This window comes from Homo sapiens, chromosome 18 (assembly GCF_000001405.40).
Source record: "Homo sapiens chromosome 18, GRCh38.p14 Primary Assembly".
NCBI classification, from domain to species: domain Eukaryota; kingdom Metazoa; phylum Chordata; class Mammalia; order Primates; family Hominidae; genus Homo; species Homo sapiens.
In genome coordinates, this window is record NC_000018.10 from 47,955,864 (window position 1) to 48,518,972 (window position 563,109).

At 46.0% G+C, this 563,109-nt stretch overlaps 1 protein-coding gene, 5 long non-coding RNA genes and 3 pseudogenes across 25 annotated transcripts in view, besides 29 other annotated features; 5 read left to right on the forward strand and 4 right to left on the reverse strand.

The window, feature by feature from the left end:
- Positions 1 to 2,189, reverse strand: part of LOC105372101 (uncharacterized) — a 2,558-nt gene extending 369 nt beyond the window's left edge. The window contains exons 1-2 of the long non-coding RNA XR_935441.2: positions 1,971 to 2,189; positions 493 to 635 (exon numbers count right to left, since the gene is read on the reverse strand). This is a non-coding gene — a long non-coding RNA (uncharacterized LOC105372101). The remainder of the gene's footprint in view (positions 1 to 492; positions 636 to 1,970) is intronic.
- Positions 11,878 to 12,606: an enhancer, noted in NCBI's record as "OCT4-NANOG-H3K27ac hESC enhancer chr18:45494112-45494840 (GRCh37/hg19 assembly coordinates)". NCBI's record gives its function as "activates a minimal SCP1, AML or CMV promoter by ChIP-STARR-seq in naive H9 embryonic stem cells {active_cell/tissue: H9 hESC(naive)}" and the evidence as "EXISTENCE:reporter gene assay evidence [ECO:0000049][PMID:30033119]".
- Positions 12,221 to 12,421: a silencer, noted in NCBI's record as "peak3141 fragment used in MPRA reporter construct". NCBI's record gives its function as "represses an SCP1 promoter by STARR-seq MPRAs in K562 erythroleukemia cells {active_cell/tissue: K562}" and the evidence as "EXISTENCE:reporter gene assay evidence [ECO:0000049][PMID:32103011]".
- Positions 17,717 to 18,217: an enhancer, noted in NCBI's record as "H3K27ac hESC enhancer chr18:45499951-45500451 (GRCh37/hg19 assembly coordinates)". NCBI's record gives its function as "activates a minimal SCP1, AML or CMV promoter by ChIP-STARR-seq in naive H9 embryonic stem cells {active_cell/tissue: H9 hESC(naive)}" and the evidence as "EXISTENCE:reporter gene assay evidence [ECO:0000049][PMID:30033119]".
- Positions 46,811 to 47,312: an enhancer, noted in NCBI's record as "H3K4me1 hESC enhancer chr18:45529045-45529546 (GRCh37/hg19 assembly coordinates)". NCBI's record gives its function as "activates a minimal SCP1, AML or CMV promoter by ChIP-STARR-seq in naive H9 embryonic stem cells {active_cell/tissue: H9 hESC(naive)}" and the evidence as "EXISTENCE:reporter gene assay evidence [ECO:0000049][PMID:30033119]".
- Positions 46,811 to 48,284: a biological region, named in NCBI's record as "P300/CBP strongly-dependent group 1 enhancer GRCh37_chr18:45529319-45530518".
- Positions 47,085 to 48,284: an enhancer, noted in NCBI's record as "P300/CBP strongly-dependent group 1 enhancer chr18:45529319-45530518 (GRCh37/hg19 assembly coordinates)". NCBI's record gives its function as "activates an origin of replication core promoter dependent on BRD2, BRD4, P300/CBP, MED14 and CDK7 cofactors, with strong dependence on P300/CBP, by STARR-seq in HCT116 cells {active_cell/tissue: HCT116}" and the evidence as "EXISTENCE:reporter gene assay evidence [ECO:0000049][PMID:35650434]".
- Positions 47,313 to 47,812: an enhancer, noted in NCBI's record as "H3K4me1 hESC enhancer chr18:45529547-45530046 (GRCh37/hg19 assembly coordinates)". NCBI's record gives its function as "activates a minimal SCP1, AML or CMV promoter by ChIP-STARR-seq in naive H9 embryonic stem cells {active_cell/tissue: H9 hESC(naive)}" and the evidence as "EXISTENCE:reporter gene assay evidence [ECO:0000049][PMID:30033119]".
- Positions 51,779 to 52,692: an enhancer, noted in NCBI's record as "H3K27ac-H3K4me1 hESC enhancer chr18:45534013-45534926 (GRCh37/hg19 assembly coordinates)". NCBI's record gives its function as "activates a minimal SCP1, AML or CMV promoter by ChIP-STARR-seq in naive and primed H9 embryonic stem cells {active_cell/tissue: H9 hESC(naive and primed)}" and the evidence as "EXISTENCE:reporter gene assay evidence [ECO:0000049][PMID:30033119]".
- Positions 52,368 to 52,477: a silencer, noted in NCBI's record as "silent region_9429". NCBI's record gives its function as "represses an Ori minimal core promoter by ATAC-STARR-seq in GM12878 lymphoblastoid cells {active_cell/tissue: GM12878}" and the evidence as "EXISTENCE:reporter gene assay evidence [ECO:0000049][PMID:35858748]".
- Positions 52,488 to 52,537: a silencer, noted in NCBI's record as "silent region_9430". NCBI's record gives its function as "represses an Ori minimal core promoter by ATAC-STARR-seq in GM12878 lymphoblastoid cells {active_cell/tissue: GM12878}" and the evidence as "EXISTENCE:reporter gene assay evidence [ECO:0000049][PMID:35858748]".
- Positions 70,809 to 456,722, reverse strand: ZBTB7C (zinc finger and BTB domain containing 7C). Of its 18 annotated transcripts, NM_001371290.1 has the most exons (10): positions 419,675 to 419,764; positions 408,291 to 408,351; positions 394,682 to 394,725; positions 390,690 to 390,835; positions 382,311 to 382,535; positions 296,298 to 296,435; positions 230,071 to 230,132; positions 209,268 to 209,394; positions 84,037 to 85,260; positions 70,809 to 74,048 (listed from the first exon to the last, which is right to left on the reverse strand). In NM_001371290.1, the coding sequence occupies exons 9-10, from the start codon at positions 85,242 to 85,244 to the stop codon at positions 73,397 to 73,399; spliced, it is 1,860 nt and encodes a 619-aa protein (NP_001358219.1). In that variant the 5' UTR covers positions 85,245 to 85,260; positions 209,268 to 209,394; positions 230,071 to 230,132; positions 296,298 to 296,435; positions 382,311 to 382,535; positions 390,690 to 390,835; positions 394,682 to 394,725; positions 408,291 to 408,351; positions 419,675 to 419,764; the 3' UTR covers positions 70,809 to 73,396. The 18 variants fall into 18 exon arrangements, with proteins under 18 accessions (NP_001358219.1, NP_001358213.1, XP_016881095.1 ...); NM_001371284.1 differs by lacking the exons at positions 296,298 to 296,435; positions 390,690 to 390,835; positions 394,682 to 394,725; positions 408,291 to 408,351; positions 419,675 to 419,764 and adding exons at positions 229,461 to 229,592; positions 453,363 to 453,520 and having other exon boundaries at positions 209,268 to 209,390; XM_017025606.3 differs by lacking the exons at positions 296,298 to 296,435; positions 390,690 to 390,835; positions 394,682 to 394,725; positions 408,291 to 408,351; positions 419,675 to 419,764 and adding exons at positions 229,461 to 229,592; positions 452,495 to 452,896.
- Positions 98,343 to 98,843: an enhancer, noted in NCBI's record as "H3K4me1 hESC enhancer chr18:45580577-45581077 (GRCh37/hg19 assembly coordinates)". NCBI's record gives its function as "activates a minimal SCP1, AML or CMV promoter by ChIP-STARR-seq in naive H9 embryonic stem cells {active_cell/tissue: H9 hESC(naive)}" and the evidence as "EXISTENCE:reporter gene assay evidence [ECO:0000049][PMID:30033119]".
- Positions 123,542 to 124,464: an enhancer, noted in NCBI's record as "NANOG-H3K4me1 hESC enhancer chr18:45605776-45606698 (GRCh37/hg19 assembly coordinates)". NCBI's record gives its function as "activates a minimal SCP1, AML or CMV promoter by ChIP-STARR-seq in primed H9 embryonic stem cells {active_cell/tissue: H9 hESC(primed)}" and the evidence as "EXISTENCE:reporter gene assay evidence [ECO:0000049][PMID:30033119]".
- Positions 170,515 to 170,809: a silencer, noted in NCBI's record as "tiled region #9251; K562 Repressive non-DNase unmatched - State 22:ReprW". NCBI's record gives its function as "represses a minimal TATA promoter and a strong SV40 promoter by Sharpr-MPRA in K562 cells {active_cell/tissue: K562}" and the evidence as "EXISTENCE:reporter gene assay evidence [ECO:0000049][PMID:27701403]".
- Positions 171,864 to 172,462: an enhancer, noted in NCBI's record as "H3K27ac-H3K4me1 hESC enhancer chr18:45654098-45654696 (GRCh37/hg19 assembly coordinates)". NCBI's record gives its function as "activates a minimal SCP1, AML or CMV promoter by ChIP-STARR-seq in naive H9 embryonic stem cells {active_cell/tissue: H9 hESC(naive)}" and the evidence as "EXISTENCE:reporter gene assay evidence [ECO:0000049][PMID:30033119]".
- Positions 183,175 to 183,674: an enhancer, noted in NCBI's record as "H3K4me1 hESC enhancer chr18:45665409-45665908 (GRCh37/hg19 assembly coordinates)". NCBI's record gives its function as "activates a minimal SCP1, AML or CMV promoter by ChIP-STARR-seq in primed H9 embryonic stem cells {active_cell/tissue: H9 hESC(primed)}" and the evidence as "EXISTENCE:reporter gene assay evidence [ECO:0000049][PMID:30033119]".
- Positions 205,773 to 205,972: a silencer, noted in NCBI's record as "silent region_9431". NCBI's record gives its function as "represses an Ori minimal core promoter by ATAC-STARR-seq in GM12878 lymphoblastoid cells {active_cell/tissue: GM12878}" and the evidence as "EXISTENCE:reporter gene assay evidence [ECO:0000049][PMID:35858748]".
- Positions 206,853 to 228,784, forward strand: ZBTB7C-AS1 (ZBTB7C antisense RNA 1). 3 transcript variants are annotated; one of them, XR_001753437.2, is made up of 5 exons: positions 206,853 to 207,017; positions 212,987 to 213,113; positions 222,053 to 222,099; positions 225,418 to 225,569; positions 226,259 to 227,569. It is a non-coding gene; the product is annotated as a ZBTB7C antisense RNA 1 (long non-coding RNA). The 3 variants fall into 3 exon arrangements; XR_007066455.1 differs by lacking the exon at positions 206,853 to 207,017 and adding an exon at positions 211,175 to 211,605 and having other exon boundaries at positions 226,259 to 228,784; XR_007066456.1 differs by lacking the exon at positions 206,853 to 207,017 and having other exon boundaries at positions 210,191 to 214,545.
- Positions 213,921 to 214,027, reverse strand: RNU6-708P (RNA, U6 small nuclear 708, pseudogene; annotated as a pseudogene).
- Positions 216,304 to 216,804: an enhancer, noted in NCBI's record as "H3K4me1 hESC enhancer chr18:45698538-45699038 (GRCh37/hg19 assembly coordinates)". NCBI's record gives its function as "activates a minimal SCP1, AML or CMV promoter by ChIP-STARR-seq in naive H9 embryonic stem cells {active_cell/tissue: H9 hESC(naive)}" and the evidence as "EXISTENCE:reporter gene assay evidence [ECO:0000049][PMID:30033119]".
- Positions 229,840 to 230,358: an enhancer, noted in NCBI's record as "H3K4me1 hESC enhancer chr18:45712074-45712592 (GRCh37/hg19 assembly coordinates)". NCBI's record gives its function as "activates a minimal SCP1, AML or CMV promoter by ChIP-STARR-seq in primed H9 embryonic stem cells {active_cell/tissue: H9 hESC(primed)}" and the evidence as "EXISTENCE:reporter gene assay evidence [ECO:0000049][PMID:30033119]".
- Positions 230,359 to 230,876: an enhancer, noted in NCBI's record as "H3K4me1 hESC enhancer chr18:45712593-45713110 (GRCh37/hg19 assembly coordinates)". NCBI's record gives its function as "activates a minimal SCP1, AML or CMV promoter by ChIP-STARR-seq in primed H9 embryonic stem cells {active_cell/tissue: H9 hESC(primed)}" and the evidence as "EXISTENCE:reporter gene assay evidence [ECO:0000049][PMID:30033119]".
- ZBTB7C-AS2 (ZBTB7C antisense RNA 2) lies at positions 296,438 to 296,974 on the forward strand. Its single transcript, NR_172886.1, has one exon. It is a non-coding gene; the product is annotated as a ZBTB7C antisense RNA 2 (long non-coding RNA).
- Positions 337,679 to 338,462: an enhancer, noted in NCBI's record as "H3K4me1 hESC enhancer chr18:45819913-45820696 (GRCh37/hg19 assembly coordinates)". NCBI's record gives its function as "activates a minimal SCP1, AML or CMV promoter by ChIP-STARR-seq in naive H9 embryonic stem cells {active_cell/tissue: H9 hESC(naive)}" and the evidence as "EXISTENCE:reporter gene assay evidence [ECO:0000049][PMID:30033119]".
- Positions 338,715 to 339,009: an enhancer, noted in NCBI's record as "tiled region #937; K562 Activating non-DNase unmatched - State 7:EnhWF". NCBI's record gives its function as "activates a minimal TATA promoter and a strong SV40 promoter by Sharpr-MPRA in K562 cells {active_cell/tissue: K562}" and the evidence as "EXISTENCE:reporter gene assay evidence [ECO:0000049][PMID:27701403]".
- Positions 340,029 to 340,810: an enhancer, noted in NCBI's record as "H3K4me1 hESC enhancer chr18:45822263-45823044 (GRCh37/hg19 assembly coordinates)". NCBI's record gives its function as "activates a minimal SCP1, AML or CMV promoter by ChIP-STARR-seq in primed H9 embryonic stem cells {active_cell/tissue: H9 hESC(primed)}" and the evidence as "EXISTENCE:reporter gene assay evidence [ECO:0000049][PMID:30033119]".
- Positions 362,191 to 362,692: an enhancer, noted in NCBI's record as "NANOG-H3K4me1 hESC enhancer chr18:45844425-45844926 (GRCh37/hg19 assembly coordinates)". NCBI's record gives its function as "activates a minimal SCP1, AML or CMV promoter by ChIP-STARR-seq in primed H9 embryonic stem cells {active_cell/tissue: H9 hESC(primed)}" and the evidence as "EXISTENCE:reporter gene assay evidence [ECO:0000049][PMID:30033119]".
- Positions 378,706 to 379,206: an enhancer, noted in NCBI's record as "H3K4me1 hESC enhancer chr18:45860940-45861440 (GRCh37/hg19 assembly coordinates)". NCBI's record gives its function as "activates a minimal SCP1, AML or CMV promoter by ChIP-STARR-seq in naive H9 embryonic stem cells {active_cell/tissue: H9 hESC(naive)}" and the evidence as "EXISTENCE:reporter gene assay evidence [ECO:0000049][PMID:30033119]".
- Positions 379,207 to 379,707: an enhancer, noted in NCBI's record as "H3K4me1 hESC enhancer chr18:45861441-45861941 (GRCh37/hg19 assembly coordinates)". NCBI's record gives its function as "activates a minimal SCP1, AML or CMV promoter by ChIP-STARR-seq in naive H9 embryonic stem cells {active_cell/tissue: H9 hESC(naive)}" and the evidence as "EXISTENCE:reporter gene assay evidence [ECO:0000049][PMID:30033119]".
- Positions 386,988 to 399,591, forward strand: LOC124904352 (uncharacterized). The gene is made up of 3 exons (XR_007066457.1): positions 386,988 to 387,255; positions 387,653 to 387,752; positions 395,396 to 399,591. It is a non-coding gene; the product is annotated as an uncharacterized LOC124904352 (long non-coding RNA).
- LOC124904353 (uncharacterized) lies at positions 407,036 to 437,668 on the forward strand. Its single transcript, XR_007066458.1, has 3 exons — positions 407,036 to 407,107; positions 425,292 to 425,402; positions 435,080 to 437,668. It is a non-coding gene; the product is annotated as an uncharacterized LOC124904353 (long non-coding RNA).
- Positions 451,801 to 452,420: an enhancer, noted in NCBI's record as "H3K4me1 hESC enhancer chr18:45934035-45934654 (GRCh37/hg19 assembly coordinates)". NCBI's record gives its function as "activates a minimal SCP1, AML or CMV promoter by ChIP-STARR-seq in naive H9 embryonic stem cells {active_cell/tissue: H9 hESC(naive)}" and the evidence as "EXISTENCE:reporter gene assay evidence [ECO:0000049][PMID:30033119]".
- Positions 452,421 to 453,038: an enhancer, noted in NCBI's record as "H3K4me1 hESC enhancer chr18:45934655-45935272 (GRCh37/hg19 assembly coordinates)". NCBI's record gives its function as "activates a minimal SCP1, AML or CMV promoter by ChIP-STARR-seq in naive H9 embryonic stem cells {active_cell/tissue: H9 hESC(naive)}" and the evidence as "EXISTENCE:reporter gene assay evidence [ECO:0000049][PMID:30033119]".
- Positions 454,309 to 454,688: a silencer, noted in NCBI's record as "silent region_9432". NCBI's record gives its function as "represses an Ori minimal core promoter by ATAC-STARR-seq in GM12878 lymphoblastoid cells {active_cell/tissue: GM12878}" and the evidence as "EXISTENCE:reporter gene assay evidence [ECO:0000049][PMID:35858748]".
- Positions 489,675 to 489,969: an enhancer, noted in NCBI's record as "tiled region #5458; K562 Activating DNase matched - State 12:CtcfO, and HepG2 Activating DNase unmatched - State 4:PromP". NCBI's record gives its function as "activates a minimal TATA promoter and a strong SV40 promoter by Sharpr-MPRA in K562 cells, with weak activation in HepG2 cells {active_cell/tissue: HepG2 | K562}" and the evidence as "EXISTENCE:reporter gene assay evidence [ECO:0000049][PMID:27701403]".
- On the reverse strand, positions 519,624 to 519,737 carry RNA5SP456 (RNA, 5S ribosomal pseudogene 456; annotated as a pseudogene).
- POLR3GP2 (RNA polymerase III subunit G pseudogene 2) lies at positions 522,655 to 523,559 on the forward strand (annotated as a pseudogene).
- The last annotated feature ends 39,550 nt before the right edge of the window (positions 523,560 to 563,109 follow it).

The following is a 563,109-nucleotide window of genomic DNA, read 5'->3' on the forward strand; positions in this document are numbered from 1 at the left end:
TTGGTGGGCTGATACCTCAGCCCAGCACCCCCCTGTGGCTCCTGGAAGTTCATGGGTAGCCTCTGAAAAGACTGCTTGGCCACCATTAGGAGTTGTGCTGATTCTGTGATTTGAAGTTATGGTATCAATTTGGTAAGAACTAAAATGATTATCCACGTTTGTCTTGGGCTCACAGGGCTTTCAGTGATGTGCCCCCCACCCTGATTTTGAGGATGAAGCTGGATAATTATCACCCTGTGACAGTGAAAATGATGCTAATCAGTGCACAGCTGATGAGAATAACCAGATACAGAGTCTCTCCACCTAGCTATAGGTGGCTTTTAAATTAGTTGCTGAGAAGACAACGGACACACCTACATCAGACCTGTCCAGGGGACCAGTGGCTATCCTTAGGCTTGGATCAGAGCGTGAAGAAAGCCATAACCTCAGCAGCTCTAAGGGGCACTGTGTGATTAAAGAAAGACTTAGGGCCCAGCACTGAGAGACGCGTACACAGTCCAGATGGAGAGAGGCGGCAGGAGATTCATCTGCACTACCACTTCTGAGAAAGCGCATGCATCCAAGCAGGAGTGTTTTCATTCCGGTTCTGGGCTCATTCAGCAAGCTTCTGACAATGGATCTGGTTTCCCAGTTACCTGGAAATCAAGTACAGGTATCTGTGAAAAACAGGCATAATTCTGAGCATGCCGATCCTCGGAAGGACGTACTTCCCAGGAAATTAGTCAGTAGTCACACAGCTTTCTAGGTCCAACTTTATTAATCAGGAGAATGAGAGCCTGTTACTGAACATCTGGTCAATTAAGGATAAATGGAAACCAACTGAGTTGCTGTGACATCTCCAAGAATATGACAAGCTGGGAAACCCTGCCTAGGTGCTGGCTAGTACTGTCTTTAAAGGCAACACCGAGTCCTGCTTTCTGGGACCCATTCCTAGGCTCCTCGATAGCTTTTTGGCACCTGACTCTCATTCTTTCTACCTTTCCTGCCCTCATCCCAGTTCCTTTCAACATTCATTTCAACTACCTGACAGTGCATGTATTTCTGCCCCCTTGACTCCCTGGACCATTTCTCTACTCCATACCAGTGACACTGCCAGTCTCACCATCTCACTGATGGCTCTGGTCTGGTGAGCTTGTCCTTAGAACACCCTCTCTGCCATCTCACCCACTCTACAACCTTTAGCGAAAGTCCTCTTTGGGTCCAGACTCTATTCCATCAGCTCCTGTGAACTGAACTTTTCTGGCTCTCCTCTTACTTATCTGATCACTCCTTTTCTCTCCTTTGTTTCCTAACTCACTGTATCAGCCAGGAATTACATTTAGCTTCATATAATAGTACCCCTACTACAGAGGCTTAACAAAATAAAGATCTTTTTTTTTTTAGATGGAGTTTCACTCTTGTTGCCCAGGCTGGAGTGCAATGGCGCAATCTCAGCTCACTGCAACCTCTGCCTCTCGGGTTCAAGCGATTCTCCTGCCTCAGCCTCCCAAGTAGCTGGGATTACAGGCACCTGCCACCATGCCTGGCTAATTTTTTATATTTTTAGTAGAGATGGGGTTTCACCATGTTGGCCAGGTTGGTTGAACTCCTGACTCAGATGATCTACCTGCCTTGGCCTCCCAAAGTGCTGGGATTACAGGCGTGAACTGCTGTGCTTAGCTAGATTTTTTTTTTTTTTTTTTTTTTTGAGACAGGGTCTCTCTCTCTCACCCAGGCTGTAGAACAGTGGCAGAATCATGGTTCGCCGCAGCCTCAAATTCCTGTGCTCAGGTGATCCTCCCATCTCAGCCTCCCCAGCAGCTGGGATTATAGGCACACACCACCACGAAAATTAACAGCAGTTAATTTTTTTTTTTTGTAGAGATGGGGTGTCATTACGTTGTCTGGGCTGGTCTCAAATTCCTGGGCTCAAACTATCCTCCCACTTTGGCCTCCCAAAGTGCTGGGATTACAGGTGTGAGCCACCATACCTGGCCTCGTTTTTCTTATTTCACATGAAGTGCACAGGTAGACAATCCAGGACTGGCACAATGGCTTTGCAATGTTCCCAGTTTCCCAGGCAGCTTCTATCTTTCTGCTCTCTCATCCTTAGCAGGTGGCTTTTGTCTTCATGGTTAGCCATGACTGCAAAATGGCTGTTCAACCTCTTGCCTCCGGTCCTCCATCCAGGCAGAATGAGGGGAAACCACAAGGAGGAAAGGCTGTCATTTACATGAGAAAAGAAAAACCTTCCCAGAAATCCCCAGCACGCTTCCACTTAGGTCTCATAACCAGAGACGGTGTCACATACTCATCCTCACTGCAAAGGAGCTGGGAAATGTATTTTTGGAAGCAGGACCATTGCTGCTGAGGGTTAAGTTAGTAAAGAAAATCAGGTGGATACCAGGTTGGCAACTAGCAGGGTCTGCATACCTTCTACACATGTGATACTCTCCAAGGTTGAGGGAATCCTTAGCCTTTTGTTCTTTTCTGTATACACTTTACCGTATCTAATTCTAGAAGCTTCCCTATTTCTGTCATCCAAGCCTTGGAATCCTCCTTGATTTCTTCCTCTCCTAAGCTCCATGCTGTGTTCAAATACCAAGTCCAACTATTTATTGCATGGAAATAATTCATATGTTCAGCTATTTTTGGGGGGCAACCACAGTCACTACCCCCACTTAAAGGTAAAAGCCATATTCCTCAGAGGTAAAGGATGGCAACAGCCCCCTAATTCTAGTCCATGCCTTCAGTGTCTTCCCCATTCTACTCCTACCTCTCACTACCATACTCCTCTTTATCACCTACACTGTGACCTTGTCACTCCTCTGCTCAGAACATTTCATGTCTCTATGCCACCCACCAGACAGGATGGCATTTGAGACTGCCAGAATTTGGCTCCCATGTACCATTCTAGACTTCATCCCACTACTCTCTTACTGAGCCCTCAAAACTAACAGGTGAATTCACCAATGTGTTCTGCATATCTCTTGTGTTCTCCAGCCTTTGCATCTTAGCTCACATTGATCATCTCTTCCGGGCTGCCCTCTGCCTCCTTTTATCTCTGTTTCTGGGTCTACCTCAAATCCAGCCTCCTCCATAAAGCTTTTCCCAACCACTTTAGCCTACATGGCTTTCCATTTTTGCTTGGGGGAGAGGGGTACAGTTTGATGATGCTGTAAAGAATACAAACCTTGGCTGGGTGCGGTGGCTCATGCCTGTAATCCCAGCACTTTGGGAGCCCGAGGTGGGCAGATCACGAGGTCTGGAGATCAAGACCATCCTGGCTAACATGGTGAAACTCTGTCTCTACTAAAAAAAAAAAAAAAAAAAAAATTAGCCGGGCATGGTGGCGGGCGCCTGTAGTCCCAACTACTGTGGAGACTGAAGCAGGAGAATGGCATGAACCTGGGAGATGGAACTTGCAGTAAGCTGAGATTGCACCACTGCACTCCAGCCTGGGCAACAGAGTGAGACTGTGTCTAAAAAAAAAAAAAAGAACACAAACCTTGGCTTCTGGGAGACCTGGGTTCAAATCTCAACTCTCCCATTTACTTATCTCTGAGACCTAGGATTGGGTAGTTAACCTCACTAAACTTCCAGTTTCTCATATGTAACTTGAGTCAGAGATTATTAGTGCCGATCTCAAAAGATGCTGGGAGGAATAAATGCCTGACACATGGCAAGGGCTCAGCATCTTCCTGTGTGGTTATTATCACAGCAGACATTGTTGTTTACCCACCCAGATCCTTCTTAATAGACCAGCAGATTTTCAAGCAACTCCTTCTCCTACACACAGCCACCTTCTTCAGAGAGAGCTGATTCAATCTCCCACTATAGCTCGATTCTTTCTTTATTGATATATCATAGTTGCACATATTTGTGTGATATAAGTGATACTTGACACATGCATACAATGATCAAATCAAGGTAATTGGGATATCCAACACCTCAAACATTTATCTTTTCTCAGTGTTGGAAACATTAAAATTCTTCTAGCTATTTTTAAATATACGATAAATTAACTATAATTACCCTATCATACTGTTGAATACTAGAACTTATTCCTTCTATCTAACTCTATTTTTGTACCCACTAAGAAACTTCTTTTCATTTCCCCCTCCCCTCTTGCCTTCCAAGTCTCTGATAACCACCATCCTACTCTTTGCCTTCCTGAGTAGCTCCCACAGGAGCTAGATGGTCTAGACCCTGCCTGCTTTTCTGACCTCATGTTCTCCCACCAGAATACGATGCAGCAGCCATGCTTGGCTTTGTTGTTTCTCAAACAAGACAAGCTTCTTCCTGCGTCAGGACTTTTGCTTTTATTATTTCCTCTGAGTGGAATATTCTTCTCCTGCCTTTTCTCTTCCTTGAAGTCATAATTCAAACATTACATCCTTGGAGAGGCTTTTCCCAAAACCCTATCTAAAGTAGCTCCCAAACCCGTTGCATGCTCCTGTTGCAGGAAGTCAGGGACCCCAAATGGAGGGACCGGCTGAAGCCATGGCAGAAGAACATAAATTGTGAAGATTTCATGGACATTTATTAGTTCCCCAAGTTAATACTTTTATAATTTATTATGCCTGGCTGGACGTGGTGGCTCACGCCTGTAATCCCAGCACTTTGGGAGGCCGAGGCAGGCGGATCACCTGAGGTCGGGAGCTCGAGACCAGCCTGACCAATATAGAGAAACCCTGTCTCTACTAAAAATACAAAATTAGCCGGGCATGGTGGTGCATGCCTGTAATCCCAGCTACTAGGGAGGCTGAGGCAGAAGTGCTTGAACCCAGGAGGCGGAGGTTGCGGTGAGCCGAGATTGAGCCATTGCACTCCAGCCTGGGCAACAAGAGTGAACTCTGTCTCAAAAAAAAAAAAAAAAATTTCTTATTCCTGTCTTTATTGCAATTTCTGAACATAAATTGTGAAGACTTCATGGACATTTATCACTTCCCCAATCAATACTCTTGTGATTTCCTATGCCTGCCTTTACTTTAATCTCTTAATCCCATCATCTTCGTAAGCTGAGGATGTATGTCACCTCAGGACCCTGTGATGATTGCGTTAACTGCACAAATTGTTCGTAAAGCATGCGTGTTTAAACAATGTGAAATCTGGGCACCTTGAAAAAAGAATAGGATAACAGCGATGTTCAGGGAACAAGGGAGATAACCATTGGTCTGACTGCCTGAGAGCTGGGCAGAACAGAGCCATATTTCTCTTCTTACAAAAGCGAATAGGAGAAATATCACTGAATTCTTTTTCTCAGCAAGGAACAGCCCTGAGAAAGAGAATGAGTTCCTAGGGGTAGGTCTCTAAAATGGCCGCTCTGGGAATGTCTGTCTTATACAGCTGCAGATAAGGGAAGAAATAAGTCTTGTTCTCCTGTGGCGCTCCCAGGCCTATTAGGACAAGGAAATTCCTGCCTAGTAAATTTTAGTCAGACTGGCTGTCTGCTTTCAAACCCTGTCTCCTGATAAGATGTTATCAATGACAATGCGTGCCCGAAACTTCATTAGCAATTTTAATTTTACCCTGGTCCTGTGATCTCGCTCTGCCTCCGTTTGCCTTGTGATATTTTATTACCTTGTGAAGCATGTGATCTCTGTGACCCACACCCTATTCCTACACTCCCTCCCCTTTGAAAATCACTAATAAAAACTTGCTGGTTTTGCGGCTTGGGGGGCATCACGGAACCTGCTGACATGTGATGTCTCCCCCAGACACCCAGCTTTAAAATTTCTCTCTTTTGTACTCTTTCCCTTTATTTCTCAGACTGGCTGGCACTTAGGGAAATAGAAAAGAACCTACGTGAAATTATGTTGAATTATCGGGGGTGGTTCCCCCAATATGCTCCACTCTTTTTAAAACAGCTTTATTGAGATACTATTCACATACCATACAATTAACCCATTTGTGTGTACAATTTAATGACTTTTAGCATATGTACAGAGTTGTGCAGCTATCACCACAATCAATTTTAGAACATTTCCATAGGCCCCATTAGCAATTGCTCCCCATTTCCACCCAATCCCCCCAGGCCTAGGTAACCACCAATCTACTTTCTGTCTGTATAGACTTTCCTATTCTGCTTATTTCATATAAATGGAATCATACAATATACATTCCTTTGAGACTGGGTTCTTTCACTTAGCGTGTTTTCAAGGTTCATTCATGTTGTAGCATGAAACAGTACTTCAATCTTTTTCATGGTTTGATAATATTCCATTGTATGGTTATACCACATTTTGTTTATTTATCCATCCATTTATTTATCAAACAAATGGATTGATAAATTTTACTTATCTGTTCATCAGTTGATAGGAATTTGGGTCATTTCCACTTTGGGGTTCTTATGAATAATGCTGCAGTGAACATTCATGTACAAGTTTCGTGTAGACATATATTTTCATTTCTCCGGGGCCCTTCGTTATCTATTCCTTCTAAAACAGGGGTTAGAAATCTTTTCCAGCAAAGGGCCAGACAAGTAAATATTCTAGGCTTTATAAGACAGTCTCTAGAGAAACGACTGAACTCTACCACTGCAGTGAAAAGCAGATGCAGACAACATGCGAACAGATAGGTATGGCTGCATTCCGATTGCATTTTATTTAAGAACACTGAAATTTGAAAGGCCATATAATTTTCTTTTTTTACGGTTTTTAAAATTTTTAAATTTTTTTGGGTACATAGTAGGAGTACAAATGCCATGTAATATTCACATCATGAAATAATATTCATCTTTTGATTTTTTAACAACCATTTAAAAATATAAGAATCATTGTTAACTCGCAAGCTGTATTAGTCCATCTGTGCGTTCCTATAAAGAAGTACCTGAGGTTGGGTAATTTTTAAAGAAAGGAGGTTTAATTGGCTCACAGTTCTACAGGCTTTACAGGAAGCATGGCTCCAGGATCTCCTCCTGGTGAGGGCCTGAAGAAGCTTTTGATCATGGTGGAAGATGAGGGCAGGAGCAAGACAGAGAGAGGAGATGCCACAGTCTTTTAAATCACCAGATCTTATGTGAACTCAGAGCAAGAACTCACTCATTGTCATGAGGACAGCACCAAGATATTCATGAGGGATCCACCCCTATAATCCCAATGTTGGAGGTGGGGCCTCCCACCAGGCCCATCCCAACATTGGGGATTACATTTCAACATGAGATTTGGAGGGGATAAACATTCAAACTACATCACCAACTACACAAAAACAAGTGGCAGGCCAGGTTAGGTCCATGGGCCATATGTTGCCAATGCTTACTCTATAACATAATACGTTGATTTCCTTCAAAGCAGTTATTACAAACCTTGTGTGGCTATTTGTTTAGCTGTTTGCATTTCCTTCCATGAGAATGCAAGTATCATCAGATAGTAGACAATCAACATTTGGTTGGATTAATATATGTACTCTAATTTGTCTCATTGATCTCCTGTCAATAGATATTTGAGTTGTTTCCAATTTTGTGAAGCTACACACGATGCTTCCGGGAATGAATCTGCCAATAGGTATAAATATTTTAAGTTGTAATGAATTCGACAAATTATCCTCCTAAAAAGTTATATTAGCAAACATATGAATGTGCCCACTTTCCCATACCCTATCCAACACTGAGTATTATCTAGTGGACAAACAAATAAAACAAAGATGAGATTTAAATGTATCAAGTATTAGTGATGGTGTGGACGTTTTCTTAATTATTGGACCCCAATTTGTAAGAGCGCTCATGGATTTGTGCATAAGGGAAATTAACTCCTTAGCTGTCAAATGTATTGCAAATACATTTTTGCAGTGTTTTTATATTTTGATTTTTTATTTCTTGGCTTTCGACTTTTTTTAGGATGCCATTTTTTCCATACAGAAAGTTTCCTTTTTTTAAGTTGTCAAATGTGTCAAATGTTTTCTTTATTGCTTCTAGTTTTCACATTGTGCTTAGAAAGGTCTTTTTCATTCCAAGATTTTAAAGATGATTCATCCTTGTTTTCTTCTAGTAATCTGAGGTTTTCTTTCTCTTTTTTAACATTTTAATCTTTGGATTATTAGTAATGATCACTAGGACAGGTAAGGCCGGGAATTAGCTTTACTTTGTCCTAAACAATGAAACAGTTATCTGTATAAATCATCTTTTTTTCTGCTGATTTGAGATGCCAATTTTAGGATACTACATTTCCAAAACTACTTGGTATATTCAGGGTGATATCAAACTTTTTAAACACAGATACAAGATATACTCCCCAATCAGTCGGAACAGAGCATCAACACATCACGGCAAAAGAACCATGGAAAGGGACAGTGGTAGGCTCAGGCAGTCAGTGTGGCATGGGCCACACAGCTTGATTTCTGGACTTGGCTGTGGCTCCTCATCCACCTATCTAGTCCTGCTATCCTATCTCCTCTAAGAGCAGAACTCCTGGAGCTGTGGTCCCACAGGGCCTCATTAAATGCTTGACCTAACAATGAAAACACCTACTCCTAGGCTTTGAGTGGTGTTTGGTTTGACCAGAAACGGCCTGGTATTTAAGTGACTCTTACTCAAGGATCCTGTTACACACAGCTCAGAGCATCTGATCTGACACATAGGCTGTGTGCACGCACAGGTGAGTATGTACATCTGCCACACTCATCAGCTTTTAGCATCACCGTCATCACTGTAATTCTGGCTTAACAGGCTATTAGGAGAGCAAAAAGTCTTCCTTATTTTGTAATGCTCTGTAATAGTTGAATAGCATCAAAATTAATCTGTTCCTTGAAGTATTCATACATAAAACTCTCTAGGCCTGGCACTTTAACAGTTTCCTTCTTCTTTTTTTTTTTTCTTTTCTTTTCTTCTTTTTTTAAGAGACAGAGTCTCACTCTGTTGCCCAGGCTGCAGTGTAGTGGCACAATCATAGCTTAATTGCAGCCTCGAACTCCTGGGGTCAAGTGATTCTCCGGCACTAGCCTACCAAAGTGCTGAGATAACAGGTGTGAGCCACCACGCCAGGCTGACAATTTTCCTTCTCAATTTATCCCATTGTTTTCCTTGTTGTTACTAACTTGAATTTGCCTTCTTCTTTAAAACTTATTTTGAATAACATATTTTCTTAGAAAATTGTCTATTTTGTTCAGATTTTTAAGTTATTGGGATAGAGTAGTGAAGTTATTCTTCAATAATTACTACTTATTCTATTTCATTACAGTCAGACAATGTAACCAGTACAGATTCTTCTTGGAATTCATGTAGGTTTTTATTGTGATCTATTTGATAAAAATTTAACATTTCAGGTAGGATAGGATAGAGGTTAAGAGCCAAACCATCAAACCATATGGGGTTGCAGCTCAGTTCCACCACTAACAAGTGACTTTTAGGAAAGTTTTTTTTTGGAGAGGGAGTCTCCCTCTGTCGCCCAGGCTGGAGTGCAGTGGCGCAAACTTGGCTCACTGCAACCTCTGTCTTCTGGGTTCAAGTGATTCTTCTGCCTCAGCCTCCTGAGTAGCTGGGATTACAGGCGCATGCCACCACACCCAACTAATTTTTGTATTTTTAGTAGAGATGGGGTTTTGCCATGTTGACTAGGCTGGTCTTGAACTTCTGACCTCAGGTGATCCACCCACCTTGGCCTCCCAAAGTGCTGGGATTACAGGTGTGAGCCACTGCATCCCTGGCCAGGAAAGTTATTTAATGTCTTAATGTCGCCATATGTAATAGAGGGATAGCAATAATGTTGCCAGTTTCAAATGGCTAATAATACATGTAAACCACTAAGAACAGTATCTGAAACATAGTAAATACTCAGTAGATGTTAGTTTTCTGTATTTTTTAATTTTATTTATTTTTTTGAGACAAGACTTGCTCTGTCACCCAGGCTGGAGTGCAATGGCGCCATCTCGGCTCACTGCAACCTCTGCCTCCCGGCTTCAAGTGATTCTCATGCCTCAGCCTCTGGAGAAGCTGGGATTACAGGCGCCCACCACCATGCATGGCTAATTTTTATGTTTTTAGTAGAGACGGAGTTTCACCATGTTGGCCAGGCTGGTCTTGACCTCCTGGCCTCAAGTGATCCACCTGCCTCGGCCTCCCAAAGTGTTGGGATTACAGGCATAAGCCACCATCCCTGGCCGTTAGATTTTATTACTATCAGCCTGTGGTGTTATCTCTTTTCAAGTATGCTTTGTAAAATTTTACAGTCTTAATCTATAGAGAAGCTTAACCAAAAAAAGTATCCTGTTTCCTAGAGAGATTCTTCTTTTAGAATGTTCTTTATCTAATTTATACTTGATCTTTATTTTTTCCTATCTTTATCTGTTTTCTCTATCTCTTTTCTCTTTTTCTCTTTCTCTTTTCTCAATGAATAGAAATCTTTTTGGGGTGGGAGGTGGATAGTGAGGCATATTATTCGTCTTCAATGAAACATTCTATTCCAGCTTATTATTTGCCCAATAATTTTGTTTGAAAATTATCCTGAATTGTTTGCCTTTTTTTCCTGAGTGGTGTGTAAAATGTACTTGGAATTTAAGTTGCAAGGCAGGTCATTGATGGCAGCCTCTGACAGTGATATCTGCCTGCATGGAAAGATGGGAAGGAGGTAGCAGTAGAAAGGATCCTAAATGCATTGTCTCTGATCATCCCTCTTTGCACGCCTCTCATCCCACGGAAGGGGGGTTCTCTTCTGGTTTTGGCTGTCCCTCCACTTTGGGACCAGTAGGTCATCTGGAAAGGTTTTCCAGTTATGAAATTGAGTGAGGCCAAATGAAGACAGCTTTGGGAGATCTCCTTCAACCCTACCTTCCTGGCCCCAAGCAACACATCTCCTTTTTCGTTCGTGTCTTGCTCACTGTTTAATATGGCTTGGCTCTGTGTCCCCACCCAAACCTCATGTCAAATTGTAATCCCCAGTTTCAGAGGAAGGGCCTGGTGGGAGGCCATTGGATCATGGGGGCAGATTTTCCCTTTGTTGTTCTCGTGACAGTGAGTGAGTTCTCACGAGACCCGGTTGTTTAAAAGTGTGTGGCACCTTCCCCTTCACGCTCTCTCTTGTGCTCCACTACATGAAGATGTGCCTGCTTCCCTTCACCTTCCACCATGATTGAAAGTTTCCTGAGGCCTCCCCTGTTGTGCTACTTGTACAGCCTGCAGAACCATAAGTCAATTGAGCCTGTTTCCTTTTTGTTTTAGACAGAGTTTTGCTGTTGTTTCCCAAGCTGGAGTGCAATGACACAATCTCAGCTCACTGCAACCTCCGCTTCCCAGGTTCGAGTGATTCTACTGCCTCAGCCTCCCGAGTAGCTAGGATTACAGGTGCGTGCCACCATGCCTGGCTAATTTTTTGTATTTTTAGTAGAAATGGGGTTTCACAATGTTGGCCAGGCTGGTCTCTAACTCCTGACCTCAGGTGACCTGCCTGCCTTGGCCTTCCAAAGTGCTGGGATTACAGGCGTGAGCCACTGCGCCTGGCCAAGCCTGTTTTCTTTATAAATTACCCTGTCTCAGGTAGTTCTTTCTTTTTCTTTTTCTTTTTCTTTTCTTTCTTTTTTTTTTTTTTTTTTTTTGAGAAGGAGCCTTTCGGGCAGTAGCATGATCTCAGCTCACTGCAAGCTCCGCCTCCCGGGTTCACGCCATTCTCCTGCATCAGCCTCCCAAGTAGCTGGGACTACAGGCGCCCACCACCACGCCCGGCTGATTTTTTTTGTATTTTTAGTAGAGACGGGGTTTCACTGTGTTAGCCAGGATGGTCTCGATCTCCTGACCTCGTGATCCGCCCACCTCGGCCTCCCAAAGTGTTGGGATTACAGGCGTGAGCCACCGCGTCCGGCCTCAGGTAGTTCTTTATAGCAGTATAAGAACAGACTAATATATCATTTCTTATTCCATATGCATGGAAAGGGACCCTGTAACATTAGGAAGCAGTTGTCCAAAGACTACCCTCACGTCTGACAACAATTGCAAGTTTGAGGGTTCCCAAGACCACCCTTGCATTTGATAATTCACTAGAAAGACTCACAGAACTCAATGAACTCGTATACTCACAATTATGATCTATTATGGCAAAAGGCTACAGATTAAAATCAGCCAAAGGAAGAGGCCCATGCAGCAGAGTCCAGGAAAGTTCTAAGCATGGAGCTTCTGGTTGTCTCCTTCCAGTGGAATTAGGTAGAGTGCGACTTTCCCAGTAATTATGTTTGACAATATACACAAAGGATTTCCCACCAGGGAAGCTCACTCAAGCCTCAGTGTTCAGAGCTTTTATTAGGGCTGTATCACTAGGCCCGGTGGAATACGCATGTCACGGATCTCAGTCTCTAGCCCCTCCAGAGGTGGAGCTGATACCATGTGACCCAAAGCCCCACCCTAAATCACATTGTTAGACTATCTGGAGTGACCCAAGGCACTCAGAGAAACAAAAACATTCCTATCAGGCATGACATTCCAAGGAGTTTAGAGATTACCTCCCAGAAGCCCAGCACACAGAGGAGACCTCTTTTGGGCAGGGTTACATTCTTTACAACACTTCCTCTGTGTACGCTTCCATTTGCATTTCTAAATCTGTACCTGCTTTGAATCAGAGGAAAAAGATGTCAGACCCTGGTCCTCTCCTTTCTTTTGGATCAGATTTCTTCGTATCTGGCAGCCAGAGCTCCTGGCATCTAGAACGGTGCTGGCACCTCAGCAGCACTCAGTAAATATTTGTTGAATGGATGAAATGTGTATGTATGAATGAATATCTTTTAAATACGTGGTGTGAGATTGTGGCCATTCTCTAGTAATATCACGGTGGAATAATTTTTTCTTTATTTTGGCCTTTGTTCTTTGGTGGATTTCAGAGGGAGTGGTGATGCCCTGTCTCTCGAAGGGGATCCTTTTGTTTTACAGATCAGGAAGCTAACTTCAGAAAGGATGTCACCGGGCCACTAATGAGGGACAGAGATGGGATTAGAACAGAAGTTTCCCCCAACTTCTAAAATTTCTCTAAGTCAAATGCTTTAGTTTATCTTTTTCTTACAAAAATGACAAAATTCTTTCTCTCTAATGAGTTTGTTACCAGACAGCAAAACTCCCTCAGCTGGGACAGCCTGCAGTTGCCCAGCCAGCCTGTGGTGTTGGTATTAATGAGTCAGAAATCCATCAGTTCCAGGGCTGGAGTAGAATAAAACCGCTAAGGGCCTAGACACTGATTCCACCTTTGAACACTGGCAATTCATCGTGTTTGCATTTATTTTGAGACTTGATTGTCTAACTGGATCTCTCAAGTGTTCCATTGTATTTTGGTTTTAAAAGAGAAGTTCCCGCTTGGGTCAGTAGCCAAGCTCTTGGCATCAGGTACATTCTTCAAAAGGACTTTTTAAAGGTAATGCTTGACCTGACAGTTAAGATTACAATGAAAAGACAGTAGCAGCAAGCTCAGGAGTCCAGAATAAAAGGTATTAACATAGTGTGTCTTACATGGCAGGGGTCCCCAACCCCCGGGCCATGGACCAGTACCCATCCATGGCCTGTTAGGAACCAGGTGGCACAGCAGGAGGTGAGCGGTGGGCGAGGGAGCATTACTGCCTGAGCTCCACTTCCTGGCAGATCAGCGGCAGCATTAGATTCTCATAGGAGTGCGAACCCTATCGTGAACTGTGCATGTGAGGGATCTGGGTTGCACACTCCTTATGGTGATGATCCAAAGTGAAACAGTTTCATCCCGAAAACCATCCCTCCATACCCTGGGTCCAGGGAAAAATTGTCTTCCACGAAACTGGTCCCTAGTGCCAAAAAGACTGGGGACTGCTGTATATGGGGTTGTTCCCCTGCAACCATCAGTGTCTCCTGAGGTTCCTGTCACATCTCTGACCCAAAACTAACTGCAAGATTGACATTCGCACAGCACTTACTATGTGCCAGGCAATATCATAAGTGCCTTGTAGATATTGAACCATTTATTCCTCACAGTGACCTGCAAGCTGCTGTTATTGTCATCATCCCTGCTGGGGAAACTGAAGCACAGACAAGTTACGTAACTCATCCATGTTTTCTCGGCTGGTAAATAGATCTAGATTCAAGCACCAGCAGTTCAGTTTAAGTCCAATATATTGCTTCTCTTCTTCCCACCATGCCCATGTTCATGATTGTAATACCAGTTATATTACATTAAAATAAACATTTAGGATATGTTGGATTTCCATTGCTATGTAACAAATGACCACAAATGTGGCAGCTTAACACAACACGGATGAGTCATCTCACAGCTTCCCTGGGTCAGGAGTCTAGATACGGTTTAGCTTGGGTCCTCTCTGCAAAGTCTTGCCAGGTTGAAAGCAAGCTGCAGCCTGAGCTTCCATCTCATCCAAGGCCGGGGTCCTCTTCCAAGCTCACTGGTTGTTGGCAGAATTCAGTTCCCTATGGTTATAGGTCTTGCAGTTGCTTCTTCAAGGCCAAGAGAAGAGCATCTTTGCTGCTCTAAATCTCTGACTTCTCAGCCTCTGACTTCCAGACTGTCTTTTGAAGAGCTCACTTGATTAAGTCAGGCCCACCCAAGATGATCTCCCCTTTAAATAATTGACAGTCAACTGATCAGAGATCTTCATTACATTTACAAAATCTCTTCATCTTTGCCGTGCACATACAAGGGGGTCAGGGATGGGGCAGGAATCTTGAGGGCCTTCGAAAATTCTGCCAGTCATAACACTGAAGCAGAAAATGTCATGAAAGGGTAGAGTAGAGGAGGGGTGGGAGTAACAGAGGAGCAATCCTTACATGTACGTATAGGAGCCTCAGGTCTCTCATTAGCAGCAGCTGGTAGAAGCTATTCCTTCCTCACCTCCACCACCTCCTTGTGACTACTAACTATCAACACGCTTTGGTGTGACACATGCTGGCTTGACCTGTCTTAGAAAACCTTTGCACTCTCTTTGCTACCTGCCTCCCCCGACCCCACCCGCCAACTGCAATTCCTTATGCTCTGCCTCAATTCTGCCATGAGCAACTCCACCCCAAGTTGTATGGCCTTCCCATCCAGGCTGCCAGGGCTGGGTACCCATGAAGGTATGGTGTCATTGAGAGCTGATTAAGGGCAGTAAGTAAAGGTGTTAGCTGTGATATCATCAAGAGGAAGCTAAGAAAAAAGAGGAAGTGTGCCGGTTTATGTCATCTTGGCTGTTCTGACACATTCTCAAGTGTCTCCAACAGGAGCTTCAGACTCTTAGAATGATATTATCGGATGATCGAATAACCATCAAATAAGCTGTTAATCAAAGTGTACTTCTCCTATGAATTACCTTGACCCCTCCCCACTATTTCTTACATACCCTTCACAGCGTTTGCCAGACATCATTCCTGCAAATCTGGAGATAGGAAAAAAGTGTGCTGGGGCTGAAGCAATAAACAGCTTTGTCTATGTCATGGGACAAAGTCAGTTAAGCTTTTCTAGGAGACAAAGCCTTACAGTGATGAGTCTGCACTTAGCAGCCATGGAGTAAAGGGTTAGGGAAGAGATGTTTGTTTCTTTGTTAAGCTATAGAGGTCCCTTCTGTTGTTTGATAAGACCAGAAGAGCTAAAAATAAAGCCCGGGAGATGTAATGTAACAGCAGTGAGAACTCTTCTTTGTTAAAAAAATATCCCCACTGATGAAGCTTCCTGAATGAGAGTGGAAGGAGAGTATGCAAATGATCTAGGGCCAGGAACGACGTCACAGACCTCCATATCCACCACCACCCTTTCATCCCCCTGTGTCCAGTCCAGCACTGTGCTTGTGGAATCTGAATAAAGATTGAATTTCCATCTGGAGTTTCCATTGCAGTTTGTTGTAGATAGTGCTTTTGCCTTTTTGGGGGAGAAGGGGGCTTATGAATTCTTTTCATTCATTCATCCATTCAACCAATATTATTTAATGCTGAAAAAGAGATTATTTCTGTTCTTGGGACACTAACAATAGACAAACTTTCTTTTTTTAATTTTTACTGTTAAGTTCTGGGGTACATGTGCAGGATGTGCAGGTTACATAGGTAAACATGTGCCATGGTGGTTTGCTGCACCTATCAACCCATCACCTAGGTGTTAAGCCCAGCATGCATTAGCTCTTTTTCCTAATGCTCTCCTTCCCCCTACCCCATCCCCTGACAGGCCCCAGTGTGTGTTGTTCCTCTCCCTGTGTCCATGTGTTCTCATTGTTCAGCTCCCACTTATAAGTGAGAACATGTGGTGTTTGGTTTTCTGTTCCTGTGTTAGTTTGCTGAGGATAATGGCTTCTAGATCCATCCATGTCCCTGCAAAGGACATGATCTTGTTCCTTTTTAAGGCTGCATAGTATTCCATGGTGTATATGTGCCACATTTTCTTTATCCAGTCTATCATTGATGGGCATTTGGGTTGATTCCATGCATAGACAAATTTTCTACCTTTATTATGGTAGGTAAAACAGAAAGCAAACAATTATATAATGTAATGTAATATATGATGTAGAGTAGTGATAAGTGCTATGAAGTTCTCTTATGAGAGTATGATAAAAGTTATGGTTCTTGGCTTAAAAAAAAAAAAAAAAAAAGAAGTTGGATTCAATGTTGCCTAGAATTTCCAGAGGGTCATATATCCTCTGAATCCTGTCCACAGAGCTACTCTCTAGCAGTGGCTCTCAAGCCCAGTTAAAGTGTGATTTAGTAGTACTGATATGAGGTCTTAGAGCCTTTATTTTTTTAAGTTCCACTGGCGATTCTACTGCACATTGTTCTAAAGGGTCTGATTTTAACCCACATTATAAAAAAGAAAAGAATAGACAAATGTAATTTACAGAAGGCTTACAAAGAAAGACAAGCATACCTACAAGACACCTAGCCAAAGGCCTGCACTGAGCTCTTCAGAATTTAGAGTCCAGTGGCCTGTGCTAAAAGGCTTTCCAGCCTTGGGAGACAAGGTCCAGTGTGCCTCTGAGGCCATCTGTATTTGCTTAAGCCCATCCTTTAATGCAGTACTCCTCCCCCTACCTTTTTAAAAACTCATGTCCCGCCCCTTTGGATCCAAATTAAAACCTCATCTTTTTCTGGATATTCTGAAATAAAGTCCTTGGTGGAGTGTAATCCCCAAGAGAGAAGTGCTGTATTTTCAGTGTAACCTTATAAACTAAGACCGTTCAGCCTTGTTTTCTAAAATGTTCATTATAAAAGTACCAAGATTAAGATTATATGTTGGTGTTTGCCATACTTTTCTAATACATACCATATAATTATGTCATTCTACCTCTTTGCCCCTTTTCTGGTATCTCTCACCAAATGTAAGGCTTTGTAGCTTATGATTAAGGCTATGCATTTCTGTTCTCTGTTCTATTGTGATTTCTAGGTAGAAGAATAAGTAGATGGGAGAAGGGAGGGAGAATCTGAACAGCAGGGATTCTTGTGTAAAGATGCAAACATTTGTTTTCATTCCCCCCTGAAACCCGATGAGAGTGCCAGTAAAGGGATTTTTAAAGGCACAGACCCACATCAGTGGGGAAATGGGAGAGTAGAAAACAGCAACAACACTTGACACTGGAAAAGCAGCTAGATAAGGGGTAATTTACTTAGCAGACCCAAGAAAACGGAGAGAAAATGGAATCCTAAGCCAACAGTGCAGAATGTGAGAAACCAACTCACTTTGTGAGCCAGAACCCCCATAAGGCTTGAGAGTAGGCGGCACCAGGCACTTCTGGAAGTGGAGGTGAGAGTGACGGGTGCTAAAATTAGGAGAATTGGTTTATGGTCTGTTTATGAAGCAGTCACATCTCCACATTTCTTCCCCAAGTCCGGGCAGCCAGGTTCTCCCCCATTCTGGACAAAGATGGGAGACAGTAACACCAAGGGTCTCTGGTCTAGGAGAGGCAGGCACTGTAGAGAACAAGGATGGTGAAGTCCCCAGAAGCCATGTCTCCACTCCCCCAAATCTGTTGGCCAGACCTTCACCCTTTAAGCAGGAGCTCAGTAGAGTCCTCTTTGATCATCTGACCTGCCCCAGAGAATAGACCTAAAGAGACTGATACGGAAGTTCCACAAGGAAAAGATTCAAACACACTAAGATGAAGTTTGCAGCTGACAAGTTTATGTACAGCCCAGAGCTTCCAGTAAGATTATTTGTCCACTGGACCTAAACACAAACAACATCCCTATTTCTTAAAATGGAGATAACAATGTCCCTATCGCATAGGGATGGATGGATGCGAGAGATGGATCCATCTCTCACATAGAGACGGATAAATGGACAAGCTGAGAATTACCAGACATCTAAAGAAATCCTCTAATGTGAACAATAGAGACCAAAACAAATAGAAAATAAAGTTGCTTAGAGGCTCTGCTACTTAGAACAAGAACCAACACCACCCCATCCTCATTCATATAAATACAGCTATATATTTATATGGAAATAGATATTCATAATATGTTAAAGTGTGTGTATTTAATACATATTCACATACACATATACACAAAGAGTTACTGGAAATTTAAAAGACAAGAGTAAATCTGAGAAACTTAACAGGAACTTGGAAGTTAAAATTGAGGATATCTCCCAGAAAGCAAAGCAAAAAGTTAAAAGGGTAAAAAATTGGACAGAAAAGAGAAAATAATGAAACAAGTCCAGGAGTTCTGATAATCAAGTATAGAAACTCCAGAAAGTGAGAGGAAGGAAAAAATAGAGGAGAGGAAATCAAAGAAATTAGTTCCATAACATTTCCCAGACCTGATACATTTTCTGGACTGGAAAGGCCGTGAGTGTCAAAATGGACCCACACAGAGGTAGATGACTGGAAATTTCAAAACACTGGATTCAACTGGATCCTGCCATTTCCAGGGAGAAGAAAATCAGGTGTAAAATAATTGAGAATCAGGATGGCAGAAGGTCACTCAACAGCAACAGCAGAAGCAAGAAGGCAATGGAAGTTGGCATGGTGGCGCATACCTATAATCCCAGCAATTTGAGAGGCTGAAGCAGGTGGATTGCTTGAGCCTAGGAGTTCGAGACCAGCCTGGGCAACATGGCAAAAGGGGTTGCATTCGTGGAACCTGGACAATTACATAAATGTGAAAACGAGGTAACTATTCTTGTAAGAACAAAAAGCACAGGAAAGTAAAGGTAACCACAGTCTAGTTCATGGCTCAGGTATAGACAGCTTTTGCCTCATCATAATAATGTAAAGGACAGAGTCTATCCCCTGCATCTGCGGATTCAGCCAACTGCAGATCCAAAATATCTGGCAATAGAAAGAATAAAAAATAATAATACAACAATAAAAAATACAGATAAAAACCAATACAGTTTACCGACTATTTACATAGCATTTACCTTGCATGAGATATTATAAGTAATCTAGAGATTATATAAACTGCACGGAAGGATGTGCACAGGTTATATGCAAATACTACACCAGTTTCTATCAGGGGTTAAGCATCTGCGGAGTTTGGAACCCTCAGGGATGCTGAAACGGATCCCCTGAGGATATCGAGGGATAACTCTATTGTTCTGACCCAAATTACATTGTTATTGAAGTGAGAAGGAGGGAGTTGGGAAGACAGCCTGTATGTTGTAGGCACAGCAGGGAGGAAAGAGAGCTAAGTGCTGTCATCCACAATAGAACGTACCTAAATGATGGTTAAAACAGGTAAAAGCAAAAAGTAAAACTCAGGGATATTATCTAGAGGCATAAATGTAAATACCAAAATAATCAGCAGAGAGGATAAAATAGTTGCTTCTGGAAAGAGAGAAATTAGAGGTGGTGAACAATGGACTGCTGGTTTTTTTTAATAACAAAACTAGAAGTATTTGGTTTTATAAAAATATATTGTGTGTATATAGAATAAAAATAGAAACTTAACAAAAATGTGTTTTAATGTATCAAATACAGAGTAACTGTATCTTTTCCTTTCACACACAAGTGGGGCCGAACCCCACAGGTCTAGGTGATCTGGAAACACCCAGACCAGCTAGTTGAGTTGCTGCAGCTGTTGTTGCTGTCATCTTTTTTTTTCCACTTGCATTTACTAAAGGCAAAATCCTATGTGTGACCTTTCAGGCCTGACCTCAGGCAATTGCAGAGACGTTACCAGGCAGGCCCCAAGGGAAAAGCTGCTCTGGCACACCAGAGTTGCAGTACAGCCTGGAGGAAGTTGCAGTCAAGGACTCAGCCCCGAGGGTTAAGTAGCACCCGCATTGTTACTCTTCTCTTAGATTTCAGAGATGTTTTCCCTGCCCTGCTTCCTATCTTATCTTGATTCCCTCTGTTGAGTTTGGTCTCTAGGAAATCCCTGCCTCAGACAAAGGTGTGCCCCTATGATATGGTTTGTCTGTGTCTCTACCCAAATCTCATCTTGAATTGTAGCTCCCACAATTCCCACATGTTGTGGGAAGCACCTGGTGAGAGGTAATCAAATCATGGGTCAGGTCTTTCCTGTGCTATTCTCGTGATAGTGAATAAGTCTCACAAGATCTGATGGTTATGTAAAAGGGAGTTTCCCTGCACAAATTCTCTCTCTTGCCTGCCACCATGTAAGACGTGCCTTTCGCCTTCCACCATGATTGTGAGGCCTCCCCAGCCACATGGAACTGTGAGTTCATTAAACCTTTTTCTTTATAAATTACCCAGTCTTGGGTATGTCTTTGTCAGCAGGGTGAGGACAGACTAATACACTCTGGTACATGCAAAGCTGCACATCTTGTGCTTTCCCTTCCCATAGAGGGGCCTCAGCACCCACATCCAGCAAATGAAGGTGCTGGGCTAGCTCTTGTTGAAGGGTCTCTGGATGCAGCTGGAAAGTTACCAACAAATACAGCTCCTCTCCTGAACTCCTGCTGTGTTTATATTACCTTACCCAATGACTTAACATTTGCTATTAATACATCCTCACCTAAAGATGAGTTCTGTTGTTTTGTTTTGGGGTGTGTGTGTGTGTGTGGAGGGGCGGGGGTGGGCAGAGACAGAGACAAAGACAGAATTTGGGCTTGTCTCTTCTAAGGAGATAAAAATAGCCTTGAGGACAGAGACCCACCTTGTATCACTGTGCCCCACAGCATACTGGACATCCAGTCTGTGATATGGGACAATTCTGTAAAGGAATAATGATGTAGACAATTTCTGTGGGATAGGTAGGAAAAAGTTGCTCCTAATCCTCAGTTTTGTTCACTGCTATGTCCCCAGCACCGAGAACAGTGCCTGGCACATAGTAAGTACTCAAAAAATATTTGTTGGATGAAGGAATGAATGCACCTAAAAGGAAGACTAAACTGGGACTTGGTGGCTAGAAATACAGAAATATTTTGGAACTCATAGAACAAGCTGTTGTTGCCCCCCCGAGTAAGTGACTGGAAGTAGGAGAAGGGAGGTATCCCAAACTCTCCACCTTCTTCTCATTGAGATTCCCAAGGGCAGAGTGTAAATAGTGAAACCTTGCAGGAGGATGGGTTAGCTAAGTATTTATAGCCTTCCAATATGCATTACCAACTGTTTCCTGTCTAAGAACTTTTTCCCTAAAGAAATATAGCAAGTAAGCACAAGGTGAATAAATAAGGACTTTACGGCAGCATGATTTATAACAGAAAAATTGTGAACAACCAAAGTGTTTATTAATAAGGTATTGGTCACAGGAAAAGATTTACTATATGTTGCTTAATGAGGAAAGTGAGACAAAATGATACATGCCTTTCTTTTGTGATATATGTGTGTGCATATATATATTTATGTAGATACATACAAATATGTATACCTATATGCATGGAAAAACACTGGAAAGATACATATGAAATGATTACAGTATAAGAGAATTAAAGTCTGGTTTTTGTTTTTTGTCTCTGTACTTTTTTCCTTTTTTTTTCGAGACAGGATCTCGCTCTGTCATCTGGGCTGGAATGCAGTGATATGGTGTTGTCTCACTGCAGCCTTGAACTCCCAGGCTAAGCTATCCTCCCATCTCAGTCTCCCTAGTAGCTGGGAGTATAGGCATGCACCACCACATTTGGCTAATTTTTGTATTTTTTGTAGAGACGAGGTTTTGCCATGTTGCCCAGGCTGGTCTTTAACTCCAGGGCTCAAGCATCCATGTGCCTTGGCCTCCCGAAGGGTTGGGATTACAGGTGTGAGCCACCATGCCCGGCCTGCTTTTCCATATTTTAAAAGTTTGCATTGCTTCTCTATTCAGGGGAAAATATATTTTATTCCTTTGAATGACATCATATGGCAACGTTTTATATGGAAGTTTATATCAACAACAACATCGGTGAATACACCTAATACAGATACCCTCACAGACAGCAAGAGTGCACTACTCCAGCCCTCTGTACCCGTTTTGAGATAAGTGGAGGTTTATTCTGGGCATACTTAATAACTAAAGATGTGTGATTCTGAATGATGTGCCAAATAACTTGAAAGAATATAACTTGTCCATCAGGGGATATAGACATTCAAGTGACGGGTATCAAAACTGAGCCTGTCTTTAATGGTGAGGGGACTGGACTGGGAGAGGAGGGACTTAGGCAGGGAGAAGAGGAGGAGCAAACAGAAGCTCCAAGCCAAGTGGAGGCAGACACCTCATTAAACTTTTACTGAGCGTGCTCCACTCTATAGCAGGTGCTCTGAAAGATATTAGAGAAGCCAAAGATGAATTTATAGTCTAATTAAAAAGACAAGCCTAGCACTTATAAAACCTTTAAAGACAACAGCTAGACTGCACTGTTTATAATTAGTGCTAAAGAGTGAGATTCAGATGAGTGATCTGATAATAGTCTAGATTTTAAATATTTTAAGATGCTTTGGATATGTATATATGTATATATATTTTTAAACAATTTCATTAAACATTCAAATAGGCTAAAAAAACAAGCAAAGGTTGAACATTGGAATAATATGACAAATTTTGGTATCCATACAATTTCACATATAACCTCTTGGTAAGGATGTTCCAAGAGATTAGCATCTGAACAGGAAAGATGTGTGAGTGTTTAATCTGTAAGATTAGCAGACAATGGCGCTGAGGCCCCTTTTCTCCTAGGAAAGGCTTGATGGACAGGAAAGATCTATAAGGCCTAGTGACTCAAGGTGCAGAGGCTGTTAATGGATTTACTGAGGAAGGAGGGGGAAGGAATATAGAGTTTTCAGGATCCTGGATGTGACAGGAATTGGTACACAATGGTAAGGCTGGAATCTGCTGTGCATTCTGGGGCCCTTGGACCTACATGTGGGTGCTGGGGACTTCATGCTGCTCCAGGGCCCCTCCTTGTTCCCAGACTTTCCATATCCTGCACCTGACCCAACAAGGAAATAGCCATTTATTCAGGAATTACAGAGTGTAGTATTAGGATTATCCTCCTCAATATCAAAATAATACCTGTTCATGAGATGACTTAGCAAATACAGAAAAGAGTCAAAGGAAGAAATAAAAGTCATCTGTAATTTTCCTTCAGCTAGAGTTTGCCAGATTTAGCAAAGAAAAATAGCCGTGCAATGTTTGGGAGATATATGCATACCAAAAGTTATTGTTTATCTCTAGTTCAAACTTCATTGGGTGCCCTGCCTGTTATCTGGCAACCTTACCCTCAGAGTAATCCCAACAGTGGGCTCCACTCGCCCCCTCCATTTCCCAGTCTCTTCAGTCTTGACCATCTTCTTTACCACAGTGGATTCTGTGCCTCAAAGCAAGTTTATCTGAATCCCCACGAAAGCGCTGGGGTTTCCAATGCTACTGCTTCTCTCCGAAGTTCCACCTCACATCCAGCCTCCCCAAGAGTATCGGCAGCACCTCCCATCTCCTAGCAGGGCTGGATTTGTCCTGGCACTGCCCCTCTGCCAGCCCTTGAGACAGTGGGTTGGGGGTGTCTGTCACAGCCACAGAGGGTCCTTGTTTCTGGGCTCACCTGACATCTGATGCTGCCTGAGGCCAGGTGAGTCAATGTCATCCCCCTGGGAAGAAGCAGAGTCCCTTGCCTCTAAGCCAGATGCCTGACCCAGTTCACTCCCACGAGGCCACAGCCAGCCTCCAACATGTGGTCAGACTGGTTCCCCCTTCAGGAACTTTCAACCTGGCAGCCCTACACTACCAACGAGGAAACAGACCCAGCCTGCCTTTGGCCCTCTGCTGTGTATCCAGTCCCGGGGCCAGGTTCCTGCAGTTCCAACCCTTTGAAACCTCCTCCTTGTCTCCCTCCTCTCTCCAGCTCGGTAAATCTCCTTTACCTCAAGTCGAGGCCACCTTCTCTGGCATCCATCTTCCTAAGCCCATGACATCCCCCACACCTCCCTCAGGGATGCAGGGCCCTTTAAGCCCTGCTTAGGAAAGGGACTGTCAAGGATTAATGACCTACAAAGTGGTGGGGTAGAGATGGGGATGAGGAAAGGGGGTCAAAAGGAGGGGAGATACCATCAGGGTTATCTTCTTTCTCTTTCCTTCTATATTAGGCAAGATCTATTTACTTTGCTTTTAACAAAGAGTATTTTGGGCACTCCAATTCCTTGCCACATGCCTGCCTACAACCTGTCTATATTTTGCATATCATCATAGGGTTTTGCATCTCCCATACTTTGGACAAATTGTTTTGTTTTAATAAATGGCTGTGCTTCAGGGACATTTATGTCAGAATATCATTTCCTTTTTCTAACTTTAGTAAAGACAAGCAAACCTTGCTGAAAACCCGGTTAATCAATAGGGCTTGGAAAAAAAAAACCCCACCTAGGGTCATTCCTAAAGCAGTCCCTGTCAATTCTGCTTTCAAGATATTGACACATGCAAGTGCTTAGTAAACCAAAGCCGTTTTCCCACTGAATTAAACAGGTGCTCACTAAAATAATTACCTGGTTTCACAGGAACATGCTATTGACCCCAATCTCAAATTCAACTCTGTAAATGCCTGGCATTCAAGGAAGTATTCCTAAATGTAATCCTTTAATCCACCTTAATCTCTACTCCCACCTCATTTGATCACTGAAATGGAGAAGTCAATCATTGCTCTCCGTTCACCAGCCAAAGCCCAGCAAGAGTGACTTCAGCCTTCCCAGGATAAGCCTCCCAGGAAAGGGTTAATTCTGAGAAGGGTGTTCAAAGTAGCTCCAGCAACAAAATCATTTATTTGCTCCTGATTCATTTAGAGTTTAGTACCACCACCAGAAATGAAACTAAAATAAGCAAAGAGTCAACAGTTTGGTACAAATAGCTGCATTTTATGACATCTTTTATTTTTTCTTTGTTGTTTTTTTAAAAAAGGATGCACCTTTTTTTTTATTTAAAAAAAGGATGCACCTACTCTTTGTTTAAAACACACACACACACACACACACGCACGCACGCACACACACACACCCTAAATTCATACAGGCATACATGAAGTAAAAAGAACCATGTTTCTTCAACTGAAAATTAGACACAAAAGAAACCACTTTTAATAGTTTGCAGGTTGCCCTAGACCTCAGATTTTCAAACTACAGTGGACTGATACCCTGAGGCCCAGACATACCAATCGGAAAGTGAGGACTAGGCCTTTGAGCCTCATAGAGGAAGGTGAGCTGCCTCCCTGACACCCCTTCATTGATTTGTTGCTGTTTTCAAGTAGAAATAAATCTGAGATATTTGAAGATATTTGGAGGCGGCAACAGTGAGAAGAGCAGAAGCTGCTACTCAAGGCTAACACCCAAGGAGGACTTGATAAACACAGGACCGGGAAGCACCCTGCTTGCAGCTGCAGGCTCTCCCTCTCCACACAAACCTTTGAAGGGAGCCCTGGGGCTAGACAGCCATTATATTCTTGACTTGTCTCTAATCCCCCACCGCCTGTCTGAGAAGATAAATATTTTATATTCTTGAAGGCAGGGGGCTTATGGAGGAAGGCATGCAGTGCCCAGCATGACAGAGGCCCTGGAGAGAGGAGAGAGGGAACAGGGATCAGAATAGAGGAAATTTGAGACCTATTCTTAGAGGGATCTTCTCACGGTGGTCCTCTCTGTAAAATGCCTCCTTGCTCCCCAGTGCTGCTGGATGGAGTCCTGGCATCCCGGACTCTTCACAACCCCATTATCTACTTCCAGTCCAGGTGGATCCCTGCCTAAGGAAATGAGAGCTTTTTGTAGCTCCTCTCGCAGGACATGCTGGCTTTAGACCTCCATCTGGATCTAGGGCTTCCCTCGAGAAGTCAGCCAACCTGGTGGTGGAGGGCTATGTTTCTGGGTGCTGCCAACAGGCTGGAGTCTGGTGGCTGCTGCATGGGCTACATGAGGCCTGCACTACCAGTTCACATAAACACCCACTCACACAACATCTGCCCTTCCAACCAGCCTGCTCTCCTCTCTTAGGTTATCTGTCCAGACCCTGAAGACCTTTGAGTTTGAGGCCGCTGACCATCCTATCCCATACCAGGCACACAGACCAAACTTAATACTCATACCTGTTGAAATGAGAATAAGCCTCTCACCAAGGGGCGCACCAAGTCTATCTGCTCTGGCATCCAGCCTCAGAAACTGTATTAGTCCCTTTTCACATGGCTATAAAGACATACCTGAGACTGGGTAATTTATGAAGGAAAGAGGTTGAGTTGACTCGCAGTTTGTCATGGCTGGGGAGGCCTCAGGAAACTTACAATCATGGCAGAAGGGGAAGAAGACACCTTCTTCACAAGATGGTGGGAAAGAGGGACAGAGAGTGAGAGAGAGCCAGAGAGAGGGAGGGGGGATGGGGGGATAGTGGGATGGGGGGATAGAGGATGGGGGAGGGAAAGAAAGAGAGAGAAAGGGAGGGAGGGGGAGGGAGAGGGAGGGAGGGAGAGGGAGGGGGAGAGGGGAAGAGGGGGAGAAGGAGAAGGGGGAGAAGGGGAGAAGGGGAGAAGGGGAGAAGGGGAGAAGGGGGAGGGGGAGAGGGGGAGAGGGGGAGAGGGGGAGAGAGGGGGAGAGAGGGGGAGAGAGAGAGAGAGAGAGAGAGAGGGAGAGAGAGAGAGAGGGAGGGAGAGAGAGAGGGAGGGGGAGAGAGGGGGAGAGAGGGGGAGAGAGAGAGAGAGAGAGAGAGAGGGAGAGAGAGAGAGAGGGAGGGAGAGAGAGAGGGAGGGAAGGAGAGGGAGAGAAAGTGTGAAGGGGAAGAGCCTCTTATAAAACCATCAGATCTCGTGAGAACTTACTCTCACGAGAACAGCATGGGGAGAACCAACCCTATGATCCAATCACCTCCCACCAAGACCCTCCCTCAATACGTGAGGATTACAGTTGGAGATGAGATTTGGGTGGGGGCACAGAGCCAAACCATTTCAGAAATCAAAAGGCCGGAGTTTCCACTAGACAACAGTGATAGTCTTCTGGAAACTCCAGGTCTGGAGCAGGACTGGGCCACCTGTTCCCAACCTCCTTTTGCCTTCCCCCTCCTCCCCTTTCCTTCCCCCCCTTCCCCTTTCCCCTTCCTCCTTCTTCTCCTCCCCCAGCAGAAACCACAATCCCCAAATTGACCTTCCATCATGAAGCTGGGGTCAGAGTGCATTTCCATCAGTGCCTGCGTTTCATCATGGTCCTCTGGGATGGGAGCTGAGAGCCTGTTGCTGACGAACTATCACAGGCCAGCTGAAGCTTGGCTCCTTTTAAGCACTCTTTTCCCAGGTTGCCTTTTTTTTTTTTTTTTTTTTTTTTTGGTAACCTCTGGGCTCTTCCCTGACTCCTCTCTTTGCTTCTGCAATTCCTACATTAAATTGAAGTCTGGAGCTGTATTATGGATTGGCTCTGAAGACCACCCCCCTCACTCCTCCTGGAAGGCCACAGCCCCGTGGCTGTGTCTGAGAGCAGGTTCAACCCCTCCTTGTTCTGGGAGAAGAGTTGAGCCCCACAACTTTAGGATGGTGGTCCTCCAACTTGAGTGGGCATTGGAACCACCTGGAGGTTTGTTAAAACACAGACTCCTGGGCCCCACTCCCAGAATCTGATTCAGTAGGGATCCGGTGAGTTCTGATAATTTGCATTTCTAACAAGCTGTGATGCTGGCTCAGGGAACATACTTTGAGAACCACCAATCTCTGTCTCCCAGAGAAACTTGAGGCTGGAAGAGTCTTCTCTATGCACCTCCTCAACCTTCTGGAGTAGAAGGCTTCCCTGCAAGAAGCTTAGGTTCATCTATGAGGAAGAATCGAGGCTGTCCTGCTTCCTGTCCCTTTTCACTCCCTCCCCCTCTCTCCTTTTTCTCCCTTGCCTTTTTCCTTCTCTCCCTGCTATGGCTCTGCGTCTGTCTCTGGGCCTCTCCACGTGCACATACGTCCCTAGTGATGAGCTGGCTCTGGATTTGTGCAGCAAGCTCACAGCCATCTGGAGACGCTGGGCCACCCTGACTGACATATGCTAAAATACAGGCGGCAGAAAGACTCTGGGCAGAGACCAATTTGTTAATTTAATTGAGTTGCAAACAAGCAGGAAGCCAACAGGGTTTGTGGGAAACCTATTAGGTATTCTCAGAACCAGCAACCGGGTTAGGTCCTGAGCTGAGGCTGGCATCTGCAGGCCAACTGCAGGAGGAGGAAGGGACCTGTCTCACTTCAGGGCTGCCCCACTGTGCAGAGTGGGGCAGAGATGCTCTGTGGGGGCCTGTCTGGTGTAGCGGGTGTCATTAGTGAACTCCTCGTTTCCACCACCAGAGCCCCTTTACTAGGCTGGCATTCCATCCTCCTTCTCAGAGACTTGCTCTTTGGAGTGAATGAGCCCTACCTTGCTTTGTTCCTCCCCTGCTTGGGAAGCAGCCTGAAGCCAAGGGCTGGCTGACTTGGAATATAAAAGCTGGGCCCCTTGCAAAGTGCTTTCCCAAAACTGAGAGGTTTCCTGGGATGAAGGACAGTCCCAGGCAAACCTGGATGGCTGGTCACCCTACCACTATCTCACTATTTGTTTTCCAGAGCCTCTGATGAGATCAGGCTGAGACTAGACTTCAGTGGAGACCATATCCTGGCTGAGCCCCTTCCTGGCCTGCCCTGCTCCCCTTGCTCCTGAGCACACATGCCTATCAATCGTGTGCTGAATCCTTGCCTCAGGCTCTGCTTCTAGTGAGACCAGCCTAAGGATGCATCCCCTAAGAATGATCACTCCACCCTCCCTGCTGATGAAAACAAACCACAAATGGGGAGGGAGTTCTTCAGCACTGCTAATCGTTCTGAAGATAAGGAACAGTCAAGGATAATAATAATAGATATTTGTTGATTTCCAGGGGGGCCTCTTAGCTTCCCTGTGATGCCCCCTAACTCCAGCTAGTCATCAAAGAATTTATGTCTTTATTGCATAGAAAGCTGAGGACTTGAAGCCGGGAATACTTCATCTGTCCTCACCTTTACATTGGGTACTTACTATGTAGTCAAGGCTGCTCTAAGCTCTGTGAGGGAAACAAAAATGAGTCTGACACAGTCTCCGGCCTCCTGTGCAGGTGTGTTAGTAAAATAGTTTCACACAATGTGTTGTAAGGCCACATGGGTGAGTGCCAGGACTTGCTGAGGCAGTGAGGGAGTTCAGAGAAGGCATTGCTCAGGGTGGGTTGGGGGTGCAGGCAGCCTTCTCAGCCGAGGAGCTGCGACTGGGTTCTGAACAGGCTTAGAGTCACCAAGGTAAAAAGGAAATAGCAGAGATGTCCAGGATGCTGCAGTCTAAGGTAGAGAGGCTTGGGTGTGTTTTGGAGTCAGGGAGGGGCTGCTTTTCTGGAGGGATGCTTGCACAAAAACGGAGGGGATGGGGTCTGCAGGAGGAGATGGTGCTGTGTTCTGAGGACAGAAGAACGAGAATGGCTCCCTGCAAACTGGTCCTTTTGGGGAAAGAACCCAGGGCTGTGTCACCATAGCAAGTTCTTAACCTCTCTAGGCCTCCCTCTCCTCGACTGTGAAATGCAGATAAAAATATAGAACTGGGCCAGGTGTGGTGGTTCACGCCTGTAATCTCAGCACTTTGGGAGGTCGAGGCGGGTGGATCGCTTGAGCCTAAGAGTTTGAGACCAGCCTGGGCAACAAAGTGAAACCCCATCTCTATAAAAAATCCAAAAAAAATTAGCCTGGTGTAGTGGGGTGTGCCTGTATTCCCAGTTACTAGGGAGGCTGAGGTGGGAGGATCTTTTGAGCCCAGGAGGTGAGGCTGCAGTGAGCTGTGATCACACCACTGCGCTTCAGCCTGTTTCAAAAAACAAAAACAGAAAAGGAACTGGGTATGGATGGTAGTTTATGAAAATTAAATGAGGTGGCTCACACATGCTCTGGGCACTGAGCAATAGCTCATGCAGTGCTGGTTCCCTTTTCCCTGGTGCGATGTAGAAACAATCCCCCAGTCCCCACCCAGCAAACACTGTTGAAATCCTGAAACCTCAAGTCCAAGCTTATAAATAATAATGACAGACTGGCCGGGTGCAGTGGCTCACGCCTGTAATCTCAGCACTTTGGGAGGCCGAGATGGGCAGATCACTTGAGGCCGAGAGTTCAAGACCAGCCTGGGCAACATGGTGAAACACCGTCTCTACTAAAAATGATTATCTGGGTGTGGTGGTGGGCACCTGTAATCACAGCTACTCGGGAGGCTGAGGCAGGAGAATCACTTGAACCCAGGAGGCGGAGGTTGGAGTGAGCCAAGATCACACCACTGCACTCTAACCTGGGTGTTGGATGGAGACCCTGTCTCAAAAAAAAAAAAAAAAAAAAAAAATGTCAGACTAACCCACAAAAACTTCCTTAGCTCATAATGCACCAGAGTGTGTGTGTGTGTGTGTGTGTGTGTGTGTGTGTGTATATATGAATAAAGATATAGTACAAAATAATAGTGATAATTAAACAAAAACTTATTAATGAATAAAAAAGGATTTTTATTTATTTTTATAATAGCATAGGCTTAGAAGGAAAGGAGTGATGAGGAAGGGCCATGCTAGCCTTGACCTGAACCCTGAGAAGATGTCAAATGCTTCCTGCTGATCTGGGACAAATGTCACTGGCTGTTATGAAATAGATAGGGGAACCGATCAAAAATGTGCATCCCAGCCTTGAACTCTATCTGTCATGTCTTTCTGCCCCCTATGGATGGGGCTGGCAGGGTTTGCTCTAAAGAGCCACCACTGCTTAGATGGCCATGAATGATCAGGTCTTCTCCCAGTTCCTTATACCTTCTCCTGCACCCAGAGAGCCCCATAGTCAGTTCCCCATGAATGCTCAGCCATGTTGGGCCTGTGTATTAAAATGATGGTTTAATGTTACATGATCTATAGCACAGCTGCATTGGCTGCTAAATTGCCTCTTTACTAGACTTCATTATGGTTTTGTGTTTGTTCATCTGTGACTTCCTTTGTAACAAGCTGTCCTCATATTTTACATTTCAATATGCATTTTTTTGGTGAGTTTTAAAGCTGGTTCATGGCAACAGAAGTATGTCACATCCGACTGATCCATTGCTGAGAGATCAGGGTTTGTCTTCTTTTTTGTTGGTTTTATACCAATATTTTCAGATGCAGTTATAAACTTTTAACATCCTTACAATTTACCACAGCTCAGTTACACACCCAATTTTCTGCACTTACGTCATCTTTTTCATGCTGAAAGTTTGTTAACGGTAGAGTGGATAAATAAAGTGTAGTTGATTCATATAATAGAATAGTATACAAGAATAAAACTGGGCGGGGCATGGTGGCTCATGCCTGTAATCCCAGTGCTTTGAAGTGAGACTCTGAGTCTTAAAAAAAAAAACAGGAATAAAACTGAACAAACTGCAGCCACACTCAGCAACATAGATGAATCTCACGAATGCAATGTTGAAAGAAAGGAAGTCAGATACAGAAGGATATGTACGATAATGATTCAGTGATGCATTCTTGTGTGAGAAAGCCATAAGGAACATGAGATGGGATTATTATAAAAGTCACAGGGACAGAACTGAGGACTTCTGGGGCACTGGCTAGGTTCCATTTCTTGACCTCGAGGTAGTTACACATCTGTTTGCTTTAGAATATTTTGTTAAGCTATACATTTATGTGCTTTTGACAATTAAAAGGTTGAAAAATAACCACTATATATACTGAATTGAGTAGGAATTTTGGCCTTACAAAATTCTATTTCATTTGCCAATTATAAGCTTCCTGCTTTATCATTTTATCACTTATTTCTGAGTTTGCCAGTTATGCTCAGCTGAAATCCACCTAATGCCAGATAAATCTGAGAGTGAGGACTTCAAAATCTGAAAACTGCAGAGTCCTGCTAAGTATTTGGTATACTACAGGCATTGAGCTAGGTAGATCATATTAGTCATCATATTGGAGAAACAGAATCATTCTATAGTCATCCATCTGGGGAAACAGAACCAATAAGATGTCTATATATATAGGAAGAGATGTCCTTTAAGAAATTGATTCACATGATTATGGAGGCTGGCAAGTTCGAAATCAGCGGGGTGGGCAGGCAAGCTGGAACCCAGAAAAGCCAATATTCCAGATGGCTGTAGAATTAGGAAGAGCTGATGTTGAAGCTAAAGTTCAAAGGCAGCCTGTTGAAGAATTCTGTCTTGCTAGGTGGGCAATGCTGCTTGTTTTGTTTAATTCATGCCCTTCAACTGATTGGATGAGGCCCACTCACATAAAGGAGGGCAAATATACTTTATTCAAAGTCCATTGATTGAAATGTTAATCTCTTTCGAAAACAAACACCTCACAGAAACACCCAGAATAATTTTTGACAAATATCTGGGCAACCCCTGGCTGAGCCAAGTTGATGCATAAAAGTAACCATCACAGTAGGTGTCACATGACATGTACCTGGTTTACAGCCTCCTGAATTGATTATTCTGACCCCCATTTTGCAGAAAGCATTTAAATACCTTGTCTATGGTTGCACAGCTGGGAAGCAGCAGAGACAGGAGTTAAATCAAAGTCTATGTGACAACAAATACCAGTGGTGAACAAGCTTTTTTCCTTTTTTGGCATTAGGGCCAATTCAATAAAAAAAAAATGGGCTGCATATTTTCATTTCTTTTCATTTCATTTCATTTTATTGTTGTTTTTGTTGTTGTTTTGAGACAGAGTCTTGCTCTGTCACCCAGACTGGAGTGCAGTGGTGTGATCTCGGCTCACTGCAGCCTCTGCCTCCTGGGTTCAAGTGATTTCCGGCCAATTTTTGTATTTTTAGTAGAGACAGAGTTTCACCATGTTGGCCAGGCTGATCTTGAACTCCTGATCTCAGGGGGATCCGCTTGCCTCAGCCTCCCAAAGTGCTGGGATTACAGGCATAAGCCACCGCGCCTGACCATTACATTTCATTTCAATCCAAAATGAAAATAATTTGATTGAATCTCATGGGGAAAATGTATTTAAAATATAATTACCCAACTTACTGATGGTAAATTGCCAATTGCCTTTTGTTTTTAGTGACCAAAATGCTGTATTTGGACATTTTGAAAGAAAGCAGCTTTCTAATATTTCACCCTGACAGAAGACCAAAGTGGGCTGTGTGTTGCACATTCCTGCACTCTGATGCATGCCAGAAAGGTGAGCGAGGAAAGCAGGCTTAACTTTCCATGGAAGAGGATGCAGCTGGACAGATAAGCAGAAGGAAACTGCAGGGCACTGTCCAGGGCTTGAGTGCCTGATGGCTCAAACCTACCTTTCCCTAGAGGTAGAGTATTAATAGCACAGCACTTAACATTATCAACCTTGACCTGATGGTCTTTGGAGGCTACAAATGGAATGGACTAAGACAGACAGCAAGAGGGTGAAGGAGGGGAGGGGAAGTACAGAGAGAGGGAGGGTAATGAAGGAGGAATGGAGAAAACTCAAGCACCAGAGAGACGTCTTTTGAGAAAAAAAAACAGCAAAGCAAGCCAGAAGAAAGAAGCTGCTTAAGGATGTCTGATTTGTAAGAGAAAGGGGCTGTAATGGGCTTCACGGGCCCACAGAGTGGTGAAAACCTGGTGCAAGGGTATGCACAGCCCTGCAGAAGGAAGAAAGTGGTGCCCACAGAGATGGGGGCTGAGCCATTTGGGGAGTATATGGGAGTCAGAGAGGTGTGGCTGGTGGAGGTGGCGGGGATGGTCCTGGAAATATTGTCAAGGCCATGAGCTACCAGCCTGATGTGTGGATGGCTCTTTCTCTTTTTTATTTTTTTGAGACAAGATCTCACTCTGTCACCCAGGCTGGAGTGTAGTGGTTTGATCAAGCTCACTGAAGCCTCAACCTCCCTGGGCTCAGGTGACCCTCCTACCTTAGCCTCTTGAGTAACTGGGATTATAGGCATGGCTAATTTTTATATTTTTATAGAGATAGAATCTCACAATGTTACCCAGGCTGGTCTCAAATGCCTGGTCTCAAGCGATCTGCCCACCTTGGCTTTTCAAAGTGCTAGGATTCCAGGCGTGAGTCACCATGCCTGCTCTCTTTCTCTTTTTTACAAGTCGTATGCCAAAGGAAAGAGCATGGGCTTTAAAATATATATAGAAAGAGATGTATTATAAGAAATTGATTCACATGATTATGGAGGCTGGCAAGTCCAAAATCTGCAAGGTGGGCCAGCAAGCTAGAACCCAGAAGAGCCGGTATTCCAATGGAAATATCGAAATTCAACTTAAAATAATGTCACTACAATGCCTTATCCATATGACTGCCAATTTGTATTTATGTGACATATTTATGTGATACTGTATTAAGTGGTGCTGGTAAAAAGAGGATATTATTTATCTTTTCTCATGGAGTTGCAGGAGAATTCAATATGATAATAAATATGAAATTCCAGGCACAGAGCTGGCTCCTTTCTTCCTGCTGTCATCTTGAATAATTGTAGCTTTGCCACGTTTCACCATAGTCACTGCTTCACATATGTCATTTTTCTCTTTCCAGTGAGATGGAAGCACCTTAAGGGGTTTTCTCTCTCCAATGAATGGGTCACAATAGGGGAGAGAAGAAAGAGAGGAGGCCAGGATCAGACTGGGTAAAATCATGGTGCTACCATGACTGTTACCTTGGGAATGTCATTTACCTGCCAGAGCTCTGTTTCTTCTCACCTGTACAATGGGTTTATAACACCCACCTTGAAGGGATGTTGCAAGCATCAGGAAAAACGAGTGTTCAATGCCTGTCTTAGTAGGTCCTAAACAATGATTGATCCCGGAGTAGCTAGCCCAGAGCTAAGCCCAGAGTAAGTGCTCAATAAATATTTGTGAATGGGACTCTCTGAAGCCCAGTCCCAAGGTGAGCTGGATTTCCAGGGTTTGGCAATGAAAATCCTTGGATTGTGTAACCTGAGAGCTGAATATGTGAGTGAGGGGGTTCTTACAGCAGAGCACCAGCACAGGCGGCCAAGGAACCCAGGCACCCAGCCTTCTAACCCCTTCCTCTGCCTCAGGGAGAGGCGTGCATGCATCCCTGAGCCGGTCAGTGGCCACAAGGGACTCAGCCCCAGGGGACAGCAGGTGTCAGATCAGCCTCCACAGACCCTCCACGGCATTAATCCACTTGTCAGGGCAAATGCTTACTTCCTTCATCCTCTCTTCCCCTGACTTTGAAACACTGAGCCCTGGTGGAAAATTAAAACCCACTTTGTCAGATTCCCCAGAGAAAAAAGGGAGCTTGGAGCAGATGTTTAACACCAGAATTAGCACTCACGGGGCACTGGCAACACCAGCTCCCAGCTGAAGACCTCTGATCCCAGACATGGAAGCCATTCACTTCCTAGGGGTGGCCAGACCAGGATAGTTCCACCTTTCAAGGAGAAAGGTCACGAGCCCTTGGATGGCTTTAGAGTGGTCTTTTTCTGCCCTGCTTATGGCCTCTGCTGTGAGGAAATCTGGCTGTAGCCATTCAGGTTAGCCCTGATTGCATACAGGACTCTCCTCTGGAACGAAGGAGTCTCACCAGGGACACTCTTGGCTGCCTTCAACTGTACATCACCTCAAGTCCTGCTCCTCTGCCGATCCAGACCCTGACCCCAGTGTACTACCTTGACAGTATGGGCAAGCCCTCAGGCCAATCCTAATGCTTTTCATCCCTTCAAAGGTGTTCAAGTATTCCCCCTCCATGCAGCCTTACCTGACTACTCCAGCCCAGCTCATCAGCCTCTCCCCTGACCTCCAACTGCCCTTGGAGTTCTGAGTTTAGGCTGTGTTTATACACACACGTGCTGTTGGACTGTCTTCCACACAAGGAGCTCTTGTCCCCCCGAGTTAGTAAGTCCCCACAGGTCCTTTCCTACTTTCCCACCTCTGTCCAACACATGGCTGCTTACCCAGTCCCAGCCTCCATCCTCTGCACCCTGGGCCCCTGCAAGAGCCTTCTAAATGGTTTGTTGTGCCCACTCTTGCCATGGCACCATCATTCACCAGCCAGAGGGCTATCTTTAAAAAGCAACATTGTGACCTCAAGTCTCCCTCCCTGTCCCCCACCCGAAAAGCCTTCAATGGCTTTGTATTGCCCTGAGCATGGCTCACAAGCCCTCTGTGATCTCATGATTACCAAGCAAATGTGACAGTAGTTACTAGTTACTGTGAGTCCTCCCAGTGAGATTAGAAGGCCTGTGAGGGCAGGAATCTTGGTTACCACTCTATGTACAGGGCCTAGCACATTGCTGGTACCTCAGTACATTTTTGTGAAATGATGGGATGAGTGAGTGGATAACTGAATCATTGAATGCCCCTGTGAGGCCTTGAGATTGCTGGCAAGCAGTGGTTGCATTTAGTCTCTATCCTAGGTCGCGTTTTCTGGTAGCAGAATGCCTGGCAGGAGGAGTTGTGAGCACATGACTTCTTAGAGAAGGGCATCCAGTGGACACCAGTCAGTGAGCTGGGGAAAGCCAAGTGTGGTCGAATAAAAAATATATTTGCTCTTTGCCCCATTCCTGGCATAGATATTCCTAAAACTTGTGGAACCCCCTGAAAGACAGGAGCATCTTTTATCATTTATAACGAGCCCCCTTTGAACATATCTGAGTCTTTGCTAATGAGATGATTCTTGGCAGCGCCCCTAGATAGCTTCAGGATGGGGGCTGGTCACCAGAGGAACCAACCAAGGGTCTGTGCTAACGTGTGGAGATTATTTCGTTTTTCCTACATTATGGCAGCTTATCTCAAAATAATGTCTCTCTCCCTTACTTCTTTGCTGATTGTCTTTTAAGCCAGGGAGAGTAGGATCAATGGGCCCCAAGTTCACAAGTCCTGCCCTTGTCCATGTGGCATGAATGTGAGCAGTTCTCCCCATCTGAGACCTGCTGCCACTGTGTGGGATGGTGCCCCTTTGCAAGCTCTGGCCTCTCCTCTGCACACAGGCAGTTGCAAGCAGAGATCTCATTGAGAACCAGCTTGCAAAGGGTAATGCCATGATCCTGGGTTGGGAAGGGTGTGGGGTGCAGTTGTTGGGGAGGCTGCCCAGGACGTTACTATCTCGCTTCAGCTGAGCCAGCCATTCCCAGTCACAGGGCTCCATTCCAGTTGCTGACTGCTCTCAGTTTTCTGCTTGTGACACATCATTAAAGCCAGGCTCTGTCCCTGTTCCCTGCCACCTCGTTTTAATACTAATTGCAGCCAAAGCAAATTAGAACAAATCTGCTGTTCCTGAAACATGCTGTGCACAACGGAGCCAAATGTAAGTGATTTTATTTTTACGCAAGTTATTTATGTGATTGCTCTCTTCCATCGGTGCTGATAGGAGGATGACTGCTTTTGAAAGTAGAGGCAATGGGTTCCTCACTGTCAAACAAACAGCCAGGAAGTGACTGCTGGGAGACAAATAGATCCCAAGACCATCCAGCCATACCTCAGCTTTGGAAGGAAGAAAGAGGAAGAAAATGCCTATGTCCTGATTGGCAAGGGGTGGGGCTTGCTTTGTGGCTGCCCTCCTCTCCAGAACATTGGTCAAATGTCTGTCCCAAAGTCCCATCCAGCCTGTGGCATGTCAGATCAAGGCCAGAATTGTCAGTCTCTGTGTTGCAGCTCCTCTGCCGCTGCCCAGAGGCAAGTGACTGGTGTCAAAACAGACCCTTTGTCCTTACCACTTCCTTGGAATATGCAGAAAGCATGTGTCTGGGGAACTTGAGCTGCCAAGCTTTGCTTTGGGGAGACTTCAGTGAAAATATATGCCACTTCTTGGTGGCAGGACTTGGTGGCAAGTTGAGCACATGCAAGAGGCAGACAAAGCATTTATTTAGAAAAACAGCAAAGCGGGGTAAAAAAGAAAAAATGGAAGAGAATTACTAAACTTTTGATATTTGATCCTTCCTTCCATGTGGAAAAATATGAACACTGGTAGTTTTTCCTTTTGTATCATTTGAATTTCGATGTATGTGGGGGAGTGGCCTGCAACATCTGTTCAGGATGCGGGATTTTTATGATCTCAGACACCCTTGCCCCCATGGAAAGGTGGAGAATGGGAGAGGGTGGGATATCAGGAATTTGTGTTAGAATTTTACGTTCTTGGAGGTTGATTTAGGAGTTCTTTGTTTGGCAAAGCCAGATCTAGAGAACAATAGCCCAGAACATGGCCCATCTCCCTGTGGGTATAAATAGTCCTTCCTGGGGCCTAGGAGTGGCCTGTGCAGTGCACACTTGAGTGAGCAACAGCATCACCTCTGGGGCTTGTTAAAACAGATTGCTGGGACCCACTGGAGAGCGTCTGATTCAGCAGGTGCAGCGTCGGGCCTGAGAATGGACATATCTAATAAGTTCCCAGAGGTGCTGATGCTGCAGGGACAGGGACCATACTTTCAGAACCACTGGCCTGGAACATGGTATGACCCAAGCTGAGTGGGCTGACATGCAGTTCTTGAGGTGAGCAGACAGTGTGGAACATTTGTGGCACTAGGTCAACAGTGGCTGCCATAGCCGGAATCTGTGGAGGTGTCAGTGGTTTCAAGCAGACAAGTGGCTATCCAAGGAGGGAAAAAAGAAGCCCTGATTGTAGCTGTTTCCAATTTCTGTGGTGTAAATACTCCTATCACGGCCAGTTTCAAGCTACCAATATGATGCTACTGAACACTGAGGAAAAATGTGCCTAATTCACTCTTTCAGCACATCAGGGAGGAGAGGGTTACTGATGGGGAACAGGCCTATAGCTTGGCACGTCTGCTGGAATGACTAAAAGGGCTGTTCACCACTATGGGAAAGTCCTGAGGCCTCTCACTGGAAGAATGAAGAGCACAAAGTATGGGAGTGGAGTAGCCAGAAGAAAACACTGGTTTGTTTCTCTAAGAGAGAGGAGACTTGCATCTGGCCTGCCGGCCCTTCTTTTGCCTGCTGACCTGGGACACAAAAAATTATTACATGTGTTTTTTTTTTTTTTTTAAAGTTAGGCTGGGTGGGGTGGCTCATGCCTGTAATCCCAGCACTTTGGGAGGCTGAGGTAGGTGGATCATGAGGTCAGGAGTTAGAGGTCAGGAGTTAGAGACCAGCCTGGCCAACATGGTGAAACCCTGTCTCTACTAAAGATACAAAAAATTACCCAGGCGTGGTGGTGGGCATCTGTAATCCCAGCTACTTGGGGGGCTGAGGCAGGAGGATCGCTTGAACCCAGGAGGCGGAGGTTGCAATGAGCAGAGCTCGCACCATTGCACTCCAGCCTGGGTGACAGGGTGAGACTCCGTGTCAAAAAAAACCATATATGTACATATTTTTATGTTTAATAAAGTTAAATTTTAGAGGTACAAAAAAAGAAAATAAACATCATATATTGTTCCACTGTGCAGAAATAAACACTATTAATATGTGGGTTTCTATTCTATTTTGTTTAACATGTATACACACACACACGTAACTATTCACACAGGTTTTATGGAGTTGTCTTACATATACTGTTTTGAAACCCGATTCTTGCATGTAATAGAGAATCATGAACACCTTCTCATGTAATTAAATGTTCTATAGCACAATTTCTAATAAGTGAAGAGTATTCCCTTATGTAGATGTATCACCACTTATTTATTGAATCTCCTCTTCTTGGAAATTTGTTTGTGTCCCACATTTTTTAATTACAAACATGCTCTGCTGAACAGCCTCATATCTAAATATGGCCTCATATCTAAATATGATTATTTCTTGGAATTCAGTTGTCTAATAGGAAACACTGACTCAAGCACAAGTGTGCATGTTTTTAAACTTTTGATTCATAGTGTCAAGTTGCCTTCCAGAAAGGCCATCGCTGTTCACACTCCCATCAGCAGCATTTGCAAGCTCCCTTTTCATCAACCTCTTACCCACAGTGGGTTTTAAAACTCAAATGTATTAGTGAGGCAGTTTGTTTTTTGCTTTTGTTTTTTACGTTACAATGAAAGAGTCATGTCGCAAGAAACTGACTGGCATTCAAATATAAGACAGGCAATCAATGAAGGTACCACCCCGCTGAACTTCAAAGTTCCACTAAAATACTTTAATATTTGGCTTGCAGGGAGATGATAAAAATTGCAGCTGTTGCAGTCAGCTATGCTTTCTACAACGTAAGTGTCTTGATTGAAGCAGAGAGGGTGGGAGGAGCTGGGGCACCCAACAGTGCTCAGGGAACAGAGGACCAAAGAGCCACCAGGCAGAACCATCTCTCACAATAGAAGACTGACATTTTGTGATCACAGCTCCTGAAAGGAACAAAGGATGGACAATAGCAGGAACTGGAGGAGAAAAAGAACAAGCTATTAACAAGCAAATTAAGACCAGACAAGGGAGATGAATCAGAAGTGATCCAATAACCAGCCCTGGATTAAGTGCATCTGGCTCTCCCGGGGATTTCACAGTCATTTGCTTCAAACTGCTAATCTTTTCTGAGAGGTTCCCTTCAAGCCGTCTGGAAGGAATGAATAAATGGATGGCTTAGCCAAATAGTTACTCCTGCAATGTTTTATACATGGGTGAGCATATACATTGTCATGCCTCATTGATTCAGGATTTAAAGTTTGACTGTTTTACAGAATTACAGAATTTTAGAGTTAGAAGTGACCTAAACGGCATTTAGTCCATCTGTCATTTTGCAGACGAGGAAACTGAAGCTCAGATAGGTCATATGATTTTTTTCCTATTTCATGCATCAAAATATTGGCAGAGCTAGGACTAGAACCCAGGTCTCCAACTTTTAGTCCAATACTGTTTTACTAACTAGTTGCCATTGGTTACTCTAGTATTTTTCTAAGTTTACTTAGCTGCGAGCAACAGAAATATTTAACATAAGTAACAAGACCAAAAAAGTAGAATCAATAATTTCACTACTTGTCTTTCCTAGGTGGGATATTACAGAGGCAGGTGCATATGCACAGGAGGGTGAGAAAAATAACTTGAGTGTGTGTGACATGGGTAAATGATAAAGTCTCATTGCCTCATCTGTAGCATGGGGTCAATAATAGGACCTAGCACACAGGTCGGGGTGAGGTAGCAGAGAGCTTGGCACATGGCATTCAATATATATTAGCTAGTTTCTTCTTTTTTTTCCCTCCTCCTCCTCCTCCTTTCTTCTTCTATTATTATTATATGAGAGAATGCCAGTTAATTCTTGGTTTAAGTTGAGGCAGAAAGTCACCTTTCAGGGGCTGTTACTTGCATACAAATATCGAAAGTCACAAAGGCACCAATTGCCCTGGGCGAGAGCATGTAAGATCTTTTGTGGCTGGATCTGTTTGCCTCCTGATACTTCCTAGCATGCTAGTTGGTGGCTAGGGAGGGAGGCAGGTCTGCATAGAAGTCAAGGGAACTAAGCTGGAGGAAAGGGAGAGACTAGTGACTCACCCCATCACTTGGGACTAGAGACTGTAGGGAAGGCTGTCACTGGAATCCCCTCCTGACCTCGCTTTCCTTGGCATAGAAGGTTGTGCTGCAAAAACAACAGCTGAGCTTAGGAGAGTGTGAGCAGAAAAAGGATCACTCTTGGAGCAGAGCTCAGGATGTAGGGTCTGTGGTCTCTGACAGTGCTGATTACTGTTAGCCATACTTGTAAGCCGGAATAGGTTAACAACCCGGCAGTGCAGGAATAGTGACCAGCAGCGCCCCCATGTGGCTGCAATGGAAGCAGCACAAATACTCAGTCGAGCACACTTGGGAGCTCTCTCTGGCTGGTATTTGCAACCTGAACTGACTTTGAAATAAATAAATCCTGGGCTGTTCTGGGTAAAGCAAAAGGTCTCTGGAGGGATATGTGGGATTTTCTGTTACTTTGGGCAGCAATTGCTCATTTAATTATTTTGAACCATAAAATAGAATTGCCCTTTACTCAAAGCTGGTCATAAGGGATACTAGTCTATATCCTTGAAAACACGTATTTATAAATACATACAGAACAATCACAGCTGAAGTCCTTAATAGTTCTGAATTAAATATGTTATGCATAACTTTGAAAGCTTTATTTAGCTAACGTCCCTAGCTTTAGTTAATAATTATAATAATAGTAACAACAAAACATCAACTGTATACTGACTACATGCCAGATTCTATATTAAATTCTTACATGCATTATCTCATTGAATATTTACAGACACTTTATCAGGTGGGTACATTTTACAGATGAGAAAACTGAGGGCAGGGGGGTGATGTGCACAAAGTTACATGTAACTAGGAGTGAAAAAGTTAAGATTTGACATAAACCTGACCTGACTTTAAAATTCTGCCTCGTAAAAGCAGTGTTTAGGCCGGGCACAGTGTCTCACGCCTGTAATCCTAGCACTTTGGGAGGCCGAGGTGAGTGGATCACCTGAGGTCAGGAGTTTGAGACCAGCCTGACCAATGTGGTGAAACCCCATCTCTACTAAAAATACAAAACTTAGCTGGGTGTGGTAGCGGGTGCCTATAATCCCAGCTACTTGGGAGGCTGAGGCTCGAGAATCGCTTGAACCTGGGAGGCGGAGGTTGCAGTGAGCCGAGATTGCACCATTGCACCCCAGCCTGGGTGACAAGAGCGAAACTCCATCTCAAAAAAAAAAAAAAAAGCAGTGTTTACAGAACGTTGCATTCTCTGGTATTCCTCAGACTAACACCTGGGAATTTTTAGCATCTATTTGATGCTTGCTATTATAGTTTTATATCAATAGTAAAGTCATTATTCCTCGCTTATTTATATACATTTATCTGTATATTGACTGTCTCTCCTAGTGCCTGGTATAAAGTAGAAGCTTAATCAATAATAGTGGAATAAAAAATGAGTGTTATGCTTGGTCTGAATATTCCCTCCAAATGACGAACATTCCAGGTTTTCCAACCAACAAAAGGAAGCTCCAGAAAGAAGTTATGTTTCTGGGGTTGCCTCCATTAAGGTCCATGGGCCAAGACTGTTGGTGTGGGCTGTGTTGGCCCTGCCAGGCCTCTCCAGGATCTGTCCTGTGGCCCTCAGCAGTTAGGCATTCCCCTCATTTGCTCACTAGCAGGCCTCTGTATTCCCATCCTAGAGCTTTCCCCTGCCATTCTCCCCTCCCAGAATGCCATTCTCCACCTCAGTTTGGGCTACTTTCAATTCTTTTTCTTCAAGACATACCTTTTCCCCAGTCTTCCTTGCCCCTTCACCTTCACACACATAGATTAGTCTCCCTGTTTTGGGAGCTCCCATACTTGCAGTGTCTTTAGGAGTGGACAAGGCTGAAAGAGGCCCAGATGCTACCCAGACCTGGATGGTGAAATGGTTTGGCTGTGTCCCCATCCAAATCTCATCTTAAATTGTACTCCCATAATCCCCACATGTTGTGGGTGGGACCTGGTGGGAGATAATTGAATCATGGGGGCGGTTTCCCCCATACTGTTCTCATGGTAGTGAACAAGTCTCATGAGATCTGATGGTTTCATCAGGGAAACCCCTTTTGCTTGGCTCTCATTCTCTCTTACCTGACACCAGGTAAAGATGTGCCTTTGCTTCTCCTTTGATTTCTACTGTGATTGAGAGGCCTCCCCAGCCATGTGGAACTGTGAGTCCATTAAACCTCTTCTCCTTTATAAATTACCCAGTCTCGGGTATGTCTTTATCAGCAGTGTGAAAACGGACTAATGCAGATGGCAAACTTCTCCTTGGCCTAGGGTTGCTAGGAGGTGCTTCAGGGAGCCCCCTTGGGGAAAGGGTCAGGAAAGGGGAGCCCATGCCGGAAGAGTCCTGGGTCTCCTCTCACCACTTAAACAAGATGCCCTGCTTCCATCTGTAGGATGTGACTTCCTTTGAAACAAGATGTTAACTGGTCAAAAATACGAAAAACCACTGCTCTATTTCCACCTCCTGCTTTTACAGATAAGAAAACCTCAACTCTTATTTAGACCTCAAAATTCCTCCTTCTTTCCTTGGTTCCTCCCTTCCTCCCTTCCATGTAGCAGAGTTGTGGCAAATGGGCCCCATGTGGGACACCTTATTTCTCTGCTTTCCTTGCAGCTATTTCCGTGTGGCCATGTGACAAAGTTCTCACCAACAGAAAATGAGTGGAGTGACAGGGGCAAGTTTTGCATCACTCGTTTAGGAGGAAATAGCGTGTCCTTCCCTTTTCCTCTTTCTGGGCTCCCATGTGCTGGGTCACAAATGGGCAGTGACTCAGCTTGGGCCATGCCTGTGGGGACAACTGCCTGAGCCAGGGGTCTCTAACTTTCTTCGTGACATGAGCTCCCTTGGCAGTACAGTGAAGCCTATGGACTTTATCACTCCATATGCATTTATTTTAATGTATAAAATAAAATACAGAAGGTTACAAAAGAAACCAATTATACTGAAATACAGATATTAAAATAACTGTAACATAAGCACATACACAAGCACACCTAAATTTGTGACACAGTAAAAATGTACTTCTTTATTGACATTAAATAATAAAATCTAGCAGCAGGGCTGATAACAACTGTAATTTTAAAATGGTAATAAACATTAAGTGATATTTTGAGATATCTTCAACATTGTAATGTGAGATGAAAAATCTTTATGATTTCTATTGGCCACAAAGTCTTTGATCTTGCTAGTACTTCAGAGGTTTATTGCCGTTTGCATAATTGAAGGAAATGCTAAATTTCATGTAGAAGTTTTTGAAAGTACAGATGTAATTTTTTTCTATGCAAGTTCACAAATCCCTTGATTTCTATCTATGGACTCCAGGTTGAGAACCCTTGCCTTAGGGCAGGAGTCCCCAACCCCTAGGCCATGGACCAGTACTGGTCTGCAGCCTATTAGGAACTGGGGCGCACAGCAGAAGGTGACCAGTGGGCAAGCAAACAAAGCTTCATCTGTATTTACAGCCACTCCCATCGCTCACATTACCGCCTGAGCTCTGCCTCCTGTCACATCAGCAGTGGCATTAGATTCTCATAGAAGCGTGAGTTCTACTGTGAACTGTGCATGTGAGGGACCTAGGTTGTGGCTCCTTATGAGAATCTAATGCCTGATGATCTGTCACTGTCTCCCATCACTTCCAGATGGGACTGTCTAGTTGCAGGGAAACAAGCTCAGGGCTGCCACTGATTCTACATAATGGTATGTTGCATAATTTTTATACTTTTCATTATATATTATAATGTAAATTGTATATTATATGACAATAAAAATAAAGTGCACAATAAACGTAATGCACTTGAATCATCCCCAAACCATCATTCCCCCACCCTCTGGTCCATGGAAAAATTGTCTTCCACAAAACTGGGGCTGCCTCCGTTTAGGAAGCCCATGGGCCAAGGCTGTTGGTGTGGGCTGTTGGTGTGGGCTATGTCCCCATACCGGTCCCTGGTGCCCAAAAGGTTGGGGACCACTGCCTTAGGGGATGGGACAGCAAAAAGATGAACAGAACTTGGATCCCTGAATGTTTTTATGGAACAGAGCTGCCCTGCCAGTCTGGGCCACTCACCTCTAGACTATTATGAAAGAGAAATAAACAAATCTTACTTAAGCCATTGTAATAGTGAGTTCCTATTACAGCAATTTAGCCTATATCCTAATTCCTATACCCAGAGAGAAAATGGTTTGTTACATATTCTGTTTTCTGCATTTATATAAATGGTTTTCTGTTAGTTGGTCTCCCTAACCATCTCTTCCTCTTTTGCATATAGACAATATCTAGATCAGGGTTGGGTAGAGACTAAGTGTTCAGTTCATATGTGCTGAATTAATACAAATCTGTATAATTGAGTACAAAACACTAGAAAAGGCCAGGCCTGGAGGCTCATACCTGTAATCCCAGCACTTTGGGAGGCTGAGGTGGGTGGGATGGCTTGAGGTCAGGAGCTCGAGACCAGCCCTGGCCAACATGGCGAAACCCCATCTCTACTAAAAATACAAAAATTAGCCAGGTGTGGTGATGCGCGCCTGTAGTCCAAGCTACTCAGGAGGCTAAGGCAGGAGAATCGCTTAAACCTGGGAGGCAGAGGTTGCAGACAGCTGAGATTGTGCCACTGCACTCCAGCTTGGGCGACAGAGCAAAGAAAAAACAAACAAACAAACAAACAAAACCACTAGAACACTAGCGGTCAGTGACCTCTGGGGCGGGGGGCCTTGGCCAGTGAAGTACTGTGTGTAAACCTTGATTTTTGTGGTTAGCTGTGTCACTTTGAATAGCCATAGCCATTTACACTCTCTCAACCTCAATTGCATTATTTATTATAACAGAGATAATAATTACTTGAAGTGTTCAAAGTACCAATGGGGTAGACAGATGATGCCCTAAAATCTACGTTGCTGTTCTTTAATATCAGTCACACTTGGAGTCCTTGAGTGTGGGCCTCCAGCACTTCCGAGATGGCTCCCTGCCTTTAGTTGCCGCTTACTGACTTGGGGGCAAAGGTAGAGGTAGGGGGCTATGAACATTCTCCTCTAGCCTGCTCTCGTTACTCAGCAGCAGTGATAACTACCCTTTTCTGAGCACGTCCCACATTCCAGACACTACGCACTGGCTCACTGTAGCCCTATGAAGAAAACACTATTGGTGTGATTCCCATTTTGCAAGGAAACTGAGGCACACAGAGGGAAAGTAACTTGCCCAAGGTGTCTTTCCATTACCAAGTGTCCAATTCAAGATTTGAACTCAATACTAGTGATTTGTTACACAGATGCACAGGCCATGTGTGTGGTGTGTGTGCATGTGTGTGTGTGTGTGTGTCTGGTGTGTGGGGAGGGAAACACTGGCTGTTTGAGATCCCTGAGCTGAGGAAGGTGAGCACAGAGTGAGCAGCAGTTGAAGGTGCCCCACGCTGCCCAGTTTGGGGATTCCAAGCAGGAGGGCCCGGGAGTAGCTGTCCCACTGACTTGAATGCACTTCAAGCCCTCTCTTGTTTCCCTAGGGCCGAGCTCTCTTAGCCTCCCAGCCCCAGTTTCAGGCCTCCTGGGTGGCATCCTCAGCTCACCTGCTGACTCCTTCTCTTCATCTAGGCCACTTCACTCCCTCTGGCCCCTGCTCAGTGCCTGGGCCTCGGCCTGGTGGCCTCTGGCCTGGCCAGGGGCATGCGGATGGCAGTGGCATTCCAGCAAGGGTGAGATCACCACCCATCGCCCTGGAGAACAGGCTGCCAGGGGAGGTGTCTGCGTCACTTGTGGCCTTGTTGGCAGATCATAAAAGCTGGAAATGCCTGATGAGGTAATTGTGCCCCAGGGCCCTGGGGGCCAGACCCTGCGGGCTCCCTCCATGGCTGCCACTTCCCATCACCTCCCTCTGGAGAGGCAGAGTGAGCAGGCTGCTTTTCTCTTCTTTTGCTTCACTGTGGGCCCCCTTCTGGCCCCTGGGAGGAGAGGGCAGAACCTCCATCTTCATGCCAGGGAGCCCCAGCTCCCCAAGTCTTTGCCAACAACTCTGAGACCCTGCCCTGTGGGGCCCTCCTCCAGGAGGGTCCAAGTAGCTGTTCCGTTGATACAGAGGGGTGTGGAAGAGTAGGGAAGGGGAAGCAATAAATAAAATAATGCTGATGTAAGAGGCTTGGTTTGAGCCAAGCTGCCTGGGAGAGACCCAGAGTCTAGAGCTAGTGTTGCTCACTGGCAGGGCTTGTCCATGCCTTTTCTGACTCTCAGTTTCCTCATCTGTGAAATGGGTGTGTTGGCCTAGAAACGAGGATCTTAATCTGCTGGGAGTGCAGATCCCTCTGAGGCTAGAGGCAAAACCGTGAGAACATGAATTCTAGAGCAGAAGGCTGACGCCTTTCCTTGGATGCTACCGTCAGGTCCCCAGTGAAGTTGGGTCTTTAAAATCCTGCCCCACCTAACAATCTCTGTTGCTTGAAGGTCACCAGGAAATGACACAGAAGCCTTTGGAGTGGTGCCCAAATGCTCACGTAGGCCTGCACCCTGCAGCTCTGAGGGCCCAGCCCCTAGGAAAGGGAGGGCAGTAGTTCCATGTGCTTCTCAGAAGAGCTGGTGCCAACAGGGTCCCTTTGAAGTTCCTGCTTAGGTCCTGGGCCCCAAAAGGAATGGCACAAAAAGACAGCCCGTCCCCGTCCTCCTTATAGCCTCATGGTGCCTGGTGCCATAAGATGGAGTGACGCAAATGTTCAGGCTGGGGAGGAAGTGTTGGGTCCAGTGTCTGAGGTCAGCCACATCACAGAGGTTCTTGCTCTGCTCAGGCTCTGGAAAGAATTTCTGCCCTGCAGCTGCAGTCAGCCCAGCTGGAGCTGAAAGAGTGGAAACTGCAGTAACAAAGCAATTAAAAAGCTGCAAAAGATCATCAGCTTGCTGACCACATTTCAAAGAATGCGAGAAAGCAGGTGATCATATTCCCAAGCCTCCAGCTTCTGTGAGAACCCATAGGTCAAGCACAGGCGTCCAGGCCTGTCCCACCAGGACCCTTTGCCCTCTCCCCAGATGATTTAGCACCCAGATGGTCCTCAGACTCACAAGGGGCAGAACACCTTGAGTTTATAAAGGTGCCCTGCAGCATTGAACTCACATGGTTAATTTCATCCCACATCAGAGGCTTATAAAAGGGGGTATCTAGAGTGATCACCATTACCTTCTATATTCATGATTACCCCCATTTTTAGGTGAGGAAACTGAGACTCAGGGGTTACCCAGCTATGAGACACAGGCCTGGCCTTGCCACTCAAACGTTCTGAGGCCAGGTTGACGTGTTTCTCACTCACTCATCTGCTCAGTTAAGTCATGATGCCAAAATACATATTATAGTCTGAAACAGGAGTAGGCAATGAACAGCCTGCTTCAAAACCAGCTCAGCACTTGTTTTTGTAAATAAAGTTTTATTTGAACAGCCATGCCCATTCATTTACATATGATCTATGGCTGCTCTTACTACAATGGCAGAGCTGACTAGTTGCAACAGAAACTGTATGGTCCACAAAGTCCTCAAAGCCTATTATATTTCCTATCTGGCCCTTTACAGAAAACATTTGCCCTAGTCTGGAATATTTACATCAACCTGGATTTCCTCAAGAAAGCAGGTCATCAGGAAGATGACTTCTTTATTTTTATTTTTAATAATTTCATCCTTTAGATTCAGAGGGTTTATGTCCAGGTTTGTGACATGGGTATATGGCATGATGCTGAGCTTTGGGGTACAAATGATCCCATCACCCAGGTAGTGAGCATAGTGCCCAATGGTTTTTCAACCCCTGCCCCCTTCTTGCCCTGTCCTAATAGTACCCAGTATATATTGTCATTTTTATGAGTACTCAGTGTTTAGCTCCCACTTATAAGTGAGGACACAAGTATTTGGTTTTCTTTTCCTGCGTTCTTTCACCTAGAATAATGGTCTCTGGCAGCATCCATGTTGCTGCAAAGGACATGATTTCATTCTTTTTTATGGCTGCATAGCATCCCAAGGTTGTACATGTACCACATTTTCTTTTTTTTTTTCTTTTGAGACGGAGTCTCGCTCTGTCGCCCAGGCTGGAGTGCAATGGCGCGATCTCGGCTCACTGCAAGTTCCGCCTCCTGGGTTCATGCCATTCTCCTGCCTCAGCCTCCCGAGTAGCTGAGCCTACAGGCACCCACCACTACGCCCGGCTAATTTTTTTTTTTTTTTTTTTTTTTTTTTGAGACGGAGTCTCGCTCTGTCGCCCAGGCTGGAGTGCAGTGGCGGGATCTCGGCTCACTGCAAGCTCCGCCTCCCGGGTTCACGCCATTCTCCTGCCTCAGCCTCCCAAGTAGCTGGGACTACAGGCGCCCGCCACTACGCCCGGCTAATTTTTTGTATTTTTGGTAGAGGTGGGGTTTCACCGTGTTAGCCAGGATGGTCTCGATCTCCTGACCTCATGATCTGCCTGCCTCGGTCTCCCAAAGTGCTGGGATTACAGGCGTGAACCACTGCGCCCAGCCATGTACCACATTTTCTTTATCCAATTCACTGTTGATGGGCACCTAGATTGATTCCATGTCTTTGCTCTTGTGAATAGTGCTGTGGTAAACGTGAGTGCATGCATCTTTTTGGTAGAATGATTTATTTTATTTGGATATATACCCAGTAAGGGGATTGTTGAGTAGAATGGTAGTTCTAAGTTCTTTGAAAAATCTCTAAATGGCTTTTTTTTTTTTTTTTTTTTTGAGACGGAGTCTTGCTCTGTCGCCCAGGCTGGAGTGCAGTGGCATGATCTCGGCTCACTGCAACCTCCACCTCCCTGGTTCAAGCAATTCCCCTGCCTCAGCCTCCCAAGTAGCTGGGACTACAGGCGTGCACCACCACGCCCAGCTCTTTTTTTTTTTTTTTGTATTTTTAGTAGAGACAGGGTTTCACCACGTTGGCCAGGCTGGTCACGAACTCCTGACCTCAGGCAATCCGTCCACCTCTGCCTCCCAAAGTGCTGGGATTACAGGCATGAGCCACTGTGCCTGGCCCAAATTGCTTTTTACAGTGGCTGGACTAATTTATATTCCCACTAACAATATATAAGTGTAGGGAGATGACTTCTTAACCAAAGACCTGATGTCTAGGAGTTTGCAGCAATAATGCAAATGACAACAACTGTATTTAATCAACTGTTAATACCACCCTGCTGGTGCTTTCTCCAAAGCTTTCAAGTTGCAGCCTCAGCAGATAATGAGGTATGGGTCGTAATTTTAAGAAAACCACCACCAGATGAAGAAGCTTGTGTCTGAGGTTAGAAGTGGAAACAGGGATAGCAGGCAGGATTGAGGGAAACTGCCCCGGGCTTAGGATGAGACCAGAGACAGGTTGGCTGCTGTGCGGGAGGGAAGCCACTCGGCTGGATAGGATGATGTAAAGTGCTCCCACAGCGTCTTGTCCACAGGGGGTGCACCACCAGCATCCTCCTTGGAAATGCTGGCCACAGGTGCCCTGTGTAGAAGCACAAGTGAGTTGGTGAAGAGCGGATCCCCACCACCAAGGACTGTGTGGAAGGAATGAGTCCACATCCCTGACTGATTTGGCCGACTCCGTGTGTTCCCTGGGCTGAAGTGAGTGTCCTGCTGGACTCTACAAGGCCACCCTCAGCGTGTCAGTTTCTGGGAAAAAGGTGGGTAATCCTAGGAGACTCTCTGGACGTCTCCTTCTTGGGACTGGCCTTGGGAGGCGGAAGGGGACCTGCTGTGGCCCACTGGGAAGTGGGCTGTGGCGCAAAGATAAATGGGCCCATGGAGCTGACCAGACAGGCAGTGTCTGCAAATGCAGAGGGTCTAGATCAGGGGTGTCCAGTCTTTTGGCTTCCCTGGGTCCCAATGGAAGAAGAATTGTCTTAGGCCACATATAAGATACACTAAGACTAACGATAGCTGAGTAACTTTTTAAATATCACAAAAAAACACATTCGTACTGTTTGAAGAAATTTTACGAATTTGTGTTGGGCCGCATTCAAAGCCATCCTGGGCCTCACGCGGCCAGAGGCCGCGGGTTGGACAAGCTTGGTCTGGATTCAGGAGGGTCTGCCTCTGTTTCCCCCCATCATTCTTGACCCCCGTTGAGGTGTTAGTGGATGCTCCGGCCGGGTTTCAGCCAAACACCTGGGTTCAGGCTGAGGTCCATGCTCAGCTTCGGGCCAGGGCACTGGAGCAGGAGTGGCACTGAGGGCCTGTCCTCACCAGGGTCTCCTTCCTTTGCCACCTTAGGCAGCTCTGGGATGTTTTATAGGGGAAAGTGGCATCTCCTCCCCTGCCCATGAGGAGGGTGGTGCTGAGTAAAGGTAGCCTCTGCGGGCAGGAGATGGCAGGGACCATGGGACCCAGCAGAGTGAGGGGTGCTGAGGGGTCTCAGAGCAGAGAGACTCCCTTGTTCTGACCCTCTCCAGCTGACTGCAGGTCCGCGAGCCTGGGGGCCCGGACGCTCCTCCATGTGCTTTTCTGCCCCACTACTAACTTCAGTCCACATCACAGCCTCCGAGAGTGGGGCTTCTGGGGCCATCCCCTCTGTGCTCTCCGCAAGCACCATTCTGCGGGACTTTGTAGAGTGACCCGAAGCTTCCGCTCCCTAGCCCTGTGCTCTTCCCCTCTCCAGTCCATCTCGGCCGGGAGTCGGGTCTCTGCCAGCCCAGCGCTCGGAATGGAGCTTTGTGGGGCTGGGGAAGCAACCTTTGCCAATGGGAAGGGGGTGTCACAGCGCCTCATTCCCTCCCAGCTTGCGCTCCTCGGAATAATCTCCAACAGCGTGCCTAGAAGCACAGCTGCTTTTGTTTCGGGCGTCGGTGCTTCCCAGAATCCCGGTGCCCGGACCCAGCCGCCGAACCGACCCCGCCCCGCCGCGGGCTTTGTTCCCTGCGCTGCGCACTGCGAGCGGCGGCCACGCGGGGGCGCTGGGCCGGGGGCGGGGGCCAGGGCTGGGGGTGGGGCGCGCCCCCGGGCCACCTCCCCCGCCCCTCCCGGCTCCTCCCCGCTCCTCCTCCCATGCCCCGGCCCCCGCCTCGCAGCTGGGCTCGGACTCAGGCTTAGCCGCAGTCTGTGAGCCTCCTCCCCGCACCTGGCCGGCCAGGCCAGCCCAGCCTACTTGTCTCGCTGCGCCCGGCTGCTGCCTCCGCTCCAGGGGTCGGCGCCGGGACCTCCTCCTCCGCCGCCGGCCCGCCCGCGTCTACACCGCACACCCGTGGCGCGCCCTCCAGGGGCGGTTTTTCTCCCGGGGTCCTAAGTCTCACTCTACCTGCTTCACGCTTAGTGGTCCTGTAGAAATACAGACGCGTCGTAGGCACTTAGTAAATGTCTGTTGAATGACTGTGTGTAAGCACTCGTCCGTTCTTTACCACACCTCATTTTTAAAGTTAATGGACGTTATTTTTTTCAAGCAATTTTAGATTCACAATAAAATTGAGCCAAAAGTACAAAAAGTTTCATTTCCCCCCTGTACCCACCCCCGAACAACCTCCCCCACTCTCGACCTCCAGACCAGGGCATGCATTGGTTGCCATTGTGAACCTACACTGCCACATCAGGGTCACCCAAAGTCCACAGTTTTCTTTAGGGTTCACCCTTGGTGCTGTACACTCCATGGGTATGACATGTGTAAGGCCATGTCATTCCGGTATCACACAGCATTTTCACTGCTCCAGAAATTCAACCCTCCGTCTTTCCAACTCCTGGCAACTCCTGCTCTTTTTACTGTCTCCATAGTTTTATGGAATCATGCTAATTTTCACAACCATCCAAGAGGTAGGAACTCTTCCCCTTTTGCCCTTGAAGACACTGAGGCTCAGGGATGTTGCCAGGGCCCTGTCAGCTTCCTGATAGGAAAGCCACTAAATTCCAATCGGCTACCAGTTTTCCTGCAACCCTGGCCTGGGATACTCTCCTGAACAATGAAGCCAGTAATGGCATGACCACAGCGCTGTCCCACCCTGGCCAGCAAACAGGCTCCCTCAGGGGACTCCACTCCTCTACCTGGACACTTCTGCAGGCGGGAAGTGGGTAAGGAGTGACAGGTGTGGACTGCCTTGCTTGGCTTCTGGGAGGAGCCATTTGTGCCTGCTGCCAGGCCTGCTGAAACATTACTAGGCTGGGCGGAAGTACAGATGGAAGCCCTGGTCGGTGGTCTGCCCCTTCCTTTCCCTAGCCCAGGCTCTGACTTCGCCGTAAGGATCTTGCAGAGCAGGCATGGACACCCAGCCTGCAGCCCAAGCTCCATCCCCACCCGAGAGCCAAACACCCCCCAGGCTAATCCTCAGGCCCGGTAGTGTGTACACTGGTGAGAGCAGACAGCTGCGGGAAGAGGACCTGCAGAGGCCCTAAAGTGGGCCCCTGACGGGAGGCAGAGCTCAGATAATAATTTTCGTCCATGTGGGCCCCAGGACCTTTGGGCAGGGCCCTGGGTACCTGAAGCATGATCCGAAAGGGAGGGCATGAGCTCCAGGTGGGCATGTCCCTTGACTTTGTGCTAGGGTTACCAGATTTAGTAAATTAAAACAGGAGTCCCCAACCCCTGGGCGTGGACCTATTCTGGTCCATGGCCTGTTAGGAAGTGGGCTGCATAGCAGGAGGTGAACAGCAGGTGGATGAGGATTACTATCTGAGCTCTGCCTCCTGTCAGATCATCAGGCATTAGAGTTTCATAGGAGCGAGAACCCTATTGTGAACTGTGCATGCGAGGGATCTAGGTTTCCTGCTCCTTATGAGGATCTAACTAATGCTTGATGATCTGAGGTGGAACAGTTTCATCCTGAAACCAAACCTGTGCCCTGTCTGTGGAAAAATTGTCTTCCGTGAAACTGGCCCATGGTGCCAAAAAAAGTTGGGGACCGCTGAATTAAAACACAGGACACCCATTTAAATTTGAATTTTAGATAATTGCATTAGTCTGTTTTCACATTGCTGATAAGACATACCCAAGACAGGGGAATTTCCAAAAGAAAGAGGTTTAATGGACTTACATCTCCACATGGCTGGGGAAGCCTCACAATCATGGCAGAAGGCAAGGAGGAGCAAGTTATGTCTTACATGGATGGCAGCAGACAACGAGACAGAGTTTGTACAGGGGAACTCTTCTTTTTAAAACCACCAGATCTGGTGACACTTATTGGCTCTCACAAGAACAGCACGCAAAATCCTGCCCCCATAATTCAATTACCTCCAGCCAGGCCCCTCCCACAACATGTGGGAATTCAAGATGAGATTTGGGTGGGGACACAGCCAAACCATATCAATAATCAACAAATAATATTTTAATAGTAGTATGTCCCAAATGTATACTTATACCCCCCAAATTATTTGTTTATCTGAAATTCAAATTTAATTGGGCATCCTGTATTTTATCTGCCAACCCTGCCTTGTGGACTCCTGACCCGTGGGGAGAGAGACAGCAGGAGGAGGACCCGAGTGGAGTCCTCAAAAGTATGGGGCTTGGGCAGGGGCCTCAGTCCTCTGTGCTGAGGCTGTCCTGGCTGCATGTTTCAATATCCTGAAATTGCAGCAAGGTTCTGGCTTCTAGGGGTCCTGGGAACAAGGTCCTTGTCAGGAGCTGGCTCCGCTCAGTAGGAGACCAGGGTGGTTTGACAATAAACTTTGCCATTGAAGCTTCTGGAATGCAGGTGTGTTGGGTGAAGGCTGGGGAGGCAACAGATAGTGTGAGGAGGTGGGGAGGTAGGATGGGGACAGGAAAGTAAGCTTGCAGCTGCTGCCTCCATCTTGGTCCTTCCAAGGTTAAAGAAGGTCAGGGGTATGGGGAGAGGTTTTGGGGAGAGATGGGGGGACAGGAGGGACACAGCGGCAAATCCCTGCACTGCCAGGGTGAAAGTGCACTGTGGTTGTGCAGCCTGCTTTCCTGGCTGAAATGTTCCTTTCACGTCACCATAGTTAGCATTGCAGACCAGGTCATGAAGGAAGCCAGGCAGGATCTGATGGAAGCCGGGCAGATGGCCTATTGAGGCACAGAGGGTAGGTTTCTTGCAGGTTTGGTGTTGGTGCCCATTGCCCCGAGCTTGGGCCCATGCAGATCAGTGGGGTCACTCAGGGCAGTGAGGGAAGCTCTCACTGGAAGGGGAAGAGCTGGCTCAGGGAGGAGGTGGTGGATGTGGTGGAAAGGCCAAGGTGAATGTTTGGGAATGACTTCTGGAAATCTTTTGTGGAGGACTCACTGAACTGCTTTAGAATTGGAGTCCCAGTCTATCCTAGTGGCTTTTAAAGGAGCTACCTGGAAGAGAGAAGCCACTGTCCTCAGGGCAATGTTCTGGGCAGGTGGGAGTTCTTGTACACACTCCCAGATGGGCCTGGACCACACCCTCCATGTATCTAAGCCTCAGCTTCTGCACCTGGTGAATGGAGATAATTTGGGGGGTTTATTCTGAGAATCAAATGAAATCATGCATAAAAGCAACTTGCAAGGGGAAAGTGTACTTAGAAAGTACAAGATAGCATTGATTGTTAACTCAGTGTGTATGGAGCTCTTCTTTGGGGCCAGACCCTGTGTCAGTCTGCAGGGAATTGGAATGATCCCATGGAGCCCAGGTCTGGTAGGGAAGACAGGCTTGTGACCAGGTCACATAGGTGTAGGCAGGGGGCCCCAAGGGGATCGGAGGAAGGGAGTTGTCCCTATTCCTTGGGAGGTCAGGAAGGGGTTACCCAGGAAGTGTTGCTGGATGGAGCCCTCAAATGTGGGGCGATGTCGGCAGATGGAGCAGAGTGGGAAGGGAATTTCAGTCTGGCAGGCAGGAGGGGAGGCCAGGGGCCAATAAGAGCCTGGGCGGGGGCTGCCAGGCAAGAGCAGATGTCTCACTGAAATGCTTTGGCCCCCAGGAGATTGAACTGTTTCCTGTAGGCAGGGAGGAAGCACGCAGGTGACAGCATCTGGGTGACAGTTTGAAAATATCACTCTGGTTTCCATTGAAGTCAAGGTTTACAGACGCAAGGTGGGGAAGAGGCTGGGAATCTAGAGGGGGAATGTTTCTGCTATGGTCCAGGTTAGCTAACAAGGGTGTGATTGGGGCAGGAGCATGGGTATGGAGAGAAGGAGACTTCCTATAATGTTAGAATTGGAATCTGCGGGGCTCAGTACCCACCTTACTAAACCCCTCTCAGGATCCTGGGCCCTCTGAGCCCCTTCCTCCCTGAGCTCATTCCTGACAGCCCTATTCTGTGGGAGTCTTCTCTCCTCTGAACACTGATAACCTCTGCTTCCCACACCACTGACTTTAGAGTCTAGTGGCATACTTTTGTTTATTTATTTTTAATTGTTTCCAAGTCCCAGTTGTTTTCTTGAATGTCACAGAAACGTTGGTGAAATTATTTTCTAGGAAAGAGCTAGCTTATTTACTTGTTTCTCTCCCTATCTTCCACCCTCTAGCCCTTTCCCTCCCTCCCTCCCTCCCTCCCTCCCTTCCTCCCTTCCTTCCTTCCCTCCTTCCTTCCCTCCTTCCCTCCTTCCTTCCCTCCTTCCTTCCCTCCTTCCTTCCTTCCCTCCTTCCTTCCTTCCTTCCATTCTTTCTTCCCCTCTTATACTTATCACCATTTATGCATCTATTTTGCCATTGCACTGTTTCCAGTTTTTGGCGATTATGAATAATGCTGCTTATAAATATTTCTATAATTGTATTTTGATGATCATATGGATATATTTCTCTTGGGCATATAGCTAGGAGTAGAATTGTGGGGTCACAAGGTTCACATATGTTTGACATCAGTTGGTACTGACAAACAGTTTTCCAAAGTGATTGTATTGATTTATGTTCTCGTCAACAGTCTGTGAAAGTTGCAATTGCTCCATACTGTTTTGAACACTTAGTATTGTCAGCTTTAAAATTTTTAGCTATTCTGGTGTTGGCGTAGTGTCATTTCATTGTGGTTTTCATTTGTGTTACTCTGATGACTGAAATAGTTGACCACTTTTTCCTGTTTATTGGCCATCTTGGTATTCTCTTTTGTGTGGTGCCTGTTCAAGACTCTCATTCAGTTTCCTAATGGGATTAGGAATGTTATTTTAACGTTCTGGATACAAGCCCTTTGTCTCTTTTGGGTGTAGTAAACATCTTCTGCTCCGTGGCCTTCTCTTTTACTTCTCTTTCTTCTCTTCTGCTCCATGACATCACTTTCTTAATGATGTCTTTTGATCAACAGAAGTTTCTCATTTTAATACAGTTCAGTTAATCTATCTTTTCCTCCATGGTTGAAGCATTTACCGGAAAGTTTTAAAAACCTTTCCCTACACCAAGGCCATGAAAGTATTCTCTTGTAGGAGCTTTATTGTTTTGTCTTTCACATTTAAATCTACAATTCACTTGGAATTGGTTTTTATGTGTGGTGTGAGATAGGGTCAAGTTTCACATTTTTTTCACATGGGTATCCAATTTACCCAACTCCAGATACTGAAAAGACAATGTTTTTCCCACTCTGTTACGCATCTTTTATTATCAATCAACTGTACCTATATGTCTGTTTCTAGATTTTCTATTCTGTTCTCCTGGTCTATTTGTCTATCTGTGCACCAATAATACAATGACTTAACTATTGTAGCTTGGTAAATTTTGATATCTGATAGAAAAACTCCTCCTAAATTTGCCCATACTGTACCTTATCACACTGTAATACAATTCCCTGTTTACTGGTGTGAAAGATGAGCGTCAACATTTACTTGCCAAGACTTACTTAACAGATTTACTTACAAAACTTTACAGATTTTCTGTAACTGATCTTATTTTACTTTAAAGCCCTTCATGTCTACTGTAAGTCTATTGCTGTCTTTGGGTTTTTGTTGTTGTTGTTGTTATTCCATTTTCTTCATTAGTAGTTTGTTAATTATGCATTATTCAACTATTTTGATTGGTTTTCTTAGAGATAAAAGCATGCATCCACAAGTCTAATATAAATTGGTACTTTCACCATGCCCAGGATCTTAGAACACTTTAATTCCATTTATTCTTCTGTTTTTGTGTATCGTGGCATATTTTAATTTATATTTTAAAACACATTAAAAAGTGTTATTGCATTATTTCATATTGCCAACATTCATTTAGATTTACTTACATATATAATTTTTCTGGGTTTCTTTACTTTTTCCTGCATGTCTGTGATTCTATCTGGGATCATTTTCATCTCCCTTTAGCATTTCCTAATTTGGTTCTACTGGTGACAGATTATCTCTGATTTTTGGTGTCTACATGATGAATTAATCTCAGATTCATTTTTGAAAGATATTTTACTGAGTACAGAATTCTAAATTGGTTGTTATATTCTTACAGCATTGTGAAAATACTAGTCTGTTGACCTTTGGCTGCTTTATTTCTGTGGAGAAGTCAGCTGTCTGTCTTATGGTTGCTTCTTTTAAGACATGTCTTTTTTCTCTAGATGTTTTTAGGATTTGTCTTTTTGGTTTTCAGCAGTTTTGGTCTGATATGCCTAGGGGTGTGTGCGTGTGTGTGTGTGTGTGTGTGTGTGTGTATTCTTTTGGGGTACCCAGAGCTTCTTAATCTATAATTTGATTTCTTTAATTAGTTTTGGACAATTCCCAATGTTTATCCCTTAAAATTTACTTCTGTCCTATTCTCTTTCTCTTCTCCTTCTGGGACACCAGTTATATGTATAATACCTTTTCATCACATATTTTTTGTTTCTTCTGCTCTTTTCTTCATTTTCTATCCTTTTGATTCTGTCCTTCAGTTGGAAATTTTCTTCCATCTTCCAGTTCACTAATCCTGTCTTCAACTGAATGTAATTTGTTTATAAACACAGCCATCAAATTCTTAATTTCATATACTGTGGTTTTAGTTACAAATTTAACATTTAGTTTTTTTAATATACTTTCTGGTTTCTGCCAGAATTCTTTATCTTATTATTTAACTCCATGAATTTATCTATTATGGTTATTTTAAAATCTGTTTCCAGTAATTTTCAAATTTGGATATTCTGTGAACTTCTTTTCTTTTTTAAATTTTTATTATTTTTAAAACAAATTTTACTGTGTATATTTGAGGTTTGCAACATGATGTTATGGCATACATATAGATAGTAAAATGATTATAGTGAAGCAAATTAACTTATCTGCATCTCACATAGTTACTGTGAGTTCATTTATGTTATTTATTTTTTCTCTTGGCTTTTGTTTGGATCTTGTCTTTTGGCAAGGCTTATTGGTTTTGCTGGATGTCATATGAAAAATAGCAGAAATTAATTTGAAATTCTGAACAATGCTGTCTTCCTTCAGAGAGGATTTGCTTTTACTTCCTGCCAGCCTGAGGCTAAGAGCAATTCACCCTAATTCATTCAGGATTCAATATGACTTTAGTCATCATGAGTACTGGCCTATTTTCTCTTCACTCATACCACTAGGGTGTAGCTCTTTTGTATTTCAACCAAAAGCCTGGGTTTTTAAAATCAAGACTTATCTTTTTTTTTTTTTTTTTTCCCCAAGACAGAGTCTCGCTCTGTTGCCCAGGCTGGAGTGCAGTGGCACAATCTTGGCTCATTGCAATCTCTGCCTTCCAGGTTCAAGAGATTCTCCTGCCTCAGCCTCCCAAGTAGCTGAGACTGTAGGCATGCACTACCATGCCTGCCTAATTTTTGTATTTTTTAGTAGAGACGGGGTTTTACCATGTTGGTCAGGCTGGTCTTGAACTCCTGGCCTCAAGTGATCCACCCGCTTCAGCTTCCCAAAACGCTGGGATTACAGGCGTGAGCCACTGCGCCTGGCAGAGAGCTATCCTCTTAAATTGTCTCTAAACTTCGCTTGTATGTCCTGAACCTCGTGAGACTGTGAGATGCTCTGCTCAGTTTCTCAGTCTCTTGGCAAGTCAGCTAGGGTAATTTGGTCCCAAATTGCTGGCTCCCCATCAGTCAAGGGGAAAAGTGGTCCCACATTTCTGGCTCACCTTTCTTGGCTTACTTCTGGATTTTTCCCCACAAATTCTTGCTTCCTCAATTGCTTTCTGATGCCTTCAAGCAGTATTGTTTTTTTAAAATTATTTTTTTCTAGAATTTCTAAATGATATCAATGGAAAAGTTGGTCCAAGATATCCTAACTGGCAACTGATGGAAGTGGCATCTTCAGCTCCATTATATTTAAGTGATCCAAAATGGGTCAAAGGCTGGGGACATACGGTGGCAAATTTTCCATGAAATTCCACATAAGGAAAGATCCCTGATGAATTCTTAGACATCATGGATACTGAAAAACTGACTCAGTCATTTAAATCTTACTTTTTTGTAGCTGTTGAAGCATATATACCCACTTGGCAGGTTGACAGGTTGCTTTTGTTTCCCTTCACTTGTGAGTGACTGGATTACCTTGCCATTCCTTTTTTCTGTCCCTTGCCCTGCCACCACAACCATGCTTTTTGCTTGATCCTTCTCTCCTAGTCCTACTCCAGGTACATCTGAGGATGCTGCATCTCCCACCTTCCAGCTGCTACAAGGGCCAGTGTCAGAGCATCTTAGAGAGCCTCAGAATACTGTGGTGTGGGATTAAAAAATACTTGTAAGGGAGGCTTTCCAGTTACTAATGTGAGAAAGGTCTGTGTATTTTACATAAAGTAGTATGTGTGCTTTGTGAGCTTATGTTTTCTTGCTAGGAATTCTGTTTCTGGACTTGGCGGGAGAGTGGTCCTGAGAGGAGACACTGGGGTCACTCGCCAGGCTCACACATCCCAGACCTATTGTCCGCTTGTTGCCCAGCCACACTCCTCTGCATCACCATCTCCACAGCACCCTCAGGGCTTCTGGGAAGCTGCCTCACTTCATAAATCAAGGTACAACATTGTGTCTGGTCATGGAAATTTAATTTATCTTTAGGCAAAACTTGGAACCAGGCACATATATCTACTTAGGCCCCTCAAGTGTTCACTTCAAAGGCACTTTCCATCAGACTGCACTCTCACCCTCATTTCTCCTCTTTCCCACCTCTCCAGTAGGAAGTTGAGTGCGGAGAGGATGGTCACCCTAGAGAAAGCCAGTATTTGGACATTCCTAGCCAGATTCTATTCAGCATATGGACATGAACTGGACACGTCTACAGACAGATAATCTATCCAACATGTAGAATAAAGTGAAAAATGAAGTGGAAACTGAAAGAAAGCCCACAAACTTGTTCTGTATCTGCAAGTAAGGTAAAATCCATGAAAAAGAAAGCTTCTTACCCAGAGCACCGCAGATGCAACTCCAAGCCTCAGTGATAATGTTGCAGGTGTATGCGTGCGTGTCTGCATGCATGCATGTGTGCATGTGATAGAAAAGAATATTTAGCAAGCTCCCCCATACAGGAAAGACAAAAGTGGAAACAGACCTGTGTGCTCTTTGGTAATGTGGCTTGAATGGCCTTTCCAGTGGGTTATTTTGGTCCTGGAGTGCAGTCATTCTCAACAATGTTTACATCAAGCAACCTTGGATCCTGCCCATGCTGCCTATTGAGCAACTTCAATTCTGGAAAGAGATGAGGATGGCCTTTGATTGGGAAATTAGCTTCTTTCAAATGCGGGCAGAGGCATGGAATCTTGCAGTGTGGGAGTGGAAAGAAATCTTGGAGATCATCTTGTCCACCCCCTCATTTTCCAGATCATAAAGTGCAGGCTTGGAGAGTTGAGGTAACTTTCTCAGGGTTGCACAAAGGATCAGTGGCAGGGGAAGTCTTGGAAACCAGCCTCCTAATTTCTGGTAACCCTATCAGTCTATCCTTAGCAATGATAAAAAGGGATTGAAAATAATAGATGATTAAGGAAATTTTCAAAATCCCCAAATCATAATAAGAGGCTTTGAAATATGAAACTCTAAACCAATGGTTAGATCCTGTTATTGGCATTAGAAGCCGTAATCACGTTTCTTTCTCATACGAAAGGATGAGAGTAATGGGATGTGACCATTTTTCTCAGGTAGAGCACACCATGTACTCCAAACTGTATACTCTGTATACATCGAACAGTATACTCAAGCTGCGTCACTTTTGGGTTATCCTGCATTCATTCACACTTCTGTTTGTGAAGACACATCCATTAAGTGAGTACTAGTGTGAGGCAGAAGCTAAGAGGGTCAGGAACATCCTTTTCCAGTCTCTTGGCAGCTAAAGTTGGGGTACCTGTGTCTTGGCCCTGGCCATTAGGATGTTCCTATCTGGGACTTTGCATCTGGAGAGAGTAGTGCAGATGACACAATAGTCATGCTTCTAGTGCTGCTGGTGTTGGTGCCAGGGCAGCCCCCTAGCAAGGCTATTCTTGGGCCATCACCTTGACCCATTTTATTGATATTCTGCCTCTGTGTGTGTGTGTGTGTTTTTTTTTTTTTTTTTTTGAGATAGGGTCTTGCTCTGTTGCCCAGGCTGGAGTGCAGTGGCATGATCTCGGCTCACGGCTCACTGTACCTTCCACCTCCTGGGCTCAAGCAATCTTCCTACCTTAGCCTCCTAAGTGGCTGTGACTACAGGTGCATGCTAATTTTTAACTTTTTGGTAGAGATGGGGTCTCACTATATTGTCAGGCTGATCTTGAACTCTTGGGCTCCAGCAATCCTCCTGCTTCAGCCTCCCAAAGTGCTGGGATTACAGGCGTGAGTCACTGTGCCCAGCCTGTCCTGCCTCTTTCAGTCACTGCCTGCTTCCTGAGGCTGGCTCTCCAACTTCCTGTCAGTCTTTTGAGCTACAGTATCCTTTAAAGGAATCCCCTTTCTGCTTAAGAGTTGGTCTCTCCTCACTTGTATACAAGAGCCTTGGCCGATGCATTGGAAGAATGAACACCCTCTACAAGTCTTTGCATGTAGTGCTTTTGCTGGGCTCTCTTTGTTATGTATGTCTCACTATAAAGATTAGAGAGACGCTTGTCTTTGATGTCCAAATCAAATAAAGTTGGAGACTATAATTAAGTTTCCCCAGGACCTACAGCCTTGCCCCAGGGAAAGGCATTTTAAAGGTCAGTGCATCTCAATGTCCAGCAGGTTACCCGGTGGAGCCTGCAGAAACTTGTCTGTAGGGCACAAGTGTCTCTTCTGTCATAGGTCCCCATTCAAGGAGGGACCAATGTTGGGGCCCAGGACTAGTTATACAATTGATGAGACCCACCTTCAGGCAAGAGGATGTTTAGTGCAGCTCCCAGTGTCACAGGGAGGGGCTTGACCATCCTCCCCCATGTAATTGACATCAGGACCCAGGTTGGTTTATGGGGATTCCACAGGTGTTGTAGGAAATCAGCCTGAGGGGACAGTGTAGGGGTTGGGGTCCCACTGGGGAGGGAACAAACCAGTGTTTGGACACCTGCCTCTCAGATGGCCCTGTCCACCTGCAGGTGTGACCTTGTCCTTCTCCTGAATCCCTCCTCTCTGCTGGTCCCCAGAGCAGCCTGTGTGTACAAGGACGTGGTGCAGAGTGGAAAGAGACCTCACATCTGTCCCCACTGCACCTGCCTGAGCCTGCTCCAGGCCTGAGCTGCACAAAGGAGTGTAGAATGGGAATGTGGTGATGGGGGAGAGATGGAAGCTTTGATATTAGACTGGGCCGAGCTATTTAAGTAACTGAAAGTGAAGCTTTTCTTATACCTGCATGTGAGTGACCTGAAAAGGTATGGAATCCTCTAGAAGTGTAGAGAGTTGGAGAAGGGAGAACCAGCAGAGTGGGGTGAAGGGAAGTGGTGGGAAGATGAGGACACTTCTTGCCGGCCGCCTACAGAGGTCAGCTCCTTTAATCACATGAAGTCAAAATGCAAATGCAGCCTCCAGCCCACCCCTCCTCCATCCAGACTTCCACACATCACATCTTTCCTAAATAGAACTTACGGAACCTCCGGGTCCTGGTTCCCAGTGTCAGTCCTTCACCAACACTTGCAGGGCCTGAGCAAGAATACCAGAGGTCCACATATCACAGGGCTACATATTTAAACATACAAGCCAAGCTAACAAGCTGTTCATTAAACTGTGTTCTATCCTCCTACCTTGGCAAGCAGACCTTCAGAAAGACCTGGAAAGCCAGGTTCTAGTTCCAATCTTCAGGGTCTTCTGAATTCTGGGCCAGAAAGTCATCTTGGGGATAGGGGGCAGCACCAGTCTACAGCCCTTAGCCTGCAGCCATCATCTTCCCTCTCCACCCTTGGCTTCGTCCTGTACATCCCCAGCAAACAGCCACCCTTGTCTGTGCCTCAGCTTCGGGTTGAAGACTCCAGTAGCAGTCTGCCCTCAGGAGCAGGATCTGGGGTAGAGGCTCCTGCAGGTGCACTGTAAGCAGGCTCCCTCCTCCCCTCCATCCTGTCCTCCCTTCTACCCCAACTCCCCTCCTCCCCTCCCTCCTCTCCTCTCTTCAACCCGACTCCCCTCCTCCCCCTCGTCTCCTCCCTTCTAACCTGATTCCCCTCCTCCCCTCCCTCCTCTCCTCCCTTCTAACCTGACTCCGCTCCTCCCCGCTCCTCCCTTCTAACCTGACTCCCCTCCTACCCTCCCTCCTCTCCTCCCTTCTAACCTGACTCCCCTCCTCCCTTCTATCTCAACTCCCCTCCCCACTTCCTCCTGTCCTCCCTTCTACCCCAACTCCCCTCCTCTCCTGCCTCCTCTCCTCCTGTCTGGCCCGACTCCTATCCTCCCCTCGCTCCTCTTCTCCCTTCTAACCTGACTCCCTTCCTCCATTCCCTCCTCTCCTCCCTTCTAACCTGACTCCCCTCCCTCCTCTCCTCCCTTCTACTCCAACTCCCCTCCTCCCCTCCCTCCTCTCCTCCTTTCTAGCCTGACTCCCCTCCTTCCTCTCCTCCCTTCTACCCCTTCTCCTCCTCCTCTCCTCCTCTCCCTCCTCTACTCCCTTCTAACCTGACTCCCTTCCTCCCCTCCCTTCTCTTTCCTCCCCTCCCTCCCTTTCTTCTTTTTTCCATTTTAAGAACACAAGAAAAGCAAAGGAAAAGGGGAAGGAAAGATCAATAGGTATAATTACTTTAAATGTTATTGATGTTAAAAAGGAAAAGACACCCACACTTTCAGGCACCTACTGAGTGGCAGGAAGGGCCAGTGTTGCGCATGTCCCACCCAAACCCCACGGGGACTTTCCAGGTAGGTGTTGTCACCTCCTTTTTATGAGTGAAGAAGAGGCTAAGCCAGAACACTGAGTGACACTGGGACTCTTACCCTGACAGAAGCACTGGGTCAGTCTGCCAGCACCCCCCAGGGTGGAAGGCTAAACCTGAACTGAGACTGGGAGTGTGGGAGCCTCCCAAATACTTTCCAGCTGACAGGAGCTCTCGGTCTGGAGGAGGATGTCAAGTAGTGAACCCTTGTGTTCCCTGGATGTCCACAGTGGCACATTTTGCTATGTCCTTGCTACCCCCACAAAGGCCCCCCTGCTTGGGAGTCCCAGCCATTTGGAAATGAAAATGCACTTTTGCATTTCCGAGTGTGGCTCCTATGGGAAGGATGTTGAAATGGCAGAATAAAAAAAATTTTAATTACAAGACACACCCGACTCTGCAGTGCTGATTGAATTCAGGAACCCCATTTTGGGGAGGGAGGTTCAGCACAGAGCTGACTACTCAGCAACAGCAGGGAGGTATGGATTAAAGGCATCCTGGGCTCCGAATGTGACGAGAAAGCCTCTATGGCTGTACTTGCTGCTGAGGGAGAGAGGGGACCTAGACCACCCATGCTGATGAACCACGATGACCAGCGCTTACAGTTAGGAAGGCAGTGTTCCCTTGACTTGGGGTGGGTGACACCGTGAAGGAGTATTTACCAATATCTGTAAAGGGCTGAGGTATCAGGAGGAAGACCGCCGGAATGTGCTTTGTCTAAATAGACTTCTGTTCCTAGTGGGAACAGTGGGCCTCATTCTGGTCCTCCACCTCAAAGAGGGCAGGGCGGCACCGTGGTCCGGGGGTTAGTGGCTCTGGGTTCCAGTCCTGGCTCTGGGGTTAGTGGCTCTGGGTTCCAGTTCCGGCTCTGCTAGAGCTTGCCTGGTGGCCTTATCCTCACCATTTTGCCACTTGGAGCTTCAGGCCTCTCATCTGCAGAATACGGCATGGCCATATCACGTTTTGAGGCCCCCCAGCATTAATGAAACTCTTCTTCTGTTGGAGAATTGACATCATGAATCTTTCCTTCTCAGGCCAGCGGAGCCAGGCGCTTGCTTTCCCAGGCAGCTGCGATCAGGTGGGGGCATGGGTCTTGGGCTCTTCCAAACAGATGCGCCAGCATTAGACTTCACGCTGCGGAGAGCAGTGTGAGGGAGTACAGAGTGTGGCACCCATTTTCCCAGGAGACACTGGTGGAGAGGGGGGCCACAAGACAGAGTCCCCATGCCCAGGGCCTGAGCTGCAACGATCTGACACAGTGTGGCTTGGGTGGTTCTGGGCTTCCTTGTTTCCAGGCCGTGTGCTACCCCTAGTCCACTTGGCGACTTTGTGCAAATTAGACGATTAGGCACCCCTTCAAGATGCTTTACTGCCCTCTGCTGGAAAATTCTTTAGTACACAAATGTACCAATCTGTCTAGGGTGTGAATGGCAGCCTCTAAATGTAGTGGTGTTGTGTAGTATGCAACCTGGACAACTGATCTTGGTGGCTCTGCCGGCCTGACTCTCTTCTGGCTTTTGTGAAAATTCTGAAAGAGACTTAATTTCCTATAGTAAATGCCTTTTCTACTTAAGCTAGCTGAAGTGGCTTCTGGTGTTTGACGAATAACTCCGACTGATACGAATAGGGATGCTGATACATGCCTCCTGGGGCTGAAACCAGATGACTCATGGAAGCAAGGGTCTCCAAGAAGGCATAAGGCACCTATGTTACTCAGAGGGTTTGTACTTCATTTATTAATTGTGAGAGGAACATGGGAAAATGATCTAATTCACGCTATCTTCCTTCCTTATTCTGGAAACCTATTTGTTTATTCTTTTGTTTTTGTTGTCAGGGTCAGCGTTCATGGTTAAAGACGGGAGCGCAAGGATGAAAATGTGAGTGTGCATTATACATATTCCAGCAGGGTGACCTGTGGGGAAAATGGCTTTGCCGGGTCTTGCTCATGCACTGTCGTGTCTCCTATTGTTACAAGGAGAGATGACATCAGCCTATGCACCATTTGTCCAGTGACTGAGTGTGTGTGTGTGAGTGTGTGTGTGTCTGGCTGCAGATAATGTGGCCAGGTTCCAGGTTTTCCAGGGCAAATTTGAGATGTTTTGTTTTTATATGTCAGGCCCTTTCTGGACCCATACGTTTTGGTTTAGGCCACGTGGGCACTGCCACTCAAGGTCATAGCAGCCCCTGCCTAGGGTGTGCCAAGGAGGAAAAAGGAGCAGGATCTCCCCAGGGAATCCTCCTTCCATCAATTTATGGAAATTCCTGTCTGACTCAGTCCTCAGCCTTCAAACCTGAAAGGAGCGAAAGGTCCCACATTCCCCATCCCTTTCTGAGCCAGGAAGTGGGATGAAGGAGGGATGGGCGGGAGCTGCGAGGCCAGTAACTGTTCAAGGGTGCAGTTTCAAGGCTCCTCTGCCCAGAGAAACCAGGCTTGTCTGCTGCTGGCAATCTGACAGTGCTTTGCCGAGGGGCCTTTCTTTCCACCTTGAATGAGGAGCAGGGTGGCAAAGGCCAGGAGAGGGAGCCATTGAATCACGTTCACATTTGATGACTCCTTTCAGGGCAGGTTTGGACAGAGGGGAGGGCAGAGAGAAAGGGTGTCTACACCCAGAGGGGTAGTTGTGTTAGGAAGAAGGACTTAGGAGCAGAGAAAAGGAGGACACAGGGGAGTTGGGGAGGGAAATTCACTGGATACAAACCTCCTCATTCTGGAATTTGTCCCAGGATGTCCCAGGTCCTTGGAGGTCCCTTGGCATGAGTGTTGCCTGGCACTTCCCTTCCATAGGGCCCCCCACACCCGCTGGCTCATGCTTCTAGCTGGGGCACTGACCCTGCTGCCCTTATGAAGTCCCAACTTCACCCATTCTCAGAGGGGAAGGGCCACGTACAGGGCACCCGGCTGTGCCCTGTTCCGGAAGTGCCCTTTACATGCTGGTTGCCTGTTCTGCAGTAAGCTCAGAGTTCCCTCAGGGAGGAAAAGCTGTCCAGGCCCCAGGAAAGGAGGAGTGGGGTCTGTAAAGGGCTCTGTTCTTCAGGAAGGGGCAGACTCTGGGTCAGATAAAGGCCTGAGATGAGGGTCTTATTTCCCATTGGGTCTTTACTGTTCTCTTGTCACATGTTTGGGGGCTCTAAATAAGAACCACGGCTTTTCTATGGAGTCCCCTTCTCTGGCCCCAACTTGCTGCAGGTGACTGGTTTAGGGAGAATGGGGTCAGCAGCCCTGGGCCACCACGCTGAGTTTTGTGAACCTGCCCAGTGCTTCTTTTTCACTCGTCACCCAACTCCTTCTGGCATGATTCTTCTTCCATGGTCATATGGTGGATATGTATTCACCTTTTCACAAATTAGATGGAAGGAACCCTAGAGACTCTCTTCTCCAGTATTCTTTTTTTTTGTTGATACAGGGTATATCGCTCTGTCACCCCAACTAGAGTACAGTGGTGTGATCACAGGTCACTGGAACCTCAAACTCCTGGCCTCAAGCAATCCAATCCTTCCTCCTCAACCTCCCAAAGTGCTGGGATTACAGGCCTGAGCCACTGCGCCAGGTCTCCAACATTCTTGAGAGGCAGTGTTGAACTCTTGTGCTGACTGAGAGCTCACTCCTTCACGAGGGACCTCGTTCCTCTTTAGGGCAACTCCAGATGTTAGGAAGTTCTCTTCCTTTTTTTGGGCACCCAGTTGCCTCCTGCAATCTCTCTCCTATTGGCTTGGGTTGGCCAAATTTTTGGTGAAAGTTTCCCCTCCCCAACACACCTGTTGAAGTCCCAAGGCCTGTTCATGTATTCCTTAAGACTTCTTCTCCAGGTAAGCTGCACAGGTTTCTTTGGCCTGTCTTCGGAGGCCTCATCCTCCTTCCTTCACTCCCTCTTCCCTCCACTGGAGGCTCCTTTGCTGTCAGGACCCCACCTCCCTTAGCACCTTGGGGTCCCAGGGTGCAGGTCACACATGGCCGGGCTCCATGGAATTCCCACCTGGCCAGGGCTAGAAGGAGATTTTACTCACAGGAGATCAGGAGCACCCAGGGGTCAAGGCCCACTGGGCCCAGTTCCCTTCCCCTTCTCCATCTTCACCTATGTCACTCAGTGGACACTGACCCCCAGAATGAGGACCACATGATCCTAGAATGGCCGAGCTGAGCAGAATCTTGACGAGCAGCTGGCCTTGCATTTCTTGCACTGGGCTATGCTTACCCCTGAGCCCTCAGCCATGGGCTGGGGCCTCCCAAAGCTGTAGGGTGGCCAAGGAACAGTTCGACTTCACTAGAAGATTCTGGGGAAAAGGCAAGTCACTTAACTGGCAAGTCGATCAAAACGATGTTTTTATATTAAGACAAATGTTATGTAATAGAATGCAGAAGCATGAATTTCAAAGCCAAAACAGGAGACTTCAGAGTTTTACACTACAGATAGGTTACTTTGGGCTATTTCTTTAGTGTTCTGCCCCCAATTTGCCAATCAGCTGGCCCCCTCTGCTGAGGGGTGTTTAGATGGAGAACTTCGAGAAGCTCTGATTACTCCATTTCCTTTATTACTAGAGGTGAGGGAAGGGAAGACCAGAGTGGAGGGGTGATTAGACTGAAGACACACAGCTTGGAGGAGTCTAAATTGGAAACCCGGATCTGTTCTTTTCTCTGTACCAAGAAACGCTGCATAGACGTTGCCTACTACAGCAAGAAAGGAATCAAAAATAGAAAAGAGGCTCTGGGTTGACCCTTGGTTTTCCAGAAATGCAATTCGAAGAACAGTGTTACCAAGAGTCTGGGCTGTGGGTTGTAAGTAGAGCTGACTCCATTCAATGACAGAAGTATATTCCTTTACCTTAGGTTCTTTTAGGATCTAATGTTCTTTGGGAAAGAGGCTCAGGTGAAGAAAGGAGGAGGCCGATGCCAGCACCGGGAAGTGAGAGGAAGGAGACCCAGATAGCAGCAGGGCCAGCCGGAGCCCATTCCGGATGCCAGGCTGGGGAACTGGCAGGACTTCCCTTGCTCACACATCCTGGGGTGTAGCTGCACACGTTTGTGAACACACGCACACACACGCACACCTCGCACTCAGGCCCACAGGTGCTGCAAAGCTTAAGATCCAACCATGCCTTACAAAGCTGGAATGTAAGAGACTACTGAGAATTGAGTTCTGCCCTCCCTACCATGCAACACCCCCAGATAACTGAAACGGCAATTGGAAGGGGGAATCAATCTCACCAGGTCATTAAGCAAGCATAGCTCACTTTTACTCAAAACACTGTCCTTTAAAGTATAAAATAAGGGTCAAAGGTTTTTTTTTTTTTCTTTGTTAAGGTGTCTTTGACATTATTTTAAGTTTATGACACCCAACAATTAAAAACCTTAAGACTGGCTTGTTGCTGTCCTGTGAACTTTCAGAAGTCACATCTCACAGAAGTGCAACTCTCAATATAATTTAATCAAGTCAATTAATACTGTTTAATAAATAGGCCAGAAAATTAGCTGAGAGTTTTTCTCGGCGGGATGTGGCGTGCGACCGAAGTTATGGAAGATTGTCCCTTGAATCACTAAGGCAAACTTTGTTGAGTGTCATTTTACGTAGAGCAATCACATAAAAAAAGAGTTATAAATAGAAAAAATTCCAAAGTTCTCCCACAGACAGACAGGGAAATTGAAACATCAAAAAAAAAAAAAAATTGAAGCAAAACAAAAACACAACCACCCCTCCCCCCACAACCCATTTGCTTCAAGTTCTTGATCATACAGTACTCAACATCTTTGGATATTTTACAATGTACAATTCCAAACTGCAGCCAAGAAAAAACAGAAAGAACTAACCAGTCATCTGAAAAATTGAGTTTATAAGAAGTCATCACCTTTACAAAATAAAAACAAAAGCCCCAACACCACTGGATTCCAATTTATTCATGTTTCCTTTTTTTTTTTTTTTCCTCTCTTTTAAAGTCTGGTTCAGCCCCAATCACTTGGCTGATGGGGGGGAACACGGGGGCACGTTGGCTGGTGGACATGGGCATGCTTCAGAGAAAAGTGTCTGAAACGAAGACAGGAATCTGAGAGGCGGCTGCCCAGGCAGATGACTTCTGAGAACAGAGGGTGTGTGTAGCAATCCTGCTGGCTGGAGTGGCATCCGGTGGTGTGAAGAATCAGGGGGTCTCTTCTGGAGAGTTGTGAGAGGGACAGAGTCTGTGCTCTTCTCTGGCCTTTTTGTTTGTTGTGTTTTTGCTCAGGAAAAAGCCAAGGCAACAGGAAGAGCTGAAGTCTCTTTGTGCCCATAGCACAGGGATTGGGGACTCCAGCCCTGGGCTCTCCCTGGGGACGAACCCTCCTCCTCTCTGGGCTGCTCAGAAACCAAAGCAAACTTGGCAAGAAAAGAGAGGGGAGGGAAGGAGAGAGAAGGTCAGGAAGGCACGGGGCCAGCAGAGCCTTCCTTTTCAGGACCTGCTGCAAATTCAAGAACCAGGAGAACATGTGACAACTCTAACTCACAGAGCCCTTCAAACCTCAGAGGCCTCCACCTCCCTGCACTGAGCCCTTTTGTCAAAAATGGGGAGCCAAATACTCCCACTTCATCCCCAGAGGGAGGAGGAAGGGGTTGAGGGGGTTCTCACACAGCAAAGGGGACCATCACTAGCAATGCCAAGGCCCTGAGGAACCCTCAACTCAAAAAACAAACAGATAAACCCTAGAAACCGGTGTTTTGTCTGTTGTCAGGAATCAGGATGAGGGGAGACTGTTGCCAGGTGTTAAGAGGTGGCCCCCATCTCTTCGATGTTGGCCCTGAGAGCCCCAAGACACTGCACAGCCTTGGAGGGGGCACTGGAGATGGGGGTAAACATTAAATAGCGCCCCCAGGAGTCCAGACATGAACAGCGGCCTGCAGGGAAGGTAGGGTAGCATTCTGAGTTCGCAGAGCTACCTGTGGGCTTTGCTGAAGCTCGGAAGCTCCCCTGATGACCTGATCTCTGTCTAGTCTGGCCATATTTCTCACCTATGCTAATATGCTAATATAGAGCTGGATGTGATAAAACTAAGTCCAGAAAGATAAACTGTTTCCCCATGGACTTGGGGAGTACAAAGCTTCTACCATCTCTGTGATTCTCTGGGGGGATAGGTGTGTATGTGTTTAGAGGTGGAGGGCGGAAACCTCAGTTACCAGCCCCTTCCATAGCCAGGTGACACTGAGCTACAGAGGGCTGACCTGTCAAGGTCACAGGACAGGTCAGGGAAGAAATGGCCCGGGCCTTCCAGAGCCTGGTTCCTGACTGGTTCCAGGAGGCCTCCCTGCCAACAGAGCATTTCTTTCTATGTGGCAGGTGGGTAGTTCTCAAAAAGACCCCGGGGCCACTGGAGACTGGAAAATGAGCCCTCAGAGGAGTGTTGGCAGAGACTTTGCCATAGGGGGTGGGGCTTAACCAAGGTGCATGCCCAGCCCCTACCTCCTCCTGCTGTGGCTGGCTGGGCACCAGGCCAACCACCCCCTGACCCCTCATGACTCACCCAGCTCCTAAGTGCCCCTGGGCACCCAGTTCTTTGTGGCATGGGCCGGTGCAAGTTTCTATATGAGAGCCAGAGAGACAGGGAGGGAGGCCCGGGCTCCTGGCCTTTTGGGAAAAGATGCCCGTCTCAGACCAGCAAAAGGAGGCAGCTGCTTTAGGAGCCCGGGAAAATGCCATCACTGATAGTATTATTATTATTTTCCCATTTTCCCTTTGTGTTTTTAAAATGAAAAGTTCAGATCCATGGGGTAGGGTAGAGTGGGCCTGGAGGGAGAAGGACTGGAGGGCTGGTGGGCTGGAGCCGACAGGGACCAGCCTAGTTGTTGGCTTCGGACATGGAGGCCACGTGGTTGAGGCCGGCGAGCCCAGGGAGGCCGGCCAGGCCGGCGGCCCAAGGGTCGGGCAGCGGGAAGTAGGGCCGCGCCGCCGCCACGTTCTCGGCCAGCGCGAAGGCCAGGAGGCCCCCCGCGTTCCTCTCAGCCTCCAGCTGCGCGCGCCCGAACAGCTTCATCTGTGTCTCCTCGAACTGCCGCTCCAGCTCTTGCAGGCTCAGGGCGCCCTTGGGCGCTGCCAGGAAGTGCTTGGCGGGGCTGGGGCCCGGGAGGCACACAGCTGCGCCGCCCAGGTGGCCGCCCACCTCGCCCAGCGCAGGGGGCATCACGAAGGCCGCCTTGTCGGGGGCCGGGCCGCCGGGCCCGAAGAGCAGGCTGGCGGCCCTCCACGCAGCAGGCTTGCGGCCGCGTCGGGGCCGTGCCATGCGGCAGCTCTGGCGCTTGATGTGGCGGTGCAGGTGGTCAGAGCGCGTGAAGCTCTTGTAGCAGAACTCGCACTGGTAGGGCCGCACGCCCGTGTGGATGCGCATGTGGTTCTTGAGGTCGTAGTTGTGCACGAACTTGGCGTTGCAGTGGATGCACAGGTAGGGCCGCTCCCCTGTGTGCTTCCGCATGTGGATTTTCAGCTTGTCCTGCCTGCAATGCAGAGACTGGGGGTCAGTCCCGCAGGGAACACCAGGAGCCATTCCTAACCTTTTGCTCCCCCTTTCTCCAGAACCAGCCGAGGCTCCCTACTGCCATGGAGTCAAACCCCAGAAATAGGTCTCATGCTAGATCTACCCTCAACTGCTGCCCCACCTTAGACAGGTATGGTTACTCACCTGGATTAAAGGGATGCGGAAAAAGCAGTGTCCTGAAAGCCCCACTCCCCCAAACTCCTTTTATACCCGAGCTCAGAGTCATGAAACTCCCACTCTATTAGGGGTTTATCTCACATACTGGGAAGATACTTCGCCAGAAGTCAGCATTTCTGACCTTAGTCCTCGGATAGTGCAGCGACTTCTGCTGATACTGGACTGCACTTTAATCTCATACCCACTCTCTCCAGGCAACCTTATGCTTTCCCTCCAGTTCATCTATATGCTTTGGCCCAAAGTCCCTGGTCCCATCCCAGCCCCCGGGCTATTGAGATCTGTCTGTGTTTGGCACTAATCTGGGAGGCTATAGAAGCTTGGGCACACCTTGTTCAAACCTCCTGCATGGTGGTTTCTTATCCTAAGCCTTGGGCTCTCCTCTTTGTCTGTAGACAATTTCAGGGTTTACAAAAGAGCCAGGTGCGAAAAGAATGCAGCCTAATCTAGGGCAAAACTTTGCAGGGTTTAAGTGGTATTATTCACAGGTAAGGTATGGTGTAGGGTGGGGGCGCCTGCACCTATTGGGGGTCTGGGAGCCTCTGCGCCAGCTGCAGACCCACCACCAACTTGCTGGTGACTTCAGGCAAGTTACTTAACCTCACTGCCCAGAGCTGAACCTGGTGCCAGACATCAATTCTCATTGTCCAGGGCTCATGGAAAGAACCTGGGTCTGTGTGAGCTAGATTCCACACACCTCCTGGTGGTCTTGACAGGAAAACTGATATCAGGGGGTTGTTTTCATAAACACTGAGCATTGGGTAAACCAGCTTAAGGTGGCTGAGGTATAGGCAGCTGGGCTGCAAGAATTCCTCTTGGGATAATTCGCAGCCTTCCCCAGTGGGGCCATAGGGGCCAGGAAGCTCTGTGTCTAGTCTCCTACTTCCTCCCTGCAGGTGTGGCTTGGGTGGAGCATCTGCCTATAATTTCAGGCTCTGCTTTGAGGTTAGAACAGATGTGGAGTCCAGGTGTCCTCCCTAAGATGGCCAGATTTAAACCCTGTTTAACGTAATCCTAGGACAGCAGGTGCAGGTCCTAGGCTCCTGGTGTCTCCTGGCCACTAGAGGTCTCACCAGCTCTCATTTTCAAAATGGTTCTCCAGGGGCAGAGCAGGAGAGAAAAGGACATTCCCATGAATACTGGCAGGCACTGTGAGAGGAGGATCAGAGAGGACAGATCCAGTCCTCCCACCTGTGCTCACAGGAAGGCTGGAGAGCCCCTGGGAGTGAGGAGAAGGGAAGTGGGGTCACCCTCTTCCCCTCCACATCCCACTGCTCCTGCCTTTTTTCAAACCCACCAGCCACCCCTAGGCTACATAGTACTCTGCTGTGATATCCCACCCCCTACCAGCATGCTGTGGTCTCTGTAACCCAGATTTCACCTAGATGATTGGATTTTTGAGGAGGAAGGGACTTCAGAGACCATTTAGGCCAGTGGGTCTCAAACTTAAGGATGCATTCGAACCATAATCAGGACTCAATAAAACAGTGCTGGGCCCTACTCCCAGAGAGTCTGATCAGTAGGTCTGGGATAGGGGAGAGGGACAAAGGATTTGCATTTCTAACCAGTTGCCACATGCTGGTGGTGGTGGTGGTCCGTGGACCCCACACTGAGAACCACCGGTCTAGGCAAAGCCTCCACTATGTAGGTGGGCAAACAGACCCAGCTGGGGAACTTGCCAAACTCACCCAGAGGGTCATGGCAGGCCCGGGAGTCAAGGCCTCTTTTCTCACCACAGCACTGTGACTGTGAAAATGGAAGTGTCGGGTGCCTGTACCCCTGGAGTGATGCAACTTCCCAGTCCTGAGGGATATGTCTTGGGCCTCCACAAATTCACCCAGGCTCTGATGGAAACACTGATGCTAGGTGGTCGGCTGGGCTCCCTCACCAGGCCTGGCAGAGGGCTCAGCTCAGAATCAGCTAAGCAGGGCTTTAAATGCATCATCTCATTACTCCTCACCACAACCTATGAGGTAGGTTTTTTTATTTTTATTTTTATTTTTTTGAGACAGAGTCTCACTCTGTTGCCCAGGCTGGAGTACAGTGGCATGATCTCGGCTCACTGTAACCTCCGCTTCCCAGGTTCAAGTGATTCTCCTGCCTCAGCCTCTCGAGTAGCTGGGATTACAGGCATGCACCACCACGCCCGGCTAATTTTTGTATTTTTTTAAGTAGAAACGGGCCTTCACCATGTTGGTCAGGCTGGTCTTGAACTCCTGACCTTGTGATCTGCCCACCTCGGCCTCCCAAAGTGTTAGGATTACAGGCGTGAGCCACTGTGCCCGGACAAGGTAGGTTTTTTTTTTTTTTTTTTTTTTTTTTTTTTGAGACGGAGTCTCGCTCTGTCACCCAGGCTGGAGTGCAGTGGTGCGATCTTGGCTCACTGCAAGCTCCGCATCCCGGGTTCACACAATTCTCCTGCCTCAGCCTCCTGAGTAGCTGGGACTACAGGTGCCCACCACTACGCCTGGCTAATTTTTTTTGTATTTTTAATAGAGACAGGGTTTCACCATATTAGCCAGGATGGTCTCGATCTCCTGACCTCGTGATCTGCCCACCCCAGCCTCCCAAAGCGCTGGGATTACAGGTGTGAGCCACCGCCCCTGGCCAGGTAGGTTTTTTTTAAGTCACTATTACACATAATTAGTAGCACTGACCCTTAGGGTCACTCTCAAACAATGGACAATATAAGTGGTAAATCTTCAAATGCCTCCCAAACTTCTCATTAGTGTATCTAAAAGAAGTCCCATTTTTGTGGCAATTGGTCCAAGGATGTAAGAAGTGCTGAGAAGGTGCCTACGATATCCTTTTATTGAACATCTGCTATGGGCAGGTAAATACATGACTTCATTGACCCTGGGAATTCATTATTCAGAGGCATATGGTATAGAGGTAGGGCCCCTCCAGGAGTCTGGGAGTCCCTGTTGTAGCTTCAGACCCACCACCAACTTGCTGGGTGGCTTTAGGCAAGTTATTTAACCTCTCTGTGCAGAGCTAAACCTAGGACCAGACATCACTTCCCATTGTCCAGGGCAGATGGAGAGAATCTGGGTTTGCGTGAGCTAGATTCAACACACTTGGTGTAATTTCCTCACTTGGACACAGGCAGAAAGGAGGCTCAAAGAAGTTAAGAGCTTCCCAAAGGTATACAGCTGGTGGGGGCAAAGGAACCTGGGGGGCTACCTGGCTGTGGTTTGTTTGTAAGCTATTCTGGGGATGAGAAAGGATGGATTTTCACAGCAGGGATTCCCAACCTGAGGCCTAAGAGGACTGCTGCAGAAAGGGCAGACCAGAACAATCAAGAGAGGGCACCGGTAGCCAGCTTTCTGCCTCTGTGGCCAGAAGACTGGGGTATGCCAATGGGAGGAACTCAGCCCTAGGCAGGAGCTTTCCCTAATGGAGACATTTGTGGGAATGGGGGCAAGGGGTGGGAAGAGTAGGCAAAGCTCATGATAAGCCAGTGCTGGAAAAAACTTCAGAGGATCATCTAGTTTACCAGGCATACTTTACCACATTCTGATTCATGGTCTGAGTCAGTGGGCCCAGTAAGTGACACTATTAGCAGTACACTTCTCAGGACCTTGAAAACACTGATCTAATTACTTCCAAGATAAGGAAAGAAAGGACCAAAGAGGGAATGGTGTTCTAGGGCCACACAGCCTCCTTCTTTACACTGACCTTTCCTGTGGATACTGTGACGTGCATTGGAGCTGGAGGTGGTGCCGGGCACACTCCAAGAACTAGATCAGTTCCCTTCCCTGGTCTGGGCCTTAGTTTCCTGATCTCTAAAATGCGGGTTGGGCTGCATCCTTGGGGCCTCTAGTGCTCCATGAGTGTATGCATCTGGGTAATGGGCTTCTGCCAAATCTCCTTCTGGAGTCTGTTTGGCTGGCTGGCTTCCTTGCTGCTTCACATATTCAATCTGCCTGTGGAAGCAGCGTGAGTTTAGCTGGAATATGTTCTAGCTGGAATCTCAAGAGCTGAGCTCTTAGTTACTTCTCTGTAGGAATGGAGGTCTGGCAGTTCCACTTAAAACTTCCCAAGGCCCCCTTGTCCAATGGCCTGTGTGCTCACTTACCCCTTAGCATGGCTTTCTGGGCTCTTCACAAGCTCACTGCCATCTCCTCTGCCAGCTTCCTGCCTGCCCCCCATGGTACGCTGCCCCACACTCTGGGCAACTCTGCATCTTTGAACACCTGCAGGTATGAACTGGACTGCCGGTCCCCCAGTGCACAGCCCACCACATTACAGGGTGGATGCCCTGTAAACCCTGGCTCCTTCCCCGTGTGTGCATGTCTTGTGCTTGGACACTGATGCTCTATCCTTAGGGCCCTCCCAGAAGGCCAAGCCCAGAGCCAGGGTGCCCCTTCCTCCCAGCCCTCTTCCTCCCAGCCCTCCTCCTCCCAGCACTCCTCCCTGCACGTGGCATGGAGTTCTGGTACCTGCTTTGATGAGAACCTGTGGGATGCTCTTTCGTACTCTGCACAACACACAACACTGAATGTAGATAGAGAGGAGGCTCACTGCGCGTTTGGTGACTGACTAGTGGTGCCAATTTCAGAACTCTCCGACTACAAATCCAACATGCTCCCCTCTGGCCCTGGTCCCCTTGTCTGCCATCTCGTTCCATCTCTCTGCATCAGGGACAGCCAAGGACATATGCACCCAAGCCTCGGTCTACATGCCTCCTTTCAGCCTGGAGAGCTCATCGTCGGGAAAGTCATGTGAGTCCTCATGAGCTCATTCCCAGAATCAAAGAAAAGGGCTGTGGGGCCTTGGCCTGAGGTCTGTGGCCTCCAGAAAGGCTCCCAATCAGGATAATGCTTTCCCAGCAGCCTCTACCTGGACTTCTTGTAACCCGATGGTTTGAGACACACTCTTCCTGCTACCACTGCTAATGCCATTACATTATCTTAATAGGGTTCCCAGAGCTGCCAGGAGTGGGAGGACTACAAAGAAAATAGAGGGAAGACAAAAGCCAGGCTGCTGGCTTATCTGGAGAGCAGGCAGCTGTGGGGGCACAAAGGTGGTCAGCATTCGGCTGGCACTGGAGGAGGCAGGTGGAGACTAAAAGGCACAGCCTTCGGGGTTCAGCGGAACTGGAAAGCGTGCCTTGTCAGAGAGTGACTGCGGTGCAGAGGTCGTCCATCCCCACCCAGGACGGTGTGCTCTATGGGACCTCTGCTGTCTCTGGGCCAGTCTGTTTTCATTTTGCAGTTTCTTGCCTTCACTACTGTCCCCATCAGGCATGGCTGGGGCATCTCTGGGAGCCAGGCTGTGACAGGATGCAGGGGCTCCAGGAGGGAGACCAGCCAGCCATGCTCTCTAGGAGCTACTAACAGAAGGGCTGGGGGAGGCAAGGGGCAAGTCTCTATGGCCTGCAATCAAGGACCCATGTGGTGGGAATTAAGAGGCGGAAGATGCACAGGCTTTCACAGGGCCCAGGGCCAGGCCCAGTTGGCAGTGATGGCTGCAGATGGGGCAAAAAGGTGTGCGGGGGCCACCTGGACCTGGGATGTCCGTGGGCAGGGAAAATACCCACCAAGCATAGCAGTGTCCCTGTGCATGAAGACAAATGCTTTATCTTCCTGAGATCACATGCTCCCTGTTCTTCTAGGCCCTTCCTAGGCATCACCTCTGGCCGAAGCCTGCCATCCTAACCTTTGGCTCCTGGCTTCCAGACTTTCTGGGAAGAGAAGGGAAAGGATTCCTGATGAAGAGGATCTAAGGTAATCTTGGTCCAGACTGCCTCTGCCCTATGACCTGGAGCTGTTTCTGTGTCCCAAGTCAGACCTGAAAGGGACAGGAGCTGCCTCTGTGGCCAGCACAGGCACAAGCCTTTCCCAGGAGGAAAACGGTGTCTTTGAACTAAACCGAGGGAGTGCACAGGCAAAGGGAGCCCAAGTGGCTATGGGGTGACCAGAGCTAGGAAGGGACAGCATGGGGCCAAAGAAATAGTTTGGTTGATGCCGTTGAGGCCCTGCCTAGGGAGATTTCATATTTGGAACAGATCAGTGGTGGGACACCTGGTAGGACTGGCTGGAATCTAGAGCTGCCTCAGAGGTGAGGTTCCTGACACCAAAGAACAGACAATACCATTGTGGGGCGGCCTCTGTCCCTCCTCTCTAGACCCACAGAATGACAGCAGCAGGCAGGGCCTTAGGGGTGAAGGGGCTCTGCTGGAAGGATTCCCATGTCCTCCCCCTGGGTTGTGGCTGCTGAGGTCATTAGTACGTCCCCGTGGGGTGTGGACATTCTGGGAGCTGGCATCTGGGAGGCTGTGACTCAGAGCCTGGGCTGAAGGGCTACCATGCAGGGGAAGGGCAGGCCTCTCCAGCACCCCATGGGGTGGGGCGGGGAGGGTGTCACAAGACCCTGAGCTCTTCCCAACATCAAGGAGGGAGGAAATGGGGCTTTGCCAGGGCAGAAGCTCAGCTGTGATGAAGGAAAGACTCGGGTTCCAGAAGGGGAAATGGAAATCATGTCCGAGAGAAGGACCTGAGGGCAGCATGTCTGGGTCCTTGCTGCGGGGACAAGAGTGACATGACAGGGCCCAGTCTCAGGAAGTGGCGTGGCCTTGGAAGGGAGTCTGGGAATTCTGCGTCAACGAGGCAGCCGTCTCTGCTCTAAGTGGCTGCTGAAGAGCTTCCAGGTGGAAGGGGCAGGTGTTAGGAATCGCGTTGGGGAATTCAGCCAAAAATAAGGTCCCCGTGGAAAGGCTGCAGGGAGCCTTGGCCACAGGGAGAATTACAGGAAAACCTCAACCTGGACAGACCACGCTTGGGGCTCTTCAAGCACGGAAAAGAATCCTTGCCGGGCAGTTCCAGAGATGGGGTGAGAAGCAAAGGCCCAGTGATTCTGAAGAATGTGAGGGGGAGGAGAGTGGGGAGTGTCCCACAAGGACAGCCACAGCCCACAGTGAGCAATAAAGCCTCTGAAGGGAGGCAGGCTGGAGCCATCTCCTCCACCCTGCCTTTCCCCAGCTCGGGGTTTCTCTCCTCCTGGGAAGAGAAGGACCCAAGAGCTTGTCTGATCTTTTTCGGGAGGGTCAGAGACCAGTGGGAACAAGTGGTGGGGGTGCTGAGGGGGCTGCAATGCAGCAGCTTCAGCTGGAGACAGGCCTGGGGCCAGATGGCCGTCATTCTGGAGCAGGAGGAACCCAAGGCCAGATGGCTGGATGACCAGAGCTGCCCCACTGCCTATCATCTGGCTGGGAGTGGGGACTGCAGACAGAGAGGCCACCCCAAGTGACCATCAGGAATGTGCTGGGAGGGAGGAACCTGGAATGTCACCCTCCTATACAACACAGCACTGCTGCCCAAACCAGGACGCCCACTCCCAGAGAATGTCCCAGGGTCCAGAGGGTGAGAAGTCTGTCTGCAGTGACTACGCACGGTTAAAACCTTCCCTTAAAACAGGGTGCACAGACTGTCCAGACCTGGCGTGGACCTCACAGAAGGCTGTGCGTGGGGAAGGCCCAGAGGAAAGGGAGTGGGGAAGAAGGGAGATGGGGTCTCAGGGTGCCAGCAGGGCCACCGTGCGATATCCTGAGACACAGATAGATCCTTTTGGAATTGGAGTCACCAGCCTCGGTCTCCCCTGAAGGGAGAGGTGCTCCTGTTAGCCATCTGCCAAGGGGGCAGGCATGGGCAGTTAGGGAGGCAGAGCCTGCGTTGGCAGGAGAGGGCGCTCCAGGCTGATAACATGGCTGGCTTTCCTGATCTGGCCTGTGAAGAGCTTCCTGGCATCCTTAAAGTCATATGCAGGGGCTGGGACTCTCGGGCTGAAGCCAGGCCCCCCGTGAAGATGGGTGAGCTGTACTTGAATCTGGCTTTCACACGGTGCTCTGGCTTATCTCCCTCGGTATTCCTGTGCTTTTGCCAAGCCTTGTTCAGGTGTTCTGCCTGGTTCTGTGGGGCTAAGGTGAATTCAGGAGGAGGTAGGGGGCAGCATCACCCACGGTGGCATTGGGGTGGCAGGGCTGTCACTGAGGGACATCCAAGGGGAGGTGAATCTCAGGAACCTTGGGTCCATCTGCTCTGGGGAGTAACAGGAGCAGGGCGCCCTGCTGTCAGCATTGCCGGGTGGCTGGCCTAGCTCACTGCTAAGGGCAAGGGAACACATCCTGGGTCTGTGAGGCCCTTCCCCTCTGCTCCTGCAGATTCTCCCTCTACTGTCACTGGAAGCACCTGGGACAGATGCTGTCTGGGGTTCCCCTCACAGAAGCAGCTGTGAGCAGGACCCCAAGGCCACCTTGGAAATAATCAGTGTTTCCTTCAAAACAGTCCCCTGAGGAGCCTGCAGAGCTATTTCAGCCACACCAGTGTCACCTGAATGGATTTCTGAAACTCTTCTCTGGCAACTTCCAGTAGTTTCCAAGCAACCCAGAAGAACAGGTCTCATGACTTTAGAGGACTCATCTTTTTTTTTTTTTTTTTTCCTGGAAAAGCATAGTCCCTGATTTGATATCCAGTCTCATTCACAACCTTGCACTGTGTCCTTGGGCCAAAGCTTTGGGCCCACTGAGGAAAATCAAAAGAATGAGCTGCCACCAATTCCCAAAGATACATCTCCAAGAGGAAGTGGGGCAGCAGCACCGCCACCGGAACAAGTGTGGGTCTCTCAAGGTGAGTTCTCTGAGAGGGACAGTGGCAGGGTGGGGAAGGGACCTAGTCTAGTAAGTCATGTTCACAGGGCAGGCATCGCCAGGCTCTGTACACACAGGATACACTGAAATGACCAAACCCTGATGCCAGGCCACCCACCAGAGCCCTCCCCACCTGTGGACATGGCTGAAAAGATCAGCCTCACACCAGGAACCAGAGATAGCACCAATGGGCCGTATTTTCCAAAAGTGAGGCCTAGCCAAAGCTGGCAGTGGGCAGATCTGACCCCACGTCAACCCGCCAATCAGTTTTGAGTACAAAAGTTGCTGTGCAGAGTAGGCATATAACATATGTTTGCTGAATGGGACAGAGTCTATGAAAGATGAAAGGTTTATAATGTATTGATTTCAAATTTCAAATTTTATAACAGCATAAAGTTGTCCCCCTTCCTTAAATGGAAAGGCAAAGAGGAGAACATAAAAAGAGGCCCAGCCTTTAGGTCTGACCCCAAAATGATTGAGAGGACCTACAGGCATCTCTGCAGTCTACTGGTCACCGGCTTTGCTATTACACAGAGGCTGAGATTCCAGTCTCAGCTCTGCCATTTTCCAGCTGCACACATGCTTGGTCAGCTAGCCACTGGGAGATGTGTCATAAACAAAGTCAACCACGTCTCCCCATCTTCCCAGGGCCTAGCTGTGGTAAGCATGTACTTAAGGTGCCGAGGACGGCCCCTGGCATGCAGAATATGCTTAATAAAGGTCAGTGGCTGCTTCTCCAAATCAAACAAAGGGGCGGCACTCCATCTGGGGAGGGCCATCCATTCAAACTGGGTTCCACAAATTTACAGCTGGAAGGAGAAGAGGAAGCCAAGCAACCAAGGTGCTTGAGGCGCCTCACTTCCTTCCCAGCCAGAACAGCCCTGCTCTTACCTGCTTCATGTCATGGGCTTCCACCTAATATTGTATCTGAGAAAATACTGCAGCCCCTAAAAAGGGCTTGAAAGTCACAGCACCAGGTGATGCCTAGCACCCCTGCTAGCCACGAGCCTGCATGTGTGTGGGATCTATCTGGGTCTCTGTCTCCACCGCCAGCCTCCCTGCCCAACTCTGCTGTCCCCCATGGCCTCTGGCCCCGTGCCCCACACCCGAGGGCTGCCATGCGCACCTGGTGAAGCGGACCTCGCAGATGGTGCACATGTATGGCTTCTCCCCGGTATGGGTCCTCATGTGCCGCGGCAGCTTCCCGGCCCCCATGATGACTTTGTGGCAGATGGGGCACTGCTGAGAGGCCTTGGGCTTCAGCTTGCGCTCTTCTACCAGGGGCCAGGGTGGGAAGAGGCCTCCCAGGTGGGTGGCACTCAGGAAGTTGAGATAGGCACCGTAGTCGTTCTCCGCCTTGATGGGTCCCAGAGGCCCCCCCGGCAGGTCAGGGAACATGTCCTTGAAGAAGTCATTAGGGAAGGGTGGCGGTGGGGGTGGGGGCAGCTCCTCCTTCTCCTCCTCCTTGATCTTCCGATTCTTGATGACCAGATCCAGTGGCCCACTGTCCATGGGCTGCTCAGGCAGCTGGGCAAAGGCACCGAAGTCCCCTGGCCAGAGGTGTGGAAAGAAGTCCGGGGCGAATGGAGACAAGGAGGGTCTCCTGTCGGGGATGTTGGCCTTGGGGTACAGGTTCTCCCTTAGCAGAGATTCGATGGAGAAGTCCCGGATCACCCCCAGATGGCCAGGACTGCCAGCCTGGAAGGAGTCAGGGAAGTCCCTGGGGGTGTCTGAATAGGCCTTCTCTGTGAGATGGTCTGTCTTGGAAGGGCTTTGGTGGCAGCTGATGTCCTGGGGGTCAGGCAAGTTTTCTTGGTCAGCAAAGTCCTCCGTGTCATCATCGTCATCCTCCTCCTCTTCCTCCTCCTCCTCTTCGTCCTCCTCATCATCATCATCTTCGTCGTCGTCATCGTCCTCCTTGTCATCCTCCTCCCCCCCGTCCCCCCCAGGCTCCATGATCTCCAGGCACACGTTCACGATGCACTGGATCTCCAGCATCCTGGCTGCGTTGAGGATGTGCTTGACATTGCCAGCGGTGATGGTGAGCGTGGAGGTGTAGGCGAACTCCAGGATAGCAGCCAGAGCCTCAGGCTGGACAAAGTCGATCTCATAGACGTAGGGCTGGCTGGCTAGGGTGCCGGCTGTGAAAAGCTTCTTGAAGTACTTGCTGCAGGCAGCCAGGACGGAGCGGTGGGTCCGATACTCCTGCTCCTGCACCACCAGGAGCACGTCACACAGCAGGCCATCGTGCCGTTGCTCATTGAGGCTGCACAGGACCTCACTGCTGTGGTTGGGGAAGGGAATGCCAATGAGCTCATCAATGTCATTGGCCATGTTCTCAGCCAGAGCCCTGCAGAGACACACAGAGAAGAAGACTGGGTTAGTGAGCGTGGCCCCAGGAGGGGTCTCAACTCTAGGACTCTGAGCCACCTCCTTGGCATAAGGGCTCCCTGTCCACTGCAAGGCCAGTCCTCCTACCTCTTAGCCTTGCCAAATCTCACCTGCAATTCACAGCCTGGCTTACAAGCTGGGGCTTTTCTCTGGACCCCTAAGACTCTTAGGGATAGGCTTCTCACTGGGCAGCTGGTGTCAGCTACTCACCAAAGGCTGCAAGCCTTCTCTCAGGCTTGGTGTTACTGATTTCCACTTTGCCAACATGCAGTTGCAGAATACAACTGCAGGATGAAAAGCCTCATGAACCTAGCTGTTGCCTTGGCTGCAGGAACAGGACCCACCTCTGTGGGGCAAGGACCTCTCAGTGCTTCTGCTGAGAAGATGCTCTGATTTGTCTCACAAATCCTCTGATTCTGTAACAGACTTACACTTTGCACTGGCTACTAGGAAGCTTAAAACAAATTTCGTGGCCCATTTTCAGCAAGTAAATGGGGGCCTTGTGGTATGTTTTGCTTCCTGACCTTACTCGTTCATTGCAGTTGAAGTTTCCTTCCATTTGTAAATCTTGATCCTTTTTTTAAAAAAAAAACACTAACTTCCTATATGTGTATATCTGAGAGTGATTTCACCTATAAATATTTAAATTCAATACAAATATAAATGCAATATTCAATATAAATATAATGCAATATAAATATAAATTCAAGTACATTGTTAGTTAATTTTTCATGTCTAAATTCTGTCAGCCTCATGAAAATATCAACCCCTGTGGTGAGAAGCGTCTTCTGAGACACCTTATCATTGTATATGTTATACATAAAGTATGGCCAGTGGCAGCCACCAGAAGAAAGCAGGGCACGACAGGGGACAACTGGCATCCCTTCCTTTCAGGAAGCACAGCTCACAGCCCAGGTGAACACAGTCAACTGGGACAAAATGTGGCATCTGCCAGGGCAGGTAGGGGCGTCCAAGGAGAGAATATAGTCATGGGTTGTTTGTTAGTTTCTGGTTGGGCCAGTAAAGCCCCTTCCTCATCCCTCTTTTCCACTTATCACTAGAGACAGAAACTAAACAAACACCATGGCTTCAGGCTGCTAAAAGCCTAAAACAAAACAAACAACAAATCAGAACAACAACAACAATAAAATAAGGTGGGTTGGACAAGCTTCATAGGGCTCTTCTACTTACAGCAAAGCTTCAACATGGCTCATCTAGATAAATCCTAGCAAAGCCCTGGCCCTTATCTTGGTACAAATAAAGTGGGGAGAAAACAAAAAGGAAAACAAATCCTAAAGCCCCACGCCCCAGTGGGAAGAGTTCTGGAGATCCTTACACATTTATCTTCTGGATGTTTCTGTCCTGGGAAGGCAGAGGCAGGGGGAGGGGAGGAGTGAGAAGTATACGCTCATAAAGTGTGAGTGGGCACTGGGAAGGCAGCAGGCATGGAGGATGCTGGGTGCCCCTCCGCTGCCCTCACCTTCTCCTCCACCATGGGGCAGCCCAGGCGTTCCCTAAGCAATCCCACTGGCCAGGTGTTCAGGAGGCTTCCCAGAGCTAAGGCCTCACTGCTTTCCCACCTTCTCATCTTTAAAAGGGCCAGAGACCCTGGCAGTCCATGCATTCATTCTCTAAATATTATTGGGTAGTCTCCCTGTGCCAGGCTCTGTACTGTACTCTGGGGATGCACAGAGAACAAATCAAGAAGGCCTCTGCTCTAACAGAGCTTAGAGGGACATAACAACTGCAATAAAAATGTACAGCAAGATTCACCAAACAGAGTATACAGATGGCAGATAAGCCATCTAATCTGAAAAGATGTTCAATATCATGAGCCATTAGGGAAATTCAAATTAAAACTATCATAAGACATCACTACATACATAGGATAGTGGCTAAAATAATAAAAAAATACTGATAACACCGAATGCTGGTGAGGATGTGGAGAAAAGGATCACTCGTATATTGCTGGTAGGAATGTAGAATGGTACAGCTATTCTAGAAAATGATTTGGCAGATCTTAAAAAACAAAATATGCAACCGCCATATGACCCAGCAATTGAATTCTTGAGCATCTACCCCAGAGAAATGAAATCTTATGTCCATGAAAAACTCATACACAAATGTTCATGGTCACTTTGTGCACGATAGTGAGTAACTGGAAATAACCTAGACATCCTTCAAAGGTGTATGGCTAAACATTGTGGTACATCCATGCCAGGGAATACTATTCAGCAATAAAAAGGAGTGAATTCTCAATATGTGCAACAGCCTTGATGAATCTCCAGGGAGTTACGCTGAGTGAAAAAAGCCAATCCCAATGGGTTAGATATTGCATGATTCCATTTATATAACATTCTTGAGATGATAAAGTTATAGAAATGGAGAAGAGATGAGGGTTGCCAGGGACTAAGGAGGTGGTGGTGGTGGGAGGGAAGTGGGTGTGGCTATAAAAGGGCAACAGGAGGGATACTTGTGATGGAAATGTTCTGCATATTGATTATACCAGTGTTCATATCCTGGTTGATATTGTACTATGGTTTTGCAAGATGTTACCACTGGAGAAAATGCGTAAAGGGTACATGAGATGTCTCTGTATCATCTCTTACAACTGTAGCTGAAACGATAAGTATCTCAAAAGAAAAAGTCTAAGAGAAGCAAATGACGGGAAACAACCTAAAGCCACTAATCAATCTCCTCGCTTCTCTCCATCTCTCATCCAGCTATCTACCACAGAGCTGTAAGGGAGGAGAGGAGGGGGGCGCTTTACCCAGGGTGAACAGGGGAGGCTTCCTTGAGGAAGCATCATTTGAGCAGAGACCTAGAAGAGGAGAAGGATCCAGCATGGGAGGATGTGGAGAACAGTGTACCAGGCTGTGGGAACAGTGGCACAAAGTAGGCAGCCCCACCAAGGTGCCCTTGGTCTGAGGGGCCAGGTTCTGTTCTGAGTGGCCCCGTTGAACATGGTTCTTGTCTATTGACAAACCATTCCACTTCTGCATTTCTCTGGGGGCTCAGATGGACCATACCCACCCAGATCCCTCGAGGGCCTGTGTAGGATTAGTTGATGGACACCCCTCCATCTCTCTGACCAGGGAAGGTGTCCCCAGGCTGAGGCTTCAATGAGCTGTGCTGCAGAGAGAGCTCTGAGGCCACCTCCTACATCTCCACATCCTCCCATGCTGGATGAGGAGAGAAGCTCCTAGTGACTTCCTCCTTTCCCTGGTTCCCCACTGTAGTGGTGGGCACCCAAGGGAACGCAGAGGGCTTAGGAAACCAGGGCAGCCTGCGTGGTTGCATGCCAGCAGGCTCCTTTGGGGCTGCCATGCCCCAAGAAGGCTGCCTTTGGGCAGCTGGGCTGGGGGCCAGCAAGCAGCCCCTGGAGGCCTGGATCAGATGGGAGGCCTCAAGTCTGAGCCACATTTAGTTTTGGATGCTCAGAGTCAGGTGTGGTGTGAGCATCTGTGCAGTGGGCAAGGGGGACCCATCAGATACCTGTCCCACCTCCTTGGCCCCAAGCTCTTTGCTTCAGATTCCATTTATATAACAGGACCCATGAAACGAACTGGGAGGATAGGGCAGGACAAGCAGGCACCTTCTCTTTTCAGGTTAAATATCCTCCCTAAACAATGGGTTTCCCAAAGAGGAGTCAGGACTGCCATCTGCCCTTAGGCTTACTCAGTCCTCACAATAACGCATTTAGCTCCTATTGTTACCATCGTTCCCATTTTACAGATGAGGGAAATGAAGCCACTAAGAGCTGATACACAGAGGATGAGTGAGGGCACAGAGACCTGAGCCTGCATCTGGCTCCCCAGGCCATGCTCCCAACCACAGCCAATTGCAGCTCCTGCCTCTGATCACAAAAGTAACCAAGAAAGGACAGTAGTCTCTGCTAACACGTAATGAGTGGCCCAGACTGCAGGTTCAGAGGTGCTTAGGGATGCCTTTGTGGTGGAGGGAGGGAAGGATTTGGGTGGCACTGCCCTCCAGGGACAGCCAAGCAGGCAAGGGCCGGCAGGGCAGACTGGAGCCCTCCAGGCAGGCTTGGCCAGCCTCAGGGGCTGGAATGTGGAGACCACCCCAGCCCCAGGCTACTGTCTTTCTCATAGTGTTGGAGAGGGGTCCTCTCCCTTGCTCGCTCCCCAGACAGCCTCCCCTACTCTGTGTAAGTTTTGGTGGTGGTTTTGGCAAAGCTCTGCCGGGGGTAAGAAGAGAAGGGGAGAGAAGAAAATAGAGCTGTGGCTCAATCAGCCTTTCCCATCCCACTTTCTGAGCACAGCTGAGTGGGTGGTCACCTGGATGGACTGAGTGGCCACAATGCTCCCCTCCAATGTGCCCTAAATGTACCTTTGAAGCCCCTACTCTCCAATCCCTAAACACACACCCTGTTCTCAGCTGCCATGCCTTTGTTCATGCTGAACTCTTGGCTGGAGATTACAACTGATCTCGCACTTCCGGGGGTCCACATCCCATCCACACTTCAAGGTCTCACTTAGACAACCCTTTCCCCATCCCTCAATTCAGAGGCTCCATCTCTCCAGCCTTCGGTCTCCTGATTCTTGCCATTTATTTGACTCTGCCTTGAACTGTAATGATTGGTGTCTCTGCTAGATTGTAAGCTGCTTGAGGGCAGATCATATCATTAAATGCTTAGCACAGTCCTGACACAAAGTTGGTGGAAGGTCTATGGCAAGGGCTGTCCTTAGCTGCCATGTTGTGAGGATGCTCAAGCAGCCCTAGGGAGAGGTCCCCATGGCAGAGGATTGAGGCCTTCTGCCAACAGCCAATGCCAACTTGCTAGTTGAATGGGTGAGCCACCTTGAGAGTGGATCCTCCAGCCCCAGTCAGGACTCCCGACGACAGCAGCCCTGGCTGACATCTTGATTGCAACCTCATGAAAGACACTGAACCAGGACTGCTCAGTTGAGCATCTCCTAAATTCCTGATCCACAGAAACTATGAGGCAATAAATGTTTATTCTCACTTTAAGCCACTACATTTTTGTGTTGTTATGCAGTAATAGATAATAATCCAGTGACATCATTTCACAGACACTATAGATTTGTGATATTTATCATAATTTTCTGGCAGATGGCAGTTAAATGTCTCACCTTAACAAAATCCGTGTATTACAACAATGTTTTGATAGATGGAAGCAAATGTATTGAGGAAGTGACACCTTTTTCTAATTCTCACAAAGCCACCCTGTAGGTAGCAGGGTCCTGACCCTCAAAGGGGTCTTCCCATCTGAAAAGACTGTGTGTAAATGAAACGACCCTTCCACTGTTAAGTAAAAAGCCAAAGTCAGTAAAACCCCAGGAAATTAGTTCTCTATGGAGAGCCAAGTTTTCTTGCTTGCTAAGGGCTTATTCCTTTAGAGATGAAAATGTTTTAAAATGCTTTTCAGGGAAAATTCCCACCATTCCTTAAACTTTACTCTGCCTTTTAAAATAGAAGAGCTGGAACCCGTTAGTCCACGTGTTGGTGATCAGCGTCCCACTGTGATAACCATCCGAGCACTCTGAGAAATGGCGTGTGGTTGTCCTGTGCTAAGTGTGGATCTTCTGTGCTTTGAGAGCAATGTCTACTTGCGACTCACAATCAGGAAACCACAGCTGTGTGACTTTGGGAGGCCCTTCCACTTCTCTGGACTTCTGTCTCATCATGTGATAGGATGGTTACGAGAAATCTGATAACATCATGACCATGAGGAGCCAGAAGCGCAAAGTGGATCTGACGATGGGGACAGAACCCACCCTGTGACCCTGGACTTGAAGGCTGGTTTTCCCAGCAGTGACTTCTCACTGCGCCTTGGTTTGTGGCCTTTGTTCCATTCCTGGAGAAACAGATGTAACCATGGTAGCTCAAGGCTGTTTTTCCAGGCAGGAGACTAACCTCAGTGGCAGGGATTGGGAGGGGTGAGCTGCGGTCAGGAGGTGAGGGCTGCCACTTGCTGTTTCATTGTCTTTTTGGGAAGAAGTGTCCCCACCCTGCATGCTGGGAGCTTCCCTGGTGACCCTAAGATTCCCATGCCCTGGTGGGCCAGTAGACAGCAGTGTCCCAAAGGGGATGTCATGCTCCTGCCCCCATGCCTTCCATCCCTTTGCCTCCCATCTTCTAAGCTAAGGCAGTTCTGTCTCCAAGAATAACATGCACAAGGAAAAAAATTCCACACACACACACACACAGACACACATGAGAAACAAAACAAAACACTCAACAGCTAGAAGAGGCTTGATGTGAAGTATGAACCTTTGGTAGGAAGGAGCTAGAAAAAAAATAGAGATGAAAATAAAGGAGAAAGATGGGAAGAGGAGATGAGGAGCTCAGAAATGGAAGAAAGAGGTTAAAGAAGAATGCAGGCGGGTTGAAACCTTCTTAGATGTGGCCACTATTCCAGAGGACATCCCCTGGGCCTCTGCCTTCAGTGGAAGGTTCTAGAACCCGGGTAAGTCCAAGCAACCCTGTCTGAAAAAATGGCACTTCCCTCTCTGGGCCTCAGTTTGTTCAACTGTAAAATGAGAGCATCTGTCCTCTCAGAGAGAGACTGTGCTCCCCTCTCTCCCTACCAAGGGGCCAGCAAGCTAGTGAGCTTTTGCAATAATAGCTACCATTTATTGAATGCCACTTGTCACGTCAGTCATCACACCTCTAATCCTTTCTCAAGCAACACAACTCTGAAAGATATAGATTTTTATCAGCACCTCCAATTTACAGATAATAAAACAGGTATGGAGAGGGCAGGTAGCTTGCCCATTGCCACCCAGCCAGCCAATGTCTGAGCCAGGATTTGAACCCAGCTGCGTTTGATGCCAAAGCTCATATTTGTTCCCCTTCACCATGCTGCCCCCTGGGAAGTCCAATTCAAGGGCAGGGGGATTTGGACCCTTCCCCTGGGAGGCTGACTCTTAGTCTAGGGGTTTAATCAGAGCCAGCCTGGAAAGATGAGCAGAGGGGGCTGAGACCCAAGCTTGCCAGGTGACTAAGGAGTATGGAGTGCAAATGAGTGGTATGGGCAGAAAGGTACCGATCCCTGTGGGCTGGGGGTCAGGGAAGGCTTCTAGGAACAGGGGCCTTGTCTGAGCTGTGAAGAGTAGAAAGCATTTTGTTGGGCAGAGGGGGCAGGAAGAACATGCTCTACATCATTTGAATCCGGAATGGATCTGGAGAGCTTTAAATCCCTTCTGAAAATAGGCTTAACCTGGATTCCCCAAGTGGGATCAAACAAATTGTCCTCAGCTGGTGCTGACACTGTGCCTGGAGTTGACTGAGGAGGTTGAGGGTGAGGTCCCCGCTCTCAGATAGCCTGGGCTGACATCTTCGCTTCACCACCCCATGACCTGTGGGACTTGGTAATTACCCTCCTTGAGCTGGGTTTCCTCATCTGTACAATGAGGATGAGTTGCCATGAGGATCAAATGAGGTAATGCACACAAATTGCCTCCTGATATGTAGTCAGTGCTCAACCAATGCTAGCAATTGTGAAGTCCAGGAAGGATGCAGACATCTTATGGGTGTTTTTGCAGGGATGGGGCCATAACAGAAACCAATTTGCCTTCTGCACAGTTTTGCAGAGATCTACGCTATTGAAGACACTCCCTGAGAAGGGTCCTTACAGGCTCCCAGGGCTCTCCCCTGGCATCTGTTCGGAGCATCACCATCTTCTAAGGTTTTTTCATACCTCCTTGTCTCAGGTACTTCTAACCCAAAGAGCTTGGCAAGGCTGGTACAAATTTTACGTCCATTTTACAGATGAGAAAATTAGGCACAGAACGAAGCCCATGCCCCAGGCCACATGGCAAATCAGTGTCAGAGCTAGAATTAGAACTAGGATGTTTTAACCCATTTATGCCTAGTGTTCCATTATTGGAACACTAAGCTTGTGGGAGTTATTTATAGCCTACTGCTCAAGGTCATCGCCAAAGTCTGATTTTTCACAAAAAGATTCTCAACCTCTTGCATAAATAGGTTAATGCCCAAGCCTGTGTCCCCTCTGTTAGACCACAGTGCCCCCAACTAGGTGCAAGCCTGCCTGGCTAGTAAAGGACTCGTGTTCTAGTCTTAGTTTTACTAGGAACATGAAGTGCTGGTGTAGGCAAATTATATACTTCTGCTGCCTCAGTTTCCTTATCTAGGAAATGGGGAAGTAATTGCATGGATCTCGCCGAGTGGTATGTGAGTGGAATGAGTCAGCCTGAGGTTCCAGGCACACTTGGGTTATTTGGAAGTCCCATTCCCCCAGTGAGATCACCTGCTTCAAGGCAGGGTCTATTTCTTGTATTTCTGCATTACTCCCAGGATGCCAGCAAGTAGGAACATGGTAGACACTGTATGAATGAGATTGGTTCAAATAAACAAAGGGGATAGCTTTGAAATCACAAAAGGCAGTGGGATGGCCCCAGCCCTCTGCCGTGGGATACCTGACATTTGAACAGAGCCCTATCATTCATAAGGTGCTTATATTAATTCATTTCATTCTTCTGCTGGTATTATGATCCCTGTTATGGTAATCAGAGAGGCTAAGTGACCTGCTCCAAGTCACGCAGCTAGAAAACAGCAGGGTGGGAACTGGATTTCTGCTTGAGTCCCATTGCTTTCCTGCCCTTCAAGAATAGAACTGTTGGTGCAATTCTATTGCTATGATCCACAAGTCTGGTGCCTCCCTGAATCCTGCTCAGCTCAGCAAATCTGGGCTCAGGATGGTGGTTCCATCTGCCAAATCCCCAGGGCAAGCTGGCCCCAGCCAGCCGACTCCCACTATCCCGGAAGCTGTCCCCACCCAGTCTCCAGCCTCCACCTCCTCCCATGCCCAGGCCTGGAGCTTCACAGCCACCTGGTGGAATTAGTGGCTGAGGTGGGGGTGGGAGGTGTGCTGCATGGGGTGAGAAGGGATGTGGATTTCCTCTCCAGATGTGGGAATGAGGTTGGGCAGCGGCTACCTGCGTTCTTTGAGCAGGTCTTTACTCGTGGTCTGTAGGCACTGAAATCCACAAAGGGGTGGTGGGTTAGGGCAGGATAAAGGGTGGGAGACCTGGCCCAAGCAGCTGGCCAGCCCTAGATCTCTGCTGGGCACACCCACCCAGCCCTTGGCAGTTTCCCCAAGCAAGGTGGTCACACCCCTTGGCCCTGGAATGCCCCTGGGCCTTGGCTGCCCCAGAGGCTGGAACCAGACATGTGGGCTGGGAGGCTGGGCAGGGCTACTTCAACTTTTAGCCTGTGCCCTGCCCGCCACGAGCACCCCAGGCAGAGCGCCCACACTGGGTAAAGCCGGCCCCACCTGCTCTGCCACCCTGCCAGGACACGCCTAGAGCCCGCAGTCCCCAGCTGAGCCTGGCCCACTCAGCCCCTCAGGGTTTCTGTGCGATTTGCTCTGAGCTTTCTTCCTCTGCTAAGGGCAATGGCCATCCAGGTGTTCCCTTACAGCTGGAATGCAGGCCCTTCCCACCTCACACAATTGTGCACCCCCTCCTCTTTCCCTGCAATGTCCAGCCCCCTTGACAAGACAAGCAAGGGCCCAGAAGAGGCCAGACCCAGGAAGCAGGCACCCCTGGGTTCTCATCCCAGTCACAGACAGATTTTCTCTGCCCCTACATCTAAGGTCTGAGTTTTTTTTCTGCAACCAGTCACTCAAGTCTCTGCTTCATGGTTCTCTGCTGAAACCCCCTGGGTTAACAATGCCACATGCCTGTTGAGCTTTACTTTCAGGAAAGCTTGTTCACAGGCATTTTTCTTCATGTTTTCCTAGGATCCCTGTGTACATAAGGAATTATTTTGCCTATTTTGCCAACGAGAAACCTAAGCTCCTGCTGGTGAATTGATTTGCCCAAGGTCACAGAACTGTGTAAGTGACAGAGGTCCCAAACCTCCTGCTGGTCACCTAGGCTCTGCCCCCTGTATGAGGCTGTATCCCCTGTTGACCTCCAGCCCCAACATCATCGCCACCTCTTCAACCCTTTCTCCATCTCCTCTACACCAGCATTGGTTTGATTTTATCAGAACAAGGTCTAAGATCCCCATAGAGGTTTAGAGTAGGGCAAAAGCCAGGGTGCGCTTCTCTAGGCTGGACTTGAAGGGTACCGAAGAGCGTAGCCCAAGGGATGGGCAGATGGGTGAGGAAGAATGAGGGGAAGCCTCACACCTGGGCTTTGGGGATAGAAATGGGTGTGGGATTCAGGCTGAGGGTACATGAGTGTCAGAGCTGCTCAGTCACACCTAGAGGACCCCCTTCGTCTATGTAGAGGCTGCCTGAGGCCTCTGGGGCAATCTGAAGTGGATGTGCCAGGACCACTGCCCTCATCCCCTCATCCAAGGGGTGGCTTGGAGCCTTTTACCTTTCAAAGCACTTTGACCTCTTTGGTGGCAGGCCAGGCGGAATTATGCCTATTTGACAGATGAGGAAACTAAAGTGAAGGTGAGGCTAAGGTCACAAAGTGATGGGATGAGAGTGGGGGCGCTCGCATCTTCCCTGAGGCCATTGCTTTTGCTAATGCACCATGCAGGGGACTTGCAAGAAAGACAGAAAAAGTGGGTTCCCTACGGGGCTGCCTGGCCTCAGTCACAAAGTGAGGGCTCGTTTCAGTTTGCTAGGGTGCAACTGCAGGGTCAAGAGCTGGCGGGACACACCAATGGAGAGGAGTGCCACCGCAGATGGCTGGCACCCTGGCCGGGTTGGCCATGGAAGTCTGCGGCAGGCAAATCAAATGGTGCCCCTTCAAGCTGTTGTTCTTTAATTATTTTTTCATCCTTTATTTTCTAGGGGGCAGTGGGGGGAGACTTGTTTTCTTTTAAGAAAAGTTGCACACCTCTTTCATGTTCAAAATAAAGGATTTACTACTTGTGTTTATTACAGGCGATTTCCTGAGCCAGAAAACTTCTTGGGAGGCTTATTAAACCTTATTAAACCACTGAAAATTTAGATAATAAAATAAATCACTCGTCTCCCATAAACAGCACTAGGCCACGCGTTACTGAGTTTCATACTCCCAATGGCCTCAGGCTGCCTTCACAGGAGATGTCCCCTTCTGGTGTTGGATGGCTCCCTGGAGGGTGGGGCTGTGGTGGAAGGGTGGGACAAGCATCAACCCATGAGAGCACTATTCTTTGTAGCCATTTCTGCCCAAAGGGGCCATCTCCTCTAGTAGAGTGGAAATGGTTTAGATTTTGCTAGTTATTGAAGAGGTTGTGTGTGGATAACTGGGCTAAGTGGTACCATATTTTGACCCTTCCTGGGGATATTTTGGCATCTGTTCTAGAAGGCATTAAGGTGCTCCACAGCTGGCTAGCCTCTGAGTGTGCTGTCTGCATGCCTCTTCTACCCACGTGCCAAGGGCTCCCAGTGCTGTGGGTAGGGCTCTGGAAGCTGAGTCCATTGCTGCTGGCCCTGGGGACTTTACACCAGGCAGAAAGGAAAGCAGAGGCCAGGTGAGGGGGCCATAGTTGGAGCAGAGAAAGGCCGGGAGCATGAGGAGCAAAGGCTGGGAAGTACCCAGGTGTGCAGTCAGCAGACAGCAGGCCAAAACCCTCTGGGGGAGGAATTATAGTTAAAATCCTAGCTCTGCTCTGCAACTGCTTCATGTGACCTTGAAGCGGCCGGGTCCCTGTTTGAGCTTCAGTTTCTTCTTTTATATAAGACTAGCTGGTTGTGAATGTCCCTTGCTGCCCACACATGAATCCATTTCAATATTTTGGTTCCAGGATAGATCCTTGGATTCTGAGGTCATGCACAGCTCGACTTCAGATGTCTTGGGGCTGCTGCATCTCACTTTGGGTTTCCTGTGACCTTGACTTTGCCCTCTTTCTCCTCCCACCCCCTTCACTTTAGTTCTCTCTGGGACCCTGCCAAGTTACACAGGAAAATACATGTGAACACACGTTGGACTTTCAGATGACGAGTGTTCTACAAGGTCAAGGTGGGGTTATTATTTGACCACAGTGAGTAGAGTGATGACGACTCAACAGGTTGGTAAAAGTGCTTGATGCGTCCCTTCCGCCTGCCCCAGAGGAAAAGTGAGGAGGCAGCTTCCATGTCTGTCTTCCCATCGCCCCTACAGTGGCCAAGAATGGGCATGGAGTTGGGAGCGGCCGCTTCTGCAGAATGTGCACAGATTCATTACAGACACCCCACAGGCCTTGCATGCGCGGGTTGGGGAATGGACAGGAACACAACTCATTCTCCCATAATGGTGACTTCAGGTATGCTGCACAGAGACACAGTAAACAGGTGATGGAAGGACCAATTCTGAGATTCCTTCACCTTTGACTGAATCAAACTGGTCACTGAGATGTACTCTGGGTGCCCATTAGGTACCAGTCGCTGTCCTAAATATTTTACATTTATATTTATATTTATATTTGCATTTATATTTCTCTCATTTCATCCTCTCAAAAACCCCATGAGGTGGCTACTGTCATCATTATCACCCCATTTTTCAAGTAGGGAAACTGAGGTAGAGCCGAGGCTTGAACCTAAGCAGTCAGGTTCCGGGTTTCCTAAGCAGTCTGCAACTGTCTCTCTCAGCTACTGCAGTATTTACCCATTTAGCTAAGTGCTGGAGAAACATGGATGAAAGAGATGGAGCTCCTGGTCTTAAGAAGCCACAGAAGAGTGGGAGAGACAGTAAAGACAAGACCTAAAATGAGTGCTAAGTGCTGGTTCATGGAGGCAGATGGGGTGCCTGGGGTCAGAGGACGGGGACTCTGCTGGGCCCAGGAAGGGGACTCCTCCAAGGAGGTGAGGCCCCCAAGCAGCCAGGGATGTGGGGCAGGGGAAGGACAACATTTTGGCAAAGGGATTAGCTTGTGCGAAGGCATGCGCAGAGGCTGAGTGAGGATGGCACATGCAGACAGGAATGCCAGGGAGTTTGCGGTGCTGGGTTCAAAGATTTAAGTTCAACGAATTTAGAGACAGGCTAGTCTGGGAAGCAGAGCAGGGAACACTGCAGCCCACCATGTGGGAGTCTTGGGCGTGGGTGGGACGGTGAGGCAGGGGCCTCATGAGCATTGGAATCCTTCCGCGAAGGAAATCAGGGAAGGTTCTGGATAGGAGAAGAATCTCTTGGCGCTGTATTTGAGGAAGGTGTCAGCAAGAAGCAGTCCTGGAGCAGGGAGGGAAGGGCGGCCGGAACCAGTTAGGAGATTGTATCTCCTGACCCAGGAAGCCGCTCTGCATTATTCACGGCCACTCCCCTGCCCTTCTCTACCCCAGACCTCCATGTGGGATCTGGCCGGGGAGGAGCTGCCGTGGGGGGTGGCAGCTGTGGGAGGAAAGAGGACAGAGTCACATGCCGAGGACTCATCACAGGTGTAAGATGTCCTGGTTATGCCTCAGCCCTCGACAAACACTCCTGCCTCCCTGCTGTTGTCTACCTCAATTTAGAGACGAGGTCCAGCCAGATGGCCTCAAAGATCCCGGCCCTGCCTGTGTTTTTCAAAGGAAGCCAAACCTCAGATTTGCCTCAGAACTTGTACTTTTCTTCTAAGCAAACGCCGTCCACCACGAGAACCGCCTGGCATTTGGCTGGGAAAGAACAAACTGGAAGCTTGCAATTTCCAGGCTTAATTGCACAGTTCCTTATAATATTATTATATAGAACTTTTATTGCACTGAGAAAGCCCAAGCGTTTCCTTTTCCTATTTATACCTGAGCCCAGTCTCTCCTCTGCTATCATTTCCTCCCTTGCCCACTGCAGAAGCTGATGGCTGTTTGGTTCCCTTTCCAAAGAGAGGGCAATTAGGATGTGAGTTGGAAACTCATTTGTCCCCTTTGGTTGACTCGTGGAATATCAGTCAATTACCACATGTTATTGATCACTCACCATATGCTTGACTGGGCTTCATGCTGTGTAAGTCTATAGAAAATACCTGCTTTAGAGGGGCTTCTGGCTTCACTGGGCAGGTAAGAGTAACCCACAGCAAAATATCTCAAAGAAGTAGGAACCAATAAAGAACCTAATGTGGGGCTGGGCATGGTGGCTCACCTCCCAAAGTAATCCCAGTACTTTGGGAGGCTGAGGCGGGAGGATCATTTAAAGTCAGGAGTTCAAGACCAGCCTGGCCATCATGGTGAAACCCCATCTCTACTAAAAATACAAAAATTAGCTGGGCATGGTGGCAGGTGCATATAATCCCAGCTACTCGGAAGGCTGAGGCAGGAGAATCGCTGGAACCCAGGAGGCAGAGGTTGCAGTGAGCTGAGATTGCGCCACTGCACTCCAGCATGGGTGACAGAGTAAGACTCAAGTCTCAAAAAAAAAAAAAAAAAAAAAAAGAACCAAGTACGGGCTGGGTGCTACAATCAGGAATATGGAAGCCAGCAAGTCAGAGCTAGGTGTCTGGGCTGAACGGCTGTCTGGGGAGGGAGGGCATCGTGGAAAGCTGTGCAACAATGCATCACAAGTGCCCGCTTCTGAATGCAGCCTGGGAATCCAGCCCTCCCTTTTGTGCTTTGTGAGACTCTCAGGAGACAGGAGCCTGCCTTCACTCTCCTGATATTTGCTCCCAGCCACAGGAGCCCAGCACCAAGGACTAGACTTTCCCGACCTAAAGGAAGAATAGTTCACCTGATTCAGCACCTTATAGAGTAGCTACCCTTTCCCTCCACCCCAACTCGACCCCACTGCAGCTACCACCGCTCGTCGTCTTGCTCTGCGATTTTTGGTTTCCAGACCATCATAAATTTACAGTGAAAATATTCTCAAGGCAGGAGAATCTCCCCATCTCCACCCTGGACTGAGGAAACCTGGCAGATCCGCTGCTGAGCTAGGACGGGCTCAGGAATTTCCTCACACCTAGAAGGTCGGCTTCCCATTTGAAGTCTCAAGATCAGAAATGTTGAATAAGAAATACAAGGTTAAAAAGTAAAAAGAAGAGTTGGCAAAAAAGTCATTATTTGTGGATGATATGATTGGATACTTTCCTATACAAATAACAGACAAGTTCAGAAGTATATTAGGGACCCCACTGACTTGGCAACAAAAATAGAAACAACACCTAGGAATAAGTTATTAAGAAATGTGTAAGATCCATACAGAGACTGTTTTAAACATGACTGAAGCACTCCTTAAGACTTAAGTCAATGGAAAGATACAACTCGTATTTGGACAGGGAGCCACAATACCATAAAGATGCCAATTTCCCCTAAATAATTTAATAAGTGCAATACAATCCCAATAAAAATATCGGAATTTCTACTGAAATTAGATAAGCTGATTCTGAAGTTCATATAGAAAAATAAGCATTTAGGAATAGCCAAGAAATTTTTGAAACAGATGAGTAACAGAAGTAGGGGGACCAGCCCTACCAGATATGAAGACACATTAGAAAGCCATAAAAATAAAATATTTGGTACTGGATCATGAACAGGAAGACAGATCAATATAAAGTCACGGGCAGTCCATAAACAGACTCACATAAATTCATGTAGGTATGAATTTAGCATGTAATAAAGGTGGAATTTCAATTTGTATTTTAAAATGGATTTTTCAATTAATGAGATTAGAACAACTAGGCAACCATGTAGGAGACAAAACAAAACAAAATAAAACTTGTATCCCTTCCTCACTCCTTACACCAAAACAAATGATACATGTAGCAAAGCTTTAAAAGTTAAAAAAAGTAAATAAAATATTGAAGAACTACTTTATAATTGCAAAGGAAAAATATTTTGCTAAGATAGAAAACCCAGAAGTCATAAAAGATTTGTTAAATTTGACTAAATAATGATTTAAACATTTATGTACATCCAAAATTCCATAACAAAATCAAGACACAAACAAACTGAAGAACATATTTGAAACATATGATGAAGGGCTAATTTCCTTTATATAGAGAGAGACCATGTGTCACCAAATCAGGAAAAGACCTATAGTTTATTAGAAAAATTGTCAAAAAAAAAAAAAAAAAAAACCAACCCATGAACAGGAAGATCATAGAAAAATAAATATAAATAGCTTTTAAGTGTATGAAAAATGCTTACCATCATTCAGCATTAAAGACATAAAAATTAGATTTCAAGTTTCATCTACCAGATGGGCCAAAAATAAAAAAAATTCTGATAACTCAGCAATTACCCTTATAGATATATATCTTGCAATTTCACTACTGCCATATGTTCAACTTACATATAGGATTATCTCTGTGGCATTGATTCTATAGCCAACAATTGGAAGTAAACAGTATATCCATCAATAGAGGCTTGCTAGATACATCATGGAGTACTATGCAGCCATTAAAAAGAATGAGGCATATCTGTATATTGATACATAGAGAACTATGTCTAAGATTTATCACTATGCTGCATGGTTACCAGGTTTAGAAAGAAAAAGATGACCATGTGTACATACTGGTTTGTAGATGCATGAATTAAACTGTTAGAGCCTTCCTACTGGAGAGGTTGGAAGGCTGCCAGTGAGGGGTAGAAGGCAGATTTATTTTCCTACATATACTCTTTGATAGTATTTGAACCTTAAAGCCATTATTATTAAAAATGCTGAATGATCTATATTTTCGTCCTTCTTTTACAGACTTCTAAATTGTCTTTGACATTTTTTGTAATGTCTGATGCCTACTGATTTGTTCTGGGGCCTTCAGCTACCCATCTCAGTTTTTCTGTCTGTAAAATGGAATTAATGACACTGGCTGTCTATCTCATGGGTGGCTGTGAGGCTCAAGGGAGAAATGGATGAAAACAGGCTCTGGCTGCCATCAGGTGCTGTAGGATTCAACTGCAGGACATTAGAGGTGGCCCATGTTCTGCCCAGCACCTGTCTACTGCACGGTAATGTCCCCGTGGCCACATAGGCAAGCTGTGCATCACAGCTGGGTTCTCCAGTGATGGAAGAATACATGACTCCAGTTATCTGTTAGTTCAACATTTACTATATAGCACCAAGGACACAGGTGCTAGGAAGAGCCGTGATGTTGTGTCAGCACCATCTGAGCTTCAAGAGTATGGCTGCAAATGATGATAATCACAATAATGAAAATCTTACTGCTTTCAGCTAACCACTTATCTCACATATAGTAACTCATTTGTTATTTGTTATTCTTGTTTTAAACATATGGCCAATGAGCTCTAAAGGGTTGGACCCACTCAAGGGGCCCAGCAAGTAAGGGGCTGAGCTTCCCCACTTGGACGCTGTCATTTCCCTACTCTAGGACTTTTGATGATGCCCTTTGTGGGACCCTGCCATCTCAGTCTGCCTTTTGTGGTCCCCCACAGTCTGTTCTGGATATAATTTCCCAGTTCTCTCTGACCTGGGGTCTTTTTAAAGCTGGTCTCTAAACTGCCTCTGAACAGTCCATTCTCTTTTCTGCATTGGTGCGTGTTCCTTTGAGCTGCTCACACCTCTAGTCCCACCTCTCTGGTCATCCCAGGGTCTTTAAGACCCCTTGTGAGTCAGTTTCACTTCTTCCCTGACACCTTCTCCTCTAAGCTATGTGACTTCAGAGAGTGGCAGCCAGCCTCCGGAATGGCTCCCAAGGATCCTCACCTCGTGGTATTCATGCCCCGTGCAGTCCCCTCCTGCATTGTATCAGGGCTGGTATATGTGCCTACAGACTACAGGAAGGCGATGGTGTGTGCCTGCCATGGCGAGGCTATAAGAGATATTGCCACATTCACCTTGATTTCTCCAGGAACTCTTACTGTGGGGGAAACCATTGTCATCTTGAGAGATAGTTCAGCAGCCCAAGGAGAGGTATGAAGAGGGACTGAGGCCTCCCATCAACGGCCAGCACAACTTGCCAGTGATGTGAGTGAGCCAGCTTGGAAGTAGGTCCTCCTGTCCCCACCTCCAGTCCCAGTCACCTTCAGGACTGAAACCACATAGGAATCCCTGAGCCAGAACGTTCCAGCTAAGCTGCTCCTGGATTCCTGAGTATAAAATCATGTGGATGAGAGATGTTTATTGTTTTAAGCTGCTATGGTTTTGGGGCATTTTGTTATGCAGAAACAGCTAACTAATGTACATTAACTAACTCAACTCCTTTGGGAAGCAGGATGTACTCTTTGGCCTTTGTCCATTTATTTTTTTTTGCCTGGGTTTTGTGTGTGTCATCTTGTATCTCCAACAAAATAGTAAAGATCTGTGGTTTATAATTCCCCTATATCTCCCATCATGGTTACTGGGGGTTGGGAACAGCAGGAGAATACACAGTGATTTGCCAGCTTCCTATTTGCAAACAGAAGGCGGGGGTTAACTAAAAGGCTCCAGCACACACACATGCTTCTGGTTTGGCTGGTACCCTCCTAAGTATGCAGACAACTCACACACAGAATGCCTGCAACCTCCCCACCTGAGACCTACAACTCACTGGCACACTGGAGCATTCAAATGCCAGCATTCTCAAATGTCCCATGGTGTGCCTGACTCACAACCCATTGCCAGTGGTCTCCTGGAGGGAGGGGCAGGAGGGCCTGGAGAGGGCTGTCACTTCTTACTACACTGACTGCTACTAGAGATTTATTTACCGGCCCCACACCCTTTTCAAAGATATTTCTTTCAAAGCCAGAGCGACAGCCTCCCTTTCAGCTTTCCTGACACTTAATTCCAAATACATGGTACACTTAATCCCACAGAACAATTTAGGAGCTAAAGAATCATAAAAAAAAATACTGTGGAGGGAGCTGTTGCTGCTCCTTTGAAAACAGCCCCTGCCCCAGTCTCTCCCCAGCTGCCTCCTGGTCCCCAGTCCCCAGAGGTCCATCCCCCCACCCGCCCAGGCAGCTTCCCTACAGGCAGCTGGTGGGAGGGTGCGACCCTTCCCCGGCTTCTTCCTCCTCCCACTCTTTTCCAGGCAGGCAGGCTTATTTCTCAAGACTAATAAACACCAGTTGAAGGGAGGAGGAGAGCCCCTTTGTAAAACGGTGTCTAAATAGAGGCAGCTCTACCATTTTTTTTCGGCCGGGTGGGTGGAGGTGACCAAAGATACAATTATAATGTAGCCCATCCTCTCCCACACGACCCATTTTAACCAGTGTGTAATAAAGCCCAGCTCATCCACCCTCTGATTTGGGTCAAATGAGAGGAATTTTTAGCTTTTCTGCGGAGTTTGTGCCAGCAGGGGAAGCAGAGGGGAGAAGGAGGAGGGAAGGAATAAACAAATATGCTACAGTTCTCTGGAAGAAAGGAAAGGCAGGGCATGCAGGGAGCGGGGATGGGGATGGCCACCCTTCACTTCCGCCAACCGAGTCCCTCTCTCCACAGTAGCCATCTAGCTCCCAAACCTTGGCTGAGACTAAGGTCTCCCTCTTCCTTGCTCCTGACTCAGTGAATCAGCTTTCACTGTGGGAGCCCATGGCACACCCCCTCTGCTCCTCCTGCCTGCCTCCTGCTGGTTCCCTCCACCTTCCAATACCTGGAAGATGTCACCAGTGTGCCCAACTCCCACCAGCCTGGCCTTGCCCATTCCGCCTCCTCAGCTAAAATGCCGTCCCCTCCCAACCTCCTCACCCTACCCCACCTTCATTGGGTGAACTCTTGCTCATCCTTTAAGACTTGGCCCAGGTGTCACCTCCTCCAGGAAACCTTCCTGAATTAGGTGCCTGTCCTTCATGTTCCCATCCTTCCCTCTCTCCTAGTCCTCACCACATGGAGATGTAAGTGGAAAATAGGTGCTATTGTGATGGGCCTGGGGAGAGCAGGAGAAATAGCTCTGGGGTGTGAGGTGCTGGGGATGGGGTCAGCAGACCACAGCGGGTGCTGCAGGGTGAGTGTCGGGGGATCAGGTACACCCATAGCCCGTAGAGTGAAAGGGGCTGCCAGGAATGGAGAGAAACCCAGTCGCATCCAACCCCAGCTGCTTGAAAAGTGGTGACCAAGCCGCCATGGAGTGCTGGGGCTGGGGTGGGATTGGACAGTGGTAGGGACAGGGGTATGACCCTGTTCTGGCCACTAGAGAGCAAGGGGTTTACCACGCAGTGAGCAAGGCAGGAGGTGAGGGCTTGGAAATATTTACAGATCATTTATAGAGCTTTAGACGAATGGACCTTCATCATGAAAACTGAAAGGAAAAATGTGTACACAGATGCAAAGTTCAACAGAGAAAAGGGTCATGAGGAAGCTTTCCTGAAACAGACAAGAGTAGGATAAAACAAAGGCTGGATCATTTACACATTCCCCAGGAAAATATTGCTTCCTTTACAGCTTCACCCCAAGACTCATTGTGGTCTGTGCACTGAGGGGCCACCCACCTGGTATAGTCCCACGTGGAGTGCTTGGCCTCGTCTTTCCTTTGTAAGGGATGCTCTCACTCCTTTACCCTTGAGTCCCTCTTTTCCCTCCACTAGTCCTGAACACTCACTGAGCCCCTCAGGCAGTTGAGGACAGAGCAGGAGGCCTTCAGGCCCACAAGCACCCCCAATTCCATCAGCATACTCAACAATGAGTTTCACGCACATATATGTATGGCCAGCTTTCAAATGCAGACGGGATTGGAATCGATTCAACACAAATGTAGGTAAAATCATTACGGAATCACCCAGGGTTGGGGTACAGCCAAGCAGGGTCCCATGACATATTTTCAGCTCCAAAAAGGATGCTTATTTTCAAAAGCATGGAGCCCACTGGACGGGAATGTAAGTTCCTTGAGAATGAGAATGAGTTGCTTCTCTGTACCTTTCACAGAGTGGAGCCTGGAGGTTCACATCACTAGGCATTTGGTATAATGTTTGTTGAGTGACTTGCTGAGCACAGATGGGCCTATTTACTTTGAAATAGTCAGTATCACTTCTACTGTCGAAAGCAGGAAATGACCTGGGAGCATCAGTAATAAAGAATGGCAAAGTCCTCAGTAAACAGCAAGTGCCGATGTGTGCTCTGCAGGCCTGGGCACACAGTGTACCTCTGTTCTCACGTGTGGCAAGAAGGACAAAGTGCTAAACCAGAAAATTTACAGGAGCTAAATCTCCCAAGGAAAACATGAGAGAATCTTATTTCTTCTCATTAAACAATTTATAAATCAGTATAAAAAGGATTTCCTCTGAAAACCTTTGGCCCAATATTGCTTCAATATTGCTATAACTTCAAAACATAACAAAGACAGCCATTGTGAAACATGCCATTGTGTTCCTGAGGGTTCATCATGTGATAGGTGAGGGGAACACCTTTAAGGGGCTTGATCCCCAGAAGGGGAGAGGAGAGCACTTCCCTCTCCCTCTCCCCAGGGAGGACCTGGATTAGCTGGAAGCATGAGTCACGCTTGATTTTCATGCTGTTGGCGCACTCTATCACTTCTGTGCTCAACACAAGATCCTGTCACAGTCAGAACCCCTGAACACTAAGCGTGTCAAGACATATCTAGAGCTGCTTTAATTTCATGCATCTTCTCTTGAGCACCTACTGTGTGCCAGGTATTGAGCTGGGCTCTTTTACACAAATTACCTCATTTGATCCTTACGCTAACCCTATGAGATGATTATTTTTACCCTCATTTTCCTAGAAGGAGACTGAGACCAGGAGTGGCCAAGTCACATATCTCAGGACTGCAGTAAGTCAGTGGCCTGTTCCATTCTAGAACATCTGAGAGCATCCAAAGGCTAAAAACTGGGATAACTCATGGGTGGCAGAGCTAGGAATGCTGTCCGCAAATATCTGATGAAGGCCTTAAGATGTCAGGGCTGGACAGGGCCTTTTATGGTTGAGGATGCTGAGGCACAGAGATGTCAAAGTGTCTACCTGGTTGTGGCAGAAAGCTCAGCTTGAGCTCTTAGGCATGGCCAAGATGCTTGTCCTGGCACAGGGAGCCACAGTGACTGCGCTGGAACCCGCATTTTGCCTTCACCTGCTCAGCTCTCTGTTCAGGATGGAGGCCCTGGCATCAGTGGGATGGAGAAAGTCTGTGACTCTGCCAGCCAGCAACCAGAAAGGATTACAGAGACACCATTCTCATCCCTGAGATTACCCTCCCTCCTTCCCACCACCCAAGCCAAAAGGTGAGACCAACATGTCTTGGTTTTCCCAGGACTTTCCTGGTTGAAGCATTGGAAGTCCTGCATTCCAGAAACCCCCTCTGTCTCAGGCAAGTTGGGATGGTTGGTCACCCTCGTTCATCTCCGCCTCCTTGTATGCACCACCCATCTCCGCTGCCCTTAAGGATCATGTGACATCAGCTCCACTAGACAAACAGCGCAGGGGCTTTTCCCCCCCAGCTTACACCCTTGAGGTCCTGTCCTGTCCCATTCAATGCCAGAGGAAGAGTTCCTGCTGTCACCAGGGATTGCTTAACCTGGGCACCTTAATACTTCTGTGAGGGGGCAGCCCTCTGCCCTGGGGCTCCCAGAGGGATCCAAGGCAAAGAGGAGCAGACAGTAGGGTGACAGAACATAACAGAACTGGGAAGAAAGGCAGGAGGGGAAGTTAATGAGATTTAAACAGGGAGAAAAGGGAGGAAAGGGAAGCAGGGAAAAGGAAGGTGTGGAAAAAGGAGAGAAAGGAGGAGAGGTGACAGTATGTGTTATAGAAATAAAAGAATGGCCAATTGCCATGGCCAGCTTTCTCAACAAGAAGTGGTCTAGGTTTTCAACAGATGCTCACTGGGCAGAGATGTCTTGAGAGGTGTATGGGGCTATGGGGATTATGTGGTTAATCCTAATTTTGCAGATGTTGAGAAAACTAAAGCTTATAGGACTGGAATGTAAAAGCGTCCATGGTAGAAATCATGCCAAATGCCTTTTTTGTATCCAACCCAAAACTTCCATGATATCTTTGCATTTATATTTAATTTATAATTATATATAATTTATAATTGATAATTAAATACTTATTAATAAGGACAGTGACAATAGTGATATTGATCTCTGGCAATCCAGTCCTCCTCCTAAGCATGTCTTTCCAAGTAAATGTCAACACAAAGTTGTATAATTATATTGGAAATTTGAGCAATATGGCCATGAAGAATGAGAAGGTGGCCCCAGTCTACTGGGAAACAGAAGCAGGGTTGGCTCCATGCATATGCAGCTGCTGGATGGGGTCACTGGAGGGCACCCCACTAAGCTCTGCCCATTCCAAAGTATATCTCTTCCACCAGCAGAGTGTGATGCCATCCACCTTGCCATTCCAACCACTGGGAATTCCCACTAGGGGAGGTCTTAACAAGAAGCTCTGCTGGTGGAAACCACTAAGGCCTTTTTTATCCTGTATCCAAGTTATTTCAGGATTTCTGGGCTAGTCCTATAGTAGTACTTGTGAGCTTATCATGTCAATGACTCGTCTTCTTGGAAGATACAGGGTACCTGTCCCATGGACCTTGGGCCCACCATCTGTGCCTGTGAGTTGAGGCAAGAAGAATGGCAATAGGCCAGGTGTGGTGGCTCATGCCTATAATCCCAGCACTTTGGGAGGCCGAGGCGGGTGGATTACTTGAGTTTAGGAGTTCAAAACCAGCCTGGGCAATATGGCAAAACCCCATTTCTACAAAATATACAAAAATTAGCTGGGCATGGTGGCATGCACCTGCAGTCCCAGCTACTTAGGAGGCTGAAGTGGGAGGCTCACTTGAGCCTGGGAAGTTGAGGCTGCAGTGAGCCGTCTTCACACCACTGCACTCTAGCCTGGGTGACAGAGTGAGACTATCTCAAAAAATAAAAAAAGAAAAATGGCAATAGGAACAGGGAGAAGAAGGTGGTCCCAAGGCAGGGCCCCCCGGGAGGAGTAGGATGCAGGCTGAAGTGGACCCTAGAAGTTCTGCTCTAGAGGAAAATGGCAGGAGAAGACCTGGAACAAAGCAACAAAGCCCACAGAGGGCTTCTCGAAACACCACCTCCCTCCTTCAGGGTACTCCTAAGCTCCCACCACTCCACTCAAGGAAAGGACTCTGCAGTCACAGACTTTAACCGCCAAACATCTAACATGTCCTTTTGGTTGGGAGAGGCCCTGTGGGGAGAGTTTTGATGGTAGGAAGCAGGACTCTGCCTCCCACTGAGGAAGAGGGGCCTCCTTCCACTCCCAGTGCCCCCCGCCCCCTCCCTGTCCAGCGAGCGCATGCGCACACAGCGCTAGGCCCAGCTGGCTGGACCCCGCTGCCAGGACCTTGAATCTTAAGTGAGTGACAGTTAGCAGCAGCAGTTTGTGTTGCTTATTTGCAACTATGAACTTTGAGTGACATAAATGTTGGGCATACCTGAATACCAGAGCCTTGCTGGAGATTCGCAATGAATCTCTCTCTCTCTCTCACACACACACACACACACAAACACACACGCCTGAGAAAGCCCATAGTATAGAAACCTGTTTAACTTTGTTTAACTCTGCATTTCCCAAACTTGTTTAATCTTTCTGCTTTGCCTAACGCCTTTTAATATCCTGCAGAACTGGTGTGACAAGCACACCTTCAGGTAACACTGGGGGTAGAGCCATGCTTTCCAAACTTTTTCAGTCATGGAATTTGCAGAGAAACACTATTTTTATGGCACAAAGGAATTGGAGGGCTCTCAGGAGGTTGCTGGGCTGTTCAGCTGACAAGAGGCATGAAGGGGCAAAGCCACTGGTTGGGAAGCTGTGGACCAGAGGACAGAGCCCTCTGGGATACAAGCCTGGAGGCCTGACCTCTCGCCCTGGCTCTGGTGTGAAGCAGCCTCCATGAGGTCACACAGGTAGCTGCGGCATCCCAGGGCCTCCTCTACTGTACCATACAGTTTCCCTCTAGGGCCGTTGGAGAAGTGGTCTTATCAGAGGATGCCTGCTTTCTCTGAACAGAAATGAGGGGGCAGAGTGGGGCAGCTCATCTTCCAATACACCCCCATCCCTGGAATTAGCTCAGGGTCAGGACTTGCCAGCTCTGCCCTCTCTGCTCACCCCTCCTCCTCCTTCCCAATAAGTTCTGGATCCAGCCCTAGTAGGCAATGCATGGAAGCTTCTTGTGTGAGGAAGCCCACCCATTTGGAGGTCTTCTGTCTCTGCATGTGGTATCTGCTCTCTCCTTCATCTGCCAGCCAGGCATCATCTCCTAACCTTCGGCTTCCATGCTGTTCATCTCCTGAGGCCCCATAATCCTTGCTGGCATCCCTGGGGACTGGGCTAGTGCCCACCCTGGCTCCACCAGCCTTGGTTTGCGGCTCTGTCTCTAGAGCCCCTATCTGCCCACAGCCTGCCTCAGCCAGACTCTTTGGAACACAATCTCTGGCTAACATCACATGCATATTTCAGAGGATCTGTACACCCCACGGATGTGGGTGCTGCCAAGCCCTGGGGGGGCGGAGGTGGGGGTGATGTGTTTCTAACAAGATCAACTATTATAACTGGGCTTTGATTTAAAGCAAAATCTATTTCACAAGCCATGTTTAGTGCTGAGTGAGAGGCGAGTGTGCAGAGACCATATCTGTAGATTATGGCATTAAGTGTGCAAATGCAAGCATAGATGAAGCAGCCACAAAATTATAGATAACAACGGGACCTGGATATAAATCCAGGGAGTTGGCAGCCACTGGGAGGCCTCCCAACTCTCCCCTCTACTTAGAGGCTGAGTCAATTTATAGCTTCCCCCTCCCCTGTTCCTGAGATCTTCAAATGCAAGTCTACAGGCCCTGAGAAATGCTGGGCATGTTCACAAGTGCAGAAAAAGGCACTTCTCTTCAAGCTCTCACTGTGTTGCCATTTGGAGTGGAGGAGAAGGAGCAGCCACTAGACGTTAGGAGTCTTGGGTTTAAGACCTAGCTCTGCCGGGTGTGGTGGCTCACGCCTGTAATCCTAGCACTTTGGGAGGCCAAGGCGGGCGGATTGCCTGAGTTCAGGAGTTTGGGACCAGCCTGGGCAACATGGTCAAACCCTGTCTCTACTAAAAATACAAAAATTAGCCGGGCGTGGTGGTGTGTGCCTGTAGTCCCAGCTATTCAGGAGACTGAGGCAGGAGAATTGCTTGAGCCCAGGAGGTGGAGGTTGCAGTGAGCCAAGATTGTGCCACTGCACTCTAGCCTGGGTGACAGAGCAAGTCTCCATCTCCAAAAAAACAAAACAAAACAAAACAAAACCTAGCTCTATAGCTCTATAGCTCTATTCCCTGCCAAAATGAATGACTTGGAAAGGGTGGTTAGCCTCCTGGAGTCATAGCCTTCCTCTGTAAGTGAAGGAGCTGGATTTTACCTTGAAGATCCCTTCATAGTTTTATAATCTATGAGTCCATGATAAATAAAACAGCAACGGAGGAACCAGCTATGAAACTCTGGATGAGTTGTTGACCACTTCTCTACTTCCCTTATTTGTAAAATCAGGTGTACAATGGTTAATCTTACATGTCAACTTGGCTAGGCCATGGTATCCACATACTGGGTCAAGCAGAAATAGAGGGAGTTGTAAATTACTTTTAGAGGAGATTAACATTTAAATCAGTAGACTTTCAGTAAAGCAGATGACCTTTTAGAATGTAAGTGGGCCTCATCCAATCAGCTGAAGGCCTTAAGAGAAAATGACTGAGGTCCCCAGAGGAAGAGGTAACTCTGTCCCCAGAGTCAAGCTGCAACACCAACTCTCCCGTGGGTCTCCAGTCTGCTAGCCTGGAGATTTGGACTTGCCAGCCCTTACAATTGCACGAGCCAATTCTGTAAAATAAATCTCTCTCTCAGTTGGGCATGGTGGCTCATGCCTGCAATCTCAGCAATTTGGGAGGCCGAGGCGGGCAGATCACCTGAGGTTGGGAGTTCGAGACCAGCCTGACCAACATGGAGAAACCCCGTCTCTACTAAAAATACAAAATTAGCTGGGCATGGTGGCGCATGCCTGTAATCCCAGCTACTCGGGAAGCTAAGTCAGGAGAATCACTTGAACCTGGGAGGCAGAGTTTGCAGTGAGCCAAGATTGCACCATTGCACTCCGGCCTGGGCAATAAGAGTGAAACTCTGTCATCAATCAATCAATCAATCTCTCCCTCTCTCTCTCCTTTTCCACTCTCCATCCTATTGGTTCTGCTTCTCTGGAGAACTCTGACTAATACGACTTGGTTAGACGAATTCAGTGGCACTCAAACTTGAGCCTTGTAAGTCTTTTTTTTTTTTTTTTTTGAGATGGAGTCTCACTCTGTTGCCCAGGCTGAAGTGCAGTGGTGCAACCTCGGCTCACTGCAGGCTCCGCCTCCCGGGTTCACACCATTCTCTTGCCTCAGCCTCCCGAGTAGCTGGGACTACTCGGTGCCTGCCACCACGCCTGGCTAATTTTTGGTATTTTTATTAGAAACGGGGTTTCACCGTGTTAGCCAGGATGGTCTCGATCTCTTGACCTTGTGATCTGCCCGCCTTGGCCTCCCAAAGTTCTGGGATTACAGATGTGAGCCACCGCACCTGGCTGAGCCTTGTCTAAGTCTTAACCCAGGCTACACATCAGACACCTCAGAAGCTGTTAAAAAAAAAACAACAAAAAAACAAAACACCAGCATCTAGACCCCAACCCCAGACAAGTTGAATTAGACTTTCTGGAAATGGAGCCTGGGCATCAGTGTTTTAAAACTCCCCAGGGCCTCCCCATGTGCAACCCAGGCTGAGGGCCATGGCTTCTCAGAGGAAACAAGTCACTTTGGAGCTTACTAGAAATGCAAATTCCCTGGGCCCCATCCAGGACCTAAGAATCAGAACCTTTGGGCAGGCTCCTGGCATCTCCAGACTTAACAAGCTCCCCAGCACATTACTCAGCTGCTCTCTAAAGTTTGACAGCTCTGAGCATGGACCACCTCTCAAGGCCCTTTTCACCTTCACAATGTGCTCCACTATTATGGTCAGAATCTGGGGGCCAGAATATAATGTCTCCTCTCAGGAGGGGGCCGAGGACATCGTAGTGGGAGAAACCAGCAGGACCCCATGATGTGAGAAGAGAACAAGCTCTTTCCGGAGCTCAGGGAGTGAGATGAACTCAGCATCCTCCCAGTCTCCACTAAGGGCACGTGGCACCTGCCAGGTAGGCCGCCTCTGCTCCTGGAGGGTATGTGTGGCCTCCAACCACCTTGGTATCCCCGGCCCCAGCGCAGCCAGGGCAGGGCACAGAGTAGGTGCTCATGCATTTCTGTTGCTGGATTGACTGAATCAATGAGCATACTGTCCCACAGTCACTGGGCCCACCCCTGTCCAGGTGTTCCTGTGGGTGGCACGCCTGTTACCTTTCTCAATTCTCACCACAATCGGAAAATGCCCTTCCCTTGCTTGTTGTTTCATCTCCTAGGCATTCTCCAGGGTCCAGCTGACACCCTCTCCCTTTGAAAGATCTCCCGATTCTTCTCTTCCCTCTGCGGTCTCTCATCACTGTTCCTGACCGGATTTACAGTCAAGCCCAGATTGCTGCCTTGTGTAGTCCTTGAGTTATTTCTCCCTTTCTTCTGTGTCTTCCCCTGGACTGTGAGCAGACAGAGGACAGGCTGGGCATATGGCAGGAAGCTGTGAGAGCTTGAGAGCTCACAGAACATGCCCAAGACACCTGTGCTTTGTGGTTCAACAGAGGCCCAAGAAAGCAAGTCGGGCCCCTCTATCCTCTCCCACCCCCTCCCCATGTATTCGGAGCCTCTACTATCAGGAGCAAGGCTTTGTGCTATATCTACATAATCTTAGACCCTGTTCCTTCCAATTCCAGGGATATGCTCTTAACCACTGCAGTATAAGCCTCCCCGCTACACTCTGAGTGGAGCAGAGGAAGGGTGTTTTTGTCTTTGAGAAAGGCAAGGATGAAGGGCAAGATTTGAGCCATGGTGGTAGATCAGAAAGAAGATCTGATAACAGGCTTAGGGATCAAAATGGTAAGGAAATGGCTTCAGGGGAGTCAGGCCTGGCCCCTGGAGCGGGAGGAGAGGGAAGGGCTAGGCTCTTTATGTACATGCTGTCCATGGGGCCTGGTAAGATTCCTGGAATCACTAACCCATTTCACAGGTGAGGCAATTGAGCCTCTCAGAGCTGAAGTAACTGACCCAAAGCATCCGTGCTCTTGTGTGGCAGAGCCAGAAGTCAAATCCAGGTCTCTGTGACCTCAAGGGGCACCAAAGTGAGTATCAAAAAGGCAGAAAGGGACTTATCCCTTCACTCACTCAGCAAAAGCATAGTAAGCAGGTCTGTGTGCCGGGCATTGCTAAACACATAGCAGCGAATAAAAGTGTCAGCCACAATGAGTTCACAGCCTAGTGACTGAGGAGTGAAATGCTTTAGGCCATGGCATCCTGGAGGGGGACTACCTGCCTGGTTCTGGAGTCATCCTCACCAAAGCTTTGAAGCCTGAATCCCAGCTGTAGGCTGGTCTCTGGCCTTCAGCTGTGAAAGTCATTCAGATACTGCCATCTGGAGAAAAGGATTGGTGCTATCTTGCTGGTCCAGGTCAAGAGGAGCAGGAGGAAGAAGAGGAAGAAGACTGCCTCCATCTCAGTGGATGTTTTCCAAGGGCCCCCACAAAGCTGGGAAGAGCTTGCCCCATTTCAGTGTGGGTGCCACACCTTTTCCAGCACAGGGTTCTCCTAGAGAAGGGAAATCCCCCATCTGAAACAGTGCCAAGGAGGCCGTAGTTTGCATCCACACTCCCCATTCATTGCTCCCTTAAACATCTGCAGGGACTAGAAGCCCAGCAAAGTCACCAAGAGTGACAGGCATCTGTACATGTTGGGGGAAGGAGTGCAAACATGCCATTCTTTAGGGCAAGAAGAGTCTATAGATCCAGAGGCCTCCCTAGCCCACCCCATCCTGCCCTTCCCATGTTTCTGCTCTGATCCTTTCCTTGGCTTCCTTTTGAGGCTGAGTTTTCCCCCTTTCCCCACTGAACTGCCCCTGGGGTCCCAGCCAATCTCAAAACCCAGCCCAAGCAGTAAAAATTCCCATCAGATAATATGTTGAGATTTCAGGTTCGGAAATCACTTTATGTTGTATCCACTTTTCCCCAGCAGCGTCTAAGGTTCTTAAGGGGAGAGAGCATGTCATACTGCTTTTCACATCTATAGCACAATGCCTAGTACATAGTAGGAACTTAATATGTTTATGATAAATGCAGTTTCACAACAGCTATGGATTTCCAGAGACTTCAGATGCAATAAAACATCCTTTACACAAAGGCACTACCGCCACAGGTACTATTTAGAAGATCCAGGGGGTATTGTGATTACCCAGGGGTCCTCTTTAGGAACATAATGATGACATTAGAGTCTCTAAGAAACGTCTGGTCATTTATAATTTTGAGTAAAGAAGCATGAATGACTCAACAACAGAAAAACCCCAACAACACAACTCAAATAGACATTTCTCTAAAGAAGACATACAAATGGCCCAGTAAGCACATGAACAGATGCTCACCATCACTATTAGGAAAGGGTAAGTCAAAACTACAATGAAATACCATCTCATAGCCATTAGGATGGCTACTGTCAAAGAAACTAAATAACAAGTGTTGGTGAGGATGTAGAGAAATTGGAACCCTTGTGCCTGACTGGTAGGAATATAAAATGCTGCAGCTGCTGTGGCAAACGCTAGGGAGGTTCCTCAAAAAATTAGACATGGAATTACCATAGGATCCAGCAATTCTACTTTTGAGTACATAATCAAAAATAATTGGAAGCAAGAACTCGAACAGATATTTGTACAAGCACATTCATAGCATTATTCACACTAGCTCAAAGGTGGAAACAAACCGAAGTCCATCAGTGGATGAATGGGGAAACCAAATGTGATATATACACAAAACAAAACATTATTCAGCCTTAAAAAGGAAGGAAATTCTAACACCTGCTACCACATGCGTGAACTTTGAGGATATCAGGTTAAGCGAAATATGCCAGACATAAAAGGACAAACACTGATTCTGCTTCTTGGAAGTACCTGGAATCAGGGGATGGAGGTGTGGCGAGTTAGTGTTTAATGGGGACAGAGTTTCATTTGGGATGCTAAAGAAGTTCTGGAGATGGCTAGTGGTGATGTTTGCATTACACTGTGAATACACTTACTGTTACTGAATTATATACCTAAATGATGAATCTTACTTTACGTATAATTTTACCACAAGTGAATGTATGAATGAAGCATGAATGAATGAATGAATGAAGGCTGCATGGGATATGAGGAAAGCATTTGACCACTGGAACCCGACAGCCATGATTTCTAGCTGTGTGAAAGTGAGTTGACACTCTACTTCTCTGAATTTCAAGTCTGTCGTCTGTAAAATGGGGTAAGAAGACCCCAAACGGGGATAAAAATACCCATGCTACAAAAGGGAGTCAAGGGTTAAATGAGATAATGTATATGAAGCCTGGCGCTCAGGGCCAGGAGACTCCTCCGATCTCTCACCCTTTCCCCCTTCTCCCTGGGTGGCTGCATCCATTGGCCAGGTTGGCCTCAGGCGCCAACCCCAGCTCACCTTTCCCAGGTCGATCTGCAGCCTCCTTCCCATGTCCCACTCCTGAAGGAGGGCCGCCAGCTTCCTGCGACTCAACAGACAGACACAGGGGCAGGAGGCCAAGCTTCACAGTGTCTCCCCGGGGCGCTTGCAACAAGCAAACAAGCAAAGACTGAAATAGGGAAGGTAGAGTTTCACACTCTGTGGGAAGTTTGTGGCAGAGATATTTTTAGGAGGGGAGAAGGTGGGAGATATTTTTAGGATGGGATGCTTTTCCCATTGCTCCTCCAATCCCACCTCCCTGTGGGGAACCGAGGAAAGGTAGCATTAAGAGCCGCCTGTGATGAAGGAGGCAGCCGGCACTGCTGGGGAGAAGGCAGCCGCTCTCCGCTTCATCCTTGGGCTGGGACCCCAGATGTTTGACCCTGGCCAGCCCCTTGCTGGCCTTCCCGACAGAGCCACTTCCCTTTTGGGAGTGCAGCCTGGAGTTCCCTTCCCCCTCCAGGCCACAGCCCCACTCTCCCTTAGGATGACCTGAAAGGGAAGTTTATAAGAGGAAAAGGAATGAACGGGATCCTATTTAACAGCACATGCTGGGCGGAGGAACTTCCTGACAGGAACCAATGTGGAAACCAGGCCCAGTTTGGCCATGGAAAACTGGTTTGGCTCAGAACTGGCCAGAGTGGAGAGGAGACCTTGGGCAGCTGCACGTCGCAATTAAACTGGACTTGTCCGACTTCGCTTTCTTTCTTGTCCCCTCTAAGCAAGCAGACACTATAATAATCTGCACACCACAGGGGGTGTGCAGATTATTTTTTTAAGTCTAGGGGAAAGAAACCCCACCCTCATTTAGGTCACAGAGACATAAAGGGCTACTGGCTAGGCTCAGCAAATCAGGAACAGATGTAGGCAGCGGAGCAGGGCCAGGCGAGCAGAGCCGCTGCCACCAGGCGCCCAGCCTGAGTCACCCTGGCGGGGAGGGCGGGAGGTGGTGGGCAGGGGTGGCCGTCTTTATTTGTGGGCTTGGGTGTGGGGTGCAGGAAACAATGCAAACAGAAGAGTCCCCGGGGCTGGGACAGGCGCAGGGGTGCGGGCAGGTACGGACAGGCTCCCAGTGGCTGCTCTTCTGGGCCAAAGGATTAAAACAGGCCCTGAGTTTGAACAGGGAGAAGGCTCTGCTCCTCCCTCAGCCTCTTTCTCTCCTTCCCCTGCCCTCCCTCTCCCCCCACCCAAGAAGACCTTATTTCCAGGGCTGAGTCTGGCTGTGGCTGGCCGGCTGGCCTCCGCCCTGGCTCCCCAACCCCTCTCTTTAAGGGCCAGGCTGTCCTGTGGCTGGCAGCTGGCAGGAGAGGCCTGGGGTGGACGTTTCAGCCCTTGCTCCCCGAGTTTCTGCACAAAGCCCTATCCTCTCTCCTCAGTTCTCCCTTTTCTCTCCTCACTCTGATTTGTCTCCTGTAGACCCCCAAAGAAATATTAGCTTCTCAGGGCAAAGGCCCTGTCCCTGCCCCTCAGGCCCCAGCCAGGCCTGCAGTGGGTATTCAGTCCTCATTATGACTTTCTCGAAAAGAAAAATTTCTTTTTTTTTTTTTTTTTCAGACGGAGTCTCGTTCTGTCACCCAGGCTGGAGTGCAGTGGCACAATCTCAGCTCACTGCAACCTCCACTTCCCAGGTTCAAGCAATTCTCCTGTCTCAGCCTCCTGAGTAGCTGGGATTACAGACGCATGCCACCACGCCTAGCTAATTTTTCCATTTTTAGTAGAGACGGGGTTTCACCATATTGGTCAGGCTGGTCTTGAACTCCTGATCTCAGGTGATCTGCCTGCCTCGGCCTCCCAAAGTGCTGGGATTACAGATGTGAGCCACCACGCCCGGCCCATTATGACCTTTTCTAAGGTCACCCTCCATCTGGGGGGCAGTCATTCCTGAGATATCGCTTTTTCCTTCATATAACACAGCCCCTTGCACATGAGAAGCAGGGACCTCCTCTGTCTCCATGGCCCTCTGGCCTGGTACACAGTAGGTGCTCAGCAGACGACTGTCATAGGAATGGATGAGCACCACTGGGCACCAAGGGAACCATCAGAGAGAGCCCAGCAGCTCAGAACCGCACAGCCCTGTGTGGGCAGCTGTGTGCTGAGGCTGCTTCCTTGCACCTTTCTTGTATGGAGAGGAAGGCTTTCATGATACCCTCAGACCAATTGCAGACAGCACTCTGGAACAGAGTAATCTGGTGTTTCCAGCCCCTACAAACTCTCCAGTGACAGGATGAAGAGAAAAGTAAGGGCCTCTTCTCAAAGGTGCTCTCTATGGCCGAGCAGAGAAAACAGAATCAAAGCAGTTTTTAGCTGGACGGTTCCAGCCTGGCAAACACAGAGGAAAAATGGCAGGATCAAGGACGCTTGGCTTAAAGGAACGGACACCCAGCTCTCCTGCTGTCCAGGTCCTCTCCATTCAGTGATGTTTTTGTGATGGGTCACACACTTATTAACATACTGGCACCTTTTGTTTTTTAATTCTCAAATTTCCCTTGATCCTTTGACTCCTCTAGTTAATTGAACTCACATCTTTGCCAGCATCAAAATAGGTCATCTATCAAAGTGCGCAGAGAAGAGGGAGGTGGCACAAGGTACAAGGAGAGAAAAGAGGCGTTTGGCAATTTCCCCAGGATACAGACTTCCATGTGTTTTCTCAACTCTGCCTCCCCCACCCACAGTGCTACAGGCATTAGCATGAAGAGGACGCATTTGAGCTTCATCAATGTGCTGGGTAGATGGCACTGCCAAACAGCTCCTCAAGGCATACTGGCCTCCACTTGGTCATTTCTCCCCTCCCAAATGCCCTTACTGTTCTATGGGAGAGAAAGGACACAAGCTCTCCAGTCTTAGCTGCAGATCTGCTCATTCTTATCCAAAGAGGCTGGTGATGCGACAAAGGGCTTCAAGCCCAGTGCCCAATAAGGAGAAGCCAGATGGAAATGGGAACAGCCAGCCCAGAGAGGAAGAACATGCTAGAACCTCCACAGGATCTGTTTGATGCCTGGAGTTCCAGGAAACACAGAGCAGCCCTTCTTCCCTCACCGTGGGCTTGGCTGAGATCATCGGCTTAGCGATTGCACAGTTTTGGGTTGATTGATTCCTCCTCCTGCCTCCCCACTCCCAGGATGGCATCTGGAGGCTTCCCCTGCAGCTGCAGGGAGAGCAAGAGCTCTCAGGCCTGTTTCTGGGTGGAGGAGGGGCAGGTGACTCCTTTCTACCTTTCCCCAGGTAGAAAGGTAGAAATGACACGACACAGGTCAGCGTCATCCTCCCTGCAGTTGAAAGGGAGGATGTTCAGGTTAAACAGAAGAGCCTTCAGAGGCCCCACCTGCTCTGTCCGCTAATCTCCCAGCACGTCCAGAAATCAGAAACACCAGTTGAAGATGCCCCATCCTCCCAAATCCGCTCTCCTAGGAGTTCCCAGCTCTGCTCTCGGGCTGAACATATAATCCATCTTTGTGCACCTAAGAGAGCGCCTCTTGGCATGTAGTACCGGGTGCCAAAGAAATGTTTGTTCCCTCACTCCACCCTCCCTTAACTTGTTCCTCCCCAGCGCCTGCTCAGGCAAATTCAGCAAATGCCTACCAAATGAAGGCCTTCTATGAGTCGGGCTCTGGGCAAGGTGCTGCAAGAATGAAAAATAAACATGTTTCTTGTCCCCAAGGCAGAGGGATAATGGGTCCCCACTAAATGAGCCGCTTCTATGTTCCTAGTGGCTTGTGAGGCACTTTACTCCTGTGACCTGACTTTAGTTTTCACAGCAATGCTAGGAGGCAGCTAATCAGTCTCTAATTTTATTTATGAGGAGAGTGAGACTCAACGAGTGAAGGAAGGAATTGACACTCTTGTAGTTGCAACAGGTTCTTTATAAATAACCACAAGGTTTAATGTGGTAAGGACCTAGAAAAGAAAAATGGAAAGTGCTGGGTGCCTAGAGGAGGGTAAGGGGAGGGAGGTGGGGGGTTTCCAATGGGCAAAGGGCCACTGGCAGTTCTATATCCAGGCTATATCTAGGACACTGGTCCCAAATAGAAAAGCAATTTTTAAATATCCAGGACACTGACCCCAAATATTCCCTGCTTTCCAAGCACCTTGCCAGCCACTGAGATTGTGGGTGAGTGGTTGCCCACACGACTAATTTCCAAAGCAGAGAAGATGCAAGAACCCCATGGGCAGGGAGCAGGGTGAGGGGCTCTGGGCTTGGCAGGAGCCTAGTTCAAGTTGCTGATGGGCTTTGTCCTCTTGACCCACGGAGACCTTGGGACAGCTATTATGAGGGCTCCACAGGGAACCTTCTAGACTTGCATGTTGGAGCCAGGGGTCCCAAAATGCACTGCTCTGCTGAGAACCCATGGGATTGCAGGAGAATGTAGTCATTATGCCCTGCCCAAAGCCCGAACCATGATCCCTTTTCCAACAAATCGAATTCAATCAAGGAAGAAGCTTCAAATAAGTACTAACCTGGCTTTAACACTTCTCCATAATGTCCTACATGTTTCTGAACTTGGCCAAGACAGCACCTAAGTTCCCTTCCAGCAAAGGTCACAGGAAGAGAATAGAAAGAAATGCACAATATGTTGTTATATGCAAAAAAAAAAAAAAAAAGCATTTCCTCCTCTATGATTTTTTTTCTTATTCTAAAGGCAATACAGGCTCTCTTTAAAAATCAGAAAATCCTGCAGGGGTGGGGTGGAGGAAATGAGGAGATGTCGGCTAGAGGGTACAAACTTCCAGTTATGAGTAAGTTCTGGAGACCTAATAAAAGTCATGGTGACTATAGTTAATAATAAGGTATGGTATACTTGAAACTTAAATATTCTCCAGACACACACACACAAAGGTAACTATGTAAGTGGAGGGGGTAATGAAGGTGAGATGGGGGTGGTGCTTAAAAACACCCTACTGGTGATTCAATACGGAACTCCCCCAGTACGCTCACACCCCAAACTCCGTCATTGAGAAACCCTGCAATAAACGCACAAAACCAGGGAGTGAGGAAGGGCGTGTGGGGCACACCCTATCCAACTTGGCGAGTCTGAGCCTAGTACAGGGCCTGGCATGGAGCAGCTGCTTAAAACACTTGTTGAATGAATGAACAGAGAAGTGAAGTGACAAAGTACAGTCAGGGCACATGGAAGGTCACCAAAGAGGGTAGCTGCTTCCAGTCACAGATGCACACGTGGAAGTCGGGGTAAGTGAGCCCCCAAAGGTGTAAGCACTGAATGTAGTGGTGGCAACATTTGATGAGCACCTGGGTCACCTCGTCCTCACCATCTGAGTTGGGTCTTATCATCATCACCTCTCAGCAGGCAGAGGCAGGACTCAGGCCTGCACAATACCCTGCTGGCTCCCTGGTTATAGAGGTAAGATGCTGAGGAGACCCACCAAGAGCCTCTTTCGGTCCCTTAGCCTCCCCAGCTCACCTGGCTGGGCTCCAGCTTGAGTTTAAACTATGTCTATGCAGAATTAGAGGGGCCCAGGGCACATGAGGGAGAGTCTTGGGGTGGGGGGGAGGGCAGGCAGCCAAGCATCTGTTGCATGAAGGAACAAGCTGCCCCCCATACCATGACTCTCCCCAAGACAGGTGGAGTAGAAGGCCAGAAGCTAGAGACTCAGACCCCTCAGGGTTGGAGGTGATGGGAGATTTGTCACTAAGATGGCCCTCTGGCTTATCTCGCATGATTCCAAATACCCATCATTCATTCACTCATTCAGTTACACAACACATAATTCTCAAGCTCCTGCAATATATCAGGTCCTGTACAAGGGAAAGGATCCTACCGGGAGAGAGCCCAGGAAAATCCAAAGGTTCTGTGTCTAACATCTCCGAGACACACATGCAAGGCCCCTTTGGTGGCAGCACAAAGGTGGGAAAGTGTGGCTGTCTGACTCTGCAGAGAACATGGTGTGGCCCCAGGACCTCTGCTGCCTCTGGGGGGCATACCTTCAGGATGGGCAGGGTACCCTCAACCTTGGTACTGGCACCTTGGCTCACACTCCACCGGCAGCATCAGGTCAGCCTTGAGGGCATCGGTGCAGCAGGCCCAGCATAAGAAGAGTGAGTTGGGTGTACTGGGGAGCAGTCGTGGGATGCTTGGGGGCTCCAAGGGTTGTGGTGAGCACTGCCCCGACTAACTGAAAGCTACAGGAGAACCTCCATTCTCACACCAGAGTGGTAGAGAGAGCCACTAATTTCCAAAGCAGAGAAGATGCAAGAACCCATAGGCAGGTAGCAGGGTGGGGGGCTCTGGGCTTGGCAGGAGCTTAGTTCAAGTTAATGATGGACTTTGTCCTCTTGATCCACAGAGCCCATAAAATTATACAACATGTAACCTTTTGTGTCTGGCTTCTTTCACTAGCATGATGTTTTCCAGGTACATCCATGTTGTAGCATGTATTAGTGCTTCATTCATTTTTAATGGCTAAATAATATTCCACTGAATGCATATATCACAATTTGTTCATTCATTCATTCATTCATTCATTGATAGACATTCGGTTTAGTTTTGACTATTGTGAATAGCGCTGCTGTGAATGTTGATGTACAAGTATTTGTTTGAGTACCCATTTTCATTTATTTTGGGTATATGCCTAGGAGTGGATTGCTGTGAGGAATTATAGAATTTCTAGAGCTGGGGTGAACTTAAAGATCAATTATTCCAGTTTTACAGATTGGTAAACTGAGGCCTCAGATGGCTCTCTGCCTTGTTTGGGATCATACATGCGTCACGATATGATGTATGGCCAGATGCCAAGGGGCCAGTGGCATTTTTCAGTTCAACCACAGGTAAGTCATGACTCGTTGCCCTTATTATGGGGTCCATGGTGCCCAGCACAGTGTCTCTTGTACATAGTAGGCACCAGATATTTGTTGAATAAGTGAAATAAAACATTTGTGCCCAATTTTTTAAAGTGTTACCTATTCTGGAAAGGGAGGCACCCACTATCCCATCTCAGAGATTCAAAGAATCCTGCGGAACAAAGTGTCAGAATAAATGGGCCCAGGGTCCACCTCATTGGAGGGGACAAACTCAACTGCAGTGGGATCGTGGGGTACTGGCCACTTCATTTCCTAACCCCTCCCCTCCTGGCTACATCAGCACCTCCTCGCCAAAGCAGAGAGGATGAAGCTGGCTGGGCTTTAGGGGCCACAATGGCCTAAGGAGAAGGCAGCCAGCTCACCCATCAGAGCCCCTCCAGACCCATACTCTTAGCAAAACTGCCTTCACAAAAGAGAAGGGGTGGGCTCCAGCCCGCTGGAAAGGCCTTGGCTCTTGCAGTTCTGCCATTCCACTTCGTGGGGTATGATGTAGCCTCTAGGACCTGCTTCCTGGGAGGCTACAGGGGAGCCGGGGAAGAGGGACATAGGTCCACTTCCAGGGGGACCGAGCACTGGCACCTCAGCCAGCAAGAAGAGCCTAGTCTGTGGGCCAGTGGGCAAGTGCCCAGGGACTGCAGGGCATGGGGCCACCTCCTCAGCTTTCCACTCCTCTGACAGCAGCACATGAGTCTGTGCTAACGACACCACTGCTCCTCAGCACAGGGAGCAGACGTTACCACACTCTGGCAAGCCCACTGACAGCAGAATGGCGCCTTTGGGGCCCGCCTGGTGGGGGAGTGACATTCAATGTCTCCATCAGCTGAAGGATGACAGCCCCAGATGGGATCAGCCCTGCATGGAGTACAAGGGCTTCTGAGCCAGCCTGCTGTCACTCTTAACACTTCAGTCACCTCAGCCCACACCGTCCTGATTCCTGTATCCAAGCCCTCTAGTACCTGGACAGACCCATGTGTGACTCTGGATATCTGAGTGCAGACAGCACCCTGCCAGATCCAAGTTGCCCACAAGCGACACGGCATTTGGGTGTTCACTTGTACCCTCTCATTTCACATCCTTATTTCTCTGTGGGTCCCAGTGTAAGCCCATATTTTTCATGTATTGACTCTCATTAAGGCGAAGCTAAGAGAGCCACAAACAATGCTCTAATTAATGTGCATGACAGAAGGAGCAGGCACCTGGAGTTTCCAATTCCTAGGCATCCTTCTACTTTCCATCTAACCCGTCAAGCTGCTTCACCTCTGTGGGCCTCTGTTTCTGCATCTGTAAAGGAAGGAATGGTCTCTGCACTTCCCCTTCAAGCTCTGAAGTGCCCTCACATGGGGTCTATTATGTAGGTTAGTGGCTGATGTGGCACCATGTGACATGAACTGGGCTGTCCTGACACCAGCCACTGTGAGCTTGGCTGGTCCTGCTGGGGCTGCACACAGTGAGGCCTGGGCAAGCCTCCAGAGCCCACAAGGCCAGGCAACCCCAGAGCCCATGAGGCCAGGCAACCCGAGAGCCCCAGGTTTCCCCTGGGTCTGGCTGTCCACCTGCTCATCTTTCTCCCTCTGCCCCTGCCACTGTAGAGAGCCCGGGCAAGCCCACGTGCTTCCTGCTTCTTTTCCCCACTTGAGATTCGTGTATTCTTTCCTCACTCACCCCTGGTTTGATCTCTCTCATCAAGCATCACTGAAATTTCCCTGGGAGCCTGACACTGGCCAGCCATACAGCTCTCCCTGCAAAGACACCATGGAGCTTCTCCCATTACTGGGGGTAAATTCCTTGAAATGGATGAGTAACAAAAGCTAAAATTTAGTTCTTCTTGATGCAAATCTTTGAGAAGGGAAGTGGAAACCCTACCTGTGATGAAAATGAGACATCAGGAGGCCATCTCTCAGTCTCCAGACAGTCAACAGCCAAACTTCCAGGGAGGCTTAGCATAGCTTGGATCCTGCAACTGGCCCCATGACCATTCAGCATGGGGCATCGAGTCTGCACCTTGCACTCAGGTTTTCTGATTCTAGACACCTGTTGTACCATCCATGTCAGGACCAACAGACAAGTCTGATGTAGCCCAGGAAGGGGAGGCAGTTCCTGGCTGTTTTAAAGGCTGTGGTTTTGCTCATTCTAAATGATTTCTTTTTTCTTTTTCTTTTTCTTTTTCTTTTTTTTTTTGGTTGAGATAGAGTCTCACTCTGTCGCCCAGGCTGGAGTGCAGTGGTGCAATCTCAGCTCACTGCAAGCTCCGCCTCCCAGGTTCATGCCATTCTCCTGCCTCAGCCTCCCTCTAAGTGATTTCTTTACAATACCACCATCAAGGCCTTTCTCCCTTCTTTTCCTTCAGTTCCCAATCCTCAGATCTTAACGTGCCTCCTGAGGTTCAACAGGGGTCCAGCATCAAATTAAGTTCTGCAAAATGTTTTGAACTCCTACCATGTGCAGAAGACTCTGCTTGTGCTGTGTGACCTGGAAGCCATTAGCCACACGAGGCTATTAAGCACTTGAAATGTAGCTGCTCAAACTGAGATGAGCTGCAAGTGGAAGATAGACACTGGATTTTGAAGATTTAGTACCAAAAAAAAAGATAGATATAGCATTAATAATTTTTATATGAATTACATGTTGAAATGATATGTTAGATATACTGAGTTAAAATATATTGCAAAAATTAATGTTAACTTGTATTTTTGTAATGTGACTATGAGGAACATTTTAAAGTCAGTATGTGGCTGGCACAATATTTCTATAGGACAGTGTTGGTCTACGCATTAGAGGAGGCCAAGAGGAAGAAAACTGGTCCTTATCACAATGGTTTGGGGACTTGGGGGTGTTCCAAGTGAGTTGAAATTAAAACAGTCCCCATAAAGCATTTGTTTTTCACAAAATTATACACTGTCCCCTTGCACAGCCTATTTGGAGAAGATTCCAACACGCTGAGCCTTATCATAGGGCAACAGAATGTAAGAACATCTTGAGCATGAGATCTGAGCCATCATTTTTCTCTGCAGGTAAGAATACAGGTAAAACTTCCACAATGGTGCCTGGGAATGATCAAATTGTTAGTCATCTTGGGTATTTTCAACCCACCTACATTACCGAAGTCCTGTTCCTTATCTGCAGGAACCCAAGATGAGACGGAGCTGTCACCCAGGCCCTCAGCAGGGAAGCAACGGGCTCAAAGCAATGCTGGAACTGCCTGACAAGGTAGGAGGTGTGTGCAGGCAGGCACAGGTCACTGCCTTCTCTCTGGGATGTTTGCTTGTGTCGAGGCACAAGTTAGGGGAATTGTAATATATGTCTATGTATTTTACCCCAGGGAAAGGGAGAAGCTCCAGGTATCTGGAAAGGAGAGAAAGTAAGGCAAACAGCAGACTCTGAGTACCTCCCGTGCGCTGGGCATGAGTTTTATGTAATCTCATCATCCTCACAATGACCTTGCTGGGTGGGTATGGGCCCATTTTAGAGATGAGAAAACTGAGAGTCAGAGGCCTAGAGCAAGGCCTAGAGCAGGTTGCTTTGATGGAGAGCCACATGTACACTTCAACTGCCCTCCACAGGAAGGATCTGATGTGGGAAACTGCTGGGTGAATGAGGTCTGGCCTGGAAGTCAGGCCTCATGTCCTGGATGCAAATTTCATGAGTTGGTTGATTTTGGACAAGTGGCTTTCCCTCTCTGTACCTCAGTGTTCTTAAAATGAAAATCTAGGTATTGGGAGACATGATCAGTGTTCACCAAACTTTTCCCAACTATAACCCGCTATGACATTTTTCTTCATGACCAGGATATACATCTGCGTGTGAAGACCTGAAATAAAAGTATTGAATAATACTTACTCTAACTACATATGATGCATGTTATTTTCTATTCTATTCTTCTTTTCTTTTTTTAATTTTAAAAAGCTAGCGCTATGACCTACTAGATTGATCAAACTATCCATAATAGAGCATCACTTGCAGTTTGAAAAACACTGCCTTAAATGATTGATTTCCAAGTAGCCCTCTAGAACCAACATCCCGAGGGGCTGTAATTGATGCCAAACTAACAATCTAGAAGCCTCAGTTGCAGACCAGCTTTCTTCCCTCCACAGTATTCCTTCATCTCTCTTTCTCTCTTTAGCCCCTCGTCCCCTGCCTGTCCTCACCCACCCTACCCCTCCTCACCCATCCCACACCTCCTCATACAGAGGCAGCAAAATAAATGCAAAGCATTTCTCTCCATCTAAGGGAAGGGTACGCTGGAGACAGAGAGAAGGACTAGAGGAGGCTGCGGTGCAAAGTTTGTGTCTGACCCCACTCACAGAGCCCTGTTTCCATAGGCCATTTGCTGGGACATGGAAATCTCTAATCACTGAATGCTTCTCTGTAACGGAATTTGTCATAATGGGGCTTTACTGCTCCATACAGCAGCAAAATCCATTTCAGTGCCCTTAAAAAAATGAAATTAAAGAAGTTCCCCTGACTGTAAATGGTGGCTGGGTAAGGAAACTCCTTTGTTCCTTCTGATTATGAGGTTATAAAGGGCCTTATTTTAGCAACCCATATTAGGAACTTACTTTCCCCTCCTATCTTGTCCCTGAAGAAAGGAAGAGCTTCAGTGGACCCATTTGGTGAACTTCCAATCCTGTTGGTTGAAGCAGGCCTTTAAACACGACCTGAGACCGACTCTCCAGGGTCGTCGCAGGGACAGCCTCCTCCCTTGTGCCTATGGAAGGTTTCCACACCGAAGGAAACTACCAGAACCTTCTGCAGGCATGAGGCCTCCTCTGCACCCAGCTTCCTTTTCCATTACCCCTGGGTGGGTGTCCCACTGTGCTGAAGGGTGGTGTTGAGGAAGGAAGCAGTGGGGCACGTCTCCTAGCCCCGGAGCAACTAAGGAGAGAATGAAAGGTCTCAGGGAAGGTTCAGCCTTCCGAGGCCTCACCCTGGGTCAGAGGAAGGCGGGGCAGTGGGGAGCAAAGATCAGGGGCCAGAGGTCGGGGGACTGCAGAAATGAGGTCCTGCCAGATGATATGCCATCCCCTCCCCACGATGGGGGCTTAGGTCTCTTCGCCCTGTTGTTTTGAGTAAGTTTCACATCACACTCTATTTCATTTCACTTGTCATATTAGGAAGCGGCCATCTTTAGCTCTGGGTTGACTCACAGCAGTGGCGGCAGGTGGCTCTTGAGGTCCCTGCAGCTCCTCTGCTCCTCTGACCTGACTCCACTGGGCATGTCTGCACTTTTCTGGGGCATCCAGCATGAACCTGGACCCACAGTATGCCTGTGAGCCACGGAGGAGTGAGTGACTCAGGCAGGCCCCACTCGCCCTATCACCCCTACCCTGGCCCCCGTGGCTGGTGTTTACACAGATTCAGACCCAGTGTGGCCCAGCCTGGCTTCCTCAACCCTCCGGGCCAGTGCTGGGCCTTCCCACCCACTTCTTGCCCTCCTCAGGGGTTAGCATGGGTCTCATGCACCTCAGGACCTAGTAAGTATGTTGAGTTTGAAGCACTTGGCAAGGCAGAGACAGAAATGGTGGCTGCTTGTATGGGGTATGGTATCTGGGAGCCAGAGAGGGACTCTGTCACCCGAACCCCTTTGTCTGAACCTCTGTTCAGTGAACCTCTGTCACTCCTACTGACCCCTGAAGCTTCCCCGCTGACTGATGCCCATCATTCCACAATCAAACCTTCATTCCTTTGGGGCAAGCCAAACCTGTACTTTAGCCCACATTAAAATGCCCAGCCCCCGGGAATGGTGTCATTAACATCTTATCAGTCAATTACATCTCAGTATGGATGAGTTCATCCAGATCAACTCAGCTGAACTCAAGGGCCTACCTTGAGCCTGGTCCTCTGCTGGGCTTTACGGCAGGGCGGGTGGGGGTAGGTAAAAAGGCGAAGAAGACACAGACCTTGCTTTCAAGGGGCCTTAGGCTCTGTCCTGAGAGCAGGCTTTGGAGGTAGAGCTGGGAGTATGCTGGGGAGAGGAGGGTGAGCAAGAGGGAGGGAAAGGCCCCATTTCGTCACCCAAGCATGTTTACCTTGTGGTGCCTACCCAAAGGGGCCCATTACCTCTCCCCCAGGAGAAGTCTCCTCACTAGAGACGTTTGTCACAGGCTCAAATAAGACATGATTTTTTTCTGCCTGACAAACATGAACTGACAAGGAGTAGAAGATGTGAAAAGGCAGCCCTAGACCAGGGTTTGGATCCCTGCTCTGCTATTCATTAGCTGTGTGACTCTGAGCAAGTGACTGAACGTCTGTGTGCCTCAGTTTCCTCCTCTGTCAAGTGGGGAGTATGAGTCAATTCTACATCCTAGGGTTGTGAGGATTAAAAGAGTTAATACTATGAGTACTTAGAACAATTCCTGGCTGGCAGGAAGTACTCAATAAACATTAGCTATCAATATTATCTAATAGTAAATATCTTCAGGGGAAAACTGAGTGTTGGTCATGAAGAACTGGGCTTTGGGCTCACTGTAAGGAATGGTGACCACACAGACTCTGGGACGAATAAATGTCTGGAATCTTCAGAGACCCCTCCCTGCCTGGCCAGGGGCCCTGCCTGGCTCCAGCAGCAGATTCAGTGACTGTGGCTCTGGTGGGAGGCCTCTGAGGGGCTCTGGTTCCTTCTCCAGGATCCCTGCCTGACCATGCCTAGGCCATCTCAGCCACAGGCTGGGCAGCGGAGCCACCTCTCCTCTCTCCCTGAGCTGGCTTACTCTGAACATTGCTGGCTGACTCATCTTCTTACAAGCAACTTGGATCATGTCATTCTCTTGTTCAATCACCTTTGACAGGTCCCCACCTTCGTCATGAAGGACAGTTCCTGAACCTGGCATTCATTCTGCCCCTGCCTGCTTCCTGGGCTTTTCTTTTTCTCTCTGCTGTTCCCCACTAACCACAGGAAGAAATCACCAAGTTCTTAGACTGTGCCCCACTGTACAGATCCAAGAGTATGTATTATCTCATTTAATCCTCACAACAACCTCATAAGGTAGATACTATTATTATCATCCCCATTTTATAGGTGAGGACATTGAGGCACAGAGAGGTTAAGAAATATACTCAAGGTCACACAGCTAGGAGATGGTAGAGTTGAAACTGAATTTCAGAAGGCAGGCTCCAGAGCCTGCATTTCTACCTACTGCCCTGTAAAGCGGCACCCCATGTTCCATAATCTAGATCATTTTCTGTTTCCCTAACACCCCGTGTATGGTCCCATTGCTCACACAAGCCTCTCTGTTGCCTGGAATGCCTTCCTACTCTCATCCCCTCCAGAGTCCTGTCTCATCCACCACAATGGAACCCACACTTCAGGGTTCTCAGTAAAGAGTACCGCCTGTTCAGGGAGAAATCATCTTTCCTTCTCTGCAGCCTTGCAGATGCATGTGAACTTTATCTCCCTTCCTGGATTCTGAGGGCTCTGCCTTGTGTGTCCTTGATCTTCTTGCAGCAGGCTGAGCAGGCTTAGTACTTATTGTTAAGTGAACGAATGTGTGATGTGCAACAGGCTTTAAACTTTGCAAACGCTTGTATGTTTACCATCTTATTTAAATTTAATACAATTTATTTAATCGAACTCTGTGCTGGAGTGGGCCTTGTTATTCCCATTTTGCAAATATTAATAATAATAGCTACCGTTTGTTGAGTGCTTACTTCCTACAAGGCGCTGTGCTAAAGGGTTAACATATATTGTTTTTCAGTAACTCCTCCCAGCGATTCTGAGAAGTAACTATAATGATCCTCATTTTCCAGATGAGAACACTGAAAGTCAGAAATGTGAGGTGATCTGCCCAGGATTGTGCACATAGTTAGTAGGAGAGGTTGAAACTGACTTCAAGTCTTCCAGCACTGGATCCTCAGCCTTGGTTGCCTGCTATTGAGTGCTCACTGTGCTCCTGGGCCTGGAGAAGGCAATGAGAGCATCCAAAAGCAAGGAGGGCATCTGAATTCTATGAACAAAGGCAAGAGGCAGGAAAGCTCCAGTGTTGTCTCATGACAAGTAAGACACTGGAGTTTCTATGAGAATGTGAAAATGTTGAACACAGTGTTCCCTTAAAACACAATTCCTGCTGGCTAGGGCCAGGGAGACTTACAGACCTTTTGCATTCCCAATAAGCTATGTTCTTATGCTCATTACTCTCCCACTTCTCAGATTTGATTCCAAGTGATCAGAGCTGTGACCCTGGTCTGGCAGAGGCCAAAGGAGGCATTTATGGCCAGGCATGGTAATCACTCTTGTGGTAATCCCCACGCCTGGGGAGGCTGAGGCAGGAAAAATCCTCCAAAGCTAGGAGTTTAAGACCAACCGGTGCAATAAAGCACAACCCCATCTCTAGAAAAAAATTAAAAAGAAAAAAAAATTAGCTGGGCACGGTGTCATGTACCTGTAGTCCCGACTACTTGGGAGGCTGAGGCAGGAACATCTCTTGAGCCCAAGAGTTTGAGGCTGCAGTGAGCTGTGACTGTACTACTGCACTCCAGGCTCACCTGGGCAACAGAACGAGACCCTTTCTCTAAAATAAATAACAAATAAAGGATGGTTACTTACTTTTAAAAGTGGGTGGGGGGGGGGGGCATTTTTCCATATTTTTCTTATTTCTTCCTGAATTGCTTTAGCCTTTTCCTCCATTTAACCTCATTCTTTCCTTTCACTCTTTAAAGCTAGTGCTTACTTTTGAAAAGACTAAAACAGTAGCTTTATATGAATACATAAGTACACAAGTGTATGTGATCAGCATCACACTAACACCCCTGTAACCCAAATTTTATCCTCCATATCCACCTTCAATCAAATATCGACAAAGCCCTGACCATGCACAAGCCACAGTGCTAAAGGGGGTCAGGAAGACAGCAGTGCCACAATAAAAGCATAAAGCTTTCGTCTGTGGCTTTGCTTAGTGTCACAGTCTAACAGGGGAGAAAGAACTCAGGCCCCCCGAAGTAAGCAAGGACTCCATAGACTCCAGTTACCTTGGCCTCCACCAACCAAATGACAGAGTCTTCAGCTGGCCCTTCAGGAGCTCAAAGGAGGGACACATTGCTCTAAGTCTGGGCTGTCAAAGAAACAGGCCTTGAGGGATGAACAATATTTAGGTATGGATAAGTTTTAGGCAGAGAAGGAGCAGGATATACATTCTAGTCAAAGAAACAAAAAAACACAACTGTATAAACAAAGGAACAAAAAAATGAATATAGACAATGCGCTCAGCCGATCAAGTGGTTCCATTTTGGCTGGTTGGATACATTAACAGAAGGAAACTGGCCAGCCCTAGTGGCTCACACCTATAATCCCAGCACTTTGGGAGGCTAAGGTGGGTGGATCACTTGAAGTCAGGAGTTCAAGACCAGCCTGGCCAACATGGTGAAACCCTGTATCTACTAAAAATACAAAAAAATTAGCCGGGTGTGGTGGTGCATACCTGTAATCCCAGCTACTCAGGAGGCTGAGGCACGAGAATCGCTCAAACCTGGAAGGTGGAGGTTGCAGTGAGCAGAGATTGCGCTACTGCACTTCAGCCTGGGCGACAGAGTGCAACTCTGTCTCAGAAAAAATAAAAATAAAAAAAAAGAAGGAAATTATGGGTGTGGACTTGGCAGTGGGCAGGGGGTCAAATTAGGGAGCTTCCTCAATGCGAGGCTGCAGAATTTGACCTTAATTTGGTAGGCAATGGGCAGCCACTAAAGATACTTGGATGCAAGAGTGCTGAATTGAAACCACAGCTTACCTGGTGGCAGTGTGCATGCACCCTCCCTGAGCCCGGTTTACTGATCACACAGGAGAGAAAATTATTTTGAAAAGACAAAGCCCTAAACTAATTATTCCAATTAATTAGAATAATCTGAATTGCTGATTGAGTGAGGCTTCCTGCTCCCAACCATGGACTTCTAAGAGTCAAGTTTAGGCCGGGTGCAGTGGCTCACGCCTGTAATCCTAGCACTTTGGGAGGCTGAGGCGGGTGGATCACTTGAGGTCAGGAGTTCAAAACCAGCCTGGCCAACATGGTGAAACCTCGTCTCTGCTAAAAATACAAAAAATTAGCCGGGTGTGGTGGTGGGCGCCTGTATAATCCCAGCTGCTTGGGAGGCTGAGGCAGGAGAATCGCTTGAACCCGGGAGGCGGAGGGTGCAGAGAGCCGAGATCACGCCACTGCACTACAGCCTGGGTGACAGAGCGAGACTCAAGACTCCATCTCGAAAAAAAAAAAAAAAAGAAGAGTCAGGTTCAGAAAGTGGGGCCCTAGATTTCCAGTTGCCCCAACTCCCCGGGCGATTCTGATGTCCACTCCAGTGGAGTTTCTCACATGGTACTACGCACACCGCTCACATGGGGCTCTCACTAAAATGTGTATTCTGACTCAAGAGGAATGGGGTAGGGCCTAAAAGTCTGCATTTCTGATTAGCTTCCAGGTGACACCAGATGCTTCTGGTTCAAGGGCCACACTTTGAGGTGCAAGATGATAAAGTTTTGTCTTGAATCTAAACAGTTATTCTCCATGATAGAAAGCCTAAACAAACAAACAAACAAACAAACTGGCTGCTGTGGCTTAATTAATCAGACTCTGGAGATGGGGTCAGGCCTGGCTATGGTTTAAAAGCCCGCTGGGTGAGGCTGCCGATCACGCAGGGTTGACACTGGCCCTTCATAGCGTTCCTCTCTTCCCAAGACCAGCAAGGATAGTTCTGGGATTCAGAACTGGGTGAAGGAGGTGGGAGTGTGGTCCGTGGCAGGGCAGTGAGGTGGGTAGTTCCATGCCCTTCCCACCCTTGGCCAGAGGCCAGTGCTCAGGAAGGTTCCCATAAGGTGGGACCCATCGCGGGAAGTGCCAGGAAAACACCCACAGCCAGAGACAGCATGTGGTTTTTCCTGTGAGTCCCCGGATTTTCTCAGATCATAAAAGGGAAAGGTGAGAGCGTAGCAGGTGCTGGGCCAGTCACAGGGACTGTTGCTGTGTACCAAGGACAAATGAGGTGTGAGTGCCAGGGACACGGGTGGCGTGTGTGTGGCAGAGCTCTACCAGGGGGCTTCGGTGCTTGGCTCTCCTGCCTAATCCTGGGGTTCCAATCGCTATCAAAGGGAATTCTTGCCCAGGGAGTTAAAAGTCCTTTGCAAGGACACCTACAGACTTCCAGATGCGATCCTGCACTTTCCTGAACAATTGCTGTCTGCAGGCCTTATAGACAAGCAAGGCAGGAAGAACAAACCAAGTCCTCCGTCAGCTACTTCTCCCTGCTGTGGGCCTCTAGCTGGGCTGAGCATCAGCACCAACAAAGAGAGAAGCAGAGGACTGGGGATGAGTCCTGGGGAAGTGGACAGAGGCTGAGACCTTGAATGCTCAGCATGACCCAGGCCTATCTGTCCAGCCTTAACTTCCCATGGTCCCTACCAAAGCCTTCACTTCCAGAAAAGTTGTCCGGCCAGGCACTTGGCTGCAGGATGGGATCCTGCTCCCCACTGTGCTGGACCCAGGCCAGACAGACCCACCCCTTGCCTGTCTTACCAGAATCAGACCCATCTACCTTCCAGTTCCACTGCCTCCAACCCCTTGTCAGATGACTCCAGCCCACAGTGCTCTTTCCTCTCTTAACTCCTGAAGCAGAGGTGGCCTGAGTGCTGGTTATCTCTTTGTGCAGCTTCTCTCTCGAACAGAACTGTCCAATAGAAATACACTGTGAGCCACCTATGCAATTTAAAAATTGTCTGGTAGCCATGATAAAAAGGAAAAGAAAAAAAAGGGAAACTAATTTTAACAATATATTTTAATCCAATATATGCCAAATATTGGTGTTTCTGTTTTTTTTTTTTTAAAAGACAGGGTCTCGCTCTGTCACCCAGGCTGGAGTACAGTGGTGTGATCATAGCTCACTGCAGCCTCAAACTCCTGGGCTCAAATGATCCTCACTTCAGCCTCCCGAGTAGCTGGGACTACAGGCATGTGCCACTATGCCCGGATAATTTTTTTTTTTTTTTTTTTTTTTTTGGAGAGACAGGGTCTTGTTATGTTGCCCAGGCTGGTCTCAAACTCCTGGCCCCAAGTGATCCTCCCATCTTGGCCTCCCAAAGTGCTGGGATTGTAGGCATGAGCCACCATGCTTGGCCCTAAATATTGTTTTGAGATGTATCAATAATAAGAAATAGTATGTTCTTTTTTAAACTAAGTTTTTGAAATCCAGTGTGCATTTTACATTCACAGTGCATCAGAACTTGGGGTGTTCACATTTCAAGCACTTGATATCTACAGGCAGCTCATGGTTATTGTATCGGACAGCTCATGACTGTAAGCATTTCCAGGGTGGGTCTCATTTATTAGAGCTTTTAGACACATTGGCTGTAACAGCTGAGGGAACTCTTAGGACTGCTTGGCCCAGCTCCTTCACTGTGCAGGTGAGGAGACAGCTTCGGACAGCGAGGCAGAGTCTAGCAGGCCAGAGCTCTAATCTTCCTGACAGGACCCTACTGATGTTTTCTGAGTTCTGGGCTGGAAGACTCTGCCCATCTCACCCACTGTGGGTCCTTAAGAAAGGTGCCACTTCATCATTGTCCAATGATACCTTCAGAGGCCACTCGGTGGCCTCCGTTTATCCCATTTGGCAGAGTCCAGTGCTCTGTGTATTCACACTTAGGCCAGTGCTTCTCTTCACACCCAACTCCTCCAGTCCTGGGTCAAGTGGTGGAGAGATGAGGACACAGGAAGAAGAACCTTGGCAAAGATGCAGGGTGTGGATGTCAATCATAGAATCTGTGGCAGCATAGATTCTATGTCAATCATAGAATCATTAACATGCTGATATTGCAATAATAAGGGCACCATCCACCCAATCAGCCCAAGTGCTTGTTTCTCCATAGTGGGTCGACACTTCCAGACACAGAGCCCTGGCGGAAATTACAGGAGGAGTGCCATCTCCACTTACTAGGCTCACAGCATTAGTCAACACTTCCCATCCCCTTGGCAAATGTAATGAACTTAACACGTTGTGAACCCTGGAGGCTACCAGCCTTGCCCTGGTATGCCCCAACGCCCCTGTACCCATTAGCTGAGCTGCATGCCTGGTAAGGAGCAGCTGCGCTGGGCCCAAACCTGTTTATGCCAGTTGTACTGGTTATTGTTCTTCACAATTTAAATATCATGTAAACTGATGAAATCGAAGTACAAAAAGAAAGCAAGTTGAAGTTTTCATGCAGACTAAATTGATATACTCAAAGGTGAATCACTTAAAAAATGCTGTTGAATTGGGTGTGGAGGAGATAATACAATATTGGAAAGCAAACTGGAAACCTAGAAGGATTTTGCACTCAAATACGCTTTGCATCTGTCTTTAAGTTCTCATACCACTTTAATAAATCCATTCTAGAAACCACAGAAGAGTCCTTATGGGGATGGTTTACGCCAGAAGAATAGAGGGGGAACCCTAACCACTAGACTCATATGCAGATGAAAGGCCTTGACCCACCTCGAAAGACTGGTGGAGAAGTGTACATTTCTAAGTGCGAAGTTAAAATAAGATTTGTAAGTTATTCATGCAGCTTTGGTTTCTGATCTCTGCTTTAACTGGCTTTTTGGTTGACTGATTAACTCTAGGTTTTTATCGGTAGATAAAGGCTGATAGATCAAACTTTTGCTGAGCCTTGCTTGCCGAAGGAAAGCCATGAAATACCCTGGTATACTTCCACTAAACACTGAGGATGGAGGCATACAGGGGTTTTGCATTTCTACAGGGATCCTGCAAGTGCCCGGGGGCCAGTCAGGACCAGGTAATTCAACAGAGAGAATGTAATGTGGGGACTCATGTGAGGGAACTCACGATTAACAACAGAAAGCTGTGAGAGTAGAAGAGGGGAGACTGTATTAACAGAGCACTGACTGGGCTTTCCTGCCAGTGCCCGAACTAGGGTAAGGGAGCTGGGCCCACAGAGTAGACTCAGCCGTGGTGGAGATGCCACCTGATGTGGTGGTAGGGGGAAGATACCCGGTTTCTCCCTTCTTCCTGACCTCCTGCCTCAAGCTCGCTCTAGCCCTCCCCCTGGCCAAGCCTAGCCAGAAGCCTACTGGCAATGCCACTGGCAGGGCAGCCCCCAACATGCAGAGCAGGGAAGATATCTGAGGGCATCTGAGGGTAAGCAGGCTCAGGACTGGCCCAGATCTGCTGAAATCCAAAAAGTTTATATGAATGACTCGGAGTGGAATTTAAGACACCTCTAAGGCTGAGCAAGAAAAAGTGAATATTTGAGGCCAGAGCAGAGACAGGGCTGTCCTCCTGATGGCCCACAATCCAGCTATGTAAGTGACTGCCTATTCTAAGCCTGGCCTTAAGGGCAGCAGTGATTAAAAAAAAACAAAAAAAACACACACACAGAGATTCATCTTGATGTAACCACAGGAGTTCATAGAAGAGGCAACAAACTGCCCAGGTAAGTCAGAAAAGTCTTCACTAGGAGGCCATGCCAGGCAGCATCTTGGTTTTTAAAATTTTTAAAAGATTAATAGGCTTCGGCCAGGCGCGGTGGCTCACGCCTGTAATCCCAGCACTTTGGGAGGCCAAAGCGGGTAGATCATGAGGTCAGGAGATCGAGACCATCCTGGCTAACATGGTGAAATCCCGTCTCTACTAAAAAAATACAAAAAAAATTAGCTGGGCGTAGTGGCAGGTGCCTGTAGTCCCAGCTACTTGGGAGGCTGAGGCAGAAGAATGGCGTGAACCCGGGAGGCGGAGCTTGCAGTGAGCTGAGATCACGCCACTGCACTCCAGCCTGGGCGACAGAGCGAGACTCCATCTCAAAAAAAAGAGAAAAAGATTAATAACCTTGTTTATTATAACCAAAACCCAAAGGGTGGCTAATTTAAATGGCCATTGCACTTTATTCTGGCTACTGTTCAACTGCTGTCCCAAAGTCAGATGGTACTGACCTGATGGGTAATGTGGTCACAGCTGCCTGGATAATGATATCATCTGGCTGAGTCCCTCTCATTATTTCTTCTCCGGGTTTTAGCTCATGTGCAACTATTTCAGTGACTACCCAAGATTGGGCAGCTAATGTTGGGGGTGGTGGCATGCCACAGTTGTAGCATTTGACGAGCACCTAAGGGACTTTGCTTCTGGTTACCCCCAGCTATGTGTCTTAGGGAAAGTAACTGCACCTCTTGATCTCAGGCCCTCTTCTGTAAAACGAGAGAGTCAAACAGACATTATACATTTTAGGATGATCACTCTGGACATCAGCTTTCATCCTGTAGGTTTTCAGGTGGATGTGAAGAAGGAAAGGGAGATTAGGTAGAAGGTAGATTGAGTTCAGGCAGACCTTGGAAGTAGTTTAAAAAAAATTCTGAGAGGACATTTTTTTTTCTCCCTTTTCTCATACACTTTTTCCCTAAAAGCAGAATTCTAAGAAATAAATCCTAGTTAATTGAGAGTTCTGGTTACTTGGGGTACACTTAATCAAGGTTTTACTGCATTTTCAATTGCAGTGAGTTACACAGTGGTTTGCATATGCATTTACTTCTTAAGTGACTTCTGTTCCCTGACCTCATATCTGTTTCATTAAAATGGAACACTTTGAAACGAAAAAGGGAGCATGGAGCTGAATGGTTCTACCTGGATGCAGCTCTGGGGAAACAGCAGTCAAGGTGATAAAAGGCAGTGTCCAACCATGCTCATATATTAGCTGCCCTGCCTGAGAGACAGTAATTGTGTTTTCAACCACATTTCACAGCACTTTTCAACCTGGCAAGGCATTTCTGGGTTATTCTTCTCACTCTGGGGCAGCTGAATTTGCTGCAAAAATCTCCCCCAATTCCCTCCTGGTAGTAACCAGGTGGGAATTTGAACTTTGGCAATATAACAGGTGATCTTAATACTCCCCAAATGACATGCATCAGAACTTAGACACATTCCTAGGTCTGGAGAAAAATAAGGAGTCCTTGGATTCTCATGGCCACTTTGAGGCAGTTCCATGGCAAGCACGATGGCCATTTTACATAGAGGTGAGAACAGAGGTCTGCAAGGTCAAGGCCATTTATAGACCTAAACTATCCTTCAAGCCAGAAGTCTGGTGGTCAGAGCAAGAAAGAACAAGCTGCCTATTTGAGAGGAGAGCCCTGGAGCAGGGTTGGCCAGCAGGGATGTCAATAAATGATTATTGGGCCGAGCACGGTGGCTCATGCCACCCATGTAACTAATCCCAGCACTTTGGGAGGCCGAGGCAGGTTGATCACCTGAAGTCAGGGGTTCGAGACCAGCCTGGTCAACATGGTGAAACCTCATCTCTAATAAAAATACAAAAATTAGCCAGGGGTGGTGGCACACCCTTGTCATCCTAGCTACTCCAGAGGCTGAGGCAGGAGAATCACTTGAACCTGGGAGGTAGAGATTGCAATGAGCCGAGATTGCACCATTGCACTCCAGCCTGGGTGACAGAGTGAGTCTCTGTCTCAAAAAATAAATAAAATAAAATAAAATAAAATAAAAATGGTTATTGGGTGAGAGAATGGATGAATGACGGTCTTGTTGAAGGGTTCTCCTGTAACCCACGGCTGAGGGACAGATGGCCGTCTCCTACCCTTGATTCCCCTGAGTAGCCAGATGGGCAAAATCCCCTGGCTTGTGAACTGATAAACAGCTGGTAACCTCTTATGTGGAACCCAGTAACGTATGGGAAGCCATATTTCAATCAGGCAAGGAGGCTGCAAGCAGGCAGTGACGGCTGTCACCAACCTCTCCTCAAAGCTGCCCTTTCTCCTGGAAATTTCTGTCACTGAGCTATTGCACCTGCAGCTCTGCCGTTATCGGGGGCTCAGGTTCTTGGTCCTCTGAATACCCGCCCAGCTCTTTTATAGAAGTTTCCTTTAGTTCAGGCAAGTAAACACAGTTATGTTATTTTAGCAGGAAAAGGAAAAAGGGAAAAGTGCCAATTGCAAGCATCTGATTAGAAAACCAAAAAATAGGCATTGGGGCTTTTTAAGAGAGTGTGAATGCAAGCAAGAGAGGAAGAAAACGGAATCACAGGCCTGATCCCTTCAAGACGGTCACAAGCTGAGCTGTGACTTTTTATGAAAGCTCTGAAATGCTCAGGGCACCATTCTATGATTCTTAATGCGCTTTCTGGGCAGGGCACTTAGCGGGAAAGGAAATGGGCATCCTGATGACATCAGGGTGGCCACTGATTGCTTCCTGTGCTCCAGTATGACTTTATCCTTATAGTTTTTCTTTTCTTTTAAAATAATTACCAGGATGTGACAACGTTTGACAGGGAGATGGCAAAGAGAGAGGGCAGAGGGCCGGCTGGATATCGAACTAATGTGCTCTGCTCCAAGCTGTTGCTGGGGCAACTACTCCACTGCTGTGGAGGGGTGGGAGTCACAGGGGGAGGGGACAGGTGAAAAGATGCTCTCACTTTCGGTCATAAGTCTGAATCTCCACGTGATCATGAAGCTTATGAATAAGCATTGTCCCATCTTGTGTGGAATCTGAAAGAAATGGTGAAGAGAGAGCAAAGGAGTGTGGTGGGCTGATTTGACTCAATGATCCTGTCCCTACCAGGAACTTCTTTTTCAACAGTTATCAAAGTTTGTGTTGGGTCTAAGTCATTTTCCCCTCCTAGATTGCAAGTCCCGAAAGGGAAGTCTGAGTTTTTTCAATTTATCTGTCTTTGCTCCTGGCACCATCATCACCACTATTGCTACTGCTATTATTCCTATGGCCACTGCTACTACTATCAAGGTATGGTCGCAGATACATGGAATAATTAGAAAGGAGCTTCCTTTTAGAGGGTCTGTCCAGCCCTTGATGATCTTCTTTTCCTGAAAACTGTTTCCTCTCTTCTCACATAGGGTTCCCCTAGTTATAAAGGAATCCCACTCACTGAACATAGTTGATTGGATCAGCGGTAGGTAACTGACTTAAGCTAGGCTAGCTGAGACCTTCTCTACATGTGACTGATGGTCATATGAATATGGATCTTGCGTGACCATCTTCCACCCTGTGCAAGGAAAATCAAAGAGAGCTTGTCTGTAGATAGGAAGTGGGTAATCAGTTGTATAGAGAGAAGTCAAGATGAGAGAGCATATGGTCCCAGCAGGAAAGACAACTTTTATTATTGTTGTTGTTATTATTATTATTATTATTATTATTATTATTGAGACAGAGTCTTGCTCTGTCGCCCAGGCTGGAGTGCGGTGGCGCGATCTCGGTTCACTGCAACCTCTGCCTCCTGGGTTCAAGGCATTCTCCTGCTCCAGCCTCCTGAGTAGCTGGGACTACAGGCGTGTGCCACCATGCCCAGCTAATTTTTGTATTTTTAGTAGACACGGGGTTTCACCACGTTGGCCAGGCTGGTCTCTGATTCCTGACCTCAGGTAATCTACCCGCCTTGGCCTCCCAAAGTGCTGGGATTACAGGCGCGAGCTACGGCGCCCAGCGTGGATAGACAACCACTGAGGACCTAGTTGGTTGCCCATAGCTTTCCCGGCTCCAGTCTCTCACAAGGTCTGGCTGTAGCACATTTTCTGCTTTTAAGACCTGTAACAAACCTTTGTATCCTCATAATAAATGGTATTTTCAGCTTAAGCTACCTTGAGTTGGCTGTCTTTACTTACAAGCATCTTTTTTTTTTTTTTACTTACAAAAGCATCTTCACTAATACAATACCTGTGTTACCACCCAGCCTCTCTCAGCAGGCATCACTAATCAATGACAGCAGTCTTTCTGCTAAGACTCAGAATCCATCACCTGGCAGTCACTACCAATTGAGCCAAGTTAGCAGACAAACTAAAAATCTATTGGCAAAAACAAAGAAACAAAACCCCCACAAACTATTGGCTAGCCTAACATTTGTGATGGGTGAGAGTTCAAAAGAGTACAATAAGGAGAACATGAGAGGGAGTGATTCACTCTGACGGGGCCTTTTGAACATGGACTTGAACAATGAGTGGATTTCCCCAGGCAGAGATGTACAGGATGCACTCCAGGTGTGAGGGAGACGCCAGCAGCTTCTATGGACCAGGTCACTGTATGGGGATGGATCCAGCATTCTTGGTGTCTTCCTAATCACATTTTACCCGGCTGACTCTGGGTCTCAGAGGCCTTTCTCAGTGCTGTTGTTTAGGATGCTCTAGAAGGGATACTAAACAAAGCCAAAAGTTGGCCGTGGCTAGAGCTAGGATGCTTGTTCTTCCTCTGCCTCCCAGTTCCCTGTGTGGCTTGGGGAAACAGCCAAGTGACTCAGATGGTCTCGGTTTCCAGGACTGGCTTTGTCACCAGTGCACCCTCTCTACTGAATGTTATTGTGCTTTGGCTTCCTCGAATCCATTCTACCCGCCTAATTTCCTTCTGTGGATTCTCCGCTCCCATCCGGGTCCCTGTGGTATGGGAAGGATTTCATATCTGGTTCCTGGGATGAAGCCTGTGATCGGGCATAAACCAACCAATGAGTTCCATTCTCTGATTACAGGGATTGGCTCAGGGATGGACATGTGACATAGGACAGCCAATCAGGCTCAAGCACAGCTAATCCTAAGGTTTGACCTTACACAACCAGCAAGAGATGTTCTCTTTTTCCTGCGGCACTGAAATTGGAGAGGCCATGAGGCTATTCCTGTTGCTGCCATCTTGCCACTTTGTAAACAGGTAAATGAAGCCAATCAATGTGGAGAGCAAAGCCAGGAGACAAAGAAACCTGAGTCCTGAGTTTGCTGAGCGGAGGCAGTGGCACCTGAGTCTGACCCTATCCACTGATCATTGCATTAAGTAGCCAATACACATTCTATTTTGCTTGAGCCAGTTGACATGGGTTGATTCTCATTTGCATCCCCCAAATTCTAAGTATTACACTATTACTGCCTCAGCTGCCTTATCAATAAAATAGGATTCACAATAGTTGTCCTCTGCAAAGAACTGTTGCCAGGAATAAGTGAGTGCCTATAAAGTGCTTTATTAATTGCAAGGCAGGCCCTAGTGGTAAATAACACCACTCTGATAAGTGGTTTTAGGAAGGGGCATCAGTGTTCTCCAAAGGAAAGAAAATGTGACGCATGTTGTCTCATCTTTCAGACAATTTATCCTAGCACAATGTCTGGCACAGAAAAGATGCTTAGTATATAATAGGCAAGTGCTGAAAGTTACTGAAACAGCACATTTCCAGTAGCTTACCACTGACTCTGCGGGCTTTCCCCAATATCTAGCTAGTATTTAAGTGGGCTTCCACTCTCACCTTGGCTTTAGATTAAACTCTGCAACCACCCAGCACCCCCTCCCTCATGCATACCTTTGGAACCTCCAGGCCCACCTGCTCTACCAAAGGCGTGTGAGAGGTTGCAGGGAGAGGGACTGTGCAAGTTTGGTACTTAAGTGTGACTCCTGACAATGAACTGGCAGGGTGCAGCCCCCACCAATCGCTCCTGCTGGCTGAGGTGGGCAATGGGGGTCAGGCGGTCCCAGCTGGTTCTCAATTGGCCCCTCAGACAAGGAGGTGGGTTATCACCCATCCATCCCCAGGCGGCTGGCAGCCTTTCCCCACCCACCAGGACAGGTACAGAGGCTCTGTTAACGGCCTCAGTTGTCCAAATACCATTTCTCACTTAAGACAAACCTAATAAAAGGCTCAAAGTGCCTCCCCCAGACGTATTTCTGAACACAGTTCCCTTTTAAATGAGCTGTGTCTCCTTTAACCTGCTGGACTGCAGCCTTAACAGCGACCTCCTTAGCAGGCTGAGTCCAGAGCCACTCCTGGAGTGGGGCACCCACACTCCCACTTCTCTGGCAGCAGCAGATGACTGGGTTGTGCTTTCCTTCACTCTTCTCTGTCAACGCCCCCTCTCCTGGACATTTGGTTTGGGGGAGTTGGATGCATTCTCCCAGGTTGTTCTCATCAAGTGCTCCCTTTTCTACTTTCCTGTATCATCAGCAGATTAGAATTGGAAATAATTTAGTGGAAGCAGATGATTCTACAGTTCAGCCCGCGTGCTTGACAATTAACTAAATAAACTGCTTGAGGTCACTTGGAGTAACGATTCACAGACTTGCCTGTGACAGGCAAAAGTTAAGCCCCTCGGTGAGCAGGACCTCCCCACGGGGTGAAGAGGAGGCTGGTTCTGCCAGAGGAAAATTCTAGGCATCTTATTATTCTCCCGCTCCCTTTCCAGTTCTGACCTTAAGAGTACTCTTAACCTTCCTCCTCCAGCTTGCTAATGGGGAAATAAATCTTGGGAGAGTATCTTAAATTCTTTTTTATCACAGACTGTATCGCCGAGATAATAAGACCAGCCTTCAGAGTAACCATTAAGCCACAAAAGGTGTGGTCATCATTTATGATTTTTTTAGCCTTAATTGCTAGACAGACACTTTAAGTGGGAAGTCTGTCTAATGAGCCCAGTCATTAAAACATCAAAAACTGTTATCCGGGGTTTCTATTTTAGTTAGACATTACATTATTTTAATAAGGGGGCCGCATTTCTTGTCACAGGGTTTGGTAATGGAGGCTGAAGCAACCCCCTGGGGAATGGGGGAGGGGGAGGCAGGCTTGCCTTTGGAAAACAAGGTCGCAAATCAAGCCGGAGCCTGGGAAGGGGGATGCAGATGAGCCTCTCTGGGAACCTAAGAGGGAGGAGGGCCCTGCCTGTAGGGGCGGTAGGGGACTGGTGGGGGGGCTGGAAACACTGTGCCCTAGTGGGGAACGGGGAAGGCAGGTTGTAGGCTGTTCTGGGCTCCTCGTGCATCACTACACAGCTTTCTGATCTGTCGCCACACTACTGGGCACAGTAGCCTTGTCCTCAGCCCTCTCTGACTCCTCCTTGCTCCCTGGGGAAGGAGCCAGCCCACAGGCCCAGCCCAGTCCCTGGCCTCTCCGGAACCCTCCCTTCACCAGGCACCCAACCATCTTCCTCCTTCCTCTGGCCTCCTACAAGCATTCTCAGAGCTGCCTGCCTGTGTGTCACCTGATTCTACCCTTGGCGTTCTCAGGCTGAATGCTCAAGATTTTGCCAATCATTGTATGCTCCTTTTTATTGATCCAGACCAGTACCATCCAAAAGAAATAGAATGTGAGCCACACGCATAATTGTAAATGTTCCAGCAGTCACACTTAATAGTCAAAGTAAACAGGTGGATTTAAACAACCTATATGTTTAAATCAGTATTCCAAAATATTATCATCTCAATATGTAATCAACATTTTAAAAATGATTAGTGAGACATTTGATATTGCTTTTTTCACACCACATCTTATAGCTCATCTTGACTGGGACTGACCACGTTTCCAGTGCTCAGTGAGGCTTTGATTTTCTAAGCAGCTGTTATAAAACACTCACACTGTGCCAGGCACTGTTCTAAGCAGTTTAGACATACTTTTCATTTAACACTCACAGCATCCCCATCAAGTAGATACTATTATGCCTAGTTTACAGATGAGGAAACTGAGGCAAAGGTTAAGTAACTTGTTTGAAGTTGCAGAGCTTGTAAGTGTTACCAACCGGTATGGACTCAGCATTATATTGGAGGTCTAACCATCTGGTCTCTCATTCATTCTAAATTCAGTGTGCCCTACATGACTTGGCAAATGTAAATGTGCGGACAAGACTCCCACCAGACCAGGGTGGCTGGTTCGCTCTCTCTGCATGACTGACATCTCTGGCCATGGAAATCCCAGGTAACCAAGCTGCCTGTCTAATACCAAGAGATCCTTCTTAAATAAGTAGACATGCCAACATGTACTCTTTATTTTGAAAACAGAAAAAAAGAACAAGAGGTTAGTCTTAAAAAAATAGGTTTTAAAAACAAACTGCTAAAAAAAGCTTCTCACACTGACAACTTCTGACATTGAGGCGCTGAAGGAGGTCATCCTAAAATCAGCTGCTAATTCTAAAAAAGCATAGGTAGCAACAGGAATTGGTCATCATCACAGTTACTGTCATGTCATCATCAAAATGCCATGCATTAATAGTACAGGCACAACCACACTAGCCTGGGAGATGCTCAGTAAACACTGGCTGAAAGAATTAGCTAACCTAACGGCAGGGTGCAGTGGCTCGCAGCTGTAGTTCCAGAACTTTGGGAGGCCAAGGTAACAGGATCGCTTAAGGCCAAGAGTTTGAGACCAGCCTGGGCAACATAGCTAGACCTTTGTATTTACAAAAAGTTAAAAAAATAGCCTAGTATGGTAGTGCACACCTGTAGTTCTAGCTACTCAAAAGGCTGAGGTGGGAAGATCACTTGAGCCCACAAGTTTGAAGTTGTAGTGAGCTGCAATTGCTCCATTGCACTCCAGGCTGGGTGACAGAGTGAGATCCTCCCTCAAAAAAAAAAAAAAAAAAAAAAGTAACTAACCTAGTCCTCTTGGAGAAAGTAGACAGGGCATGCTGAACTATGAAAGAGTAACCCATGGTAACTATTTTATGCCAGACAAAATGGAGAGTGGTTATCAAAACCAGGAGATGTGATGAGGTTGCCCTAAATAGACAGAGGTTTGCATCCAAGGAGAGCAATGGCTCAAGGTGGAGGATGAAGGCAGGAAGGGAATACATGTGAGGGCCTGTGGCTACATTGCATTTATATCTCATACAGGTGTAGTCAACAACCCTCACTAGATTTGCAAAAATACATGTGGAGAAGGGAAGCCAGCCTTTCAAAAAGGGAGTCTGCATTCACAGCCCTGTTGTTTGGTTTTCAATTTTATCAGAATTCAATTCAACTGATGACATTTATAAAGAAGAGAGGCAGGAAAGACAAATATAAGACAGGGAAGGTGTGGATATATTATATATATATATTTTATATTATATATATATCTTGTATATATATATTTTATATTATATATATCTTATATATATTATATATTTTATATTATCTATCTATCTATCTATCTATCTATCTATCTATCTATCTATCTATCTGAAAAAAGTGATGGGGTGCTAGGGGGTCACAGACCAGCCTAAGACACGCAAAGGTCAGAAAAGCACATTCCCAGTAAGAAAAATGAGACGTCAGGTTTGATCCCACCAGGAAGACAAAGATTCGGGGAAAAACAACAACCAAGGGCTCTGGCAAAGACAAAAGTATCACGGATTGTTCAATTGAGAGAAAAGAAGGCTTAGGGACAAGTTACTATTGGCCCCTCCAGGATCCAGAAGATTCTAACCTAGAGTAGGACAAAGACGGAGGCATAGGAGGGAGTTACACAACATGGGTTTGAATCCATCCCCAGCAACAAAAATTTCTTTACCTTTCAGGGACAAAGACAGCTGCTTTGGCAACTTGGGGAAAAATGGATAAAAAGATATGTAAGGTAGAATGACCTAGCAATCTCACTCCTAGGTGCACACCCAAGAGAAATGAAAACTTACATCCCCATAAAAACCTGTGCACAAATGTTTATAGCAGCATTATTTGTGAGAGCCCCAAAGTAGAAACAACTCAAATATCCATCAACTGGTGAATGGATAAACAAAATATGGTAGATCCATACATTGGGATATTATTTGGCAATAAGAAGGAATGAAGCACTGTTCCATGCTACAACATGGAGGAACCCTGAAATCATTATGCTAAGTGAAAGAGGCCAGCCACCAAGGACCACATATTATATGATTCAACTTTTATGAAATATCCAGAATAGGCCAATCTATAGAGACATAAAGTAGATTAATCGTTGCCAGGGGTCGAGGGTGCAGGTTAGAGGGAAATGGGGGAGTAACTGCTAATGGGTATGGGGTTTCTTTTCAAGGTGATGAATATGTCCTAAAAATGGTTGTGGGGATGGTTGCAAACTCCGAATATACTAAAAACTTTGAATGGCACACTTTTAATGAGTGGGTTGCATGGTATGTGATATAGTTTGGATATCTGGCCCGTCCAAATCTCATGTGGAAATATGACCTCCAATGTTAGAAGTGGGGTTTGGTATGAGACATTTGGGTCAGGGGACAGATCCCTTATGAACGGCTTAGTGCTGTCCTCCAGGTAATGAGTGAGTTCTCAATCTATTAGTTTCCTCAAGATCTGATTGTTAAAAAGAGCCTGGTACCTTCCTCTCCTCTCTCTCTCCTGCTTCCTTCCTCTCATGATGTGATGCCAGCTCCCCTTCCTCTTCCACCATGAGTGGAAGTTTCCTGAGACTCTCCCCAGAAGCAGATGATGGCACCATGCTCCTTGCACAGCTTGTAGAACTATGAGCTAAATCAACCTCTTTTCTTTATAAATTGTCTAGCTTCAGGTATTCCTTTATAGCAATGCAAATGGACTAAGACATTCTGTGAATTACATCTCAGTAAAGTTGTATGTATGTATGTATGTATGTACATATGTATGTATCCATCCATCCATCCCAGCCAGTGCCTGGCATGTAAAAGGCATATAGAAGGCATTTGGTAATCGTTAGCTGTAATAGAAGATGCTGTTCTCTTTCTTTTTCTTTGCTATGAGGATGCAAAAGAAGCAAGCAACAGGGAGACCGAAATGCCCTCCTAAGCCAGACTCTCCCATCAGGTAGCAAGCTCCAGGTTTCACTGGGTGGTCCATCCCCCAAGCAGGACATGTGGGGGTACAAAGAACAAGGAGTCAAGCCAGCAGTGTGTGGGGCCATCGTGCAGTGCCTCCCAGGCCCTGGGCAGGCAAGCCCTGAAGCGCCAGGTGGCTGGGTGTGGGTCTTATATCAGAAGGGCCCACACCCAGCTGTTTCAGGATAATGCCGCACTGACCTCTGCTACAGGCAAACTCCCACAGTGCTCACCATTGGAAACATACTGATCCCCGCCTCTGTGGTTCTGCAGGGGATGTCTTTCAACAGGATAGCTGCCCCCACGGGGTTAAACCTTGTCCAGAGTGTTTGCAAAGGATGTATGCTCCAGTCCTTTCGTTTCTGTCCTCTCCTCAGAAGACAAGCCACCCCATGACCCCCAATTCTGCCAATGTGAGAAGAGTCAGGAACAGGATTTAGAATATGGGCAACCTTGGTTCCTGTGCCCACTGCAGACCTTCAAATAGCAAAGTGATTTCAGGCCCATGGGAAGGCAGAGCTAAGTGTCATTCCTCTTCATGCCTGATATACTTTGACTGAATTGAATCAGACTCTCTGAACCTCATTTACAATGCCCAGAGCTTGGTAAAGAATCTCAGTGCTTCTCAACAGAGGCACTATTGCACCTCAGGTGCAATAATCTTGGGGCATATGGGATCGTACCAGGCCTTGTAGGACATTTATCATCCATGGCCCTGACATGATTAATACCAGTAGTGCCTCCCAGTGGTGGGACAATTCCAAACATGCCCCCTATTCAATATACTTTCCAAATGCCCCTGGAGGGGGTACTGCTCCAGGGAGTGAGGGGCATGGCATTGCCTCTGGTGATCTCAGAGGTTTCTTCTAGTCCTGCTCAGTGGTGTGCTGGTGAAAACCTAACAACTAAGTCTCAAAAACAAAACAAAAAAAAGGTAGATGGGTGTGGGGAGAGTTGCTGCTGAGAGAGGGAAAGCCCTGCCTGGTGTGTAGAATGTGCTAAATTCCATGGTGTAAATACTCCCGGTTCACAAAACTGAAATTTAACAACTTGCTATTGCTATTGCACTCGCAATACCTGGCTCCAGCATACCATTGCCTGACATCTTGTGTCTCAATATACAACTCCAAATGCTAATTTAAAAAGGTGCACTGCATTAAGAATACTGTCAGACTAGTCTTTCTATGGTCTCATGTTTTAGAACCAAATAATGCTACTACTACTAAAAATCCTGATAACACGTCCTATGACCTGAACCAGACTACAGAGAAATGGGAAACATTTCACTAAATGGCAATCCTAATGTGTTAATGCCAGGCAGGCAGAGTGCAGACTGCAGGAAGCTGCCTGCTCCCCAAACTCCACCCTGGCCTTGGTGGCTGTCCCCGCACCACACGGGGAGGGATTGAACAATTCTAGCTTCAGCTCTTCCCTGCTAGCATTCTCCTTCCTTCTGCATGAACCCCCTCCTCTTTCCAGCATCTCATCTTCAGCAAGCCCCTGACAAGCTCCTTCAGCCCCAGTAGTATAGACTTAATGTTTGCCTCCTCCTAGGGGAATGTGCATTTCCAAAAGTGGCAAGAAAAAAAAAAAAAGAAAAAGGCAATATTTAACTGAAAGAATCCAAGACATGTATACAGGCTAGGGGCAGCTGTAAAGCAAAACAAAGGACCCAAACCCTATTATAATGAATGAAAGTTGGTAGAGAAGATGGTACAAGCAAAAAAACAAAAACTCAAAAGGAGAAGTGTATTTAAAACTATTCCCCATGTTATGGGTGGGGAGTCAGAGGAGGGGCAGGAGGTAACTTGAGGGGTGCTGTATTTGTTCACTATCTAATTGTTGAAATGGTTTTATGAGTATCTACAAGTGTCAAAACCTATCAAACTACACTCTAAATATGGGAGGTTCATTCTACATCAGTCATGCCTCAATAAAGCTGCTAAAAAAATAACCCCCAGGCAAACTGTGAACATGGGTATTTGGCTCAATTCAGAGAGAACCACCAGCTTGCAATAAAACCATCTTAGCATTGGAAAGAACCAGGGAAGAAGGGGGTTCTGCAGCGGGGTGGGGAATGGGGTGGGGATGGGACCTCTTTGGCTTCCCATCTGCAAACTGCAGGGAAGGGGCTGGGAGAGGGGGAAAGGAGGTTCTATATACCAGGCTCAGCAAGCTCAGGCTGCCCAGAATTGTCTGTTTGCAAGGATGAAGGTGATATAATTGGAATGAGAGCCTCAGCTGAACCAGGAAACGAGTGGAGGTTTAAATATCAGGATGCGGAGTTTACCACAGGGATAGGACAGAGGGAGGGAAGGAGGGAGGAAAGGAGAGAGGGGAGGAGAGAGGGGAAGAGAGAGGGGAGGTGGAGAATGTGGGGAGGGGCATTGGAGAGAAGGGCAGAACCGTCAGGAGAGGGAGGAAGGGAGGTCAGGAGGGAGGAGGATTGAGAAGGAGGGGAGAAGGTGGAGGAGGGGTTAGGAAGGTTCAGGAGGAAGGGAGGCGGAGAGCAGGGGTAGAGGAAGATTGAGGAGGAGTGAGGAGGGATGGGAGGAGGGTGAAAGGCAATGGGAAAAGGGCTGAAAAAGCAGGGTCCAGAAGGAGGAGGGGAGAGGAGAGGTGGGAGAAGGGCCCAGGAAGAAGAAAGAGGGAAGAAGAGGAAGAGGAGAGGGAGGAGGGCTGGGACCAGCCAGGGGACAGGCACTAACACAGCACTGCCAGGCACACAGCAGGCTGGAAAGAAGATTCCTGGAGGTCACCGACATCTCCAGGCAGCCTGGAGGGAAAAGGAACCTGGAGATGTTTCTGGTGATAAGAAAGTGGAGATAAGAAGGCTTGGATGGAGGCCAGAGGTGGCCTCTGGGAGGAGAACCCGGTAGTGGGCGGGGCAGGGCCGGCCTCCTTGCAGCCCACTCTGGTGCTCCCAGACAACACATGGGAACCTCCCTGGACAGCGTACCCTTCCCCGCTGTGGGGTCAAATAACAATCTGGGGTCACCCCTGGAGCTCAGGCACGAGCTTGTCTCAAGTGCTGAGATGGCGCCTAGGAGAACTCCACAGGTGCCCAGTGAAGTGAGGGCAGGTTACCCAGAACCAGTGCTATCTGGAGAGTAGCTGCAGAGCCATGATTTCCTTAGCCCCTTATCCTTCCTTGCTCTCAAAAGAAGCCAGAGGTTCCCAGGGATTGATTTTATGCCCAGCCAAATGACACCCTTTCTTTCTCCCCTCATGAAGATAAAATCTTTCCCCTAACTATCTGTCAGGGCACGTGAAATTCCATTAGAAAGTCATTCCTTCACATGGCGTCTGAGGCTGGTCTCCCAAGAGAACCAGGAGAGGGGAGATTCAGGCAGCTGGAAGGACCCCAAGGCTCGTCTATTCTAATGGCCCTATTTTACAGGGAGGAAACTGAGACTCATGGATGGGACAGGACTTGCCCACAGTGAGTCTGTAAGCACTGGGCCAGACCTCGGGTTCCCAGGCTCCTTGCCTGGTGCCCTCTCTTCTCTATACCAGGGTCGACCAAGAATGAGCTTCGGCAAGTTAAATGAACGTGTGGCGAGGGCGGGGAGGCGAGTGGGAGGATCAGCAGCGACCACAGGCAGGAAGTACTCCAGAGGGCTCAGAACCAACCGCCAGACAAACACCCTGGGGAAACAGAGGCTTCCCTGCCCCTACCTTGTTTTTGAGATAGGGTCTCACTCTGTTGCCCAGGCTGGAGTGCAGTGGCACAATCGTAGCTCACTGCAGCCTCTAAACTCCTGGGCTCAAGTGATCCTCCTACCTCAGCCTCCCAGATAGTTAGGACTACAGGCATGTACCATTATGCCCAGCTAATTTTCTTATTTTTTGTATTCCTGTAGAGACAGGGTCTTGCTTTGTTGCCCAGGCTGATCTCCTGGCTTCAAGCGATCCTCCCACCTCAGCCTCTCAAAGTATTGGAATTACAGGCATGAGCCATTCTGCTTGGCTGGCACTGTTTTTCTAAGCCATGTTTATCCAGCTCTTACTGTGTGGGACGGGCCTTCTGGGGCTTGGGGCTTAGGACCTCCACCTCTTCTGTCCTATTCCAGGCCTTGTGTCACCTTTTATCTTCTCAATGATTGGGAACTTGCTCCTTTATATGGAATCTGTGCATTAGTAAAGTTGTTAAATGTCCTTGAAACTGTATGAAAAAGTGGGGAGAGTGGAGCACTTGGGGGTAAGGAAGGGGGGCTCTGAGCTATGAACAAAGCCCTGGCAGGAGACATTTTTCAGAGGATGCTGAAGCAGGGAGACTTCCTAGAGGAGGAGAGCTTAGAGAAGGAAGAGAGAAGCAAGACCACACAGCTCCCAGTTGTGGGGTGAGGGTGGGGGTTGCGGTCCCTAGCAATGGCCTTGGGGTGTTGCTAAGAACCCAGGCTGGTGGCGGCTGTCACAGGCCTAATGAGGCCCAAGGGAGAACACATCGAAGGGAATGCAAGCACTGCAGACCCTGAGTGGAAAGACCCCCATCCAGGCCAGCCCTGCCCCTGCCTTCGGGTTCCCAATTTTGAATACCTGGAGTTTGTGCCTCTCTAGAGCCCTTTCCCTTTCTAGAACTGGAAAGATCTAGACATGGCACATGACTTCTGCCCTTTCCCTTTCATATCTTTCTAGAACTGGAAAGATCTAGACGTCACACATGACTTCTGCCCTTTCCCTTTCAGATCTTTCTAGAACTGGAAAGATCCAGACATGACACATGACTTTTGCCCTTAAAAATAGTGCTTATGGATGGTTTCTAACTTGAAAATGCTTACGAAGATGAGCAAAAAAGTGAGATAGAAAATTTGTGAACAATATTATCAGGAAGGTGTTGCAACAACCACACACACACAAAACAGTGCATGCGTGGTAAGACAAGGGGGAGGAAAGACAGCCGAGTGACAAGGGAGGGAGCTGAGGCAGGGCCTGCAGAGGAGGGAGGGGGCAAGGGCTGCGGAGGTGCATTTCCTATATGCCCAACAAAGAGCATGCACTACAAAAGGTATTTATTAAAAAGGGAAAACAAATGCTCTATTTTCAAAAAAGACAAAAAGGTGCCTTCTTATGCAGACATGGTGTTAACAAGTGCACCACTGCAGCCACCCTCCCCCCAAACACTTCTCTCTAGCACTCCCAGGTGCAGAAAGCCTGGTTTCTTCCCATTTCCTGGACGTTCCATGGGCCTAACTAGCAGCAAAGGTGGTCTGAGACTGAGGCATAGAGAGGTGGAGTGACTTAACCACAGGCCCATAGGCAGATAGGGAGTGGTAGAGACCCAGGATCCTTACATTCAGCTCAGCATTCTTTCCTACTCTGTATGCGCTTTATTGAATTTATGGTGATGATGATTATGACCATTGTCATCACCCATTGTGCCCAGACAAGGCACAGTATTGTCTTCTCACAGATGGAACAATCATTTTGTGTATTTTCTAGTCTTTGGGCCCCACCACAGTCCATACCACACTGATCCGAGGGTGGCACACCCTCAGTAAGGACGCCGTGCCACTCCCTGACCACATCTGTGTTTGCTGTCCATACTCTGGCCCTGCCCTACCCCCCCACCTGGTTCAAAGAGCCGCACTCTAAAAGCCGCTTCTTCCTGGGCACCTCTTAGCCAGCCTGCTCTGCATTCTTAAGAGGCATGATCTTTAGGGAGCTAATTACCTAATTAGTGCATCTAGAGGAAAGCTTAAGTTATGAGGCTGATAATAAGGCAAAAACCATGAAACAATTGTGCTAGGCGGTTCCTCGCTGTCAGGCTCGTTGTTGGCGTCAAATTATTAATTATGATTCTTAATCACTCCTTTTCCCATCAGAACCCCTGAGATTTAATTTGCTTCATCATTTGGCCTTCCTAGAATACACGGTTCTGAATGTTGCTTCTCCAGGGCGATGGGGAGAATTGCTACATCTCGCCAAGCAGCCCTTCCTTCTGCCCAGACCTGAGGGCACCAGCAGCCACTGCCTGGTGTGGAGACCGGGTCCACCTGCACCAGCTGGCCCTGTCATGGGAGGGTTGCTGGAAAAGAAGGGCCCCAGGAGGGGGTTCAGGATGAGGCGGTGACTGGAACCACGTTCTTGGGGGAGGGCATAGTCTAGCTATGAGCAACCTGAAGGGGCTCTCAGGTGGAAGAGAAATCAGGCTTATTCCTTTGCTCCAGTGGACAGAGTTACAATCAATGAGTAGGTCATGTGGAAGTTCGATCTGGGCTTCATATGATAACTCTCTAACAAAGAGAGCCAGGCCAAGGACCGCCTGGACTGTCTGGGGAGCAAACCAGCCTCCAGCTGCTGGGCGCATTCTGGCAGCTGCTGGGTCACCAAGCATTGCGGTGAGAGAAGACTCTTCCCAATTTGTGCCCTGACCCGAAACTGATGGTGGGTTTCTGGGTGTGTCACCTCCACCTCCCCACCCCATCCTTTCTCATGCTCTCGTCCTCAGCTCCTCTTATGGACCCTAGAATGGGGGCTCAAGCAACGTTTGTTGATTTGAGTCGGAATAAAAAACAAGCCCAAATTCAATAAGAAAAGGAATGCTTGGATTAGGGGAATGTCAGCAGGGACTTTGTTCTTATGCTTTAATTTTTTCCAAGGAGTGCAACGAATTCATGTAAGGTTTATGAAGTGAACAATGGATTTCAAAATTAAAAAGTCAGTGATGAAACTTTAAGAGACTCCTTCTATGTCATTTTCCCCCCATTTCCTCAATATTTGGTAACCCAAGGTGAGCTACTCCCCAGGACTGTTCTGAACCTGTCACAGTTATCCAGGGGAGGGAGGCAGAGGAGAGAAGACCAGAGCCCTGGCTGGGGGTCGGCAGGAGGGAGGTGTGGGAGGCATGCTCTGTTTTCACCTGGGATGGGAGAGATGTGATGAGGGGCCCAGAGGCAGCTTTGCCAAGTCAGTGGCCTGGTACTGGGGTTTTCGTGTGGACGGGTGTCTGCACTCACTCATTATTAAAGACCAACCTTCTCAAAACAGAAACCAAAACATCTATATATCTTATATGAAACTAAGGCATAGCCAGCCAGTGAGCAAAAAAAGGGAGAAAACATAAACACAGTTTTTGGCAGGCAAGTTAGCAATTTCGGACCCTGAAATTATTACGTACATTCTCTTCCAGCCAGCAATTCTACTTCTCATTGTTTATCCTAATAAATAGTTAAGTATGTAAAATGGTTTGTTAAATAATATTAATCTCAGTATGATTATATTGTGGAAATGACTTTAAATGTCCAACAAAAAAGGATACTAGTTAAATAAAGTATGAAATTGTACATTTATACTATGAAATGACTTGTGGCCATTACAAAAATATAGATAAGTATTTTACTGATATGGAAATATGCTACGTTGTGATGTGTACAAATAGTTGTACAGAATGATCCCAATTTGTTTAATAAAATATATGTTCATAGAAAAATGTGTGGAGTAATATATATTTATAGTAACAAAACTTAGTGGGAGAATTCCAGTTTAATTTTTTTCTTTTTTTTTTTTTTTTTTGCCTTCTCTCTCTCCCTCCCTCCCACCCATCCTTCCTTCTTTTCTCTTTATAATGAACATGATTTACTTTTACCATTTCTTTTTTTGAGATGGAGTCTCGCTCTGTCGCCCAGGACGGAGTACAGTGGTGCGATCTCAGCTCACCACAACCCCTGCCCTCCTGGGTTCAAGCGATTCTCCTGCCTCAGCCTCCTGAGTAGCTGGGACTCCAGGCACGCGCTACCATGCCCAGCAGATTTTTATATTTTTAGTAGAGATGGGGTTTCACCATGTTGGCCAGGCTAGTCTTGAACTCCTGAACTCTTGAACTCTTGAACGACTTGGCCTCCCAAAGTGCTGGCATTATAGGTGTGAGCCACCATGCCCGGCCTACTTTTACCGTTTTAAAAAAGTTTAAAATTATGTGGGCTTTTTCCATCATAGATGGTTGAGAAAAAATGGTTACAAAGTATATGTGCGGTAAATCCATGGGCTATGTTTGTATATACTGAGAGAACAGGTGAAGAAAATACTAAGACTACCTAACAGAGGATTGAGGATCGCATTCCAAGCAGTGGGATTACGTCCCTCTCTTCTTGTTTAAATTTTTTTTTATGAAATGAGTATTTCAGTGATAAAGGGTTTAAATTCAATAACTGTGTGGTCTCTCAAATGCTTAGTGGTTAAAATAGATTCAGTGCATCAGAGAAAAGTAACACAAGTTTGCCCGTGTAGACAACACCAGGCCCAACACATATGGTGTGGAGAACCCAACTTTGATTACCTATCACAGGAAAATCTGCCCACACAAGACTGGTAAGTCGATGGGGTGATATTTCTTGAGGAATCTTTGAGGATGTCCTTCCTGTTGCCATGAAAATGGGCATTTTGTTGTGGACAGGAGCAGGACAAAGGGGTAAGTCCCTGAACCTGCTGGCCAGTAGATTCATCCATGACACCAACTAACTGCAGTAATCCCTTCTAAGCCTCAGTTATCTCATCTGCTAAATGGAGATAATACCCCCTGGTCTGTCTTTCTTGTATGGTTATGGATGTACATGAACAAGTGAAACTACCCCCATCACAAGGAAAAACCATCATGGTTAGTTACTGGGAAAGACAAAAAGAGAGAAAAGGAAGATGAACTCAAAAAAGGATAATTGGAGTTAAATTGGTTTCTGAATCAGGCTGGCCTGGAGCCCCTCCCCTGGAACTTACTCTATTAAAAGGGCTGGCAAGAGGCCAGGGGCAGGAGGTGCCCCGGCTGGCCCAGGCCACTTACCCTCATCTGGGGCTACCTCCTGGCCTAGGGTGTGGCCATTTTCATTCCACTCCAAGTCCAGGGGAAAGCCAAGAAAATCCACAGGTCTTGTATTTCTTCCAGGGTCTTAAGAATGAAACATGTGCAAACGATGAACTCATTTTATCCTCAGGCTGAGCCCTCCACACAGATTCCATCTCAAGGAGCTTTCCGGCTGATGGCAGAGTCAGGAGAGTCCCAGCTATTATCAGTGACAACAACCCTGCTTGCTCTCTGTGCGAGGCGTACGCCTGTCCCACCATCGGCAGGGTGCACTCCAGGAAGCAGGCTACACACTAGTGCACAAGGTGGCTGTGAAAACACCGCTGCACCAGGAGCCTGGGGCCGGCTGTAAAATGCTGGCCAAATCCCCATTCACTCTGTGTCTCCATCTACTTGTCTGAAATAGGAGGGTGGTGGTGTCCCATGAAAGGCCCTTTCACTTTTGAGGTCCTGGGAGCCACTGGTGCTCTAGAGGCAGTACTTCTGCCCTCCACCGTGGTCATCTTCATGGGGGGTTTGGACTCCATTTACAGACAGCCACAAGTACAAGGCAGGCATGGAACTCAAGAAAATATCCACACTATAGGTGAGGATGTGGGGACACTGGGAACTGATGGATGGGTGGGAGAGTGAAAATGGCTACCAGCCCTGGGAACATAATGTGACATTATTTTATGAAGTTGGACACATGCACACCCTCTGACCCAGCAATCCCACTCTCGGACATGAGCTCCAGGAGACACGTAAAAGAATGTTCTCAGCCAGGCACAGTGGCTCACGCCTGTAATCCCAGCACTTTGGGAGGCTGAGGTGGGTGGATCATTTGAGATCAGGAGTTTGAGACCAACCTGGCCAACATGGTGAGAGCCATCTCTGCTAAAAATACAAAAATTAGCTGGACACAGTGGTGGGTGCCTGTAATCCCAGCTACTCGGGAGGCTGAGGCAGAAGAATTGCTTGAACCTGGGAGGTCCAAGTTGCAGTGAGCCAAGATAGCATCACTGCACTCCAGCCTGGGCAACAGAGAAAAACTCTGTCTAAAAAAAAAAAGTTCTCAGAAGCAGAAGAAAAGAAAATGTGCAAAGAAAGAAAACATGCAGACATCTCCAATATTACTGACCCCAAAAATGGGTAAGTACATCACAGTATATTCATTGGGATCATGGAATACTATTCAGTGGTGAAAAGGAATGGACTACAGCCACCTGCTTCAAGGTGGATGAATCGTAGAAACCTAGCATTGAGGTAGAAAAGCAAGCTGCAGAAGAGTGAACCCAGTTTGACTTCATTTATGTAAAGTTCAAATACTGTCAAAATAACTAACAATTTTTTTCCGTTTTTTATTTTTTGGGAAAATATGTATATAACATAAAATTTGCCATTTTAACCACATTTAAATATATAATTCTGTGGCATTAATTAAATCCACAGTGTTGTGCAATCATTGCTATGATCTATTCCCAAAACTTTTTTATCACCCCAAACAGAAACTATTCATTAAGCAATAATTCCCCCATTTCCCTTTCCATCCAGCCCCTGGTAACCTCTAACCTACTTTATCTCTATGAATTTGCTTATTGTAGATATTTCATATAAATAGAATCATACCATATTTGTTCTTTTGTGACTGGCTTCTTTCACTTAGTACAGGGTTTTCAAGGTTGTTCCATGTTAAGCATGTATCAGAACTTTTCTTTTTTTTTTTTTAGACGGAGTCTTGCTCTGTCGCCCAAGCTGGAGTGCAGTGGCACGATCTTGGCTCACTGCAGGCTCCGCCTCCTGGGTTCATGCCATTCTCCTGCCTCAGCCTCCAGAGCAGCTGGGACTACAGGCACCCGCCACCGCACCTAGCTAATTTTTTTTGTATTTTTAGTAGAGACGGGGTTTCACCGTGGTCTCGATCTCCTGACCTCGAGATCCGCCCGCCTCAGCCTCCCAAAGTGCTGGGATTACAGGCGTGAGCCACCGTGCCCGGCCTTATGAGTGACCTTTACACACACACACACAAACACACACACACACACCTGCATCTTGCTTATTGGTTCATCTGTTACTGGCCACTTGAGTTGTTTCTACCTTTTGGCTATCGGGAATAATGCTGCGATGAACATTCGTATACTAGTATCTGTTTGAATGCCCGTTTTCAATCCTTTGGGGTATATATCTAGGAGTGAAATATACATAGGGGTGGAATTGCTGGGTCACATGGCAATTCTGTGTTTTACTTTCTGGGGAACCACAACAGTTTTTAGTCCTACATAAGTGGTAAGACCATCAGGAAGAAGCCGAGGAATCTGCTCACATAATTCAGGATAGTGACAGCTCTGGAAGAAAGGGCGGGGCATACCATGGAGGAGGGAGACCAAGGGCCTCGAAGTACTTTGAGTCACTATTTAGCACTTTTGGTTCTATTTCTTAAACTGAGAGAGGGGTTCACAGGAGTTTATGTTATTATCCTTCGCGCCTATATATACATGCTACAGATACTCTTTTGCATGTATCAAGTGCTGCATTAAAAAAAAAGAAAAATATAAGAAAAAGAAAGTTAATCCATTCCTCTACACCGTCCCCCACCCCCAAGGACAGTGGCACAAATGCTCCCTGGTGCCCTATGTCCCTGCCAGTGGGAGACTCCTCACTGTGCTGAAGGCGAGGCTCGAGCCCAGACGCCCTGTGCATGTCCCAGGCTGCCTCTCCCGCTGGTCTGCAAGCTTCTTGGGGTGGCAATGAAATGTAACTTATCTTTGGACTCCAGTCACTAATACAGTCCCTGGTAAATAGTGCCAGCTCCATGTGTGCTTGCTCAATGAATAGATGAATGTATCAATATTAATTAGCAGCCTCTTCCCAGGACCTACCAGCGATGGCATTTGGAGAGCCATCCCATGCATCCACACCAAATGCTGGAGGCCACCTTCTCTCTCCAGTCCTCAGGGCAGTCTCTGCTGAGCTTGCTGCTTTCTGTCACTGCCATCTCTAGTCTCTAAGCCAATCGCACGGGGGTCCGCCAGTTGCCGGCTTTCCTACCGCTACCCTGGCCTGCTTGCACCCTCCCTCTGCACCCACGGCTCTCTTATATTCCTGCCAACTGCTTGGGGGGCCTCCTCAGCTCTGCTGGCTGTCCTGGCCACTGCTTGCCTGGCCCTGGGCCCTCTCTGTCATTCCTCATCTATTGCTGTTGAAATCCTCCAAGGCCCAGTTCAGGGCAGACCTCCTCTAGGAGGCCCTTCCTGGTTAACCCCACCAGAAGGCTTGAGACCAAATGGAGAAAGCACAGGGCCTGCATTAGGCAGGCCAACTAGTTCTCCTGTCACGCTATGAGTATAGGTCTGCCCTGTGCATAAGGGCATCATATTCCTCAAGGGCAGGGGCTCTATGTTATAATTCTTTCCTAGCTCCCACGGCACTTAGCATACACCTGGGCATCTAAACAGCAAGCTATGATCTGAGAATGGACTTCATTTTTACCTCTCCGGAGGTTCCAGCAATGCAGCTGGGCTGGGCGTGGTTAGAGCTGTGAATGTTGGCACCTGCTGCCCACCCCCAAGGACCCAACAACCAAAGAAACCACACATATTTTCAAGCAAAACTGGATATACCAGAACATACCAGTCCCTCCGTGGACAAAGCAAGGTTTCTGTTCTTTATTAACGATGTGTTTTTCCTATCATTATCTGAAATTTAGATGCCTCAAAATGAAAAGTGTTTTGGAGGCAGGATAGACTAGAATCTACAGCCGAGGTGGGCAGATGGGAGTTAATGGAGAGGCGTGAATAAATGCTGAACTGAGAGACAAGTGGAAGTCTTGGATGGCTCAGGAGGTTCACTTAATCTCACTGTCTCAGTTCCTGCCATACTGAGAGGCAGCCTGCCACAGAGGTTAGAGCATGGGTGTCAGAGAGAGACCACGGGTTGAAGTACTAGCTCAGCTACTTTCCTGCTATGTGACCTTAGGCAGGTTACTTGACCTCTCTGGCCTCCTTTTTTCATCTATAGAATGGGAATAATAAACAGACCTTCACTGGATGGTTGTAAGGGTTCAGTAAGTTAACACTAGTAAAGCACTTAAAACAGGGCCTGGAGCATCCTATGCCCTCAGCCAGAGGTAACTCTTTTTACTGTACAACAAAACACGTGTTCCATCTCACAGAACATTGCTCTGGGATGAGCCTTTATGGTGTCTAATGAGCTACTCAAGCAGAACGAATCTTTAGTAAAACATACCAAACAGCTCCCCAGATAGACAGCACCAATTTCTATTCCTTCCAGAAGAGATGGGTGGGCATATCCACTTCACTGTACCTTTACTTGCCAGCCCTGGCTATTCTAATTTTTGTACAAAGCTTCGTGAAATTGATGAGTTAAAAAAAAAGGCATCTTGGAGCTTTTAACTTCAGTATTTTCATTAACAATCATGATCAATCTTTTCTTCTTCTTCTTCTTTTTTTTTTTTTTTTTTTACTGAGGCAGAGTCTCACTCGGTTGCCCGGGCTGGAGTGCAGTGGCGTAATCTTGACTCACTGCAATCTCCACCTCCCCGGTTCAAGCGATTCCCCTGCCTCAGCCTCCCAAGTAGCTGGGACTACAGGTGCACACCATGACGCTTGGCTAATTTTTGTATTTTTAGCAGAGAGGAGGTTTCGCCACATTGGCCAGGCTGGTCTCAAACTCCTGACCTCAAGTGATCCGCCTGCCTCAGCCTCCCAAAGTGCTGGGATTACAGGCGTGAGCCACTGCCGCTAGCCTGATCAACCTTTTCTTATATGTGAACTGATCATTTGCCACAGGTAATCATGTATTTCTGAGCTGTCATTTCCTTTTCCCCTTTTGTGCCACTGAGATGCATGCCTTTCTTTTAAGGATACAAAAGCTGTTTTTATAGGGTTAATATATTAACTTTTTGGCCATATGTGTTATAAATACATACATATGTTTTAAAACTTTAATAGTAAAAAGTTCATTAAGAAACCTGAAATATTTAGTCTTTGACTTGTTCTTCCTCTTTCTTATCCTAAGAAAACAATCAGTGTTCCTGAGCCAGAATATTCACTCTAGTGCCATTTATATTAGGGGAAATAGAAAATTACCCAATATATAGCTAATGTGGTACATTAGCGTGAGTGAATAGTATGCGACCTAAATTAAAATGAGACTTTCTATGAGTGATTAGGAAATGCTCAGATAAAGTGCTAAGTGATAAAAGTAGCACAATGTCCAGAATAACCTCAATTTTATAAAGTGAAGAAAATTATACATATTTTTTGCAAGGTTGCGAAGCTACATCAAAACATTAACAATATCAATTGGAGTTCTTTCTTTCTTTTTTGTCTTTCTGCCTGATGTGGATTCCTAAGGAGCTTATTCTGAGTGGTAGAATTACTGATGCTTTAATCTTCTTTTACCTTTATGATTTCCTAAATTTTCTATAATAAATTATTTTATAACTAAAAAAAATTTATCAATCTCAAACTTCAGTGTTCATCAGAATCACCTGCACGGCTTGTTAAAACAAAGATCACTGTGTCCCATCCTCAGGGTTTCTGATTCAGTAGGTTCACGGTGGGTCCCAAGACTCTGCATTTCCAGCAAATTCCCAGGTGATGCTGATGCTGTTGGTTCAGGGACACACTTTTGAGAACCATGACTCTACACTAAAGGGTATTATTTCTCCCATTACTTTGTTTGCATCCAGGTTGATGAGATGTAAAACAATGGCACCTGATCTTCTTAATCTTTGAGACTGATAAATTGTTTCCACCAGGTGAGAAGGAGCCAGAACATCAAGCCAGTGCAGGCGCAACCCCAGCGCAGGCGCAAGCCCAGTGCAAGCGAGTCTTTGTTCCTACTGCCAGCCCCATGCTCATGGAAGACCTGCGTTCCACACATTCCTTCCCCTGAAACCACCAGGCACCTCCCTTTCCTTCTCATTTTCCAACAAAGTGCACTTGGAGGAATGGGGGCATTTCTCATTTGTATTCTCATTCAAAATGTATACCTACTTTTTGTCTTTTTTAAATGTTATTATTAATTGAAGACTATATGTCTACGTTTTGAATCATAGTTCATGTGTAACAGGCAGGTCCTCCTGGCCCAACCAGGAACTCCTGGTGGGCCCAGACAGCTTGCTTAGGTCCATCCTGGGTGCCTGGCAAATGTGTGTTGGTTTGCTTGGGTCTCCCCTGAGCTCCAGGACTGTGATAGGCCTGGCAGACACTTTGGTGAGGACATACCAACATAAATAACAATCTCATTGATGGCAGCCCTCCAGAGAAAATGAAACAGGAATGAACTTGTAACTGGCTTGGGGTCAGGTACTTCAATAGCGGGGGTTGAGAGAAGGCACTTTGAGTCTGGAGTGTGTTGGTTGGCATGAGGTTGAAGGGATAAGCTGGACAGACTGAAGAGGGTCCCTTAGGCTGGCGTTTCTCGAACCGTCATGTGCACACAACCCCAGGGATTTTGATTCAGTCAGTCTAGGGTGGGGTCTGAGATGCTACATTTCCAGGTGGGGCCCAAGCTGCTGCTCTCTGGGTACAGCCCTCTGACTAGCAAGACCTTGGGCCACAGTAAGGAATTTGAAATCCAATCTAATTACAAGGGGGAACCATTGAGGAGTTGGAAGCAGCAGACTGACAGATCTTACTTATGGTTTAAAAGATGACTCTGGGGGAGAAACTGTGTGGGAAGGCTCCGAGCAGAAGCAGGGTGACAGGAGATGAGGTGGGAGCTGAGGGCACTGGACCTCAGAGGCAGCCATGGAGGCGAAAGAAGTGGTCAGGTAATGGCTAGGCACGGTGGCTCACGCCTGTAATCCCAGCACTTTGGGAGGCTGAGGCGGGCGGATCACTTGAGGTCAGGAGTTCAAGACCAGCCTAGCCCACATGGCAAAACCTTATCTCTACCAACAATACAAAAATTGGGCATGGTGGTGGGTGCCTGTAGTCCCAGTTGAATCAGAAGAATCACTTGAACCTTGGAGGTGGAGGTTGCAGTGAGCCGAGATCACGCCACTGCACTCCAGCCTGGTGACAGAGTGAGACTCCGTCTTAAAAAAAAATAAAAATAAAAAAGAAGTGGTTAGGTCAGGGATATGTGTAGGAACTAGTGCTAGCAGGACAGGGATGTGTCTAGGAACTAATGGACACTGGGGGAGGAGGGAAAGTGGGAAGCAAAGAGACTCTAACCTGCCCCCAGCAAGTAGGTCTGCACAACCCCATTCACTTGGAGACTAAATGAAGCGGCTCCTTTGGCATCATTCACACAATCAGAGCTCCAGGCCTTGCCTGGCTTGCCTGCAGAGGATGCTGGGAAGGAGCAAGGTCAGTTTGCACACTTACATCCCTGGAACACCAGCCCTGAAGGACAGAAGCATGGCTGCAGGAGGCCGACTGATTTTGGGAGGTACCAAGAGAGTAAGTGGGTGCCTCAGGAGTCTCTGCCAGGACTCCAGGGCAGGCACAAGTCCCCAGAGCTGCCCCTGGTCTTGGGGAAAGCAGCCACTTCTCACACCTACTCCTGCGCTCCCTGCAGAGCCATGCCCATGAGCACTGTTCTTCCCAGGCTTCTACTCCAGCTGAAAGAAAGCTGTCCCTCGAAGACAGAGATCCAGGCCATCAGCAGGCCATAACCCAGGAATTGTGGGTAGGGGAGGAAGAGGAGGTGGAATACCCATCTGGTGGCAAAACCATTGTATAAGCAACTGTCAGACATCATGTGACTGCAACTCACAGTTAGCTTGTGTCCCTCCACTGTCATCAGAGCCCAGGGATGGGATGCTGTCCCAGCTGCTCTTGTGTGTCTCAAAACTTCTACAAATCTTTTCAAGTTGGCTTAATACTCTTTTTTTTTTTTTTAAAAAAATGCACTTACTGTACCAAAATATTAAAGGCAAATTTAAGCGATGTACACATTAGAACTACTCCCAGCCCCCACACTTTACTGACCCTGTATCCACTTCTTAGCTCCCTCTGAGCCTGGATGAGATGCCTCCCATTGGTACATACCTGCAGTAACAGTGGCTCTATGAGGGTGTCTCCCTAGGGCAAATGGGATTCTGGATTTAGCAGCATGTGAAACTGATGGGCAGCAATTCACATGAAGGCTTTTGGATTGAATGAGAGGCTGGGTACAGGTAGGAGATGGCAAGACTGATGGTGTGAGCCATCACCTGGCCTGAGAGGCAGGTTTCCATCTGTAAAATAAGGGCTTAGGAGAGAGGCTGAGCACTGCGGGGGACCTGGGCCCTGATGACAATGTGGGTACAGGGAGAGGGAAAAGGCTGTGCTGGGCACAGAGTGGCTCTGGTGTCCTGAGGGCTCAGGATGGCTTTAGGGGAGACAGTGTTCTCACCAAGCAGCAGCAGAGACCCATGGATGTGGAGGATACAGCATTAAGGCCTGAGCTGACCTGTGCCTGGGGCCCAGTGACATGCTGCAGTCCCTGGTGACTTACAGCATAACAGAAGGTTTCCTGCAGGTCTGGGGAGGAGGTGCCAGGCTCCTGCAGCCGAGCCAGCTGAGCTTGGAGCCATCTAGATCGGGCTGTTCATGTTGCTGTGACCAAAACTCTCAGAGGCTATGGAAACTGAGATCTTCTTGGACCAACAGCAATGCCAGCACAGCCCAGTGTAGGCACAGAGGTGTGGGCAGCACAGTTCTTCAGGGCCTCAGAACCCAGTCCATGGTGCTGTACAGTGTCTGGATCTGTTATTTTAATGGCGTATAATATTCAACTGAATGGATGGTCGACAATTGATATTACCATTTTCCTACCTTTGGCTGATTGTTGGTCATTTTTTTCTCTTTTGTTATGAAAATGTAGTTGTTTCATCTTTATTTTATAGGCACACAGGTGCTGCAGTAGGGTATGAGGGAGGTGGAGGGCAGAGACTATCATGCTGTCCTGCCCACGTGCAAGCTCCCTGTATAAGAGGCCTCCAAGCAAGAGGCACCATTAAATTCATGGTGCCAGATGGTTGCAGCCAATTCTTCTGAGAAGGCCCAGAGCAGCTGAGGCTGGTGAGGGCTGGGATCACAGTAATCCCTGTGATTACTGACTTAATATGTTACAACAGGCTCTGGTGAAGTATCCGAAATGGGCAGCAAAATGCAAGGGTTGGAGTTCAGGTGGTGGGGAGTGGCCTTCCCAGTGAATGAACTAGCTACTTTGGGCTTCCGGGATTCTTGTCCTGCTGTACATTCAGTCCAACCCAGGAGGAAGAAGAACTGCTCACACCTGAGCCTCCACTCTATTAGCACCATTGTAGCTGCTCAGCAAACGAATGAATGAGCAGATGAGTGAATGAACAGACCAGATGGGAGCTGCTTATGTACTGCATGCACTCTAACCGCCCCCCACTCCCAACACACACAAGAAAGTTGAAATATTCCCTCTTGGACTCTGACTCCTTGCAGGAGGGGATGCGGATCTATGGGGCTGGTCGAACTTGTCCTTGGGGCTCTGTCTGGAGGGGCCTGACACCCTGGGCTGTAGCATCTCTCTCCTGGCAGCTGTGGGTACCTGGGTGAGCTGCCCCCAGACACAGAGAGCAAGCAAGCCTGATGCCTATGGCTGTACCTCCATGTGGATCACTGATTGCTTTGTGATCACCCATCAAGTGATCACATGATAGGGGTTGAAAGGGGGACAGAGAAAGCAATATAGGATATACTTCCTCCCTCTAGGAAGTTTACAAACGAATGAGAAAAATGAGTCACATCCAGGCTGCAGAGGGCACAGAGATGAGCCACCCAGATGGGGACCCCAGCTGCTGGGAGCAAGGTCAGCATTCAGCCCTCAGCTCAGGACAGCCCCTTCAGGGTTGCAGAGAGCCACCTGGCCCAAAGTCACGCCTTCCAAGAACCGCACATTCAGCGACTATGCAGGGCGTCAGAGGCCTGGGCGTTTTGGCCCAAGCTGGGACAAACTTGAAGAGGCCCTTTCAGCCCCAGAGGTCCCTGTGGGGTTGGCATAAGTGGTAGGGCTGGCATTGCTGCAGCAACTCCCTCCCTCCCCCTGCCTCTTGCAGGAGTTGATCCCCTGAACACTCCTAACAAACATCCTGCATGTTAAACTGCTTCCTGGTCGGCTGCCCAGAGAACCCAGCCTTTCAAACAGGGAAAACAATACTGAAAAGTCAGTCATATGGCAACATTCAGGGTTAATTTTGTAGTTCAGGCTCTGAGCAGTATAAGAATGGTGAATATAGAAGTAAGTGCTGCAGGATGCATCCTTATAAAAGAGCTCTCCTTAGAAATGATCGTGTATATTTTTATTAATGAGATTGTAAACATAAACATGTATATTACGATTTTTTTTTGTTAATGTGAAGGGTTGTTTCTCTCATATTTTATGTTCGATGTTCAGCTCTGGGGTCCCTGATGGACAAGAGGTGATGTAGCCTGGGGACAGTGAGATGGTTTCTTTCCTGCAGGGCTCAGCCAGCCAGGAAATATGCCAATTAAGGCAAAGCTCTCTGTGAGGAATCATTTGAGTTGTCAAGTTAACCCCATGACCTGGGGATCATAGGCTGGGTACTATCTCCCCAACTCTCCAGGCAGGCTGGGCCCCTTTAATTGGCATCAGTTACTTTGGGGCATGGTGACCTCTACCTAGAAATGTCGGATTCTCTGGAGATGATGAAAAAGCCGAACAAAGCCCGCAGTCTGTCTGCCTGACTGCAACCCTCAGGCAAGCCTGGGATGGCAGGCGGTGGGAATGGGTCCCTCATGTGAATGTATTAGGAGACACTGAGTAGCAGGTACCTTTCCTGGAAGTCAACAGCACATGCTGGAATAGAATCTGCACCACAGTCCTTAGAGCCAAGCAAAATGCAACCAACCACCTTTGAGAACCATGGTGTTTTGTTACTAATTATCTTTTGCACATGCTTTTACTACTCAGTTATTGTTTATCGTATATTAAGTTCATTATTACTACAGAGGAGCCAGCTGGAAGGGGGTGGGGTGAATCTGCATTGCCCCCTGCTGTTCTGTGAGGATTACTAGGGTCTCTGGGCACCTGCAGGGGTTTGGAGATGGTGGGCTGAACAGTTCCAGCACCATGGGATTAAGGCTGAGCACTCACCCTCAGGTAGCTGAGACCCAGGAATCCTGATAGGATGCTGGCTGGCATTTTTGGTTTGGTGTCTGTGAAGTGCTATCTGAGCCAGCCCAGGGGGCTCCAGTTCCTCAAGGAGCAGGGGTGGGTGAGAAAGCAGGAAAGCAAGGACAGCTTTTGGGAATGGACAGGCAGAATTTTAACACTGGTTGGGAGAAAGCCCCTTGCAGTTTTCCCCTCTCTCCACCTCTCTGCTCTGAGGACAGCAGCGGTGGCCAGTTGGGACAGCCAGGATGGAGTCTAGGGCCAGGTCAAGGCAGGAGCAGCAACTGCTGAGCCACACCCTCAGCTTTCATCAGCCGTGGCAGGAGAAACGCCACGGTCACAGGCAGAATGCAGGGGCCACTGGGAAGCAGGGGAGGGGCAGAGGTTTGCTGCATGGGAGCTCTGAGTCAAAAACTACTTTCAAAATTACAGCTACTGTGTGCTAGATATATCGCATAATTTATCTTTTTGATCTTCTCATCAGCTCAGAGGACAGCTATGATTATCCCACTGAACAGATAAACAACCTGGGACTCAGAAGTTCCAAGTAGTCCACAGTGACTCAATTAGAAAGTGGGTGAACTGAGGTGGGAACCCAGATCTAAGTGGATTCTTATCCAGTAAGGGCTTCCTGCTGTGGAAGCCGTGTAAGGGATCTCACTCCTGAATGGAATTCTGGACTAGATAGTGTCCGTAGGAAGAAGGTGGCCCCAGCCCTGAAAGGTGCATCTCCCTCTGGCTGCTTACAGACATCTGTTTTTGCACGCTTGAGCTACTGGTGGCTGGCTGCCTTGCTAGGGAACCCCCTTAATGGGGTGCATGGACAGCCCTCTGTGCCATGGTGTAAATGGCAACTTGTTTCAGGATTCGGCTAACCCTGTTCCCCAGACCACAGCAGACAGGGGAAGGATAACAGAGGTGCTGGCCATAACAATATGATGGCTGGAGACGCAGTGAAGCACTGTGGAGTTGGTCTTGGGGTCAGGCAGATCCTTATTCTGGGTCCACCATCCACCAGGGAAGAACTTTTAGACCAGGAGGGCTTCTGATGTCCTAACATTGTCTGCCTTGCCCCTCATTAGGTGGCTCCAGTAGACAAGGTGATCCAGGGCAGGAACCCTGCCTGGGCAGCCCCAGGAGACACTGTACAGCAGATAAAGTCTGGTGTGGTGTGGCTGCACTGAGGTCGCTAGCCACGCATTCTAAGAATGCAAGATATCATCGTGCAACTCTCTTTACCTAGTGTGCTTTGGGCAAGTGATCCTGGAAGGGCCCTGCCAAGAGGAGGGGAGCTGGCATGCTGGCGGCAGGGTCAGTAGAGAAGCACTGCGCACCGTGCAGTCAGGCTCCCAGGGAGTACTGCACATTTGGCCAGGACTATGCTTCAGGGATACATCATTTTTTATATCATTTGATTTCTTCAAAGGATATCATTTCAAAAATTTACATACAGGTATTTTCTATTTTCCTTTATTACCTCTCAGGCTGACTTTCCCCATTATTATTACCTGTTCTCAGTCTCTGGTAATAATTACTTTAAAAAATCCATTATGAGATAATTCTTCACTATCATTGGTAAGTGATTTAGTCTAAGAGCAGACCAGGATTTTGTCATAGACAGGTCTAAGAAGGGTCTTATTAATCACATCAGAACACCTGTGTCTTTAATATACCCTCTGATACCCTGGGGCTTGAAGACAGCCCTGGGCACCACTCTCCTCTGTCCTTATGAGAGCGGCGCTCTGAGGACAGCCCTAGACAGTGTGACCCCCAGTGGCTCTTGAATCCAATCACCTGGAACTGATTGTGGACTCCAGCCTGTCCTGACTTCCACAGTGTGTTGCTTAGCTGGTCTCAAAAATTTCAGCCCATTCTAGCTCCCCGGGGGAGATGCCCTCATTGGCTTCTTGTTACATGGGGACACCTGCTTGCAGTGGGGCCATTGTGATGAACCAGGCTTGTTATTTGAATGGCATGTGACACTTCCATTGCTTTGGGTTTCATCAATCCCTCTGAGGAGAGGTGTGTGCTGGGAGAAAGGGGGGAGGACCAGAGCTCTATGCTGAGTTTGTGGAGTTCTTCAACCTGGTAGGGGCAATCCTCTTGGAGTCCCTTGTAAGGCTGAGCATTTGTGTGGAGGATCTAAAGTCTTGCTGGCCTCAGGAAACAGAGAAAATGACTTCTACCTTTCCGCCTGGGCCCAGGTCAGAGTGACCATCTGCAGCCTTAGGGCAGGGAAGAAGGGGGAGCAAAAGAAATAGAGATGGGAGAGGGAGGAGGAAAGGGGGAGGGAAAAGAGAACCTTCAAGGTTCAAGGGCAAGAGCAATGAAGGAAGATGCGCGTGGCTCAGTGAAGGTTCTGTGTAAATGGTGAAGGCCACCACTTATGGAGTGTGCACAACAGGCCAGGCACTGATGGCTTTCCTCATTCAGTCTTCACATCAACCCTAGGAGGCTCCATCCCCATTTTGCAAATGGGGAAACTGTAGCACAGAGAGGTTAAGTAACTAGTCCAAGGCCACGGAGCCTGCAGATGACAGAGGTAAGACTTGAACCAGGCCCTGATTCCAGAGCCTATGTGCTAAGAGGCTGTGCCATACTGCTTCATCATCAGTCCCAGCTCAGAGCACCTCCCTGAAGGCTCCCCTGAGCCCTTGGTCGAGACCTCCTCCCCCTGCTCTGACACTGAACAGCACTGTCTCTCTTGTACCACTCAGCTGAATGTCATGCCTGATTCTACAGAATCTTGCTTCATTTTTAGTTCTGGTCTTACCTGGCTAAATGGATGACAACTCTTTAGAAGGAAGGGGCCAAAGACCTGCATGGGTGTCCTACAGGGGTCAGCATGGGGTCCGCACACAGTAGGTGCTGCTTTGTCTTTGCTGATGAGGCATCGCCTTCGATGGCCCCCACTGGTTGTGAGGAAGGCCTTGTGGGCCAGCATTTCTCCTCCCAGGGCCCCACTGTTCTCCCCTCGGTTCTCCCCACGTGAGGCTCACTCGACCTTTCATCCCAGCGTGGGCTTTGGGGTTGGCCGACGCTCAGCTCCTCTCCTCTGCCTGGGGCTGCAGAGAGTTCACCACTGTGTTATTGGAAAAGCTTCCAAGAGTTGGAGCCAGGTTCACTCAGAGGGTGCGCCACAGGAGTGGGAGAGGAGGGATGGGAGGGAACATGGAGAGAAGCTGTCCCCTCGGCAGGGAGCAGTGGCGGGAGAAGGGAGGGAGAAAGAGGCAGCAGATTTGAGAACTCCACAGCTGCGTGTCCACAAGGGCCGGCCAGAGGCTGCCCAGCCCAGCCAAGGGGCCTCCTCCCCAAGGCCTGAGTCATCTGGAGGACCCCGTAAGCTCCATCTTTATGTTCGCTCCATTTGTTCTCCAACCTTCCCTGGGTCATACCTACTGTTACCATGAAGAGCTCCACAGGCCTACAGGAAATCACTCCTGCCTGCCTGAACATCAGCCTCTGGGCTGTCCAGTTCAGCTTGACCTTTGGGAAGCTCCTGGTTCTCCCTGCAATGCCCCGAACCGACTGCTCCCCGCAAGGTGCCCTCACTCTGGCCCTTCATCCTCCTCTCCATTTAGCCGCCTGCCAGGCTGTTCTCATGCACCGGCCACACAAGTGGCTAGAAATGTGGCACGATTAAAGTGGTCTAGGAAGTCCCCTTCCCCAAATAAACAACTGGCCCCATGCACTGCCCAGAGTGCCTGACTTTGCTTTTTCCTTATGCCTGAGTCCCATCATTAGAAATGTCTGCTGGCCGGTTCACAATTGTAAAGATATGGAACCAACCTAAGTGCCCATCGACCAATGAGTGGATAAAGAAAATGTGGCATACATACACCATGGAGTACTACTCAGCCACAAAAAGGAACAAAATAATGTCTTTTGTAGCAACTTGGATGGGGCTGGAAGCCGTTATTCTAAGTGAAGTAACTCAGGAATGGAAAACCAAATTCTGTATGTTCTCACTTGTAACTGGGAGCTAAGCGATGGGTACGCAAAGGCATACAGAGTGGTATAATGGACACTGGAGACTCAGAAGGGGGAGAGTAGAAAGGGGGTGAGGGACAAAAAAAACTACATATTGTGTACGATGTATACTACTTGGGTGAGGAGTGCACTAAAGTCTCAGATTTCACCACTATATAATTCAGCCGTGTAACCAAAAACCACTTGTACCCTAAAAGCTATTGAAATAAATTTTTTTTTTTAAAGAAAGAAGTGTGCGCAGGTAAGCCCTCTCTTTCAAATACAGACACCCTGAGAAGGGGACCATGTGGTAGTGAGTGTCTCTTCCACACCTTAATGTGAATTCGTGCAAAGAACTGGATTTTCCTAATAACTAGGTTTGGTCATCAGAACGAGGGGATGAGGTGAGGGGTTTGAAAGGGTGCTGAGAGCTTAGATGGGATGATTTCGGAACACAGATTCCTGGATGGGCGGGTCTCAGCGGGTGGGGAGAGGAATTTGAGCAGTGTAGGAAAAGCATGAAGATACCAGGGGAAAAAACGTGTGCTGCAAACGCCCGTTTCACTGCCCTCCAAAAAAACTGCCAAAGGAGAGTGGTGAAAAACCAAAGGTCAAAGACACACTCAGGGTGGCTTCATAACTTCCCAATGTCCCCATCTCCTGGTTAGAACCAATGTTTATGTATTAACTGAGGACACACACACACCCAGAGAAAGTCCAAAAAAAAAAAAAAAAAACCACATAGCAATGCCCAGAAAACTACCCCAAACATGTTCCTTTCAAAGCTGCCAACTGAGGAGCCCTCCCTGATCAGTCGGAGGCAGATCAGACCTGTTTCCTTTAATTGCAACTTCCACCCTTCTAGAATTTCTACTCCTCTGCAGGTCCAGGCCACAGAGACATTAATCCCTATTCAAGTGAAACTTCAAGGTTTTTCCTTCTATTAAAAAAATGAAAAACAAAAAACTCTCAAAACACCCCAAAGCAGTGTCTCTAATGTCACTGGTGTGTGCATTTGCCCGGAAGGGAGGGAGAGGCTCCGGGCACGGCACTGCATGGAGGCCTGGCCTCAAGTTTCCTCACCTGGCCTCTCTCTCGTTGAAAGGCAGAAATGCAACCCTTGGTCCCTCCTCCACCCCACCTCCCCACCCCCTGACAGCTTTAATAAACTGTGATTATTTCAGTCCCTACAGCACAGCTGTCCTGTGAATTGTCCAGTCAGGGTTATGGGGTGGAAGCCAAGGTCTGGAGTGTGGAGCTCAGATCTCCGAATAAACCGGCCCTCCCTTTCCCTCCTCTGCCTCCCTGCTCCCTAGCAGGTGGGAGTCAGGAGGAGGGCGGTCTCTGGCTGAGACCAGGGATGACAGAAGCATTTTCTGAGCAGCCTGCTGATGGCAGAGCCCCAGTAGGGGAGGGTAAGGGAGCAGAGCTTGCAGACAGGGTTAGGGGTGGAGTCGCCTTACCTACGTGCTGTGAATGCAGGCCTCTCCAAAATCCTCCTTCATCCCAATCAAGGAGCCCTGAAATTGTACCTCTAGAGATTAACCTCAGGCTGCTTCTCTGCTTAAAATGTGCTGGTGCATTATTTGAGGACAGAAATGGAGCTTTAGTCACTTTGTCATTTACAGGAGGTATTTGGGAAAAGTTGGTTGAATGAGTGACATTCTGGGCCGCTATTAGAAATAATAATAGAAGAAGAGGAGCAAAGCTCTGGGGGCTTTAAGGGAAGTGGGCAGGGATGACCCTGAGTGGGGAGGGAGAAGAAAGTGATGCTAGGTCAATCCTACCATATCACAGTTGTGCACACAGCTAGCCAGGGCAACAACACGGGTGATCTGGTCCTTGCCCTTGAAGAGCGTGACTGTCTTACCAAGTAACGGCCATTTGTATGACTCTGCTAATCCTCCTCCGAGAAGTTGGGAAAATTGTCCTCAACACTCAGAATGGTCAAAGCTGAACTTCAGAAACCATCTACTTAAAGGCTCTCTGAATCATTTTCAGCAGCAGAAGCCCCCTTTTATAAATAAAATTTTGTGCAGAACCAGATCCACACAGATCTGTTTTGCTTGAGCCAGCTGTGTGAATCTCTGTGGAGAACACCAGCGTAATCCATCCAACTCCCCATTTCAAGTCAGGAAATTGAGGCAAAGAGAGGTTAAAAAGTGTTCTCAGACTTCACCACAATCACCTCCAAGCACCCGGTGGCCTCCCTTGAGATTCAACTTCAGTACTTCTTGGGTAGGCATGGGCATCTATAATCTTTTATTTATTTTTATTTTTTACTTTTTTGAGATGGAGTCTTGCTCTGTCACCTAGACTGGAGTGCAGTGGTCCCATCTCAGCTCACTGCAACTCCCACCTCCTGGGTTCAAGCGATTCTCCTGCCTCCGCCTCCCTAGTAGCTGGGATTACAGGTGCGTGCCACCACGCCTAGCTAATTTTTCTATGTTTAGTAGAGATGGGGTTTCACCATATTGGTCAGGCAGGTCTCGAACTCCTGACCTTAAGTGATCCGCCCGCCTCCGCGTCCCAAAGTGCTGGGATTACAGGCGTGAGCCATGGCACCTGGCCTGAAATCTTTTAAAGGACTTTATAGGTGATTGCAACATGTAATCAGGTTTAGGAACTGCTGGACTAAGCACCATTTGATGGTGAAGAGTCCATTCATAGCAGAGCATAGTCCAGGCTGCTCTTGGGTCATACAAGCCAAATTCCATTACGATAACTTCCAAGAAGCACTGGAATTCACTTCTGGTCCTCAGGTTTGGCTACACTGAACATGATGCCACAGAATGGCTAATGACCAGGACTTAGGATGTTCTAATGAAAGGATAGTTGTTTTTTTTTTTGTGTGTAATGTTTGGTAGTCTTCAAACTAGGTGAGTTCCCCCATGCCAGTTGGCTCAAATTTGTCTTTGTTAAGAGTGTTAGTTATCCTATTCAGTCCCATAGGCATAAAACTGGGATAAAATGATTTCACTGTGGAGCTGAAATATCAGCATGAAATAGAGTACTCAGCCATACAAAGTGACTGTCTTATAGGGACATAGAGGGAAAGCTCAGTATAGAGCTCTGGGACATGCAAAGGAAACACCAGGGTGTGCAGGATGCTCAAGAGGTCTGAATGGCTCTCACTATACCTATAGAAAGCAAGCATGGCTGAGCTGATCCCAGAATATTTCCTGGCTACTGCTCCCTTGAGCATATAAACCCTTAAAGATAGGACGGCTACAATAAAAAGGCCATATTATCAACAAGTGTTGGTGGGGATATGGAGAAACTGGAACCATCACATACCTGCTGGTGGGAATGTCTAATGGTACAGCCACTGTAAAAAAACATTCTGGTAGTTTCCCAAAGGGTAACTATCAAGTTACCATATGACCCAGCAATTCCACTCCTAGGTATATACCCCAAAGAAATGAAAACCTAGGTCCACACAAAAACTTGCAAATGATTGTTCAAAACAGCATTATTTACAGAAGCCAAATATGGAAACAACCTATATATCCATCACGGGTAAATGGATTTACCCATTATGGGTAAATATAATTATGAATGGGTAAATAAAATATGGTGTATCTATACAAGGAATATTGTTCAGCAATAAAGAGAAATGAAGTACTGATGCATGCTACAAAGCTAACGACTCAAAAGTGTTAGGTTAGTTGAAAGACACTAGTCACAAAAGACCACATATTATCTGATTCTATTTATACGAAAGGTCCAGAATAGGCAGATCTATAGAGACAAAAGGTAGATTATTGGTAACCTAGGACGGCTTGGGGTGAAATGGGCAGTGACTGCTAATGGGTACAGTATTTCCTTTGGAGTAATCAAGATACTATAAAACTGATTATGATAATGGTTACACAGCCCTGCAAATATGCTAAAAACCATTGAATTTACACTTTAAATGGGTGGATTATATGCTATGTGAATTATATCTCAATAAATTTTATTGACTGTTTTATTAAGAAAAACAGAAACAAAACAAACATTAGAAAAGTTTCTGTTGTTTAAGTTCTGCTTAATAGAGGCAGCCTCTGCTAGATTTCCCTAGGGCTTATGGATGGCAAGTGTCAACAGGAGCTGAGACCACTGTCATCTCTCCAGTGACCTCTTCCAGTGGCTCCAGAAAGACCAACGGACCAACCTGTTGTCTCCAGAAACAATTTAACAGAATTGTCAGCCAGACTCCACAGCCAAGAAAGCAATAGCCCTGCAGGTATGTGTACAACGCATATGTGTAGGCAGCACAGATTTTCCTGAAGGCCAAGTCCAGTTATATGATATCATTTGGGAGGGCCACATGTACATTTGCATCTGGTTTGCATCTAATTTGGAAAAGCCGACATAGATCATGTGCCGTATTATTAGGTAATTTTTCAAGTTTGGAGTCTCAGAGTTGCTCCACTCAATTTGTTCAGTGGATGGACTCAGTTATTGACTGATGAATTACAGCTTGCTCCGGGGTTCCTGGCCTAGGAGGGGCAGCCTGTGGTCATGCAAGCTTTCCTGTTCTGTGTTCCATGCACACACAAGCCAAGCTACCATTGTGGGGCAGCTCTTATCCCATGGGGGGAACCTCCTTCTCACTAGCTGGCCTCTGGCATGGAGGAGGGAGGTGCATGGGTGCGGATGAAGTGGAAGGAGGCCCACTCTAGCTGATCCCCTTCCAAGCAAGGCCTAGATGGAGGGGGCCTTCCAAATGGAACAAAAGGGAAAATGACAGAAGAGAGCAAGCATTTCTATTTATCTAAACACAGGATCAAGATGTACAGTGGGAAAGTGAAATTATGCTGCAATTTTGAAAGTCATCCACTGAAGATAAACTCTCCCTTCAAAGGAATTACTCATTTCACTCCATCATGATACCTCAGGGTCTATCAGTATTCAAATTTATTAAGCAATAACATGCAGAATGTATGATATAAAGGGCCTGTGTCATCACACATTCCCCACGCTATTTTTTTTTTTTTTTGCTAAGTCATGAGAAGTGCAGCAAGTTAAAAATCAAACAAAAATTAACAAGCACACACACACAAGATGGAAAATAAATCCTCCGTGGAAGTTACTATGAAGCAGGAGGCTTTAGAAAGGAAAAACACAATCTCTGACTAATATGAAGGAGACTCCAAATTGCTCTTGGCAACAATCTCTCAACCCGATTCCCCTCCCTCTATTCATCTCCACAGTTCCCAGCCAAAGGAAAATAAACTGAACAGCTCTCTCCCTGGCCCAACCTGTAGGGCTGCCTGGCTGAGCAAGGGCTGAGCAAACAAACATCCCCATGCAATTATACACCTGTGTAATTGCTGTAAACACTGGGATAGCCAGCTGGGTGCTCACGGCCCTTATCAAGCTGATAATCTCAATATTGGGGGAAAATGCCTTTATTCTGGCAGCACGACATCAAGGTAGTATGCAATATGATCTTGTGACCTCAAACCCAGGATTTTTTTTTTTTTTTTTTTTTAAGAAAAGGAAGTAGAAAAAAACTATTCTTCTAGCAGAAGTCGGTAACAATTCTGGGGAAAGAAAGTCCCAGAGCATCACTCAGATGGGTAATAGTTTCAAGGCAAGATTTATCAGTTCACCTTCCTCACAAAAGTGATAGTTAATTTTAGAGGTAGTTATCTTAAACCTATTACACCATTCAGGATGGAAGGAGAGTTAACAGGCCAAACGCCCCAGATTATTTATGGCTGCTCTGTCTCAAACATCCATCCAACACCATTCTATTAGGACAGATATGTCTGGTCAGCTAAAACGAAGGAGGACAGGATTCTCAGGAAATGGCATTGTAAGTGGAGATGTAAGTGGATGAAGGGTCTTTCAGTTGAGTCCTAAAACCGCCCCGGAAGGCCAAAGTGAGCTGCTCTGTGAACCATGTACGGTCTAGAGACTTGGGTTCTAGTCTTGGCTTTGCTACCAACAAGTCCTGTGAGTGTAGACAAGCTTCCCTCCCCAAAGGTAAGGGCAGGCGCTTGAAGCTAAACTCGAGTCCTATGAAAATGCCATCCTGGCCACTGAGGAAGTGGGCAGATGCATCAGCAGGGTGACACCCTGGGACAGTTCTCAGCCCGGCCAGCACTGATCCAGAGAGAGATGCCAGTACTCTCAGAGACTGTTTGGGCCTCTTCTTGTCATCTCCAGCTGGCATGTGCCAAAAGTGCAGACTCTTCGAAACCCACAACTGTAAACCCTAAATGAATAATCTGAACAGCAGGGGCTCAAACAGCTTCCTGGGCACTTGGGGCAGAGGCTGACTGTGCTGTGTGCATTCCACTGCATCCCCTTGAACCAGGGACAAGTCCTGGTGACTGCAGCATGGAGACTCCAGTCATTCTAACTTCCCCGCTCTTTCCTCTCCTTCCTTCTCCCTCTCCTCCTCTTCATCCAGGCCTCCTGCTGCTGCTTCTCAACAGCAATGCTTCCCAGGCTCCTTCCCAGGCTCCATCTCACTTCATCCAACCCTTTGAGGGTTGCACTATTACTATTACTATTACTATTCCCATTGACAGAGGCCAGAGATCTCGTCTGATTTCAGTTACTGATGTATGCCCAGCACTTAGCATGGTACCTGGACACATACAGTAAACAATACAATAGCGTTGAATAAATGACTGATTGTTTAAAAAGAAAATGACATTAAAAAAAGTTAATATTAAGTGTAACACATACTATTTTCTGTTGTACTATAATTATACCAAGGCGATTCCTGTCTCTGCAGTTAAAGTGTAAGATTCTAAAAGACGTGGGGTACAATGAGTGGCTTTCAATCCTGCCTCTGCTACTACCTGGACAATGTATTTAACCCATTTGGGCCTCAGTTTCCCCATCTGCAAAGTGGGGCTAATGATTCATATCTGATGTGGCCTAATATGAGTCTTTTTTGGGAGAGTGGGTTCTTTTTCTATGCAGCCCAGGTTGTGCCTTAAGGGGGGAGGACCGGCACTGGGGCTACTTTTCTTTCCTGGAGTTTCACCCAGCGGGGGTTCCTGAGCCTTTCTAAGCCCAGAGAGGATTTAACTGGGTGAAAGAAGGGGAACGGAGGGAGTGGAGCTGAAACTTGAACCTGGCAGAGCCTTTACCACCTCCAAGCCAGCGCGCCCCTCCCCCTTCCAAAAAATCTTCTATCTCATCTGGAGAAACTGCTCGATTGTTTCAATCACTTCCTTTCTATTTTCAAAATTCCGCATTTAGAAGAACTGGAAGTGGTCTGCCACTAGCCGACCAATAAGTCGCTGGAGTGGGGCTTCCTTCTGCGCGAAGCTGGGTACCAGCTATTAAAAGAAAGAAGGCAGCCGCCCGCTGCCCACCCGCCTGCCGGCACAGACACAGCCAGGACAACGGAAGCCAGGAACAGAAAGGAGCGACCCTGGAGCCCTCACCACAGAGCACGGCGTGGGGGACCCGACGCTGGATGCTCCGCGCGGGGTGGGCGGCGGGCAGGGGGGCGTGGGTGCTGGGTTAGGGGGAAGCTCTCTCCATCGTCCTTCCCAGGCCAGCCCCGCGGCCGCTGCGCCCGCCTGCAGGAACTCAGGCGCTCCAGTGGGTGACGCCGGCCCGGGCGCCCGCGGGAGTGGGGACGCACGGGGTCAGTCCTTTTGCGCCACCCACACCGGGCCGTCTCCGGAGCTGAGAGACTATAGCTCGACTCGCCTGCTCGGGTGGGAGTGCTCCCCATCCACTCACCCCCAGGTTGGAGTCCAGGGAAGAGCCCCCCACCCACCCAGCTCAGCGCGCGATTTGAGCCCAGGGACCTGACAGGGCTCCCGCCGCGCGCCTAGCTGGACTTCTGCCAATCGCTCCTTTAATTTCTGCCCGTATCGCCGGCCCTCGACTTTTGCCAAGTTGCCATGGCTTTTGTCCCCCCTCCCTCCCGTCCCCAAGTTTTGCATCTGACTCTCAGGAGGACCAAGCATTCTTGGGGGAGACAATTTAAACTACCAAGGTACACCCGCAACTCCCTCTCGGAGTGCCCTTACGTTCCTTCGGCTGGCCCCTCGCCCCAAAGGAGCCCGCTGGCGTGGGCCGGCGGCAATGGGGCAGTGGCGAGAGTTGCTCTCTGCAGAGTTCCAGATCCTCTCTCCTATTTCGGAAGAGGTGCGTGGCCCCACGCCCCGCAGGAGCTCCGGCGAGGCTGGGGGAGTTGAACGCTTTGCGGACGCCGCCACCCGCGCCAGCCAGAGCCGCCCCGCGGCCACCCGGCCACAGGGTCCCCGCAGCGCGTAGCGAGAATGCCCGCAGCGCTCTCCCGGCCGCCCGGAAGGGCTTCCTCCCCCACCCCCTCCCCACGGCCCGGCCGCTGGGCTCCCCAGAGCCCCGATCCTAGCCCAGAGGCGGGCCGAGGCCGCCGCAGACCCACCTGGCCGCCCCGGGGACGCCGCGCTCGTGCCCGGGCCGTGTCCTGAGCGCCGCCAGGGTCCCGGGCTGGGAATCCACGCGGCCGCGCTGCTCGCGGGAGCCTGCCGCAGCCGGCGGGAGGTTGTCATTGATTCGTGCTGGGCGAGTTAAGCCATTCCAGGAGTGGTTTTGAGAGAGCACTCCCTCCCCACCCTCCAACCAGAAGTATTTGGCCGGGAGCCCCTTTGGTCCACCTGTACTGTTAAGCGCAGGACAGGACGATCTCACCACTCGCGCGTTACGCTTCACTTTATGACACCAAATTAAGATCTTTGGAAAAGGTAAAGCAGAAATAAAGGCAAGGGCGGTGGAGGAGCTTTTCTTTTCCCCTCTTTTCTTCCGGGTTCCTCCGTTTTGTTTTTTGTGGGTTTCCCCCCACTCTCCTTCTCTAGTACTTCACAAAATGACTTACCACTTATCTCAAAGCAAGGGAGGCTTTTTATTATTATTGTTTTATTCAATTCAGCGTGTCTGTCTTTTTAGAGGCAATTTATTTCCATTTGCCTGAAACCTAAGCCCAATAAAATTACTAGAATTATATGTTTTCTCCTTACAGGGTCGTGAGTGTAACTTAACCAAATCAAACACTAAACAGCAATCCTTTAAGTAACAAAAAAAAGAGGGAGTGCAGGAAGTAACCACAGCACTGCAGCTCCCTCCTCCGTTGGAGATCATGAGACCTTGTGGGTGGGACCCACAGACACCCCTTCCCCTCGAACAAACAGACATATCACGCAGGCTGACTCAGAAATGCCAACTGGAGATTCCGGCAGTCCACACTGGGGTGGGCCAGCCACCAATCACAGAGGTGTGGCCAAACACCCTCTCCCAGGCCTTTCCTTCAAACCTCACACAAACCTCTCCTTCGAGCCTTCTTGAAAACTGCCACCTGGGAGGCTCTGGCCAGCTGGGTGCTGTCAGGCCTCTTTTACCCTGGAACTGACTGGTCACCTGGAGGAAATAACCATTTAATGCCTTGATACCTCTGCTGACTGTTCTCAGAAATGGGGGAAGCGCCAGGGGAGTGAATCTTTCCTGTTGATCATCTTACCCCGGTGCCATGGAAAATAAGCACAAAACAAGAGTCCAACGAGGTGCTTGGCCTTCCATGGCCTCTGCCACTCTTCTCCGGCAGGCCATGAGCCTTAAAGGATCCTGAAACCAGAAGTAAATCTCAAAGGTGCATTGGCCATGAAGGTCCAGGGATGAGGCTGTGCTTTGCAGAGCCCCAGAAAGATGGTTCAGACAAAACTATCTCCTCCAACAGGTGCCCCTTGCCTGAAATTCCAATGTTAGAGATTCATTCCTTCTCGGGGTATGCCCTGCAGGGAGCCTGCCCCAGAGAGGCAGGGAAACTTGTGTCAGGAAGGCAGGAAAGGTCGGGTCTCTCTCTGTGGTTCCCTCTAAAACTGTAAATACCCACCGCTGCAGGCAGGGGAGCAGGCATTTCCACAATAGACTAGAATGCATCTGTCAAACCCTCCATGCTGTGGAAAGAGGGCTGTGGACTGCTGCGTGAGGGGAGAGAGAGGCTGGGCAGCCAGGATGTGGTGGGGAGAGGCTGCTAGGTCAGGGAATTGGGTGCTGAAGGGAAGAAGCAGGGGTGCTTCATCAGAGCAGGTGGACAGTTTCCAAGATTGGATGACTCCATAGCTTTTTATCAAAAACCAGGTACTCCCGGAACACCCAAGACAAAGACTGAGAAGTCAAATCCCTTTGTCCACAAAGGCACTAGTTAAATATCCAATGAAGCATTAACTCCACACTCCACTCCCAGACCCCAGGAGGTAAAGGTGCCAACACATGACCTGGATGGAATCAGTATGAATCCAGAAGTGTTTGCTGTGTGCCCGTAAAGGGTTTGCCTCAGCGGCCTGGGTGGAGGTGGGGTGGGTGCAGTGGGGTGCCAACCTCGGAGCCTCTCTTCTTGTGGGGCAGATAAAGCACAGGCGGACTGGAGAGTGGGGCAAGGTGCATCCAGCACCCTGTGGGTGCATAAGGAACAGGGCAGTGCTTTTGCAGAGCAGTTAGTAAGGCAGGCTCACAGGGACAGGGCTACAGGAGGAGTGGGGCTGGGCAGGCCTGGAAGATGGTGCTGCAGGGAGCAGGAGAGGAGGGCATGTCAGGTGCGGGAGTGGAGGCAGGAGGGGGAGTCACTGGGGAAAGCCAGCAGCTGGCCTGGTTCAGAGGGTTCACTCAGTAGTTAAGAAAACAGGAGGGGGTCTATGAGGTAGAGCCAGTTTATGGGTGCAGCTTCTGGCTGAAAGGAGAGAGTGCAGGGCAGAGCCTTGTTTGGAGAGGAGGAAGGATGGGAGCACCTTTTCAAACCCAGCTGGAGCGGGATGTGGGAGGGAAGCTGTAGGGAGGGGTGCACAGAGTTGAGGTGCCCAGCCCAGCTTACCCCCAGGCGGCTCCTCCTAGCCAGGGTTCCAGTCCCCGGACTGGAAGGAGTGTCTGGGTAGGCTATGGGTGGTGCCAGGGCCAGTGATATTGCAGCCAAGAGCCTGGGGAGAGCTGGCTGCTGTCCAGCCCACCGGCTGGGTCCTGCAGTGGACAGTGAATGCCACTCCTCCCTCCCCCTAATCACTGTGTGTGTGTGCCCTGCTGGGACACACCCTTCAGAATGGCTCTGGGCACAAAGTGGGGAGCCCCGCCCCACCACCCCTCCAGCCTCCCTCGGTGCCAGCTGCCTCCTGGGAACAGGAACATAAAGCAGTCTTAGTGAAGTGGGTGGGGAGAGAGGGCAAGGGGAGGCTCCCAAAGCCACCCACAGAAGGGGCTCTGGATGCACCAGACTCCAGATCTGAGTGTGCATTTCCTTTTGGGCCTGGATTCCTTCCTAGGCCCTCTTTGGCCTCCTCCTCCTCCTCAGCTCCCTTCCTCCAGCCCTAGCCCTTCTCAGCCCCCACCTCTGGCTCCCCGCCTTCCCGGTTCAGGTCAGCCAGAGCACGTGGAAGCCCGCTGGCTTCACACGGCAAGCCTGCCCTGACTTTCACAGCTGGCTCCAAACTCAACAACTCACTCATGTTCCAGTGAGGACGAAAGCTCCTACTTCAACCACCGAGCATGGCTCAGAAAGCTAAACAGAAGCACATAAGCAAACATGCTACTGTCTTAACTTGAAACCTCAGCAGGGCCTAGTCATCTGCTGGGGTTGTAATGTAGGCACACAAACAGCTTTGTGCCCACAAGCACACGCAGATACAGAGTGTCTGCACACACGTGCATAAAGAGGCAGACACATGTATGAGCTCTGTGATCTGCAAAGAGTATACTAATATTGACTGAGGGCCTATGCCCTCACTCTATGCAACCACGCTGTGGGGTAGATCTTGTTATTTCCTCCATCTTACTGATAAGGAAACTGGAGCTCAGAGAAGTTTTACAACTTGTTTAAGGTCACACCGCCTGACATATGATAAAATTGGACATCACACTGCATCTTTGTGACTCTGGTGACTCAAGGCAACCTGGGGTTCAAGCTCTGGCTCTTTGGTTCATACAATTGGTTCCCTAAGGGGCAGTGTGGTTTGCTGATGCATGCCTCAGTTTATCCATCTGAACAAGCAGGGTAATGACTCTTCCTGAACCCAAGAGGGTATTGTTAGGCAGGGGGAGGCTGAGAGGGAGGTTGGCCTTTGCTAGAGTGCTGAAGCAAGTCATCCTAGAGGATGTGCAGACATGGGAATGAGTGATACTCAAGCCAGAAACTCAGCGCCACGCTTGCTGCCTCCCTGTCCTTCCTGGCCCCCACCCGCGCCCCCAGCCAAACCATCCATCAGCAAGTCTGTCTCCAAAATAGAGCTCGAACCTGCCCTCTTCCTGCCACCTCTGCCACTGCTGCCCTTGGCGGAGCCTCTATCCCCTCTCACCTTGACTTCTACAGGCACCTCCTAACTGGTCTCTCTGCCCCATTCCTGTTCTGCTCCTTCGGCCCAACGCCACACGACTGCCAAAGCAATCCACTTAAAACAGGCATCTGGTCCTGTCATAGGGCACTCACATGCACTTTAGACTATTCACCATAGCCCTCAAGGCCCTTCTCTCGCCAAACTCCCTGCACCCCATACTGCAATCACAGATAGGCATCCCCCCCGCACCACCCCCCCCACTGTTCCTTCTCCTTCCTGCTGTGGGACTTGGCTTATGCAAATTTCCCAGCCTGAAATGCTCCCCCAACTTTGGGTCTTGCAGGAATGTCACCTCCTCAGAGAGGCCTTTCCTGACCACATAGATAAATTAGGATCTTGTGCCCCATTATCTATTTCAGACCCTTGATCAGAGGATTCATGCTCGCATTGATTTTTTTATTTGACTGTCCCTCCCACTAGAATGTTGGCTACTTGATGGCAAGGACCCATGCATCTTTTCTTACTGTATCGTGCCTGGTATGTCACTGGCCCCAGGCAGGTATGTGTGGTACAGGTGTTTATTGAGAGAATCCTAGATCTGGGAAACAGAAGGACTGGATCTTGTCTTGATGAAATTCTTCCATTGTAGAGAAAATTCGTGAACTGGGCGGGGGGGAAAGTAACCCATAATCTCATCACACTAGGTAGGCTAATATTTATGGTGTCACGGTGGCGTGGGCAGCGGGTCAGTCTTTCTCTCGCTGGAGTGAACATTTCACACCGCATTTAACACAGGCTACACTTGTCATTCCTCCTTGTACTTCTTGGATGCTTAACAAATGTTTAATTAAATTTTGAGGAAAACTGAAAGAAAATGGAACCAGCTCAAGGGAGGAGGGACATGCCAAGCCTCTTCCTTCGTGGCCCCTCTGGCTTCCTGTCCAATCACAGGCTATGACCTCACCGTTCTGAACTCCACTGTTTGCATATTAGCACCTGTGGATTGTAATGGCATGGCTCTATCACTTTCATCCACAGATCAGATTTTATTGAAATGTATTAAATGCCAATTTGAAATAATAATGCATTGCCGTTTAGCATTGAGAACAGACAGGGAGCCACGAACTGAAGCTAAGCTACACTTTAACAGCCCTTTATATGGTCACCGAGTTTACCCAAATCTGTTAGTTGCCAAGGCTACATACATTTCTGCCACTGTGTGTTAGGGGGGCAACCCAGCCATTTGGAACCTATCGGCCATTTGCCAAACTCCATCAAACTCCTCCACTTCTTCCAGAACATAATGGTGATCCAGAGAAATGGAGTCCTTTGGGCTTACTGGCCTTTGGCTGCCCTGTCCTGCAGGGGCTGGAAGGCAAGGGCAAGGAGCTGTAGCCCCAGAGGGAGGATTGGGGGCCAGCAGAGCCTGCCTCCCATTTAGGAGCACTGGGAGACCAGCCGGTGCTTGTCTGGGGCCCTCAGGAACCTCCGAGGGGGAGGTGTGGGCCAAGCACAGGGTGCTGGGTTGTTCTCTCTGTGGGAAAGTACCCTGCCAGGCTGGAGTGCAGGGCAGGACTCCTAGCCTGGCTGGCTGCACAGTAGGCTGTGCGGGGTCCCAGACCTCTGCTCACAGCCTGAGGGCCCCAGGGCTGCCAGGGCCTCACCCTCCTCCCAGACTGTATCAGGTAACACCATCAGGCACCCACTGTGGGAGGAGGGGAGGGTGCCAGGCAGGAGCTTCAGCTAAGCCTGGCTTGTGGGGAGGAGTTGGGGTGGCTGGGCCTGTCACCATGGATCCCAGAGGAGGAGGGCTTGGTCAGAATTTGGCCAAGGTGGGATAGTGGCAGGAAAGGGGGTGGCACCACTAGCTAGGGGAGGCAGATTCCCTCTTGTCTTCCTTCCTCCCTCCTTCCTTCACTCCTCCCTCTCTCCCTTCTTGACTCTTCCTTCCTGTTCACCTTCCTTCTCCCTTCCTCCTCCTTTTGCTCCTCTCTCCCTTCCTTCCCTTCACAGGTATGTACTACCTATTCTGTGCCCCACACCACTCCAGGCTTTGGCTATAAAGTGGTGAACAATCCACGTGGTCTCCACCCTTATGGAGCTGACCTTCTTCTAGCAGGGGAAAGATAATAAACAGATAAACATCTACCATGAACTCAGGTGGGTGAGTCCAGATCATTCAGCCCCATCCTTAGGCAAACCACTTTTCCATCTCCAGCAGCCTCTCATCTCATTTGTTCCCCACCCTCAGGGGCCAGGAGCAGCATTATAGCTCCCATATACAGTGAGGAAGTGGGGTTGAGGGTGGGGAGGTGACTTGCCTGAGGTCACACTGGGAGCACAGGTGGAGCTGCTGCAGTGGAACCTTGGCCATCTGCCTCCCAGGGGAGTGCTTTTTTCTTCCTCCAGCAGGGTCACCGGCACTTACCTCCAAAGCAGGGGAAAGATTTAATTCTGTGCTTCTAAAGACACTTTCTGTTTTTAAGAGAACATTTATGCACAGAAAACTAAGAAAAAAATGCACTAAGAACCTCACCCTAGGACAAACAACTAATTCACCTTATATTAAATTACCACTTACTGTGTGCAAGCCAGGATCCCTGAGGGTCTAGGCAGCCTCAAGAGCTGAGGTCTGGCTACATTAGCTGCAAACTGTCATCATGACCCACATTCCCTTTGTCAGCTCCTAAGAGCTGACAAAGACTCTCTCCTTCAATAAACCTCAGACAGGTTCCTCTGAGCCCCCTCTTGTCCTTGGGCCCTGTCTTTGGCCTGCCTAGTCCAGTTTTAACAAAAATGCTGCTAAGTCCGGTTAGCAAGAATCCCCCATCCCTTGATATCTAATCATCTTGACCTGTTGGCCTGCCTTCTGCAAGAATCCTGTTAAGTCAGTTCAGCGAGGATCCCCCTACCTTTGATGTCTCCTCTTGGTAATTTTCCATCCACTCACCACCCTCTGCACCTTGGCTATAAATCCGTACTTGTCTTTGTATTTGGTGCTGAACCCGGATCCCTCTCCCCTATTGCAGTCCGGCCCAACTCTGAATATAACAAGGACAAGCGGGAGTACCCCTATTGCAGTAGTCCTGAATAGTCTTTAGGCCAGGAGCGGTGGCTCACACCTGTAATCTTAGCACTTTGGGAGGCCGAGGTGGGCGGATCACTTCAGGTCAGGAGTTCGAGACCAGCCTGGCCAACATGGTGAAAGCCCCATCTTTACTAAAAGTACAAAAATTAGCTGGACGTGGTGGTGCCTGCCTGTAATCCCAGCTACTCGGGAGGCTGAGGCAGAAGAATCACTTGAAGCCGGGAGGCGGAGGTTGCAGTGAGCCAAGATTGCACCACTGCACTCTAGCCTGGGCGACAGAGCAAGACACCTTCTCAAAAAAAAAAATTTTTTTTTTCTTAGTTTTCTTTACCATGTAACAACTACATAAACAAAACATTTCCTTTATTTTATTTTTTTTAGACAGGGTCTCACTTTGTCACCCAGGCTGGAGTGCAGTGGCACAAACAGGGCTCATTGCAGCCTCAACCTCCCAGACTCAAGTAATCCTCCCACCTCAGCCTCCCAAGTAGCTGGGACTACAGGTGCACACCACCATGCCTGGCTAATTTTTGTATTTTTTTGGTAGAGACAGGGTTTTGTTATGTTACCCAGGTTGGTGGCAAACTCCTGAACTCAAGCCATCTGCTCGCCTCAGCCTCCCAAAATACTGGGATGACAGGTGTGAGCCACTACACCAGGCCAAATTTTTTTAGTAGTTATGTTGCTGTGACTTGGACAGTCTCAGATTTATCACTGCACCCCTGACCTCTCACTCAGGACTCCAAGTGTGTGTCTTTGAAGCCTTTGTCTTCACTCCCGATTGAGGGATTGGGGAGTCCATGGGAGAGTTCTACTCCTGATGAAACCCAGTGCTCCAGATGATAGTCCACTGAAGGACACATTTTCATTCTTAAGATTCTGAGTGTGCTCTCTGAGGCTGGGTTACAGTCCCAGGTTTCTTAGGTTGAAAGGTACTTATTTGAGAAAGAATCTTCCTGGATGGACGTCTTCTGGGCTCTTTTTCAGTAGAGATTCATTCCCTGACCCTCAAGAGGAGGCATTCCTGGTTCTTTGGGGAGGCCTCTGCTCTAGAATCTGGGTTAGAGACTCAGGCAAACCGAGACTGGGTTGCAGTCTTGGGCATCTTTGTTGGGGAGAAGTCATTAGTTAATAACGTGGGAACTTCTCAGTGGACTGGAAACCGTCTTCTGGAAGCCCTGCTGACTATATGTCCCACAATAATGGCACAAACTCTGTCTGCTTCCTTTCTTGTTGGCATAATTTACTGGGTAACCTAGAACTTCAATGACTTTCAACTGGCCCCTCAAAGGCCTGTCCCTTCCCATTGCTTTTGCTCCTTTCTCCTCCTCTTACCACCTTCATCTTCCCTTCAGCTCCCTGGACCCTTCAGCATGTCTCCTTTGCCATCTCTCTGCCCACCATTGACACTTCAGCCCCTCAACTCCCTACAGTAATTTGAACTTTAGACCCCTGCCCTGATTGCGGGTCTCAAGGGACTCAGGGAATCCCTGCTAAGCAACTGCATATCAGGGCAAAAGAAAATCTTAAAAGTCTCCTCCACAAATATTGGTAAAAAGCTTTTGCTGTCTTATTGAGCAGGTAACCTTAACTTGTCCCATCTGTCAAAATGCAATTCAGATAAGAAGAGGAAGTGGGGCAATGACGAGAGCCAATGATGATATAGATATAGACCAGTGAGCTTTGTATTACCCTGTTTACGTAACTCATGGCTAAAATTTCAGAATAAAAGGTGAAATAGATGGTCTCTATTTGTGTCCGTCTATATGTTTATGTGTGCATGTATGTATGTATACGTGATATTTTTCTACCTCTGGATAGCATTACAAAATTAATTTATAAAATCTTTTACAAGACTGCTATTCAAATTGGCTTAAATATTCCTTAAAATCTCAGAAATATAGAAACTAATCCAAATGTTTTTCAAGTTCATGTGATTTAGGTAAACCATTGGAAAGTAAGAATAATTTAATATTGCTGGTTTAATAAAACCAGCTATATCTTTTGAGTTATCAGCATTGAGTATAATACGATTATACATTTTGTATTTAATTTTTTCCTAGGTTTTTTGCTTTTGTGATTTTTTGTTTAGATACTTGCCTAAAATGCATGTGTTGTAAAAATAGTTAACAGGGAAATAACTTGAGATGATGGCTAGCTTTGTCTAGTGTATTGTGAAATTTTGATAAACAATCCAAGCATATGTGTTAAGAACATGTGTATTAATTTAAGTGGAATAAAAGTTTTATAAATGGACATTTCAATAATAATTATGTTTTATAATATCTGACTAATAATTGTTTCCAAAATTTTTTGTAATTTGCAACATTAGACCTATGCTAAATTAAGCAATAGATATTAATTACTAGACCATTTCTAAATAAACTACTGAAACATTAATTACTAAGCTTAAGTTTATATAATTTTGGCTACTTATTTTTATATGGTACAGAGAGGCTATATATGTTTGGGTATGTTAATAAACTTTTTTTTGCCACCTGAAGAACTGTACTATGAAACAACACATACCTATAAAAAATGCAAAATGATATATTCATAAAATTTGCTAGCCTGCTAGATAATCCCGGCATGTGACAGACAATTCGCAATTGCCTACTTCACACTCTAAACGAAATCTTGATCTAGAACTGATTTTTAGATTTTCCAGTCTGGGAAATCTCAAAAAAAATTTTCTTTCACCTTGTAAAAGGAGATATTAAAAAAATTAGGCTTATGTTAATGTTAAATGTTATTTGTATATTTCAGAAATTGTATAAACTTCCAAGAAAATTTTCAGCACACTTGCTGTTGATATGTCCTAGTATAATGTCATCAGTCATAATTTTGGTTATTGTTTAAAACACCATGTGCCACAGAAGTCACCAAATTTCCTTGTCAAACACACTCTCATCAGATTAACTATGGCCATTTTAAGTTATCATCCATTGATAGTTTTTGTTTTATTCTGATTGTTTTCTGCAAGTGTTTTCCACCAACTACACACCAGATTACTTTGTCTTCAACAATCAGGGACTATGCCAGGTAGTCTGGGGTACAGGCTTCTGATGGAGTTGCTTCAGTAATTTTTATTTTTATTAATTTATTGTTTTTGAGACACAGTCTCACTCTTGTCACCCAGGCTGGAGTGCAGTGATGCCATCTCGGCTCACTGCAACCTCCGCCTCCTGGGTTCAAGTGATTCTCGTGCCTCAGCATCCCAAGTGGATAGGATTATAGGCACATACCACCATGTCTGGCTAATTTTTGTGTTTTTAGTAGAAAGAGGGTTTCATCATGTTGGCCAGGCTGGTCTCGAACTCCTGACCTGAAGTGATCTGCCTGCCTCGGCCTTTCGGAGTGCTGGGATTACACGCGTGAGCTACCGCACCCAGCCCTGCTTCGGTAATTTTTAAACTATACCACTGAACGTAATCTGGATTTCCAAATCTCTGGTGGAGAAGCTGATAGGTTCTTAAAACTGCTGACCCAAGACCATGCAGAGCAAGAGTTAATCACATGGGACTGAATGAACTGATGAAGGATGACTATTGTTTGGAATATTATTACCAGCTTTGAGGAACCTCTTTTCCTTTTCTCTTAAGCTATCTGTGAACTCACAACATTTACATTATACTATTTTTTTTTTTTTTGAGAAGGAGTCTCACTCTGTCGCCCAGGCTGGAGTGCAGTGGTGCGATCTCGGCTCACTGCAACCTCTGCCTCCCGGGTTCAAGCCATTCTCCTGCCTCAGCCTCTGGAGTAGCTGGGATTACAGACGTGCCACCACGCCTGGCTAATTGTTGTATTATTAGTAGAGATGGGGTTTCACCATGTTGGCCAGGCTGGTCTCAAACTCCTGACCTCAGGTGATCCACCCACCTCGGCCTCCCAAAGTGCTGGAGTTACAGGCGTGAGCCGCCGTGCCTGGCTGATTATGCTTTTTTAAAACAGAAATGAAGCATTTATCTTTTTCTCTCTGCCTAACCCCTCCAGAATTCAAAAATTCTTTTTTTGAGGGGTGTGGGAGTTGGGGGACGGAGTTTTGTTCTGTCGCCTGGGCTGGAGTGCAATGGCACGATCTCAGCACATCACAACCTCCACCTCCCGAGTTCAAGTGATTCTCCTGCCTCAGCCTCCCAAGTAGCTGGGATTACAGGCACCTGCCACCACGGCTAATTTTTTTTTTTTTTTTTTTTGCATTTTTCAGTAGAGATGGGGTTTTACTATGCTAGCCAGTCTGGTCTCGAACGCCTGACCTCAGATGATCTGCCTGCCTCAGCCTCCCAAAGTGTTGGGATTACAGGCGTGAGCCACCACGCCTGGCCAGAAATTCTTATTGAATGTTCTCATCTTCATGGAATATATTTATTCACACAAGTTCAATAAGAATCTGTCCTCCTTATAACAGGACATGATGGGAAATACTGGTTATACAACCAAGGCTTTGACTGGAATGTCATATTTGAAAATGATGCATCAGATATGACCAGACAGTCTTAAGGAACTGAAGTAGACTTGATGGACCCAGTCTACAATATCTTCTAGGGAAAGCCAGCCTGGTACCTGGCTTACAGTGTCCTCAGCATTACAGATGAGTAAAGAAGGTCACTTCCTGCCAGGTCCAGGAGGCTTAGGATATTTTGGGAACTTCAGGAAGAGAAGATCTACCCAAAATCTGTAGGTGCTATAGGCAAAATCTGGTGACGAATTCTTGCCTTGGCTTCGTAGCTTTCAAAGGTACAATCTGAGATTCCTTACGAAAAGTTTCAGCAAAGCAAATTTAAAAAGGCCTATGTGATCGATTACCATTCTTGCTGCACTTATGTAAGTAATCAGGCCAAAGGTAATGAGACCCGCCTTATTTTGTAAAGAAGAATCATCTTACTTTGATTACCTTTGATCCAAAAGAGGAGTGGCTGTGAAGAGAAATTTTTTAGAAATTTCAGCAGAAAACTATAGCACACTCTTGTGAGTTATCAGATTCCTGTCCTGTTCATTGGCTATGAGGTTTTGTTATCCACCTGTATATTAGATTAGGTCCTGCCAGCTTACACATTTTGTCAGTGCCCACTTTTCCCTTTGCTGCTTATTTAACCAGGAGGAGGAAGGGTAGTAACAGGGATGGGGAAGATGAGGGCAGGCCTGTGTGTGTGCGCGCGTGTGTGTGCACGCACGTGTGTGCGAGTGTGTGCATGTGTGTGTGCGCACGTGTGTGTGCACGCGTGTGTGTATGCATGCATGCTCATGTGGTTGTAATGTGTGAGGAGTCACAGTGAGTAGAAGGACCAGAAGCTGGGCTGGGTGGCTGACTGCTAGATGGGGAAGGGGTGAGCACAGCAGTTTCTGTGTTGTTTCAACACCAAACAGGGCTCTGACACCCTCCGGGAAAGCATCTTCTCTAGCTGGCTCCAGCATACTGAGGCAGAGGTTGGCCTCACCCCTAATGCTAGTCAGCATGCCACTGCCAGGAGACAGTGCGTAAGGCTGAGCCAACCCACAGCCCTTCCCCATCTAGCAATGTGGGCCAAGACAAATCGCCAGGGTAGTGGGTCAGAACAATGACCTTCACCCCACTGCAAGGCCAGTAAGACAAGGACCATCTGTCTTGCCAGTAGGCCAAGGTTAGGCTTGTAGGATGGATGGGGGAACAGGGCAGAACCAAACGGCCCCTACATAGATCAAAACAACGAGCTTGGCCTCCTGCAAAGACCACATCAAAGAAAAGACCCACTGTTTACCCCCAAGAATAGGAAAATAATCATAATGGTGGCAAGCATTGTGCTAAGAACTTTGCATGCATCATTTCTTTCTTCTTCTTCTTCTTTTTTTTTTTTTTTTGAGATGGAGTCTCACTCTGTTGCCTAGGCTGGAATGCAATGGTGTAATCTCGGCTCACTGCAACCTCCACCTTCCGGGTTCCAGTGATTCTCTTGCCTCAGCCTCCTGAGTAGCTAGGATTACAGGCACGCGCCACCACACACGACTAATTTTTATATCTTTAGTAGAGACGGGGTTTCACCATGTTGGTCAGGCTGGTTTTGAACTCCTGACCTCAAGTGATCCACCCGCCTCAGCCTCCCAAAGTGCTGGGATTACAGGCATGAGCCACGGTGCCTGGCCTGCAAGCATAATTTCTTTTAATCCTTACCAACAGTTCTATGAAGTCAGTATATTATTATTCTCTTTTCATAGAATGGCAGCTCAGAGCCAGGATCTGAACTCAGGCCACATTCACTGCCTGTAAAAGTCACTTTAAATCTTGGGAAACTGCATAAGGTGGCTCAGAATATTTTTGGATTTCAAATGCAGTAAGAGAAGCTGGGCGCAGTGGCTCATGCCTGTAATCCCAGCACTTTGGGAGACCGAGGTGGGCAAATCACCTTAGGTCAGGAGTTCGTGACCAGCCTGGCCAACATGGCAAAACTCTGTCTCTACTAAAAACACAAAAATTAGCTGGGTCTTGTGGCATGCTCCTGTAATCCCAGCTACTCAGGAAGCTGAGGTAAGAGAATCGCTTTAACCCGGGAGGCGGAGGTTGCAGTGAGCCGAGATTGTGCCACCGCACTCCAGCCTGGGAGACAGAGCGAGACTCCATCTCAAAAAAAAAAAAAAAAAAAATACAGTAGGAGAAACCAAAGCAAGGCAGAAGGTAGGACCTGTTAAGCTAATAGGGGTAAAACAGACTATGGCCTTGTCCAAGGCTGTAGATGCTGTTTCCGGGAATCTCAAAGCAGAGAATAAGTAGCTCTCTGTCTCGCATAGTTAGCAGATTTACCTAGCAGTGAGTTCTAGGACAAATGCAAATTTGAAGTCCCTGATAAAGACTTTACATCTCACTGATGAAAAGAAGGGGTGCAACAGCCTGGATTGTGCCATCTAAGGACATGCTGTGCAAGGACTGAAGCATGGTGGCATTTCTCAGTACGTGGATTTCAAATCCTCTGCCAGAATCTCCTGGACAGATGCTTACAATGCAGACTCCTGGGCCCCAGCTCAGAGCCACTGAGTCAGAATCTGAACTCCAAATCTGCATTTTTCACAGATCTCTAAGGATGCATGCTGCCGATATGGAAGAAGCAGTGACAACTGGTAACTGATCGGTGTGGCCTTGCTGGTTAGTGGCCCCTGGTTGAGAATCAGTGCCCTCCTTCAGGTGTGTTGTGGCTGGAGGATGGGAGCAGGAGGAGGTTTTCAACTGCTGGATTGCATCTGAAGCATGTTCACCACAGTGATTCCTTTTAATAGCTGCATAAAATGTCACCAGTGGACACGGCATGACATACTTAACCGCTCCTCTACTCTGGGACACCGGGACCTTTTCCGTATTATAGCTAACATTAGGATGAGCATCCTTAGACATACTGCCCTCATATTTTGAATGACTGCCTTAGATGAGATTCTTAGAAGGATGAAAGGGGGTATGAACATGTTCATGGTGCCTAACATATAGCACTAAATTGCATTTTCCACTTAGGCTGACACCTGCACTGTTCAAAAGAGTCCGTCTCACCACAGCGCTGCCAGCATTTCAGTCTCCTCACTCTAAAGATAAGGAAACGGAGGCTGGATTGTCGAAGCGACCTGTGACCTGCCCAGAGCTACACACCTAGTCAATGCCAGAACTAAGACCAGAACCCAGGGAGTTCTTGTTCATGGGCCAGGGCGTTTTGCCACTGCTGAGTTCTTCAATCTCCAATCAGACAGGAGGGAAAAATCAAGCTTGAAACACATTCTCTCTCTGTTCCAATCTCCCTGCCAGCTGTGACTTCACCCCCTGAACTAGGAGCTCACGTTTCCATGCTTTTCGTGGTTTCTCTGCCTTGACAACTGGGCCTCTCTTCTCTCTGCTCGAGCTCCACATCCTCCCTGGGCCTGCTCTGATCAGTCAGATGTCATTCCATACTCGCACTGTAGGTCAGATGTAGATATGCGGGTGGGGAAGCAGTGGGACAAAGGTGAGTGACAGCCAAGGGGAGGGACACAGGCCAGCCAGCCCTGTCACAGGAGGGAGGACACTGTAGGAGGATGGGTGGGACCAGTTGACAGTGGGCAAGGGGGTGAGTTGGCCTGCCAGTCTTAGGAGTCTGAATATGGTGGGGAGGGCTTCAGTGCACACCTAATCAGCCATGTGCTACTACTGGGACACAGGGTGTTTACATAGGAGAGCTGGGCTCTGGCTTCCACAGGGTCCTTAACAGTGTCTCTGGTGGGCTTCAGAGAATCCTTAAATCCCCAGCTAAACCATATGCAAAACTGTACAAGTATGTAAGTATGATCCTTTTTCTGGGAGACAGCCCATTAGTATTCATCAAATTTTCAAGAAAGTTTATGACCTCTAAAATGTTAAAAAAAAAATCCAGGTGAAAGGCAGGTTGTTGACTAGAACTATAATTTGTTCGTTGTATGAATTATATATTGTTTTACCTATGGTAGGGAAAGATAAAATAATCATAGGTGGCATTTCTCAGATAGATGATTGATGGACAGATGATAGATAGAACAGATGATTGATACATGAATAGAACAAACAAATCTACATTTAACAAATAGGTATCATAAAGAATCATTATTCATGCCACCTACATTTCTTATTTTTCCATTGCATGAGAAGGAGATCATGGAGCTGGGAGGAGGCAGGAAGCCTGGTGCTGAGGTGTTCAGAGTCACTGCCCTCCACAGATGATCAGAGGCAAAGATAAAGTCTTGGTGCAGTGATGAAGTCAGTTAGTGGGAAAACGGGATTTGGTTTCGCAACTTTTCCAGAGCTGTCTCTTGCATAAGATGGGACACACACTTGAAAATAATCACGATGAGCCCTTATTGAGCACTTAGTGGGTGTCAGGCACTGTGCTAAGCGCTTTGCAAGTATTATCTTGTTTACTTCTCATCTGGTGGTTTGGACAGCACTATAACTTCCATTTCACAAGGGAGGAAATGCAGGCCCAGGGATGTTAAGTCACTGTCCCCAAAGCACACAGCTGTTGAGTGGAACAATGGGTACCCGAAGCCAGGCAGGGTGGGTTCCCAGCTGGGGCTTCTGGTGCCTGGGCAAGATATGCCCTTTGAGAGCAGTGATGTTGGGATGTCAGAATCAACCCCATCTTTGTCTTCCACAAAAGGGCTGGACTCTGAATATCAAAACTCTCCTCTTCCCTTTGCCTTTAAAGGCATAGGGAGGCACATACAGTTGAAATTATCCAGGCTAATTGTTCATTAGATGTTACTGAGCATCTAATATGAGCCAGGCAACATATAAAAGGCTTTATAGTCATTTTCTTAATTTCACCATTACCACAAGCTTTTAGGGTGAGGATTAGCATGCCCATTTTACAGATGGGGTACTGAGGTACAAGGAAGTTTAGAGGATCTGCCTGAGGTCAGCTAATAGAGGGAGAGGAGCTAGATTGCACCCACTCTCTTTCTGTTTCTCTGCCTCTCCCTGGGTAATTCAGGGCACAAAGGTACAAGGTACAACCTTCCTTGTTGGGGTCTGCATGATGATTAGGGCATGAGAAAGACCCAGGGAGCTTCCTGCCATGGTCCAAAGGGAAAAAGGGAAGCAAGGAAGAAGGGAAGAAAAGAAAACATGGATGAAACATGGGCTATATATGTCAGGCAGTACCAAGATGTTGATGAATGATCCAAAAATATTGCTACAATTTCAAAAGTCTTACAAAAGAGGGGCACTGGCCACTGGCCATAGGACTGTGAATTGGTCCACCCTGAGCCACACACTCCAGGATACACTCAGAGGTATGACTATATCTTTTTGGAATTTGGCTGTGTTCTTTGAGGTCAAAGCTCCTGGCCTCATGAAATGTTCTTGACAGGTTCGAGTAAATATGGGAATACACACACTCTGTGAAAATGGTGGTTCCCTCAGTCCTTCCCCTCTCAGGGTTTTGAACTTGGTTCTGGAAGCCCCAGGGCCTAGGAGGCTGTAGGAACAGCCAGCTCTGAGGAAAGGGTCAGGAAGTGACTAGTGGACAGGGTGATGGCTGTGGCTCAGGGTCATGGCTGGGAAACTCGGAAAGGGAGGTCTCTGAAAGCTATGTCAAGTCCAAAGGCCACAGCTGGATGCAGAGTCTGAGAGGCCTCTGGCAGCAGAACACACTGCCCATGTACCCAGTAAGCAAGCAGGGGTTAGGGCTGGGCACAATTCTGGGCTTGCGACCCTGTCACCTGGGGTCCTGACAGACAGGCGTGACCAGGGGTCAGGAATCGATCTGAATGGCCAGGAGGTCAATCAAGGATCTGAATGGCCAGGAGGTCAATCAAGGCAGGAGGAAGCAGTCTGAGGATAGACCCCAGCTCTCACAGATGATCCAGAGCCTTAGGGATACCTGAGCGGGGGAGGAGTGCTCTGCAGGCAGGGGCACAGCCCTGGGACTGTTCTCTGGCACAGGACAAGGCCCGAGCTGTAACCAGGGAGAGCAGGGGAACCCCAGAGGATTGTAGCCATTGACTGTATACCAAAAGCAAGACCAAGCCTATAGCTGCCGTTCTTTCATGGCAGTCTCCAAAATCTGCCCTGTTCAATTCTTTAAGGGTTCCCTCTCCCGACTTAACAGTCCCTTTGGGTCTGGCATTTCCTTTCATTTTAGAAAATAAAACTTTGTGCTTCTTAAGTCTTGAAAGCAATATAGACACCTTATGGAAAACTTGATGTGTCTAGGACTCTATTATAAAGGCAGTTTTTTTACCCTGTGTTCTTCACTAGCCATTTTATAGTGAGCATCATCCCATAATGCACTCGCCCTCACCCTCCATCCCAACCTTTCCCACTGCCTCATTTGAAGTCTCACCTGCAAGTGCCCCTGGCTGGCATCTGTGTCCTCTGATTAAATGAGTCACACTCTGAGCTATATTGCCACTGCTAAATGCTCAAGTCCTAGTCTCTTTATGGGAATTGTTTAAAAGATCTGAAGAAGTCAAGTCTGCATAATAGGAACCCAGAGAAACTCTCACCAGCAATGCCAATCCTCACCCAGTGCTGCCTCCTAGAGCCACCAAATGTGGGAAGAGCTGGTGCATAACTGAATTCTCATTAGCAGTCCCTTACCCTATATTCTCATTTGCCATCTGGTCCCATGTAGGCTTGGAAACTAGAAAACTAAATGTTAAAATTGTGCATGAAATAGGAGCAAATAGGCCCCATGTGACATGGGCCCCAAGGAAGTGTGCTGGGGTATGTATTCTCTGACCTCTTTTGTCACAGGAACATTTGTCCTATGTTCCAAACAAAAATTGTTTTATTTTTCTCTCGGGTGCTTGGCTCTGTCCCAGATACAAGAGGTAGCCAAATAAATGAGGATTCCCTGTAACTGTAATATTCTTTTTTTTTTTTTTTTTTTTTTTTTTTGAGACAGAGTCTCACTCTATCGCCCAGGCTGGAGTGCAGTGGTGCAATCTTGGCTCACTGCAAGCTCCGCCCCCCGGGTTCACGCCATTCTCCTGCCTCAGCCTCCCGAGTAGCTGGGACTACAGGTGCCCGCCACTACACCCGGCTAATTTTTTGTATTTTTTTTTTTTTAGTAGAGACGGGGTTTCACCGCATTAGCCAGGATGGTCGCAATCTCCTGACCTCATGATCTGCCCGCCTCAGCCTCCCAAAGTGCTGGGATTACAGGCGTGAGCCACCGCGCCCGGCCAACTCTAATATTCTTTACATGTTATATAGGGTTTTATTTCTTTGAAATGTAAACGATTTCCTTCTCAGTGCTATGACATTTGTGTGGTGTGGTCATCTCATTGCAGGAAGGGGATGTGCCTGCATTCTATATTTCACTCCTCTGGGCAGGCTGAGAACTACCACTAGTTTAGTGCAAACCAATCTAGGGTTAGACTAGAAAAACCAGATTTTTAGATCTTACTTTATCTCAAACTGTACTGTGTGACTCTAACCGGGTTGGAAATAGAAGAATACTCAGCCTGTCAAAGTTGCTGGGCCCCTCACAGACCCTATAGACCCATACTCTCACTTGACCCTTATGGAAGGAGGGTGTGCCTAAGGTTACAAAAGAAGCTATTGGCTAATCTCCTCCACAAGAGACCTTATGAAATGACTAACAACATCCTGTGTAGGAACGTGTGCATTTATAACCCACCTTGTTCCCAAAAGGATTTGAGCCAGCTTACAAATGCGCCTACAGGGCAAGGTAAACATACATAAAAAATAAGGAAGAAAAATGGGGCAAAGGAAAAGTAAGAGGGAAGATGGAGCCAGGATTTGGGTCATGTTCAAGATGAATGCCAAGAAGACCTGCCCACGTGACACGGCATGGCGATAGACTTAGTACTAAGATGCTGGCAGCCAAGAGGAGGGTGAAATACAACAGTCCCATGGAGCTCCGCTTTTTTGTTCTTTAGGTGTCTTCACTAACCCACAATGCGCCCCTTTTCTTTTGAGGCATCAGTTTTCCAGTCTGTCTAATGGGCAAATCCTGCCTTGTAGGATCTTTGTGAGGATTCAGTTAGAGCTTGTCTGTGAAGGAAAGCACTCGAAAAGTAAAGTGGGATACACACAAAACTGATCATTTCATTTTCTTGGCTGTGTCCTTGCCATGTATAAAATACTACTCACTTTCCATTGGCCGATGGAGCCACCAGATTGAAGCTACTATCGTTGATCAAAGTTAATTCTGTATACATTCTTAAGAACATCAAACACTGCCCAAACAATAGGAAGCCTCATGGCACTTCCTGCACTCAAATTCTGTCCATTTCCATCATTATACCTTTTTCTCTTTCCTTGCTTCAACTGGGAAAAATAAAGGTACTCAGAAAGGAACAGCAGGGAATGTCAAATTTAAGTAAAGTTTAAGTCCCCCTTAGAACACTTTTTTTTTTTCCCCGAGAGCGAGTGATGTTGGATAAGAGAGAGGAGAGACCAGGATTGGGGATGGAGAGTGGACCCCATTAGGGGTCTCTCTGGCTGCAGTTTGAAAGGCAGTGCCCCTGCCTGTCACTCAGAGGCTTTCCCCAACCTTTAGTGTTGGTGGTGGAATAAGGCATCTTCTGAATACAGGCCAGAATTTTAGCTGAGAGTGAACCAGTGGTCCAGGGTAGGCAAGCTGCCATTTCAAAGGGTGGGAGAGGGTAGAGCCACCAACTCTGGTCAAGCAGGGTTCTCTGGGTGACCTTAGACAGCTTCCTCTATGTGGCTTTTGCCTATAACCTGGGGGTACTCTCTGAGGAGAGCTTTTCAATAAATAAAAGCATTAACAGCAAGAAGAATCATATAAATAACATAGCAATATAAATAGCATAGAAATAACATAGAATAATATAGACAATAGGTTTGGCTTGGGGTTGAACATGAGAAGGTTGCCATGGGGAAAGGGGTCCAGAAATCTCCTTGGGAACTCACTGGTCCTACAAGGCAATAAGAGCTGCCAGAGCCTGCTAACTGTGGGCGGATGAGGAAACGGAGACAAACCAACCCCAGCTGGGAACATGATCAGATAAGAAGTGGTCCTTCTGTCTGCGGAGCCCTTCACACTTCTCAAAGTGACCACTCGACAGTTAATATTATTCTCTCCATTTTATGAGGAGGAAACAGAGACCCAGTTGGTTATATTACTTGTCAAAATGGCAAGAACCTGGCAGTCCCAGCAGAAAGACAGCACTTAACAGCAGGGACTCGAAGGCAGACTCTGCATCCTGGCTCTGCTATCACTCACTGTGTGACGTGAGGCAAATGCTTTAGTCTCTCTCTGCCTCAGTTTCCTCATCTGTAAAAGCTGAGTGGATTACCTGAGCTAATATCTGTAAAGTGCTTAGAACACCCGCTGGCATATATATCAGGTGCCACATAAGCATGCTAAAATAAACACATCAACTCCTAGTGCCTGCCTCTGCAACTCCCAAACCAAAATGGGACAATGGCAAAACACCACGTGTGTGCCCCATCCTGTGGGAGAAATTCAATCCCACTCAATATCAACTAAGGGTGGTCATTTGGGGATGGAAAGAGGGAATAGGGCTTGAGGGAGGTGGGGAGCAGGTACTTGGCAAACATCCTAGATGCCCTGGGGACCATCTCTGTTTCCTCTCTCTCTGAGGACTTTGCCAAGAAGGAACACACAGGCTGGATAAATCTGTGCCAAGCAGGAACAAAATGGTATCTGGTCTGGACAAGCTGAGAAGTTAAATATGCCCAGGTTACCACCAGGGGCAAACACTGGCTCCCAGCCCTGTTCCTCCTTTTTCTCTTTGCTTTTGGTGGATTTGTTTTGGTGGCTGCCAAAGGTGCCTATCAGGAACGACAGGTGATTTGCTTTTGGGCAGGGCTGCGAAGATGTCAGGGAAACAAGTTACCTTTCTCATAACTCTGGCCCTCGCAGGCTACAGGATGACCATGGGTCGGAATGATGCTTCCCAAAGCCACCGACACACACACAGGAGCTGGGTCTAGGAGCCAGGAGTCTAGCTTCTAGCCCAGCCCTGCCTCTATGGGGCTGTGTGTTCTAGGGCAAATACTTCTCCCTCCCTGGTCCTTAATGTTCTCCTCAGCAAAATGAGGGTCTTGGAGGGGTGGGGTGGGGGTGATAAACTTGAAAGACCTTTTTGGCTCTCATCTGTGAGTTTGGAGGAAGCATTCTGGGGCCAGAGCTGCAGAATTCTGAATGGCTCTCGGGTGGGCCTACTTTCTCCTAGTTCCTAGGCCCTCTTCTGCAAGACTCCGTTTTTATTATTGATTTGGCAGTGAAGTAGAGTGTTCTATGTTCTTGGCTCAGCCCTGGTGGAAACAGAAGATAGACTCCAAAAGCAGAGGATGGCAAGTGAAGCGTGTCAGGCATGGCCTTCTTCACCTCACCGCCCTGTCCATCCATCTCGAGGTTTTGAAGGCACCTGGTTTTACTGATAATCTGGGGTGAGCATGAAGCCGCTGGGGGAAGGGACAGGCTACAGGGGAGCATGAAGCTGAAGGCAAATTCCTGGGCCTCCCCACACAGGGTGAGCTCCCCAGAGGAGGGTAGGGGCTGGGGAGATACAGTGTAGGGGAAGAGGATGAAGGCCTGGCCAACTGCTCCACTTCCATCTTCCTCAGCCCCTTTCTCAGAGGCGACAGGGGATGCAGAGAGTCAAGTCCACTCCTGGCCTCAAGGAGCATAACCACATTCTGTGTTTTCTTTTCCCAAAGAGATCAGAAGCTTCTGGAAGGGTAGGGGTCATGGCTTATTTATTTATTTTTTCCTTTTCTATTCCCCTTGTCCTAACACATAAAATACCTGCACATGTGGTGGTTAAGCACACCGATCCTAGAGTCAGACTGCTCTAGTGTGAATCCCGGTGGTCTTCTACTTAATCAACCTCAGTTTCCTTGTCTTTAAAATGGGAAAAATGATAATTCCTACCTCATAGGGATCTTACGAGGATTCAATAAAGTAATACTTACAGGACATTTAGCACAGGGCCTGGCACTTGGAAGGTGGCCCATAAAAAGGCTTACCAAGATGAATGGAGCTGAATTGCTTCTGGTCAAAATTCATCATCACAAGAAAGTCAGATGCATGTTCCTTTCTTGCTACTACAAATCATGCCTACACTAATTCATTCATCACCTCTGTGTCCACAGATGGTGCAAAGATCAACTTTACCAAAGCCAAGCTCAACTCTCCTAAGTTTCAAATCAGTGAGGTTCCTGAACTTCTACTACATGCAAAATATTATTTTAATCATTCATTTTACCCTCTTTCTTCTCCAAATACTTTATTAAAATTGGTAATAGTAGCCTGAATGACCTGAATTTCTCCTACTTTTACTTTTTACCAAAGTGCTGCCCCCATCCCACATGCCATAGTAGTCAATGCCCAGCAGGCAGGACCCCAGAGGCATGAACATTAGGTTCACAGAGCGCTGGGCAGCCCAGAGCCCAGGGGGCCTCCAGCCCCCAGAGATTCTGGATCTGTGGGGCTGTGGTCTCTTCACACAGTGCCTGGCAGGGCCGCAGGATGACAAGAACCCCTGCAGGAACAGACATGCCTTGGTCTTTTGCAACCTGTTCAGATACTGGTTGAGGGTAATGAATGGAAAAGAGTCACAGCATTAATCGCTCTGATCTGGAGTTGCCAATTTGGCTCATGCTCGGACCCACCTCCAGACCCACAGTCTCCTCCCGCACAATGACTGGGCTTGCTTGAAGTGACCAAAGATGATGCCAGGCTCCGATGGGGGTCACTGCTGGCCAACTACCCTAGAGAAACATTTCGCTAGCACACTCAGTGACAAGGAGCTAGAATCCCAAGCACTGTGGAAGCCTCACTTCTTCCAAAAGATGCATTAATCCAGTCCTCTTGTTGAGGGCTTGTTCATGCATCTCACCGGTATCTACTGAGCAACTACTCTGTGCCACATAGGTGCTATGCTAGGTCCCTAACATGGAGCTACCCTAAAATTAAAGCACAGTATAACAGCAGGCACGCTGGGATGAGGAGCTGGGAGGCTAGTCAGAGTTCCAGCTCTGCCACTAACTAGTAGTATGATCTTGGGCAGGTCATCTCCCGCTCTGGGTCTCAAGGGCCTCATCTATTAAACCCAGGACTGGGCTGAGGATGCCTGTGGTCCAGCTGTTAAAGATCCCGGTTAAATAATAAAGATCCTGGATCTATTAAATAACATCCCTGATGTATAAATAGTGGCAATCTTGATCAAAGAGCTCCAAGCTTGTAGAAAACACAAGCTCAGCAACCTACCAATCTCCCCCTTGCCATAGTAAGGGCACCTGTTTGCTACCTGAAAATGTAAGAACTCACAGCCTTGGGATGAGTGAGAAGTTGAACTGGCCGCAGGGAGAGACACCTGAGAGGGCAGTGGCAGTCTGAGGGGGGCCAGGTGGCCTTCTTGATGTGATATGAGGGATCCCTGAAAGGCCTCCCCTGTCCCAAATATCTGCTCCCTATCCCCCAAATCTGGGGTCCTGCATCTGGAATTCCACCATTTGAGACAAGTTTTTTTTTTTTTTTTTTCCAGTGCCGGGGGAGCAGTGGGGGGTCGTCTTTGATTGCAGACACCTTCAAGCAAAACGCACACAGCCATGAGAAGGGTGTGGTTCCCACCCTTCTAAGGTTGCCTGGGTCTTCCCTGCCTGCCAGCAGAGGCCTGGCAGCTTGTGGGCCCTGGGTGCTTGGGGCTGGAGGAGGTGGGGGGGACCCAGAAGGGACCCTAAAGGGGGCTGTGGGGGAGGGAGGGCCTCCTGGGCTGACTCAAGGTCTCCTTCACCAAGACCCAGAGGGCCTGGGGGACGGGGGCAGGGAAAGAGAAAGAGCACGTGCAAGATTTGAGTTCTCCAGGAGGGCTGGGAGTGGGAGAGTCCAGGGAAAGAGCTGGTGCCTCCCTTTGGCTAACCGATCCCTTGGAAGAGCCAGCTCAGAGAGGGGAGGAAGGGAGGGCGGGTCAGGAGACAGGGTGGGGCCGGGATGAGAGGAAACTGTAAAACCAACGGGGCGGATTCACGAAAAATTCCCGAGCGTGGTGAGGGTAGAGGGTGCTGGGCAGCACCCCAGTTCGCCGGGCCCACGCTCCTCCAGTTGCCCGGCCTGTTCAGACTGGTTCGCCCACCTTTCTCTCCCTGCCGGCCCCACTCGCCTGACCTCTGAGAAAGCAGAATCCGGGACATGAAGCAACCACAGCCGCTCCGCCCGGCCACAAGCGCCCCGGACTCCGTGCCTGCCCGCAGCCCCCTTCCTGCAGCGTTCACTCGGCTGCCCGGCCCGGCCCGGCCCGGGCGCCCCGCCCCAGCCCCGCCCCGCTCCGGAGGCCCCTCCTCTATCCCCGCCCCTTCCCGGGCGCCCCGCCCTCTCCCTCCACTCTGCGCCCCCGCGGCCTCTCTCTCCTCCTGCGGGAGCCATCGCCCTCCTCCCGGGCGCCCCTCCCCGCGGCCGCAGCCTGTTTCCCGGGCCTCTCCTCCGCATTCTCACATCGCTCCAGCTCGACCTCCCCACCCGCCCGCCTCCCCGGGAGGCCGCGGCCCGGCGCGGCACCGCCCCTGCCCACGGTTACCCGGTTACCGCCTGAGAGGCCGGCGCCTGCCCGGGCGGGCGGGACCCGCACTGACCCCGCAGGGGGCGAGGCGGGGCTGAGAGGGGCGAACGCAGAGCCAGACCCCCCGCCGCCGCAGGCCGCCCACCTCCAGGCAGGGCTTCGTGCCAGACCCGGCTGTAGTTATCAGCTGGGTGGAGGGCAGTGCCAGCTGCAGGCGTCCCCGAGGCGCAAACACCACCCCTGGCCCCAGCCTCCTTCCCTGCAGCCTTCTACCTTCTACCGGAAACAGAGCCACGGGGAGCTAAAGGAGGATCCAGCAACAGTGGAGGCAGGGACTCCACCTCAGAGGCAGGGCCGCACTGAAGCCCAGCTCACCTACCTGCTGGGTGACCTTGGGCAAGTGACTTCTCTATGCCTCAGTTGTTGCATCTGTAAAATTGAGATAGTAATAGTATTCACCTCACTGAGTGCTGCGGTTTGGTGCCTGGCACATAATAGGGACTTCATAGACAGTTGTTACTATTATTACCTCTTCCCCCACATTTGGGGTTTGGCAGAGGGATGTATTGGCTACATGGTCATTAAGGATCTGTTAAGCACCTCCTATGCACGAGGGAGATCACATGGTATGGTCCAAGAGTCTTGGAGTTAGATGTGGGGTTGAATCCTGGCCCTGTCACTTCATAGCTGTGTGTGACCTTGTAAAATTCTGTCTCCTCTCTGAGCTGAAGTTCCCCCACAGGAAAATAGGGACCGTAATGCCCATCTTCCGGGGCCAATGCTGGATTCAATGAGATAATGTACAGGGAGTGCCCAGGGCAGTTCTCAGCACACAATAGTGCCTCTCAGTAAATAAGAGACGCAGGATGGAGAGGACAGGCTCAGTTTCTGCTACAGAAGAGCTCTGGGCAGGTAAGACCTATGGGAGAAAAATGTCACTGAGGAGGATGAACGTTCATGCTCAGCATGCAGTCAGTAGGAAGGGCTGAGGGAGGGCAGGCCCTCCTGTCTAGGAGAATGAAACTGCTAAGGGTGGGATGTCAGGCACTGGTGGGGGATGTTTCCGAATGGGGCCCGTTGGTCCTCAGTGAAGCGGCAGCTACTGGGCCTGAGAAGGGATGTAGGGGCGCTGGAATGACTGATGTCAGCATCTGCTTTATTGGAGAGGCCCCAAAGATGGCTTGGCCATCTCTCTCCCATCCTGACAGGAGAAAAGAATGAAAAGGACAGTTGGAAAATGAGCCCTGAGCAAAATCTCCCCCCTTTATAATAACTGTGAATGTGGCTGGGCATGAGCATGGCCCTGGACAGTGGCTGTGTGACTCTGAAGCTGGGTTCCCTCATCTGTAAAATAGTGGGCTGGTCAGATGCTTTCTAGGCCCCTGAGCTCCTCCCTTCTTGAAAGCAACATTTGCTCTGATCCGTAGCAATGTGGGGGAGAAGCCACTCCTGGAGAGTGCAGGGCCCATCTTCAATCCCATCACCCATTCCATGAACTGGCTGGGAGCCCTCTTGGATGAAATGGAAATGGAGTGGGGCTTAACAGTGGGACAGGCTCCCCAAAGTAGCTCAGGAAGACCAGCTGTCCCACTGATTGTGTGATTCTGACAGCTGGAATCAGCCTTTCAAGCAGATGTCCAGCCCTCTTACAGACAAAGAAAGCCCAGAGAAGTGAAAGGACTTGCCCAAATTCATGTGTCTCTTGAGAGGCAGAGCTGCCTTTCAATCCACTGCACCATATTGCTTCAATTAGTTTCATTAAGAGGGACAACAAAAAAACCAGTAAGCTAGTGACCAAGGCCATCCAAAGTCTCTTTGAGTCCATTTCACGAATGCAAAATGGAAATGCCTTAGCTTCACTACCAGATAAGAAAGTGCTTTGGGAAGTGAGAAGAACACTCCAAACAGCCCAGGAGCTGCCATAAGCACTGTCTGGAGCTGGAGGGGGTTAACTAGGTGGACAGTTGGCGGAGGCTCCTGCCAGGTCAGAGGGGATTTGCCTTTGTGATCAGCACTGCAGGCTCCACGAAGAGTCCAAGGACAGTGGGCTCTGAGTACTAATATGCATTTTTATTCTGCAATAATTTTCATACTGAGTTCAAGAGGCACCAACTCCAAGTACATAAAACCAAATCAAATTAAATTAATTGATTTTATTGAAACCTGCTGCAGTTGTATTCAAGCCCACAGCCAGGGGCATGACCCTCATGAAATACCAAAGGGGCTTTTGAAATAATTAAATTAATCACACCCCGGGTTATGCACAAGGGCTTGCTCCTGGACTCACAGGCAGGCATGTTCCCGGTCCCAGCAACAAGCGGGAGAGGAGCATGTGGCCGCAACACAACCACAAAATGTGGTGCTGCCTAGGGGAGCTGAAGACTCAGACTTCTCATTCCAGGGTAAGCCTTTGTTCATGCTCTTTTGGCAAACATGCACATACACACACTCTCATGTTAACCCATACACACAGTCACAACACCACTCATACTCACACACATACATATGTATACACAAACATACTCATCTGCTAGATTTCCCTTCTGTCTCCCTGTCTACCCATGGTTCAGATCAAGTGCTTACCTCGTGATCCTCCTTCTTTAACCCACCAGGACCCCTCCAGCACTTGGATGATGCATTTTCTTGTTGGCTGTTGTTTCATAAGCGCTTTTTTTTGCATCTCTAAGTAAAGGCTAGTAAGCCCCTTGAATGCAGAGAATGGGCCTCCCTGCCTTCTCTGGATCTCTCAGAAAGCTCAGCATAACCTAGAGTGTGAATAACTTAACCACTGTAAGTGCTGTGCACTTGGAAGGAGCTCCAGACATTAAGCACCTACTGTATACTAGATACTGTTCAGATGACTTTAGACATATTAACTCATTTAGTCCTCACCACGAGCCCCCACCCCCTACATCCCACCAAGTTGGGATTGTTGTTGTCCTTATTTTACAAATGAAAATAGAGAGACACAGAAAGGTCAAGTAGCTTGACTGAGGTCACCCAGCTGGCAAAGGGAGCAGGGTTATATTACTTCTTAGGAAATCTTAAGCCAAAACAATTCTATACATCCTGTTGCTGATCAAGAGGTAGATCACCTTGTGCTTGAACACATTCCCACAAACAAGTATGGTTACAAAATCCCAGCATTACAGGGACACTCACCAACCCTTCATTTTACAGAGGAGGAAATTTGCAGTCCAGGAAGGGGAGGGTTCTTGTCCAAGGTCACAAAGCAATTTAGAGGAGAGCTCCCAGCCTCCTGTTGGCCCACAGCTTAGAGCAGCTCTGTCTGGGAGAAATGTTACTGATTATTCCAGTTCCTCATGCATTCGAATCTAAGACAACACTCCGACGTAGCCCGTCCTTCAGAGACAATGAGTGTCCAGTGATGAGCAAGAATCGCCCTGCGGAGCTGCCCATACTCTATGGCCCAAGTCCTCCTCTGTATTCAGAGAGCAAACTTGGGCAGAGAGAGGGGACCTGGCCTTGTTAGGGATCAGACTCCCAAACTGCGGCCTCATCAGCACCTGCTCTAGTCCTTGTTGTAACTGCTGGGACACCTTTGAAGACAAAGCCTTTCCCTCTGTTCCTGTTGTGCAATGAGCTTTCAAAAGCTCCTGTCCCTCACCGCCACCGCCCCCCAACCTCTGCTCCTTCCACACCCCGCCCACTACCAAATGCTATGCCCTCAAGGTTAACTTCAAAATAAAGCCCTGGAGTCCAGCCAACAAGAATCCCCTTCCTGGCTCTGAGAACTTGAGCTGCTTAATAGGAATGGGGAACTTGAACATCGTAACCACAACAGCCCCTCTTTGCAGGGTCTGCACAGCTCTGTGACCAGCACACATATTCTCGCCACGTAAGCCTCATTTTACAGATGAGGAAACTTGGGTAAAGGGTGGGGAGAGGCCTGCATGCCGAGCTAGTAGGGCCTGGATTCAAAGCTGATCTTTCCCTCTTTTTAAAATGACCAGATATTCTTATTAACAGTATGGCCTGCCTGTCTGGCACACTGCATAATACGTTTTTCCCAGATTTTTTTGACTGAGCTCTTTGATTACTTCTTCATAGGAGAATAATTTTTTTTTAAATTGTGGTAAATGTTTATATTTATATATGTGTAACATAAATGTTGCTATTTTAACCATTTTAAGGCGAAATTCCGTGGCATTGAGTACATTCACAGTGTTGTACAACCATCACCACTATTTCCAAGACTTTTTCATCAACCCAAACAACTCTGTAACTGTTAAGCAATAACTTCCCAACGTTCCCCTCCTCTGAACCTTGGTACCACTAATCTACTTTTCATCTCTAAGAATTTGCTTCTTCTATTTATTTATTTATTTGTTTATTTTGGGAGAAATAAGAACACTGGGTAGGAAGAATTTGCCTATCATGGATGCTTCATAGAAGAAGAATCACACAATATCTTGTTGCCCTTTGTGTCTGCAGAGTTAACTCTTTTCCCCAGTAAGCTGGACTTCTCAGCTTCTCAGACCCCCGGTTTCTCCCTGCCTCCCTCCCAGGAATGCCGTTGGGGTGGGAGTCCCAACATGAGTGATGTCATCACAGGGAGGGCCAGTCCTGTGGAAGCTCAGAGTCCCCTGGTCCCCAGCAGGTAGAAGCACCTGGCCTGGTCCTCAGCGATACGGACAGGACCAATGAAGCAGCATGTTAGGGGGCAAGAAAAAGGAGTTTCCAGCAGGGAGACGGGCCAAGGAGTGACCCCCAAAGCGTCCAGGGGCCTGGGCACTACACTGCCACAGGCAGCCAGGGGCGAGCCGTAGATGGACCATATTGGGCACATTTGGTGATGGTTTTGCTGAAGTGTGCCTGGAAGCTGCTGTCCACACTGGAACAAGCCTCTGGCACCTATTGGGCACCTCCTAAGCTAGAAGGTGGCTCAGTTGTGTTGTCCTTACTGGCGGGGGGGAAGCTCTTGAGGCTGTTTCCCCACTCACAGCCCCCAGCCCCAGGAAGAGGCCTCTTCCTCTGACCTCAACCTCAGCTGGAAGCACAAAGCAGAGCCTGCTCAGCCCTGCCCTTCTCTGGTCTTCAGAACCTCGTGCTGCCCTTCTACCCAAGCTGTCTGTGCCTGCTCTCTGCACAATGGCCATCCGGAGGTAGTCCTGTGTCCGGTCCTTCCTTGGCCGGAGGCAATATCCAGACCCTTCCTCCACCCTTCCAGGGTTCCCGCCCACTCCTGAATCTCCACTTTGAAAGCTTTCCACGGACAAGTGATCTCTCACAACCGCCTTCACTTCCCCTCCCAGTCCAACCTGCCCCTCCCACAGGCCCCAGCCTACCCATTTCCTCTGCCCTTTTCACCCTTTGGCGCCAGAACTCAGCCATTCTGAGCCTTTGGCCCAGCTCTTTCCTCCTTCCAGCTGCTCCTGTGCTGGGGCCTCCCATCTCTTGCTTTTTCTCTTTGGCGTTAACTGTTACTCAGCCCTGCACCCCAACAAAGAAATGCACCCTGAAAGCCTGTGGCACTAAGGTATGGGGGACATCAAAGGCAACCAGACTCAGCACAGACCTAACACTTGAGTTACCTATTTGGAAATGTTAAATGCAGGCCACTGCATTGCTAGGGTGTGTGTGTGTGTGTGTGTGTGTGTGTGTGTGTGCGCGCGTGCACACGCGCATGCGCCAGTAGACTCTGGGTCCTTCCAAGAAGCTTTTCAAAGCAACCTTTCTCCCCCTTGCCAGAAACAATGAATTAGTGAGGATGAGCCCAAACAGGATTAATAGTCCTTTTCTGGTTACCCGAGTTTCTTGCTTCTTGTATAACACAGCAGCCACAGGGTTTCAAGGTTTCTTTGAGAAGATGCTAGAGCAATGACTACAGAGCTTATAAAATTACACAGAACGGTATGTTTGAAAAGATCATTTTCTGTATTCAGCTCTGTGAAAAGTTTTCCATAAGAGCAGCAACAGTCGGATAAAGGTGCCTGCCCACATAAAACAGCTTTAGTAGGGTTTCAGATCCCTTTCAGAGTGTGGGGAAGAGAGAAGGGAGGGGAAAGGACTATCAAAAGGAAAAACAAGTCCGCATGCTTTGATTTGGCCTTGGTGACCAGGACAACACACTCTGAGGGTGCCACAGTCAATATTCGCTTCACTGAGCTTCTTATCAGGCTCCAACCTATGGGGAGCAAAGGGCAGAGCTTGGCAAGAGCCCAGGTGCTGTGTGAGGGTTCAGGGTGAGGCCCCGGCTGATTAAGCTGTCCTGGGCCTTTCGGTCAGAGGCTCCCTGCAAAGAGGTCCTTGGAAAAGGCTTACTTGCTGCAAGGCAACCTCCTGGGATCCCTGCACCAAAGTTTTCAGATCTGGAAACTGGCAAATTTTTGTTAGACAAATATGTGGTTGATGTGCAGGTTTTTCTAAACATGAAACAAACCCCACAAGTTATAAGGGGGAAAAGTGGTGGATTTGATTACAGAAATACCACAATCCAAGTTAAAAACAGACTGGGAGAAAATATTTGCATTATAAGTTACAGACATAGGTTTAAATCTACGATATACAAAGAGCTCCTATACATCAATAAGGAAGAACATGAAATATAAATGTCCACTAACATGATTTAAGTTGCTCAATCTCACCAATGATTTTTATTAATAAAATGTAAACACCAACTCTTAGGTGCTGAAGAAGAAATAGGGGAAGGCAGATCTTGTAGGTAAGGGACACTAGATTAAAGAGCTAGAGGACTTGAAAGCTTATCACCTGTCCTGGAAGACTCAGCAAATCATTTTCCATGTTTGGGACAATGTTCTAGTTTATATTTTCGTGGAAGTTGCGTAAAGGATAATGTTGGTCTTCTGTCTCTTGAATCAGGCATAAACATGGCTTCTTATGCCTATCCCCCTTCTCAGAGCAGCTCAGAACACTTATCACACCTTTCTCCTTGACCCTCACCTCTCTGGAAGATTAGAAGCAGAAGATTTATTGGATCAACTTCTCAGCTGTGGAATCTGAGCAAACAGAAGGGAAGTGGCTGAGGTAAGACACCCCTGGCAGCCCTTGGTGAATGTTGCAACTGGTCTGGGGCACTTGCCCTGTCCCCAAGGGGGTCTGTGTGTACCACAGGGTCTGCTGTCCAGATGGCTGCATGGGGCATGGGGAGCAGGCAAGGGCTACACAATAGAAAGGTAAGAAAGTGCACTGACTTTATTTTCAGGCAATGCGGGTTAGGATTCTACCTCCTACTGCATGCTCCTGCACGCATTGTCCCATCTTTTTGCATCCTGGGTTCCTCTTCCATAAAATGGGCACAGTACTCCTCACCTCCCAGTCCCCTTGCCTTACCATTGTCCTTACCACTCGATTGGACATATTTCAGAGACAGCCTTACCCTCTGTTACTTAACGGTTTCAGCTCCCCAAACTAGATCACACGACTTCATGGGCTAGAGCTGTGTCTCCGGAGAGGTCAGGGACCCCAGGAAGCTAACAGCACTGGGGCCCTGCCATCGTCACTTTTGAACTCGCAGCACCTGGCACACTGTGTTGCACATGGAAGGTACAAAATAATAGTTACAGAATGAATGAAGGAAACTATGGATGAGGGAGCCGAGGGTCAGAAAGGTGAAGTGTCCTGCCATGGGCCATATGACCCATTAATACCTGGCAAGCACTGTGCCGTCCACTTTCTTCTTTATCAAGGGCAAATGGTGAGGAGAAAACACAGCCAAGCATACTGGCTCATGAAGTCTCGTGTTTTCCAGGGAAAGTCCCATTTCACATCTGTTTTCTCTTACGATTATAATAATGCCCACTTTTACTATCAAAAGTGTCCCTTTTTTTTCTTAAAGATATGGACTGCTTCACGAATTTGCGTGTCATCCTTGAACAGGGGCTATGCTAATCTTCTCTGTATCATTCCTATTCTAGTATATGTGCTGCTGAAGCAAGCACAAAAGTATCCCATTTTGGATGATAAAGTCTCTGTTCTCTCTGTTATGAGGGAGAGTGGACAGAAGGTCTCTGTGTTTCCCTGACTCCATCTACTCTCCCACCCCTCACCTCTCCTGACCTAACAGAAACACAATTAAAATGTCACTTCATTATCTATTCACTGAAAGCCACACTGGAACTGCACTCCCCACAAAGGCCAACTTCCCCCAGCAAAATCCGCCTTAAGGGTGCCCTCATGGCCTGTGCATTGGGGTGATGGGGTTCCCAGCTGCTTAACTGCCTTCCACTATATCACCAGCAAGTGGACCAAAGACCCTGCCTCAGCATTCTTACTGTGCTGAATGATGGGCACCTGCTTGCCAGGCCTGTGCCAAAGAAGCCCTCTACCCACACCCCAAGGGCTAACTAGTATCCAGTCTTCCTATTCTGCAGGGGGCATCTGGACCTGAACAGGGACTCATCCATCAAAGCTCTTGGGGGGCCTGGCAGCCTCTCCAGAGAAGGATGCGCAGACTGAGGTGAGAGCTGGGGTCTCTGAGATCCACCCACCTGCAGAAATGCTGGATTTGAGGGGAGGCAGAGAGGCATCATGAACACAAAGAAAGTTCCCACCCAGAGGAGCTCACCAAACCCGGGGCAGCCTCAGGGATGAGCATTTTCAGACATGTTCAGGAAGACATGGCTGGGATGTTGGATTAGGGGATGGGGCCAGCCCTCCCACTGGTCCTCAGACCTTTAGAGGAGGCCAGGAGGAGAAAAAGAGCCATTGACACCTTAACAGAGTAAGCAGGTACTCTTGGGAGATCCCCTCCACACCTATGAAGTCATTCAAAGCCTGGGATCCGCAGGTGCCTCTCCCAGAGCCTTCCTCAGTTCACTCACCTCACTAGGCCCACCCCACTCCTCTGCACCTGTCCCCTCTGCACTGACAGATGACCGAGAACCCCCCGCCCCTGTACGACTGCAGAGGCCTCTGTGGTTGCTGTCCAGGCCTTTCATGGGAGTGTGGTGCCTTCGCCAGGACTAGCCCTCCCCCTGCCCCACAGGGCAGGGACCCTTCACTTTCTGATCCCACAAGGAGCTGTGCCCTGGGTTCTGCCTATAGCCTACACTCAACTGTCTCTTACCAGCCACCTACCTGAAAGTGGGGCATTAGAATCTGGAACCTAAGGTTGGTAGGTCCCAATCTGCTGGACCTGGACTCAGAGACTCCCTTGGCAGTAGAAGAAGATGGCACCAGGTCTCACTTAACTCTTTCTCTGGCCCTGCCTGAGCCTTGGAGCCCCATGGTCCAGTGCTCACAGGCCTGGCCCCAAGTTAAACAAGAGGACAAAGCCCAGCTTGTGGCTTCTTCCCCGAGCTGGCTGATACCTATTTTCCCTAAAGGAGGAATCCAGGCTGGCTTTGGCCATCTCACCCCCTCCTGGAGAGCAATGGGCATGCCACACTGGGCACTCTTTGAGGTCAGGCACTCAGCCTTCTTTCTTCTGAATTCCTCTCTCCTTCCAGCCCTCACTTCCCCTACCTAGGCCAGGCCCTTCACTCTAGGAAGAATATCCCAGGAATCATCCATCACCAAATTCTAGGAGCTGATCTCAGCAACTATGCGGCTGGAAGGAGCCTGGAAAATCCACTGTGCCCATGATGGGAATGACCATTAATGCCTGGAGGGCAAGGATGCTGTACCCATTCCTGCAGCCCCAGCCCCAGCACAACCCAGACAGAGGGCTCTCAGCAGAGGCTTCCGGAACTGTGCTTGAGTCCTAGCTTGCTGTCTCCATGGCTGCCCTGGAGGCTGGCCCAGAGCAGGCACACAGTAGGCATCTGTGAATGAAGCAACAGGTGCCTGCCGGGTCCTAGCTCCTGGGCTGGGCACTCTGACTACTTTATGTGGGGCAACAGCCCTGCAAGGTAGATACCATCATCCTATTGAATGGATGAGAAAATGGAGGCTCAGACAATTTAAGTGGCTTCCCTGAAGCCACTTGGCAAGTATCAGGCCAGACTTCAAGCTTAATCCTTCCAGTCTCTGAAGACTGTGGTCTTTCTGTTTTCATGTCAGCCACTCAGTCCACGCATTTGGGGATTTCAAAGTCGAATAAGAAGTAGCTCCAGCTCTTGGGTGGTTCATACTGAAAGAGGCAGACAGTTTTGTTCACAGCTACCTGGGACAAGAAACAGACGTGGCCAGGCCTGCACCCAAAGCTGAAACCTATTGTGTAGGCTGCAGGCAGAGGAAGAAGGTCACTGTTCCTCTGTAGTTTGAGAAAGGTATCTGGGAAGAGGTGGCAGTGGATTCGGCCACAGACAGGACATGATGAGGCTAAGGACGCATTGAGGATGGATTTTAAGCTAGTGGGAAGATGGGTGGGAAGATGGGTCTGCATCAGGGGCTTCCCAGTGCCCTTAAATGTCATGATGGCCCGTCAGGCAGCCATTTGCACAGCTTGGTGGAGCAGGCAGGGGGGCACGGAGGGCTGGCGGCTGGGAATCTGCCCAGGACCTGTTAGGTTTCTCAGCCGGAGCTGCAGGCCTGAAGCAGGTAGAAGGGTTGGGAGCTGGGAGCGGAGTCTGTGTGCCCTGTCTCCATGAGTGTGTCTGGGAGATTCGGGTGACCTCCTGGCCTCCATCAGTGGGAGCTGGGGGAGAGGGAGACCAGCGAGCTCTGAAGGACGCACCCGCCACATCGTTGCACACTTATTTTTCCCAAACACTTGACTGACGTGACCCACGGGGCCACAGGGAATGGCCTTCACTGGGCTGGCAAGTCGAGGGCAATGATAGCCCTCAGTTCCTTGGGCGGCCCCTCCCTCAGGGAGCTGGCCCGGGGCGAAGAGGGCCTTGGACTTGCTGCTCTGTCCCAGGCCAGCCTGCCACAGTAGGGGTGGGAAGGGCCGCCTGGTCCTGTCTGCTTCTCGCTTTTTCTGTTTTCAGGGTCAGCACAGTTCAGGGAGGAGACACAGACTGTCGGGAAGGCCTCCTGCAGAGACAGAGGAGCACAGGCACTGTCTAGGGGGTGGTGGGAGGGGACTGTGGGGTGGAACAGCAGCCTCTGGCACAGCCATGAACTCACTGCAGAGTAACTCACTGCAGAGCCTTCCCAGGCCTTGGTTTCTGTTCTGAGAATGGAGGCCTTGGAGCAACTTGAAAGCTCCGACTTTCCTCTAGTTCTTGAACATGCCATCTTCCTCTTCCCAAGATGTTGCCAGACAGGAGTGGACAGTTAGTTTACTTCAGGTTTTGCTAATTTTCTATTCCTACATTGTGATTTGAACAGTTCTGCTGTTAGACCCAAAACCTGATTAAGAAAATCAGTAGATCCCCTCAAAGTCCAAGAAACTCATGATGATTAAGCATCCACTCCACATCAGGCCCCACGCCAACTGAAAAGGTTTATGTGGATTATCTCATTTAATCTTGATATTAACTCTGGGAAGTGGCTGTTATCATCCCCATTTCCCCCAGTTTGGCATAATTTCTTAAAGTCCTGCAGTGGTTTCCCAGGACCTTCAGGATAAAATCCAAACTCCTCCCAGCCCACCCTTCTAGCACCGCACCACTCCTAACTGGGCCAGTCCCTCATGGATGGACTGCTTCTCCCACACACAGTCTCAGGGCCTATGATACGTCCCCCCTTCCCATCCATTCAACTTGTATCTTTCCAAGGCCTGGCAAATCCTTCTCTCCAAGGAAGAGTAGGCAGTAGTGGGAGGCAGGTGAGGCCCTAGGGCACCACATTTAAGGAGGCACTCACTGTCAGGTGCCAGGCCTGCACTTGCATGCTCCTGAGAGTGAGCACCTCCTTAAATTTTACACTGAGTGCCTCACTTGCCTCATCCTTGTCCTGGCCCTGCCCCAGAGACTCAATGCCCAACCCAAAGGACCTCTCCCTCCTCCAAAGTCCACAGCCCTTCCTGGTAGGTCCTGTCACTGGACTGTGTCACGGGGACTGATCTTGATGCCTCGTGTGAATGTCCATCACTACAGGGCAGACACCACTTGTCCCCTGTCCCCATCCTAAAATCAACAGGGCTTGCTCCAGCTTCCAAATTGGCTCCCCATCTGCCCTCCTTCATCCTCCACCCCATCAACCTGGAATTCCAATTCATCTTTTAGAATCTATATGAAAATTATGGTTTAGCACTGTATAGCCATTAAAAATTACGTTTCCACATGGGTGAATTCTTCTATAACCTGGCTGTAAGAAGAAAAGATTGGATAATTTGACTATACAAACAAATTTATATGGCAAATCCCATAAGTAAAGTCACAGGCAAATAATAAACTGGGAGAAAATATTTGTCACATATATCATAGACAAAGGGCTTAGTATATAAAAGATTCTTAAAAATTGAGGGACAAAGAACCAAAAACCCAATAGCAAATGGACAAGATATAAAGACAATTCACAAAAGGCAATATTAAAAATGATCATTAAACATATGAAAAATTTTCAACTTCACTCATAATAAAAAAATGAAAACTAAAATTATAATGAGATAACATTTCTTACCAGTGAGATTGGCAAGAATTCCAAAACTTGACAATAACGTCTGTTGGCAAGGTCGTGGGAAAACAGGAATGCAACTGACACAACCCCATGGAGGGGAATCTGGCAACGCCTAACAAAACTACATCCTCTTCAACTTGATAATCCCATTTTTAGAATCCCAAGCATATGAAACACACATGCACAAGCATTGTAGCATTATGTAATTGCAGAATATGAGAAGCTACCTAAGTGGTCATCCGTAAGAGAGCAAGTGAATAAACCATGACACATACACACGATGGAGTATTATGCAGCTGTAAAAAAGAGTGAGGAAGACCTCTATGGGCTGATATGAAGTGACTGCCAGGAAATATTACTGAATGAATAAAGTAAAATGTAAATACATCTAAATCTGTATTTACCTACCTACCTATCTATCTATATATAGTGCTACCTTTTCTGTGAGAAAGAAGGGGAAATAAGACAACATATAATTTTGCTTCTCTTTACACAAAGAAATAGATGCATAAGCAGAAAACAATTAAATTGGTTACCTACAAGGAAGCAATGGGTTACAGAGGAGAGTGACATATCTCCAACTATACCTTTCTGTATATCTCCAACTATACCTTTCTATCTCCAACTAAACCTTCTATCTCCAACTGTACCTTTCTATTTGACTTCTGAAAGCATGTTCATGTCCTACATATTTTTAAAAATTAATTTAATAAGAATGAGAAGGAAAAAAATCCCTCAAACTGAAAAAAAAGGAACCTAACTGTAGTTCAAATAAATACTATAACCACACTGAAGGACAGAAAAAATCAGGAAGGAAAGACTAATCCTAGTAATTTATGAACATGGCATGGTGAGGTGGGGATGAGAGGAAGGTTTGTTGGTTGTAGTGATTTGGGTGAAACAATTCTGAGAGTATTTTTAGATGTAATATAGGATGAGCAAAGGAGTGAATTTTGTTGACAGTTTGGGGAGCCGAGGTTTCACTGCTGAAGAAGGACATGTAATTATGAGATGGGGAAGGCAGGAAACAACCATGTAGAAATGGATTGGAATCAGAGGTATTGGTATGGATTCACAATTTCTAAAATACAAATATGTCAGTGTATGTGCATGTGTATGGGTGAATAGTACATGGATGTATAGGTGTATGGATGCATGTATTTCCTAGTGTTTTGTCCCCTGAAAGGGCCAAGGTGCAAATATACCCAGCAACGAGCAAACCCAGATCTGGATGTCTAATACCATTCCTCGCTAAAAGGAACCAGAGCCCCCCAGAGAAATTACTGATGCCAGGGCTGGTGCAGGGTAGGTGCAAGATAAGCCTGGAAATCTCTTCTCATACCAGAAAGTAAGAACATACTCAAAATAGGGATAGTGGTGTATTAAAATATCATAGGTGAGAAATACTAAACCATTGGAAAAACCAGAGTTCATCATTCTATGCAGATAATAAATAAAAACATTCTGTTGCTTACAGTAGAATGCAAAGGGCCCATTGGCAAGAATGGAGGCAGTGCTGGAGTTGGAAATGCATCATTGTGCAACCTCATGTTAATGACTGGATGGGCCAAAAGTCATCAATGGGTGCTACATCTAGGGAGAGACCGATGAGGAGCAGGGTACTGCATGGTTTTAAAATGTCTCCCCATAGACCACTTGCTAGTTCCAAGGGAGAAAAAAAAATCATCCTATAATGGAGAAATCAGACACTGCCTGGACTGAGGGATCAAAATTAACATCACCAATGAGGGCCTCCTGATGATGCCCTGAGAAGAACCAAGAGGGCTTATGCAGGGTTCTGTCCAAGAATACATAACCTGGATTCTAATCAAGAGGAAACATCAGACAAATTCAACATGAGGAATATACTGTCTTACAAATAAGTGGGGGCATTGTATTCTTCAAAGATGTCCATGTCATAAAAGACAAAGAAAGGCTGTGAAAAGGTTCCAGATTAAAGGAGATAAAGAGACACAACTAAATGCAATATCCAACCCTAGATGAGATCTACTTGAGGGAGAAATGCTGGGGAGAACATTATGAAGTTAACTGACAAAATCGGGATACAAAGAATAGATTAGATTAAAGTGTTGTATAAATGTTAAATGTATTGGTCAACCATGCTATGATTATGTCAGAGAATATACCTATCCTTGGGAAACACATGCTGAAGTATGTAGGGGTGAACTTACCTTCAAATGGTTCAGGAAATACACGTGTGTGTGTGTGTGTGTGTGTGTGTAAGAAAGAACACAAATGATTAAGCAAGTGCTGTAAAATGTTAACAGCAGGTAAAACTGAGATATAAGAATACAAGGATATTCTTTGGATTATTTTTGTTTGCAGTTTCTCTGTAATTTAAAATTTTTCCCAAATAAAAAATTTAAATGTATGTTCCAATATTTGAAAGATGCTTTCTTCTCTGTAGGAGTGGACTCTCCTCAGCCAGGGGACTGCCAGCAGGCAACCAGGCCAGGGAAGAGTTCCTAATCAAACCCATCTGGGTTCAGTGTGTGGCCTTGGAGAATTCACTTGACCTCTCGCGTCTCTGCTCCCTCCTGTGGGGCCATGCCCACCTCATGGTCTTGGGACAATTAAAAGAGATGATGCCTGCAAGAACTTGGCCCAGGCCCCCCATAGGGTGTGCTGGACATCTACGGGAACTATTACTTCACTGGTAGTGTTTTCATCAGCATAAACCCCTTTAGGGCACAGAGCTGAGAGCTGTCTACATTTCCAAGAGCCATTTCTGGCCTGGAGCAGGACAATGAGCCAAGAACAAGCAGGGCCAGCTGGAGGGTGGCTTCCACCAGCAAAGTGGTCCCCTCGCCCTCCTGCTTCACCCTCAGGCCTCAGCTTCTAGAACTCAGGCCCTCCTGCTCTCTGCCTTGACCACTTGCCCTCACCTGCAAAAGCCTTTCCTTTTGGCTGGCACTTCTTCAAGGCCCCCTCCTGGTGACTCCTGTGACACCTTGCTAGAACTATTCTAGTCCCCTCCTTCAGCTCCTTCTTTGAGTAAGGGACCTGAGGTGGCATTTCAGTGTGGATTCATTTATGGCCCCATCTCTCCTCTTCCAGGGAAACATTTTGTGACAGTGCCATCATTCTTGTGTTCCTGGCAAAAGGAACTATAATTCCTGGCCAACAGGAGGGTGTGTGCGTGTGTGTGTGTATACGCATGTGTGTGTTTGTGTGTGTGTGTCTGTGAGCTGTGGACTTTCTTGGAGGCCATGAAATCGCCCCTCAGGCCAGGCCTGGCCTGTTGAGAACCTGGGTCCAAGTTCTTGGGTCCAAGAACTTGGGGCCAAGGCCTGTGCTGTTGTCTTCCACTTGTCCCTCCCACCCTACTCTGCTCTTCTTGTGCCCTGGGAGGCCGACCACTGCAGACACAGCAACGGGCTCCCTTGCCTCTGGCCTCCTGTCAGCTCAGCCTGTAGGGCCCTAGGTGGAGAATGGAGGAAGGGAGTTTGGGGTTTAGAGTTGGGGTGTTTAATGCCTTGTATCCCTTTCTCCAGGGAGGCCTCAGACCAGCTGTATCCCTGGACCAGAGGTCACAGCGCTGGTAAGGTGGCCCCTCCACCCCACCCTCACTGTCTCTACTTCCAGCAGCCCCTCCCTCTCCTTGCCCAGCCCCTCCCTCTCCTTGCCCCTTTAGTGCCCCTGGGTGTAACAGCTCCCCAGTGTTCACAGCCCTGGGGTACTGCACTGGGTCTTGAGAGTTCCCTGCACTGGCACTGGCCTTTGAACTCAACTCTCCAAATTGTCTATGAACTGAAGTTTGCCACCTGTTTCCTGCCATGCCCCTGACTCATGCGGACCCCTGTGGAGGGAGGCAGTGCCCTCTCCCTTAATGTATTTGGTACTTGTCTGCACGGGAGGCCCCACATTGCCATGCTCAGGGAGGGCATCTCAGGGAGGGCATCTCAGGGAGGGGATCTGCTGCGAAGCCATTCGCACTGCAGAACAAAAGCAAGGGCTACCACGTCGGGCCTCTTCTGCCTGCTGCTTCTTGTTCCAACTTCATTTCATCTTTTCATAAGTTACTGTTCTGTGAGAAGCATTACAAGAAGGAAATTAAAAGAGAGAAAAGTTGGTGGAGGAATACCTTTCTTTCTTTCTTTTTTTGGTTTAAACCTTTTGTTATGATCTCTTTAGGAGCCTGATCCAACTAGAGGGACATGTGGCAGAATATGTTCTTCAAAATTAGTTCTGAGAGACACTTGGGGCTCTTTATTATTCATTCTATTAAAATCAAAATATTAGCTGATGCCTGTCGCATCGTCAGAGCGGGTCTGGCAACTTCTCTGATGCATTGTCTACTTGAAAGTAAAGACGAAGGCCTTTCATGTGGAAGCCTCTATCAGGTCCATTCTGTTCTCCTGCTTGTAATGACAGAAAAACCCTGGCCTGCTCTGTGTCTGAGACACTGACAGATCCAGGACAAAGCAGTGGAGCCCATCATGTGTCCCATTGTGCCAGGGCCCTCTGGGCAAGGCTGCCTCTTCTGGGGCCCTACCTCTCCCCCACCAAGGGTGGCCATGGAGCAGCAGGAGGACCCCTCCTGGTCCCAGGAGTGTGGCTTCTCATATTCATTGATTTTGAAGTGGGTGGAGGGGACAATGCCAGGGACCCTGAGGCTTAAAGATCAAACTGCCTTGCCGTTTCCTTGGATGCCCTCTGCTGCCCTTACTTCTGGAAGGAATACCATAATGCAGATAATTCCATTTCTCCAGCAGGAACAAACCAATCTGGCTGTGGCGCTCTGCTCTAGAGCCACCCAGAGGTTGGCCTGATGTTTTCACTTGGGGCCCTAAGTAAACAGAGAAGTTCTTAGCTCAACAGAGGCTTGTCTTTTCTGAGGACTGTAGATGGGACCAGAGTCCCCAACCAATAAGGGATCCTGCATGGCTGAGCAAGGCTTGTGCCTGGTGGCCGAGTTACACAGCAGATGAATGCATGTCACTTGGGGGCCTTCCAGCCAGCTGTGGAGAAAGACTCTCCTATGCTGGATGTGGGGAATGTGGGGGCTTCAGGTGCTCAAGGAGGCAGAGATTCCTGGGGGCTGGGTGGGCTTCCCAGGGCTGGTGGGATCAGACAGGTGGTTAAGCACCAGGAAGGAGAGAGAAAAGGGAAGAGCCGGGAGGAATGTGAGTGACCAGCTTGGAAGCCAGGGTGGGAGACCATCTCGGGAGGGACAGGAAAGGAGCATCTGTTGGGGGAGTGGTCAGAAGTCAGGCTGGAATGCCCTCGACTGCAAAGAAGATATTTCTCTCTCCTTCCTTCCTTCCTTCCTTCCTTCCTTCCCTGCGAGGAAGATATCCCTCCCTCCCTCTCTCTCTCCCTTCCTTCCTCCCTTCACTGCAAGGAAGATATTTCTCCTTCTCTCCCTCCCTCCCTTCCTTCCTTATTTCCTTCCTTCCTCCCTTCCCTTCAAGGAAGATATTTCTCCTTCCTTCCTTCCTTCCCTCCCTCCCTTCCTTCCTGCAAGGAAGATATTTCTCCTTCCTTCCTCCCTTCCTTCCTTCCTTCCCTGCTTCCTTCCTTCCTTCCCTGCTTCCTTCCTTGCTTCCTTCCTTCCCTCCCTCCCTTCCTTCCTTACAAGGAAGATATTTCCCCTTCCTTCCTTCCTTCCTTCCCTGCTTCCTTCCTTCCCTCCCTCCGTACCTTCCTTGCAAGGAAGATATTTCCCCTTCCTTCCTTTCCTTCCTTCCTTTCCTTCCTTCCTTCCTTCCTTCCTTCCTTCCTTCTTTCCCTCCCTCCCTCCCTTCCTTCCTTCCTCCCTTCCCTGCAAGGAAGATATTTCTCCTTCCTTCCTTCCTTCCTTTCCTTCCCTCCTTCCTTCCTTCCATCCATTTCCTTGAGCAATCCTAAATTCAATATTAATCTCCCTAGACCTTCTTGTTGATAAATGTTGATTTCCCCAGCACACCTGTTCATATTTCAGATGGAAATGTATTATAAAATCACACCATTCGCTGGTGATTACCACGGTAATCAGGCACGCTCATTGACAGGCCAGCACTCCTCTTGAAGACAAGGGTCTGGAGACAGAAGCTTTCATGTCACCTATGCCATGCCTGGGGAGAGAGGGAAATGAAGCAGGCATGGGTGGTGTTTGGGAGGGATGGTTTCCTTCTCTGGGGAAGTCTTGGCAGACAGCACAGCCCCAAGGGCCCAGGAGGGCTCTGTAGGGTGATGGGGGGGTGGGCCAGACAAGGGCAAGTAAGTGGGAGGGTAAGGCCCGCATACCTTGGTGTTCTACAGTGTATATACAGCTAGCAACACTTTTACGGGATCCATGGCAAGAGATCTGAGCTACCAGGATCAGGTATCTTAGTCAGAATATCATTCAACCTCCCACCAGGTGTAGGAACAATCTCTACAGCCTCCTAGAACATCACAAAGATATAATTATTATTACTGCTTCTCTGTATCATAGGATTATGGTTTAGGGTCTGACGAAAGCCCAGGCTGTTTGAACTGTTACTTAGTCTTGATGCAGTCCATTTTAAGTTTTCTAACCAGACTGCTTGGCTTCAGATTCCAATTCTAGCACTTACTGGCTGTGTGACCTTGGACAAGTTACTTAACCTCACTGTTACTTTTCACTTGTAAAAAGCAGATAGTATAAGTTTCCAATGCATAGGATTGTTGTGAGGATTATGTTAATTAATAAATGTAAAATGGTTGAAATAGTGCCTGTTACAGAGTAGTTGCTTAGAAAGGTGAGCCACTGAGATCCTGGAGTCACCCCTTTATCTTCATAGAAGAGGGAACTGAGGCCAAACCATGGGGAAAGCAGATAGTAAGGACTGGACTGGACTGGACTCTGAGCTAATGCTGTTCATATGAATGACACTCTATCCCCTTGCTCTCTAAGGCTAAGGAAACCTTCCATGCAGGAGTGCTGTGAGCTGAGCAGTGCATAAGAAAAGAGTGTTTGTGGGAATCAGCATTTTACCACCTGGCAGACCTGCCTGGGCTGTAGCAGAGCCTCCCCACTCAGTGGACAAGGGACAGGAGGGATCAAAGGTACAGCCACTATCCTGGGCTTTGCACAAACATTGCCTCGCCTCCTTCTCCTGGTACCCCCATGTTATCCTTTCTGAACAAAGAGGCAACTGAGGCCCCAAGAGCCCAAAGCTGCATGACAATGACGGTGAATCAGGACTGGAACCCAGACCCCCTGCCTCCCTACCCACAGCTCTTTCAGCTCCCTTTCCAAATATATCAGCTTGCTGCCCTCTGGCTGTCCTGTTTTCTACCCAAAACTAGGACCTCGTCCACCTTCTCAAGCCCAGTCACCCCCTTACTCCCACTGAAGCCCTGGAATCTTAGGCCTAGTGGGGTTGCAGGTTCCAGAGTACTTACATCCTTAAAGGACATAAACATCTGTAGCCTTCAGTCACCCCCACAATTGCCTATGCATGTTAGATGTGTCTACTAAAAACAACCACTATAATAGTTGTAGCTGCCTTTATTGCTTATTCTGTTTTAGGGTTTACGCTACCTTCTCTTTTTAATATAATGATATTTGTCATTAATTGAATTATTTTACATCACACCAGACATCGTATAATCCAAACCAGGCCAGGAGCTGTGGGCTCTGTATTACAGCACCCACCCCACCAGAGGCAGCTGACAGGCCATTATTCTGTGTCCTGCAAACTCTGTGCAGTGATAAGGAAACTCCACCAATTTGATGCTTTATCTGGTTGCAGGTTGAGGAAAGATATTATTTCAATCAAGATAATGATTCTACTTCTTGAACGGAAATGAGATTTTTTTTCATTGCCTCATGGGGGTGCCACCAACATCTGTCTCCGGGCTGGAACAGGTCATGAACAAGTTAGAGGATTTTCTTGTAACCTGAGAGAGAGTGTAAACATGAAGGAGAACTGAAAGAAGGGAGCTTGCTTGCAAGAGAAAAACATATCTGCCAGGCCTCCACGATTATAAAATAAGCTCAATTTGGAAAATGTACACTGGCATTGAACAGAGCATTCAAGACCGAACTTCAGAAGGTAAGTGTCCGGTGTGAGCCCTACAGCCTGGAATTCAAGTGAGGTAAATGGCCTAAAAATGCCATGATAATACCAAAGATGCACAGAGGAGACTCAGCTATGACAGGACCTTAGACGTCTTCTAAGCCTGTTGTCAGGCAGTGTGGATCAGCTGTGTAACTGTGCTGACGGATGACCTAGCTCCTGTTTCAGCCCCTTCTACCAGAGGGGGCTCGCCACCAAAAGAACCCATTCCATCTTGGACCAGATCCTGTGTTGAGGAAGTACCTCCAAATTATAGTCAAGTCACTGAATAAAAGGAAACCACAGTGAAAACTCACACGGTGCTGACAATGCAGGAAATCTAAATGCACTTTGGAAACAGAATACACAATATGCAAATGACATCAGATAATAAATGCAGGGAGACCTCAATGATTTGCACTAAATAGTGAAGTTAGTGAAATTTTAAATTATTTTAAATATTTGGGAATTCCAGGGGCTGTCATGCGGTATCTCAAATAATTTGCTTTAAATAATAATTTAAATTTTATGTATAATTTGCTTTAAATAATAATTATTATTTGCAATGAGAAATAAAAATAATTTATTATTTGCAATTAGAAGTAAAAATAATTTTCAATTCCTATATCAATTGTTTATATAGTAACTCTAAAGAGTTCGAAAACGTTTGTAAAGTTCTTATGCATTTTAAACATTCCACTGAGAGCTGAATCAGGCTATTAATTGCTCCCTCTCCAAAGAAAAGGCCTATTTCGGCTCAATCCCTTCTGGAATAACCCCAACTGCTGACTCTAAAGACCCAAGAAGGTGGCACCTTTCTATACTGCATCAGATTCACCAAAATTTTGGAATCTAAACCACAGTCTTGTTGGTTGTAGACTATCATTGGAAAGTAACACAAAACTCTGGCAATATTGGTTGTCTCTAGGACAGGAGCCTGCTTGAGGCCAGAGGTAGAGGGGAGACTTTTTACAATATACCTTCTGGTACTTTTGAATTTAGAGCCTTGAGACGATACTGTCTGTTAAGAATAAAATTCCAGTTAAAAAAGCACATGTTATTTTCAGTTAAAAAAACAGACTTCGGGATTGATTTCTATTTTAATACCTATACTCCCAAAATACAATCTTACTGCAATGAAAATTACTGCCAGGTCAGTGAAAATGACATTTGGCTGTCTTGACAAGAGTGGTGCTCACACGCATGAGAATAAAAGCAATTGATGCCCTGCCCAGGTCTCTGTACCTACTCCCCAGCTGCTGAGTGTGGTACACAGCTTTCACTCATGACATTCTCGGGTCCTTGCTCTTGGTTGAGGTGATGCCTTGGAAGCTGCACCACCAGCAACACTCTGGGGGCAGCTGCTGACAAATAAGGGGACACACAAGCCCTGCCCCCTGCCTCCAAGTCAGACATCACTGCAGTGCAGTTGATGTGGACCAGACCCAGGGAGACCTGCCCTGAGACCACATTCCCACTCAGCTCTTGCTTCTTTACCCTGCTTCCCTCTCTCCTTGACAAGTGTTTCCTAAGAGCTCTCCCTGGATACATCACATCCCACTGAAAACTGACTCAGGCTCTGCTTCTAGGAAGCCCAACCTAAGTCAGTCACCAGTGGCTCAAAATGAAGCCCTCCAGCATCTTTTCAGAGGGTTGTCCCAGGAGTTGGAAGCACACGTGAGCCTTCCTCCTTGAAGGCAGCACCATAACCACCTTCCTGCCTTGCCGAAGACCACCAGTCTGACATAATACAGCCCACGAAAGCCAGCAACAGCAAAACATGGACATCCAGAACAGACAGAGTTCTGACAACTGGACCCCGTGGCGCAGCACAATGATGACTCTTCTTCCCCAGGATGAATAAGCAGGAGGCAAGGGCTGAGCCAAAAGGACCTGTTGCATAATCTGAGCAATGTCCAGTTATGTGCAGCGGAAAGTCAGTGTGGACGTCTTAGGCAGCTCTACCACTTACTAGCAGAGCAAACTAGAGCAAATATTGAATGATTCTGAGCCTCAGTTTCTTCATCTGCAAAATGGGAATACTGGATAGAGCCTTTGTAAAGCACCTATGAGGCAGTACCTTCAAGAGTGCTGCAAATTGCTCATCCAATGTGAATACTGGCTGTTGTTATGGAGATTTATAACTAGCTACCTTCTCCTGCTTGCTTGGGACAAATATTAATTAATCATCATTAAATAAATATATCCCAGCTGCCCCTCATCCTGAGCACAGTACCTAGAGCTCCCTGCGTGAGAAGTGGCTCTGGGGGAAAGGCAAGTGGACAATTGGGAGTGCTGTATTGGTGACTGTCCGCCAGGAGCTCAAGATGTGGCCCCATTACTGGCCTCACAGGGCTCTGGTGGCCCTTGGCTGCAGCTGTGTGGAGAATTTTCTCTCTCTCTCTCTCTCTCTCTGTCTTTCTCATTCCCTCTCTCTCTCTGAGACAAAGGGAGTATCTCCAATGCAGATTTCCTATAATCTACTCAGTGTATAGACTGATCTCAAATACAACCTCAAGTTTGTGAAAAATTCATGCAGCCATTTTCATATCGTGGAGTGGCCGACAAACAGGCAGAAACTAAATTTTATTTACATAGGTGAAGAATCCTTTATTCCATCCTGATTCTTTGCATCTGGACCATTCCTGAAGCCATGCCAAGCCCTCCAGCACCTGGCCCTGTCCAACCTCACCAGCATCTTCTCCCCTCCCACCCTCAGACCCATGCCTACACCATCCTCCACATAGGCATCCACCCCTGTTCCTTCCTTCCTGGAATGGCCTCCCTCCTCCATCAGTCCAGTTCAAGCCTCTCCTTCTCCAGGAAGTCTTCCCTAACCATTTCCCATCCCCAGCATTTCTGCCCGGGCCATGCCAGCCAGAGCTGGTGCACACACCTGGTCATAAAGTTCTTTGTCTCATATGCAGGTGTCTTCTCTTCCTGAACTGGACTGAAAGCTCCTCCAAAACAGAGCCAATGCCTGCTGCTTCTCGTGGATTTCCCAGAGCTTCCAGGTGCTGCCTGGCACCTGGTGATTAATGACATTCTCAGATTGATTAATGGATTGGTTCCTGTGACTGCACTTAGTTTAACACACTGTTAAATGGCCTCTATGAGAATTTACTGTTCTGAATAGGGGGTCAACCTAGCAGCAAACTTAGAACTGTACAAACTGTTTGTGGCCCCAAGTAAAAAAAAAATGCACATCTCTCTTTTTTCTAGAGTCCTGCTCTCCCGCACAGCAATCGAGTCAAGGGAGTGACTCTTTCATGAGCCAGTGGGAACATTCTCCACTTAGAGGGCAGAGCCAGGGTTCAAACCACCCTCCTCCAATTCAGTGCCTTACATTCCTGGGTTCAGCTCCACCCCAAGGGAGGAAGCTTCCAGAAGAAGAACCAAAAGCCAATCCCATCCAGGTCATGCTCTTTTCCCCTAACAGGGAAATCCACCCACTTCCCAGGAACATTGTTAAGCCACAGAACTAAAAAAGCAAAATTCATACTCACAAGCACCGATGCCTTAGTTTTAAATTTCAGGACACCAGTTTTTCTGCAAATCTGCTCATTTCCTGCAAAGAGAAGAAAGGGACGGAGAATCATATTAGCATCTGCTCTGGGTATCCTCAGCAGTTTCCCGGCCGACCTCAGGCTTCTGCACCTTCTCTGTGTTCTCACTCCCAGCAGCACTCTCCCCTCCCCAGGCACACTGCATGCTAGTTGGGTGGGTGCCCCTCGCTCCTCGCAGGATTCCACCCCTCCAGGCCCGTGGGCTCGGCCCACGCTGCCTCCCTCTCCCTCCCCGGCGCTGTGCCAGTCTCAGATTGACCACTGCCTCCAATTCCCTGAAGGCGCCCTGGCTTCTTCCCACTCCGGAGTGAGGCCTCCACTTCTGTAGCATGGGGTTGCCTAGCAACCCTGCGCGTGCAGCTCGGAAGGCCTTCCTAAATTGGACCTCACAGCACAGGGCATCTCCTTGTACAGCTGCCTGCATCTTAACAATCTGGCTCTGAATAATAACACAATGGTAATTGCATTCATGGACCCCAAACTACATTTAAATAATGTTCAAGAGCTGACACAAACCAACAAAGGCCAGAAAATGCATCGGGGAGGTTGACTGTAAGGCCAGGCAGGAACGTTCGGGGCGGGAGGGAGTTGACACCAAAGACTTGAGTTAATGACAACGCTAACCTGAACTGTGAATTCTCCTGCATTTCGCCTGAGTGTGTCATCACTGTAAAGTGTTGCAATGTGAGTCTGGGCAATTAACGCCCAGAGGCAGTGATGCTTCAAGACAGGATGCCCTTTAGTTCTGCTGATGCATACGTGGATTTTTGGAGGGAGTCAGGAAGTGGGGAGCTCCTTGGACAGGAGGGGAGACTGTTAATGAGTGATTTTAGTTGGCTTTTACAATCGTGGCTAAATACATTTTCGAAGGTGGGGAAATAACTTACCAAGCAAGGGCACAAAGCATTTGCTACCTCAGCGAGGGACAAATTCGACATGACTGATGCACTTCAGGATAAGAAGTGAAGGCAAAGAGGCCTTGACACTGGCTGAAGCGCAGACTGAGCAGCCTAGCTCGGAATGGGGAAAAGGGGTGGGTGCGAGAGGCCAGCTTTGATCTGTGTCCCTGGCAGAGGATACTGTGCAGCTCTGCTCAAGGGAGGAGGGTCTTAGCACACAAGCAGTGGCAAGCTGGCAATCTGCTCCTTGTGGAGCCTTAGCAGTGAGGGCCGGCAGATCAGCTCTGATCATTTGAAAGCTGGAAGCACTTTGTTTTTAAAAAGCTCAATCCTCCTGCAAGGGAATGGGGCAGATATCTGTACATCCACGTTCATCAGCATTGTTCACAATAGCCAAAAGACGGAGGGAAGTCAAACGTCTATTGGGAGAAGAATGGATAAACAAATGTGGTAAATACATACAGCAGAATTTTATTTAGCCTTAAAGTGGAAGGAAATTCGGATACAGGCTACAGCATGGATGAACCTCCAGGCCATTATGCTAAGTGAAATAAGCCAGTCACAAAAAGACAAATACTGTATGATTCCACTTATATGAGGTACCTAGAGAAGTCAAATCCATAAAGACAAGAAGTAGAAGGCCGGGCATGGTGGCTCATGCTTGTAATCCTAGCACTTTGGGAGGCCAAGGTGGGCAGATCACGAGGTCAGGAGATCGAGACCATCCTGGCTAACACGGTGAAACCCCGTCTCTACTAAAAATACACACACACAAAACTTTAGTCGGGTGTGGGGGCCGGTGCCTGTAGTACCAGCTACTCGGGAGGCTGAGGCAGGAGAATGGCGTGAACCCGGGAGGCAGAGCTTGCAGTGAGTCGAGATGGTGCCACTGTACTCCAGCCTGGGCAACAGGGCAAGACCCCGTCTCAAAAAAAAAAAAAAAAAAAAAAGACAGGAAGTAGAATGGTGGTTGCCAGGGGCTGGGCAGGGAGAGGAGAATGAGGAGTTATTGTTTAATGGGGACAGAGCTTCGTTTGAAAAGATGTAAAAGTTCTAGGATGGATGGTGGTGATGATTGCACAACAGTGTGAATGTACTCAATGAATTACACACTTAACAAATGGTTAAAATAAATATCCCCCTGCAACAATAGCACAGCATACACCTCCACACTGTTTCTCTGCAAGACTTCAGTCCATCTTCATTTTGGAAGTCAGAGTGGCCTGTGTCATTCACAAGCTTGGACAGGGAGACTCACTGGGACCAAAGGACATAATGGACAGTGTGACTGGGCCAGGGAGCCTGTATTAGTCTATTCTCATACTGATAATAAAGACATACCCGAGACTGGGTAATTTATAAAGGAGAGAGGTTTAATTGACTCACAGTTCTGCATGGCTGGGGAGGCTTCAGGAAACTTAAAATCATGGTGGAGGGGGAAGCAACACATCCTTCTTCACATAGTGGCAGCAAGGAGAATGCAGAGTGAAGAGGAGGAAAAGCCCCTTATAAAACCATTGGCTCTCGTGAGAACTCACTTGCTACCATGAGAACGGTATGGGGGAATCCAGCCCCATGATTCAATTATCTCCCACTGGGTCCCTCCCACAGAATCTGGGAATTATGGGAGTTACAATTCAAGATGAGATTTGGGTGGGGACACAGCCAAACTATATCAGAGCCCATGGCTCATAAGCATGGTGTTTGTGCAATGTGGCCTCAGACAGAGAGAGGGGTCTGAGCATTGAGAGACAGGATTCTCCTATTCCCACCTCTTGAAGTCCAAACACCATCACCTTCCAGAACTCAGCCTCCTTCCACTTAGCCAGTCCTATCCCTGTGTCCCCTGTCTGCTCTCCCCACCGGGAACCTGGGCTCCTATTACACTTTCATTGTTACCATTTGTTCACCTCATACCCCTGCCTAGAAAGCCCCTTCCTGTGCCATCTGAACTAATTTTACTCTTTCTACTGGGTCCACATCAAAGTCCACCTCCCTCATCAAGCCTTCCAGATCCCTCCCAGTTGTACTTTCTCTGAATGCCACAGCCCGTAATCAATCACTTCTTAGGTACTATCTCATGTTCTTGTCTGAAAATCTGGTCTCTTCTAATAAGTCCCTGAAAGGAACCCTGAGCAATGATTATTGCTAACATTTTTTTGTCCACCACAAGCTGTAGCTCAGGGCTGAGCACACCATGGTTGCCGGATTGCCTTGCCTCCTTTCTCAGGGAATTCTAACCATAGCTCCCCTGCCCAGGGCACAAAGCATGACTGCTGGCTGCAGAGCCCTGGAGCTAAATATTCCAGGTGAACGCTCAGTTCCTTCCAGTCACTTAGAGGTGTAACTCAATGTGTGCAATAAACAATTGAGCATTTACAGATTTTATTAATTTGGAAAGGTCATTAGAGCTAACAGCTTCTCCAAGTGAGAGTGAATAAATAGCATGGGTAATTTTTTTTCTATGCCCTGGATTTTTTTTCTTGGAATGTACTTTAAGCCTCAAAAATAATGTTAGAAGTAAAAAAGAAAAAAAAAATCCAGGCTTTGGAGACAGGGGGAGACTGACAGGAGTTCTGGACAAGCCTCGTCCCCTCTGTCTTCCCATCTGCAAAACAAGGGAGTGGTCTCAAAGGTTCTTCCAACTTAGAAAAATAAAATTATGATTCAATTTTAGGAATGTGAAATTAGCTAGTGACCTTCCAAGTTAGCAGTTGCTGCCTCTCCCCCACCCATCCTTCCAGGTGCCCCTCGCCTTGGATAGATACGGCATAAGTTCACACCTCTGCAGCCAGAACAAGGTCCTTAATCATTTCAGGTGCCTTCCCAGGCCCTGACCTGGGTGCTCTCAATCCCAACGACCTGGCTCGCCTTGCTCTCATTAGATCATTAAGGAATACTCAAGACTAATGAGTTGTTTTCTTGAATCTCCAAAAATGGCTGGAAAGGGGCAGGAGGGCATCATCCAAGCTCTGTCTCTCCTTGGCTCGGTGACCAGCCAGTGCTGTCTGTCAAGGGCTGGCCTCTGCGGGGCAGATGCTCCTGGCTCTTCCCGACAGGTGAGAAATGGAAGCAACATTCAGGGAGTGGAGTGGAGGGGCTCTGGCTCCTGCCTGCTGTCGTGGGGAGAAACACTTGGCCCTTGACCAGAGTGCTGTTGGCCAAGGCTTTTCCTGACATCCTTTTCTCTCCCTATCATCATCCGTCCCTCTTCTCTCTGCCTTGGGTGCGGGCAGATGCTGGGAAGGTGGGAGTGCAGTGTCTGTCTGTGAATGTGTGGCCACAAACACTCTTGCCCCCACCTCCAGACTGCCCAGGATTATCAGGAGCAAGAAGAAGACTAAGTGTGAATCAAGACTCTGTAAGGAACAACATTAATACTAATCTTAACATTACCATTGATATTAACTATATGATGGTTTATGATTAAAGAAGTATTTTCCCACGTATGTATCAGGTAGGTAGAATAGATTCAACACATTTGTTGAGTACCTGCTGGGGATGCAGATATGAAAAGGTGTGAATCCTGCCTGCCAACTCCGTGCAGGAGGGTTGTAGACAAGATGACGGAGGCACAGAGGAGCTGAGCAATTGTCTTAGTGTCATCCAGCTAGCAGACACTGAAGCAGTGCTCAAATCAAGCCCATGAACTCAGGGGCCCTTTGCAACTCTACCTATATGACTTGTGAGTTTAGTATGAAATTTAGCCTGCATGACATCCTTCAGAAGGGAACAGCCACTAGACAGGATGGTTTGGGGACAGTGGGATTTTATGCCTAGAATGAAACAGCGACTGTGGGCTTCAGTGCATGGGAGGCCCAAGGCACCCCAGAGAGGCAGGCCCTGAGCTGAGCACAGTGCAGAGCCCACTGCAGACACAGCCTTGCTGTCCATGGCCTTTGTGCCCATTGCTAAAGATCCCCCCTCTCAGCAGCCTTTGTAGAGAGGCCTTGAAAGTTGAGGCAAATTCATGACATCTTCCCCCCACCACCCAATCTGCACTAACCTTTCTTGGGCACAGCACTTATAATCGGCATGTGACACAAAATTGGTGTTGTTCTTCTTGGAGTCTCTTTTGGGGAAAACAAGTCCCATGCTTGGGGGAGTCGTACAAATCTCTCACTTTACAACCAAGGCCACGGAAGCCCAGTGGGGCCAAATACCTTGCCTTGAGCACACTAAAGACAAGAGCGGAAGTCAGGTTCCCAAACTCCCTGCCCAGGGCCTGCACACACCCACCTTGCAGAGGTGGGAGGGTAGGAACGGGCTGTGCTTTGCTTCCTCTGACCTTCCAGCAGGTGGAAGATGAGCACATGGCCACCCCTCAGTGAGTGTCTGTGGCTGGGAGGATGGCCAGGTCATGGGCCCTGTGGCAGGGTCTGTAGCTCCCAGGAGGCCATGATGCTTGGTGGTTCAGAGGCAGCCTGGCCCTGCCATCGACCAGCTGTGTGACATTGGGCGAGTGACTTAACCTCTCTCTGCGTCAGATTTTTACCAGCAAACGGGGCATAATAACGCTACCTACATCCTATTTCACAAGGTTGAAGCAAGAATAAAATAAAAGAACAAGGAGAAACACTTGGTGCAGGACCTCAGCTGGGGCCAGCAAGGCTGGCTTTTCCCTGGGAGGTGAGCTCCATGGTGGCGGGTGGAGGACACTGAGCCACTATGCTTATTGCTCAGTCCTCAGTGCCTCACATGGGGCAGGCACATAAATGATAGCTGACCACATTCCTGGAGAAAGTACTTCTGGGGCTAGTGGGAGCCCAGCGCTTGGTGAGAACAAGGCCTGGTGTGTTGAGCTTTCACAGCAGGTGGGCCAGCCTCAGTCCTGAGAGGCCCGGGGGTTGTCCAGCTGAGAGTCTGCAGTGACAGGGAGGCAGCAGCTGCCCCTCCCAGGATCCTTCAGAGGCTATGTTTGCTTTATCTCCAATACTAAAATCAACCACCCTTGGAATGCAAAATGGTACAGCCACTGAGGAAGACAGTTTGGCAGTTGTATACAAAGCTAAACACAGGCTTACCATAGACTCCAGCAATCACACCCTCAGGTATTTACCAAACGATCTGAAAACTTATATCCCCACAAAAACCTGCACACAAATGTTTATAGCAGCTTTATTCATAATTGCCAACAACCAGAAGCAACTAGGCTGTCCTTCAGTAGCTGAGTGGATAAATAAACTGTGGAACATCCAGACAAAAGAATGTAATTCAGCGATAAAAAGAAATGAGCAATCAAGCCACAGAAAGATATGGAGGAAACTTAAATTCATATTACTAAAAAACATGAAAGCAGGTGAAAGAAGGCAACTGGAAAAGGCTACATACTGTCTGATTCCAACTATATGACATTCTGGAAAAGGCACGACTATGGAAACAGTAAAAAGATCAGTGGTTGCCAGGGGTTGGGTGAGGAAGGGATCAATAGACAGAGTACAGAGGATTTTTAAGGCAGTGGAACTATTCTGCATGATACTGTAAAGGTGGATAGATGACATTATGCATTTGTCAAAACCCATAAAATGGTACAACGTGGACCGTGAACTCCAGTGTAAACGGTTGATGATGGACTTTATTTTATTGTTTGAGATGGAGTCTTGCTTTGTCACCCAGGCTGGAGTGCAGTGGTGCGATCTTGGCTCACTGCAACCACCATCTCCCGGGTTCAAGTGATTCTCCTGCCTCAGCCTCCAAGTAGCTGGGACTATAGCCCGTGGCACCACGCCTGGCTAATTTTTGTCTTTTTAGTAGAGATGGGGTTTCGCCATGTTGGCCAGGCTGGTCATGAACTCTGGACCTCAGGTGATCTGCCTGCCTTGGCATCCCAAAGTGCCGGGATTATAGGCGTGAGCCACTGAACCCAGTGGATGATGGACTTTAGTTCATAACAATGTGTCAATATTGTGTCATCGATTATAACAAATGTGCCACACTAATGCCAGATGGTAATAATAGGAGAAACAAGGCGAGGGAGGGTATTGCAAAGGGATGTGTTGTAAGGACTCTCTGTACTTTCTGCTTAATTTCTCTATAAATTTAAAACTGCTCTAAATAATAAAGTTTCTTAATTAAAAAAAAATCAACCATTTCAAAACACAACGCTCGGTGCCAATAAGTATGGGGCATCACTGAGTCCCCACTGGACTCCCAGGCCCCACGCTGGGGACTTGGAGGAGGACTGTGAGACCTGCACGATCCTCCCAACTTGAAGTGCAACCATGTCTGGCCAAAATGTTAGAGACTGTGTGAGAAAGTCAAGTGGGGAGGCCAGCAGGGCCTCCAGCTGGTGATGCAAACAGGGCTGTGCACCCCAGCAACCCGGGCACCTCCGGCTATTAGGCAATGATTCTACTCTTAATTCACTCTTTCTGAGAATACACCCCGGGCCAGGCACACTCTCCCTGACTTCCAGAGGGAAGGTCTATAATAGACTTAGCCCCCTCCTCGCAGGTCTAGAGGCTAGACTCTGCCCAGCCTTTTCCTATTCCCCACACTCCCAACACCAGATATAGTAGGTGTTCAATAAACAGGTATTGAATTAAATAGTAATTATTTGCATGCCTCTTGCTCCCCCATCCAAAAAAAAACCTGATTATAAGCCCCTTACCCAACCTCCCAACAGAGTACTTGCTGAACAAAATGAATAGCAGAATTCAGGTGGAAGGAACACGCCATAGGAGAAACCTTGTGTTTGTTAATGGGGGCACTTGCCGCAGCGCTGAGAGCATATCTCAGAGATGACTCCCCTGGCTGCTCCTGCTCTGCTTTGCTCCCCTCCCCAGCAGGATGGACACTCACCAGCTCCTGCAGGGAAGGGTGGAGAGGCCAGGATCCACTGAAACAAGGTGGCAGGCGCGTGGAGTCATCTCTGAGCATCCTGCCTCGTCAGTGTGGAGACAGAAGCAGAATGAAGCCCCTTGGTCCAGGGACCCATCGTGGGGGTGCCTCTGGGAAGCCCAGCAAGCATTTATGGAGGGTCAGCTGGGGTCTACTCCCTGCCACCTAGCCAGCAGGGCATGAAGCCATGGTGTGATTCAGAGGGAGTGGGGGAGGTTGTGTCTGTGTGTGGCTGAGATAATGGAATCCTCCTTCAGTCATTGCTCTGGGGTGACAGCCCCTTAGAAGTCCACATTTCTGTGACCTTGGCCTAGAATCTTAAAATAGCCCTGAGAAAGAGGGAGGGCTGAGCCCAGAGCCAAGGCCAACAGTGGGGCCTGGGCCAAGGAAGGGGAGGGCAGATGAGCCTGTCCAAGGAACAAAGGCTTCATCTCCCTAGTCTGGCTGCCCAATCTGGGTCCTCTGCTCAGTCACGTACATTTTATTTTTTCTAGACTCAGGCAAGTACTCCTGGATTCCCCACCCTACCCCCTGCCCAGACAGCCAGGGGAGGAGGGATCTCTCACACCAGCTTCTAAGTCATCCTGCAGCTCTCTGTCCATTGCAGGAGCATCCATGGTGAAATATGTGCATTTATGCAGAGTGGTGATATTGCGGGGGTTGTCTGAACTAAAATCTAGAAAGGGGCTAAAGAAGGACTCCACTTTCATAGCTGGGGGGAGGTGTGGTTAGGCCAGTGAACCCTGGTGAGAACTAAGTGCAGCAAGGTGATCATGCCCAGTAAGCTCAGGAGATAATGTGAGAGGGCTCCCAGGGGCAGCAGAGTAAACAGAGGCTTGCAGGATGGGGAGGATTTGGAGAGATAGGGGTGAAGGGCAGTCTAGACAGGGGAGATTCTTAGCAACGCTGCAGAGGCAGGGACAGGCCCAGCATCACCAGGGCAGTGAGTTACCAGGTCTGGCTGGAGCAGATGACATATGCAGAGAGGATCAGGAAATACAGCCAGGAGGGCAGCTGAGGAACCCCAAATGCCCGCCAGCTGACTCTGGGCTTGAGTCTTTGGATAGCTGTGGGGAAGGGAGAACAGATGAGGAGGAGTGGGTGCTGGAGTGCAGCATTTTGTTCGGGCCCTGCAGAGACACATCTGGGAGGGGGGAGGGGGCAGAGGGACTGGCTCAGGCTGAAGTCATCCCCATCCCTGCTTCCCCTTGGCTACTCCCAATTTTGCCAGCTCTGGGAAACTCAGCCAACTAAGCATCTGTGGCCCAAAAATGTAATCTCTGCGTACCAGCCTCTGATTCAGAGAAGTAGGAGTGAGTTTCTAGGAGCTAAAGCCCTGGCAAATATACTATGGTAGGGGCCCTCTTAGCTGTCTGGACTAGTGAGCTACCTGAAAGATTTTAACCTTTAATATATACTTGTACATTCATTCACCAAACTTTTGATGTAACATTAAGGTCTTTTTCTATTTTTTGGTAAATTGTTTCTATTATTATTTCTTACATAAACCATACTCATATGGTGATATGGTTTGACTGTGTCCCCTTCCAAATTTCATCTTGAATTGCAGCTCCCATAATCCCCACGTGTTGTGGGAGGGATGTGGTGGGAGGTAATTGAATCATGGGGGCGGGTTTTCCCCTGCTATTCTCGTGATAGTGAATACGTCTCATGAGATCTGATGGTTTTATAAAGGGGAGTTCCCCTGCACATGTTCTCTTGCCTGCCGCCATGTAAGACATGACTTTGCTCCTCCTTTGCCTTTTGCCATGATGGTGAGGCCTCCCCAGCCATGTGGAACTGTGAATCCATTAAACCTCTTTTTCTTTATAAAATTATCAAGTCTCGGATATGTCTTTATTAGCAGTGTGAGAACAGACTAATACATATGGCACTGCCTACAATTTCCAGTTTTCAGTTTTTTTTTCCACTTGAATGACAAATTAAATACATTGGCAAAATAATCTGAGTGTAAAAAGTCTCCCTAGATTTTTTTGATATTTCCCCAACAACCTTCCGCAGTTGTTTCACCCACACCTAACTCAACAGCATTTTTAAAAAATGACTCAAAATGACTCAAAAATGTTTTTGTGAGTCTTTCCAAAGCTTCAACTTAGTTTTCATAGAAATATTTTCTTCTTTTTTTTTGCAACAGTATTTAATTGGCTTGTATAATATTTAATTAAATTGCATAATTACAATAGCAAGTTCCACTGGCATAAACAGGTTTGGGAATGAAGCCCAGCTGCCTCCAGGAAAGCATTTGGCTCAGCTGGTGGGAGCAGACATGGTGGACATCTTGGACAGCAGCCTTCCTGTCCCAAGTGTTCCTCTAGCTGTGGGTATCAGTCAGGGGGAATGGAGAAAGCTGGTAAATTTGGCAAGACAGTTAATTGCAGTTTAGAGGGCATCCAGTGCCCTCCTTATCCAGACCTAGGAAGGCTACTTCTTCAGAGACTAAGGACCTGATGCTGGCGTGCCCACCTTGGTCCAGTCCTCCCCTGGGGCTGCTTCTTCCCTACTCCACCCTTTGGGGAGTGGGCTATATCTCTCCAGATGCCTTTCCCCTCCGTGCATCCCCACCCAAGACTTCCTCCCATTGCAGCTGTCTAGGAAGGATTTGGCAAACTAACTTTACAGCTTTAGTAACAGACAACAGCCAAATGCACCACTCTCCCAGAGGTGACAGGAACTTCTTACAGAGGTGAGTTTCTAATATGTAATTTCAGGCATCTGCAGTAGGTTGCTTGGGGAAGGATTTGGGGGTCAGAGGGATGTCTAGGAGTCTCTCAATCAAACCACCCTCCTGAGGCTAGGTTTATGTCCAATTGTGTCACCGCTGTGCACATGTCCCCATAAGAAGATGTGGCCACGGACTTATCTCTCATTCTTCATGTTCTGAAATCCTTTATGTTGTATGGGATCCTCTCCTCTTTTAACTTCCCTTCTGAAAGTCTTTTTTTTCTAGACCCAGCTCTATGGGTCACATATAGCAAAAGTCAATATTTAACCCAAATGCCATCAAATCAATGAACCACCCAACCGACCAACCAACCAATCTCAAGTACAGTGTTAGCAGGCACCTGCAACTCATGAAGAGAAGAAGGAAAATGCCCTTCAGAAGAACATATCTGTAGTGAATATTTGCTACTTTGAACCATCCACCTTTCATTCTGCCTTCCTCTTGGAAAGAGAAAGCTAATTTCCTTCCAGATTACCACCTGGCCCCCACAACCAATGTGTTTCAGGGGTGGGTCATGGTTGGCTTAAGTGAATCAGCTCAAATCTGTTCCCTGGCCACGGTGACGAGACCAAATTCTGTCACATAAGATGCAAGGAGATGTTTGCTAGGGACTTCTGGGGAAGATGCTCCACTATTAGAGATGTGGAAGGTGCATGCAAGGCCTGGAGCTGCTACAGCCATTTTGTTACCATAAGAAGTCCAGTGAGCAATGCTGAGCTAGTCACAGAAAAATGGAACTAGGGACCAGATCAAACTGCTCCTGAAGATCATCCTGCCTCCAATCATCCTGCCTCCAAACTTTTCATTTACCTAAGTCAATAAATTACTTTTATTGTTTTGAATTGGCTAACTTTTAAAAATCAAACTGATAAATATACATGGTTTTACAAAATCAAAAATAATAAAAGCTCAGCAATGAAAAATAGCAGCCCCTGCTCCAGCCCTCTCCACACTGAGCCCCAACTCCCAGAGATAACAGCTCTCAATTTTTAAAAAGCCACTTCTCCTGTTCTTCACTGACATATTTTTAAATAAAATGCTGTATTGGTCAGCTAGGGCTGCTGTCACAAAAATGTCATAAACTGTGTGACTTTAACATCAGAAATCTGTCATAGTTCTGGAGGTTGGGAGAGTTCAAGGTCAAGGTGCCGGCCAGTTGAGCTTCTGCTGAGGGCTCTGCTCTTGGTTTCAGACACCATCTTCTCACTGTGCCCTCACATGCCAGAGAGAATACACTCTCTGGTGTCTCTTGTTAGATGGACACTCATCCCATGGGATCAGGGCTCCACCTTTATGACCTTGCTTAATCTTAATTCCTTCCTTACTCCAAATACAGCCATATTGGGAGCTAGGGCTTCAACATAAGAATTATAGAGGGATGCAGTTCAGTTCATAGCACATTTCTAGATTTCCTACTTTAGATATTATCTATTAGTGTCTCATAATGAAAATGAGGTTTTATCTCCCTCTAACCACATGTTTCTGTTCCCTGTATCTTCCTGATACCATCATTTTTAGTGAAATCAATTGTCAGTGTTTGCAGTATTGTGATGAGGTAGATATGATTCATGGATGAGCACAAGATACGATTTCCCTTCTTGCATAACGTTGTACTTTTTCCTTTCATTGTTAAAAACAATGGCTTTATATGCACTTAACTCTTATTTACACATAAACTGACTTCCAGGTCTGTTAAAATCCCTTCCTAGACAGTTCAGCAAGTTAGAAATCTGTCCATTCCATTTTCATTTTTTCCTAGAATCACCCCATCTAGAGTTCCCCATCTTCCAACTCCAGTCCTAGACCAAGTGCTCCGAAGCCTGGTGCACAGCTGTCACCTGGATTCTTGCATTGGACCTCCAGACACACTGCATCAGTTTCGAGTGCTGCTCTAACAAATTTCCACAAACCAAGTGGCATAAGACAACACAGATTTCTTATCTTAGAGTTCTGGAAGTCGGCAGTTGGGAATGGGTCTCAGCGTGCTAAAACCAAAGTGTCGGCAGGGTTGTATTCCTTCTGGAGACTCTCAGGAAGAATTGTTTCCTTGACGTGTCCAGCTTCTAGAGGCCACCACATTCCATGGCTCAGAGTTCCCTTCCTTCATCTTCAAAGCCTGCAACCTCGGGCGAGCCCTTCCCATATTGCCTCCCTCTGACCTCTCTTCCATTTCCCTCTTTCATGTATAAGGACCCTTATGATCCAATCCAGCACATTCTGATCACCCAGAGCGATCTCCCCATCTCAGGGCCAGCTGATTCACAGCCTTCATTCCATCTACCATCTTCAATCCCTTCTGCCGTGTAACCTAACACTTTCACAGGCCCTGGGGATTAGGATGTGGACATCTTTGGGAGACCATTATCTTGTCTACCCTACACACCATGCTTGTTTCTGGTTTACTCTGGTTTCAGTGGCATGAATGCTCCTCTGGCAGCTTCCTGAGAAAGGCTGCATTGGAGGCACATCATCTGAGCCCATGCCTACCTGAAACGACTTTATTCCTCTCATTCTTGACTGGCAGGAATAGAAAGCGAAGCTGGAAACCACTGTCTTTTGGAAGGCTGAAGGCACTGTCCCAGTAGCTTCTAGATTCCAGGAACGCTGGTAGAAAGTCTAATGCTGTTCTGTGTTCCGATTTTTGCAGGCAACGTCCTTTTTTTCTCTCTGAAGGTTCTATAACTCTTCTCTTTATCTCTAGTATTCTGAAATTCCACAATGATGTGCCCCGTTGTGGGTCTGTGCCATTCATTCTCGCAGTCTGGAAGCTCTTGTATAACTTCTCTGATACTTTCCTCTCCTCGGGTTTTATTCTCCATTTCTGGAACTCCTACTGCTGGCCCTCCTAATTTCCTTAATTTTTTCAAATCCTCGTTTCTAAATCATTGTCTTCTTTTCCCACATTCTGAGAAAGTCCGTCATTTCTCTCCCTCAAATCTTCTACTGAATTTTAAATTTCTGCTATTATATGTTTAATTCCTTATTCCTTGGATGTTTCTTTTTTATAACCTTCCATTCTCACTTTATGGATGCATTATCTCCTCTTATCTCTCTGAGGACATCAATTACAGTTTTATTGAAGTTTTCTTCCACTCCTGGGCTTGGCTCTATTCCTTCGAGCTCTTTTTCTGTTGTTGTATAATTGTTTCCTTTTCCTCCCCCTCCTTCTCCCCCTCCCGCTCCTCCTCATTCTCCTCCTCCTCCTCCTCCCCTCTCTTTCTCTCTGTCTCCTGTTAGAGGTTTCCTTTCTACAAATACCAGCTGATACTTCACCACCATTTATAGTTAAGAGTAAGACACTAAAAAGTCGGTCATTTCTCTATGGAGGATTAGGGAGGGATCTGGTCATTTTCCAGAGGATATGATCCAAGAAGTTCCAGGCTTGGAGACACTGCTTACGGCTGAGGGAAGGCTTGAGCGCTATACTCAAAATGAAAGAAGGCATTCAAAACTGCACGCTGAGTGGTGACACTTCTAGCACTTCTCTACTTCGGGTGAGAATTTGAGGAAATGTATTTGTGTGTGTGTGTGTGTGTGTGTGTGTGTAATTTTTTTTTGACTCTTGGGCCAGTCAGTTTACTTGCAAAGGAACCCTTAGCCACCCTGCCTGGAGAATAGACCCTGGCTGCCAGTATTCTTGGAGCCCAGCGTACGACACCTATTTCAGAACTTCACGACACTGGGATTTCCCAAGGGACTCTAAAGAGTGAATTAACCGTGAAGAGTCAGCAAGAAACCCTTCTGGAGTAGGCACGGTGACCCCAAATCATCCACATCTCCCACCTGGTCGTGCCCCTTTCAGGTTCATATGTCAGAAAACCCAACCGAGACATATTTAGTGACCCACACTCCATATTTTGCCTTGGTGAAGGGCCTGTGTGGCCGGTGTTTGTAGTACAGGCCAGACCAGGGAAGGACGAGGAGGGCAAATCTAACCCCTACCTGGAGACAGACTCAGTCCACAGTGGTATATCACTGATACACCACACCAAACACAAGTAGGACAGGCACGAAATATCTCATACCACAAGCATCAGCAGGTGTGAAATCAAGACCCAGAGGCCAGTTGCTAGCCTGTTATTGCAGTTTTCTCATAAATAATATGAAAATCCACCTAGTCATGAGGATAGAGTTTTCTAGCAGACAGATGCCCGTCAACAGGAAATGGGTCCTTGTATTGAGAGCTACCTCAGATAAACCACAGGCACCCTGCACCTCCACAGAAGCACGGTGCAGGGCAGGCTGGCCATCAGCCTTCCGCCCTCGTCCCAGCTCAGACTCCACACAACAGCATCTAAACTCAGGCCCTGATGGCCAAGCAGCCTCTGGCGGAGCAGAAAGTAGATGGGCTCTCTATGGGGAAGCTGACACTTGGCCCAGGTCCCCACCTGCCTCTTGAAAAGCAACAGACACGGTCCCACTCACTGTGGGGAGAAGCTGAGGTGTGTGGCTCACGCCTGACCCTGGTCAGGATGAAGCAGGCCACCCCAGGCACCACCCCCTTGGAGCCCCAGGCAGGTGCGGAACATCTAACACCTGCATGTGGGCATCGCACCTGCGCAGGTGAACTCCACTTTCCATACAGGACAACATCCCGACACCCCAGATCTCACTTTAAGCCCCTAAAGACATGGCTACATAAGTACAAAGTCATTTTTGTAAAGTGAATCATTCCCCTCCATGGCTTCCCCCTCTCCATGACACATACAATCGATCTGTTCTTCAGATGTTCAGACTGAACACCAGGCATGCTGAGAAGGAGAATCACCTACTTTAGAATTGTTCTTTTAAAAAACATCAACATCAACAACAATTAAACCCTCCTCTGACAGACATGCATGAATGCTGGGAAGCAAAGGTATAGCCCAGGATGTAAATCCAGGGGACGGTAGGCCCCAGGAGGGGATTCTTTGTATCTTTATAAACTTGATCGGGGCTCCTCTGATGTCCATTCCTGTGATGACATCACCCCTGGCTCTGGCCCTGCCTAGCACAGTCCCTGTCCCATGCTCTGACAAGTTCTTGAGGGAGCCCAGTGACTCATGGCATTCGATTTTCCACACATCTTCTTCCCCCCGTTTCTGGAGTCTGCCCCTCCCTCCACCTACACTCCAGGTGTCCTGCCTCTCCTCCTGCCTCTTTCCCTCCATCTTTCCAGAGCCACCTCCTTTATCTCCACCCCAGGTGCCTCTTGCTTTTAAAAATTTGTTATGAAATATTTCAGACATACAAAAAGGCCAGAAAAATACTATAATGAACACCTGTGCACCCACCACCAGGCTGCATAAATAAAAAGCAGCTCTTTCTAATCCGAGGCGCGCATCCCTCTCTGACACCACAATTCCTAGCAGCCTTTGTTCCAGTCTTCCTCGGGAAAAACCCAGAGAGCTGCATAAATCCAAGGCATAACCAGCTGTCATCTGGACTCCACTATATTAATTTTTCCACTACCCTTTGTGGCTGCACGAAGCTCCCTTCCACCCACCAGCCTGTCTTCTTCCTTTATGATTTGACCGCTTCCCAATCCCAGAGGCGAACTGGCTTGCTGAAGGTTCCCACCTAGCTAAAAGCCACACGTGCAGGTCAGCGGAGAGCTGAGTGTTGGAGCAGGGACTTTGCCTGGGTGATGCTGCTGGGCGGGACCACAGTGCTTCCTGCTCACGCTCAGGCACTAGGCCACTCTGTGCATCAGGAATGGTGCAGGGGCTGGGAGGAGGCAGGACATGGACATTGCCTTCCATGGCCTTGTAGTCTTTTGGGGACAACAGACACACGCAGAGAGGGAGCCCAAAGCCTCATGGGCAGGGCTGGAGTTCAGGGTATCTGCCTGTGCAGCACAGCGGGGGCTGCTGAGTCCAAGAGGTCGCGAGGGATTAGAGATGGAACTCAGAATGGGCAAGGATTGAGGGAGGGAGGGACATGCTGGAACCTTCCAGGTGAGAGAAAGTGAAGCAGGAGGCACAGTCGCAGGGCGGGACAGAAGGGGGACAAAACCAGGTGGGGGGCGGGGGGTGGCTGGCAGGATGAAGCCAGCTGGGCAGGGTCCTGGTGGCAGCGGGCTGCGAGGGTGGGTGTGCAAGCTAAACATGCAAAGGAACCCCACCTCTCCCCGCCCAGCTGTCCTTAGTACCCCACTGTGCTCTGCTCAGATCCTCAGTGGGGATGGGTGTACGGGGGAAGCTCTTTGTGATTGCTTCCTCCCCCACCCCACCCCCGCCGCACGCAGGCCATGGGAGGACATAGAAGGCCAGTGATGTTGACACTGGCACAGCCTGAACAGAGGTGGAACACGATGCACTGGGTGCCCTCTCCCCTGCAGCTTTACCCCAGGAGATAAAGAGTGTCCATGTAGCCAGGAGTCCCATGGCAGCTGTAACCCACAACCCTGGGCAGAGGAAGGGCTCAGGAGTTGGGCATGGCCTTCCCCTGCCTCCACAGAAGTCTCCAGCCTGAAGATCACCTCCTACCTCCCCACCTACGCCCCTGGCCTTGCCCTCTTACCCTGCTTGCCATTCATCCAGCAGCCTCAAGACCCCCTCTTCTCACCCTCACCCAGCCACGGCCCCTCCAAGGTGTCCACACCTCCCAGCATGGAATGTCAGGCCCTCTGTTGAGCAAGAGGATGGAGGCCCAGATGCCTAGCTTTGGTGCCTCTGCCATGAGAGTCTTCCCCCTTTTCTGCCCGGGGCCTCACTCAGTCTCCCTCTTTCCACCCTTTCCCAGCAGAGACCATACTCCAGGAATTCATGCACCAAGGCCTAAGGGCTCACAATAACACACAGCGTGGCTCCAAGCACAGTCCTAAGTCAGCAGAGCCACAGCTCCAGGTGGTTGCAGGAGATGTGGGAGGTGGCACCACTGGACTCATGTGGCCAGGGACATGGCTGGCCTGGGCCGAAAGCTGGCAGGCTCCGCTACAGGGATCTTTCCTTAACTCACCCTATGTGGAGAAATCTTAAAGCTGCTGAGAAGGACAAAACAGCTTGGGTCCACTGTAGGAATGTTCTGCAGTGCAAAAGAATGGACTTCCTCTTTTGCTTCTGATCCTAGACCCATATTCCAGAAACATCAACAACAGGGACAGCGGCCCCATGGAGCTGCCTTCAGGTTGCTTCATTTCTGTGTGACCTTCTCAGGGCTAAATCTTTTGGTGTCACCTTCCCTCAGAAGTGGGACCATGGGCCCCCACTGCCCCACCCCCTGGGTTGGGTGTTCCTGTGGTTACCCTGAGCTCCACCACAGCACCTGTCCCGCCACTCTTTAAATGATTCCTGAAGCAGGAGCTGTGTCCCCCTCATCTTTACATCCCCAGCACCCAGCCCAGAGCCTGGCACAAGGGAGTTGCTTGAGAAGTGCAAGGTGCAGGCAGCCCCCCACCCCACCAAATAGTCTTTGCAGTACAGGGTAGAGAGGAGGAGAGGCTCTGAAGAGGGGGTGTCTCCTCTACTCATAATTTCCCTGGGGATTTTTCAGTGACAGCTGTTAAGCCATCCTTGACCATTCTGCATGAGTCCCTGATCCTGAACCAGGTGGCCCACACATCAGCTACAGTGTGAAGCTGCTCTTGCACACCTGGGAGATGGGGGCTCCCCCTCAGGCCCTCACCCCTTCTCTCTGCAGTGCCTCCCTCCTTTTTGCATTCCTTCCACCTCTGATTTATACCTTGGCCACTCCATCAGGTCACACTGCTTGCGGTGGTGGGAGATGGATAGAATGTGCCTGGAGAGGGTCCTCACAGAGACAGCAGACGTGCTGGGAGGAGCTGGCCTCCTCCTCTCCACCCAACCAACTCTGCGCATGCCCAGTCTCTCACTCCAGCCTCCCTTGTGAACCTACCCACCCCATTCCACACGGATCTTTTTACCTAGATACCCACTGCACTTATCATCTCCTCCTCTTTCTTGGCCTTCTGGGCTGCTTCTAAGGGAGAGGCTCAGAGCCAGGTGGAACTGGAGAGGATGACTAATGCCCTTTTATAATCTCGCTGGGAGACAAGGCCCATGCAGGAAGGGAAGGTACAGGTTGGAAAGCCTGATAGCTTTCCTTGCTGATAGAGCCGGAACTTAAACCCAGGCCTCCAGACTCCTGAGACATTCCTTCCCTTCATGTAGCTTAAGCTTTGCCTCCTTATCTACAGCAACATTCCTAAAGACAAGACCATGCCTCTTGAGGACCAAGCAAAAGAGTCACCCAGACTAGGACCTTGGCAAATATTTGACAAATGGTTGTGTTATGTGTTCCATGGCCTAAGGTTACCTCCACAGACCCACTCCTCAGTACCAATTCCACCCTCTCTCCCAACACATCCCAGCTATACCCCTGCAGCCTATGCCAGAGGCTCCCATGGAAACTCAGCCAGGAGCTCTCAAAGGAGAGAGAAAGTGTGTACATTTAGCCTGCTTTGGGCTTACTGGCAATTCTCATTTGGCTGCTGACTTCTCTTGGCCACTAAGCAAAGAGGTAAGTACTCATTTTAATGGTGGCAAGGTACAGTGAGAATAAAAAAGCAGCCCAGCTTGGGGGTGGAGTGGGGAGCAATCTTGAGGGGGGTTATATCTGCCTAGGGACCAATGACCAGGGATCCTCAGGGCCCTGGGGACACTCTTCTTTCCCCTCTCTTCACTGTAGGAAGATTTTCAGGGTAGCCAGGAAGTATTTACTGAGGTCTAGCACTCTGCAGAAGGGGTTAGAGGACATCTAACCCCTTAGTTTACAGTTTGGTTCAGGCAAGACTAGAACAAATAAATGAATCTAGCAAGGCTGCTAGACAAAAGGTCAATAATCAAAAATCAATTATATTTTCTATAGACTAGTGACAATATGTAGAGGACAAAATTTTTAAATACAACTTACAATAGCATTAACAAATTAAATACCTAAGAAATAAAACCAGTGAAATATGGGCACAACCTCTACACTGAGAAGTACAATGCCGAGACAAATAAGACTTAAAGAAATGGAGGTACTATGTTCATGAGTTGAAATAATCAATAGTGTTAAGATGTCTATTTTCTGCAGGAAGGAAATAGACAGTATTAATAACGAAGTCAATTTCCTGTAGGAAGGAAATAGACATCTTAACACTATTGATTCTTTCAATTAATGAACATAGTACTTCCATTTCTTTAAGTCTTATATGTTTAGTCATCTATGGTGAGTAAACATAAAAGATCATGCAAATGCGAAATAAAGAGACCATATTCTGCAACAACCAGAATGGCTGAAATAAAACATCAAGTATTGGCGAGGATGTATAACAACTGGGACTCTCTGAAATGACTACTAGGTCAATACAATTACTTAGCAAGGCAGGGGAAAGAAGAATGTCCCCAGGGCCCTAGGGATCCCTGGCCATTAGTCCCTAGGCAGGTATAACCTCTCTCAAGGTTGTTCCCCACACTACCCCCAAGCTGGGCTGCTTTTTTATTGCTCACTGTCCCTTGCCACAATTAAAATGAGTGCTTACCTATTTACTTAGTGGCCAAGAGAAGTCAGGCAGCAGCCAAATGAGAATTGCCAGTGGGCCCAAAGGAGACTCTAGATTCAATGCAGGTCCAGTCAAAATCCCAGCAGTTTTGTTCCCTTGTGTTTGTGTATACATGTGTGGAAACTGAGAAGTGATTCCAAAAGTATATGGAAATGCAAATGACCTATAATACCCAGGTCAATAATGAAGAAGAACAAAGAGAATTTACACTATGTGATATCAAAACTTCTACTGTAAAGCTACAGTAGTAAGCAGAGTGGTATGGTGTATAGGTTCAAGTATACACAAAGAAGCCAATGGAACAGAATAGAATCCAGAGATAGACATATTCACATATGGTCACTATGACAAAGGGTCCACTGCATTTCAGCTGGGAAAGAATGGTGCTTACAATACATGGTGCTGAGTCAACTGGATAGCTATATTAAAATAAATGTTTCGCAGCACTTTGGGAGGCTGAAGTGGGAGGATCACTTGAGCCCAGGAGTTAGAGACCAGTCTGGGCAATATGGTGAAACCCTGTCTCTACAAAAAATAAAAATAAAAAATTAGCTGGGCATGGTGGTGCATGCCTGTGGTCCCAGCTACTCCAGAGGCTGAAGTGGGAGGATCGCTTCAGTCCAGGAGGCTGAGGCTGCAGTGAGCTGTGATCTCACCACTGCATTCCAGCCTGGGTAACAGAGCAAGATAATAAACAAACAAACAAACAAATAAATAAAGTTGACCACTGCTTTCCACTGAAGTAATTTCGAAGGGATCATAGACCTAAACATGAAAGCTAAGACAACAAAGCTGCTGAACGACACCCCTGGAGAATATATGTTTGTGATCTCAGGTAGGCAAAGAAGTTCGTTAAACAGGACAGAAAAAGCACTGACCAGAAAGGAAAAGATTGATAAATGGAAATTTGTCAAAATTTAAAACTTCTCTTCTTCAAAAACACCATTAAAAGAGTAAAAACGCAAGCTGTAGAATGAGAGAAGATATGTGACAGAGAAATCACATCCAAAACATACAAAGAAAGACAACAAATAAGAAAAAAATAGACTTACCAATTAAAAAATAGGAAAATATTTGAATAGGCACTTCTCAAAAGAGGATATCGAAATGGTGAATAAACATATAAGATCATGCAAACACAATATAAAAAGACCACAGGGACGTAGCACTGAAGCAACCAGAATGGCTGAAGTGAGATGTCAAGCGCTGGTGAGGATGTGTAACAACTGGGCTCTCTTCAATGACAGTCAAGAGTGTAAATCAATACAATTACTTCAAAAGAGTGTTAAGCAATATCTCTTAGAGCTAAACATGCATATACCATACAATCCAGCAAGTTCACTGTTAGGTATGTGCCCAGAAAAGATATTTATGTACAACACAAAAACCTCAATGAGAATATTCACAGCAGCATTTAAAAAGATAGTCTCAACCTAGAAATAATCAAAATATCCATCAACAATAAAATGGGTAAAAAAAGTGTGGCATAGTTACTGCATGAATACTATATAGCTACAAAAAAGAATAAACTTCTGAATAGTCTACAACATGAATAAATCTCACAGATTATCTATCAATCATCTATCATCTATCTATCCACTGCCTATCATCTATCTATCTATCTATCTATCTATCTATCTATCTATCTATCTATCCATCTAAAATATATTCTATAGAGACTGGATTTCCCTATGTTGCCCAGGCTGGTCTTGAACTCCGGAGCTCAAGCAATCCTCCCACCTCGGCCTCCCAAAACGTTGGGATTACAGGTGTGGGCCACCACACCAGGCCACAGATATATTGTTAAGTGAAATATAAAATGAGTGAATATGGCATGATTGCATTTATATAAAGCTCAAAACAGCAAAACTGCTGTACAATGATACAAGTCAGGATAGTGGTTACCTTTGAGGGAGTTCCGACTGGACGGAGGTTTAAGAGGGAGCTATCCAGAGTGCTGGGAATGTTCTAGAAGATGATCATGGCATGATTACAAGAGTGTTTACCTATGTGAAAATTCATCAAGCTGTGCATTTAAGGTTTGGACACTTTACTGAAAAGGTAGGGGGGTGTGTTGGGGGGCAATGGTGGAAGACAGGACTGCAGTCAGAAGACAAGAAGAGAATAAAGTATAGCCAGGCAAGGTATAATGAGGGTTGAGAGCTGGCCTTGGTGGCCTTTCTTGTGCCCAAGAGCCTTGGGGAACAGAGCAGCTGTTCCAGTAAAAAGGTTAATGCATCAAGGGTCAGCAATGAAGATAAAAAGGAATCTTTACCAGCACCTAGTCCACTCTGAAAGGACAAATAAACAAGAGTGGTTCCTTTACTTTTGGAGTGTGAGTCAGGAAGTTAAGCTGCCACCTGGGGACTGTCCACCAATGCCGTTCCTGGAGACCACAGAGACCCCTGTCCCCACCCCTGATTTGCATCAAGTGCTGGCTGTTCTAGAAGAAATTAATAAAATTGGTTTTTTTCCTTTTTAAAACCCCAGATCTTCGAACTCATGTCTCTCTAACTTCTACTTATGCCCCAGGAGACAAAGGGGGTGGGGGAATATCTTAGTTGGCACAGAGCCTGGAGTCTCACCCAGATATGAGAGGTGTTGCTTTACATATCGTTTAACTCCTGCAGGCTCCTTAAGATTTCCACCCACTAAATGTGTTGCCTGCCCCAGGAGGGCTTTGTCAGCCTTTCTTCTCATCTCCACCACTGATCCTGCTCCTTGGCCTGGCTCGGAAGCCCCTGTCAACTTCAGCTCACTCACCTTCCCAACATCTCAGACTCTGTGTGGCAGAAGGATGGCTGAGGTGTGCCACTTCCTTATTTGCTTTCCCTTTCCTGACTTAATTTGTGATTTATTGATATTTGTTTGCTTTTAGCAATCCAGCAATCTGGTTTTATTCTCCCACCCTACCCCAGTCACTTATATTAGGGTGGCTCTGAAAGTCTGTTATTTGGATTTGTTCTCCATCTGTCCTGTGCTCACTGTTGCTGTACTCCATGTAATACTGTTTAAAAATAAAGTCGAAAAAGTAACAACTAAATAGATGACAGCCTGGCAAAAACAGCAGCTGTTGCCCATAAGGCAAAATAGAGAATATTCCCCTGGATATATTTATAGAGAAATGGATATTACAGAGTGAGACAGAAAAGAGGACAGAAAAGGGGTCTCAGCTAATGCAGTATCATTTAACCCTCTCTGATGCCAAGGAGGCAATGGATGCTCCAAGTTGGGACCTGTTATTCAACCCTCAGGCTCCAAACGGAAATGTGCAGGTCAAAGGAGTCCAAAGAGGAAGCTGGCATCTGGGAACTTCCATGAGATGAGTGTCTGCATCCCAACCCAGGTACAGGTCAGATCCAAATCAAGCTAACAAGTCCAGACATTGGAGCAGATACAACAATGAATTTCACATGAATTCTGCTTTTAACAAACTTAAATTTTAGTTGTGCTAGGAAGACACAAAGTTACCAAAAGTCAATAATAAAATTTATTTTAAAATGCGAGTCACTGGCTGAGAATAGTGGTTTACCCGTAATCCCAGCACTTTGGGAGGCCGAGGCAGGAGGACTGCTTGAGGCCCAGAGTTCAAGACCAGCCCAGGCAACATAGTGAGACACATCTCTACAAAAAATAAAAAACAATTAACCGGGCATGGTGGGTCACATTTGTAGTCCCAGCTACTCTAGAGACTGAAGTGGGAGGATTGCTTGAACCCAGGAGGTCAAGGCTGAGTAAGTCATGAATGTGCCACTAAACTCCCACCTGGGCAACAGAACAAGATCTTGTCTCTTAAAAAAAAAAAAAATCCAAGTCATATGATACCAAAAGGACAAATGACAAAATAAAACATAAATGGGACTTTATCAAAATTTAAAACTTTTGGGTTTTAATGGACACCATCAATAAAGTGAAAAGCAACCCACACTTGGTAGAAAATATTTGAAAATCATATATATCTGATAAGGGACTTGTGTCTAGACTATTTAAAGAACTCTCAGAACTCAAAAATAAAAAGATAATCCAATATTTAAAACATGGTCAAAGGATCTGAATAGACATATCTTCAAAGAAGATATGCAAATGGCCGGTAAGTACATGAGAAGCTGAATATCATTAGCCACCAGGGAAATGCAAATGAAAACCATAATAAGATATCACTATCCTCTCATTAGAATGGCTAGAATCAAAAAGTCAGCTAAGAACAAGTGTGGGCAAGGATGTGGAGAAATTGTAGCTTTCACACACTGCTGGTAGGAATGTAAAATGGCACAACCACTTTGGAAAACAGCCTGGCAGTTACTCAAAAGGTTAAATATAGAGTTACCATATGATCCAGAAATTTCACTCCTAAATATATACCCCAAAGCATATATCCACATAAAAGCTTATACATGAACTTCACAGCAGAATTATTCAAAATAGCCAAAAGTGGAAACAAATGTCCATCAATTGATGAATGAATGAACGAATGAATAAAAGGCAGTATATCCACACAGTGAAACAGAATCCAGCCTTAAAAAGGAATGAAGTTCTGATAAATGCTACAGCATGGATGAACCTTGAAAATATCATGCAAAGTGAAAGAAGCCAGCCACAAAAGATCACATATTATATAATTCCATTTAAATTACATGTCCAGCAAAGGCAAATTATTAGAGACAGAAGGCAGATTAAGTGGTTGTCATGGAGTGAGGGAAGAGAGAATTGGGAGTGACTGCTAATGGGTACGAGGTGTCTCCGGGGGTAGGGAAAATGTTCTGGAATTAGAAGAGATGGTTGCAAAACTCCATGAATGTCCTAAAAACTATTAAATGATATGCTTTAAATGGGTGAATTCTATGATATGTAAATTATATATCAATTAAACTGTTTTTTTAAAAATTCCATAAAGTTTTTACGGAGAGACAAATGACTCAGAATAGCCAACTCAATATTGAAGAAGAAAACAAAGTATTCAGAGGACTGACTTCAAGAACTACTTATAAAATTATGCTAATGAAGACAGCATGGTATTGGTGAAATAATAGACAAATAGATCAATGGAACAAAGACAGTTTAGGAATAAACCCACATAAATATAGTCAACTGATCTTTGACAAAGGAGCAAAGCCAGTGAATGGAGCAAAGATAATCTTTTCAATAAATGGTGTTAAAACAACTGTATATCCATATGCAAAAAATTAATCTAGACAAAGACCTCACATTCTTCACAAAAATAACTCAAATGGGTGAATCATAGACCTAAATGTAAAATGTGAAACTATAAAACTCCTAGAAGATAACAGAGGAGAAAACCTAGATGACCTTGTGTATGATGGTGACTTTTTAGATACAACACCAAAGGCACAACCCATAAAAGAAACAACTGGTAAGCTGAACCTCATTAAAATGAAAATCTTCTGCTCTGCAAAAAACACGTCAAGAGAATAAGAAGACAAGCCATAGAGTAGGAGAAATATTTGCAAGCAATAAATCTGATAAAGAACTGGTATCCAAAATACACAAAGAACTCTTAAAACTCAAACTAAGAAACAATTTGATTAAAAAGTAGACAAATGATTTGAACAGACACCTCACCAAAGAAGATATGCAGATGGTAATTAAGCATATGAAAAATGTTCAACATCAACATCATATGTCATTAAGGAATTGCAAATTAAAACAACAAGGAGACACTACTGCATACCTATTAGAATGCCCAAAATTCAAATCACTGACAACACCAAATGCTAGTGAGGATGTGGAGCAACAGGAACTCTCATTCATTGTTGGTGGGGATGCAAAATGATACAGCCACTGTGGAAGACAGTTTGGCAGTTTCTTATAAAACTTAACATAATCTTACCATATGATCCAGTGATCACATTCCTTGACATTTACCTAAATGAATTAAAAACTTATGTCTACACAAAAACCTGTACATGAATGTTTATAGCAGCTTTATTCATAATCATCAAAACTTGGAAGTGACCAAGGTGTCCTTCAGCGGGTGAATGGATAAATAAACCATGGTACATAGAGACATGCTAAAAAGACATGAGCTATTAAGCTATGAAGAGATATGGATGAAACATAAATGCATATTACCAAGTAAAAGAAACCAGTCTGGCCAGGCGCAGTGGCTCATGCCTGTGATCTCAGCACTTTGGGAGGCCAAAGCAGGAGGATCACTAGAGCCCAGGTGTTTGAGACTAGCCTGGGCAACAGAGCAAGACCCCGTCTCTACAAATAATTAAAAACATATATATATTTTTAAAAAGTCAGTCTGGAAAAGGTTACATACTATATGATCCTAACTATATGACACTCTGGAAAAGACAGAACTAGGAGACAGTAAAAGGATTAGTGGTTTCCAGGGGTTGGGGGGAGGAATGAATAGGTGGAGCACAGAGGATGTTGAAAGCAGTGAAACTGCTCTGTATGTTACTGTTATGATGGACACATGTCATTATACATGTGTCCAAACCTATAGAATATACCACACTAAGAGTGAACCCTAATGTAAACTATGGCCCCTGGGTGATAATGATGTGTCACTGTAGGTTCATTGATTGTGACAAATGTACCACTCTCAGGGGCCAGGGGGGATGTCAATAATGTGGGAGGCTGTGCATGAATGGGGGCAGGGGGTATAAGGGAACTCTCCGTACTTTCTGCTCAATTTTGCTGTGAACCTAAAACTGCTGTGAAAAGTAAATTTTATTAATAAAAAATATCTAAGCCAAGAGAAGAGAGGGGACAAGTTAGTTTGTGATTCATAGCTGAGTGGCTGGTATGGCAGGAAAGGCAGGAGGTCTAAGCTGAGAGACTGTCCATGCCAGACAAGGGGGGATTGGGCTGGGTCTTGAAGAAGGAGTAGAATTTGGAAAGGAGAGTTAATCCAGGTGTGGGGAAGGAGAATATAGGCCAACTTCGAAGAATGCTGAAAACCCTCCTCTGCCTGGCCAGCCTGGACCACTACTATGTGTGGGGGCTACAAAACTCCTCAAACCCAAGTGCAGCCACGTACAAGGTCTGGCTTAGACCCACAAAGGGAAGGCCTTTCCTCCAGCCGGAGACCGGCGAGAGAATCTGTTTTGCAGCTCCCCCAGCTTACACCCTCGCCTGGCTCCTGGTTTCAGCGGGGGCAGTTCTCCCTGGAGCTCTCATAGTGGGAGCAGCCAGGGCACAGACCTTTTGGAAGGAATGAGGCTGGTACACTAGAGGAAGAAGATGCGGGCCAGAATGGCTTTTTGCCCTAGACACAATCCTCAATCCTGCTGTCCTTTAACTTTCTCAATGACCAGGGTTTTGTTTTTGACTACACAGGTGCCTTTACTTTTAGTTTTCTGTCCGCAAACCCTCCAGTGTCTGGAAATTAATGTGCCCATGATGGCCTGCTGCAGAAGAACCTTTAGTGATGGCCCCAGTCACTCTTGAGCTGATGTTTTCATAATTACAACCAGAGTGTCCTGCACTTGCATTGAGTGGGACCCACTCTTTCCCTGAACCTTTCCGTCTTCAATGGTTTCTCCTGTGCGTGCTAGAGATTAAACAGCTCCTACTGTATCCCCATGATAACAGATCTGTGTTATCAGAATACCTCGCCTTTGTTGGCATCTCATTGCTCTTGACATAAATGAAGCAAACACTTTAATCTAGATCAAATCTGAAAAGAAAGCAGCTACATTTTAGACAGCAGTAAAGAGGACTGGGCACAGACAGCATGTGCTTTATCCAAATTTATTACCTTCTTATTTGGGTACTGGTTCTGACTGTTCTGACCCCAATGCAGAGGCTCCATTGGGCTAAAGGACATGCTGGAAAATTTTGGCAGGGATGGGAATGGGCACTAAGAAGAAACTGGCTAACGGGCAATGTCAGAGCAAAGGAGCCCCTCTCTGGGCCGAGCTTTCATGTGAGGTGGTTCCATGGAGCTGTCAAAATGTAGGGCTGGGATGAAAAATGGCCTCCGGTTGCACAGCTGTGACAACGTGTGTGGCAAATGCAGGGTGAGGTGAGTCAAAGGTGCTTGGACACGCATCAGCCTGCCTTGCGGTGAGAGCGGACACCGTGTGCAGGCACCACTTAGAGGCCACTGTGCACTCCTTGGTGCCACGACACAGGGTAGACTTGGAAAGACTGGTGGCTGCTTTTTCTCCAAGTCAATTTTTTAAAATTGTGGTAAAATACACATAACATGAAAATTTACCATTTTAATTATTTTAAGTGTACAGTTCAGTGACATTAAACACATTTACATTGTTGGGCAACTATCCCCACCATCCACCTCCAGAACTTTTTTTCATTTTCCCAAACTGAAACTGTCTCCAATAAACATAAATTCCCCATTCTTCCCTCCTCCCAGCCATGGGCAACCACCAGCTATTCTCTGTCTCTAGGAATTTAACTATGCTAGGTCCCTCATATGATGGAATCATGCAGTGTTTGTCCTTTTGCATTTGGTTTATTTCACTTAACATAATGTCCTCAAGGTTCAAACATGTTGGCAGGACTGGTTTCAAAAGATACGGGTCACAAAGCCCCTGCTGATAAAACAGGATGCAGTAAAGAAGCTGGTTAAAACCTACCAAAACCAAGATGGCCACCCTCATTGCTCATTATATGCTAATTATAATACATCAGCATGCTAAAGGAAACTCCCACCACTGCCATGACAGTAGCAACCCTTTTATTCCTTTACTTTCTTAATAAACTTGCATTCACTTCACTCTGTTAGCTCGCTCTTGAATTTCTTCCTGCATAAAGCCAAGAACCCCAATTTTGGGGTTTACCCTGTGACATGTGGTAGCATGTGTCAAAATTCCCTACTTTTTAAGGCTAAATAATATTCTATTTTATGTATATATCAAGTTTATCCACTCATCCATCAGTGAACACTGGTTTGCCTCCACCTCTTGGCTATTGTGAATAATGCTGCTATGAACATAGGTGTACAAGGATCTGTTTGAGTCTCTGCTTTCAATTCCTTCGGGTTTATATCTAGAAGTGGGATTGCTGGATCATATGGTCTCCAACCTTATTTTTAGCCATCTTGTTGCATATATGTGTTTATAAAACTCACAATGTCACTAGTCCTCTTTTGAAGTGGGTGAAACATAAAATGATAAAATACATTGATTAATGATAAATCTCCTCCAGGTTCTAGGTTAAAAAGACCAGTTCCAATAATCCTGCTCATGGAATCGTGGTCATCCTCATTATTCAATCTTGACATTAGCAGAACCTTAGAAGACACAGAAGCCAACGGTCCACTTGGGGTAGACTCCTCTCCATAGCATCCCCAGCTTGGTAGGCTTACTCCCAGTGTTGACCAAAAAAGCCAAACTCTGTGAAATATTCAAAAATATTTATTCTGAGCCAAATGGGAAGACACAGCCCATGACACAGCCTCAGGAGGTCCTGGGAACATGTGGCCAAGGTGGTTGGGTTACAGCTTGGTTTTATGTGTTTTAGCGAGTCATAAGACATCAATCAATATATGAGAGGTATACATTGGTTCAGTCCAGAAATGTGGGACAACTTGAAGCAGTGAATTACAAACCATTGGTGGATTCAAAGATTTTCTGATTGGCACTTGGTTGAAAGAGTTAAGTTATTATTTTAAAACCTGGAATCAATAGAAAGGAGTGTCTGGGTTAAGGTAAGGGGCTGTCAAGACTAAAGTTCTTGTTATGTAGATGAAGCCTCATAAATGGCCACCCTTAGAGGCAATAGATGGCAAGTGTTTCCCATTTAGACCTTTAAAAGGTGCTGGTCTCTCAGCTACTCTCTTCAGGATCAGAAAAAGACCTGGAAAGGGAAAGGGATTTTCTACAGAATGTAAATTTCCCCCACAGTAGACAGATTTTCAGGGCATATTTTCAGACTTTTTTGACATAATTCAAAATATGCTAAAGAAATATATTTTGGGGTAAAGTACTTTGATTTTCCTTCAGGGCCTGCTGTCATGTGATGCTATACTAAAGTCAGGTTGTTATCTTAATGGTACAAAAGAGTTTGTCTTGTCAGTCTTAACATCTCTGTTTTATTGTCAATGCTGGTCAGTCGTGCCTGAATTCCAAAAGGAGGAGAGTATAATAAGGCGTGTCCAACCCTCTCTTCCCTTCATGGCTTGAACTAGTTTTTCGGGTTTCTATGGAATCCCCTTGGCTGAGAGGAGGAGTCCATTCAGTCAGTGGGGGACTTAGAATTTTATTTTTGGTTTATACCAGCCATGGGGCACTCACTACCACAGCAGGCAGCTGATTTCATGGTGGGCAGCTTTTCTTGTTTTCAAGTTCTTTATTGTGCTGAAGAGAAATTTGTTTTCTCCAGCTCACCAGTAAGGAGGAAGAGCTGTGTGGACTTGCTGGGCATCAGAGAAGCCTGAGGGGGTAGAAAATGCAGTCTCTGGTCTCTGAGGCTCACAGTCTGGTGGAGAGAGTGCTGCAGACACATTGGAAGCAGTTGCATAACCTTGCAGAATCACGAGGCAAAATGGGCAGCGAGGGCAACCCAGTTGCTAGGAGTTGAGGGAAGAGAGATCTACATGGCTGGCTTCTGGGTGCTCACTCCCTGGGGGGCGAAGGTGGCATACACTGACGAGTCCCAAACCTGGGTCTCCGGGCCAGACACATCTCAAGCTCCTCGCCAATTTTCCAAGGCAAGTAGAAATCCTTTCCTGCTTCCTCCCCCTGACAACTTCTCATCAGAAGCCAGCAGTCATCCTAAAACCCCGCTCCGTCAGCCCACACTCTGTGCATCCTGAGCCCGCTCAGTCCATCTCCTGAGTGCCTGTGGATCCATCCCTCCTCTCCATCCTATGGCCCCCACAGCCACTAGACCCTCATCATTTGTTGTGGGTTGAACTGTGTCCACCCCGAATTCATGTGGTAAGGTCCTACCTTCAAGTACCTTATTTGGCAATAAGAACACTGCAGATGTAATTAATTAGGATGAGGTCATACCGGATGAGAGTAGGTCTCTAATCTAGCCTGACTGGTGTCCTTATAAAAAGGGGAGGTTTGGACACCAGCATGCGCAGGAAGGCCGTGTGATGGGAAGGCAGAGCTTGGGTGATGCAGCTGAAGCCAAGGAGTGCCACAGGCTGCCAGCAGCCCTCCAGAAGCTGGCAGAGGCCTGCAGCAGGTTCCCCTCACAGCTTCAGGAGGAACCAACCCTGCTGACAGCTTGATCTCAGACACCTGGCCTGCAGAGCCATGAGACAATCAATTCCTATGACCTCACCCACTCAACTCAGTATGTGTGATTTGCTACGGCAGCCTGAGCAAACGAAAACACCATTTCTCCCCAGCGTTCTTTGGTAGGCCTGAACTCTCTGCCTTCAAGCCCTCCTGTCCTTCCTGTCCCCAAGAAGCCCTCACGCAACCATCAGAAGCATTACTAAGACACAGATCTGACCCTGTCACTCCCAGGCTTAAAACCCGCGGAGGCCTCTCCTGCAGCGTAAGCACAGGGGATTTTGAAGTTGGCCAACTGGACGTAAGCCAGCCACCACCTGACCACTGAGGGCCTTTGAGTCCCCCTCCTTCTCCTCTCCTTCCTCTGCTCTACACACCCCTAGCCAGCCACCCTGAAGTCTTTGCAGTCTCCTGTGGGGCCTGCTGTCCCTCACTCACCTCTGGATCTCTGTGAAGATCTTCTTATCCACCTGAAAAGCCCCATTTCTTCCTGGAAGATGAAAGCCCCCAGAGAGCCACACTCCCCGTGTAATCCCATCCATCACGGCACTAACCCCACTGCCCCAACTCACAGGGCCCTATCACTAGGCCGTGTCTCATATCTTAAGGCCCCTGCCTCCCAGCCAGCCCTGTCTGGCCTGACTAGAGGGTGGTGGCCTTGGGTGGCCAGGGAACACTGGGTTGTCTGCTTGTGGCTCCTCTAAGAGCATCTGTTCATGGTAGTCCTTCTAGAATAGAGAACAATGTGCTCACAACATCACCGTCCCAGGGGGAGCCCTGGGATGAGCCACACGGCTACCAACTCAGTGTACCACAGTAGACAGACCACAGCAAAGGCCAAGGTGACACTGGGTCTCCTGCTGCCCTATTCAGGGAGACTGCCACACCACCACCATGGAAAAGGTCATGGAGCCCTACCTGCACCTGCAAGTCCAGGGTGCCTGGTTCAAAGTCAACACCGAACACCAGGGTTCCGGGGTGGCTCACTAGACCTGGCAGCGTCCACGTTCAGCTTCCCTTGTGGCCTTGGGTACATGTGGTAGTCTCCTGCCACCCTCACCCCAGGCCTGCACAGTCAGGGTGACAGCCCATTCCCCATAGTACCAGTGCTCTGCAGACAATGGTGCTGCAAAGGGCCGCTGAATCAAAAGGAATGTGACTGTGCCTCTGCTGGCTCGAGAGGCTGGTCACCCTGCTCTCTCCCAGGAGGTGCTGCCTCTGCCCCCAGGTATTCCCTCCTAGAATGAAAACTTCTCCAGGGCAGAAGACCTGGTACAGGGTGAGGCCAAAGGCAGGCCTTCTATACACACTTGTGCAAACAGTAAAGGCGTGCACACGCATGGGACAGCTTGGGGTTTGCCTGGTCCAGCCCTCTCTCTACATGGCACACACAGGGCCCTGCCTGGTAAGATGCTTGAAAGCAGGGGCCTGGTTTCAGTGGATCTGTGGTGGTGTTTGTTGATTTTTAAACCACAAGTACATTTTCCATTTATTTCCTTCAAACAGGTTGTTGTAGCCTCTGCATCCTGGACTCTGCTCTCCTTGGCCTAAGAACCTCCCTTTCATTCACCTCAAGCCTTCTGCACCACTGCCGACTATGGCTGACATCCACGCTCTGCATGTGGGGCTACCCACCTACAGGCCTGCCCTGCTACAGCTCCATCCACCACTAGCCCTCAGGGCTGCCTAGGCAGTAAGAGCCTACACTTGGAAGACAGCTATGCCGGGGCCAAGAGTGAAGGTCCCTCTCTCCCAGGCAGCTCTCAGCAAAAGGCATGTGGCAGAGACCCCCCTGGAGGCTCTCCCTAGAGCCCCTGCACACAGGACCCTCACCCCATTTGTATGTGTTCACCACAGCTTGTCTGCCAACCAGCCCCTTCTCCAACTTTATAATAACAGCAGCCCCCATCACAAGCCCCTTCCCATCTATCGTTCCATCTGACCCTCAGGCCTGGGACTGGACTGAGGAATGCTGGGTAAAGCCTCCTGTTTTCTCTGTCTTATAGATGCAGCAGCCAGAGCATGAGGGGGAGCCACCTGCCCATGGCAGCAGAAGTATATCGGACTCACTCCCGAGCTGCAGTGTCAATCCCTCCTCCCACACTGCATATGCTGCCGGCCCCTGCCCTCCCAGGCACTGCCCTGGGCTCTCCCTCCTAGCAAAATCTGGCCTCAGCTAGTTGGGTAAAATAACAATAATGATGACAACACTAACATCTGATGAGAACTGACTTCATGCAGGGCCTTGTTCTAAGCATCTGCACACATTAATTCATTTACTCCCTACTGTATCCCAATGAGGCAAGTACCATATCATTCCCACATTCCAGGTGGGGACACTGAGGTACACAGCTTAAGTGCCTTCCCAGGTCACACAGCCTGTAAATAGCGGGGAAAGGATTCAGGCCTAGGCAGCAGGTGGCAGAGTTCTATGCACAAAGCCACACTCAGGCATTGACAACCCACAGAGGCTTAGAGGGCTGCATTTCAACAAGGGGTAATGCCTTCATTTGCAAAAAGAGTCACATGGTGGCAAGGTGGGCAGGTGGCAGGAGGGAGGAAGAGAGATCTCTGAGCAAGGAGTCTTGCATGCTGCATCTCGCATCCTTGGCCAGAGGGGATCAGAGTGTTGGAGGAGTGGACTGAGTTGGTCAGGTAGATCCCTATTTGGGTAACTGGTGTCAGAGCAGAGAGTGGGATGGATGGAGAGGGATGGAGGCTGAGAGACAGGTTGGGAGGCAATTGCAACAGAACCAGACCAAAGCTGAGGCAGTGGATAAAGAGGAGGCCCCCATGTGTCCTGTTATGGCCCCTCCCAGAAGATGGCCTCACACTGGGGTGTTGGCCAACATTTGTCCCAAAGACTTCTGTCATCCGCAGATGTGGCACAGAGCCCACTAGCCTGCTCACCAGACCCATTCTCTGCTGCTGAGGGGCCTGGTGAACTCAACATCTGCTCTGGGACCAGAGATCCCAGGCCCCAAGTTCACACACTCAGAAACTTGAAGGTGCCAGCCCCAGTTCCCTCTGAAGGCAGAGCACAGTTCAGTTCACTCACAGTCCAGTTTGGCCCATAGTGCAGTTGAGATCCTATTCAAATCAGGCACAGACCCAGGATGGAGAGGGGATGAATGAGTGCAGCTCAGTCAAGCACCACTTTATTGGGGCTGCAGTGCCAGCGCTGGCACCTTGGATGGGAGCCTTGGAGCTCCTCAGAGATGCTGGGCTAAGGCTCAAACAGCAAGCAGGCCTTACTTTCCCCAACAGATGCCAGGGGAGTAAGGCTGCCTCTAGGGAACAAATACTTATTGAGCACCTAAGTGTCAGGCATGGTGCTGGGGGCAGGGATGTAACTTAGAATCAAACTTGCCAAGGCCACAGACCATGGAGCTCAAATTTTCTCCTACACGTGGGCCTGACATGCCAAGTGCCCAGAATAGCAATATTTAGCTTTTACAGACAGTCCAGGATTGAAACAGATAAGCAGGGTCTCTGCCCAACCCTGTGAGAAATCAATAAATCAACCCACAGGTGGCAATAAAGACGGTTAAAACTTCTTACATGCCAAGTACTTTGTAAGTGCTTTACATATGTCAACTCACTCTACAATAGAAAGAGTCCAAGGAAGCAAATATCATAAACTCCACTGTTCAGCAGCAAAAACGGAGGCACAGAGGGGTCAAGTCACTCTCCCTTGCACACTCCCTACTGTCCTAGTCTCCTCTACATTGTCCCCAGACTTGCCTATATAGTATCCCTCTATACTCTCTCCCTCTGTACTGTCCTAGACTCCTCTATACTGTTCTTAGTCTCCCTCTATACTGTCCTAGTTTCCTCTATACTGTCCTGGTCTCCCTCTATGCTGTCCTAGTCTCCTCTATACTGTCCCAGTCTCCTCTATACTGCCCTTGTCTCCTCTATACTGTCCCAGTCTCCTCTATACTATCCCAGTCTCCTCTATACTGCCCTTGTCTCCTCTATACTGTCCTATTCTCCTCTATATTGTCCTAGTCTCCCTCTATACTATCCTTGTCTCCTCTATACTGTCCCAGTCTCCCTCTATACTATCCTTGTCTCCTCTATACTGTCCCTAGTCTCCTCTATAATGTTCTAGACTCCCTCTATACTGTCCTTGTCTCCTCTATACTGTCCCAGTCTCCCTCTATACTGTCCTAGTCTCCTCTATGCTGTCCTAGTCTCCTCTACGCTGTCCCTAGTCTCCTCTACACTGTCCCTAGTCTCCTCTACACTGTCCTAGTCTCCCTCTATACTGTCCTTGTCTCCTCTATACTGTCCTAGCTTCCTCTACACTGTCCTAGTCTCCCTCTATACTGTCCCTTAGTCTCCCTCTATACTGTCCTTGTCTCCTCTATTCTGTCACCTAGTCTCCTCTACACTGTCCTAGTCTCCCTCTATACTGTCCTTGTCTCCTCTATACTGTCTCAGTCTCCTCTATACTGTCCCAGTCTCCTCTATACTGTCCTAGTCTCCTCTATACTGTCCTAATCTCCTTTATACTGTCCTAGTCTCCTCTACACTGTTCCAGTCTCCCTATACTGTCCAAGTCTCCATCTATACTGTCCCTTAGTCTCCCTATATACTGTCCTTGTCTCCTCTATACTGTCCCAGTTTCCTCTATGCTGTCCCAGTCTCCACTACGCTGTCCTAGTCTCCCTCTATGCTGTCCTAGTCTCCCTCTATGCTGTCCTAGTCTCCCTCTATACTGTCCTAGTCTCCTCTATACTGTCCTAGTCTCCCTCTATACTGTCCTAGTCTCCTCTATACTGTCCCAGTCTCCTCTATACTGTCCCAGTCTCCTTTATACTATCCCAGTCTCCTCTATACTGTCCTAGTCTCCCTCTATACTGTCCTAATCTCCTCTAAACTGCCCTAGTCTTCTCCTTCTATACTGTTCCTAGACCCCCTCTATACTATCCTAGTCTCCTCTGTACTGTCCTAATCTCCCCTCTATACTGTCCTAGTCTCCTGTCTTTATTGTCTCTAGCCTCCCATCTATCCTGTCCCTGGTGTCCCTGCTGCACCCTCCCTAGCCTCCCCCTATAAGCTCCCAGCCTCCACCCTCTTGCCTCTAGGAAAGCATCCTGTGAACCCGGATACTGCGAAAGCTGCCTATGAAACCGACACAGCTAAGGTGTGCTCCCTGCTCTCCACCAGCTGCATCCTGCATGATCTTGGAGCTCAGCCAACACACATGACATGTGAGATGCCTGCCCATTGAGCAACTGTGGCCAAGGAGAGGAGAGTGTGGGAGGAACCACAGCCTTGTGTTGAGAGCAGGACCATATTTATACAATAGTCCTCCACATTTCAAAAGCGTTTCAATTCTCTCCCTCTATACTGTCCAGTTTTTAAAGTAGTGCTTTCATCCACATTCATCGATTGAGAAAATTAAGCTCATGGAAGCTCGGGACTTGCCTGCTGCCTCCCAAATCTGCCCTAGATACCAGCCCCAGGACAATTCCCATCACATCATGTTTCTGGAAAGAAGGTGAGAGGCTTTCCACACAGACACAGGGCAGGAGACTCTTCTTGCCTTAAAATGTGTATGTATGACTGATATGAGACCATTATCACAATTTACAAGCAGGTCCCCTCCTCCACAAGGGCATGAGAAAGAGTGTCCAGCTTTCTCATCACTCCACCAGACCTGCAGCCACCAGCTCTGGAAGCCTTGCCTCCTATGCTCTGTACCCAATGAAGTCCAAGGAAGCAGCATGAAATCTGCAGAGGAGAGGGGAAGAGGCAGATGTGGAGCTAAATCCTGTAGGTCCAGGAAGTCCCTGCCCCTGGAGCTGTGTGGCCCTGAGCTGTGTTCTGAGACAGCAACCCCCATGCCCAGGCTCTGGGCCAGCAACCTTTTCTAACAAACACACCAATAAATCCTGAAGACTAAATTAACAGCACGATTTCAGCCCAATAACTGCATGTGATCCCAACACAGAGTTTCTCAGCGTCCTTAGGGAAGAGCTGGGGATGGGTTTACACTGGGCTCTGCAGAGGTAGTGGGAGATGGGCAAGGTGCAGGAACAGGCAGCCTGGAGACCCAGGAATCTGGAGACCTGGTTACTGACCTGCAGGAGACAGGTTTGTCCCAGTAGAGGCCCCCAGATAAAGGCAGAGGTGTCAGGATAGAGGTGAAAATTCCCCCCATACCCCTTATTCTAATTGTCATATTCTAGAAACATATCCTGGAAACCTGAGGGCTTTAGTCCCTTAACCAATGCCCCCCAACCCCATCTTTCTCAGCAAGCTAATAGACCACACATGTTTAACAGAGACATCTAATTAACTGGCCTTCACAGAAAGCAGGGTTGCAAAGGGGGAAGCTTATGGGATCCAGAATATTTCTTCTACTTAAGCACCTTACAATGGGCTTTTTGGCTGACAGACCCTAGACACGTGTGCACACATTGGCGGGGAGTGTGTGTAGGAGGGGTGAGGATGGTGTCCCACCTTACTTCTTCAATGGGTTGGCCATACAAAGAGGTGGCCAGGAGTCTCAGGTCTCAGTTCCAGTTCTGCTACTATGACTTTGAGCAAGTCACTTAACGTCCTTTAACCTGATGTTCTGTATGTATGAAATGGGAGAACTGCCAGCCCATCCAAACAAGCAGGTCTCAGGTAAAGGATCTGTTTAAGAGTCTGCTGTTTCCTTACCTAATAGCCATTCTCCCCTTGTGATTTAGAAACCTAAGTGACTTACTTAACTGAAAAATTACATGTCCCAGAAAACCTTGGAGACAGAAGCGGCTCACAGGATGTATGTGGCAGTTTTGGGCAGGCCCTTTAAAAGGCCTTATAAAAGTTGTGATAGCTGGACCTCCAGCAGCCATCTTGGACTACAAAGATGCTGAAGATGATGGAAAAGACTGACGGAAGTCCCAGATGACTGTAGATATTTCATACTGGCTTTGAACTGTCTACCTACAGGCTTCCTGTACATAAGAAAAAAAAGAACTTTGAAATTATTTAAGTCACAGTTGTCTATGGTCTCTGCTACTAGCAGCTGAACCCAATTTCTAAGTGGTTCAGGGCCTGCATGCATTTATACCAATAACCTATGCATCCATACTCATAGGCTCAGCACCCTCAGCCATCAACTCCAGAGAAGTCCATGAAGGTCCCAAATCTAGAACCAATGAAGAAACATTAAGGCACAAGATCTGATTCATAACACCATACAGAGCTAAAAGCATGGGAGAAAACAGCTGCCATGAGCACAAGGAGCAGAGGAAGGTTCATGGGACACAAGGAGGCACAGAATAGAGGCCCTTGAGGGGAGAGAGTTCCCTCCACTGAGGGAAGGGAAGCCAGTGAGGACAGCAGACATGCCGGGGCCTCAGCCTGGGCTCCACACACCATCTCAGAGCCCAGGGCATCCCTGTCCTTCATTAACAGCAAACCATGGTAAGAACAGAGTTTTCCAGAACTCTGTTCCAGTACTGGGTGCTGATATGAGGGGCTCTGTCTGACAGATGTACGTTCAAACACCAACACTACCACTTACTAGCCATGGGCAAGCCAATTAGACCCGTAAGGCCTTTTTCCCAATTCCATGAATTGGGAAGAATCACAGTTATCTTTCAGAGTTGCTGGGCAGAGGATGTATACAAAACTATACATTTTGCATAGCTCTCAGGAAGCAGCTTAAACATACTCTACAGAGCAAAGTCAATTATAATGAAATCATTAAACTGGGTTCTATATACTCTGTTAACTCAAGCAACTACTTTTATATCTCTCTCTATGTATAATATACATTTCCATCCAAACTGCTAGAATATTTTGGTGACTTAAATTTATCCACAGTAAACTATCAGTTAAATATCAATTCATCAATTGGTTGCAGAACTCTCTTTGTAATATTTCTGATTGCCCTCTTCCCAGTCCAGGTAATCCAGGTGGCTTGGCATCTGCTGTATGGACCTATGTCTTTGCTCTATAAAACACAGGAGTATGCCTGAGCATAAATACTCCCCATCTACAACTGGCTTCCACCACTGTACCCCACTACACTTATCACCTACCTCATCTGATGGGCTAACCTGACATTATTGGAGTTTTAGAAATGGGAGGGAGAAGAGGTAAAAGAGGGAGAGAAAAGGGAGAGGGAGAGGGGAAGGGGAGGAAGCGAAAAGGGAGAGGGAGAGGGGAAGGGGAAGGAGAGGGAGAGAGAATGTAAAGAAAGAGGAAAGGGAGAGGAAGAGGAAAGGGAGAGGGAGAGGAAGAGAATGAACAAGCACAGTGACCCAAGACCCATGGAAACTGCCTGCTGCGTTACAGACAATAAGGAAAGCAGCTCTGCTTTCGGTAGCATGGCTGGTTATTTCAATCGTGCTTTCAATCATTCCTTCCATCCATATACACAAGCCCCCTTTTAATGTGATTTTGCTGTATCCCCCATGAGATGGTAGCACTTATTTTTTCAGCACTTGAATATAGACTGGCCTTGTGACTTGCTTTGGCCAGCAGAATGTGGAGGAAGTGACTCTGTAATTTCTGGGCCCAGGGCTCCAGAGGTCTTGAAACTTCTGTCCTCTCCCTCTTAGAATGTCACCATCATGTGAGGAAACACTTCCTAATTTTTTTTTTGAGACAGAGTCTCACTCTGTCACCAGGCTGGAGTGCAGTGGCATGATCTCAGCTCACTGTGACCTCCACCTCCCAGGTTCAAGTGATTCTCCTGCCTCAGCCTCCCGAGTAGCTGGGACTACAGGCAGACACCACCACGCCCAGCTAATTTTTGTATTTTTAGTAGAGACGGGGTTTCACCATGTTGGGCAGGATGGTCTCGATCGCTTGACCTCGCGATCCACCCGCTTTGGCGTCCCAAAGTGCTGGCATTACAGGCATAAGCCACCGCGCCCAGCCTGAGGAAACACTTCCTTAAGGATGGGAGAGACATGAAAAAATAAGCCCCGTCATCTCAGACTGTTCCAGCTGAACAAAGACATGAGAGCAAACCCAACCAACCCATGTGGAGCCCAGCCCAAGCTGCTGACCAAAATAGTAAACACATAAATGGTTACTGTTTTAGGCCACTAAGTTTGGGGGCTATTTATTACATAGCAATAGCTAACTGATACAGGTAGATCCCTTCATCCAGGAAACACCTCCAGGTGTCCTCTAAGCTGTCTCATGCTGGCATACAATGACAACCTCAAATGGCTAACTTCTTGCCCCATTTTAGTTTTTACTTCCTCCCAAATCTTAGTCCTTAACAATCAATCACAATCAACCATACACACTAAGCAAGGTACTATGTTGAGGAGCTGAGGCCTTTAAACAATGGTAGGGCTGGAAGGAATGGACTGTAGAGGTATTTAAGGCTAATTCCATCCTTCAAAAATGAGAAAACTGAGGGCCAGGCATTTTAGATTGCATGTGCATGACTGCACTGCAAGCACCTGGGGGTAAAATATGCATGACACACACCTTTGCAACCTCCAGGTGTCACATGAGGTGTCACCCATGGTGGGGAGCAGTACATGTTCACTGACAGCATGACTCTCTGGCCAGCTGGCCACAAGATTGAGTTTGAGCATCATACTGTTAGGAGTTAGGTATTCGACTGGGTGCAGTGGCTTATGCCTGTAATCCCAGCACTTTGGGAGGCCAAGGCAGGCAGATCATGAATTCAGGAGATTGAGATGATCCTGGTTAACATGGTGAAACCCCGTCTCTACTAAAAATACAAAAAATTAGCCAGGCGTGATGGCACACAACTGTAGCCCCAGCTACTCGGGAGGCTGAGGCAGGAGAATCGCTTGAACCTGGGAGGTGGAGGTTGCAGTGAGCCAAGATCACACCACTGCACTCCAGCCTGGGCAATAGAGTGAGACTCCATCTCAAAAAAAAAAAAAAAAAAAGAAAAAGAAAAAGAAAAAAAAAAGAGTTAGCTATATACTCTTTAGCCCTAAAGCACAGTTGCAGCCTCTCCTACCAACCTGCCTCTTCTCAAGCCCCAAGGAGAGCCAGCCATGCCTGAAAAGGCTGTCTGGGCCAGGAGGGCTTGGACAAGCATCCACGAACTGAAAGGCCACTGTATTCTGTTTACAGTGAGCAATGAAAAAGATGCCACTGTGTCCACCAGGAATGCTGCTGCTGCTGCAGCTGATTCACATGTGTACGGCCTGGCAGTTTAGAGGGCACCTTCAAAAGCCTCCTCCCATTGAATTCTCGCTCCATCCTTCTGGGCAGGTACATTTCTGGGGGTTTGTGGCTGAGCAAGCTGCTCCACCCTCTTCCTTTCTGCCGTCCTCTAGTCACTAAGGAGAAGGATGTGTCATTGTCTTACTTGGAACGGCCTCCGCCCAACACTGTGGGTTACCTTCAAGTCTCATCTTTCTGTTTGCTCTTAGTCTCCCTTTGCCACAGGAATTTCAAATGACCCCAAAAGTGTCAACGATTGTTTACACTGTCATTACTGTAATGAAGCCTATAGTGAATAGGAAATAAACTGACCACCTTTTAGAGTTTTGCTAATTCTTTCAGGTCCTAAACAGGAAGCCTGTTTTACCAAACCCTGCCTTACCACAAAAATTTTCACTGGAGATTGCTGGACTAGTCTTTGCCTTCTAGCAACGAAATAGGAAACATTGGGAAATTAAGAAAAGAAAAATTATAGGCTGCCTGGAAGGTATTATAATTTTTGCAGACATGGAGGGTCCCCTTGTCCTCTCCTTCTCTCCCTCTCAGAGTGAGAGGGCAGGAGTTTGGGTGAAACATTGTTACAAGGGGTAAGTGGTACACTAAAGAGCATAACTTCTCATTCCATATGAAAAGTCCAATGCAGGTGTTTCTGCAATGTAGCAATGGGAGGAAAGGGATGGGCATCAAAGAGAGAGAGGTGAGTGGGGCAAAAAGGTGATGGAGAGGCCGCCCCACCTGGAGGATGCTTCCAGCGTCTCCCTGAATGAACAGGTTGCCATTAAGCAAGTTAGATGGGGCAGGAAGCATGCTCAATGGCATGGCTCCCGAGCTGGGGAGACAGGACCTGGCTGGAGAGTATGACTGCAGGCAATAAATAGCAGTCCCAAGAGTGATAACCAACAGGTCCTCCACTCACATCCTCACATTTCACCTGTGCGGGCCTCAGTTCCTCATGGGAGAGGCAGACTACGAGACTGATTGCTGGTTCTGACCACAGATGATTTTGTTAAGGGTGAGCCCTGAGAGCAAATCCCTTCCCAAGCCTGCCTCTGGCCAGGAGGATGTTGCAATCTGCCTGGCACAGACAGCACTGGGTCCTTGCTATGAGAGAAGGTTATGGCACTGCTGGCCTTGCTGCGGATGGGTGGGGCACATCCTCTTGGGCCTCTCTGTCTCTCACCCCTGCATCCTCCTCCCCAGTAGGACCCCTCCTCACTGCTCCACCCACCAGCCTGAGAGTGGCTGCCAAGGGTGGAGGCTGCAGCAGGAAGAAGGGCAGTAGTCCTTGCCCACTGTGGTTGCCGCCCCCCTGCCTGCCCACAACCCTTCCCTGCATGCCAGGAGTCAGGAGGCTCTGAGTAGAAGCAAAAACCAGAGGCCTTTCAGCTCAGAGGGAGTCTCTCTCTCTCTGTCTCTCTCTCTCTCTCACACACACACACACACACACACACACTCGTGCTCATACACACTCGTACATGAACACACCCCCATGCACCCTTACGCCCCCACTTGTGCAGGTGTGCACACCCTCTCATACACAAACACACTCTCACTTTAGACTTTAACATCAAGGATATTTCTGTTCCCTTCTCTCTTCTCCTTCCCTCACAAAAGGACTCCAGCTGGCTCTCCAGTGGCAGCCACAGAGCCTCGAACCATCTGGAAACATAAGCACGGCAGGATTGTGCGAGGCTGGAGGTGAAGACAGCCGGGGTCATGGGAAGGGAGGCGGAAAAACAAGACAGTGCCAGATCCCAGTCAAAACAGCATGTTCGTCCCGCTCAAATCTCATCAAAATGCCAAGATTCCCCCTGCCACGTGCCCGCCCAGGCAGCTTGCCCCAGACCCCGACATTCTGCCTGAGCTGTGTGCCACCAGCCTTCCTGCCCCATTCCACCATCAGCACCCACTCTGGTGACTTCAAAAAACAGCCACACAGTCTAATTTTAGCTCTAATCTTCCCTGGCCATGGTTGTGTGGTTTCTAATTATTTTATTCCCAAGATTTACCTTGATGGATAGTTATACATTTTCCAATTTACTGTACAATATCTTGTAAAGTGCCCTTTAAAAAAAATGTGTGGATAATTCCATGTTGTTAATTTTCCCAGCTCTAAGGAGAAATCTGCAGATAATCGCCTGCCCTAGAAGCTCTGATTCAATCCCCATTTCCTTTAATACTAATAAAATGGACAGTTCATTTATAAGAAGTTCCCTAAAAGAGGGTATGAAAAACATTATATTTCTTTTAAAGTTGTTAAAGGGCATAAATCCATTACTCAGATAGAGATCGCTTAATAATTTAATGCCTTTGGCTTGGCATTGTTCCCAGAATATTTTCACTTTATCTGTCTTTATTTCCAGGTTGGAACAAATTGAGGAATAATCAGCTCTGTTGGCGGGAATTGTCGAAGAGTCTGCAGGGAGGCCCGAGGAAGACGTGGGGGAGTTGGACAGCCTTCCTGACTGTCCATCTCCCTCATAGGCCTTCAGTCCAAGGAGCGGGGCAGGTGTGGGGCACTGAGGGGGTGGCCAAGGGGGAACAAGGCTTTCCTTTTGGCCTCCACGTGGTGGGGAATGTGCCCTGCAGGTTGTCTGGCAGGCTCTGCTTTCCGGGAAGCAGGGGGCTGCCTGGGAGGCAGCCACCCCCACCTCCCTCCCTCCTGCCCAGTGAGGCAAACAGGTGGGAGGGCCTCGAAGCAGAGCCTTTCTGCAAAGGGGATTAGTTTGCATTTTCTAAATAAAATCATTTACATGATGTATTAACCCAACCCCATAATTAAAATCATTAATGTTTCTTTGTGCAGATTAGCCAAAAAGAGAAACTAAGTGCAGGAATCAACATTCCTTCTTACAGGCTCATCAAACAACACTCCCCTGAAGAAGGCTTGAAAGCTTCATCCACCAGTCCTCTCCCCAACACAGCAAGGTTTATCCCCTGTTCAGGGATTCTTGCTGACTAGTTTCAGCAGTGTTTGCAGGATGTCTGCCCCAACCTAGCTGAAAGCAACCCAGTGGGAAGCTGGTTGGGAGCTGGAAGCAAGGCCTGAACAGGACAGTTGGGCTTAAACACAGCTCTCAGACGGAATCCCTGTGTATTCCTTTTCCTTGCTCCTCAGTTTCCCCTAAAAAAATAAAGCCACTGAACTAAAATGATGCCTATGGGATCTTCCTAGAAGTTTCCCAGCACCATGACAGGTGTGCTGCTCCCATGCCTGGGACAGATTTTTGGCCATAATTGGTGCTCAGCTCAGGTTTGTTGAAGAGAATGGAATTGAACATGCTGGAAGGGGATGGACATAGGATGGGAAGAGGTGAAGACATCATCACATCTGGTGCAAGGATGTGAGCTGCCAGTGGGTGGGGCTGTGCAGCTACTGATAGTCCAAGGCGAAAGGGCAGCCTGAGGCCAGCAGCATGGCGCCATAGAGGAAGAGTTAACAAACACTGCTAGGGGAAGGTGCAGAGTGAGAGTGCAGACCCAGGCATCTCTGCACGGAAAGCCCCCTGCCCCTACAGGCTCAGAAGTGCCTGCTCCCGCTGCCTGGCCTCTCCCTGCTCCTGGTGCCCACTCTGATTTTGGAGCAAAGTTGTGGCCAAGCCTGGGAGCTGTCACAAGCCAGCTGGGTATGTGCATGCTCAGGCCAGAACTGACACACCAGACCCCTGCTGCCTCGGCCCCCTCTGGACTTTGGGTGCCAAGGAGAACGGGAGGGAGTCTGAAGGGGTGCTAAGGGTGGCTTGGTGCAGGCTTGCAGGCACCTTTGGCACTAACAGCCTGGGCGCACTGGCACTGTGGATGGCCGGTTAATGGTAGCAGGAGGCAGACAGGCTCCTGGGTAAAAAGTGCAGGTCCCTGGTGAAACCCCACCTTCAGGCCAGGGACAGCCTGAGGCCTGGGGGCCAGGCTGCCATTTCCACAGACCAGAGTGAGAACTTATGGTGCTTTTTCTGGACCCTCCCATGGCCACCCATAGACCAATCAGAGTGCACTTTCTCCCCTCTGAAGCCCATAAAAACCCTGGTCTCAGCCAGACTTGGATAGACAACAGGACAACCTGCCTGCAGAGAGGAGCTACCCACTGTACTCTCTACTGAGAGCTGAGAAAATAATAGGATGAACTGCCTGCAGAGAGCAGTTACCCACTGTGGGTCTCCTCTCTGCTGAGAGCTGAGCAGACAACAGGCCAACCTGCCTGTGGAGAGGAACTACACGCTGTGGGTCTCCTCTGAGCTGCTCTGTTGCTTAACAGAGCACCTTTTTGCCTTGCTCAGCCTTCACTTGTCCACGTACTTCATTCTTCCTGGATGCAGGACAAGAACTCAGGACCCACCGATGGTGGGGCTGAAAGAGCTTTAACACAAACAGGGCTGAAGCATGCCCCTTGCTCATTATATTGCAGGCACCAAAAAGGAGAGAAGAGAGAAGGAGAGAAGAGCTGCGGCCCTTTGGGAAGCCCAGACCAAGGAGCTCCCTGAGCCAGGGCTGTGACACCCTCTTTAGGGCTCTGCGGTTCCAGGCACCACCAAGTTCCCCAGTGCCAGCCATGTAAGCTTCTTGTGGTAGGGTCTGGTCCCGGCACAGCCTTGCAGGGAGCTGGTACCTGTGCCAGTGCCTGGTGCTGCCCACCCTGCTGCAGCCAGCATGCTTAGCTGTGCACAGTGGCCAGACCCCATGCTCATTTGCTCACATACCCCTCGCTGCTCCACACCTGGCTCATCCTTGGCAGGCGTGGGATCCAGGCCAGTAGTGCCAGCTGAGCACAGCCTGCCAGGCTGAGTGGGCAAAACGAGCCCAGGAGGCCTGAGCAAAACTCAGGCAAAGGCACTACTGGCCACAGAGGTTTCCAGCCAGAAAAGTAACACTCCAAGGATCCTGAGACAATGTGAAGATAGAGGCAAAGATTGGAGTGGTGCATCCATCAGCCAAAGAACACTGATGATTGATGCTAATCCTCAGAAGCTAGAAGAGGCAAGGAAAGATTCTTCCCTATAACCTTAAGAGAGAGCCCAGCTAATACCTTGATTTCAGACTAGAACTGTCAGAAAATACATTTCTGTTGTTTTAAGCCACCTACTTTGTCATACTTTGTTATGGCAGCCCCGAGAAACTAACACATCTGCCAAGATGCCAGACTTGTGAGTGATACTATCCTGGACCCTCTAGACCAGCCCATCTGCCAGCTAAGTACCACCATATGACCTCAGTTAAGGTCACCTGGAACAGAAGAATCATCAGCTAAGATCTGTCCAAATTCCTGATCCACAAAATCATGATATATAATAAAATGGATTGTTATTTTAACCCATGAAATTTTGGGGTACTTAGTTTTGCAGTAATTGAAAGACATACACAGTAAGTCTGTGGCTGAACTGGAACTAAAATTTAGGTCTCCTGCCTCCTAGTTAATTCAGTAGGGCTTTCCATTCTCCATGGCTTCTCCTGCTCATAAGCCAGTTATTATTCTCAGCAGTTTCATTTGCATACATCTCATAAGTTTTATCCCAGTACCCCAGTTAAGATGTACAATTCATTGAGAACAGATAAACAGCATGCCATCTTGATGCCACCATCAACACCAACCCCCTGGTTGAGTGTTGGAGGTGAAGGCTATAAGCAACAGCAAAACAACAGAAACAAGAAGGGCATGTAGGTGAAACAGTATATAAGAGTACAGGTTTTGAGGTGGCAGGGAGTAAGGATGTTGAATGGGAGAGGCATGTCATGGCTTGAATATGTCCCCTCCAAAAGCATATATTAGAAATTTAATTCCCAATGCAGCATTGGCAGGTGGGGTCTAATGAGAGGTGGTTAGGCCATAAGGGCTCTACTCTCACGAACAGACTAATGCCATGATTGTGGGAGTGGGTTTATTATAAAATGACAAGTTTGCACTCTCTCGCGCGCACGCTCTCTCTCTCCCTTCACCCCCCACCTTCCTCCATGAGATGACACAGCAAGAAGGTCCTTGCAAGATGCCAGCACCTTGATATTGGACTTGCCAGCCTTCAGAACTGTAAGAAATAAATTTTTCTTTATAATGTATCCAGTCTCTGGTATTCTCTTACAGAAGCACAAAATGGACTAAGATGAGGTGAATTCAGATTGTAAAAGGCTTTGAATGTCAGGCTAGAAAGCCAGAATACAAAGAGCATACATAACAGTGGATATCCTAACAGGAAGACCGGTGAGCTGGAATCAGTCAGTGCTATCTTACTGCCTACATTACTGCCCCTGTTCTAGCTGACTGGATGCCACCTGCTTTCCCCAGCTTCCTAGCAGTTAAGGACACTTGTGAAACACCTGTACTCAGAAACGCAGCTACAACATAAGCCAAATCGACAGCACTTTTGAAAATCAAGGTCTGCATGTTGAGAGCCATGTTGTTTTTAAATGGGTGTTCATAGTTTCTGGGATAGGTCCCATATTCATCTGTGCTTTTTTAATAAAGGGAAATGTTTAGGTAAATTATATCAGCTGCTGCCAGGGGGTGGGAGGCTGCTTGTGGCAAAGCCCAAAGGCCGAGAAATTCTAGAAATGCATTTATGAGATTTCAACCTTGCCACCTCAGAGCCTCTCCAGGTGGTAATGGCCTCTCCTTTGAGGGTGGTTGGGTCAGTTCCATCCACATCAGTCAGTCATTATCTCCGCTCAGTTCCTTCCAACACTAAACTTTCCAGTGAAAGTCCTTTCCCATGTATCAACCTCCAGCGCCACTGATCACAACCCAATAGCCTCAGTGGAATTGCTCCCAGAGGTTTAAGCACCTAGAATGCCCTCCCCTTTTATCCCAATCTCAATCCTATGTGACCCTCAAGATCCAGCAAAAAAAAAAACAACCCTTCTTTCTGAAGTCTTCTGCAACGCTATAGTCCACAAGCAGACTGCTTTCTCTCTGAGTTTACAATGCGTTATTATATACTATACCATATTCATAGTAAGATGTTTTATAATATCTATTATCTTAAACTATTTTACAGCCACCTAAATACATTTTTAATTTATAATTTTAATAAAAAATAAGACACACTGATGGCAGAAAAAAATTGAAAAACAAACATGTATGATGAAAAATAGGTTTCTGTCTAACCCCAACCCCGGTCTTTTCCCCAGAAGAAGAAACTTCTGTTACTGGTTTCTTGTTTAGTTTTCCAGAAATACTTTATGCCTATATAAGTACATGTGTACATGCGTGTGTGTGTGTGTGTATTTACCTGCTAGGGTGCAATACGATTCACAGCACACCATGAACTCTTTCCACATCTTGCTTTTTAATGACCTATTAAGCCTTGCTTTGTGACCTCATACTAAGTTGGTTTTGGGAATTGCTCATGTGTGCTTGAGAAGAATATGTATTCTCAATTGGACATATAGCCACTACTTTAAACATCTTCATTGCCTTTTTCAAATCTTCTGTTTGCTTACCAGTTTTTGGGAATAGTTTATTTATCAATTACTGAGAAAGGTGTATTTAAATCTCCTGCTCATGAGGGTGGATTTATCCATTTTTCCCTGTAGCTCTGTATTTCCTTTGTGTATTTCGAAACTAAGTGCATACAAATTTAGAAGTGATACCTTCCTAGAGAATTGAAAATTTATTATTATGCTGTGAACCTTGTTAGCACTAATAATGCTTCTTGCTTAAGAAATTTATTTTTGTGATATGAATATAACAATACTAGCGTTCTTTTGGCCAGTGTTTGCCCAGTGTATCTTTTTCCACTCATTCACTTTCAATTTTTTTTTGTCTCTTAAAACTGCAGACAGGACTGAACTTGAGTTTTTGTTAATCCAATCTGACCAATCTCTCTTTTAGCTGGTAGATTAAACCTATTTATATTTATTGTAATGACTAATAGAGATATACATTTATTTTACCATTTTATATGGTGTTTTTTTCTACCATTTTTTCCTCTCATTTATAACCTCCTTTAGAAAAAATTGAGGTTTTAAAATTATAGTTTCCTCTTCTGTTTTAGAAATTACACACTCCATTTCTACGTTTTAGTGCTTACTCTTAAATGTTTTAACATGAATACTTAACTTGAAGTCCAAAATTAATACCACTACATTTTCTTCACCAAATCAAGGACTGTAGAGCACTTTGTGCTCATTTCATTCTATGTTATATATTTAAATTTTAGATGTATCTCATTTTTTTCATCCCATAATGAATCATTATTGGTGTTTTTGTAAAATTAACATTTGTTTATATTTACCCATCTGTTTACCAAGGTTTTTGTTCTCCATTGCATCTTAGATCCTCCTTCTGCGACAAGTTTCCTTCTTTCTTAAATACATATTTTAGGAGTTCCTTTGGTGACTCTCCTTTAGTGTGAACTCTCTGAGTTTTTGTTTGTCCAAATTTTTTTTATTATTTATAAACACATAAAATCCTCATTTGATACATTACCCCCCGCCTCAGCACTTTGAAGATGTCTTCTAGCTGCCAAAGTTGCTGCTGAGAAGTCAGCTGTTTTTCCAGTTTTGTTGTCCTTTGTAGGACATCCATCTTTCCTCCCTGGCTGATTTAATACCTCTCATTAATATCATACGATTTCACTTTCAAATTTCTAAACGTGTGTTTCTTTTCATTTATCTTTATGAGATCAACTTTACTCCCCTAATTTGAGAATTTAAATTTTTAATCAATTCTGAAAAATCCTCAGCCATTTTCTCTTTAAAGATCACCTCTTTCTCAATCTCACTACTCTTTTACCTTTAAGAATTAGACATGTGTTAGACCTTCCTATTCAGCCTTCTGTGTCTCTTCGCATCTCTGGTATTTTCTTAATTTTTTGTTTCTCTATTCTGTATTCTGAATAATTTTTTCATATCTACTCGTTAGTTCACTAAATATCTCTACAACCAAATCTACATTTTCCCATACTTCTCATCTAACTCTGATTCCCTATGTCCAAGTTTATCTAAATCCTAGTAGAGAATCAATCTAAGTTAACCCACACTTTGGTGTAAGGCCAATGTCACCTCTTCTAGAAGCCTTTTAAGTTCATAAATGGATACCTATTCTCAGAAACTTGGAACAGGGTTTTAGCCCATGAGAAGTGTTTGATAAGTCTCTGTTGAACAGGCAAATGAACCCTAGGGAAACGGATAAACTTATAGTTCAAGAACTCAACAAAGGCACCACCTAAAACCCACGCTAGCCTTAGGGAAGAGAAGTTCAGGATTTCGTTTGAGCTGGAGGAAGACTTCATAGAAGAAATAACACTTTAATTGCATCTTGAAATATGAACAGAATGTTACTGTGGGAGGAGGAGGATTTCAACTGGCAGACCCTCCTAAAGCAAAAGATTGAGGTGGGAAGTAAAAGACAAGTCTAATAAGAACAGTAGATGGGATGTGTGAATAGTGAGGGCTAACTGTGGAAATTTAAGGTGAGATCAGACTATAAAGGTGTTAAATAAGAGGATTTCAACTTTATCCTATTTTCTGACAGTTTCTTGATTGAAAAGTTTGGCCCAAAGAAGCTGTTGCAGTCAGGGTCCACACAGAAAAACAAAGTCCATGCCAGGTAGCTTTGCAGAGGAAATTTAATATGGGAATTAGTCATAAAAGTGTTAGAAAGACTGAAAAACCAAACAGGGGATCATGGAGCAATCCACAGATTAGCAATGGCAACCATCCTGAGAAATGGGAGGGGAAAGGGCAAGGGTGGTGTTACTGGCTCTCAGAGGCTGAAAGTGTTGCTGGAGCTAGGACTGAGGACGTGGAAAAACCACAGTCATTGCTGGAAATGCTGTCCGGAGCAGACAGTGGGGGAGCAATATTCTGGCTTCTCCCCTCCTAAAACTCCAGTTTCCTGTTAATGTCTTCCATTGGCCAAACTTAGCCAAAATCCAGTTAATCATGAAAACTTGGGGATGAAATTTGAAAGGATCGTTCCTCTACAATACAGCACAGAGCAGAGATCACAGGAAATGATGCAAAGAGCAAATAAGCAAATTACAAGTAAGGGCCCCATCAAGGAAGAACCATTGTGAGGAGAAGAATGGAGGCTGGGAGCAAAGAAAACAGCTGAGAACCTAGGAAACAGTACAAATGTGGGGAGCTGAGACTCCCAACCATAGAAGCATCCAAAGGGAAGGAACAGTTGGGAGGGTACAAAAATCCAAAAGGCCAATAAATATAAGAAAAGATGCTCAACCTTGGCTATCAGGGAAATGAAAATTAAAACCATACATATACACATCAGAATGGCAAAAATTGAAAGCTCTGACAATACTAAGTGTTGACAAGAAGATGAGACAATGGGTAATATAATTGGTATATTCTTTGCTTCCTTGTGGGAGCATAGTTTGATATGACCACTTTGCAAAAAAAAAAAGCAGTTTCATGTTATCCAGTAAAAAGAAAGGTAGGCATACCCTATGATAGATAATTGCATCCCAGCTATATACTCTATCAACATGTGTGCACATGGTTACCATCAAATATACCAAGAGGATTTACAGCAGCATTGTTTATATTTGCCCCAAAATGGAAATAACCAAATATCCAATCAGTAATGGAAATACTTTTTTAAATTAGTGTATATTTTCACTTATTCATACAATGGAATATAGTAATAAAAATGAACTACAACTGCATACAACCAAATAAATGATTCTTACAAACACAATGTTCTGTGTATGTAAAACATATGACCTAAAATAATATATATAAAATGATTCTATTTTTATTAGGTTCAAAACTAGGAAAGTCCAAAATTAAAAATAATGAAAACACAGCTGGTAAGAGAAAAGCAAGGGGATTATTACCATAAAATAAGGATAATGGTTATCTCTGAAGGGGGAGTTTCCAGCGATTCTGATAATGTTCCTTTTCTTAAAGTGGGTGGCTTTAAGTTACTTGGGTGTTTGCATTATAACTATTAATATTTGTTAAACTGTGCATATAAGTGTTATGCACTTTCCTGAAAAAATGGCAGATAGGAGGTAGGACTGACTTGCAGCTCCCACTCGGATGGACAGAACAGTGTGTGAAGACTCCCATTGTGAACTTTTGCCTCAAGAACTACCACAGGAACATACCAGGAAAACCAAAAGAATTCAAAGACCTTTTGAAGGAAGCGGCTTGCCACTGCAAACTCTGTGAGACAGCCCAAAAACTGAGTGCCCAAAGTGTGTGAGAGGGAAAGTCTGCCTCTGAACACACATCCTAACTGGGGAACCTGAAAATCCAGATCATGGGAGAAGGAGTTAACCTTACCTAGAGCTGAAATAAATTTAGAGAGCCGAATGAAATATAAAAGTAGAAGCAGCAAAAAGATCTCTGTAGGCGCTCCTGGTCCCCAGGGAAGCCATTTCTGACTTTATCTTACAGGGTTCCTTGGGGAAGGCTGCCAGTGGAATTGGGGAAGGATCACAGAGAGAAGGAAACTTCCAGCTGAACTTTTTAATAATTTCAACTGAATGGGATGTTTTCCTGGGCAGAATGGGGGTGAGGTGTGAACAGGAAGTGCAGATACCAGCAGAGAAGCTGTGGCAGGAGGGGAGAGGTGGGGCCTGAAAGCCCTTCCTGCTTTCTCAGCAGGGAGCCTTGTAGCCGGGGGCAAGATCTCAGCCCCACTCACCGGCTGCCTGGATACCAGTTTGGTACTGTTGGTGGGGCACGGTGGGAGTGAGACTGGCCTTGCTGGCTGTGTGGGAGCTTGGTGAAGCCTGTCACTGATGGCTTTCCTCCTGGTGACTTCCCTGGTGGGAAGGTCACTTCCCCGGTGACCTGTATGACATAGTAGCAGAGACAGCCATAATCCCTCTGGAAAAATAACTCCATTGGCCTGAGAACCAACCCTCATCCCCCACAGTAGCTGCAGCAAGCCCCACTCAAGGAGAGTCTGAGCTCAGAAACACCTAATTCCTCCTCCACTTGATGGTCTTTCTCTACCCTCCCTGGTAACTGAAGACAAAATAAATAATCTCTTGGGAGCTCTATGGCCCTGCCCATCACCTAAGAAACCCGAATACTTATCTAGGAGACCTTAGGCAAGCTTGTATCAGCTGATGCTCCCTTGAAAGTGCTACCTCCTGGCTAGAGGCCAACCAACTGCTAGCACAACCAGCATTCGAGAAAGCCAGTGCACTAAACAAAACTACAACCAAGGACCCTAACAAAGTCCACTTCACTCCCCTGCTACCTCCACTGGAGTAGGTGCTTACATCCATGACTGACAGACCTGGAGATGAATCACACCACAGGACTCTTTGCAGACACTCTCCAGTACAGCTCAGAACCTGGTAGGTCTGCTGGATGGCTAGACCCAGAAAAGCAATAACAATCACTGTAGTCTGGCTCTCAGGAAGCCCCATCCCTAGGGGAAGGGGAAGAGCACCACATCAAGGGATCACTCTGTGGGACGAATCTGAACAGTAGCCCTTGAGCCCCGGATCTTTCCTCTGACATCGTCTACCCAAATGATAAGAAACCGGAAAAGTAATTCTGGTAATATGACAAAACAAGGTAGTTTAACATCCCCAAAATATCACACTAGCTCACCAGCAATGGATCCAAACCAAGAAGAAATCTCTGAATTTCCAAAAAAAGAATACAGAAGGTTGATTATTAAGCTACTCAAGGAGGAACTAGAGAAAGGTGAAAACCAACTTAAAGAAATTTTAAAAATAATATAAGATATGGACAAAAAAATCTCCAGAGAAATAGATAGCATAAATAAAAACAATCACAAGGTCTGGAAATGAAAGACACACTCAGAGAAATGCAAAATACACTGGAAACTTTCAACAATAGAATCAAACAAGTAGAAGAAAGAACTTCAGAGCTCAAAGACAAGGCTTCTGAATTAACCCAATCCAACAAAGAAAAAAAAATTTTAAATGAACAAAGCCTCCTAGAATTTTGGAATTATGTTAAATTACTGATCCTAAGGATAACTGGTGTTCCTGAGGAAGAAGAGAAATCTAAAAGTTTGGAAAGCTTATTTGAAGGAATAATCAAGTAAAACATTCCTGGCCTTGCAGACAAATACAAGAAGCTCAAACAACACCCAGGCAATTCATCACAAAAAGATCATGACCTAGGCACATAGTCATCAGGTTATCTAAAGTCAGGATGAAGAAAATAATCTTAATAGCTGTGAGGCAAAAGCATCAGGTAACCTATAAAAGAAAACCTATCAGACTAACTGCAGATTTCTCAGCAGAAAGCCTACAGGTTAGAAGGGATTGAGGTCCTATCTTTAGCTTCCTTAAACAAAACAATTATCAGCCAAAAATTTTGCATCCAGCAAAACTAAGCTTCATAAATGAAGGAAAAATAAAGTCTTTTTCAGACAAACAAATGATGAGAGAATTCACCACTCCAAGCCAGCACTACAAGAACTGCTCAAAGGAGTTCTAAATCTTGAAACAAAAACCTTGAAATACACCAAAATAGAACCTCCTTAAAGCATAAATCTCAGGGTCTATAAAACAATAACACAATGAAATAAAAAACAAGATATTCAGGCTGCAACTAGCACAATGAATAGAGTAGCACCTCACATCTTAACATTAACATTGAATGTAAATGGTCTAAATGCTCCACTTAAAAGATACAAAATGGCAGAATGGGTAAGAATTCACCAACCAAGTATCTGCTGTCTTCAAGAGACTCACCTAACACATAAGGACTCACATAGACTTAAGGTTAAGGGGTGGAAAAAGATACTCCATGCAAGTGGACACCAAAAATGAGCAGGAGTAGCTATTCTCATATCAGACAAGATAGCCTTTAAAGCAACAACAATTAAAAAAAAACAAAGAAGGACAAGATATAATGATAAAAGGACTATTTAAACAGGAAAAGATCACAATCCTAAATATATATGCACCTAACACTGCAACTCTCAAATTTATAAAACAATTACTACTATTTCTAAGAAATGAAATAGATGGCAACACAATAATAGTGGGGGACTTCAATACTCCACTGACAGCATTAGACAGGTCTTCAAGACAGAAAGTCAACAAAGAAACAATGGACTTTAACTATACCCTAGAACAAATGGTGGACTTAACAGATATTTACAGAACGCTCTACCCAACAACTGCAGAATATGCATTGTATTCATCAGCACATGGAACATTCTCCAAGACAGACCATATAATAGGCCATAAAACACGTCTCAATAAATTTAAGAAAACAGAAATGATATCAAGTACTCTCTCAGACCACAGTGGAATAAAATTGGCAATCAACTCCAAAAGGAACCCTCAAAACTATACAAAGACATGGAAATTAAATAATCTGCTCCTGAATGATTGTTGGTACAACAATGAAATCAAGATAGAAATTAAAAAATTATTTGAACTGAACAATAATAGTGACACAACCTATCAAAACCTCTGAGATACAGCAAAAGCAGTGCTAAGAGGAAAGTTCATTGCATTAAATGCCTACGTCAAAAAGTCTGAAAGCGCACAAATCGACAATCTAAAGTCACACCTCAAGGAACTAGAAAAACAAGAAGAAACCAAACCCAAACCCAGCAGAAGAAAAGAAATAACCAAGATTAGAGCAGAACTAAATGACATTAAAAAAATACAAAAGATAAATGAAACTAAAAGCTGGCTCTTTGAAAAGATAAACAAAATTGAAAGACCATTAGCAAGATTAACCAAGAAAAGAAGAGAGAAGATCCAAATAAGCTCAATTAGAAACGAAACAGGAGATATTACAACCGATACCACAGAAATGCAAAAGATCATTTGAGGCTCCTATGAATATGTTTATGTGCACAAACTAGAAAACCTAGAGGAAATGGATAAAATCCTGGAAGTATACAATCCTCCTAAGTTAAACCAGCAAGAAATAGAAACTCTGAACAGACCAATAACAAGCAGTGAGATTGAAATGGTAATAAAAAAATTGTCAACAAAAAAGTCTAGGACAAGATGGATTCACAGCTGAATTATCTCAGACATTAAAAGAAGAATTGGTACCAATCCTATTGAAACTATTCCAAAAGACAGAGAAAAAGGGAATCCTCCCTAAATCATCCTATGAAGCCAGTATCACCCTAACACCAAAATCAGGAAAGGACATAACAAAAAAAGAAAACTACAGAACAATATCTCAGATTAATATAGATGCAAAAGTCCTGAACAAAATAGCAGCTAACCAATTCCAACAGCAGAATATCAAAAAGATAATATACCATGATCGAGTGGGTTTCATACCTGGGATGCAGGGATGGTTTAATATACACAAATCAATAAATGTGATATACCACATAAACAGAATCAAAAATGAAAATTGCATGATCATCTCAATAGTCACAGAAAAAGCATTTGACAATATCTAGCATCCCTTTATGACTAAAACTCTTAGCAAAATCAGTATAGAAGGACATACCTTAAGGTAATAAAAGCCATCTATGACAAACGCACAGCCAATATTATACTGAACAGGGAAACATTGAGACCATTTTCCCTGAGAACTGGAACAAGACAAGAATACCCACTTTCACCACTTCTGTTCAACATAGTACTGGAAGTCCTAGCCAGAGCAATCAGACAAGAGAAAGAAATAAAGGGCATCCAAATCAGTAAAAAGGAAGTCAAACTGTCATTGCTCACTGCTGGTATGATCCTATAACTAGAAAACCCTAAAGACTTATCAAAAAAAGCTCCTAGATCTGGCTGGGTGTGGTGGCTCATGCCCATAATCCTAACAATTTGGGAGGCCGAGGCAGGTGGATCGCTTGAGGACAGAGTTCAAGACCAGCCTGGAGAACACAGCAAAACCCCATCTCCACTAAAAATGTAAAAAATTAGCTGGGCATGGTCGTACACGCCTATAATTCCAGCTACTTGGGAGGCTGAGGAACAAGAACTGCTTGAACCTGGGAGGTGGAGGTTGCAGTGAGCCAAGATCATGCCACTGCACTCCAGCTTAGCTGACAGAGCAAGACTCTCTACCCCCCCACAAAAAAAAAAAAAAAAAAAAGCTCCTAGCTCTGATAAATGATTTCAGTAAAGTTTAAGAATACAAAACCAATGATGTATACAAATCAATAGCATTGCTGTACAACAGTGACCAAGTTGAGAATCAAATCAAGAACTCAACCCCTTTTACGAAAGCTGCAAAAAATAAAATAAAATACTCAAGAATATACCTAACCAAGGAGATGAAAGACCTCTACAAGAAAAACTACAAAACACTGCTGAAAGAAATCATAGACAACACAAACAAATGGAAAAACATCCCATACTCATGGATGGGTAGAATCAATACTGTGAAAATGACCATGACTGCCAAAAGCAATCCACAAATTCAATGAAACTCCCATCAAAATACTATCATCATTTTTCACAGAACTAGAAAAAACAATCCAAAATTCATATGGAACTAAAAAAGAGCTCACATAGCCAAAGCAAGACTAAGCAAAAAGAACAAATCTGGAGGCATCACATTACCCAACTTCAAACTGTACTATAAGGTCATAGTCACCAAAACAGCATGGTACTGGTATAAAAATAGGCACTTAGACCAATGGAACAGAATAGAGAAACCAGGAATAAAGCCACATACTTACAGGCAACTGATCTTTGGCAAAGCAAACAAAAACATAAAGTAGGAAAAGGACACCCTATTCAACAAATGATGCTGAGATAATTGGCAAGCCACATGTAGAAGAATGAAACTGGATCCTCGTCTCTCAGCTTGTACAAAAATCAACTCAAGATGCATTGAAGACTTAAATCTAAGACTCAAAACTGTAAAAATTCTAGAAGATAACATCACAAAAACTCTTCCAGACATTGGCTTAGGCACAGAGTTCATGACCAAGAACCCAAAAACAAATGCAACAAAAACAAGAATAAATAGAAGGAGGCCAAGGTGGGTGGATCACGAGGTCAGGAGATCGAGACCACTCTGGCTAACATGGTGAAACCCCATCTCTACTAAAAATACAAAAAATTAGCCAGGTGTGGTGGCAGGTGCCTGTAGTCCCAGCTACTCGGGAGGCTGAGGCAGAAGAATGGTGTGAACCCAGGAGGTGGAGCTTGCAGTGAGCAGAGATTGCGCCACTGCACTCCAGCCTGGGCGACAGAGTGAGACTCCATCTCAAATAAATAAATAAATAAATATAGATGGGACTTAATTAAACTAAAAAGCATCTGCACAACAAAAGAAATAATCAGAAGAGTAAACAGACAACCCACAGAGTGGGAGAAAATATTTGCAAACTATGCATCCAACAAAGGACTACTATCCAGAATCTACAAGGAATTTAAATAAATCAGCAAGAAAAAAGCAATTAATCCCATCAAAAAGTGGGCTAAGGAAATGAATAGATAATTCTCAAAAGAAGATATACAAACAGCAAACAAACATGAAAAATACTCAACATCACTAATTATAGGGAAATGCAAATCAAAACTATGATGCAATACCACCTTACTCCTACAAGAAGGGCCATAATTTAAAAAATCAAAAAATAATAGATGTTGATGTGGATGTGGTGAAAAGGAACATCTTTACACTGCTGGTGGGAATGTAAACTATTAATACTACAACCACTATGGAAAACAGTGTGGAGATTCCTTAAAAAACTAAAAGTAGATCTACCATCTGATCCAGCAATCCCGCTACTGAGTATCTACTCAGAGGAAAAGAAGTCATTATATGAAAAAGACACTTCTACATGCATGTTTATAGCAGCACAATTCACAATTGCAAAAATACGGAACCAACCCAAATGCCCATCAATCAACAAGTGGAAAAAAAAGTAGTGTGTGTGTGTGTATATATATATACACACACACACACACACACCATGGAATACTATTCAGCCAAAAAAAGGAATTCAATAATGGCATTCACAGCAACCTGGATGGAGCTGGAGACCATTATTGTAAGTGAAGTAACTCAGGAATGGAAAACAAAACATTCTATGTCCTCACTTATAAGTGGAAGCTAAGCTATGAGGATGCAAAGGCATAAGAATGATACAATGGACTCTGGGGACTTGGGAAGGGTGGGAGGGGAGTGAGGGATAAAAGACTACACATTGGGTACAGTGTACACTGCTCAGGTGATGGGTGCACCAAAATCTCAGAAATCACCACTAAAGATCTTATCCATGTAACCAAACAACACTTGTTCCCCTAAAAACCTATTGAAATAAAAAAATAGATCAAGACACCAAAAAAAAAAAAAGAAAAAATGAATTTTCTATGGTATATACGCTCAAGAGTAAAAACATATTTTTTAAGGAATAGAGGAAAAGAAGAAGAAAGTATCTCAAGCATCTTTTTTTCATAAAGTTATTGGAGAATGCGCTCCATCAAAACAAGGGGGCAAACCAAGAAAGGAACAATTTTAGATTCAGGAAACAGGACATCCAAACAGAAGAGAGGATGGGGGAATTCCTAGAATGCTAGAGCCGGTTGAGCCCAGGTTGAGAGCTGTGCTCCAGAAAGCAATCAGACAAAAATGGTCAAAGTATCCAGAGAGATTTCAACAAGGAGATGAAACTGACAGATTGCCTGATGTATTTGAAAGGATTAGGAAGGTATTTATCCAATTAAAGAATGTTGGGGATGGAATTATTAATAAATATATAGAAAACTAAGCATCAGACATACAAACAAAAACAATTATTAATTCCAGAAAACAAAAATTGTGCCTAAATGGAATCATATAGCTCAGGTGTAACTGAAGTACATTTTCACTATAATATACTGTAAATACTAAATTTGGATCTAATCACAATTATGGTATAAAGAGGGAATATGGGAGTGTGTTTCTAGTGTGAATATGGGGTAAAGGGAGCTAAACAGTCATCTTCCATAGCAGGAAGTCAGTTAATAATAAAGCTTAGGCCGGGCGCGGTGGCTCACACCTGTAATCTCAGCACTTTGGGAGGCTGAGGCGGGTGGATCACAAGGTCAGGAGATGGAGATCATCCTGGCTAACACAAATACAAAACGTTAGCCGGGCGTGGTGGCGGGTGCCTGTAGTCCCAGCTACTTGGGAGGCTAAGGCAGGAGAATGGCGTGGACCCGGGAGGCGGAGCTTGCAGTGAGCTGAGATCACACCACTGCACTCCAGCCTGGGCAAGAGAGCGAGACTCTGTCTCAAAAAAAAATAAATAATAAAATAATAATAATAATAATAAAGCTTAAAATAGAAAAATGACAAATAATTGTATACACCTGTTACTTAAAGAAAATGGAAATAAAAAAACACACTTTTTTTCTAAGAAAAAATGTAGTTGTCTCTCGCAAATGGAAAATGAGGTAGGATGGGAAAAGGACTGCTATTTTCTGTAATAACTTTAATTAAACTCTCTGATTCTTTAAATTATAGGCATATCCTGTTAAACTAAATATGTTAGTTTTTAACATATCCTGTTAAAAACTAAAACTTAAAAGGATGAGACACCATATCGTACTTGAGGTTGTGATGCTGGCGAAATCATCATCAGGTGCTTTGACACCCCCCATCCCATGCCCCCAACAACCACCACATGCACACACACCCTGGCCTCTGCCCCACAGCTCTCTGGACCACAGTCAGGGCAGGACCAAGTCAGGGATAGAGGGGGCTAGACTGAGCGGACCATGAGCACAGATAGGTCATAGAAGAATAGCAGTGTATTCAATGATATATACACTAAAATTATACCATGACAAAGTGGGATTACCCCAGGGTTGCAAGCAAGTGTTGCCTCATATAAGGGGTTCTATTAATATGCTACACCACATCAAGACGCTAAGCAGGAAAAGCATCTTATAATTTTAGTGCATACTTGACAGGTATTTTATAGAAATCAACAATCATTCCTAATAAAAATTTCAGAACTAGAATTAAAAAGAATTCCGGTTAACAGCATAGAGCATCCATATTTAAATTAGCAATAATTCCTCTACATTCAGAATATATAAAGATGCCTACTATTATCATTGTCATTGAAATCATTCATAAAAATATTATTATTTAACATTGTCTGGAAAGTTTTTAAAAACAACGACAGAAAAGATAAAGACACCCCAATGGAAATAAATACTGAAAAAGAAGAGACAAAAATATCTCCTGTATATGATGTGATTACATACCTGGAGAGTTAAATCAGCCAAAATGATTCAAATATAAAAATATCCAGTGATCCTGTTAAACTGTAAATCAGATGTCTGTTTCATGCCCTCTCAACTTTGTGGCTTCCCATCTCCCTCAGATTAAATCCAGTGTCCTTGGCCCCATACCATCTGGTAACAACCTTGTTTTGTCCAATTCTCCACCTCTTCTGCTTCACTCCAAACACATGGCTTTCCCTGTTTCTCAGTGATATGCTTAGGCTTTGTGTCCCCACCCAAATCTCATCTTGAATGTAATCCCCATAATCCCCACATGTCAAGGGAGAGACCAGGCTGAGGTAATTGGATCACGGGGGTAGTTTCCCCCATGTTGTTCTCATGACAGTGAGTTCTCACGAGATCTGAGGTCTGCTGGTTTTACAAGTGTTTGATAGTTCCTCCTGCATTCATTCTCTCACCTGCCACCCCCCTGCGAAGAGGTGCTGATATGTTTTGGCTGTGTCCTCACCCAAATCTCACCTTGAATTGTAACAATCTCCATGTGTCAACGGCGGGGCCAGGTGGAGATAATTGAATCATGGGGGTGGTTCCCTCGTACTGTTCTTGTGGTAGTGAATAAGTCTCACAAAATCTAATGGTTTTATAAATAGGAGTTCCCCTGCACAAGTTCTCTTGCCTGCCACCATGTAAGACGTTGACTTTGCTCCTCCTTTACCTTCTGCCATGATTCTGAGACCTCCCCAGCCATGTGGAACTGTGTCCACTAAACCTCTTTCCTTTATAAATTACCCAGTCTCAGGTATGTCTTTATTTGCAGCGTGAGGACAGACTAATACAGGTGCCTTCCACCATGATTGTAATTTTCCTGAGGCCTCCCCAGCCATGCAAACTGTGAGTCAATTAAACCTCTCTTCTCTACAAATTACCCAGTCTCAGACAGTTCTTTATAGCAGTGAGAGAACAAACTAATACACTCAGGATGCCACATATGTTCCCATCTCAGGGCCTTTGCACTTTCTGTTCCCTCTGTCATCTCATCCAGGTCTGCTTGAATGATACCTTTTGATACTGGCCCTCCCTGTCTTCCCTATTGCAAATGTCACTTTGTCAGTGGCCTGTCCTGAACACTAAATCTTTCCCTGGTCATTGTTTGTCCTCTGACTATGCTTTATTTTTTTCTTTATAAGATTTATTGCTGCCATGCTTATTAGTTATGTTTTTGCTTATTGTCTCTCTTCTCGCTAAAATGTAATCTCCAAGAAGATGAAAATTTTAGATTCTCAGAACCTAGAAGAATATCCGGCCCACAAAAGGCACCTGGTAACTCGATGTTGAATAAATGATTAAATGAAAGGCATATAAAACACACAAGAGATAGGTAAAAGAATTACTATCTCTTCTTCAGAAAAATAAGAAGTACTCACAGATTGAGATTGACAATTTCCATACATAATATAAAGCTTTTCTGTAATAAAAATAAAAATTAAAAAGGACAACAAAGTATTTGAATAAACAAAACAAAAATGATTAATAGTTATCACCTACAAAGAGTGCATTTAAATTTATAAAAACACCAAGACCATAACAAACAGATAATTCACAGAAAATTATATACAATATAAACAAATACATGGAGAAATAGTAATCTTCACTAGTAAACAAAGGAATGTAAATTAAAGCAAGTTGAAATACTGTTTTATCTGTCAAATTAGAAAAACAGTTTTTGCTAACTGCTATTGAAGTGGAGAAAAAGCTAGTAGATTCATTCCAGAGTGATGGCACTGTATTAAATAATATTTTTGCAAAGCAATTCAGCAATATAGAGAAAGAGCCATATACATGTCTGTGTCCTTTACTAGTAATGCCTCTATTAGGAATTATTCCTATGGAAATTCAATAGCAGCAAAAAGCTATTTGCAAGAAGATGCTCACTGTAGTGTTATCTATAAAAGCCCCAAACTGAAAACCATAAATGGCCAACATTAAGGGGAATGGTTTAATAAATTACAGCACCTCTGTACAATGGAATATTACGTGGCCATTAAAATGGTAATTATGCAGAAACATGAAAAATGTTTATGATCCACTGGTCATTGAAAACAGGCAGAATACAAAATAGTAGGCATATACCACAGACAACACTCCCAGCATGTATTACATTTAGAAGAGATAATAAGTAAAAATAATATAATAGTTGGTTTGGGGTTAGTAGAATTTTATAGGTGACATAAGAAATATTATTTTTTAAATGTTCTCTTTAAATTTTCACACAGAAGCTCTTGTAATTTCTAACAGGTTAGATTCTGAAAGGCTCTTCCTGTGCCTGAAGTAATACTGCACCAACTATCAATTTGTACATAGCCCTGTAAAACTTTATCATCTTTACTTTATTTACACTACAATAGCAAGACTCTTCTTACCACCACTTTTAACACTCCCTCTGCTGTGGAGTTTAAAGGCAATGCAGAAATATGTCGAACAAAGGAGGAGGCAAACAAAATAAGATGGAACACTAAGGCTAGAGCGAAAATGACCCTGGAAACCACTCCAGCCACCTGTCCATGGCCGGCAGAGCTAATGTGTTTTTGCCTTGGCCGGAAGTTTTGCTTATGTGTCTGAAAGCTGTTAGGTGGAGGGGAGTCTCCACTTTGCCCAAACCAGAACACATGGTCTAGAAACACAGCTGGGACTTGACTCAGCCACCCTCTAAAACCCAGGCACAAGCCCAAATGGATTTCCCCAGTGACATGCGCAGGGGTCAAGTGGTTCCACTGATCCAGAACCCCCAACATCTTTGAAAACAAGCACAGCTTCATAGCATAGAATGGGATTGGGGGTCCAGTCTTCCCAGAATATTTTCTTTCCCATCTTCCCCTTGGGGAACAGATTCACCCACCTTCCTTGTGATACCTTCCTGATCTTTCTGCTAGATCCTAGCTGGGAGACCTTGAACAAGTTAGTTAAACTCTCTGCGCCTCACTTTCCTCCGTTGTAGAAAAGGGGATAAGAAAAGCCCCTACCTCACAGCACTATGTGAGCATTAATGAGTTAATATGTGTCAAGTGAAGGGAACACTGCCTGCCATATAACACTCAGATGATGCTAGTTATCACTAACTGTTGTCCTTGTGGTGGAATTGACCTGATCTCTCTTTTGCTCCACTGTGGTATGTGCCCATACTTAATAAAAAAACCCAGTCCCAAACTTGGAATGGGACAGAACCTTTTTGCATGATGTAATTTCCAAGCTCTTTCTGGGAAGAAATTAGCATTGATAAAATGCTTAAGCAATTTTCTGACAAACTTTAATGAGATTAAGACCTCTTCTGGGAAGCCAGATACCCACCCACTCAGCTGACTGTCAGTCAGGATCTAATGATCTTGAAACAATCTTTTTTTTTTTTTTATATCCAGTCTAACAGTGATTACTTAATCATCCTGTTTTTCTATAAAATTTTTCTATAGGAGACAATCTCTGAATTAACCCACTAATGCTTCTTTTCTTGTGATTTGCTTGAACTTAAACTTCGGCATGTGTTTAAAAGTAAAATATCTGACCAGGCATAACCTCTCATGCCTATAATCCCAGCACTTTGGGAGGCTGAGTTGGGAGGATCATTTGAGCCCAGGAGTTCAAGACCAGCCTAAGCAACATAGCAAGACCTTGTTTCTACTAAAAATAAAAATAAAAATAAATTAGCTGGGCGTGGTTGTGTAGTCCCGGCTACTCAGGAGAATGGGGCAGGACAATCACTTGAGCTGAGGAGGTTGTGGCTGCATTGAGCCATGATTACACCACTGCATTCCAGCCTCGGTGACAGAGCAAGAACCTGTCTCCCCCCAGAAATAAAGAAATAAAGAATATAAAAGAAAATGTTTGAACAAAACAAACAAGTCTATTATAGCATATAAAATAGTTGATAGCATTTATTTGTATTCTTAGTTCTAACATTCATACTAGGGGAGGGACCCTGGGAAGTAAGGACCACACTTGTGATGCAGGATCTAAAAAGAAATGATTTAGGCAGATAGTGAGGGTAAAAGAGTCTTCAGTAAGGATTTCCTTTTAACAAAAAGCAGCCCTCAAATCATTTCCAACAAAAAGCAGCCCAGAAAATCAAGCTGCAGCCTGAAAAAGCAAGCTAGAATCTTGCACAGGTGAATGCCAGCAGCTGTGCCAATAGGAAAAGACTACTTGGGGCTAGGCATGTTCAACATGGCGGCTCCATCTTCCCTTTTCTTTGTCAACCATGTGTACAGTAAGGATCAGACAATGTGGCACTGGCCAGGTAGAGAACCCAATCTGCATACTAAAAGATCAGGGCGGGATGGCCAGCTTCTTCGTGGACTATGCAAACGTCACACCTGCTCTGACCAATCTCTGCGGCCCTATGTGAATCAGACACCACCTCCTCAAGCTCACCTATAAAACCCTGTGCATTTCACCATGGAACTGGGAGACCCATTCAGGTGTCCCTCTCTCTCTCTCTGCAGGAGAGAGAGCTATTCTCTTTTCTCTTTCTTTTGCCTATTAAACCTCTGCTCTTAAACTCACTTCTTGTGTGTCCACGCTCTCAATTTCTCTGGTGTGAGATGAATCTTGGGTATTTACCCCAGACAATGACACCACTTGATTTGTTTTTACCCATATTTTTATCTAGCACTTAATATTGTGACTGATATAGAAAAGGTAATCAATAAATGTTTGTTAAGAGAATAAATTAATGAAAGAACAAATAAACTTTTAAAAAGAATTGAAAAAAGCAGCACTTACTATTAGCCAGAAGAACTGGGAGACTGCGTTACAAAGCACTACTGGCTTTGGACTCAACCCAGGGGTTGAAACATGTTTTTAGCTGTGTGGTTTTGGGAAAGTTTATCCACCTTCCTGACCTTCCATTTCTTCATAGCACTATGGAGAGAATAGTGCATTGTGAAGGTATTGTGAGTTGGGACAACTTGTACAGAGAATATAACACAATGGCAAGTACATTTGGGCCTAAAGATATCTTAGTTCTCCCTCTTGCCACTGACTCTTTTTTTGTGATTGGAAAAGTTACTTCCTCTCTCTGGGCCTCAGTTTCCTCGTTCTTAAATAATAAAAAAATCCCTCATGGGGCATGGCTCCTCTCTCCCTGCCTTCACTTTCTGCAGGCACTGCTGGTGTGTGCTCAGGTGTACCTGCCTCTTCCCGTCAGGTCCCTGCTTTGCATTTGCACCTGCCCCCCTTTTGTTTGTAGTCTAAGTGACATGGGTCTCCCTCTCTTTCCTCCAACTGCATCGCTCAATCCTGCAATGTGTCACAATGGTGTGGAGCTGTCATTCTGGATGATGTGGCGTGACCTCACACTGATGCCATTCCCCTCCCACCAAGCCAACCTGGCTTCCTCCTCCACCCATGGAATAAGCCAGAATGCTGAAAGTGGGAGGGAAATAGAGCACCAAGGTTAAGGAGGCAGTCCCTGACATTTATTAGTGGAATTTCTGTTTCTATGATGAATGTAGAGATTTGGGGTGACTGCCTCTTAAGGTGATATGTAGGGAGATGATGAATCCCAGTGTTTTCCTTAAAGATCCATCCAGTTTAGAGGAAGACATACATATACAAAGTCAATATTGAAAAGATTGTATAGACCTATAGAATAGAGAGGAGGGGAAAGAGATGTGCTTGGACTTAACAGCAGTGCAAAGGCTGCTGGAGCAGTGCCCTGAGCTGGCCCTTTAAGGATGGATAGGATTCACTCAGATTTGTGTGGGTGAATAGGCAGAGCCTTCCAGGGCTCTGAAACTGATGGGGTTATGGTGGAATAGGGGTTGAAAAAAAGAGAAAAAGAGAAAAAGAAAAAAAATCCCTCCTGTGCCAGGGATCTAGTCAAGGTAAAATAAATACCTTTAAAAATACTTAAAAAAATAAAGATCCAGGGCAGACTGCAGCTTTCAGCCAAGGTAGAGAGAAACAAGGACTGGATTTACCCTCCCACCTGGAAAAATTAAAATACTAGACAATATAGGTGAAACAACAGTTTTCAAGACACCAGACATGAGGCACTGAAAGACAGTGGTGCTTGAGAGATGAGAAAAACTAATGTGAGCCCTACAATTGCCCAAACTGTAGCCTTGAGAGAGTGTCCAGGCCATAGAGCAGGAAGGGAGAACTGAGGCACTAGCATTCTTCCTGAGTAGAAGAGACAGAGCTGAGCATCCAGGGAGATCAAGGCAGTTAAAGTTCATAGGACAGAGCACCAGAGAGAAGAGAGAGAAAGAACCTCAGAGATCTGTAGAGGGCTCCCCTCAAGTAATCATCAGAGTACCGATTAGTGCAAACATGTCAGGAAAATACCCAAAGCCAGGAAAAGAACCACCCAAAAAGGGGTAAAAGAAATAGTACTGAAGTAACCCTCAAAGGGTTAACAAGAATTCTGGATAGAAATACAGTTATAATTAAGCATTAGTCAGGCTGTGCTTTGACCTACTTCCTTGTAACTGAAAGTCACAGTAGCACTAGATACTGACCACATGCATCCCCATTGTTCCAATAGGTAGGATCTCAAAAATTGCTTGTTTTTTAGATCCTAAATTCCAGCAAAACAGCTAATACCAACCAGCCTGAAGACCCCCATAGAAGAAGTGAATCTCATGAGAATACAGTTTCTTCATCACCTTGTCCCATGACTCTGATATAGGAGTTAAGAAGAAATTACTTATGCAGATAGTGAGGGTATGGGAGTTGTTGGTAAGGTTTTCCTTTTTAACGAAAAGCAGCCCCCAAACCATGTTCTAATAAAGAGCAGCCTGTAAAATCAAGCTGCAGACATAGACAAGAAAGCTGGAAGCTTACATGGGTGAATGCCGGCAGCAAAATACTACCTAGGAATAGGCAAGTTCAAAATGGCGGTTCCATCTTCCCTTCTCTCTTTGCCAGCCACGTGTACAGTAAGGAGCAGACAAGATGGCCCTGGCCAAGTGGAAAGCCCATTTGCATAATAAAATTAGGGTGGGGTGATCAGCCTTCTCCTTTCCCCGCTGCTATGTAAACATCACACATGGTTGAACCAATCTGTGGGCCCTATGTAAATCAGGCTCTGCCTCCTCAAGCCTGCCTATAAAATCTGCTGCAGTCCGCCGCTTTTCCCTTTTTCGGACACCTCTATCCTCCTCTCTCGTTTCTTCTGCCTATTAAACTTTCCGCTCCTTACCCCACTCCATGTGTGTGTGTCCATGTCATTAATCTTCTTGACACAAGACGACGAACCCCATGTATTTACCCCAGACAACAATACAGCTTCCACTTTACCCTGCATTCTTTGACCAATCAACAATCTCCACACTTCAGCCCATTCCAAAGCCCTTAAAAACCCCAGTCCTAAACTTCTTGGGGAGGTAGATTTGAGGTTTCCTCCCATCTCCTCATTCAGTAGCCCTATGATTAAACCTTTCCCTGCTGCAATCCAGTATCTCAGTGTACTGACTTGCCATGCACATCAGGCAATGAACCTATTATGGTTTGTTCATGATGCTCACATGGATCAGGAATAATGCTGCTCCCACTGGCCAGACTTGAAAACCTCACAATTCACAGGGCTAAAATACTAAGAAAGATCTTAATACTATCCTAGACTACACATTAATCTAGTCCCACCGAACAAATCTTATAAGCAAGGTCCAACAGGGTCAAACTTTTTCAAATATCTTAACTGAGCCCTTTAATAAAGCTCAAGAAAATTTAAAGGAATACAAAAATGTCCAGCACACAGGATAAAATTCACAATGTCTGACATCCAATACAAAATTACCAGATATGCAAAGGAGCTGGAAAATATGGCCCATATTAAGGAGAAAAAGCCAATCAATCCAAACTGACCCAGAACTTACAATTAGCAGAGAAAGACAATGAAAAAGGTATTATAACTGTATTCCATATGTTTAAAAAGTTAAGATATAGAAAGTAAGATATAAAAAGACTAAAACTTCTAGAGATGAAAACTACAATATTTAGAATGTGTTAAATAAAATTTCTAAGAGGCCATTGGTTTGGACTGAGCTCCTGCAGTAGGCCCAACAGACCAAACCAAAATGGAGTGTAACTCACACTGAAGTTCCACACCACCAAGCTGAAACTAAGTTGTTTATCTGACCTTCCAAGAAATTAAGAGAGAAAGAGAGATATAATAGTCAAATCTCTAAATAGGGAAGTTTTAGCCAGCATGATAAGAAAGTCCTATCTGCTTTAATCTTTACAAGAAAAGTAACTTTGAAATGACCAATCTACTTTTGTTATTTGGTTCTCTTTCCTGGGCCCTTCTGTCTATAAAGCCAACCTCCCCAGCTCAGCTCATTAGAACACTCATTCCATTTTGTAGAATGAAGTGTTGCCCAATTCTAGATTGAAAATAAAAGCCAATTAACATCTTTAAATCAGATGTGTTGTAATTTTGTCTTTTTCAGATGAAAAATACACTGGATAGAATCCAATAACAGCAGATAAGATTTTGTTCCCTCCACCCTCCCCTATTTTCCAAAAAAGAATAAGGAATTTGAATACATAGCAAGAGAGGTTATCCAAAAAGAAACACATAGAGAAAAAAGAATTGTAAAAGTGTACAGAGCAAAAGTGCACTGTGGGGACAACTTCAAGCAGCTTGTTCTATGTGTAATTAAAGTCTCCAGAGGAAAGGAGAGAGTTGGAGGACAGGAATAAAGTATTTGAAAAGATAATAGCCAAAAAATTACTAAACTTTATTTTTAAAAAAAACTATAAACCCACAGTTCCAAGAAGCTCAAGAAACCTGAAACATAAGAAATATGAAGAAGGTATACCAAGACATGTCATAATCAAATTGTTCAAAACCAATAATAAAGACAAAATCTTAAAAGCAACCAGGGTGAGTGGAGGGGAAGACACATTACATGCAGAAAAAAGTATAGGGATTACAGCAGATTTCTCATACAAAATAATGTGGGCAAAAAGACAGTGGAGAAATACCTTTAAAATACTGAAAGAAAAAATTATCAACCTGGAATTTTCTACATGGTGAAAATGCCTTTCTAAAGCAAAGGTAAAATAAAGACTTTTTCATACATACAAAAGCTCAAAAAAAAAAAAAAAATAGAAGGCCCATATTATAAGAAGTGTTAAAGGACATTCTTCAAGCACAATGAAAATGAAGCCAGGTGGAAATATGGATCTAGACAAAGCAATGATAGCTTTAGAAATGGTTTTGTGCATTTATATCTGTATTTTAAAAGATAATTATACAAAAATAATAATATAATATGGGGTTTATAACATATGTAAAAGTAAAATGTATGACGATATTATCATTAAGGTCAAAAGGAAAGAAATGAAAATGTACTATTGTAAGGTTTGTATACTATTCACAAAGTGGTATAATATCATTTGAAAGTAGACTTTGACATTACAGATATATATTATAAACCTGAGAGCAACCTGAGGTAATACAGGTAATACAAATATAGGAAATACAGGTAGTTAACAAAGGAGATAAAAGGGAATCACAAAAATATTCAGTCCAAAGGAAGGCATAAAAAGAGGAAAAATTGAACAAATAAGAGGTGAGATGAATAGAAAACAAATAGAAAGATGATAACTCTAAACCTAAACATCAATAATCACATTAAACATAAGTGATCTAAACATTATAATTAAAAGGCAGAGACTGTTAGATTGGATATAAAGGAAGACCCAACTATAAACTGAAACCCACTTTAAATATAAAAAAAGATGAAAGTAAAAAGGATCAAAAATATATACCAAGCTAATACTAATGAAAAGAAAGCTAGACTAGTTATATTAGTGTCAGACAAAGTAGATTTCAGAGCAAAAATATTACCAGGAATAAAGAGAAAATTCCATAATGATAAAAGGATCAATTCATCAGGAGGAGGACATAACAATTGGAAACTACTATATACCCAATAACAGAGCTTTGAAAAACTTGAACCAAAAACTAAACAATAAAGAGATACCCTTTAAAGCCATATATCTATTAAGGTAATTAAATGTGTACTTAAAAACTTTCCCATAAAGAAAATTTTAGACTCAGCTGGCTTCACTGGTAAATTCTACTATTTAAAGAAGAAATTATACTAATTCTACATGAGCTCTTCCAGAAAACTGAAGGGAAGGGAATATTTCCCAACCCATTCCATGAGGGAGCATTACCCTGATACCAAAACCAGACAAAACATTACAAGAAAAGAAAACTACAGACTAATACCCTTCATGAACAAGATACAGAAATTGTAAATGAAATTTCAGCAAATAGAATTTGACAATATTTTAAAAGGATAAAATATCAGGACTAAGTGGTATTTATCTCAGGACTGAAAGGTTGGTTTAACATTTGAAAATCAGTGTAAGGCGCTGTATTAACAAGCTGAAAAAAAAAAAACTAGGATCATGCAAATAGATGCAGAAAAAGCATTTGATAAAATCAAACATCCATTTCTGATTAAGAAAAAAACCTATCAATAAATATCAGCTGGGCATGGTAGCTTGCACCTATAATCCCACCCACTTAAGAGGCTGAGGCAGGAGGATCACCTGAGCCCAGGAGTTCAAGGCTCCAGTGAGCTATGATTGCACCACTGCACTCCAGCCTGAGTGACAGATCAAGACCCCATCTCTAGGAAAAAAACAGAAAACAAAAATACGCTTGGAATAGAAAGAAACTTCTTCAACCTACTAACATGTACAAACAAACCTATAACTAACATCATATTTAATGATGAACAACTGAATGTTTTTCTTCTAAGATCAGAAAAAAAGTCAAGGCTATCCACTCTAACTACTCCTATTCAACATTGTCCTGAATGTTCTAGCCAGTGCAATCAGAAAAGAAGTAAAAAGCACCCAGATTGGAGCAGAAGTAAGACTACTTTTATTCACAGACACCATGATTATCTATGTACAAAATACAATGAAATCCCCAAAAAGCTACTAGAACTAGTAAGAGAGTTGTACCACGTTTGTGATATATAAGATCAATGTATAAATATTAATTGTATTCCTACATACTAGCAACAATAGGAAATTGAAATAAGAAAAGCTACTGACAGTAACACCAAAATATATAAAATGCTCAGTAATAAATACAACAATAGATGTGCAAAATCTGTTTTAAGAACTATAAATAGTGCCAGAAAATTAAAGATCTAAATACACCATGTTCATAGGTTGGAAGATTATTGATATGTCAATTATCCCCCAAATTGATCTGTAGATTCAATGCAATCCCAATCAAAATCCCAGCATATTTTTTTTTCTTTGAGATGGAGTCCCGCTCTGTCACCCAGGCTAGAGTGCAATGGCATGATCTTGGCTCACTGCAACCTCCATCTCCCAGGTTCAAACAATTCTCCCTGCCTCAGCCTCCTGAGTAACTGGGATTACAGGCGCACACCACCACGCTCCACTAATTTTGTATTTTTAGTAGAGACGGGTTTTGCTATTTTGGCCAGGCTGGTCTGGAACTCCTGACCTCAGGTTATCAGCCTGCCTCAGCCTCCCAAAGTGCTGGGATTACAGGTGTGAGCCACTGCGCCCTGCCTTTTTTTGTTTGACACTGAGTCTTGCTCTGTTGCCCAGGGTGGAGTGCAGTGGTGCGATCTCAGCTCACTGCAACCTCCACCTCCCAGGTTTAAGCGATTCTCAGACCTCAGCCTCCCAAGTAGCTGGGACTACAAGCTCATGCCACCACACCCGGCTAATTTTTGTATTTTTAGTAGAGACAGGGTTTCACCATGTTGCCCAGGCTGGCTTTGAACTACTGAGCACAAATAATCTGCTTGCCTCAGCCTCTCAAAGTACTGGGATTATAGGCGTGAGCCACTGCACCCAACCACAAACAAATGATTTTTGACAAGAGTGTAAAAGCAATTCAATGGGAAAAGGATAGTCTTTTCAACAAATCTTGATGAAACAATGAGATATTCTTTTGCAAAAAAGCTAAATATATACCTTCTACCATACACAAAATAAACTCAAAAGGGACCACTGTCCTTAATGTAAAACCTAAAACTATAGAATTTTTGGACAAAAACAAGAGAAAAATCTTTCTGACCTTCAGTTAGGCAATAATGTCTTAGATATGACACAAAAAGCACTATACATAAAAGAAAAAAACTGAAAAATTGGACTTCATAAAAATTTAGAACTTTGGTCCTTGTAAGATACCATGAAGAGAATGAAAAGATAAACTGCAGAAGGTGAGAAATATGCAACCCACATATCTGGAGTATATAACTCCCAAAGCTCAACAATAAGAAATCAAACAACTGTCCCTCAAATGGGCAAAATATTTGAACAGAACTTTACCAAAAAAAATATGAATGGCAAGTAAGCCCATGAAAAATGTTCTGTGTCATTAGTTATAAGGGACATGAAAATCAAAACCACAATGATATATCCCTCCACAACAATTAGAATAGTGAAAATAAGAAGACTGCAAATACGAAATGTCGAGGACAATACAGACCAACTAGAACTCTCCTATATCACTGATAGGAATGGAAAATGGCACAACTATTTTGGTAAGTAGTTTGGCAGTTTCTTAACAAGTTAAAGATATACTACCACACAGTCCAATCATTCCCTTCCTAGGTTTGTATCCAAGAGAAATGAAAACATATCCACACAGACTCATACATGAATGTTCATAGAAACTTTATTTGTAATAGCCCAAAACTGGAAACAGCCCAAATGTCTATCAACAGGCAAATGGATAAACAACCATGGAATACTGCTCAGCAATAAAAATGAATGAACTACTGATACATGCAACAACTTGTATTAATCTCAAAATAACTATGCTGAGTGAGAGAAACTGCATAAAAAGATTACATGCTGTGTGAGCCTATTTATATAAAATTCTAGAAAATGTAAATAATCTGTAATGACAGAAAGAAGATCTGTCACCGAGCATTCCCTTCCCCCTGGGCACTAGGAGTGGGAGGATATGATCACAAGGGGACACAGGAAACTTTTGGGATGAAGGATATGTCTATTATTTTGATGTGGTGATGATGTCATAGATGTATGCATAAGTCTAAACTTACCAAATTGTCCACTTTAACCATGTGCAATTTACTGTAATTCAGTTATATCCCAATAAAGCTGTTGAAAACAACATGCGCTACAGTAAGGAGTGGCTGTGATCAGCCTGGGTAACCTCCTGGAGTTGCAGCAGATCAAGGCAGACTGCAACAGCCACCACTCAAAAGCTCCCTTCCGGTCAGGGAGATGGTCTATGCATCCCACCTACTAGCTCTGACTCATATCTGGTGCGAGAACTGTAGTAAAGTTTTCGAGTTGGCAAAACCAAAGCACAAGACACCAGTGAAGGCCATGTTCGCCATAAGACCTTATCTGAAAAGCCATTTTGACGTCCTTGCTCCTGGCAGCAAAGCCTGCCCTAGGCCTGGTGATCTGGCCTCCCTGTCTACTCTGAGCATCTTGCCTTCTCCTCCACTGAAAACCATTCTCCAGAAAATAAAACACAACAAAATCAAGATAAAAGGCATCAGCATGGCCCCACACCAGGCTTTAACGGGCAAATTTGTATGAGCAAGGGCAAAATGAAGGGCAGCAAGGAAAACACTGAATTAAAACCCACTTAAATTAAGAATTCAATAGCAGCCACTTAACTAATAAATAGTATTCCTCTCTGCCATTGATTGACTCAGGATTGTAATGAAGAGTTCCAGGGGCAACAGCGGAATGTTTTAATTCATCGGATAAACGTCACCAACTCTTGGGTTCCTAAGATTGAATGTGTTGGAGAAAAGCGGAATGGAGAGCCCACAGGAATTAATTCTTGGAACATCCCTGCAGGGTCAGCATTATTATACCCTGCTTCTAGGTGGATTTAATATCTCGAGTGCTGGGCAGGGCACCGTGTGCAGACAGGGGCTCCATGATCGTTATCAAGTGATGATGGGGCAGATAGACTAGAGCTGGAGCTCACACTGGATCAGCTGTCTTATTTATTTCCAAGTTAAGAGACTGAACAAATGGACTTCTGTTATTATCATGGTGATGATTATTGCTGTGGTGCAAAATAATGGCTTGGCGCTGCCGGAACTATGTGGGAAAGACTGCACTAAGTCACTGGCTCCAGAGAGAGTTGTTCTCATAGGATGATGTTGTGCAAAATAAGAGTTCATCTGAAGGATACCCCTGATTCCCACCCTAGATGCCCACCCAACAGCTCTGCCTGGAATCCTCGCCTCTGAGTCACTCCATGCATCACAGAGCATCTTCACAGCATGGACACTAGGCTCCCAAATAGACCCTAAGCTCTCACTGTCGCTGCTTCTTACGAAGCAAGTGCCAGGTGGCATCAGCTCAGGCTCTGTGGGCTCCCCAAATACCCCATTAACCAGGACATGGTGGTCATGGAAAGGCATTTTGGGGATGTGAGCACTCTGAATCTTCCACATCATCATTAAGATCTATTTTCTGCACCAAATGGAAGAGGCAGGTCTGGCCTTGGCCTTCCTTGTACAGAATACCTTGAACTGGAGCCATCTTAGCATCTGTGGGTGCAGGCAGAGCAGAAGGGCCAGAAGGAAGGTGCAGAGGGGACAAAGGTCCTCTTCCCTATCCTCTGGGACCTTCCAGTATATCTAGTCACAGGGCTAGGGATTCACATCCCTAGAAAGTCACAGGAGTATGTGAAGAAAGCATGAACATGGAAAAGAATCTGAAATATCCTTACATCTATTTTCAATGACTGTCTCATTGTACAGCTGGGGAAACTGAGGCACAGGAGAGTAAAATGACCGGCTCAAGGCTGCACAGTGAGAGGACGGCAGAGCTGGATGTCAACCCAAGCTCCCTGGCTCATGGTCTACCCTAGCACTTCATGCTTCCAGCCTCAGGAGAGTTCAGTGAAGTTGAAGGATGAAGTACTTGGAAGGTGGCCCATAACCAAGCAACAGGGGTATCTTGACCACTTACAGAGTCCACACCCTGTGGTCCTGCCCTGCTGGGATTCTGGGAAGAAGTCTGCTACTTCCCTATCCTCAGAGAGCTTGCTGTCTCACTAAGGAGATGAGGCCTACCCACAAGAAACTCTCTAAGACAAACACCAGGCAGTATATGAAACCAGGGCTCATATAGATGATGTGGAAATGCTCAGAAAACAGCACCAGTGTAGAGTGGTCTCATCTTGGAGTAAGCCCTACAGACTTACTTTATAAATAAGGAAATCATCAGCATACAGGGAAATGTTACCCAGCCTTTCTTTCCTGTGTGACATACCCAACAGACAGGAACACATTAACACACAACCACTAACCCAATTTAAGTTCGAGAAGACTGCATGTCCGTGTCACTCCATGTTGCTAGGTTTTGTCTTTAGGGCTATGTGGCCAGATGGGGCAGTTTCAGGCTCCACCAAGACCAGCCTACAGAGCATGCCCCAGACCAGTTATAGAGCCTGACAGTGCCCAGCAGCCAGTATCACTGGATGCAGAATCTGCGAGCCAAGAGCACTGGCTGGGCCTCACTGCAGAGCTGTCCACCTTGTTTCCACTCTGTCTTCTCATGCTCCTACCACCAGAATGCCTTCTGTGCCCACTCAGGGTAACCTGCACCTGGCCTGGCCCAGGTTGCTCATAACATGAGCCACTGTTCCTCTCTGGCCTAGAGTGGCCCCAGCTCCCATGGGAACCATGTGCTCCAGCCTGATTCAACTCCTCATTGTCCCACAAACACCATAAAAGTTCCTGTCCCAGTGCTTGGTGGACACTTTCCCCCACCTAGCAAGGCTTTCAGGTCTCTCCTTCTGGCTAAATCTACCTGCTCTTCAGGACCATCCCCCACACTCTGACTGCCTCAGCCCACGTGGATCTTTCTGTCCTCTGGGCCCCCAGTACACTTGCAAGTAGCACCACTCACGTGGCACCAGCACGAGCAACTCGTGTGGGCAGGGAGATGCTGGTGCAGCCTCCTTGCAATCATCAGCAACCTGAGGGCAGCATCACACTGTGCTGATCTCTGCATCCACTCTGCAGCCACTCGTCCAGACATCAGAGTTAAGGATTAGAGAAAACAGAACTGTCTCTTCTTTTTCTCAAAGGAATAGAGGACCTTAAAAAATGTACTTAATGAATGCATGCAGCTGAGCATTCTGGTGTCCCGAAAATGACCTTCCTGACCTCCTTCCTGGCCTCTCTCCACAACCTTCCACAGCAGTCCTGAGAGGGTCAGCTATCTCGCTCTTGACACTGGGAACTGTGTCTATTCATGTCCCTGTGGCTCCTTGGTGACAATAAAGCTGCTAAAAAAAAAAAAAAAAACTCAGCAGAAAGGAGCCAAGGATATAAACAGACAATACATAGGAGGAAAAACAAATCATAAACCAACATATTAAATAGTTAGTAATAGATTAGTAATCAAAGATATGCAAATTAAACCACTCAAGCCCCCCAAATGCAATATAAGGCAATAATATACCATTTTATAGTTATAAATTAGCCCCCCAAATGGAGTTAATAAATCAAATGCTGGTAGGACTGTAGACAAGTGAGAACATTTGTAAACGGCTAGTGACATTAAAATCTGGTGCAATATTTGGGTAAAATATTTAGCAAAACACATCAAGACCTATAAAGATATCTGTACTCTATAACCTAGTAATCCCACTGTTGGGACTTCATCCTAAAAGAAGGAACAGAAATCTGCAGTCCCACCATTGCTGAGTCAGCAGTACCTAAGGCCTGTGACTGTTAATACCTCCAGTGCGTGGGTGACATCTCTACAGTCAATTAATGAGCCAGTCTTCATAAGATATTACATTAGCCAGCCTGGCTAACATCAATTACAGTCAGAAGCTGAGCTGTAATCATGGGGCGAATAAGACTGAGCTGCTCATTGTTTAAAATGACCACAGAATGAAATCACCTTTATGAGCACAACTGGGATAAATCAGAGAGAAACAAAGAAAGGAGCACTCGCCGCATGTCACTCCCCACAGCTGGCTCTGTGTCACTGCACATCCTCACAGATGCAGCTAGGCTTGCCTGCCTACTCTGGGAAGCCAGAGCCCCACTCCCCAGGCTTGGCTTGATGAAGGACCTTCTGGGGTCTTCTGAGAGGCTGGGTTTCAGCTGTCAGACACGATCCAGGTTTCAGAGAGGTGGAAATAGCTTTCCAATGTGCTGGAAAGCAGTGCTTTGGAAACCTGGCTGCAGGGGTTCGGTTAAGGGAGGCTGGGAAGGGCTACCACCAAGTCACCATGGCAACAGCCTCCTTGACATCACCCTCCCCCTAACCCGGCCAGCTCCCACCAAATGGTCTGCTCACATGGGGAATGGTGACTAACTACATGTTCATGTGGTGGACACTCCCCCAAAAGGACTGTGCCTGGGAGTCAGCCAAAAGGGCAGCCTGTAGAATTTTCTACCTTCACAGGGCACTTTGCAAAGCTCTTTTCCATCTGTCGTCTCAATCAACCCCCACGACCACAAGCGAAGTGGAAGGACAGGGGTCCCAAGTCCTTGGCTGCAGATGAGAAAGTAAAAGACAGAATGGTTATGCCACTTGGGAAGGTCACGGTGAAGTGAGAACCACCTGTCTGGATGAGAGACAATGGGTGGAGATGGGGTAGGAGGAGGGATCTGCCTTCTAGTCCTGGTGGTGCCAGGGAGGTCTCTAATAGAACTGAAAAGCCTGGTTTTAGCAAGAATCAACCCTATCCTTGATATCTAATTACCTGGCCTGCCTTTGGCAAGAATCCTGTTAGGTTTGTTTGGCAAGAGTCCCTCTACTCTTGATGTCTCCACTAGTAATTTTCTAACTCTGCTCCTGCAACTCTGCTCTTTGATTGTAAGTCCCCAATTGTCTTTGTTGTGTTTAGGATTGAGCTTAGTTCTATCCTGAAGTCTCTTTTCTCTTATTGCAATAGTTTCTGATTAAAATCTGTCTTTATCTCTTTAGTGCCTGGCTATGGTTTTCTCTGACAATAGTCAATATGTTCAGCAATTCTGAAGCTAGAACACGGGAGTTCAAGTCTTGGTTCATCTCGGATTTTCGCTTAAGCTGGGCAAGTTATTTATGCTCTCTGAGCCAGTTTGCTCATCTCTAGAACAGGGATTGTAACGGAACATACCCCAGAGGAGAACTAAATGACATCATGCAGGCAAAGCACTGAGCCCAGTGCTGGCCTGTGGGCAGAGTGCAATAAAAGAGCCCAGTTTTTCTTATGGTCACATTGAAAATAAAACTCACAATATGAAGGACATGGCATCCTGTCAAAGAGAGGCATCTCTTGAATCTAATCATGCCAACATCAGACAAACCCTAAATGAGGGGCACTTACAAAATAACTGGCCTGTATTCAACAAAATAGCATTCAGTCCATGGGAGACAGGGAAAGACTGAGAAACTGCTCACAGACTGCAGGAGACTAAAGACGCGTGTCAACTTGCTGTACCATGTGATTCTGCACTGGGCCCTTTTGCTAAAACGACATCATTGAGACACTTGCACAACGTAATGAGGGTCTGAGGATTATGAAGCAGCAGCAAATCAGTGTGAATTTCCTGGTTTTGGTGGCTGTGGTGTGGTTCTATAGCAGAATGTTCTCGTTTATAGGAAATGCACACTAAATAATATTCTGGGATGATGGAGCGTCAGTTTGGCAATTTACTCGCAAATGGTTCAGGGGTGAGGGAAGGCTCCTTGTACTGCATTTGTGCCTTTTCTGTAAGTTTGAGATTGTTTCAAAATTTTAAAAATTCAAAAATAATTTTAAAGTGAAATAAAGCTAATGCTTAGAGAGGTTTAAGTGGTCGATGGAGCTAGGACCCACCAACACCCAGGCCTCCGATCCCACAACTCATGCTCTTCCCACTGACTCCACGGCAGGGAGGAAGGCATCCAGGAGGCGACTGAGAAGGACTATTGCAAGGGTCTTGGTTTCTGGTCCCTATTAGGCCTTTAACCCCAGTCTCTTCAGTCTCTTCATCCATAGAACAAGCAGGTGGCAGAAGCCTGAGGTTCTTAACACAGGCAATACCACACCCCGGATGTTGGAAATGAGGGTGCCAAATAACCTGCAATGCCTCCACAATCTCACCCAGCCAAGACTTGACCTGCATTCTAGCACTATAGAGAAACAGACTTTGTTTTGTTCATAATTTTAGCAGGAGTTACTCATCATTGTAAAAGAAATCTCATTGCAATAGCAGTGCTGCTCTCAGCAACTGAGCTGTCCACACAACCCCCCTAGCATCCGTACCAAATCAGTGGCTCCAGGCACAGGGGCAAGCTTCTGGCCACTTCATTATGTCTCCTAGTCTACTCCTGCCTAAGCACTGATAGAGTGAAATACATACAATTTTATTACAAGTTACTTTCCTTTTATTTCTGTTTAATGTTACAGGTAGCTATATAGAATGGATTTTTTTTTTTTAGTTTTATGTGTAGGTAGGTTTACATGTATTTATGAGTATCATTTCAGGCTAGCAAAAGGAATATTATAAGATATGTGTTATAATAAAAGGACATTGGGTCTTCAATGGGACATACATCCTAGTAGGCTCCACCCCATTCCTTTAAAGGATTACATAGCACTCTATAGCTCAAAAATTCCTCTACTAATAGACACTGAGGTCATTTGATGTTTGTTTCCATTTTCACTGTTGCAAATATGGCTGCAGTGAACACCCTGGTACCTGCCTCTTTGACTCATGATTAGCTTCTGCTGTAGGTCAAGTTGGATCAAAGCACAAGGTCATCTTCTTCTAGCCCAGCCTCCTCCATTGCTCATCAGATACCCCCTCAGCACCACAGAAACTACATGACAGGAAGTTTTCTCTTCTGTTTCTTGTCCAGGCCTTCCCACTGTCATCACTGACCAATCCCTGGCAACAATTCATCCAGCATCAGATAAGGCATGTGTTCACTGCTTGACAGCAAGGCCCCCCTCAACAGTTCTATTCAACTAAAACTAATCGGCAGGGATAAAGAGTGGCCTGGCACCACACTCTCAGCTGGAGTTTGCACAAAGGGAAATGCATTTTAGTCTGGCAGCAAAGTCTTTTCACGACTGGGTCTTCATTGTTATCAATATGGTAACCAAGGCCAGAGGAATAAAGGAAACCCAAATTCTCCTTCCCACTCTCACTCACCATGGCTTCTCCCCAAGGTTCCTCTGAGCACATCATGTTCTGGTTTGCAGGTTGAAAGACACATCAATACGTGTCTCCATCAAACTCACATGTTGATATCCTAACTTCCAAGGAGATGGTGTTAGAAGGTGGTGGAGCCTTTGGGAGGTCATTAGGTCATGAGGGTGGAGCCCTCCTGAATGGGATTAGAACTTTCATAAAAGAGACCCCTGGAGAGCTCCCCTGACCCTTACACCACGTGAGAACACAGCAATAAACAGCTGGTTGTAAGCCAGCGTGCAGCCCCTCACCAGACACCAAATCTACGGGCACCTTGATCTTGGACTTCCCAGCCTCTAGAACTGTAAGAAACTAATGTCTTTTGTTGTTAAGTCACCCAGTTTATGGTATTCTGTGATAGCAGCCCAAATGGACTAAGACAAAAGGCCTTGTAGATTTCTAGCTTCTAAATGTCTCTGTCTCACAGATGTGAATTGCAAGTACTCTCCATAGGCCAACATTCAAGATATATCAGCCGTTTTGGCAACTGAGCACAATATTTAGCAGATACTTTCAATAGGCAAATGAGAACAAGTTTGAGGTGAAATCTTTGGGAACAGCAGGCCATGCACTTGTTTAAGCATTGAGTTTCAAAGTCCAACGGCACGCTTTTCATAATTACAAGCACTTCTCCAGCCCCATGTCATTCATTTATTAATTTATTCACTATACAGACATAGAAGACTATGAAAGAAAATTTTGCATGAGACACTTGTTTAAAATGGCAAGACAAATTTTATGCAAGCTGTCACATTAGGGGAGAGAGACTTCAGCGCAGAACTGAGCTCAACTTTGAATACAGCAGAGACAGCTGGGGATTTATAGCCAAGGAGCAAAGTGAGGGGGCCAGTGGGTGGAAATAACTAAGAAGAACTTGATTAGACATCAAGGGCAGGGTATTCTTGCTAAACTGGCTTAACAGGAGTCTTGCTAAAGGCAAGCTGAGGGCTTAGATATCAAGGGTGAGGGATGATGAACTTGATTAGATATCAAGGGTAATCAGATATCAAGGGTGGGGGGGATTCTCAATAAACTGGCTTAGCAGGATTCTTTGCTAAAACTGGGCTCAGCTGGCCAAGGTCAAGGCCTAGGCTAGAAGAGGGCTTGGAGGAGCCTCACTAAAGTTTGTCAAGGAAAGCATCCTTGTCAAGACATATACATGTAAATGTGGGGTGTAGATAAAAATGTAGATATATCTATCTATGCATCTATATACATATGCATATTATACTAGTCCATTGTGATGCTATAATAAAATATCTTAGACTGGGTAATTTGTAAGCAACTGAAATTTATTGCTCACAGTTCTAGTAGCTGGGAAGTCCAAGATCAAGCCACCAGCAGATTTGATGTCTAGTAAGGGCTTGCTCTGTTTCTTTTTTTTTTTTTTTTTTTTGAGACAGGGTCTTGCTCTGCTGCCCAGGTTGGAGTTCAGTGGTACACTCTTGGCTCACTGCAACCTCTGCCTCCCAGGTTCAAGTGATTCTCATGCCTCAGCCTCCTGAGTAGCTGGGACCACAGGCACATGCCACCACACCCAGCTAACTTTTTTTGTATTTTTAGTATCGGCAGGGTTTTGTCTTGTTGACCAGGCTGCTCCCAAACTCCTGGCCTCAAGTGATCCACCCATCTCAGCCTCCCAAAGTGCTGGGATTACACATGTGAGCCGCCATGCCCGGCCTGCTCTGTTTCAAAGATGGTGCCTTCTCACTGTGTCCTCACATCACTGAAGGAGGTACCAGGCTCCCTCAGGCCTTTGATATATGAGCACTAATCATATTCCTAAGGGTTCTACCCTCAAGACCTAATCACCGTCCAAAAGCCACACCTCCTAATACTATCACCTTGGAGGTTAGGCTTCAACACATGATTTTGTGGGGGCCATCAACAGTCAGACCATAGCACATATAATCAGGCACCTTAGTGGAAGCTGGGGATGAAGTGGTGGAGAAGAAAAAGCCCCTGTTTAGAAGGTTCAGCATCAGGAGCTTCTCTCCTTCATGTGCTGATATAGCGTAGGCAGATGAAAGCACCATGCTCAAAGTGAAATCCACCACTCACTGTAAGGTATGTTAACCTCTCAAATTACAAGAATACCTGAGATTATAGGGACACCTGGGACCACATTTAAAGATTTTCAGGAGACTCCTGGGAGCTGAGGGGAGGAAGCCCACAGCTCAAAGGTAGAAGTCACTTTGATCGGCAAATGGTTCTGACAATGTTTTATTCCTTGGTGATTTCCTTCTGAGCCTCTTTGTTAGAGATCTCTAGTCCACACTGGAGGTTCATTAGCTTGGTCCAGAACAGGATTAAAATAACCTAGTAAATGACAAATTCTCAGATTAAATAAAAGGGAAGAAAAGCCAGCTAATGTTGTTACAACGACATAAAAAACAGAATAATCTAAAGAGGTTGAAAATAAAGTAATGGAAAAAGGCATTCCAGACAAATAATAATGACAAGATAACTGATGTAACACTATCAGTGTCAGACAAGGGAGAGAGAGAGAAGGAATAAATATAAATCAGTTAAATGTTCACCTCAAGGAGTTAGCAAAACAACAATAAACACAAAGAAAGTAGAAGAGATAAGATACTAAATATGAGAGTATACATCAATGAAAGAGGAAACTAATTACCAAAACCTAAACCTAGTTCTTTTTCTCTCTTTCTTTTTTTTTTTTTTTTTTTTTTTGAGATGGAGTCTCGCTCTGTTGCCAGGCTGGAGTGCAGTGGTGCGATCTCAGCTCACTGCAACCTCTGCCTCAGCCTCCCGAGTAGCTGGGACTAAAGGCGTGTGCCACCATGCCCAGCTAATTTTTGTATTTTTATGGCTGGACGCAGTGGCTTATGCCTGTAATCCCAGCACTTTGGGAGGCCCAGGTGGGCGGATCTCGAGGTCAGGTGATCGAGACCATCCTGGCTAACACGGTGAAACCCCGCTAAAAAATACAAAAAATTAGCCAGGTGTGGTGGCACGCACCTGTAATCCCAGCTACTTGGGAGGCTGAGGCACGAGAATCATTTGAACCCAGGAGGCAGAGGTTGCAGTGAGCCAAGATTGCACCACTGCACTCCAGCCTGGGCCACAGAGTGAGACTCTGTCTCAAAAAAAAAAAAAAAAAAATTTTTATATTTTTAGTAGAGGTGTGGTTTCAGCATGTCGGCCAGGATGGTCTCAATCTCTTGACCTCACGATCCGCCCACCTTGGCCTCCCAAAGTGCTGCGATTACTGGCACGCCCGGCCCTAAACCTAGTTCTATAGAACACAAATCTGTAGCAAGATTGAACAAAAGGAAAAGTAATATGGGACAAAAAAAAATAGCAATAGGATTTAAATGGAAATTTCATGACAAAACAGTAGATATTTCTTAAATCAAAAGAGAAACTATGAACCAAGATAGAAGAACACAATTTTCTTTAAAACTACATATATGTATAAATGATCATAACTTTCTCAAGAAGAAATAAAAACCTGCATACATTAGTAACCACAAACAAAACCAAGCTGATAAAAATCTGCACCTCCCTCCTCAAAGGCACTAGACCAAGAAGGCTTCATAAGCAAGCTTTGCCAAAACTTTATGGAGTGGTTAATGTTTACCCAAAGCAAACTGTCTCAGAGAATAGAATAAGAAGGAAAACTGGCAAAATAATTTCATGAGGCTAGTATAACCTTAATAACGTCACACAGAGGGTACAATTAAAGAAAGTTGTTGACTAGGCTCACTTATGACAATAGAGGCAAAAATCCTATTTTTAAAAGTCTCAAATCAAATTTAGCAATGCATCAAAATTACATCATGATCAACTACAATTTGTCACTTATTTCATACATATATCAAATACATATTTATTTTATACATATATCAATAAACTGTATGTATATGATACATAAATCAAATAAATATTTATATTATATAGTATTTTATATATAGCATATATTATATTATATATTTCTATTAAATATATTATATAATTATATTTATAAGGTATTATATTTATTTAATATATGTATCAAATAAATATTTGATACAATTTATCAACTACAATTTTCCATTTATGCTAAAAATGTAAAATGTTCTTCAGAAAATGTGTTAATACAATGTGTCACATTATCAGATTAAGAAGAACAAATAAATATGATCATCTTAGTAAATGCTGAAGAAAAAGCATTTGACAAAATTCCATACTCAGTCACGATAACTTGGTAAATTAGGAATAGAAAATAACTTTAATTTGATGAAGATATTTATTAAAAACTAATGACAAACATCAAATGTAATAATGAAAATTTAGATGTATTTTCATTAAATGCAGGACCCTAAATTATGCCACTATCACCTAAACTATTCATCACTGAATTCAAAGTCCTATCCAGTGCAATAAGACAATATAAACAAAGTGTAATAATTGGAAACAAACAACATTCTCATTAGTTGCAAATGATATCATTGCTCATGATGCACCTCATGATGGTTAATTTTTTTATGTGTCAACTTGACTGGACTGAGTGATGCCCAGATAGCTGGTAAAATATTACTTCTGGGTGTGTCATGTGTGTCTGTAAGGATGCTTCCAGATGAGATTAACATTTGAATCAGTAGACTGAGTAAAGAAGATCACCCTCTCTAATGTGGTTAGGCAGTATCCAATGCTTTGATGGCCAAAGTAGGACAAAAGGGTGCAGGAAGGGTGAATTTGCTCTCTGCTTGAGCTGGGACATGCAATCTTCTCCTGTTCTTAGACACTAGAGCTTCTGGTTCTTTGGCCTTTGGCCTCTGAGACTTATACCCTTGGATCCCCTGGTTCTCCAGCAAGATGACAGGAAGGGCATAAAAGATCTGATCAAGGGGAGAGATGTATTCCAGATGGAGAGAAGACTCAATACTGAGGTGCTAATCTCCCAAAACCAATCTGGAAGCCAATTCAGTTTCAATAAAAATGCCTGCAGGTTACCACTTCACATTTACTAGAATGCAAAATGGTGCAGTCACTTTGGGAAAGAGTGAAGAGTTTCTCAAAGGTTAAAGGTATAGTTTCCAAAAGACCTAGCAATTTCACTCCTAGGTATAGACCCAAGAGAATGAGAACATCTGCCCTCACAAAAACTTGCACACTTATGTTCATAGCAGCATTCTTGATAATAATCAAAAAGTGGAAACATCCAAATGTCCACCAAGAGATGGATAAACAAAATATGGTATATCCAAACAGTGGAATGTCATTTAGCCATAAAAAATGAATTAGGTACTAATTTATGCTAGGACATGGATGAATCTTGAAAACATTATGCTAAGTGAAATAAGCCAGACACAAAAGGCTACATATTGTATGATTCTATTTATATGAAACATAGAGGACAGGCAAATCCATGGAAACAAAAGTAGATTAATGGTTTCCAGAGGCTGGGAAAAGCACGGAATGGGAACTGACTGTTAATGGGTGTAGGTTTTCTCTTGGAGATGACGAAAACATTCTGGAATTAGTATTAATGGTTGCAGAACTGTGTGAATATATTAAAAATCACTGAATTGTACACTTTAAAAGTGCGAAATTTATGGTATGTAAATTGTATCTCAATTTTTAAAAATTTCCATCAAGGTTTGTTGTCATACTTGACACCGATCATAAAGCTCATATGGAAGTATAAAGGGCCAAGAATTGCTAAGATAATTTTGAAAAAAAATGCTGGAGAGACTTGCTCTATTACAGATCAAGATTTATTAGAAAACTCAGTAAGACTTACATGTTATTATCATAGAGATGGACAATTAAGAAAAAAAATAGCAATCCTAGAAAGAAACTCATAGATAAACATAAACTTGGTATATGGAAAACTTGGCATTATAAATCAGTAGGAAAAGAGTAGACTAATAAATGTATACAAAAATGGAAAAAAATTAGTTACCTCAATGAAGTTTGAAACAACAATGAAATATCATTTTACATTCAGATTAGTAAAAACTACATAATAGTTATTATATTTTAGAAGAAAGGGAAGATAATTGAAAGGGAAGAGGAAGGGTGGAGGGAGAGTCAATGGTGTCTACTTTCAATTCTAAAAAAGGAAAGGATCAGAATAAAATAAGGTAGAAACGTTAAGATTGATTAATTATGGCTCATGGTATATGGATAATAGTTACATAATTTCTCTGTACACTTCTACATGTTTGAAAGAATCTCTAATTTTTAAACTTCCACAAAAATATTACCCACAAGAAATATGCCAAAATATTAAGTGGTTTTCTAGAGTAGTGAAAATATGAGTGATTTTTTATTTTTTCTATATTTTCCTTTTTAAAAAAAACAATAAGAAGGTGTTATTTTGCTAACAAAAGACAACATTAAAACTATCAAAAGGGAAAGAACCTACCCCTTTTTTATTGCTATCCAACTGAGAAACTCACATTGTAATACGAATAAATGGTAATTTTGGTAAAGTTCATAGCATGTATACTTTCCATAACACTTCTACCCATCTTTTTCATGATACATGTGTAAAGGAGGTAAGCAAAGTATCAGATGCTTTTTGCTCTAGTTACACAAGATTATGTGTGATGGAATTGGGCCAAGCACTAGTCTTTTAGGACCCTTAATCTCATGCTTTTTCTGCTACTCCAGACTACCTCTCAATACCCCAGTAGGTCTTCGGTATAAATGTAGACAGCTGCTTCCCATCTTCCAAACAGTTGTGCTGCATGGTTTATTTGTTAAATCAGATATTTTGAACTTGAATCTTGTTGTTTTTGTTTTGTCTTGTTTTGTTTTTTTATGGGGACAGCATTATGACAGCAAGTTAGGGTCAAAGGTTCACAAAAGCACTATGTCCACCCTAACCTGTCTTAGAAGAGTGGTACTCAGCTGCTGGTTTCTGCCATCTCTACCAGGATGACTCAGCAGGTGTCTCAAACTCAGCACTGCCAAAGCTAAGCTGTTTATATTTCTCCCAAACTCGCTCCTCCCAGTCTCCCCTATTTTCATAAATGCTGCATTGATCCACACAGTAGCTCAATCCAGAAACATGTGGAAGTCACACCTGACTCATCCCCTTCCTCTCCAGCCTCCATCCACTCTGTTCTGTTGGAACCAAATTCTGCCAAGTCTGGCTGTAAAATACATCTCAGTTCCATCACCTGTCTCCATTCTCCTGTCAGCGCATGGTCCAGGCCACTGTCCCTCTCCCACAGTCATTGAATCTTTGGCAAGAAGGCAAAGGGCAGGAGGCTGATCTGCAGGCCAGGGCCCTGGCTCTCATGTCGGGGGTGTCTGCTAAGTCAATGAGCACCTGCTCTTGGCCTGGCTGAGGAGCTATTTGCAAAGGTGTCCTCGATACTCCTCCTCCCTCCCGCTACAACACACACCCAGCCCTGGTCACAGGCTGCTAATCACCGGCCTTTCCTTTCATAGGGACTTACTCTGGGGGCTTCGTCATCTCCAACTTGAAGCCAAAGTTATTTTTGCTAATTATACGAAGTACTTATTACTGGAAAAGAGTCACAAGTGAGCAAAACAACCACTTAATTAAAAGAAAGGTCTGATCACTAGCAATGGAAAATTAATTGATGAATTACTTGATACCAAACTCGGCTTAGCTGAACTGGCAGATTGTTTGCCTAAATAAACCTTGGGAAAACATATATGCATGCTAATGACTGGCCCCAGATTCTTCCTCTACTTATGGTTTACTAGAAGGCAGCAGACTATCATCGAAGTGGTTTTTCCCTCTGCAGAAGCCAGCGCTGCTGCGTTCCTATGCCTAGGATTGGGACATGCATCTGTCAGCGAATTTCAATTATCATAGAACCTCAGAGATCATTTGTTACATTGAGTTCCTTGTGGGCAGGACACAGCCTAGCTCAGTCTTTACTCCCAATGCCCAGTACAGTGCCCGGCCCAGAGTCTGATAGATTGAATTGAGTCCAGATCCCCGACTGAGAGATGCCCCAGAGAGCGACTTGCCCTAAATCACAGGGTTCACTTTTGGCAGAGGTGGATTACCATACTCAGGTCTCCTGACCCTCAATCCACACTACTTTAAGTATGCAAAGAGAAACAATGTGCATGTAATACTTTTCCCCTGCACTTGTATTTTTGTAGCATTAAGGGACCTGAAACAACTGCTTCGCATCATCTTCCAGGAAGAGGGTAAAGGGCACAGAACAGTTCTGAAGTGCACCTTGGTAAGCCTCATCTTTCTTCTCTCAGCTCTTAATGACACCCCATTTAAAATCAATGAAAAACAGAAGCTCTTTAAATTCCAATCATCTGCTAAGCAGCATTACAGTGAGGGCATTAAGCAACAGGAACCGATCAACTACAGACTTGTTTTCTCCCCAAAGGCAAATTTGATTTTGGAAATTTGCTTTTGGAAACATCGAAGGCATGGGATCCTGGAAATGGACTCAAGATACAGAGGGAGGAGGGGAGAAAGGCTGACGGGATTTGAGGACCTGGAGGAAGACAGGGCAGATGACAAAGACGGCAGCAACCGCGATGGGGTAAAAGATCATTGAGACAGTAAAAAGGCCTCAGATTTTATAACCTGAGGTGGCCTCCAGGATCTCCTATTGTAAAATTTCTTCCAGTACCTCATGAAAAACAACCCTCTTCATTCCTCTTCTCATTTTCTTGTTTTCCAGCTCTGTAAATAGCTATAACTGGGCTGCAGGTATGTCCTAAGCTTTCTCTCTTTTTTTTTTTTTCTAAGTCTTTTTTATTTATTTATTTATTATACTTTAAGTTTTAGGGTACATGTGCACATTGTGCAGGTTAGATACATATGTATACATATGCCATGCTGGTGCACTGCACCCACTAACTCGTCATCTAGCATTAGGTATATCTCCCAATGCTATCCCTCCCCCCTCCCCCCACCCCACAACAGGCCCCAGAGTGTGATGTTCCCCTTCCTGTGTCCATGTGATCTCATTGTTCAATTCCCACCTATGAGTGAGAATATGCGGTGTTTGGTTTTTTGTTCTTGCGATAGTTTACTGAGAATGATGGTTTCCAATTTCATCCATGTCCCTACAAAGGACATGAACTCATCATTTTTTATGGCTGCATAGTATTCCATGGTGTATATGTGCCACATTTTCTTAATCCAGTCTATCATTGTTGGACATTTGGGTTGGTTCCAAGTCTTTGCTATTGTGAATAATGCCGCAATAAACATACGTGTGCATGTGTCTTTATAGCAGCATGATTTATAGTCATTTGGGTATATACCCAGTAATGGGATGGCTGGGTCAAATGGTATTTCTAGTTCTAGATCCCTGAGGAATCGCCACACTGACTTCCACAATGGTTGAACTAGTTTACAGTCCCACCAACAGTGTAAAAGTGTTCCTATTTCTCCACATCCTCTCCAGCACCTGTTGTTTCCTGACTTTTTAATGATTGCCATTCTAACTGGTGTGAGATGGATTTAAACGTTAGACCTAAAACCATAAAAACCCTAGAAGAAAACCTAGGCATTACCATTCAGGACATAGGCATGGGCAAGGACTTCATGTCCAAAACACCAAAAGCAATGGCAACAAAAGCCAAAATTGACAAATGGGATCTAATTAAACTAAAGAGCTTCTGCACAGCAAAAGAAACTACCATCAGAGTGAACAGGCAACCTACAAAATGGGAGAAAATTTTCGCAACCTACTCATCTGACAAAGGGCTAATATCCAGAATCTACAATGAACTCAAACAAATTTACAAGAAAAAAACAAACAACCCCATCAAAAAGTGGGCGAAGGACATGAACAGACACTTCTCAAAAGAAGACATTTATGCAGCCAAAAAACACATGAAAAAATGCTCATCATCACTGGCCATCAGAGAAATGCAAATCAAAACCACTATGAGATACCATCTCACACCAGTCCTAAGCTTTCTCTAGGATTTTCTGTCCCAAATAAAAGTGCAAAATAAATAGCTATTTCACTTAGATTTTGAGAATTTAAACTTCACAGCTATTCTAAGGAAGGCTAGAACAACTAATACGCTGCTTAACCATGTGCAAGGTGCACATTTTATGGCTGCATCATGAAGGGCAACCCCGGCTGGTGAGGACACACCAAAATGTGGGAAACGGGCACTTGGGTTCAGCCGGCTTCACAGTCACGCTGGAGGCTCCCACAACAGAAATCACAAAACATTCCCTCGAGTGCTAAATTTGTAGACAAACATAGTGGTTTATAAGGAACAACAGAGTTCTAGGATTCATCATCTATAGCCACAAAAATACCACATGAGCTTTTTTTTTTTTAAATCGACCCCCTTCCTTTGCGCCAGATAGCAGGTAGCAGCCCCTCTCTTTGAGGATGCAAGGGGGAGGAGGGATTGGAGTGGGAGTAGGGTGAGGTAAAGAGGGACAGGCTCAGAGGTGACAATGGTGAGAAGAAAACCAGCAATGGAGGTGACGGATTATTTCCTGTGATAGACTATTTCCAAAGACAGCCACAGCAATCTCCTATCAAAAGGTGGGTTATGTTTCCCTCCCCCTGAATCTGGACTGGCCATGAGGTTTGTTCTGACCAACAGAATGTGGCACCAATGACCTTCTGGGCTTGACGTGATCTTGCAGCTTCCACTTTGCAGAGGCAGGTTCCTGCCACATGCAAAGAAATCAGGCTGTTCTGCTACAGAGAGAAGCCACAGGAGAAAGAGGCCCCAGAGAATGAGGGGCCATGCAGAGAGGACTAGGCCATGTTCAGAAGGACTGAGGTTCCCAGTCAAGAGCATCTCCAAGGCCCCAGACATGGGAGTGGCACCATCTTGGATCGTCTATCCCCAGTTGAGTAACCCAAGTAGAAGAGAGAAAAGCTGTCTCCACAGAATCCTCCCCAAATTCTTTTTTTTCTTTTTTTTTTTTGAGACAGTCTTGCCCTGTCATCCAGGCTGGAATGCAATGGTGCGATCTTGGCTCACTGCAACCTCCGCCTCCTGGGTTCAAATAATTCTCCAGCCTCCTGAGTAGCTGGGATTACAGATGCCCACCACCATGCCCAGCTAATTTTTGTATTTTTAGTAGAGACAGGGTTTCACCACATTGGCCAGGCTGGTCTCGAACTCCTGACCTCATGATCCACCTGCCTCAGCCTCCCAAAGTGCTGGGATTACAGGCATGAGCCACCGCGTCCAGCCATCCTCCTCAAATTCTGACCTATATGATCATGAGCAAATAGTTGCTTTAAGCCAGTATATTTAGGGCTGGTTTGCCACGTGGCAATAAACAACCGAAACACCGCCTAACTGCTCTCTGCTGTCAACCAGCTCCTCACAGGCTGTCCCCTCAGGGACTGCAATGGGTTTGTGTTTTGATTTTGTTTCTGGATTTTTCTGTGTTGTTTTGCTTTCTTGTTTTTTTTTTTTTTAATTCATCAATTGGAGAATCTTGCTGGAGACAGTGAAAATTAATTTGAGACAGACAAAGCCCTTAAACTGCCTGGCAGGGGAACTGGTATGCTGGGCACACTGTCACACCTTTGTCACACATACTTAGAAGGAAAAAGTCCATGGAACCAGCTCACCCCAGGGCCCAGAGGGCAGCACCATGGAGACGGTCCCCCCGGCACCCCCACTCCTCAGAACACAGACCCCTGACTGTTCTGTGAGAAAACTGCTCCTGCTCCACCATTAAAACGGAATGCCCTGACATCCAGTACTTACAGGCCTTGGTCTCTTTCCAGTCTGAAGTGACAGGCTGGCAGATCCACCAGCCTGGATGCTCCAGGTTCCCTGCCTCCCTGCAGTCATTTCGTGGTCAACATGGCAAAAAAAAGGGGAGGCAAAAGAGGCCATGCTTATTCACACAAAGCTTCAGGCAAGTCTGGCATCCCCTCACATTTGGCTTTAGGCAGATCCAGTAAGATGTGGCAGCCTTTATCACCATGAATCATGTCCAAACTCCAGTGGGGAAATATCCACCCAAACAAAATGAACACAAAGGACTGCACGGGGCCTGGGGTGGTGGTTCTGTCTTCTGATATTAGCACAGCCTGCCTTTTGCAAGGTAGGAGTCAGACAAGGGACAACCTCCCCAAAATGGCCTGCACTTGGCTGATACTAAAATGAAGGCACCCCCAGTCTTAAGCCTCAGGCAGCTCCCCCACTGAAGCCTCACTGGTGGGAGCTGCGCAAAGCAAGCTTCTTGAGCCCCAGGCTGTCCAGGCTACACATCAGCCCCACATTCACAGAAGCAGAGAGCAGGGGAAGCACTGAACCTGCCTCTGCACTGAGTTTGCCTTGACATCTTCATCTGTATGCAGGATTTAAGAGCCTTGAAGAAAGGGGATGAAGGAAATCACAACGCAGTGGATAAGAGCCAAGATGAGCAGATGCGAGTCATTCAAAAGGGGTTGGTAGGGAGAGGAAATAGGTAGGATGCAAAAGAATATTCATCATTCCACAAATTTTTATTGAGCATCTACTATGTGCCAGGCACTGTGCAAGGTGCTAGAGACAGAATGGTAAATAAGACACATTTGGTTCTTGCCCCAAGGAACTCACCCTACAATTAGAATACGGTGTGGTCAGTGCTGTAGGCAGGAGCACAGCCAAGGAGCATGTATTGGAGGGTGCTGAGTGGAGCCAGCTTGTCAGAGAAGGAGGAGTGGGCAGGAAAGGTACCATGGAGGCTGGAGAAAGTGGGAGCACACTGCAGCCTGAGGGTTTCACCGACTCCCGAGACTTCACCCATAACTGAGGGCACTCCTCGACCCCTCCCTGGACTCCCAAGTTCTTATGTCAGGGCCACTGCATCCATCATTCATTGGATTTGGGCTCCATTCCCATTGGTGTTTCTAAAAACATTGCTTCCCTGAAGGCACTAACCTGCTCAAAAGCCTTCAATGGCAATCCACCACTAACAGAATAAACTCCCCAACATCCTGGCCTGGCTTCTCAAGCCCTACACAATCTGCCCCAACCCGTATCAACACACCCAGAACAAAAGGTGCCCACAGAGGAACCCCTAAATCCCTGCTCACAGTCATCTGCACAACCCTGTGACTAGCCACACCCCCAACTCTGACCATATTTGAGAATGTCTCCATCTCTAGACATAAATCCTAGACACAAGGGTCTATATATTCTCATGGTTACACACCTACGGAGCCAGAGTCCCCAGCAAGGCATGACTTGAGAAATCTAGGGAAAGGACCCAGGTCCCAACTAACACTCAGTAGCCAACTGGTCCAAAATCCTCGACTAGCTATTATTCCTTGATTTAAGCACCAGCTTTCCTAGGTAATTTTTTTCTCTCTCTTTTTTTTTTTTTTTTTTTTTTTGAGACAGAGTCTTGTTCTGTCATCCAGGCTAGAGTGCAGTGGTGTGATCTTCGCTCACTGCAACCTCTGCCTCTTGGGTTCAAGTCATTCTCCTGGCTCAGCCTCCCAAGTAGCTGGAACTACAGGTGCCTGCCACCATGCCCAGCTAATTTTTGTATTTTTAATAGAGACGGGGTTTCGCCATGTTGGCCAGACTGGTCTCGAACCCCTGACCTCGGGTGATTCACCCATCTCAGCCTCCCAAAGTGCTGGGATTACAGGCGTGAGCCACCATGTCTGGCTGTAATTTTTTTTTAATTAAAATCTTTGACAAACCTGAGAAAAACAAGCAATGGGGAAAGGAGTCCCTATTTAATAAATGGTGCTGGGAAAACTGGCTAGCCATATGGAGAAAGCTGAAACTGGATCCCTTCCTTAAACCTCATACAAAAATTAATTCAAGATGGATTAAAGACTTAAACATTAGACCTAAAACCATAAAAACCCTAGAAGAAAACCTAGGCATTACCATTCAGGACATAGGCATGGGCAAGGACTTCATGTCTAAAACACCAAAAGCAATGGCAACAAAAGCCAAAATTGACAAATGGGATCTAATTCAACTAAAGAGCTTCTGCATAGCAAAAGAAACTACTATCAGAGTGAACAGGCAACCTACAAAATGGGAGAAAATTTTTGCAACCTACTCATCTGACAAAGGGCTAATATCCAGAATCTACAATGAACTCAAACAAATTTACAAGAAAACAACTAACAACCCCATCAACAAGTGGGTGAAGGATATGAACAGACACTTCTCAAAAGAAGACATTTATGCAGCCAAAAAACACATGAAAAAATGCTCACCATCACTGGCCATCAGAGAAATGCAAATCAAAACCACAAGGAGATACCATCTCACACCAGTTAGAATGGCAATCATTAAAAAGTCAGGAAACAACAGGTGCTGGAGAGGATGTGGAGAAATAGGAACACTTTTACACTGTTGGTGGGACTGTAAACTAGTTCAACCATTGTGGAAGTCAGTGTGGCGATTCCTCAGGGATCTAGAACTAGAAATAGCATTTGACCCAGCCATCCCATTACTGGGTATATACCCAAAGGACTATAAATCATGCTGCTATAAAGACACATGCACACGTATGTTTATTGCGGCATTATTCACAATAGCAAAGACTTGGAACCAACCCAAATGTCCAACAATGATAGATTGGATTAAGAAAATGTGGCACATATACACCATGGAATACTATGCAGCCATAAAAAATGATGAGTTCATGTCCTCTGTAGGGACATGGATGAAATTGGAAACCATCATTCTCAGTAAACTATCGCAAGAACAAAAAACCAAACACCGCATATTCTCACTCATAGGTGGGAATTGAACAATGAGAACACATGGACACAGGAAGGGGAACATCACACTCTGGGGCCTGTTGTGGGGTGGGGGGAGGGGGGAGGGATAGCATTAGGAGATATACCTAATGCTAAATGACGAGTTAATGGGTGCAGCAAACCAACATGGCACATGTATACATATGTAACTAACCTGCACATTGTGCACATATACCCTAAAACTTAAAGTATAATAATAAAAAAAAAATTTAGTGTTATGACCTGGCAATTCCAGTTCCAGGTATATATAGCTAACACAAATGTTTACAATAATTTACCAGGAGACAGGTACAAGAATGTAGCATTGGTTTTAATAGTCCCCACCTAGGAATTATCTAAATGCCCACCTACAATAAGATGCAGACATTGTGGTATAGTCACACAATAAAATGCAATACAAATATGAGAATGTACAAATTACAACTACACATAGCAAAATGAATGAATTCCCCAACCTAAAGTTGAGTAAAATAAGGCAGACACTGAAGGGTAATACTATGTGATTTATGTAAAGTTAATAAAGTTCAAACACAGGCAAGATTAAGCTATGATGTTAAAAGTCAGGACAATGGTTACCCTTAGGAATGTGACAATGACTGAAATGGGGCCTGAGGATGGCTTATGGGGTGCTGAGAATCTTCTATGTCATGATTTAGATGCTAGGCTCATGAGTATATTCAATGTGTGAAAATTCATTGAACAATATGCCTATGATGTGTACATTTTCTATGTAGCTAATATTTCAATAAGAAGTTTAAAAAGGGAAAAGGAAAAAACTGATGAGGGTGCAGATAAATTAATACTTTCTTACATTGGGGAATGCAAATTAGTAAAGCTTTAAGAAAGGGAATTTGGCAATATTTATCAAAACCTTAAAAAATTTCATATCCTTTGACCTAGTAATTCCAGTCCCAGAAATTTATCTTCAGGAAATAATGAGGGTGCAGTGGTACTTGTCACAGAATTATTTATAACAGGGAAAATTTGGAAATAGCCTAAATGTTGAGCAAATGTACTCCTATTGTGCAGCCACTAAATGCATTTTATAAAATGTTTAATGAGAGGATTATATGAAATTTAATTTCTTCTTTCTATTTTCTGTTTTTTTCCAAATTCCCTGCAATGAATAGACATCACTTTTACTATGAGAACAGTTATTTGGAAATAAATAAATGCAAACACCCAAGCAGAAATTAAAAACTTAACTTGGCATTCATTCAACAAACATGTACTAAAATCTTCCATTGCCAGGCAGTGGAGGTAGTAATGCACATGGCTTAGGGCCTCCTCTCAGAACCATAATTTAGACAGACATGAAGTTGAGTGTGAATTATTCCCATTGCTGATGCAATAGTACAGGCAACCAATGAGAAGTCAAAATACATGAATTTGAGTCTCAGTTCTACCAGTGAAACTTTTTCAGCACCTTGGCAAGTGAGCTCCTCTATTATCAGTTCCTTCACCTGTAAAATAAGTATAAGAGTTCTCCTGCCTACCTCACTATGATGTAGTCAGCTGCAAAGGAGACTCAGCTGAGCATGCTCTGAAGATGTATAAATATCATGATCATGTTATCACTTATATCAAGAAGAAAAGGGGGCCAGGCACAGTGGCTCACACTTGTAACCCCAGAACTTTGGGAGGCAAAGGCGGGCAGATCACCTGAGGTCAGGAGTTCAAGACCAGCCTGGGCAACATGGCAAAACCCCATCTCTACTAAAAATACAGAAATTTGCCAGGCATAGTGGTGCACGCCTATAGTCCCAGTTACTCAGGAGGCTGAGACACAAGAATCACTTGAACCCGGGAGGCAGAGGTTGCAATGAGCCGAGATTGCACCACTGCACTTCAGCCTGGGCAACAAAGAGAGACTCTGTCTCAAAAAAACAAAGGGAAGAACAAAAGGGGACTGGGCACAGTGGCTCATGCCTGTAATCCAGCACTCTGGGAGGCCAAGGCAGGAGGACTGCTGAGTTCGAGACCAGCTTGAGCAATATAGATCTTGTCTCTACAAAAATAAAAATTAGCCTGGCACGGTAGGGCATGCCTGTAATCCCAGCTACTTGGGAGGCTGAGATGGAAGGATCACTTGAGCCCAGGAGGTCAAGGCTTCAGTGAGTCATGATCATGCCATTGCACTCCAGCCTGAGTGACAGAGTGAGACCCTGTTAAGAAAGAGAGAGGGAAAGGGAGGGAGGGAGGGGCACATAAATATGTACTCAAGTTCTGTTAAGAAACATCATCCGGCTGGGCGTGGTGGCTTATACCCGTAATCCCAGCACTTTGGGAGGCTGAGGTGGGTGGATTACTTGAGGACAGGTGCTTGAGACCAAGCTGGCCAACATAGCGGAACCGTGTCTCTACTAAAAATACAAAAAGCTGGGTATGGTGTTACACACCTGTAATCCCAACTACTCAGGAGGCTGAGGCACGAGAATTGCTTGAACCCAGGAGGCAGAGGTTGCAGTGAGCCAAGATCGTACCACAGCACTCCAGCCTAGGAAACAGAGTGAGACTCGGTCTCCAAAAAAAAAAAAAAAAAAAACAGAGAGAGAGAGAGAGAAGAAAGAAACATCATCCCCAGCCTCCTTTGGTTTTATAGTTATCTCACCCTCTCCTGAGCCTTGCTCTTGTCCAGCATGGATAAGACTGCCTTTATCTTATAAGACTGGACTAATGCGTAAAGGCAGAGGAAGTTCTTTTTATCATTGAATTCTAGTTGCATGATGGTAGAGAATGTGGGCTGCATGATGTTGATTATTTGACACTTGCTGAGACTTCTTTAATGGTATTGTTCATTGTTAGTTTCTATAAATGTATGCCACAGAAGAAGGTGTAGTTTCCATTTGCAGGGTGCAGGGTAATATATAGATCCATTGGCTCATGCTTGTTACTTGTATTGTTTGAACCTTTTATAGTCTTACTAGTTTGTATCTCCTTGACCTGTCTGTTTACAAAAGGTATGTTTAAAATCTCTTACAGTAATTGTAGATTTGTCTTTTGTGCCTTTCAATTCTTTCAATTTCTGCTTCCCTTATTTTGAGGCTATGTTGTTAGGCACATAAAGATTCATGATTATTATATGTCCTAGCAGACTGTACCTTTTATCACTAAGCAATGATCCTGTTTATTTATATTTTTCTCCTTACATTCTACATTGTTAATAGTATTGCAAGACCAGCTTTGTTTTGGTATCTGTATAACATATTCTCTTCCAACCCTTGGCTTTCATCTCTTTCTTCTTTATTTTATTTAGCAATTTTTTTGTAGAGATGAGGTCTCCCTATGTTGATCAGGCTAGTCTTGAGCTCTTGGGCTCAAGCAATCCTCCTGCCTCGTCCTCTCAAAGTGCTGGGATTACAGGCATGAGCCATTATGCCAAGCCAGCTTTCATCTTTTTCTGTCATTAAATTGTGTATGTGATTCTTACAAACGGCATATACCTGGATCTTGTGCCCTAAAACATTTTTTTTCAACAAAAGTTTCTGCCTTTAATGGAGAGTTTTATCTGTTTTGGTTATGACATCAGCTTGGGGTTCCATTTTTTCAAGGGCAATTTTTTTTATTTTTGTTTTTGTTTGTTTGTTGCTCCTGGTCCTTGGAAGATGGTGCTTCCTTGTGAATTCTCTGGGCTGATGACTAGAGTGTCTATGGTTCTCATTTTATAGAAGAATGTGCCCTGCATGACTCCTAGAATAATGCCATTGGCTTCCCAAACACAGGAAACCCACACATGAGCTCCCTTCCCCTTGAGGGATTTAGAACCTCAGACTACATTCATTTTTTCAGGTCCCCATACATGTGAGGCCTTTGGCCTAAGCTCCCACTATGCTCAGACTTTTAGTCCCTCTTCTTTTCAGGCAACTGACAATATCCTTCTCTTGGTTTGAAGCCCAGCCTCAAAATATCATTTTATCAGGGTATAATTGTTGTTATCCTAGTCATCTTTGTCAGAGAAGAGGTGTGCGTGTGTGTGTGTGTGTGTGTGTGTGTGTGTGTGTATTAGTTCTTTGTCAGCTGGAATCATCATGGTAACTAGAAATAAAACAATGGGATAAAAATAGAAAATATTTTGAAAGTACAGAAATAATTGATAACTCAGAAAAATCATCTTTTAAGAATGAGAGTAAAGGAAAACATCATCACATCAATTGAAAGTGAGAGACAGCACCACTCATAAGGATATCAATGAAAGTATTTCTAAAATATGGACAGATTACTACTTGATGCAATATTTAACTCACCAGGAAAATATATTAATATAATAATTCTAAATATGTTCATAATAAAATAGCCTCAAAATATGTTAAGAAAAAGTTGATAAAAATACAAAGAGAAATGGGCCAACACAGTATTAGGGTGGAAAATTTAGAAACTCTTGTCAAACAGATACAATAAGCAAGGATATGTTTTAAATTTTGGGCTTTGAATAACTAGTGTGTTTAACACCAGCCTTGCACCTCAAATTAGATAACAGAACAAGTTTTAAAACTGACCAGAAGAGGCCAGGCACGGTGGCTCATGCCTGTAATCCCAGTACTTTGGGAGGCTAAGGCAGGGGGATCACTTGAGCTCAGGAGTTTGAGACCAGCCTGGGCAACACGGCAAACCCCCCTCTTGACAAAAAATACAAAAATTAGCTGGGCATGGTGGCGCACACCTGTAGTCCAAACTACTCAGGAGGCTGAGGTAGGAGATTGCTTGAGCCCAGAAGGCAAAGGTTGCAGGAAAAACAAACAAACAAACAAACAAAAACAAAAAAAACTGACCAGAAGATATAGAGCAGTTTCGGATAACTCCAAAGAGTAAAACAGTCCATGTTCTCTGATCTTAGTGTAATTAAATTTGAAATCAGTAACAAACGGTAACTAAGAAAACAAAGAGAAACAAGTTATATTTGTAAAATTAAAAACACCAATCAGAGACAAAAATCATAATAGATGTTTACAAATACTTAGTACTGAATGATAATGAAAATAATTTCTATCAAACTTCATGCCAAAATATTTTTATATGCTTTATTAACTTTATGCCAATTTGTTAGAAAACTTAAATAAAATGGACAAATTCCTGGAAGAATATAATTTGTAAAAGTGAACTCTAAGACAAATAGAAAATCTGAAGAGTCTTCCAATCATTAAATACACTGAATCAGTAATTTAAAAATCATTTCACAGTGAAAACAAGAGGCCCAAATGGTTTCACAGGAAAGTTCTATCAGACATGGAATGAGTAAACCATTTTATCTTATATATAATCTTCCTAGAGCATAAAAAATGAAAGACTACTTTGTAACCCATTTTGTAAGGTGAATAAAGACTTCAAGCCAGTGAAGTCTCAAGAAGGAAAATTACAGGCCAATCTCATTCATGAATAAAGATGCAAAAATGGCTGATAAATAATTGATAAACCAAATACAAAAATATATTTAAAATATATACCATTATCAGGTTGAATTTTTCTATGGAATTGGAAAAAAATGGCTTAACATTAGAAAATCTGCCAGTGCAATTCACCACCATAAAGAATTAAAAGAGACTAATCATATAGTCATCTTATAAGAGGGTAAGGGAGACACCTGATAAAATGTGTAACTGTTATTCCTGATTAAGCTCCTAGCAAACTAAGAACTGAATGGAACTTCCCTGACTTGATAAGGCCATCTACTACTGCAGCTACTATGAAACTTAACAGTGATGCACTGGAAGCATTCTCTTTAACATCAGGAACAGCACAAGGCTGTCCACCATCTCTGCTACTCTACTCTGTAATGGATATCCTTAGCCAGTACATTAAGGCAAAAAGAAATAAAGAACATAAAAATTGGAAAGGAAGAAATGAAACTGACATTATTTGAATTTGATATAATCTACAAAGATCTAAAAGAATGTATAGCAATGTGTTAGAATTTATAAGAATACAAAGATTGCTAGTTATAATATTACAGTGGACTGAATGTTTATGTCCCTTCACAATTCATCTGGTGAAATCCTAGCCCCCAAGGTAATTGTGTAAGAAGGTGGGGACTTTGGGAAGTGATTAGGTCATGGAGGCACAACCTTCATGAATGAGATGAATTCCCTTATTAAACTGCTCAGAGGGCTGGGCACCGTGGCTCACGCCTGTAATCCCCCACTTTGGGAGGCCAAACCGGGTGGATCACCTGAGGCCAGGAGTTCGGGACCAGCCTGGCCAACATGGTGAAATACCATCTCTACTAAAAGTACAAAAAAAAAAAAAAAAGCTGGGCATGGTTGTGGACACTTGTAATCCCAGCTACTTGGGAGGCTGAGGCAGGAGAATTGCTTGAACCTGGGAGGTGGAGGTTGCAGTGAGCCGAGATCACACCATTACACTCCAGCCTAGGCAACAAGAGTGAAACTCCGTCTCTAAATAAATAAATGTAAATTAAAAAACAGAAGAGGCCAGAGGGGATTTAGTGGCTTCTTCCACTCTGTGAGGACAAAGTGAGAAGGAGCTGTCTCTGAACCAGAAAGCCCTCACCAGACATCGAATCTGCTGGTACCTTGATCTTAAACTTCCCAGCCTCCAGAAGTGTGAGAAATAAATTTTTATTGTTTATAAACTACCTAGTTTATGGTACTTTGTTACAGCAGCCTGAATAGACTAAGACAAAGATCAGTATAAAAACCAATTATATTATTATACACCTGCAAAAACCCTAATAAAATACTTTCAAAAATAGATATTTAGAACTAGAAGAATATACATTTATTGAACTCAAAAAGTAAAAATTGTTGACTGAACTTCAGTGACCAATCAGGGAAATGCAAGGCTATGCACAACGCGAAACCACTTCCCATCGCCAGACAGGATCGGGCATTGATTGGCTAAATGGGACTGCTCACACACTCCTTCCAGGAGTGTAAATGAGCTTTTTAAATCTTTGGAGAGTAATTGGACAATATCAAACTAAATAATAATAATAATAGCATGTTTTCTAAGACCTAGCAAATTCACTTTTAGGCATGTTATTCACATCTAGTCTCTCACACTTATGCTCCAGGAGACAAGTTCAAAGACATTAATCTCAGAGTTGTAACACAAAAGAATCAGACACAATCTAAATGCCCATCAGCAAGAGAATGGTTGGATGATCTGTGGAATATTATGTAGCAATGAAAAATAATGAGACAGATCTATATGTACTGACATGGAAAGGAATTAGGTTAAGCAAAGAAAACCAAACATCTACGAAAAATAAACACGGTATGATTTTTTTAACACCACAAAACATAATTGTGTATTTACATATATATTCATTCAATATATATTTATTATAATATATTTATTATGTATTGAATGAATATATATGTAAATACACAATTATGTATTTATTATTATGTGCCAGGCATGCTTAAGTGCTGGGGATACAACAGGGGTCAAAAGATAAAAATAATTTGTACCCCCATGGATTTTACAATCTAGGGCACATACAACCACACACAGACATGGACCTTTGGGTCCTATATGCGCCCAGGTACATGTCTGAGCATAGAAAAGTCCTAGAAGGTGATGGTTCCATGGTGTAACGGTTAGCACTCTGCACTCTGAAAAGTCCTAGAAGGGTGCATGTTAGTCATGATAGCAGTTACCATCCGAGACAGATACAACGTGGATTCTCACACAATGAAATACAATATAGCAGTGAAAATAAACGAATTTGATATCTATGTAGCAATATGGATAGGTGCTTTAAGTGCTTTGGTCCCCAGTCTTGCTAAGGCTCAGTTTCCACACTTGTTAAAATGGAGATTACAGTAGTTATGCTAGCACCTTCTTTATAGGGTTCTTGTGTACTTTCAAAGAGATAATTAATTCAGAGCATTTAGCACCTCGTACACGCTCAATAAATGATAGCTACTGATATTTTTTACAAAGGGAAGGAAGGAGACTTAAAGCACCCACAGGACCATGGATGGCTCCTGTTACTCCAGGCCATGCCTGTAGCTTCTGGCTGGGGCTGTTAGGTCCAGCCAGGACTCCAAGGTCCAAAAGCCAAAGTGCCCCAGCCTCAGTCCCACCTCCTTCTCAGTCCCAGTCCCAGCCGTACTAGAAGGGCTCCCTTTCAGGGCCGCCAAAGCTACTGAGGGGTAGCAGGACTCTGTGCGGGGAGAGGGTGGGCAATGGCTTCTGTAAGGTGAAGAGGTTTGCAGCCTTCCAGTCAGGTAGCTGCAGTGCCAGGGGCAGGCGTGCCCTGCTCTTTGATTCGCTTGCTGCAGGGTAGACCCTAATTATCCTGGGGAGCTAAGCAGAACTGCTCCCCTGTGGTGTTTTTGAGGGTCATTAAGAGTGTGGGGGTTGGGGACAGACTGTGCTTCCTTCCCTGGGCAGACAACAGGATCTATTGTTGGAGTTGGACCATTAGTCAGCTCTGTGCCGCAGGCGCCCGTCCCCTGGGCCTGCATCCTCTTCCTGGCAAGGCCTCGCCATCTCACTTTGGGAAGATTTGGCTGCCCAGACACCCTCCCACTATGCTTAGGTGGCTGTAGCCAGGACAGCCCGCGGAAAGCCACCCCTCCTGCCACCTCCCTAGTCCAAGAGTGCCCTCCTCCTCTTCCACATAGGTGTTATGTGCTGCGGAGACAGTGAACGAAAGTCAAAATTCCTGGCCCCAAGCCAATATATGAAGTAGTAATCTCTTGCTAGGATTTGTGGAAAGAACATTCTCTAGGCTCTATAAAATGAGAGGCTCCTCAAGTCATATTTAAAAGTTTGGAAAGTGAAAAGAGTTGGGTGCCTGGTATCATCACCCTAGCCCCAACTCCATCTTAGGTACCACAGAACCTTCTGCTTTGGGGACATCATCCTTCAAATGCACTGGCATCTTGGTAAGAATGCACCACCACTATAAGTAGAGGGCTGGCTGAAGAGCATCTCACTTGTGAGCAGCTTCTCAGCAGCCTTTAGCCATGAAGCAGCCAAACATTTATGGCAATGGGCTTCCCATCCCAGGCCTCTCATCTTGAGTTTGTGGTTCCACAAACTCAGGGAGGGTGGTGGTGAGGGGGGATGTTTGAGAACTACCTCTGGGGATATAAAAGGAATGACAGCCGAATCTTCCTCTACCTAGCTGGCCTGGATTCAACAAAGCAGCAACAAAAACTATTCCATAAAGGTGTTTCCTCCCTTGGGGGATTAAAATCCAAGGGAAACTCCAAGGTGGTAAGGTGGCAACAGCAAAGGAGCAAAGCAGCAAAGGAGAAACCTACCTGAGAGCCACGCTCTTGAAACCCACAGGGAGCCCAGGCCTGCGTATCCACCGGGACAGGCAGCCCAGGACTCGGTTGTTATGAAAACCATCTTAGTGTTGATGTGGCACTGCGAATTTGGAAAGTGCTTTAAAATCATTCATATTCCTAGACCTGTAATTAATCAAAAGATTGCACCAATCTATAGCCACAGCCATTATGGTCACTGCAGTCATTTTCCAGTGCTCTTGACCAAAGAGTGCTGTCACCATGGTGATGGTGGCAGGGGTTGGGTGGGAAGTGAACACAGCAGTTAGGGGGATTGGCCAAGCTTTCTGGAGTTTGGAGGCAGGGCTAACTCATAACATGTAGAACACCAGATCTCTGCTAGGAGAGACTCCAATAGGGGACTCAGCCTCTTAAAAATTGCTACCATTAGCCGGGCGTGGTGGCTCACACCTGTAATCTCAGCACTTTGGGAGGCTGAGGCAGGCAGATCACCTGAGGTCAGGAGTTTGAGGCCAGCCTGGCCAACATGGTGAAACCCCGTCTTTACTATAAATACAAATATTAGCTGGGCGTGGTGGTGGGTGCCTGTAATTCCTGCTACTTGGGAGGCTGAGGCAGGAGAATCACTTGAACCTGGGAGGCGGAGGTTGCAGTGAGCTGAGATGGCGCCACTGCACTCCAGCCTGGGTGACAGAGGGAGACTCCATCTCAAAAAAAAAAAATTGCTACGATCTGTTAAGTACTTACATCTTGGCACTGTACATACATTATCAAGAATGTCCATAATTCCTCGTTAAAGCAAGTGCTATCATTCCATTCCATTCTACAGTGGGCACAACTGAGGAACCAAGAAGTTAAGCCACTTCCCCAAAGTCCTACCACTACTAAGGATAGAGTGAGGTTCGAGCTTAGGCCTGTGTGACTCCAGAGCTTTTCACTATGACTCATGGCCTCTCTGACCTCCAAGGTGTCCAGACCCACTAAAGCACTGGACCACTAACTCCCTCCTCCTGCGCCTGTCCCTGGAGAGGCCAGAAGCAGCAGCTGGCAAGAGAGAAGGACAGGGGCAAGCAGAGAGAAGAGATGCTGTCTATGCCTCATGCTCGTCTGCTGCAGGTAGCCAACCTGGGCAGGGACCTGGGGTGGAGAAGGAGGCAGAAACTGAAAACTGGATGAAAGACTGAGGATCAAGCTTTAAACTGGGCTAGACTTTCAATACCTAAAAACAAAGCCATTCCTCAATACCTGGGTATGACAAGAAAAGCTAGATTTGATTCAGGAGCTGGAAAGGAGTCCATGGAGTGGTATGGAAAACAGCAAGGTGAGAAAAAGAAAGCTCCTTCATGCTCTCACCCATTGAGCCCAGCTCCCAGCATAAAGCATTGAAATCTACTACTATTACTGCTGCTGCTATTCATTGAGCCCTCACTCGGTGGCAAGCACTGTGGTGACACCCCCACCCCTGCCATGGTCAGCTTTGCTTATCTCTCACTCCCTTAGAATATCAGCTCCTTGAGACAGGAACTGTGTCTCACTCAGCATTACAGCTTCTGCATTGGCACAATGTCCGGCCCACCAGAAATACTCAACAAACATTTGATAAACAAGTGCTCTAAACCACTGTCTTAGTCCGTGTGGGCTGCCATAACAAAAATACCATAGACTGGGTGGCTTCAAAACTAGAAATGTATTGCTCCCAGTTCTGAAGGCTGGGAAGCCCAGGATCAAGCTGCTGGCTGATTTCCGTTACTGCTCATGTCCTCACTTGGCCTTCCTCACTGCATGCACACAAAGAGATGTCTCCAGTCTGTTCCTCTTTTTACAAGAACATTCATGAGCACCCTACCCTAATGACCTCATCTGACTCTATTCACCTCTCAAATGCTCCATCCCCAAATATCATCACATTAGGAATTAGGGTTTCAACATAGGAATTTTGAGGGGACATAAACGTTTAAACATTCAGGCCACGGCACCCATAAATCATCGTCTGGCACTTAGTATTGTTTGCAGCATCTCCCACCCAATTCCCTTCTCTTTTTGACACAATTTAAATCTGGGGGAGATACTAATAAACTTCAAAATGGCTCCCCAAATAGGCGCGATGGTAATTAGAATAAAAGCAGTCCAAAGACTGAACAGACCAAGTATAAATCATCAAAGAAGAAGAGTGTAGAACTGGACCAAAAATGGGGGTAAGAGAATCCTCTCCCCTCATCCCTATGAGGCACAGGCTTAAACTCTAGTAGTCTCAGTCACTTCGGTCCAGAACATTAGCACACTTTTCAACCTTTAAGAAAAAAAAATATAAATAAAGACAGGGTCTTGCTATATTGGCCAGGCTGGTCTCAAATTCCTGGCCTCAAGCAATCCTCCAGCCTAAGCCTCTCAAAGTGCTGGTATTACCAGCATGAGCCACGATGCCCAGCCTTTCAACCTTTTGTTTAAACTTCACCTAGAACAATGAAATGAACAAGCTGGAGATCAGGCCCGCTGTGGCCGTGTTTCTTGGGTGAGGTGCTGGAGCTTGGGCCTGGGCCTGCTATGGCCACCGTGGGAGTCATTAGCACGAATGCGGTGTTTACCTCCCTGGGGAAGGGCAAGCAAGCTGCTGGCGTGGTTCAGCATGCACCTTCCCCTGGGAGCCCGGAGAGCACATTAGCAGAGGCTTGGAGAGGGGACTAGGCAATCAGCAGGTGCGTGTGCACATGCCAGCCTGGAATTTGAAATTAATCACCTGCGGAAGGCACAATGGGCAGATGGGAGGGAGTTGTGGGAAAGGCGTTGAACCAGCAGCCGAAGCAGCTACTAAATTTAGCCTGGTCCCCAAAGCAGGGCTTAATTAAATTAATCCTGCACACCCCCACCCCCACTCCCAGGCCCCGTTCCTAGGTGAGTTTTTTTCTGTTTCTAGCTTGGCTCCCATTATAACACAAGCCTCCAAATGTTGATCCCCTTGACAGGTGCCCCAGGCCAGCTCCTCTGGTGCCAGTGCTGGGAAGGAAGTGCAATTCCCAGCTGTCCCTGCCGCTCCTACAATGCTGGGTGCAGCCCAGAGCGAGGCCATTTGTGAGGATTTGCCAGGCTCTCTAGCAGCTGAGATGGACCTGGCGCTCAGCTGCCCTCCACCCACACGGTAAGGTCCCCACATCAGGGCATGCCTGCTGTTGACCTGCCCCCCACCCCTCCCTTCCTGGTCACTGCTTGTCCCCACACAGAGGGCTTCACCCCTCCCCCAACACCAGCAGGACAGTTATTCCAGCTGATCTCATGCAGCCCCAGGGCTGTGGCAGGGAAGGCTATCTTGGCTCCATGAGTCAGCTAAGTGAGTTATTAGTTCCCAAAATTTTAATCTGTACCTTCCCTGAATCTGCTGCCCTGCCACTTGGCCTCCTCTTTTTCATTTATACAACTTCAGCAACTGAATAGGAATTAGGAACCGTGAGCTCTGATTTCTGCCTACTGCAAGCTGGCTGCAGTACACTGGAGAGAATATTTCCCTGCTTGGGGCATCCTGCTTCTGCTTGAAAAATAGGAGGTGAGAGGGCACACACCAGGCCTGGGCATGAAAGTCAGTGCCACTCAGGAAGCTTTCTGACTGCACTTGCCTGTCTCTTTCCCCTCCACAGGGGAGAAGCCCAGGCCTCAATTTCTGTACACATCAGCATTGCCTGCAAGTAACGTCTTGTTAAACACAGAGCACCCAGCCATGCCCCGGAGTCTTCGGTAGGTCCAGGGTGGGCCTGGGAATATGCATTCTGATGAGTCCCCAGGTAAAGCTGCTGTGGCCCAGGGGCCACATTTCAGAACTGAGGCTCCAGATATCTCTAACACCATTCCGTGGGGCTTGCACAGATGATGTTTCTAGCTTACTCAGCATGATTTTGTGGAGGTGGAGGTAGCAGTCCCTGGTGGCCTCTTCGTGGGGTGCTCCTTCCAGAATGTTTCCTCTGCGTCATGTGAGGAAGGCGGGATCCAGTGGCGTTGGGCGCTAGAAGCCTCTCCCTTCCCCGGCAGACCCAGAACGCCTGGCCTTCTAGGACCCAAGCCCAAGAGGACTCAGGCTAAGATTGTTTTTAGCTGAGGAAGTCAGGCACAATTGACCCACCCGCTGCCACACACAAGCAACTCTTGGTGGTCAAATTCAATTCAACAAAACTTTACAAAGCTCATTTTACTGGCCTGGCTCACTTTGGGGCTGAAATGGTTTCAGAGGCCTAGAGCAGCCTGGAATTCACAAGGAGCTGAAACTCTAGGTGGCAGGCCTGAGCCAACGCAGCTGAAAGAGCCCCTCACTGTCCGCATTGGCTTCTCCTCCTCCCTCAGCCCAGCAGCAGCAGGAGGGGGGCAGTCGCAGGCGAGTGGGGAAGAGATAGGGGTCAGGTGGGGGACCCATCCCAAAGACACAAAGACATATCTTCCAAGTATCTGAACAATCCTAGGACGGAGTTTTGCATTGGCCCAATTAGAGACTGGCTAGGATCCCGGGCTCGGTCATCTCCATAGCATAAATCCCTCCCTTCCACTGGTACCTCACAGTCAGTGTCCAACAGGGGAGCTACCTCCAAGCCAGAGAGTTCCCTCCTGGGGCTGCACCTCCCCCTGAAGATGGCCCGTGGCCTGGGCCTCACCAACCACCTGCCATGCCCATGCGCCTTGGTCTCAGCACCTGCCCAACCTCTCACCACCCCCCACCACCTGCTCAGGCCCCCTGGATGGCTGCCAGGCAGGCCTGGGCTGCTCCCCATGCAGGATGGGGAGGGGGCATCCCATGGAACCCTGTGCCAGGCAGGGTGGCAGCCTCCTCCTCTAGGCTCCCTTTCTGTGCCCTCAGAAATCTGCTCTCAGAAAGGGCTCCTCACTCGGGAGCCTCTAGTGGTCCCCGCTAACCCTCACCACCAAGCCTAAGGCTGAGTCCTAGCATTTCAAGAGGCTCTTCTCTCCTCATCTCCTTTTTTATTTTCCTTTAAGATGTCTCCTTTTGTTTTCCTCTCCCATCTCTATTTGTCTTTTCTGAAGTCTTGGAAACTAATTACATTATTTTTAAAAATTAGGTAATACAGGCACACGATGGAGCATCCCAAAAACCTTCAAGGCCACATAGTGAAAAGAAGCTCCTCTCCCACAGCACGTTCCCGAGTCTCGGGTGCTCTCCCAATGCCGTGTCCTATGACACACATGTCCTATGAGTCTGTCTAGAGCAGGGGTCCCCAGTCCCCGGGGCCACAGTCTGGTAGTGGCGGGTGGCCTGTTAGGTACCAGGCCACACAGCAGGAGGTGAGCGGCGGGTGGAGCCAGCATTACTGCCTGAGTTCCACCTCCTTTCAGATCAGCAGAGCCATGAGAGTCTCACAGGAGCGCGAACTCTATTGTGAACCATGCATGTGAGCAGATGGCTTGAGTCCAGGAGTTCAAGACCAGCGTGGGCAACATGGCCAAACCCCGTCTCTACTAAAAGCACAAAAATTAGCCGGGTATGGTGACACACACCTGTAGTCCCAGCTGAGAATCTAACTAATGCCTGTTGATCTGAGGTGGAACAGTTTCCCCCACCCCACCCCGTCTGTGGAAAATTTGTCTTCCACGAAACCAGTCCCTGGTGCCAAAAAGGTTAGGGGCTGCTGGTCTAGAGACACGCAGCACATATGCCCGCATGTTCTAGAGTGCTCTCTCTCCTACACAAAGAGTGGCTTACTACCCAAGATGCCCTGGACCTTGGATTTATTTTTTATTTTACATTGTTGTTTAATTACAAAATATTTCAAAAGTATTGACATATGGTGACTTACATAACAAACATCCTTTAACCCCACCCAGCATCGTCATATCTTAGTAGTATGCTGTGTTTGCCTTTGGATTTTGTTTGTATAGACTCTTATAGACACGGTAGAAGTCCCTGAGGGCCCGTTTCTGGTCCCACTCCCCACTGCCCTTCCCTGGAGAGAGGCTCTGTCATGCATCGGCTGTTCATTGCCTCTGACTTTTCTACTTGTCCCTCTCTCTCCCCCATTCTACTTCCACCCAAAGGGAAGCAGTGCTGGGTGGGATGTGCTGCCATGTTCGTCTGGAACATGGCAGCAATCACAGCCATTTCCCTGTTACCCTAACAAATTAGGTGCTATTAGAGCAGGGCTTGGCAGCGCTGCAGTGCCGGGCAACTGCAGAACGTCTTAAACCTCACAGACTCCCAAATGGCATTGTCCCCTTCAGTCAGAAGTGCCATACATCACGGTTAAAAATCAATGCCTGCTAATGTCCCTGCAGGAAGGCAGAAACATGAACTTCATGAAGTCTCCTTCTGTTTACACGCTCATTAAGAGGATAAAATGTTACTTGGGTTGGGTCAGGCTTTTTGCTGCCTCTGAGGTGGTCCTGTATGAAAATGTGTGCCTTCATTTGGGTATGGCCTGTGTCACACATTATATGCCTATGGTAGTTATGAAATGCAAACTCCACCTCTTGTCTGTGCAGTCACTGAGTGTCCTAATATCAAAGTAAAACTGTGAGTTGAGGCCGGGCGCAGTGGCTCACGCCTGTAATCCCAGCATTTTGGGAGGCTGAGGCAGGTGGATCACAAGGTCAGGAGTTTGAGACCAGCCTGGCCAGCATGGTGAAACCCCATCGCTACTAAAAATACAAAAAATTAGCCAGACATGGTGACACATGCTTGTAGTCCCAGCTACTCGGAAGGCTGCGGCAGGAGAATTACTTGAACCCTGCAAGTGGAGGTTGCAGTGAGCCAAGATCGAGCCACTGCACTCTAGCCTGGGCAATGGAGCGAGACTCTGTCTCAAAAAAAAAAAAAAAAAAGTGTGAGTTGATGGCTGCCTTACTTGTCCTCCTGGGGACAGACCTGCCCCCTGTCCTTCCCTTTGAGGGCACAGGCCTTTTCTGATCAGGGAAGATGACAGTGGGCACTCATGGAGTGGGCTGGGCTCTGGAGGCCATCTAGTGCTATACCTGGCTGTTTAAGGCTGCCCCATCTTGACGCCCACCTCCACATAGGGACACATCCAGCCATGCTTCTTGGCACTCTACCCAGCTGCTCTGTCCCCACAGTTTCCCCTCCCTGTTGATGGCCCAGACCAATGCCACATCCTTACCACTCATGCACTTTGGTGATAGTCCCAGCCCCACATTCAACATTTCCAACCAAGGCAACTGAGACAGGAGCCCAGGGGCCAGTGGCTCAGGGTGCCCAGCAGGCTGACCCACCGGAGCCCTCTGGGGTATAGTCTCCCTCAGCAGGGTAGGCCAGTGTCTGGCCCTGCTCTGGCCCCTTTCTCTGCTTGTAACCTAGTTCGCAGTCTCCTCTGGGCTCTGCAGATCCATCCTGGAGCACTTGGGTTCTCATCAGAAGCTATCTATGGAATGAAGAACAGCAGAGCACAGCAGTGATCCAGGGCATGTGTGCATCACATCTTTCTTTGTCACCTGTCCAGGGAGTTCAGAATTAGGCAGTGGTCAGCTGCACAGAAGCCTTCCAGGCCCTCCTACGTAGCCTCACCATATTCTCCTCTAAGGCACAGACACAAGCGCCCAGTCCTGTCCTACCTCAAAGAGGCACCCACAGAGGTCCCAACCCTGATGGGGTGGAAGCTAGGGGCCCAGGGCAGCATCAGGAGCAGAAAATAGTGAAATGGGAGGGCATCACTTGGTAACAGGAATCAGAGGGAGAGGCCTGGAGGAGAGGGAAAGGTACTCTTGGGTCTGGGAGCTATGACTCTTTCCACACATTTAATGCTCAACACTCATGCAGGGAAAAAAACTTATCCCCATAATTACTGGGCAAGAGGGCCATGCTGTCCTCACACCCATGACATCCTTGCAGCTCCCTCTCCTGCCTCCAGAACCATCATGACATTCTGTGGATTCTTCATACTTTAGAAGGCATCTGTTTCTCCATTTGATCACAACATCCACCGAAGGGAGAACAGAAAAGGTATATTCTTAGCCTCTTCTTGCATAAACATGAGGAAAATGAGGGGAAGTAACAAAGGAAGTGAAGAGAGAAACTGAACTTTGCAGTTGGATCTTCTCATAACTCAACCTGGTTCTTGCCCCCACCTCACCTGGGCCAAGGCATGGGAGACACAGGGAGTCGTGGATGGGAGATGAGAGTGGCAAAGGATGCAGACTGGACAAAAACCAGTTCCCAGAGGCCAGTCCAGCTGTGGGTGAGTAGGAAACAGCCAGGGGAAAGGGAGGATGAAGAGGCTGAAGGAGGATGGGAATATGCCAGGCAGAGCGCAGCATGTGCAAAGGCCCTGTGGGGAGAGAGAGTTCACGGAAGTGAAGTGAAAATGGCTCATGAGTAGATGTGACATCTATTTTCCTGCAAGTTAATATCATCTGACATTGGATACAATTTTTTATGCCACATTTATCCCCAAAATGGATTTGTGGTTGCTTATGAAAAACAGATAGTATAAGCTAAGGGAATCCTCAAAGACCACTTACAGGGCAAAAGCAGAGCTCCCCAAATGACAAATGGCATAGGAATCCCCTGGGGCCTTGTTAGTATGCACACTTTAGTTGGGAGGTCTGGGGTGAAGCCTAAGATTCTGCATTTCTGCTGTTACTGCATTGAGAACCACACTTCAAGTAGCAAAGCTTGTGGCAGGGCCCAGGAGCGGAGGTTCTAACTTCATTCTGTATCAGTGTCATGAAGATGCCTGAGCCCCACCCAGGTCCAACTGAATCAGACTCCCTCGGGGTGGGGTGCAAGCATCAGTATATTTTAAAAGCTCCTTAAGTGATCTGAAGGTGAAGCCAGAGGTAGGAACACTTGGCTAGGTTTTTCATGAGTTCCAGGGTATATCAATCATCTCCCCCAGGCAGATGAGTTGTGAATGTGGTCTCCCTTGTGAAACAGAGCTTTACTAGCAGGGAGTTTGTAGCCTCTGGAATAGGAAAACAGAAGTTTCTGTCCAAAGTGGAAACCATATGCTGGTGGAGCTGGGCATCCGATTCCACCCTCATTTTGCAGCTGAGGAAACAAGTCCTGAGTCCACACAGCTGGTGAAGTCCCTTGGCCCCAGCCAGGTCGTTTTTTTACTCTTGCTACAGATACCAAGCAGGGAGGCTCCCTAGAAGAGGAAGAGCTAGAGGGGCGGGGCCAGGAGGAGGTGCAAGTGACAAAAGACATGCAGACAGGAAATGAATGGCAAAAAAAATGCCGGGAAGAAAGGCAGAAGAGGACAGCCCCTGTTCCTTTCAAACCTCCACAAGTAGGCAGTGGCTGCCCTGCCCATAAACAGACATGCCTGGAACATGGCTGTGAGGCAGCAGACAGGCAGGGCTGGCCAGGAGCACAGCAAGGGGACAACGAGAAGGACACTGCCAGGGCAGAGTGCATCAGAAGCCCATAGGACGGCTTCGCTGCAAAGCAAAGGCCTTCCTGGGCTGAGAATGTACCTCCAAGAGGATGTGGGCAGGCACAGCTGGGCCTGGCTTTTAGGAGGTTTTCAGAAAGTAAAAGACACTGCCTATTTGACCATCCACTGAAAATGCCCTCTGAGGACTCAGTAAGGTTGAGTTACTAGTTGTGAGTGAGGAATGCCATTACTAGTCTGTTGTTGGGCACCCAGGCACCTGTGACAGATGAGAAGATGGGAGAGGGACAGATGTTCAGCCAGAAGAGAACTCAAAGGATAAGAAAGGTGGCCACAGGCACTCCAGAAGGGCTATTTGTTGTGCAGGGAAAAGGAGCCAGAGTAAAAAGGCATGGTCTGTAATCCCAGCGCTTTGGGAGGCTGAGGTGGGGGGATCACCTGAGGTCAGGAGTTCGAGACCAGCCTGGTCAACATGGCAAAACCCTGTCTCTACAAAAATACGAAAAATTAGCCGAGTGTGGTGGCACACGCCTATAATCCCAGCTTCTCAGCAGGCTGAAGCAGGAGAACTGCTTGAACCCAGGAGGCAGATGTTGCAGTGAGCCAAGATCGCACCACTACACTCCAGCCTGGGCGACAGAGTGAGACTCCATCTCAAAATAAATAGCAAGCCATGGTAAGTACCTCAGCAGGGGGCTGAGGGAGGAGTGGGGGAGTGGGTATGGACTGTGGCTCCATCTCACAAAGAACCTCCCAGCCGAGTTATGTGAGAGTGGCATTGTCACTAGCCAACATAGTGAGCCTACGGGCACTGGGAATATTTAAGCGAGGCTAGTGGCTGTCTGTCATGGACACTACCGAAAATGACTGATGAGATGCACAGCTGGATGAGAGGCATTGGGGGTTCTCTGCAGATATCAGATTGTGTTGACTTTTCTTGGTGAGTCTCTACTTTTAATTGCAAGGTCTTTGCTGTCTTGAAGGAACTGGGGATGAAGCAGCAAGCAGAGGTTCTCACCATAGCTCCCCAGGGCAAGGAAGGCCACAGCCCAGCCTGGAGACCAGCCAGCAGGCAGGGTCAGCTAGAGCAGCGCTCTGATGGACAGACCTCAGGGACATAAAGGCGAGAGTCTTCAGGAAGCATCTGGAAACCAGCTCCTTTCCCACCTAGAAGATGGGTAACAACTGCCACTCCCCGGCTTTTAGGAAAGCCCACACCCAGCCCCACGATGTCTGCAAATTCTCAGGGGGGTGTATTTCTCATTACCTCTGGCTTCTGCAGAATTCTCCTTCCCTTCTCCAGGAGTTGACGCTGGCTTTTAACTCTGTCCTATAATCCCCTGTGCAGAAGCCCCAGTCCCTTCTCCTAGGTTCCTCCCCATTCCCCAGAAAGGGACACACAGGCCAGTGAGGAGAGTGGACGCCCCTGGAGTCTGGCTTCAGGAGAGGATAGGGCTGTCAGATACTTTAAACTGAAGAGCTGACGGCTCCTGCTCCTTGACTTCCCTTGGCCATTTCCACTAACTCAATCCCAGCCTTCAAGCGAGTCCACCTTCTCTCCCTTTTTACTGCAATTCCTGCACAGATTTACACAGAAGAGCTCTCTCTATATATAATTTTTTTTCTCTTTCTACTCATGCCCACAAGGCCTCATTTCTCACCCAAATGACCTATCAAGGTAGTTCTTAAATGAAAGCAGTTCCTCCCCTCAGAGAACACTAACACCAGCAGGCAAAATAATTTTTCTCATTGCACAGCATGTTCAATAGAGAGCTAGCTAAGTCAGGCCGGATCGACGTCCACGCTCTATGTGGTGCACCAGCACAGATTGGCTGGAGTTAGATATTTGAGTCTGAACCTGAACTTCTCATGTGGTTCTCACAACATCCCTCCACAAAGGCCTTTCCCCCAAAAACCATAGTCCATAGTTGACTCCAGTCTTGCTGGCAGCTAAGCAAGTCCTGGGAAAACCAGGAGCTGGCAGGTGTCTGGAAACCATTTCTTTGCAGTTCTGTGCTGCTGCATCCTCTGGCTTGAAGTCATCAGGAACCAGCCCCACTTTGCAACCCCAGGGCCCACAATCCAAATGCAGTCTCTGGTTTTTGAAGCTTTTAGTCCCATTAGCGTTCACAGTGCTAGGAATGATGCAAGACAGGGGAGGATGGAAGCGGCATTGGACCAGCAGTTCCAGCAGGCCAGGCTGCCAAAGCTTCTGTCTCCCCTCCCTCGCTTCCCTATTACTGGGAGTGCTTAATGTGCACCCATGCAAGAAGACCAATTTGCACCTTCTGTGGAGGACACAGCTTGGAATTTCTTGACTTCTGTGCACCTCAATAGCCAATGACTTCACTGTTTCTGTCTTGCTCCTTGACTTGATCTCTCATGAGAGTGGAGGAGCCAGAAGAAGGTAAGCCAGTCATAACAGTCAAAGGTTCCCAAAACAAAAGGCGAAGAGCCAAAGCAGGCAGTGATCCCTGAGAATCACCAAGGCTCCCCAACCTCCCTCTGATGAGACTCAGGGGCTCCTTTTTATCTCCAGAATCTATCTATAAGACAGGGTCAGTGGGAAGTAGGCCAAATGCTATATGGTGTGACAGCAAGGGCCTAGGACTTTCTCTGCCTCCCCAGATGCCTCCCAACTTGTGAGCAGGTTCCTGACACTACAAGTTCATTCCTTTAGCATAAGGTGTTAACACTATCAAATACAAACTACTCCACAAAAGATGAGGCTTTGAGTTTATCATGGCCATAAGAATAGAGATGGGGTGGAAGACATCCGAGAAAAGCTTAGAAGAAGGTTGGAGCCTGGGGTGGCTGGGTGGAGGGGAGCAATAGGCTGGGCAGAGGCCAGGTAGGCCAAGGATAAGCTCCACAACTCAGATGGCACTTGGTCCAAGCAGTGATGGGGCCTTGACTCCAGGCTTAGCCCCACTTCCACTTTGCTCTGTGAACTTAGGTTAACTCACCCCTCTGGGTCTCCATATCCCTTTTTCAAGGTGAAACCAAAAATAAACTTATCTCACTTCTTGCAAAGTCAAGGATAGTTTTACCAGTTCCCTTGTTAGGGAAATGGTTCTGTGATAAGAGTAGCAAGGCTTTACTCTGTGCCAGGTGCTGTTCTAAGCCCTTAACAAGCGCTAACTCATGTAATCTTCCAAAGATTCCAGAGGTGGGAGCTACGACCACCCCCATCTTGCAGATGAAGACCTTGCAGCGACCAGCCCAGGGTCCCCTGGCAAGTGGGTGACAAAGCCAGGAATGAACCCAGGGGGTCTGGGCCAGAGCCCACACCTTAACCATCATACTCCATGGCCTCTCTATGTGCAGGGGCCCCACACACAGAGCATAAGCCCAGCTGCCTGCTTCTAATGTTCTGATCCAGTTTATGAGGGGTACCTTGCACCTGGTGTACCCCCAATCACAAAACAGGGATAGCCTCAAGTGCTTTTTCCAGTTGTATTACTTTACTGAGACCAGAGTAACCATCTAAATCCACTTCAAGACTGCCCCTAGGAAGGCGTTCCTCACACCAATGTGGGGGACACACCTGTTGTTAAAAAAAGATAGCCTTGGCCAGGCGTGGTGGCTCATGCCTGTAATCCTAGCACTTTGGGAGGCCGAGGTGGGGGATCACCTGTGGTCAGGAGTTCGAGACCAGCCTGGCCAACATGGCAAAACCCTGTCTCTACTAAAAATACAAAAATTAGCCAGGCATGGTGGCAGGTGCCTGTAATCCCAGCTACTCAGGAGGCTGAGGCAGGAGAATCGCTTGAACCCGGGCAGCGGAGGTTGCAGTGAGCCAAGACCGCACCACTGCACTCCAGCCTGGGCAACACAGTGAGACTCCGTCTCAGAAAAAAGTACAAAACTTAGCTTGCCATGGTGGCGCACACCTGTAATCCCAGCTGCTCAGGAAGCTGAGGAAGGAGAATCGCTTGAACTTGGGAGGTGGAGGTTGCAGTGAGCCGAGATCACACCACTGCACTCCATCCTGCACAATGGGAGCCAGGCTCTACCTCAAAAAAAAAAAAAAAAAAAAAAGATAGCCTTGTTAGATTTGATTTCTGACACCTTGACTTCATTTTAATTCTGTTTGAGACAAGCCTGGTTTTCCTACTAGTGCTGAACAGGCCTGACTCTGCAGGGAGGGCTGAGGTGCCTCGAGCCTTTGTTACCTTTAATTAGCTGTGCTCTCATTGATTGATTGATTTTCTTCCTGAATTGCAAGAGAGGACAGCGCCCCTGCTCCCCAGGTGCGCGGGGCCTGCCACTGGAATTATAACGAGCATTAAGTAGGTCCAGCACGCCATTCCAGGCCTGCGAGACCTCCACTGTTCCCTGTCAAACCTCAAATTGATTCTGAAATTGCTTTGAGGACATAAAGTGGGGAACAATTTGAAATCCGTGTAATTATCTGCGTGGCTGTTGCTGGGTGACCCAGCCATCCATACCTGAGACCTTCTGAAGAGGCCAGAGCTACGGTTCCAAAACAAAAGGTTAAATAGTGAGTAGGAATCTGTGATTTACGTGGGACTGTCAGGTCCCCAGGATGGTTCTGCTCAGGGACCTGGAGTTGGGCTTTGCTGCGGGCAAGCTAAAGTTCTATCCTGGGAAATACTGCCCAGACCGTAGCTTTATGAACAAACTATGCATAATCACTGAATATCTGCTGAGCATCTACCAAGTGCCCAGCACCGCGTGAGACACGTCAGACATACTAGGAGGTGATACCCCTCCTGGGTGCTATAGAATCCAAGTGGAGAGAATAGTAACATGGGAAGATGTTAGGTAATAATGCATTATTACCTGTAAGACATGATGTGCTAATGCCCAAGTAAGTGGAAATACTCCAAGCTGACAGTTAGGGAGAGTGGATGAACATCAGACCTGTGGCTAAATACTTCACCCTCCATCATGTGTGCTTAGACCTCCTAAGGATTTGGTATGGACAGAGAAACTGAGGCTCAGGGAGCTCAAGTCACTTGCCCAGAGGCTCAGGGAGCTCAGGTCACTTGCCTACTCCCCTCAGCCCCAAGGGTGGCATGTCCACTGGTGGCCAGCCCACAGGAAACATGAAGGAAGCCAAGGATGATGCTATGTAGCCCGAGCTCACTGAAGTTTTTGCAAGAGAAATGCTCAGAAACATCCTGAAAAGAAAAAATACAAACAAACAGAGCCTGAGCTCAAGGTGTCACCATGATTGCAACCGCCAAGGTTTTCACACCTGCAAATGTCTGTGAACAAACATTAGTTCCAAACAGAAATTCAAACCTGAGCACACTCCCTATGCAGGCAACATCTCAAAATCACATTTTAGCAAGAAATTTGACAGTCAGCACCCTCTGCTATGTAGACACCTCCTTTAATGGGCTGAGGGTGGGTGATCTCTCCTCAGCCTGCTCTGGGTAAGATTTCCTCGTGACTCCCACTGTGATCATTAACACCCATGGTCCAGGCTCAGCCACAGTTAGGGAGAGTTTGCAGAACACCAGCTACTTCCTGGAAGAAGGGACCCAATTCTGTTTTGCTACCTTTTGTGTGTGTCTGTGGTAAATATACACAACATCAAATTTACCACTTTAAACATATGTAAGTGTACAGTTTAGTGACATTAAGTACATTCTCAGTGTTGTGCAACCATATCACCGCTAGTCTCCAAAACTTTTTGTATTTCCAGTTAGCACAGTGAGAAATATTAGATGCTCAATAAATATTTGTTGAATTAATGAACAGTCCAGTATTCAGGTACCTGGAATTTACTAGGCTCTGACTTCCATATAGAATTCCATATAGCTGTCAATCATCTGTCCAATATGCTTATCTTCTTATCACAACACAAATCTCTGTCCTCTCCTCTTCTCCTACAAGTGAATATGTAGCTGAGCTCAGGAACTGTCCCCAGGTATGGGGTCAGAGCCCAGCTATCCCTCCCTAGAACGATGCCTACCTTTTACGTGGTGCTGACAGCAAAACAAAACAAAAAAGCAGGTTCTTTAAAGCCTAGATTAAAACCCAACAAGAATTATCCCCAAAGGAAAAATAGGTGGGTACTTAAAACAGATATGCCCTTTGCATCGGAATTCTCTGAGGCACACAGTGTAAAAATGTTAGCCAGTGTTCCACGGAGCAGGCCCGGCAAGAGACGATCTGCCAACTATCTGCCACCTCCTTACCACCTTCCCTCCACTCTCCCACTCCACCCTCCTAAGGAATCTCATGCCTGGCATGAGAAACAAATGAGGGGCTTTACTGTCCCTGTAATTGCTCCAAATCCCATTAATTATATGGTAAGCCTCCAACAATAGGCTGGGCTGCCTGCCTTAATACAAACTCGACTTGGGGCAGATTCCAGGACCTCCAGGGCCTCAGTTTCTACTACTATAAAACTAAGGGCTGATGAATGCTATGTCCCCTTCCAGGCTCCGTGTTCTACGACTCTGAGCTTGAAGAGCCAGTAGCCTCCTCATATGCCCAAAGGCACAAGACAACTAATTACTTCTCACACTGTCACCATAAACTGTCAAAACTTTGTCTACAAAGATGGCAGGTTGGAATCACAGAACTTCCTTTCCTAGCTGAAAAGGATTTGCCCAGGCCAGGGACTGGTCAGGGCCCATGCCAAGATGGGCTACCAAGTCCCAGACTCTTAGACCTGAGCACTTCCAGCTAGACGACTTATGATCATGGTATTTACTGCTGTCAGAGCCTTCTAAGCAATGTATAATGCTGTTTAAAACCCACCTCTGGCCGGGTGCGGTGGCTCACCCCTGTAATTCCAGCACTTTGGGAAGCCAAGGTGGGTGGATGGCAAGGTCAAGAGATCGAGACCATGCTGGCCAACGTGGTGAAACCCCGTCTCTAATAAAAATACAAAAATTAGCTGGGCGTGGTGGCAGGCACCTGTAATCCCAGCTACTTGGGAGGCCAAGGAAGGAGAATTGCTTGAACCTGGGAGGCGGAGATTGCAGTGAGCTGAGATCACGCCACAGCACTCCAGCCTGGCAACAGAGCGAAACTCCACCTCATAAATAAATAAATAAATAAATAAATTGTACTTTTCTGCTGCCTTCCTCTGTAAGAACAGGTATCTCTTTATGCAATGGCTGTCGTGGAAGCCATGCATAGACTACATTTTTGGTACATTTTTTATGTAGCAGGGACTCCAACAATTAATGCTTTTAAAAATGAATTAACCTCATAAGACCATGCCAATCTATCCCTTTTCTAAGTTGGACTTTTGTATACTCATTTTGCATAAAGGAAGAGGCACCCAAAAGACACCAGCCATGTATGGCCATGTGAGTTCCCATGTCAGCCATGCAAGGCCATCCACCACACACCCACACACACACAAGATTAGGTATGTACAGACAAGGCTACTTTGGTTGAACCAGTCTGACCAGTGCTTCTTCCACTCCCTGCCCCCAGATTCCCCATCTCAGAGGAAAGGCAGGCAATTTGGAGTTAGGCCAGCTCCTTAGCTCTGCCCTTCCCCAGCTATTGTTCCTCAAAGGGCGATTCTACTGGCATTTAGGGCAGGATGACCTCTTGCCCTTGCCTCTCCCTCCCACCTTTCCACTTTTGGGGGTCAGTCCACCCCATGCCCAGGCTGGCCAGAGTCCTTCTGCCTTGGTTTCTCAGTGGGCATCCCGAGTCTCCTGCCAGCCTGGGGGCTGCCCTGAACTCTGACCATTACTAGGCTGGGTCCTCTCAGCCAGAGTTTCCAATTGGACCAATACGTTTGTAAAATACAATAAAAATGAACTGATAGAAAAATAGTCAGATGTTTAAGATGTCACAGCAATGCCAAACTTCAATAAGGGTTTCTAAGCATTTACTGTCAATGTCTGTACTTGTGTCACAGACTGGTAACAAACAGTACCAGTGGACCATACCTTGAGTAGTTCTGTTCGTTCTAGGCCAGTGGTTCTTAAATTATGGTCTCAGGACCAGCAGCATCAGCATCAACTGGGAACTTGATGGGGTACATTCTCGAGCCCCATCCCAGACCTCCTGAATCTAAAACTCTGGGGTGCAACTCAGTAAGCTGTGTCTTACCAAGCCCTCTGTGTGAGTCTGATGTATGCTTAAGTCAGAGAACCAAAGCTTTAAGCAGACCCTCCCCTCAGGGTGAGGCTGGGCTGGGACCCCAGGAGCCCTACAGAAGGTGAGGTCTACCTGAAGATTCTAGAACATTCCAGGCCAGGTCTCTGGCCATGGTCCTCACCCCTGGAATTAGAAGACCCCTCTCAGGCTTGGCCACAGGACTGCGGAGATGAGGGAAAGAAAAAGAGGTTGTAAAAATAAAAATCACTGGAGCCCCGCACTGCTGGAAAAATACTCTTTAATTAGGGCCAGAGTCCTGGAGATCACCAAGGGAGGCTTCCCGGAGACCACTAGTCTCCATTAGCATTTTCCCAAGGGCTACATCCAGGTTATGAAATAGGAGGGCTGGGTGTGATTTGCATATAATTTGCATATGCCTATTTGGACTGCACACTCTTCTCCAGCAATTTTCAACAGAATTACAATCTTTTCTTTAAAAGCTACTGCTGCCCTAAGGGTTGTCACTTATCATTTTTCCTGCTCTCTCCTCCTCCTCATTCTCCCTCTCTGGCAAATCCACAACCTTAAGCAGGAAGTGTAAAAAATGCTGAAGAGCACAGAAGTGGGGGTAGTGGCAGCAGGGGCTGCTCTTGACGAGGCTGTCACATGAGCATCTCATTCGTGAGGGAATTTCACAGACCTATACGATATGTTTTTAAAAGGAAACGGTACCAAATTGTCATGTTATGCATGTCTACTATCCCCATAGCTATCATAAAAGAGACCACATCTTATTGCCAAAAATGTTGGAAGAACGTAAATCTCAGAATAAAGGACAACCCTTTTAAGAGAGAGAAACTGAGTCTTATAAAAAATGTACTACATTATCTTATTTTTCTCATTTGTTTTCAGACCCAAGATCTGAATCCTGGCTGCACCAAATACTCTAGTTGGTCAACTTCAAGCTTCAGTAGTTTCTCCCCTAGGAAATGGTACCGTGAGTTCTATTTGCCGGGTTCTGGTAAGAGTTGCAAATGTCAAGTGCCTGGCACATAGTGAGCCCTCAAAAATTGGTTCCTGGCCAGGTGCGGTGGCTCAGGCCTGTAATCCCAGCACTTTGGGAGGCTGAGGCAGGTGGATCACGGGGTCAGGAGATCAAGACCATCCTGGCTAACACAGTGAAACCCCATCTCTACTAGAAATACAAAAAAATTAGCTGGGCATGGTGGCAGGTGCCTGTAGTCCCAGCTACTCGGGAGGCTGAGGCAGGAGAATGGCGTGAACCCAGGAGGCGGAACTTGCAGTGAGCCGAGATCACGCCACTGCACTCCAGCCTGGGCAACAGAGTGAGACTCCACCTCAAAAAAAAAAAAAATTGGTTCCTATTTTTCATTATCAAAATTTTAAAAATCACTGTTGTTATTATTATTAGGTTATTGAGGAGCTTTCCTTTCTCGTCTCTCCTGAGTAAGTGAAAACAATCCTTTCCGCGTTCCATTTTCCAGGCTATGTGTGCAAGTCTGGATTTTAAAACCAGAAATATAAGTAGTGGATTCAGGTTTAAAAAAAAAAAAAACTACGTCCAAGACTTCCAAAAAAAGTCTACTGTTAGAACAAGCAGCCTTTCTGTCTTTCCTCATGCTTAAAAGGGCCAGTGAGAGAAAGACTTTTTTCTTTGTGTGTGTGTCTGTGTGTGTGTGTGTCCCCTGAGGATGGTGAGCAGCCTTATTTCAGAATGCCGAGGGAAGGGGCTGTCACCCAAGTGCACAGGCCTGGAAAGGCAAACTGCTTCGCTGGATTTTTGTTCAGAACACATTTGGGAGTGCATCTGCCTCAAAGCTCAGGGGTTTCTTGTCCCCTGGCCTCCCCTAGCTCAGCTCTCCGCTGCTCTGGGGAGTCTGAGATGGGGGCATATTTCACTTGGCAACTCAGGCTGGCAGCAATAGCATTCTCTTTGTGGGGTGACCTATCAACCCACTTGTCCTCTACATCTCGGCCTTCCAAGGAGACACATCAGCTGGCCCCTGGCTGCCTGGCTCCAAATGTCAGCACAAAGTAACTGCCCCTCTATGTGACAGATGTGTGCACATCTTTTCAGCCAATTTGGGCAGTAAATTACATCATGTGCAGTCTTTGCTCACCATTCCCAGATTTATTCAATCGACAACAGAAATGGAGGGATTCCTGGCCCCTGCCAGTCAGTACTCTGTGATACCTCTGATCCAGATTCCCCACCCCTCCAACAAAACCCAGGGGTAGGCATCTCTTCCTCATGTTCCCATAGCACCATCTGCTTCCTAAGGCAGCAGATCCCAAGATGCAGTAGATGTCTGTTCTCTTGTCTTTCTCACCCCCTGCCTGCCCGTGGTGGGAGCTGCTTGAGGGCACATGACTTGTCTTGCTCAGCACCAAATCTCCCAGTGCCCAGCACACAGTACCATCGCAAGTGCTTAGTAAATATCTGCTGAATGAAGAAATAAAAAAAAATGAATGAATGAAAGTTAGCCTTTTCTGCCTAAGAAGAAGCCAGGGTCTGTTATAGTCACTCTCAATTATGGGCAATTTGCCTCCCAGGAGACATTTGGCAATGTCTGGAGACATTTTTGGTTGTCAGTAACTCGGTAAGAGGGGGTTGCTACTGTCATCTAATGGGTAAGACGCCAGGGATGCTGCTCAATGTCCTACAATGGACAGGACAGTCTTGATACAACAGATGAGAAAACTGAGGTTCAGAGAGGTAAAGCAATGTGCCCAATAATATGGCTATTCAGTGGCTGGGATGGGACTCACACTAAGATACATCTGATGGCAAATCTGTGATCTTACCTGACACCTTGAAGGGAAGTCCTAGGACCATTGGGGGTCCCAAGGGCATGCATGGCTGACAGTAAAGATATCAAAGTTATTCCATTAAAAATTTGCTTTTATTTGGATTTTTCTTCATCAATAAGATAAAGACAAGTAGAAAAAGCAGCCATTTTAGACCAAATATTTCTCCCCAACAAGCCTGCTTTGATTCCTGAAATTTCTCAATTAGATACTCTTCCAAGGCAAGAATCTCTGTACTTCTGCTATTCTCCCACCTACTTAAGACATCTTTGACCTGCCACCTGCTTATCCAGTTTCTGTCCATCTCTCAGGGACAGAAGGAGGGTTTCCTCCTCTGTGAAGCTCGGTCTGACCCCCTTAGAAGGGAGCCAATGCCTGACCTTCAACTACACGTGTAGCCTGTCCCTGCTCAGGGCACATGAAAGGAGGTCTCAGGCAGTGCCCACGTGCTGGGCTCACATGCCTGGGCTTCGGCCACATCTTGGAGATCCAGTCCCCTCCTGGGCCTTGCTACCAGCTGGCCAACTTCCCATGGTTCCCAGCCCACAGGGATCTTCTTGAGGCCATCCAGGCAGCTGGCATTCTTGTTCATCCTGCCTGCTCAGCCCTACCTACCCCGAACCCCAGAAGGCTTGTCAAGCTCCCTTCCTGGCCTTTGCTGGCCACCCCACAGCACTACGATGAGTCATATCATCCCTTGTGTCAGGACTCTATTTTACCCCTCCAGCAAGTATCCAAGTAAAGACTCTTCTGTCATGGTTTTATGCTCATTGGCTCTTAATTTCTAAGAGGCAGTAAAGGGCAATGTTCACCAGCATGACTTCTGGAGTCAGATTGCCTGGGTTCAAATCCCAGCTCTGCCGCTTTCCAGCTATGGGACCTTGGACAAGCTACTTAAATTCTCTGTGCCTCATGTGAAGAACAGAGATAATAATAGTACCTACCTCACAGCAATGTTGTGAGAATTAACAAGCTTAGCAGAGTCCCTGGCACACAGTAGGTACTCCATAGGAGTCAGTGCGGGTCATGTCACATGCTGTGTCCCTAGAAGCCCAGCTGTCCCAGGCTTCTGAAACAGTGTCTCAATCATTGGTTCAGCAGTGTGTTTTGAATGCCTACTGTGTGTGAGCCATAATGTGAGAATGGAGTTATATCCTGGGCTGTGGTGAACAGGACAAGCTCTTCCACGATGCTACGGGGCAGGGATGTCAATACATCGTAACTGATTCCATGTGAACCTTCTTGACCACAGAGGCCGATGCTAAATGTAATAGTTCTTCATTCGATTCCTATTGTCATCAACTCATCTGATATTCCCATGCCTGATTATGGACCCAAGAAGCTCTTGCATCAGGTCCTGTTCATCTGATCCTCCTTTTGTTATAACTATCACTCCTCTCGTCTCTTTATAAGTGTGAACCTAAGGCTCAGAGAGATTAAGCGAGTTATCCAAGATGACACAGTATTCAATGCATGGACTCAAAGCTAGGATTTCTGCTTTCCAGGCCAGTTGTGGCTGTCATGCTCAGCTCCAGGGGCATCATTCATAGGAAATGGAAACCCTAGAGTTCGGAGTGAGTCTAAGCAGTATCTAGCAAAATCCAGAGGCCTCAGGCCAGCAAGTGCAGACAGAAGTTGCTAAGAGTGAGCCTAGGGCAGTGGTTCTCAAGCCTGCCTGGGAATTAGATCACCTTGGTGCTTAGGCCCTGTCCAGACAAATTAGATCCGAATTGTGGGGGTCAGGCAGCAGCGTTTTTAAACCCCCTCCCCTGCTCCCCAACAGTCCTGAGGTTCAGCCTGCAATCACTGCTCTAGTTCCTTGTTACTCAAAGTATGGTCCCTGGACCAGCAGCATAGGCCTTGTTAAGAGGTCATTAGCACTGGCCTGGGAGCTTGCTAGAAATGTAGAGTCTCTGCCCTGCCCTATATCAACTCAGTCAGAACCTGCGTGTTTTAACTGCAATCTCCGGGGCATGGGTAAGTAGAGCTGGTCTTGCAAAGGACAGAAGCCACAGAATACAGATGTCATCCCGCTTGGACCCAGCCCTATTGTGGGGAGATTTCTCTGTGGGTGAGTAACATGGTTTGGATGTGCATCCCCTCCAAATCTCATGTTGAAATGTGATTCCCAATGTTGGAGGTAGGGCCCGGTGGGAGGTACTGGATCATAGGCAGAACATGAATGGCTTAGCACCATCTCCTTGGTGATGAGTGAGTTCTCACTCAGTTCATGTGAGATCTGGTTGTTTAAGAGTCTGGGACCACCCCCTTCTCCTTCTTGCTCCAGCTTTGGCATGTGACATGATAGCTCCCTGTCACCACCTGCCTCACCAGAACCAGAGGCCAGCACCGTGCTTCCTGTACAGGCTGCAAAACGGTAAGCCAATTAAACCTCTTTATAAATTACCCTGTCTCAGGTATTCCTTCGTAGCAACGCAAGAACGAACTAACACAATAAGGTTACCAAATTTAGTGAACAAAAGTACAGGATGCTCAGTTATATCTGAATTTCAGATAAACAACAAATAACTTTTTAGTATAAGTGCGTTCTGTGCAATATGCGGGATTACTGATAACTTCTTGCTTCAGTTCGTCTACAATGATCTTTCCCTCTAAATCCTGGGGAACATGGCAAAAGCAACCTTAAGACTTACCAATGACAGAGTCCCCTCTTAAAAGCCCCTCAAGATTCTCAAGTTATAAAGGGATGATTTTGCTCCCTAGGGTACATGTATCAATGCCTAGCTGCATTTTTAGTTGCCACTACTAAACTTCTCATTGCTTATCTGAAGTTCAAATGTCCAGTGAAGGAGGAAAAGGGCAGGAGAGCCCAGAGAGGAGACAAAAGGGTGGGGTCACTGCATATAGTGGCCAAGAGCTGCTAGGACTAGTGCACAGGATGATGGGAGGTGGCAGGTATGGGCAGTACTGTATACCCAATCAGGCACAAGACACAGCAGCCTCTTCCAGAAATCCCCTTCAACAAGGGCTCTCCAGCTGAGCTTCCTTGGAGACCAGGGAAGGAAGAGCCCACAGTTGCCCCCACCCCTCCAGGCCAGCCCATCCCCTAGAGACTGCTGACAGCTGGGAGAAGGGTGCAGGCTGCAGGCCACCCGAGGTGCCCGCCCCGACCCTGGCTTTCATTTTTAATGAGCCATTTTCCAAGTGCTTCACAAGCAGGCAGGCAGGCATTGTTTGCAGCCAGCAGGGGAGTCCTGAGCCGGCTGTTAATGGGTTTCCCTCAGCTCCCCCTCCTGGGGGTCTGCACAGCCCCTTCGGATGAAAGGAGCCCTCTGCAGAGGGCATGGTGACCATGGGCATGGCAGCTTCTGTCCTCTGTTCGGGCTGTCAAAGCCTACCCCAATCTGCCTGGGGAATGCCTTCATGAGTGCCAATTAGAGTTGGGACAAAATGTGTGTGATTTCAGAAGCCAGGGGAGTTGAGACACTCGGAACACAGCAACTTCTGCATAAAGCAGGTACCTAGAGAGCTGACCCTGAGAGGATCACCAGTTGAGAGGAACTCAGCAACAGCTGGAGTTTGCTGGGGGTAAATTGGCAAACCAACGCTGGATGAGGCTCACAGGACTCGGGGATTTTTGAAAATTCAAAACCCCAACAGGACACAGGGAAATGGCGGAAGGTTTTCTGTGATCTAGTGAGGAAAGCAAAGCTGAGGGATCACGTATCTGGATTCTCAATGGAGTGACGGTCCTCCCCACAGGGACTCATGATGTCCAAGGTAGTCAGTTTCTCCTCCCACTCCCTGCAACCCCTGCCTGGTTTGAGTGCAAAGGGCACTGGCCTGGTACTCAGGAAGCCCCAGCTTTGCCACCTACTAGCCTGGGGACCCCCAAGAAACACCTCCCACATTGGGCCTCAGTTTCCTCATTTTGGGCAAAGTGGGAGGTAACGAGGTAGACTGGAGCCTGTGTTCAGCCTCAAATCCCACACTCCCGGTAGGAAGGGTGGCTCCTCATGGGCGTGGATAGATCAGCCTCTCCAGGGGGCTGCACAATTGTGCTCCACCCCCATCCCCACCCCATCCAACTGTTCAGAGAATCTCTAGGCTGGTGAACTCAATGGACCTGTCCAGCTCTGATACTTAGGGGTCTCAATTAGCTTCTTGCCCCCTACCCCTAAAGCATAACTCAACTGGAAAGATGTATAATCAAGGCCATGGAGAGGCCCTGTGGATGGAGGATAGCCCTTCAGGTCTACCTAAGCACGGGAAGCGCCCAGCCCCCGTAAGAAAGGATCAGCAATTTTCACTGTCCTCACTCCTCTTGTCTTCAGAGAGCCACAGCATCAACTCTCCAGCCCTAGAGACCTGGCAACAGGCTTCCCACTCTCCCACCCACTCTCCCACCCAGACCCTGCCTCACACCATCAACCACCTGGACACCCGGCTCCTGCTGGGCTTAAAAGAACACTCCCTTCCTCATGTTTTCCCTTCCTTACAGACAAAATAGAATTGGAATTTTCAAAAGAATGTTACTAAAAATCTTCATGGAAAATAGAAGGGGATTTGTTTTAGTTTTTGTTTTAAAGGACTTTGAAAAGAACAATCCTTCCATGTATGGGTTTAGGAGTAGGAGCTGCCTGAAGTGGGGTCACAGGTGTCTGAAGAGCCGGGACCCCATCTCCCCACCACTCCTCCTCCACCCCCAGCCCCTAGCCTGAGCAGGCAAACACAGGCTGTGATGGTAGCAGGAAGGCCGCTGCAGCATGGGGGTGATATCATTTGGATGTTTATCCCCTTCAAACCTTACGTTGAAATGTGACCCCCAGTGTTGGAAGTGGGTTCTAGTGGGAGGTGTTGGACCATGGGAGTGGATTTCTCATGAATGGCTTGGTGCCATGCCCTTGGCAATGAGTGACTTCTTGCTCTATAGTTCACAGGAGAGCTGGTTGTTTTGAAAAGCCTGGCATCTCTTGCTCCCTCTCTTGCCATCCATATGCCAGCTCCCCTTGCCTGCCATGATTAAAAGCTCCCTGAGGCCTCACCATAAGCCAGGCAGATCCTGGTGCCATGCTTGCACAGCCTGCAGAACTGTGAGCCAAATAAGCCTCTTTGTAAATTGCCCAGCCTCAGGTATTCCTTTATAGAACTAACACAGGAGGCAATGAAGAGACCTCGTTCTACGTGGTGATGAGCAAGCTGCCACACCTCTCTGGGCCTCAGTTTCCGACCCTGTAAAATGGGGATATGTGTATCCATCACACATGATTGCTGTGAGAATTGTGTGAAATAATTCACGCGAACTTGTCTTGCACATAGAAGACACTCAACAAGCCAGGTGCAGTGGCTCACGCCTGTAATCCCAACATTTTGGGAGGCCAAGGCAAGGGGATCACCTGAGGTCAGGAGTTCAATACCAGCCTGGCCAACATGGTGAAACCCTGTCTCTACTAAAAATACAAAAATCAGCCAGGTGTGATGGTGGGCGCCTGTAATCCCAGCTACTCAGGAGGCTGAGGCAGGGGAATCACTTGAACCCAGTAAGCTGAGATTGCGCCACTGCAATCCAGCCTGGGCGACAAGAGTGAAACTCCGTCTCAAAAAAAAAAAAAAAAAAAAAAAAGACACTCAAAAAATGTGGCCCTTTCAGCAGGCTTGGCTAAAAACTGCTCCTAGACAGACATCACAGCCAAAGCTAAAGCCTTTAGTGGAGCGGGATCTTCAACTTGTGCCTCAGCTCAGCCCTGACCTCAGTCTCTGGCACAAGGCAGTGCCTACTGTTTTGACCCAGCTCCCTAGGCCAGCCTCACCCCGATCTGATTCCAGAAACAAAACGTCTCCCCAAATGTCCTGTGTCCCTGATGCCTTTGCTCTGAGGATGCCAGGTCGAGAGCTTGTTTGCAAAGTACAGGGAGGCACCAGTGTTTTTGGCTGACTGGATAGGTTCCTCCTAGGTGGCTGCCACGTGCCAAGCTTTACACATGGCATCTCAGTGAAACCTCACAGCAGCCTCGATGTGACATATACTATTACCATCTCCAGCTTATAGGCAATACAAGTCAACGTCCCAGGTCCTGCAGCTATTGAGGGCAGAGCCAGTGGTTCTCAATCCTGGCTAACAAAAAGGATCACCTGGGGAGGCTTTGAAACATACAGATCCCAGGTCCATCCCCAGATATTCTGACCCTGTAGGTCTGGGGTGGGCCAGGGCATCAGAATTTCAGAAGATCCCAGGGTCATTCTAACATGCAGCCTGGGTTGAGACAGCTCGCCCGACATTCAGCAGACCTTTCCCCTCTGCTGGAGGACCCCTGCCTCCTTCCTCACCCCCTGCCCATCTCAGGGGCCCTACTGAGGCGCATGCGCACTAGCTATAGCCCAGCCCTTCAGTCGCCACACATGCCCTCAGCTCCAAGGCTTCCAGGCCCTCTAGATGGGGAAACTGAGGGCTGAGGTGGACTTGTGACCCATGGAGGCCTAGCTGTTTGTCTTCTGCTCTCTGCCACCCCCTATTGATGACAGCAGAACATGTCCCTTGCAAAAAACAAAACAAAACAAAAAAAAAACCTAAAAAAACAACCAAAAAACAAACAAACCAAAACTCACTTCTGTTTTCTTCCTCTCTTCCTCCCATAGGACTGGTTGGGAACCAACCCCCCCTCACAAGTCCTCCCCTGCCCCCATCCCTCCAGATGAAGCCTCTGGGCTAGAGGCCCACCTGCTTGGTTCTTGGGCTTCTGGCTTCCTGGAGAGGCCCCTTCTGCCTTCCCGGCTGGTCAGGGAGGCAAGTTCCACACAGCCCCTTGCAGACCCATGCTGCCCTAGACCTTGAATCAGTGCTGGCATGGCGACAGGCTGTTCCTCACACTAGGAGGGTCGCATCTGCGGCCCACGTCCTCCCTCTGGTCCAGCCCAGCTCACAGGAGCCCAACACTGGGCTTGGGCCCAAAGCCTCCACAGTGTTCACTTATTTGCCTGAACTTGGCCCTGCTGCATACACCCCCTGGGGCAGGGGCGATTGTTCTCAACAGCATCTATTGTTTGCTGAATCCTGTGCCCAGCCCTCAGGCTCCGCACCACTTTCATTGGTTCCTAATATTCAAAGAGTCTCTCCCCAAGAAGGGCACTCCTGAGTGAGGCCCCCGCCGTCTTCTGGGTCCCTGGTATGGAGGGGCCCCAAGCAGGCCCCTTCTTCCCAGAACCAACATGTCACAGGTTCCAGCCTGTTCCCCTCCCCTGGCAACCAAGCCCAAGGGCTCAGCCTGCTGGAGTAGGTTCTGAGCCCCCACCCCTGTAAACACAAGGCCCAGCTGCATTTTATTTTAATAGAGAGATGGACAGAGGGCTATGGGAGACAGAAGGATCTTAGCAAGCATCAGAGAGTAAGGTCGCTTTCTCCTACCATAAATTTTGTGTCAATTAACGAGTATTCATGAACGATGCCAGAATGCCTCTGTGTGTGTGTGTGTGTGTGTGTGTGTGTAACCTTGATTTGTAACCAAATCAGTGGGGCTTCCTCTGGGGCTGGTGGTCTGGGAAAGTGTGTGTGTGAGCTCATTCAGGTGTTCATTTAGAGAGACAGTGTAGTACAAGGTTAGAAGCAAGTTTTCTGGAGCCACACACACTGTGTGGGTTCAAATTCTGCCTCTGCCCCTTTAAGCCATATGGGTGTGATCCTGGGCCAGCTGCTTACCTTTTCTGTCTCAGTTTTCCTATCCGTTAAATGGGGTTAATAAAACACTCAGCAGAGTGCCTCACACAGAGAAAGAACTTAATCGATGTTAGCTACGATTATGACCTTGGCACTATGGGGGGACGTAATGCTAAATATTCACTCCACACATGTTTTTTATAGTCAAAAGGAAAGCAGCATGGCACATGCAATGGTGTAGGTGGATCTGAATACATTATTAAGTGAAAAAGGCTGCAGTGATTACATACAGCATAACAGGCTTTGAACAAGGCTAAAAGTAATGATAATAAAATGTATATTTTTAGGAATATATATAAGTGGAATAAAATGGTTGCCGTGGGAGGCCCGGGAATGTTTGGATGTAGGCATTTGTCCAATCTTAGCTTTGTTTTGGGCAATGGGTTCTTGGGTGCTTATTACATTAATAAAAACAACCAAGTAAATACATAATTAAATAAAGGCAGCCCACACACAGACCAATAAAGAGACTGTCACATGCCAAATATTGTGGTTAAATACCAATAGTTCAAAAGCAGGGAAAACAGAAACAAATACACAGAGTGACAGTTGCAGGCTAGAAACTGTCTGGGCCGTGGGTTTATATCAGTGAATAGAATAGAAAAAAATTCCCAGCCTCTGGGAGCTCACATTCCAGTGCAGGGAGATGAGTAAGCAAAAGATAAAATGTTGATATCCAAGTGTGTTAGGAAGAGAAATGAGGAAGATTCAGGAGACAGGAAGTAGACAGGCAGAGAAGGCTTCACCGAGAAAGGGACATGCAAGCAAACTGGAGAAGAAGGAGAAGGAGGGATCATGAGGGTTCTGGAGGCCAAGCTTCCAGGCAAAGGGCATATCCCAGGCCAAGGCCCTCAGGCAAGAATGCGCTAGCACAGGGGGTTCAGTGTGGCGGGAGTGGAGCGAGGGGGAAGTGGGTAGATGGGTAGGTGGGAAGATGGAACAGGTCATTTGATTCTTGCAGGCTGCTGTGGGGACTTGGCATTGACTGAGTGACATGGTGGGGAGAGGGCACTGGAAGGCTCTCAGCAAGGCAGGAAACATCTGACACATGTCAGAGGATCCTGCTGTCCGCTGCGCCTAGGAGAACTGGGGGCAGAGGCTGGGAGGCCAATCAGTAGGCTATTGTGCTAATCCAGGTGAGAGGTGACGGCTGCCAGCACCTGAGAGATGACAGTGGAAGAGGTGAGAAGCGGCCAAACCCCGGATATCATGATGACACAGCTGCTGCTCTCCTGGGGGCTCCCAGGCTGACAGCCAAGGCCAGACATGCAATATAAAATCTACCCTAAATGCTATATCAGAGGCCAAGCCCAGTGGGCACTTCCTGTCTCCTTCCCTCCCTTGCAGTTCTGAAGGGCACTTGCCAGCTGCAGGAAGTGCACTGGCAGCTGCGGCCCTGCTTCTCAGACCCCGGCTCAGGCGGCCACCACCTCTGATTCCACATGCTCTTTCCCAACTCCTCCTACAGCCAGCCTGACCAGAAACCCTGACCATCTGTGCGGCCAGGGGGCTGACTATCCTTCCCCACCCAGGGCCTGCCAGCCCCATGCCTGCCTCCCTGAGCTCCAACCAGGGGTCCTGTTGTGTCCTCATTATAGGCCTCAATGTGGCCAGACTGTCAGAGCCCAGGAAGGTTTAGGTTTTATGTCAGTGGTTCTCTACCTTAGCTGCCCATTGAAATCACCTAGAGAAATTCATAAATTATTGGTGCCTGAGTCTCACCCCACGACTGTTATAATAGGTCTGGCATATAGCCTCGGCACTGGAATTTTCTCAAAGCTTCCAGGTGATTCTAACATGCAGTCCAGGGTGGGGAACCACTGCTCAGGTGGCCTGGTCTAGCTCCCCTGTCCCTCTCCCTTGTGGGTGTGTCATGCCACAAGCCTCCATTCAGCCACTTGCTCTCCCAGACAAAGCCCTGGCTGGTGCATCCTCCACAGATGTGAGGCACCTCTGGAGGGCTTGCTCAGCCCAGAGATGAGCTGACTGTACCCAAGCTGGCAGGCACTGTGCTGGGTAGAGCATGTACCCACCTACCTCACATGATGGGCTGGAAACTTGGGACTTTTTGCAGGACCGCCTCGCAGCCTGGAGAGTTGAGTGGATATCCAGGACCACCAGCTTCCCCAGGCTGATTCTAAGGCCAGAAAAGCCCTGCAGCTCAGATATCTGCAATCAAAGCTGCACTGGACTGCTTCCCCTCCCCAGCTCCTCCCCATCCCCATCCTTGCCCCTTTAGGACGAGGACTTGGAATGCATTTTTATTAGACTTTCCCTAGGTGAAAATGGTGCTGGGCTAGGGGTGGGGAAACTGGATGGAGTGTGATTTACACTTCCCCTGCGTCCTCACACCTCCCAAGGGCAGCCAGCCTCAGCAGCCTGCTCACAGAGCCACTGAAGATGGGCTGCACGGTGCAGGCTGCGTGCCGATCCGCCCCAGCCGAGAGCAGCATCTCTGCATAAGCACCCCCATCTCAATCTCCAATGAGCTGGAGGCTGTTTGGTAAATGGGATGGAAGGAGGAGGTGGATGCTGATGTCTGTAAGGTTCTGGCAAAGCCAACACTCAGAGAAATTACTCTTATTCCCCAGACCCCATTCACAGCGGATCAGGCTGTCCCTATTATATTTTATCTTTGCTCCAAACAGCTCCTTTGATTCACACCTGCCTCTAAGTTCTATCTCCAGGCCTCCATCCCTGCATAGCCCCAAACAAGAGAGGCCATTTTCCCTAGAGAGAGGCTTCCTAGCTTCCTCCTGCCCCTCCTTAGAGACGATGGCCTTCATCAGATTAGTTTCCAGTGGACTTGGCTTGCCCATAGCCCTCCTATAAACCCTAAGCAGGATTTCTCAATCTCAGCACTGACACTCTGGGCTGCTGTGTCAGGTGGGGAGAGGAAGGGAGGCTGTCCCAGGCATTGCAGGATGTCTAGCAGCATCCCTGACCTCCACCTACTCAATGCCAGCAGCACTCCCCTCCCAAGTCTGGGACAATCCCAGACCTCACCACCAAATGTCCCCTGGAAGAGAGTGGACAAAATTATCCTGGCTAGGAAACACTGTGCTATAGCAATGTGACGGGAGGCCTCAGGAAGGCAAGAACCATGTCAGCACTTCTGAGAGACAGCTCAGCGGGTGGCCAGTTCAGAAAACCAAGCTCTGATAATCAAAACATAACAGATGTTGGCGTGGATGCGATAAAAAGGGAACACTTCTATACTGTTGGTGGGAATGTAAACTAGCGCAACCACTGTGGAAAACGGTGTGGAGATTCCTTAAAGAACTAACAATAGATCTACCATTTGATCCAGCAATTCCACTACTGGGTATCTACCCCGAGGAAAGTAAGTCATTACACAAAAAAGATACTTGCACTTGCATGTTTATAGCAGCACAATTCGCAATTGCAAAAATGTGGAACCAACCCAAATATCAGTCAATCAATGAGTGGATAAAGCAACTGTGGTATATATATATATGACGGAATACTACTCAGCCATAAAAAGGAATGAATTAATGGCATTCACAGCAACCTGGATGGGATTGGAGACTATTATTCTAAGTGAAGTAACTTAGGAATGGAAAACCAAACATCATATGTTCTCTTTCACAAGTGGAAACTAAGCTGTGAGGATGCAAAGGCATAAGAATAATACAATGGACGTTGGGGACTCAGGGGAAAGGGTGGGAGGGGTGACAGATAAAACACTACAAATTGGGTTCAGTGTATTCTGCTCGAGTGCACCAACATCTCACAAATCACCACTAAGGAACATACTTATTTAACCAACCACCTGTTCCCCAAAAACCTATGGAAATAAAAAATTGAAAGAAAATATCAATTTAAAAAAAAGCCAGACTCTGCATTAAGGAATGGTATGATCTTGTGAGGAGGTCTAACATCTCTGGGCTTCAGTGTCACCCTCTGGCCAATATTTGTACAGGGCTGGTACTATGATAAGTGCCTTCTGCAGGTTTTCTTATATAATCCTCACAACATTCCTCTGGGGAAGGCGTTGTCCCTATTTTACAGCTGGAGAAATTGAGCATGGGGGAAGTTAGGCAACTTGCTCAGGAGCACACAACAAGACAAAGCAGTTTGACTCCAGAGCCTATGGTCTCACCCATGTGGGTCTTATCCACGGTCTGTACTCCCTCCCTTAAAGCTGAGGGTGGGCCTGAGATGACCACCAAAGTCCTTTGCAGTTCTATGACTTTGCCATTCTTTTGATTTTGCTGCTACAAAATGAGGGTTCACTGGGGATCCTGTATTCTTTGTATTTCCCTGCCCCTTTAGGACACAGCTTGCTCATACCTTCCTTCACCCAGTGATTTAACATGCTCCTACTGTGGGCTGTGCAGTGAGTAAGGATCCGGCAGTTCAGTTGTCAATGAGGTGTGCAGTTTACCCTCCAGTGAAGAGGCAGATATTAAACATCTACTTATAACTGTAAATAAATGAGACATTTATTTACAACTGTGATGCTATGGTCTGAATGTGTGTATACTCCCAAAACTCATATGCTGAAACCCTAATCGCAATGGTGATGGGATTAGGGCCTTTGGGAGGTGATAAGATCAGAAGGGCAGAGCCTCATGAATAGAATTGGTGCCTTTTTAAAAGAGGCCCCAGAGAGCTGCCTTGACCCTTCCACCATGTGAAGACGGTACAGGAAGGCACCATCTATGAGAAAGTGGGTCCTCACCAGACACCAAATCTGCTGGCACCTTGATCTTGGACCTCCCAGCTTCCAGAATCGTGAGTAGCAAATTTGTTGTTTGTGAACTCTCAGTCTATGATATTGTTACCACAGCCCAAATGGACTAAGAAGCATGTAAACAGGGGCCCAACCCAGCCCAGAGGGCCAGGGAATGGACCATCTAGCTGCCCTCTGATGGGTGAGCTGGAGTCAACCCGGAGAAGGCAAGGGAAGCCATCACCCCAAGAGAGCAGTGTGCACACCACCCTAAGATGGGAAAGAGTACTATGAGCTGAGCCAGGATCTGGGGTTCAGGTGTCAGTGAGGCATGCAGTTTACCCTCCAGTGAGGAGGTGGATTAGGAATTAAACATCTATTTACAACTGTAAATAAATGAGACATCTATTTACAACTGTGATGCTATGGTCTGAATGTGTGGATACCCCAAAAACTCACATGTAGAAACCCTAATCCCTAGGGTGATGGGATTAGGGCCTATGGGAGGTGATGAGTTCATAAGGGCAGAGAAACCAAAAGGGAAGAGGATGCTAGAGGAGGCTGATGAGGTGAGCAGAACCTTGTAGGCCCTGAGAAGAATATCTTACCTTTATCCTAAAAGCAAGAAGAGGCTATGAGAGGGTTTAAATAAGAGAATGACATGCTCAGATAAGCATGCTTAGCAGAGCAATTCCTGTGTGCTGCGTGAAGACTGGGTTGGGCTGGGGATGGTGGCAGGAAACGCCGGGGGACCTGTCTGGGCTGGTCCAGGGAAGGGGGTGGTGAGCTGGACCACATGACGACTCAGGAGCAGAGAGAAGTGGCAGAGTCCAGAGGCATTAACACACAGAGCGGGCAGAGCCACCGTGGATGTGATGCGAGAGGGTGCGTAGAAGCAGGGTTAGCAGACAGGAGGACAATGGAGCTGTTTACAGGACAGAGTCAGTTCCCAGGGCTGTGGGGACTATGTCGGGAGCTCCCTTTGGCCACACTGAGTTTGAAAGGTGCTGTGCATGGTAACATGGGATTGAATGACTGATTGGTCTACTAACTGATTAATTGATAAGTGATCCTGAGACCTCTTTCTAAGATGAAACTCACTTTGAGGACCCTGGCTGACTCAGATACACCCTGGACAAGCACAGATAGAAAACAAAGAAGGCACACATGCAGCAGGAATGCCTTGGAGGGGAAGAGCCCACATAATGGAAATCTAAGTTATTATTACTATTACCTTATCAGATCTGACAAGATCACAGTCAAAGGTGGGGCCGTAGCAGCCTGTAATACAATATAAATGGGATCTCTGGTGGCAGTTGGCCATTGCATTGATTCTTATTCACTCAGAAGCTAAATCACAGGGCTAATATGAAACATGTGTGAAATACCCCTTTTTCATGCACTAGCAATGAAAGGCTTTCACAAATCTGCAGCCAAATGAATGTACTTACTGAGTAATAGGAATGTGCACATGGGCATCATTTTATTACCACATACAGGCCAGCTTCATCAAAGCTTTGATTTCACATTGAAGAAAGTGCTCCAGCTACCCAGGGAGGTAAAGGATTGCCAGCACAAGGCCCCAGGTTGGGAAAGTGACTTTTGATTTGATATCCAAGGCCTGAGGATTTCAACAGTGTGCATAACATCATTTGGTTGCTTGTAGAACCACGGAATGTCAGCATGGGACAGTATCTCAGGTCATGTAGCTCACCTGCATGACAGGTGAAGAAAGGGCTTGTGGAGGGTCACTTAGTTCACCAGCAACAGATCAGGGACTGGAATCCATCCTTTGACTAGTGTAGGCCATGGCCATTCCTACCACTGGATTCAGGACCCATAAGTCTTCACCAAAACCACCATAGGAAATGACAGCAAAGACTATTATCTAACAGCTCAGGAAGGCAAGCAAAGGACACGGTATCTTGGCAAGCATTTCGGTTAAAGTGCTGGGGGACAGAGCATAAGGACCTGGGAACAAAGTCTTGTTCACTTATCTGTTTATAGATAATGCATACTCTACCAACATCTTTTTTTTTTTTTTTTTTGAGATGGAGTCTTGCTCTGTCACCAACTCTGGAGTGCAGTGGCACAATCCTGGCTCACTGCAACCTCCACCTCCTGGGTTCAAGCAATTATCCTGCCTCAGCCTCTCGAGTAGCTGGGATTACAGGTGCGTGCTACCATGGCCAGCTAATTTTTGCATTTTTAGTAGAGACGGGGTTTCACCATGTTGGCCAGGCTGGTCTCGAACCCCTGACCTCAAGTGATCTGCCCGCCTTGGCCTTCCAAAGGGCTGGGATTACAGGCGTGAGTCACCATGCCCGGCCTCTACCTTCTTCTAAAAAAGATTTGGGGTGGTCTGTAATTAAACACACACACACACATACAACAAAATAGTTCAGACTGACATCGGATTGTAGAATTGTTTTTAAAAGCAAAAAAATTGGAAATGACCCAAGTCGGTCCCTCCATAGGGGACTGGTTAAATAAATTCTGTTCATGCATATAGTGGAATACTACAGAGCAATCAAAAAAAAAAGAAAGAAAACTAAAGAAGTGCTCTGTACTAATATGGAGGTATTTCCAAGATGTATAGTTAAGGAAATAAGAAAGCAAGTTGCAGTACAGAGTATTCAATAGGCTATGTTTTATAGGGTAAAATGGAAAACTAAGAATACATACTTGAATTTCTGTGTTTTAGCACAAATAAACACTATGGGGACAACAGGGGCAGGGATGGAGTAGAAAAAGACAGAGGTGAGAGTGAGAAATCTTAGTGTATACCTCTGTAAAAGCATTTGATTTTCATGTTTTGCCTATTCAAAAATTCTAATCCAACTAAACACAAGAGGAAACGCAATAATAACACAAAGTCCTGCAGGTGCAAGAGCCAAAAATTGTTCCCTTCTGCCTTCTCAGAAAAATGGATGCAAATGGTGCCATGCCTGGGTTCCCACCCTCACATCAGCCCAGAAAGTGGAGGGTGAGTCACCAGCCTCTGGCCTGGAGGAGGAGGGAACAGAGCACAGAGAAAGCCCGGTCTGCTGGGCAGCCTGCTCAGGCTGGTCACAGTGGCCTGGTCTCTCTGTCTCTTCGTGGAAAAGATTAGGAAGGCTGGATGGCCTGGGACCTGAATCAGGCCAGTTCCACTCGAGGCCTGCCCTTCTCTGGAGGGCTATGCCCACGTCTGCTCCATGACCCACCCCCGAATCACCATCATCCCAGCTCCTGATGCCCTGTGGTTCCAGGAACAACCACACTGTACTAAGCGCAGTGTTCAAATTCTCAGGACCCCACCAGCACACTTGATTCACAAATATACGCTCATTTTAAGGCCATGTGGTATATGGAAAGAGCACAAGGCTGTGAGTCAGGAGATAGGAGTTCCAGCCCAGCTTTGCCGTGAACTCACTGATCCCCAGCTCACAGCCATGAGCACACTTGATCCACTGCTCATCCCACCCTCCCAGGGCCTTCCTCACTGTTCCCAGTCTCGATCCCAGCTTTGGCCCTAGTGCCAAAGCTCTGGGGGTACAATGCCCCACAACCTGGCATTGCTAAGCCACAGTACTTGGAGAAGAATCGCTGGAGATGAGAGAGGGCAGGGCCCTCAGCTGAGGATGGAGGCTTCAGCTGTGCAAACATGCTCTTCCCCTCCGTCTCTTCTCTGACCCCTTATTGGAGGAGGAGGGGGGCACCCAAACAGCAAATCAATTAAAAGTTACTGCTACCACCCAGATGTCCATACATGAGGTTAAATTAATTGTCTGATTAATGAATTATATCCATATTACAGAAAACCATGTTATAAAGAATTACGGCCATATATATAAACAGTTTTTTTAAGATATTAAGTGAGGCCGGGCGTAGTGACTCATGCCTGTAACCCCAGCACTTTGGGAGGCCGAGGCGGGCGGATCACGAGGTCAGGAGATCGAGACCATCCTGGCTAACACGGTGAAAATTAGCCGGGCGTGGTGGCGGGTGCCTGTAGTCCCAGCTACTTGGGAGGCTGAAGCAGGAGAATGGCATGAACCCGGGAGGTGGAGCTTGCAGTGAGCCGAGATTGCACCACTGCACTCCAGCCTGGGGGACAGAGCGAGACTCTGTCTCAAAAAAAAAAAAAAAAAAAGAAATTAAGTGAAAACACAAGCTGAAGAACATAATATTTAGTTTGATCCCATTTTTGTTTAATATGTATCTATTTTCCAGATCCATGGTAACAGTAGAGATATAGACAGTGACACGGATGTGGATCCGGCTATAGATAAAGCAATTCCCTAAATTGTAGATAGTGATGATCTGTGGTGATGAGGGGTAGTATCACAAGTTCCTTCACTCTCTCATAGAAGTTAAATACTTCTATGTTGTTATTTTTTTCTGATACAAAGCAGTTATTATTTTTGTAATTTGAACAAAGATCTTTCAAATTTACTGCATATCTACTATATACCTGGTTGGGCTGGCCCAAATGATGTCCAAAGTAAGTCAGAGGCTCAGGGGAGGAACCCCCCTCCCAACCCTGCCCCATCCATCAGATGGGAACCTGGGGCCCAGGGAGGTCTCGTGGTTGGCAGCACACAGTGAGTTCATGGCAAAGCTGGGCTGGAACGCCTATCTCCTGACTCACAGTCTTGTACTCTTTCCATATACCACGTAGCCTTAAAATGAGTGTATTTTTAGGGGAGGAGGGTTCTTGATGTGCCTGGTAGGGAAAAAGCAGTGGAAATACTGCCCCCGCCCCACAAAAAAAAAATTAAATTTCACTTTCCAGGACTCACTACATGGCCGCCAGGTCAATACCGCCACTTCCTAAAAGTCAGCCATTGACTGATGGAAGATTCCAGACAAGTGTTCATTTAAAGATGAACCATTAACCGTAAATCAAAGCCCAGAGTGAGTGCTGAGTTACAAAACTAATTAGAATGAGTGGGTAAATGGATGGCTGGTCTCAGTCCCAGTGGCCACCTGACTGTTATCCACCAGGGCTGGGAGAAGATATATTCTCTGAGTCATAAAAGCAACACAGGGTCAGAGAAGGCTTCTTTAAGAAGTCTCTCTCTAATATAAAAATAATCACCACCATCTCCTCAAAAGGCAGCCAAAATGGCAGGGCACACATTGATCAATTAACAAGTATTATTAAACCTCTTATTCCACTGAGCTTGGAAGGCCCAGCGGCCTCTTCCATTTGACCACCACTTTACAACGCAGAAAGGCTTTAACTCATCATCCTGTTGGATCCCCTGTGCCCTGTTGCTGGTACTTTTTAACCTCCATTTTTGTGTCTGCAGAAGTGATTAGTGACATGTTCAGGGGCGTGCAAAGCTGACAGGCAGAGCTAGGCGCTGCTGTTGCCCCCATGCCACACTCTGCTGAGGGGCTGCAGAAGGAAAGGAAACTAAACAACCTCTGAGAAAGTAAAACAACCAAAAGTACAACCCAAGCCAGTCCAGAGTTGGTGCTGATCTGTCACCCTCCCAGACCACCTGCACTACAAAATGCAAACACATTTTTCCACCCTGAGATTTTTGTCTTCTGGGTGCAGTTTATGTATGTGTGTTTGCACATATGAATACACATATGTGCATCTTTAGTGTTTGACTCTTTGTACTCCTTGAAGTGTTTGTACCGACACTGTCCATTAAACTCTCGCCTTAGGGTCAGTAAGACAGGCAATCTATTTCCATTTAATAGATAAGGAAGCTGAGGCTCAGTGCATCTCGCCCCATGTCTTATTATTCCTCAGTGGCAGAGTAGGGAGGGACAAAAACTAAAAGTTGTTGAGGGCTCACTGGATCAAGAACTGTCCATGTCATCTCATTTTGCACCTACAACAATCCCGGGAGGGAGATTTGCTTTCCCCATGTTACACTTGCGGACAGCAAGGCTCAGGGAGACTGTCACCTTCCCCGAGTGGCAGAGCCAGAACTCAACATCAGGGCTCTCTGAGCTCAAAGCTGAGGTTCTGTGGTTGCTGTGCAAGTCCACAGTGGGGGTCAACTCTGTGCCAGGCACTGAGTAAGTCCTTTCCCAAAATATCAGTACTGGCAATAGCTTATGCGTAGCCTTCTAACAAGCTCGGAGGGAGCTAAGCTCTGTCTAGGGCTCTTGAGGACAGGGCATGCCCCAGCATGTCTTTAAATCCTGGCATGGCCCAGAGCAGGGCACCTGGGCACGGAATGTACCTTGTTGAGGTCTCCACCACAGTGCCATCCTTTTCTAGGGCCTTCTCTTTAATTTCTGCTGTGCAAATTAAAGGATGATGTGGACTTTTAGGTAGCATGAGCTCTTGCCTGCTGTTCACATCCTGAATAACTCCATGCACACTCAGTGAGGCGAGTCAGTGCCCCCAAACAGCTCTCTGCACCCAAGAAACCGGGCCAGCTTCATGGTGTGCCTCAGATCCCCTCACCTCCACTCAAGTCACCACTGCCAGCCTTTTCCAATGTTTCCATTAGAGTTTGTCATCTCTCACTGCCCTAAAAAGTGATATGATGATGATGATGATGACAAACATTTCCACATGAAGGCTTGGGTGTCTGAGTCATATTTTGTTGCTTTGTCCCAGTGGTTTCTGTATTTAAAAAAAAAAAAAACTGAAAAGAGAGGGCAGGACTGAGTGAGTGTGGGCAGGATGAGTAATCCCAGCCTTGCTGGGTCCTGGTGGGAAGAAGAAAAGGGGGTGGAGACAGAATGGAAGAGAAGATGGGAGTGGCTGTGAGGGCTGGGCAGGGGGAGCATCTACCCCAGCTCCGGACAGGTAGGACTTGGGCCCCCAAAGTCAGATAGCATTGAAATCCAAACAAGGTTTATGTGCTCAGCTGCAGAATGTGGGCGTGCGGAGGCAAGGGCAGTGTTCCAACCAAGTGATCCATAACCAACAAAGGGAGAGCCCATCTAAATCTGCCCCAGACTTTCAGGTCAAGGGTTCCCTCCTCCAGGTGGCCTTTGCACACCACCCCAGCCAAGAGTGATCCCCCTTTCCTCTGAACCTGAACCACTCATTTGTCCCGGGGGCCAGAAGGCTTTGCTAGCCTCCATCCCTGTGTATTTTCATTGCTTCCCCAATTCCATCATGATTTCCCGAAGGACAGGGAACTTGTCTTCCCACCTCTGTGTCTTAGACGGCACCTTGCAGACAGAGCCATGCTGCATGAGCCACCAAGAAATGTTTGTGGACCAAAGTCTCAGAAAATGGTACCAAATAATAATCACACAACTTATCCTTCGATCTTGGGCTTTATGCTATACAAAGCCATGTCACATTCTTGTGAGGTAGGTGGCAAGTGATATTAAGTTCATTTTACAGATAGAAAAACTGAGGCTCGTGCAGCATGGAATCTGAGTGGCTGCCCAATGACTAGTGAGTAACCAGAAACAGTTCTGGAACCCAGGATTCTAACTTTATTCTGATTTTCCTTGGAGGGACTCAAAGTTTCTATTTCCTTTGAAGCACATAACAAATAATTTTGGGGCACACTGCATTACGATAGCCCATCCCCGTCCAAGAGGTACAGTGTATATTAGCATCACCAAGGCTCTGAAGAAATCTCTTTGGCTTAGTTCAGTGCAGCCTTCTCCAAACTTGCCTTACCCTGAAATCTTTTTGCATGTGACCCTACCGTATTCTATACTGAGCAAATGTTCTGTACTGTCACTTTCCCGAAGGGTAAACCACGCTCCCAGGACAAGCTGTATATTATTGGCATAGAAAGGCTTAAGCTAGATAAACAAAGCTCTAATGGTGAAATTTCAGGGCTCAGCCAGCTGGTAGGAACATTTCCACTTCTTTTTTTAATCACTGAAATGTTCAAAGAGACACAAAATGTTTGTGTATGTTGTTCACTAAAATCTTTTATTCTGAAATTTTTTTCTGCAATATTTTGAAGAAAATTCTAGATATCATATCATGTTGTCTGAATTTACTTCAGTATATAACACTGTCACAGCATTACACATCCTAAAAAATTAACACTAATTCCTTAATATTTAACCCAATTCTCTCCAATATATCCTTCTACAGTAGGTTGGCTTGAATCAGGATTCAAACAAGACTCATCGATTGCATTTGGTTGGTGCATCTATTAAGATTCTCTCAGTCTATAACAATTCCCTCTTCCCCATCCCCTTTTCCCCCTGAACATCAGTCATGTTAGAGAAAGAAATAAGGTTACTGGTCCTGGGAAGCTCCCCACTGGTCTGAACTTGGTGATGGCCTTCCACAAGTCCTTGGCTCAGGTAGAAATTGGTAGTTAGAGCTATCACTTTATCAGCATTAGCTTCAGCCTCATGGCAAGAAAACATTATGGTCGGTGCAGTGTCCTCCCTTTCACATGGCAGCTGGCTGTCCCACTTGTAGCAAAGCATAAATTGATTTGGGGGTTTGGATGGCGGGAGGCACATCTTTTTGAGCAACTAGGTCTTCCCAGTGTCTCCAAAGTTATATTATATTCTAGAATTTGGTTCTAAATACATCTATAACCCAGGATTTGCTAATTTTCTAGGATTTCATGGAAGATGCTCTCCTACCATTCAGTTCCAAAATTCTATCAGTTTACCCTTTCCTAGTCTGTTTTTTGGTGACCTTTTACCTCTCCTTTGCTTTTTTTTTTTTTTTTTTTTTTTTTAAGAAAAGCCATTTTCCAATTACCAGGCAAGCCAGGGACCTCGTATTCCCTCCAGGCCAGCCCCTACCAGTGACTCCATGGGCTTAGCTAAAGTCCCAGGGTCTCAACAGTCCATGGCTTCCTCCCCTCATCTCTTACAAGACAAGTCAGAATCTCAAGGAGAGCAACAACACATAGTCGAACATGATAAATATGCATCCCAAATTTTTAAAAACCAAATTACACAAATCAAGCTTATTCTGAGAGGTTTGTTTTACCAGGGGTCTCTAGTGCTCCAATCAGCATAATTAAATAGTAAGATCTCTCTAGAATTGATTGTGGTTTTCACTTTTTTTTTCATCCAAGGACCATTTCAGCAAGATGATTTTAAGCTAATAAGAACCCCCAAATTAGAAACTAATTAAGGAGATGGAAAATACAAATGTATTTGTTTTTAGTCGGGTACTATTTTTATCAGAAGAATCATGAAAAATTAAAATTGTTAAATACTCATATGAAGGTTGTCAGTCAAGGGCAATGTAGCTTTCTTCCTCTCCCTGCTGCAAAACTTAAGGTGATATAGCAGAAGCTGTTCCCCCTGGGCTCCCAGGAAGCAATAAAGATACTAATTTTAAAGAAACAGAATTTATACACTGCCAGACTCGGTGAGGAAAGAGTGTTGCCATAATTCTCTCAAATCTTTAGCAAGTAAGATCCACAGCACCTTTTACTTTTAGAGCGCATGTACACCTGGAAACAGGATTAAATCATTGCAGTACAGACTCTCATGCCCATTTAATAGAGGAGAACATTAAGGTCTGGGGAACTTAAAAGAACTGCACTGGGTCACATAGCAAACTAAGAAAAAGCCAGGTCAATAACCTTATCCAAATGTGCTTGAGTTTGTGACACCCCCCTCTGCATTGTCCTCCAAATGTGCCATAGATCATCTTTTGAAATAGATGTTAAGTCACAGTGACACTGGTTTGAAGGACTCTTTTAGGATTCGTGACAGCCTTGAGAGCTTGGGGCCCAGGAGAGCCAGCAGGAAGCAGCAGCCAGCTGCTAAAGGGGGCGGGGGCTCTCCAGTCTAGAGAGGCAGGCAGCAACACGAGTGACCCAAATACCACTGCAGCGAGCATCAAAGGCCCATTAACCCAACCACACACAGTCAAATGTGGACCCAACCTTGAAAACACTGTCTCAATGCCCAGGACCAGAGAATTTCCATTTATCCTGCAGACTTTGCCCTGATTCCAGTGCAGCTTAAGCCCAGTTACTTTTCATGTCACCCACCTGCACCTCCTGATCCTACTTCCTCCACGCCAGGCCCAGAGGACATGGGATTTGCCTGGAGCCCCCATTCCCTATCACAGAATCCTCACCAGACCCAAGCCAGGGAGGCAAGGAGGACCTACAGGACTTACTTAGATCCATGGCATGCTCCCAAGTCCCAGGAAGGATGGATTATGAGCTTTCACAATAATCTAGGTGGATTCCAAACTCAGGAGGATTGGCTAGAGACCCCCCACACACAACAGGCTGAGGGAAAGTAAAGATGTCAGGGAAACCTACTGCTGCCACCAACACCCAGATCCTTCCCCTCTCCCAAAGGAGAACAGGAGGCAAGGGGTTAATTCAGAGGCACTCACCCCGGGGGATAGAGCACCTAGGGGGAGCACCTCATGGGAACACCTAGTTGAGTCCTATGGCAGCACCATCTGCCATGAGATGCCAAGAGAAGGGGCATCTTTTAAATCAAATCTGCAGCCTCAAACCCAGCTCCCAGACCCGAAAACACCCCCAGGTAGGGAACTAAGAGTCTCAATAACATTTGATAACTCTATAAAGGACCTTCACATACACTATCTCATTTGAGGCTCTGAAAAAACCCAGAAGGCAGGCGCTATTTAACTCATTCTTCAGATGGGGCTGGGCATAGGGCAGTGGCCAGAGCTGCCATTCACAGGACAATAAAATGTGTACTCCCTCCAGTCCCAAAAAGAACAGCCATATTTCGTGACAATAAGATCTGAACTCCCTACCCTAAGGGGAAGTTATTTGAATTTTTCTTTCTGGGAAAAGCAAGGGGACATGGTAAGGTAGGAACAGGCCTTTGTTTCAAAGACTGAGGCTGGGAGGCAGGAGACAGAGGGATGAAGGACATGGAGCTTTTAGAGAAGGATCCCTGGGTTGGATCCCAAGAGAGGTGGGATGACTTGGGACCTGGAGTGGCTGGCAACCCTCACTCCACTGGAGTGCAGTGCCTCGGTGCTGTCGGCCCCCTAGAGATGGTGGCCTGGGCACTCTAGCTTCCCCTGTGGCAGAGCTGGCATAGATAGAGCACCAGCTGGCTGCAGGGGGCTGCCTCCTCCAGCTGACCACACAGGTCTGGATAAAGGGGCACCACAGGCAGCTGTCACCACCAGGGGCTAAGGCCCAGGCCTCACCCCTCCTTATTTGTGCTGGCCTGCAAAGTGGCCCGGTTCTCATGCAAAGGGAGAGTGGAGACAGAACTACAGAAATGCCAGTTAGGAAACTTTCTGCCAAACTTAGCCAATAGGAAAACCCAAATTTGTTTTTATTTGATTTAGGAAAATAAGAAGAATTACTTCTTGAAATTGATCGTCACGGGGCAATTATTCATTATTTTATTTAGTCCTCATAGTTACCTAGCAAGATAGAATTTATTAGTTCCAATTTCAGGGAAGCTTCTGAGGCTCAGAGACCTTCAGGAACCGCCTGAAGGTCCTAGACCCAGCAAGCGGCAGAGTCCTGAATCCAGTTGCTGAGACCTGGAGTCAGGGCTGGTTCCAGAGAACATAAGTCACCATCTAGAATAAGTGATTCAAGATATCTCTTATTATTCAAGAGAATGTCCCCAGGGATTCGTTATAGACATTTCATAGTAAATCCTGATGTCTAGTCAGGATACCCCTGGCCCCTGGGTGCTCCTTGGCAAGATATTCTAGAGTCTAGATTGGTGCTATCCAACACAGTTGCCACTAGCCAACTTGAAATGTGGTTGGTCCAAACTGAGACGGTGCTACAAGTACAGAATACACTGTAGACTTCAAACACTTTGTATGAAAAGAATGTAAAATATCTCATTCATAATTTTTATGCTAATTACATGTTAAAATAATATGTTAGACCTACTGAGTGAAATGAAATATATCATTAAAATTAATTTCACTTGCTTATTGTTACTTTTTTAAATGCTGCTACTACCACATTTAAAATGACACACGTGGCTTGCATCTGAAGCCCGCCCCAGTGGCTATTGGGCCACCTCACTCCAGGTCACAAGTCTTGCCTTGGCTTCTTGCACACCCCTCCCCTTGAGTTGGAAGACAAGGAGTCAAGACTCTCCAAGCATTCGGAGAATGTCCTCTTTTCTCAACACTTCTCTAAATTCCTGGACCCACCCCTCCTGCCTCCAGTCTTTCTGTGTGCCCAGCAACTGCCAAAGCACTTAAATGCAGTCACCATTTCCGAGTGGTAGGGTCCACCTAAAACCACATTTTCTGTGGCCAGAGAAATTCTGATAACCAGTTTTCAAAGCCCAGGCCCCCAACCCTGTTAGCAGTCAGAATCCCTGGAAGTTAGAAGGCACTTCTCCCAGCCTTCCTGGCTCTCACCCCCCACCAGACTGTGAGCTTCTCCAAAAGCAGAATCACGGAAACAAGCTACATGTACCGATCACTTATTATGGTGCCAGCTGCTGTCCTAAGTGTGTTACATGTTTTACTTTATTTCATTCTCCCCACTAGTCTATGAGTGAGATAGTATCGTCCCTGTTTTTGAAGATAGAAGCTTGAAGCCTCCAGAGGCCTGACCAGGCTCCACACTCCCTCCCGTGGAAGCAAACTGCAGCTCATTCTCTGCATTTCCGGCAGTGAGCACAGTGCTCGGTGCACAACAGGTAATCAGTAAACATTAGTAACATAGGAGAAGAGCGCTTGACAGACCCAGTCCCTGGCTCTTTCTGGTCTTCATCAGGAGGCATGTTGCCCGTTAGCCTCCTGAGACTACAAACTTGAAAGTCCTCACCCACCTACCTCCAGGATTGGATATTTTCTGCCCCTACCCAGTCCCCCAGGATGCTCCCCAGCTTCAGCCCTGCCCAGGTCCCCAGCCAAGTCCAAGAAGTACAGACCACTTGCCCCACTGAGAGGTGGGGTCTGGGGATAGCCTAGGGCCAGTACATACAGGTCATATTTAAGCCAGCTCCCTAGCTCAGCCCCTCCAGTCATAGCCAGTCCCTGACTACCCCTTGCCAGAGACCCTGGAGCTCAATTCTTTCTCCATTTCCTTATATAGACAGGAGTCCAGTTCCGAGCCCACCTAGCACCTTTGGTTGATCCACTTCCTAGAGCTGGGCTCAGCTTTCTAGATTCCTTCTTCAACTTATCCTTTCTGCCTAATTTAGAACAAGGCCACCCAGAAGTCCTAATGTTCTGCTCCTCCCCATCCCTTGGCTCTGACCCTGGGGACCCTGACACTGGCCTGTACTGAAAAGGAATTTACCACACCCTCTTGGGCCTCCTGCCCCAGGCCACTGGCCCTTCTCCCCTTGCCTTGGTCAGTTTCCCAAGGCCCCAAGCTATTTTTGCCTCCACCCCAGCCTACCATTTTCCCCACGGTGGAAGTTGCCAGGGTGGTACCTCATATGACGCACACAGCAAAGACCAGAAAATCCATGGGAACAGGCTGTGCCATTGGATCAGAACCCACCTTTGGGGTCTCCAGCCTACTGGCTGGCCCCTGTCCTTCTAGTCTCAAGGCCTTGCCTTCTAGGCCCTAGAGACTTGCTTGATGCTTCCAGGCTTGGCTGACTTCCCTGAATCAACTGCTAGACCCAAGGTATCTGACAGGCCCCTACTGTCCTCTCCAGACCCCTACTCATTACCTCATCCACCTTTGATCATCTGCTAATTGCCTGGGCATTCTTGAAAGAATGGCAAGACAAAAAGCCTTCTGTTTTTAACAAGCAGGACTCATCCATCACCACACCTGTCATTTGACATATCTGAACCAGACCTAAAGGCTTCCCAACCACTGAGGTCTCCAGGTCTATTCCTCACACATCATGGACACGATGAAAGAGCTTCTTCACTTCTCGCTCCCTCTGTTTCTCCACTGGCATGAACTCCCTGTTTCCCACAGAAGCTGATGGGGAATAATGACTTCTTGATTTGTTACTCTGAGCTCCTCAAATACGACATGCTATGTCCATAAAGGCATCAGGCCTTCCCATAAGGCATAGGAAGTGAACCCATCTAATGCTAAATCTTCCAGTGCTTGGCTCCAGCAAGCACATGGGGCAGAAACTAATAACTATAAAGCATCCATCTATCATCTTATCAGGCCTTAGTGTGCTTTGTTTGCATAGTTATCTTCCCACAGGTTGACATTTTATGCTTACTGCAAGCTGATATATTCTCCTACCTGCCATATCATTCATAAAGGATAGACAAGCCTCAGGTTCATTACCTGTCATTACACCATGTACATGTCACCAGGGGCCAAAGCATTGATTCTTCTTGGATCTCCCCAGCAGTGCAGCCCCAAACGCCCAGGCTCCAGGTCTAATGGGCGTGGATTCTGCTCATGCCTCAGGCCCTGGGTGGACTCCACGCCATCACTTCTTGCTCTTGTGGCTGACCCACTCCTCAGGGTTGGACAGAGCTTCTGAGCTCCCAGCTGCTCAGAGGGGATCTGCAGGAAGAACAGAGGGCTCCATCACCCACCAGGGCCAGAAACACATGTCCAGGTTTTAGCTGTTCTCGAAAATTCTAGCCATCCTTCTCTTTCTCTTTATTATTAGGGCCTGCAATTCTTCATGACTATACCAACTCGATCTCATCCAGGGTTTTCACTGACAGTGTCCTGCCCACCAACCCAGGCCCAGGCCTCAACACACACACACACACCGCACACACATGCACACACACGCCCTTCATTCCTTTCTTACCTCAGCATATTTCATTTCATCTGCCTGAAAGACTCACCTTCTAATCCTGCATCCAAACCCTAGCCATCGTTCAGAGTTTAGCCCAGACTGACCAACAGAACCTCACGCTGTTCCATCACCCCAGGAAAGAGAAAGGAGATGCATGTTCTCGCATGTGAGATGTATATAGAAGTGCAAGGACACGTTTATGTGGAACATTCCTTAACTCTTCTATCCCAGATCTCCCAAGCAAGGCTTCTGGTGTTCTGTAGTTTGTTGGGGGGGGGGGGTCCAGGTAGGACACCCCACCTATGGCTGATGATGAACATCTTTTCATAGTTCGTCATCTCAGAGTGAGAGACAAAAGTGGAAACACAAACCTTGCTGAGATGAGGAACAGAGACACCGGCTCCACAGAGCCATCACATTTCATAGCCAAGATTGTGCCTTATGCTGTGTCAGGAGGGGCCAAAGTCCTTCTGGCTGAAGCAGCCTGCCCCAGCCTGGAGGTCTGCCCATCTCCGGACAAGTCCAAGGTGGCTACAGCCCTGCATCTCTGAGCAGGCACAGCCCCCATCTCTTGGGGGTGAAAAGAGTAGGCTCCTGGGGTACCCACCTGGCTGTGACTCTCAGCTCCACCCCAACCATGGGCTCCTCCAGGCCTCAGTGGGCCATTGCTGAGAAGAGACCGTGGCAGACGAAGAACATCCATCGGGACACCCAGCATTGCAGACAAGGGGAAGCCCCAGAGATAGGAGTGAGAGTGGCAAAAGAAGGAAGGGACACATATATAATGATTAGACTCTCTTCAAGCTGCTTTTGCATCCATTGGGGATCCATTTAGTTTCTCAGTAGCTCTGTGGAGGGGTGTTTGAAAGACTAGGAAACAGATGCACAGAGAGGTTGAGAAGCTTGCTAAAGATCACACCGTAAGTAAATGAAACAGCCAATTATCATTCTTTCCAGCAAGCTCCCTGGCCCTAGGTTAATTTCATCTTCCTTCCAAGTCACCTCAGGGGTGGGGGATGAGTGGGAATGGGAAGGAGGAGGGGGACATTGGCCTGTTTGCCCTGCTATGGGGGGATGGGGAGAAGAGGAGAACAATCATGCCTTTGGATTCTTCCCTCATAGGAGGGTCGAAGAGGAGAAAGCACAGAGATAACAGAGTGATAAATAAGAAAGACAAGAATGTGGAGGCTCCTAGTTAACAGGAGCGGCTCAGGCACAAAGAAATTGGCTGCGATAAACAGCCACTGCTTTGGGAGAGGCTAGGCTGACCTTGAGCCTCCCAGCAACTTGGCCCTCTACAGCTCACACTCCAAGTCACTTCTCTGCAAAGCAACAGAGGTTAGAAGCCCCTTCGAAAGAGCAAAACAACTATTATTATCTCCAAAAGGCACATATACATTTCATATACTCTATGTGTGGAATATATTCTTAAATAATAAAAATGAAAACAACTCATAGAAGTCTGCCCATTTGACGAAAGATCTCAGTTGCTCCTGGACAATGGGATTCTCTGCTTGATTCCAAAGCAGCTCTTCTCATGACATAGAGAAACTCACAACCTAGGACATTCCTACTTAGCAAGGAAAGGCAGGGCCAACCTCCTTCTGGAACAAGTAACATAGGCCAAAGGCCAGGAAACCCAGGGTAGGTAGCAGATCCATAGAGTTTGGCAGGAAAATAACTTCAAACCTTAATGGCAGCCATGTAGCTCAGTGCAGCCCTAAGTGCCCACCTCTAGTCAACAGAAGACTAGATCTCCAGACTTCAGGCTCAGGGAAGAGCAGAAAATCTGCCCCTGGCATCATCGCTCTTTGTCCCAGGCTGTCCATGGATCCTTGTTCAGCCTTGGGACTTTCAGTGAGCCCTGCTATGTGCAGAAGATGCCATGGGGGAAGGAGAAGAAACTACACTCTTAAGAAGCCGGTCACCATCCCACCCCGACTGGCTGCAGGTCACCTGGCAGCTGTGGCCCCAGAGGCAAACAGCTACAGCACATTCATTTTTGTTGGCGTGGGGAGGGTGAGGATAGGAGCTCTTCCAAGCTCTCCTGCAAGTTGGGGTTGAAACATATTCACAGCAGATGGTGCTGTCGCCCTCACTCCGGGATTCTCATTCCTAATTATCTGTGCTGTCAGCAAAACAATTAACCCTCAAAGAAAAACTGCACCGTCCACTCCCAACCATATGAAAAGGCAATTTTTTCCAAGGACAAGGGACACTTAGGGCAGCCTTGCACTTGGTTCTGGATCTCACCACCCTGGGTGATCTCGCCATTCTTTGACCTCTGCACTCTGTCACAGGCATTGCGGCAGCCCCCCTCCTCTGAGCCTGCGGTTCCTTTCTCATAAAAGAAGGAGGTGAGTCTGTTCCCAAGGGCCCCCTTCAGTACCACAGTGCCACCACTCTACAAGCCATTTCTTTTCATCTGAATTTTCAGTTCCTTTGGAGCTGGAACTGAGTTTCTGTTTGTTTCCTCATTCGTTTGCTCACTTGTTTATTTACCCCTCCATCCATCCATTCTGTGATTTTGGATTTATCATGTTGTTCCCAGGAGATACAAAGACAATATCTGTTCAGCCTTCTTGACTACTTCTTGGAGCTCTTTTCCCCCGGAGATGTGGGCAGAGGAAGGAAGGATAGGATAAGGAGAGGTGGAACTGCCAGGGGCCTGAGGATGTAGCCCTGGCTCGGTCTCAGGCTGTAGGAGGCAAGGCCTGTGGCTGCATTTGGATTCTCTCTGAAGATTTAGCTGCAGAAAAGCAGCCTCCTCTCCAGGGAGCTGAATTTAGTGAGGAAGCCACTTCAGTCCCCAGGGAAGACCTGCAGAGGTGTGATCTGAGGAGAGCGGACAGGCTCCCACCCCATCACCCATCAGCGAGATAGGTCTTATTCGCCACTGTAGGGCTGGTGACAGCACAGGGCCTGCCCTTGGTAGGTGCTCATTAAACATCTGAGGCATGAGTGAATGACTCTCCTTAAAGGAGCTGTTGTAAAAGAAAGGAGAGTTTTCACAGGGCTACAGCATGCCGCTTGTTACCTTAGAGGCCTACTATTCAAAGCCGGGATCAGTTGGTCTAATTCACCCATCATCATGCACTGCCATGGAAAAGAACACAAAATGAGCAAGAAACTGTGGAATGATTCACTGTCAATGCTGAAAGAGCCCTCAGAGATGGTGACATCCAGGGCCACATTTTACAAGTGTGATCTGGAGATGTTGAGGGGGAGATGGAGAGAAACCCTGCCGTTGGTGGGGGGCCTCCCTCCAAGGCCTCACTCTCGTTCCACAGACTGGGGAATGCATGATGTAGAAAGGAAAAGAAAGGTCCATCAGGGCCATTGTGGGGCTCAGGCAGGGACAGTGCCCTGGGCACCCAGGAAAGAGGTGCAGAAACTGGATAGGGGCTGGTGGGATCAGGGAGCTGGGACCCCTCCCCCGACATCATATTTCCCAGTCTAAGCCTTGTGACATCTTTCTTCCCTCTCCCAACTGTCTACCAGAGCTTGCCCCCTCCCAGTGCCCAGGAGCACAGGTTCCCATGCCAGCTCATCTGCATAAAGGGATTGTGTTTATATTCAAAGTGGGCTGCTGCCCACTCAGAAGCTGCCCACTCAAAGGCAGCACATGTGACTGCACCCCCTGCCCAGAGCCCAAGTGGGACTGATGCCAACGTCTGGCTGGAGACATTTCTAAATATGAGCTTGGCACAAAGAGTCAGGTTCCCAGGCCTTCTCTGCCACAGGAGACCCAGCCAGGATTTTCAAGGCTGCCAGGAGGGACAGGGCTGGGGGCAGGCAGGATCGGGAGGCAGCCAGCTGAGACGGCCATCGTCCCCAGAAACATCGCCCGAACCCCTCCCTGGCCCTCCAGCCTTGTTAGGGGAAGAGAAAGGATTACCCTGCACCTAGAGAGTGTAATCAATTCCCCACAACCCTCGGCAGGAGGGACGGGAAAGCCACTGCCTGCTCAAATGTGTATGGATTAAAAATATACAAATGGAATATTTTTTTCTTCCCCTCTCCTCAACCCCCTGAAGCCTAGGATGCTTGTTAAAAATAGCCTTGCTGTGGCATGGATCCTACACAACCCAACGGCTGGCAGAAAAATTAAGGAGCCACTGGAGACAGCGCTGTTAAGTGGCTACCCCTGGGGAGTGGAATGGGGAGGGCCAGGAGGGAGGGAGGTGCTTTCAAGTGTTGCCGGACACACTTCTACATTGCCTGGATTTTTAACAACAAGCAGATATAAAATAAGTTCATTGTTTTTTACTGGAGTTTCATCCTTTGCATCCTCCAGCCTACGTTTAAGGCTGAATTCATACTTAGTGACCCGACAGTACCTGCTGGCTGGCCTGGCAGTGCTCCAAGGAGACCCAGGACGCTCAGGCCACCCGGTACAAACACAGCCCAGCATCAAGAAAACAGCACTGAATCAGTCAGTCTTGGATCTGTAACCAGCTGGCTGTGCGACCTTAGGTAAGTTGCTTGAGCTCTCTGGGCCTCAGTTTCCTTAACTGTAAAATGATGCGGTTAGATTAAATGTTAAGCCAGGTACCTTCTACTACTAGAAGGTATTAGATCTAACTGCATCATTTTACAGTACCTTCTAGCACCCTCTAGAAGGTATTCTAGTCCTAGCATTTCCTAATTTTAAGGATTGAGGAAAAACATCTAAGATTTGCCCTGTGTTTGTCCCCACCATGAACAGTGAGAGGAATTTGTCCCTGGGCAAATTCCTGCCTCATCTATAACATAGAGTAATAATACCCACACCCAAAGGCTGTTGTAAATATTAAATGCAATAAAATAAAAAAGTACTTGCTCATTGTAGGAACTTAACATCCTTCTATTCCTTTCTTCCTCCTATATTTAGCCCACACTCTGGAGGCCGCATTGCTGGCTGGTTAAGAAATGTGGGCTCTGGAATCAGGTTTGTATCCCAGCTCCACCACCTATCAGCTGTGTGACCTTGGGTAAGCAACTTAATTTCTCTGTGCCCTGGCTTCTTCATCTATGAAACAGGAGTGGGTCGGGAGTGGTGGATGTGCTGCCCACGCCCACACTCCTTCCCCTAATAGCCTGTTGGGCTCCCAGTTTTCAATCTGCATCATCTGCGGATCTGGATTTTGGAACTTCCTTAACAGGCCCCCTCCTCTCTCCCAACCTCTCTAAACTTCCTGGCCCACAGCTGCCTGCCACCTGCAGATTGTTCCACTGGCCTATCCCCTTCCCTCTGCACTCCCTCCCCCGCCTGCTTTGGTCTTTACTCAGCAGGCTATGCACCTGGCTAGGAGTGGGGCTTCTACCCTGGAGCCATGGGGATGTGTGTTTTATTTATTTATTTATTTAAATTTATTTTTGAGATGGAGTCTGGCTCTGTCACCTAGGCTGGAGTGCAGTGGCACGATCTCGGCTCACTGCAACCTCCACCTCCCAGGTTCAAGCTATTCTCCTGCCTCGGCCTTCCGAGTAGCTGGATTGCAGGCACACACCTCCACACCCGGCTAATTTTTGTATTTTTAGTAGAGACGGGGTTTCACCTTGTTGGCCAGGCTGGTCTTGAACTCCTGACCTCAAGTGATCCACCCACCTCAGCCTCCCAAAGTGATGGGATTATAGGCGTGAGCCACCACACGTGGCCGGGAAGTGTGTTTTAAATCAGTGCTTGTCAAACTTCTACGTGCTTATGAATCACCTGGGATCTTGTCACAATGCAGGTGCTGTTCAGTAGGTCCCAGGTGGAGTCAAGATCCTGCATTGCTAACAAGCTCCCAGGGGATGCCCATGCCACTGGTCTGGGATCACCTTCTGATTAGCCAGGCTGCAGAGTGGAGGACGTCCTGGCACGTGTATGGTGAGGGGAAGGGGAAAGGGGGAAAAAAAGGGAGACAGGGACAAGGCCAGCCAGTTATCCAAAACAGAGAAGGAGTAGAATTTAGACAAAGATGGTATAATGGAGATCAAGTGTGGATTCAAGAGACAAAGAGGAAAAGTAGGAGAACGCTTTATGAAATTATGACATTAGCCAACCAATAAAAATAATGCTTATTGAGATAATGCAGCAACACAGAAGAATGCTTATAGCATATTAACTCAAAAAGCAGACTACCAATTATATGGATACTATGTCTTCAACGCCGCCAAATGCAGGTTTAGGAAAGCTGATAAGTCATGAGGACCATGAAGGTTGTGCTGTGGTAATGTAACGACATGTGTTTTTATTTATTTGTCATTCTCTGGATTTTCTGGAAGAAGTTGTGTCATTTTTGTAATTTAAAATTTATCTTCTATATACTCTCTGATGTCCACTCCTCAAAATCACCAGTTATTCTTTGTTATGGAGGTTTTCTGTATTTTAAGCACAAACTGCCATTGTTGCAAAGGCTGCAAAATGGTGCATTAAATCTTCTCAGTCAAACCCAAAAATAAAGCAACCCAGATTCTGTTTTTCCTCTAAGCCAAGGGTCCAGCGCTTTGGAAGGCTGGTGCTATCACCTCTCACTATAGCAACAGGAAGACCTTGGTAACCCCGAGCTTACAGTTATTAAGGGTAAAAATAGGAAGTCTGTGGATAGCTGTTCAGTAAGAAGCTGCAGTAGGTGTGCACTGGACAGGCTGGGTTTGGAGCCCTTTCTTGCAGGAAATAGAAAGCAAAAATCAGACTCCAGGAGCTGGTTCCTGCAGGATTACTAGGAGTGCTTGGCATTTTCTTCTTTGTTTCCTATTTCAGGGCTATCAGCTACCTTTCAAACTGGTTTCTGACATGCGTAGAGGTGGACTCTTCTAGAACAGCAGCCTCAGAATTCACTTAGGAATTGGGCATGTTCACCCGACTCCCAAATGCCCAACCCCCAAGGTGCCCTGCGCACTTCTGTTGTGCTTTCCTGGCATACCAGCACCGCCCCCCACACCCCCAGACCTCCATCCCACTCTGTCTCTTCAGCATGCTCCTGGGCGGGTATTTCAGGAGTATATTTCTGTCTCTTCAGCATGCTCCTTGGCAGGTATTTCAGGTCCCCCAGTGTCCCAACAAGGCCTTGGCTCCGACCTCTGGGAGGCTGGAGAGGGTCCCAGCCCCAGTCTGGCTGATCCTGCCTGAGGTGCAGTGTCTGGCCCCAGCCCTGCTGCCCAGTTCCTGGATCCATTTTGCACTCTGGCAAACCAAGTGCAAGGCCCAGCTCTGCTGCCATCTGGCTGTGGGAACTTGGGCAAATCATTTCCCATCTCTGAACCTCAATTACATGATCTATAAAAATGTTAAAATGGGTTTATGGGATCTCTTGGTCCTATCTGGCTCTCATACTCTATGATGCCCATGGAAATAACCATTTATCTAGTAATACAGGTGAGATATTTCACATACAACGATTTTCTAGACAACTGAACAACTGAACATTGCCCCACTAAGCAACAAAATGTGTTTGATTTTTAAACCTACTGCATAAAGTATTCTTTTAATGTTTACATGCTTCTCTTCCTCACCATGTTGGCCAGGCTGGTCTCAAACTCCTGACCTCAAGTGATCGGCAAATGACACAAACCCTAAAATGTGTGTACTTTCTGCCCCAGCTTCACCCCACAAAGCACTTGAAGGGCTGAGATGCTGAACATGACTGAACCTTGTCTTGCTGACCCTCTGCCACCAGCACAAGGCTCTTTGCCATGCTGAGCATTTGTCTCTGTCTCTCTGCTTTTCTTCTTCTATCCACCCCTTCCTCATAGTCAGTCTCCCATGAGTCATGCCCTGGTTGAGAACACCTGCCTCAAGCCGCTTCCTGTACCTCTAATGCAGAACATGGGTTCCCCCAAGGCTGGGCAACCCAGGGTTCTGAGTGAGGGTGGGGGCAGGGGTGTTCTTGGAAATAAGGTGCCAGGCTTTAGCCATTTTTGCTAACCAGAGGCCCTTTTACCTGACTTTGCCATCTGTGTCTGTGTTCTGGATAGGAGAGGTTGCTTGCAGGCTGGTCTCTGGGTAAGCAGAGTGTCACTGGGCGCTGCTTCCTTCTGTCTCAATGGCTGGTTTCCCCAGAGCGGGGCTAACAGACCATCAGAGGAGCTGACCAACCACGGAGGCCAGATGAGAAAGTGAAATCAGATTTAGAATTTCACTCCAACTCTACATCCCTAGCATCATCACCCTTTTCTTTTTCCTTTTTTTTTTTAGATGGAGTCTTGCTCTGTTGCCAGGCTGGAGTGCACTGGTGGGATCTTGGGTCACTGCAACCTCTGCCTCCCGGGTTTAAGTGATTCTCCTGCCTCAGCCTTCTGAGTAGCTGGGATTACAGGCACGCGCCACCACACCTGGCTAATTTTTGTATTTTTAGTAGAGATGGGTTTTCACCATGTTGGTCAGGCTGGTCTCGAGCTCCTGACCTCATGATCCACAAGCCTCAGCCTCCCAAAGTGCTGGGATTACAGGCATGAGCCACCACGCTGGGCCAGCATCACCCTTTTCTATAGAGTGATTCCCAGTTTTTGTTTGTTTTTTTTTTTTTTTTTTTTTTTTGAGACGGAGTCTCGCTCTGTTACCCAGGCTCACGGCAACTTCCTCCTCCTGGATTCAAGCCATTCTCCTGCCACGGCCTCCCAAGTAGCTGGGACTACAGGCACGCACCACCATGCCCTCAAGCTCCTGACCTCAAGTGATCGGCCTCCCAAAGTGCTGGGATTATAGGCGTGAGCCACCACTCCCAGCCGTGATCCCCAAATTTCAATATGCTCTTGCCTGTTGCTTTTTCCCATAAAAGATACCATAATTCCTCAGTTGAGGCTTTCTTTTCCCTGCTTCCCCTAGGAAGCCCTCCAGAGGCAGGAGGTTAGAGGCAGGCTTCCTCAGACGCAGAACTGACTGGCAGAGCAACACGTGTGCACCCACTCCCTCCTCTCCCCGTCAAGCAGCATGAATCCTCACCCTGCTGCCTCTGCCTTGGGCCCCTGGGCACACCAGCTTCCACCAAGGCTTCACATGCTATGGGGTGGGCAGCCTCTTCCCTTACCTGACCCAGCCAACCTCTGCTTTCTCACCAACCCTACCAAGATTCCACTGGAACATCTGAACTCCCTGCTCAGGGATGGAACCAGCAAAGAGCCTGGAGGTTGTGGTCACAAAAGAGAATTGGAGTTTTCCAGCAGGGAGGTAGGCCATTCTGAGAGATGTTAATACCTATGAAAAGGCCAGGCTCCAGCCACATGGAAGGGAGGTTCTGGGGATGAAACACCGAAGTCACCTTGAGACCAGGGTGGGAAATGGTTTGCAAGACACTGAGGTCAACATGCAAAAAGGCAGGAATCAGGGCTGAGGAGGCCTGGAAGGCAGGTACAGAGGTTTCTGTGAGCCCACAGCCCTGTTGGCCTGCCCCAGGGAGCAGCATGGTAGCAATGACATGAGCCAAGACTGTAAAATAGCATGAGCCTTGCAAAATAATAACTACCAAGAGCCAGGCATTTTCCAAGGCTAACTCACTGCAGTCATCACAACAACCCTGCCCTTGAGTTGGCACCTACTTCCACTTTGCCACCTGCAGGGTGGAGGGGTGGGGATGTTACACACTGTTAGGAGTTGATGCCGTCATAGGAGCCAGAGCAGAAGGCAAGTTCAGATTTAGAATTCAACCCCAGCTTTATACATCCCTGATGTCATCCTAGGTCCGAGTCTAGCTCCCAATTTTACAGATGAGTAAACTGAGGCTTACAATGGGTAAGCAGCCAAGGTCACACAGTTTATAAAGGCAGAGCCTGGATACAAATCCTCACCTACCTCATTCCAAAGTGAACCCTCTTCACTGCCACACTTCCCTGCAGTCCACAGTTCCCCACTAGGGCAAGGACCATGACTGCCTGACTGTTTTGTTCCAGAGGATCCTGCTATCTCACAAATAAAAATGTTGCTCCAGGCCAGGAGTGGTGGCTCATGCCTGTAATCCCAGCACTTTGGGAGGCCAAGGTGGGAGGGTCACTTGAGGTCAGGACTTCGAGACCAGCCTGACCAACATGGTGAAACCTTGTCTCTACTAAAAATACAAAAATTAGCTAGGCGTGGTGGCACATGCCTATAATCCCCGCTACTCGGGAGGCTGAGGCAGGAGAATAGCTTCAACCTGGGAGGCAGAGGTTGCAGTGAGCTGAGATCGTGCCACTGCACTCCAGCCTGGGTGACAAGGCTAGACTTTGTATCAAAAACAAACAAACAAAAAACACAGCTCCTGATCTGCCATAGAGGCTAAGAGTGCCAGTGAGGTCATTCCCCTGGGGAGGGCCGGTTTCCAAGAGTTCCTGAGTGGACATGCATCACCTGGCTGTGCCTGCTGCCCCTCTGCTCTCACACACACACATGCATCTGGCCAAGGGAAAAAGCCCTGAGGGACAGATGGGAGGCATGGAAGCTGGGGGAGGGGCAAGGAGGTGGCAGAAGAGCACAGTAGGGGCCACAGGGTCAAGGGGGCTTTAATGCAGCCCTAGGCATGGTGCTGGCTGGCTGGTGGCTGGCAGGACCTATTAGCAGCTTGCTCAGTGGCTCCTTCAAATTGAAAGGTCACAGCATCCTGGCCATACCCATCAGGGGAGGGAGGACTAAAGGAGGAAAACATTTTTCCCCTCAGTATATTTTCCAATATGAAATGGGCATGGATGAAAGAAATGTCAGAGAAGAGCAATGATAAATTTTCTCTTTACATCAAGAAGACCAAGTTCAAGTCTGCATCTTTTTTTGATTAGTTTCTTGCATATTGCCTAATGCCCACCTAGCACCACCAGATGCAAACTATAGAGGCTGCATATGTGTTTTAGGGAGTCCCTATAATATGTTCTGTCCTGTTGAGATGACACATTGACAAATGAATAAAGCAGATCCCTACATAAGGGGGCGTGTGGTCTTGTGAGAGGAGGCTGGGCACACAGCTCCAAAGGCAGAGACCCTGAGTCACCCAATCTTGGAGTGATGCTGAAATGAATGATGTCCATGCTAAACGCTGGAGGAGGAAAGTTTAAAGTAGAATCAAGCTTTTCCAGAGGTGGTAGATCCTCCAGCCCTACCACCACTCAGACTAGTTGGCCAGCCACACGCAGGGGAATGAGCTAAAGTCTGGTCCATTAGGGCCCAAGATGGCAAAGGGCCTAGAAATTCCACATTTAACAGAGGCCATGCAGTGGGGGTACACAGTACTGGCATCCTGGAGGGCAGTTTTAAAGGGAGGGGGAGAGAGACTGCAAAACTCAGCCCAGGATGGGGACTACATTTTCTTCATTTTGTGGCCCCTGCACCTAGCACAGTGCCTGGCCTGTAATGGGAATGCCACCTGCCCTTCATAAACAGGGCTATGTCCCACAGCATTGACAGTCTGCTGCACTGCACGGCACTACACTGAAATGAGTGCGTTTCCTCAGTGCATGTGCTGAGTCCCACTCTAACTAGACTGGGACTCTTAAAAACTGTTTTCTTTGTTTATTGTTTTGAGTGGAATATTAGCTTTCTATTACTGCTGTAACAAATGGCCACACCCTTAGTGGTTTACACAACATGAATTCATTATCTTACAGTTCTGGAGGTTGAAGTCTGACAAGGGTCTCACTGGGCTAAAATCAAGGTGTCAGCTTAGCTGTATTCCTTCCTGGAGGCTCTAGGGAGGAACATCTCCTTGCCTTTTCAAGCCTCCAGGGGCTGCCTGCATTCCTTGGCTGGTGCACCTTCCTCCATCGTCAAAGCTAGAAGCATAGCATCTCTCTGAAGGTTCTTCCGTAGTTACGTCTCCCTCTCTGACCACGGCCAGGCAAGGTTCCTGCTTTTAAGGGCTTATGCGACTAGATTGAGCACATCTGGATAAACCAGGATAATTTCCCCATCTCAGTATCTATAACCTTAATCCCATCTGCAAAGCCCCTGTGTCACATAAGGCAACATACTCACAGGTTCTGGGGATTTGAGTGTGGACATTTTGGAGAGGCCATTTCCTGCCAACCACAAATAACAAATACATTCACATTGTTCAAAACCCAAATGGCATAAAAGGCTATAGATTGAAAAGGTGCCCTTCCACCCCTGTCGCCCACCACCCAGTTCCCCTCCCTGTTAACATTTCCTTGTGTTTCTATCCCAAGAGGTTTTATGCCTAAAGCAATAGCAGTATGTATAATTTTTACACCCATGGTACAGTACCATAATACTGTTCTGCAACTTGTTTTTATCATAACACCCTTGAGATTGTCCTGGATCCGTATATAAAAGCATCCTTGTTCTCTTTAATGGCTGCATACCCTTCCAGTCTGTGGATGCACTATAGTTGATTAATCTAGTCTCCTGCTGATGGACTCTTAAGTTGTTTATAATCTTTTGGTCTTACATACAACACTGCAGTGAACAATCTCGTATGTATACCATTTCCTGTATGTGCCTGGATGTCTGTAGAATAAATTCATATAAGTGGAACTCATGGGCCAAAGGACATCTGCATTAAAATTCCCCAGCTACTGCTGAATGGCCCTTCACAGAGCTGAACTAATGTACACACACACTCCCCACCCCAAGCCATGTGTGAGTGCGAGATGGAAGCCCTTTTTGACAGAGAAGCCACGGCTCACACCTCTTCTTTACCCCTCCCTGCTGCCCCCGTGTTTATTCCAGGGATGAACCCAGGAAGCCCTTGAGGATTGCTGCCACTCAAAATCCCCTGGACTCTTGTTGGTGACGGGGCAGGAGTGGAGAGGAGGACAAAGCCGGCAGCCAGCAAAGGAGGGCCCAAGTTCAAAGGTGTTAAAAGACCCGTGGCTTTGGGTGTCTCAACCAGCAAACTTCTCCTCCCTCACGGACTTTCTACAGGCTTGCAAGCCAACTGGTTTCCCCAGTGGGGAAAGTATACCACCACTGTCTAAAAGGAGGGCCTCTCGCCATGGATGTGCTACAAGAGGAGATAACAAATGCATTTGGGTTTCCAATGGCCCAGCTGCACCGTGTTAAGAAAAACGCCGTTTTCCTGCTCTTAATCCATTCCTGGTGGAGATGTTGCTTCAACTTGAAGGAGCCTTTTATGTGCTGAAGTCAACTGCAATCTAAAAGATAAGTTAAATCACTTATTCAGGAAGACAGGAAGCCTTTGACAGCAGTGACTGATTAAGATTTCACAGCAGCCAGAGCCAGGCCTACGGAACCCAAAGAGTGCTCGTTCCCTCACCAACCAGCACTGTTGGCCCCTCCTTGGCAGCAAGCCAAGCTCAGAATCCTACCCTCGGGGAGATTTCCCTCTGACAGAGCATGGAGGGGGCTGGAGCAGACAGAGGGGAGTGCTAAGTCCCAGCAGGTGAACCTGAGAGCCCTGATGACAGGAACTAGAGATACCCCACCCTCTGCCCAGCCCCCTTCCTCACCTCCATTTAGCCTTGGCCTGGTCTCCCATGGTCAGCTCAAGGGTCCCCTCTTCCAGGAAGCCTTCCCTGACCCTACAGGCCAGGACTCGCAGGTGCCTTTACACAACATGTTCCTAGAGCACTTGTACTTTACCCCATCCTCGCACCTTTGACTCTGAAGACTTGCCTGTCACCTGGCATGGCAGCCACTTGACTGTGAGCACTCTGGGGGCAGCACATGGTACCATGCTGGATGCCCACTAAGCTCTTGGCACGTGTTTGGAAGGCAGAGGAACCTGAGCTCAGGGAACAGAGTGACTACCTGCCTTGCCAGTGTCACCTGCCAGCTTATCCAAGTGCTCACAGCCCTGCTGGCTGCTAACCACTGGGCCAGGCCCTGGGGGCATCCGCAGTATTCCAACAGGGCTTCTTGTCCTAAAATGCCACCCAGGCCCCAAAGGCCCACTGTTAGAATCCACTCTTTTAGCAAAGCATCACCTCCAGAAAGTTCCCATCCCCAAGAGGAGGCACAGTCTCACCCTGTGGTCCTCTTCATCTGCTTGGCCAGCCAGGGATGGGGCTCAGGGGAAGGATTAATCTAGGGCCCAGGATGCTGACCAGGGTGAGCAGGCTGGAGGAGGCACTGGGGTGGGCAGTCCATGGGCAGCCTGGGGGCACTGGGTCCAGAAGATGAAAGTATGCCTCAAGGGCATCAAGGTAAGATCCCAACTTTACACATGAACAAAACCCTCAGAAGAGCAGAACTGGGCTAAGTTCAGGACAGAAGAGATGTGCAAGCAGGTGAGCAAATGATGTCAAGGTTGGAGGTGAGCTGAAAGGCGCAGGGGGTAGCTCTGTGGAAAGCACAGTGTTCACTGTGTTGGGAGGGCTGGGACCCAAGTTACTCCACCCCTAGTCCCCCACTTCTGCACCAGTGGTAGCCCTGGGCAGGCCATCAACCTTAGATATCTGAATATGAGAATCATCATCTGCCCTGCCTGCCTTGCACAACTACTGCTCTACATTAAATCAGAAAGGAGATGAGAAAATTCTCTAGAAGCCTAAAAGCAATATAGAAATAGAAACTGTTGTAACAATCATCATTTGCTTTTTCAGAGTGTCTTGCAGCCTGTATAGGGCTTTCCTATCCAGTAACCTCCTAACCCTCAAAACAACTCTGGGAGATAGGTATGGATATGTATACTCAATTTACAGATGTGAAAACTGAGGAACAGATAGTTCCAGCCCAGAATCACACCAATAACAAGGGGCTGAGGTGACAGCTATGTCCAGGTCTTCTGCTGCAAATAGAGTATTCTATTTACCACACCAAGATGTACCCTCCATTGTCTAAAATCACAAGCTCTGGCTGTACAGAAAACCCTCCTTATTCTTCAGTCTTTCTATGGATTTGTTGATTCCTCCTCCTTCTTCAATCCATCCGTGGATTTGCTGATTGACAAATGAGCTTCCCTGGTCTCCTTGTCATGGCACTGTTTGGGGGAGTTTGTGGTCAGAGTTTTTATCTGAGGACAAGAAACCAGGCTGCAGCCTGGGCTCAGCCTCTTATCCATTGTGGGGCTAAGGAAGAGTCCCTGTCCCCCAGTATTCTCCAATCCCATCTGATGTTAAAACCTCTTAATGACCCTGATCTAAGCATTTCCAGAAAAAGGTTCTCAGGGCCTTTCTGGGGGTGGCGGGGGCAATCCTTTGTGACAGCATGAAAAGCCGGATGGGGCTGGCCTGGTTGCAATGGCACACGCTAGGTTCCAGGCACTCCACACGTTTCTCATGATAACCTCGTGGTTGATACTCACACAGATGAGGAGCTGAAAGGCTGCAGGAGCTGCCCACCATCCTCACACAGCGTGGAAGTGGTAGCACCAAGACTGAGGCCCAGGAGGGGGGTCCAAAGGGCCATCCTGCATTTTCCATTGCAGCAGGGTGGGAAGGAGAGGGAGATAGAGACTTTACCTCTACTCTAAATCACCTCCTTAGGTTGCCATATTTTCCTTACTTCAATGAATTATGTGGAACAAAATACACTCAATTGGTAGCAGAAATCGGCCTCCAGTTTCTCAGATCCTCATTCAACGAAAGCATCCTTTGCAGGTGCCACTGCTTGGGAATACACCTGTAATTCACATCTGCACACAAAACTCCATCTTTCTTTGAGGCCTGAACAAACAGGTTTTTGTCGTTTTGTGGTTTTTGTTTGTTTGTTTGTTTAAGAGATGGGGTCTCACTATGTTGCCCAGGCTGGCCTCAAACTCCTGGGCTCAAGGGACCCTACTGCCTCAGCCTCCAGAGTAGCTGGGATGACAGGTGCACACCACTGTGTCCAGCTTTACAAATAGGTTTCTTAGGCTGACCTTATCAATCTCAACATCAACACAATTAAGGAATTTGCTCACAATAGTCTCCTGTTGGAGTCTTTACGTGCACGAACATCGTTCTCACAGACCATCCAATATGGACAAACTTGACTTGGAAACAGGAAAATAGGGAGGTAATTAATCACCTGGTAAAAGGACACACCCCAGATGTACTTTTCACATCACCATCCCCAAATATGCCTTAAGGGGCATCAAGGTAACATCCCAGCTTTATACCACATGAATAGAGCTTCTCTATTCATGTGGTTTTCAGAACATATCCATCTACTAGACTCAGGAACTTGACTTGAGAGACATGGATATTTCTTGCTTCCTGGCAGCAAATCCAACAGCAATTCCAGTCCCTGCAGCCAGTTAGGCAGGGAGGAAAGGGCTGGTGTGTCAGGGCTGGTCCAAGCACACTGGTATACTTGAGTCAACATCTGCAGCAGAGGAAGGGAGACAGAGGGGACTGAATAAACGGAGCTGTGCCATTGGGAGTCCACCAAGCACGCCAATGCCCTCCTACGCCCCTCAGCTCCAGGCCTCCTGGCCTCACACCACCCTAGAACATTCTTGTTGCCCAAACCTCAGAGGAGGGCTTTCCCTGAACCAACTCTGACTTCCTGCTTCCTCTCTGACCCTACATGGTGGTACTCCACCTCTGCCAGACATCCCTTCCCTGCTCTGCCTGCAGCTTCATCAAAGCCTACTGGGCCCTGGAGAAGAGAGCCATGCCAATCCCCCCTGCAGTGAGCTAGCACAGTGCATTCAGGTTAGTTACTTTCCTTCTTGGGCATCTCTGGTTTATAACATGAGCCTCTTGGAGAGGGCGGTATTTTGAACAAAAGGAAATAATCTTTCATTGTGAAATTTCAAGGACTGTGGGGGAAGAAATCCAGTGAGGCTGGAGGGCAGTAATGGGGGAACAGAGAGATCTCTGAGATACAACAATGTCACACGGACCAGCCATGAGCTACTACTGGAAATCTGTTTTTCAAAATTTAAAAGAGTCAATTTCCAGATGTCTGCTTAGCGGAGCCAAACTGCTGTTGATTTGTTCCCAGTTCGCCACGGAATAAAGTCTGAACTCCTCACCCGAGCACTCCAGACCTTCCACGTTCTGGCTCCCATAAAGCCTGCTCTCCTTCCTGCCCCTCCTAGGAACCCCACTTAGCCATTCGCTTCCGCACTATCCTGCAGACCTGCTCGGGGCTTCCCAGCCTGCACACTAGCCCAGGCCTGAGCATGCTCCTTTACCAGCACCACTGCACTGCACAACTCCAGTGGGTGCCGTGCTCATGCCAGGCTGTGTGTGTGCAGTGCACAGCATGGCAATCCATGTGCTGCCTCATCCATAGCCTCCACTTCAGGAAGTCTCCCGTGCACCCCTGCAACCTTCCTCTTCTCAATTTCTTTGTTGCCTAGAACCTGCAGCTCACTTCAGGCACTGGACACTCCCTGCTTCACATTCTCTTGATCTGAGTGGGTGGGGGTAGGTCCCCAATCAGAGCACAAATGCCCTGAGGGCAGTGACTGAGTCCTAAGACCTCACACCCCAGGTGAGCGGGCTGAGAAGTTCACGTTGGCTTTCTACTGTGAACTTTTCCTGGGCCAGCATCCACAGCAGCAACAGGCAACTTGCTAGAAATGCACATTCTGGGGCCCCACCCCAGAAGTCTTGAATCAGATGCTCTGGTGGTGGGGCCCAGCACCTGTTTTGGCAAGCCCACCAGGCAACTCCGATGCGCATGAGGCTTGAGACCCACTGAGTTATAGGATCCTCAACATCCTTTCTGGGTTTATTCAACAGGGTTTTCCAGCTAGGGAAGGGGCAGGCATCATCTTGTCGGACTGTTACAGAGACCCCATCCCCAGGTATTTCTCAGGCATCTCCAAGTGAACTCGCTCAGAAAGCCTCCATGCAGCCTGAAGTGCTATCATGCCAAGGTTGCCAGCCAACAGCGCAGAGCAGCCAGGATGCTTCAGCGCTCCTCCAAAGGGCTCTCCTGTTCAACAAGCCTTCCCTGGGCCCTGCTAGCTGGGTGGTTACATTATTCAGCAACCAAGTAGAGTTTAACAGTGTCCCTGTCTCCCAACCAAGCAATTCACCCCAACTGTGCTACGGGCTTTTCCAACACAAAGCAGGGCAGTGTTCAGGAACTTGGCAACAGGAAGGCCCTCCTCCAGGTCCCCACACCTTTTCACAGTCTGCCCAGGCTAAAGCCCCTGGCATCCCATCTCCTAGGGCAGAAGTGAGTAAGGAAGGGAGGTCAGACCAGATATAAAGAGCCAGATCCCAGCGCCACTCTGGACTTACAGAATCAGAATTGCTAGGAGTACCTGGGGATCCAGATGTTGATCAAGTCTCCCTGCCATTCTTATCGGACAATTCAAGAAATGATCAATGGGCCGACGTGCATTATCTAACAGATGAGGGAACTGAGGCCCAAAGCAGTGAGTGACTGGCATTCCCTGACCATCCCAGGCCACAGAGCATTCTCTCCACCCTCTCAGCCCCCACAGCACCCACCACCTGGGTCCCCCTCACAGTTCCTAACACACATAATCCTACACTAAACTTCTAAACACTGCCCTATGTGGCCCTGCTTTCTCCCCCACTGAACTGGAAGGGACTAGAGACAGGACCAGGCCTGAGACAGGACTCCTCCCACAGTACTGTGCTCAGTTCAGGGCACAGGGAAGGAATGAACCATCCCCTGAGGCAGCCTGCATTCTCCATGAGCATATGTGCTAAGATTAATCTATGAGATCACCAGATTGTCACCTTGAAACACACCGGAAGGTCTGTCCCAGAGGGGTGAGAGAACATATAGATTCTGATGGGAGGCAGACGGCCACCTGCAGAATAGGTCGGGGGTGGCCAGGAGGAGGAAGTTAGAGCAAGAAGCCAGTGCTCCTGTTGGAGGCTGGGAAGGGGGAGGGAGGAATGCCACAAAGACAAACTGCACCTTCTTGTTGATTTTGCTCAGCCAGGCCCGGGAGAAACACAGCTGGGAACTGGGACGCAGAGCTCACACTTCCTCACCTCTCCCTCCCAGGAGCCCTTCCCTGACACATAGGAAAGGTGACAATGAAACAGAGACAAAGAAGAGCTCCGAGGAGTAAACAAGCCTGCTCAGCGCTCAGCGTCGTTTAGGTGCTGGAGGGCCCAGGAATTCTCCCCAGGTGCCCCGGGCAGTGTAGGACTCCTCAATTTGCCTTTCCCCAGCAGCACAGTCGGTGACTGCCAAGGTGAGGAGCTTTGGGGAACTCCTGGAAGGTCTCACTAGTATTTGAACTTTGCCCCACCCAACCCTGACCAGGGCCTCCCACCTCCTCCAGCCAGTCATGTAGACTGGTAATAACAAACACCCCAAAATTTCAGTGGCCTGAGACAACAAAAGTGGATTTCATGCTCATAGGACATGTCCACTAATTCTTCTCCTCAATCCAGCTTTTTCATCTCCAAATTTAGCCTAAACTAACGGCACAGAGTAGAAGTTTTTGTTACACAGCGGATAAAGTTTGGATGCTTGTCCCCTCCAAATCTCATGTTGACATGTAATCCCCAGCGTTGGAGGTGAGGGCTGGTGAGAGTGCTTGGATCACAAGGGCAGATCCCGCATGAATGGCTTAGTGCCATCCCCTTGGTGATAAGTGAGTTATTGCTCTGAGTTCATGTGAGATCTGGTTGTTTAAAAGTGTGTGGTAGGGACCGGATGCAGTAGCTCAAACCTGTAATCCCAACATTTTGGGAGGCCGAGGCGGGTGGATCAGTTGAGGTCAGGAGTTCGAGAACAGCCTGGCCAACAATGGTGAAACCCCGTCTCCACTAAAAATACAAAAATTAGCCAGACATGGTGGCGGGCACCTGTAATCCCAGCTACTTGGGTGGCTGAGGCAGGAGAATTGCTTGAACCTGGGAGGTGGAGGTTGCAATGGGCTGAGATCATGCCACTGCACTCCAGCCTGGGTGACTGAACGAGACTCCACTTCAAAAAAATAAAGAAAAAGTATGTGACACCTCTGCCCTGTCTCTCTTGCTCCCACTCTCACCCTGTGACACTGCCTGCTCTCCCTTTGCTTTCCACCATGATTGGAAGCTTCCTGAGGCCTCACCAGAAGCAGATGCTGGAGCCAGGCTTGTACAGTTGGCAGAACTGTGAGTCAATCAAACCCTCTTTTCTTTATTAATTACCCAGCCTCAGGTATTTCTTTATAGCAACGCAAAAACGGCCTAACACAGCAGCACAACTCTTGCAGGCATGGAATTGATTTCTGTGCCAGTCAGGATAGGCTGGGCCATGCTGCAGTAACAACAAACAACTCCCAAATTGCAGTAGCTGAGAACACTGAGGGTTTATGCTAATAAATATAGGGCTTCTTTCTGGAGTGATGCAAATGTTTTAAAATTAGAGAGTGGTGACAAGCCTGTGAATATACTAAAAAACATTGCACTGTACACTTAGAGGGATGAACTTTATCTCAATAAATGAGAGGCATGAATTTTATCTCAATAAAGCTATTAAAAACTAGTCCCGGTTTCCTCCTCCCTTATGCCTGGCTGGTGTTGATCACAGGTCCACAGGGGCCTTCCTGTTGGAATCACTCAAGGTTTAGGCTGATGCAGTAGCCCCTGTCTCCAATGCTTCCTGCTGTCCTGTGAGCTCTGGAGGGCCTTGTACTGGCAACAAGATGCTCTGACCTGGAAGTGAAACCCATACTTCACTCACAACTTACTGCCCGGAGTACATCCTGTGACCCCAGCCCCCAACAAAGGGCACAGGAAGGATAATCCTGCCAAGGGCCAGATGACAAGAGAACTAGCTGGTGGCCATCACCCCCATGAACTCACACGCACAGCCACCCAGAACTGGGGCCTGGCCTTCCTCCATCCCCCATGAGAAGGAGAAATTTTTTCTCTGTGTCATTTTTCACCCTAGGGTGAAGGAAAGCTTTCAGAGCAGGTCTAGAAAGAGGAAACTATGAAGATGATCAAAACATGACTTTCAAAGAAAATGACAGGGAACACTATTATAATATGTAACACAGCAATCTTATAATACATAACAACACTCTAATATAAAATATAACAAAGTTTTTATAGTAATGGCAACATGACAGGTACAATGCCACCATGACAGTGAGACAGACAGGCCAGATGTACGAAGGAAAATTTCAAGAATGAGTTTGACAGCTGCTGGACCTTCCAACAGATCAAGCATACGAAAGGAGGCCAGAGAAGGCCTGCCCTGCAAGAATGGCCCCTTGAAAGCCCATCAAAAGCTGGTGGTGTTAGTTCTGCGATGTCACTTTGTGACTGTAACAGGCTGTCCTTTTCCTTTTGCCCAAAGAGAGAAGAGTGAGAGAGAACTTGGAAAGGAAGCCATGGATGGTGCAAAAGAGGAACAAGATGTCATTTGTGCTGAGGCCAGGGCTCTGGGAGGGCAGTGCAGAAGGGAGGAGGGGAAGCGAGAGGCTAGAGACCCCTGCCCTTCTAGGGGTGCTTAACATCTGTGGGGACTTGGGAGATTTTTGACTCGGGAAAAGTCTCCAGAAAAGCATACAGCACATTGGGGTTTCCCTGTGTCTCAGAGCTGCAGTTGTTCTGGTTGCTTCCATAGGCCCAGCCAAAGCATTCTTGGATGTGTTTGAATCTAGAATTGTTCATGAATAGACCCTTCAGGGAGGAAGCTCCCTGCTGTCTGCTGAGGTCAGAACGTGGCCAGTCTGGAAATGTTGACTCTCACTATCTGTGAATTAGCAGTAGATCCCCTGCGAGAATAACTACTTTGCATTTGCAAGCACTGGAATACTACAACAATATGACACTAAATGGACCAATTCAATTCAATTCTATAAACATTTGCACCTCCTTGCACTTCAGACTTGAGAGCAATAGCATGGAAGAGAAAATGCGTAACCGAACTGCGGACAGAGCAGAGGAGTTAGAGGAGACTCCTGCAGAGTCAACAGTTGAGCTGGGATTTAGACAATGAATATTTCTCAAATATGAGGTTGGGATGGTGGTAGGCATGGGGGATTTTAGGGGAAACTTATGGCATGTGAAAAATCACAGAGCCATGACATGCCACGACAGATTTGAGGAATGAATGCAAGTATGAGAGGAGCGTGGGAAGAGATGCCCCTAGGCAGGCGGGCCAGGGCCAGAGTACTAGGGGCTTTGAATTGGACTTGACCCAGGAGGACAGAAGGAGCCAGGGGAGGGAGAGAACACGGTAAGGGGCTGATGAGTAGCCCAGGTGAGAGACGAGGGACTGAACCAAAATAGTGACGGGCACTGAGGGGAGCCTGCAGGTTTGAGTGGTCTAGTGGAATCCCTAGACCAAGTGACCAGCCAAAGGCAGGGGTGAGTGTGAGGGGAAGGAAGAGTGTGGAGGAGCCCGAGGAAGGAGAGTGTCATGAAGGAGGCATGTGGCAGAGACCCCAGGTAGATAAGATGCAGCAGCTGGTGGTGGTGGGTCGCTGGCGGAAGGGTGAGGAAAGGGAGGTCTCCTTGTGGGTTATGTGTCCCTGAAAGCTGGTTGTTAGGCAAAGGCAGAAAGATGAAAGCTAGGGCATCCAAGGGTCACAGGTGTGTTTTGTTTTTCCTGGGGGTATGATGAGTGTGTTTCTGTTCTGAGGGGAAGATGCCAGTGGAGGGAGATGGAATTTGAAGATAGAGGCTAGGGAGGGAGGAAGGCTGGTTAGTGGTACCAGGATGGCCAAGGTCTGCAATGAGCATGGTGGGGTAGCCTGGGCAGGAGACCCAGGACTACGAACATCTCATCTCCCTGCGTCAGGCCAAATTCACAAGGCTTGGTGTCCAGAGAGTCACAGGTGACAGAATACAGAACACAACCGCTTTATGCAATATTTTCATTTGTGTGGAAATCTTGGCTTCTCAAAATGTTTTTATTCATGATTTCACTTCTTCCTCACAATGATCCTATAAGACAGGCACTAATATTCCAGTTTGACAGACGAGGAAGCTGAGTTCAGAGAGGGTAGGTAGCAGCCCCAGAGTTACACAGCCCCATCACAGAGTCTCAGAGCCCAGAGGAGGCTCGTGTTGATTCTTCCGTATAGTCTTTTGCTAAACATAGAAATCTAATGCACTCTTTTATTTGACATTGCCAAATATACCCAGGATCAGGCCTAAAACATATCATGGCATCTAATAAACATGCTTCCTAAATGTCCTCCTAGGTACATATGCTGCTCTGGAAATTCTGATGGGTCTTCTCTCCTCTCTCCCCTGATGCCCTGTTGAGAGGGCAGTGGGTCTCAACCCCAGGGCACACTGGAATCCCTTGGGAAACCTTTAAAGAAATATCAAGCCCAGGCTGCACACCAGCCCATGGGATCAGAATCTCTGGGGCTAGGGCCTAAACATCAGAGGCATCCAGGGCATTCGGCTGCTCAGAGAGGACTCAGAAGCCCGAGGTGGAGGAAAAGACAATCCCTGAAGGTTCATGGGATAAGCCAGGGAGAGGAAGGAACAGAAGCTGTGCAGATTCAGCAAGTGTGGTCAGACACACAGCCCTCCAGCCAGCACGGCAGGAGGAGACAATGAGGGGAACTGCCTCCCCTCGTGTAACTCCAGCGTTACCTGCCAGGGAGCATGTGCCTCTCTCAGGTGAGCTCCCATTCCACCTTCCCAACAGCTCCATCACAGGGAAGGCAGGCTTGGGCATGTCTCCTAGCAGATGAAGTGACTGAGGCTCGAAGACATGGAACTCCAGCCCCAAGTGTGGCCATCTTTATAGGCAGTCAACTGGAGGACAAGACCTCACTGACAGAGCAGAGCCCCTGGGACAGAGCTATCTCAGGTCCCTTTCAGTTGCCAAGGCCTTCCTGCAGCTGGGCATCTGTCAGTGAGCTGACAGTCCCTTTTCTCCCCAACAAACTCAAAGCAAACATGGTTTCATGCTTCCCATGGTCTGAACGTTTGTGTCTGTCTCCCCAGAATTCCTATGTTGAAACCTAATTTCCAATGTGATGGTGTGAGGAGGTGGGGCCTTTGGGAGGTGATTAGGTCACGAAGGTGGAGCTTTCATGAATGGGACTAGTGCCCTTATAATGGGCTGAAGAGACCAGAGTTATCCCTTTCCATGTGTAAGGGCACAGCTAGAAGGTGCCATTCTCTGAACCAAAAAGCAGGCCCTCACCAGACACCCAATCTGCCTTGGTATTGGACTTCCCAGCCTGCAGAGCCATGAACAATCAGTTTCTGCTGTTTATAAGCTCCCTAGTTTATGGCATTTTATTATAGCAGCCTAAACTGGCAAAGACAAAGCCTCCCTGGGGGAGTCCTTGTCACCTGCATTGCTGTGGCCCTTTTTCGTTTTCTAAAACAAGACGCATGGGTTAGTTCTAAGGTAACTCCACACACCCCCAAAACCAGCCTTTTGGCTCGAAGAAGGTACAGGAGTTCCTTACCTCCTACTCTAAACTAGCACCTTCTATGGTCTGTTGTGAGACAAGGGGCTTCAACGACCCACAAATATTTACCAGGACACAACTGAGAACCTAAGCTGTGCCAAGAAGGTGTGGCCGCTGCACCTGAGGGCCCACTGTCCAGCTGGGAAACATGACACGCACACAGCAAACAGGTAAACTGGACGAAGCTAATCTTAGATGCATTCCAGCTCTTGGGGAAGTTATTTAGTCTCTCTTTACCTCAACATCCTCTTCAAAACAATGGGGACAGGAATGCCAGAACCTTAGAGGGCAGTGTGGGATCGAATGAATTAATCCATGTAAAGTGCTTAGAACGCACCTGAAAGATACTGAGGCTCACTAAGGCTAGTGCTATTGCTGTTGAGGTTTTTGTGTTCTTGCTGCTCGGGAGGGAGGGACCCTCCTGCCTAGAGCAGTTTGGAGAGTGTTTCTATAGGAGGGTGGCCTTTTAAGAATGAATACAATTGAGAAGGGAGGCCACTATCTAGGAGGAAGCCAGAAAATGAGAAGTCCCGGAGTTGGAATGTGGACATTAATTTACTGTCAGGGAGCCATGAAGTGCAAGGCCCAGCCCCAGCCCCCACCCACCTAGAATTCCTGCTGCTGCTGCAGGATAGACCATGTTATTAAAGAAAATACCCCACAGGAACCTAAACCAAACAACTCTCGGCAACATGAGTTCAAGGAACCTTTGGCTCTATCTCCAAGGCAATTGAAAAGAGCTCAAAACAGATTAAAATATGAGATGAATTTTGAAGCCCAGGAAAGAGATAAAATGAATCCTGTGACTGAGGAGCCAATATGATTATTTCATTATTTGGTTAGAAAGTTAAAATGTGCAGGAAATGTCAGATGCTTTCCCGAGATGGAGGGAGGTTAGGGACAGCGTGGCCATTGGGGGTGTATTCTTTTTAATATTAAAACACAGCTTTACCCCTGACTTGGTTTTAATCAGAAAAACCTCACTGGTAGGGCAACCTGCCCTTCTGCCAGCCTACGTGATGTCTTTTTAAACATCCCACCCCTCAATCTTACCCCACCAACACAAAGCACATCTGTCTTTTTAAAAAACTCTCTCCCCCTTAATAAAACAAAACCCCACAGCCTCCCAGATGAAGGGTACCCTCCCATACCCACTCCACCCCTCAGGGCACCAATGATGGCCCAAAACCAGACCCACCCAGGAGAAAGCCCAGCTGCCAGCAGCTTCTCCTGCAGGCTTTCCCCACCTTGCCTGACCATTCATTCTCCTCTGGGGCAATGACCACTCTCACATTGGTTCCTGTCTAGGCCCCCTTGTGTCCTCATATCCCTGTCTTTGTGCCCAATACTCACTTGTCTCCTTGGTTATTTATTAAAAGATTCCAAGGTGCCAAATTGCAGGTTGCAGGGGGTGCTGGAGACACAAAGAATGGAAGGTTAAGTCCCTGCCCTCAGAGAGCTGACAGTCCAATAAAGAACACAGACGCACAGCGAGCAAAGGAACGGTGGGTCACAGCAGAGGGACAGGCTGCGGGAGCAAAGAAGGGCTGGTTCACCCATGCAGAGAGAGGATCAGGAAAATCCACCCACAGGAGGCAGCATTTGGGCCTGACCTTTGAGGGTGAGTGGGCTTTGATTATGCAAAGAGTACAGGAAATTCCAGATGGGAGCACAGAATTAAGCAAAGGCTTGTGGTCGAGAAATGTGACCCAAATCCCAGAGACACTGAAGAGACCAGTTTGACTGGCATGAAGAGGCCGTATAGGAGGTGAGGAAAAAAGCTAATGAGGAAGGCTGAGGTCAGATTGATGGGGCTTTTGCATTTTAATTTTTAAAATAAGTAATACATTAAATGGTTCAAATTCAGAAGACACAAAAGGATACAGTGAAAAGTCATCCTGCCATCCCTATCCCCTAGCTTTCCTATTTCCATTTCTTGTATATCCTTCCAGAGGTATTGTATGCAAACAGAAGTATGTATACACCTTTTACCTTTTGTGCACAAATGGTAGCATACCATATGTAATACATTGTTCTGCCTTTTTCCGTTTAATTATATAAATTATAAACCCAAAGTTTTCAAAATGGAGCATGTATCAGAATTACCTGGCCAGCTTACTAAACACAGTTTGCTGGGCCCCACTCCAAAATCTCTGATTCAGCAGGGCTAGAGTGGGGCCTGAGAATGTGCATTCTCAACAAGTTCCCATGTGATGCTGGTACTGCTGGTCCAGGAACCACACTTTGAGAACCCTGATATAGATCATGCTACATGGATTTACAAGGAGCTACAGTTATTCATCTTCATGGCTGTGTAGTAGTCCATCATTTGCATATACAGTGATGTGTTTAATCCATCCCCACCATTTTGGTTGTTTTCAATCTTTTACTGTTTCAAACAGTTCTGCAGGGATTACACTGGTGCTTTCATTATTTCACTCATGTGGAAGTACAGATCTGGGATAAAGTCTGGGTCAAAGGGTATATACACTGGCAATTTTGACAGATACTGCCAGATAGCATCCTGGGGAACATACCTTTGATAAATTCTGTCCTTTGAGTGTGAATGAGACCTGTGAATGACTTCCAATACAATATAGCAAAGGTAATGGGATGTCACTCTGTGATTATGTCATATTATATAAGACTCTGTCTGGCTAGTAGAGTGGCACTACAGACTCTCTATCTCCCTTTCTGGCTTTGAAGAAGCAAGCTGCCATGAATCCTACGGCTATAGGAACTGAATGTCGCCAATAACCATGAGAATAGAAAAGTGGATCCTTCCCCACTTGGGCCTCCAGATGAGAACCCAGCCCAGGCTGACACCTGGATTGCAGTCTTATAAGGAACCCTAAAGCATGGGACCCAACTATGCCATGCAGAGACTCCTAGCCCACAGAAAAAAAAAATAACTCTCTGAGATAACAAATGTATTAGTTCAAGCAGCTACATTTGTGGCAATTCGTTAGGCAGCCATGGATAACAAAAACAAACATTTAGGAGGGTGCTCAAAAACTAGGCCATAATAGTGAAAACCTGAAGTGAACAGGGGCAGAAAATGGTAACAGGGATAAGGGAGAAGATGTAGGAGATATTTTAGTAGAGGGCAGGGCCTGCAGGTTCATGGAGGGGCAGTCAGAGGGGCTTCCTATTATCAGGGGGCAAGACTGTTGGCCAATGTCCCTGAAACAGGTTCAATAAATTTTCATGAGATTATATCACACAGCAGTCTAAGAGGTGGAGAAACTGATATCCTTCCACCTTATTCCTCTCTAAAAGTGTACCTTCCCTTATAGATGGCTCTGAGATTACCTCAATGCAGCCTACCCAGGCCACCAGCTGCCATCTGCAATTTGCTGACAAGGCAGATTAGCAGCCACACAGAGAAGACCCATAATAAATCAAGGTGACATTTCAAACCAGTGGGGGAAAGATAGACTTTTCAACTAATTGTGTTGAGACAACTCAGGAATTATCTGAAAAAAGTTTGGATGACATGTATGAAAGACCTAAACAAAAAATGAAACTATAGAAAGAACTAGAAGAAAAATGTGAAAGACTAGCTGTAATATTCAGGTAGGAATGACTTTCAAAACATGACCAAAGCCCAGATATCATTTTTTAATAAAGGGCTACATCTGAGTTCAATAATTTTAAAATATACAACACTAGAAAATAAAGTAAAGCCAAAAGATAAATGACAAAATAGGAAAAAATATTTGCAACATACATGGCACGCAGTGGACTAATTTCCTTGCTACGTAATTATTGTGCATTTACAAACACGTACAAGTCCATAAGAAAGGCCAGCAACCCAAAAGGGAAATGTAAAATAAAGAAGAAATTGTCCATCTACAAAACAGGAAACATAAATGCATTTTCAACATTTGAAATGGTGCTCGTGCTCAAACAATGCAAGAAATTAAGACTACAAGAAGATCCAGTTTTCATATATCAGGTTGGCAAATATCAATAAATTTAAGTGCTTTCTAAACCAGCGAGTGTATAACAATTCTTATCTACAGCTGGTGAAGTTTAAATCAGTGCCACTACCATATATGTGAAAGGGCACACATACACATACATGTGCATGCTTACATATGTGAATATACACATGGACTCTCTTGAGAAGGACACACCGCACTGGTGACAGAGACTGCCTCTGCTAAAGGAACCATGTGACTACTGCCCCTACACAGGAGTGGAAAGGACACTTTTCACTGCTCTATTCCTTTTGTACTATATAAATTTTTCCAAGGGTATTTATGACATCTTCAGCAATTTTAAAAAATAATAAAGAAAAGGAAGTAGAGAGGGCTTCCCCTTCTGGGAAGATGAAGTAGACATGCTTTCCCCTGTTCTTCTCCCCAAGTTTTATATATATATATATATATATATATATACACACACACACACACACACACACACACACATACATACACACACACACACATATATAGTATATATGTATATGTATATGTAAATATGTATCTATACATATATGTATAGATACATATATGTGTGTATATATATACATATATGTGTGCATATATATATATATATATATATATAAAATACAAACAGAAGACTCTAAAAGGTAACAAGAAGAACACTATTGGCTAGGGATCATGTGACCTGGGAGACAGCAGGATGGTGAGTTTTCTGAGTCTTCTTTTGGTCTCATTTATCCCAGACTTGGAGATGAAGAAGCCAGCAACCTGGAAATATCAATGCGCACAGACAAGAAAAGCCTAACAAAAGCCTGCTCTCTCCAGCCAAATAACTAGGAAAGAGGCAGCCTAAAAAGATGAATCTGTTGGACAATAACTGCTCTATTCAGCCAAACAGCCCAGGAAACACTGCGGCCCACCCTCCCCATGTCAGCAAAGGCCACATGGGGAGCCTAGACTTCCACTCCAACCCAGCACTCCCTGCTGGGATGGTGTCAGAGGAGGCCTAATAGAGTCAGGATGTTTGCTAACGCTCAGCAGTAAGGAGACTACCCCAACCCCCAACCCCGTGTGGTGTCAGTGGGGGTCACATGGGGAGTTGTAATGAGGCACTCCAACTCCTTCCAGGAAGGTATCCATGGAGGGAGAGTGGGAAACCTGGACGTCAACCCTCACCTGGCAGTAATAACATGGTGCCCCCAGCCCTCCACTGGAGGAGAAAAAAAAAAAAAGCTAAAGCAGGTTTAAGTACAGTACACAGCCTCAAAACACAATACCAAAAATCTCCAGGTTTCAATCAAAAATTACTTATCATACCAAGAACCAGGGAGATCCCAAACTGAATGAGCAGAGGCAACCAATAGATGCCAACTCCAAGATGACAGACATGTTAGAATTATCTGACAAAGATATTAAAGTAGGCATCACAAAAAAATGCTTAAGCCAGCAACTCTGAACCTGTTGCAACCAATGAAAAGGAAGAAAGCCTAGCAAAAAAAAAAAAAAAATCAAATATAAAGAACCAAATGGAAACTTCAGAACCAAACAATGCAATAACCAAAACACAAAACTCAATGATGAGCTCGATAGCCAAATAGAGGAGACAGAGGAAAGAATCAGTAACTGATAGATAGAAAAAAAAAGTTACTCAATCTGAAAAATGAAAATAGACTAGGGGAAATAAAAGCCTCAGGGACCTGTGGTACTATAACAGAAGTTCTAACATTTCTGTCACTGGAGTCTCAGAAGAAAAGGAGAAAACGGGTAGAGCTGAAAAGGTGCTCAATAGTAGAAAACCTCCAAATTTGGAAAAAGATAAACCTACAGATTCAAGAAGCTGAGAAAATCTCAGACATAACAAACTTAAAGAAATCCCATGCCAAGACATGTCACAGTCAAACTTCTGAAAATTAAAGAGGAACAAAAAGTCTTGAAAACGTTCAGAGAGAAATAAAATCTTACCTATTAGGGGAAAAACAATTAGGAGGACAGCAGGTTTCTCATCAGAAACCATGGAGATGAAAAGGAAGCAGCACATTTTTCAAGTGTGAAAAGAAATCCTATTTCCAGTGAAAAGACCCTTCTGGAATGAAGGGAAAATCAAGTTATTCTGAGATAAAGGAAAACTAAGATAATCTGTCACCAACAGACTCACTTCTCTCCCCATCCCCTGGAGAAAAACGGCTAAGGTAAGGTCTTTAAACCAAAGAGAAAGATAAAAGAGGTACCTTAGGACAAGAGGAGGGAAGAAACACAGTAAGCAAGAGCATAGGCAAACACAATAGACTTTCTTTCTCCTCTTGAGTTTCTAAATTATATTTGACAGTTGAAGCAAAAATCATAATATTGTCTGATGTGGTTCTAAATGTATGTAGAACAAACATTTAAGACAATTACATTGTAAGTGGGGGAGGGTAAAGAAATATAAGAGGCAATAAGGTTTCTACACTTACTCAAGTTGGTAAAATCATGACACCAGTAGACTGTGATAATGTACACATAATGTAATATGTAGAGTATCTACTAAAAAATTATACAAAAATAAACTAAAAAATATATACATAAATCAAAGTAGAATTCTAAAAAATGTTTAAGTAACCTATAAAAGGCAAGAAAAAGAAAACAGAAATGAAAGACAGAGAGAATAGATAAAAAAATTAAATTGCATACTTAAGCCCTAACATATCAATAATTATAGTACATGTAAATGATCTAAAGATACCAATTTAAAAACATGACTCTGTCTACAAAAAATTCACTTTAAAAATAACAATATAGGCAGGTTACAAGTAAAAGGATGAAGAAAAAGATATGTCATGCAAACATTAAAAGAAAATAGAAGTGGTTATATCAATATGAGATAAAATAGACTTCAGAGCAAAGAAAGTTACCAGAGACAGAGAGGGATATTGTATAATGATAAAATGGTCAATCCACCAGAATATATAGCAATTGTAAATGTATATGTACCAAACAATAGAGTTGCAAAATATGTGAAGCAAAACCCAAAAGAACTAAAAAGAGAAATCCACAAATCCACAATTACACGTTCAGAGTTCAATACTACTCTCACAACAATTAATAAAACAACTAGACAATCAGCAAGCATACAGAATAACCCAACAACACCATCAACCAATAGAATCTAATCAACATTTACAGAACACTCAACCCAACAACAGCAGAATATGCATTATTCTCAGGTGGCCCCAGGATGTATACCAAGACAGATCATATCCTGGGCCATAAAACAAACCTCAACGAATTGAAAAAAATTAAAATTATACAGTGTGTTCTCAGGCTTCAGTGGAATGAATCAACTGGAAATGAATAACAGCAAGATAAGAGTAAAACTTCCAAATACTTAGAACCAAAGCAACATACTTCTGAACAATCCATGGGCCAAAGAGGAATCCAGATGCCCTTCAACAAGTGAATGGTTAAACAAACTGTGGCACCTACATACCATGGAATACTACTTAGCAATAAAAAAGAACAAACTATTGATACATGCATCAACCCAGACGAATCTTCAGGGAATTATGCTGAGTGAAAAAAAATCCAATCTGAAAGGATTACATAAGTATTATATGATTCCATTTATATAATATTCTTGAGATGACAAAATTACAGAAATGAAGAACAGGTTTCCAGGGTAAAGCAGGGAATGAGGGCAAGAGGGGAACAGTTAGCTACAAAATGGCAACAGGAGAGAATCCTTGTAGTGATGAAAATGTTCTCCATCTTGACTATATTTACATCAATATCCTGGGTGTGATATTGTACTATAGTTTCATAAGATATTGCCATTGGGGGAAACTGGGTTAAAAGTACACAGAATCCCTCTGTATTATTTTTGTACAACTGCATGCAAATCTACAATTATTGCAAAATAATAATCTTAATGAAAAAAAAATCCCTCCCAGAAGATGTGTCGATCAAGGTAACACTCTCAACACACACGCACATACAAACTCACACACACACTGCCTACGAAGGCCTTCAGCAGTCACCATATAAATTTGCACTGATTTTTAAGTCTGATGTGATTTTCTGTCTCTCTTTGGAGAGGCCTCATCCAGTCTCCTGTAAGGTCAGAGAAAGCACCTTTGAGATCTTTCACTTGGCCTCTTCAGGATCTTCCACAGTGTGATTCTTTCCATGGAAACAATCACTGAATTTGTAAAAGAAATCCAGAACCCACAAAGGAGAGAAAAGCAGGCACGAGGCAGGAGGTGATTCAAGACACATTACTGGAAGGACACGAAGCCCCTGAAAGTAAGTGTACAAAAGGGTAGGTGTGTGATACGTGATTCTCTGCATGTCTCAAGTTTTTCTGGAGAGAGAGTACCTAGCTTTCACTTATCTCTCAAAGGGGTTCATTTCCTGAAGAGGCGAGAGGAGGAAGCCTACACTCAATACCCAAAACCTACAGTTTCTGCAGCCCCAGGAACAACTGACAAGCTCTATCAAGCTGCAGGCCACCTTCTAGAAACTCCTCATAAGCCTCCTGGTGTTTCTGTCCCCAGCTGAAAAAATACTGCTCTGAAGACTGCTGGACCCTCATGATATTTTGTTTCCATCCTGTGGAACTGGAAATGTCAGGGCTGGGAACGAGCTTAAAGATCATCTCATTTAAAATGCCTATGCCCACCCAACTTACAGAAAGGGAAATTGAGGCCCAGGGACACAGGATGACTTCCCATGATCATTCAGACAATTAGCAGCAAAATTTAAACGAGAGCTCAAGTCTCCTCCTCCTGGCTGCCGGTTTTGGGACATTTGTCCCTTAGCCTGGCATAAGAGCCTGCCAATGGGCAGGATAACCAGGAAGAGAGTGGGAGCTGGGCAGGAGGACTTCCATGCCACATGATTGCCAGGGGCAGAGCTCAGTGAGAGCATGGCCAGGCACCAGATTAAAACCAGCACAGATATGCAGACGTTAATGAGCAAAAGCTTCCCCTGAAACTCCCTAGAAGTACTTCTGATGTGGCAGGTTTCATTATTCCTAAAAGACACAAATAGGTGGTAGCGAAGATTAGGAACACTGCAGAGATTTCATTACCCTGGAAGGTAGGCCATTAATCACCACTGTTTCCCAGAAAGGTTTCCATCCTGCCTCCAGCACCCATGGCTCCAATCGCCAGCTGATCACTCACTCCACACATGTTAACTGAGGACCTACTGAGTGCCAGGGGCTTGGAGGCCAGGAGACATGGTCCATCCTGAACTCTGAAGATGCCAATAACATCCACCAGCGGCTCTGCCCAGGTGCAACCATAACCCTGTGTCTGACACGTCAACAGGCCCTTCACTGACCTCCCCTCACCCCAGGGCTGCTCTCCTCCCTCACTGCCATGGCCAGCTATGGCTTCTCCAAAGCCCCAGTGCTCACCTGGCTGCAGTCTGAAAAGAATTTTGGAGCAGGAAGAGCCCTCACTGGACAATAGGAAGAGCCTCTGCCTGGCCTCCCTGCCTCTATGCTTGAAGCCCTCTAATTCATTCTATACTCCACTGCCACAGGAACATCCCAAATCACACATCAGACTACTTATTTTTCTGACTAAAATCTAAAGTCAGTGCTCAGCAAGTGTGCATGTGCCTCCTGACATTTCCCAGTCTCCTCTGCAGTTAGGCAGGGCCATGTGACCAGTTCTGGCCAATAGGCTATGAGTGGAACCGTGTCACTTCCGCGCTGAGGGAGTTAAAAGCTGATGTGACTTCTCCATCTTTCTCCTCCCTGCCATTGTGACTCTAGAGGAATCATCAGACTTCACAGAAGTAAAATTAAACCTTGACGTGGGTTAAGCTATTAAAACATTAGGAGTTGCTTACTGGACAGTTAGCAATGATTGACTAACAAAACTTCAGAGTGGCACCCCACTGCCCTCAGGATATGACAAGTGCCAAACTCCTCAACATGGCCATGGTCAGGGCCGTTAATGGTCTGCCCAGCCTCCCTCTCTGGACTGTCTCCTGGCCCTTTCTCTTCCTTAAACACACCCTGTCAATAATCATGATTCTACCCTATATGCAGGTCCTGGAGGCACCATGCCCCCTCCCACCTGAGAGGTCCCGTCTACATAGAATCCCCTTACCTCTCCCTACTCCCATCTCCTGTATGTGTCTGGCAAACTGGCAATCGTTCCTCAATACCCAGCTTACATGTCTCCATGTCCAACCCTCCCTGGACATGCTGGGGCCTTTCCTCCTGACCAGAGGCACTAAGAGCTCCAAGAGATTCCTTCACACTGCATTGTGGCTTTTTTGTTTTACTTTTCTGTGTTACCCACTAAATTGTGAACTCTGCACAAGCAAGAACAGTGTTTTCCTCCTCTTTATCTCCCCAGATCCCATGATATAGTTTGGATATTTGTCCCCATCCAAATCTCATGTTGAAATGTAATCCCCAATGCTGGAGGTGGGGCCTGGTGGGAGGATTTGATCTTGGGGGCGGATCCCTCACGGCTTGGTACGGTCTTTGTGATAGTGAGTTCTCACAAGATCTGGTCATTTAAAAGGTGTGGCACCTCCTGACCCCTCTTGCTCCTGCTTGTGCCTACTCCTCCTTTACCTTCCACCATGATGGCAAACTTCCTGATGCTTCCCTAGAAGCTGAGCAGATGCCAGCACCATACTTCCTGTAAAGCCTGAAAAACCATAAGCCAATTAAACCTCTTTTCTTTATAAATTACCCAGTCTCAGATATTTCAAGAGTTTAGAGAGGCCAGGGCAGAATGATATAGTTTGGATATTTGTCCTGCCCAAATCTCATGTTGAATTGTAATCCCCATGCTGGAGGTTGAGCCTGGTGGAAGTTGTTTGGATCATGGGGGCGGATTCTTCATAAATGGCTTGGACCATCCCCTTGGTGATAAGTGAGCTCTCATTCTGAGTTCACATGAGATCTGGTTATTTAAAAGTCTGTGGGCCGGGCACTATGGCTCACGCCTGTAATCCCAGAACTTTGGGAGGTCAAGGCGGGCAGATCACAAGGTCAGGAGATCGAGACCATCCTGGTAAACACGGTGAAACCCCATCTCTACTAAAAATACCAAAAATTAGCCAGGCATGGTGGCGGGGGCCTGTAGTCCCAGCTACTCGGGGGGCTAAGGAAGGAGAATGGCGTGAGCCCAGGAAGTGGAGCTTGCAGTGAGCTGAGATCGCGCCACTGCACTCCAGCCTGGGCAACAGAGCAAGACTCTGTCTCAAAAAAAAAAAAAGCATGTGGCACCTCCTCCCTCCCACTCTGTCTCTCTTGCTCCTGTTCTCACCATGTGAAAAGTGCCTGCTACCACTTTGCCTTCCACCAGGAGTAAAAGCTTCCTGAGGCCTTCCCAGAAGCAGATGCTGGTGCCATGCTTCCTGTACAGCCTGAAGAACTGTGAGCCAATTAAATCTCTTTTCTTATAACTTACCCAGTCTCAGGTATTTCTTTATAGCAATGTAAGCATGGCCTCATACAGCTCACCTCAGTGTCCAGTTCCTAGAAGCCATCAGAGGATGTTTACGAACACACAAATAGAGCCCACTTTAAAATCTTTCTGGAGAAGGCCACCTCTTCTGGAAGGAGAGAGGCATCAAGTTGCAGGAACTCTTCATGAAAGGAAGAGGCTTGAGGTGAGGAACAAAATGACCCATCATCCCACTGGGCTCTAGAAAAAGCTCTATTCTGATCTGGCCGGCTGTCTGCCGTAGGCTCTATGCCCCTGGGTGAGGCAGTCCATTCTTCCTCATCTCTGGGGTCCCTCCCAGCACCAAGTGATGCAGCTTTGAGCACTGGCAAGGATGCCTCTGCCATTCTCCCTGCTTTTCTTTTGGTCCCTCTCTTCCCCAGAAGCCTCCACTCAGAGTTCTTGGCTCATTTCCACTGAGCCTCTTATCTGTTTAACCAAAATCTGATAAGGTGTTCACCAGCCTGGTATTACTCTTCCTTGGGTATTTTACCTTAATACAGTGCCACTAAGACCCAACGGATGGGTGCTAATGGGGGGATTTTAGCCAACAAACAGGCAGTGGGACAGACATCTGGTCAGTGGTGATGGTTCTTTGGAAACATGCCTTCCCTGTACCCACCTCTCCCACCACCCATCACATAGCAGACACAAGAGCTGTGAGGCCAGCTAGACCCCGGCAGACAGCCGGCAGGGTGCTGGCCTGGAAGAGAGTTCATACTGGCGGAATATCCTGAGGGTGGGACCCAAGCTCTTCATTCCTCATTCCTCATTCCATGGTTTCTTTTATCTGGTATTTCTGGGCAAGACAATGAGCAGGCAGACTGGAAAGTTACAGGACAGCTTTGCCAATCCCTGCCAAAAATGCAGCAACACAAGCTGGAAGGAAGCTAGAAGGAGACTCGAGCCTCTTTTAATTTCCTCTTCTGTTTTGCTTGTGTGCACTCCCCCTACCCACCCTACTTATAGTCTTTTGTGCCCTTGGGCTCTAACTGCAAAGCAGAGCTACTTCCCAACCCAGATGTGGGGGAAACCCACCCGCAGTCTCTCCCCGCCTGGTGTGCTGGCCACATTCGGCAAGGCTCTGGCTCTCCCTTGGGCAGTAAGGACTCCTGGAAGCATGAGATCGACCAGGAAACCCAATTCCCAGGCCAAGCTGGACACACAGTGGGAAGGAAAGCTGGGTGGGTCTCTCCCTCTCTCCCTCTAGACTGAAGTCAGGACTAAACTGGAAGCAACACTGGGAAGCTGGTGGGTGGAAGAAAACCTTCCAGTTCCCTGCCTCCTCAAGCGAAGAGAGCCTTCGGAAGGTTGCCATGACCACTTAGCATACCTGCATCCTTTCTGGGCAGCTTCTGGATGTAGTTCTTCATGTTCTGTGTGTGTACACATACACACACACACAGCAATTGCAGGTAGGAGTGGCAGAGAAAAAGCGAGATTGGGTTGAAATGCTGTCCTGTCTGGGCAAGTTATTTAACCACACTGACCCTCAACTTCCTCCTCTGCAAACTGGAGATAATTTGCAGAATTGTGGTGAGGATTAAATGAGACAAAGCTCCTGCTATGAGATTTGCATGGAGAGGGCTCTCCATAAATGTGAACTCCTTCTCGGATCCTGGCAACCAGTTGTCACTTGAAAATGACACACTAGGAACTTGAAGACTTGGCTTCTGGTCCCAATTCTGCCATCAACTACTAGCTTGGAGACCTTAGGCAAGTCATTTACCCTCTGTGTTTTTCTGTCTCCTAATCTTTAAGAGCAGTGTTTCTCAAATGGTAGTGTGCATCAGAATTGCCTGGAAGGCTTGTAAAATGCAGATGGCCAAAGTTTCTGCTTCTGCAGTTCTGGGGTGGGACTGGGGAATTTGCTTTCCTCACCAGCTCCCAGGTGATGTGGATGCTGCTAGTCCCGGGACCACACTTTGAATCTAAGAACTGTTTCCAGTTCTAATGGTTAAATAAGTATTTTAAACTAATCCATATTAAGTTGTTGTGACTGACACTTGTTTAATATGTTCTTCTTATGTCCATTCGCATTTTAAATATCTTAACCTAACACAATCATCTACTTCTAAGTTGGGTACAAAAGAGCCCTAGAGTCTGCGACAGAAAAGATGATTCGGAAGGAAGGGTTTTCCGGGCCTCTCCAGCCACGCTGTGTAGATGCCCTCTAAGAAGCAGATCGTTTGAAAAACCAGCTTCCCACGTGACTCAGCTGCAGTTGGTTAATTACTGTTTTGGGGCACGATGTCTGAGGCCAAGGGAAGGTCTCCGGTTGCCTAAAATCAGCCCATGGCCAGGCCCTATTGCTGGAAGCAGGACTGTCACTCAGCCGGTGACATTCTCAGTCCCCTCCCACCCCTCCTCTCTCAGGGCTCTGGAGAGCAGCCTCCTGCCTGGGGTGGACGGCAGACCCCAGGGCCTGCAGCCTGGAGGCTGTCACTCTGCAGTGGCTCTGCAGTCTGGGTGTACAACCCCTTGCGGCTTTGCTTCCTGCTTTCCTGTGGCTGTAAGGCCTGTCCAGCCAGGTGGCCAAACTCTGTAAATGCTGTTGTCATTCTGCTGATGCTCTGGGCCTTGCTTCAGGGAAGAGAGCTACCCCAGGCATCAATTAGAGAGTAATGACACCCTCCTCCTCAGCCTCTCGCCTGTCTCCTGCCCAACAGGGCCTTCTGCCTCTGGTGCACAGAAACGCAAAGAGGGCAGACATTGTTAGGTAGTAACACCTCCATCCCCACCACAGTCTCCATATTTCTAATGGCAAAAAACTCAAGTACGTGGACAAGGTCTTCAGGGAGAAGGTCTGAGAAAGAGGGTTCCCAGAAAGAATCCAGGGGCTGAAAGCAGGGCTGAGATCAAGCCCTCAGGGACTCAGCCTGGGCCCCCACACCAGGCCTCCTGCAGGTTCCAGAGGATGGGGGAGGCGATGCTCTGGCAACCCCACTCCACCCCCCAACAGAGCATCATTCCACAGACCACTTTGTTCTGTTTGTTCATGCTGCAAGTATTTCTTAAGAGTCTACTCCAGTCTGGGTATTGGGTCAGGTGCTGGAGATCTAAAGATGAACAAGAGGTAGCCCCCAGAATCTCCTGATCTAACACAGGGAGAGAGCTGTACGAATTATCATAAAAAATGCAGTGAGGGAAATAAATGCAAAGTCTATGTGAACTCAGGAGAGAGTTAACTCTGCTTGGGGAAGGGGGTGGGAGAAGCAAGAGAGCATTACTGAGGAGGTGACATTTGAACTGGTCCTAAAGGACAAATAAGAGAAAACATGTCTGGACAGAGGTAATATTCAAAATCTTCAACAACTGCTAAGGCCCACACTGGGCCCAACCAGAACAGAAGCTGATTAAATATGACTAAACATTTGCAACTACTTTTACTTCCTCCCCAAACCCTTTTAGAACAACAGTATTTAAAAATTAAGCATAAATACACAAGAATGGGAAGAACTGGAGAAGAAACAAAGTAATAACCGCTTTTGGAAGCTGGAGATCAGATAGACAAGTGGTAAATGGCTCAGAAATCCCAAAAAGCTGAATTCTAAGTCAGCAGCGGAAGAAGCTGAGAACCACCCCCATTTAAACTGCAAAACCCTCTTAACAGCTCAGAAATTGGTGGTACCAATCCTTCTTGAAAGCAAGAGTAAAAAGGAGAGAGGTAAAATAAGAAAGGTCGGGCCAGGCACGGTGGCTCACGCCTGTAATCCCAAAACTTTGGGAGGCCGAGGTGGGCAGATCACCTGAGGTCAGGAGTTCAAGACCAGCCTGTCTCTACTAAAAATACAAAATTAGCCAGGCGTGGCAGCATGCACTTGTAATCCCAGCTACTCAGGAGGCTGAAGCAAGAGAATCACTTGAACCCGGGAGGCGGAGGTTGCAGTGAGCCGAGATCGCATCCTGGGCAACAAGAGTGAAACTCCGTTTCAAAAAAAAAGGAAGGTTGGTTAGCAGTCTGCTTAGGAAAGTTAGAGTTTCTTCTCTGATTAGTGACTGTCCCTTGCCCAGACCAGCAGAAGATGGAGTTTTATTCTTTGGAAAGACCAAATAGAGGCTTTCTGGACTGGGAAACACCAAGTAGAACTGAGGAGAGATCTGCCACACTGAAAACAGGGGGATTAAAGAACATTCACTTACATTCCCATTACTGAGGCTCCAGTCTTCATCCACTAGGCACTCAGAGCACCAACTCTCAGCACATTACCCTCCAGGCAGAAGGTGGATGAGCCTTCTCTGAAGACCCCAACCCAGCTAAGAAGAAAGACTTTACAATACTGACATTGAAGATTCCACAAGAAAAAGGCCCAACCAGATGGTTCTCCAATAAAACCCATTGCCATCACATCCTACCTGCACTCGGAGATTTTTAAATATATGCAGATAAACAAGAATAACTGGATGACTAAAGAAAGCTTCAAAATCAAACAACAGAGACCAAAACAAACAACTTGGAAAGAACAGAGACTGCAGGAAGAAAAAAAACTTAAAAAAAATTACCATTAATTTCCTCAGACAGACAATATGCAATCATAAAACAAGAACAGAATGCTATAAAATGAACATTCAGAGAATAGAAACAAAAATTCTTGTAAATTAAAAATATAATAAATGAAGTACTCAGTAGGGAGTTGGAATATAAAATTGAGGAACTCTTCCAGAAAGTAAAGCAAAAGACAGAGATGGAAAAGAGGAGAGAAAAGTCAATAAAACTAGAGGCTAATATAAGTGTTCTGAGCATGTTTAGGGTAGGCTAGGCTAAGCTATAATGTTCAGTAGCTTTTCAAAAATGCATTTTCAACTTATGATATTTTTAACTTATGAGGGGTTTATTAGGACATAATCCTATGGTAAGTTAAGGAGCATCTGTATAGCATTCAATCATTACAGTATCATTTATTAATAAGACTATCTTTTCTCCATTAAGTTGTCTTTCCTCCTTTGTCAAAGATCAGTTGACTACATTTGTGTGGCCTCTTTCTGGGTTCTCTATTCTGTTCTATTGACCTATTTGTCTATTCTTTTGCTAATACCACCCCCTCTTGATTACCATAGCCTAAATTAGCCTGGAAACTGGGTAGTATGCATTCTTCAACTTTGTTCTTTTTCAGTATTGTATCAGTTATTCCAGATATTTGCTTTTCAATATAAACTTTAGAATTACTTTGTCAATATCTACAGGGATTTTGACTGAGATTGTGTTGAATCTGTAGATAAAATCAGGAAGAACCAATATCTTACTATGGAGTCTTCCTATCCATGAACATGTTCGGTTTTGTTTTTTACCCCAGTGTTCTGAAACGTCATGATGCTGTGCTTTGCCTCATAGTGGATCTATTTTTATCAGTTGTGCTTTTATCTTTATCTAAGGTATTGAAAAAGCACAGGTTTTTGACAGAAAAAAATTGGTAAGGTGGACTTTATTAAAATAAAAACCTTCAGATCTATGAAAGACACTGGTAAGAGAATAAAAAGACAAGGCCCAGATTAAAAGAGAATATGATGTGCAATACACACATCTGAAAAAAGACATGTATCCAAAATATTCAAACAACTCTTAAAACTCAACAATAAGAAAACAAATGCCCCAATTAAGAAATGGATAAAGATCCAAACAGACTCCTCATCAAAGAAAACATACAGATAGCAAATAAGTACATGAAAAGATGCTCAACATAATTTTGGTAAGGAAATTGTGCATTTAAACAACAATAAAACACTGCCACACACCTGTAAGCTATTTAGGGTCATGAAACTATTCTATATGATACTGTAACAGTGAATATAAGACAGAGAATAAGCATTTGTCAAAACCCACAGAACTTTATAGCACAAAGAGTAAACCTTAATGTACGAAAATTGTTTTTAAATCATTTAGGAGGTGGAGGAAGCCCAGGATGGAATGTATAATTTGACAAAAAAAATCTAAATGTATTAGAAATATATGAAACAAGCTCACTGAAGAGGTCAGGGAATAAGGTGCTGACCTTAGTAGTTTTGGAAATAAGCAGAATGTATAAGACTAAAGGCAAAAGGAACCATACTCTAGTTTGATAGAGTTTTTTCCCATGAGGATATAGGTTAACAATTCTGAAACGGCTACATGCGTATATGGGAATTGAATATTAAATAAATGGATGGCAGATGGTGGGAGCCAGGTTTCTCACTGTTGGAATGGGAAGTTACAAATAAGCAAAGGGAAGAGACTAAAACAATCCATGAGATGATGGATTAGTCGGAGACATCGGTATGAACTCATGTTTACCTTGACATAAATACAAGTGGTTACATATAAAATATTTACAGACATACATATGTACAGTGGTTAGTACACACACATATATATCCATGCTCTGTCATCTGAGGGGGCCTAGAAGCAATGACAACCCAGTAGCAATGAGCACACCTAATTATTAGAAGCCTTGGTTACAAACAGTCACAGCCAAGAAGAGTCTAAGGAGATATGACGACTAAATGTAATGTGGTATCCCGATGGGATCCTGAAACAAGAAAAACATTAAGGGAAAACTAAGAAAATCTGAATAAAGAATGAAATTTAGTTAATGATAACATACCAATATTTGTTGTGACCGATGTACCATACTAATATAAGATATTAAGAATAGGGCAACTGGGTATGACGTATACGAAAGCTCTCTGAACTACCATCACAATACTTCTGTAAGCCTATAACTATTCTAAAATAGTTTATTTAAAAGAAAAAAACTCCTACCACCTTTTGGAGAGAAAAAGCAGGACATGTACAGAGAATCAGGTATCAGAATAGTTCCAGATTTCTCAGTGAAATCTAAAATTATGAAGGAAAATTATGTCCAAGCTAAAATTCTATATCCAACCAAACTATCAATCAAGGGTGATGGTAGAATAAAGATACTTGAAGACATTCAAAGTTCCAAATAATGTATGTTCCATGTACTTCTTCTTAGGAAGCTCCTGGAGGATATGCTCCACAAATACAGAGGGATAACCAAGAAAGAAGAGGCCATAAGATGTATGAAACAGAAGATCCAACACAGGAGAGAATCAAAGAATCCCAGGTATGATGGTAAAAGGTGGCCCCAAGATGATAGCTATGCACCAGGCACAGGTATCAATCAGTCCAGATTGGAGCACATCAGAGACACAGAGAAATTTCTGTAAAATAATCTGAACATTTTAAGAAGAGATTTAGATAACTGGTAGAGATCCAGAGGTTGAAGTAGTAATAAGTACATGGAATCATAAGCAAATAAAATAATGTAATAATCAACTCTAGGGAAAACAAAGAGTAATTCAAGAAAGGAACAGAATCACAGAGATACTGGATGGCTTACCTGGGAAGAGTGTGTACACAGTCACAACAACGTAACTACTCAATATTTATTTCACCAAAATTATGACATAAATATGTTGGGAGGATGAGGGAGGTAATGGGCCAGTTAGCTTTTGCTAGGTTATATTGCAGTAACAAAAGAAATCACAATAACTTACAAGAACAAAAGTATTTCTCACTCATGTGACATTGAAGGACAGCTAGGAGTCAGCTGTGGCTGCTCCACATGTCTTCTTCACTCTAGGATCTAGGCTGAAGGACTGGCCACTCTTTGGGACATGTCCATTTTCTTGGCAGAGGGAAAAGAGTAACTTAACCTGATCACACAATGGCTTTTAAGCTTCTGATCAGAAGCGGCATATAGCAGTCCCACTCACATGCCACTGACCAAGTGATCACACGACCAGGCTCAATGTCAATTGCATTATTCCCTCCATAGGAATGAAAGTCATATAACTACGGAAAAGGCTTGTTATCCATTGATGGGGGAAAACAAATAAATTGGAAACAATAATACAATTGATTAATACATACGTGCACTGTAGTGCAAGTGGTAGGTAGGTGCAATGAAAGAGAGCTAAATTTTCACCTTCCACTAGTAGGAAGCCAATACTAGTGGGAAGCCAATGCCTAAAACTGAAAAATCAAGATGTAGCCATTTACACATGTGATTTAGAAATATGGCTATAAGCACAAAAATTCAGGAGAAAGAATGGAAAAGAGTAGCTTCTGAAGATGGAGATAGGCTAGGAAAGCAGGGGATTATTGTTTTTCATACGTTTTTAAAAACCATTTGCTAAGAATTACTAAAAAACGACAAATAATGAGGCCAAGCCAATATCGCTAAACTTCACTATGCCACGGCTATTTCCACTCTGTTTTTGATAGCAAGAAGTATTAATATATAAATCTCTTTAATGTAAAACAAAGAAAGTGAAGTTGTCGACAGCTACTATTATAAAAACGCTTCTTCAAAACCTACCACTTAGTGTCCCACATCCTCGGTGACGACACTCCTTCCTACATAAGAGAAACCTAAATATTTTACTTTTCTCAGTCAACTCTGTATTATTCAAGCCACAAAAGAAGGTTGATGATGCAGAAACCCTAATAGAATATAACTCAAAAGTCACACGAATGACTTTGCATGCATGCATGTTATTGCTGTGCAGGAAATTTGCCCTACTAAGTATGCATAACTCCAGCTAACACTTAAATTCTTTGCTTATATACAGATTAGGTTAGGACAAACTATACTAATGGCCCATGGAATAACAGAGCTTAGAAGTAAAAAACTACCTAGAATGATAAAACGTAAGCAGCTGACCAGGAGTTAACATTCGTTTTCCCCTTCTATACTCTCAAGGTATGCCCTGCAACTTGAAAAGTGTAAAAGTGACAGGCAACATAAACATTTTGATTGTTGAGTAACAGGAACTCAAATTTGGCGTGATATTTTCTCCTTAATTTTGCCAGGCCACATGTGAATTTTCATTTACAGGCATGACATTGCGCCTGCTTCCCTAACCTGAGCAGAACTGGAGGTAACAGCATCTTAGCCTCAGAAGACCATGAGTCCAATTGTCAGCCCGACCCTCAAACCCACCAGCCTACTGGCCTAGGTCAATACAGAATTCCCCTTTATTAATAACCCCTTACAGAATCCCCCTCACAAAAAACAAAAACTTTTGTAGGAAACTAATTCAATTACAATCTTTTATTTATTTATTTATTTATTTAAGGCAGGGTCTCACTCACTCTGTCACCCAGGATGGAGTGCAGTGGCGCGAACTCGGCTCACTGCAGCCTCGACCTCCCAGGTTCAAGTGATCCTCCTGCCTCAGCCTCCCGAGCAGCTGGGACTACAGGCACACACCACCACCCCTGGCTAATTTTTGTATTTTTAGTAGCGACAGGTTTTCACCATGTTGGCCAGGCTGGTCTCGAACTCCTGAGTTCAAGTGATCCGCCTGCCTGAGCCTCCCAAAGTGCTGGGATTATAGGCATGTGAGCTACCGTGCCTGGCCAAGTGCAATCTTTTTCAAACTGATGGGGCTTAAGGATAGAAGAATATTTTTCACTACATTTCTTTTCATACTTTTTGATGTTTGGATTGCCTAAAATTAAATATTTAAGGCACCGAAAAAGGTGGGGTGGGGAGAAAGGCACCTGAGTCTGGCACGTTGTAGAAACAGCACACAGCAGAGTTTGATCGGGGTTGTGGTGCCTAGGTAAGGCTGGAAGGGAGCTCTGGAAGCCAGGCTGGATGGAGCCTCATGACTTCCCTCAGCACACGGCAGAGTGTGATCAGGGTTGTGGTGCCTAAGTGAGGCTGGAAGGGAGCTCTGGAAGCCAGGCTGGATGGAGCCTCGACCTAAGCATGGGTATTAGAAAGATAATCCTGGGGACGAAATAACTTTAGGGATCAGAACTAGTGGGGACAGATACTCTGTGCTTGGTTATTTGTGCATTGCCTCATGTGAAATCAGGAGCCTGAACTAGAGCAGTAACAACAAACGTGGAGCCAGTGGGAAGAAGTCAGGAGATATTCAGGGGGTCAAATCAACAAGACTAGAGAACTGCTTCATTGACAAAGGTGAAGGGAAGAAGGATGGAAATAAGATACAAGGCTTGAGCAACGGTCAGCTTTGGGTTTAGTCCCCATCCCAGGACAAGCCCCACCCACAGCCTCTAACAAGGCAGAAGGCACTTTGTCCATTGTCTCAGTCTTCTGAAGTGTACTTGGCAAGCATAGCTTTAAGACAAATCTATCCGCACTCATACCTAGGAGCCAGACTGCTCCCTGGAGCTCCCACCACACTGGGAACTGAGGGATTCAGAACACGACTGGTGAAGCTATATAGAGGCAGGAAGAGACTTGTTTTTGAAAGGGCAGTCTGCCCCTTCTCCCTCTCAATACATTCCTAGAATAGAGGCTATTGGAGACTGAAGGGTGTGGTTAGAAAGTTGGGAGAGGGATTGCTGAAGATGTAGTACAGGCTTGTCCAACCCACAGCCTGTGGGCTACATGCGCTTTGAATGCAGCCCTACACAAATTCGTAAACTTTCTTAAAACGTGATTTTATTTTTGCAATTTTTTTTTTAGCTTATCAGCTATCATTAGTGTTTAGTGTTTTTTGGTTTGTTTGTTTGTTTTTTGAGATTGAGTCTCGCTCTGTCACCCAGGCTGGAGTGCAGTGGCACCATCTTGGCTCACTGCAACCTCTGCCTCCTTGGTTCAGGCAATTCTCACGCCTCAGCCTCCCGAATAGCCAGGTTTACAGGCATGCGCCACCATGCCCGGCTAATTTTTGTATTTTTAGTAGAGACGAGGCTTCACCACCTTGGCCAGGCTGGTCTCAAACTCCTGGACTCTAGTGATCCACCTGCCTCAGCCTCCCAAAGTGCTGGGATTACAGGCATGAGCCACCACGCCCAGCCAGTGTTAGTGTATTTTATGTGTGGCCCAAGACAATTCTTCCAGTGTGGCACAGGGAAGCCAAATGATTGGACACCCCTAAGCAGCAGAAGGTCATGTGAGATGATGACTCATGGTGCTAGGTGCAACCTCACATCATGGTTGACATACCCAAATGCACCCACATCCTTCAGATGGGGTTACCGCGATGGCCTTGGAGTTGAGGTGAGCAGCAGGGACCTCATATGATATTTTGTATATACCTTATTCCGTCTTTACTACTTTCTGGTCTGTAGCTCTTTTTTCAATTTAGAGTCAATATTTTTCTGTTTGGGCCAAAAGTATTTTTATAGGCCACAAATCACAGTACCTACAATGTCCTGCAGTGCGTGGCCATTAGAAAGCTGGCGATGACCTCTGCTGAGGCTGATGGGGGTCGCTGATGAGAACACCATGAGGAGGAGCTACAGTCAAGGCCTCAGTTCCTATCCCAGCCAACTGGTTATGCCCAGCCCAGCCATGACAGATCTCATTTGGGGGTACAGCTGGAGAGAGTGGGTAGCACCACAGAAAGTCACCCCCCTTGCAAGTCTAAATGCACATGCTGTTGTGAAGTGGGCAAACATGCCCTGCACAAAGGCAGGCCCGCCCGGAACGCATGCACCATTCAGAGTGTAAGGTAGCAGGGCAGAGATGGACATATGCAGAGAAGTAACTGAAGCACACAAAAGGCCCCTTTAACCTTTTCCAGCTAGCGGTTCAGAAATACACAGGAAACCCTCGATATTTGCCGAGTCGTGATTTGTGGTTTCAAACATGCACAAGGCTGCCTGCTTCTCACTCCTCGCCAGCCCACACGACGTGCTGCTGGCAGCCAGGGTGGCAGACACACGGCCCATGTGTCTCTACAAAGCTCCCTCAGAGTGGCCTTTTCAGCTGCCCTGATTCCATGACGGGGAGATTCTTCCCCCTCCCCACAAATCCACTCATTTTTAACCCCTTATGGTTAGTCACAGATATTATACAATATGTGAACTAGAAGGCAGAGGTCTAAGACACCTAATCTCCACCTTTTCTGGTTCCTTACCCATTATCCTCCATTCCACCCCTGTCGAGTGCAATCAGGAAGACTGTCTACTAAGAATAGGCTGCTCTCTTTGGTTAGCACACTGTAGGCTGAACTCTGACTGTCAAAAAAGGCTTCTCCATCCATCCCAAGGATAATCAGTACAGTTGTGCTTGACTCAGGACAATCTGCCCTCTTCCCTGGCCCCCACAGCCCCCTGCTCAACCATCACTAATAGCAAGAATCTTCCACGCTAGATGCTGAAAGGCAGAAATAACAGACAGAGAAGAGCAGAGGGCAAATGCTGAGCGTCCACAGGGGAAGAACATGCACCAGCCCAAGGTCCAGGTGAACTCGGATGCTAAGCCTATTGCTTCCATCCACTCAGCAAGTACAGTGCTTACCCTAGACAGTGAGTGGATGTCAACAAAGTGGTACTGATACTTGCCAAAGAGATGAATGCCATCTAAGCTGAAGAGACTGGGTTTACCCACAGCGACCATATTTTTCAAACCACACATCAGAGCCATTCTGGAAAATCCAGCCCATAGAATAGCAGGAGATATACAAAAACAACCTTGAGTGTAGGATGATGGGATGCAGCCATGTATACAGATGTGCTGGGAGAATGCAATTGGTTACGTGAATAAATTCAAGAGCCACACATTGCCCCGTCTCTGCAAGGACGCTCAGTCAAAGATGCAGAGTTTTGCAACCTAAGATAATTGAAAGGAAATTCTAGCCTTATTGTGCTTCATCTCAAAAAAATGTTATCAGACACCACTTGATAACCAATAGAAATATTACTCAAATTGCGCTTTCTATCTTCCCAAGTCTCCCACACCTCTCTGGAGTCTGTCCTTTGCCAAATCTTCCAAACCCTCCCAGATGCCCAGCATGCAGCTACTCTGTTGTCGCTCTGCTTTCTCACTCCACGGTGCTATAGGAGTAATTAGTTCCAGTGGAATAATCTAGGAAGACTTCTCGGAGTAGGAGGCATGTGTGGTGAATTTCAAAAGATGAGTTGGATTTTAATAGAAGTGAAGTAAAGAACATTCAGGTTGAGGGGCTACAATAAGCAAAAACCAGGATGGGGAATGACATATCATGTCATGTTCAGGAACAGCAAAGTAGTTGGAGTCAGGGTATGCAAAGATGCAGAGACAATGAGACTACAGAGGCAATCGAAGTCTGGTCAAGAGTGGATTTGGAGGTCTGGTTTCTGAACTCATTGGAGGGTTTTTTGGTAGAAAGGTAAAGTGTGCCGAATAGCATTCCAGGAAGCCCCACTGGGTGGATTAGAGAGGAGGAGACCAGTAAGGAATGTACTGCATTAATCTACCAAACCAGCCTCCACTTTAATAGATGCTCAAAATGAATGGGGTTTTATTTCTAACAGGCAGTTGTAATGGAGACTACTGGAAAACACGGTCATCTGAAATCCACAGATAGCTGCCAGGTCTCATTTTATCATCACTTACAGCTAGCTGCCTCCTACCATGAATCTCTTCCCTGAACTTCACTAAGTTGCAAAACAGATGAATTTGACCTTCATGTCTCTTTGCCTCTATCTTCCTTTGAGACAGAGAAACTAACATGAAGATGGGCCAGAGAGGAGGTGCAGCAAGAAGAGGAAATATGAGCCTGGGCACTATAACCTGCATGCACACAGCAAGGGCTAGCTTTATCAGAAGCGGCAAACCAGCTGACAGCAAAACAGAATAAACAGTACCATTTGACAAAAAGCATGGTTTTCGCCCTCTATGCTGGTCTAGTTGGCTATGCAGGTTTTTTGTTTGGTTTGGTTTGTTGTTGTTGTTGTTTGTTTGTTTGTTTTGAGACAGGGTCTTGCAGTGCAGTGGTGCGATCTCAGCTCACTGCAACCTCCGCTTCCTGGGTTCAAGCGATTCTCCTGCCTCAGCCTCCAGAGTACCTTGGATTACAGACACCCACCACCACACCCAGCTAATTTTTGTAGTTTTTGTAGAAATGAGGTTTTACCATGTTGGCCAGGCTGGTCTCGAACTCCTGACCTCAAGTGATCCGCCCTCCTCGGCCTCCCAAAGCGCTGGGATTACAGGCGTTAGCCACTGCACCTGGCCTCTGTAGGTTTGTTTTATGAGCCTGTTTGCCTCCCTTCAACTGAAATCCCGGGCACACTTCAGAACTCACTTGAGCCACAAAACCACCCTAATTATCCCTGCCCTCTCTGGTGTCCTTCTGCTGAACATCTTCAAGACCAGTTTGCCACTTAATCCCAATGCCAAATATAAATACGAATCTATCTTGCATTTTTTTTTCATTTTGTCTCAATGGACATTCATCTCTTCTCCCTAGCGAGGAATGTGTTCCTTAAGGTCAGGAATTATGTCCTATGTTTCCCGCAGACTTCCCCACAGCACCTAGCAGTGTGTTGGGTATATAGAAAGAATGGAATAAACTGTTGCTGAGTAACTGATTGAAAACGTATTTTCAAAATATTGCAGTGCTTATATTTGCTCTCTTTTTTATAATGGGAAATTCATGAGAGAAGTTGGCTTTAGCAAACTGATTTTGAAATATTTTATTTAAACTGACAGCCAGGCGCGGTAGTACATGCCTGTGATCCCAGCTACTTGGGAGGCCGAAGCAGGAGGACTGCTTGAGCCCAGGAGGTCAAAGCTACAGTGAAACATGATTGCACCACTGCCCTCCAGCCTGGGCAACAGACCAATGCCCCTCTTTAGAAAAAAATAAAAATAAAAATAAACTGGCAAACACTAGTATCACAGAAGTTGGAGCTGGAAGAGAGATATTTGCACAGATCATCTTATATGGAAGTAATTGGTAGTACATGGATAGTTGATTGATCTAGAACAAGTAGGGACAAAAAGATTCCTTAGAAGTACAAATCAGTTCTATGTTCTTAAGAGTTCAAAGACTACACTCCACCTTGTTCTGTATCGTCTTGTTTACAGGATTAAGTTGACCTCTCCTCTGCCCCCCAGTCTTTATTTGGACCAGGTTCCACTGCAGCCCAACCCTTCTGAGTCATCACACTTTCTAAATAATTGCCCTGCAGTCTGAACTAATGTGGAAGCCTCGGGCTGTGAGTAGCAGGGTAACTGCAGGCTGCAAAACCACATTCTGTCATTTATTCATGGAGTGATGTTCAGAGCCCTTTAACTCTCTCTCTCTCTCTCTCTCTCTCTCTCTCTCTCTCTCTCTCTCTCGTGTGTGTGTGTGTGTGTGTGTGTGTGTGTGTGTGTGTGTGTTGGGCCTTGTGAGCACCTGAGGGTCTATACCACCCTGTAGATGGGGTTATAGGAGAACAGGGTGAAGGCAGAGGGCTTCAAAGATAGACCAAAAAAAAAAAAAAAAAGTGGATTCAATTCCTGACTCTGCTACTTCCTAATGTGTGACCCAGAGTCAGGCCCTTTACTTTCATGACTCTTGGATTTTTTTTTTTTTTTTTTTTTGCATTTAAAGGGTTCTTGTAGAGATTGAAAATATGTATAAGCACTTGGCCCAGTGCCTGATACAGGAAAACACCAATAAATGGTTGTAATGGGCAGGATTTCTCTTGGGTGTTCCCCAGGGTATACTCATAGCCTCACCCTCCATCCAGGCCACCCTAAGCCCAAACCCCAGCCTGCTCATTACTGAAGACCCCAGCTGAAACCACATTCCTGTGCAGTGAGGCTCTCCCTGATAAAAACAAAGAACTGGATCAACACTGGAAAGGAGAACGCTCAGAGGAAAGTGAGCAACCATGCCCTGTAAGGCACGATTGAATGTGAAGAGCCCGGTACAGTGCCTGGCACGAAGAGGCACTTGATACATATTTTTGAATGAATTAATGAACTAATGCTCTCTGAATTATCTATTTGTGGGTTTTTCTAGACTCCCATCTCCACATCAGGAGATGTCCTATACTTAGCTGGTGTCAGAGGATTTCCAATAGAAAAATTTTTTCAGTGTATTTAAAGATGTCACCACTGGTGTCAAATGAAGCTATGGCCGGCCATCCATATGAAGGGACAAGGGCTGGATCGGGAGCCCTGAACGAAGGAGCATCTGCTGGCTTGTCCTGAGATACCTGTGCTTTTCTGTTTTAATTAAAATCAATAATTATTTTTATCTAACCACAATAGTAATATATCTTCACACTAGACAAAATAGAAGATAAAGATAGGCTAAAACAAGAAAATGTTAATAATATTTTAATATTCATTGTTCCAGACTTTTTTAATACATGGATACATTTTAATCAAAATGGAATCATACCCCCAAAAGTATCATTTTTTGCTTAGTAATTTATTTTGATCATCTTTCCAAAGTACTACATATTCTGCTCCACAGAATTCATTTCTTTGATCTAGAAAAGAGTGTCATTTTTTAAATTAGTTTTTTAACACACACATATAACAAAAGTAAGACATAAACAAAAAATCCAGACAATATCAAAGGTATAAATAAAATGCAAAGCAAAAGCGCCTCCCACTGTCATGCCCAGTCACGGTCCCAAGAGGTAACACTTGGAGCCCAATTTTTAATAGCTGCTGGTGATGATTTCCTGTCTGTCACCTGCTTAAAACCTGCCAGCAGCCTCACCTCGAGAGTAAATTCCAGCCCTGACCAGGGGCTTCACTTCTGAGCCTCCACTTCCCCACAGGTAAAATGAGATGCTGCGTCCCAGCATCGCCAAGGTGTGGTTCCAGCCCCAGCGGGCCACAGTTCTGCCATCCACATGCCTATCTCAAAAGAGATTGCATGCTAATCCCTCCAGGGGCACTAAGAGCCTGGTCCCCGTGGCGGCTGGAGAGGGCTGTGCAGTCACTGGGTCTCCCTCTCCTCTGCCTGAGGGCTTTGCAATTGACAAAAGACCCTTTCTCTGGCTCCTGCTAATGACTCTTGCATTTACCTTCATGTGCTACAGGGCCAAAATGCATGAAGACAACTGCCATGGGTGAGAAAGCCACTGAGCTGGCTGCAGCAGACCTGGACTCCAACCCTCCTTCTGCTAATAACTAGTTGTATGGCTTAAAACCTCCAAGTTTCCATTTCCTCATCTATAAAATGAAGTGAGTGAACTGGAGCTTCAAAATTCCTTCCAACACTGGTGCTCCACTCCAGAGAAGTAAAACCATGGCATCTGGGTGACCGCCGCCATGTGACGCAGCAGCCTCAGAACTGAGCCAGCCAAGTGAAGGGACATCCTCTCCACGGGCCCCGGCAGGCTGAAGTGCTGAGCTTGGCTCTACCTAGAAGATGTCTCTCAGTCTTCTTTATTGTCCAGAACTCCATGAAGTTGTCAATGTTACTCTGATCTTACTCAAGGAGAAAAATGAAGCCCAGAAATCTGAAGTAACATGTTCAACTTCAAATGGTCCAGTGGCAGAGCCAGGGTTGAAAGCCCAGTCTATCTGACTGTCAACATTTCTTTCATGCTCTGAGTGGAGTTCATTGAATGTTTGATATGCAAGTCAGTCAACTATATTTTCTACAGAATATCAAACCCTTTATTAAATTAACCAGACATGACTTAACGAATTACCATGTTCACAAAAATAATACAAAATCAGTATTCTGATCCTCAGCTGTTAACAATCACTGCTTAAGTGAACCCTCCTTCTTTCTACAGCTGTGGTTTTCAAACTTGAGAGTTTATCAGAACCTCCCAGAAGGCTTGTTGAACTACACGTGGTTGGGTCCACCCCTAGAGTTTCTGATTCAGGTGGTCTGGGTAGGGTGGGACCCCAAAATGCACATCTCTCACGAGATCCCAACAGATGCTGGTGTTGTAGCCTAGGGCCTCGCTTGGAGAACTACTGTTCAAGCACTCTTGTCTCTTTGGCTCACCCAGCTTGTAGAAACTCAAGGAAAGCTCTAAGACCTCAAGCTATCTCCTCAAGAAGTTAAAATTCTTACAGCTTTTCAGTTGTCCCGGCCACAACTGTCATCGTTCACTGTGAGGACTTTGCTCCTCTGTTTAGGGTCTGTTGTACCTACTTCTCCTCTCTCTGGCACTCAGTGCAAGGGAGAGCTTGGCTTTCTGCCCCATTCGTTGGCTTTCTGCTCCACACCAGCTGGCAAAGGCTGAAAGGGAAGGCCTCTAAGTAAGAATCCCAGCAGGGTGAATTCTCTGTGCTGGTCCCTTAAATCAGAGGGCAAGACTGGTCCCCTTTCAAAGCACAAGATCTTCCCTTCCCACCACACATTGGGTGTCTAATAAATACTTGTATCTACACACAATTGATTTCTTCACCAACTTTTTTTAAAGCTTTGAATTCTTAAAGATGAAATGCTCTTTTTTTGTCCCAAAATACAGTTTTTCAGAACTTCCTTTCAAAACACAGAGACACACCCCAAAAGAATGTAACTGGGATTTAAAATTGTGGTTTCTGCCCAGAAGTCCAAGTGCAAGCTATGGCTGTGTTTCTCTGTTTGGCCTCATTTCTTGCTTGGAGTTATTAGGTATAATCAAGATTGCTGCTTACTGGATAAAGGCCAAAGTTAGGAAGTTCCGTGCTTGAGCTCCAATCCTTTCAGGATTGCTAAGTGGTAAGAACTGCCTGAAAATCAGTGAGTGTTACAGCTCTTTCAGAACTCTTCTAGCAGTTTTTCCAGCTTTTACCAGAATCTCTCCCCTATCCCACAAACAATAAAGAAATCAGACTGGGAAAGCACAGTGTCCTTACTAAGATTGCTCTGGGCAGCCAAAAATTGCTCTGGAGCCGAGGGAGGGAAGTGCTTTGCAAGAAACCTATAAAGGAGAAAAATGGGTATTTGGTGACCTCCATGTTGCCTTTCTGACCTCTTCCTCCAATGCCCACGCTAGGGTCATTCTGGCAGGACAGTGCAGTGAAAAAGGCCTGGAAAGCTGGGAGACCGCGATCCAGTCTCAGCTCTACTGCTGACCAGTGAGTGTCCCTAGACCTCTTACTTCAGCTCCAGGGACAGTATTTGGTTGTGTACATATAGAAGATACTGGCCAGGATGACCTCAGAAATTCGCTTCAGCACTGTCTATTAGTGAGAACTGGAAGTGGTTTTCACTAAATATGCTGATAACTATGCTTTTTGATGTGACAATACCTTGGCATTTGTGAACTCTTAATAACCAGGGAGGAAATGTTGTTTATCCAAGCCCTGAAGAGCCCACCTGCCAGGGTGGGACTCGAGTGGAATCAAGCGGGGCCCTGCCCAGAGTATGGCTGCCCCCCAATATCCCCACTCCCACCTCCCCACCCCCCACCCCTGCCATCCCACCAGGCCTGCTCCAACCACCACACTTCCTGCCCCCTTGGCTCCCTTCTGCAGGGAAGGTGAAGCTAGATGACGCACTTGCCCGGGCATGAAACAAAGGGATTCCTTTCCCTTTTCTTCCCCTTTCTAGAGTCACGGCCTCACCAACACCCTCTCTCCCTGACTGTCTCTCACTATAAAGTCAGTCACTGAATTGTACACCTAAAACAAAGTGAATTCTATGGCATGTAAATTATTCTTCAATAAAGCTGTTAAAAATGTTAAAAGAATGTCTTAATATAAAGATTTCATTTGATTCTTCTCTGGTTAAGCTCTGAATCGAAACTAAAGGCATTTTGGTCAGGACACCTTCCAAATGATCACACACATGCATGTATGTGCACATCCACACACACACGCACACAGAGGACTATAGCCATCGCCCCTAATTAAAAATAAACCACAAAGGGCAAAATCTGAGAGGCACCAAGATAATCATAACCAACCTGAAATCATCAACCTCAGGCACCAGAGTCAGGAACCATGCTGCTTCAGTCACTGGAAAATGATGTTTCTTTGCTTTCAGGAAGACGAGACCCTCCCAGATAGCCAAAAAGGCATAGAGTGCCTAATCTTCAAGGTGCCTTTTGCAGCATTTACTTTCTAATTGAGCATCAAAAGAGCAAAGCAGAGGACACAATGAAGCAATCACTGGCTCCCCTTCCCAGGCCTGGCCAGTCTCCAGTCTTGGTGGCCCCAGGTCAACAATGCTACAGTGGATTTTGAAGTATTTCTATCACAGCCATTGCACTTGAAAACTTCCATAGTTCAGCTATTTAATTCTCCCTACACTGAGATGGGGTAGAATAGACTTCAAGTTGGCATTCTTTTTTTCCTGAACTTCCAAAACCTCCATGTGACCATTTTTAAAATGCAGGTGTGTTGTACCTGCAAGACCTTAAGAAATGTCCCAGAAATTTATTTCTGTCCTGCTGCTCTATTTTGTTTGGTCAAATCAAGTGCTGCCTCTGGCAGATTCTCTAATGATTGATTAGAGGGGGCGGTGTCAGTAGCCGGGTTTTCTAGTGATACTAGCTTGAAAGAGCAATTTCTGAAGAGCTCTTTGCCTCATTCACAGCGCTCAGCTAAGCCAGAGGTTCAGCAGATGACTCAAGCTGAAGGGTAGGGGGTGAGGGACCCGAACCAGGGAAAGATCAGATGCAGTGGGTTCATTCATTTTGATAAATCTTTTCTTTTTAATCATCTGTAGTAAGACCATAGTACATTGCACCATGTGTATGATATATTTTGGAAAGGTAACGAAGTCTGGGAAGTAGGCAGTGTAACTCAGCTCCCAGCTATTAAATCTTTGCTTAGAAGTAGGGTAACGTCAGGGGTTTGTGTGTGTCTGTGTGCGTATGTGTGTAAAAATTACAAGGCTAATACATTAGCAGGGGCAAAAATTAGCCAGGTTCTACTACTATATTGAGATTTAGAACATCAGAGTACAGTGACTAGATTTTTCTGTAGAGATCTTTACAGCTATTTGAAATTATGAACCCATAATATGCAAATGCACGGGGCTAAGAAATGCAAATTCTTGGCAGAGACTGAAGATGTTATAATGTGTGCTGTAAACGGCGACGCGTATGTGTATAAAATCAGCGCGCACATACTAACTGGTCGATTATCCCCTCTAAAACCACATATAAATTCTCCTGACAGGAATTGGAATTTTGCACACATCCCAAGAATGAACTGACTCTTAATGTGCTGTGTGTGTGTGAAGGATGGAGTATTAAAAAGCATCAGGAAGGGTCACTAAGCTAGGGAAGAGTGCCTGCTGATTCTCCAGCATGACAACAAAGGGTCTGGGGGCTATATTTTCCTCCTGCTCATGGTCATTATAATATTAGTGATAGTCAATAATATTTACTGAGTTCTGGCCTCTGTGACAGTCACTGTGCTGGGTGCTTTTCATCCATGATCTCGTTTAAGGAGAGAGAGAGAGAGAATGTGTGTGTGTGTGTGTGTGTGTGTGTGTGTGTGTGTGTGTGTGTGTGTGTCAGAGGGGTTGGGGGTGATGTGTATGAATGTGGATGTGTGCATGTATGTTCTATTCAAATGTGTGTGTGTGTGTGTGTGTGTGTGTCAGAGGGGTTGGGGGTGATGTGTATGAATGTGGATGTGTGCATGTGTGTTCTATTCAAATGTGTGTGTGTGTGTGTGTGTGTGTGTGTGTGTCAGAGGGGTTGGGGGTGATGTGTATGAAGGTGGATCTGTGTACTTGTGTTCTATGCGAATGCTTTACCACCCTGACAAATGGCTACTTTCCCAGGGAATGTAACCATTTACACTGGTAAAAATGTTAGTCTGCCCATGAAGCAGGCGGGAAGGAGAGCTCAGTCACCAGGTACCCAGGGACTGGGGGCAGAGTCCCCATACAAAAATGTGTCCTTTTGTGGTGAAACTACTTCCCACCTGGAGCCAAAGTCTGGGCCAGTCTTAGCCATTTCTGAATGAAGAACAGGACATTAGGGAAGTGCAATCCAGAATCTGAGAAGAAGTAAAAAATTCTCAAACTAGAAAGCTGCTGAGTCAGGTCTATACAGATGCAGGGTCTTAAAAATTGTAAGGAAAGAAAAGAAAAAAGCTTTTAGTTAAACAATGGCTTATAATGACTTCTGCAAATAGGTGACTCTCAGGGAGGTGGTGGAATCTGGTGCATCAGAATCTGTCACAAGAAATTCCAGCAAAGCAACGGGGGTAGAACACAGGATGATTTAGCTTTCTGTAATGTAAGCAGAAATATTACTTTATCAAATAATTCACTTTTACAACCTTTCTCTCCATCCCTACCCCCCTCTCAAAGCAGTTTAGAAAAACACCCAAGGATTCCAGGTATAGACAGAGGCAAGGACACAACTACTTTCCAATGGCAGGCAAGGACAATAACTAGGATGTTGCCCTCTGCTTTGTCATTGTACCACCCAGCTGATGAGCAAGATTTCTGAGTTCTTGGAAATTATCCAGATTAGGAGATGATTTGCAAAATGGGCACAAGCACATGTAACATCAGAGCTACATGAGAAATCAGAAGCATTTTCCCTGCCTTCAGGAAGCTTTCAATAAATACTCTGCAAAAGCCAAGACAAGAAGCCTGACATGAACAAAACCTCATCAGGTGAGCTCTGAGTCCACCACCTACTCATACTTCATCAAGGCACAGGTTCCCAAGGGCTAAAGACAGTCAGAGACATAGGAGGGCTTTTTTTGTTTAAGTGGTTTATATTTAGTTGTAAGCTAGTACTAGGACAGAGAAACCTTGAGATTACAAAGATGGATAATAAATCCACCGAAGGAAGCATATGCAAACGTGAGCCTTTGAATGAGGTCCTTGAATCTCCTTGCCACATTTCACAGCCTAATCGTTACACAAGATCTGTTAGCCTTCAACTCCTTCACTCTGTTCCTGTCCACTCATCACCCCAACAACACATATTACTTGGCCCACATCACACAGAGTGAATATAATACAAGAAGAATTCTTATGCTGAACCACGAGCCACAATGGTGGTTGTCAGCAAGTCACATGGCTCTCATAGAAGTTGAAATATACAAGTATCCATCTATAGAATTATAAAGCATAGGTGGACGCCTACCTCTGGGATGTCTTATCACCTGAATTTAGTGATCTGATATTTCTTGGTGCTGTTTGTTACATTTTTACAACAGTGCTTTACGTGGCTCCAAAAGCAATTTCCTAAAATGCCCTAAGAAGAGATATTGGTCAATGAATAAAAATCATTCCAGTTTGGCACTGGACTAAAATAAACGGTTTTAGTACTTGGTATCAAGTGGATAATCTCTTCCTAAATTCTTATTGTTTAAGGCTAAAATGGAAATTATGCCATTTCCCAAAGCATATTGAGCTAAACTAGGCAGAAAGCCAGATGTGAACTGCACAGGGCGGGAACCAGCCTGGGAGTTAAGATTTGCTGCAATTACTTCCCCATGCCTGACCCCCTTAACCAAATGTATTTCCTCCTGCTTCCTACACACACCTACAGATTTCTTCACTGAGCTTGGCCCCCATCATGTTGGTCCCGCTACCATTCCTTTGTACAGGCGGTTCCCCACCTGAATACCCTCTAGGAACTTCAGGGCCAATTTAGGTGCAATAGAGAGAATTTGGGCTCTGGAATCAGAGCTCTTCCACTTCCAGATAGCCGTATCACCTCAAGTAAGTTAACCTAAACATTCCAAGCCTCAGTTCATCATCTGCTCATTTGGAATAATAACATTAAATTGAAAGTTGCTGTGAGAATGAGCGGCTATGTCACACATACAAAGTGCCTGTTGTGGTTGCTCAGCAATGTCATTTCTCATCCTCCTACCAGCTCCCTTCGCCAAGTTCATCACAGGTCTCACAACTTGCCAACTCTAAGCACACAGATTCTAGGACTCTCTTCTTTAAAATCTTACAAGCTACACTATGTCATTTAGCTCTTCAGCATAAGCTTATATATGTCTTGCATATATTTTCACAAACAAATTTTTGCATCTTTGAAGGCAAGACCACGTCTTGGGCTTCTCCTGATCCCCTGCAGAACCTCACCCGGGACCAAAGACTCCATCAGAATCCTAATGCACCTTGTATTCCCTGTGGGATCACAGCTTCCCTACCTGCACACACACAAAAGCAGCAAAGCTTCTGCGTGACCAGGTATTTCCAGGGCCAATCCACAACTATTCAGCAACTTCAGCTTGTCACCTTCAAGCCTGCTGATGGAGGTCTACACTCTGACCCTGCAGTCTGTTTCCAAAAGCATCCTGAGCCCCTGAAAGGGCCGGCTGCCGGGATTAGGGACAGCATTCATTGGAAGCAGATCTCCCTCAACTCAGAAGGGGAACATCAAGCTGTGTACACACAGGGACAAGTCCTGGGATCTGCAGGTCAGGCAGGCAAAGCCTTCTTCCACACAGCAAGGATGACAGCCCCCTCTGTCCACAGGGCTGCTCGGCCACTGCTGCCTGTTTGCTGCGAAGGGATTGGCCTGAGAGAAAGAGTTTTGCTTACCAGACTCTGAAGCCAGAGGAATTTCAAGGGCCCTCAAGGTGAGCTGCCCTTTGGAGGACCCTGCATATGGGCAGTGACCTTGAGGTAGCCAAGTGAGACCAAGGACATGGTGCCACAAGCTGGGGTCAGGAAAGCCTAAGCTCCCACAGAGTTGATCAGCCCAGAGCCCCCTCCCTGATACCCTGCACCTCACCCCAAGTCAAAGGGCCCAATACGACCTCTGTGGCTTCTCTTTGCCTTGATCAAGGCTATGCCCGATGCTGCCTTAACCTCCTTTCCCCAGCATGAAGCTGCATCTGTTCTCTTCTCCCATCAAAGTCACTGGCTTATCTCAGACCCCACCGCTTCCCCACCCCCACAACGTGAGCACCATCCCTCATGCCCTTTTCTTTGTTCCCCCACCCCCACCTTTGCCTGGCCTAGCATCCAGCACATAGTGGGAGCTCAGGAAACACTGATTTCATAAATCAGTGTTGAGTACATGATTCGTTTTCTAAGAAGTTCAACCAAAAATTATTTATTCTACCTTAATCCTTAAACAATTAAGCAATTTTATCCTTTGAAGTGTCTTGTGAACAATAACTTGGCAAAATTATTCTTAGATTGCTATAAATCTTCCTGTATTCAGAAAAATCAAGGATCCCTTTCATACAAAAATCACTGGGTATTGTATCAGCAAAAGACTGGAAACAACTGAAATATCCATGTAGGCGGGCTGGTTAGATAAGTCAAGGTATAATTGTCAGACAGTCAGATATCTCCAAGACGTTAAGTGCAAAGTGAGATTCAATGCGTGAGATAAGCTCCCATTTGAGTAAAGAATTTTTTAAAAATACCATGCGCATGGATGCACACATACACACATATGTTTTGTATTGCACAAAATGTCTTTAAACTGAAGAAACCATTAATAGTGGCTGCCTCAGGGTAAGGAAACTAACAGCAGTGAGAGAAAGATGTTTCACTTTAAAACCCCTTTTGTACCTTTTGAATTTTAAACCATGGAGGTGTTGACCTATTCGGAAAAATTAAATTAAAAATTCAAAGCAAACAATGTTTGGAAAAGTAATAAAAAATCTGCTTTAGGAAAACATAAAAGAGAAATCCTCATTTAAAAACAGTTCAAGGCAGCCTGTTGCGTCACCTGTTAGCTGCAGGAGAAAAATTGAGGAGGCACCGTGGCTGCAGAAGGACTGGCCGGTGGGGTGGCGGGTGGCAGCTGGCTCTGGCCCTGGGCTCCTCAACTGCCTTCTGGAGGGACCTGAGAGCAGGACAGCCTTCCTGGGCCTCGTCTGAAGCAGTTCTTAGAGCAGGCAAGCCCCTTTCCTGTCTGGGAGTTGGGGTCGTCAGGTAGACACAAGCCAGTTACTTAGTGACAATCTCATTTTAAAAAGAGGAGACACTCCATAAAAGGAAAGAAAGCTTCCTTCCCTCCAGAAGTTGCTGGTGGGGAGATTAAAACCCCAAATCCCCACTCACCAGAGTGCAATGACAACAGTGCCGCTGACTTCAGGAGCTTAAAATACATTTGGGGACACACCCTTTCCCCCAAACACACCTGCTGCTTTTTCCTCCCTCTTCCCACATCCTCTCTTGACAGGCCAAGTGCCCATTTATGACAGAGCTGAAAAATGTCCTTTTTTGTTCTAATATTTCCTGTGCGGCCCCTCCCCTCTTTTATGGCTGCCATTCAAAGCCATCTGGGATGACCCACCAACCAGAGGAAGCTTCAGAATTGAAACAATCAAAACATGTCACCTTTCAAAAGTAACAATTAATGCCCCTGCCCCATCTCCAAAACGCACTGTTTTAAAAACTCATGGTGATGGCTGAACACTGTCAGTTCTCAGAGACCTACTGTATAAATGGTCCAGACAGAACTTTGTAAGGACATCCTTTCAAACACAGGGCCAGTGGTCCTCTCTGTTCCCCACACTTTCTCTCCAAGCTCTACCGCCACCCTCCTCGAACTTGGGAAGGGACTAAATTTGCTTTCTGTGTCTTTCTTTCAGGAGTTAAAGAACACCAGAGCTGAAATGGCTCTTAAAGATAGCCTCATGCTACAAATGGGGAAACAGGCCCATAAAAGAGGAATGGTTCCCTGGGGAATAAACTATATGCCTATCAGTGGGCCAGGACAAAAGTCCTGTCTCAGGCCCCTCTGCTGCTTCCCTAGTTTGCTTGCTTTTGATGTGTCCCCACCTAGAGGCCCTGCTGCTTCCCCTTCCAATGCAGAGTCCCCCTGTAGCCACAGCCTCCCCTAGGGTGGCCCCCGCAACCTGTGTCCTGGGTTCACTGCATTGTCTGGTAGGCAGCCACTAGTCCTGTGGGGCTACTGAGCACTTGAAGTATGACCAGTGTTACATATTGAAATGATAATATCTTGGATATACTGGGTTAAATAAAATATATGATTGAAGTTAATTTTACCTACTTCTTTTTACTTTTTAAAAAGGTGGCTGCTAGGAAACTTAAAGTTACATGGATGACTCTTGCTATATTTCTATTAGGCTGCACTGCTCCAGGTCATATGCTACTTATCCAGTCAGCTCCCAGTCAGCAGAACTGACCTGGCCCGTGCCCCATCTTTGTGTGGCCAGACATTATCCACTACAAAGACCAAACCATGCCCAGGTGCTAATTGAGTAAGGAGTGTGCCCCCAGCAGTGACATCTGGATTCAGCTCCTGAAGCCACTGCATGATTTTAACAAGTGCATCTCTCCTTCCGTTCAAGGTAGGGAAGGAGGGAGGGATCCTAGCACCCCTCAAGTGGTGCTAATTCTACCTGCATGTGAGCTCATGACACCCAAGAGTCTGAATTCCTGTAGGCTGGGATTTTATTCCCTGAGATAGGGTAGTCGCTTGGGGAGGAGAAGCAAGACAACAAAGCCTTAACTGTTTTTCATTTTTTGGCATCGATCCTGTCTTTTCTCATCTCTCCCTTCATGTTAGGAATAGAAATTTACAAAACATAAATAACAGTGGCTCCCCTGTATGGCTCCCCTCACTCTTTGTCGAGAGCTATTTTAAGTGCCTGTATGTATTATCTTATCTCATTTTCTCAGCCACCCTATCAAATTGGTATTATCACCACTGCATAGGTGAGGAAACTGATACTCAGAGAGCTTATGTGATGTGCCCAAAGTGATGCAGGAAAGCCACCAAGTTACAGGACTCAGGTCTCATCAACCCCAAAACCTATGCTCCTCATCATTCCTTAACTTCTAGAGCCTCAGTTTCCCCATCTGCAGTATGGGGATGGTATCTGCCTGGAGGCAGGGAGGGGCCTCAGAATCCCCAAGGACACTTCCTCCCCTGGGACTAGGTTCTGGGCCCTGAGGAGGTTACAGTTTGAAGAGTCCCCATCTCTTGCCATTCCCTGGCTTAGGCAGCACCCCCGGTCCCAGTCTTGACTCTGTGAGGCTCCACCCATGCCACCCTCCCGCCTGGGTCCCTCCTGTTTCTGTCTCCAGGGAGTTAAGTGCTCCTAGCCCCCTAAATCAAGATTTCACCTAGGCCTCACCTCCTCCAAAAACCCATCAAAATTCTTAAGTCAGAGAATCATTTCACAGTCAACCGTCCCATCCTGCCAATTCATGCCCTTCTTCCCAGGATGCAATGATGCTCTCACCCTTCAAGCCACCAAGGCCCCAGAACACACACTTCAAAAGAAGCCTTGACCTCCATGAACTTAACAAGGGTCTCATCTCCCATAGGAAGAATTCTATATTTTATTCACTGGGCAAAATAGTTTCTGAGTCCTACTGTGTGCCGGACACTCCTCTAAGCCCTGGGAACAGAGCAATGCAGGAAACAAAGTCCTGGGCTCCTGCAGGAGTGAAGACGTCCCCCAAACAGTGATGCCCTAAACACATGAATCCAGTGATGTGGGTTCATATTTCTTGAGTTCCTCCTGCTCTCTTATTTTTAGGTAAAAAAAAAAAAAAAGGTTACTTAATGGGGACTGATTCTTTCCTTGTCATGGTTAAATAAGGTATGGTATATTACTTTAAGGAATACTACACATCCATTACAAGTGTGTTTCTAAGGAACACGATGACTTAGTAATGTGATCAAATGCTCAGTAAGGGGATAACTTGCAACATCATATACACACACTGATGGAGACAGGTGAGCATGAGAGGCATGTTTCTAAGCACATTCACAATGTGTTGGAAGGGGGGAAGGACAACTGTTTTCCTTACGCAAAGTACAGAAGCAAAGCCTGCTAAAATCTTTGGTGAAGAGACTTGACATTTTCTTCTAAGTGTCAGTGATTCACAGTGGCAACATGAGTATCAGGCTCTCAAGAGAAAGGAACCTTTCTGTTTAGTAAAAGATGGCATGGATTTTAACAGTTTTGGAAAACAATGTTTTTCCCAATTATATTTTATGTGTGTGTTTATGTGTATATGTGCGCATGTTGCTGGTTCCAGAAAAAAAAGACTGGAAGGAAATATACCAAAATGTGGGTGTTGTAGGATGTTTTTGATTTTATTCTTTTCCATATTTTCCCAATTTTCTATTATGAGTCTTATTGCTTTAATAATCAGAAAATAAGCAGTAAACTGAATGCTAATAGTTTTTTAATTTCCTTATGAATCTGTTTTTACAGGCACCAGTTCAGTGGGGTTTGGAAATCAGTAGGGTGTGAACCACCAATGAATTCCCTGCTCCTGCAGGGCTGAGTGTGCCCCTGGCCCCAAAGAGAAACCCTCCCTGCATCCATGCTGGCAGACAGCTGTCCACAGCTGTTCTGAGGAGGCTGCCAATGAATGAAGCGGGTGGAAAAACACAACATTCCTGACTCTCCAAGGATGGCAGTATGCTTGGAGCTCTTGCCCACCAAAGAAGTAAATAAACAGAGACAGAGGTGGTAGCCAGTCAAGCTAGAGGAACTCCAGTCCTGGAGGTGAGTCAGCTGCCAGAGCTCCCAGACTCCCAACAGAACATCTGAAAGAAGACTCCATCTACCTAAGCCAACCACCCTTGTCAAATCAGGGCTAACATCTCTCAACAATGGCCCTCCTGGGCTATACCTCTTGAATGTCACCTTCCCTCCCTGCCTACATGAGAGTATGTATGAACAAGCTTCATTTCTGCCTCTAGGCTGAAGAGATCAAGAAGGCAGGGCCTTGGGCTGACTCAACTTCACATACCCCAACAGCACTAACTGGCTTATTCACAGCAGAACAGTGCCTAGCACACAGCAGTGTCTGAGTACATAGTCGGTAAATGAATATGCCCAGGTATAGCCCAGGAGGAGACAATAGATTGCAAAACAGACAAGGTGCCTGTTCTCAGGGAGCTTACACTCTAGTGGGGAAAGACAGACAATAAACAAAAGGAGAATCAAGATTATATCCAATAAAAGACTGCACATTGGGTACAGTGTACGCTGCTCAGGTGATGGGTGCACCAAAATCTCAGTAAGCACCACTAAAGAACTTACTCATGTAACCAAATACCACCTGTTCCCCAAAAACCTATGAAATAAAAAAATTAAAATAAAAAGGGCCCCTGAAGCATCCAAAAGAGAGATAATAAACAGGCCTATTTGGTATGTTAAATTATACGGGAAGCATTGCCAAACAAAAAATAATGTGAAGCCTCTAAAAAAGAAAAGAAAAAAAAAGATTGGCGAGGCATGGTAGCTGACGCCTATAATCCCACCATTTTGGGAGGGTGAGGCAGGCGGATCGCCTGAGGTCAGGAATTCGAGACCAGCCTGGCCAACATGGTAAAACCCCGTCTCTACTAAAAATACAAAAATTAACCAGCCATGGCGGGGCCGCCTATAATCCCAGCTATTCAGGAAGCTGAGGCAGGAGAATTGCTTGAACCCAGGAGGCGGTAGTTGCAGTGAGCCGAGATCGTGCCGCTGCACATCAGCCTGGGTGACAAGAGTGAGAGACTCCATCTCAAAAAAAAAAGAATATAGTCCAGGTGATGTGTCAGTGAGAAGCCAGTTATGGGAAGATCTGAAGGAAGAACTTTCCAGACAAAGAGAACAGGCAAGCCAGAAACACATGAGCTCAATGTGTTTAAGAAACAAAAAGGAGGTGGAAGGGTGGGCACAGGGAGTGAAGGGGAGGTCAGAGACGCAGACAGGGACCAGATCCCGCATGCCCACGGTTGGTTACACAAGGGAGTGGCCTGGTCTGCCTTACTAAAGAAAACTCACTCTGCCTGCTCTGTGACACTGGATTGTGCCATAACAGCCTATAGAGGACGACTTCATCATTACCTGTTGTACTGATGAATGATGCTCCCAACATCCACTGGGGTTAGCGGTATGGAGGGGCCAATCAACTTGGCCCCAGGGTTCTCACAATGCCTGTGGGAACCCCATCTCTTTTTATCTACTTCTATGACTTTGCCTTCCCAACATCCCCTTCACAGTGCCATGGAGTACGGCAAATAAGATGCATATCCAACTGCTGTCCTCCCATCCACCCATGCCCAGCCCGCAGCATTCATTCAGCAAATGTTTTTCATGTCCAGCCCTTGCTGATGCTGAGGACGTGAAGATGAGCAACATGCCAGCCCTGCCCTCAAAAGCTCCAGCATGTGAGGGCTGTGAAAAGCTGGCCAGGTGCCACCCACAGCCACAGCTGTCCAGCCCTGACCTCTCCATCCACAGCCTCCTACTGAAGTCTCCCCCTGGTAAAACCTGCTGTGAGCCCCTGAGACAGTTCTGATGGGCGGATCAATTCACACCAAAGGGTTAAACAGAAAGACAAGCTCAGTGCCTTGCCAGCTTCCTCCACCCCACCCCACCCCCATTCCTCCCTCCACCAACCCAGGGAAAAAATCTGTTCGGCCTCAGGGATGAAGTTGTAACTGATGGCATGGCAGGTACTATTTACTCCAGACAAAGGAGGGAGGACTTTGGTGTTGGTTTGAGGAGTGGGTGGGTTAGGGGCCATCGGGGACCTATTTGGGGCAGAGTCAGGGGAGGAGGCAAAGAGCTTTGAATGCATGCCTTCAAACCTCCTCGACCAGCCCCACACAGAAATGACTCAGCTTGGAGTCAGAGGGAACCACATCTAATTTGCCACTTTCAAAATCTCCTGCATAAGAATCATTGTTGTCATTATTTAGAAAAGCCAACTACCCTCACGTTAATGAGTTCTTGAGTTCTGTCCTGTGAGATTTCTGGGGTGTACCTCACTTTGTGCAAATGGGAGAGTAGTATCTGACAAAAAGTACACACGGTGGCTCTAGAAAATCCTTGTAACCCATCGTTTCTCAGCCTTTTGGATAAGATAAAAGTGTGGAAAATCCTTGTGTCCTAAATTCCCCTAGGGCAGCTGGCACTCCAAGAAGCCCTGCAGGATGCTGCACACAGGCTGGGGTTCACTCCGGTACCCTCCCTGCAGGATGCTGCACACAGGCCGGGGTTCACTCCGGTACCCTCCCTGCAGGATGCTGCACACAGGCCGGGGTTCACTCCTGTACCCTCCCTGCAGGATGCTGCACACAGGCTGGGGTTCACTCCGGTACCCTCCCTGCAGGATGCTGCACACAGGCCGGGGTTCACTCCTGTACCCTCCCTGTAGGATGCTGCACACAGGCCGGGGTTCACTCCGGTACCCTCCCTGTAGGATGCCGCACACAGGCTGGGGTTCACTCCAGTACCCTCTGTGTGGTTCATTGATAGGTTTTCTTCCAGTGGGACACAGTCATCCTGGGGAGAAGTCACTGCTATAGATGGTTCCAGACCCTTGAGTCTCTTCTTCCCAGGAGGGGAGGATGGGTTATAAATAGCCTGGACTCCTTCAGCCCTACACAGGCACAGATCCCACACCCCCGCCCCAGCCTCAGCCAGCTGGTCCTTCCGCGCCCAAGTTCCCACAGCCTGCTATGAGAGGGAGGACAACTGCCCACCCTCGGTGGGGGCAGGGAACAAAAATGCCCTGGTGACAGCCTCCAGTGAACTGTAACTACAACCCCACCACTCCTTCATACCCCCTTCACACCGCCCCTGCTGGAGAGGGGTGAGAGGCCGGTAATATTACTAGGGGGTCTCTTATACCCTGGTCAGCCCAGGAAGCCCAAGTTGCGTGCTGAGAATGTTAATTCAGTGGGAAAAGTTATAGGAATAATACTCTCCCCGTCTCTCTGCCTCAGTTTCTCCCTCTGTAATATGAACAAATAGCTGAACTATCTATCTTGTGGGAATGCTGATGAGATTAGCATGCAAAAAAAGTGAAAGGCATCGTAACACTGTATTATTATCAGAATATCAGACATTGACTTCTTCTGTAGGACCCCTAAACACAGGAGATGTGGAGTAAGGGGGCACTGATTTCTATCTGTTCATGAAAGCAGAAGAATTATACCCGGCAACTCTGCACTAGCCTTGAATTCTTGATACTCTGTGTCCTTGAAAGCAATCAAACTTACAAAATATTCTCTCTTGCAAGTCATTTCTGACTAATACAGATTGACACACATTGCATCCAGCTTATTTTCATAAAATTCTGCTGGACTGTATATGACATTATAGACTGAAATCTAGCATCGCCCTAGAGTATTATGGTTTTGGAGGAAAAAGTTCACATAACAATCACTCTGGTTATCATTCAATTCCTTCCTGCTCATACACACTGGTACAAAATAAGTGGCTAAAATCAAAGTGGCCAACTCGTAGTTCTTTTTTAATTTAGACACTTTGTTTGCTCAATAAAATACAGAGTAAAAAACATTTACTGAAAACCCACTCATTGATGTTTAATGGCTGTGTCAAATACTCATAACAACATTTATTCCAACACCCCCAGATAATTGCTCATCTTTCTCATTTGGTATCCACAACAGCACAGCATTTGTGTCCAAGTGTAATTGATCCAAAATTGGGCTCCCTTTCAAAAATATCTGTAAAATCTAATTACCAGGAAAACAGAGTTCTGGCATCCTATGGAAAGTGGGTGCTTCAGTGAAAAAAAGCTGCAAATTCTTCTTGGCTAATCAAGCTGCATTGTGTTACAAAAGGAGTTTGAGGAATTTGGGATAATGAGGGAGCAGGAAAAGTTGGGATAGTGTCAGACTGGACTTTGCAGTGACAGTCCTGGTTTTTTTAAGCCAAGGGCACGGGACGGGAAATATACCACATTCGCTGGCAAGCATGGATTTAGAAAGTACCAGATAAAGAGGCCATGATGGGCTTGGGGTGTGGGGGTGGCATTTCTGATCTCAAGCCCTACCAGGCCTTGCCCAGGGAAGTCTCTCCACCCTTGCCTGGAAGGCTGATGTCATTTCTAGTCTCACTGGGCCTCTAGCCACTGTAGCAGGTCACTTTCCTTCCTTGGGCCTGAGTTTGCTCATCTGTAAAATGAGTGCTCCTAATATCTCTAGGGTCTCTTTCAACTTCAAAATCCTATGACCTTCTATAAAGCAAAGGGCATGCTTTTTGCTCATGTACTTGTGGGGGCAGGGAGCGGGAGCCACCGGACCAAGGAGAATGAAGGACTGAGAGTTTCCACCTCTCACGCAGTTTTGTACCTAGTTTCAACACCCGGGTATCTGGCCCGCTCTGGGAATAATGATTTCTTTCAGCCCAGGACGACCTACCGAGGTGTTTCTACCTCGCTGCCCTGGATTCCTCAACCCCGCCAATGAAGAACAGGGCCAAGCCACCGGACTTCTCGGAGCCTCTCTCCCAGGTCTGGGCACAGTATATCTTCTTTTAAGGGGTCTTCCCTTCCCACTCCCACTCCTCTTTCTGTCCTAGAAGCACCAGAAACTCCGGCTCTAGCCTTGCGCATGGTCCAGCGAGACTTCCCATACAGGCAGCGCACGCCACCCACCCCCAGCTCCCCTCGGCCTTGCGCCCGCGCCGCGGAAGGTTGGGTACCAGCCTCCACAGCTTTGCAGATTGCAAAGATAACGGGAGCTGCCGCTTCGCTTTTCTTTGGCTCCTCCTGGCCTTCATCCTAGTAAAACCAGACAAGCAACCGGAAAAACAAAGCAGCACAGCGGCCAGAGACAATTCGCTTTCAACGGAGCAAGAGACGTACACACCTTGAGAGAAGACGCACGCAGTTCCCGTGCGTGTCGCTGGGAACAGACCTCGCACTACCCCGCGCGGCGACAGGCACCGGGCCAGGCTCGGCTTCACTTGTCCGAGGCTTGGAGGAACTGTGTGCGTGCGCCCATTTCCCCCAGCTTCCCGACTTGACAGCAGCAAGGATCTTTGAGTCCTGCATGAGCGACACCTCGGGCAAGGACTGTACTCTGCTCAGATCTCATCGAGAGGTGCTGGATCCCAGCCTTTCCAGCTCATTTTCCAATTTTCAAGAAAAGACAGCGCGAAGTGAGACTGCAAAAGTCCCAGGAAAACGTCACTCACCAAAACGCTCCCGCGCCTTCCAGGCAGAAGTGCGGTAAAACTTTTGGCAGAAACCACCTGTGGCTGCCGACGGGCCCGCCCCGCTCGGGCCCGCAGGCGCCGCCGAGCCCCGGGCCGCACGCGCCCGCAGAAGTTCCTTTCCAGCCCCGCGCGCCACTTCGCTCCGGGCCGCGGTGCCAGCCAGGAGGCGCGGCGCCCGCTCGCTGGCTCGCTCTCCGCTGGCTCTCCCCTCCCTCCTTCCCTCCCTCCCTCCTCCCGCCTCCTCCGTTGCATGGCTGCCGCACGGAGCCCCTGAATAGCCACCGCAGCCCCCCGCCTCCTGCCCACCGCGCGGAGGGCGCCCCTGCTCCAGCCGGCGCCCCAAGGCGCGCGGACCGCCGGCCTCCTAGCAACGGCCCCCGCAATCGCTTTCCGGCGCAGCCCAAGCAAAGCCACCCGCCCGCCGCCCCGCGACCTCCCGAACTGCCTCGGCTGCCGAGGTGCTGTGGAGATCGCGACCCCGGCAGCCGGCGCCCGAGCCCGGCGCGCGAAGCCGCTCACCTCCGCGCGCCGCCGGCCCTGCGCGCCTCCCGCACTTGGCTCCGGGACGCAGTCCTGGCGTCCTCCTTCGCCGCCGGTGTCCGCCGGTCCCTGCGCGCCCGAGCCTCGCCGGCCGCGCCGCTGTCAGAGTCTCGTGGCGGGGCTGCGCCGGCGGGTATGGAGCTGAGCGGCGGCAGCGGGCGAGCGGGCAGCTCCTCCCTCCCCGCGCCGCGCCTCCGCCCTCCCCGCGCCCCGCCTCCCGCGCCGCGGCTGTCAGCCCCGCGCCCCGCGCCCCGCGCCCGCGCCGCCGGCTCGGGGGGCGCACAGGGCTAAAGGGCCCGGATGTGTGCGGTCGCCTGTCGCTCGCGCCCGCCCCCTCCCCGCCGCGCGGCACATGCACTTGCTGCGCCGCAGCCCCCGCCCGGCTCCGCTAATTTCTATTTTGACAGTAACTGTGGCGAGTGGGCGGCGCGGCGGGGGGCGCCCGGGACTGGCGGAGGCTGCGGGCGGGAGTCAGGACCCGACGCGGAGGCGGAGTGGGGGGGCCGGGCACCGCCACCAACCGCTCGGGGCTCCGCGTCTTTTCTCTTTCTTTCCTTTTTTCTCTCTGCCTCCTCCAGGATTTAAAGGGACAGCCCCGGCAGAGGCGAGGGGGCCAGGCGGCCGCCGTTTCTCCGGTCTCCTGACGCCCTCTGCGGCCCGGCCGGACCCGCCCGCACCCCCAGCGCAGGCTTGGGACCGCCGGGTATTTTTAGGTCCACACCCGACCCGGGGCAGCGGTGCGGCAGAGATGGGCTCTGCCGACCCGGGGCAGCGGTGCGGCAGAGATGGGCTCTGCCGCCCCGGCGCACGGCTATTTTTACAGAGTCCGATGGGGGAGGAAATAAAACAACTCGGCAACTGCTTTTCTACCCGAAAGTCGGGAGCAAGGAGTGGGGGCGAGAAGTTAAGTTTCCCAAATGCTCTCGGCACTCCAGCGAGCGCACCAAGACGCCTAGCCAGCACCTGAAACCGCAAGCTTGCCGCACCCCGGGGCGCCGAATCTCAGCGGGCAATCGCGCTCGGCGGCGCTGCGGCCCGGAGTCCCCACCCCTCTGGAGCCTTGGGCCCCGCACTCCGCACCCCACACGCCGGGGAGCAGCCGCTGGCCGCCCGTCACTCCCCGGGTCGGCCTGGAAGGCGGCCTTCCGAAGCGTCCAATCACCGCGCAACAATGCCAACGGGCGGGCCCGGGGAGGGCTTGTCCCCGCCCCGTCCCGCCGGGCCCCGCCCCCTCGGAGTCTGTCGGGGCAGGAGAATCTCGCTGGGACGCCGAGTGCTCAGCGGTGCTGGAAGCCACGAAGGGCCAGTGCGAGGGGAGGAGGAAGGGTCCTGGCCCTGGAGAGGGCGTGAGCGTTCTCGGGCGAGGCGACACTTGGGCAGATGTTCCCTCCAGCTACGGGCCGGGGAAACTCGAGCTGGCTTTGCCTCCTACCTTTTTGCAGTCCACCCCTCTGCGCTCCAGACAGACATAGGAACCCTCGCCCTCCTTGGTAGTACATCGGAGGCAGCACCCTCGCACGTCAGCGGGTCCTCTCCGGGGCTCCTCCCTCAGAAGCGGGAAAGTTTGTCGTCCTCAAACTCCTACCCGGCTGCGCTTATCTGAGGCGCACCTGGCGCCCAGGAGAGGCGAGATGGCGAATCCCGGCCGCCTAGTGCCCATTCTGGCTACGGATTAATAAAAGGGCAGTGGGGCTGCTGCTGTGTCCTTTAATGCTGAAGACACTGGATGACATTTTTTACAGAATTCACAAAAATAAGTTTGTGAACCTTTGGTGCCTCTTCCTAATATCACTTATTGGGATTTTTTTTTAAACCATTTCATTCATTCGTGTAATAAACGCACATTGCAAGATAGTACGTTGGGAGTAGTGAAAACAAGGGAAAACGGGCTCTGGAATAGGATGTAAGAGTGGAAAACTAGATATGAATAGAGGGATCTGAAACGTAGGGTTTGGGTACAATTATGTCACGTTTAATTTGCCAAAGAGATCTGGTTTTTCCTACTAAGTAAATTTCACCAAATGAACAGTTTGGACAGCCATCTTATCCAAACTATTCAAATGCACATGTAAATCTAGGATAGTCTATCGTGGAACCTAAGGTATGTTCAGGCTCAGGATGTCAGATTTCCAAGTTGCTAAAGCTTCCAGAATGGCAAAATAATATATCTCGCTTTCAGCAGCTGTGGCAGCCACTGCCCTCTCATATTAGGTTTGTCTCTCTGTTAAATTAAGTTGCCTGTCTTGCTTCCCTTCATTAAAGGGTTTTCAGTTACTTGGAATGCTGCTGACCCAGCTGATATGGCCCCGCTTCTAAGCCATAAGTCTGGCTGCGCCTCATGCCAAGCATGCGGATGCATTTAGAGAGCACCTAGAGGATCCCAGCCCTGCAAATGCCCAGACACCTGCAGGAAATAGAAATGTAGTTCTGGGGGTGAGGGCAGCTACAGCCATAAAAAGGGCATTTAGGTTGAGAAAAGAGGGATGTGGGCAGTAAATTAGACTCTAATAGTAAAGAGTCTAGTAAATAGTAAATAGACTCTAATATAAATGTGGCTCTAAATCAGAAAGTTTCTCCTCTCTTCTCTGGCTCAAAGTAGATGTTCTATAGCTTTAGCTCATGGAATAGCGTAAGCATGGAGATCCAGTGAGTGCTGTAAGATTTATTTGCAACGTACTAGTTTGGATGTAAGTGCAATGGTAAACGTTGCTTTGCAATAATTAATAGAATTTACTGCCAAACTTTAACAGTTATCAGCCATGTATCCTAGAAAAAAAGCATGTCATTCAACTCTCTAAAGCCTCCATTTCCAAATCTGTAAAAAGGGAGATAATAGTAGGTCCCTTTCTACTCCATAGAGATGCTGGAATGGTCGGGTGAGAAAAGGCGAGGGCAAGTGTTGCCCCATGAACAACATTCATTAAGGGGTTACTGTGTATTAAGCACTGTAGAGCACATTGTAAATTGTCAATATTAGTTATGGTGATAAACTCTAAATAAATTATCTGAGAATTGGGATCAAATTTTTACCTATTTCCCGAGGATGTTGAAAGACTGATTCAAGAAAAAAGAGGGGAATTAACATTTACAGAGCTCTTTCTAGATTAGAACTTACGGTTTCCATTGCTATATGTTTCTCATGACAACTGTATGCAATATATTTTGTTGTAACCGTTTTATAGATGAAAAATCTGATATCAATAGTGGTGGTAATGGCCATGTTGCCACCGCTGGGTAGTGTCAGGGGCAGCATTTGGATCCAGGTTCGTGAGTTCAGAAGTTCACGAGCATCCTCCCCTGCGATGCTGCCTCTAGAGGAGAAAGAGGGAAGAGGCTTTGAATAAATCAGAGCAGAAGAGAAATTCAAGGAAATCATGGTGTGTATTACCTACCATAAGGCAGACTGGGTGAAGTGCCTTCCTGGAAAAGGTAGCACTGGACTCAGTCCCTAAGTTTGCATGATATTTTTTATTTTTTCTTAGTTCGTTTTTTAATTTTTATTTTGAAATAATTTCAGATTTACAGAAAAGTTACAAAGATAATATAAAGAATTGTCATATATCTTCACCCAGAATCTCCATGTGCCAACATTTGCCCATGTTTGCTTTACCCTGCTGTTTCTTTGTATATACATATTCTTTTTTTCTAAACTGTTTGAGCATAGGCTGAAGATATGATGTTCCTTTACTGATAAATTCTTCAGTGAATGTTTTTTAACAATGAGGACGTTCTTATATAATAATCAAAATCCAGATCTAACCATAGATACAACACTATTATCTAGTCTGAACTATATTTAGATTTCACCAACTGTCTCACCAATAGCAAAAATGAAAAAATAAGTAAATTCTAGGCAGGATTCAATTCAGGATTGCATATTGCGTTTAGTTATCATATCTCTTGGGAGAGTATTTTTTATTTTACTAATTTTTCTTTCTCATTTTAGTGGCCATACATTTATAGCCCATATGGGATGACAAAGACTTTCTCCTTGACCACACTTGAGGCAGGCTCCTTTGAGGCTTCATTTCCACTGGGCTCCCACCCTTGGGCCCTCTCTTCAGCCAGCCAAGTCCAGTTGTAGAAAGAATCCTTCTAAGTTAGTTTAGTGAAAACCCCCCTGACCCTTGATCTCCGAGCACCCTGGCCTGCCTTTAGCAAGAATCCTGTTAGGTTAGTCCAGCAAGAATGCACCTACCCTTAATGTCTCCTCTTAGTAATTTTCCATCTATCGACCCCCTTACTCTGTACCTTGGCTATAAATCCCCACTTCCCCTTGTTGAGCCCAGTCTCTCCCCGCCATTGCAACACTCCTATTGCAATAGTCTTGAATAAAGTCTACCACTTCCCTACCATTTTTACAAGTGTCAAAGTAATATTTTCTTTAAAAGGGCCAAAGAAAATATAGAAAAATCAAAACTCACTTGTAATCACTCACCAGCTATAACCAACATTAATCATTAAAAAAAAAAAAAAAGTACATGTGTAATCCAACCATACAACCACCATTCCCTTCCAGGGGCCAGCTTCCCCTAGAAAATACCAAGAATATGGAAGTTCTACTTTCTGTTCCTCCTGAAGTTCTTCCTCAGTGTCCAGCATGATCCTGCTGTCCCTAGCTCAGCCATAACCCACCTCACCATTTTGCTCCTCACCCCAGACTCCAGTTACCATCTCCCTCAAGAAAATGCTGCATCCCCAAGAGCCCCCATGAAGAAGCTAGTGGAGATAGGCCATGCCTCTTCTATACACCTCTTTTTTCTTTGCCACACCAGGGCCTACAAAGGCTCTACTAGATAACAGATTTCACAAAGGGTTTGGAGTAGCTCAAGGGAATTAGAATGTAACACTGGACAACTTGAAGCTGTGCATGAGATATGACTTCCCTCATATTCCAGAGAAGAGCAACCAGGGGTTGAACTCTCCATACAGGATTACTTGATGGTACACCCCTGCTTCTAACCTGGCTCCCCAGCTTTCAGGAGACCTTCTTGCCTCACAGGCAATTCATCTACCTTTTGACATGACTCTCCACAGGAGAGAACCAACCCCAAATCTCAGGAAAGGACTTCTCTGGGATCCCGCTCCTTCCTCCTTCAAACATGCATTTCCTAAGCCTCAGTCATCTAGTCACCTAAAGAAACACTCTGGGGTAGTTGGCTGGTCACCAACACAAATGTTAATGGTGACCATTGGCATCCCCAGTGCAGCTGAACAGCTAAACCAGCCAGGGAAGGTTGGGTCTACAGGCAAGTCCAGCCCCCTTCAAGACTGCCCAGCTGTCTGAGTTATAGGTATGCCTATGTATTCTTCCAAATATTCAGCAAGTAATTGTTGAACCAAGTGTCTACACATGTACACTTCAACACACTCCTTCCAAAGACAATTCTCAGAGATGGAGAAAATTCACTCTAAATCTATGAGGATCACAATTTGCTAATTATCTCAACTTCTGCAAAATGCAGTCGTGTTAGTTCCTTGCCTTCATCTTCCTTCCCCTGAATTTATATTGTCTAATTGTCCCTCTCCCCTCCTCCCGTGAGAATAAGGAATGAGAATCACTGAGTTAGGGACCCAATGGGGTTGCTCTTGGTCAGCCAAGCACCTGGTCAGAGCTGTGCAAGGCTGAGGGTGTGATTAAACTTTCAGCAGAGAGGCCTGGCCACACTCAGAGGTTGTGTAGAAGGAACAGAGGGCTGCTTTTATTCAGGATGTACAGGGAACCAAGCAAATATTAGTTGCAGAGTACCCGCCTATATAAAAATTTGATTTTAAAATGTGTCACAAAATTCATGGCTCATATGAAGTATCATGATTTAACAGTGAAGACTTAGAATAATGAGTAGAAAATATGTATTTATGTCAATACCACCAGTTTGTAGTAAATTTTTTTTTTTTAATTGACAGAGTCTCACTCTGTCTCCCAGGCTGGAGTGCAATGGTGTGATCTTGGCTCACTGCAACCTCTACCTCCCGGGTTCAAGCGATTCTCCTGCCCCTGCCTCCCAAATAGTTGGGATTACAGGCATGTGCCACCATGCCCAGATAATTCTTGTATTTTTAGTAGAGATGGGGTTTCACCATGTTGCCCAGGCTGGTCTCAAACTCCTGACCTCAGGTGATCAGGTGATCCACCTGCCTCAGCCTCCCAGTGTTGGGATTTCAGGCATGAGCCACCATGCCCAGCCAGTAAAGATTCTTTGTAATGTCCAGGCACTTTCTCTTTCTGTTCTAGTTCAGAACCCATTTTTCCTTTTTTTTTTTTTTTTTTCATGTTTAGTGTTGTCAAATGCACTATTCTTCAGTAACTTTCTATCTCCTACCTTGAGAAAAAGTAGTAACACTGTTATTATTCATAATGTCGTGGCTCTTTAGAACCTGTTTGTATTGAAACAATATAGCTTTCCTTGCCTCTGCAGTTGCCAGCTACCAATTGCTCATGATGCTGCGTCATAAATCCAGCAGTCCACGAATACTGGCTTCTGATGACTCTCAAAGGTGACTATGCTTTGCAGATGAGGACCTCAAATGCAAGTCTTAGCCAGAGTATGCAGGAAGGGGTTACCAATGGTTTAACCTCTGTTCATGTTAAATTTACCATTTGGAATTATGTAGAATAATATAAAACCACACATCTTCTACCTATGTCTTCTCTTAAGCTCTTTAGGCTGTAATCACTGTATTTCTAGAATGTGGTCTCTTTTCATGTTGGCCAAGACCCCTATGTACTGGGTTGAACAGTGTTTTCCCAAAACTCATATCCACCTGCAACCTGTGAATATGAACTTATTTGGAAATATTTGGTCTTTATAGATGTATCAAGTTAAGGTAAGGTTATGCAGGATGGGGGTGGCGTGCCTACATCCAAACAGTGGTATTCTTATAAGGAGAAGAAAATTTGGAAACACAGAGACACACAGGGGACATGCCATGTGAAGACAGAGGCAGCTATTGGAGAGATACGTCTACGCGCCAAGGATCACCAAGGATTGCTGGCAACCAACAGAAGCTGGAACAAAAGCATGGAACAGATTCTCACTCAGAGCCTCCAGAAGGAATTGGTTCTGCTGACACCTTGAATTTGAACTTTTGGCCTCCAGGATTGTGAGAGAACAAAGCTTTGTTCTGTTTAGACACCAAGTGGGTAGTAATTTGTTGTAGCAGCCCTAGAAAATGAATACACCCTGCTTTCTACAGACTCAATGAGAAGGATGGGCCAGGAGCCCATGGGTAGAGTGAGAAGGAATGTCCATCCTTGGTCCAGCATGGTATAAGACTGACCTGGAAAAACACGCCAGCACCACATCATTTGGAGGCAAAAGAGGACACTGAAGAGAAAGACTCATAGGCGTTGTGGAACAGTGGTCTCAAAAATCATCAGAGGAAATAGCAAATGCCACCCCCAGAGGACAGCCTGACCAGTGACATAGAGTCTACTTAGGGTATGGGTGACAGCCACATGTTGGCAGATGTCTTTGACAAACTTCTTGTCTTAATTCACATTTTAAAATCATTAATGAGCCTGATATTTTTAATAAGCTTTCTGACCATTAATATTTCTTTTTTTTGTAATTGCTTGCTTGTGCCCTTTGCCCATTTTCTAATGGGTTGTTCCTCTTTTTTCTTACTTACTTGTAAGAGCTCTTCACATAGTGAGGATATTAACCCTATAACTGTCACATATGTTACAACTATTTTTACCATTTTGCCATTAGCTTTTATATTTTGTTCTTACTGATGTCTCTAATATTCTAAATTACACAACTAATGTGTCATCTCTATTAATTTCTAATAATACATAAGTATTTCAGGTTAAGAGAATTAACTTCTGGCTGGGTGTGGTGGCTCACACCTGTAATCCCACCACTTTGGGAGGCTGAGGTGGGTGGATCCCCTGAGGTCAGGAGTTTGAGACCAGCCTGGGCAACATGGTGAAACCCTGTCTCTACTAAAAATACAAAAATTATCCAGGCATGGTGGCATGTGCCTGTAATCCCATCTGCTCCTGACGCTGCAGCAGGAGAATCGCTTGAACCCGGGAGGCAGAGGTTGCAGTGAGCCAAGATCATCCCACTGCACTCCAGCCTGGGCAACAGAGTGAAGACTCCTGCTGCAAGAAAAAAAAAAAGAAGAATTAAATTCCCTTTCACACCCATAACACACAAGAATTTTCCTCTTCTCCCTAGAGATAACTGCTTTTCACAATTTATTGACTGCTTCCCAAACCCTGTTCCATGCATTTCTATTAAGATTCCTTTTGATGCACAAGCATTTTAAACTTCCCTTGGTTAAGTTATTCGTCTCTTGAAGCTTGGTGGAGATGTCATCCACTCTATGACTAGTGTCATATTAGACCTTGCCCCAAGGTATATTAATACTCACCAATATTTTCTTCCAATGTATTTATGATTTCATCTGTTTTTCCACATTTAAATCTGGAATTAATTTGGAATTTATGTAGAGTATTGCTTGAGGTAAGGAACTTGCTCTATTTTTCTGAATTGTGATGTAGACGTGATGAATATTGAACAAAAGCACATCTTGGAATAAAGAAATAGAACAGACAAATGCACAAAGGTAAGGATTTGCAAAGTTAGTTCAAGAAATAGCGACCTAGTGTGGTGATAGCATGTGGGGAAATAGAAAATACAACTGGAAATGTAGGTGAGTTCAGATCCGAGAGGAATTTGAAATTTAGAGTTTCAATCTGTAGGCAAGGAGGAGACCTGAGGGGTTTGGGAAGTGAAAGCATCCAACGAGAGCCATCCATTCTGCTGATGACACCATTGGCAGCTTGAGAGCAGATGGGAGCTGGGTGCACGAGGCAGAGAGATGTGAGAAGGCCACTGCAGTGGCTCAAGCGAAAGTACCGTGAGTCTGACTCAGGATGGTGGCAGTGGGGCCAGAGAGGAGGTGATGATTGCTACAGACCTGGAGGAGGGGGTCAGCAGGCCTCAGAGAATGACTGAGTATGGAGAGGAGGGAAGGAACCTGGGGTGACTAACTCTCATGCCTGAGTTATTGTTAGGAGGACAGAAATTTCTCATCATGTGGCTGCAGATGTTATTCTGTTCCTCCAGCTCTTCTCCATCTGGTTCCTCATATGGAAGGTTGATTCCTCATATGGAAGGTTCATTTTACAGATGAAGAAACTGAGGTTCTGGAACTCAGCGACTTGCCCAAGAGCGATAGGGGAGCTAGGTCCCCATTGCAGCACCTGGAGGAGTTGTAGAGGGCAGGGCTCTGGAGCTATGTTGCTCCTCTTGGAGTATGATGAGATTGCCTCATCTGTGTGCAAGGAGTGGAGGCGCAGTGGGGCAGGGGATGAGGACACGTGCTCTTATGTGTGTCTGTGCCATAGGCATGTGTGGGTGAGTAGGATGGCACATGTGCCCGATGGATTTCTCTCTCAAGAAGTGTTGATGGGCACCAGTGCTCCCTGGGTGGCTTCCTCTTCCCAAATAAACAATCATATGACACAATGTCTGAAAGCCCAGAATATTTCCTGTCTCTTTGGCCTGATGCCCTGTGTGCTGCAAACCTGGAGCCATTGCAGCCACCCCAGCCATCCACCTCCTTCCACCCCAGTCTCTAGCGCCAGACTCCTGGAACACCGTGAGCTCATGTGCCTGGCCTGCCTGGCCTGCCTGGCACCAGCCACTCAAAGAGGCTGTAACTTCTTCTTTCAGCCAAGGAAAACCCAGAGGCTGGGCCAATGACCTGAACTTTCTCCAAAAGCCTGGCCCAGCTCCATTTCCACACCTGGAGGCCCTGTCCTCCCAGGGGTCTGTTACTCCCACTGGGGCCCCTATTTGGGAACTCGTGAGCAGAGTCCATGGTTACCAAAAGGAAGTTGTGTTTACCAGGAACCGTGACCTTCTCTCCAAGCTGTAAGTAAAGCAGCAACAGCACAGGAAGCGAAAGGGGACCTGGAAGTTTCTGGCCTACAGAAATCTATCCATCCACTGGGGTCTAGTTAATTGGTCATCCACCTGTGACTCCTTACTCAATGATTTGATTTGGCTCTACGTCCCCACCCAAATCTCACCTTGAATTGTAATAATCCCCACGTATTGTGGGAGGGACCTGCTGGGAGGTAATTGAATCATGGGGGTGGGTTTTTCCCTGTGCTGTTCTCCTGATAGTGAATAAGTCCTATGAGATCTCATGGTTTTATAAAGGGGAATTCCCCTCAACATGTTCTCTCTTGCCTGCTGCCATGTAGGATGTGACTTTTCTCCTCACTCATATTCCCTCATGATTGTGAGGCCTCCCCAGCCATGTGGAACTGTGAGTCAATTAAACCTTTTTCTTTTATAAATTACCGAGTCTCGGGCATGCCTTTATTAGCAGTGTGAAAACAGACTAATACAACCAAACTCCATGAGAAAGCACTCTGAATTCCCACAGCAAATGTGTATAGTGTTATTATAGCCATTGTTACCTGAAAAGAAAATACATTCTATTTTTCTGTGCCAAGCCCAATTGATGGGTAGTGATTGTCTGGTAGCTGTCTCAAGAAGAAAGCTGAGGCCGCATGCAGGCACAGCAGGAAGTCTCGCCACCACCTGGTAGGAAAGGCAGCTGCAGTGGGTCACAGCCAGGTACCGCATGGCTGCCTGCTCAGACTACCACACTGCACTGCCCTTGGTTACTTCGACTACCCCCTGCCCCAACCGCCAATCACCATATAAGTAATTTGGGGACAGGATTCCATTCGTTCATTTTTGTATCTCCAGTACCTTGCATAGTGCCCGGCATTTAGTAGGTGCTCAGGAAATACTTTGCTGAATGAATGTTTGGTTAAAAGACTCCATAATCCTTCTCATAGCATGAGAAGCGGATGCATGTGGCCTAACCGTTGACAAGTAGTAATTATGCAAACTCAACTTCCTCCAGCCATGCCTCCCTGAGCCCTACACAGGGGAGGCCGCTCCTTCTCTAGGCACTTGAGGTCTCTCCTGTAATCTTATTCCTGATGACATGTTGTCTGACTATGTCTTTATATAGCTTTATTTTTATGTCTCCAAATTAATAACTTGAGGTTAGCAATGGTAGCTTCTCCTCTAACTTACACTGTACCTAGAATGTTGAACCCAGAGGCACTTAGTAATTCCTGGTTAAATGAATGAATGTGTCATCTTCTGACTCTCCAATGTCATTTGCTCTTCTGTTTTTTAAACACTCTTCATTTGGTTTAGCATCTGGTAGTCAATGGATTCCCATCTCACATAAATGTATCTGATTTCTTCTTAGCAAACAGTGATGACCTTAATTCAATTTCTAAATATTAATCAAATCATAGAATTTTGTCAGAATGTACCATACAGTTTAAAACACTTGACAGATTAACAAACGGAGACTCTAATCATTGACAGAGCTTCTATCTCCTCTCTCCATTTCATTCATTTATTCATTCAATGATAGTATTTTAGAGTAAAATATTTAATAAAAACAATGTATTATAGATAATTTTTGGAATAACACAGAGCAAACCATACTTCTTAATGTTTTGATATCTAGTTTATATTTGTGTGAGCTGCTAGACAAAACCAGCCTTAAATGTAGGCAGAACTGGCAGGACTCCCCAACTCAGGTTCACTGGACTTTAAATCCCTCTCCCACCCACACACAGCCCTTCAACAAGAATTTACCAACAATCTAACTTGTGCTTTAGCCAAGTATCAACAGTGATACAAAAGCAATGGAATACACAACCCATGCCCTCCAAGTATTGAGCTCTACAACTGTCTAGAGCTTTAAACATATTTATGGGCTGTCAAAGCTGTAACAGCATCTCATGGAAGCAGATTTTCTAGAAATTTAAAACTTAATCCTCAGACATCAGAACTTAAAATATATACATATTATATATATATATGAAAGAAAGCGTTCTGAAACATATTACATACCCACTATTCTTACTACAGACTGTTTGCTGGGCTGTCATTTCTTCATTTTGCTGGCTTCCTGCTTTTTTTTTTTTTTTTTTTTGCTGTTCCCACCTGGTACTCTTCAAAAGGGCCACTCTGGGTAAACCTCTGTGCTTTTCTCTGCTTCCTTTCCTTTACCCAGGTCATTTATTGGATCAGCTCCATGAACACATTAACATAAAAGCTGTGCAGTCACACAAGCGCCCCCCTACCCCGCCCCATACTCAGGAGGGCCCTACACTTGCTTTAACACTCTGCTGTAGCTGTCTTGATTTTTTTTTGGTTTTTTTTTTTTTGAGACAGAGTCTCTCTCTGTTGTCCAGGCTGCAGTGCAGTGGCACAGTCTCGGCTCACTGTAACCTCTGCCTCCCAAGTTCAAGCGATTCTCCTGCCTTAGCCTCCCTAATAGCTGGGATTACAGGCACCTGCCAACACACCCAGCTAATTTTTGTATTTTTAGTAGAGATGGGGTTTCACCATTTTGGCCAGGCTGGTCTCGAACTCCTGGCCTCAAGTGATCCACCTGCCTTGCCCTCCCAAAGTGCTGGGATTACACTGGGCAGCCACCGCCCTCCACTTTGAAATTCCTAATAATAATCTCATTTTTGGATTTGTGTTTTATATGTGAAGTCCCATGGGACGACGAAGCATGCACGTGAGCAGAGGAGAGCTGCTCCATGTCATCTGCCCTTGGCTGCCCCGCTCACACATAGTGCCTGCTGTGCCCACTGTGCTGCTCTCATGACACCCTTACGAGGCCCTCCCTTTGAGTCTCCTGGACTCCCATGCATTGAGCCTACAGGAGTTCTGTGCTCATGTTCCATATTCGCTCGTCTACAACTGAGTGAGCAGGGAACTGACAGCCCAGAGAGGCCAGCTTTCCATTCAAACCAGAGCTTGCTTCCAATTTAGAAAGATGACAATGACATTCTAAGAAGCACAAATGACCAAGGAACCCTATCATATCCTTTTTTACTAACGTTGCTTCTCTATGTTAGCCAGGCACTTATACTGAAAACGGTGACATCCAAAGAAAGGAAAAGACAGGCAGCCCAAGTTCCTTGTCCTGTAAGTCCTTCCTTACTTGTCAGTGAACTGAAGGTAGAGGTGGAATGTATCAAAACGTGAAATAAACAGGGTTGAGTTGGTTTTATCCAGCATCTCCCCTATTGTGATAAGAATAAAACACATATGAATATATGGGGTATGAAACATGAATTGCATAATTTTGGTGATTCTAAAGATGAGTTAAATGCCTTTACATTTGCACTTAAAACCGGCATCGTTTATGCCAAAGGAGGAAAAGACACAGGTATCCATCGAGGGATGAGCGAGGTACCTAGAGAAGTCAAACTCATAGACAGAAAGTCGCAGGGTGGCAGTCAGGGCCCGGGTGGAGGGGAGACTCGGGAGTTACTGCTTAATGGGGACAGAGGATTCAGTTTGGAAAGATGAAAAAAGTTCTTGGGGAATGATGGTGCCGATTGCACCACAAGGTGAAAGTACTTAATGTCATACACTTGAAACCATACACTTGAAAATGGTTAAAGTGGTAAATTTTATGTTATGGGCATTTTACTGCGATCAATCAATCAATGGCACCATATAAAGATAAATGGCAAAATTCATGCTAATAATTTATGTTTTATTTTTCGTTACTTATAGTCACAATAGCAACGTTAAAAAAAAACATAAATTGGGAGAGATTACAGAAGGAAAAAAAGCTTTGTATTTGAGTACCTTTAACTTCACTTCGCCCCTGGGTTTTCATTTTGCACCGGCACCGCCCACTCCATAGCCAGCAGGGTCCTCGCTGTCCATCAACATCTGAGTTCCTGCGGGCTGGTTGCCTCCTTAGCCTCCACATTCACCACCCTCCATACACATGCTCGCCCCTTTTCCCTCCAGTTTCTCCTCCTTCCCTGTTCTTCCTCCCGCCTGCCTTTCTTTTCCTTAATCAAGAGCAAGAGAGGAGCTGTCAGTCTCTCCACTTACTTTCCTGGAGGGCATTTCATCTCCTTCCTCGCCCTCCCGCTTTCACAGAGCCCCGCCCACAGCCTTCTACCTCGCCCTCTGCTCATTCCCCTCCTCCCTTCCCCACCCACTCCCTTCCCTTTGAAGATCAGCTTTGTCCGCCCCTTCTCTTTCATCCTGTAGCCTCGAAGGACTACTCCCATGCCCCCTGCTTCCTGCTGGTTTAGGTCACTCGTGAGTTGGGAGAAGATCCCGTCCACCTAGAGGTCTGAAGTTTATTTTTTTCTCTCCACTCGACTGGATTCAAAATGGGTTATCCAGAAACACTTCAAAAAGAACAGGTGGGCAATGCAAATGGCCAGCAATGGATGAATAATGGATAAACTAAATGTGGTCTATCCATACAATGGTATATTATTCAGCCTTAAACAGAATGAAATTCTGAAAATGCTACAAAACATGAATGAACCTTGAAGACATTATGCTAAGTGAAATAAACCAGATGCAAAAGGACATATACTGTATGATCCCACTTAGATAAGGGACTTACAGTAGTCAAATTCAGAGGTAGAATGAGTGGTTCCAGGGGCTGAGGAAAGAAGGAAATGGAGAGTTATTGCTTAATGGGTACAGAATGTTTTTTGTGGATGATAAAAAAAAGTTCTGGAAATGGATAGTACCAGTGGTTTACAACATTGTGAATGTACTTAATGTCATTAATTGTACACTTCAAAATTGTTAAAATGGTAAAATCTATGTTATACATATTATATCACAATAAAAAAGTACAGGTGGGAATGCTGACCTGTGCCCTGGCCTCTTTATCATCTTCCTTCTCCTCCTAGAGGTGTGTGTGCCCTGGAGGAGGGAAAGGATGAGTTGGGTCTTCAGCTCAAGGAGGGGCAGGAAAAAGAGGAAATGAAGGTGAAGATGTGGTGTTCTCCCTCAAGGTTATGGTGCTGGCTGACATTGCACTTGTCTAGTGCACAAGCATCTCAAACACAACATCTGCAAAAGCCAGCTTACACTTCCCCAGAGCTGGGTTCTACCTGGGTTCATTTTCTGTGAACAGAAGTGTATTAAACTCTTAGTTTGGCTTCCCCTGAATCATACCTGCAGACAAGGATCCAGTTGCAAGTCGTTTTGTTGGGAGGTGATGTCTCAGTGAGGCCTGATCTGACCATTCCATTTAAAAATACAACCCCCCTCTTGTCCCACCAAGACCATGCTCTATTTTTAGAGCATTTATCGGCTTCAAATATACTTTGTAAATCACTCATTTATGATGCTTATTCTTATGGTCTATTTTTCCCCATTAGAGTATAAAACCACAGTGCATGTTTTTTCATCTATGTTGTTCATGTTAAGTCTCCGGGACAGTGCACATACAGTAAGCTAGAAAAACATAGATGTTTTTCATCTGTGTTGATGTATGTTAAGTGTACTGATTGGTGCACACACTGTAAGCTTGATAAACACTTGTTGAGTGAAATAATGATTTGGTGAATTGTGATGGCCCCATTTTTTGCTCCCTTAATAGCCAGAAACCACATTAGTGCAGATACTGCCTTATTCTCTGAATCTTGCACACCTAGCACCATGCCTGTCACATCCTGGAATGTTTGAACATAAGACAGTGTAACCCAGTCTAGAGTGACAACTCCTGGCCATGCCTATTGTCTCACCATTGCATCTTTAAAGTTGTGATGCCTTGAACTCTGAGGACTGTACCTGTTTTGTGATCATTTTTCTTTTTCCTGTCTTGCATTTAGCCATCCTAAAGATAAGTCTTCAAGATAAGATTGAGCATGTCCGCCAACCTAGGCACCCATTTGCCTGAAGATTTTTGGTGACACCTGAAGAGGTTGACTCTTAGGTTCCTCTCTCTAAACTCCAGAAAGACCACTCCTCTTCTGACACTTAATTTGCTTCTATGTGTTAATGTTATAGATTATTGAGCAGAAGCTCACACATGCTCTGGGCACTCAGTATTCCAGTTCCTATCTTAAGTCCCCCTTGACTTTCCACCTGAGCACTTTTTCTTAGCCAAAGTGACAAGGAGGTAATGTTTCCCTCTCTACCTACTGGGAGCAGCCCTGGTGGATGGGAATTAGAAGGTAAGTTCTTCAGCTTATTCACATCTCTGGGCATGGGGGTGTGGGGGACCATGGGCATGTTTGATTCTGTCTGCCAGAGTTCTCCAGAGTGATGAACCCACTCGCCATCAGAGGTACTCTGGTGCCACACCCCATAATACTCTTTATTGGATTCCTTCTCTTCCCCATGTTACTTCCCCATTCCCTAACCAGTGCTTCCTGGGCACATCTCCCAGTGGCTGCTGTGCTGAAATCTTGGTCTCAGCATCTGCTCCTGGCCAAACTAAGACAATTATATTATTGCTTTCTTATATGTACTGCTTTTCTGAAATCGCTAATGGTAGACTTTTTAACTTTTATATTACGAATTATAATACATATAAAATGCACACTTTCTGCATGTACAGCTCAAGGGATTATTGCAAAGTGAACACCAGCATGTCCACCACGCATGACAGAAAATAAAACAGCGCCAGTGCTCCCAGAAGTCCCTGTGCTGCCTCCGCCCTTTCTTACATGTCCCTCCTTCCCTAGCCACTATCCTGACTTCTAAAACCATCAATAACTTTGCCTACTTTTGAACTTGATATAAATGCACTTATTCAATATACATTCTTTCAGGTGTGACTTCTTTAACTCGCTAGTGTTTGTTGCCTTTCATCTATGATGCTGTACAGGGTACAGTTCATTAACTTGCACTGTGTCGTGCTCCATTGTATGGATATACCACAATGTACTTATCTATTCTATCATGGATAGTCATTCTGGGTGATTACAAAAACAAAACAAACAAACAAAAAATGCTGCTGTGAACATTCTTGTATGTGCACATGCATACACAATTCTGTTGGCTACATACATCAGGGTGGTCTCATTGTAGACTTGGGGGCACTTGTGATACTGGGTGGGAGAAATGATTTGTTTTTAGCAGGGGACCCTCTCTGGGTGCCCATAATATGATACCATGCATGCAGTTGGGTCCTTATTATTGCCATTTATAAATGTGGCTACAAATAAGGGGATCTGTGGCTGCCATAGCAAATTACCACAAACAAAACTTTATCCTTTCATAGTTCTGGAGGCCAGAAGTCAAAATCAAGATGTCAGCAGCACTGGTTTCTTCTGGAGGCTCCAAGGGAGAATCTTTCTGAGCCTGTCTCCTAGCTTTCAGTGGCCCCTGATGGTCACTGGCATTCTTTGGCTTCAGATGCATTTCTAAGCCCTGCCTCCATCCTCAAATTGCCTCTCCCCTCTGTCTTTTCCCCTTCTCTCCTCTTCTAAGGACACTTGTCATTGGACTTCAGGCCTATCCCAATCCAGGATGATCTCATCTTGAGATCCATTTACCTTAATTATATCTTCAAAGACCTTTTCCCAAATAGAGTAATAGTTACAGGTTCTGGGTAGACCTATCTCTATGGGCCACCATTCAATCCACTACAGGATCCAAGAAGTTGGAGATAGATCCTCCCTAAGAGTTAAACTTGTAAAATCAGTACACAAAGAAGAAGCTAAGTTCTCTGAGTCACCTTGGGCCATAGGCAGGACATCCCACAAATCAAAATATTAATACAAGGAGCAGTGTGTGGCAGAAATTAATCAAAAGCCTCTGTTAAGTGATCTTCAAAGAGTTTCCATTTTGTGAAAAGGCACCATAAAAATCAAAGTGCTCCTGGCCAAGGTCATACTTAGGTTGTTATTATCTGATGATTTGGTCTGCCCCACCCGGTCATCCCAGTCAGTCCTCCCAAAGAAAAATAGGAGGTGACAGAAGGGACACCCAGGCATAGAGTGAAAGTCAGGACACCACGATAGAGGAGAAACACTGAAGACAAATTTTTCACCTTGAAAATGTTCTGAGGACTGATTAAAAGACAGGGGCCCTAGTTGAAGAAAATACAGACACACACACACACACACACACACACACACACACACACACACACAAAGAAACTTTGCTTTACAAAGTATTCTTTACAGAGAGCTCCCCTGCAAATCATTTGTCTGCAGTATCCCTTTAGAAATCAAGTGTATTAGTTCATTTTCACACTGCTATAAAGAACTGCCTGAAACTGGGTCATTTATAAAGGAAAGAGGTTTAATTTACTCACAGTTCTGCATGGCTGGGGAGACCTTGGGAAACTTACAATCATGGTGGAAGGCAAAGGGGAAGCAGGCACCTTCTTCACAAGGTGGCAGGAAGAAGAATGAATGCAGGAAGAACTACTGAACCCTTATAAAACCATCAGATCTCGTGAGAACTCACTCACCATCATGAGAACAGCATGGGGGAAACAGCCCCCATGATTCAATTACCTGCACCTGGTCTGTCCCTTGGCATGTGGGGATTATGGGGATTATAATTCAAGATGAGATTTGGGTGGGGACACAAAGCCTAACCATATCATCAAGATTCCTTCATACATTTAAAATGCTTTTTTAACCCAAGATTGAGCTTGCTCATAGCTTTTCAGGACCATATCTATTGCCAAAAGCCAGGTTTTCTTGTACCAGTGAAAATGCTCTGGTAGTTTAATCATTTTTTGTTTGTTTGTTTGTTTGCCCTGGTCTCATGAGCAACTTAACATTAGCTCTAGTGAATAAACTGCTCCATGCTTCTCCTCATCTGGAAAATGTAAGGGTTTTCCTCCATGGAGCAAGCCTCATTCTGTCTGACGTATGCTGGAATCAGAAGACTTGGTATTCAATAGCAACAGGATCCTGGCATCTTGTTTCTTCTCTCTGTTCCTCCAAGCTCTCTATCTTTTAGATAAAATTAACAATTCAAAATTAGTAGAGGCTGGTGTGGTGGCTCATGCCCTTAATCCCAGCATTTTGGGAGGCCAAGGTGGGAGAATCACTTGAGCTCAGGAGTTCAAGACCATCCTGGACAATATAGCGAGACCCCCATCTCTACAAATATAAAATAAATTAGCTGGGTGTGGTGGCATGCATCTGTATTCCAAGCTACTGGGGAGGCTGAGGCAGGAGGAACGTTGAGCCTGGGAAATCAAGGCTGCAGTGAGCTATGATTGCACCAGTGCCTTCCAGCTTAGGTGGTAGAACAAGACCCTTTCTAAAAAAAAAAAAAAAAAAAAAAGGAGTGAGAAGTTTTTCTTTGGGAAGATTTTCTATAAATCTAAAACGTATTCAGGAAGAAATCTCTATTTCTCCTGCACAAACATGCCAGTATATTTTATTGATTCTAGAGTTTGCATGAAGCTGAAGCATCAGTTGTCCAACCAGGCTACACAGCAGCAATACCACAATCACAAGACAATTGCACAACAACCAGTATAACAGCTGTTGGAGTGCTGGATCTCTGAGTCAGATGGCCCCCTGATCACCCAGCTGTGTTAGCAGAGCCCAGAACCCACCACAGCAGCAGCAGGCCTGCAGACACCTGTTCAATTTGCTTTCCCTCCCTCTCCCCACACCCACTTTGCATTGCTCCTCATGATGCTTCCCAGCCAGCTGCCTTCCCCATCCCACGAAGCTGGAGCAAGAGCCTGCCTGCTGCAGGCACACCACACCCTCTCCCTCTGGCAATGGTGTAGTGTGAAGGAAAGGAAAGGAGCTCCGCCCACAAAGACCAGGCGAAGTCTCAGTTCGGAGCTAACTAATAATGGGGCCTCGAGCAAGTCCTTTCACCTTGCCGTGAGTAGGGGCTACCGCCCTTGCCAACATGGGGCTGAAGGCTTGGGCTCCAGGGAAGACCACCTGGGTTTCAAATTTGGATTCCCCTACTGAGTAGCTGTGTGACCTTGGGCAAGTGGCACAACTTATCTGTTTTCTCAACTACAAAATGGGGACAATAAAGTGCCTTCCTCACGGGGGTCATTGAAGATGAGTTGAAGTATTACGAGTGAGGAAGGCTGAACAGTGGCTGCCAAAGAGTAGGAGCTCAATAAATGTTGGCTATTATCTCACAGGTTGCAGGACTTGCAGGAAATGCTGGATGTGGAAAAACTGGGGGAGGTACAAGGCCAAAGAGAAAAAAGAGAGAGAAAGAGGCACATGGTCATTTTCCTAGTGCTTATAGCCCTTATTTATTAACCCCTTATTTATATATCTCATTTTTTGGCCTTTTCAATTTCTTTCTCTAAGAAACACCCGAAGCCAATTGTGCGATGGAAGAAGGAGTGCAGTTTTCTACCAGATTGATATGGTGGATTGTGGACAGCCTCGGAGGCCGCGATCTGAACAGTTCTTCCTGCCTGGGACGTGGTAACCCTCTGTTCTGAACTCGAAGCTCCAGTTCTTCCCTGAGCCTCCTGCTTGCCAGCAGCATGACCTTGAATATATTGCTTGCTTTCCTCACCTGTAAAATGGGATCATTTTACCTTCCCTGTCTCCTTCAGAGGAATATTGTGAAGTTCAAAAAGGAAGTGCTTTATAACTGGAAAGTGCCCTACACACATGACCACTTTCTTCAGAAAGGCCAGGCTGGGGAGGTGGGGATGGCTCACACCTGTAATCCCAGAACTTTGGGAGGCTGAGGCGGGTGGATCACTTGAGGTCAGGAGTTTGAGATCAGCCTGGCCAATATGGTGAAACCCCATCTCTACTAAAAATACAAAAATTAGCCGGGCATGGTGGCGGGCGCCTGTAGTCCCACCTACTCGGGAGGCTGAGGCTAGAGAATCGCTTGAACTCGGGAGGTGGAGGTTGCAGTGAGCCAAGATCGTGCCATTGAACTCCAGCCTGGGCAACAGAGTGAGACTCCATCTCAAAAAAAAAAAAAAAAAAGCCAGGAGAACATTGAGGACAGGGATCAGATCTTGTTCATCTTCTTATTCAACCCTTTCTTCCTCATTGTCTCCTTCCAACACCTGGCTAGTACCTCACACACACTCAGTGCTCAATAACATGCTTGCTGAGATGACTTGAGGTTGGGGAGAGAGAGGGAAAAGAATCCATAACCCTTGTGGGTTTCCTGCTCTGAAGGCCCTGCCATCTCTCAGCACTGCGTGGGCTTTCCAAACATGTCACCAGTGAAATCACAAGGCCACCAGGAGGGCGGCACAGGGTGAGGTCAGAGAGAATTATCTAATTTTGTAAATTGCATCTTGCAATCACACACACACCCATGGGTGGTAGTAAGGGAGAGAAGGGAAGGGAAGGCAAAGTAGACAATTTTATGCATGTAGAATTGCAGGTCCTGCCAGATGGCTCACAGGCCCAGGGCTGGCCCTGGGCAAAACTGTGCAGCAGGAAAGTTTGTGTTCATTGCTGTCACTCGCTCCATTTCATCATCCTCTCCATCCCCACTCCCCTACCCCCGCAGCACACACACACATCCTACCCTAGCACTCTGTCCTCTGACATATCCACACTTTCCTCTGGGATCCCACCTGCCTGCCACAGATCTGAGTCTTTCTCCACTCCCCTGCCTCATGGCCCCACCCTTTCTCCCACCAATAACCCCCTGTTCCATGAAAGCTTCCCAACAGCTTTGAGAATTGTCGTCCCTGATCATATTAGCATTGATCCACTCTTTTCAGGTAACAGAGTTTGAACTCCACCTCGTATTGTCACTGAGTGCAGATCTGCCTTCCAAGAGGAAGATGGCAGGTTCCTTGAAGTTGGGGACTGTATCAGGTCCTCACTGCAGCCAACACAGAGCCCAGTACTATCGGGACCATGGAAGCTGCTCAGGGATCACTCAGTAATATACTGGGCTTTTTTGCTTGTTTGTTTTACCAGTCACTTGCATGTTAGTACAAGCAGTCATGAAGTCAAAGTCTCTAAAAATGTTGGGTGGGATTAGGAGGATCTAAAGACTCCTGAGGATGGAGGAAATGAGCTCCTTAAAGGAACTGGCTGGAGGCTTACTCCCTCGGGTAGTGTCGTGGAACTGTAGTGTTCCATGAAAAAATTCTGACTCAGCTTGGGTGAAGAGTCTATGGGAATTCTCTGCAACATTTTGCAATTTTTCCATTAGTCTAAAAATCATTTCAAAATATAAAAGAAGGAGGAGAATGAGGAGAAGACAATGACAAGCCAAAGTCGTTTTACATAAATTTTATTAAACTTGGAGAAATACATTATTACTGTCGTATATAAGCTCTTTGAGGGCACTGAAAAAGTAAGAAAACCAACTAATTCATCATGTGAGGTTAATATGACCTTCATTCCAAAAGCAAGGACGATACAAAGAATGAAAAGCAAAGATCAGGCTCATGTATGGGCTCGGACACAATAGTTCTGAATTAACTGAGTAATAAGTTGAATATATCAGTGTATAAAGAAAAATATAACATAACTAAATAGGCTTTAATCCAGGAATGTGAGGCTGACTTATCATCAGAAAATCTTTTAATGAATTACACCATATTAGCTAATTATTATGCTCATTTAAGTGCTGGAAAACCATTAAATAAACATCAAATATTCTTTGATTTTTTAAATTCATAATAAATAAAAAGAAGTCTTGGCAAACTAGGAATTGCAGAGAATTTGTTAACAAGACAAAATCTATCGAACTATAAAAATAAGAAATTTCGTTCAGGAAACTTGCTATATAGAAGAATAGTATAAAAATTAGTGCATTTCTACAAATCGGTAATTGACAATTATAAAATGTAGTAGAGAAAAAGAACCCATTCATTAGAGCAATCAAATTTAGAAGGAAAATAGAACTACATTTGACAAGGGAAATATGTGCAAGCAGCTCACAAAGAAATGTGCACATCTCAGCAGTTATCCATTGCTATGGAACAAACCACCCTAAAACTTTGCAGCCTAAAACAACAACCATTTTATTTGCTCATGTTCTTGCAGGTCAGCAATCTGGTCCAGGCTTAGCTGGGGTGGTTTTTTTGCTGGTGTCACCAAGGCTCACTCATGCAGCTGCAGTTACCTATTGTCTCGATGGGCTGTATGATCTAAGATGGTGTCACTCATGTATCTGGTGGCTGGTACTGACTGTTGGCTGGGTTGCCTTCTGCAACCACGTAGCAATGGAACAGTTCCAAGAGGCAAAAGCAGAAGCTGCAAGGCATCCTGGGTAAGGCCACGGTTTGAATGTTTGTGTCCCCTCCAAAACTCATGTTGAAACTTAATCCTCAATGCAACGGTATTAAGATGTTTTCAGGCCTGGGGCAGTGGCTCACGCCTGTAATTCCACTGCACTCCAGCCTGGGTGACAGAGTGAGACTCCATCTCAAAAAAATAAATAAATAAATAAAGGGAGGGGATGTATTCAGACACGGGGACTTCATGGGGCTTTTTTTTTTTTCTTTGAGATGAAGTTTCGCTCTGTCACCCAGGCTGGAGTGCAGTGGCACAATCTCAGCTCACTGCAACCTCCACCTTCCGGGTTCAAGTGATTCTCCTGCCTCAGCCTCCCAAATACCTGGGATTACAGGTGCATGCCAACATGCCCGGCTGATTTTTGTATTTTTAGTACAGATGGAGTTTCACCAAGTTGGCCAGGCTGGTCTCAAACTCCTGGGCTGAAGTGATCCACCCACCTTGGCCTCCCAAAGTGCTAGGATTACTGGCATGAGCCACCTTGCCCAGCCAAGTCTTGGGGCCTTTAAAGGGTGATTAGAACACCAAGGCTCTGCTCTCATGAATGGATTAGTGCCTTATAAAGGGATTAAGGGTGTGAGCTTGCCCCTTCCTTCTTTCCACCATGTAACACAGTGTTGGTCCCCTCCATAGGGTGCAGAAACAAGGTGCCATCTTGAAGGCAAGGAGCAGCCCTCACCAGACGTGGAACCTGCTGGGCACCTTGACCTTGGACTTCTCAGCCTCCAGAAGGGTGGGAAATAAATATCTGGTTTTTGTCAATTGCCCAGTGTCAGATATTTTGCTATAGCAGCACAAACGGACTAAGACAGATACACAATAACATTTCCACTGCAGCGTCCTAATCAAAGCAAGCCTGAAGGCCAGACCAGATTCAAGGGATGGAGGAGTGACTAAGTAACAGTGCAAAGGGGTGTGCATCCTAGGATGAGGACAGGTACTGTGACCACCCTTACAAAGAATCTACCATACAAATTCCTATTGATCACAAACAATAACTTGAATAAATGGAGAGGTATATCCTATTTATAGATGCAAAGATTTAAAATTGTGAAAAATGCCATTTCTCCCCAAAACAATCTATAATTTTTAAAACTGTTATAAAAATTTCGAAAGTTGGAGTTTTGGTTTTGTGTATGCGTTTGTGTGTGGAATTGGATAACCCCATCCTTAAATGCATAGGAAAGCACAAATAAATAAGACAGTGGATTAAAGATAATGATAATAGATTGAATAAAGGCTTCCATTCTCACTTCCTCCCTAAATCACACTTCATCCTAAATGACAGCAATGTTTTAACTTTATAAACAAAGATGGAAAGAACAGGACAGAATTCTAGCAACAAAATTTTGGAAGCTACAAAGCAGATGAAACAGCGGTGACTAACTTGGCAACTTAGCAGATATGTGAAAACTAAGTTCTAGGCCAACATGGAGAAAACCAGGAAGCGATGTGATTAAATGATAGACCTCTCAAGAGACTCAGGAAACAGTGAGACAGTGAGACCAGTCACCTCTGGAAATAAAGGCAAAGGTTGGGCTAAAATAAATATTGGGGGAAACATTCAGGATATAGGCATGGGCAAAGACTTCATGACTAAAACACCAAAAGCAACTGCAACAAAAGCCACAATTGACAAATGGGATCTAATTAAACTAAAGAGCTTCTGCACAGCAGAATAAACTCTCATCAGAGTGAACAGGCAACCTACAGAATGTGAGAGAATTTTTGCAATCTATCCATCTGATAAAGGGCTAATATCCAGAATCTACAAAAAACTTAAACAAATTTACAAGAAAAAAACAACCCCATCAAAAAGTGGGTGAAGGATATGAACAGACACTTCTCAAAAGAAGACATTTATGCAGCCAACAAACATGAAGAAAAGCTCATCAACGCTGGTCATTAGAGAAATGCAATTCAAAACCACAATGAGATACCATCTCACACCAGTTAGAATAGCCATCATTAAAAAGTCAGGAAACAACAGATGCTGGAGAGGATGTGGAGAAATAGGAACACCTTTACACTGTTGGTGGGAGTGTAAACTAGTTCAACCATTGCGGAAGACAGTGTGGGGATTCCTCAAGGATCTAGAACTAGAAATACCATTTGACCCAGCCATCCCATTACTGAGTATATACCCAAAAATTATAAATCGTTCTACTACAAAGACACATGCACGTGTATGTGTATTGCAGCACTGTTCACAACAGCAAAGACTTGGAACCAACCCAAATACTCATCAATGATAGAGTGGATAAAGAAAATGTGGCACATATATACCATGGAATACTATGCAGCCATTAAAAAGGATGAGTGCATGTCCTTTGCAGGGACATGGATGAAACTGGAAACCATCATTCTCAACAAACTAACACAGGAACAGAAAACCAAACATGGCATGTTCTCACTCATAAGTGGGAGTTGAACAATGAGAACACATGGACACAGGGAGGCGAACATCACACACGGGGGCCTGTTAGGGGGTGGGGGGCTAGGGGAGGGACAGCATTAGGAGAAGTACCTAATGTAGATGATGGGTTGATGAGTACAGCAAACTATCATGGCATGTGTACACCTATGTAACAAACCTGCACGTTCTGCACATGTATCCAAGAACTTAAAGTATAAAAAACAAAGCAAACAAAAAAACTTCCCAGACCTGCACAGCCAAATGTCTTCCCATTATGAAAGATGACTGCAATTTTCTTCTCTGGAGAGGATGAAACAGGAGGTTTCATGATTGGAGACTACCAGGAAGAGTTGGGGGCAGGGTCTCCCACTGAAAACCAGAGCATTAGTGAGTGTGTGTGCACTGGAAGCTGAAACCTTCAGCTCTCCAGAACCCAGGAGGACGGGAAGGAAACAATTTGATCAGCCCAGGAAGGAAAAACCTAAAGGTGCCGATATTGAAAATGTCCAAGATGACCTAGCCAGATCATCTCAGGACAGTCGCCACTCACATACCCAGATCTTCCAATCAGCTACTTAGGCCCCTTTAAGGACACAAATCAAAGATGTTCAGACAGGGAAGGAAAGCCACCAATATGAAAAATAGAGGCCCAGTTGAACTTAGAGAAAACTGAGATGATTCAGGAAGAAGAAAACTCTAAAAATGCTACAATTAATATCCTCAGAGACATAAGAGAAGATGTTGCAACCATAGGGTGAGGAGAGGTTATTATGAAAAAGAACATCCAGAGAAAAAACAAGGACTCTTGAGAATTGAAAATAATCATAATAGAAATGATTTAGTAGAATCGAAGACAAAGTTGATAAAAGACAGCAAAGAAAAAGAAATGGAAAATAGAAAAGGCAAGATAAGAAAATTAGAGGACTAGCTCAGGAGTTGCAATATACAAACTAGAGGAGTTCCAGGAAGAAACAGAAGTGAAAATAGAGGAGAAGAATTGCAGGAAGGAAGGAAGAAAAGAAGGAAAGAAGACAAGGAAGCCCTCCAAAATGGAAGGAGTTGAGTTAACAGGTTTAAGGACCTATCAAGTGCCCAGCACAATGGATGAAATAACATGATAAAGTTTTAGAATATTTAAATTTAAAAACATTGTTTTTAGAATGCTTTTACAATTTTAAGTGTTTTGCAAAGAAAAAAATAATCTACAAGCTTTCAAAGTTCAGAAAGGCCTTGGACTTTTCAATCACACTATTGGAAGCTTGAAGATGTTGGTCAAAACCGTCAAAATTCTGAAGCTTAAATCCTTCCAGTCTGGGACTCCACAATCCTCTAAAGTTCCAATCAATCAAGAAAAGGGAAGAAAGATATTTTTAGACATAGAAGGTCTCAAAATATTTCCCTCCCATGCACCCCTTTCCTGGAAGCTCCTTGAGGACAAGTGTCCCCAAAACTGGAAGGTAACACGATCATGACACAGAGATCCAACATGAAAGAGCTTTGCTGGTGGAAGAAAGGCCCAGGGTGACAGCTGTGCACCCAGCATAGAGACTTCCAGTCCATGTTGGAGTACATCAGAAATCTCCAGGGGAGATATCCTAGAAGAAGAAATTGTCACCAGATAATTGCAAAGGGAAGAATTAGACAATTGATGAAGGCTTCCAGATTGAATTAGATATGTGTAAGCTAAACAGGAACCAAGCAAACAAAAAAAGCAAGGTAATCATTACTTCCAGGAGAAACAAAAAATTGTGTGGAAAAAAAAGTCATCGTGGTTCACTACATGGTTTGGCTGTAAACAGGGCTTTTATGCAGTCATGTTCATGTTAACCCCAAAGCTTGATCTAACCAAAATTATGACATAACCAGATTGCCAGGATGGAGAAAGGGAAGGGTGCACATGAGTCGGAGGGGCAGAGAAATCCACAGTAGACTAATATTTAAAGCTCAAAGCTAGCCAGGCTGTGTGGCTCACACCTGTAATCCCAGCATTTTGGAAGGCCAAGGCGGGTGGATCACTTGAGGTCAGGAGTTTGAGACCAGCCTAGCCAACATGGTGAAGCCCTATCTCAACTAAAAATACAAAAATTAGTTGGATGTGGTAGTACGCATCTGTAGTCCCAGCTACTCAGGAGGCTGAGGTATGAGAATCGCTTGAGCCTGGGAGGTGGAGGTTGCAGTGAACCAAATTCGCACCACGGCACTCCAGCCTGGGTGACAGAGAGAGATTCCATAGAAAAAAATTAATTAAGAAAAATAAAGCTTAAAGCTTACAATTGAAAAATTAACAGGCAGCAAGGCAAGTTTCAACATATCATTCAGAGACATGGAAATACAGTCAAGGGTTGCCTAACAATAGGAATACATTCTGAGAAATGTGTGGTTAGACGATTTTGTTACTTGTGAATATTATAGAGTGTACTTACACAAACCTAGGTGGCACAGCCTACTACACTGAGGCTACGTGTTACAGCCTGTTGCTCCCAGGCTACAAACCTGTACAGCAAGTCACTGTACTGAATACTGTAGGCAAATGTAATACAATGGTAAGTCTTCGTGTATCTAAACATAGAAAAGGCACAACAAAATATAGTTTTATAATCTTATGGGACCACCATCACATATGTGGCTTGTCGTTGACCAAAAAAACGTCATTACATGGTATGTGACTGTAATTACCAAAATAATCAGAGCTGAAATGGTTGCCCCTGGGAAGGAAGAAATGGAGGGAAAGGTAGGGGGCTGCTGTTTTTCATATCAAAGCTTGTAAACTGATCTGACTTTTTAATCTATGCTTTGATTAAAATATAAAACTTTTAACATAAAATTAAGAAATAATTAAATGGTGGCAATAATGCTGCCTCTTATCACTCTACTGGGTCTGAGAAATTATAAATTGCCACATAAGTAAAAGGTATTTTTTGGCTAATGAAGCACAGCAGCAATGTGCAGGTCAGAATTTATCATCTGGTTGATATTTTGAAATGTCACAGCTCTGTCATGTACGCTCCATCTTCCAAGTTGTGCATAACTTGCTCCAAAATTGAGGAAACATTCACGCTCCACACACATACACACACACACTCTCTCACACACACACAGAGACAAGAATAGCCAAGGCAGTTGTATAATAAAATAGCAGAGGGCTTGCTTCACCAGATATTAAGACTTTGTAGAAAACAAAATGTTAATGAAGTATGGTATTGGCACAGAAGAAAGCAGCACACCAATAAAATCAAATAGAGGGGCCAAAGATACCCCAACACACAAATGGAGCCCCGAAAGTTCGCAAACACCGGGGAAAGCACACGCTGTAAACAAATGGGATTGGGGTGACTGGTTATCTAAATGGAAAAATTAACGTTATCTCTAATGTTCTATTTTGTTTTTTAAGGGAGAAGTGAAAACAGATAGTAAATACTAAGATTTCAGATTTTAGAAGCTGAGTAAGAGTTAGGTTGCAATGGTCTGAATATTTGTGTCTTCCTCCAAATTGCTGTGTTGAAGTCTTCACCCCCCAAGTGATGGTATTAGGAGGTGGGGCCTTTGGGAGGTGATTAGACCACAAGGGGTCATGATTGGGATCAGTGCCCTTACAACAGAGGCCCCCAAGAGCTGGTTACTCCCTTCCACCATGTAAGGACACAGCAAGAAGGCAAGGAGCCAGGAAGTGGGACTTCACCAGACACCAAATCTGCTAGTGTCTTGATCTTAGACCGCCCGTCCTCCAAAACTGAGAAATAAATCCAATAATGCTTCTACCTGTTAATATATGAGCCACCTGGTTTATAGTATTTTGGCATAGCAGCCTGGACAGACTAAGACATAAGTAAAAACAGAAAAGCAAAATTTGATATTGTGATATAATAAGAAATATACATTTATTCTCTGCCCCTGATTCCTGGCACACAGCTCCTAAAACCCTTGTAGATGGGGCACTAGAAAAATATTTGTTCTAATAATTGGTCTTTGACCATGATTTCTGACATAGAACTCCTAAGACCTTTGTAATTTCCTGAGTGACAGGAGTATCGACATAGAGCTCCTAAATCCTTTGAAATTTCTTGGGTGATAGGAGCATCTTTTGTTCTAATGAGGCAACTCTTGAAGGGCTCTTGGATGGCCTCAGGATGGGGGCTGGTTGCCAGGGGAAACAACCATGTGATTGGAGGGTTGGAACCTTCAGTCCCACCCCCTAAACCTCCAGAGAGGGTAGTGGGGCTGAAGGTTGAGTTGATCACTAACTAATGGGCAATGATTTAATCAACCAAGCCTGTGTAATGAAGCCTCCATAAAAACCCAAAAGAACAGGGTTCAGAGAGCTCTGGGTAGCTGAGCACGTGGAGGTGTCTGGAGGGTGGCACCCCCGGAAAGGGCATGGAAGCTCGGTGCCCCTTCCCACATATCTTGCTCCATACATCTCTTCCATCTTCTTCTGTATCCTTTGTAAAATCATTTATAATAAATGGGTTAATGTAAGTAAAGTGTTTCCTTGAGTTCTATGAGTCATCCTAGCAAATTAATTGAACCCAAGGAGGGGGTAGTGAGATTTATAACCAGTCGGTCAGAAGCACAGATCACAATCTGGGGCTTGTGTCTGGCCCCTTAAGGTAAGGGGCAGTCCTGTGGGACCAAGCCCTAACCTGTGGGATCTGACACTGTCTCCAGGAATTGTCAGAGTTGAGTTAAATTATAGGACACCTAGCTGGTGTGGCTACAGAATTGATTAGTTGATGGGAAAAACCCCACACACATTTTGGTGACCGCAGGGGAAGCATCCTGTGTTCTGAGAGTATATAGTAAGAGGAAAAAGAGTTTGTTTCTTTTTTTTCCCCCAGAAAAATTAAGCTTCACTGTGGGTGCTGTGTTGTTGATAGACTGAGAAGTGGGAGGTGAGAATCCAGCTAAGGGGAACAACTGGAGACTATTGCAACACCAAGGAGAAGAGACAACGTGTGTTTGAACCAGAAATGGTGGTGGGGATGTAGGGGAAGACTGGGTCCTGCAGACATCACTGAGGGCAACTTGACAAGACCTAACAACTCATTGGATTTCGATGATCAGAGAAAAGAGATGTCAATGGACTCCCAGGTATCCAGCCTTGGAGCCTGGAAGGATGTGCCAATGTTAATAGCTATAAGTAATACAGGCTTAACAGCTCTAGGTGGGTAACAATTGTTTCCATTGTGGATATTTTAGATCTAACACTGCTGCAGAACTGGTAGATGGAGATGTCCAATAAGTACAGTGACAAATGCAGGTCAAAAGAGAATTGGAGCTGGAAACATACTTGGGGAGTCCTTGGTGGGTGGAATTAAGTTCCCTGATATGTGCTCTCGAGACCCTCTCCCCACTTCCCATCATGGAGCTTGTCATGATGGATTGAAACCACTTGTTTTCTCTTTAGGCTGTGAATCCTATGACGATGGAGGCAGTCTTGTTCTCCACCGTATTCTTTGTGTCTGGACTGAGGACCTGGATTATTGAGGACCTAATAAAGCAAAGATGATCAAGAACAGGTTCTTAGGGAACATCAAAACTAAAGGGCTAGATAGCAAGAAAAGACCATCAAAGGAGCTGTCAAAGTAATCACCAGAGAAAGAGAAGCGTTATGGGATATGGAGTCCCTGGACCCAAAGAGAGAGAGAATTTCTAGAGTAGAGGGTGGTGCAGTGGTCAAGATGTTCTTGTCCTAGATAGCTTTTGCACCTGCCCCTTCCCAGCCCAGCCCTCTCTAGAGAAACCGCCCAGTGCACAGGTACCACACCTCTCCCCTTCTCCACAGAGGCTGATTAGACCAAGGATGGACACCTGACCCAAGGCTGTGTTCACTAGTGGTGAGGTTTTAAGGGAAAGTAGAGGGAGGGAGAAGTCAGTATCATGACAAGCCAAAGCCTTGTGACATTTACGAGTGACAGGGACTCTGGATAAACAAAGGAAACTCATAATGGACAGAAAGAGAGAATGAAGCAGACAGGCCATCTCCATTCCAGATAACTTTCCAGCTTCCAGCTTCAGCCCCTGCAAGACCCAGCCTCATCTTAGGTTTCATAGGATCCAATAAACTCCCTTTTTCTTAAGCTCATTTGAATGAATTTCAGTTCTTCCTACCTACCTGACTCCAACTAGAACTGTCTTTACATCTGCTATTTACATAATAATTTAAGGGAAATCAAAAGTCTATGGATTTAGAAAACTCTTTCCTTTAACTGGAGATCATCAGGAATCCTCCACTCATATTAAAAATATAATCTTCGCTTATAGTTGGAACACCCCCATTTCGAATTTTCAAGCTGGAGGAATCTCAGAATAGGACAGCGAGGAGGTTGACGGCCTGCAGTCATGTGCTAGTTAGTATCCTAGGAAGGACTCAATTACAGAATGCCTGACTCCAGTCCAGGGACCTTGCCACAACCTTACCCCATCCCCGCCACCCCTGGGCTCAGGGAAACAAATCCCAATTCATTGCTTAATCGGGCTGAGGACTCAGCCCCACCAGTCCTCCACCGAATCTAACTACAGGAGGAAATGCTCCAAGTCCTCGGCTGAGTTCTCCGTAGTCAGACCCCTCTGTCAGGAAAGTGGCTTAAATGAATTTAAACCCACCCAGGTTGGCCTGTGAGGGCTGTTCCATTAAAGCTGAAGGCCAGGCAGGATTCCGCTTGTTGAAATCTGTGTTCCTTTTGTACACTTTTAAAGTCACATCTGGTGCTGACCTTAGAAACAGCACTTGTGTGCTGAATGAATGCAGTGTGACTGCGTGTGCTCAGGGTTTTGGGACTTCTCTGAAAGGCGCTCCCAACCCTCCCAAACTGGCACAGGATGTCCGGCCGTGGTCGGCTTCCTCCACCGCGGCAGAGGATGCCAACTGAAACACGACCTCCTGCCAAGACTCTGGGACCACGCTCAGATCCAGGTCCCTGGGGGCAAAAGGCAGCTCTGTGCCAAGTTCTCCAAAGCCCGGCTCCTCCCGGGCTCTCATCCTGAAAGTGCTCTGGCCTCCTCTTTGGAAAAGGCCCATCAATCTTCTGAGGATTTCTGACACCGGTCGGAGCGCTGGAAACTGCAAGCCCTTCTCAGTCTGTCAGCTGCCTCACACTCTCCAGCCCGGCGAAGCTGTGTGCAGTGTCTGGAAAAGCAGTTACTGGTTTGGTTGTGGTCTGCCTTTGCAGCTGAGCTGGTTCCAAGTGCCACGTCCTCCACCGGCTGCTCTGGCCCAGGACACTCAGGAAAGGTGACAAGGCGGCCCCCTTGCACACTTGCCTGGAGCTATGCTCCCTCCATTTCTTGGAATCCAAGTATATTTTCTTTTGTGGAATGAATGAATACAAAGGGTGCCACCCCTTTGCCCAGCCCCCCATCTGAAATTCTTCCTCCAGCTGTCTCGATAGCGATGCTTGACAGACTGGAGGAGAATAGTTTGAATGAAGCTTCCCAGTGCAATATTTCCCTGGGCTTGAGTTGAATTGATCTAGCCTGTGATGCCATTTATCTTCACAACCTTCTTAGAGAGGAGCAGGGGAACAAATCTCTTTCGTTCGCATATGGGGAAACTGAGACTAAGGGAAGCTACAGAGACAACTGTAGGGAAAAAGCCAGCAGAGCAGGGCCAATCTGAGAAAATGCATGCTGATGAGATAGTCTTTTCCTGAGGGATTTACACAATCACTGGGCATAGAGGACAACATGGGAGGGGACTTAGGAAGAACTGGAGATGGGCCCCCTTACAAAATTCGTTTGGGTGAACTCAAATTTAAACGTGCACCCCCACCTCCAAGTCTGGTACTCTTGTGCTGGTGCCCCAAAACCTAGGACAGGAGATGGCAGCTCCAGCGAGGTTTCCCTGATCACTCCTGTCCCCATCCAGCCCTCCCCTCTAAGCTATTCTCTCAATCACAGCCTGAACCACCCTTCCTTCTTTATGGTTTTTTACTGTTTTCAAATTCATGTTGGTCTTCTCTCACTCAGCTAGATTACTTGCTGCTTCTCAAGGGATGGACTGTGCCCTAGATTTTAGAAACCCCAACCCTTCTGGGTTTTCTCTTTGTTTTCTCACTGTTTGCCAAATGATGGTGTCACACACACAGCCCCAGGGGCAGGATCAAAGAAGGCAGTCACTTGGGACTTGGGGGAAAGCAGTCTTGTTTTCCATGAGAAACAACCAGGGGGAGAAAAAAATCAATGTCTGAAATAACTGTTGAGAAAGAAGTGTGGCTTTCTCTTGGAGTCATAGAAAGTGGTTCTGATGTCAGCCTCACACGTAAGAGAATGGATCCAGGGTGAATCCCTAGTAGCTGGCTGAGGCTGACTCAACCCACAGGGAGCTGCCCAGCACATCAAGTATGTGGATTCTCCAGCAGCTACTCCTGCCAGAAACTTCTACCTGTGCCTATTATGCCCATGGCCCCATGATCTCCTGGAACAGCAACCCGAGGGGCCTACCTACCATGTTTCAGCCTCACAGCCAGCCAATTTCACCTCCCTGGCACTACCCATAGTAAATGCCATGAAGGAGACTCAGACTCAGGGGACCACAAATCTGCCCCATCTTGAGCAAATGATTTCCATTCTCTGGCTCTTGGTGTTAGTATCTTTGTAAAACAAAAAAATCAGACTAGCTGATCTGTGAGGGACCCTCTACCTCCAAAACTGCATTGTCTAGACTGGCAGGGAGTGTGTGGGTTTGGTTCTTATTTGGTTGGTTATCTTGTGTATGTCTTGGCCCATGCATGGCCACTTTGGCCCAGGGTGGAGAGCATCATTATCTACACCAAGTACTCTGTAACTAGAGAGTGACTATGTTGCTCCCCTCCAGGGAGGCCAGGGGTGGGCCTAAGGCATCCCAAAAGATGTGTGAAATGTCTTTGAAGTCAATAATTTCCCTTAGAAATTCATGTATATTTTGCATTCTTTTCTATATTATTACTGAGTTGCTTAATATAGGAATTTTTGTCCCCAAATCTTAGGATAAAGTGACCCTCCAGGAGGATGCTTCTTGCTAAAAGAAGCTTGTTTGAGCTTCCTGTAATGAACTGCTACATACTCCTGAAACGGGTTTAAGAAGCACTAATCTGGCCAGGCATGGTGGCTCATGCCTGTAATCCCAGCACTTCGGGAGGCCGAGGCAGGCAGATCATGAAGTCAGGAGATTGAGACCATCCTGGCTAACATGATGAAACCCTATCTCTACTAAAAACACAAAAAAATTAGCCAGGCGTGGTGGTGGGCACCTGTAGTCCCAGCTACTTGGGATGCTGAGGCAGGAGAATGGCATGAACCCAGGAGGTGGAGGTTGCAGTGAGCCAAGGTCACGCCACTGCACTCCAGCCTGGGTGACAGAGCAAGACTCCGTCTCAAAACAAAAACAAAAACAAAAACAAAAACAAAAAAACAAAAAAGAAGCACTAATAAGCACTAATCTGTGGGTGTTTGCAGGAACACCCAGGGCTGAAAATTCATCTTTTGATCCATCCAGGAATCCCTTCTCAGATATTCATCCTTTTCTGTTAAAATGCAAATTCCCTTGGGAAGGGGCTAAAAGTTAGAAAAAAACTGAGACAAATACAAAATTCTTTACTTGTGTCTGAGAGTCAATTACAGCAGGACAGTCCGTGGCTCTTTGGATCAGCAGTGGCTGGTGGCTGAGGATTTTGGTAAACTTCAGTTGAGTCAACACTGTGATTTGACTGTGTCCTTCAGAGCAAGAAGGACTTAGTCTCAGCACTAAGCAGGCCTCCTGGAGAACTGCATTCAGAGCTGGAACCATATGTCAGAGGGATTTGGACTAAACAGCAATGATCTGGACAGAGATCACGGACGTATGTCACATGGGGAATGAATGGAGAGATCAGGATGGGAGTGGGCTGGGAGATGCTCCCAATAGTCATCATGGGAATGGGTTTTTGATTTGTGTAGCTCCAAAGGGCAGAACCTAGACTAGCACTCCTGCATTTTAGGAGTGCAGATTTTAGCTCAGCAGAGGGAAGCCCAGCACCTTGTGAAATGGGGATGGGCTGCCTCTGTAGAAAGAGGGTGCCCTGGTCCTGGGAGAGTCCTCCTATCAGTGGGGTGCTGGAGGGTCACTGGGTTATGGGATCCTTTAAAAGGGTGAGGTGCACATGGAAACACAGCTTCTAGATCCCCTTCAGGGAAGGGCTCGCTATCCAGCTGTGGGGAGTGTGGTCCGCAGAAAGCCTCCAGGGTCAGCTCTTCAGGGTTGGCCTCCCCTGCAGGGAGCCTCCTCTCCTGGGGCACTTGCATCTGGTGACTGAGAGAGGTCTGGACAAGCACAGAAGCCTGGACATCTAGGCAAGAGCTAGGCTGGCTAAGGCTTTGTTTGGTCTGCCTCCCTGTTTGATGTCTTCTTCTGTACCCCAAACTCCATCCCAGTGTGTACTTGGGAAAAACTCTACCTGAGACAAAAGCATACAACATGGGATGGGTCATCCTGAGATTCTAGGGATCCTACTATTATTCGTCACTTACACCTGATTGTGAATAAATTCACTGAAATCTTTGCAGGGAACAAGTTTATACAGGTGTAGCTTAAGGAAACGAAAGGGAAAAGAGTCACAAGACAAGTAGGTTAAGAGATAAGGGACTGAAGTTTATGCTTTAAATGTGTGGATTATATCTCAATAAAATGTTCTTTTTTTAATGTTTAAAGAGAGAGAGAGAGAGAATGAAGCTGATCTAAGATGTCCAGACCCTCCCAGGCTGTGCTAGGGTACAGGTACTCTAGCACTGCAGCTGGGTATCAAGAACTGGAAGGACTTGTGCAGGACCCTTGGCTTCTCAGCAAGGCTGTCCCCACGAAGCAGATTTCACATACCCATAGCACACCCAAGGCATGGCTAGCATCCCTTGGGGGCTCTGCTGGCCCCACCATCACCACAGTGAAGCAAGGAGGAGCTCTCCTGCCAGCCACATCCCAAGGCTGCTATTGTGTCCTCCTCCAGCAGGGGTCAGCAGACTGTTTCTGTAAAGGGCCAGAGAGCAAACATTCAGTGTAGGTGGGGCAATATGGTCTCTGTTGCAACTGCTTAACCCTGCTGCTGTAGCACAAAAGCAGACATAGATAGTAAGTAAATGAATGTGCATAGCTGTGTTCCAATAAAACTTTACTTACAAAAACAGGCAACGGACCAGATTTGGCTTAGGTATATAGTTTGCTGACCGCCGTCCTAAAATCATGGACCTGCCTAGTTGGAAATAATCCCAGGCCACAGAACAGGAAGGTTTTCTCTACTTGGAATCCACAAAAGCATCATGTTTCTTGTCTTCCAGGCTTTGCTGGAGAAATGGAACCAAATGTTCTATATATGTTTGACATACATTAAAGTTCAACTGGGAACAGAGATTCACAGGATATGGTTCCTGCTCTTCAGGTCCCCATGTAAATAAGGAGGTAATTCTCATTCAGTGTGATAAACACATGGGAGATGTGGGTACATATGTGTATGTTTGGGCTAAAACCACCACTAGCCAATGTCGCCAGGGTTTGGATAATTAACTTTGGGGGCCTGGGTCAGTTGACCCTCATGGTGGTTAATAAAGTAGTATCTGTAGTCACTTCTAGCTGTGGTCTTTACACATCTACAGAGGACTTGCCTTTTTCTTTTTTCTTTTTAAATTATTTTTTCAAAATTAAAAAAAAAAAAAAACTTTAAATAGAGACAGGATCTCCCTATGTTGCCCAGGCTGGTCTTGAACTCCTGGGCTCAAGGGATCCTCCTGCCTCAGCCTCCCAAAGTGCTAGCATTACAGGCGTGAGCCACCATGCCCAGTCACCTTTTTCAAATTAATCTTGGAAACAAAAACATAATCCCAGTTTGACACTGAGACAGAGCCCACAGGTATTGTTTTGGTGCATAGGCCACAGAACCGGAGAGTTGTCACAGCCATTGCATGGGAAGGCCACGGGCTGGGTGTGGCTCCAGATCCACGTTCTCGCGTCCTGGGCCTGCTCAGTGTGTTTCGGCTCCTGTGTATGCTTTTCTCTCTGCAGTGCCACGACATCCGACCCCGGCCTTCTCAGAGGACGCTAACCCGCCTGCCCGCCCGAGACTGCCAGCCCTGTCTGTGGGTGCCCTCTGGTGGCCTGTCGGCTGGAGAGCCTCGGCGCCTGTTAAGGCAATCAGTCAGGGAGAAGGAGGAAGCGTGAGACTGAGTTGCAGACATTTCCACCAGCTCCTCCTTTGCCAACACAAACCCAAGCCTCCCCCTAGGGATTTTGGAGTGCATTCAGAGCTTGGGGAAAGAATCATTTTCATTCCTAATTCGATACCCTTCATTTTTTCAACCGGGATGGTTCACATGATCAAACCGCACAAGAGGCCGCCGCTCTGTGTTCTGCTTATGGCCGAGAGGGCACGGCGGCTCCCCAGGGCACTCAAGATCTGAGGGATCTGGGGGCGCAACAAGTTAAGAAGCAGCTTTGAATATCTTCCTGGGGAGGCAATTCTTGCGTCTAATTTTCCGCTGCGCTTCTTGTTCCTTCGATGTCTACTGCAGTGGGGGTCTCAGTGGGAATGGACTAAGGATGCAGGAAAAGTATGGGGGTCTGAGTACAGGCAGGTACAGAGCTGACTCGGCTCCGCAAACACCGTAGAAACTAGTCCCGGTTCTCCCACCCATCTATTCACATGGCTGGAGGACTTAGCAAGGCCCTGGAGCACACTGGTTGACTCCACGGACTCCTGATCCAGGCTGCCTGGGTTCCAATCCCGGCTCTACCACTTTCTAGCCATGTAACCTCAGACAAGTTCCTTAACCCCTTTGTGCCTTGGGGTCCTTGTCTGTAAAATGAGAGTCATAATATTGCCTACCTCCAGGGTTGTTTTGAAAGATAAGTGGGTTGGTATCTGAGAAAATGCCCAGTAAATGTCTCCTGTTGTTATTCAGGAGAAAGCTCATAGTAACGAGGATAGGAATCTGAAGACCTCAGTTTCCATCCCAGAGCCACCTTATCCAGTTATGTGTGTTCCGGGAAGGGTGACCTCACTTCTCTGTGCTTAGAGCCTTCTATTCCAAGATAAGGATGAGGACTAACTCCTTCCTCTAAACTCCTCCATGGCTCTCCATTGACCTCATGATGAAGGCCCAGCTCCCTCATCTGGCCTCTAACACTCTTCATGCTCCAGCCCCTGCCCTTCTCTCAAGTCTCATTTCATGCAGCACCCAAGGTGATGATGGCTGATGAGTGATATTGTAAAGCACCCATCAGATCATGTCTCTCCTCTGCTCAGAGCCTTCCAATGGCTTCCCATGCCACTGAGAGTAAAATCCAAGGTGTTCTGCACAGGTTGCCAGGTCCTACAGCCTGACCTCAGCTCCCACCACTCCCACCCCCCACGCCACACCACCCACCCCCACACACACACCTCTGTGGCTGCTCCCAGCTCCCTCTTCCAGGATGCCAGCCCTCTCTTGCCTTGGGGCCTGATATGGTTTGGCTCTGTGTCCCCATCCAAACCTCACCTCGAACTGTAATCCCCACATGTCAGGGGAGGGGCCTGGTGAGAGGTGATTGGATTATAGAGGCCGACTTCCCCCTTGCCAATCTGGTGATAGTGAGGGAGTTCTCAGAAGAAGTGGTTGTTTGAAAGTGTGGCACTTCCCTCTTCGCTCTCTCTCCTGCTTTGCCATCGTAAGACATACTTGCTTCCCCTCCTCCTTCCACCATGACTGTAAGTTTCCTGAGGCCTCCCAGTCATGCTTCCTGTACAGCCTGTAGAACTATGTGTCAATTAAACCTTTTCCTAAACTACCTAGTCTCAGGTGGTTCTTTACAGCAGTGTGAGAACGGACTAATATAGGGCCTTTGCCTTTGCTGTTCCCTTGGCCGGGAGCACTTCCCTCAGAGCTGCCTGGTCAGCCTTGCCTCCTTCAGGCTTCTGCCCAAGGGTCTCATAATGAGAGGGGCCTTCCCTGACTTCCCCGCAGGTGACAGAACACTGCCCCATCGCTCTCTATCCCCTGGTCTGCTTTATGTTTCTCAGTGGCCTTGCCATCACTAACCCGTACGTGCAGATTTGACTTGGCTAACTGTCTGCCTCCCCGACGTGCGGTGTGAACAGGTGTTTTGTTTTGCTCCCTGCTGTGTCTCCAGCTCCTAGAACTCTGTTGGTCATGAAATAGGTGCTCAAAATCAGTGTGGATCTGTGAAGGATGCTGGCTTGCCTAACAGAGGAAATAGCTTTGGCAAGGAACATCCAGGAAAGACGTCTCTTAACCTAAAAACTGGAGGCACCATCTAAAAGACCTCCAGTAAGGGAGACAGCACTCCAGGCTCCCTACACCACCACTGCCCACCTTTCTACCTCCAGGCACCTGGGAATTGGCCCCAGGCAGGATGAAGTCACAACAGGCTGGGTGGCCAGCCTGAGTTCTCTCCCGCTGCAGGCAGGAGCACCTCTTTTCACTTTTTATTTCTACACCACATTACTTGAACACTTGGTGGCTTCCAAAATGAAGCCATATGGTTTGATGGCAGCTCTCTGGAGGGAAATGCCGCCCTTTAATTGTCCTCAGGACTATTCTGAAAATAGAGTCCTTTTTATTCAAAGCTTAATTCCGTTAATGTTCCCAATATAAATGAATAATAGAAAGCGTAAGCGAATTCTCTCCTGACAGTGTTCCTCTGCTCTATTTAAAGATCCTTCTGGGGCAGAGCCTGGACTCTGCTTTTACCAAACCCACTTAAAAATCCCTCCCCCCAAGAAACTGCACTGATTTTCCTTGGGTACAGTGTGTCCTGGAGAGGGACATAAAAGGGTGTTGAGGAACATCTGCTCGTGGACCCAACCTCCCAGGCTGTGCACTTTGTCCACTCCCCACCACCAAGCTGATCCAAGGGGATACAGGAAGCCTCAGTCCCCAGAGGCTTCAAGAGGGTTATGATGCTGAGGGGCACAGGGGACACAGGCAACAGAGCAGAATGGAGCACAATGATGTAGTCGCAGCATGAACAACTGAGTTAACTTGATGAGACTGCTGGGAGTGCCTTTTCAGTTCCAGACATGGGTAGATTACAGTCATTCAGGAAGCTTGAATGCTCAACTCAGTGCCTACTTCTTCCAGGAAGCCTTCTGCGCAGCTGGAGAGGATCTCCCCTTCGCAGTTCCTATTGCACTAATCGCACCCCTGGGTGGTACTGAGCTGTGGCCACCTTTGAGTGTATATTTGGGCACAGATGGAATCACTCCCTCGGGGACACCTGCTCTGGCCAGGGTGTGGAAGCTTTTCTGTGTGCTCTATCACCCCCTGCACTCCATCCCTCCATGATGCCACGATGGTCACAACCAGTGGGGCTAGCTGCAACATGTTTGTGTCCCTCACCAGGTCTAACGCACCGGGAGGGGAGGACCCCTGTTGGTCTGGGTCGTTGCCATATGCCCTGTGTCTAGCACAATGCCTAGACCACGGTGGGCCCTCAATCAATCTGTGGAGAATAAAGGAGTCTCCCCTACTAGAATGCAATATCCTAGATGTACACAGCCGTGTTCCACACTCCTTTGTCCTTTTACCAATACCTATCAGTTTTAGCATTCTCTAACTACTTGCTGGCTAAAGGAATGAATGGGAGGAAGGTGTCACAGCAAAGATGGTATTTGAGTTGGGTTCTCAAAATTGAACCAATTCAGAAAGTCTCAGAAGGAGTGACTGATTAACATCCCACTAGCCCTTTACTGTGCTCTAGCACCCTGGTGGAGTTCTCATGGTTAATCCTCTCATTGTTAATTACAGGAAAGGCCACCCAGGGGCATAACAGAGAGGGTATGCTTGCCGCCTGGCTTCTGGGTCTGCCCCAGCCATATACCTATGCAGGGACCACCTTTGCATCCTCAGATCCCAGTACAGTGGCAGACTCCTCATAAATATATGTTGGATAGAAATGAATACCTCACATCCACTAGTTAGTATTCCGTAGCCCGCAAGACTGGGACATCCAAGACCCTAAGTGTAGAGGAAATGTATGCAGAAGGGGCCCTAAGCAAAAATGGCCGCATCTGCTCAGCTAGATTCTGCAGCCTAAGATTCTGCATAAGTGAAAGGATTCTAAGTCTCAGACAGCCACCAAGCCCTGTCAAGTTCATTCTGAAGGCCTGTCACACCCAAGATGTATAGTGAGAGTCACCTCCATGCAGCAGAGCTGGGAGGATTCCAGCACAGCCCCTCATGGCTGACACATGACTCATGTGAGGATGGATGGGTAGAGTGGCATCTGGGAAGGAGGCAGGGTCTTCAGGAAAGGAGGCGCCTAATTCAGAGCATGGGCTGGGCTGTGTGGAGGCCCCACAAGGCTCATCTATCTTGGTGGGCAGTGGGTTCCCAGAGTTGTAAAATTTCATTTCTCCTGGAGCTTCTGATCCATAGGTAGTTTGAACTGGTGAAACAGGAAAAGTTCCCTTGTTCCCCTCTCAGGGAGTGCGATGGAGGTGTGGCTCGCTTCTTCAGTGCCCCACTGCTCACACCTCTAGGGGTAGCATGCAGACAGGAAGGCTGTGGGGCTCCAACCTCATGGCAGCATCTAGGAGTAAATGTTTGCTGCTGAAGCCCAGTGGGCATGTGTTACAGGGTGCTCTTTCAGTTTAGCCATCTGTAGGCAGCTTGTGTTAATCCGCTCAATTAGACCCCCTGCCTTATCTCAAGGACAGAGGACTTTCTGCATCCTGGGGCTTCTTGCCTTGGTGTATCGGAAGAATCAGATCACATGTGGGCTTGGAGAATGAGTGCAAGGTTTTATTGAGTGGCAGTAGCTCTCAGCAGATGGGGGAGCCAGAAGGGAGATGGGGTGGGCAGGTGGTTTTCCCCTGGAGTCAGGCCGCTTGGCGGCCAGGCTCTCTTCCAACTACCCTTGGGCTAACTGTGCCTTGTTCCGCTGGTCGTTGGCCTGCTGGTGTCTGCTGGTGCTTGTCAGTGTGTTCTTCCACTCCTCTCGAAGTCCAGCTGCTTGTGTCTCTACCGGCTAGGGTCTCTGGGATTTTTTTTTTTTTTTTTTTTTTTGAGACGGAGTCTCGCTCTGTTGCCCAGGCTGGAGTGCAGTGGCGCGATCTTGGCTCACTGCAAGCTCCGCCTCCCAGGTTCACGCCATTCTCCTGCCTCAGCCTCCCAAAATAGCTGAGACTACAGGCGCCCGCCACCACGCCTGGCTAATTTTTTTTGTATATTTAGTAGAGACAGGGTTTCACTATGTTACAGGATGGTCTCGATCTCCTGACCTCGTGATCCACCTGCCTCGGCCTCCCAAAGTGCTAGGATTACAGGTGTGAGCCACCGCACCCAGCCAGGTCTCTGGGTTTTATAGGCACAGGATGGGGGCATGGCGGGCCAGGGTGGTCTTGGGAAATACAACATTTGGGCATGAAAACAGAAATGCCTGTCCTCACCTAGGTCCGTTGGCACAGGCCTGGGGGTGGAGCCCTTGCCAGGGACCATGTCCTTCCCTTCCCAGCATTTCCCTGGCCCCGTCCTGTATCACTGGGAATATTCCAAATGCAGGGCCGCAACAGCAGAGAGAAGCATAACAGTACCCCTTCATCCTGTCTATACCTCTCCTACCCCTTTCTTCTGGCCACACCCCTCCCCCCAACAAAATGAGAAAAGAGACACAGAACAGGAAAGTCAAGGCAGCAGCTCAGATGTCCGTCTTCAGTCTGCACTCTACAGGAATGTGCCTTTAGGTTCACTAGATGATATAGGTGCTGCTGGCAAGAGACCCCTCTAGGAACTGGCTGCCAAGCTCATCCAGCCCAGACAGCAGCTGTGAGCTGGTCTGGGGCAGAGCTGGGGGAGCCATTTACCTCCCATGCCTCGTACGTAATAGGGGGTCCCTGGGTAGGATCTGGGGCAGGTGATCAGGCAGGGATACCTTCATCCCAGCCCTGTAGCTTTTGTCCCTGCCACCCCTTCCTCTTCCAGGAGTGCTCTGGTGCCTGCCAAGATAGGCTGCAAAGCCCCACACTGCCAGCCTGGGGACAAGACACTCCTAGCTCTCAGCACAGGCAAGCTCTCCCCACCCCAAGGTCCCTGTCTCTGGTGGATGCTCCAGGCTGTCTCTGTGCCTCTGTCTTTACCTAGTTTAAGCCTCAGTTCCTTTGGGCGTACAATGAGAACAATAATAACAACCTTCATTTTCTATTTGGGACTGTTAGCATAATCCAGGGAGACCTTGGGTGTGAGGTCCAGGAGGACCCATCAGGGGCTCCAGGTTAATTATTGTTATTACCTCTGCTTGACTGACAAAGAAAGGGGAAGAAGAGAGGTCACATGCTCAGACAGGCCTGCTGTGATCAGGCTGAGGACTGGCTGGACTCTGTTCATTCTATTTCAGCAGGTCTGTAAGCAGGAATGCAGGAAGCAGTATCAGGCCCACAGCCCAGAAGAGTGGGTGGCACTGGCTGAGAGAGGGCAGATGGGGGGATGGCCAGTGGCCAGGATCATGCCCAAGGGGCTGTCTGGGGCCTCAGCTCCTTAGGGCCCAGGGAGGTGGAACGCGCCGGAGGCTGTGGAACCATGAGGCAATTTGGGAGCCTCCCTGCCTGTTCCTAGATCTTCTCAGGGAGTGGAACAGCCCTAGAGAGGGCAGCTTCCAGTGTTGCCCAGGCTAGAACAGAACGGCCTGAGCTCCCCTGGAGACCTCTGGGGTTGTCTGAGGCCTGTCAGCCTCTTCCTTGGAGGGCCTCAGTGCCTTCTTCTGGGACAAATAATATATCAAATGAACTGAAATACCCAGAGAGCCCCCTGGGGGCTGGCACCGAGCCTGGCACTGCTGGGAATGCAAAGGGGACTTAGACCTGTTGCTCACTCTCCAGGCAATTCCAATCCAGCGTGAGCAGTTGGGGAGAAAGGGCGGCAGAAGGGTGAGGCAGCAAACACCCAGGTGGCTGCCCCCAGGGCAGAACGTCCGTCCGAGAAGACCAGGAGAGCACCAGAAACCAGAGAGACGGGACATTCCTGTCTGTCTAGGAGAGGTGGGGAAGGTCAGGAAGACTTTTTTGGAGTTGGGGTTTCCTTAGAGACATTTCTGAGCATTGGTTTGGCCCTGAGGCTGGGTTTTGGGTCTTGACTCTGCTATTCCTATGAACAAGTAGTTTTGAATTATCCAAGCCTGTATTTTCTCATCTATAAAAGAAGGAAAATAATATATCTGGCCATGCCGTGGCCATGGTGATGGAATGAGATCATGTTCACAGCACTGAACAGGGTGTCTGTAAAGCAAGTCTCAACAATACTCACTGTGCTTGAGGGTGGATGGGATTGAATTTAGAGAGGTGGTGGGGAAAGGAAGGAGCCAGCGACAGGACAGGGCAATTCAGCCCATCAGCTTAGGTTTGAGCTACTCAAAAATTCATTTTGGGTAATTAAGGAAGTTTCTACTTAAGGGCTTCAGTGGGGAAACGTTTTATAAAATGAACATTTCTTTTTAAAAAGTGAAAATTCTGTCCCTGTTTTTCTGCTTTCAAGTCTAGATTTCATAGAATGATTCCAGCATGCATTAAGCACATTGTTTATCCAAGGTGCTGTGCTCAGAGTTGTGGCGATCCAGAGAGACCAGGTCGCTTCCACCTTCAAGGAGTCTGCAAGTTCATGTGCACAGCCCTGTGGGAGAAGGCGATTTCAGGAAGCCTAGCCCAACCCCTCTCTCAAACGCCTCCAAGGCACTGCCACGGATGGGTTCCCCACCCCCAGACGCCATGGTGTTGGGCAGATCTGCTTCTTTTGCTAAGATCAAGGGCAAATGGGCCACTGCTTACTAAGGTGGGCAAAGTGGGAGCAGCTGGAAGTGAACACTAGAGATCTGGTGAGAAATTCCAAGACTCCAGGGCAAAACTTCCCCAACGAGCCCTCCTTTGCTGAATTTAAAATGAACAGCCCAGCTGCAAAGAGAGTATTTGTTCTGTGTTCACAGGGAAATGGCCTGTGAAGGTCTGACCTTGGCTCTGACTTCCACACCCCCTCTTGCCACAGACCAGAGCCACAGAAGCATTAACCCTCAGTCCACCGAACCATTGCTATTCAGCAAAAGGCATCCAGCTCCTTGTGTGGGGTTAGGGGAAGTGGGTGCAGCACATCACAGCGGTCATTTATTAAGCTTCACCTACTATGTGAGGTGCCTCATTATGCTAAAAGATAGACTCCCCATTTTACAGAGGAGGAAACTGAAACTTAGCAAGGTTTAATAACGTGTTCAATACTCATACAGCTAAAATGAAGCCAATGAGAAATGCTTATCAGAGCTGGACATCAAAGGCTGTGTTTTTAACCACAGCTCTACCAGCGCCCAAGCCAGTGCTGTGTTTTAAGCCCTTAAGGGACTCTGACAGTTTTCTTTATGAACCTTTATTCTACAGTTCTAAATAGCAGAACTGTGGATTGTAGGGAAGAGGGTTGGAAACTCACAGCCATGAGGCTGCATCTGATCAAAAATACATTTTATTTAGCTAAAAGAACGTTTTGTGTGTGTATGTGTGTGTGTGTGTGTGTGTGTGTGTGTGTGTGTGTGTGTGTGTGTTTTGTAGAGGTGGGGTCTTGCTATGCTGCCCAGGCTGGTCACGAACTACTGGCCTCCAGTCATCTTCCCACCTCGGCCTCCCGAAGTGCTGTGCCCAGCCCTAAAATAATGTTTTTAAATTAAAACATTTTAATTTAAGTGTCTTTCTTAACATGTACCGCATAACCTGTTTGGCCTTTTCCATGTTGAATTACCTGCCTGGCCTGGGAAGCATCGGAATCTGTGACCCTGTAAGAGCCCATCTCTCATCCTCACTGTGATGGCAGGGCTGGTGCCTTGGGACACTTGTGTTTTGAAGGTGCTTCATCTCCTTTCTCTTGGAAGGTACTTTGGGGCTGCCTCATCTGCACTGAGAAATCAGACCGAGGGCCCAGAAAAACTGATAGAACCCTCACCCTTCCCTCACTTCACCAACTTTGCCTTCCCCTTCCCACTCTGCCAAGGACTCCACAGTCCCAGACAGGGGAGCCTGTGTTCCCAGGGCCAGAAGTCCACTGTGTGTGGGCAGCTCAAAGGGGCCAGGCTGCCAGCATTGACCTCATGATCTTCAGTGGACCCAGAAGTCCACAAGGCCTGGCATTGACCGAGACCACTGGGCTCAAGGCTGGGCTACTGCCACCTGGTCCAGAGAGCCTACAAACGCAAGGCAGCTCCCGTCCCAGGTCTGCTGCGCTTCAAGACAGCACCAACAGCAGCTGAGGTGAGGGCCCCAGGCCCAAGAGACGGGGCTGGCTGGTCCCCTGAGTGTCGTAAGGACTATGGCTACGCCTGTGTTCACACGTTCCCAAAACAAGTCCTGGACAGCCTGTCTCATGACACCAGGAAACAGTTGCTTGATGGGAAAACTGCTGTGTGTGTGTGTGTGTGTGTGTGGGCGCGTGTGTGTGTGTGTGTGCTGGAGGGAAGAAGAAAGGAAGGGAAAAAAAACAAGAGAGCACTGAGCAATTCCAAAGGCGTGTGGTTTTCTTCTTGTGGTTTGATGCAAGGGCTTGGTGGTTTAAGTAAAGCCCTGAGCCCAGATTGTGGGACAGTTAAAGACTAGGTGGAGCAGGGGTGAGTCCTGAGAACAAAGAGCCTATTGAGGGTGCCCTGCCCAGGGGGAAGAGGCAGGCAACAGAGGGTGAGGCAGCCCCACTCACCTGTGGGAGCCCTCCTTGGGCACAGGCTTCTGGTCTACCCAAAAGCTGTCACAAGTATGACTCATCTAGGAGCTCTTCTAGCAACTGTCGGGGGCAGTGCTGTGTGAGGGGAGCCTCAGACAGAATGCAGTCCCCTATGTGAGCCATACTTGGGGTTCAGTAGATGAAGTCACCACAGAGAAAGACCAGAGATGATAGTTTGGATTTTCATGCTGGAACAGTTGCTAACACAGCACCAGGCCTCAGAGCTTGGACAGGGTCACCTGCAGCTCTGACTTTCTAAGATTCTAGAGCTCTTTTTAGGGGGTGTGGCTTTTCTTTCTACTTCTTAGTCTCAGCACCCTGAAGGAGCCTAAGGTATGGCATAATAATAGCTAAATGTATACAGCCCTGCTCACTTGACAGACACTAAATATTCTAAATCTTCTCTGCTAGCTCAGCTCATTTAATCCTCACCATTCTAAGAAGTCGGTCCTGTGGCGATTTCTGTTTTACAGATGAGGAAACTGAGGCACAGAGAAGCTGAGTGAGTTACTGGTTTGTGAGTCCAGGGAGTGGGCTCTGCATCTATATTACTGATGATACGCTGGCTCATTAGGGGAAAGGGAGAATGTCCAGGACAAGGGCAAATATCAGATCCCACGGCACAGGCCCCTGCAGCCCAGACCCTTCCTTCAGCCTCCTCCCCACAATAAACACAAACCAACGCAGAAGATGATGGTCACCCCCCAGGGAGGCTGACGCCCTGGCTCCTGACCCAGAGGAAAGCAAAAGGAGTTGGGCCCACCTGGCCCCTGCGCTGTCTGATAGGCAAGGACAAGGACGGGCACTGGTTAGCGGGGCGAGCTTGATGAGTCAGATGCCCACTGCGCTGAGTAGCCTTTGAATACACCTCTACTGTGAAGAATATGCCCAGGGATTGGGATTTTCTGGTAAATTGTAATTTCTGGGTGTTACATACCCTGTTAGCTTTGAGTACTGTTGCTGGAAACCTCCTTAAAATGACTGTGTAGGGATAATCCCAGCAGGGCAGCTCCCTGTCACCCCAAAACGGAGTCCCTGGGCTGAACACTGACACATATTTTGTGGGTTTCCTTTCAGCTGACCCCCAGGCTGTGGGAACTGAGTTGCAGGCAATCTCCACACCTGGCCCATCACCCCGGTGCCCCTCCAGTAGTGTCTCACCTCCCCTCTTCTCAGATCACAGGGCATGCTAAAGCCGACAGTGAGTCGGGAGACCCTCTAAGATCCAACAAAGCAGCACAGTGGGTGGAAAGAGAACATCAGAATCCCAGAGACCAGACTTAGAGCCTGTTACTCGCGCTCTCTGATAGATAAATAAAAATGCCCAGCTCGTGGTTACTATGAGGATTCAAAGGGGCTTAACGCCTATAGCACTGAGCATGGTGCCCGGCACAGAGGAAGTGCTTAGTGGGTGTTAGCTGTTACTACCTGGACCAGCACCTGAGTCTACTGAGAGTGAAACTGATGCTGGAGAAGTGATATTGAATAATAATCTGTACCAGGACCAAGCATGGTAGTGCAGGCCTGTAATTCCAGCTACTCAAAAGGCAGAGGCGGGAGGATCGCTTGAGCCCAGGAGTTCTAGACCAGGCTGGGCAACACAGCAAGACCATCGTCTCCAAAAAAAAAAAAAAAAAAAAGGAAACAAAATGCGGGGTGTGGTGGCTCATGCCTGTAATCCCAACGACTTGGGAGGCTGAGGAGGGAACTTTCACTGGAGTCCAGGAGTGAAGGTTGCAGTGAGTTATGATCGTGCCTCTGCACTCCAGCCTGAGTGACAGAGCAAGACTCTATCTCAATAACGACAAAATAATAATATGTACCTGGCATTTTTGATTAGAATTTTCCATATATTTCCTTATTTGTTCCATGAAATAAAATGAAGAGTCACTTGGGAGCCAGAGAGGTTAAGAAACTTGCTGTTGCTTTCCTGGCCTGAGGATCTCCACAAAACCTGGTCTAGAGCTGCAAGCCAGGAACCATCTCGTGTGAAAAGTCCATGCCCGTCAACTTCGCTTGAGACTGTGCTATATCTAGAAGCCATTAGCTTTATCCCTAGTGAGTAACAATTTAATCTGGCCAAGGCAAATAACAAATTAGACTATTTATTTATTTGATTTATTTATTGATTTATTTATTTTGAGATGGAGTCTCCCTCTGTCACCCAGGCTGGAGTGCAGTGGCGCGATCTCAGCTCACTGCAACCTCCGCCTCCCGGGTTCAAGTGATTCTCCTGCCTCAGCCTCCTGAGTAGCTGGGATTACAGGTGTCCAACACCATTCCCAGCTAATTTTTGTATTTTTAGTAGAGATGGGGTTTCACCATGTTGGCCAGGCTGGTCTCGAACTCCTGATCTCAAGTGATCCACCTGCCTCAGCCTCCCAAAGTGCTGGGATTACAGGCATGAGCTACCGTGCCTGGCTAAAATTAGACTTTTTAGAACAGTATACAACATTGGGTTGTGTGAAACTTCAAATTTATTGTGTTGAAACTAAACTCCTCTTATTGCCAAATTAGAACATTATTGTTCACATTGGCAAAGAAATCCACACTTTCACAAAACAGTTTTCTACCAGGCTTCTTGAAACATGAGCTCTTCCATATTTTTCAGGACCAGAGCTATTACATAAAACTGGGCACACATGAGTGCTTGCATGGACAATGTTAGCACACTTAAGTTCCAATTTATAATGTGTAAAGCCCCAAATTGGAGCTGGCTAGATAGTCTGTGAGGCAAGTCTTAATGGGTAACATGAACCTGCTTTGTCCATGTTATCCTGTGTCTGACACAGCATCATGTGTCTGACACAGACTTTGGCTTTCTGGGGTCACCATCCCTGGCTTCCTTCCCACATTTCTGCCTGAACCATGCTGCTGCCACTGCTTGTAACAACTTCCCCATGCTGGCAAGAATCTAGATTAGGCACAAGCCTACATGACCAACACATACCATTTGCCACACCAAGTTGTCCTCTGTTCCTAGACTTGGCTAAATTGCTACACTTAGATCATGGCCTCTAGCTTTCTGAGTACCTGCTATGGAGCAAAATAATGTAAGATAAGAGTGTTAGCACCCGCTAAGAAATGGAAGACAAAATAGAGCTACAAAATAAATGTCTCTTCATTTCTCCCTTCTGTGGATAACTCTGAGAACTGGCTTCTCCTTGAAATTCTAGAGAAAATCCACCATGCAGCATGAACACACATGCCAATTGAATCACATGCCTCCTCATGGTTAATCATGAAGCAGTGGCCAGCACAGTAACACACTGCATTGTTTTACATGTATCTTTGCCTCACTTCCCTTTTTTTTCCACGCTTATTTCCCTGTTCTTATGCCTTGCAAATACAGTGTCAGCACTTTAATCCTTGCTTAAAGCTCTGCATCCAAGAGTGATTCTAGAAAACAATTATCAGGATGGAATTATGAGTTGAATGTCCCATTTGTCTTAAAGTAATAGGTATTCCATTGCTGGTAGTACATGGCCAGTAACAACTCCTTGGCATTTGGTAGACTTGTGATTTTTTCAATTTTCACTGTAGTTAATTGGGATAAAGTGCAGGTCAGGCATAAGACAAGGCATTGGAAGATTAAGTGGCCACGGCCTTCAACCAGTATAGAAGCTGACATGGTTTGGGTGTGTCCCCACCCAAATCTCATCTTGAATTCCCACATGTTGTAGGAGGGGCCTGGTGGGAGGAATTGAATCATAGGGGCAGTTCTTTCCCATGCTGTTCTCATGATAGTGAACAACTGTCACAAGATCTGATGGTTTTAAAAAGTGGGGTTTCTCTGCGCAAGCCCTCTTCGCTTGTCTGCCACCATGTGAGATATGCCTTTCACCTTCCGCCATGATTGTGAGGCTTCACCAGGCACCTGGAACTGTAAGTTGATTAAACTTCTTTTTTTTGTAAACTGTCCAACCTCGGGTATGTCTTTATCAGCAGTATGAAAATGGACTAATACAGAAGCAATGTCACCTATGAGGCTTTTGGACTAGGATGGCTACTAATGGCAGCACTAAAGACATTTAAATAAATGATAGGGTCAAGGAAGTTGATTAATGGCTCTAAAAGCCAGGTGACTTCTATGGCAATATTAAAGGAGGTCTTTGTTTCCTGCAACATCAGGGAAAACTGTGTGAAAATCAGGTTCAGAATCTGATTCTAAGGGTTTTGGAGCTGCCATGAAGATGAAATGCATAGCCTTGGCAAGTATGCTATGTCAAGTTAGGGTCCTGATAGGGAAAATGTAGAAATCTCAGACTTGGGATGGAGACAATTAGGTGGATGAAGCTGAGCATCTAGAAACTCCAAATTCCTGTAAGCCCTCCTTCCCCAAAGATGTGACACCTTCACCTTTGCCAGAGAAGACTAGACTCTACTTGCTGGTTGTACAGTATAATAATCTCACCTGAAGCAGTGGCTTCCCAAGGTGATGCCCGTCCTCCTCAAGAAAAGCTAACCTTCACCACCTCTCATTCTCTCCAGACTGAGAGCCAGAGGCAGGTCTCAGCAAGCTCAAGTGCAGATGCAAAATCCTGTTTCAGGGTGAAACTGTCTAGATAAGAAAAGAGTTACAAACCCTAGCAAGAACTGCTGAACATAAAGTGAATATTGAGGGTAGTAGCCCAAAGAGGGGAGGCGAATACAGAGCTGGATAGTAGGGTATTTGTTGACATGGGATAACTCATTTATGACTCATAATTTAGTTTTGTATCAAGAACACATGGATAGTTTGCCAGGATGGATATCTGAGGCCTTGACTCCACAAGGAACTACAGAAAAAAAGTGGAGACCACAGAAATACTTTGGCATAGTGTTGAGGAAGAGAATAGAAGGCTCAGGGAACTGGGAATATTATACAGGGACTTCTTATGTTTAGACCAAGAACCTACTACCCAGAGGGCATACTTTTCACTCAGACATTAGAAAGCGCATTGGTGAGCAAGATACCAGCATCTTGGAGAAGCTCAGTGGTGGCTTTCAAAGGCACACACTGCAAACATAATTACTTGATAGGCAGCAAGCCAGAGTGGTAGGTTCAGTCAGAGTGCTTTGGTTCACAGGGCTATGACAGTAATTAATAGATTACAGAGTCCAAGGAGTGAGTTGCGTAGACAACCAATTAGGGTGCTATTGGGTTTATACAAACAAGAAAATATCTCAATCTGGCAAATGAAGACTGACATTAACCACTGCAAAGGAAAATTGTGGCCTATGCCTCAAAGTCAGTTCACAGACCCAGAGCCCATTATGAATGGAATTCTAGAACCCTAAGTGCTGACAAAAGTCATTCTCACAGAAGATCCAGTGCATCTGCAAACCCACCCTGTGGTTATTTCCCCAGTGCCCAAATATATAGTTAGGATAGATATAATTAGCATATACTTACCAGCTGGTAGATCCCTTACAGTAGTGGCCTGATTTGTGGAGTGAGAACTATTATGAGAAGAAATGGAAGCCCTTGAAAGGCCAAATGGAAGCTCTTGACATTTTCCTATCCCCAATACTAGCCTCCAAGAAAAATTAGAAGCAATGCCACATTTCTGGAGGAATTTTAGAGATTAGCATTACCATTCAAGATATGAGAGATGAAGGTATTGGTCCCTATTGTATTCCCAATCAGCTCACCTCTGGCAGTGGATACTGCAAGCTTAATACTCCATTTCAGCTGCTGGTCAAAATATAAATTTTTTATTTCTTTTTTTTTTTTAGAGATAAGGTCTAACTGTTACCTGGGCTGAACCCTTGGACTTCTAGGCTCAAGTGATTCTCTCACTTTCCAAGTAGCTGGGACTACAGGCACATGCCACCGGATATGGAGCTTTACTGGGGCAGATCAACACGGCCTCAGGCAATCCATCAGTAGAGTGAGACCAAAGAAGTTTACCTTTACTTAGCATATCTATATAGCAAACCTGCACATGTATCCCTGAACCCAGAATAAAAATTAAAAAATAAAATAAAATAAATGTAAAAGAGAGATCATATTCTTTTATTTGAGAAATACTAATCCATAATACTATCTTATATATTATCTGAACAATAAAACTATCATATAAATTTTTTTTAAAGAGAGACATCATGCTGCAGTTTCTTTAGATTTTGAAGACAACATAGTATAAACTTCTCTCCCAGTTCCCTGATGCCTCAGAAAGCCACCAGTGTTGAGTGTGGGCAGCAAATCCAAGCTGTGGTTCCAGGTATTCTGTTTCTCGGGCCATGTGACCAACAGATCCAGTGTGCTAGGGGCATCTGCAATGGATAAGGATGTGGCAGCCTTAAATAGAAGAGTCACAGCACAGAGCCCTCAGATTCTGGAATAAGGCCATGCACTACTGGAGAGAACCATCTTGTTTGGCAAGTAGCTCCTGGCATACTACTGGACCCTAGTGGAGACAGAGCAGCTGACCATGGGGCACCCTGTTACTATGCAGTCTGGTTTCCATTATGAGTTGGTGTTATCTAACCTATAGAGTCCTACTTTTGGAAACATGTAACAGTAATTTATCATGCAACAGAAGTGATACATTTGGATCTAACCTGTAGCAGGTCCAGAAAGATTAAGTAAATTATTTAAACAGATGGTCCAGACTCCCATTTCACCCCTCTCTGCTGCACTGCTGACTCCCAATCGATCCACACTTATAGCCTCCTGGGAGTACCCGACATCTCACTGAACTCAGTGTTGATTTAATGGGATTGTTGCTGCATTGTTGCCCCAAACAAAAGTGACCCTGAAGGATAATGGTAAGAGGTGGTTCTTCCAATGGGACAAGCTGGAACCAGTATACTTGATCATATGCTGTACGTGGAGGAAGGATGTGGCCTGAGGCATAGATGTGTACTCCTTCATGGTAGGATTAGATGGCTCAGCCAGCTGGCTAATGGCCTGGAAGGAACAGACTGGAAGATGAGAGTTGAGGAAATCTGGGAAAGCAGAATGCAGATAGACCTATGGAAGTGGGCACCAAGTGCATGGATAGATCTTTGGGTCACACATTAATGATGACTGAAGGCCATATACACATTTGAGGTTCTCAGTCACCATCTAGACAGGGTGGCCCATCCTGTGCGTTTGTCATCCAATCTCTCCCCTCAGATATCTCAGTATTTGTTCAATGTGTCTTTGAAGAGAGTGGTCAAGGTAACAAGGACACAGTTTACACAAAAGTCCTAAAACAGGGATTCTGATTTATTTACTGTGATTGCTGAGTACCCAACCTACTAGCAAAAAAGACCATTGCTGAGTCCTTGAAATGGCATCCTTCATCATGTACACCAGCTAGCAAACTGGTGACAAGTCAATGACATTGGAATGCTTCTGTGTTAGAGCAGACAGCAATGCATCTTTCCTAGAATTGACACCAGCTCCAGAGGGAGATTTTCTTTAGCGTGAGGCATTACCCACACACATACACACATACACACACACCAGCACATGGCATAATGCCCAGGATATTGTAACAATTTTTTGGAGAATAAATGAGTGAATAAATGAATGAATACTAGAAATAAGAGTGTGAGCCAAAGAGTGAAAGGCTTACATAAATTTGGGGAGATGAGTGACGCTTCTCTAGTCTCTTTTTCCTTATTCCTCAACCCAGGACATAGATCAAGCTCTTTACTGGGCCATGATAATCGCTGTTCATGTATATCCCCATCTGCAATCTCTCTCTGACAGCTCCTTCCCTCCAGGCTTAAACTATCACATCTCTCTTGTTGGTAAAGTACTCTGACAGATACTATTTTATTTTATCTTTACCACAATCTCATGAGATAGGGATGTGGAGAGGGATAGGTTCATCAATATCCATTTTCTCTTCTTCTTCCCGGACCCAGGGCTCAACGTTATTTCCCAATCTATTTGCCATTAGGTTAGGACTGGATTACCTAGTTCAGACAAATGGAAAGTGATGTGTGCCACTTCCAGGCCTGGCACATACAAATCTCTCATATGACTCTCCTTTCTGATCCATGGAGACCCTGAAAGCCACATTCTGAAGATGGCAGCTCCAAAAGATGGAAGGAAACTGGGTGCCTGAATGACTGCCTGGAGCAAAGGCCCCTGTCTGACTTGCATTGGACTTATGCATAAACAAGAAAGGTTTTTATCTTATTCAACCTCTGAGAGTTTGAGATTGTGACAACAGTTAGCCAAGCCTGAATAAGCAGAAAGACAGGAGTGAATTTTATTACAAAGAATGTACAGAAACTGAAACATCAAAAAGTGGAAAAAGTGTAAGTAATGAAAAATCACCTGGTTTATGGCCAAACACACCTAGAAATGGTTTCATGGTTCCATCACTTGCTGGCTGTGTGTCTTTAAGCACATCATTTAATATTTCTGAGCATCAGTTTTCGTATTTGTTAAATAAAGGGGAAAATATCTGTCTCGCAGTTTTATCATAAGAATGGTGATAATATTTATAAGGTGCCAGGGTGGCACACAGTAGGTGGCATACAGTAGGTTCTCAATGAACATCCACTCTCACTGTTGTTACATCAGAGATTCACATGGTTAATCATATCAGAGCTGGAGTCAGAGTCCCATTTTCTGAAGGCCAACCCAGAACAGCCTCTACTGTACACCGTATTTTTCCCCAGCCCTGCTTTATAGTTGAAACTTAATTATAAAGGAGTCCTCCTTAGCATTCATGTTTGTGAGAACAAGGCTGGGAACTTCTTGTGAACACTCTGCCTGCACATCTATGAAAGGCTGGGATTAGGTCCCCAGGGCACAACTGCAGTGGTGTGGCATGAGTCTAATTATAAGAGAATTCTACTGAATTTGGAATAAAGGTAATGAAGAAGTCACGAATAATGACCAAAGCTACAGTATTTCACTCTGCAGTTTTTAGATTCAAACTTTGCCTGTTTCTAAGACTATGTGAACCAGCTATGAACATAAAAATAAATAAATAAATAAATAAATAAATAAATAAATAAATAAATGCATTTCAAGAGTAAGTTTTTGCAGTCTCTATTCAACATCCTTTACTCCTGCATGAGTCTCACTGTGCCCTCTGGTGGTGGCTGTGAATTTAATTGGGTTTGTTTATTCCTAGACTCTAAAGGAGTGTTGGAAATTCTCATGCTGGAGCGTTGGAACTTCATCCTTGCAAAAGATTCTGGTAATCACATTTACATACACCAACTGTCCAGGGAAGATAAGGGTGACGGACCTTAGAGTGCTCTGCCTGGAGGTCACTGGAGAACGATGAGAGGCTCAGAAAGGTGTTGGCAGGAATGGAGAGGAGCAAGCATTTGAAGGGAGGATTTGGAAGTAGGCATGCATTAGAGAAAGGAGGCAAAACAATGAAAGAATAGGCTAGGAAATCTCTCCCAGACCACTGGCCACATCCAGGCTCTTGAAGGCTACTCTTCTCCCAAAAGGTACAAGAAGTACAAAACTCCAAGGGGCAATTTAAAGACAGCACCATTCATTTCTACCACACTGCAATTCCTCGCTCATCTGCCTCCATCCTTGCACCTGCCAGAGATGCTGGCCAGCAATTCCCAGGCAAAGGAAATGGTGCAGGTCATGATACCTGAAATCTCACAGCCACTGTTAGCATGACTGAGTTGCTCCCTGTAGAGATTCACATCTTAAGAGAAGACTCTTCTGGGCTCCAAAGCAGAGTGCAAGCAGTCCTAGGAAAATGTAACACCTTTTTGTTTTTGTTTTTTAAGACTTTTGGAAAAACTGGAATAAGCAAAGATAAGTGGCTTTCTGTGCTGCAGGACATCTTTGAGCCTTAAGTACAACTAATATGCTATGAGAGTTAGCTATGGAGAATTATAGAACAGCTTTTCCAGAATTTATTTGGGAATCATACTTACTTACAAGATGCTGTCCAGAACTCACTTGAGAAATACTTTCTTTTTTTTTTTTTTTGAGATGGAGTCTCGCTCTGTCGCCCAGGCTGGAGTGCAGTGGCGCCATCTCAGCTCACTGCAAGCTCCGCCTCCCGGGTTCACGCCATTCTCCTGCCTCAGCCTCCCGAGTAGCTGGGACTACAGGCGCCCGCCACTGCACCTGGCTAATTTTTTGTATTTTTAGTAGAGATGGGGTTTCACCATGTTAGCCAGGATGGTCTAGATCTCCTGACCTCATGATCCGCCCTCCTTGGCCTCCCAAAGTGCTGGGATTACAGGCATGAGCCACCGCGCCTGGCCGAGAAATACTTTCTAAAACAATGGTAAACTCATTCTTTTTAAGGTCCTGACTGCCAGAGGCAGGCCCTTGTGATAGTACTAGTCTAGGTTTCAAGATACCAGAGTTCCCCATTGGATCTTCCACTCTGTGAGTGCTTTTGGCTCGTTCTTTTCATTTCTTTGGGTTCCATTTCCTTTCCTGCAAACCAAGGAGTTTGGAGAGATCTGCAGTTTTCTCTGAGACAGAGAAACTCGGGGCTCCATGGAAGTACTCCATTGGTTCCACAACAGTCATGCAACATCCACAAATTACAAAAATGGGAACTCCTAGTCCATTCATTTCTTTTTACCTGTTTTACATTGAGGATTTACCAAATAGTTCATTTGAATAAAAGAGATTATTTGAACTGGGCATGGTGGCTCATACCTATAATCCCAAAATTTTGGGAGGCCAAAGCAGGATAATCACTTGAGGCCAGGAGTTCAAGACCAGACTAAGCAGCATAGCAAGACCCTGCCTCTCCAAAAAATAAAGAAAATTAGCCAGGCATGGTGGTGTGCATCTGAAGTCTCAGCTGTCTCAGCTATCCCAGCTACTCAGGAGGCCGAGGTGGGAGGATTGCTTGAGACCAGGAGTTCAAAGCTGCAGTGAGCCACGATGGCATCACTGCACTACAGCCTGGGAGAGAGACTGAGACCCTGTCTCTAAAAACAGTGTATTTGTGAAAACTGGTTGAACACCTCTAGGATATTTAGTCTCTAAGGGCAATTCCAGGTATACATAGTCATACAAGTGTATGAACTAGGATTCAGTTAAAGCAGTCTGGAATGACAGATTTTCCCAGGGTGGGCGGTTGCTGCCGTTGCTGGCTGTGTTGCGTGACCAGGTCACAAGACTTCAGGGGAATTTTTGGACCACCCAGGTCACTCAGCTATTGGGCATAACAAAAAAAAGAATGATGTGACTACACTGGAAATGGTTACAGGACACATTTTGGCAGCGTAAGAGAGGAGAAAGCATCAACTGAGAGCTGCTTGTGGAGAGCAGAAAGTCAGTCCGGAAGACCCAGTCAGAACTCCTAGGGAGGGAACGCAGCCATTTTGTGTTGGTGATTTGTAGGTACTAACAAAGAAATAAAGAGACCTGGCTTTGTCAACTCTTATGAGTTAAATTCTGTCCTGCTCAAATTCATATGTTGAATTCTGAACTCCCACTACCTCAGAATGTGACTTATTTGGAGACATGATTTTTACAAAAGGAATCAAGTTAAAATAAAGTCATTAGGATGGGCCCTAATCCAATAGGACTGGTGTCCCTATAAAAAGGGGAAATCTGGGCCAGGCACGGTGGCTCAAGCCTGTAATCCAGCACTTTGGGAGGCCAGGGCAGGCAGATCACTTGAGGTCAGGAGTTCAAGGCCAGCCTGGCCAACATGGTGAAACCCCCTCTCTGCCAAAAAATACAAAAATTAGGTGAGTGTGGTGGTGTGTGTCTCTAATCCCAGCTACATGGGAGGCTGAGGCAGGAGAATCGCTTGAACCTGGGAGGTGGAGGTTGTAGTGAGCTGAGATCATGCCATTGCTCTGCAGCCTGGGCGACAGAGCAAGACTCCATATCAAAAAAAAAGATTGTAAAAAAAGTGTGTGTGTGGGAGTATCTGGAAAAAACATGCAGAAAGGAAAATGATGTGAAGAGACCCAGAGAAGATGGCCCCTGACAAACAAAAGGGAGAGGCCTGGAACAGAGCCTTCCCTCACAGCCCTCAGGAGGAACCCAAATCCAGCCGACACAGTGATTTCAGACTTCTAGCTCTAGAGCTGTGAGACAATACATTACTATGTTGACGCCACCCAGTTTGTGGTGCTTTGTTACAACAGCCCCAGCCACTGCTATCCCAGCCCTGGGAATAGCATGAAGGGGAGCCACTCTAGGTTGCAGAAGGGGAGAAAATCTAACCCAGGGGGCCTGTGGCTGAAGCTGCCTCTCCCTGGGCTACTGCAGCAAGCTTCTTCCTGTTCCATCTGCTGCTCAGTGCTCCTGCCCAGCCCACAGTGTTATCAAACAATCTTTGCCAAGTAGCCCCCTTTCCTGCCACTTGGTTTCCCATGTACCTACAGGAATGCATTGCCACTTTTTCAGATGCTCCATGGGTAGGGCGCAGTGCTGTACCAGGCAGCTGCCATCTCCACCGCTAGCTCTTCGAAAAAAACTGCAAAATGGATACACTTAAGTCTAGGCTGTTCTACTTTCTTCCATCCTCTGAATTATTAGTGCCCAGGCCCCACCTGAAATCAATTAAATTACAATCTCTTAGGTGTATTTTAGAAACCACCACTCCCCTCCAAAGAATTCTAAGATGTAGTCAGGATTAGGAAACATTTCTAGATACTCCTGCTCCTCAAGTCAGCCCTCTCCAGCTTTGAACCACGCTTCAAAAATATTTCTTCTTCATCGGCATCCAAACTCTCATTCCCTCAGTGACGTTACATTCAGCTATAAGGAAGGCAATTTGATTAATATATGCTGATCCTTCAAAGATGTATTATCCCTGCCGGGCTGGCTGGCTCTAATCCCAGCACTTTGGGAGGCCGAGTTGGGCAGATTTGAGTCAGGAGTTCGAGACCAGCCCAGCCAACATGATGAAAGCCTGTCTCTACCAAAAAAATATAAAAATTAGCTGGGTGTGGTGGTGGGCACCTGTAATCCCAGCTACATGGGAGGCTGAGGCAGGAGAATTGCCTGAACCCGGGAGGCAGAGGTTGCAGTGAGCTGAGATGGCACCAGTGCACTCCAGCCTGGGTGACAGAGGAAACCCTGTGTTAAAAAAGAAAGAAAAAAAGAGAGAGAAAGAAGAAAGAAAGAGAGAAAGACAAGAAAAGAAAAGAAAAGGAAAGAAAGGAAGGAAAGAAAGAGATGTATTATTCCAATCAATATTCCTGGGGGAGAGTTACCACCACAAAAAGATAATACTTAGGCAAATTAACCCTAAATTGGAAGTATCACAACATATTTTGATCCAAGAACCCCAGATGTACTATGTTAAATACTCCTTCTTTCCTGCTGTGTCTCGTTTGTATGCTGGACCAGATAGAGAACAGGAATGTGTAACACTATTTTCATTCCATTCCAACAACAAAAAATATCAAGCATTTCCTACTGCTCTGACACTAAATAATTACAAAAGACACAACCATGTACAGAGATGTCGTCTCTACCTCCAAGGAAAACACAATCTAGAAAATAGGTATCATGGGCCGGGCGCGGTGGCTCACGCCTGTAATCCCAGCACTTTGGGAGGCCGAGGCGGGCGGATCACGAGGTCAGGAGATCGAGACCATCCCGGCTAAAACGGTGAAACCCCGTCTCTACTAAAAATACAAAAAATTAGCCGGGCGTAGTGGCGGGCGCCTGTAGTCCCAGCTACTTGGGAGGCTGAGGCAGGAGAATGGCGTGAACCCGGGAGGCGGAGCTTGCAGTGAGCCGAGATTGCGCCACTGCACTCCAGCCTGGGCGACAGAGCGAGACTCCGTCTCAAAAAAAAAAAAAAAAAAAAGAAAATAGGTATCATGGGTCTAAAAGGAAACCAAAACTGAAATGAACCAATCTTTAAAAATAAAGCAACATAAGAGCCTTATCTACCAAAATCTGTGGACTTCAGCCAAAACGGAATTTAAAGATAAATTCATAGCCTTAAAATCTATATATTAGGGCCTTAGAAAGAAAATCAACTAAGAATCCAACTCAAGGGCAATGTGGTCATGGTGGCAGTAGGTTTCCCAATCTCCCTATAACCTCTCCTGACAACCAAGTAGAGCAGATAGGATGCAGCCCCCCAAAAACCCACCACCTCAGCCAACAACAACAAAAATCCCACCTCTAACCTCTAACCTCTTCAACCAAATTAGGTGACAGGAGACCTATCAAACCTGAGGACATGGACAAATACGCCAAACCAGCAACAACAGGACTTGGTCACAAAAATAAAAAAGTCACCCACAAATTCTCACCCCCAAAAGATGAAGACAACACCCTGATCAGAGCTGAGCGCATCCTGAGCAGGGAAGAGGAGTCCCAGGGGCTCACAGTGAAGATAACTGGGCCTGGATCTGGGTGGAGCAGAGAGGGTGGAACAGTTTAAATTCCTGAGAGTCTCAGAAATATCCGGCAAACAATTCATTCCAGAAGGAAAGAGCTGCAGTCTGAGGGAAAATTACTGGAAACAGAAACCACATTGAGTGGGGCTCAATTTGAGTAAGTGAAAGAGAAAGCATAGATCACAGGGGAGGAGGGTCCTGGGGAAGAAGGTCTCTGTAAATACTGCAGCATCAATATTTACCATGTGAAGCAGCATGGCATGGAAGGCCAAACCTAGGGTGCCCAAGAGCCGGGGCTGGGGCTGGAGGCAGGAAATCCTGAACCCGGCTCATGTCAAAGAGACAAAGAAATGGCTACAGAGACAGGCCTAATTTTGAGTCATTCATGGTGTCAACAGAGTAGGTGGCATCAAGTCATGAGCTAAGGATGCTGCCCTTGCCCATCCCTCCCCAAACTCTCCTGTTCCCCAGAGAATCTTCTCAGTTCCAGATATAACTCTCCTTGCCCCATTGTGTAGCTGCAAACCAGTTTCCCCCGGTAACTGGAATTAATCGCTCCTGTCAGTAGAAAAAAACGAAAGCTGAAATCCTTGTTCTTCTAATTGGTACCATAGTATAAATAGCCCAAAATAGCTGGAGGGCATTCTCATCTTCCAATCAATGATCCTACCGATGTGTCCCCTGATATAAGCATTCTCCCATTCAGACCTAAGACTTCCAAACCAACAAAGCTCCAAGTTGCCAGGATGGGAAGCAAAAATTCTATAAGTGGGTGACTAGGTGTAAGGGAGAGAGGAACCACTTCTACTTCTACCCTTTGATTTCCAGACTCGTGAGTTCTTGCCATGGAGAAGGCAATGTCATGTAATGATTTCTGATTCAAAGGACATACTGCACCTTGTGACACAGAACCCCATGGTTTCAGGACACTGCCTTCCAACTGGTGCTGCAACTGGGTCTTCAAGAAGCTATTCCACCTTTCAATAAGACCATTTATTTCCAGGCGATAGGGTATGTGGAAGTACCAATGAATCCCAAGAGCATTAACCCACTGCTGTACTTCCTTGGCTGAGAAACACATTCCTTAATCAGAATGCCCTTGAGAATGCTCTGAAGATGGATGGGGCATTCTTCTGTGAGCCTACTGGTGGTGAAGGGCAGGCATGGGCATCACAGGCAGGGAAACCAGATCCTTGTCCAGAATGTGTGCCTATCCCAGCAAGAACAATTGCTGTCCGATTCCAGGAGAGAAGAGGTCCAGTGTAATCAACCTGCCACGGGGTGGTTGACAGGTCCCCTCAGGGAGTGGTATATTGGGGGTTGGTGCTTATCTCTGCAGTTGGCAAGTTAAGCATTCACTTAGCTATAGCCAGGTCAGCCTTGGTAAGGGAACATCCACATTGTTGGGCTTATGCACAGCTCCATCTCCACTGCCATGACCAGTTTATCCCTGAGTCCATTGAGCAAGCCCTGGGGTGGCTGGGAAAAGATGTTGACTGACATTGATAGAGTGTATTATTTGGTCCTCCTGACTACTGAAAGTCTCCTCTGATCCGCAAACGATGTCTTTTGATGAGCAATCCCATGGGACAGAAAGATCTTCACAGTCTGCCCATGCTGAGTTCCATCCACATAACTTTCCCAGACTTCCTTGTCTCTAATCCTCCAGTCGTGTTCTTTCCAAGTACCCGACCATCCGATCAAACCATTTGCAATTACTCTTGAATCAGTATAAATCCATGATATAATGTGAATGTCTGTGTTTCCTCAAATTCATATGTTGAAGACCTAACCTTCAGTGTGGCTGCATTTGGAGACAGGGCCTCTAAGGAAGTAATTAAGGTTAAATGAAGTCAAAAGGGTGGGGCCCTGATCTGATAGGATTAGTGTCCTTATAAGAGGAGACACTAGACGTTTTCTCTCTGTCTGTCTGTCTCTCTCTCCACACACACGCATGCGTGCACACACACACACGCACGCGTGCACACACACACACACACACACACAGAGAGCAAGGAAAGTCCATGTGAGGACATAGTGAGAAGGTGGCCATCTGTACGGCAGGAAGAGGCCCCTGACCAGAAACTGAATCAGCTGGAACTTGAAATTTCAGCTTCTAGAACTGTGAGAAAATTAATTTCTGTGGCTTAAGCCACTTCATCTATGGTATTTCATTATGACATCCCAAGATGACTAAGACAGATTTTTGTGTTGAGAAGCAGGGAGTTGCCATAACAAATGCTAAAACTGTAGAAGTGGCTTTGGAACTGGCTCATGTGTAGAGGTTGGAGGAGTTTTGAGGTGCATGCTAGGAAAAGCCTAGATTGCCTTAAAAGGACTGTCGGTAGAAATACAGCTGCTAAAGGTAATACTGGTGAGGTTTCAGCTGAAAATGAGAAAGAGTTTATTGGAAATTGGAGGAAAGGTGATTCTTGTTACAAAGTGGCAAAGAACCTGGCTGAATTTTGTTCTAGTGTTTTGTTGAAGGTAGAACTTACAAGCAATGAAACTGGATGTTTAGCTGAGGGCATTGCTAAGCAAAATGTTAAAGGAGTCGTTTGGTTTCTCTTTATTGCTTATAGTAAAATGAGAGAGAAGAGAGAAATTGAAAAAAATTGTTAATCAAAAAGGACCCAGAGCTTGGGCCCGGCGCAGTGGCTCATGCCTGTAATCCCAGCACTTTGGGAGACCGAGGCAGGCGGATCACGAGGTCAGGAGATTGAGACCATTCTGGTTAACACGGTGAAACCCTGTCTTTACTAAAAATACAAAAAAAAAAAAAAATTAGCCAGGCGTGGTGGCAGGCGCCTGTAGTCCCAGCTACTTGAGAGGCTGAGGCAGGAGAATGGTGTGAACCCAGGAGGCGGAGCTTGCAGTGAGCCAAGATTGCACCACTGCACTCCAGCCTGGGTGACAGAGCAAGACTCTGTCTCAAAAGACTGAAAAAAAAAAAAAAAAAAAAAGGGACCCAGAGCTTGAAGATTTGGAAAATTCTCAGCCTATGCATATTGGAAAAACAAAAAATGAAGAAGCATTTTCACCTCTAAAGAGCACACTAAGGTTGTGGCTGGCCAAACATTTGATAAAGAGATCATGGGTGCAACACATGGATTTCGCTAGCCAGCTCATAAGAGCCAGGGATAGAAGTTAGGCACTGCCAGTTTGAACTAAAGGGGACAGAGAAAGTGAGACAGGTTGAAAAAAGGCTGTTGGATATTGCGATTCTACAGAGCAGGATGGTAGAACTATTCAGTTGAGAAATATGCTTTGTCCTTCAAGAAAAGGCAACAATGACCCTGAAGGCAATTCAGAGATCATCAGGGCTCCTATCACAGAACCAAGGGGTAAGGTTGGTTTCTTCTCAGTTTCAGTAGACCAGATGGCCACCACAGAGAGCTGTGCAGGTGAGGTTGCCACAGAGAGTGGTGAGGTGATGCTGCCACTCCAGTGGGCTGGGATGGGGGGTGGACAGAGCACTGAACCAAAGAGGATTATTCTCAACCCCTAAGATCTAATGGAATTTGCCTTGCTAGGTATTGAACTTGCTTGGGACCTGTCACCCCTTTCTTCTGATTTCTCCCTTCTGGAATGGGAATGTTCATCCTATGCCCTTTCCACCGTTATATTTTGGAAACACATAATAGTCGGGTTTCACAGGTTCATAGCTGGTGAGTAGTTTTGCTCACAATGAATTGTAGCTCGATTTTCATCCATACCTGATTTTGATGATATTTAGTTGAGATTTTGGTCTTTAGAACTAGAGTTGATGCTGGAATGAATTAAGACTTTTGGGACTGTTGGAATGGAATGAATGCATCTGCATGTAAGAAGGGCATGAACTTTGTGGGAGGCAGAAGTGGAATGAAATGAGCAGAATATCTGTATCCCCTCAAAATTAACATATTGAAACTCTACCCCAAATGTGATCGTATTTGGAGATGGGGTCTTTAGGAGATCATTAGCATTAGTTGGGGTCCTGAGGATGGGGCTCTCATGAGGAGACATCAAAGAGCTTGCTATCTCTCTTTCTCTCCCTGTACAAGCACAAGGAAGAGGTCACGTGAGCACCCAGAGAAACAGTAGCTACCTGCAAGACTAGAGAACAGTCTGCAGAATGAAACCTCCCTGGCTGGCACCTTGAGCTTGGACTTCCTGGCCTCTAGAACTTTGAGAAAATACATTTCTGTGGTTTAAGCCACCAAATCTATGGTATTTTGTTATGCAGCCCAAACAGACAAATACAGACACATACTCTATGACATATTTATAAAAAGGTTTAAAACATACAATTTTACCATATGTTGTTTAGGAACACACACATATGTAATAATAACATAAATACATCCATGGGAAGTATAAACACCAAATTTAGGAGAGTGGTTCTTTTTGCAGGGTAGGGGAAGGGGAAATGCAACTGAAGGAGGGCCAGGAAGCCTCAACTATATTTGCTATTTTATTTCCTAAGGTGAATGCTATGTCGTTTTCTAAATCTTTTTTATGTCACAAGAATATTTTTAAAAGAAAAGATTGGCTCCTCGTAACATCATCAAGGCACTGGATCAAATCTTACCAAGTTATATGAGCCAACACACCCCATAATTGTTTCAGCCAGTAGGAGTATAATTTGTTTGTTGTTGCAGTCAGAGGCTCATCAGAAATCTTGTCTTCTCCATGAGGCCTCACCTAACTACTGCAGATCTGGAATAGCCCTGTCTCTCACCTGCTATAAACTACGATGGCTTTCACTTGGTTCAATATTGTGTGGATTTATTCCCTATTTATTTCATGTGCGGTTATCCACCATAAAATCATAACAATAACAACAATAGCTACCATTTATTGGGTGCTTCCTGTGTGTCAACAACACAGTGCTTAACTTTGTCACATCCAAGTACTAACCAGGCCTGACCCTGTTTAGCTTCTGAGATCAGACAAGTTCGGGTGCATTCAAGGGGGTATGGGCATAGACTCAGCACTTCGCTTTCTACATCCATCATTTTAAACCATCCTCACTATTACTAACTCTGTTTTTGCACACAAGGAAACTGGAGCTCAGAGATGCTAAATGATTCATCCGAGGTCACACAGCAAAAAAAGTGCCAAGTCCAATCGTTTTCTGCCAACTCCTCAAAGCAGAAAACTGTCTGCTTTCCTACATCCCCCACCACGACCTGAGGCTAGGTCCACCCGTGTGAGCTGATACAGCAACAGACTCTTTGTCCCCAGAGGTTGTTCAGAACAGAGCCTTGGTGACAAGGACCAGCTGCAGGGTGGATGAGCAGGGCTTCCCATTGGTGAAGGCTGCCCTGGCATGGCTCGAGAGAGCCTGTTGGCCTCATTGTGCACTCATGGGCCACAGTGGTTCCATCCTCCGGGTCTCCACCTGATCCCAGACACAGGCACTCAGACTTGCTGGAGCACTTGCTATCAGCTCCCACTAGGTGTCTCTGTTACTTTATTTTTTGTGTGCCAGAAGGCAAACCAAGGCCACTTACTTAAAACTATTCAAATCCAGATAAACGGGCTGCCTGGAACTCTGTGGTGGCCTCAGAGAAACCAGACTTCTACAGTCAGAACCTGTGGGCTTGAGAAGGAGAAGATAAAATAGCTTACATTTACTGAAGGCCTTTTGCACATCAGCCAGTTTACATACTTTAATATTAACAATAGTTAACACTAAGTAATGTTTTGTATGCACAAGGCACTCTCATGTGCTTTTTGCAAATATTAATGCACTCATACCTCATAACAACCCATAAGTACAGAGGTACGAAGGGTTAAGTAACTTGCTTAAGGTCACACAGCTAGTACACAGCATGGTCATTTGGATCATTCAGGTCTCATAACTACCCTGCAAAATACATGTTGTCATCCCTATTTTACATATGTGGAAACCAGGCTCAGAAAAAGTAAGAGGCACAATGTTATACAGCTAGACAGTGGCTGAAGCAGAATTCAAACTTAGGTCTATTTGACTCAGGTCAAAATATGAGTTGGCCCCATTCCCTGAGAAGGAATGAAGACCAGATCATAGGTAGGATCCTGTGTCCTTGACCCCATGTGGGTCACACACACGGCTCTGCAGACTCCACAAAGGACTGTGCAGACCCACTTCTCTGTAGACAGGGCTGAGATGTTCTGAATTCTACCAGGAATTGCTTTGAAAGTAAGGGAGGGGCGACAAAATATCATCTTTGCATGTAAAACCCCTCTACGGATGTATAGAGAGAAGCAACTCCCCACTCCAATTCAGGAGGATGAGGGAGAATTGACTTAGAGGGGGTAGGTTTTGGTTAAAGCCAGCAGAGGTTGCCATAGGTGGGATCTGAGGGTATCTGTGGAAGGCCTCAAAATTGCTCCCTTTAGACTGGTTGGCTTCACTGCTGAATTCTACGAATTTTAAAGAACTAATACTATTTTTTTCTGCAACTATTCCAGAAAATTGAAGGCAAAGGAATTCTTCCAAACTCATTCTACAAGACCAGCATTACCCTGATGCCAAAAGCAGACCAGGACACAACTAAAAAAGAAAACTATAGGCCAAAATTCCTGATGAACATAGTTGCAAAATTTCTCAGCAAAATACTAGCAAACTGAATCTAACAGCATATCAAAAAGATTACATACCATGATCAAGTTGCAAGGATATTTCAACATATGAAGATCACTAAATGTGATACATCATCAGAATGAAGGACAAAACCATACGATCATTCTAATAGATGGAGAAAAATGCTTGATAAAATACAACATTAATTCATGATAAAAACTCTCAACAAACTAGGTATAAAATGAACATACCTCAAAACAATAAAGGTCATATATGACAAACCCACAGCTAACATATTAGTACTAATTTTATACCGAATGGGGAAATGTTGAAAGCCTTTCCTCTAAGATCTGGAACAAGATAAGGATGCTCACTTTCACCACTGTTATTCAACATAGTACTTCAAGTCCTAGCCAGACCAATTAAGCAAGAGAAGGAAATAAAAGGCATCCAAATTGGAAAGGAGGAATTCAAACTGTCCCCGTTTACAGGCAATATGATTTAGAAAAACCTAAAAACTCCACCAAAAAACTGTTAGAACTAATAAACAAATTCAATAAAGTTGCAGGATACAAACTCAACATACAAAAAGCAGCAGCATTTCTATTTGCCCATAATGAACAATCTGAAAAAGAAACCAAGAAAGCAATCCCATTTACAATAGCTAGGAAAAAAAATACCCAGAAGTAAATTTAACCAGAGGTGAAAAATCTCCATAATGAAAACTATAAGATACTGATGAAAGAAAATTGAAGAGCATACAAAAAATGAAAAGATATTACATGTTCATAGATTAGAAGAATTAATATTGTTAAAATGTCCATACTGCCAAAAGTGATATACAGATTCAATGCAATCCCTATCAAAATACCAATAACATTCTTCCCAGAAACAGAAAGAACAACCCTAAAATTTATATAGAACCACAGAAGACCCTGAATAGTCAAAGCAATCCTGAGCCAAAAGAACAAAGCTGGGGATATCACACTACCTGACTTCAAAATATACTACAAAGCTATGGTAACCAAAACAGCATGGTGCTGGCTTAAATACAGACACATAGACCAATGGAAAAGAATAAATTAAGAACCCAGAAATAACTCTTTGGCCCTGAGGTCCTACAAGAGGCCAGAGGAGTACAGGTACTCAGGGAGGCTGTGCAGCCCCAGGCCTGTATCAATCACCACGTCCTGCTTGGAGCCATGCACCAGCCAAATGTTGGCATGGTTGCCCGACTCATAGAAGTGTTCTTGAATTCAAAAGATACTACCACCTGGAGACTTGTGGGTGTACCACTTGAGCGCCAACATGCTGGGCATGGGTGCAGCCAGGCAGATGCCTTTCAGAATTTGCCCACTCGTCTAGTATAACTAGATCTGATGGCTGGGAATAAAGGAAGAGGAGGATGTGCTGCTCATACCTTTAATACTGAGGCTGTTGGATTTAGCAAAGGTGAAAAGTTACCTTATGTAGTGTTGAAACCACCCCCACTATTTCCTGATGCAGATTATAAATCAGTGCCACTGAAAACAGAAGATGAAGAATACATGCTGGCTTTGAAACAGGAGTTGAGAGAAACAATGAAAAGAATGCCTTATTTTATTGAAACACCTGAAGAAAGACAAGATATTGAAAGGTATAGTAAAAGATACATGAAGGTATATAAAGAAGAATGGATACCAGATTGGAGAAGACTTCCAAGAGAGATAACGCCAAGAAATAAATGTAAAAACACAGGCCCAAAACCCGAAAAGGCAAAAGACGCAGGCAAAGTCACCTCACTAATACTTCAGATGTGTTGAAAAAAATTGAGGAATTGGGAAAGAAAGGTGATGGTGAAAATTCAGAAGAGGAAAATGAAAAGGAAGAAGGAAGCAAAGAGGAAAGTAAAGAAGGTGATGATGACGATGACGATGATGCTGCAGAACAGGAGGGATATAATGAAGAAGAGCAAGAAGAGGAAAATGACTACATTAATTCATAATTCGAAGATGGAAATGATTTTGGCCCAGACAGTGATGACAACATGGATGAAGCAACCTATTAGGCATGAAATTTTTCAAAAAGTATTTTTATGATGCAGCTTCTGAACATTTGGACAGATTTGTTTTGTATTTTTTTCTGATAAGGAATAAGTATTTTTGTTTTTTTTTTTTGGACAAATATTTGTTACCAAAATATTCAAAACCACTTTGAGTTTACACACTAATTACCTTACAAATTAGTCCCTGACACTCTGACCTTCCTTCTAAACACCTCTGCCATCTCTCTTATGTACTCTTGTGGGTTTTTTTGTATTATTTGAATAGGAATGTGCCTAAAGAATTTTTGCTCTCTTAATCTATGTATACATACTTGAAGAAATCATGCTTGCTTAACTGCTGATTTTTTGTAAAACTATTACCAGTCATAGTGGATTTCTGTAACCTGAAAGTTGATATAATACAGCACATGGAGCACTTTAAAAACAAACTTGAAAATAATTTTATTTTTTACTTTTACATGGTATGTTCTAGACTACTGCATTATGACTACATAAACCAACCTGGGCTTTTATAAGTACAGAATTGTGAAATAGAGGTTTTGTGATGGAAAACATAGACACAGGGAAAAATACCAAACTGAGCAATATAAATTTCACGGCTCACATCTTAGCCAGTACAAAGAAATTTTCACATGGGGTGAATATTATAAATACTGGAACTGGGGACTAACTTAATACTGTATGATGTATGAATTAATTATTCCACTGTAATAACTGTGACATCTTCAAATAGTTGGGCTTATGAAAAATTTGACTAAGACATTTTAATTTTAAACTTTATGTAAATGTGAAATAAGTTCTGGTCATATAAATATCACTGTAGAATGCATGTGTGTGAACTCTATGAAGTGTGGTGGCCTTTTATGTTTCAGAGTACTCAAGCTGTACAATTGATTTATATAAACATGCAAGATGAACTCAGGTCATTTTGAAATTAAGATTAATTTTTTTGTTGTTTAAAGCTAGCTCCCCTAACTTTATATATTTTTTGGGAAAAAAAAATACCTAAAAACCTCAACCTAAAAAGACTCACAAATGCCAAACATTTTCAAGGAAATTTATATTATATATTTCAAAAATGATTTATCAATGTTATCTACCAAAATAAATACTTTTATTTTTCCCCTTTGGGAAGATATCATTATCCTCTAATGTGAGAATCAGATCCCTAGATTCTATTTCTACCTGTACTATTAAACTCAACCTTGAGCCTGGAAAAAAAAAAGAACCCAGAAATAAATTAATGTATTTACAGCTAATGGATTTTTGACAAAGACACCAAAAACATACATTGGGGAAAAGACAGTCTCTACAATACATGTTGCTAAGAAAGTTAGATATTTGTATGCAGGAGAATGAAACTAGAACCCTATCTCTCACTGTATACAAACATCAACTGAAAATGGATTAAAGACTTAAATCTGAAGACATGAAACTACGAAACTACTAGAAAGAAACGTGGGGAAATGCTTCCTGACGTTAGTCTGGCCAAAAATTTTTTTTAACAAGATCTCAAAAACACAAGCAACAAAAGCAAAATAGATAAATGGGATTCTATCAAACTAAAAAGCTTCTGCACAGCAAAGGAAACAATCAATAGAGTAAAGTGACAACCTGTAGAAGAGTAGAAAATATTTGAAACTGTGCATCCAACAAGGGATTAATAAGCAGGACACATGGAACTCAAACAACTCAACAGCAAAAAAGCAAATAACCAGATTTTAAAATGAGCACCTGAGCTGGTGATTGTGTGCCTGCAGTCCCAGCTACTTGGGAGGCTGAGGCAGATAGTTGTTCGAGCCCAGGAGTTCAAGTCCAGCCTGGGCAACAAAGCAAGACTCTCATATTCAAAAAAAATAAAAGGGCAAATGATCTAATAGACATTTCTCAAAAGAAGAAAACCAAATGGCCAACAGGTATATGAAAAATGCTCAACATTGCTAATCATTAGGAAAATGCAAATCAAAACCACAATGAGATATCCTGATCAAAAAGACAAAAAAATAACAAACGTTGGCAAGCATGCAGAGAAAGGGGAACTCTTATACACTGTCAGTGGGAAATTACATTAATATGGCCATTATGGAAAACAGTGTGGAGGTTCCTCAAAAAACTAAAAACAGAAATACCGCAGGATCCACTAATCCCCCCACAAGTGAAAGAAAACCAGTATATGAAAGAGATGTCTGCACTTCATGTGTATTTCTGCACTATTCCCAATAGCTAAGACACAGAATCAAGCTAAGTGACCATCAACAAATGAACAGATAAAGAAAATGTGTGTGTGTACATATACGTACATACATATATATATGTATTCCATCGTGTATATATATGTGTGTGTATATATATATGTATTTACGTATATGTATATATACGATGGAATACTTTTGGCAAGAAAAAGAATGAAATCCTGTCATTTGTAACAGCATGGATGAGCCTGGAAGACATTATATTAAGTAAAATAAGCCAAACACAGAAAGACTAATATTGCATGTTATCACTCATATGAAGAAGCTAAAAGAGCTGATCTTACCGATCTTATGGAAGTGCAGAGTAGAGTAGTGGTTTCTAGAGGCTGGGAAGGGCAGAGAGAGAGGTCTGCTAATGGATACAAGATTGCAACTAGATATGAGGAATACATGTTAGTGTTCTATAACAGCGGCCCCCAACGTTTTTGGCGCCAGAGACAAGTTACGTGGAAGACAATTTTTTCACAGACAGAAGGTGGGGGTTGGGTGCAATGGTTTCAGGATGGTTCAAGCGCATTACATTTACTGTGCACTTTATTTATACTATTATTACATTGTAATATATAATTAAGTAATTATACAACTCACCATGATGTAGAATCAGTGGGACCCCTGAGCTTGTTTTCCTGCAACTAGGTAGTCCCATCTAGGGATAATGGGAGACAGTGACAGATCATCAGGCATTGGATTCTCACAGGGAGTGCACAACCTAGATACCTCACACACAGTTCACAATAGGGTTTGCACTCCTATGAGAATCTAATGTCACTGCTGATCTGACAAGAGGTGGAGCTCAGGTGGTAATGTGAGCAATGGAAAGTGGCTGTAAATACGAATGAAGCTTTGCTGGCTTGCCCTGCCACTCGCCTCCTGCTGTGCAGTCACAGACTGCTACCAGTCCATGGCCCAGGGGTTGGGGACTGTTTTATAACACAGTAGGGTGACATCCTTAAGAATAATTTATTGTATATTTCAAAATACTTACATGAGAGGATTTTGAATGTTCCTCAAACAAGAAGTGATAAAAATTCGAGTTGATGAATATGCCAATTACCCGAATTTGATTATAACAAATTATATACCTATATCGAAAAATCACATATACACCACAAGTATGTACAATTACACCAATTAAAAATACACTTTTTTAAAAAAAGGCTTAGAAACAAGGACCAACTCAATAGTACTCAATAGTAATAAGCACTCCTAGTGTTCAGATTCTAAATACCAATTTCCATTGAAAGGAACCAGGATTGCTTGAAGAAACAACTGATTCTAGCTCAGGGAGACAGAAAAATGTACAAGATGAGGTTGGGCTAACTTCAAAAGGCTCCCACTAGACAATGGGACAATTTGAGGTTGTGTTAGAGTAATAACTGCAATGGATTTAAATACATAAAATATGTTTAAATTTATTGGACTATAATAATATTATAAAACATTAAACTTTGGAAGATATCAGGAAATCAACTCATTCATATGAAAATTGGTAAGTAACAGAAAATAAGTTAAAAAAAGTTGCTCCCTTTACCCAATTTACAGCTGTTGACTGAAATGCCACCTTTTATGAATATTTATTTAGTTTTAGCATTAGCAGCTATTCAGGTACCCACCTGTGGTAGTCTCAGTGCTGCTCACCACATCTTTCTAGTTGGCCATCCAGGCCGTGATAGGTTGGCACATCCCGTCCCCATGGTTAGGTGTGGCCACGTGGCTCTCTGTGGATAATGAAACATGAGTGGGAGTGATGAGAGTCATGTCCAGCTGAAACATTGAGAGCCAGTCCACAATTCTTCAAACTCTTACCCTCCTTCTGCCACAAGGGCCAGCAATGTTCCAGATTGGGTCAGATTTATCAGCCTGGGAGCCAAGGTAAACATGTCAAAGCCCCATGATCATGTAGTGTGAGTGAGAAATAAATGTGGTATTTAGCCCCCAAGATTTTGGTGTTGTTTGTAATGATCATATAATCTAGTCCATCCTGACTGATACACCACCAAGGAACATCAATCTAGTAGTTAGCCAATAACATCATAGTGTGAATTTTCATAAAGCCAAGACTAGAGAAACCGGAGCTTTACTGGTGGAAAAAAAGAAAAAAAAAATCTGTTATGGTTAACCTCCAAAGTTGGTCTAAGCACTTCTACTCCTTCTGTATGTACACATTGTTCCTCACATCAGAAGGTGGAGTCTAATTTCCTCTACCTTGAATCTGATTATAGTAATTTGGCAAATAGAGTGAGATGGAAATGACACTCTGGGACTTCCAAGACCAGGTCCTATGAAGCCTGGGTCTCTTGGAACAATCCTCTGGGGACGTTCCCTCTCAGAAAACAGCATCAGGTATAAGAAGCGCAGCCCATCAGAGGCCATGTGTGGACAGGCTCTGGTGGACAGGCCCAGCTGAGCTCCCAACCATGTGAGTGCACCATCTTTAGCATCTGGTACAGTCAACCCTTCAGCCCCAGGCACCATTTGAACACAACCACGTGAAAACTGCCCGGCCAAGACAGTCAACACAGAAAGTCACGTGAGATAATATTAAATTGTTGTTTCAACCACTAAATTTTAGGATGGTTTGCTATTCAGCAATACATAAGCTGAACAGAAATTGGCACCTGGAAGTGGGTTGCTATTGTACTATTTTAATCGAAAATATGTGGCATTGGCTTTGGGACCAGGCAACAGGCAGAAGCTGGAAGGTTCAGAGGCTGCTGTTAGTGAAGATTTGAAGACAAAAACCAAAGAAAATATGACTGCTCCTACATAGTGGTGGAAGTTCAGTGACATGAAATAAAAAATATTTATTTTTATTCAGTCATCCTGACTGAATGTTTTAAGTGCTAACATGTTTCTTTCAGTTATTTATGACAAGATACCCAGTCATAAAGATGAACTAAAAAGGCAATTTTCTAATTTTAGGCAAAATTTAGAGAAAGTATGGAAGACTCATGACAGTCTTTTCAGCTAATTAAAGGTTCTCAAAGTAAGAATGGACTAAGGTAACAACCCTTTGCTGAAATTTCAGAAAGATTTAAGGATATCCCATTACATGCTAACCATGCTACCCTCTTAGACAGACAATCAGGCTCCTATGAATCTTAATAGGGTGCATCTTAGACCCTCTTCTAGATAAAAAGACTTCCGAGAGTATTAAGGGTATTGTCTCGTCTCACAGAACCCTGACTCTCAATGCAAGGTAGAGAAGGGTTTGCCTCAAAGATATTTATGGGTATGGCATTTATATATTGGCACAAACGCCAATAAGATTAATGAGAAACCCGCAAAGTTTGTAAGAGAATTGTCTAAAGAAAGCAGCACCAACTTGGAATGAAAAAGACAGAAGCAATCCAAAATAAAAAGAGCCCCTGGGGCCTTTTTCCTACCACAGTGATGGTGGACCACTTCCTCGGAGCAGAATTAAACTCTTATTTTTAAAAACTGGTAATGTGTGTGGCTGTATTTCAGCATCGCTATGAACAAGACACTGCTTTGTTCTGCCCATTCTTTGCCTCTCTGAAGAGAAGGGTTCATTGCAGTTATCCTATCCCTGCATTGCCATCTTATGTTGGGTGTGTGGGGTGAAAATAACTCATGTTTATTTCACAGGTCTTTAGATTGAAAAAAATGATACCCAAGGAGCTACACCAAAAAACAAAACCCCAAACCCCCACACATTTAAGGAGCTTCAGTCACACTTGGATTTGATTTAATGAAGATATAGAGCAAGTGCTGAAATGGAAGAAGACTTTTGGTGATTATGGGAGGGTAAGTGTATTACGCATATGGAAGTTCATAAATTGTCAGAGCCAAAGGTCAGACTTCCGTGGTGGCCTCAAACAATTCTGGACTCCCTGTACTACAGTAGTATGTCTTACATTAAGAAGTAGAGATCAGGCGTGGTGGCTCACACCTGTAATCCCAGCACTTTGGGAAGCCGAGGTGGGTGGATCACAGTGTCAAGAGATCGAGACCATCCTGGATGACATGGTGAAACCCCATTTCTACTAAAAATACAAAAATTAGCTGGGTGTGGTGGCATGTGCCTGTAGTCCCAGCTACTTGGGAGGCTGAGGCAGGAGAAACACTTGAACCTGGGAAGTGGAGGTTGCAGTGAGCTGAGACTGCGCCACTGCACTCCAGCCTGGAGACAGAGCAAGAGTCTGTCTAAAAAAAGAAGAAGAAGAAGAAGAAGAGTCTTGCTCCTCTCCATATGAATATGGGCCATCTTCCTTGACACTTGAATGCAGCAGAAGTAATGTGCTCGAGCTTCTGAGCTAAGTCATGAGGCCTTGCTGCTTCTTCCTTGGACTCTTAGAATCCTTGCTTTTGGGACACTTTCCCTAGGAAGCCCATTACCATGCTGTGAGAAGTCCAAGCCACATGGACAGCCACACGCAGGCTTTCCAGTCAACAGCTCCATCTCCCAGCCAACGGCATCATCTGCCATGTAAGTGAGCCATTTCAGGTGTCAGCTCATTCAAGCCTTCAGATGACTCTACGACCAGCTGCCATTTGACTGAAAATACGTACGAGATCCTAAGTAAGAATCACCCAGCTGAGCCCAACCAGCCAACAAAATCATAAGTGATAATACTGTCTGTTTTAAGTCACTAAGTCTGGGAGTGGTGTGTTATACCAGTAGACAAGACAACTTCTCAGGTATGAGTCCTGGACCAGAGATCCAGATAATGGGTGTTACCAGCTTTGAGACATCAAAGGAATGCATCAGGGTACCATGGGCTAAAGAGGGTTGACAGGGGCCTCTCACAATAGATATTCAGTAAATATTTGTTGAATGAACAAGCAAATGAATGAATGAAAGTGGGGATGGCAAGAACAGATTTCTCATCCTTCCTAGCCTCAGGAAGGCCTGGCTCTCTTCAGCTACCAGCACACTGTTGTTTCCAAAGCTGTGTCCCCAGCCAGCCCTGGCCATGATGGAGGGGTGTGTCTGGGGACCTTCCTTAGCCTCTCACCCTGGGAAACTAAAAGGGCTTCCTTCTCAGGGTTCAGGCAGCTTCCCTTCTCATCCTGCTCTTCCTCTAATCCATAGCTCTCCAATACTTTTTAGTTCACAAGAGTTTTCCTTTCCAAGACAACCACATGTTTCTACCCTATTATAATGGCCACTTCTAGAAGCCAGCCCCAAAGAGGCTGACTGTCTCCATTTTTTTAATCTCTAGCAGCTCTCCACACCCCTACAATGACTCCAGGAACCCCATAATAATGGTCATGAGAGTACAAGTCTGTTTTCTACTGTGCCAGGATCCACAAAAAGGAAGCTCAGAGCAGGAAAAGCTTTTGCTCTTCTCTGAGTCTTGAAGTCTGGATTTATTCCTTCCTCAATCACTTATTGTAAAACTTTAAGCAAATACTTAGATTTACAGCCTTATTGTCCCCCACATCACAAGGTTATTATGAGGAGTAAGTGGGAGGGTGTTTATGTAACCTAGCACAGATCTGGGACCCGTGAGACATTCTGTAAATATCCATTTGACCATTAATTTTTTTCCACCATTGCAGGAGATAAGGTTGCAACATTCCTACCCAAGGAGCTCTGACTTTGGAGTTTCTCTCTAGTTTATAAGTACCACACCAAACAGTCTCCTAAAAGAGTACTAAAACGGTGTCTTTTCTTACATTCTAAGACATCATTAGTAAGGGAATGATTTAAACGGGGTTTCCACTCTCCTTGTTGTCTCTCCTTGTCTCTCTCTTCTTTTAGGAAAACTGTGCCCCAGCTAAATCAGAGAACACAGAGGGGATTCTTCCCTGTCACCCTAAAGTCTTCCCCTCTGAGTTTTTCTGGCCTCTCTCCCCTGAGAAGTAGGCAGCTATCTTTCATGCCTCTATCCCTTGGGGTTCCTCAAAAGAACTGAGCATCAGCCTGGTAGAAGGGAGAGAATACTGGAAAAAGATGCAGGAGTTTTGGTGTCCAGTTCCAGCTCTTTAACTCACTTTTTAAATAACCAAAGTTGTCTGAATATGTGATGAGCAGGTAGTAAGATATCTGCCACTGGAGGTTTTCAAGCACGATTGAGAAAACTACGTGGCCAGGACACTGTGAAAAGGACTCAAGCATTGGATGAATTATTATTATTATTATTATTATTTTTTTTTTTTGAGATGGAGTCTCGCTCTTGTTGCCCAAATCTGGAGTGCAATGGCGCCATCTTGGCTCACTGCAACTTCTGCCTCCCAGGTTCAAGCGATTTTCCTACCTCAGCCTCCCAAGTAGCTGGGATTACAAGCACCTACCATCATGACTGGCCAATGTTTGTATTTTTAATAGAGAAGGGGTTTCACCATGTTGACCAGGCTGGTCTCGAACTCCTAATCTCAGGTAATCTGCCTGCCTCGGCCTCCCAAAATGCTGGGATTATAAGCATGAGCCATCATGCTCAGCCGAGCATTGGATGAATTATTGAATGACATGACTTCCTCCCAAGAATTTTAAGTGTCTTTCTAACTCTTGAGATTAAATGAATTTATATTGTGACTGAAATTAATTAAAACTGAGCACTAGTTTCCTCATCTGTAAGACAAGAGGGTTGAACTAAATGTTAGCTAAGGCCTCTTACATCACCATCACCCACCACCTCCTCCACAACAATTCAGCTTACCCAGGTTGGCCTACCCTGCTTGACTCTATTCTACTCTAACCAGGTTGCTCCCCTGGGTCAGGGAAAACATTTCCCCAGATAGGACCAAGGCAAGAACGCAGGGGTACTGGGGGCATGTGGTCACCGAGAAGCCAGCCAGTTTGTATTGCCCGTGTCCTGTGAAATCAAAGACTTAGATCTATGACAAAGAACTACATACTGAGAAGGTTAAGAGGTACTCAATGAAGACATAAAAAGTCGACAGTCAGGAAGGAGCTGGGGACTTCAGCAGCAACTCAGAGTCCACTGCCAGGTCAGGACCACCTGTGCCGGCTGCTGCCTAATCTGATATATATACAACAGCACGGTCTACATTCATTGTCAGCCATCCTCACACAAACGTCATCCACAGGAGAGGGTCTTGGCCAGAGCAGAAATCAACAAGACTATGACTTGGAAATTCTAGGGGGAGGGGAGGCCTCTAGCCTCAGGAATTTTGTCACCCAGGTCAGGGTCTGTATAATAGCCTTCTTAAGAGACAAAAAGGGCACTCACAGAGATTTGGACCAGGGCTGGCCTCCATCCAGCTTTCTACATTATCTTGAGCTCACTTGGTGAGATAACATAGCTAGCAGCTTCTGCATTCCTTCCTGGAATGCCTGTGATGTTTGGAGCCCTGCCACATGGCTCAGGCATTAATCATCAACCAGTGGATAAATGTTGACTGAGCATACTCTGTTAGGTCCCTGGTGTGCCTAAGAAGAGGGGTACCCTTTCCCTTTGGAAGGTTGCAGAAGATATATACCCATTAAAAGACTATTTAAAATCTTGACTAGTTAGTGATAACTTCCTTAAGAGTATAGGTGCTAATGAATTTCAGAAGAGAATGATATCCCTTTGGGGTGGAATGGTTCAGGGAGACATCTTGAGAAATACAATATGGGCATTAAGGGGTCAGTGGGATTGTAAATGTCCTAGGGGAAGAGGTGTCAAGACTGGGAGGTCACTAAGGACCTGAATGAGCAAGCTGTGCTGGGGACAGAACTAAGACCTGCTGGCTGAAGAGGGTCCTGAGCAAGGGGGAAAAAGAGACAGAAACTTAACTAATAACTATTTATGCATGTTTACACTTTTCACCCCAAGCAGAGAGCTGGCTCCTGAAGGTCAGCTTTGTACCAGGAAGTACTCCTTTCTTGCACAGAATTTTGAAATTGCTAGTTATCTTTTTTTTCCCTTGCATTGTTCATCTTAATTCCATTGTTAAGATGTCTTAATTACCACAAATAATATCAGATATCTTTCTCAGACATCTCTTTCTTGGAGCCTTCCACTCCTGCTCTATTCTGACCCACTGAGTTCTGGGTGTGTTGCCTGAGGTTTGCTTTCTTGACTCTCCTAGGTTGGATATGCAACAATGCAATACACACTTTTCTCCAGGCAAGCTCCGTTGGACAACTTCCCCAGAAAAGAGGCTTGGCCAAAGCCAAAATCAGCCAGATTGTGACAAGGAAATTCCAGGAGAGGGCAGGAGGCTAACCTGGGGGATTTTATTGCCCAGGGAAGGATGATATGACACTAAGTGGTGAAATGGCACGGCTTCTCTCTCTGTTGGTTTATCCCTGATTTGGGTGGAGCCTGTCCTGGAATGGCCTTCTCAGAAAAGAAATGCTCACTTCCAGCATTACCTCTCACAAGCAGGCTTTGTCTGCTGCATGCTGCATATACCCTTATATGCATATACCCTTATAATGTTATACGCCTTTTTTCCATATGTTTCTAGATCAGTGGCTGTCTATCTCTACATTGGGCACTCAATAATAAAAGAAGGTATCTGATTGTGTGTCCTCACAGCCCCCAGGCTGAGAATTTCTGCCCAAGGCTCAGTGGTGATCTTTCCTCAGGAGACCTTCAGTTCAGTGAATAAATGAATGACATAATAAACTTTATCCTATGTACCAATAAATAGATACACCTGCTATGGACCCATAAAAATTAGAAATTAAAAATCTAAGAAATACATATTGTTTATTAAAACAAAAAATAAAAATAAATAAACTTTGTCCTGAGAGCACTGGAGAGCCATGATGGAAAGTTAAAGTACTTTAGACCTGGGCATGACACAAGCAAATTTTCAGTTTATAAAGATTACAGTGGCAGTCAAGTGGAGAATGGATTAGTTTGGAAGAGTGCTAGAGGGCAGGAGACAATTGGGAAAATATTGTGGGTCACCCAAGGAGACGTTAAGAAACCTAATGGAGGCACTGCCCCCTTTCGGTACTTAGCATATTCATTCATTCATTCAACAAATATTTATCAAGTCCCTAACATGGGTCGGGCAATATTGTAAGCATTAGGAATTATTACTGAGAACAAGAGGGGTATGTACCAGATTGTTTTGTTATTTAACTGTTCCAATTAACTTATACCTTGGCCAAATTAGAGTTTTCCTTTACAGTTTGCTCAATAAACAGGAATTGAATTGAATGGAAACAATACAACAATTCTGATAAAACCCAGAGCTTGAAAGATAGATGATTAAACCTTGGATGGAAGAGATGAGATGTTACAAGGACAACATGAAAAATTCCCATATCTGGGTTTCTAAATTACCCACAAGTGCCAGCATACCATGACTGGGGGAAACACTGTAACTTGGTCTGTGTGTTCTCTTTTGACAGTTCTCAGGCGCATACCCAGTCTGGCTGAGGCCTGAGTCAGTGGAATCTTCTGGTTCCCCACACTTTCAGACCATCACTCTGCACTCCCTGCTGAAGCTCCCATATGCATTTGGGTGGAGATTGAAACTAACACTTTCCAGAGAATGTGGAGGAGGGAAAAGGGGGAGAGAGGAAGGCTAGTTTAACAACAAAGTGGGAAAAAGGAGGGGAAAGCATTCTTATTATTGTTTCTAAAAACAGCTCCAGTCAAGACACTTCATTCAAAGTTGTTCAAATATGAAAATGGAATAGTAAGCTTGTGCTGTCACTGTTCCAAGAGCCTCCTGGAAGGCAGAACACATCACCCTGATTTGTATAGTAGCACACCCAGGATATGATCTCTTCCTAAGTGTGCACAAAAAAAAAAAAAAAAAAAAAAAAAAGCTATTCAGGACAGCAAGGCCTATCTTTGGTGTGTGGGCAAGTCAGTTTAGGGATTGGTGTTGATCTACAAGAGGGGACAAAAACGATCAATAAAATGAAAATGGCAGTACATTTCTCAACTGCTTTTCATCAATAAGCTCTGGCTCTTCACCTCCACTTCAGCGGAACATGGGAGCTAGTCTCAGCTTTCCACTGACAGGTTCTAGGACCTTGGACACTCAACCTGTCTGGGTCTTGATGCTTTAAAAACACATGATATTTTGATTCTCCACTTATCATCCATTCCTCCCCACCCCACCCTGACACATACACACATATGATTCATTCATTCACTCACTCAATTCAACAAAGATTTATTTAGTACCCACTATGTGCTAGGCACTGTTCTAGGCATTGGGGCTACATCAGAAACAAAATATCCCTCCTGGATATTCTGTTTATATTTTAGTTGAAGAAGACAAATAAATAGGAAATATAACAGGCAGTGATAAATAATATTGCAAAAAATTAAGTATACAATGAAAACCCAAAGTCTAAATACTACTATGGTAAGATAAATAGTGTGCAAGTGTGTGTGTGTGTTTGTGTGTATGCATAAGTGTGTGTGTGTAGACATAGAGCACGCAGAGGGAGAAACAGTGGGAGGGACGGGGAGCAGGGAACTGGGGGTGAGTGTACCACAAATGTATATGCGTGCAATTTTGGTGGTAAGAAAGTGGATGGGATTGTTCTGACTTTTGGAAGAACATGGAGTCCAAGACCTAGTTATCCTATGATTCATTATTCTGGCTTTGTCTGGACTGGGGTGGGAGAGAGTCTAGACAACATGCCCTGTGGGGCTCAGTAGCAGATGACCCAATTGTGGGAAGCAGAATGAGAAAGTGACTAGAGAATTACACCTGTCAGACCCCCTTCCCTCTCAGCTTTTGGTAAAAGCTGAAATGAGGAGGAAGTAGCACCTTCCTATGGCATTCCTTACTCTCCTGCTCTCAGGCTCAGCTCCTTTCTGACAGAACACTGATCTGGAAAGTCTGCAGGTCCAGTCATCACTGTTCTCCCCAAGAGGTGAGGGAGTGGGCTCTTCTCCTCACCCGGGCCCTAGCCTGGTCTCAGCTCACCTGGGCTCACCTAGGTTGTGCTGCACCTTCAGGTCCTATGGCCCCAGTACTGGAAGATGCAGCTTATGACAATTTCAGGATATCGTGGGCCCTCTGTGTATGGCAGCTATCATCAACAAGTCAGCCTTCTGACTTTCACTCTCCTCTCCTATAAAACAGGTGTAACAGCTGCAACTTTGTAAGATGGACCATGAGTATTGTTCGTGGTAATAATAATGAACTCCATAAAGGAAGACTTATTGTATGCCAGGCACTGTGCTAGTTACTTTGCATGTATAATCTCATTTATCTTAGCGAAATTCCATAAGTACTATTATTGTATCCATTTTATAGATGAGAAATCTGAACAGAGACAGTTTTTAAAAACTGTCCCAGGTCACACAGTTAGTAAGTTGTGGAGCTAGGACTCAAAATCAGATCTATCTTCAAAGCTAGTATGCTTAGTATTTATAAAGTACTTCAGTCATAATAGGAGTATCAGTTATCTAACTGCTAGGAAACAGATCATCCCAAAACTTAGTGGCTTAAGACAACCACCATTTATTTAGTCCACAATTCTGTAGGCTAACAACTTAAGCTAGGCTCAGTTGGGTGGCTCTTCCGGTCTTTGCTGGGGTCCTTCATGATTCTGTGGTCAGCGGCAGGTTGACGGTGGCTCTGCTTGTGTGAGTTAATGGGATGTGGTCTAGGGTGCCTCGCCTCTCCTCCACATGGTGTCTCTCATCCTCCAGCAGGCCAGCCCAGGCTTTTTCCCCATGGCAGTGACCTAGGCTTAGAACTGGCACACTGTCACATTCTTTCGTTCAAAGTAAGTCATAAGCCAGCCCTGATTCAAGAAGTGGGGAAACAGGATCCACCTCTTGTTAGGAGCTGCTGCAAAGACACGCTCAGAGGATGAGATACTGGGAGGTTAGTAATGGAGCTGTCATTGCGATCAGTCTACGATAATAGGCATTCAATAAATAAAGGATAGGGTTACTCTTAGATATTTTTGGACAATATCCATCAGACAAGCCCACTGTCACTAAGTTACCTAGAGAATTCCTTGTAGTAATCAGGACTCTTTCAGCTACAGGGAATAGAAACATAACTCATCAGAAGTCTTCCTCCATCTTTGGCTCTCATTTGTCTGTTCTTTTCCCACATCCCAGGAGGGGGCAAAGATGACCACCAGCAGCTCCAGGCTTCCATTTTCCCCATCAGTCTCCCCTGGCTGAAAGAGAATATCTCCATGCCAACATATCAAGGGAAGCCCTGGAACATCTCACCAGTTCAGGTGATGTCACCAGACCCATCCCATAAGTCCTCACAGTCACCGATTGGCCAGGTCCAACAAAGCAGGGAGCTTTTCCCCAGAGGAAGCTCACCATGCTGTTGTCAAGAGAAAGAGAAAAGGGCACTGAGAGAGCTGCTCAATGTCTATGCAGCTGCATGCCTTTCCTCACTGCCCAAGAGGAACCCCTCCCTATTTCCCTAAAGCCCCTGTATTGATTTGAAGTTTCTAGGCTAAAATGCACTTCTCAGATCTTAAGTATTTTTTGTATGTGATAAGGTCTAGTTGTACTACTTTGAACTGAAGCAATATTGCCTTTAAAAGCTAATCATGAAATCCTCCATGAGGATATTGTGAAAGGATTAAAATGAGAACTATTCGGATTAGAAAGTGAAAGGAATAAAAAACAAATAAAACAAAACAGGACAGACAGGAAGTTGATAAGAAGAGAAGGAGTCCTTCTGCATACAGAACATACTGGATCCTTTATTCCTGGTCTGGAGAGCATCCTGGAATGAAGCCTGTACAGAGGGCTAAACAGAAGAGAGAATCCTTGGCTTCTGCCAAGAGGTTGCTCTTACTTTTAACTTTGTGTTTTCCATAGTTCTGACTCAGAGTGACCTGTATTCAAAGCCCTGTTGCCCCAACTTACTAACTGTGATCTTGTCAAGGTGATATATGAGGACACTTCTGAAAATGAAAGGGGATGCTATTAGCAATTTCAACTGGGGAACAGACAATGAGATTCTAGAATCTCATTACTTTATGGTCATTGTTTTCATAAGAAAAATGAAAAATACTTGTATTTTTAGTGGTACTTAACAACAATAGTGGCATTGAACAGTGTTCAGTACTTATTGTAAGACTGTGTTCAGTTCTTTATATGCTCACTGTAATTCTATGGTGCGGAGACTATTATTATCCTCATTTTTACAGATGAGGAAACTGAGACTTGGAGAAGTTAATTAATTTTATCAACATCTAGGGGATGATATGTTTTTATTTTCCTGTAATGATATAGTAATGAACCTATAAAGAAGCATTAGAAACTGAACATGCAGATGAGTATCCTTGTGGGGGCATACATCTTGAGAACCTATATCAAGGGTTGAGCTCCACCTGAGCTCTGCCTTTTGTCAGATCAGTGGAGGCATAAGATTCTCATAGGAGTGTGAATCCTTTGGTGAACCTGCACATGCAAGGGATCTAGCTTGCACACTCCTTATGAGAATCTAATGCTTGATGATCTGTCATTATCTCCCATCACCCCCAGACAGGACCACCTAGTTGCAGGAAAACAAGCTCAGGGCTCTTGCTGATTCTACATTATGGCGAGTTGTATAATTATTTCATTATCTATTATAATGTAATAATAATGTAAGTAAAGTACAAATAAATGTAATGCGCTTGAATCCTCCTGAAACCATTCCCTCCCAGGTCCATGAAAAAAATTGTCTTCCACGAAACTGGTCCCTGATGCCAAAATGTTAGGGACTGCTGCCCTAGAGCATAATTTGATATCAAATTATCAAATGACGCTCATTACTAAAAACATTTTTGGAATTGTGCTTTTGGAATGTCCCAAGAATCTTGAGGCACATATTCCTCAGAATCATTTTTATGGTAGAAAGTTTTTAATCCATTCAGGATAAATATGATTTTTGAAAAGAGCCCAAAGTGATTCAGGATAAAAGTGAATCATCTAAAAATATATTTTTACTTCTGGCTTCCAGCTACAATGTAGAAAGCTGAAGAGTGTCACTCCTGCCTTAACAATAAGAAAAAGCCAGAAAACCTACAAAGCATAACTTTTCTCGAGCCCACAAAAAACTGATGTCACAGGGTGTATGATGTCACCAACTAGCATGAAATCTAAGGAAAGACAGCCTCTCCCAAAGATAGACAGGATGTGAGCACTGGTTCACCTGTAACAGAGCAAAGGAGGAAGACAGGGCCAACATTCAACCCAGTAAGCAGCATCCAGCTAAAATGCCTGAAGAATCACAAAGGCTGACTGGGCTAGTGTGAGACCACGAAACACTTGCAGACACAAGGTTGCTCAGACACCTTAGCAGTTCTTCCCCATAAGCCTCCATCAGGAACTCATGAAACAGGTTTAGAGCAGGGTAAGGACAGAGAGACAGAGAGAGGCTTTCCTTATGGTTCGGGGGTGAAGAAGGGAGAGGATATAGCTGTGGGAAAAGCATGAAACCCCACACATATCCTTCCAACCCAGAAAAGACATTAAGCCACTGGGGGAAGGGCAACAAATCGACAGCCCCTAGAGCAGGGGACCCCAACCCCTGGGCCACAGACTGGTACCAGTCTGTGGCCTGTTAAAAACCAGGCTGCGCAGCAGGAGGTGAGCTGTGGGCAAGCGAGCAAAGCTCCATCTGTATTTACAGCCACTCCCCATCACTCACATTATCGCCTGAGCTCTGCTTCCTGTCAGATCAGTGGAGGCATTAGATTCTCAAAGGAGTGCAAACCCTATTGTGAACTGCACACGTGAGGGATCTAAGTTGCACGCTCCTTATGAGAATCTAATGCCTGATGATCTGTCACTGGTCCCAGACAGGACCACCTAGTTGCAGGAAAACAAGCTCAGGGCTCCCACTGATTCAACATGGTGAGTTATATGATTATTTCATTATATATTACAATATAATAATAGAAATTAAGTGCACAATAAATGTAATGTGCTTGAACCATCCCAAAACCATCCTCTCCCCTAGTTCGTGGAACTAGTTTGTCTTTCCATGAAACGAGTCCCTGGTGCCAAAAAGGTTGTCAACTGCTGCCTTAGAGCATAAGTGAAGATTCAGTACAACTGGAGGAAGGGAAAAGAAAAAAGTCACCACTCCTATAGAAGGGGCAGGACCCTATCCTGGCCCCACATAGTTAGGTTTCTTATGACTGAAGAAAGGTCAGGATCATTGAGAAAACCCCACTCCCAACACACAGACACCCAGTGCCTACCTAAGGCAGAGGCTGAATCAGAACAACAGACAACCCCACTTCCATCCCTCCACCAGCCTAGCAAACACCAAGTAACAAAGAACAGCCTCCTGTCACTGGGGGAGGAACCAGAGCATGGGAAGAGCTGCTGTTGTGGGCAGGCACACAGGGAAGGCTTCTCTAGAGCTGAGGGAGGAGAAGAAACATTAAGAAAAAGCTTTCTGTGATTCCAGCCCCATCCTAGACACATGGCGATGCTAAAGGAATTTAAAGATGGTGTTGCACAGCAGGTAATCATAGTGACAGCAAAACCCAAGACCAACTCAACTCTTCATTAGATTGATTTAATGCCCCACACTAAATGTCTGGAAGAAGAGCATTGTTCATTTTCAAGCATAAATACTATTAACCTCAATCTCTATTGTACCAGACAGCTTGTCCCCAATTTATTACAAGATACACAGAAAGGCAAGAAAAAACAAGCCACTGTAAAGAAACAAAGCAATCAACAGAACCATATTCAGAGAGGACCCAGATACTGGAACTATCAGGGAATTTAAAATAACTGGGATTAATAATTTAAAGTTTCAGTAGAAAATTAATAGGGCATATTATCAGGAGATATGGAAATGAAAAGAATCACATGGAAATGCTAGAAATAAAAAACATGGGTTTAGACCAGCCTGGCCAACATGGTGAAATCGCGTCTCTACTAAAAATACAAAAATTAGCCAGGCGTGGTAGTGCATGCCTGTAATCTCAGCTACTTCGGAGGCTGAGGCAGGAGAATCGCTTGAACCTAGGAGGCAGAGGTCGCAGTGAGCTGAGATCACACCACTGCACTCCAGCCTGGGTGACAGAGTGAGACTCTGTCTCAAAAAAAAAAAAAAAAAAAAAAAACCAACATAGGTTTGCTGAAGAGGTAGAAAGTTGGAAAGAGATCATTGTCACCCTAACAATAAAAAAAGACTGGATAATCTACAAAATCATAACTTTTTGTGAACACTTCAGAGATCTGATGTTACAAGAGAATCAACTAGCATGAAATCTAAGGAAAGACAATCTAAGAAGAGACAAGATGTGAGTACTAAATTACCTGGGCAGAGCATGGGAGAAAGGTATGGCTTTCATAAAATTGGGTTTAAAAAAATCAGCTCCATTTTTTAAAAAATTTCTAAAGGCCAAATGTGGATAGCACAAAATAGAAAACCCCTGAGAATCACAGACATGGGTAATTTGCACACAAAGAAGAAAGAAATAACACTCTATTGCATAGAGACAAAATAATCAACAGAACCAAACTTATTGATGGCCTAGGTGTTGGAACTATCATATAGAAAATGTAAAATAACTAGAATTAGTATGTTAAAGGATCTAGTGGAAAAATTAGAAAACATGTGTGAATAGATGAGCAATTTCAGTAGAGGGCTGGAAAATATGAGAAAGGATACTGTGAAAATGCTAGAAATGAAAAGCATACTAAAGGAGAATAAGAATACCTTTGATGGGCTTACCAGTAGATTAAACACAGCTGAGGAGGAAATTAGTGGATGTAAAGATAGGTCAAAAGAAATTACCCAAACTGAAAGCAAAAGAGAAGAAAGAGTGAAAAGGTGTTTTTTTTTTTTTCAACAACAACAACAACAACAACAACAAAACAGTACATCCAAGACCTATGGACTTTACATATGTAATGGTATGGTACATATGTAATGGTACATTACCCATCAGTCCAACATAATGGCTGAAAACTTTTCAAAAACAATAAGACACCAAACCACAGATCCAAGAAACTCAGAGATAAATACCACCAACTCTGCTCCCCAAAGAAGCCTAGACACATAATATTCAAATTTTTGAAAATCCACTTAAAGAGAAAATCTTGAAGTCAGTAAAAAAAAAAAAAAAAGACACATATAGAGAGAGGAAGATAAGAAAAATGCAAACTTCTCGTCAGAAACTATCAAACCATACAATATCTTTAATAGGCCAAAGCAGTGGGGGAGAAGTCAAACAATAAACTTATATCCAGCAAAAATGTCATGCAAAAATGAAGGAAAGATAAATATTTTTCAGACAAAAACTGAAAGGATTCATTACTAGCAGATCATTAAAAATGTAAAAAGAAGTTCTACAGAAAGTAGGGATACAATAGCAAATTAGAAATGTGAGTCTACACAAAAAAGATATATAGAAAGGCTTAAACTAAAGACAATGTAATATTCACAGTTTTCTATTTTAAAAACCACTCTAAAAGGTAGAGAACAGTTTAAAGCAAATATAGTAGCAATGCATTGTATGTTTATAACATATGTAAATGTAACATATGACAATAAAAGTACAAAAAATAGGAGAGAGGAATTGAGATTATATTTCTGTAAGCTTCTTATACTATATATGAAGTGATATAATGTATCTGAAGGCAGACTGATGATCCAAAGGTATATAGATAAATTAAATTGCTTAATTAAAGATGTGTATTTTAAACCCTAAGCCAACCACTAAAACAAGAGGATTTTTAGAAGATAAATAAATAATAAGCTAATGAAGATAAATTGAATAATAAAAAATAATTCTTAAAAAGACAAAGATGGAGTAAAATGACAACAAGGAACAGATGGAATAAATAGAAAACAAGTAGCAGAATGTCAGATTCTAATTCAATCACATATATAATTAAATGTAAACCATCTAACCTCACCATTAACAGAAACATTATCTTAATATGATATAGTAAGAAGAGTATATTACAGTTGTGGTATTCTTGCCCAAAATACATGCCCGCAATCTAATCATAAGAAAATAGCAGGTAAACTCAAATTATGGAACGGTCTACAAAATAACTGACCATCACTCTCCAAAAGTGTCAAGGTTATGAGAGCCAAGGAAGAACTTAGGAACTGTCAAAGATGGAAGAGACTAAGCAGACATTGCAACTAAATGCAATGTGAAATCCTGGACAGGATTCTGGAACAGAAAAGGAATATTAGTGAAAAAAATTGGTGAAATCTGAATAAAGTCTGTAGTTGAGTTCATTTCTTGGTTTTGATCGTTGAACTATCAACTGTGCAAGATGTTAATATGAGAGGAATCTAGGTGAAAGATACATGGGAACTTTCTGCACTATTTTTGCAATTGTTCTGTAAATCTAAATGTGTTTCAAAATGAAAATGTTTAAAAAGAAGATTGTCAAATTAGATTTAAAAAGTAGATTTGACTATATTAAAAACTCACTTTAATAGAAAGACATGGATAAGTGAAAAGGATAGAAAATATATACCATGCAGACATTTATTAAACAAAAGATGGAGTATCTATGATAAAATCTGACAAAATAGACTCCAGAACAAAGAATATTACTGAAAATAAAGAGAAACATTACATAGTGATAAAGATGTTAATTCAACATTCCTAAATGTGTATGTCCCTAACAATAGCTTCAAAATACTGAAACAAAAACTGACCAAACTGAAGGGAAAAATAGATAAATCCACAACATGGAGAGAAGTTTCAAAACTCCTCTCTCTCTAAACAACAGAACAAATAGAAAGAAAATGAGTAAAAATGTATTAGACCTGAGCAACATTATCAAACAGCTTCACCTGATTGAATTTATGAAATCTTCCACACAACAACCTAATACACATTCTTTACGAGTACACATGGAAGGCCGGCATGGTGGCTCACACCTGTAATCCCAGCACTTTGGGAGTCTGAAGCAGGTGGATCACTTGAGGCCAGGAGTTCAAGACCAGTCTGGCCAACATAGCAAAACCCCATCTCTACTAAAAATACAAAAAAAAAAAAAAAAAAAAAAAAGCCAGGAGTGATGGCGCACACCTGTAGTCCCAGCTACTTGAGAGGCAGAGGCAGGAGAATCCCTTGAACCCAAGAGGTAGAGGTTGCAGTGAGCTGAGATTGTTCCACTACACTTCCACCTGGGCAACAGAGGGATACTCTGTCTCAAACAAGACAAAACACACACCAAAAAATACATGGAACATACATAAAACAAACTTCCAACTATTTTAAAGTAAGTGAAATTATAGAAAGAATGATCTGAGACCACATTGGAATTGTACTAGAAATAGATAACAGAAAAAATATCTGAACAATCCTCAAATATCTGAAAATAATGTACCATACTTCCAATTAACATGTAAGTCAAAGAGGAAGTCACATGAGAATTACACAATATTTTGAGTGGAATGAAAATTAAAACAAAGCAACTCAAATTTGTGGAATGCAGCAAAAGTAGCACTTGGAAATTATAGAATTAAATGATTATAATAGAAAATAAAGTCTCAAATAAATGATCTAAGATTCCATGTTGGTAAACTAAAAAGTGAGAGAGAAAATTAAACCCAAAGGGAACAGAAGGAAGAAAATAAAATCAAAGCAGAAATCAATGAAATTTAAAACAAAAGACAATATAGAAAATAAATGAAATTAATGGTGGAGCTTTTTGACAAGACCACTGATCTTGATAAATTTTTAGCCAGCCTGACCAAGAAAGAAAGAGAGAAAACACAAACTACCAGTATCTGGAATAAGAGACATCATTACTGAATCTACAGATATTAAAAGGATCATGGCTATATGTCAATAAGTGTAACAACTTAGATGACATGGGCAAAGTCCTTAAAAAACATAAACTATCAAAGTTCACTAAAAGAAAAAAATGATGATGTAGATAGTTCTATATCTATTAAAGAAGTTGAATTCATAGTTTAAAAATTTTAAGCCAAAAACTCTTTAGCCAAATGGCTTCTTACAGTGAATTCTACCAAACATTAAAGAAAAAATAATGCCAATTCTATACAAACTTTTCAAGAATATAGAATAGAATAGAATACTCCCCAATTCATTTTATGAATTTAGGATTACTCTGATATCAAAATCAGAAAAAAACTACAAGAAAAGACCAATATCCTTTGTGAACATGGATGCAAAATTCTCAACAAAATAGTGGCGAATCAAACCCAACAATACATAAAAAGGGTAATGCATCCTAAAAACACACAGTTAATTCAATGTTCAAAGTGAATCAATGTAATTCCCCATAACAGCAGATTAAGGAAGAAAATCCATGTGATCATCTCAATAGGTGCAGAAAAAGCCTCTTACAAAATTCAATATCCATTGAATACTTTAAAAAAACAAAAGACCACTTAGCAAACTAGGAATAGAAGGGTATTTCCTTATCTGATGAAGTATGTCTACCAAAAAAGACCCCACAGCTTACATTATACTTAATGGAGAAAGACTTAATGTCCCCTTAATATTAGCAGCAAGGCAAGGATGTCCACTCTCACACTCTCCACTCCTATTCAACATCATAAGGAAGGTACAGCTGGTACAGTAAGTCAAGAAAAAAATAAAAGGTCTACAGCTTGGAAAGGAAGAAATAACACTTTATTCTCAGATGATTTGGACTGTACAGAAAAAGTGAATGTATTTAAAAAGCTACTAGAACTAATAAGTGAGTTTAGCAAGGTTTCACAATATGTGATCAATATACAAAAATCAATTGTATTTGTACACACTAGCAATGAACAACTGAATTTTTTACTTAAAGAAAAATTTTCCTTTTAGAGACAGGGTCTTGCTGTGTTGCCTAGGCTGGTCTCAAACTCCTGGCCTCAAGTGATCCTTCCACCTTGGTCCCCCAAAATGCTGGGATTACTGGCATGAGCCACTGTGCCTGACCTTCAAAAATATTTTTTATGCCATTTAAAATAGCACTAAAATTTTAAAAAGTATTTAAGTATACAGCTCACAAAACCTATGCAGGATTCGTATGCTGGAAACTACAAAACACTGATAAAGAAACCAAAGAAGGCCCAATAAATGAAGAAATATGCCATATTTGCACACTCAATATTGTTAAAATGTAATTTTCTCTAAACTGATCTCTATATTAAATGCAACTCCAATCAAAATTTCACCATAGTTTATTGTAGATGCAGACAAAATCATTCTAAAATGTATCTGGAAAGGCAATCTATAATGGTAATAACAATTATGAAAAAGAACAAAGGTAGAAGACTTACATTACCTGATTTCAAGACTTATTATAAGCCTCTTATAATTGAGATAATGTGGTGTTTAGAAACTATAGACATATAAATCAGTGGAACAGAATAAAAAGTTCAGTAACAAACCCACACGTATGTGGTGAGTTGAGTATAAACAAAGATGAAGAGACAACTCAGTGAAGAAAGAACAGTCTTTTAACAAATGGTCTGAAACATTTGGATATCCATATGTTAAAACAAAACAAAAAACAACTAATCTTGATTCATAGCTTGTACTGTATACAAAAAGTAACTCAAAACGGATAATAGACTTAAACGTAAGACCTATGATTATATGTCCAGAAGAAAACAGGAAAAAATATTCGTGACAGTTCTTGTATATGACATCAAAAGTATGATTCATAAAAGAAAAAAATGACAAATTAGACTTCAGCTAAACTGGGAACTGTTCTTAAAAAGATAATGGTAAGAAAATGTAAAGACAAGCCACAAACTAGGAGAAAGTACAGTCACGTGTTGCTTAACAATAGGGATACGTTCTGAGAAATGTGTCAGGCAATGTCATCATTGTACACAAACCTAGATAATGGCTAATGAAGTGGCTGATTGCTTCCAGACTATTAACCTGTATAGCATGTTACTGTACTGAATACCGTAGACTATTTTAACACAATGATAAATATTTGTATAACTAAACATATCTAAACATAGTCAAAATAGAATATTAAAATATTATGGGATTATCATCATATATGTGGTCCATAATGGACCAAAACATCATTATATTCTACATAACTATATTTGCAAATCATATATCACAAACCCAGTTTTGGCTATTATGAATAAAGTTGCTATGAACATTTGATTACAGATATTGGTGTGGACATATACTTTCATTTCTTTTGAACACTACTTGAATGGGTAGGTCATAGGGTAGTGTATTAGTCAGGATTCTCCAGAGAAACAGAACCAATAAACAGATATAGATGTATACATGAGGAGATTTACTATAGGAATTTGTTCACACAATTATCACACAGAAGTCTTACAATCTGCCATCTGCAAGCTGGAGAGCCAGGAAAGGTGGTGGTGTAATTCAGTCCAAGTCTGAAGGCCTGAGAACCAGGAGCTTCAGTGTCTGAGGAAAATATGAACAGCACAGCTCAAACAGAAAACGAATTTACCCTTCCTCTGCCTTTTTGTTTTATTCTGGCCTTCAACAGATTGGATGATAACAACCAACATTGGTGAGGGCAATCTTTACTCAGTCTACTGAGTGAGCTGTTAATCTCTTCACGAAATTCCCTCATAGACACTCCCAGAAATAATGTTTTTCCAGCTCTCTGGACATTCTTTAGCCCACTCAAATTGACCCCTAAAATTAACTACCACAGGCTGGCATATGTTTAACTTTTGATAAACTTCCAAACTGTTTTTCGAATGGTTTTACCATTTCACCCTCCTATCAGCAATGTATGGGAGTTCTAGTTACTCCATATCTTCACTAAAAAAAATGTTAAGTCTTTTAAATTTTAGCCATTCTAATGGATGAGTACATAATTGTACTCATTATTATTTTATTTTGCATTTCTCTGAAGTCTAATGAACACTTTTCATGTGCATATTGGCCATTCATATATTTTCTTTTGTGAAATATCTGTAAAAGCCATTATGTCCTCTTAATTTGGTTGTTTGCATTTTTATTATTGAGTTATAGTAGTTCTTTAAATCTTCTGAATACAAATCCTTTGTTCTTTGTTTTGAGATATATCCTCCCTTTTTGTGGCTTGTCCATCAATTTTCTTGATGGTATCTTTTTCTTTTGATGGGTGCTGGTTTTCAATTTTGATAAAGTCTAATATAACAATATTTTAATGTCTTTCTGTCTCCCACTTAAGAAATCCTTGTCTACAAATAGTAAAAATATTCTCCCATGTTTTCTTGTAGAAGCTTTATGGATTTAGCTGTTATGTTTAGGTCTGTGATCCACCTTGAGTGAATTATTGCATATGGTGTGAGGTAGGGGTTAAAGTTCAATTTTTTTTCATATGAATATCCTGTTGTCCCATCACCATTTATTGAAAAGATTTTCCTTTTTCCCACTGAATTGCCTGGTGACTTAGTTGAGAATCAATGGACCATATAGGCATAGGTACATTTTTGGAATCTATGTTCCATTCCATTGATCTTATTTGACTATCTTTATGCCAACATCACACTGTCCTTCAGTATTGCAGCTTTATAAGTAACCCTTGAAATCAGGTGGTTTAAGTTTTCTAACATAATTCTTTTTCAAGATTATTTAGGTTATTCTAGGTCCTTTGTGCTTCCATATAATTTTGGAATAAACTTGTCAATTTCTACCAAAAATTCCATTGGGATTTTGATAGTGGTGGTGTTGAATGTACAAATAAATTTGGGAAAATTACTATCTTAACAATATTGAGCAACTTAATATATTTAGTTAGGTCTTCTTTACTATGTCTTAGCAATGTTTTGTAATATTTAGAATAGAGGTCTTGCATATCTTTCACCATAAAGTTTTGATTTTTAAAAAATGACATTTGACCATATAATATGGCTTTTATACTTACTGGGGGTAGATTCCAAATCAAATAAAGAAATAAAGCTTCACTCATCCATTTTACCAATAAATATTCAAATAACCACTAAAAGAAAGGCAATAATAATTATTACTTATCCAATAGGCAGATCAAACTATTAGCTTCGTGAAGGTTAGAATGTCTTATTGGCTGGATTTGAACAACCCTTAACAGATTTTCATACCCACATAGGACTCTCATAGCAGCATTTTAAAAGACTCATTATGAGAGGACCCACAGATCCTCTGAAGGAAGTGGACTGCTCCTGTAGGACCCAGGAGACACCCCAAATACTGTGAGTGTCCCAACTTTGGAAGTGGGAAAGGGAGACCCTCATTTCCCAAACACACACCCCCACTGGAGAAGCTGAAGCCACAGCAAGACCTGCTCAAGGAGAGTCTGAGCTCAGACACACCTAGCCCTGCCCCCACCGGATGGTCTTTCCCTATCCACCCTGGTAGCTGAAGACAAAGAGCATATAATCTTGGAAGTTCTAGGGCCCCGCCCACCGCCTGTCCCTCTCCATAATACTACAGCTGATGTTTTCTGGAAAGTGCCACCTCCTGGCAGGAGGCCAATCAGCACAAAAATAGAGCATTAAACCACCAAAGCTAAGGACTCTCACGGAGTCCATTCCAACCCCCTTCCCCACCCTCCCACCACCTCCACTGGAACAGGTGCTGGTATCCACAGGACTCTGTGCAGACTACCTCCCAGTACCAGCCCAGAGCCGGGTAGACTCACTAGGTGGCTAGACCCAGAAGAGAGACAACAATCACTGAAGTTTGGCTCACAGGAAGCCACATCCATAGGAAAAAGGGGAGAGTACTATATCAAGGGAACACACCATGGACCAAAAGATTCCAAACAACAGCCTTCAGCTCTAGACCTTCCCTCTGACAGAGACTACCCAAATCACAAGGAAACAGAAAACCAACCCTGGTAATATGACAAAACAAGGCTCTTCAACACCCCCCAAAAATCACATAAGTTTACCAGCAATGGATCCAAACGAAGAAGAAATTCCTGATTTACCTGAAAAAGAATTCAGGTTAGTTATTAAGTTAATCAGGGAGGGACCAGAGAAAGGCAAAGCCCAATGCAAGGAAATCCAAAAAATTATATGAGAAGTGAAGGGAGAAATATTCAAGGAAATGGATAGCTTAGAGAAAAAACAATAAAACATTCAGGGAACTTTGAACACACTTTTAGAAATGCAAAATGCTCTGGAAAGTCTCAGCAATAGAATTGAACAAGTAGAAGAAAGAAATTCAGAGCTCAAAGACAAGGTTTCAAATTAACCCAATCCAACAAAGACAAAGAAAAAAGAATAAGAAAATGTGAACACAGCCTTCAAGAAGTCTGGTATTATCTGAAACAACCAAACCTAAGAATAATTGGTGTTCCTGAGGAAGAAGGGAATTCTAAAAGCTTAGAAAACATATTTGGGGGAATAATCAAGGAAAACTTCCCTAGCCTTGCTAGAGACCTAGACATCCAAATACAAGAAGCATAAAGAACACCTGGGAAATTAACTGCAAAAAAGATCTTTGCCTAGGCGCATTGTCATTGGGTTATCCAAAGTTAAGATGAAGGAAAGAATCTTAAAAGCTGTGAGACAGAAGCACCAGGTAACCTATAAAGGAAAGTCTATCAGATTAACAGCAGATTTCTCAGCAGTGAAACTAAGCATCATAAATGAAGGAAAGATACAGTCATTTTCAGACAAACAAATGCTAAGAGAATTTGTCATTACAGAGCCACCACTACAAGAACTGCTAAAAGGAGCTCTAAATCTTGAAACAAATCCTGGAAACACATCAAAACAGAACTTCTTTAAAGCATACATCACACAAGACCTATAAAACAAAAATATGAGTTAAAAAGCAAAAACAAAAACAAAAACAAAAAACCAAAGTACACAGGCAACAAATAGCATGATGAATGCAACAGTGCCTCACATTTCAATACTAACAATAAATGTAAATGGCTTAAATTCTCCACTTAAAAGATACAGAACTGCAGAATGGATAAGAACTCACCAAACAACTATCTCCTGCCTTCAGGAGACTCACTAATACATAAAGACTCACATAAACTTAAACTAAAGGGGTGGAAAAAGGCATTTCATGCAAATGGACACCAAAAGTGATCAGGGATAGCTATTCTTATATCAGACAAAACAAGCTTTAAAGCAACAGTAGTTAAGAGAGACAAAGAGGGACGTTATACAATGGTAAAAGGCCTTGTTCAACAGGAAAATATCACAATCCTAAACATATATGCACCTCAAACTGGAACTCCCAAACTTACAAAACAATTACTAATAGACCTAAGAAATGAGATAGACAGCAACACAATAATAGTGGGGGACTCCAGTACTCCACTGACAGCACTAGACAGGTCATCAAGACAGAAAGTCAACAAAGAAACAATGGATTTAAACTATACCTTGGAACAAATGGACTTAACAGATATATACAGAACATTTCATCCACCAACCGCAGAATATACATGCTATTTAATAGCACATGGAACTTTCTCGTAGATAGACCATATGATAGGCCATAAAATGAGCCTCAATAAATTTAAGAAAATTGAAATTATATCAACCACTCTCTCAGACCACAGTGGAATAAAACTGGAAATTAACTCTAAAAGGAACTTCAAAACCATGCAAATACATGGAAATTAAATAACTTGCTCCTGACTGAGCACTGAGTCAAAAACAAAATCAAGATGGAAGTTTAAAAATTCTTCTAACTGAACGACGATAATGACACAACCTATCAAAACCTCTGGGATACAGCAAAGGCAGTGCTAAGAGGAAAGTTCATAGCCCCAAATGCCTACATCAAAAAGACTGAAGGAGAACAAACTAACATTCTAAGGTCACACTTCAAGGAACTAGAGAAACAGGAACAAACCAAACCCAAACCCAGCAGAAGAAAGGAAACAACAAAGTTCAGAGCAGAACTAAATGAAATTGAAACAAATAAAAAATACAAAAGATAAATGGAATAAAAAGCTGGTTCTTTGAAAAGATAAATACAATTGATAGACCATTAGCAAGATTAACCAAGAAAAAAGAGAGAAAATCCAAATAACATCACTAAGAAATGAAACAGGAGATATTACAACTGACACCACTGAAATACAAAAGATCATTCAAGGCTACTATGAACCCCTCTATGCAGATAAACTAGGAAACCTAGAAGAGGTGGATAAAATCCTGGAAAAATACAACCCTCCTAGCTTAAATCAGGAAGAATTAGATACCCTGAACACACCAATAACAAACAGTGAGATTTAAACAGTAATTTAAGAATTACCAACAAAAAAAGTCCAGGACCAGACGGATTCACAGCAGAATTCTACTAGACGTTCAAAGAATTGGTGCCAATCCTTTTGACACTATTCCACAAGGTAGTGAAAGAAGGAACCCTCCCTAATTCATTCCATGAAGCCAGCATCACCTAAGGCCAAAATCAGGAAAGAACATAACTTAAAAAGAAAACTACAGGCCGGTATACCTGATGAACATAGATGCTAAAATCCTTAACAAAATACTAGCTAATTGAATCCAACAACATATCAGAAGATAATCCACAATGGTCAAGTGGGTTTCCTACCAGGGATGCAGGGCTGGTTTAACATACACACGTCAATAAATGTGATACACCACATAAACAGAATTTAAAACAAAATCGCATGGTCATCTCAATAGATGCAGAAAAAGCATTCGACAAAAATCCAGCATCCCTTTATGATTAAAACTCTCAGCAAAATCGGCATAGAAGGGACATACCTTAATGTAATAAAAGCCATCTATGACAAACCCACAGCCAGCATAATACTGAATGGGAAAAAGTTGAAAGCATTCCCTCTGAGAACTGGAACAAGACAAGGATGCCCACTCTTACCACTCCTCTTCAACACAGTACTGGAAGTCCTAGCCAGAGCAATCAGACAGGAGAAAGAAATAAAGGGCATCCAAATCAGTAAAGAGGAAGTCAAACTGTCACTATTTGCTGACGATATGATCATTTACCTTGAAAACACTAAGGACTCCTCCAGGAAGCTCCTAGAACTGATAAAAGAATTCAGCAAAGTTTCTGATACAAGATTAATGTACACAAATCAGTAGCTCTTCTATACACCAATAGCGACCAAGCAGAGAATCAAATCAAAAACTCAGGAACTCAACCCCTTTTACAAAAGCTGCAAAATAAATAAATAAATAAATAAATAAATACATAAATAAATAAATAAAATAAAATACTTAGGAATATACCTAACTAAGGAGTCAAAAGACCTCTCCAAGGAAAACTACAAAACACTGCTGAAAGAAATCATAGATGACACAAACAAATGGAAACACATCCCATGCTCATAGATGGGTAGAATAAATATTGTGAAAATAACTATACTGCCAAAAGCAATCTACAAATTCAATGCAATCCCCATCAAAATACCACCATCATTCTTCACAGAATTAGAAAGAAACAATTCTAAAATTTATATGGAACCAAAAAAGAGCCCGCACAGCCAAAGCAAGACTAAGCAAAAAGAATAAATCTGGAGGTATCATACTACTTGATTTCAAACTAAACTAAGGCCATAGTCACCAAAACAGCATGGTACTGGTATAAAAATAGGCTCATAGACCAATGGAACAGAATAGAGAACCCAGAAATAAACCCAAATGCTTACAGCCAAGAGATCTTCGACAAAGCAAACAAAAACATAAAGTGGGGAAATGACACCCTTTTCTACAAATGGTGCTGGGATAATTGGCTAGCTACATGTAGGAGAGCGAAACCAGATCCTCATCTCTCACCTTATATAAAAATCAACTCAATATGGATTAAAGACTTAAGGCTAAGACCTGAAACTATACAAATTCTAGAAGATAACATTGTAAAACCCCTTCTAGACATTGGCTTAGGCAAGGATTTCATGACCAAGAACCCGAAAGCAAATGCCGTAAAAGCAAAGTTAAATAGCTGGGACCTAATTAAGCTGAAGAGCTTTTGCACAGCAAAAGGAACAATCAGCAGAGTGAACAGACAACCCACGGAGTGATATATATATCACAGAATATGATATATATGATATATATATCATATATATCAGAATATATATATATCATATATATCACAAAATATATATATCATATATATCACAGAATATGATATATATATCATATATATCACAGAATATGATATGTATATATCATATATATATCACAGAATATGATATGTATATATCATATATATATCACAGAATATGATATGTATATATCATATATATATCACAGAATATGATATGTATATATCATATATATATCACAGAATATGATATGTATATATCATATATATCACAGAATATGATATGTATATATCATATATATATCACAGAATATGATATGTATATATCATATATATATCACAGAATATGATATGTATATATCATATATATATCACAGAATATGATATGTATATATCATATATATCACAGAATATGATATGTATATATCATATATATATCACAGAATATGATATATATATCATATATATCACAGAATATGATATATATATCATATATATCACAGAATATGATATATATATCATATATATCACAGAATATGATATATATATCATATATATATCACAGAATATGATATATATATCATATAGATCACAGAATATGATATATATATCATATAGATCACAGAATATGATATATATATCATATAGATCACAGAATATGATATATATATCATATAGATCACAGAATATGATATATATATCATATATAGATCACAGAATATGATATATATATCATATATAGATCACAGAATATGATATATATATCATATATAGATCACAGAATATGATATATATATCATATATAGATCACAGAATATGATATATATATCATATATAGATCACAGAATATGATATATATATCATATATAGATCACAGAATATGATATATATCATATATAGAACACAGAATATGATACATATATCATATATAGAACACAGAATATGATACATATATCATATATAGATCACAGAATATGATACATATATCATATATAGATCACAGAATATGATACATATATCATATATAGATCACAGAATATGATACATATATCATATATAGATCACAGAATATGATACATATATCATATATAGATCACAGAATATGATACATATATCATATATATATCACAGAATATGATACATATATCATATATAGATCACAGAATATGATACATATATCATATATAGATCACAGAATATGATACATATATCATATATAGATCACAGAATATGATATATATATCATATATATATCACAGAATATGATATATATATCATATATATATCACAGAATATGATATATATATCATATATATATCACAGAATATGATATATATCATATATATATCACAGAATATGATATATATATCATATATATCACAGAATATGATATATATATCATATATATCACAGAATATGATATATATATCATATATATATCACAGAATATGATATATATATCATATATATATCACAGAATATGATATATATATCATATATATATCACAGAATATGATATATATATCATATATATATCACAGAATATGATATATATATCATATATATATCACAGAATATGATATATATATCATATATATATCACAGAATATGATATATATATCATATATATATCACAGAATATGATATATATATCATATATATATCACAGAATATGATATATATATATATATATATATATATATATATATATATATATATATATATATATAATGGACATAGAAACCCAATGCTGTCAACAGACATTATAGAGTCCAATTCCCTTTGGTCTGCAACACTTCCATAATAAAATTTTCTCATCTGTCCTCCTTTTTAAAAGAAATATGAGGCTGGGTGTGGTTGCTCATGACTGTAATCCCAACACTTTGGGAAGCCAAGGCAGGAGGATCCCTTGAACCCAGTAGTTCAAGACCAGCCTGGGCAACATAACATAGCGAGACTCTCTGTATAAAAAATTAAAAATAGCCAGGCATGGTGGTGCACACCTGTAGTCCCAGCTCCTCGGGAGGCTGAGGTGGGAGAATTGCTTGAGCCCAGGAGGTCCAGGCTGCAGTGAGCTGTGATCACAGAATATGATTGATATATATATATCACAGAATTAGAGAAAACAATTCTAAAATTCACATGGAACCAAAAAAGAGCCTGCATAGCCAAAGCAAGACTAAGCAAAAATCACATGGTCATCTCAATAGATACAGAAAAAGCATATATATATATATGATGGAATACTACCAGCCATAAAAAGGAATGAATTAACAGCATTTGCAGTGACCTGAATGAGATTGGAGACTATTATTCTAAGTGAAGTAACTCAGGAATGGAAAACCAAACATCACATGTTCTCACTAATATGTCGGAGCTAAGCTATGAGTACACAAAGGCATAAGAACGATACAATGGACTTTGGGGACTTGGAGGGAAGAGTGGGAGGGAACGAGAGATAAAAGACTACAAATAGGGTGCAGTGTAGGCTGCTTGGGTGATGGGCACACCAAAATCTCACAAATCACCACTAAAGAACTTACTCATGTAACCAAATACCACCTGTACTCTAATAACTTATGGGAAAAAAAAAAGACTCATTATGGCCGGATGTGGTGGCTCATGCCTGTAATCCCAGCACTTTGGGAGGCTGAGGTGGGTGGATCACTTGAGGTCAGGAGTTCAAGAACAGCCTGGCCAACATGGTGAAACCCCTTCTCTACCAAAAATATAAAAATTAGCTGGGCATGGTGGCACGTGCCTGTAGTCCCAGCTACTCAGGAGGCAAAGGCACAAGAATTGCTTGAACCCAGAGGCAGAGGTTGCAGTGAGCTGAGATCACACCACTATGCTCCAGCCTGGGCAACAGAGTGAGACTCTGTCTCAAAAAAAATTGACTCATTATATCTCTTAGCTAAATTTTACTTGTCCTTCAAGACTCAGCTCAAGTGGCACCTTGTCTAAGAAATTGTTTTGATGATAACCTGTTGCCCACTCAGAGCTGGTGCCTTACTATGTCTCTCATGGAACCCTACCCTGTGTTTACCTTTATCTTAACGTGTGATTACTTACACTGTGAGTAATAGAACGCTGAAGCATAGTGACTTCAATGCACACAAGTATACTTATTCATGTAAAAAACTGTCTGGAAGGAGACAGACTGAAGCTGCCATGGCAGTTCCACAAGGTCATTAGGGACTCATCCTCTTCTCTTTCTTCTCCAGCATCTTTGCTGCATGATTTTCATCCTCAAGGTCACCTTTTGATTCAAAATGTCAGCTGGAAATGCTGCACTCTGGTCCACATTTCAGACCCCAGAAGGGGCAAAAGGTAACAAAGGTGGCCTTCATTTTAAGCAGCCTTCCCTGATGTCCTTCGGAGCACTTCCAGTCACATCTTATTGGCCAGGAGCTAATCAGGGGACCACACCTTGGTAAAGAAGCTTGGGAGCTGTCATTTTTATCCTGGGTAGCAACATTCCCAGCTAAATGCCATGCTTCTGCTACTACCGAAGGAGAAAATGGAGACAGACTAGCAACCAGCACTTCCTGTTGACCTGCCGTTAATATGCCATACTATACTTGCCTGGTTGTCTGTCTTTGCTAAAAGAATGTGTGCTCCAAGTGCCTAGTGCAGTACTCAGCACAGAGTAGGGAGTCCAAAAACTTTTAAATTTACATGGAAGTTTATCACACATACATGAGTGCACTCAACTGTATATCTTGATAAATTTCCACATATGACTACACATATATAACCGCCACCCAGATCAAGCTGTAGACAATTTCCAGAAGGTTCCTTCATGCCCCTTCCCAGTCAACTCTCTTATCAATAGCACACTTTTCTGACCTCTCTCACCCCAAGTACTTTTGTCTGTTCATGAACTCCACATGAAGAAAAGCATATGGCACCTGGCATTTTAGCCAAACCAATGAATGATTTCTGGAAAAAGTGACCATCCATTCCAGATGTTCTGGGTTAGTCTTCACTTCAAATAAGTTGTTGTTATAAAAACTTACTTTTATAGTATTTGGTTTCTAATGGACATAGAAACCCAATGCTGTCAACAGATATTATAGAGTCCAATTCCCTTTGGTCTGCAACACTTCCATAATAAAATTTTCTCATCTGTCTTCCTTTTTAAAAGAAATATGAGGCTGGGTGTGGTTGCTCATGACTGTAATCCCAACACTTTGGGAAGCCAAGGCAGGAGGATCCCTTGAACCCAGTAGTTTAAGACCAGCCTGGGCAACATAACATAGCGAGACTCTCTGTATAAAAAATTAAAAATAGCCAGGCATGGTGGTGCACACCTGTAGTCCCAGCTCCTCGGGAGGCTGAGGTGGGAGGATTGCTTGAGCCCAGGAGGTCCAGGCTGCAGTGAGCTGTGGTCATACCACTGCACTCCAGGCTGGGTGACAGAGTGAGACCCTGTCTCAAAAAATAAATAAGTAAACAAATAAATAATAAATAAAAGAAATATGCCTTGAAATATCAGCTCCATCAAGAAGCCTTCTGCTGTAGTTCTAGGTGTGGCAGGGCACTCGATGTGCATTTGACGGGGATGGTGAGGACAGTAGGCCATAAACAAAGGCTGGCTGTGGAGCTGAGCAGGCTCCAGGCTGGCCATCTGGAACACCTGCAGCTGGCCCAGCGTGGGGCCGTGCGCCAGTCCAAACGGCCCAGCTGGAGAATTCTCTGCCTCTGCCACCGCCGCCATTGGCAAGAAAGCATCAATGTCCTTGCTGGCTGTCAGCGTTTTCTCTATTGGTCAGAAACCGAAAAGTGGGCCCCAGGTTTGTTAATCAGGCTCAGCAGGATGTGGGAAAATCTTGGCAGAAATGAAAGCAGCAGACAAAAGGCTGTCAGAGCTGGGTCTGATGGGAAGGCAGCGCTGCTTGGTAGCAGAAGCAGAGCATCTCCCTGACGTATGAAAATGACCCCATTCTTCCAGGAAGCCTCCCCAGAAAGTTTGACCTGTTGCAAGTCAGGCTTTGGCTACAACCAGGAAGTTGATGGGGATGACACTGGGGAGGGAGGAGAGGGTATTGGGAAGGGAGGAGGGAGTTCACCAGGATGAGGAAGCAATGGCTCCATTCATGGGGGAGAAATGTGGACATGTGGGAATGAGGGGTGCTGTCTTCCCTCTTCCCTTCAGGACCGTGTGCATCAGCATGCCCCAATAGGTCCCAGAGAACAGAGCTCAAGCCTCGTCCTCTAACACCAGAGGTGCCAGATGATCATTATGGGACAGCTCAACCTATGACCCATAGTGGAGTGGTCAGTGCTGGGCTGGATCTTCTGTTCCAGGTGCTTCTCTTGACCTAGTCCTGAGACCTCTTCCCATTCTTCTTTCCTCCTTTTACCAAGTTAGCACCACAGGACCACCATTCAATTCAGCCTTTTAGGGTGAGGGTGGGATGACTCCCCTGAAGCCACTGCTCCCCAAAGGACCTGGCTGGGTTGTCTTCTGGGGGCTGCGCCACTCACCTGGCACCTTCTCCTTTGGACTCTTAAGCACAACAGCCTAGTCAATCCACACTGGAGGAACAGCGTGTAATGCCCCAAAGGGGACCCAGAGGGTCACAGCTCAGGGATATAGTTGGGGATAATGGGCACTTACCTTGTCTCAGAGGGGATTAGTGCTCCTGTGGTCAACCAGGGTGATTCTCTGCCCTTCTCTCACTGAAAAAGAGAAAAAAGGATATTGAATCTCCATAAGGGCATCTGAATACACCACAGTGAGGATGCTGGAGGGAAAGGCTCCTTTGCCCTTTGTCTTTTGCCCTGCCCCAATGTATCTGGTGTCTCAAGGCCCCTCAAGCCCTGTTGTGGGCTGAAATGCATCCTCCCAAATTCATATGTTGAAGTTCTAACCCCCAGCACCTCTCAATGTGACTGTATTTGGAGAAAGCACCTCTAAAGAGGTAACTTGGTTAAAATCAAGTCCTGTGGGAAGGCCCTTATCCAGTAGGACTGGTGTCCATGTAAACAGAGCTTGAAGAGACACTAGGGATGCACATGTGCAGAGAAAGGCCATGTAAGGATGCAGTGAGAAGGCAGCTGTCTGCAAGCCAAGGAGGGAGGCCTCAGAAGGACCCGGTCCTGCCAACTTCCAGCCTCCAGAACAGTGGGAAAATAAAGTTCTGTTGTCTAAGACACCCAATCCCGATAGTTTGTTATGGCAGGCCTAGCAAACTAATACAAACCCTATTTCCTCTATGAAAGTTTTCTTTATATCTTAATGAATTTGGTTACTATTATGACAGATCTCTAATGTTTTCTAAAAAAAAAATCAAACAAATCCTTATAGCAGCAGTCCCTGGAAACCCACACAGAAAATTCTGTCCCACATTATCCCATTCAAATAGCCGTTCCTGATAAGAAATGATTCCCGACTGTGAGGAATCAGATCTAGGAGGAAGGACAAGTATGCTTTGACAAAACTCCCTACCCAAGTTTGATTTACTACCTCCACGTTGAAAGTCACAGCTACACAGTTTAACACAAACAGTGAAGCACTTGTGACATACTTCTTTATCTTCTGGTTTATTTATTTAGTTCTATCTGTTCAATTCGTCTCCCTGTTTTAGCCTGGGTTCCCAGAAAGCAGAACCTGCAAGAAGGGTTTGGGTGTGAGAATCTTATTGGAGAAAGTGATCCCTTACAGGGAGCAAAAGTGAAAGACGGGAGAAAAGCTGAGCTAGAGGGAGAACCAATACAAGGATGCAGGGTGGACGTGGTCCTTTTTATGGGTGATTACTTGCCTGTCCCCACAGGTCCATTTGGGAACTCATATGAAACACATTCAGGATCTTCCCCTGGGGAAAAAGGAGAAAAGCACTTATTTACTGGCTCCTAGCCGCCATTGGTCAGTTTTGCTCTGTGGGGTGGGTGTTCACTTGTCTGCACTTCCTAACTGTGTATGCAGGGGCACTGAATGTGTTCCCATGAGTCCCACGTGGCAGTGCCAGAACAACCTCTGGGCAGGAAGTGAGCAGTACAAGCGGGGCTGTCCTCAGGGAATACAGGGCCTTGGGCAAATATTCTTTATATATAAACAATCTGATTTAAAAATATATTACAAATTTCGGCTGGGTGTGGTGGCTCACGCCTGTAATCCCAGCCCTTTGGGAGGCCGAGGCGGGCAGATCACCTGAGGTCAGGAGTTCGAGACCAGCCTGGCCAACATGGTGAAACCTTGTCTCTACTAAAAATACAAAAATTAGACAGGCATGGTGGCGGGTGCCTGTAATCCCAGCTGCTCGGGAGGCTGAGGCAGGAGAATCACTTGAACCCAGGAGGCGGAGGTTGCAGTGAGCTGAGATGGCACCATTGCACTCCAGCCAGGGCAACAAGAGTAAGACTCCATCTCAAAACAAACAAACAAATATATATATAACAAATTCCATAGGCCTACATGAGATAGAGTGATTTGTCAATGAAGTTTTAGAGTCATGGGTAGGCAATAGATACTGACTTTGTTGTCCTATCAATACACATGAAGAGTTTTTGTAGTGTCCAGGCACCGTCTCTTCCTATCCAGGACCATGAAGTATTCCCTTCCTGCTCATTACTGTTAGATGCACCATTCCTGACTAATCAGATCTTCCACTGAGAAAAAGGTAGCAATGACTGTCATTACTCACAATGCTGTGGTTCTTTAGAACCTATTTGTATTGAAATAATATGGTTCTTGCCTCTGCAGTTCCCTAATACCATAGATTTAATGATGTTTACATCATTACCCATAATGCTGCATCATCTTTTAAGCCACCTGTGGATAGGATACTGGTTTCCAATGGTTCTCTCAAAGGTTGTTAATGTGCTTCACTGATGATGACTATAAATGCAAGTCTTACTCAGAGTATGCAGGGGAATGTGAATAAGAATTCTTTTCTGAACATACATGGTAAATTTTCCCTTCTGAATTTTGTAATGTAAATATTGAACAGCATGTCTTCCAACCATGTCTTCCCTTCAACATGTCTTCCCTTTGACAGTAATCACTGCATCCTAGAATGTGATCTATTTCAATGCCGATTTCACTCCAGCATTCCACACACCACCATCAAAATGGAGGACAGGTGAAAGGCCTGTTGGGGAGAGCTAGAAGAGCAGAACAGCTTCCACAGGGAACATTTGTCCTTCACTCAGCAGGGCTGCAGACTGACCAGGAGAGCATGAAATCACCACGTCAATCAGAAGAGCCCACTGGCTAGGGGAACCAGAGTTCTAAAAGCCTTTGGAGGAGACAAAAAGGGCCATTCCTAGATAATTGCCTTCTTGGAACCAGCCACAATTGGGCTCCATATGCCCAAGTCCTGGAGCTCTTTGGGATATCTGATTGACTTCTTGTATGGTGCATGAACCTGTGTGTGTGTGTGTGTGTGTGTGTGTGTGTGTGTGTGTGTGTGCGCGCACGCACATACCATGGGAGAAATTGGAACCTAGGTCCACGCAGGTCTCAGTCCAGGTTCAATAGTACTTAGAAAATTTTAAGGAAGGAGTTGGGAGGGGTAGGCAGGTCCTGAGGCTCAGGTCGATGCCTGGGTCCTGCTTGCCTGGATCTAAGGGTGGTACCAGGTATAGGGCATGAGTTGGAGGCACCACAGTTAGGTTGGTCCCATAGGAAGCTGGCTGAGGCCCTTTAGAACAGCTCACTTTAGCAATGGCTAAAATAAGAGG

Excerpts from the sequence above, each read along its gene's own strand:
- ZBTB7C (XM_047437345.1), bottom strand. Across the intron at positions 85,261-209,267 it reads CTCTGTAAAATGAAGGGTTG|GGCTCTGGCTGAGAACATGG; the intron begins GTGAGTGTCCCT and ends GTGTCTCTGCAG. Across the intron at positions 74,049-84,036 it reads TGCGAGGTCCGCTTCACCAG|GCAGGACAAGCTGAAAATCC; the intron begins GTGCGCATGGCA and ends TCTGCATTGCAG.